Source organism: Alligator mississippiensis, chromosome 1, assembly GCF_030867095.1.
Source record: "Alligator mississippiensis isolate rAllMis1 chromosome 1, rAllMis1, whole genome shotgun sequence".
Taxonomy (NCBI): Eukaryota; Metazoa; Chordata; order Crocodylia; family Alligatoridae; genus Alligator; species Alligator mississippiensis.
Window position 1 is genome coordinate 75,215,214 of NC_081824.1, and position 576,716 is coordinate 75,791,929.

Consider the following 576,716-nt stretch of genomic DNA (forward strand, 5'->3'; position numbering starts at 1 on the left):
GGCAATCAAAGCAGTGGGAAAGGATGGATTGCAACTACTCCACTGCACCCTCTGCTGGATCCATCGGGACAGGGGTGCTGTTTGGGCATGAGGCCGGAGGGAACGGGCTCTCAGGCTCTATGCAAGACTGACCAAGGGGCCTGGCGGTTCCCACAGGTCTCCGCCCAGGATAGCTTGGGCCACTGTGAGGTGGTGCCAGCAGGGGGCTGTCAATCCCAGGAGCGCCCTCCAGGTCACGTGAGGCAGAGCAGGGCAAAAAGCCTCTCCCCCAGCCCCCACGCTTCGCCTGCCCCGTTTGCCGCCAAAACAGCCATGGGGAGGGGAGGGGGGAGGGTCACGTGGTGGCGCGGCGTGCGTGCGTGGTGCGTCACCAGCCGTCGCGTCCTTTTCCCCGCCCCTCGTCTCCGGCACTGCGCCAGAGAGGGCAGAGCGCTTCCCTCCCCACCCGCCCGCGGCACGTGACCCCTCCCCGGAACGTGGCATTGTGTAATCACGTGACCGCCTCGGAGGGGAGGGGGAGCGGCGGGTGGGGAGGGGAGGGAGGGAGAAGGGGGAGGGGGGGGCTGCGTACGCGACGGAGCGGGGTGCGAAGATGGCGGACGAAGAGGCCGAGCAGGAGAGCGGGAGCCTCGGCGGCGACCGCCTGGAGCTGCGGCGCCTGCGGGAGCGGCTGCTGGAGCTGGAGACGGGGCTGCGGGAGAGCGCCGAGCCAGCCGCGCAGGCGGCCGCCGAGTACTGCCAGCAGCTGTGCCAGGTCGGGCCGCCTCCCCTCCCCCCCCCCAGTGTGTGCGTGTGTCCGTGTCCGTGTGCGCGGGCAGTGCCGCGCCGCCGCGCGGGGGAGCGGCCGCTTGGGCCGGGCCGCTTGGGCCGAACCGGCGGCGGTTGGGGCGGTAGCGGCGGCAGCAATTACCCTCCCCCCGCGCGGGGAGCGGCCGCGGCCCGCGGTCTGCAGCGCCTTTGTTGTGCGCTGCGGCGCGGCTTATCTCGGCGCTGAGCGGGCCTTTGTTCCCGTGGCGGAGCCGGTGCGGGAGCGGGGCTCCCGCCTCCCCGCTTTACCCTCGGCGGCCCCGGCCTTTGTTGTGGGCCGGGACTAGCGGGGCCGGGAGCTCTGCCCGAGCAGCGGAGGGGGGGCTTGTAGCTACTGACGAGCTGGTGGAGGGAGGTGGATGCGGCGCAAGGTGTCGTGGGACGGAGCTCGCCCCTTCGCCACGGACGGCCGGGGCAAGCGCGGGGTCTGTAGTCCTGGGGGGCAGATGGGGCCAGGCTGGGTTCCCCCCGTCATCCTGTCCTGGGGCCTGCAGGCTTGTGCTCTGGGCACGGTTTGTGTACGTGTGTGTACACACATACATGTGCGCATGTGGGGAGTCTGCCACATTCTTCAAAAAGTTCTCAGCTTCCCAATTGTACCAATTAGTCCTATGTAACACACAGGCATACATGCATCTCAAACACTGATGTACACATTATACATGCATGTATGTATTAATACATGTATATGTAACACACAAGTGTTGCGCATAACGTAGACACCGATACATACATATACATGCAGATATAACACGTACATATGCAAGTTGTGTATACGTCACTAGTTTGTTTTGTGGATATATATAGATATATACATATGTATAAATAAAGGTATATATGTTATGTATGCATATTGGGGGGTGTACACACACACACTGAAATGTATATACATAGGCAGAGTAGGGGGTGGGGAAGAGATGTGTGTGTGTATCCATGTGTATATGCGTGTGTATACATATGTATACATGCCATACTAGTGCGTATACAACATGTTTTACATATAGGCATGCATACATGCCTATGTAATGTACTAGTGTGTGTATCCAACATGCTTAGGTATATGTAGGTATGTATGCATGTTATATGTATTAGTATCTGGTAGTGTTGGAAGGCAAAGAACTTTTTTTTAAGAAGGTGGGATAAGTTAAATCACTCTTAACTGACAGCTTCATCTGTGCTGCTTCCTTACTTTCTTTAAGAAAAGTTGATTATTCTAAGTTAGTGGCTGTTAAAACACTGATTTCCTGCTAAATATAGCCTTGTACACTAGCAATGTGTAGCATCAAATTTAATCAGGAGGGCACACCACACTTACTTTATCAGTTAACTGAGAATCTGGATGAATGTGTTGTAACACACTAGATGCTTTGAGACTTTTTTTGTCAATCTGCATTTGGACACTGAACAGAAATGCAAAAAAAAAATGACTTGTATTGGATAAATAAAATGCAATATGCTGGCAAAATAAGGAGAAAAACGATGAGCTTTGATAAACTTACTTTTAAAGCACATAACATGAAGGAGTACTTAGTCAATGACTAGAAACAATTAGTTCATTTGCTGAGTCCCTCAAATGTTTAAAACTAGTGGATCTCAGTCACTCATTTTTTTTTTTTTTTTAAATTGGGGAAGGAAAGGACTTGCTTTACTACTTTTTCTGCCTTTAGTTTTCAGTTTTAAATTGTTCACTGAACTGAACTAGTTGAGTAAAATGGAATAAAGAAAATATTTTCAGCATATGCAAAAGAGGTTATTGCAGTAAACACAGTTTTACTTATTACATTCTAATTCCATGCAGTTAGCTAGTGCCATGCACCAGTTCATTAGTTTGACTGACTTGAACACTTCTGCAGCAAACATACTCTCGATGTTTTCAATTTAACTAATGTTTTTAATAGACTATATTAAATTTAGGACCCAATGTAGGCTGTTATATCTTCAGTTTCTAATTTAAAAATAAACCTATTTTGCAATACAATTTTCTTTAAAAATAATGCATTTTTTTGTTAATTTATTGTATTTTAAAGTGGGTTGCTGGTACCTCATCTATGCATGGCTTAAAGAAAACTTGCTTCAGTTGTGAAGACCATCAGCTTATTAGTGCCAATAAGGTAGAAAGCACCAGGAATTGGTGTTACTTTAAGAGGATAGTAAAAAAAAAAAAAAGAAAAGAAATTTGAAGGTAGTCTTTAAAATTGCATAGAATAATACTAGCTCCAAAAAATCTGTATTGCAGTTTTTTCACAAACTGAGCAACAATCTCATTTCTCTATTTGTACTGGTGATTAAGTATCTAATGCCAACTAATTTGTATCCTGGAGATAGAGAACTATGACCTAACAGTCAGGATTCAGATGCTGGGTTTGACTATTTATACTGCCTGGTGATGTTTGTAGAAAAACCTGGTAACTGAAGGCCACCTCATGGAATCCATATTTTTAGAACGGTGTCTGCTGTGATTTCTGAAGACTGCTGTCTCAGTCATTTGAATATGCAAAAATTGGCTCTTCACTAAGAAGTAAACTTGTGTGTCAGGTCTGAGAACAGTGCTGAGGAAGTATTTTGGCTGTGTCGCAGTACATTTAACCTCCATTTTCATGTTTAGTTTTGAAGGATCTTACTATCTAGAACATTAAAACTTTTAGTCTTCTTTGCCAGATTGTAACTGCAGAGTCCCAAACTGTACTGATAGTAGTCACAAATTAATTCGTTAGTTTAATATTAACTAGATATCATACTGCTTAAGAAATAAATGTGCTCCTACTCTTTTTGAGAAGTGGCAATATAATATGCATTAATGTATCAGAAGATTCTAAGGTTCAGAGGTTCATAAGGGGTTTTTCATTGGCTTCAGTTAGAACTATGTAGCCAGATTCTTAGCTGCTCTTAAAAATTTCAGCCTGAACTGTTTCAAAAGAAGGTCCAGTGATGTGGTATCTATTACAAACTTCAAAAGTGCTGCTGTCTATACCTTGAAAAACTAAGATGGCTTTAATTCAGCATTGCATTTACTCATAAGAGTAAAACAGGGTAAATTTGGTTTTGCAGCCACTTACAGTGTTTTCACTATAAATCTGAAGTATCTTGCTATATTCAATTTTTATTGTTGCTTAAATATGAAATATTCTTTTTTTTTCCTAAAAATGATGTTAAGAGGAATATTAGTTTCTACCTTTCTCTGCCCAATGCTAAAGTTATGTTCTAAAATATCAGTCTGTGGCTGGCAATAGGGAGTTTATTTTTTTCATATCTTCATATAAAAATGTTAAATCACATGCAAATTACCCTTTTCCTTAATTGCAGCTCTTATTCTGCAAACTGTCTTAGCTGTTAGAGGATTTATGACCAGCACCAGAGATCCCAGAGCAATCTATATGTAGATTCAGGAAGATGGGACTCTTCGCTGATATTCTGAAAGTCTTTTAAGTTGAAAATAAGCCCTTCAGTTGAAAATAAAAAACCGAAAAGTTACACTAAGCATAGATTCTGCAGAAATTGATGTTTAGATTCACAACTTTTCAGGAATTGCTCTACATGTCATACAAGTACACGGTGTGTGCGCGTGTGTGTTTAATACTTGATGCCAGTGGTGATTTTGTTGAACAAATGTGTTGAAAATAAATAGCTTGTTCTCCCATAGCAGTTTAAAGTCAGCATAATATGTACTAGAATGACAGAGCTCTTATCTGTGTACTTATCATACTGCATCCTGACTGCTGTAATCTCTTGTCAGGCATTGACTGCTCTAATCTTGTTTTTCTTACTTTAATTCAAAATTCTGCTGTCACCCCCCCCCCTCTCTCCCCTTCCCTCCCCCACCTCTTCATTTCTTCTTCATACATATTTGAATATTTAGCTCCACCCTACTAATCATGCTTGCTTGCTGACTTCCCCTGTATTGACAGCTTTTATCTTGCTTGCAAATCTGTTTCTTCCTTGTCTTTTTTTTTTTCTTCTTCATTGCCCAAACTCCTCTCAAAAAAAGAACGGTAAACTCCTTTGGATCTTGCAGTACCTGCTTCTGCTTTATGACGGGGTGAAGAGGTAGATGAATAGTGAGCTACACGGTGTTACACCAGGGCTGTCAAACATACAGTTTGCTGACTTTATCTGGGCTGCAACACTGTTCCAGCTGGCCCAGGAAGCTACCAGAAGTTGGGGGTTGGGGCCTACCACAGAATTCAGGGGCTCTGGGCCCTGCTGGACATAGCTGTCTGTGACAGGAGGGTGTGCAAGGGCAGCAATGACACAGCTCTGCTTTGCCTTGGTGCCCTCGGACCACTGCTACTGGACCCATTGCCATTGCAGCTATGGGTCCTGTGATCCAGATCTGGCCCAGGGTCTGGTGACACTTTTGGTATACACAACTAGTATCTCTGAAAACATGCTTGGATTATTGTTGTTTTATCCTTCCTCTTCTCTTATACCTACAGATTTCATTTTCTAGCTGTTGTACTTTGTGACTGCTTTTACCTATTGTAGGGTAAAAGAGGTGTTAAAAACCATGTTAAATGTGTTTAGCGAATATAGTGCTAAATACAATTGTGTTCGTTGTGGCCAAGAACAAATCTTTTTAGAATGTTACAGTTAACTTTGAGGTCTCCCTGAGGTTGAGGACATAGTGACAGGGTATTAAGTAGAAAGTAAATGACTCTTTTCTGAATATTCTTATCATACCTGCTCTTTTCAATAATTACAAGTTTTTCATTTTTTACGGTATTGCATAGCAGTACATAGAGATCCCAATGGAGAACTTGAGACCTATTGAGTCAAGTACGTAATGATTGGTATTACTATGTAGGTTATATCTTGACTGTACTAGGAAAATGCATCAGGTTAGAAAACCAGTTTATCTGTTATGGTTAAAAATAACCAACTAATATAAATTTAAAACCTGAGTATCGTTGTTCACACTAAAGACAGAACTTTGTTTAGCATGGTAGTTCTCAACTAAAGTGCTGTGGCACCCTGGGGTATCTTGAGATTCTTCCAGGGTGCTATAGGGTACCATGCAATGTTAGCACTATTAGATGAGCAAACATGAATTACAAGATTAAACCCAGAGATTTCAAATGGGAATCAGTAGTATTAAAATAATTCTCACCAGTTTTGAACTTTCTGAATTCTTTGCATCAGCAGAATTTGTCTTTCTGCAGTCAAAAATGAATGAAAAGTAAGAGCTGGAATTTTCTGAGGAGTGCCTCTAGTTTAAAAAGTTTGATAGCACCCTGTTGTTAAACCAGTAATTTTGAAAATGGCCCTTGCCTGGTCCATTTAAATATTGAGTAATAAAAACTTTTAAGTAGATGTGACTTGGAATATATGCAAGTGGAGCAAGATACTTTAAGAATACTCCACCTCTTAATGCACCCTTTTCTGACAATCAGACCCTTGCACATTTGCTCTTCTAGTCATATTTTAGTTTTTTTGATGCTCCGCTGCCTGTTTCTGTTTTTCGTGGCTCTTCTACATTGAATACATATACACATTAGCAAATGATGTAACTAATAGTTTTTCCAGTTATTTATTATGAATTATATGCATCTCTCAATGCAGTATGCCTTGCTAAAACAATACTTGTCCCTATTCACCATCTTATCTTCCTTGTGCATACTTTTTCTGTGGCTTAAGTTGTTATTTTGATTATTTGTAAACTCATTCAGATAGGCTCAGTACAGTCAGCATGATAAAACCGTCATAGCTTTAAATGATTTTTCTTAAAAATCAGTGTGAAACAATGGAAGTCTTACCTTTTTTGAATAAAATACTCTTTAGGTAATGAGGTAGAAGAAGAGAATGTCAGCTATGTTTGTCTGGAAAAAAAAAGCGTCATCTATAGTCAAAATTAGCAAAACATTAATTTTCACATGTTGTCAAATTCAGAATAATTGGCTTCATTCTTTATTCTGCATAGGCAGTTTCACTCTTACTGAAGAGATGCAAACATGAATGCAATAACTTTTTTTAAAAAAACAATATCAGTGAAAATGTAAAAAATAAAAATATTTTTCTTTCTAGATGACTTTGGTAAAGCTTATATTATTTTAAATCTCTGTGAACATTACAGAACTTTTTAGTATATATCTGTATTGTGAATATCCACATGAAAGAGATCATAATGGCTTAAAGGCCTTGCCATGAGTCCAATTGCTCCTTCCCTTCCCCTTTCTGTTTCCAGAGATTTTCAAAGTACTTACTCTTCGACTATTTCTTTCCAAGAAAAAGAAAGAAGGGAGAAGACTAATAAACTGATAGCTTTCCTCTTATTCAGAGGGAGGTAATGTTTCTTCTAATTTAAACCTGTTTCTTCAGTTTGTCATCTTGATTCTCATCTGAACTCTTTCCTTCCAAAAATTTCAAAAGTTCTGGTGGTTAAGTAATTCTGTGGATAATGAAGTGCCTTCCTACAGTAGAAGAGTGTACGTGGGAAAAATCTTTTCATTCCTGAATCCCTAGAAGATGCTGTGAATTCAGGATTTTGGTGCTCTGTTTATTTGTTTTAGAATAAAGGTGGTCATCTGGTAACAGTGTTTAAGAAGTGTTATGTACCTCCTATTCCTAGGAAGTATGGATTCTCTTAGTATACTGGATTGTACATTTTTTGTCTAACTGATAGAATATCAGATTCAGTTAAAGGAAGCAATAGACTGAAAAATCTGAGTATACTCTAAGAAAACTTTGGCATAGTTTGTGGTATACCAGCATCTCTGGTTATTTCCAGAGCTTCTGTATCCCGGAAGTAAAATAACACCACCACAGAAGCTAGGCTGGAAAAAAAGTTGCTTTGGGGGTGGGAAATCATAACCTTCCCCAAGGCCTTGCCCTTCATGTTTGATATTGCAAGATTCTCATCTTATTCTGTTCTTCCTAGCTGTTGAAGAAGAGAGAATATCTGGTTTCAGAGCAGATTATATTTCTGCAATTCATCTGAAGCAGGCTGGTTTTAATGGGCAGGAGTTATGAAGTTATTTGAAGCTTTAGATAGTTATTAAGGAAGACTCTGATTTTAGCCCATTTCTTCCATTAGAAAAAAAAAATGCTTTTCTTTGAGACAGTAGCTTAAAAATATGGACAGCAGAAACAAATTCAGTAGTTTTGTGCGCCTTGGTTGCTACACTCAAAGATCAAATAGTAAATGCCATTCCCTCAGCCGATGAGAAACTGAATGTTGTCCACCTAGATCTCGGGTTGCCTGTTGAGAACAGGCTGAAATAGCACCTACACATTTGAACCAGACAATCTCAGGTAACCTTGTGTGGATAGTATTAATTTTTTTCCCTTCTTTAATACTTAACATTTTCATCCCTCCCTGTAAACCCAGTTAGTCCTGCTGAGTTTGCTTACTCTTTTGAGATGGTAGTACCCCGTTTTGAAAGGAGATCTACTCAATATCATGCCTGGTTCAGAAACAATAGAAGATACTTGTAGTATTAGTTCTAGCTTGCTTGCCTTTGGCAGTCAACTCTGAATCTGAACAGTGTCCCTTATCTAGGGGAACATTTTATATTCATTGAGTTTTCTGGAGGCATGCCTCTGTATAAAACAGGATGGATGGTTTGATTGTTTGGAGTAGGGATGTCAAACATGCAATCTGTAGAGCTATGTCATCTGGCCTGTGGGACTTGGAGGCTCTGGTAGTTAAGGGCCAGGGCCAGCTGCCAAAATCCAAGGTATGGAGTGCTGCTGGGGGGATGTATGTCAGCATCAGAGGTCAGGCTGTATTCAAACCTGTGGCTCTCTAGCTCCTCTCACCCCATGTTCTAGATCTGAATGGCAGGGGTGGGGGGATAGACCAGTTTGATAGCCATGATTTAGAGAAAACACCACTTAAAATGGTAGGGCAGGGTGACAGCTGAGAAACCAACCAGTTCAGAGAGGCATGAGCTTTTGTAAGCAACAACGTACATCATCAAGAGCTAGGAATGGACTGGCGGAAAGAAAGTCCTATATAGAAGGGAAAGAGATGAAGAAGGGACAAAGCTGGAGAGAGAACAAGTGAGTTACTTGGATCACTTGGGGCAAACAAGTTGGAGATTCAAGTCAACAGTGTCTATGTAATGAAATAAGAACCATAGTCCCTGTTGAGACCATAGTTAACACAATCCAGTCTGTGAATGGCTTCTTTTTTTAATGCAATTTCATGTTCAGTTTGATTTTTAAAATATTTTTTAAGAACAGCTATTCCAAGGTTGATGATGAAATGTCGAAGTAGGTTGGGCACTGAGGAAGAACACTTGATGCCCAAAAGCTTGTCCAATAGCTCTCCCAACTATCCACTTGATCCAGTAAAAAAAAAAAAAATCACAAAAATTATTTGCCCCAAGGAGGTTAAAGTGTTCTTTAAAGAGATTAAAGCCCACAAGGATATTTGTGTGTTACAGAAATGTGTTGAATTGATGTAGTCACAACTAGTGCAGTCATCTGAAACAGTGCTATGCTGTTTGAGGGTTAACTGCACATAGCATTCCACTTTCCAAAATAACTTCCCTGTACTTTGTAACTGTTCTGTTCTCTGAGTTGCAGACAGGTGTTAGTTTTGCAATTTTCATTTTTATAAGGAAAGCTAACTTGCACTGGATAAAATGGGACAGAGGAAAAATAGCACCCAGATATACAAATCAAAAGAGTCCTATTTGATTCTAACACATCAAAGTGATGTAATTGAAAATCTGATACAGCCAAGTAAGATTTATCTTTTTATTGTTGGGGACAGTATAATACATTCCAAAATGGTATGGTGACTTGGAAATATACTTATGGTGTTTTGTGATTAGATCAAAATAGGAAGTGGGGGCTCCTCAGTTTCTGTGGTAAGAACCTAGATGTGGTGCCATGAGAACACTTCGGAAGATTATCATGGGATAGCAGGATGTAGAATGTAGAAAGGACAAAATAAAATATTTGTAAAGTTCATATTACCATGCTAACACACAGGCCAGCCAAACAACAGGGGTTGCTTGCAGACACTTAAAACAAAAAAGAAAAACAACACCCCCCCACCCCGACACTTTATCGGAAGAAGTGTGTCCCAGCGGGGTCCTCGCGGAGGTCCGTGATCTCCTTGAGGCCCTCTCACCGCGCTACTCCGGCCCGAGGGCACCCTCCATTCTCGCCCGCCACGTCTTGATGGAATATATGTAATAGGGAGGCTGCCTTGTGTTTCCTCGGGCCTGTCAGCTCCTGGACCCCTCGTGGGTCTCCCCGTATAATGGGCGCTACCCAAGAGCCCTAGCCTTATGGGCTATGCGTGGCTCCTACCTCCCCTGATACCACGCCCCAAGCCTCACAGATGTAACGGACGTTGTTTGGTCTATACGCCTGCTTCCCGGGCCTCCTCTCTCATGTGGCCCACTCTGGGCTCTCTCTCTCGTGCCCAGCCTCTTGCTGGGACTCCCGTCTAGCCCACTCTGGGCCTCCCCTGCCGGTGTGGTTCCACTCCGGGACTCTCCAGCGGGCCTCCGGTCCTATGGGCCAACCGCACGGACACCCTCCCTGACTCTGGCTCCCTGCGCTGCTACTCCCTGTCTTCTCAGGGGCAACCGCAGTGCCCTGCCTTGGTCTGAGGGGGATTGCCGCACTAGCCTGCGGCCGGGCTCGCTATGCCCGTGCGCCCACACTAGGCTACTCAATAGTACACAAGGGCATTCCCCCTCTCTGGGGCTCGCCGCGCCCACACTGGGCTACTCAATAAAACACAATGGCGTTCCCCCTCTCTGGGGGACTCACCGTGCCCACACTGGGCTACTCAATAATGTACAAGGGCGTTCCCCCTCTCTGGGGCTCGCCGCGCCCACACTGGGCTACTCAATAACGTCCAAGGGCATTCCCCCTCTCTGGGGGCTCGCCGCGCCCACACTGGGCTACTCAGTAATACCACCCCTTTCCTGGGGCCGGGGGGCTATGTTCCCCCCACACGCAATCCGGGGTCTCAGTCCCTGTCCGCAACCTACAGGTTGCGCCCGCGACCCACTGGCCGCGCTCCTCGCCGCCAGCTGCTCGCACAGTGGCGTGCGAGCTGCGCCTTCGGGGTCTGTGTTCCCCCACACGCAATCCGGGGTCTAGGTCCCCGTCCGCAACCTACGGGTTGCGCCCGCAACCCACTGGCCACGCTCCTCGCCGCCAGCTGCTCACGCACTGGCATGCGAGTAATTGAGGCCTCCTCCAACCCCTACAGCCTCGCCCAAGCCTCCGGGTGTAATAATACAAACACAAAGCAAAACCACAAGCCCCTAGGCTGTAACACAAATGCAAGCCGCCTGGCCATAACTCCTCATCATAGCTCAAGCCTCCAGGGCTACCATGAGCTGTACTTGCGACTTAAGCTCCTTCCCATATCTCGGCCGAGGGAGCTCCTGCCTCTCCGGCTGCTGGCAGAGAACTGCCAGCCTGGCCTCAGCCCTGAGCTTTATAAGGGCCAGGCCCTGCCCCCTACAGGCAGCTGGCTCCGCTTGGTTGCTCCGGCAACCCGCAGCTGTGCTCACTTGGTTCTGCCAGGGCTCTCTCCCTGGCAGTTTCTCCTCTCTTAGGAGCAGGCACTAAGGTGCCCTGCGACAAAGTGGTACATTACTTCAACCTGGCTCTGCAGCATCTGTAAAGAATGGGCACTTCAGCGGGGCTCTTTGGCACTTTTAAGGTAAAGTTGATTCAATAAGCTATTAGATAAAAGCGTTAAAAAGCCCTACTTAAGCACCGGATCTTTATAGATATCAGGTGAGCTGGGTTGAAGTAACGCATTGCCCCTTCGGGGCATGTGCAGGGCTCGGCACTGGAACATGTTGAGTTTAAAGTAAAATGCCGTTTTGTTTTTGGTCTGCAAGCACCCGGGGTGTATATGTGATGTTGACCTAATTGGAAGTGAGCCTGTTAATAGATGTGTACCGATTTATATTTGTACTGATCCAGTATTGGACAGATTTTAAAGAAAATTAATGTGGCCAATAATTTGGCCAATAAATGCCTGTGCACGCAGCTGCAGTACATAGCACGTAGGTAGTGAGGAGCACAGCCTGGCAGCTTGGAGAGCTGCGTGCAGCTGATAAGTCTGGTGTAGTGGAAGGGGAAAGAAGGGGCATGGGGGGGGCACAGATCAAGCCCAGGCTGCCCCGCCTTGCGCAGATCCAGGGGCATGCACCTCCATACCCTCCCGGACAAACAGCAGGAGCTGCTGAACCAGCGGTTCCCAGGTGAGTAGTGAGCAGCGGCGGGAGCCACCCCCCTGCCACGCCCCCCCCCCCCCCCCCCCCGATCAGCTGTGACTCTGTCTTGCACCTGCCCCACCCCAGCTGGGCAGCACTTGCCCCAGCCCCACTCCTCCGTCACTGCAGGGGCCTTAATCTGCCCCTTTCCCCTCCCGTTTCACCACACCAGACTTACCAACTGCACGCAGTTCTCCATGCTGCTGGGCTGAAATTGGATCGGTATCGGCTGATATGCCTCCTTAAAAATCAGCCATCAGCCCCCCAAATCTCTATCGGTTTGGGGCACCCTTCCCTGTTAATCTTAGTGGTAAAAAATCAGGCTTCTTCCAGGGAAAATTTTGAAATGTCCTACATAAGCTATATGTGTTGGGAATCTTAGAGTATGGTGCTATCCTGGAAAGTGACCTTTTCTTTATGAATTAAAAAAAAAAAAAGTTGACTAATTGATTTAATAGTAAAACTTCCTCTTGTTGTTAACCCTGTCTTCAAGCTATGTATTTTTCTATCTTGCATATTCCCCAACTGTAATAAAAAAATTGCAGGCCCAGTTATGTCCCTAGCTGCATCTATTCAACTTCTCTATCCTCAGGTTTAACTTTTCTGTGGTGTTTTCCTTCTAGCTCTCCTACTTTAATTGTTGGAGTGCAGCATACAAAATTCTTTAATAATGCTAATGTTATATGTATTTCTGTTTTAAAAGGGGTGCTGACAAAAAGGTGATTTGCCTAAGCTGATAGGCAGTCAGTGATAGAGGAAGTAATAAAACTAGAATCCTGCTACCTTATGACTAAATAAAAGGACCCAGCTAAAAACTGATAATTAACCTAGTTAGTAGGGAAAGAGGCTATCACCCAGATTCAGAACCCCGACAAGGTTTGGGGCGGTTGCTTAAGCTAGATGTTGGGAACAAGTGACAGATGTTGTTTACAGTTGAACAAAGGCAACTACTAGCATTATGTAATGCAAGGAAGTATCTTTGGTAAACGAAAAAGCAAAAATTGCAGGTGATCTAGAGGAAGTGGTTCAGCTCAAGGTAAATTCCCAAAAGTAATATGGTTTCAGACTAAGGAGTTTGGTAGGGACACAGCCAAAAAATAACTACCTATATATCAATTCAAGATGCAAGCGCAAAAATTAGTGAATTAGATCATTTAGCAATGGATGAGAAACCTAACATCATGGCTATTCCTGAAATGGAATAAGGTGGCAACCAAAATCAATAGCTGGCTATAAATTTAAATGAAAGATAGACTAATAAAGGTTAGCGTGTTGTTACTACACCAACACTCTGAAATGAAACTTATTGACAAGAGTCCTGGGGTGGAACTAGGATAGGTACAAATTCTTTAAATAATAAGGATACTAAAAGCTAACAGTTTTTACATTGCTGACAAGATTAGGAAAAGGATATTGATTGTGGTATCTTAAAGGAATTTGGAGGCAGCTATGTCTAATAAAGCACATCTTCAGCTACTTGCTTACTAAACTGCATGGGTGTCAAAAAAAGTTTAAGAAAGCAATCTCTTAACACTTTAAATAATTGCTCAGAACAGTTTTTGCCTCTAAGTAACTGAAGGTTTAATTTAAGAACTAAGTAGGGAGTGACCACCATAATTAAATTAAAGAATTTTGAGTTGAATAGCATGCAAAAAAATACTGTGATGCTAAAACTCAAAAGTGGAGATTTAAAAATATTTTTCACTTTTATTCTTGCTCTACCTCAATGTAGAGACTATAAATCCTCTTAGTCCTACTGTCTCAATGTCCAGTGTTTGCAAATTGCCTTTCATATCTTGCTTAAAGATCAGCTGCCAGTTCCTTTACCCTTAACCAGGAAGGTTCAACCTCTTGTCTTGCCCTTTTATTGTAGACCAGAGATTCATTTTTCTCCCTGCATTTCTTTTACCATTATTCTCACCAATCTACAGACCTGCTGTGGGAATTTATAGCGATCCTAATAGCGGTTTTTAAGAATGCCTTAATTGCTGCTGCTTTTTTTTTCTTTTCTTTCTAATAACCTGATTTGATGGTTAAAATCTTACATGAGCTAGGTGATATTTGGCATCCATACATGGTCATCTGTATTCCCTCAGCCATGACATTGAACATCCACATGCCTTTGTAGGCCCAAGCCTCTTTACCAGAAATGGCCAATTGTGTGGTCTGTTTTGTGACTGAATAGTTGCCAGGCACAAAATCAAAATTGCTAAACCCTTATAGGATTTGAATTAATTGGGTTTTGTTCTGGGGGCTTTCGATGTTTGAGACCAGGCCATTAGCCTGTTATTGTGCTTTCTGCTGCTATTGAAAGTATAGCTCCTGTGTGCGCACAGTAACTAGGGCAGGTGGAGGGATTTATAAGGATTTCCATCAAACAGACCTAGATGAATGCTATTTTCAGCAAAGAACAAGGCAAGGAATTAATGATTATTGTATTGACTTTTCTTTTCTCTGCCTCTAACTTCTTTCTAAACTCTTATGTTTTGTGATCTTCATGAAAGACATTATGAAAAATAACATCATATTGAGTACCTGCATAAATAATCTAAATATTGATGAATAGGTCTTGCAGTGTGATTGAGCTTCACAGGCTTAAAGAAAAAGGGATCATATTGTTTCTGGTGTTATCAAGGCAACTCTTGCTTTTTAAATATTTCTCCTCAAGAATTGGCAAGCGATAGTCTTGTCATTTTTGTTTGGTATTGAAAAATCTAAAAGCTTTATTGTTGAAATTGCAGCATCAGACTTTCTTATATTACAATGGCATGAGTTAAAGATGGAGCATCAGCTTTTTTTGCTATTTCTTATGTTTTTTATCAATTCATATTTATTTGAACAAAGAGTTTCTCTGGTATTGTTTACTACCATCCCTTTTAAAACCTCTCTTATGATAGTCAACCCTGCAAGTAAGAAAAGTTGTATATAGGAAGTAGTTTTCTTAAGAATAGCCAGTACTAATTAAGTGACCAGATGTTCTTTCTTCCCAGTATGACCTTGTTCTGCTTCTTTTAATGTGGCTTTCCTATGAACAGTAAGGGAACAAGCTCAGAACCCAGATATTTCTCCCATTAGCTTTTGCAGTTTTGCCCCTAGAATTTGTTGCAATTGTAATGTTCCTCAGCTTTTGCTGTTAATTGATGAAAAAATTTTAAAGCAACTTTATGAAACTGAGCTGATAAGTCTCTGTAATAATCTCCTGACTCATGTTTTTATAATGAGCAAAAGGATGGGTGAGTGAAAAAAATATGGCTTATAAAAATTATTTGCCCTGACTTGTAGATGAGCAGAATCTTCCAAGGTTATTTTACTGACCCTTTAAACTATAGCTTAAACTTTTTTTTTTTTTTTTCAAAGACAAAGCTCTTGTTTCTCACATTGAATAATTAATTAGCTATTGATGTTAACTGAAAAATGCTAATTGTAGTGTCATGTATTCTTACGTGTAACCCATCTTTTTCCCCCTAAAGCCAGCAGCTAGAAATTGGAGTATGCATTATATTTGAATTAATACATTAAGAGCAGGGGTTTTTTTCTCTTAGCACCTGAAAGTAAAAGTAAACCCTGCATACAATCCACAGGGAGCACCGCAACGAGCAGGCTTGGCTCCCAACCTGCTGGTACTCAGTTCCTTACTACAAGAAAGGATCTTTTTTTATTTTGTTCTGCCTATTTAAAAATAAGGTGTATATCTTACTCCAAGGTGCTTAGTATGCCTGAAAATATGGTAATGTACAGTGGATGCCTCTATTTAGATACTGTAGTTATTTCCATAAGAATCAGTATATCCCAGATTTATATATCTGGTAAAAATGATGCCACAATAAATAGTGTTTTCCATAACCAGGAATTTATTTTGATAGTGACCACTATATATGGATGTATATAAATATTAGAAAAGCTGGCTCCCAGGCTATTTTATTATTGGAAAAAACAGTAGTTGACAGAGTAGCAAGTCTAGCGAGACATATTACAATTTAAATGTTTTATACATAAAATATACATTCACGTGTAGCAGTAAGTGTCCTAAGAACCAGCATTTAACTAGAAGCTAAGTGGTGTACAGTTCATAACGTTATAAAGTCCATGGACCTCAGCCAGTTGTCCCAGTTGCTGCTTCATCACCAGCAAAGCAGACTGCCTGTGTAATATTTGCTGGTCCTATGAAGAATTCTGACTAGTTGGGAAACAAAGCAACTTTCAAATGCTTCATGACACTGAAGGGGGTGTTGTTAAACTATGACAGCAGTTGACAGAGAGGAGTTGCTTCTACTAGAGTTCCTGCCTGTGGGGGAAATGATGCAAGTACCACAGATGTAACAGGAATGGCCTCCTTCTGCTTGCTGCCAGGAATATCTAAAGTGGGGAGGGGGGAAGAGTGTGTGGAATAGCTAGTACCTGTGAGACTAGGAGCAGTTGGTTAAGTGTAACTTCAAGGAAATTCATCTTCAGATGTACCCTATCTATTCAAATCCAAGATGAGTCTCCCTCTCCCGTCCAAATTTGGGGGGGAGCTTGTTTTAGAGTTGAATACAAGGTGGGGGGTCAGGCAGCTGCTGTTTCCTCCCCCCACCTCCCTCCCTTGCAGCTCAGGTTTGGGATTGAAGGTGGAGTCAGAGCTGCAGATACCCCCCCCCCCCCCCCCCCCCCCAGCCCTGCTGCCATCTCTGCTTATGTTTTGTTACAGCTCCTGGCAAATGCTGGCTCCAGCTGCTCTAGCCTCAGCTCCAGCTGACATAGGGCCAGGGATGGGGCCAAGGGTAGCATGTGCTCCATGCACCAGGCTGGAGCTGGAGCTGCAAGAGAGAGTAAGCAGACACTGGGGGACAAGGGGCAGGGGATTAGGCCGCTTGACTGCCTTACAGCAGTGACAACCCTCCAATAAAATTAGATTTTATACAGTAAAAAATGTAACAAATATATACATTTCCATGCATAGCATTTAATTATTTGGCGTTGTCTTAAATTTGGAGTACTTTTGGGTTCAAGTAAATATGGTACCTTTGTACAGTCTTTTCTGTTTGTAATCATTGGTATCTCTATTAGTATTGGAGAGAGATCAGCTGACCATTCTGCCAAAGATCTGTCATCTTTCTGGAGCAACGTTTGACTTTAACAAGCTGCTGCTTCAATATTGTGATTGTGAAACAGGAATACAGGATGAACATTCACAATAAATGCTGGAGCATAAGCCACTGATTTGTAAACCCATTCAACACTTAATGAAAATTGGAATTGGACAAACAGTTCAGTCTTTCCTTGACTTTCTGAGTTTGTCACAAACTTGAGTTACACTTCTGTCTTCACCAACAGTTACATTCAGTAGTTCCACGTTCTCCTTTAAGTAGTTGTACAGATGCACATTCTAACATGCAGGTATGCTTAGTACCTGAGACTTTTGACCAGAGACTTTACACCTTACTAGTGCTAGTGCAGGCTGCTCTAGTCCCCCTCCTTGCCTTTCCTCCTGCACTGAGAGAATAAAGGACAGAGTATGCACCCAGGTTCCTTAGCTCATCTCAGCTGCCCGCCTAAGTTTTAAGTTTCTCACTATTGAGCTATCAGAGCCTGCAGCCAGACCCGTACTTACAACTACTTTTTTTTTTTTTCTGGTGTTGGCCTTTGGAATCTCTTCCTTCCATTATCTTTTTCCCTTCTCTTTCTTTTTCTCACCCCCTCCCCCCAGCCAACATTTGAATTTTTAAGAATTATCCTATTTGTTTCAAGAAGTTTGTAGCTGGATGTACCCCATTTACGTCCTCTCAGTCTCTTTCCTTTTCGGCTGCTTTTGTTACCCTCTCTATTTCTATAGTATGGCAAAAGACCTCTTGTTCTTTGGTCCTCTTTCAGTGCCTTTTCCCAAATGGCTGGGTCTTTTTAGCTTCCACTCTTCATAGATTCATAGATGCTAGGGTCGGAAGGGACCTCAACAGATCATTGAGTTCGACCCCCTGCCTAGGCAGAAAAGAGTGCTGGGGTCAGATGACCCCAGCCAGATGCCTGTCTGTATGGAACAAATTCTGTCTCTGACTCCCATAGGTTGTGTTCATGCTACTGGGAATTGCATGCGTCTAACAAGTTCAGTGAAGACAAGGAAGGTGCAAGACAGGTCTATGTGCTCCTGTTGGACAGGTTCTTCAGATCATCCTTAAATTCTGGTACCAAATCATGGGATTGGCACCCATCATTTTCTTCATTACTATATCAGTCAGCATTAACACACGGTATGCCTACATCTTGAATACTGTATACAGTTCTGGTGTCTATCTCAAAAACAATATTGTAAAATTAGAAAAAATTCAGAGAGAGGCAACCAAGATCAGAGGTCACCAACATATTTTGATGGCGGGCAAATGACCCAACTCTAGTCTAAGATGGGTGGCCACTAGGACCTGGCTGCCTTTGCTACTTTTTCCTGACAGCCAGGTGCAGTATGACACAGGGAGAGCTCCCATTTTTGCTGAAGCCCCAGTCACCTGACTTCAGGCTTCGATAGTAAAAGACAGAAGACATCCTTTTTCTGAATCGATGCCTTGGTTGTCTTTGCCATTGTATTGCTGTCAGTAATAGAGAGGGATGCACATATAACAGCTGTCTGGATCCCGCTTGAGTCTCCACTGTCTAGGACTGGGTGTCCAAGCCCTGGCAGTGCTTCCTTTACTATCTCTGATTGGCACTGGCCTCTACTTTGTCACCAGGTCTTTTTTGCACTGCCCTTTGATACAGCATCCTATACATCTGTCCTGGGGCCAGTTACGAAGTGTCTCATTATTGGCATCAAATGGGGGGGGACCAAACGTCACTGTAGTGCCTGTATCCACCCAGTGCTTATCAGAGTTGGCCTTCATATTCCTTGAGGGACACAAGATTAACCAGTGTTTCAGTTGCTCAAGGTCATGTTCCTCTTGCTCATTCTTGAACATGTCAGTCCCTCCTGCTTCCTATTTTGTGGGACAACCTGCGTACCTTCAGCTATGTGTGTGTTCCTCTCCAAAAGAAGACGTGAGAATTACCTGCCATCTTGGCTGTTGTGCCTCTGTTCATACCTTCAGTGAAGGAACCTAGAGGTTTTCTAGACTTCCTTGGGTACGTGGTATAGGCCTTCAGCCCCTCCCCCTGAAAAAAGTTTAAAACACCTGTGCTTTCACTGATAGACATCTGACACCAGCCAGACCTCTTGAAAGCAGTACTTCCAATTTAATGAGGCTGCTATGCAGCCAGCCTGCCCACATAATTTGGAAATGGCCTCCCAACCAATCCACTCGGGTCATCCTTCTCAACAGACAATCAACACAAGCTATAGAGTTCAGTGAACAGGTGTGGCATTCTTGACCTATACCTAGTTCCTTCATCATTGGTGGTGGCAGTATCCAGAAAAAAGATGGGTATACCAAGCTGGTGTTGAGAAGCATCCCAGATACCTGAACTTCTTTGGCAAGTGAACCCAGTCCTTGGCAAGCTTACAGTTTGGCATTGTGAACTATCAAGCTTTATTGGCCAGATATAACTTCAGATTATACGATTACTTAGTCACTTCACCCATTTTCCTTTCTGTTGCATCACAAGGGAGAATTGTGTCTATATCTACAGGCTGCCTTCGGTGGTGTGAATATGGCATCATATTCCTGGCCACCGTGGCAACATTAAAATGGTGCCATGGCTACTGGGTTCTGAGCTTCAGACAGAGGTCCAAAACTCAATGGAAGAACTCTTTTTTGAGGGCACTTAACTGTTTAGATCTAAAACGGATGGGATTCTGCATTAAGACGCAAGCTGTGGTTGCATCAGCTGCTCTTATGGAGCTGTCATGCTTCTCAGGACCTCTTCTTTCTGCCTCTTCATGCAAGTATGGGGAGGCAGAGGCCTCCATGGGCACTGCCATTTTGGGCCTTCCTACCCAGCCTCCCATACAGCACCTCAAAGAAAGAAGGAGCTTTGCTGATGCACATAGTAGATGCTTCCTAACGCATCTCTCCTTTCATAACCTCCTGGCTATCTGCCATTTCATATGAGCCAGTGTTGCTGTAGATGAACAGGTCACAGACACAATTGGATGTTGCTGTGTTGAGTTTACTGCCCTTCTGCTTCTAACTCCATCTTTCCCGTTCCTTTTCACAGACCATTCCCATGACAGCCTTCTCTAGCAGCAGCAAGACCACCTGCTGTCTCTGAGGGTAGTGGTACATGTCTCTCCTGGGAAGGAGAGTTCTGCAGCCCAGACTTCAGATTTCCAAGGGAAACTTTGCATGGAATGCAAGCTCAAGTTTCAGGATGGCCATCATCTTGTTTCTGTGACAGGGGGTTAGGGTGCTGACAGAAGTAACAACTGAAACTTTTTCAAGTAAAATGCACAAGCTCTTCACTGTTCCTGGCTGGAATATTTCAGAATGCCTCCTCTACTGCTTGCCACGGTGCTAAAGCAGGCTGTAGTGACCTGTGGTTCTGTTCTTTATTCCTCTTCCCCTCACAGGGAAGTAGGGTTAAAGGGAAGGGAAGAGCAGAGAGGTAAGTTAAGGTTTGAGAAGAGGATCCCCAACCCTTCTGCTGGAAATCTGACATGCCATCTCCAGTCTCTTCCTCTCAACCCAGCTCTGGCAGCTCCAGGGGCCCTGGGACTCAGCAGGAGGCTTCATTTAGAGGGTCCCCAGTGAGGACCTGGCAGCATCCTTGGTCTCGGAGTGGGACCTAGGGGCTGGACACCAGGTAGACTGTCTCCCTGCTTTCCCTTTTTTTTTCCCCATCCAGATGTAACAAAGTGAAATGCTCCAAAATTAGTACCTCTTGAACCAAAGTACTTTTTAGAGTTCCTGCCAATTATATTTGAAAAAGTATGGTAACTTCAGTTTGTTGTTTAGATAGAAGCATCTTCCATCATCACTACCTGGTTCAGTGTGTATAACAAATACCCACCATGAAGCATCCTTTGCTGTTCTTCCTTGTTAGTGTGACCCAAAGACTTTTCATCAAGCCTACTTCCCATTTCATATCATACCTCAAAACAAATGCAAGTCTCTTGTATAGAGAGCAACACCAGCACCTCTTTTCCTTGTGCTTGTCTTCCACAAACTACTTACATCAGGGGTGGGCAAAATGCAGTCCATGTCACAGGCCGGCTAGGCGCTATGAGTGTATCACCTGTTAGGCTGCTGGGTTTGGGATTGAGGAGGTGAGTCGGGAGTGAAGTAAAGGCAAATTTACTTATAGCTTAGCATACAACAGTTAACAGAAAGGTTAACGCGACAAACAAATAGTACAGAAATAAAGAGCTAATAGTAAATAATAACAACAGATAGACAAAATGACAAAGAGTTCCCACATGGGGTTGGCAGCTTGGCGTGCACCTGGCATGGAGGGCTGCCGATAAGTTGTTCCAGCGAAGTTAGGTGTCTCCGATCAATGCTGTCCAAGGGGTCACTGGGAAGGTCCCTTGATCAGGATCCGATCCTCACTCACACTGAGAGTCTGGGGTCCAGGCTTGGTACAGCGATGGTCCTTCTGTCCCATCCTTCAAACTGGTTACTTGACATGCGTGTTCCTTTATGCCTTATCTTATGCTAATCTGTTGGCTTTAGAGCCATTCACAATCTTGCCCTATAGCTGTTACCCTATGGGATTAAAAGGTGTTAGAAATTATCATGAAAGGTTACCGCCTGAACTCAAGTTCACCCAATAAGCAAATTACACCACATTACTTTGAGGTTTGAAATTAGCATTACTTTGCCCAAGCTCGACCCCTTGGTTTCTTATTCCTTGGAATGTGCTAATTATATTAGGTGGTCAGATCTTGTTATGGCTGACCTTTTACAAAAAACCTGTTGGATCAGCTAAACTTTAGTTTTGCTTATTTTGGGGGCCCAGTCAGTCCCATGATCAGTGCAAACAGTTAGATTCAACACATAGGTTAAATTGTGACAGACATATTCTACTTGTGGGTTGCAAACTTGCAAGCTTTGCATTGGCTAATCTTAACTCCTAGACAGTTGCCTGGATGTCTCCAAGAGCATATATTTATTGCTCATGATAGTAACCCCTCTGGTTCTGGCCACCACAAGCCTGTGAGCTAGATGTGTCCCACTAAGCTATTCTATCTGGCCCGCAGGCCCCTAAAAAATTTAGAAAATTAATATTTATCTGCCCCTGGCTGCCTGTCATGCAACCCTCAATGGCTTGGCAGAACTCAGTAAGCAGCCCTCCGCCTGAAATAATTGCCCACCCCTGAGTTATATCCATCCGTAACAGTATTCCTTTCCTGCAGACTACCTCACCAACTCTTACCCCAATTGCATCCTACTTTTATGGCTGTAGTAGGACTTCCAATTTTCCCTGCTTATTCCCCATGCTTCTATCACTAGTATCCGGGCATCGTAAATGAGTGCCGATTGTCCTGTAATTTCCCTGTGAGAACACTGTTAAGACTCGCATATTTCCTCCTCCTTTTGGTTTTATCCCAGTCCCTTTCTTTTTACATACTTGTAGGCTTTTGTCTCCATCCCTGTTTGTACATAATGTAAAACCCTCCTTATAGGTTTGCAAGCTATTTTTTACACAAAAGTACAAACACAAAACAGAGATTTATTACAGAAAACAGAGAAAAACACCAAATGCAATGTAAAACATTACTTGGCTGCAAAACAATCCATAGGTTCTGCTGCACCAGAGGAAGCTGCTAGAGAGCGTGAGTCCTTCTGCGGTGCAAGGGGCCCCTCGTTGATCTTGGAGGAATGGTGGTGTGCCACTCCTTGTTCCCACGGAGAGGCTGTATATGTCTGTGGGTCCAGGCAGCATGCATGCACCCCAAAACTTCTGGGCTGGATTATATGGCCTGCTGAAATGAAACTGCAGGAAAAACTTCCCCAGTTCCTTCAGGTGGATCCAATCTTTGCCCAGTGGTGGTTCTTGTAATGTACTGTCTGATGGCTTGGAATGTGCTACCTGTGGTTAAGGAAGCCAAGGCCCTGTTGCTAGCACCACCTGTGCAGCTACTTGGTGATCTTCAGGATGCATCTGCTCCTATCCTGGGTCTATACTCTTGACCACAAGGTTTGATGAGAACACAGTCTGAGACCCTATCTCTTTCACTTGCACCCAGAGCCTTGCAGTTGCTTTTGCTCTATCCATGGCTATCCCTGCAGTATCATTAGTAACCAAATGGATGAATAATGTGGGGGAGTAGTCAGAAGGCTGGAAACCTTTCTGTAACATCCTGGGTTTAGGCTCCTGGCGAACAGCAGTTTCATAGATTCATAGATGTTGGGGTCGGAAGGGACCTCAATAGATCATCGAGTCTGACCCCCTGCATAAGCAGGAAAGAGTGCTGGGTCTAGATGACCCCAGCTAGATACTCATCTAACCTCCTCTTGAAGACCCCCAGGGTAGGGGAGAGCACCACCTCCCTTGGGAGCCCGTTCCAGACCTTGGCCACTCGAACTGTGAAGAAGTTCTTCCTAATGTCCAATCTAAATCTGCTCTCTGCTAGCTTGTGGCCATTGTTTCTTGTAACCCCCGGGGGCGCCTTGGTGAATAAATCCTCACCAATTCCCTTCTGTGCCCCCGTGATGAACTTAAAGGCAGCCACAAGGTCACCTCTCAGCCTTCTCTTGCGGAGGCTGAAAAGGTCCAGTTTCTCTAGTCTCTCCTCGTAGGGCTTGGTCTGCAGGCCCTTGACCATACGAGTTGCCCTTCTCTGGACCCTCTCCAGGTTATCCGCATCCTTCTTGAAGTGTGGCACCCAGAATTGCACACAGTACTCCAACTGTGGTCTGACCAGCGCCCTATAGAGGGGAAGTATTACCTCCCTGGACCTATTCATCATGCATCTGCTGATGCACGATAAAGTGCCATTGGCTTTTCTGATGGCTTCGTCACACTGCCAGCTCATGTTCATCTTGGAGTCCACTAGGACTCCAAGATCCCTTTCCACCTCTGTGCCACCTAGCAGGTCATTCCCTAGGCTGTAGGTGTGCTGGACATTTTTCCTCCCTAAGTGCAGCACTTTGCATTTCTCCTTGTTGAACTGCATTCTGTTGTTTTCTGCCCACTTGTCCAACCTATCCAGGTCTGCCTGCAGCTGTTCCCTGCCCTCCAGCGTGTCCACTTCTCCCCATAAGTTGAATGTCAGGGCTCTTCAATGATAACCACCTTTCACTTTCTTTTGGTAGCAGTGGTCTGACTCCTCCTAGCCTTTGGACTTTTGCACTTGGTCTCTTCTGTCCATGGAGAAAGTTCCTTCTGCAATGCCAGGGCTTCATACCTGTTTACAGCTCGAGATTCAGAATTGGAGCATTGTTTGTTGCCAGAGGTGACCAACTGTCAGCTTCCACTGTCATGAGGGTCCAGGTTGTCTTTGCACTCCAGTACCTTCTCTGGCTGACCCTCTTCTACAGTCCTGGAATTGTTCTTATGCATTGGTCATTGAGGTCTTCGTGTTCTCAGGTGCCTTTCAGTCTAGCCACCTCTTGCAGCTCCCTTACCTGGTTCCTGAGAGAATTAACCAGGAGCTATCTCTGAGCACCTATATATATGTCAGAAGTCTGCTTCAATGCGTGCTAATTAGCATGCATTGGAACAGACTCTGTTAGCATGTTCCGCCAGACTCAATTAGCAGGGATCCTGGTTTTCTCTGATTTAAAAAGATGACAAATTCTCTGACAAATTGCAAATTCTCTGATAAAACCCCCCAAAATCTGTGATTAAAATGAAATGCCACTATACATATATGTATCAATTGAACACATTTTATTGATATATTTACAATTTTAAAGCAATTTGAAAGCCTACCAGTGCCTCAATCGCTATAATAAAATAAATTATAAATACCGATAAACTTTGGTATTTGATCTTGAGTGTATCATGGGAAGTCGGAGCTTCCCCTGCCCCCTTCACTCCCCAGGGTGCAGGTCAAGGCCTCTTATTTCCCACCCCTACCCCCCGGCCCGGCTGGTATTCCTTGCTTCCACCCAAGCCCTTCTGGAGGGGGCCCCTAACTGCCAAGGCTACAGGACCAGGGGCCCAGGTCCCTAGCTTCCTGCCCTGCCTAAGCAGCATCTGAGCCCTGGCTGCTTCCCATGGGACGCAGCAGGTGCTGTGGCAGTGCACGGACCCCAGCTCCCCCTCTCCCACAGGCAGCATGGCCAGAGCAGAGCTGGGGGGGGGGGGAAGCTGTCTGCTGCAGGCTTAAGCCAGGGAGGAGTGGGGCTGGCTGCCTGCCTGCCTGCCACCACACATGCTGTAAGGGGGCATGGAGGACATAGATTCATAAATGTAGGGTCAGAAGGGACCTAAGTAGATCTTCAAGACTCCCTGCCCTGGACAGGAGAGAATACTGGGCTCATATGACCCCAGCTAGGTAATAATCAAGCCTCCTTTTAAGGACCCCCAGGGTAGGAGCGAGCCCTTGGAAGTTGGTTCCAGATCCTAGCTGCCCTGACTGTGAAGTAGTGCCTTCTAATGTCCAGCCTAAACCTACTTTCAGACAACTTACAGCTGTTATTCCTTGTTACTCTGGGAGGTGCTCGTGGGAACCGGGTCCCTCCCATTCCCCCACTGGTCCCCCCTGGTAAGTTTATAGACGGCCACCAGGTCCCCTCTCGGCCTTCTCTTGTGAAGGCTGAACAGGTTCAGGTCCCGTAGCCTCTCCTCTTAGGGTCTGCCCTGCTGTCCCTGGATCGTGCGAGTAGCAGAGGAGAGAAGCACAACCCCATGCCACCACCCCTTGCTGCTGTTGGGCCGGCAGAGGATGTGTCGCCATTACAGTGCAGGCCTCCCAGTAACGACAAGGAGTTTTCCCACCCCCTCTTTGCTCTGCCATGCTAGGCCTTGCCCACTGGGCCATGGAGGCCCTGGGGAGTGGGCAGCAGGGTAGAGAGACTGAGCCTGAAGTGGGCAGCCCACCCCATGCACAGATCTGCAGGGCACCTGTCCCCCCCCTTGCCCCATTCACAGATCTGGGGGACACCCTAGGGGTGCATGCAGTGGCAGGAGTTGTTTTTTTCTCCTCCCTTCCCACACCCCCCCAGACAAGCCTCTTGCAGCTGTCTCACACCCTGCTCCCCCAGCCCCCTTTCTCCCTCTCGATCTGCCCCCAACAGACTTACCAGCTGGATGCTGCTCTCCAAGCTGCCGGGCTGCATATCAGCAATCTGATTAGTATCTGCCAATATGGCTTGTTAATAAATGACCATCGGTATCCACCCAAAAAATCTTTATCGGTGCACCCCTATGCAAAATGATAGCCAAACGGAAACAGATCACAAAGTCTTCAGGTGAGCACACTACTCACCAGTACTCTTAAACCCTCTCTCAAGGCTTCTTGTTCATTTGGGAGTCCCCATTCAAACTTGCCTGTGGCTTGGCTCCTGGTGCTGCTCACTCTGTATGTAGAGTCTGCCAGGCACTCTTATTCCATTAAATAGAAGAAATGTTGCTGATGGACACCTCAACATTTGTGATCTTCTGAGAATTCAGATTTCAGGTGTTTAGGTCAGAGCTGTCCAACTTTTGGCCTGTGAAGGGTTAACTTGTGACTTGTGGGATCTCATTTCCTGGCTGCCATTCTCCCCATCATTGCTGCTTCTGCTGTAGAGATCTGTAGCTTCTGTGTTTACTTTCAGCTTCCTGCCTCTGCTTCTGAGGGCATGGCTCACAGGAGCTTGGGGTGGCTGGGAGTTGGCTGAGCCACTCAGAAGTTGCATAGCCCTGTTATAAGTTATCTCCTGGAACTTAGGAACTCAGGACTAGAATTCTGCAAATAACTAATACGTTCAGTAACAGTTCTGAAAAAATCCATATTTTGAATCAAACAACCTGAATTTTATTGTAGTGGAATTTCAGATGTTGACTGACTTAAAGTGCAGGGAAGTAATTTGGAAACAAAAGATTAGATACAAATGAAGACTAAATACTGTTCATAAAGCTAAGGCAGAAAAGACAGCCGTGAATCTCGGAAGCTAGCTGTCTTTGCAGCCAGGTTATCATCATCCATAAAGGTAGTTTGATTCCCTGATAATTAGAGGGTCAAATAGTGGCTAATATGAGCTTGCAAGCTCATTAAGGAACAGTTTGAGCTTTGAATAAGTTTCGAGCAATTCAGGATAAATAATACTACAAATAATACCTTCCAGGCCACTTCAGCCTCAAGTCCCATATTCACTTATCAATATAGACCAAGTAAATATAAAATCACATTTGGATACCCTCGATACCCCCTTCACTTTCACACAGTGCCCATCTCCAGCTTCCTTTTATAGATTCATAGATGTTAGGGTCGGAAGGGACCTCAATAGATCATCGAGTCCGACCCCCTGCATAAGCAGGAAAGAGTGCTGGGTCTAGATGACCCCAGCTAGATGCCTATCTAACCTCCTCTTGAAGACCCCCAGGGTAGGGGAGAGCACCACCTCCCTTGGGAGCCCGTTCCAGACCTTGGCCACTCGAACTGTGAAGAAGTTCTTCCTAATGTCCAATCTAAATCTGCTCTCTGCTAGCTTGTGGCCATTATTTCTTGTAACCCCCGGGGGTGCCTTGGTGAATAAATACTCACCAATTCCCTTCTGTGCCCCTGTGATGAACTTATAGGCAGCCACTATGACTCCGTAGCTTCCACTAGGACTCCAAGATCCCTTTCCACCTCTGTGCCACCCAGCAGGTCATTCCCTAGGCTGTAGGTATGCTGGACATTTTTCCTCCCTAGGTGCAGCACTTTGCATTTCTCCTTGTTGAACTGCATTCTGTTGTTTTCTGCCCACTTGTCTAACCTGTCCAGGTCTGCCTGCATCTGTTCCCTGCCCTCCAGCGTGTCCACATCTCCCCACAGCTTTGTGTCGTCTGCAAACTTGGACAGAGTACATTGCACTCCCTCGTCCAAGTCACTGATGAAGACGTTAAAGAGTATCGGTCCAAGGACCGAGCCCTGCGAGACCCCACTGCCCACACCCTTCCAGGTCGAAACCGACCCATCTACCACGACTCTCTGTGTGCGACCCTCCAGCCAATTCGCCACCCACCGGACTGTGTAGTCATCCAAGTCACAGCCTCTTAACTTGTTCACCAGTATGGGGAGGGATACCATATCGAAGGCCTTCCTGAAGTCTAAGTATACGACATCCACCCCTCCTCCTGTGTCCAGGCGTTTCGTAACCTGGTCATAAAAAGAAACGAGATTGGTCAGGCATGATCTGCCTGCCACGAACCCGTGCTGGTTTCCCTTCAGCATAATCTGTCCTGCTGGGCTCTCACAAATGTGAGCCTTGATAATTTTTTCAAAGACTTTGCCAAGGATGGAGGTGAGACTGACTGGCCTATAGTTGCCCAGGTCCTCCTTCCTCCCCTTCTTGAAAATGGGGACCACATTGGCCCTTTTCCAGTCCTCCGGGACTTGGCCCGTGCGCCACGAGCGTTCAAATATTCCCACCAGTGGCTGCACAATGATGTCGGCCAGTGCCTTCAGCACCCTCGGATGGAGCTCATCCGGGCCTGCCGACTTAAAGGCATCCAGTTCTTCCAAGTGACTCGGCACCATCTCAGGGTCTACGTATGGAAGTCTGGCGCCTTGCTGCTGCCTCTCTACAACCCCAGTGAGAGACTTGTCGTGCCCCTCACTTAGGAACACTGAGGCAAAGAACTCATTGAGGAGTTCAGCCTTGTCCCCCCTATTTGTCACCAATTGTTTCTGCCCATTTAGCAGGGGTCCTATTCCTCCCTGGGCCTTCCTTTTACTCCCTATATATGTAAAAAACAATTCCTTGTTGTCTTTTACTTGGGTTGCCATCCTCAGCTCCATGGTAGCTTTGGCCCGTCTAACTGCCTCCCTACAAGCGCGAGCAGAGGAGGTACATTCGTCTTTGGTGATCTCTCCCTGTTTCCACTTTTTATGTGCTCCCCTTTTGTCCCTTAGGCTGCCCTGGATTTCTCTGGTCAGCCAGGGAAGCCTCCTGGACCCTTTCCCTCTTTTACGTCGCACGGGGATCGTCTTGCTTTGTGCCCGAAGGATCGTTTCCTTAAGGCACAGCCACCCTTCTCAGGCTCCCATCACTTCAAATCTCCTACTCTGCAGTGTGTCCTTGACTAATCGCCTGAGTTCATTGAGATCAGCTTTCCTAAAGTCTAGCACTTTCACCCTACTAGTTACCTTACCCACTCAACGTCTTATGGTGAATTCTATTATTAGGTGATCACTGTCCCCCAGATGGCTACCAATATGGAGGTCCCCTACCATGTCATCCCCTTTTGTCTCTCTGCATAGATCCTTTTTCCGAGGTCCTTCTGTAACAATAGGTCCTCTAGCTTTTTATGCTGGGAATGATGCATGAGGTTTTGCAAATTTACTAGGGAAGAAGGTACTACAGTAATCGCTTCCTAATCTTAAAAAGAGGGTGGTTATCAAATTTGAATCTCAGGAAGCATATATATGTATTCATGATATAGGATACAGTGGCTCATGATGGACTACTATCACTGCAACATTGCTGAGAGTATGTATGCAGGTTTTTGCGGGTGTTCCTTTTCAAGTATGCTCCTATAGTATCTTGGTGTGTCCTTACTCAGATGACTTGCCAGACACTTTGTAGTGTTGGTTTTAACCCATCTGCAGAAATGAGGTTTTGCTCACTAGCTCTGTCTATATAGCAAACAGCTATGAGACCAATAAGAGGTCCCACTGGTTACTGCAACATGTATTTCAAAGCTCCAGCTGATTGGAGAGAGAGTGCAGCAATGGATGGCTGAGTGGCACAACTTTTAGTTCACCAAAATGCTGCTAACTAAGTGGGTTGTAAACCACCCACATACAATAGAACCCAGACAAATTTTATTGTTTAAAAAAATGGATGTAAATTGGTTACTCAGTCTTACTAAAAGAAGATTTTTGACTGAGAGTGTGAGGTTCAGGGGGATTATTTTATTATCAGTAGTGGGGTAAATGAATTTTAAGTTGGGTCTTGATCAGTTTGTAAATGAGACTATATGACAAGGTTGTCTATGATTCATAGATTCATAGATGTTAGGGTCGGAAGGGACCTCAATAGATCATCGAGTCCGACCCCCTGCATAAGCAGGAAAGAGTGCTGGGTCTAGATGACCCCAGCTGGATGCTCATCTAACCTCCTCTTGAAGACCCCCAGGGTAGGGGAGAGCACCACCTCCCTTGGGAGCCCGTTCCAGACCTTGGCCACTCAAACTGTGAAGAAGTTCTTCCTAATGTCCAATCTAAATCTGCTCTCTGCCAGCTTGTGGCCATTGTTTCTTGTAACCCCCGGGGGCGCCTTGGTGAATAAATACTCACCAATTCCCTTCTGTGCCCCCGTGATGAACTTATAGGCAGCCACAAGGTTGCCTCTCAACCTTCTCTTGCGGAGGCTGAAAAGGTCCAGTTTCTCAAGTCTCTCCTCGTAGGGCTTGGTCTGCAGGCCCTTGACCATACGAGTTGCCCTTCTCTGGACCCTCTCCAGGTTATCTGCATCCTTCTTGAAGTGTGGCACCCAGAATTGCACGCAGTATTCCAACTGCGGTCTGACCAGCGCCCTATAGAGGGGAAGTATCACCTCCCTGGACCTATTCGTCATGCATCTGCTGATGCACGATAAAGTGCCATTGGCTTTTCTGATGGCTTCATCACACTGCCGGCTCATGTTCATCTTGGAGTCCACTAGGACTCCAAGATCCCTTTCCACCTCTGTGCCACCCAGCAGGTCATTCCCTAGGCTGTAGGTGTGCTGGACATATTTTTCCTCCCTAGGTGCAGCACTTTGCATTTCTCCTTGTTGAATTGCATTCTGTTGTTTTCTGCCCACTTGTCCAACCTATCCAGGTCTGCCTGCAGCTGTTCCCTGCCCTCCAGCGTGTCCACTTCTCCCCATAGCTTTGTGTCATCTGCAAACTTGGACAGAGTACATTTGACTCCCTCGTCCAAGTCGCTGATGAAGACATTAAAGAGTATCGGTCCAAGGACCGAGCCCTGCGGGACCCCACTGCCCACACCCTTCCAGGTCGAGACCAACCCATCCACCACGACTCTTTGGGTGCGACCCTCTAGCCAATTCGCCACCCACCGGACTGTGCAGTCATCCACATCACAGCCTCTTAGCTTGTTCACCAGTATGGGGTGGGATACCGTATCGAAGGCCTTCCTGAAGTCTAAGTGTACGACATCCACCCCTCCTCCTGTGTCCAGGCGTTTCGTAACCTGGTCATAGAAAGAGACTAGATTGGTCAGGCACGATCTGCCCGCCACAAACCCGTGCTGGTTTCCCCTCGGCATAATTTGCCCTGCCAGGCTCTCACAAATGTGAGCCTTGATAATTTTTTCAAAGACTTTGCCAAGGATGGAGGTGAGACTGACTGGCCTATAGTTGCCCGGGTCCTCCTTCCTCCCCTTTTTGAAAATGGGGACCACGTTAGCCCTTTTCCAGTCCTCCGGGACTTGGCCCGTGCGCCACGAGCGTTCGAATATTCCCGCCAGTGGCTCTGCAATGATGTCGGCCAGTGCCTTCAGCACCCTCGGACGGAGCCCATCCGGGCCTGCCGACTTAAAGGCATCCAGTTCTTCCAAATGACTCTGCACCACCTCAGGATCTACGTATGGAAGTCTGGCGCCTTGCTGCTGCCTCTCTACAACCCCAGTCAGAGACTTGTTGTGCCCCTCACTTAGGAACACTGAGGCAAAGAACTCGTTGAGGAGTTCAGCCTTGTCCCCCCCTATCTGTCACCAATTGTTTCTGCAGGTCTATCTAGGTATGATCTAGAGCAGGGGTTCTTAACCCTCGGGCTGTGAAGGGTTGGCTGCTGGTCCGCAGGAGGGATGGCTGCTGGATCACAAGTGACCGCAGACCGGCAAACCGCGAGCTGGAAGTGACTGCATGCTACGGACTGGCAGCCAACCCTTTTTTATACCGAGGATAGAAAAGAGTTGGCTACCTGCCCACAGTATGTCGGTCACTTTCGGTCCTCAGCATAAAAAGGGTGGGAACCCCTGATCTAAAGTATAAAGAATTTCATAGCAGTCCCTGTCATGGCACAAAGCAAAATGTGGGTTCATAGCGTTAATGTGCCCAGAACTCTGAAGGAACAGAATAAAATTTATAGTCCTTGTTTTCAAGAGACAGAGCTTGATCCTTCAAGCCACTGTATGAACTCAGCGAGCATTCTTCACCAAAAAGTTTCTGAGGAAACAGGTTGTAAAACAAGTGGAAGGGCTGAAGCTGTTGGAGTTTTAAAGCCACCTTGTATTGGTTGTTGGTACTACTCAGCAGCTGAAAATGCTGTAAAAGAAGTTTGTTGTATAACTTTCTTGAGGTTTAAAGCCTTGTTTCTGGATCAGAATGGTAGATGGACCTGAAAATGTTAACGTCTCACTTTGAGGGAGGGGATTGTACATTAGGGAACTCATAGATCAGATGATTCCAGATTTTTACTGGAAGTAATAACCTACCCTTTTGGATATACTAGCTCACAAGATAATCTCCCTAAATTTGGAGGGAGTTAGAACAGTTTGACTATAAAATAAGCTCTGAGGAAAGTATCTTGAGAAACTTACAAGTAAATAAGCCCGGTTTGGATCACTAACCCTATCCTGGTTCTAGGAGGGACACAGTGATATTGCTGTAACCCTTCTGCCAAGCACCGGTTGGCAGCAGCAAGGGCCAAGTTAAATTTTGGGGTACTAAATATATTCTACCTTGGCTTGAGCCCCCACCCAGACCACCTGGGAAACTAAATGAATGACTAGGGTGTCCCTCATAAACAAACCCCTTCTCCCCCCCCCCCTTCCTTGCAAGCAGTATAAACACAAAATAGAGATTTATTACAGAAAACAGAGAAGAACACCAAATGCAATGTAAAACATTACTTGACTGCAAGACAGTCCATAGGTTCTGCTGCACCAGAGGAAGCTGCTAGAGAGCATGGGTCCTTCTGCGGTGCAAGGGGCCCCTCGTTGCTCTTGGAGGAATGGTGGTGTGCCACTCCTTGTTCCCACGGAGAGGCTGTATATGTCTGTGGGTCCAGGCAGCATGCATGCACCCCAAAACTTCTGGGCTGGGTTATATGGCCTGCTGAAACGAAACTGCACAAAAAACTCCAAAAGGAGCCAGCCCATCCACACACTGGCTAGAGCAATGGACCATCAAAAAAAATGAGGGGAAAGACCAGGCCTGCTCTCTAGGCTAGGGCTGCAGGTAGTTTGGGTGACAGATCCACTGGGAGCAGAAAGTTACAAACTTCAACCCCAGCCCAAAACTGGCAGGATTAGAAACTCCCAGGTTTCACCCCTATTTAACCTGCCAGGCCTAACTGCTGGCCAGCTAACCCAAGGAACCAATACTCTTTTCCCCAGTCTTAATCCCTTAAAACCCGGAAAGAAGAGGAGGACAGGAGTTCCCAAACTTTGGGACAATTCTCCCCCTTTCTCCCCCCTACCTGAGCATCGCTTTTTGTTATCTGCAAACGCCTTCTCCCTTGGAGGAGACTTCACTGTTCAGCATCCCCTAGCAGCTTCCCCACCCCTGCCTAACCAGCCGAGCTCACCTTACATCCCTTTGCATGACATCACCCTGGCCTTGTCCAGTCGGGGAATGCCACACTCTAGTTCATCTCCCAGCCAATCTGCCTGAAGAATCCTCTGCTTCCCCGGGCCAAAGAGGCCAGAGGGTTTTACATGGGGCTAGATACAGGCCCCAGCTTGCCATGTGCTGAGCACATGGTCAAAATATGGGCCATCTTGCCCACAGGAAAAACGCGCGTGCACACAAAGCACAAATGTGTGTGGGTATTGCATTATAATGGGGTAGAAGGGGAGAATTTTCTTTAGGCAACAATGAGGAAGGTCTAAAACAATGTTGAAGTTAGATTATCACTTTAAAATATATTTGTAGCTTATACCCTAGAATTTTCTACATGCATTTGTTAGTGATTATAATCTCTTGATGTTGTTTTAACAGCTGTTTTAAAAACTATCTGATCAATCTTATTTCTAGTGTCTGTTAACATTTACATACAGGAGTTTGACTCAAAATATTCATACTTTAAACAGCACTTTAGAATTAAATGAAGAGCTTTTTGGGTTGAAATTTAGCAAAAGATTGTGGGTATGCCCTGTTCAGTTTTTACTGCCTAGGTTGTGCACTTCTTAAAAGTACCTTGTGGAAGTGTGCCATTTCTTGCTTTCCTAGCAGAAGTAGAGTAAAACTCCCAAGTGATCGATTTTCTTTTTTTAAAATTCACTTTGCATGCACAGTAGCAAAGTATAGGAATAGTCTTGAGAGCACAAGATAATGGGGGAGCAGAATTACAGGAAAGGGAACATATGTGCAAATATGAAGGGAGGTTGTTAGTGTGGTATTGTAATAGTAATACTTCATAGTTCAAAGCCAGGTTAGTTGTGTGCGCCAGCAATGCCCAAAGAACTGTTTTAAGACAACATATGCAATTTATAGATGGTAAGCAGCAATTCGTCAACCAGGGTGGATAATCGTGTACCAAGGCATTGAAAAAGGGTGGGAATGAAGAAATTGGATGTCAGATGTCTCTTGGGAAAGGAAAGAAAGGGAGAGAATGGATATTTTAATATTAGGATGAGTAAAATTGTTTAAGTACATATCATTAACATGTATTTGTGAATCAAACTTAATTGGTAATGTGTGGCCAGTTGCTCATTATTTTTACTGTTTTGGAACAAACATTTACTGTGGATCTCCAGAGATGTATAGAATGCAGATGGCTTTGTAGATGCATATTGAAGATGTTTTTTGTATGGCCTGTATGTGCATCTCATTCATTGTAAATTCAAATTTATTCAAGCCTTTAGAAAGTATTTTGTCCTGTGAAAATCTTGAACTTTTAAAAATCAAGGCATGCCTTCAGCTGCAATAAATTAAAATCAGTTTATGATGCAGTTATAGAATCAGGAACCGGCTTGACTCTAGCACAGTAAATACTGCTTTTATTATAATAACTTGAATAACTAATGTTTCAGAGTTTTCTTCAGTCTTTCTATACATAAGCTTTATATGTTATATGCATAAAATGGAGGACATTTGAAAAGATACTACTTATTACAGAGTTAAGTCTGATGTGATGAATCTCCTTTCTTATTATAGGAGCTATACTTTCTATATTTGTGCAACCTTTATCTTTAAATGAGGTTTGCATATCAAAATGAAAAAATGCCTTGCTATGTTCAGAGTTGAGAACAAAATGTTATAGAACTGAAAGTCTTTTATTTATTTATTTATTTATTTTAAATTAAAGATAATAGCCACTAGGGGTCTGTGAAATGGGCCGTATTTGGTTTGGATTTGGCCCGAATCAGTGACAGCTACTTGATTCGTTGATTTGGATCACTATCCTGATTTAAATATGGCCGAATCTGAATCTGAAGATTTGATGCTGATTCAGAGAGTCAGTGATTTGGCCATAGACACAGCTTTAAGTGGTTTTTTTCTACATACCTCAAGGTACCAGGTGTAGCTTGTGAGCGCGGCAGTGGTGGGGTGGATGGAGCATCCCACAGGAGCGTGGGGGACGGTTTCCTCTCATGCTCGGTGGTGAACCCAGAAGTGGACTAGAAGTACTTCTGGTCTGCTTCCAGGTCTGCCACCAAGTGCATGGGGGAACCCCATGGGTTCAGCTATCGGACACGGGGGGGGGGGGGGGGACCCTGGGCACCCCCCCCACCCAACAAATACCAGTGGTGGGGGTGGGGGGTCCCCCCACACATTCGCCAGCATACCCAGAAGTGGACTGGAAGTGCTTCCGGTCCGCTTCCGGGACCGGTGTCGAGTGCACTGGGGACCCCCCTGCACTCCCATGGGATGTTCCATCTGCGCCAGCATCTCGGCGTTCGTGAGCCGTCTCTTACCTTGAAGTATGTAGAAAAAACATTTCGGCTGTAGACACAGCTTTAATCTTTCCAAATTGATTCAGAGGGTTCTGATTTGATTTGGAGAGATTAAAGGGTCTCCTGATTCAGCCGCCGAATTGGGCCGAATCTCCGCCGAATAGAATCAGTGACCAAAGCTTTGCACAGCCCTAATAGCCACCATGCTGAAGTCCAACTCTAAAGTTAATATATCCCTACGTTTTGAGGTGCAGGGGTTTAAAAAGCTTCAAGCTCTGAATAAGGCTTGGGTAGGTTCTGATAAGAGGCAGAAGCAGGTCTACAGTCCAAATGTTATTTGTTTGCACCTTAAAATACAAAAACAAACACTTATTCCAAAGTGTGTCTGGCTGTCCACAACAGCTCAACATAGATTCTCACCAATATCAGCTGGAGACTCAAGGGCTGGAAGGAAGGTAACACACAGATTGGCAGCAGGTCTACTTGGATTTGCTGAGTTCTCCAAGTTTCCCTCTAGTCTATCCCCAGTATTTATTTATAGATAGCTGGTTTTAATTTTCTAATGATCTCCAATTGTGTTTTTGGGGGTTCTTTAAATTTTTTTGTTTCACTGAATCTTCTGGAACTGGACTGAACCAGATCTTTTGTGGACTTGGAAGTTGTCAGTAAGTTGGGATTTATATCTTTGGGAAAGAGGGACGGTTTCTTATCTCCTTTCCCTGTTGTGGAATGCTGTTCCTGTTTCTTTACTTTATGGTCTTCTCTGGCAAGGCTGCTCTTGTTTTTTACAAATTATCTAAACATTTTAACAAAAATATGTCTATTATAGCAAAGTAACATCCAATACATTTGGTTAGTTCAATCACAACTACTACTGTTTTAAGAGAAAGCTATGATATGTATATGGATTATTTAATGTATGGTCTTACCTTGACTCCTTTCAGGCTTTGTGCTTTTGTTTAATTGTGTTTTGATGGCTTCCTTTACTTGCTGACCAGGTTAGCTGTCACACCAAGTTACAACTAGTGTGACAACTTAGTTGTCACATCTGTGAAGGTGCACACTCCAGTCGCTCAGAAACAGGCATTGGGCCTTCTGCTTAGCAGTACTTCTTCAGTTTAGCCTAGGCCTCTTGAAAATGGTCAAGACTGGCAACAAGTTTTTATTTAGTTTTATCCTTAACTGGGTTTGGGGAAGGAGGTTGGAATTCATCCTCCAAGATCATTACAACTTACAAGGGATGGAATAAATCAGGGAGGAAGTCTGTATCAGTATCTTCTTTCATCCTTGGAACTATACCAACAGAAGTACCTATCATCGATTCAAAATCAAGGGACAGACCTACTTCATTGTTAAAGAAGTGGAACTTTCTCACTTGAACCAAGGAGAACAAAAGTGGAAAAGTAATAGCTTTTTCATAATTTGAACTTACTGGTAAAATCTGTCTGTAATGAAGGTACATATGGGACAAGTAGAAGAAAAAGTAAGGCTAGTGATGAAGGAGTTTTGGGGGGCCTATAGAGTTATATCTATATCAATATAGATCTCGTTTGTGTGTGTATATAGGGGGGTGTGTATAGGTGGATCAACAGTAGACCCCCCCCCCGAATTACGTGATTCCGACTGATGCGTGTCTTGCGTTTTACGTGATTTTTTTATTTTTTTTATTGAGGTCCAGATTGGATAATGCCCCTCAATGCATGTCATTTGCATATATACATGAATACTCGTGAGATTCACATATGTATGCGACCGCCTCGCAAGATTTACAGGTGGAATTGAGCAGGGCTGTGCCGCCATTGTGGTAGTGGCATCTCAAGATGCATAGGTGAGATGCTAGACATGCCTCCTAAAGACAATTCTGCCAAGAAAAGAGGGAAAAACTATGACTAAAGTATGTCTGGGGTACACAACCCCTCACTATTCTATTATTTCCTATGGGGAAAGTCATCCTGACTTATGCAAATTCTACTTGCATGAAATTCCCATGAAACCAATACTTGTGTAAGCTGGGGGTCTACTGTATCTGTATATACCCTCAATCCAGAAAGGAACCATTTCCCTCCCTAGATTAGAAGGCTGACCTCTGTATTTGAAACAGAGAAACTTACTTGTACAAAATGACTGAAATGAAACTGTTAGATCGGCTGGGGGTGATCGGCTAGATGACTGGCTAGGTCTTTTCCAGCTCTATTTTTAATCTGATTCTATGAAAAACTAGAAGTATTCATATGAAAAGAGTTGTACTGCTACACTTGGAGGGAGGTTATTGAATACCGTATTTTTATGTTAAGTTCAGTCTGATGTGAACACTGGTTGCCTTCTGTTTATAAAATGCAAATGCATCCATGAGAGATTATAATTAGTAACCAGGTCTGGCCTGCACAGCCATTTCACCTGGCCTAAGGGCCTCCTGGAAAAATGGGTGTGGGGCCTGCTGCCAGAATTCAGGGTATAAAGTTCTGGGGGCACATTTCAGTGGCAGGGATGCAAGTAACTTAGCAAATGGCAGCAGCACAGGTTGCACTATTAAAGGTAGTTCTGAATCTGGTCTTGTAAGGAGCCTAGTGATCTGGATCTGGTCCAGTTGGCTGGTGCCCCTCACCTTCCCCAGCCCTGTCAAAGTGGGAGGCCCAGCTGCCAGAGCTACGGTGCCAGGGACCTCAGTCTGAGCCCTGGCTGCCACCCGCAGGAAGCAGCAACCGCTGCACTCCAAGCGGGGAACAGAGCACAGCTCCCTTTCCCCTGCAGGTGGCATGGCTGGAGCAAAGCCCATGGGAGGTGTGTGTGCCCACTGTGGGCTAGGGCTTCTCGCCTTGCTGCCATCTGCGGCAGAAGGCCACCTCTGTTTCTCCCCAAAAACTCTGCTCTGTGACAGATTGGTTAAGATGGGCCCTGCAGAGGGAACACATCTTACCCTATCTCTTTAGGTAACCTGAGCTGGATACATTCCTGAGGGAGGGTGGAAACCTGCTCCTTCTGCCTGCGTGACTGGCATCATATACCTGGGTGAGGGACTCGGGCTCCCTGAGGAGCTAGGAACTGCCAGTCTGCCCAGCAACTAGTGATGTATTTCAAATTGGTTGGTTGACAGCCAACAGGTGCTGGCCTCCATTGGACCAAGTAAATGAGGTCCATAAGGGCTATATAAGTTACGGACTGCCCAGGAGGAGGGGACAGCAGCCATGAGGAAGACTCAGAGAGAAGAGCTGGACCATCTGAAACCTGCTCTCTCTTTTGAAACTCATGATCAATGAACTGCCTGCCTCCAGAGGGAATCTCCACCTGCCTCTGGCTGAGACTTGTGAGTAAGCTACCTGAGATCCAATTAGATATATAGTTGCAGTAACTCAGATGCATGATCAAAGGCTACTCAGGTGCCAGTTTGCTGTATGGGATTTCTCTGATATTGCTCCTCCCTGTATCCTATTCCAAACCTACTCCTTGTAACCAGTAAAGTTCTCCTTTGTACCTAGTGTGGGAGACTTATTGGGAGTGGGTCTAGATTATGCCTTGGGGTCCCCTTGGTTTGGTTGACTAAGGGAGACCACTACTGTGCTTCCGACTTGGGATGCTTCCCTCAGTTCTTGAAGTAAATCGAGCCTCGAGGGATACTAGGCCTGTTTCCCAGGGTGCGCAGAGCCAGAATCAAGCCCATCCATGGGTGGTGTCAGTGTTACCCCCAGGCTAGCGGGTGTGCTTCAGGAAGGGGGTCGGCCAGACGTGAGGCGCCCCCAGGGAGGCACTCAGAGCCTGAAAGGTGGTCAGGCTCAGTGAGGTGGGTGGCTCAACACAGGAGCACCCTCTACTGGCCCGTCGCACCCTTTCCCTGGGGCTTCTGCAGCCCAGTAGGTGGGACCCAGCAGGGCAGATTGGAACTGGGCAGGGAGGCTCATGCCGCTGCTGGGAGCTCCACACTGGCCTGGCAAGGTACACCCTGCCTTCCTGGCAACAGTGGGGAGGACAGTGTGGAGTTGTGCCCTTCGCTGCTGCTGGCAGGCAGGGGCACCTCACTATGGCAGCACAGGGCTTGCAGCAGCAAGGAGCTTCCCCAGCTAGTCCCGTCCACTGGGCTGTGGAGGCTCTGGGAAAAGGGCAGGAGGGTTGGGTGCCTGAGCTTGCAGCAGGCAGCCCTTGCCTTGCCCTGCACACAGATCTGGGGGGCATGTGTCCCACTTGCCCCCTGGGAGTGCGCGCAGCAGCAGGGAGCCAGCCACACCCCGCAGAGGAGCAGCCTGCAGCTGCACATTCAAGCCCCGTGCACTATCTGACTGTGCAGCAGCCCAAGCCCTATCAAACTCCTTCCTTTCCTCTCTCCCTATGGGAGCCTCAGTCCCCCCCACCAGAGTTACCTGCACATGGCAACCCCTGCCTATCCTCCTCCCAGCCCCTTGCAGGCTGGAACTCTGCCAGCCTGCAGAGAGCTTTTTGCAAAAGCACAAAATCCATACATTTCTCTGTTAAAATGAGAAATCGGTGTTTTCTCAGTTAAAAGGGAAAATCTATGCTTTTCCCCTGTTTTTCTGTGGGAAATGGAAAACCCAGATCCCTGATACTTAGTAAATCAAGGGTAAGGGTCTGAGTCTTTGGTATAAACTGTTATATCTTCATTGACTTTGTTTTTATGCCAACTGAGGATCTGCTCTTTAATCAAAGTACTGGCATCTCCCCTTACCAGATAAAACTATTTAAAATGAAGAAAATTAAATTATGTTTGAATTCTGGTTTCTGTGTGGTTTGTTCAGGAAGCTCCAGTTTTGATCTGATTAAGCAATATTGTGTGCACCTGATATTTTAATGGGTCTTTTATGTGCTGCTTTATCCAAGATGGGTCATCACAGAGGGCCAAGACAGCATAATATTTTTGCAATAATTTTAGGACTGAAATCAGTCATCCAAAAAAAATCTCAAGCGCTGAAAGGATATTTTTGACACTCAGTACAGCTTCATACTTTCATTTTTGAAAATATAGCAGTTGTATTCAATAGTACCTACATGCCATGCTTAACCATTTTTAAAGCTGTTTTGAGTATCTGAAGATGCAAAAGATTAATTATTCTAAAGTATAATGAAGTGTTTTCTTTAGAAATATAATTCATATAGCTAAATTTATCTCCTTCACTTTGTAACCAATAACAACACTCGCATCTTTTTGGACTGAGGTGAAACAAAACAAAAAATCTCACTCTTAAAGGAAGGAAATATGTAATTGGAAAGTAGCTTTTCATTTGGAATAGTAGATTCATATGCTCAATACTTGCTGGTTTACACTGTACAAACTGAACTGGTGCATTTTTAATATTCTTTTCATGAGCTGCATGGCTGAAATAAAATGCAGGTTTAATCTTGAGATGAAAAAACCAGAGTATTGTATTTGTGCTCTGACTCAGTACTTTGATTTATAGGGGGGGAAAAAAAGGCTATCCTGCAGTGTGGTAAATGACATGTTCATGAGGCATAAGGATGGAGACAGGTCATCGTCCATGTAAGCAGTCATGTAAGCAGGTGATGGCAGCGATTGGGAGTGCTTCACCAAACATAATTTGAATGTGACCATATAATCTAGAAACACTTGTTTATTCATCCTTGTTTTGAGATGGATGTTTGGAAAGCACTGAATTATGTTAACTTTGACAGTATCAGATTTAATAATTCTGAACAATCTGAGCTTGTTGGTGAAATGAGTTTTAAGAGTTGGGGAAGAGCGTGTTTCACTGTGCAAATCCACAGCAAATGTAAAGCTCTGTATGTGGTGGCAATGATGTTTGGACTAGAGCAGTGTTGCTGTCTACATCCTGCAAAGGCAAGTCATCTGGCCAAAGGGCTTTCCTCCCCCCCCCCATGCGCGCCCACGCCTCCGCCCCCAATCTGGAACTTTTGCAGCAGTGGGATGGTGGTAGCATTAATTATCTGGCTCTGGGCTGGTGCAGGGCAGCATGCAGGGCTTCTCCATAGCCAGGTCTAGAGTTCTCTGTCAGGGCAGCCCATAGGGTTGGTCCTGCATGCCAGATCACACCTGCAGATTGACCCCACCTGACCCTGGATCAGGCCCACAGGCCAGCACCACACACTGAATCAGGCCTGTGGACCAACTTGCATCAAAATCTTTAACGGGTGTGCAGGACTTTTTTCTTTTTCACCTGCCTCCTCTGAATCAACTTTTTCTATTGCAGCCAGTTTTCTTGTTCTTTTCTTGTGGGGAGTGTGTCTGTAAAATAACTGGTAAGAAAAATCATAATTCACCAGTTTGTTCTGTTACGTGACCCTTTGACCAGCCTTGTCAAGCATCAGTCCCCAACCAGATGATCCATTACTTCATTCCATTTTTCTGTGATGTTCAGACTAGAAAAAAGGTTGTGGGTCCAGACTCATCTCACAGGGGTGTTCTAATTAAATTACCAGTCCTCAAAATTAAATGGTTATTGTTGGCTATGTTCCAGGTGCGAGAGTCCTTTTTTGTCTCCTGTAAGTCTTAGCTCAACATGGAGGAAGAAAAGCAGTGAGGACAAATGAGGTGCATGTTAAAAATGGGGCCTGTGGCTTTTCACAAATACACAGTTCCCCAGATCAAACGGAATACATAAAATCACAGAAAAGTGGAGCTGGCAATGCCCATGAAATCTGCAGGAAAAAAAAATGATGAAAATAAAATGCTGGCACCCCAGAGGGAGCCAGCAATCCTTGGGGGTGGTGCAGCAGCCCACCAGGGCAGGGAAGGGGAGAGGGAGGGTTGCCTGCTTGAAGGGCTGCTGGCAAGATGGTTGCTGCACCCACCCCTTGCCACTGATTTGCTGTGAGGGTTGCCTGTCATGTGGCCCTGCCTCTTTCCACCATTTGGCCCTTGCAGTCAATCAGCGGGCAAGGGCAGGGCCATCTGACAGGCAGTCCATGCAACCAGCTGGCGGCAAGGGGTGGGGCCACCAGGACCCCTTGGTCAGTGGGGTGGGGGACATTGCACTCTGCCGTTTAAATGGCTGCTGGGCCCCATGTTCTGCCTGCAAAATCAGGCAGCCACTTTGAATTAGGTAGGTCCCAATCATAACCCTGGATTTACAGTTGCCCAGGGTTAAAGATGAAGTGGTTTCTGTATTTGTATCTCTACAGGCTTTTGCACACAACTGTTACTGTGAAAGCGTGGCTGTCTGAAGCAGCAGCTCTCCTCCCCTTTTGAAAGACTCTAAGTATATATTTGTCCTTGCCTGAAGACTCTAGCAGATCCAGCTTTAGTCTACTCATCTCCAGAACAAATAATCCCAGTTTTTCCTTGTAAATCACATTTTCTAGCTCTCTTATTTTCGTTGCTGTTCCCAGGACTCTTAATTCCTCCATGTCCTTGAAGTGTTGTGGTCAAAATTGGAGACAGTGCTCCATGTGAGGCCTCACCAGTATCAAATAAAGTGGAAGAATCCCTTTCCTTGACTGTGTGCAGGACCTCCACCTAACCCAGGTGGTATCTAGTCCCACCAGGGGTAGCGCCTTGCTTGACCTGGTCTTAACAACAGGGGATGATCTTGTGGGGAACATGCGAGTTCATGGTAGCCTGGGAGATAGTGACCATCACTTGGTCGAGTTCACTATCCAGCAAAGAGTGGGTAAAGTACCTAGTGGGGCTAAGGTGTTGGACTTCAGAAGGGCCAACTTTAGCAAGCTTAGAAGGCTAGTTAGGGGATGCAACTCAAGAACATAGAGCATACGGGGGTCCAGGAGAGTTGGAGGCATCTCAAGGGAGTGATCCTTGGGGCTCAAAAGGAGTCTATCCCATTACATAGGAAGGGAAGTAAGGGGGCAAAAAAGCCCCCTTGGCTGAACAGGGAACTCCAGGAGAGTCTGGGGGCAAAGAAAGAGATGTATAGGCAATGGGAGCAGCCACCAAGGAGGAATATCTCTCCCTGGCGTGCTATTGCAGGGAATCAGTTAGACAGGCCAAGGCAGGGCTTGAACTCAGGCTGGCTTCAACAATCAAGGACAATAAAAAGTCCTTCTTCAGGTACATAGCAGGCAAAAGTAAAGCTCAGAGCAACATGGGGCCCCTACAGGACAAATCAGGACAGTTGGTGGTTGACGTGGGGGAAAAAGCAGAGCTCTTCAATGAGTTCTTCGCTTCAGTATTTCTATGTACCAACCAAGCCAATTCCCCCACCTCAATCATTGACGGATGTCCACGTGGCACCAGTCCGCCTACGGTTAGTTCTGAAATAGTTAAGGAGCTCCTGGAGGAGCTGGATGGGTACAAGTCAGCAGGCCCGGATGACCTCCATCCACAGCTGCTGGAAGAATTGGCCAGTGTCATAGTTGAGCCGCTGGCACAGCTGTTCGAGCACTCGTGGTGCTCCGGCCAGGTCCCTGAGGACTGGAGAAGAGCCAATGTGGTGCCCATTTTCAAGAAAGGGAGAAGGGATGGAGCCAAGTAACTTTAGACCAGTCAGTCTTACCTTTATTCCTGGGAAAATGCTAGAGAAAATAATCAAAGGACACATTTGTACAGGCCCAGCAGGGGAAACAATGCTGAGGGGAAACCAGCACTGGTTTGTCACAGGTAGATCCTGCCTGACAAACCTTGTAGCCTTCTATGACCAGGTCACACACTGCCTGGATGCGGGAGCTGAGGCTGGTGTCATCTTCCTGGACTTTAGGAAGGCCTTTGACACAGTCTTGCACCCTATCCTCATTGGGAAGCTAGCAGACTGTGGAGTGGATGCCTGCACGGTCAGGTGGGTGGCCAACTGGCTTAGGGACCGCACCCAGAGAGTGGTAATGGATGGTTCCTTCTCGACCTGGAGGGAGGTGGGCAGTGAGGTCCCACAGGCTTTGGTCTTCAGACCGATATTATTCAATATCTTCAGCGATTTGGACAAGAGCATGGAGAGCACCCTCTCCAAGTTCGCTGATGATACCAAGTTATTGGGCAAAGTTAGTACACCGGAGGGCAGGGAGCAGATTCAGGCTGACCTGGACAAGTTGTATCAGTGGGCAGAAAGAAATAGAATGCAATTTAATAAAGATAAATGTGAGGTACTCCACCTGGGAAGGAGGGATCCCCAGCACACCTATAGGTTGGGGAGTGTCCTTCTCAGCAGCTCGGAGGCAGAGAGGGATCTTGGAGTCACAATTGACTCCAAGATGAACATGAGCCAGCCGTGTAACAAGGCCAATCGCACCTTGTCATGCATTAGCAGGTGCATGACTAATAGAGGGGGAGCATCACCTCCTTTGTTCTATGCGGCACTGGTCAGGTCGCAGTTGGAGTACTGTGTCCAGTTTTGGGTGCAGCACTTCAAGAGGGACGGGGGGAATCTCGAGAGGGTCCAGAGGAGGGCCACTCGCATGATTAGTGGCCTTCGTGATAGACCCTTTGCGGGGAGGTTGAGAGAGTTGAATCTCTTCAGCCTTCACAAGAGATGGCTGAGGGGAGATCTTGTGGCTTGCCTATAAATTTATTAGGGGAGGTCAACAGGGAATAGGGGAAGCACTGTTTACTAAGGCGCCCCAGGGAGTGACTAGGAATAATGGGTGTAAACTAACTGAGAGTGGATTTAGGTTAGATATTAGGAAGAAATTTTTCACAGTAAGGGTGGCCAGGATCTGGAATGGGCTTCCAAGAGAGGTGGTGCTATCACCTAGCTTGGAGGTCTTCAAGAAGAGGCTAGATGGTCAGATGACCCCAGCCAGGTGACTCCAGTCCTCTTTCCTGCCAGGGGCAGGGGGTCAGACGCAATGATCCATTGTGGTCCCTTCCTACTCTACAATCTATGAAGCAGCAGTCCTATTAACACAGCCCAGTATGCTATTAGGGGTTGGTTTTTTTTGGTATAAGAATACACTCTAGGCTCATATTCAACTTAAGGTCCACTGGAATTCCCAGGTCGTCTTCTGTAGCATTGCAGCCTAACCTTTTGGCCGGTAATGTTGTGGAGAGAGATGTGGGTTTTCTGGAAAATTTTCCAGTGCCCTAAATAGAGCATGATCTGATTTAGCATGTTTATTTGACTTATTTAGTAAACAAAACTAAAAATATACCTCCATATTAATTTTATGTCCCAATAGCCACAAGTATTTAAACTGAAATATTTGATTAGAAAGAAGATTAAACCACATTAAGTGTGCTTTATTTAAATGTTATATTCAAAGCTTTATGTGGAAATTTAAATTATTTTTATTGGAGTACTTGTAAAAATGTAACGATGATGCACAATAGCATGTACTTCCCTTGGATTGTTTTCTTTTTGTTGTTGTTTTTTGTTGTTGGTTTTGGGGGTTTTTATGTTTTTTGAAAAAAAAAATGAAGGCACTGAAAATTGTTGACACACTAATTTTAGCACACCCAAAGAACCTATGGATATGTTGTGCTTGTCCACTCATCTACTTCAACAGAGTTTAGCTGTCTACTACTGAGGTCATTGTGGCACCTCCAGTTTCACTGTTACTATCTGCAGAATCACTTGCACTATTTATTAGTTCCATTTCAGAATCGGATTGAGGTAAATCTGATTCAGAACTACTTGAAGCACATTTTCTTTCACTAAAGGATGGTTTTACCAGTGAGTCTATGGGCAAGGGCAGCTTATCATCACACTGCATCTTCTTCACTACTTGTGCTTCTGACTGATTCTCCAGAAGCAAGAGATTTTGAGAAATAAAAACAAGCTTAGCAGTGTGTTCATTTGCTAGTCTGTTCCTCTCTTTCATCTCAACTGAGCTGAAAGCCTTCCAGTTCTGTTCACAAGAAGCTGCTGTTGGTGGAATGCTTAGGATCCTTAGAGCAATCCTGAACAACAGTTGAGTGTTATGATATCCCTTTCTCCATGTGAGAGGAGACATATATTCTCTGCTGCTTGCCAAATGACGTCTTTGCTCCAAAGTGGTACTTGGCAATGTCTGTCATGGCTATTTCATCAACGTTGGGAACTTCCTTAGCTACTTCTGTAATTGTATCAAAAGCAGTAGATATTTCCTTTTCTGATAAATGTTGTCCTCTGTGTTGAGGATTCAAAAGGTTTGCTGCCAGATTAACTGAATGAGAGCAAAACTCAGATCTCTTAGTAAACATTTGTTTTACTACTACTTTTTTTGGGTAGAGGTGAAGAAAGTAAAAGCTCAATTAGATTTTTCATTCAGTTGTCTGAATATCTCTGGAATATTTGAAAGACTTGATGCATCTTCAAGTTTCCTGATTAGCCACTGAAACTAGTAGTAGCAAATTGAATGCTCCTTGAACTCAAACCCAGAACACATCGTTGTTGAGAGTCTGCTTCTGAATGTTCACAGGAATAATCTGTGATACTGTCATCTTTTGAAGCGCACTATAAACAGTTCTTTGTGTGCAGCAAACTATGTAAACACTTTGTAACTAAGCCCCATCTAGTTTCTCTTGGCAATAAAAGTACACTTTCCTTCCCCTGCTTCTACGTTCTGTAATTTCTTCAAAGTCTGATTAGCAGCATGATGATTGTTGAATACCTTCACAATCGCTTTGCAGTTTGCCAATATTGTCTTCATTGTATTTACACTTAACTGCATCCTTTGCCAGAGGATTCAACCCAGGAGCAAGACAGCCAGATACTATTTAATGAAGATACTTTGCCTTTAGTATTTGCCATGCAGCTTTCATGTTAGTCACATTATGAGTTACAAGGGCGTGTACCGAGTAGGGACCTGCACTTTCAATCGCTTCACTCAGTAATTTGGCTATGTATTCACCTGTATGACAAGATTTGGTAGCAATTGCTTTCAGGAATATTGGTTCAGGTGTTGCTAACATAATGTTCAATAGCATCAGAGTCAGTGATTCTGCTTTACCAATCCCTTGAATAACCATTATTTGAACTCTCTCATACTCTGTATCTAAGAGAGGATGTGATAAGCGATAATGTGACAATAACTTGTATGATGGGCGAATTAGTTTGTAATGTTCCTTCCAGGATTGATTTTCAGTTATGAAAAGAGGTGTAACACTTGCAAATATAGCTCAAGCTAATGTCTCATCTGCTTTTTCTTGATCTTCTTTTGACATGTTGTCCACAAAGCTTGATTTAAGAAGCTTGACTGTCTTGAACAGCTACTTACGGTGGATCGCATATCTGATGACAGTGATCTTGAAAGCAAGAATCCTTCTGCTTCTTCCCTCAGACCTGGCAGCTCAACATTTTCATTTTCCTTTTTCTGCAAATCTGCTATTTCACTTGAGCTACCAAGTTTCTGCAACAAAAGGGGGGAAATATTTTTTATTTTAGCCTATTCTAGTCTGACCTCATCCATCAGGAGAAGGAGAAGCACCAGGGAGCTTGCTTCCCCCCTCCCTGCCAGAAAGAACACTCTGATGTTCAACTTGCTGCTCAGTTGCCCTGGTACTGCAGAGCCAAAGGGTGGCCTCTGCCATTGGCCAGAGGACTAAGCTCACTCTGCTGGGTTGAAATATTTAACTATTTATTATGTAATTTTTTTCAAAACATATTGTTAACCCTAAGCCACTTTGGGTGCTTAGTGCAAACAGAAAAGCAGGATATACATTTTTCAATAAATAATATTCCAGAGTTGCATTAACTTTTAAAATGATAACGTTTAAAACAATATAGATGCTAATCTATACTGTGTGTTGTTTAACATTAAGTTGTTTACTTGCATAGGATTCCTGAAGTAGACTTTTCTCAGATGTTGTTCCACCACTTTGGTTGTATTAGCTTTCTGTATATGGCTTGTACTCTTTCAGGACAGTTTCTATATTTTGTTAAATGTTTATTCATTCTTGTTGTGTTAGCATACTCTTGCCTGCAATATTTACATCTACCAACTTTTCCTTCCTTCAGTGGCTTGAACTTCACAATAATGATGCCACACTGGCTTTTTTTCTGATTAGGCATGATTATGACTACTTCAAAGCAAAAGCACTAAAAAACTAACAGACCTTATGCAAACATTTCTAACTTCTCCAGCTCAAGAAAAGAAATGAGACACTGCTGTGTGTTTGCTGAACTGAAAGTGAAACAAAAATTAGTCACAGTTTGGGTTTGGGTTTTGCTTTCACTTGCAGTCTGAGATGAAATAAGAATTTTAGCTTTGGTTTTCATTTGACCTGCACAGCCAATGAGGTGAATTCATAACTTAATTTTTTGGTTTGGGTTATTATGTGAGTGTATTTATCCTCCTGTTTACAAATCAATAAAACATATATGTACTCTCTCACGCTTCCTATGGGTAATCACCTGAAAAACAATAATTACAACTTTGAAACTGCCAAGCCTACCTAATATTGTATTGGCATCCATTCATTGTTACTGATAATTTTTATGGAAGAATGAATTTTTAGAAATGGAAAATTTCCCACAGAAAAATAAAGCGCTGGAAAAATTTTCCATCCCACATCTCTGGTTTTGGAGAAATGAGCTGGAGCCACCTTACCACTTAGTCCCAGTAAGGATGTAGACAAAGCCTCCTTGCTATGTGCACTAGATTCAGCCTGCAGCAATATGTTGCCAACCCCTAACCTAGTCAGTTATTCTACAGTGAATGCATCTGCATCATCACATGCATTTAACTGCACAGTGGACTAATTTGCTGCACTGTAAATCATCACAGTCTCTACATGTGCAATGGTATTAGACTGCAGCAAACTAATTTTCACCACCATAACATAGTACTGTCAGGGACAGTAGTTAGTATCTTACGACAGTGAAAATAATTGTGCCTAAATGCATGTGTAAACGCTTATCTGGGCAAATATTGTGCCCAGGCAGCAGGGAGCCACACACCTGCCTGCCATCTAGCCACAGGGCTCTGCACTCTGGGGCACTCTTGTGCTCTTCTTCCACCCATGAGCTCAGGGCTGCTCTTCCTTGGCTCAAACTGGTGTGGTCCCAGGCAGTGTCTGCCCATGCACCCTGGACTGCAGCAGGTTGAGCATCTACACATGCCATTAAGGCACCATGATAAGCTCTGGCATCAGAGCTTATCACATCACCTTAATGGCACATGTAGATGCCCCAGTCTGTTTCTGCATGTAGTTGTTCTTTTGTAAATGCAGAGCTCTTTACTTGTCCTTAATGAATTTCATTTGATTAATTTTAATATTATTTGTCAAGTTTATCAAGGTCATTCTTAGTCTTAATCCTCCCCTCCAGTATTTGCACTTTACCTCATCTTGGTGTCATTTTGAAATATCCTGAGTGTGCACTCAAGTCTTTATTCTCCAAATCATTAATGAAGGTATTGAGCAGCACAGGACCCAGGATAGGTCCCATCTTCCCCCCCCCCAATTTATGTTTGCTCTTGGAGTACAGTCATGCCATTAGTTATGCATCTGGTCCCAGTGTCAAAAACCTTGTAAAAGATGCAGTGCATATATTGCTGTTCCCCCATCACAGTGCCTGTCATTTTGTCATCTTTTAAAGTGTATTGAAATATGGCCTTTGATTAAACTGATGGAAGTACAGTGGTCACCATAGACTGCATTCATACACAAGAATGGATGTTGCTGTCATTGTAATATCTGTCTCCTCTTACTGAATTTGTGTTCACTCCATATCATCTTTTCCATTGATCCCTCTGTTCCATTCTGCTTTTTTCCTTTCTGATTTTCTCTTAATGTAGTGCTTTCCTAAGAACACAACTCACGAGAATAGCAACTGTAGAAAATATCTGTGCAAGAGTATTAAGGCCCATTCTTAACAGATTTTTCACTGGGATTAAGAAACCTGAATCTAAAAATTTAAACGAATACAGTTATTAATTCGTATGGTCAGTGGCATGAAGCAGGTGGAGTAGTTTAATGTAGCTCATCATATTCCACACAGATCTCCCAAACTGTTAAATTGCTTTAAGGTCATTTACTTTCCTGCCTACTGCATGTTAGCAAACTTTAAAATGGTTGTTTCCTTTTATAAGGTGAAAAAATTGTTTCAGTGTGTCAGTTAGAACCATAACAGTATCCTGTCGAGTAGATTAGTTGTAGCTTTAGTTAAAGTTTTGTCCACACTAAAATAGCAAATACCTTCTGAATGGATGAGTTGTTGGCTAAATGAAGTTTAACTAAGCTTTTTCAAATGGGTAAAATATCGGTACAACTAATTAATTTGCATGTAGCAGTGTCCTAACCCAGCTAGAGTGCACCCTAAAGCAGCTAACACACATGATGGTGGTTTTGGTGCATCTCTGTATGGTGCAGCTTTTTTGTCCTGTTGACAAAACCCCAATACTTGAGTGTGACTACTTTTGGGTGTGTTAAGATTTGCAAATTAAGTATCTGTGCGCTCTTGAAGAGCCTGATCTAGGCATGCTCCAAGCATACTGACAAAGTACATAATCCAAGTGTAGTGACAGCCTTGGATTTAGCACACACCACAGCGTTCACAGCCATTTTTAAAAATGATGACTGCAGGAGGGGGTGGGGTGGGGTGGGGGGGGTGGTCACCCTTTATGTAATAACTTCATGGTTGGAGTATTCTCAAGAATGTATGGGAACAAGGGTCAAACCTGTATCTCCCACCTCCCAGAAGAGTGTCCTCTCTCTTTATGGACTAGGTTGAGAGGGAGATACTCTCCACCTCTTCTGCTGAACCTGTGCTATCATGTAGCCAAGAATGTGAGTTTCATAAAACCAGAATGAGAGCATGTTAGAGAGAGGATGAATTTATAGGCCAGTGATGAGAGTATTCCCATGGTAGAGGAGAGCCCTTGCTTTGGTTCCCTGTTCACAACATCACTACTTTGAGTATTTTGTCCTGCGTCTCTTGAATGAAAATGCTTACATCAAGGATGTCCAACTTGTAAGCAGGCCAGGGCCACAAGCTGTGTGGGCCAAGTATCCCTGGAGCAGGCACACCACCCTCCTGCATTGTCACGCACAGATGCCATTTCCCCTCTTTTCTCTGTCATGCCATGCACAGACACCCATCTCCTCCATGCTGGGTTGTACCCATGTTGTACATGGGTACTCCCTCTGCTCTGTGGTATGCGTACAGGCAGACCCATAGCCCACTCCCTAGCTCTCCAGGCTGTGGGTCTGGGACTGTGGTGCTATGCCATTGCTACCCCAGGGGCGAGGGCCAAAAGCAAAGGGGGGGGGCCTGCTGATGCTAAAGCAGCGGGGGAACAACTACCCCAGGTGCTGCAAATTGACCCCTCATGCACCACACATGGCCTAGAGGCCACAAATTGGACAGACTCAGCTTAAGCAATCTGGGGGAGATGCCTGGGATCTCTTCCCTGGGCCCCAGGGGTGTTTTAGTCCACATAATTCTTTAAAATGGTGCTTACAAAATATGTTACACTCCTCAGTTCTGGTCAACTTCAAATAGGGAGACTATTAGCTAATAGTTATAGTGTGAACTACATAAAGGGCTTTAGAATTCCGGAACTGTTTTACTGTTGAACAACACAAATTAGTATCTTTCATTATACCTGTCAGTGTAACTTATTACAAGAAAAAATCTCATCAACGTGAAAGCCAGAACGTCCAGTTAATTTTTTAAATGAAGATCTAGCATTTCAAAATATTCTGCCACTTCCCTTGACATGCTATTCCACAACATAAAAAAAAATCCAACTGTAAAAAAAGATTCCTTGATATTTAGCTTAGGTTACATATTATGAGTACACTTTTTGTGCAGAATGGTTTAATGATAGAAATTTAAGACATTAAATGTCTTTATTTTAAAATTAAGTGCATAACTATGTTGCAATATTCTGGTTTAGCAGGGAAATGGACTAAACCAGTCTGCTTTCTAAGGCTGAAATTTTGGTGGTTTAATTAAAACTGGTTGAATAGACAAACCTTGGTATATTCAAATTGTAATTTTATTTTAATTTCTCTGGAGAGAAAGCCATTAAACACATCTAAATATGCTTTTAAAAATTGTGTGATTGATAAATAAAGTCCTGCATGTTTTTGTGCCAATCCCTTAATTATAGGCCATACTTGTACCAACCACTGTGTTAAGGGATAATTCTTTGCCTTACAAGAATTTAAGGCGAAGCATTATCCCTAAACACAGTGGTTGGTACAAGTTTGGCCTGTAATTAAGGGATTGGTATGAAGAATTATCCTTAAACACAGCAGTTCTCATGTGAAAGGTCACAACAATTCTTATTTGTGACCTTTTACATAAGAACTGCTGTGTTTAGGGATAATTCTTTGCCTTACAAGAATTTTTGTGACCTTTTACATGAGAATCTATAATAATTCACTTTCCTATAGCAGGTCCCTTTTCTTTGTCATGTGGAATTCGATCCAGATGTGGCTGTGTTATAATGTATGAAGAAGTCACCATTTCTCAAAGTTCCTGGGAGTCTGCCAAAATCACTGAATCCTCCTAGAGCAGGCTAACATTGCAGACCCCAAGTAAAAATACATTGCACTGAACTCCTACGAGTGTGAGGAGTCGAGCATCTTCCCATACTTCTTTCAAGTACCTATGGGTAGGACAGAGAACGAAGCTTGGCTCCTACAATATAGGCTTAGTTCCTTTACTTCTTTTAAGAGTGTCGCCACATGCCACAGGAACTCCCCTAAATCCTCATGGGGGAAGAAAGACATGAGATCCATCCATAAATCCCCAGATCCACCACCCTTGGGTGGCAGGGACTACAGGCAGCAGGAGCCCCCATGTCTGAGTGTTGGGAAAAACTGACCTTGAGCTTCCCATCAGTCACCCCCTGCAGCCAGCATGTGCAATAAAACATTTTTTAAATGTTTTTTCTTGAAGTAAGGCATTGTGCACACGCACACACACCCGTTAAAAGAGCATTCTTTTAGGTTGAAGGGTCAAGCACATGGCAGTTAAGATATCAGCGTTATGGTTTCCCATGCAGTCTTGTGTATATGGATTAAATAATATGTTTACATGACCACATGCTATTTTTTCATATATTGTACCATTTTAATAAATGTTATTTGAAGCCCAACCCTGGCAAAACAGTTTGTTTTTTGTAATCTCACTAATGTCCAGGTTAAACACCTGACTATGAATCCGCTTTTGTAGAAAACCAGTCAACTGTGAACCCAACCACAAATATTTAAGAGTCCCCTTTGACCACAGTCTTGCCTATAGGCATCATTTACAAATAACTAAGAACATACTTGCCTCACATCACAATATAATCTCAAAACTGGCTAGTATGAGTTGAGGAAATGATGCAGAAGCTCTTAGAACATCGCCACTGGCACTCATTTATTCAGTGGCTGAGTATTGTGCCCCAGTTTGGGGCGGGAGCACTCAAACCAGCCTGATTGGCTCTCAGTGAAACAATGGGACTTATAACATGGTTTCATAGTTGGTAGGGTCGGAAGGGACCTGAGCACATCAAGTCCGGCCCCCTGCAATGGCAGGAAGGAGTACTGGGGTCAAACGACCCCGGGGAGGTGTTCATCCAGCCTCCTTTTAAAGACCCCCAGGGTAGGAGCCAGCACCACTTCTCTTAGAAGTTGGTTCCAGCTCCTAGCCACCCTGACGGTGAAGTAGCGCCTCCTGATATCTAGCCTAAATCTACCCTCTGCCAGCTTGTAACCGTTATTTCTTGTCACTCCTGGTAGTCCTCGGGGGAAGAGGGATTCCCCCAATGCCTGCTGGTCCCCCTGACTAGTTTGTAAACGGCCACTAGATCCCCCCCCTCCACCTTCTCTTGTGGAGGCTGAACAGGTTCAGGTCCCTTAACCTCTCCTTGTAGAGCCTGCCCTGCTGCCCCCTGATCATGCAGGTGGCCCTCTTTTGGACCTTCTCCATGTTGTCCACATCCCTTCTGAAGTGCGGCACCCAGAACTGGATGTAGTACTCTAACTTCGGCCTGACCAGTGTCGCATAGAGGGGGAGGATCACTTCCTTGGACCTGCTTGAGATGCATCTGTGGCTGCATGACAGGGTACAGTTGGCCTTCCTGACCACGTCCCCATACTGTTGGCCCATGTTCATTTTGGCATCAGTAATGACTCCAAGATCCTTTTCTGCCTCTGCATTGATGAGAAGGGAGTTCCCCAGTCTGTAGGTATGCTGCTGGTTCTTCCCCCCCAGGTGCAGCACCTTGCACTTGTCAGTGTTGAAACCCATCCTGTTCTCATCCGCCCACCCCTGTAACCTGTCTATGTCCGATTGCAGCCTATTCCTCCCTTCTGGCGTGCCTGCTTCTCCCCACATCTTAGTGTTGTCTGCGAATTTGAACAGGGTACTTTTTACCCCCTCATCCAAGTTGCTGATGAAGATGTTGAACAGTGCAGGCCCCAGGACTGAGCCCTGCAGAACCCCACTGCCCACATCCCTCCAGGTCGAAAATGACCTGTCCACCACCACTCTCTGGGTGCGGCCCTCCAGCCAACTAGTGACCCATTTGACTGTGCAGGTGTTGATGCCCCAGTACCCTAGTTTTTTAATGAGAATGGGGTGAGAGACAGTGTCGAAGGCCTTCCTAAAGTCCAGAAAGACTACGTCCACTGCTACCCCTGCATCTAAGGATTTTGTGACCTGGTCATAGAAGACCACCATGTTGGTCTGACAAGACCTGCCTCTAATGAACCCATGTTGGTTGCCCCTAAGCATAATCGCCCCTGGTGGCCCCTCGCAGACATACGCCAGGATAACTCTCTCTAAAAGCTTACCTAGGACCAAGGTAAGACTGACTGGCCTATAGTTTCCTGGGTCCTCCTTCCTCCCTTTTTTGAAAATGGGAACCACATTGGCCCTTTTCCAGTCCTCTGGCACCACACCAGAGCACCACGAGTGCTCATAAAGCCGTGCCAGGGGTCCCGCAATGACCTCTGCTAATTCCCTCAGCACTCTGGGGTGGAGATCGTCAGGACCTGCTGATTTAAATATGTTCAGTCCCTCCAGAAGTTCCCTAACTAGGTCCTCACTGACCCTAGGCCTGGGTGTGCCTCCCCTGGGGCCTACGGGGGTCCTGGTGGGGGGGAAGTGGGGGGTGACCCAGTCCCTGCTCAGAAAAATGGAGGCAAAGAAATCATTAAATAGGTTAGCTTTGCTGTCTGGTGCGACGACTAGATTTCCCAGCGTGTCCTGCAGAGGCCCCACGTTACCCAGTACCTTCTTTTTACCCACTATGTATTTAAAAAAGGACTTTTTGTTGTCCTTGATCCGGGTAGCTAGTCCCAGTTCCATCTCCGCCTAGGCCTTCTTGACTGCCCCCCTGCAGCCCCGAGCAACCGAAGTATAGTCCTCCCTGGTGATGGCCCCATAACAGGTGCTTGCAGGTACATTCCTGTTCCCTGGTTGTCTGTTCTATCTCATTTTCTTCCTCCTGATCTTCCACGTTAACAGGCTACTTTACGTCTGCAAAAAAACACATTTAATTCCCTACCAATTTTTGAGGCACTTAATGTACCCTCCCCCCCACCCCTCGCACCCCCCCTCCTGGGCCAAGACTTAAGTCTAGAAGGCCGTTTTGTAGTGTAGAAAAACATGAAAATTTTGACATCAAGGAGAAATGAACCCAGCAATGGAATACAACTGACCTATTTAAAAAATTGCTTATCACTGATCACAGACCCCACATCTAAACCCCCTAGCTTTGCTTTACCAAAGCAAAGCTAGACAATGGTGATCAGGGTTCATACTGAACAAGGTAGATATAATTACCTACTGTATATATGTAATTTTATTAAAGACCCCAAGTGCAAGTGTGGCAAAATCCAAACTCTAGCACACGTCAGAGAGGAGCATTCTATTTATCATTTTAATGGTTGCACTGAAGACCTGCACTAGGCTATTGACAATGCTTCACAATGGATATCAAATCTGAAGTGGTCATTGTAGCCTCATCCTTAAGTGCCGTTGTTTATAGGTTGCCTGTAAGTTGCTTATAGTCTGCTCTGTCATTCGGTTACTGTATTCCATGCTAATAAATATCGTGAATATGCATAGTGGATGCAAATGATAACAGTATAGTTCAATACATTTCCCCTTTTTGTAGAAAACCAGAGCACCAAAAACAGTAATAGGCAATTCTTATAAGAGTGTATGCAACAAAAGTTTGGTCACCTAGCTGCAGAAAAATGACAAATTGCATTCTAAAAATACTGAGCCTAGTCCTGTACCATGGGATTGTCCAACTGACAGCTCCCAAGGGGCCAGCACGTGCCGTAAGCATCCTAGTGGCTGCCTCTTCCATTGCCACATGATGGGAAGGGGCCATGGGTTTGCACATCCACCACAGCCAGGGGGTAGGGCATGATTTGTGCACTGCTGCTGCCACACAGTATGGGGAGGGTCTCATACCACTGCTGCAGCTCAGATAGCAGAGATCCTGAAGTCTCAGCATATCTCCACCTACATGGGGAGGGGGTAGGCCATGAGCCACGGCCACAGTCCAGAGCCATTTCGGGCTGCTTATGCTGTGACCACTGTTCATCCAGGGAAGGTAATCCCAGAGGGGCTAGTCGCACAGCAAATGGCCTGTGCCATGTGCAGTTCCCCCAGACACACCAGAGTTCATTAGTCCTAGCATAGAAACTGGTCAATTACATAGCCAAACAATCTCAGGGTGGACAAGGCAAGGGTCGATGTATAGGATAGTTTATATTTCTTCTGTTAGTCTCTGCAGTCTTGGATATATGCATAGCTGCAATGGACTTTTAAGTGTAAAATATTTGAGTTCTTAGCTATTGTTATCTAGTCTATGCATGATCTTATTTTATAATACATGTTATATCCATTTTACTTTCAGTATGGATCATTTAAACGAAAGCACTGATAGCATAGACTGGCAGAAAAGAAAACATACTCATAAAAATAAGACACAAAAGCCCAGCTGACTTAGCCATGCATTTCTACTTTTAGGCTTAGTCTAAGTTAACTTTCAGACCCAGAACTCTGCAGCTTTGAAAACAAAACTTTAGTATACATTCAGAAATAAGCTGTTTAACTTTAGGCATCTAAATGTCAACTTCAGTATTTTTTTTCTGAGCGATATCTGATATATTGGGTGAGTGGTGGGATGCAGTGGTGTCAGTTTTAGTTTTTTCTAAAAAGAATGATTTTGAGTTCCAGAAGCATTTTTTAGGAAGCAGATTTTGCTGAAAGCTTTAAAAAGTATTTTTTTAAATTGGGAACAAGGTGTTTTTGTGATATCCTTTTTGGACCAACTGTATAGTTGGAAAAGTCTCTTAAAAGTGTTACAAAGCACTTTTCTACAGATTTAGAAAGAAACAGACACAGACTAGGCTAAATGGGGAGAAATGGTTTGTGTTTCATGTTAATAAGAGCAATTTTTTTAAACTGCCAAGTTTGGGGAACCATGCTTCATAGGATGAACAAGCAGATGAGTAAACTGAAGAGGATACCATACTTGGTAGAAAGTGTATAATTGTCTATCTAAACTTATTTTGAACTTATTTGGTGATAATTTTTTTTGTTCTTCCTGTTATACAGACACTCTTAGAATATGCAGAAAAGTGGAAGACATCTGAAGATCCTCTGCCATTGTTGGAGGTATACAGAGTGGCTATCCAAAGTTATGTTAAAGCACGACCTTATCTTACCTCTGAGTGTGAAAAAGTAGCCTTTGTGCTTGAACGCTTATCACTGTGAGTATGTTTTTCAGTGAATTGCACGTTATATGTAGATAATATACATTTTAAGCAATTTTCACTTGATACCTGTTAGTTTTTAGATTGAATTTAAGAGTTGATATTTATCCATAATGTTCTAAATCAGGGATGGGCAAACTATGGCTCATAGACAGAATCTGGCCCACCAGGCCATTCTATCCAGCCCATGGGGCCCCTTTAAAATTTAGAAAATTATTACCTGCGGGTGGTTGCCTGTCTAAAAGCTGATGAGGCACTGCCAGCAGTATTGGCAGCAGCAAGGACTGTCCAGCCCCGCCCCACCCCACCGCGCCCCACCCCCAGTCCCCAACCAGAAGCTTCTGCCTAGCAGAAGCTTTTGGCCTGGTGACAGTGGGGTTGTTCCCCTGTCCTCCCTCTGTCTGAGAGTGGAAACTCAGGTGAGAATGAACGGTGCAGGGTGGAGAGGGGAACTGCTGGAGGAGCAGGAGCCAGCCCAGCCTGGCCGGCACCACTTGGTTCCTGGCTGGCTCCTGCTGTGCTGTGTAGTTCCAGCCACACAGCCAGGAACCGCGTGGTGCTGACCGGGATGGGATGGTTCCAGCACCATGCGGTTCCTGACTTCATGGCTGGAACAGCAGGAGCCAGCCCACCCCGGCTCCCGCGGTTCCTGGCTGCATAGCCAAGACTGCACACAGGAACTGTGGGGGCCAGGCTGCACTGGCTCCTGTTGCATTCTACGGTCCCAGCCATGCAGCCGGAAACCACGTGCCGTTGGAGTGCTGGGTGGAAGGGGCATCGAGCAGGTGGGCAGAAGAGCAGTGGTAGCTGGGCAGGAGCGTGGGGCCTGCATTGGTAGCGCAGGGCCTGCATCAGTGCCCCGGTGCCAGGGCTGGCGAGGGTCCAGGGCAGAGCCCAGGCTGGCAGGGGGACTCTGTGGAACTGGTCCAGCTCCGCCCCTACCCCTGGGGATAGAATTTTCTCTCTGAAGGTTATTTTGCTGTGGAACAAGCTACCATCCCTTTCCTGAGAGAGCCTGAGGCTGTGGATCTCCATGTACTGATGCAGGGTTGGACTCCTACAGAGGCGGGAAATCTGCTTTTTATGTATGTGGAGGTTAGAGGAGGTTAATGTTTGCAGGCAGTTTGTGATTTGTGGCAAGGAAACTCAGAGGCTTGGATAGCTTCCCCTTTTCATTTTTTGTATGCACTTAAAGGTACAGTTGAACTATGTATTTGCACATATCTCTTATTCCATTTAAAATCTAATGACTTATTTTTAAAAAAATATTATAATGACAAAGTTGGTTTGAGATTTTAAAATTTATACTCATCAAAGTTATGTGAAGTAATATCCCATTTACTTTCCAGAAGCTGTGTGGAACTTTTACTGTGTCTGCCTCTTGACTTACCAGAAAATAAATGGGAAAATTTTCAGGCGTTTGTACGGGTGAGAATTTTTGGGTTTTTTTATATGAATAAGATGAATATGAAGGGAAATGTTGAATCAGCAGCCTTTAAGAGATGCTTTGGAAGCTTCGGGATATTTTGTTGCAAGAGTTAGATTAAACTTTCTGCTTCCTTCAGTTAAATTATATATTAATTCAGATACTAGCTTGGCTGAATAATATTTGGCTAAGATGAAAACAAAACTAAAGTCTGATCCCAAGTATCTTGAAAGATGCTTTTAATGGATACTAAAGTTATAAAAAAAATAATTTATTTACCAGTTATTTGTAACAAAATACTAAAAATGAAATTATGTAACATCGAATTCATATTTCACTATTTCTTTTGAGCCAAATTCTTTTCCACCTGTTATGAATCAAAGTACCTAAGTATGATCATTTTCCACTCTGTCATTGAGAATAGAATCAAGTCCTCACTGTCCTGTAAATACTGCTCTGTATTTAGCTAGGACAGTGAAAACACCAGTGAATGTTACAGGTTTGTCAGGCTTTATGAAAGACTTTAATAGGAAAGTATGAGCCATCTGCTCTGAAGAGAGGTGCTGAAATTAGCCCCAACCCAGACTTATTAGATATAATGGTTGTTTGGACTGAGAGAAATAGGGCCTTCAGCCTGAGAGAAAGAAGAAGTAGGAAAATTGACTTCACATTTAACATGCCCTGACATGAGTATCTTGAATCTGAGGGTCTTCATTGTATTCTCAAGTTCTGAAGCATAAAGTAGTTAAGTTTGGGGAGAAAGATTGGAGTAGACTTTGTTACCAAAAGAAATGAGCAATAAAAAACTAATAGTGAACCCCAGGAAAGTTTTGGGTCATGTAGGAAAGTCTTCTTGATAATACTTCCTCTTTTGCTTTCAGAGTTATATGCACTGCCACATCATAAGCCAAAGCACACTTTGAGTATTAGTGAAACATTAGTTTGCCTACAAGCATTATGCAGGTCTACCACTCTAGAGAACTCAGAACATAAAAAATATTAGTCATTATCACAGAAACCATCAGTTTTCTCACTGTTATTAATGTTAGGTTTTGGTCAAAATTTTCTTGAAAGTTATCTTATTACAGATTATTTTAGTATCCAAATACAGTTACTAACTTTTTTAATAGTCTGTGAGGGCAATGTGGTAAAAATTAAAGGAAAAATTAAATTTATCTTTTTATCTAACTCAAAATTAATTTATCTCCACCATGTCCAGTGCTTCAAGATAGATCACAGAAGAGACTGAATAAATAAGATTTGGCGCCAAAGTCTTACCTGGACAACAGACTTTATTTCCATTTTTTCACTTGATTTTTAATGGACTTATTGCAGTTATACAATAAAAGTATTTTTAGTGCCACAATCCCAGTTTTTCTGGTATAAGACTGTATTTTTTGAAGCCTACCTGATGTTATACTGGCATATAGCATGTACACTACAACATTTAAATTTCCATATTAAAAAGTCTACTCATAGGGCTTAAGATTAATTGCTTTTATTTTTGGTCTTTTAGAGCAAAGGTTTATAAGAAAGGACAAGTTCTACTTTTGAGGTTTTCCTTTTATATTAAAACCATATGTCCTTAAGGGGTTTTATGTTTGCCCTTGCCATACTTGTGACTCATTTAAAATTTTTCTTCAGGTGTCCCATGAAAAGTTGATGGAGAATGGCAGCTGTGAACTGCATTTTTTAGCTACTCTTACTCAAGAGAAGGGAGCATGGAAGAACCCAGTGCTCTGTGATATTCTTTCCCAGGAACCACTGAATCAGGATAAAGGTAAATTTGTAATACCATACGTGGTCACAACACATACCCATTCTACAACTATTTTAATAAATTAGCATTTTGGTGTGACTAATTTTATGTCATTAGTGATTTATGTATAGTGCAGCTGTAGTTCAACATCTCTTTGGCCATTTCCTTTATAAACTCAGAAGGGATTTATAAACAGGCTGTTCTGTGTTGAGATGAATGTCAACGCAGAGGTAGCCAACAAAGATGTATTTATGTAAACTGCTCTTTATAAGTAAAATAAAAATACAGCTATCCCATTTTTACTGCTATATATTTAATAGAAAACTGAAACCATTACCAACATCTGTATTTAGGAAACCACATTTAAAAAACCACTACTGACGCGTTTCAGATTTAAGAGATTGCAGTGATTTTGGTCTTTCCTGTGCTCTTACAATATTTGAAATACCAATATATATATATATTTTTTTAAAAGCATTAGTGTATGTTATACTTGAGAGGCCTGAAGATAAAAAGAAATATTATGGCAACTCCTTTTCGTACTGATTTTGGGAATGGAGTAAAAGTTAGTGCAGTATTGTATATTCACTACTGATTCCTTCAGCACTGTTACATGTGGAGTCTATTTATGTCACAGTGACTAGGTTATCTGCTCTGATACAGAAACCATCTTTGGCACCAGGGTCTTTTGCATCCCAATCGGAGTCAATAGCTTCCAGGTTGCCAACCTTGGTGTCAGGGGGCCTGGATTCTACTTCTTTTCTGGTGACGAGGTGCACGTTACTAAAGGAGTTAACTGTTTTGATGTTCCTAAAATTTCCCTTGTTAACCTAACTGAGGTTTTAACTAGAGATTGCCTTACTGGTCCCCAAGGCTGTTTTAACAGAGGAAACTTTAAGACACCAGTGAGATTTGTTCCTCTTCTAGAAGAGGATCTCTCATTTTTCTAGTTTCTGGTGAAAGTAATCAAAGGTCTTCCTCTTAGTTGCCTGTCGTTCCTTCCTATGACCCTTCTGTTTTATAGAGGGAAGAGAAGTACTCTCCTTCACAAAAGAGGGATAGGCCAGGACATCCTGGGTGATATCTCCCAGTGCTTCGTTTTGTGTAACTGTATGATCAGTATTGGTTGTTTAAATGACATCTCCAACTCAAAGATGGTCAATGATCACCTTCCACAGCTCAGATTCATGCTATGGTCACTTAATTTATTTCTCATTGCATTCCGGGCCACTCCACTCCGCTGTGTATTCATATACTTCAGAAAGCTCAGGATGACTTCAGTCCATGTTACCTTGTAGTTTCAGTGGCAGCAGGGAGTCGGTTCAAGATTATTGTATGAACTAAGCACAAAACCCATTTTTCACTCATTACCATATTATCAAACTGTTCCTAGTTCCTAAAGTAGCACCATCCTCTCTCTCTCTCTCTCTCTCTCTCTCTCTCTCTCTCTCTTTCTTTAAAGCTCCATCCAGCTAATCTTCAGCATGGTCATGTAACTCTAGAATTTGTTTTGCTATCCTTTGAAAATCCAGCAGTTTCTCCCATAAAAGCCTGCTGATTTGGGAGAATTCTCCTGGGTTTGTTTTCTTGGTAGAAAAACTTACCCAGAGATCCCAGAACAGATAGATGTTCAAATGCTGAGCCTCTGTGCAGCCAGGGGGTCCATATGCACACATATCTGTGTCCCCAGCAGATGACAGCAGTGCACAGGGCAGCCCTGAGAGGCTGACGCAGACTGCCTTACAGGCTGTCTCCCTGCAGCATAATGTGGGGATTGTAAACGGCCAGCCTGCTTGGCTGGGGCAATAGAAACCAGCCCAAGTGACACAGTCTCCCTGAATCTGTGGGGGGCTGGAAGTAAAGCCTACTGGAGGGCTGTGCTGAGGCTTCTCTCAAAAGGTATGTGTACAGGTGTTCAGTCTTGCAAAAGAAACTTTCCCAGGAGCCATTTAACTCTTCCTGGGATATTTTTCTCCTGAAGCAGCTACTTCTGCTGTAGGAGAAAAATCCTGTACACTTGTGGTTTCTACTGGGAAAGCAGCAAGTCTTGCAGTAGAAACTGAATGTTTATATGTGATCTTATTCTTCTAGTTCCATCTTGCAGCAGTTTAGCACTGTCTTAAGATTATCAAATACAGACTTTGATGCAGTATGCGGAACCACCTGGCATGCCCTACATGCCCTGTGGGTCAACTCCAAGACCCCCCAGCAACACTGGGATCCAAATATTAGGGCTCTGTAAGCTGGGTCCAGCCCCTGGACTTTATTTTTGACACTGTGGACCTACAGCAGGGGGGACTGCCACAGCTGGACCCGCATCCTGGCGAGCAAAGGGGGCAGAGGGAGCTCTCATTTTCCATGACAAAAAAACAAAATCAAACACCAAAATATATAGATATTTTGAATTTATTTATTATAATGATTCAAATACTGGCAGGATTCCAAATTGCTTTAAAATTGTAAATATATCAACAAAACATTGTGTGCAATTGATACTTATATCTAGATTCATAGATTGTAAAGCCAGAAGGGACGTCCGAAGATCATCGGGTCCAGCCCCCTGCACCAAGCAGGAAACATAATTGGGGTCAGGTGACCCCAGCAAAGTAATTGTCTAGTCTTCTCTTGAAGATTTCCAGGGTAGGTGATTGCACCACCTCTGGAGGGCTCTTATTCCACAGTCTGGACACCATGACTGTGAAGAAGTTTTTCCTAATGTTGCGCCTGAATCAATCTTCCAGGAGTTTGTGGCCATTACTCCTGGTTTTCCCCTTGGGTGCCCTGGTGAACAGTTGCTCACCAAGCCCTTGATGTATTCCCCTAGTGTAGCAGTAAGCTGCTACCAGGTCCCCTCTCAGCCTTCTTTTCTTCAGGCTGAAGAGTCCCAGATCCCTCAGCCTTTCCTCCTATGGCTTGCCTTTTAAGACTCTGATCATATGGGTCGCTTTTCTTTGGACTCTCTCAAGCTTGTTGATGTCTTTGTTAAAGTGTGGTGCCCAGAACTGGATGCAGTTCTCCAGCTGCGGTCTCACCAGTGCTGAGTAGAGTTAAAGAATCACCTTCTTGGCTTTGCTGGAGATGCATCGATTGATGCATGCCAGAATATTATTTGCCCTACTGGCTACAGCATCGCGCTGCTGGCTTATATTCATACTTTGGTCTATTACTACCCCCAGGTCCCTTTCATTTGTGGTGCTAGTCAGTTTGGTGCCGCCAAGCCTGTAGTGTGTTGGGGGTTGCTCATCCCGAGGTGGAGCACTTTACATTTCTCAACGTTGAACTTCATCAGGTTCCGATCCGCCCAACTTGCTATTCTGTCTAGGTCTGCCTGTATCTGTAGCCTATCTTCAAACATGACCATGCGTCCCCATAATTTGATGTCATCCGCGAACTTAGCCAGCGAGCTCTTTACCCCCACATCCAAATCATGATTAAAGATGTTGAAAAGTACTGGACTGAGTACTGACCCCTGCAGGACACCACTGCCCACTTATCGCCAGGATGACACAGATCCGTTCACTATGACTCCCCTGGGTTCTATCCTGCAGCCAGTTTCTCACCCACCTGACTGTCTCGGAGTTAAGCCCCAAATCCTCCAATTTTCTCGCGAGGGCATCGTGGGATACTAGATCAAAGGCCTTTTGGAAGGCTAGGTATACAATGTCAGCCTGCTCTCTCATGTCCTGGTGGTGCATTACCTGGTCATAGAAGGAGATGAGGTTGGCAAGGCAAAACCTGCCTTCAACAAAGCCATGCTGGCTGTCATTCAAAATCTTACCTTCTGCAAGCTTATTGCAGATAGATTTCTTGAACTTTTCTAATATTTTCCCCAGGATGGAAGTTTGGCTGACTGGGCTATAATTACCTGGGTCCTCCCTCCTCCCCTTCTTGTGGATGGGCACAACATTGGCCCTCTTCCAGTCCTCGGGGTCTTCTCCAGAGCTCCAGTAGTTGCGGAAGAGTTTTGCTAGGGGTTCCTCAGTGACTTTGGCCAGTTCCTTCAGCACTCCCAGATGAAGATCATCTGGTTCTGCTGACATGTACATGTCTAATTTTATTAATTGGTCATACATCAGTTCTACGGCAATAATAGGAAGGTGATTATTCCAACCGTGCTCATCCTCTACTCTACCTGGCGTGGTTTTCCCCTTTGTCCGGTGAAAGACCGAGGCAAAGTAGTCATTCAGGAGTTCAGCTTTCTCCTGGGTGCTGGTAACCAGCTCTCCTGAGTTGTTGAGCAATGGCCCCACACTCCCATTAGTTTTCCTCCTGTTCCCTATGTACCTAAAGAGGACTTCTTGTTGTCCTTGATTCCCACTGCTATTCTAAGTTCAGTTGCCACTTTAGCCTGTCTCATCTGTTCCATGCAAATACAGGCCATTGTGGAATAGTCCTCCTTGGGGCCCACCCCAAACTTCCATTGTTTATTAGCTTCTTTCTTCTTTCTTAAGAGGACAGTGATTTCTCTGTTTAGCCAAGAGGGCTTCCCAGCCCTTCTGTTACCTTTTCTCTGCATGGGAATGGACTTCCTTTGTGCTTCAAGGATCATGTCCTTAAGGAACAACCACTCTTCATGCACACCTTTCGCTTTTGGTCCCTGGTCCCGCAGAACTTGCCCTACTAGTGACCTAAGCTTGTTGATATTTACATTTTTTAAGACTTCAGTCCTGCTATCCAACTTACCTGCCTTGCATTAACTGCCTTGGACAGTGAACATGATGGTTTCATGGTTGCTGTAGCCCAGAATTCTCTCTATATTTAAGTCGGTCACCAAGTCATTTCCTTTGGCCAGGACCAAGTCTAGCAGAGCGTTACATCTGGTTGGCCCACGCATCTCCTGAGTCAGGAAGAGCTCCTCGACACAGGTCATGACGGATCACAACCAATCCAAAGTGGCTAGGTGTTCCTCCCAGGAGATGTCTGGATAATTAAAATCACCCATGACGACCATGTCACGTGCATGTGCAGCCTCGGGCAGTTCTCAGGTGAACTCCAAATCAAGTTCCTCCCCCTGGTTTGGTGGCCTGTAGTATACATCTACAGTTGGGTATCTTTTGCCGGTTCCCCCCCACAGCTTGACCCAGAGGGTGTCAAGCTGTCCATTTTTGGAGCCAATGGCGGCCTCCAAGGATGTGTACTGCTCTTTCACATAGAGAGCAACGCCTCCACCTTTCTTCCCCACCCAGTCCCTTCTGTGCAGGGTGTAGCTCTCTATAGCTACACTCCAGCCATGTGGGGAGTCCCACCATGTCTCTGTAATCCATACTAGATCATAATGCACACTGGAGAGTAGGAGGGCTAGCTCCTGCTTGTTCCCCGTGCTCCTGGCATTAGTACATAGGCAACTGAGTCCTCCTACTGAGGCCCTCGTCTTCCTGACCTGCTGATGAAGAACTATTCCCTAGTTCCCGAAAGTGTGGCTCTCCCAGCGTCCCTTTCTACTGGACTTACTTGCATGTTGGTCCCTGGACATGTTTGAATTTGTGTATCCCCAGCCCCCAGCAATCTTAGTTTAAAGCCCTGTCCAGTGGTGGTGGTGTTTCATTTTAATATATAACGGTGTTTCATTTTAATCATGGAAAAACATGGATTTGGGGGGTTTTAATCAGAGGATTTTGGATTTTTAAATAGAGAAAACCAGGATCCCTGGTGATAGCTAAATTGGACCAGCTTTGGTGAAAGAAGTCATTCTGGACTACTTTCTGCCCCAGTTTAGCTGTCACTTACCACCAAGCATTGCTGATATGCAGTAACTGTATGCTTGCTGTTCTGTAGTTAGTCCCCGGCTCCCTGTTAAGTAACTTTAATTTGATTGTATGTCTATAACTTTAGTCATCTTTCAGGCTTTTCTTGATATTCCCTAATTAGATGTTTAACAGACCTGGTGGAAGAGCACATCCTGGTCAGACACCATTATTTATTCTGCATTTCTCTGAGTTTCACCCACTATAGAGGAGTGCTTGTGGGTCTTGGTAGAGATTCTGTATCAGTTGTAAATCTTGCTCATCTGTGCCACAGTCTTAAGATTTGCATCAGCTTTTCACAGTGGACTTTGTCAAAAGCTGTTTTCATACTCCACAAAGCACAGATGGACGTCTCCGTGCCTTTTCAGGGCTCTTTCATGTAGGGAAGTATACCTTTTCGGGACTTGAACTTAATATAAATCCAAGCTGACTACCAGTAATACGGGAATCTCTTTGCTCGGGCATTGTTGCTCCTGTGATTGTCAATAGCACACTGAGCATATGGCTCCATAGTTCCACATTGCCTCGCATTTGGGATTTTAGGCAGAGGAATTAAAATAGGCTGCTTGCAATATTTTGGTAGTTTATCTTGCATCTATATTTGATTTAGGAACTGTTGCACTAATGTCTATGATTCATCATCTAGATTCTGTATGGTTTTCACAACTATTCCATTATTTCTGACTGCTCTGCTATTTTTCATTGTCTTCAAGGCATGATCGAATTCTTTCATTAAGATCAGTGGCATTTCTTCTCTTAAAAGACCAGTCTTCTCTCCCTTAATTGGATTGTCAAACAGCTTACTGGTGTATTCTATCTACCTTGTTCTCATTTCCTCATTTTAAAAGCATATCCTGCCATCTCTTGATTTAATACTGAATTTTTTCACTTCTATCATTGTTCTAGCAGCAAGGTATGGCTCTTTCTTGAGCATGATGTGTCCTATAAGGAACCTCTGTTTCCATACATTTCTGTTCATACCACTCTTCTTTTGATTGTTTTCAGGCCTGTGTAATGTTCTTGTTTGGGTTTTTATATTCTGCACTATTCCATTCCTTCTCTTCGTTTATATCAGTTGGAAGATTTCTTCTGTCATTTGTGTCACTTTGTTTTATGATTTCTTCATGCCTAAATCTGACCTTACTGATGTTCCCATTTCTGTTTTAAATGCTCTCCATTTCCTGTATGTTGCCAGGTTGATTAAGATCCTCATGGACTCTGGATTGCTTCTTGTCTTATATAATCTGCATTTCTTCCCTTCTTTTATCCCGTATATATTTCTATTTGCATTTTTTTAAATTTCAGCCAACATGTTGTGAACAAGTTATGTTTAATATTAAATTCTGCAGATGAAAACATCCTTACATTAAGTACAAAGTTGCTATATCTTTTTTATATCAAGGTGTCATCTGTTTCCTTGTAATGCATCCTGCCCTGGCTTCAGGACTTTTCTATGCATGTGTCCTCCTTGGATGATGTTTATACCATGTGTTTATTATATGCTGTAAAGCCATGTTTCTCAGCAACTTTTTCTGTTAGTGTGTTATGTTTTTACCTTATGCCAAGTCTTTGAGTTCTAACAGCACCACCATGTTAATACTTTTGGTGTTACTTCCCCATTTCATTTTTTTTGGAGGCATTTTTGGTGTCATGAGTTTTTTCCATCTCTACTCAGTCACCTATTTGTACATAGAGGATAAAGGTGAGATACTGATTTTAATTATCAAGACTGTTCTGACAGTGGTCAGATAAAACCAGTTTTGGTAACAGGCTGTCTTAGTACTATGCCAGCCACCTTTTTTGTGTAGCATATCATTCCATATCTACTGGGTGAATGTAGGACATTCCAGGAACTCATGTTGAGAATATCAGATATATTGGAAATTCTAATCCAGACAATGGAGGATAAAAATGGAATGGTCTTACATGTTTTACATAGCCCACTTCCAGAGACATGCTATACCCATAAATGAGGGCATATTACCAGTAATCTGGTAGACGCCTGCCTCTTTTATCTCTGAAAGCAAAGAAGGGTGAGAGAAAGTACCAAGTTCCCTCTGGTGCAGGGATCAGCAGTGTTTTTAGCCAGAGCACCAAAATCACCCCAACCTCCACCTACGCGTCGACTTGGCGTGCCAGAGATGGGGGAGCTGCAAGGGGCCGGAGTCCGAGTTGGCTGTGACATGCCAAGGAAAATGGCCTTGCATACCATGCTCTGCCATACGTGCCAATCCCTGCTCTAGTGTTCAAGTATTTTTATTCCCATATTGTTCCAGGTATGCCTATTGTCATGACAGCTCAAAAAAAACTACATATTCTCAAGCAGAAATAGTCAAATGAGCTAGACTTTTTCGGGAAAACATTTTTCAGAAAGCTTGAAGTTATGCATAGTTAGCTATAATGTTTTTCTCTCTCAAGATGACCTATGAATTGGACCAGGCTACTGGATTGCTAAATAAGAGTTCTCTAGATCAGGGGTTCTACCACACACAGCCCACAAGCCAGATCTGACTCACAGAGCACAGGACCTAGCCTTCAGAGCTGGATTGCCTGTGTCTCTGCTGGGATTGCACAGCAAAGAGCTGTGCAAAGGCTGGGCACTGCTGCTGCTTCTTCCACTTCCCTGATGCAGCCTGGTGCAACTTTCAGCTAGCGAGGACCTACATCCAAGTCAGGCATCTGCAAACTGTGTCCATGCTGCTGCTTCTCCCCACCCCCATAGCTTCAGATTCCAGCCAGTGTGGAGCTTCACTGGTACGGAAAGCTTCCAGCTGTGCCCGCACCACAACAACAGGGTTGACAGAGAAGGGAAGGGAGCAGCACCAGTGCAGAAGCAATTTTCAGATATGTGGTCCCAGCACAGTTCCCCTCTGGCTAGAAGCTGTGCCTGTGCTACAGCTGGGAACAGTAGGGGAGGGCAAGCAGTAGTATGGGCACAGCTCCAATATGCCCAGCCCCAGTATGGGCATGGGGAAGCCTCCCTCTCACTGACATGCAGCCAAAGCCACCCAGCCTGCATTGGACCAGAGTGAGTTTTTCCACCCTGTGGCTTGCAAAGGGTTGCCAGCCCCTGCTCTACATCCCAGGCTTGGTTTTCACACATTAATTACAGGTCTGTTAACAGCTGAGATGTCTCTGCAAACTACTATGGACAAGTAGATACTGCAATGCGGTTTGGCAAGAGCAGTCACCATGGACTGCACTGTGTTCTGGTTGCAGTCTGGGCAGCCAGAAGAGGTCCAGATACCCTTAGAAGACTGTCCTTTGGAGGGTAATAATTTATTCTAGAACAACCTTAGATTTCCTGGATATTTATACCCCATACGTATAATTCATGTTTTGGATGAATATTTTCTACTTTAATATTTTTTTCCCTAGATCCTCTAGATTAGTTCACAGCTCTCAGTCTGAAAAACTTCTGTTTCCACATTTTCATCAGTCCAGTGCACTGGAAATATTTATGTTTTGTAATGAATAATGCACATTACAAATCGAGTGCTGTCACTAGGGTTTCCTAGAGCTCCAAGAACTTTCATGAAAGTTCTGACTGTCATAGCTGCTTATCTCCAGAAAGAGAAATTCACTGCTGCAGCTTTATCTTGACAGTTAACTGGTACAAGGATCCTTTCCCCAGAAGGTTATGGACAATTTTTGTTACATTCTATACCTGTTTTCCACAGTAGCTCTAAAGATAGAGCCAAATCTGATCTCAGAGAATGGGAGGGTGTGGGAGGCATCCTAAATTCCTCCCAAAAGTGATATTGAATTTTCACGTAAATCAATTGTTCATTTGCTGATTTTCTACCCAAAGCTGCAGACATTCTCTGTGCTTTGATTTCTAGATTTCTACTTGCATAGAATGCATAAAAATATCTTTTATTATAGATTATGAAAGATGGATATGAAATTATATTATTATATTATGGATTATGAAAGATTATGGGGATGGTTAGTCAAAGCCTACAAAAATTCAAAATAGATACCAGTTTCTATCACATTAAAATAGGAGATAGCTATAGCAAAACTTCTGGGAATATCAGATCAGATTCTACCAGATCACATGTAGTGGCCTTCTTTAGGTGAGTCTTAGGTGTTGTTCTGTCCCTCAAATGCCTTTCGTGCTGGGGGGTGGAGGTGTTCAATGTGAGTAGGAAGCAAGCATAATTGATGGGAACACTTTTTAGCCTGCAGTTCCTATCTCCAGTGCTTAGGGCACCTTGATATGGGAAGTGGAGTGTGCATAAACAACATACTTTGAAGGACTCAATTTATAACAGATAAATAACTCCCTTTTCTGTCAGCTTTTCCTACATGGTTTATTGTGCTTTATATGCATTGATACAGCAATGGGTTATAGCCACATATAGATAACACCATGAGAGCAGATTTATTGGAAAGTGAATTTTCATGCTAATTGTTTAAATGTTGGAGGTGCATGTAACATGGGAAACATCCATTGAACAATTTGCTCAGCCTCTTTCAAATGAAGAAACGTGGCAGGGATTCATAATTTGTTCTCATGAGACAGCTGTTACAATGATACATTGTTAACAGTTTTCCCCATTCCATTATAAAATAAAAACCTGTCTACTTTGTTCAGTTTTCTGAACAAAATCCTCAAAGGATTTTGTTTTTCTGTACATTTCAGATTTGTATGTATAGTTTATAGCCCGCATAATCTACAATCAAGTTTGGGATAATTGGCAAAAGCTGTTCTCCAATACTTAAGACTGAGAGTGAAGTTCTTTTAGTATTTTTGCCAGTAATCTCAAAAATGTTTTTATTAATTTCAAATAACGTTTCTTTCATCTCATATGCTAGCTCTTTCCATCTTAATTTGGAGGAATCATATTTATTTGTCAAGTTACTGGTGACTTTATTATGTCAGAATGGCAAATTTGGCTCCAGACAGTTTTAAAAAGGCATCAAATGGTGTTTGAGTTCTAAACTTACTTTAAAGAAAGCCTTGAGTCATGTTTCTTCAAATGTAAACTTCCCTGAAGCTAGGTTTATATCACATTGAGTTATTTTCCTCCATCCCAAAATTCCAAAACAGAAAAATTCAAGAGGCAAGGATTAATTCTCACCCACTGTGCTCTTGCCTCGTATTAGGAGTAGATTTAACGAGTTTAGTTAAACCTAAAAGTTTTATTCTCATGCAAAAAAGACTAAGGGCATGTGCACAAAAAACAGTTGGTTTGGAATAAGATAGGATGTGTACTTACCATGTGGCAGCTACTCTTTCATTGAGGGTCAAGCGAGTTTGCATTTATTCTTGGGGATAAGAGTGTGCACATGAACAGTTACCAGGAAGTAGATAAAATGCTGTGAATGCATACCTTAGTTTCACTTGTATTTGTACCCATCCCCTAATACTAGTGAATCAGATTTTTTAAAATTGTTAGCTGTATTTTTACACTTTTGCCAATGTTGGCACAGTCAAGTCATACATAAGTAGTTGCAGAAAGTAAGTGACAAAGACTGTTTAAGTTAACTTTATTCGTATCTGGTTATCCAATTAGGAAACTGAAATAGAAGTATACAACTTCTCTGACTAATAAATCTAATCAACACAGTGTGACTATCAGCTTCATTAATGGAGGGGAACATTTTAGGCAGGCATGCCACAATTAGCCTGTGCCTTCCCTGTTGCCACTGTTACCCCTTTCCTCTGCCTAATCTGCTGCTCTACTTTCTACTTTCTGTGATGTGCTCTGTGCCTAATCTCTTTTGCTTCCTGCCCTATTAGTTGCTGTGCTACCTGTCTTCTCTCTGATCTGATAGTTGCCCCACACAGAAGCTGCCTGTGCCACTTGTGGCACTTGCTGCTCAGGTTGGCCACTCCTGATCTACACAAGAAAAATGTTTGCTATTAGCCCAGTTAATTACTTATTCTTCACTTACTTGGTTACTCCTTCAGCCACCGGCACTGGGTTCTTCCACACTTCCCTTCCTGCATGCTGTCGCATTCCTTTCCCTGGCACTTAGTCATTTCTCTGTTTTCCTCCATGCTTCTCACACAAATTGAATAACTTAGGAAGTATATATGGTTTTTGAGAAGACACTGGAAAATTAGACCATTTTTAACCTCAGCCCTCAACCCATTTTGTGGTAAACCCCAGCTGTCCCTAGTCTGGAGTTTCAAGCCATATTCTTGTGTTGGGAGTGATCTTGTTTTAAATGAGGTCATCTCAGAGATAAAGACTAATGGGTATTACTTGTTTCCCTCCAATTGGAGACTTTGGTGTAATCTTTCTCCTGCTGAGGTGATACTGGTGACTGTTGCTACATTGATGTTCGGGTTCTTATTGAATAAAATTAACAATTATTAAATCTGTTACTTCTGTGAGCAGTGTTGTAAAATTACTGTATCACAAAATACTGTCCTGGCACTTAGTGCTCTTCTATATATTCTATAATGAACAGTGAGAAAGTGACAGTCTCCAACTGTGCATTTTCAGAACCTGACACGTTAGTGTTACAGTAGGTGAACTGATTGGATCAGGAATTAAGTTGTGGAACTAATAGGAATAATGAGTTGGAAGGCTGGAGCTATGCAAAACTCCAAAATTCTTCAGCATTCCATAAATTTCCTTGGTGTCTCAGTGCCAGTAGGTGCATCTACACGTGAGCTTTACTATAGAAGTGACTAATTACCTCCACAGTAAAGTGTCACCACGTGCATCAGTATTAGGATGCAGTAAACTAATTAAATTCACTGTAAGATAGTACTGCCATTAAGTACAATCAAATGCATGCATAGATGGTGATCACTGGGCACAACTTGCACCTGTTCGGCCCAGCCAGCTGGGAGCCAGACCCCTGGCTTCTGCCAGCCCCAACGCCACCACCCAAAACCCAGGGCTGACCCCTGGTGCTCCCTCCCAGTCCAGGGCTGCTCCATCCCAGTTCAAATTGCTGCAGTCCCAGGGGCATGTGTAGATGCTACACCCAGGAGCATTTGACTCTGGCTCGAACTACTCCAGAGTCTATTGCTGTGCATTAATAGCACATGTAGATGTACCCAGTGGCCATGTCCACACATGCGTAAACGCTTGGTTCCCCAGGGACAATTAGCAGCAGTGCACCTTGTGCTGCCGCTACTTGTCCCCAGGGAACACATGTGGCATGCACCCTCTCATGTACAGCAAGTTACCCCAGGGTGGGTAGGGGAGACTGGGGCCAGCACTAGGGCTGTATGGAGTTTTGCCCAGCATTTCGTTTCGAAGCTATTTCGAGCTCAAAACGGTGAAATCGAAACCAAACAAAAGCCTTCGAAACAGCTTTGAAACGAAACAAGGGAACTCACAATGCTTTGAGTTTCAAAGCCAGACTTACTGGCTTCAGCACCAGTCCCAGCTGGCAGCACCCGCCTCCTGTCATCCGGTAGATGGATCGGGGGCTTGCCTGCACCCCCGGGAGGGCTCCAGCACAGCCCCCATGGCCCTCCTGGGGGTGCCAGCAGGCCCCTGATCTGCCTGGCGGCTGACAGGAGCCAGGTGCTGTCACCTGGGGCCAGCGGGGCTGGGGCAGATCAGCTCATATAGAGGCCCACTACCCTGATCCTGGGGTCAGGGAGGGTCCCCGCATGAGCTGATCTGCCCCGGCCCCATACTGGAGCCAGGTCAAGGAGGATGCGGGGCCTGGGGCAGATCAGTTCGTGCAGGGACCCCCTCCCACATCCCTGGATCGGGGCTGAGGGTCCCCACATGAGCTGATCTGCCCCAGCCCCAGGTGGCAGCACCCGGCTCCTGTCAGCTGGCATACAGATTGGGGTCTGCCGGCACCCCCAGGAGGGCTGTGGGGACTGTGCTGGAGTCCTTCCGGGGGTGCATGCCCCCGATCTGCCGATTAGGTAACAGGAACTGGGTGCTGCCGCCTGGGACCAGCAGCAGCACCAGTCTTCCCGGCGCTGGGTGTGGTCTGTGCCCAGCACGGGTCTGTCATCTGGTGGGCAGATCAGGGGCTCGCACCCCCGGGAGGACTCCTGCTCAGCCCCCGCAGCCCTCCTGGGGGTGTGGGTGAGCCCCCGATCTGCTTGCCTGCTGCATTTTGTTTCCCCATAATAACCTATGGGAGAAACATCAAAACAGCATCGAAACAGCAAAACAGTTTCAACGAAATGAAACGGAACAGTGATTTTGAAACGAAACACTGTTCCGTCGAAACAGAAGTCGAATCGGAACGGTGTTTTTGCACAGCCCTAGCCAGCACTGGGCTGGCCCCAGCAGCCTTACCTAGGGGCCTTCCAGATCTACAGTAGCAGCAGTCCTGCCGCACAGAGCCTGCCTGGCAGCTGGAGCACAACTCCAGCTGGCCAACCTCTAGTATTGAGCAGCACACGCTGCCCCGCATGCGCCACTCTGCTTTTATTTTTCCATGGGATTTTTGACCTCTGGATATCCGGGGTCCAAAAAAAAACTCCTTATGCTGCTCCCTTGCAGCGCTGAGAAAAACTAAACATGCGGTATGTGGTGCCACTACAGACATGTCTGCAGCGCCACATACTACAGGGCCACACTCATTTGGACGCAGCCAGTAAGTCCATGTCAGGGCCATAGTTTCTGCTTACCTTTTTTCATGGAAGTGCTATAATTTCAACTCGATATAATTGGTAGTTTGTGAATCTTAATGAATCATGGAGAATAATTACATTCAGTATGCTTTTTCAGGATAATTGACAAACCATGCTTCATTCTGATAATGCATGTTTTTCTGGTCCTAGAGATGAACCTGTTTGTAGAGAAAAATATGAATTCACTATACTCTGATTTCTGTAAGACATAGCTGCTGGAGTAGAATTAAAATTGTTACAGTAACTTAGCAGAATTCTCTTTACAATCCTGTTGTCACAGGAGACCCTGACCCTGGTACTTGGAAGGGAAGGGGAGGAGAGGGAACTGTGGCAGGGAGCCAGGATGCAGCAGACTCAGCCAGCTGTGTGGGGCCACAACTACAGGAGGGCAGACTGGCCTTTGATTAAAAGGCAAAACCCTATGTGGCTCTGGGGAAGGCAGGTGACAAAAAGGGGGCATGGCTTCCCGGCCTATAAACCCAGGGCCTGAGCCAAAGTAGAAAATCTGGCCATACATGTTGGAGAGAGGAGTTCCTGAGGGAGATTTCTGCAGCAGACAGACTAGTAGGCACCTGAACTGCTCCTTGGAGCTACCCAGAGGGAACTAAGGGGAGCTGATGACTTGAGTGAGGCAACAACACAGAGCTGGATAGGCTTTTTTTTGGGAAACAGTGTCTTGCATTAATGTTGTAATTTAAGCTTCATATTGGAGGACTAGATGTGCCTGTAAGGGGAGGACAGGAGGCCACAGGGGTGCTGCAAGGGGCACCCAGTGCAAAGCCTCACCATGGACAAGGGATAATGCCATGGGGGCTGAGAAGAGCTAAGAGGAGCCTCTCCCTGAGCCAGTGACCCCCAGGGGCTTGGGCAGAACCGAGAGCAGCCTTGACTTGGGTCAGGGACTTTGCGGGGCTGTGAAAACGCAGAAGATGGGGCCAAGGGTCCCAGAGAGACAGAGAACAGACAGGGCTGAGGCCAAGAGAGCTGGGCCCAAATCTATCAGCCAGGGCTGGAGGCCTGCATATGAAGAAAAGGGAGGTGAAAGCCATTAATCCTGAGGTTTCTACAAGGAACAGAATGATATGCAAAGTAACATCTGTGAGGCATAGGCCTGGCTGTAGGGGTGGAAGGAGGCCACAGATTTAGCCCTTAAGGTCCATAGAACCCAAGGAAACATACTGAGAGAGAGAGAGAGCACCAAGGTTCACCTGCCTCTGATGGCAGTCTCCCCTCATCATTACCACTTAACATCAGGGTTTAGCAGGCGAGGAAGCAGGGTGAGACCATGGGAGCTAGACAGAATTGAAGTGGCCACAAGGGGGCACACAGCAGCCCTCAGGCACTGCACCTGTTACACCTATATTTCTTATTTTAATCTCTGAATTTCTTAGGTTTTTTATTTCTTTTTTTAGTAATTTCATTGGTATTTTAAGACTTCTTCTGGCCCATAAATTACTGAATTAAATTCTTAACTGTAATTCTGTTTTTACTGATTTTTTTTTTTCTTGGGTCATAGGAATTAATATATATCTTGATCACAGGACAAGGAAAAATTAAATAACGTTTTATTTGGGAGAATGAAATAAAACCTTAGCTTTAACATATTAACTGTGCTGGTTATAATCAATACAGCAAAATGTTATAAATTAGGAGTGTGGCCTTAAGTTTGAGGGGTTCATATCTTAATGAAAAGATAACATAAAATGTTCCAATGTTTGTGCAAGGTGGATTACATAGTGCAGTAAGCACTGTGGGTAAAAAGGATTATTGGGGACAAGTATGTAGGCGAGCAAGGCTAAAACTTTTTCATTAGAATATTAAATGTAATCATTCTAATATTGTTTGCATGAGGGTGAAAGCTCAGGAGTTCAAGGAATAATTTTAAATCTAAGGTCTTTCAGTATCTTATTTCAAAGATAACAATATGTTCCAATGTTAGTGTGAGGCAGACTAACTGAAACAGTAAACACTGTGGGTGAAAGGATTATTGGGGACCAGTATTTGGAAGAGCAAGGCTAAAAATGAACAGCTGCAATTAGTCACTGGGTCATTTGTGGGTTGGGAAGACCATGAATGTTTTTGATATTTCTTCTGCTTAAAAAGATAATACAAATTATAAGGTTATATGAAATCTGTGAATATATAGTACTTACTTCCTGCTAATATGGTTTCTCTCTATAGAAGTCAGTTCAATATAGTTGTGTTCCATTCTTCACTTAGAAAAAAACCCAGTTAAGGCCTTGATTACAAGAAAAAGTTGCACTCTATTTAACTAAATCTATTTATATACCAGATTTATAAATCTCTAATAGAAGGAGAATCCTTCCAGTCCTAGTGTTCCTATGTAATGCCTAGAAGCCTTAATCTTGGATCAGTAGCTGTCAGATTGTCCCTTTCCTATCATAATCTTCAGGCATCTTTTTCCATTTTTAATTATCATTTCAACCAGTCACTAAAGGCAAATGGTGTTTGAATCTCTAGGAATTCCTTAAACATGTTTAAAAAATAATGGATAAAAGGGAACTTCCATATTTTGGATTTCAGAAATGGCTTTGCCAATAAGCTACCTAAATAAGCCAAATAGCAATGGGATGAGAAGCAAAGTATTGCTATAAATCAAAAACTGGTTGAAGTCAGAGAGCAAAGAATAAGATTAAATATCAATTTTCATCCTGGCAAAAAATTAACAATGAAGTGCCCGCAGGTCACGTGCTTAGACTCTGTGCTGTTTAACATATTAAATGACCTAGAAATTAAGGTGAGTAATGAAGTAGTAGAGTTTGTTATTTAGATCAATCAAGACTTGATAGGACAGGGAAGAAGTTCATAGTGATGTAAACATGGTAGGTGAATTCATTTGCTGTCATGTTGTCAACATCAGTAAATGCCAAATAGAGTCATAGATTGTAAGGGGCTGGAAGGGATCTCGCAAGATCATTGGGTCCAGCCCCCCTGCACTAGGCAGGAAAGACAACTGGGGTCAGGTGACCCCAGTGAGGTGACCATCCAGTCTTCTGAAAATTTCCAGGGTAGGTGATTGTACCACCTCTGGAGGGAGTTTATTCCACCATCTGGACACCCTAACTGTGAAGTTTTCCTAGTGTTAAGCCTGCAATGGTCTTCCAGGAACTTGTGGTCATTACTCCTGGTTTTCCCCAAGGGTGCCCTGGTGAACAGTTGTTCGCCAAGCCCTTGATGTATTCCCCTGATAAAGCAGTAAGCTGCTACCAAGTCCCCTCTCAGCCTTCTCTTTTTTAGGCTGAACAGACCCAAGTCCCTCAGCCTTTCTTCATATGGCTTTCCTTGCAAGTCTCTGATTCAGGTGGCTCTTCTCTGGACTCTCTCAAGCTTTTCCATGTCTTTGTTGAAGTGCGGCACCCAGAACTGAACGCAGTACTCCAGCTGCAGTCTCACTAATGCCGAGTAAAGCGGAAGAATCACTTCTTTGGTTTTGCTTGAGATGCATCGGTTGATGCATGACAGAGCATTGTTTGCCTTACTGGCTACAGCATTGTACTGACAGCTCATGGTCATACTATGGTCTATTATTGCCCCTAGGTCACTTTCAGTCATGGTGCTAGTCAGTTTGGTGCCACTGAGCCTGTGGGTATGTTGGGGATTGTTGGTCCCCAGATGAAGCACTTTACATTTTTCAGTGTTGAATTTCATCTGATTCTGATCTGCCCAACTTGCTAGCCTGTCTAAGTTCACTTGTGTCTGCAGCCTATTTTCAAGCGTGACCACGGTCCCCCATAACTTGGTGTCATCTGCAAACTTGGCCAGTGCATTCTTCACCCCTACATCCAAATCATTGATAAAGACGTTGAAAAACATTGGTCCAAGCACGAACCCCTGAGGGACACAACTGGCCACTTCTTGCCAGGACGACACAGATCCATTCATTAGAATTCTTTGGCTCCTACCCTGCAGCCAGCTTTCTACCCACCTAACTGTCGAGCAGTTAAGCCCACAATCCTTCAATTTTCCCCTGAGAATGTCATGGGATACCAGATCAGAGGCCTTTTGGAAGTCTAGGGTATACAGTGTCGACCTCCTCTCTCTTATCCAGGTGGCGAGTTACCTGGTTGTAGAAGGAGGTGAGATCGATGAAACAAGACCTGCCCATGACAAAGCCATGCTGGCTGTTGTTCAGAATCCTACCTTCTGCAAGCATATTGCACGTAGACTCTTTGATGAATTTTTCCAGGATTTTCCCTGGGATAGTAGTTAGGCTACTTGGCCTATATTGGCCCAGGTCCTCTCCCCTCCCCTTCTTGAAAATGGGCACAACACTGGCCCTCTTCCAGTCTTCAGGGACCTCTCCCAAGTGCCACGAGTTTTGGAAGAGTTTTGCCAGAGGTCCCACAATGACTTAGCTCCTTCAGTACTCTTGGATGAAGTCATCCTGTCCTGCTGACTTATAAATATCTAACTTTAATAACTGATCATGTACCAGCTCAATGTCAGCAGTGGGAAGACAGTCATTCCCACCATGCCCATTCTGAACTTTATCTAGTATGATTTTTCCCTTAATCCACTGAAATACCAAAGCAAAGTAGTCATTCAGGAGCCCAGTTTTCTCCTGAGTCTCAGTAACCAGCTGTCCTGAGTTGTTAAGCAGTGGCCCCATGTTTCCATTTGTTTTCCTCCTGTTCCCTACATACCTAAAGAAGGACTTCTTATTGTCCTTGATTTCTGTTACTAGTTTAAATTCAGTTGCCACCTTAGCATTTCTAATCTGCTCCCTACAAGTGCGGGCCGTTGTTGTATAGTCCTCCTTGGCTGTCCTAAGCTTCCATTGTTTGTGTGCCTCTCTCTTCTTTTTCAGGACCATGATATCTCTATTAAGCCAAGAGGGCTTACCAGCCCTTCTGTTACCTTTCCTCTGCATAGGAATGGAGTTCTTTTGTGCATCAAGGATCATGTCCATGAGGTACAACCACTCTTCATGCATTCCTTGCACCTTCAGTCCCTGGTCCCTCAGTGCTTCCCCTATTATTGCCCTGAGCCTGTTGAAATTCACATTTTTGAAGTCCAAACCTTCAACCTTGCTAGCTGATTTGCGTGTCTTATGACGGACATTGATCGTGATGGTTTCATGGTTGCTGTCGTCCATGCTACCCTCTATATTCAAGTCACTCACCAGATTGTCTCCTTTGGCTAAGACCAAGTCTAGGAGAGCATTACCTCTGGTTGGCCCATGCACTTCCTGAGTCAGGTAGAGCTCGTCAGGCCAGGTCAGGAAGCAGCGTGACTGATCTGACCTAGCTGAGTGTTCCTGCCAAGAGATGTCTGGGTAATTGAAGTCATCCATGATGACCATGTTTCATGCACGCACGGCCTCTTCCAGTTGTTGAGAGAACTCCAGATCGAGCTCCTCCCCCTGGTTTGGTGGTCTGTAGTATACACCTACAGTTAGGTATCTCTCAACACGCCCCCTCCTTTGCCCCCCAGTAGTTTGACCGACAGGGTTTTGAGTCGCTCTTCTTTGGAGCTAATGTTGGCCTCAAAGGAGGTGTACTGCCCCCTCCCACAGAGAGCTACACCTCCGAATAATGCATATTGGAGGCAGAAATTCTGTGAGGCTTGTCATATTTTACATACAAGCATTGATTGGGCTTTTCTGGAATAGGAAAATACAGCATATAATAGTAGTCAACTCTGGCTGCTTGCAGACATTTAAAAAAAAATCACTTTAAATTCAGCACGCTCCTGCACTGAGCCCAGCCCAGGCCCAGAGGATGCAGAACATTAGTTGCACCTGGCTTTCTCATTGTCTACATCAGGGGTCAGCAGCCCCCAACACGCACGTTGAGCATGGCACAGGAAGCCATTTTGCTCAGAGCGCCACGGCCAGCCACGGCTCTGGGTAGCTGCTGGAGCCCAGGCTGGTCCCAGCAGGGCTTGCAGAGTCTCAACTGCCTGCTGGAAACAACCCGGCTCTGTGGCTGGCAACAGCTACCCAGAGCTGGGGTCGGCTGCAGCTGGGAGGCTGCAAACAGCTGCGCCAGGCTCCAGAGCCAAGGCATCAGCTCTGTACCAGTGCATGCACACGTGCCTTGGAGTGGGTGGGGGGGGAGGGGCCTAAGGCAGCACAACCCCAGTCTCTCCCCCACTTCTGGCACAGAGCTGGTGACTGGGCTCCGGAGCCCGGCACAGCTTTTTGGAGCCAGCCCGGGCTCTGGGCAGCTGCAGCAGGCAACGGGGCAGGCTGCAAACAGCTGCATCAGGCTCCACAGCTCCGGCATCAGCTCCAAGTTGACAGCAACTGCACGCAGCTCAGGGCAGACAGTGGGGCAGACAGCAGGGTAGCGCAGCCGTCCCTGAGGTGCCTGTGCAGTCGCTGCCAGCATGGAACTGATGCCAGAGCTGTGGAGCCTGGCGCAGCTATTTGCAGCCTGCCCACTGCTTGCTGTAGCCAGCCTGGGCTCTGGGCAGCTGCAAACAGCTGCGCTGGGCTCTGGAGCCCAGTCACCAGCTCTGTGCTGGAAGTGGGGGAGAGACCGGGGTTGCGCTGCCTCATCCCCCTCCCCCACCACCCGCTCTGAAGCGCAGGTGCACGTGCCGGTACAGAGCTGATGCTGGGGCTCCAGCGCCCGGCACGGCTGTTTGCAATCTCCTGGCTGCAGCCGGCCCCAGCTCTGGGTAGCTGCTGCCAGTCACAGAGCCCGGGCTGGGAGACATAGCAGGGCTGGGGGGCAGGGGCTTTGGCTGGGAGGCAAGAGGCACACACAGGGCATCCTGCCATGTACTGTGTGCCCTCATTTTGTTTTTCTGGCATGCTGGCACTCTGGCATCTTCCAAGGTAGGCATTGTGGGGGTTTTCGGCAATCTGACCAAAAAATGTTGCCTACCCCTGGCCTACATAGATCAGGTGCTTTAGCAGAGCCTCTTTGGTGCTTTTATCTAATAGCTAATTGAATTGCCTTCAGATAAAACTGCCAAAAAGCCCTGCTGTAGCGCCCGATCTATACAAACACTGTAGAGCCAGGTTGAAGTAAGATGCTGCATCTTCCAGTAACATGTGTTTTTGTTTGTTTGTTTTTAACATCTGCAAGCAACTCCTTTATTAGGATATTAGAGAAACTAGGGGCTTTGGGAAAGGGTGACAAGAATGATCAAATGCTTTAAAACACTTTTGTATGAAGAAAGATTAAAAAGAATGGATGCGGTAACATAGTTTATCAAATAGCATGGAGAAGGTATCTAGAGAGGACAGAAGTTTCTGTTTTCTTAATACAAGAACAAGGGACTAATCAATGAAATCAAAAGGTGGGAAATTCAGAGTTGTTAGGTTTTCACTTAGGTTAGTCAAACTACAATTAATTGCCACATGAAGTGAGTACTTACGTTTATCAAGAATATTCAGAATTGTAATTGGTTTTACTGATTTGGGAAGGAATAATAAACCTCATGCTTCAGTACATAAGACAATCTTTAAGTGTTATAGCTAATTCTGTACAACATTATAGATAAATATATAAATATATCCTAAATAGATATATAAAATAAATACATAGGTACATATATAATATGGATTTTTATAATATATATCAGTATTTGTCTATCTGTCTGCTAGATGGACAGGTTAAATGAACACTGTAACAGATTTGTCTACCTTTCCGATAGATGGGTTAAATGAACAGTGTGAAATGAAGGTATTCATTTTCTTTTTAGTGCTGTGTAACTTTTATGCCCCTTTATTCTGTTTAAATGTTAAATGTTAAATATGAATATGATTAAATCCTCTCTGTTAACTGCATAACTTTACATTAAATATTCTGTATGGATGGATAGTAGGACTGATGTGGGGATGGGGGTATATTACCCCATTATGTTTTCTTTGAGGTTTTTAAACCTTTTTCTGTAGCATTTACTATTAGCAGCTGGGCAGGAAAGAACAGATTACTGGGCTAAAGGGACTTCAGGTCTTACTCAATATGGCAAACCCTACATCCTGTGGTGGTGCATTTTAGTTTCGTGTTCTTTAGGGTTAGAGTGCCTTTTATCAGTTTAAGTTAAAGAATTAGCCTTAATTTAATCAAATAAATGCAAAAAAATGACCCCTTATATTGCAAGATCTCTTGCTTTTGATTAAAGAACTTTAAGGACTTCAGAAGTTTATACACCCCAGTCATGGAAACATGAAATGTTGAATGCCAGTATATTAATATAATACCAGTTTATATGTGTTTATACATTAGCTCTGTATTTACTGATATTTTGTCACTCACTTATGTTGACCCTTATATAGTACAGGTTTCCCTTGATTTATGTGGGTGCTTTATATGTGAATTCACTCTTATGCGATGAACATATTTAGAACCATAATTCATTTTATGCAAGGTAAATTCACTCTTATTCAATCAGCATAGACGCCACCGCCCAAGCAGGTAAGTTTTTGGTGGAATGGGAAACCCTAACCCCACTCACCCCAGCCCCAGCTGCAGTGGGCCCCGAGAGCATCCGGTGCCAGCTGCCTGCAGCCGCTGGGCTGCACCGTGCTCCACGTGTGCCCCTGTGCCTGGGCTCCACTTGTCCACTCACCTGTGCTCCTGGGGCCACTGTAGCCGGGGCTGGGGTGAGTGCCGCTCTGTTCCCTCTGCTTTGCTGCCTTGTGCAGCCCCGGGATTGGCACCCCTCTCCCTGCCCCCTCCCTAGTCCTAGCCTCCCTCCCTCCCTCCCTCACCACCATGGAAACCTATCCCTATTTGTTACATTGTAAAGTGGGTTCGCTTTATGAGAATTTGATTTATACGTCGTTCTCTGGGAACGCATGTACTGCATAAATCGATGGAAACCTGTATAGTAATAGTTAGGGGTGTGTGAAACAGGCTGTATTTGATTCGGATTCGGCCCGAATCAGGGACAGTGATTTGATTCGGATCACTGTCGCAATTCGATTCGACCAAATCAGAATCTGAAGATTTGATGCTGATTCGGAGAATCACAGATTCGGCCATAGACACAGCTTTAAATGTTTTTTCCACATGCCTCGAGGTACCAGGTGCGGCTCATGAATGCTGCAGTGGCAGGTTGGATGGAGCGTCCCACAGGACCGTGGGGGGGCCCCTGCAGGCTTGACAGCAAACTTGGAAGTGGACCAGAAGTACTTCCAAGTGCGTGGGGGACCCTCCCTCACACCACCACCCCTGGCTCGGCGATCGGCTGCAAGGGGACCCCGGGTGCCCCCCCAGACCCAGGAGGCACCAGTCGCTGGGGGTGGGGGGATCCCTTGGCAGACCCAGAAGTGCTTCTGGTCCACTTCCAGGTCCACTGCCAAGTGTGCTGGGGACCACCCCCCATGCTCCCGTGGGACGCTCCATCCACCCCAGCATCTCAACATTCATGAGCTGCCTGGTACCTTGAGGTATGTAGAAAAAACATTTAAAGCTGTGTCTGTGTCCAAATCATTAAATCTTTCTGAATCGATTCAGAGGGTTCCAGTTGGATTCAGAGAGATTAAAGGGTCTCCTGATCCAATTCAGATTCAGAGATTTGACTGCCAAATCGGGCTGAATTTCTGCCAAATTGAATCAGCGACCAAAGCTTCACAAAGCTCTAGTAATAGTTGCCTTTTTAAGCCCAAAAACACAGACACACAGAGTTAATAAAGAACGGTTGCTCTGCCATGCTCTTGATCAAGTTAAAAATGTGTTAGATACCTTTATCTGTGAGCTGAACAACATGGCAGCTCTGCAGTTAAACACTGCATCTTCAAAGTAGCACTTGCAGCTAAAGATAAGATTAATGTATCTGGATTTTCTCTCCCATCAATATTTGTGCCCCTTCATTCCTCCCCCTTACTTTCCCCTTCCCTAGGTGTTCTTACTTCTAGGTACCCTATGTATGTTCCACACTTACTATATTCTATTTTCTCCTCTCTAATTATCTTCTAATTTACTTTGTACCTCCTCTGTCCTCCTCTGTTTCCCTCCTTCTGTGACCCTACAGGATTTATATAATATTCCAGCATTTTAAAATAATGGACAGAAGATAAACACTTTGCATTAAATTGGCTTATCTAATCCAAATCATTTTCTGTTCTCTGTGGCACAAAGCAATAAGGGTAGATACACTATAACCTCATCAATCCGGCATGCTCGGGACCAAGCACCTGCTGGAAATTTGAAAATGCTGAATTTTAGAAACCAGCACGGCAGCCTGTCATAGAGCAGGGGAGAGAGGCGGGTAGCAGCAGCCAGTCCCAGAGCAGTGGCCACACACAGAGTGGCAGCATGGGGTGGTGAATGGTGATGGCAGCCACTGTGTGCAAGCTTCCTCCTCCACGTCCAGGAGGGCGGGGGGGGAGTGGCGGTTGGTCTTGGAGCAGTGGAGGGAAGTGCAAGATTTTTGATAATTGTGGATTTTTTGATATCCAAATTTATGAGGTCATACTGTATTCTTAAGTATTTGGCTGAAACGTGACCAAAAGAATGCCTTAAGAGCTGAATCTGCATCTGAAATGTGGTCTTCTAAAAATTTACTGTCAAGAAAACATGGGGTAAAAAGATAATGATAACAATACATTTTTGTGTGTCCATGGCATATAAATATGTTACACTTAAAATTTTCACTTTTGTGCATGATTGCTGTTTCATTTTGCAAATGAAAGTAACTGATTAAAAATTAAAGGTGAGTGAAAAATAGGAAGTATAGACACAGCCGTAACTATGAAAACTTGAGTAATTCTTCCATTCTGCTGAACAAGTCATTAGAGAGTATTTAGAAGATGACTGCTGTTTAAAATATGTTCAGCTTTTAGCTAACTAAAATTACAAACATGAGGAGAAAGCTTTTTTGAAAAATTCTTTAACATCTTTGAGAGAGGTTTCTTGACTGAATTGTTGTGAGTGAATTACAATGACAGGTTAATTAAACAGTGTGAAATCAAGGTATGAATTTTTTCTGTGCTGTGTAACTTTTATGCCCTTTTATTCTGTTTAAATGTTACCTGTTAAGTATGAATATGGTTAAATCTTCTCTGTTAACTGCATAAGTCTTCATTAAATATTCTAATGTTATATGTTGGCTTGTTTTTATTTAAGTGAATGAATTCTTAGAGTCCGAAGGGCCCGTCCTGCTGGATATGCGTATTAAGCACCTAATGAAAACAAAACAGCTAACTCAAGCTACTGCCTTGGCAAAATTGTGCTCTGACCACCCAGAAATCAGCACCAAAGGCAGTTTTAAGCAAACCTATCTGGTCTGTCTTTGTTCAGGATCACCAAATGAAAAGCTAATGGAAGAGGTGAGTAAAAAGTTTTAGATTTTCATAACAACAGCACTATTCGTGTTTGGTCATTTTTTATTCTATAGAATTCTATAGCTTAAAAGGAGTTTATAAACAGTTCCTCTCTTCTAAATTTTGTAGTAGGATTTCCCTGTAAAGGTAACTGGTATTGGTTCTTGTGTTTACAAAAAGAGGAAACATGGTCTTAGGGTTAATATACACATCCAGTGTCTAGCTCTGTCTCAGACTTTCCATATGACTTTGCACAAGATATTTCCATTCTCTCAGTTCCCATATGTGGAATGGAGTCAATACTTTCTCTGATCCTTTTCTTCTCTGTCTTGATTATAAGCTTTTTTCATGCTACTTAGTACAATACGGCTCTGGTCTTCAGTGAGACCCTTTGCTACTACAGTAATGTAATTAATTGATTATCATGAACTTTTCACTTTTGACCTCAGTGGCTAGCCAAAATTCAGAGTCTTGCCAATTGTTTCTGTTAAGAGGTGCATTTTGTTACCCAAGTTGCATATCTTTGGTACAGTTCTCTTTATGTACTTGAATATGCAGCATCATGCTTTCTTGAACACAAGAGGAATCAAACTATAGGAGACAGTGCCTTGATAGTAGTTCCAAAACTTTGAAGTAGCACCAGCCTACAAGTTCTTTCTTCTGGTTTTGGTTTTGGTTTTGGTTTTTGCTGGGTTACACTACCCCTGCATCTTTCTGTGGCTGTTTCAAGTTTTCTTGTCTTCTGTCGTCTTAGCTTGAACTGCCTTACACATACACACACAAACAACCTACCCAAAACAGTAGCTAACCAAAGCTTATCTGAGTAGCTTATCTTAGTCTTGAGTAGGGACTTAAATATCCCATATTTTTGGATGGAGATATATGCCTGAGTTTTGGGTTTAAAGACCAACATTAATTTTAGGCCCTGGCGCACATTACATTTATGGTGAGATTTAACCTTAATCATACTATAAATCACAATATAAATGTTCAACGTCTTTGTGGTTTGTTTGTATGGCACCATAAATTGAACTCCCCACACTAGGAACCTGGCAGTGTCTTTGAGGGTTGCAGGGCAAGGCACTTCACAATACTGGGTCCCAAGGAGTTGGACTGCCTGCGTGCATACCGAGGCACTGGGGCCCTGGGATCAGGGAGTTTCTCAAATTCTGGTGCTGTTCTTCTGGGCAGAGTCCAACAATCTTCTCAACAAACTTCCTGAACTGGACCCAGAGCTACCCCAGCCTGATCCCCAGTTTTTGGAATGAGGTATAAAATTCCTCAGATCCCAGTCACAGCCTGATTTTAATGTCTGCCCAGGGTCTTTGGGCACCTGTTTCCATGAAGGGTCTCAGTTATTTCTCACAATCATCTTAAATTAAGGCATCCACATCCAAACACTTCTAATAAGGTTCAACCTAGTGAATAACAATAGAAAGGTCCGATTCATTACATATCGAATGACCAAGAAAATGTACTTGAATTATGAATTTAAATAACTTCAAGATTCTTACTTCTAAACTTTTCTGTATTGTAGCCAGTTGTTTTGGCAGTGGTTCTGCAGCAACAGGTGCATATATTTTAGTCATCGTTCACTCACCGTTAATTCATTTTGTGTAAATGACCGTTCATAAAGAAAGTAACTTGGGTAGCATTTTTCATTGGTGTATCCAAAAGCTGTCATAAAATAATAAGAAATATATGTGCTGTTTTAGCATATTAGTAGTTTCACTGATATTTGACTTTATTAATTTTAGTTTTCTCATTCAGTTCTACTTGTTTTGTAACACTGATAACCGTTATACAGAACTCCCTTCAATTATTATTCGGTTTTAAATGCATCTTCTACCAAAACCAAAATCTGGATGCTTATCTTGCTGGGATCCTGTGACTGGATGCTTATCTTGCTGGGATCCTGTGACCCCAGCTGACGTCCTGCCCTTTGGGCGGGGGGCTGGACTCGATGATCTTCCGAGGTCCCTTCCAGCCCTAATGCCTATGAAACCTATGAAAACATGTCCTTGCAGTTGTATTGCTTATAAAATAGTATTCCAGATTTAACACTGAGTTAGTTACAAATTAGCGATCAAAAGGCCTTTTAGTGACCTGTTATTCTGCAACCCTTATTATAGAGCACCAGTAGCACTGCTTATTATTAAGGTTGCCCAGTACTTCCCATTATCAGACTTTGTTGTTAGTTTTTATAACAACCTATGAGCAAAGTAAGAGCAGTGATTAATTGATATTAGTCTAGGGTAGTTCTTTTCCCCAGGTGCATTTAACAAGGGTTCAGATCCCCAAGGACAGTGAGGTCTGAGATTCCCAGGGTTGTTTTGTGTGGAGTTATGTTCATAGCCATCCCCTGAGTTCTCTCAGTTACATGAGTTTTCCAGCTCAGTAAGTTTATTTCAGCAGAGCCAGGGCAACTTGTATCAAGGGAGAGCTTTACTGACAGGTTTGTCACCAATATTTAAAACAGTGAGAGCAACTTAATCTTAATTTGCAATAACTGGGTCTCTCTAGTAACAGCTAGTGAAATCTTTTTTCTGTGCTCCCCACCTCCTGTTACTTGCACTGATTCTGGATTAACGCTGGTATCTCTGGATCTAAGTTTGATTCAGAAACATCTCACTACTACCTCTTTCAGTATTGTCCACCTCAGACATTGAGTCTTCAGGAAGGAGACCTCAGAAATCATGACTTTGTCCCTATATATGATACTTTTAAAAGTAATACTCATCTTTTCATGCGTCCCACATACCCTCACGTGAGACTTGTGCCTTGTTTGTTGGAAGGCAAAATGTAGAAAAAAAAGTGTGTGATATAAATAAAGCAAGTCCTCTTGGAACCAGAAATTGTGGTGTTCAGCACAAGCTACAGTACTCAGACAATATGGCTGTGAGAGGGTTAATGTGGAACCTCACCCCTACTGCTTCTTGTGGCCAGAAACAAGCAGCAGCCACCGTGGCAACATTAGGCCAATTTCTGCATACTTCTTTTTTGCAGCAAAGAAAAATCAGCTTCCACACTTGAGAGAGACACCCACATTGGAGAGGGGAGAAATTTATGTGTTATGCAATTAAATACAATAATAATACCTTCTTGTTTATGAGCTTCAGGGGATGTACTTGAATATTTACAGTATCAGCTTTTTGTACTGACTGTTGAGAGGGGATGCCCCTTACCCGCACCTAGCCACCCTCGGTTGAGGGAAGTTGTCATTGTTTCACTCCCCATTTCTCTCTGTTATCATTGTTGTATCTCTCCCCTTTCTCCACCCAGTCTTCTTTCACACACACCTCCTTTCAGGCTCCCCTCAATTCCCTCTCCACATATTTCCTCCTTTCCCTTCTGTCATGGAGCACCCCACTTTCAGTGGGAAGCTCTGCCATGGGAGTCCCCAAGAAGAAGCCTTATTTGGTCTCCCTCTTCCATAGGACCCCCTGAAGCCAGCCCTGGCACTACTTCTCAAGGGGAAAGCCTCTGTCATGGGACTGTGGCTTCTCTTTGTCCTTGGTTTCCCCAGTGATACGTAGCACCCCTGCCTCAGGGATCTCTTGTACGGTCAACTCCTGGGTGTGGGGGGGTGAGTATTTTCTTCTTCAAAGAGAGTGGAGCAGAGTGCAAGTGTCCCAAATAGCACAGCAAACAGTTCAGTTCAAAACGAACAGTCTTTATTGTGCCGCTGCAGTTCCTCTGTTCTTCCTAAGCAGGGCTGCCAACTCTCAGGAAAAAACCAAGCTAAAAATGGCTGTCATTAAAGTAATTTAAAAAAACCCTGTATCTGTCAGTAGAAACAATAAGCAGCCACAGCTTGATTGAAGTTCTGACAGACGGATCACAGCAGCACCATCTGGTGTCCATGCAGACACACAGCACTCTACAGGGAGCATTCTCTCAGCCATATGCTGCTACTGCTGCTGCATCCCAGGCTGCTTGTAATACTGATGAGTTGCAGGTGGGCTTCTTTGGGGGTCTGTGCCAGGGCAGGGAAGTGGGGCCAGCAGGGTAAGGCTGAGGGGAGGCAGCATGGTGCAAGGTGCATTGGGGGCATCAGGTGTGGGGGTGGGCAGGAGCCCCTTAGTGGAAGGGTGGTGCAGGGCAGCACAGTGCAAAATGATGGCTGCAGTTGAGCAGGGTTTCCAACCAAAGAAAATGTTTTTTACTGCGAATTTTTTACTGACAGGCAAACTTATTTTCTTTTTTACTATGGTTAATGTTAAACTCACAAATTTGAACCCAGCTTTCCTAACTGAAGCCTGGTAGCAGGGCAGCTCCCAGCATAAGATATACGTTTACATTCTATAAAACATATCAGTAAAAAACTTGGAGTTTCTTGGCTTGGCACCGTTGTTCTTCAGACTCTACTCTAATCTCCCTAGGACTACTCCTTTCTCTCCAGCTCTGTCCTCTCTTGCACTATCCTTTCCCCCCCCCAGTTTTCTTAAAGCCTCACTCTCCTCAAGCAGTCAGCCCCACTTGCAACAAAGCAGTTACAGGACTATAGTAGTCAACATGGGACTAACACACACTTGAGAAAATTAAACATAATGTCATGAGGATCCAATCATAGAGTGGTATTTGCTTTGCACTGTCAGGCCTAGGCTGCCATCTTCCCCTGGAGTGAAAAGGGTATCTAGATGTTCTACTTTCAAAGCTATTTAAAACAGTAGTCAGCAACATTTAAGAACCTGCAAGCCGGAAGAATCCAGCTCCAGTCTGACATAGGCTGGGGGGCTTTCCCTACACCCATGCCAAGGCCAGAGAGGTGGGCACTGTGCCCACACTGTAGCTGTTTCTGCTCTCCCCTCCCCACCCTGCCACAGTCCCTGCGTGTGGGGTCACCTTCCAGCCATTTGGGGCTGCACCAGGGCTAGGGAGCTGCAAACTGCGTCCATGCTGCCATTGCCTCTTCTTCTCCACCTCCCAGCTACAGCATGAGCACAGCTGAAGTCTGTCTAGCCCTAGCACAGCTACCCATGGGCTGGAAACTGCATCTGTACTGCAGCCAAGGAGAGAGGGGAGCAGGGAGAAGCGGCAACAGCACAGGTGCAGCTGGAAGCTGCAGGGCCCTGACATAGCTCCTTGCCATTTGACCCTGATGCAAATGCAGACAAAGAAACTTCCACTTCTCCCTGTCCCCCCCTTGTCGTGGTTGCAGCCCATTGGGAGCTGTGTTGGGACTGCTCAGCTTCCATCTGTGTCCGTACTGCTGCTGGGAGGTGGGGAAGGGGAGCTGAGAGAAACAGTAGCAGTACAAATACATTTTACAACTCCCTAGCCCTGGTGCAGCTCCCTTCCTCCTTCCAGGCTGGAAGCTGAGACTACATGCAGCCAGGGAGCAGGGTGGGGGCTGGGAGAAGCAAAGGCAGTGCAGGTTCAGGCAAAGCCCTCCAGCTGCTCAGGCTGCACTCAGTGTCTCCATGGGCCAGAAGTTGCTGACCCATGATCTACAGCAGCTGTATAAGATAGTACATACTCGTATGACCACCTCCTTCCAAATGTTCCCCACCAGAGCTTCAGTCTACTACTCAGCCACTTGGCTTGTTTTGTCACATCTTCTCATATCCTGTCAATCTTATTCCATACACTCTCCATACACTCATCTCCATACAGTCATCTCCATACACTCTCAGATTTTCCCCACATCATGATTTCCTTATTTTCCCAACTGTCCCACATCTTTGTATCCCTTTGTTCCCTTCTGCTCTCCACATCCCCGATGACTCTCTTGTCCCAGGAACCTGGCTACAGCTTAGTTGAAAACTGTGGGTATTTGGTGTTTATCTTTCGGTAAAGAATGTAGAAACTTGCATCCATGTTGGCAGGGAGTAACATAACATAACATAATGTGTGTGTGCATTGTAACATGTGATATCATGACAACTGGCACCTTGCAGTGGGTCACCCAGACTTCAAACAGTTCTTGCTGCACTCATATCCAGGGTAGATTCAAGGCAGATGTTTTCCTCAAAAGCCTGAAGGGTTTTTTTCCAACCTGAAGTCCGCGGACCACAGGTTGAAAACCGCTGAGCTGAAATACCCTTTCTTTTCCTGTAGTTTCCTGCTTCATTCATTATACATCTTTCAAGTTCTGCAACAAATGAAGTTAGATTCCTACAGACAAATCTTTACTATAGAGCCCTGATTCATCTCCAGGGCAAGCCCATTGCATTGAATGAGTCTCCAGACTCCCATAGAAAAAAAAACTTTGTTGTCACAGTAACTACATCATAATGCATATGCAGTTGGAGGGGAAAAAACAAGGTTACACAGGCAACTTAATTCTGACATTTCTGAACTTTGGAGTTGTATCTTATGCATAACATTTATTTATAATTGTTCTTGAAAATCCTAGAACACTTAAGCTGCAAGCAAGCCTGCATTCAGCATTTCAGTGGTGGACTTCTGAAGCTAAAAGAACAACCAAAAAGGACAATATGATAACAGCAGTAGGAGAATAGGAAATGCTGGCAAATGACATGAGTGCAAATCCCTGCTCATTTATACATGCTGTGGGATTCTTAATGTCAGTGCAGTGTAGGCAGGAATGTAGTACGTAAATTTTCATCTGCCTGTAAGACTTGAATGCAGAAAGGTGAAAAATTCAAACTTTGTGAACGGGTAGATCCAGGTATGTCTAACTTGATGCTTCAACCCCTATAATTCTTTTATCTGGCCTCTCAGCAGGAACTGGGGGAATTGTAATTCTGAAAGAATGGATTCCAAGAAATAATGAAGATAACTGCATAAGCTGCTTACAGACATGGGGGGATTTTTAAAAAAAAGGTGCTTTACTTCGAACTTGGTGCGCTCCTGCGCCGAGCCCAGCACAAACCCAGAAGAGGCACCCAGCTTTCCCAACGTCTGTAGAGATCGGGTGCTTTAGTGGGGCTTTTTTGGCACTTTTCTCAATAGCTGAATGACTCAGCTTCAGATAAATACACCAAAAAAGCCTTGCCAAAGCACCCAGTCTATACAGACACTGTGGAGCCAGGTCCTACTAATGTGCTGCTGTTTCCTGGAAAGCATGGCTTTTTGTTGGTTGTTTGGGTTTTTTTGTAACGTCTGCAAGCAGCCAAAGATTTTTTAAGTGGTCACAAACTGAAAGTGAATAATAATTTATAATGGGTCTTAAAATATTTGGGTGATTACAAATGGTATTCCTTTTTATTTATGAAATATTAACTTTCTGGTATACACATTATATCTGAAAGTGAACAGGTTGATTAAAGTTATTTAGAGCAAAACAACAGCTTTGAAAATGTTCACTAAATTCCTAATTTCTGCCTTTTCACAGAGAATTAAATTACTATATGCCTAAAAATGAAGCCATCTGGTTAGTTTTCAGTGGTCTCACTTTGTGTTTTTTGTTTTTCCCCCATCCAGATTGCAGAAGTAGATTGCAAAGATGCCCTAGAAATGATCTGCAATCTAGAATCTGATGGAGATGAAAAGAGTGCTCTAATATTATGTGCAGCGTTTTTATCTCGCCAGTTGCAGCAAGGAGAGATGTATTGTGCCTGGTGAGTTGGAAACTCTGTTTTGAACTTTAGTTTTGAATGAAACAACAGCTAGTGTTACCAGGATATAGCAGATGCAAAGTCATTTAACACCCTTTATCCTTCTAAATATATTGGAAGAAGTACTACATGTTCTTGACCATTTTTTAAAAGCCTAACGTAAACTTGATCTATACCTTAATGTAAAATGAATGCTTGTGGACTAACCCACAGTATTTAAAGGCAAAGGCATCAGTAGATGACAGGAGTTCTTCTGTAATTTTATTTGAAAATAATATTACTGTATTACTTTGTGGAAATAAAGAAGTTAACAACTAAGTGCTCAAGTTCTTTGAGATAATTGTATTGTTTGGAAGAATGCTTTCCACATATTTAATCTGCTTCCCTTTGCCTATGTTAAAAAAATTGCAGTAGTGATTTCTTATGAAAAACTTTAAACATAGGTGTTTCTCCCCTGTGGAAAACAAAACCATAGTCCAGCTAGCTAGTTTTGCTCTTTAGGCCTAGCTTTCACTAGATATCAAGGAGCAGTTTGCTGGTCTTGGTAGAAAACATCTGGCTTCCTAAAATATGAACTTCAGGCTGATAACATTGACTGCTAGCTGGCTGTGATTCCAGTCCTGCGGGATTTGCTAGTGTCAACTTCTGCACCATGGAGAGTGAACATCAGATGTGTAGCGCTCACCATGAATAGATCTTGCTGTAGGCCTGGGACCAGTTTTTCTATGTCATTCCACTTTTCTCATAATAGCCTCTGACATGCAAGGGATTTAAGATGAGTTGTTCTGGAGGGAAACTTCTTATCCATTCTCCTTGGAGTGGAATGGTGAGCTAGCTTAGATAGTCTGTTGATATTTGCTTACCAAGACTGTTTTCTTGCTAAAATACCAACAGGTTCAGCTCCTAAAACAAACTTGTTCAAAAGGTAACTAATGCAGAACAGAAAATCTATGTAGCCTTTAGCAAGCTTAAAAAAAAATTGGGTTCTCCAAAGGATAGAAGCCTGTAGAGTGATCAGTACAGTACTTTACACAAACTAATAGATAAAGAGCATTTGTGGTGTTTATCAATTATGCAGCATAGTTTTAGTGGTGTTGGGTTTTTTAAATGTATGCTATTCAGAAGGGGGAGGAGTTTAGCTTTTCTGCTTTTACTTAAATAAAAGCATAAACATGAAACTCCAGCTTTAGAATGCTAGAATTCAAAGTAAGAATAATAAATAGTATGCATGAATTGCTCTCCAGGCTATCATTTTTATAAAGGAAAGTATGGATCAGTTTAGCTTTTTTTCACAGGCAAAAGAATCTGCTTTAAGTCTTGACTTTTTTAAGAACAACAGATATGATCGAATGTAATGCTTGTATTATTGGTAGACAAGGTTATTTGGGTAGATGTGATATCTTTTATTAGACCAACTAAATAGTTGGAAAAAAATGTTCTTTGCAAGCTTTAAGGCACGAACACCCTTGTTCAGGCATAGTTAGAATCTGTTAGTGTTTGTATTATTGGTGGCATTTATATTTTATTCTAATTTTTAAATTTCTGTTTCCAGGGAACTGACTCTCTTCTGGAGTAAACTGCAGCAAAGGGTAGAGCCCTCTGTACAAGTGTATCTAGAAAGGTGTCGTCAACTTTCTGTGTTAACTAAAACAGTCTATCACATATTCTTCCTGATTAAAGTAATTAATTCAGAGGTAAGAATGCTCTGGAGAATATATTTTTATTGTCCTCTGAATGGAAATCAGAAAAGGATTTGACAGTTTTTTAGATGTCAGCTGTCAAATGCATACAATCCAGTAGCCTTGGCTATGTGAATAAGTTGTTTCAGTGTAATATTAATCTTTTCAGAAACTGGTAGTTAAGTTATTGCTCACCTTTTGTGTGGACAGTTAAAATTGTTTAAGAACATTTTATATCTATTCAGATTAAGTTGGTAAAAAATAAAACTTGAATTAATACTAGGGGTGCACCAATAAAGATTTTCTTGGCCACTCCCAACAGCAGATGAATAGCCAACCATATTGACCAATGCTGATCCAATAACTGATATTTGGTAATAGTGCAAGGTATTTTAAACTACTAACATAAATAAAACTTTTGTTTGTTTTGTATTTATAACACACACAACTCCTCCCTGCTCTGGCCCTCGATGAGGAAGGCGGTGATCACCTTATTCCCATGTAAATCACCCCCTCACCCACAGCTGCTACCCAAAGCCCTGCTCCCTGCATAGCCCGTTTTGCCGTCCTGGGTAGGTGGGGCAGGCCCTCGCATGGACTGGCACTGGGTATGTTTGGCACCCCAGAGCTCTCTGCTGCCTCAGCACTGATGGGCCCTGCACGGCTGAGCTCCCCCAGCCACCGGGGAGAAGCTGGTTTTGTAAAGGAGCCTGGTAGATCAGGATGTCCCTTGTGTAGCACCTTACCCTGCCCACAAGCAGCCCAACGTCTCTGTGGCAGCCCCAGCACTCAGGCCTCTGCTGTGCACCTGACATGGCCATGGCAGTGGCAGCAGGAGCCGGTAACAGTCCCTTTGTTGCTGAGCATAGTAACTGCTCCCTAGCGCCTCCTCCCCCTCCCACTGCTCACCACATAGTCTGCCACAGGCTTGGGCTGGTGGTGGGGCACAGGGACTGGACTGTGCTCACTAGGGTGCTTCAGGCACGCAGCTAATTAGCGGCTACAATGACCAAAAAACCCCAAAAGCCTATAACATCATTTCTCCTTCTATCAGTGCCGATCTGATTAGCCAACTGATATATCAGTGCACTCCTAATACGCTTTTAATAATATCCACTTGATGGGTTGCAAGGTTGCAACTTGAACCAATTCAGTGAAGTCACTGCAACGTGTGTGTAAATAAGCAATAAAGGAAAGCAGATGCTGCCGTTGAGCCATTGGAAGGGCATGCTGAAGCTGTGGTACAGCTAACTGCCATGTCATTTTCTTCATGTTCTCCAAATAGCTTGAAAAGTTACTTCAATCAAGAGAGGAATGTGAGCATCTGATATCCTTGATACTTAAAATGCTTAAGGAGAAATGCGAACTTTCTCTGAACATATAAACCACCAATTTGTAGGTTTTGCTTTGAGGGATTAAGTTATCTTAAGTCTGAAATGCTCTTCTTTTATGATTTAGAACTAATGCTGTATCATAAATTCAATCTGTATATCTCAGCTGATCTTGTACATTGGGTTACCCAATGTTGTAGCTTCAGATTTGGCCATTTCTCGAGTTTCTGCAGGGTTGGAGATCTATAAATTCAGTTCAATTTAAGAGGTTTGCCACAGATGGCTGGTCACTTGGTTCCTAATGCTATATTTATTGGGGACTGGTTTACTGAGAAATAGACTGAGCAAGTTGAATGAAGGTTTGTGGTACTGTCAACTAAGTGAAATGAGTCTGGTATCAAGTTAGTCCATTGCAGATAACTCTAGCACAGTTGGCCGCCTTTATTTAGAAAAGGCCCAATACTTCACTAATATGAAGACTGTGCTACTGTAATACACAATCCTGAAACAGATGGGCCTGACAAGACGGTATGAGAACACTTAATACTGTATTTCACAGTTCTGTGTAAATTTACAAAGGCGGTTTCTTTAGATTCCTTTAGCAGTTAATTCAGAGAATAATGTTCATTGTTTAATTCATAGTGGCTCACAGTTCTAACAAAGAGAGCTAATAATTAGCTATTTTTAAAGCTGAAAATATGAATAATAAGCATATTATGGTTTGCATTTACACTTTCTTGAAATTCATGGTTGAGCAATGATATTTATCTTGTATTTACAAATGGAGGCATAGTTGTAGTAAGACAAATCTTTAAACTTTGTTTCCCTCTTCATAGATTGAAGCGGCTGGACTTGCAACCTGCATTGAACTGTGTGTGAAGGCACTACGTTTGGAATCCAGTGAAAATGCAGATGTCAAGATATCTATTTGCAAGACTATCTCCTGTTTGTTGCCAGATGATTTGGAGGTTAAACGTGCTTGTCAATTGAGTGAATTTCTTCTTGAGCCTACTGTGGATGCATATTATGCTGTTGAAATGCTGTATAATCAGCCTGATCAGAAATATGATGAAGAGAATCTTCCAATACCAAATTCGTTACGCTGTGAGCTTTTACTTGTACTGAAAACTCAGTGGCCTTTTGATCCAGAATTCTGGGACTGGAAAACCTTAAAACGTCAGTGTCTCGCATTGATGGGAGAGGAGGCATCCATTGTGTCCTCAATAGATGAGTTGAATGATAGTGAAGTATATGAGAAAGTTGAGGACTGCCAAGAGGAAAATAAAGAAACTTCTGTGAATGGATTTCCTGGTTGTTTTGATGAAGCTACTAGCCTCCTTAAAGGTATCAGGGATGAAAAGCAGAAAAAGAGAGAAATAAAAAAACTCAGAGAGAGAGGATTCATATCCGCGAGGTTCAGGAACTGGCAAGCTTACATGCAGTATTGTGTGTTATGCGACAAAGAATTCCTTGGTCACAGAATAGTTAGGCATGCACAAAAACACTATAAAGATGGAATTTACAGTTGCCCTATATGTGCACAGAATTTTAATTCTAAAGAAACCTTTGTTCCTCATGTAACTCTACATGTTAAGAAGTCCAGCAAAGAGAGACTGGCTGCTATGAAACCATTGAGAAGACTGGGAAGACCTCCTAAAATAGCAACCACCAACGAGAATCAGAAGTCTGATGCTATATCCAAGCAGGAACAGCGACCCATTAAAAAGAACAGTCTTTATTCAGCAGACTTCATTGTTTTTAATGATAATGATGGTTCAGACGACGAAAACGATGACAAAGACAAACCGTATGTACCCGAGATAGTACCAGTTCAAAAGCCGTTGCCTGTTAATGAGTTCACTTGCCCTGTAACATTATGTAAAAAAGGTTTTAAATATTTCAAAAATTTGATTGCCCATGCCAAGGGCCACAAAGATAATGAGGAGGCTAAACGTTTTCTTGAAATGCAGAGCAAAAAAGTGATTTGCCAGTACTGTAGACGACATTTTGTAAGTGTTACTCACCTTAATGATCACTTGCAAATGCACTGTGGCAGCAAACCGTATATCTGCATACAGATGAAATGTAAGGCTGGTTTTAACAGTTATGCTGAGTTGTTGACTCATAGAAAAGAGCATCAAGTTTTCAGGGCAAAGTGTATGTTTCCTAAATGTGGCAGAGTGTTTTCAGAAGCATATTTGCTCTATGATCATGAAGCACAACATTATAATACCTATACCTGCAAATTCACAGGCTGTGGGAAAGTTTATCGTTCTCAGAATGAGCTAGAAAGACACGTTGAGGATCATAATAAGCAGCCCGAAAAGGTTTTACAAACTGAATGCCAGACTAATCCAACGGATCATACTCAACCTTCAAAAGCTAATAAAAACACTGAAGGGGTCACTGTAAAAGAAGAATCTGTGCCTCCTCTAGACAGTAATACAAGTAACTTTACTGAAGGAGAAAGTAAAGTCTGGGATCAAATCAAAGCAGATGCAGTTGAGACTGAGAATGCAGCCAGCTTGTTTACACAAGGTAATGCCCTGCCTGTTGATGATTTGGAACAACCTGTCACTGGCCCGGCAAAGACAGAAACAACATTTCTTGGCAGTAACATTAAGATACCTGCTCTTAGCCAGAAGATCCGAGATAACTTTGTCAGAAGGGGCAAGTTAGCTGCTGCAGGCAGTAAAATAGATAACAGTAAATCTTTTGTCCAGCAGTTGTGTTCAGCAGCTGAAGATTCTTGTCTTCCAGTTTTCCAGAAAAGAAAGGAGAACGAATGTTTCAATCAGTCACAGAATATTCAGAATATTTCTGTAAATTTAAACACACTAAAACCAGAAGCTCTTGAATCAAAAAATGTAGAAAGACAAGCAAGTGATATTATTAATCCTTTCAGCATGCAGAATCAGGCAGGGTATCACAATAATGTACCTATATCCAAACTTGAACTTGATGACAGTATTAAGGCTGCAGCTAATCTATATAATCTGCCTCTGAAGCCATTAGAGAGTATTACATTTGTTCCATCACAGTCCAGCCTAAGCAGTTCTTCAATTTCAACTGTACCACCGGCAGCACCAGTTCAAAAATTTAATTGTCAAGTTGAGGGGTGTACTCGAACCTACAACTCTTCACAAAGTATTGGCAAACATATGAAGGCAGCACATCCTGATCAATATGCTGCTTTTAAAATGCAACGTAAGAATAAGAAACCACGAAAACCTAGCAATTTACAGAATATGCCAAATGATGGAAAGATTGTATATTTTTTGCCATCACAAGTAGGCAATCCTAACAATGCAGCTTTTACCCCACAAAGCAAAACCAGTGTAAATCCCACTTGCTCCAGTCAATTGCAGCATGTTTCAAATACACTTTTCCCGGCCCACTTAGAAAAGTTGACTAATCCTATGTTACCTACTGTGGAAAGTGTCATAAATCCAAGTCTGTCTTCTCGTATTAAAAGTGAACCTGAGAATGTTTTATGTTCCCAAATGGAAAATATGTCTAATACAACGTTACCTTCACAATTGGAAGATCTGGCAAAAACAGTTATGCCTTTGAATATTGACAGTGGCTCAGATCCTTTCCTTCCTTTGCCTGCAGAAACTGGTTCTCTCTTTCCTTCACCAGCAGATAACGCAACAAATTCAGTCTTCTCACAGCTGGAAAACAATACAAATCATTTTTCGTCACAACTTGAAGGAAATGCTAGTTCTGCTTTTCCAAAGGAGGAAACTATTGATGATCAAATCTTTCCTTCTCAAGTGAACAGTGGAAATAACTTCAGTGAAACCACCTCTGAGCAACCAGCTTTAGAAAAAATGAAAAAGGATCGTGGACGGGGTCCTAATGGGAAAGAAAGGAAACCAAAACATAACAAGCGGGCCAAATGGCCAGCCATTATTAGAGACGGCAAATTTATTTGTAGTAGGTGTTTCAGAGTTTTTACTAATCCCAGATCACTTGGTGGTCACTTATCTAAACGGTCCTACTGTAAACCTTTTGAGGAATCAGAAATTTCTGCAGAAGCCCTGCAGACTAATGGACAATCTCTGCTTGCCAGCATGATTCTTTCCTCAAATACGCTAAACTTGCAGCAGTCCCAGGAGTCTGCCTTTAACCCAGAAGCTTGTTTTAAGGACCCATCGTTCCTGCAGTTGCTTGCAGCTGAAAATCGCTCAAATGCTTTTTTTCAGATGTTTTCACGGACTAATGTGACTAACTTTAATACCAGTGGCAATGCAGAAGGTAATGAAATTATTAAACAAGCCTTGGAAACTGCAGGCATTCCAAGTACATTTGATAATACAGAAATGCTTCCCCATGTAGTTACAACTAGCTGTGTCACTGGTACAACTCAGATGAATACTTCGATTCTCTCCAATTCAACTGTATCGCCTCTTTTGCAGACAGTCTGCAACCCAAGTACCCTGCTAACGGACCAAAACAGGACCCTCAACACCAAAATTTCTTCGATAGATGAATGCAGCAGTTTGCCTGTTTTTGCAACAGATGATTTAATGTTAAAGACTATTGAAAATGGTTTGTGCTCTAGCTCATTTTCTAATTCGATTGCAACAACACAGAATTTTGCAGGTAATAGTTCACGAGTTTCGGTTATAAGTAGTCCTAAGAATTCAGTACCAAGTAGCTTGAATAAGAAAGGGAGTAGTGCTTCGAAGAGAAAGAAAAAAACAGCTGCTCCATTGCTTACACCTAACACTTCACAAAAATTAGCAGTAAATGATTTAACAGCAATGGGACTTCTAGCCAAAAGTACTGAAGGAAGTGTGCAAATACCAACAGAGACTTTTCAGTCAAACATGCTTGCAAACTGTGAGCCCCAGGTATTGGTGGAAAATCTTACACAGAAACTAAATAGTGTTGACAATCAGTTGTTCATGGCCAGTATCAAAGAGAATTTCAAAAGTAATCTTGAGTCTCATGCAGCATTAGCTCCTTTAACAATAAAAACGGAAAATGGTGACTCCCAAATGAATTCTTGTGCTCAAGGAAATTCTGATCTACAGATTTCAGAAGACAGTGTTAATCAAAACTTTGAGAAAACCATGGAAATAATTAAGACTGCCAGGAATTCCCAGATACTTGAGGTAAAAAGTGAAATCCAGGATGCCATCATTCAGTCACCACAGGACTCACACATTAATACTGCAGAGCTTTCTCCAGCAAACACTTCACAAAATACTAAATTGACCAACCATACCCAGTTTGCAGTGCACACTGCAGATATCACTGGTGCAGCGAGCAACTCTTCTCAGTCAGAATCTTCTCAAAAGGATGATGTTCTGATGTTGGGTATTTTAGAAGGCTTGCAGAAACTGAGATTAGAAAATGATTTGACCACTCAGGAGTCTGACAGTGTATCTGAGGAGCCTCCAGCCGATATACTTGTACCAGTGACTCCTGCCCCTGTTGTATCAACTGAGAAGGCTTCTGTTGCCCCACCATCTTCAGAGACAAGTCACGTTCAATTCAGTGACAAAGTCCATAAGCCTTTTGTATGCCAGGACCAAGGCTGTAATTATAGTGCTATGACAAAGGATGCATTATTTAAACACTATGGCAAAGTGCATCAGTACACTCCAGAAATGATACTGGAAATCAAGAAGCATCAGCTGAAGTATGCCCCATTTAAATGTGTTGTTACTACATGTCCAAAAACATTTACCAGGAACTCTAATCTCCGAGCACACTGCCAGATTGTTCATCATTTTACAACAGAGGAAATGGTAAAATTAAAAATAAAAAGACCATATGGTAGAAGATCTCAAAATGAAAATATAAATGCAACTCCACGACCTGTTGAAATAAAAAGTCTGCAAAATCTAATAATAGAAAATAAAAATGAACCTCAGTTAGCTAAAGGAACTGAAGTAAAGGAGGCTGTCACAGAGCCTATGAAAATCCTCGAAAAACTAATTCCTACAAAAAATATTCCTGAAAAACTGGAAAAACCTCCACAGGTGGTTGCTATTCCTACAGAGCAACTTAATGCAGCGTCTGTTAGTAACATGCAGATACAACCAAAAGTACGCAAAATTAGACGGCATAGGAAAGAAAAAGAGGAAAGAAAACGCAGGAAACCCGTTACTAAATCTCTTGAGTTTCCTACCCGATATAGCCCCTACAGACCATACCGATGTGTCCATCAAGGCTGCTTTGCAGCTTTTACAATACAGCAAAATCTAATTCTTCATTATCAGGCTGTACACAAGTCAGATTTACCTGTTTTCTCTGTGGAGGTTGAAGAAGAAAGTGAGCCAAATAAAGAAGAACGTGATGAAACTGAAACCAAACAGACTGTGAAAGAATTCAGGTGTGAGGTGAGTGACTGCTCTCGAATATTTCAGGAGGTTACAAGTCTGATACAGCATTACATGAAGCTTCATGAGATGTCTCCTGAGGAAATTGGAAGCATGAAATCAGCCCTGGATGTTGGAAAATTTCCTTGTGATCAGTCTCACTGTAAATCTTCTTTTACAGCATATTTTAATTATATTGTACATCTTGAAACAGATCATGGAATTAAGATAAGGCAAAACAAAGTGGAAGAGGATGGTGTATTCAAATGCGATTGTGAGGGCTGTGACCGTATTTATGCAACTAGATCCAATCTGCTAAGGCACATTTTTAACAAACATAATGACAAGCATAAAGATCATCTAATAAGACCCAGGCGTTTAACACCAGGTCAGGAAAATATTTCAAGCAAGGCAAACCAGGAGAAACCATTAAAGGCTAAACACAGAGGATTGAAACACAATAGGTCGGGAAAAGAAGGAAACAGATTGCCAATAAAGACCAAACGAAAGAAAACCAACAACTTGGAAAACAAGAATACAAAAGGCGGGCAAATTCAAGAAAACAAGGCTTATTCACTGAAGCGTGGAAAGAATGTATATTCAATAAAGGCAAGAAATGATGCCTTATCTGAGTGTACAAGCCGATTTGTAACACAATATCCTTGTATGATAAAGGGATGTTCATCAGTTGTTACAAGTGAGAGTAATATAATTAGACATTATAAGTGTCATAAATTATCTAAGGCATTTACTTCACAACATAGAAATCTTCTCATTGTCTCCAAGAAACATTCTGCCACACCAGTAAAGGAGGCATCTGGTGAACAGGAGGAGCCTAATAAAGAAAGCAATGTGAAAGAGTCTGATCCTTGTTTGTCAGAGGTTAGTAATGACTCAAGTACGTCTACATTACCACAAGGTGAAATTGGCAAAGGTGAAAAAGATGAAGTGGATGAACTGACAGAATTGTTCATTACTAAATTGATTAATGAGGATTGCATGAGTGTTGAGAATCAAGCAAAGACCTCTTCCGGTGTAAATAGTGACTTGCAAGAAACCAGCTCAGAAAAGCAAAAATCAAATAATTTAAAGAGAGCAAATAAAGAAAAAAATCTCTCTCAGAATAAAAGAAGAAAAATTGAGAAACCTGAAGTACTGCCAGTTGAAGTAAGTAGCATGCATAGGGAGGAAGAGACTGCTGTTGCTATTCAAACTGCTGAAGAACAACCTACAACATTTGACTGGAGTTCTTTCAAGCCTATGGGATTTGAAGTTTCATTCCTCAAGTTCCTTGAAGAGTCTGCTGTGAAGCAAAAGAAAAATGCTGACAGAGACTACCATACCAGTGGAACCAAAAAAGGGTCCCATTCATACTCAAGAAAATCTACTGAAAAGACCTTATTGGCAGGTAGTAATGTCACATGGGCATGTTCTGAAAGCGAAACCTTTGTACAGTTTGCCAATCCATCGCAGCTCCAGTGTAGTGGTAATGTAAAAATAGTTTTAGACAAAACTCTTAAAGACTACACTGCACTTGTGTTGAAGCAGCTTCAGGAAATGAAACCTACCGTCAGTTTGAAAAAACTTGAAGGACATTGGGAGAATGATTCAGAGATTACCGCTGCAAAAGAAATGAATGTGGGTAAAGAGGCAGGGGATTCACAGTACTGAAACTTAATAACGTTCTCTAAACATGACCTGTAATACATTTTTATTTTGAATAGGAAGCCATCAAGCATGCTAGTAATTGTGAAGCTTTTTTATTTTGTTGAAGTGATTTAACCTAGCAAAAAACATGACATTAGTCATGTAAATTTCTTATTTGTTTTTATCCCTATGGGACTTGAACAGAATCATTTGCTTCAGTTTTGTAAATAGTTGGTCAAAACCTCAACTTTCTATCAAATCGTCCTTTCCATGGAATAAATCTTTGTGAATTGTTTGTGATTGGTATCTTTCACCAGGTCACTGCTCATGTATAACAGTACTCTTTATTTGTAGATACATTTTTTGTATATATTTATTATTGTAAATCATTTGCTGCCACCAGCAGTCTGTAAGTCTAAACTATTAAATGACACATTTATATTCGGAATTTTAATTTGTAACTAAGTGATCGAGTTTTTAAAACTGTCCTTTAATCATTTTAAATTAAGAATTTTTTGAACTAAAACAAAATAAGTCTGCCATAGCCAGTTTATTTTGCATAAAGCATTTATTTACAGGAGAGGAGCTGGATAAGATCACATTTCATAGGTTAAACACCTGCTGACACAGTTCTCATTTTTGTAAATTTTAACATCCAGCATCTTTGGATGATATTCATATATAGTTAAACCACAAATTTAATAGTTTTTCCTATAGCTGCATTTTTCATTGCTTTTAATTGGATACAAAGCATTTATGATTCCATAATAAAATGGAAATGTGAATAAAAATAGTTTGCTACATTGGAGATTTAAAACAACATTTGGTATTAAAGAACCTGTTGTGAATGTGATAGAAAATTAGTAGTGTGGAGCAGTGTATATATTTGAGGTGGTGATTTGTGAAGTAGCCCAGTATTGCCTTAAATAAAATCACATTTCATTTCTTATTTTATACATGTGATCTTATAAAGGTTATTTTTGTTTCTGTAACTTAGATTGGTGTATAGTTTAACTTTTTGTTAAAAAAATGCTACTTCAAAAGCAGTTTTTTTGTAAATAGTGGGTTTATAAGCAGATGGTTTATTTTGATAATACCATTTTGGTATCTATCTATAAAAACATGAGTCCTCATGCCGTAGCATTTGAAACTGAATAAACAAAGCACTTTCTGAAAAGGAAGTGAAATTCTAATCTTACAGACAAAATTAAGTGGCTCTATTCAGCAGATGGCATAGGTTCTCTCAGCACTTCCTTTCCTTTTGCTGACTGTATTTGGAAACAGTTTATCTACTCTGTATTTCCCCATTGGAATGAGCCTTGGGAGCAGTGCCACTTGGCATAAGTAGGCTCTGAGTGATCACTCTGTATGCTGCTAATTAAAAAGACAGGTATCAGATCTGTGTAGAAACCAAAACAGTGAATACATTAGTGGAAGCTGTCATTTTCCAGAAAAATGGAAAGTGGTTTTGAAAATTTAAGATCACTCTTTATCTCAAACTGAACAAACCAGCTGTATTGTGTGGTACCAAAAATATTTTTCCTTGGATTCCCTCAGTCATTGGACATAAACTACCTTCAGTGGTATAAAATGGACTTTATCTTGACAGCCGTTGTCTTGATTTTTCTACAGAATTGCCTCACTTCCATGTAAATCTCTTTGCATTAAATACTACACTTGATTGCTTTAAACTTTTCACCTGTACTCTTTGACAGTTTACTTGAATATTAGTTTAAAGGATACTTAAATTCAGAACCACATGAGTTATCTGCTTTAAGAGTGAAGATGTATGAAGTAGGAGAGATTATAGGACTTAAACTTTGTGAAGAATCTGTTGTCATCTGAGTACCATCTTTCTCACAATCATGAGCTCTAGAATTAAGTGAGTCTGTTAGCTGTCAGTAAGAACTTTCGTCTTCTTTTGAGCCACTGAACTATTGCTGCCTCCAAAATGGCAATGCAAACATGCACTCTAAAAATAAATGTTTAAAACAAAACGCCATGAAATATTTCAAAGCCAGAAAGGACTGTTGTGATTACTTAGTCTAACCGCCATCATATGGGCCATAGCACTTCCTGGAATGACTTCAGCTTCAAGTACAGTAGTTGTGGTTGTCTAGAACATATCTTTTGATCATCCAATCTTGTAGAAAAAATCTGTAATCTTCCTTGGAGTCTCTGGCACTTCTGAGTGAATGGTAATGTGTCAATCAGTGGTACACTGTCAGTAATCTCAAGTTTTAAAAGAATTTCTGACCTGTGTTAGCGCCTTTTTAATTGTTATGTAAGATGTAACAATTTCTTAAGAGTTTGCATTCACAAGGTATATACTCTATGATTTGCACTTCATTCAGGCTAAATGAATATATACTGCTCACAATCACTTTTGTTTCTAATTGGTATCATTTTTCCATGCATTACAACCTAGATTCTCATGCCTTCCTGTATAATGGAAATAGCATATGAGTATTTGAGGGCAACATTTTTCCTTATGTACATTTTGGATTCATAGTTCTACACTGGCATGTTCTAAAATCCCCCAACTTTTTCTATTGATATAAATATTCAGGAAATTGTTTCTGTTTTGGACCCTAACACTGGCTGACAGGATCTCCAAGAAGATATATTATTCCCCATCTTCCATCTGCCCTCACATTAAGTCAGGCATATGGGATGTTGTGGGTGCTGTAGGAAAAAAGTCATTAGCTCTTACTTCCTGTTAAATGGATATTGGTTAGCCTGATTATGATGTAATCTACTCCCACAGTGTGGTATTTATTTTTCCTTTTAAGTAAAACATTTTAATTTTTTTTAAATAGTTGTGATTTAAAATATGGTGGAGTTCAGAGAATATTGAGGTTTGGTAAAATTGTGTTTTCTACCCAGAATAGTGACTGAAAAAGGGGCACCTTCTGTATATTCACTCAGGCCTGCTCTTTTTAGAATTTCAAACCAAAAGTAAAAGATGTTTAAAGTGTGACTGATTTTGGTAGTAATTTTTTTTTAGTTCGAAATTGGAATCCTTAAGTGGTAGAAATAGACCTCCTAAGGCTTGGTTACTTCAGTCTTAGCATCAACAAAAAAGTGAGTTGTAGATGATATTGTTAAATGTGTCATTTATCTTCTGGGTGCTCTTTTTCCTTCTGTTCTACTCTCAGGTAAGTGATGTGAAATTAAGCTGGAATATGTAGCCCAGAGAAGTAAAAAAAAACAAAAAACCACCATGGGTTAATGTAAACTGCAACTTGGGTATGAGCTACAATGGAGCCAAAAAGCTGGTCTGTTGTGGGTCAGCACATGTACAAAACAAGGGCATATATCCTCTCCCTACTCTACCAGCGAGCCATTTAGGTGACTAGTGAAAGAAATGAGAAAGTTGCTGTTTCACATATGGCAAAGAACCATCCATGTGACTAGCTTAGGCTGCTGCTACCAAGGATCTTACACTGTACCAGGAAGGAAGGAGTCTTTTTAATTTGATGGTTGTATAAGGTGAAGGGGATTTGAAAGGGTTAAAAGCTTATGTATGAATACATAGGAAAACAGTTTTACCACAGAGGTATAGTTTTCATCAGCATTGAAACTATTTTTGTCAAGAGGCAAGAAGAGATGTTTGATTTTTAAAAAATGAAAACTTAAAATTTATGTTTTTAAATGTTTGAGATGGGTTTGTTTCAAACTATATGAATGTGCATGAAACACACGCATCACTCTTCCATTAGAAAAACCTTGCATCGCTTTTTTATGTGTGCGCTTAAAGAAAGAGTTTTACTTTTTAAATATATTTTGAAGAGATTGTTTTTAAAGAGAAAGGGTTGTTTCCATTCCTCGGCTCTGGATTAATTTTGAGGAAAAAAGCTTCAAGCTTTCTCTTGGGAGCCCAAATTACAAATTGTTATGAAACAAGGTACAACATCAACAGAATTTCAGATGTGGATAGGAGAAATCCTGAAGAAAGCATAAACGTACAAAAGGTTTAAGGGAGACTAGAACCTACAAAATAGCTGATCATGAGTCATGGTTTAGAATGGAAGGAACCAGTCATCACTGTTCATCCCTCGGCGCAAGCCCCTTTCTGGTGGTGGCCCATGAAGAGTTGGCTTGTGTGTTACCTGTTTCTTATTTTCAGTTACTATATCAAATGCTTTCCTAGTACCACCATGCAGGAAAGTGGTGCAGCTGGATATTAGGTTACAAATTGATGGGGATGGGGATAGTTAGGCAAGGTTAGAGCTGTGATTGGAAATTTTTTCTTCAAATATTGTTTTCAATGAAAAATGCTGGTTTTGGCATACTTCAGGCATTTCAGAGAGCGTCTAATTTTGATGAAAGTTCCTGCTTCACTTCAAAACAAACCATTTTAATTTTGGCATTTTTTATTTTGCAGTGTTTTGAAATATTTTATAATTTTTATTATGTTTTGTTTTTTAATTATAATGGAAACATTTAGGAATGTTGACATTGCCTGTGAACTAAGATTTTATCTGTTGCCCAACTGCACACAAGGAAGTCTCTTATATTAAGAGAGAGTTTAAAAAAACCAACCTGGGCTCTGTTCGTAGAATGTTTTCGTTACTGAAAAGCAACTAAAGCATTTAAGTAAAAGCCTGTGCTAGCATGATTCTGTATTCTTAGTCTTTCTCAGGTAAGCATTCTCAGGTCTTTTTAATTACTTTACATCTTAGAACTTAACAGTGTCTGCAAATTAAAGCCGATTTAAAAATAAAATTACTTTCCTTTCATTGATGTTAGCCCCTTCTTTTTCTTCTTTTGGAGAAGAAGCTATGTAGTGCATAAAATGGAAGGTTATAAAGGTATAACTTGTAGTAACAGCTGTATAGGCTTAGTATGGTGGCCAAAAATTTGCTTCAATCAGTGCCTGGTCCTTTCTTATGTGATAGCTGTATCAAAGCTTGCTTTTGAAAATAGTTTGGATGGTATATTCCATATGGATAAATGCATAGAAAATTTTGCAGGAATTCTGCAAAAGCATATTTGGCAAGAACGGATAAAATCAATTGCAGCATCCCTGCTTTATCTGTTGTTACCCACTCTGGTACGGTATTTTATTCAAGATGCAAATCTTTAACTGGCCATGAGCTGGCAGTCTGGCATCTGAGAAAAAGTTCAAATCTGCTGCAACTGTAAACAGCAGCAATAGAAATGTACTGTTTCACAATCAGTAAAAAAAAATACCTCTAAACACAATGCAAGCGCACACATAGGCTTGAAAAACAACAGTTCATTGCTCGAGCTCATTTTAGGAATGCTAAGACTGTAATAAGATGACATAGTTTTATGCCAATAAGTCTATGCCTCTTACCCCCCCAAAAAAGCTTTATTTATTTGAGAAATTTGTTATTTTCTTTGTGTTTAGCCTATCTGCTAACATTTGCTAATGTGCATCATTTTCTTTCTCCAGAAGTTATTTCCAAGAGGGACATAAACCATTGTATGCATTATTGGAGATCATTCAGGCAAATTCAGCTTTTTATTTACTGGACTGTCACAGGCTAACTAACCTTCCATTTTCAGAGGTGGGTGTATGTATAAAAGCAGGTAGTTAAACCATTTATGCTTCCTAACAACAGTCCTTCTGCCTTAGAAGAGGTTGTGAGGGGAGAATTCCAAAAATAAACACAGGAAAACCAAAATGACACTAGAATGAAACAGAAATTGAAGCTGGAAAGGTCTACATTTTTGCCTGGTTCAGTACTTTTCCCCATGGAGTTCATCACAAAATGAATTTGTTTGTTTGTTTATTAGATGTATATGCTGCCCTCCCCAGAAAAGGCTCAAGGAAACTTGAAATAAAAAATAAATTATAAAAACATAAAATATTAGGATAGCATGTAATAACCAACAGATCTTCCAAACAGTGCTCTGAAATTTAACCCTTTGCCAGAGAAGCAGAGAAAAATGCTACCACACCCCACCCAATCCTGAACCCCTACCCCTCACCCAGGAGTGTGTTCCTCCCACACAGCCCAACCTCACTTCCCAACCCTCTCAACCAATGTTTACTTCCTCCATTAAAAATAAATGCTTTTCCATACTCCTTCCCATTGCCATTGTCATTACCATCTTCTATCCTAAACGGTCCGCCTTCCAACTACCTAGCAAAAAAAGTCAGCCTCTGTGGAATAAGTGTTTAATTTTTATCTGTCTCCTAGTCCTGTAGGAGCCAACCTTTCTGGCAGGCATCCCACAAATTAGCCCCATACCCTCTCTGAGTGCTACTCCAGTCCCCATATCTCTTGCTTTGCTTTCTCCTTCATGCAATTACCCCCTTCCCTGATCTGCTCTGCTTTGTCCTTCCTGGTGGTGTGCTGCCTGTCCTTTCCCTTATCCGCTACATGCCAACACGCAGAGGCTGACCGTGCTACTAGTGGCACTCCTGCCACAGGTTGGCCAACCTTGCCCTAAGATAGCATTAACTAACTAATACTCTTTGTAATAGTACATTTACACATTTTGAATAGGACCTTGACAATTTAATTGGTGACCATCCTCTAACTTTATTTTTTCTAGAAATTCTAAAATACTTTTTGAAAAGTTTTGAGCTTCTATGTATGCTCAACATTTATATTGTTAAGTTTTTAAATATCATAGTTCATAAGAGAAGGCTAAAACCATCAAACTTGCTTCAGATGGGACACCTATGAATCTAGTGTTTTTCAGACATCCACCCCAGTGTGGCTTTTAACTGGTAGGATAATATAACTGGATATGCTCAATTTTCCATTTCCACAGTGTGCTAGCAAGCTCTAAAGTCTCAGCTTTAGACACAAAAAGCCTCTTTAGGCTTGTATCAAACAGTCACATAAAATATTCAGAACACAACTATTTGAGCAATTTTCTGTTCCATGTGATTTTATCACATGCATCAATATTTATATTACAGCTCAGTGAAAATGTCATCCTTTTATGTCTTGATTCATTCTGGACAAACCTGTATAATTCCATGTGTAAAATCTCTAATGCAAGTGAATGTAGCAGTTCAACCAAAGGAAATACAAAACGAAAAATACAACTGACTTCTTAACAATGCTCTTTTTTTCTACTTGAAAATGAAGAAACTTCAAAGTTTTTTTTTTATCTACTTATAAAAGAAATTAAAACAGTTCATTTTAACATCACACAACATTTTTTATCTTGACAAATCGGTGGACAGCTTTCAGATTTATCAAAGAGACTGAAAAGCATGGGTGAAGCATTGGTATGGGTCAGAACTCTAGCTGATGTTCCATTGTAAGCAGTGCATTTCAGCTCATGACACTCACGTTTCAAGATATGACCTCTCTTGACATACCTCTTTAGACACTTCAAAGAGTGTTTGAAAGTCAGATAGCCCAATTCACTTATGTTTAATGCAATGCATAAGCATGAAGTTACACCACAAAAAAAGAGGAAGATTTTCTTCTCTGTAGGCTTGGAGATGTAGCAATCTACAGTATTGGGGCATGGTCTAACATCACACTTCATAAGGCGCGGTACATTAAACCCATCATACAACTTGTAAAACAAAACTAGAAAACCAATTTCAAATCCTGTTTTGAAAATTAGACTGATGAGGTAAGTGCACAGCAGTCCACCATCCATGCTTCCTGGGTTCTTGTAAAGTTTCTGGTTGTGCTTTTTCTCTCTGCTCTCACGATAGGCAACATGGAAAGCAACCAGAAGTGACGGGGTGGAAACCATGATCAGTTGCAAAGCCCAAAGCCTGATGTGAGAGACAGGAAAGAAGTGGTCAAAGCAGACATTTTCACATCCAGGTTGCTGGACGTTGCACTCAAACTCCTTCTGTTCATCTTTCCAGACGTGTTCTGCTGCCACCATATAAACAAGCAGGCGAAATATGAACACAATAGCCAACCAGATCCGGCCCATTACTGTTGAATATTTATTCACTCCACTTAAGAGATCTCGTAGAAATCCCCAGCTCATTGTTTTCTCCTCTCAAGGAAGATCAAAATGCTGTAAAATAAAATTAAATAAAATAAGAAATTTCCCTCCCTCAGCTGGTGGGGGGAGGATATTCAATCTGAGTCATGCAATATCCCTGATGTTTGAACCAGTCTAAAGTAAAGTTAAAGCACTGATTTCCAATTCACAGGGCAGATCTCAATCCTAATGATCTGTGCTTTCTCTGGCTGGTTCTCTAGAAAGCTTATCAGCTGTGAAGGACAGGTGTTGGAAACAGTTGTACCCAAACTGGTGCTGAGAACAGAGTATAGCAGAAAATGGAGCTCCCTGGGTGCATCTACACCAGATGCTTTACTGCAGAGCTGACAAAAATAGGAAGATGCTCATAGTATATTCAATAAAATGGGTGGAAAGTCTTGCTTTGCAAAGTGTTTTTCATTTCCCTCATTCACCCTACTATAATTTGAATTAAACACTTGCTTTTTGTTATCCATAAGATTTTTATATTTAAGCACTTTGATGTTGCCTCAGAAAACTATGCCAGAGAAAAGGTGGGGAATAGGTTGCCACCGGTCTTGTGTATGTTGCCTTTGAAGTTCTTGTGCAGAGTCCGTACTTGAAAGAATGCAGCACAAAGAAGGGCAGTGGCAATGACCATTAGGTTTTGGTAGTTAGAGGTCATTTAAATACAATAGCCCAGAAAATATTCACTCTTGTAGACGTCTAAGTCTACCTAGCCACTCTCCCAAAAAAGTGTGCATCTTGCCTCAGGAGAGAAGCTCTGTTACACTCAGGGAGAAATGGTTCTTCCATGTACAGGCAGCCAGTAGTAGGCACAGAAGTATGTATTGTCACCCCTGATACACGTCCTCCAGTGTGTAACAGAAAAGTGGCCCCAACTATTTTTTTGCCTGTAGTTTATTAGTTAGTGTACTCCCCTTGGAAGTGAAGGCCTTGGGTTCAAGGCCCTGCTCACTCAGAAGGGTGGGTCCATATCTATCATTTAAAAGTTCCCTAATGGAACAATGGATTAGACAGCCTTCTAGGTATCCTCGATCCCTCTTGATACTGGGGCACTGGGCAGAAAGGAATACATGAGATACAGAGCCAGGAGAGCAACAAAAAGAAGTTGGACTATAGCCCACATTGGAAGGAAGGGACCTGGGTTTTGCTCCCTGCTCCCAATTCCTTTCATGCATTATGCATGAAATAGTCGTTGGAATACAATGCAGCATTTCATATAAATCCATGTGGATGTGCACAATGTTCCATTTGCAGACAAGAATGGAATAAGAATTAATTCAGCATCTGTCATTCTTAACAAGGTATATTCACATTGTAAAGAAAGTGCCTGCAGTCTCCTGGAAATGTTACTACTATGCACTACTGGTGTATAAAACTAGAATTCTTCACCATATGAAGTGTCACCTGGCATTTGTTAGTTGTACCCAATAGCAACTTTATCATATCACTCAACAGTGTGTGTGGGTCTTTCAAAAAAACCCATAATAAGTTGCATCTTTAATACTTTTGGCAAAACATGCAGTCCAATAGGCAATTAATTAGGCATATAAAACCCCAAAATAAAAGATGTTCCAATGCCCAAATTTCCTTGAAACATCCTTTGAAAATGGTAAGTTTTATTCCAACATTCATTTACCTTGGGCTTGTGATTAATTATACCCCAGGGAATTATGCGCAGAAAAAAATCAAAATTATGCACAGGAAAACTCAAGATTATGCAAAATTAATTACTTTTATTTTTTTACAAATTACATGTAACACTATTTGAACCTTCTTTAGAAATATATGCAGGTACTTTATATGGTGAGGGTTGGGGTGCAGTGGATTTATGAAGATGTGGGGTTGAGTGCAGGGTTTGTGGGCAGGTGTGGAGTTAGTGGGGGGAGTTGTGAAGGGGTGGGGGGGTGAGGTTAGTAGGTAGGTGTGGGCCGCAGGGCTCTCATGGCCACAGCAGGAAGAGCCTCCAGCAGTATGCACCTCTGGCTGAGTCCCAGCACCTGCATGTGCTGGCATGGAGTTGGCGCATGCCTTTGCACCAAACCAGGCTGGCTCTGTGCCAGCACCTGCAGATTGCGGTACTGCAGGCAGAAGCCATGCACCATTGGGCCAGTCAGGCTCCGTGCCTCCATGTGCAGCTTCCTGCTGGAGTGCTGGAAGCCCCATATGGAAGCACAGAGCCGGCCAGCCTGGCATGATGGTGTGTGAACCAGTAGCTGCATGCCATCAGGCTGGCTGGGCTTTGTGCTTCCACATGGGGCTTCCAGCACTCCAGCAGGAAGCCATGTGTGGAGGCAAGCAGGAGCCCACCTGGCCCAATGGCATCTGACCCCTTGCTTCCATGTGTGGCTGCCTGCCTGGCTGGATGGTGCGTAGCTCCTAGCCCTTGCACCATCGGGCTGGGCCACCCTCCATTAGTAGCTTCCAGTACTCCAGCAGAAGCCGCAGATGGAGGCATGGAGTCACACACCATCAGGCTGGGCCAGCTCTTGCTTGTCTTGACATGCAGCTTCCCAATGGAGTGCTGGAAGCCCCATGTAGAGGCGCTGAACTGGCCCATACTCACCCACAAACCCCAAGCCCATCCCCCATCCCCTGAAGGCAGGAGCTCCCCTCCCGACTTTCCCAGCTGTCCAGTCATGCAGCTCTGTGCCTCCATATCATGGTGGAGGCACCAAGCCCACCACAGTTAAATTATGGAAAAGTATGCAATTACGCAGTCATGCCTCTTATGTGCAACATTGTGCAGGCGCATAGTTGCATAATTCCCAAGGGTGTGATTAATTTTGTTCTCTTACTTTCAACCCCTATCCACTTTTCAGCCTTTACGAGAGACTAACTGTCCAGTTCCCTATGAGAGGCTGAGGTATAGAATGCAGGCTAGAGTAGATGACTCAGTGGCACACGGCTGCCTTCTATAAATTATTTGCTTAACACTAAAAGAGATTTATAATTGGGCCAGAAGAAGCCATTGTGATCATCTGGTTTGACCTTCTATAATACAGACTTTAGGACTTCCTTGTATTAATTCCTGTTTGAACAAGAGCATGCCTTTTAAATTGTAAATGTTCCCAGTGATGGAGAAACTACCACAGAGCTTGGTAGTTTGTTCCAATAGTTCATTATCCTAGATGTAAGAATGTGTCCCTTCTTTCTAGTCTGAATTTACTTTACTTTTACTCCATCCATGGGATGTGGTTTTAGCCTTGTCTGATGGGCTATGTAGAAGAGCCCTCTGTTACCCTACTTCTGTACCCACATAGATACTTAAAGATTGTGACCAAATGCACAGATAGAAGCAACAATTTTCACCTGATCTGGCCCCTAAAAGTGCTCTACAGCCATGACCAAACACAAGTGCATGGCTGCAAACCACTTTAAAAGGACCCAATCCTGTGAGCATCTTCACATGCAGATGGCTCCAAAATGGAGCACCTCCAGTAATTTGTGTCTGCACAGCCCTGCTCCCAGTACTGTTTTCAGAACATAGGGGGGAAAGGGAGCAGAAGGAGTTCAGTCTGGGTTTTTTCAGCCAACGCTAGAGGGTGGGTTGGGTGGATTGGAGACCCCTCACCTTGGTATCCTCAGTATCCATCTTGGTGGGGGGCTGCAATTCACCCACCCCATCCTCCAATGCCAGCTGGGCAACCCCAGAACGAGATCCCTCTGTTCCTTTTCCCTGATTTAATTGCTGATTTCTACTAGTAGGCAACCATTGATCCTTCTGGATCATGGAGTATTCATGAGAGGTCACCAGGACCCTCAACGCATATGCCTAGGCAGGAATATGGAGTAGGGGGGGCTGCCCAGACCTTGCGTCCCTCCTTTAGACCATTGAGACAGTATCCAAAGGCCAGACTGGGTCTGGCTTAGTTATATGCACATTGGGGAACTGAACCCAGTCTCCCAGTGGCAAACAAGGATTCTACCCAATGAACCACAAAATGCAGATTAACCAGTCTGGCTCTCAGTCCTGGTTTTTGCAGATAGGCAATGCTAACCATCCCCACCTTCACTACCTTCTGTAGCATAAATATCCTTGCACCCATCAAAATAAATCTTTCCCTATCTTTGATCACGTAAGGCAGCATACCTATTTTAGATCTAGTTACCTTTAAAGTCAAATTTTGAAATTCATAAAACACTTGGCTAATGTAAGAAAAGTATTACAATGGAATGTTGTTTTTTAGTAACTTTACAGTTTTAGTGGATGCCATTAAAGATGTTACCATATGTTTAACTGAAAAAGCCATCAGGTTTTGAGATTTCAGGTGTATGGAATAAGGTTGTTCCCCAGATTCAAGTGTTGAGGGCAAGTTGCTACACACTGTAGGAAACTATCCAGTTTCCCCTTTCTGGTATTCTAGAATACCTTTATTCTACTGGTCAGCCATTAGGCAGTGTTTCAAGTAGCAAGAGAGAGTGTGGCAGAACTGCTGATTCAAAGTCCTCAAGAAAGGACTGAATGAACAGCATGATAACATGCACCACTTGCTTCTAAACTGGTTAAATATCACCTACTGAATAATATATTCAAAATTATGTTATTATTGGTTAAATTATTAATCAAATAACTATCATTCAATCAGGCATATAGGGATGGATTAATATGCACTGAATAATAAACCCACAGAATAACATATTATTCAAAGCAAATTTTATCCAGCTTTCAATCAGTTTTTTTAATGTAATTATCTTCATAACAGAAGAAGTACCTTTGTGCAGAAGAAAATGAAAAAAAGCTGTTATAAAAAGTAAGGCTTCAGCAGAAGTGGGGAACAACAAGAGGAGGATGGGGATTTCATCATCAAGTAAGGCAGGCAGGAAACACTGGCTAACTTGTGGAAGGCATGAGAAGCATTCGTTCTGAAATAGAAGTGGGACTGCAGCGGTAGGAACAAAAAAGTCAAGAGGCCATCTGGGAGGGAAGGGCTTGGCTCACAAGTTGTGTGTAAGAATTGGAACTGGCCCAACAGGCTGTGCCATATAGAGGAATTTTTTTCCTTGTTGATTATAATATCAGTGTTGTTCACTAGAAGACAAGAAATCTGCCTTTGTCTGTGACAGATGAAGGAGACTGAGATAAACTGCTAAAAAAGATACAATGGGAGTTGTGAGGAAAAACTGAAAGTCAATGTGACGTTTGTATAAACTGAGTGAGACATCAGCTTTACTCTGGAGACTGATCCAGGGGTGAGTGAATGATTTGGAGTTTGATCTGCTTGAGTTTTAAGTTTCTCTGCTTGAGTCCCTTAAAGACCAACTGAGAAATGTCAAGCACCACCAAGTCCCATTAAAGTAAATGAGAGCTGTGGGTACTCTTTGTGCTTACAACTCAAGCTGCCAACTTCAGTTTCTTTATCTAGTATAGACTGTTTGTATCCACTTCGGATAATGCCCACTTTGTAAAGATCAGATCTCTGGATGACAGGCATCATGAAAAGCAAAGCATAACATAGTGCTGGTAAATGAATTTTGTCTAGATTCTGTCATTGTTTGGATAGACCCTTCTTCATCATAAAATGCGTTAAGTTGCCAAATAGCCATATTCATTGCTTTTGAAGCCTGTAGGAGACTAGGTAGCTAAAAATGTATTTATTAAAGTTCATTAGCAAACACACAACTCCACTATACTTAGGGTAATCACACGTCCCAGTTTGGCTGGGACAGCGCCAGATTTCGTAAACCGTCCTGGCATCCCAGCCAGTTGGTGAAAATGGAAACAGAAGTCCCAGATTAGCATCAGTCTGCCTGTGCTGCCTGGCCTGGCTTCTCCTGAGCAGCAACAGCAGTGCTCCTGCCTGGGGAGGAGATCGGTGAGGAGGGGAAGGGGAGGTAGTGTCCCAGATTTCCTTTAAAATAATATGGTCACCCTAACTATACTACCCCTAGCCCTAGCAGATTATTATAATTATTTATAATATGGCAGTAATGAAGGGTCCCAGCTGAGATAAGGGCCCATTAGTTTAAATACCTCACAAAGATGTGGTAAGAAACATAGGACCAGATTCTATTCCACCTTAGGTGTGTAAGTGGGTTTAGGTCCCTAAAGCACAATCCTATTCTCTCCTGCTCAAAATCTCACCCCTATTTAACACAAAAGGTGGGTGGGTCCTCCTCCTCCCTGCTTTTTTGTGACTCACTTAAGAGTCTGATGACAGAGTGTTACAAAGGTAGATGCATTCATATGTTTTCAGCAACTAGAGAAGGGTGGACTAGAATCATACTTAGGCACAAAAATGCACTTCGGATCCCAATAGGTGGAAGAGAACCTGATCCAAAATCCGTGCCGCAAAAAATTAACAATCTAAACAGAAAAGACAATGGGTAAGGTGGAAACGGGGATGCAGAGGTGGAGATGACTTATCCAAAGTCAATCATCAGGTCAGTGGCAGAGAGAGAAATAAAAGTGAGGTCTCCTAGAACCCAATCCAGTGTCTTGGTCATGCAAACATACTGAATTATTGGCACCTTACTAATGTTAGTCTCTTATTACAGCATGTCTATTGTTAACTTGTAAGAACTTCATAGCAAGAACTATTCAGGGGAAGGCACGTAGCACCATGCATTATGGAAGTACCAGAATGCATAATATACAACATTATACTAAAAATAGTTTCAAGAATTAAATATTTTAAGCAGAATTGTCATATTTCCAAGAGCTGTAAAATTAATAGCTGTTAAAAGTCTGTATGTGACATGTAAAAGCATTAACTTAAGAGTATACTTCCCAGATCTGTACAGCAAGGGGAATCGACAAACCAGGGGATGCTGACTGATCCTGTGGTTTGGTGTTGGACCAGGACTTGATTGATTTGGGGCTTTTTTCCAGCTCCATTATAGGCTTCCTGTGTGACCTTGCTGTGTTCCAGTTTCTCATCTGCAAAATGTGAGTAATAGTCCTTCCCTGCCTTGCTGACATATTGGGAGGATTGCCCCAGTGTTCCAAAATGGGACAAATTAATTACTGTTGTCACAGGGCACCTCAGTGCCTGCTCCTAGAGAGGAGAAACTGCCAGGGAGAGAGCCCTGGCAGAGCCAATTGAGCACAGCTGCAGGTTGCTGGAGCAACTAAGGGGAGCCAGCTGGCCAGAAGGGGGCAGGGCCTGGCCTTTATAAAGTCCAGGGCCGAAGCCAGGCTGGTAGTTCCCTGCTGGTAGCTGGAGAGGTAGGAGCTCTGGGAGTGAGGATGTGGAAAGGAGCCTAGCAGCAAGTACCATGGTCATAGGGAGCAAGGTGTTATGGCCATAGGGCTTCGGGTTTGAGTTACAGCCAGACGGCTTGAGCTTGCATTTGTGTTACAGCCTAGGGGCTTGTGGTTTTGCTTTGTGTTTGTATTATTACACCCGGAGGCTTGGGTGAGGCTGTAGGGGTTGGAGGAGGCCTCAATCACAGGGACCCCAGAGAGTGTGGGGTGCCCTAGCGCCAAGAGGGCGCATTATTTTATAGTGCCAGGGAAGGCGCAGCTCGCACGCCAGTGCTTGAGCAACTGGCGGTGAGGAGCGCGGCCAGTGGGTCGCGGGCGCAACCCATTGGTTGCGGACAGGGACCTAGACCCCAGATTGCGTGTGGGGGGACATAGACCCCGGCCCCAGGAAAGGGGCGGTATTACTGAGTAGCCCAGAGTGGGCACGGCAAGCCCCAAAGAGGGGGAGTGCCATACTGAGGAGCCCTAGAGAGAGGGGCAATTACTGAGAAGCCCGAGACGGGCATAGTGAGCCCGGCCGCAGGCTAGTGCGGTAACACCCCTCAGACTGAGGCAGGGTGCTGCGGTTGCCCTGAGAAGACGGGGAGTAGCAGCGCGGTGAGCCAGGGTCAGAGAGGGTGCCCGTGCGGTTGGCCCATAGGACCGGAGGCCCGCTAGAGAGTCCCTGAGCGGAACCACACCGGCAGGGGAGGCCCAGGGTGGGCAAGACGAGAGTTCCAGCAAGAGGCTGGGCATGAGAGAGGGAGCCCAGAGTGGGCCACATTAGAGAGGAGGCCCGGGAAGCGGGCGTATAAACCGGACAACGTCTATTACATCTGCGAGGCTTGGGGCGTGGTATTAGGGGTTGGTAGGAGCCACGCATAGCCCATAAGGCTAGGGTGTCCAGGGAATACCCACCATATCGGGAGACCCCCAGGGGGTCCGGAAGAACCGCGGGAACAGAGGTCCCGAGTAGCCGTGCCCAGGGAGTCATAGGCAGCCTCCCTAATATATTTCCAACAAGACGTGGCGGGCGAGAATTAGAGGGTGCCTTGGGTCGGCCTGTACACGGAGCGAGGGACCTCAAGGAGATCACGGCCCTCCATGAGGACCCCGCCGTGACACTGTAATACTAATTTTTTTAAATTAAATTCTCCCTTCAGGGAAATTAAAACACTCCTGCCCCCCAGCCCCAACCCAGCCATGTGTTGCGAATCCCCTACACTCCCTACATATGTGATGTGCTCAGATATATCAGTGATAGGCAGCATTCCAAAAACCTAGAACAATGCTTTATTCAAGAGCCTGATTCAGATCTAGATTAGACACATTTTAAACAGCAATTTAAATCTCTCTCTCAAAATGAACCCAGACATCCTGCCTCCCCTATCGGCCCCTTTAAAGGGAGTTAGAAGATCAGAATCATTTGCACGGAAGAGATCTCTCAAGCGTGTGTCATAACCTTAATCATTCTTGGCATTCTTTTTTATAGCTAGTAGCTGCAAAGTTCCAGCCCACTAACAGTTTACGCTTGCCTTAGACAGACTGCAAGCACCATTTAATAGCCCACCAGCTGTCAGTGAAAAAAGTTTGCCAGTGCTTTGACTGCGTGGTGTTTTTCCACATCAGAGAACTAGTTCTGGGGAAGAAACCACCACCCCTCCCCCCCCCCAGCACTTTTCTTCATCTCTAAGTTAATTATGTAATTACATAAAGATGATACTTGAAATGTCTAGAATCGTATAAAATATATTAAAAATAGTTATGTTGTCTGTCTTACATCTGCTCAGTATGTATTGGAGTTCTCATTAACATGGGATCAAATACATAACCATGCTACCTCTTGTTCTCCCATAGCAAAGAAAAGATACTGTTATAGTATATTCAGCAATGGTCCCAAATATTAACAAGTGTAATTATACACTTTGGGCCACTACTGTAGTAGTTTTACAAAAGCTGTCAAAGGACAAAACTAAAGCTTACAATAATTGGTTCAAGAGATTTGGACTTAGGAACATGCAGAAAAAAAATTAAATTGAAGTATATTGACCATGTTTTATATACAGCTAAATTGCAGTTGTAACAGCTTATTATTTATAAAGTATATCAGCAGTGCACTGGAAAACTGACAAGCTTATACTTAATTAGAATTATATCCACATTTTATACTTATGCTCTCACAAAACTATTTTCATTCTTGTTTTGACACAAAAACTGTTTCTTATTCAATAAAAACATAATTTATCACAACAACACAATCTTTCTTACCTGGACAACAGCAGGAGATTAAAATTAAACTAGCCTTTCACTAGTACCATTAACAGATTAATGTTTAATTTCCCAGAAAAGGAATTAGTGCTTTAAGCCTTGAAAATGGAGCCCAGTCGTTTCCTTGGCAGTATAATCTAAACAGGTGTAACCTGATCATTCATACCATCATTATATTATACAAATAAGAACAGTAATGTGTCTAGCATTGTCAGGAAGCTGTATTACGAGTAAGTTGAGACTAGAAGCAAATATTTAAAGTTACACACACAATTTGTATCACTCAACCAGTCACCAGTGTTTGGAAGGGCAATAGGTCTTTGTATCTTTTTTAAAAATATATTCACAGGTAAAAAATTGTAAATGAAACATAAATCAGGCAACATATGGAAGTGAGTAATTACGTTTTAGATGAACATGGATCTTTGGTGATCCATTGGTCATACTTAGTCTATCTGTTTACAAACAAAAAGGTATTTCAGTGGACTCTCCTGTTGCAGTTTCCAGGGATGTTTCTCCCAGTCCCTTTGCTACAGGTTGGCCAGTCAGTAGAAGCCTTTATTCACTCCAGTTGATAAAGAGGATAAATGCTACTGTATACATAGCCAAAGCTCTCCTGAAAACATACATCTCTATACAGGGCATATACACAAGTGCAGGCATACTATCAGGGAGGTGCTTTAACTATGGTGCTTTACACAAAGTGTCATGAGTTAGAGCATGATTGAACCCAACAGGCATTCACCTGGTGGGTGGGTGGGGGCTCCGAGCCTGCCTGCTGTGGCCATCAGCAGGCAGTAGCGCTCCAGCAGCCCCTCAGGAGACTGCCAGGCTGCCCCTCTCCCCAGCAGCAGCAGCTGGGGGGGGGAGCGGGAGAGGGGCAGAACCCCCTCACTGCACATCACCCTCCACCCCCCAGCTACCCATGCTGAGGTATTGTGGGGAGCCAGGCTGGCCCCATGAGACAGAAGGGGTGCCCTCCTCACCCCTCCCCTCCTCCCGTACTCCTGTGTGCAAGCATCTTGACAGGAACAGAGGCTGCTGGGGTGGGGGTGGGGGGAATGGAGCCCCCTGCCTCACAGACCTGGCCCAGTTCCCCCCAAGACCCCAGTAGGAGTAGCTGAGCCAGGCCTGTGAAGTGGGGCTCTATTTCCCTTCCCCCGCCCACCCCAGCTCCGGGTGTGGTAGCCTCTGCTGGTGTCAAGAGGCTTGTGTGAGGGGGAGGGAAGGGAGCCCCCCCACTGTGGGGCCCAGCCCAGTTCTCCCCAAGACACCGACTGGTAGCTGGGGAGGGCAAGTGTGGCAGGGGGGCTACCTTTCCCCACACCCTACCTCCCAATGCAAACTACTTGATGGCAGCAGAGGCTGCCGCACCCAGAGCTGGGCTGGGGGAGGGGGAGAACAGGCCCATTCACCGTGCAGGCTTAGCCTGGCTACCCATGCTGGGGTTTTGGGGGGAGCCAGGCAGGTCCATGAGGCAGAGGGGCTCATTTCCCCCCACCCAGCTCTGGGTGTGGCAGCCTCTGCCACTGTCAAGATGCTTGCGTGGGGGGGGATTGGAGAAGAGAGCCCCGCACCTCACAGGTCCAGCCTGGCTCCCCCAAAGACCCCAGGAGGAGCAGCTGGTGGGGGGTATGCATGGCAGGGGGGACTCCCTTCCCCCACCAGCACCCTCCATCCCCTGCTGCGCAGGGAGGAGACAAAGGTCTTCTTTCTCTTCTCTTGACAGCCCTGGGCATGGGGCTGGGCTGGTGCTCACCCACGCAAGCACCAGTCCAGCCTGCAAAGCCTCATGGGATGTGGGCAGAATCACCAAAAATTAATGCTCTCAGGGAACCTGTGTGCAGGTTCCCTCAGGCACTCTGCCTTAGCGAGCCCCTGTCTAATACTTCCTCAGACCAGGTTTAAATTTTCATGCGATTAGTCACTTTAAAATCACTCTGCAGTCATGAACGTTTGTTACATTATGGCTGCAAAGCACTTTTGGAGGCCTCATCACATGAAAAATGTAACTTCTGTAAGCAGCCACATGCATTATTCCTTGAGACATCCAATCGCATGTTAAGATGTACATGCAGCTAAACATCATTAATTTCTCTGGCATATTAGTGCATTATCATTTTAATCTGTTTTCTTAGTTTCTTGACTATTTTGTCAACTTCCAAGTCACCCAGGAAACTACACCTTGGTTGATGGGATACTGAAGAGATAGATAGTGTTTAGAATCAACTCTTAACCACTGAGACTTTGATACCTCCTGGTCTCCTAATTTAGTCACTATGAGTTCTTATAGATGTGCAGGGAGCCAGCTCCAACGCTCTGGAAATACAGCACGTTGGAGCAGACTCAATTAATCAAGCCTGTTGGAGCACAGAAATAAATGTGCTCCAGCAGACTCATACGTATCAGCCTCCCTGCACTGAAAAATGGCAGTGGAGCGCTTTGAACTAAAGCTCATTTGAGCTTTAGTTCAAAGCGCTCCACTGCCATTTTTCAGCATGGGGGGCACTGATACACGTGACACTCAGGTGCTTTTAATTACTGTGGCTCACTAATTAAAGTACTCCCCCCACACCTCCCAGAGAATATGTAAAAATGCCCTACATTCTTGTTACATTCCAAGGTGGGTCTGATCATCAAACCATCCTCAGTTCCTACCATCCTATGTCAGCCTCTGGTTTAGCCAACATCTCTCCTGCACCAAAAGTAAAATTGCACCTAATTTACAAATATTGTAATGTTACATATACAATTTCAGATTGAAATAACTATGGATTGTAGTTAGGTTCCCAGTGGTCCATAACATTTAATTACTTTTTGTCATCTCACCTGAGTTATTCTGCTCTGCAACATTGGTTTTTGTATCTTGAATTTTGCAGAAATATATGGAAAGGGCAAAGTAACAAGAAGTAGCTTTCTTTAAAATATACTCTTAGTCTTATCTCTTTGTTTTGCAATTTATTTTCCACAAATTTTCTCTGGTTTCCTGCTTAAACATTTTAAACTGTTTAAAAAACTGTCTCTTTTGGTGGATGGTACACACCATCCACCAGAAGAGAGCTCGGCACTAACAGCTCTAAAGAGATGAATCAAAGATGGATTCACCTAAGAAGGATCAAGTAAGTCCATCAGAGCAAGTATGTCCATATGTGTGAGGTACAGGTCTATGTGAGTGCAAAAGAAGAGATCAGATAACAGGGCCACTGCCCCATTATTGAGAAGGGAGAGGGAGCCCAGGGCCCACTGATTAGCCCACCCCCTTTGAACAGGATTAATAAAAAGGGACCTAAATAAAATGGTGTAGTCAGTGATTTGTGGCGTGGGACAGAAATAGAGGGTCAGGTGACCCAAGGAAAGGCTCAGAAACCTAGGGTTTAGCCCAAAAAAGGCAGTCTAGCTGTAGGAGCTGCTGAAGATAGAGCTCCATGGGGGAGCCAGTCTAGACTGCCTGGAGGAAAGGACTGTGTGCCACAGAAGGGCAGAAAAGACCCTATGCTACAAGCAACATGAGATAAGTACTTTGAACCTTCTGCATTTGTGCAGCCCCAGGGTGAAAATGAATCCCCACAAAGGAGCCTGTGTTTGGTAAAGCTTATGTTTGGGAGTAGATGCTCATACTTCTGATTTACATTTGAACCGGAGTGGCTCTAAGGGGTGGATTAGAGGCTGCAGGGGTGCAGCACAAGCAGTTCAGAGTACTCCTAGGAGCTGGAGCCTTGGGGTGTCGTGTGTGGGCAGTAGCTCAAATACATTTCAAAAGGGAGGACTGTGGTGTGTCAGAGAACTGGGTATTTGGCAGCAAGGACTGGGGATGAGTGTAAACCCCTTGCCTGCAAAGGGGGTGTACTTAGGGGCCAAGTGGCCCAGAGCCCACAGAGGGCTGAGCTGAAGCTGGATCCTGAGAACCTAGGGTCCTGATGCGGTGGACCCAGTGTCGTGGGACCCAGCTACATGAAAAATGAGCTGAGGCCCAGAAAGGCCTAAGTTCAGACAAGAACCTACCCCAAAACCTGCATCTGTTCTGGGCAGCCTCCCTAAAAACCTAGAATATCAAGCCATGGCAGACAAAACCATGAGGAAGCAGGTCTTGGGAAGCCCAGAAGCAAAGGGGAGGAGGTTGGAGCCCAGTGGCAAGCCAGGCCACAAACCTTGTCACCTCAGGAACGAAACTTTGACCTTGCAGATGATTGCTGGAGGGAAAAAGGGGAGGCTACATGGAAAACTTTAAACATATCAAATGATATGCCTAGAACAGTGGTTGCCAACTGGGGGTATGCATACCCCTAGGGGTACTTAAAAAGGTTGTAGGGGGTATGCAGAATTGATGGGGCCAAGTAATATGGCTGATAAATGCCCCGTGCATGTGCATAGCCGGAGCGCAGCACACAGGCAGCCAGGAGCTCAGCCAGGCAGCATGGAGAGCAGCCGGGTCTGGCTGGTAAGTCTGTTGTGAGGGGGGGGGGCACAGTGGGGTGCAGATTGAGGCCCTAGTGGTGGGGGAGGGAGTGGGACTGGGGCAGGGGCTGTCCAGCTGGGGTGGGGCACAGGACTGAGCCGTACCCGTGGGGGGGGGCTCTCCCCATTATATTCATCCCTGGGAGGGCATCAGAGGCATGTGCCCCTGGATCTGTGCACGGGGTGAGGGCAGGCTGCTGCTGCGGGCTGGAGCCAGGGCAGCGCCAGGCTGTTTCTGGCAGGAGCGTTAGGCCAGGTTGTGCTCAGGGTAGGTGGAAGCAGTGCTGGGAGAAAGGGTTGGGGGCCTATGGTGAACTCTGGAGTGGCTGCAGCCCCTCCTGTAGCCCCCCCCCCCCCCCCCCCCCAGTGCCGCCACCACCCGGCACAGCCTCAGCCCACAGTGGCAGCCCGCCCTTGCCCATGCACAGATCCAGGGGCACATGACCCCTATGCCATCACAGGGTGTGTGCAATGGTAGGAGCCAACCCCCACTTCCTGCAGCTCCGTCCCATACTCTGCCCTGGCTGTTTAGCCCCTGCCCCAGTCCCAGCCCCTCCCCCTCCCTCAATGTGGGGGCCTTGATCTGCCCCCCGCCACGCCCCTTAAAAACTAGAAAAAAATATAAAGGGGTACATGAGCTGAAACTTTGAAACAGAAGGAGTACACTTATTTTAAAAGGTTGAAACCCCCTGGCCCAGAACAGTAAGGAATGTAGGTAAAAATTTCAAAATATCTAAGCGCCTTAGGACCCAAAGTCCCACGGACTTTCAATGATTTGAATTCACAAGAAGCTTTTAAAATTGTACCCTGAATGCTTTTAATGTTGCCAAAAGACTTGACCTTTGCCAGCCCATTTTTATGGCTCCCCTTGTCCTTTCTAGTCACTCCACCTAATGTGTCATGTAGCTTCTTTACATCCCTTTCATCTACTGCACCTCTACCTCCTGCATGCCCACCTCTCTTTAATAAGCTGCAGAGCGCATTACTTGCAGTAGACCTCCACCTTCATTCATGGAACTTCTTGATACTCAGTAATATCAGCTACAATATATATTGATCTACATCAGGCTTGTCCAACATACAGCCCGCGGGCTGCCATGCAGCCCACCAAGGCATTTTCTGAGGCCTGCAGTGCTGCAATGGGAAACGAAAGTAAACACTGTTTACTTTTGTTCCCACCCCTTGTCCCTCCCCCAGCAGCTTCCTAATGGCTGCTGAAGGGCTGGGAAAGGGACAAGGTTCCCACATGCACCGCGTCAGCTTGACGTTGCCAACGCGGTGCGTGAGGGAAGAGGAGTAGACATGTGCTGCTCGGGACAGGATGAACCCAGCTGGAGCAGCAGGGGCTCACCTGCACTTTCCCCCTACCTGCACTGGTCAGTCCCGAGCAGCACACAGCTCTGCCACCGCCTCTGCTGGCTGGTGCCGAACCGGGCGGGTCTGTCCCATCCGGAGCAGCATGCAGCTGAAGCCGGATTCCCATGTGCTGCTGGCGACGGGAGGAGCCCGGCCAGGTCAGCGCTGGCCAGCAGAAGTGGGGGCGGAGCCGTGTGCCGCTCGGGACTCACCGGTGCAGGCAGAGGGAAAATGCAGCTGAGCCCCTGCCGCTCTGGCCGGGCTCATCCCATCCTCAGTGGCACACAGCTCCGCCACTGCTTCTGCTGGCCAGTGCAGACCCGGCCGGGCTCCTCCCATCTCCAGCAGCACATGGGAAGCCGACTTCAGTTGCATGCTGCTCCGGATGGGACAGACCCAGCTGGGTCAGCACTGGCCAGGAAAAGCGGCCCCCTGCCTGCACCGGTCAGTCAATGGAGCCAGCTCCGAGTCCACTAGGCAAACCTCTGGCCTGCTGCTTCCCCCCCAGAGTCTCCGGGAGGGGGCTGCCCAGCCCGGCAGGACTGCCCAAGGTGCCTCGGGGCAGCAGGGCCCAGCAGGCACCTGCCCCCAGGTTCCAATGGGTAACTGCTAGCATGGCGCATGGAGTGAATGGAGCTGGCTCTGAGTCCAGCAGGCAAACCTCCGGCCTGCTGCTCCCCCCCAGAGCCTCCGGGTGAGGTCTGCCTGGCCCGGCAGGACTGCCCAAGGCACCTGGGGGCGGCAGGGCCTGGCAGGCACCTGCCCCCAGGCTCCAAAAGGTAACTTTGAGCGCAGCGCGTGGAGTGGATGGAGCCGCCTCCAAGTACACCCACAAGCCTCTGTCCTGCTGCTCCCCCCTGGAGCCTGCAGCAGGCCACCGGGGAGGGTCTGCCTGGCCCCGGGGGCCTGCCTGAGGCACCTGGGGGTGGCACGGCCCAGTAGGTGCCTGCCCCCGGGCACCCAACAAGCCTAATGCGTGGAGCCTCTCCCGCAGCCAGGCTCGGGTCCACCGGCACTTCCCCTGGGAGCAGGGCCCTCCAGGTACCAGGATAGCCGGAGAGAGGCAGGGGGGCAGCAGGCCGGACCTGGAGCCAATGTTGAGCAGAGGGAACCGGGGAAGTGTGGGGGGGCCAGTGAAACATGGAGGCATGATGCCCCAGATAAAAGCATTTCCCCCTGCCTGCACCAGTTAGTCCCAAGCCGCACACGGCTCTGCCACCGCTTCTGCTGGCTGGTGCCGACCTGTCCAGCCTCCTTCCATCTCCAGCAGCATGTGGGAAGCCAGCACGGGGGGGCCTCGGCAGGCAGGGTCCTGGCATGACCTCTGCGGGGCAAGGCGGTGGGAGCCGATGTCTGCCAGACTCTGCGCTCCGGGCTCGCAGTGTTGAGACCACCTCAGCTGAATGCGCAGGCAGCCAGGCACCATGGTGAGCGGGGCCATGTGGGCGGGTGGGTGAGGGGCTGCGGTGAAGCAGCCGCCTTGCTCCAGCCCCCCTCAGGCAGCGCCAGCTCATGGGGCTGCACTACTTGGGAGATGGAGATGTGGAGCTATTTACTTCTTCCCTTCAGTCTCTGGGGCAGTAGCTGGCTGGATGCAGAATGGGTCCCTCCTGCCCCTGCCCACCAGCAGCTACCATGAACCTTGCAGTAACAGGCAGGTGCAGTAGGGCTACATAGGCAGGGTCTCTCTGGCCCAGGACAGAGGGTGTTTGAATACGGCTTGCCGGCCCACTGGCTGATAAAAAGTTCATGATCCGGCCCTGCATTCAAAAAGATTGGACATCCCTGGTCTACATCTTTATTTTAATTTTTATTATTTTCGTTGTCTGAGCTGTTATTCCTTTTGATCCAAGGTCTTAGCCAATATTCTGTCTTTTGGGGGTTGTTTCTATTAGGGGAAGAAACTAATAATGGAATCAAATATTTGATGCAATCTGGCTTATTTACAAAGAATGTGTGCATGATGTTCAGTTTCCCTTATCCCTCTTGTGTTCAATCAATGACAGCCTATTTCTTTCCTTATCATTCTCAGCTTCTTTCCAGCCAGCTCTTAGCCCAAAATCTCCCTCTGCTTTTTCTAAGCTTGTACTACATGCTGGCTATTTCTGGAGAGTCCTTGTTGCCTTATCTCTCTGTTTATACCCGTGGGCTTCAACAAGGTTTCACACAAAACACAGAATAGCTGTTGGTTTTTTTCATTAGTAGACAATCATTTCATTTCCAGGCATATGCTGCTTCCCCTTCTACGTTAAGTTTAACCCCCAAGGAAAGACTGAAACTGCTTCCCCAGCTCCCAGAACTAATTCAGTTTCTAATATCTAAGATACTTGCTCTCTGACATTCCATACCAAGTTTTTATTTTGGGTTGTCTCACTTAATAAGGCAATATTAATATACTATTGGGAACACACTGTTCCTGCTACTATTGTAATGCATACACATTTAGCTCTATCTTCCCGTTGTAAAAATCTGGATGGTTTTCCTAAATGACTGAAATCAAGATAGTAGTATTAAAATGTATTTTGATTACTCCACAGGCTATAAAGTTCTTTTATAACATTGATACTGGTAGCTAAAAGAAGGGCTGCAACACAGCCTATAAGCACTCCATTAAAAATCAAGTTTATGTTCATGTGAATTAAATAGATAATTTATAATAAATGAGCAAAGGAATAAGTATATATTTTCTATATTATTTTGTAAAAAACTAATCTTGAGCTTCCTGTTGTGGTTTTAATTTTTAGGCAGACTCTTATGTGATGTTGATAATTACATTAGATAATAAGCAAAAAGCCTGATTTAATTCTCTTGTAAACGAATTCTTAACAGAATAACATACTTTGTTTCTAACTGCTATATTCATAATTTCCCAGATAAAAGCTACATTAAACTGAAAAGATGATGGAATATGTATCAATAATTTAAGGGTAAGAATAGCATAGGGACACTGTAATTATCTGAGAAATAAGCTTATGAACCCAGGAATTTAACCTTTAAGAAAAAATCTAACCATGTTAAACTATAAAATGCCTCCAAACAACCACATAACTCTGCTGTCATGACATCAGGAGGAAAGGAAAAATTAGGCAAAAAACCCTCTAATTTATCTTTAAAAATCAGTTCACTCTAATTTAGGACTGCAAAGATCATATTGGACTAAGCATAAGTGGCTGGCAATCCCCTGGTGTTGCCATGGGACAGAGCTAAAGTAGTCTGGGTATTTTAAACAAACATAACATCCACTCATCTGATGCATAAGCACTAAATTGCCTCATTGGAAACACTGTCCCCAACCCAATCTAATTTAATAAATGAATGCATGATGATGAACCCTCCTTTAAATGGGATGTTTATCTAGTTAGAGACAAGCACAAGGGGTTCAACAACCTGCAGAGATTATAAAGTGTTCAGAGCCAAAAAGTAACTTTGCCTCTTCGACCCATTTCTTGTCCTGTGGCGTTCCTGCCCTCCACGTGCTCTTGAGAACTGGTGTCCTCCCTCTCTCACATCAGTGGTAGCAGGGCTAGAGGACTATAAGAAGGGAGCATTCCTACAATACCTGGCACAGAAATTATTTAACTCTCCATGTAGTGAACAACAAGGAGAAGTCAGGCCTGTGGATCTCTCTCACCTCAATAGAAACCTGATTTTCCACTCAAGCAAGATGTTTTGGTATTGTTCTGACTTAGTCTCACATCTCAAACAAAACATATGACGACCATAAATGAAAGCGGGACTGAAAAAGCACTTTTTGTTTTCAGTGTTAAATCCAGTTCAATTGATTTCTGTTTGAAGAGCAATTGCTTGAAGAGCTATTTTAATCTTCGTTAGTAAGCAAAGCTGGGCACTTTACTCCACTGGTTTCCCATCAACAAAGGTGGTTGACTACCAACATCACAGTCATAAATATATACATAGAAAAACAGAAGTTAAAATCTCTCATTATTAATACAATTACTTGCTTAAAACTTAATTTGGATTATCCCTGGCTGGACCCAAACAAGAATAGCCTGGAGTCTGGATGAGTACAAAATTGTCATTGATTTCAGTGGGAGTTACACAGATGCCTGGTAATGGCTGAGAAGCACGCTAGGGGCTGTAGAGACTGACAGGATGAGTAAACTGAGCAACAAATCATCTCCCAATGGCACCTCAGTCTACCTAGCAGCTTTTGTGTTTATCTTCTATTTCTTTAAGGCAATATTTTTACATGCAACTGTCAGACATTTTTAGGTTTTTCCCAATTAACTGAAGGAAGTAGAAATAATTCACAATAATTTTATTTACAAAAGGCCTTCCCTGATCCTCAGTCTCACCCCACAGACTTGATCGGGGCTCATCACAAGCAAAACACACTCCAATAGTCACAAACACACAACGTTAATTAAAAGGGTCAAATGCACAGTATAAAAATCATAGAAACTGAACAAAATAATAACTTTCATTGGTGACGCACATTTATATGAGAAAAAGATTGACATTTGTGTGTGACTAATGTTATGCTGCAACCCACATAACTACCAGAGAGCTGATGCTTGCGTGGAAAGTATTTGTGCTCTGGCACCCCTAATAGATCTGTAACTGGGTATCTATCCATTTTAATATAATGGTCAGTTGTACTTTAAGATGGAGTTTTTAGTTCAAAGCCCATCTTTAACTTTCATCTTGTTTCCTATTGGAAGCAATCAGGAGTTGTTGGGTGGTGAGGCACAGTGATGCTGGATAATTATGTCCTATTGACGTCTGGAGGATGGAGTGTCAGGCTTGATTAAGCCATGTCTTGCTGCTAAGAATGATGCCCTTGTAGCTTAAGGAGCTCAAGGGCACGAGCTTTTATAATGGGAAAATCTGCTTTGGGTTCTGAGCTGCCACAGTGTGCTGCATAGCAGCAGCAGAGCAGTCCTAGGTGACTTCGTTTAGATAAAAACAAACCTGTCATAACTTTGTTCTTGTCAGAAGGTGTAAGAGGGAGAGATTCTTATCATTACTTCTCATGCAGTGATAGATTCTGACCACAGATTTTATAATTCTATTACTTACAGAGCATCTCCACAAATGGACAACGATAAACTAAATTAAGTTTCCCATCAGTATACTAATTGCACCCATATTATAGATAGGAAAACCAAGTCACTTTTCCAAAAATCACAAAGGAAATGCATGACAAAACAAGGAATAAAATTTAGGAGTCAACCTGACTGATGGTTGCTGAGTTACTTGGGTGTTAACCCACCTCACCAGCTACATCAGCTAGTCTGAGTTTTTAGAGCAAGGTTCAGCAACGTTTTTGGCTGAAGTGACAAAAGCACCCCTACACCTCAACTTAAGTGTTCCAGAGGCAGACAGTGGGGGAGCCAGATCTTCATTGCTGGAAGCTGGATCTTCATTGCTGGTGGTGGGTGCATGCATGCCTCCGGGCAGATAGCACGGGAGGAACCAGGGTTGTGCTGCCCCAGCCCGTTCCCCGCCATGTGCTCTGAGGCATGCATGCACCTGTGACCACCATGGATCTGGTGCCAGGGCCAGACCCTAGTGCAGCTGTCTGCAGCCTGCCTGCTGCAGCCAGGGTTCAAATGACCCCTTGTTTTAGAGCATTTCAAAATATAGGGCAAAAGTTCTTCTGTATGGAAACAGGGGAGCACTAAAATACTGGTTAGAGCTGATCAACTGAGTAGTGAAGTCATATCCTCATCTCACTGTGGTACTCCCATAGCTCTACATGTACAGTGTCAGCATAGAGGCAGAAGTGTGAAGCATGAGCACTGGATGACCACAGAATCTTCTTTCTCCCCCTCACCTCAAGAAAACAGAGCAACCTTACTAACACAGAGATGTATCCAAACACTTTATATTAATTTTCCTCAAGTATAGAAATACCTAAAAAAGGAAGAGAAATGAAAATAGTAATCTTTACTTAATACTGAATTTCTTTGCTGCTTGATGAATTCAACACAGAACTTGCTGTACAACATGTTGATAAAACAATAGTTATGAGCTTAGCAGGTGGTGTGTTGAGTTAAATATTGTCAGAAAGCACAGCTGTACCACTGACTCCTCCCCAGTACAAAAATATTTCCCACCCACTCTGTTATTTTTACAAATAATAAAGATAACTTTTTCTGTGGTCAGAATTTAGATTCTGGCTTTGCAGTGGACAATTGGCCAGTAGTATTTGCACACAATGGCATTTAAAAGAAAGCAAGCAGTTTGATCATTGCCTTCTTTATAAGTAAAGGAAAAAATGTAAAAAGAAAATATTTAAGAAAACAACCAAGCAACAGTGGTGTTACTTTGTTTTATTATTACAATCACAGGAAAGTAGGGCTGGAAGGGACATCATGAGGTCATTTAGTCCCCTGCTCAAGGTAGGATCATCCCTGACTAAAAGCTCTCAGAAAGCAGGGCAGAGGAGCACTAAGCCATCCTAGTCAAATGTCTGTCTACTTTAACCAGATTCTGAAAATTCCCAGGGATGGGGATCTTACAGCTTCTCTAGATAGCCTGTCCTACTGCTTACCCACCCCCATAGGGCCTTGTCACAAGTTTCCTGGCAACAGTTGCAAATCATGGAAATATAGTAACCTATTAAAGTTACTATGTGTTAGGAGATGAGTCTAGGGATCCTGATTTTCTCCAATTTAAATAAATAAAAATCACATTTTCAGATTTTTTAAAACCCCAAATCTTTTGTGTGCGTGTGTGTGTGTAGATATTAGTCAAACACATTTTTTATTGCTATATTTACAGTTTTAAAGCAATTGGGAAACCTACCAGTGCCTTGATCACTATAATAAAATAAATTCTAAGTACCTATATATTTTTTCCATCATGGAAAACCAGAGCTCCTGCTGAGACCACTCTGTACACTCTGGGGAGTCATGCACATAAAAAAATCAAAATTATGAGCAGAAAATTGCAATTATGCACAGAAAAACTGAAGATTATGCCAAGTTAATTACTTTTTTCTTTTAACAGATTAAACAAAATATAACACTGTTTGAACCTTCTTAGAAATGCATGCATGTACTGTGTATGGATGGGGTGTGTAGGCATGGAGTTTGTGGGTGGGTGTGTAGTTTGTGGTGCAGTCTCCACCACCAGCGGCTCAGCAACAGCAGGCAACGGGCCCTCGGGGTGCTCATGGCCACTGCAGGCAGAGCCCCCAGTGGTGTATGCCTCTGGCCGAGTCCCAGGGCCTGCACATGCTGGCATGGAGCCAGCCTTGCCCACTGGTGCACACCTCTGGACCAGACTGGGCTGGCTCTGTGCCAGCACATGCAGATTGTGGCACTACAGGTAGGAGCCATGCACCATAGGGCCAAGTAGGCTCCGTGCCTCCACGGGCACCTTCCCGATAGTGAGTGGACAAGAATCCGTGTGCCATTGGGTTGGGCAGGCTGTGCATAACCACGTGGGGATTCCAGCACTCCAGTAGGAAGCAGCTCATGGAGGCAAGCAGGAGCCTGCCCAGCCCAATGATATGCAACTTCACGCCTCCATGTGCAGCTTCCCACCCAGCCCTTCATGTGGGGCTTTCTGAAACCACCTCCCGACTCCTGCAGCCCCACCCCCCAGCGCCTCCAGCAGTGCTGGAGGGAGCCCTTACCTGACCCCAGCCCCCTGCAAGCCCCACTTACTTCAAAGGCTCCAGGGGGAAAGTGAGCTGGGGAAATCTGTGCGAGGGGGATTCTGTTTTACCATGACAAAGGGAAAACCTGGATCCCTGGAGATGACCTTTGCCTGAAAGGGAACAACTGCCACACCACAAGGGCATTTAACATGTGCCAAACTGCTTGAAAGTAAGTCTGCTTGCATTTTAACTGTGGGAAACAAGTGCTACCATGAATGGGTAACAGCACCCATGATCAGAAAGTTCCTCCGAATCTTCAACCCAAATTTCCTCTGCTGCAGCTCAAGTCCTGTCCCCTACAGCCACAGAGAAAAAACTATCTCCATCCTCTTTATCATCCCCCTTCAGGTAGGTGAAGACTCTTGCCACATTTCAGTCTGTCCCAGCCAAGCAGTTGGTCCAATAAAATGTATCACCTGCAAGAACTCTTGCCTATCAAAACCCAACTTGGTCTTCTCTCCGCCAGACTAAACAATCATCCGACCTTGTTGTAAGCGAGGCAGAGAAGTCTGACAAGTGTGGTCATGATTGAAGTGCCCCCCTGGGTTTTAGAGGGGAGCTGAAGATCAAGAATTCAGGTCCAGATACCTGAAATAGGACATTGGCCCCAAACCTGTTCAAGGTGAATGTGTTGGGGCTACTTGCCCTGGCTGATGTTTGCATTTGTACAGCCTCTGCGAGAGGGCTGGGAGATGTGCCTGGGCTGCAAACCTGGGGACCACCGGGTGCTTGCCTAACATTGCTTGGACGGCTAAGAGGCACAACCTGTAACAGAAACAACCCGCATGGCCCCAGCTCTGCCGCCACCCGCACAGGCCTAGCCCTGGCATTTCCCTGGCAGTTGGGCACCTGCCTTGGGCAAAGTCCTGGTAACCTCTTGTCACGTTCCTGTTTGCGCCTGTGCAGGGTCCCCCATTTCAAGACCTGATTATGGCTCCAGGGGAAGCCGTGCTCGGGAGGGGTCATGGAGAGTAAGGGGTCCCCCCGGGGGCCATGAAGGGCCAGGGATGCCTGTCACCCAGGGAGCCCCCCGGTGCAGGCGGGTGCCCGCGGGCCTCTCCAGCCGCTCTCTCTGGAAGGAGGACATCTTTACCAGCGCTCTGGCTGCAACGAGAGCAACAAGATCATTAATTCGTCTTCTGATTAAGAAACGAGCCTCTTCCCCCGCTACTACCACAGCCGGGACCGGCCCCTGCCACCCTTCGCGTCACAGCTAGACGCTGAGAACGCCGCGCGGCGTCACAACGTTCCGCTTTACGTCACCACACCACCGCTATCCACCCACCCCGCCTCTGAGCACGTTCCTCCCGCGTGAGGCGGCTACTGATTGGGCGCGGGGAGGAGGGGGCCGCTGGGCTGCTATTGGCTGGGACCCGAGAGGGAGGAGGCGGGGCCAGGGCGGGCCGAGACCCCTGAAGTGTCGGGCCGCTCCCGTCACCCCGCGCGGCAGTAGAAGGGTGGGGTTTGGCTGGCGGCCTACCCCCAGTAGGGGGCGCGAGGGGCTGGTGCGGCACGGAACGGGGCGTGCCGTGTGCAACCCCCGCGCGGACCCTATTGATGGGGGAGGGGTCTGCCCCTGCCCTGCAGGTCTCGCTGTGCACAGAGGTGGTGCATGGGGCAGGGGCTTGGCAATTCCCCGACACGCGCGCTTGGTATTATGGGTCAGCCCCACGTTGCCCCATCAGCCCTGGCTGGGACCAGTGTCTCCAGCAGGAAAGAGACGAGGGTTTTGGGGCAACCAGGGGCCGTTTTGGGGCAGGGCAGGGCAGGGCAGCCTTCAGAGGAGCTGTGGGCAGTGCCCCCCACTCCACCTCAGGGGCAGGCCAGAGCTGCTTCCTCAAAACGTGGAGAATGGCAGTAGCAGTCACCTGAGGAAAGCACCTGCTTCAGCAGCAAAAGATTGGTGGGGGATGGATGGCCTGCACAGAGGAGGACGTGGCGCTGGGGGGACATGGATGGACCTGGGACACTTGTGTTTTGAAGATTTATTTTGAGTTTTGTTCCTAGGTCGCAGTTCAGCGTGGGTCGAGATGCCCTCAGCTTCTGAGCCACCGAGCGCCCCAAACGAAGCTCCCAAGGAAAGGGGCTATCGGAGCCCGGGACTCCGGGGTGTGCGAACCACCACGCTGTTCCGCGCCGTGAACCCCGAGCTCTTCATCAAACCTGTAAGACGCTTACTCAGAGACCGTTTCAAGAGGCACTTCTGACTTGAGCTTTAATAACTGATCTTTTTACAAGAATAACCTATGCGTACCATTACTAAAAATACTTTTACTCTGAGTGCTTGACATAGCTTTGTGTAAACATGGCTTTAATTTCCCCCTGTATATTGTTGGACTATTTTGCATCTGATCCCAGTAAGGTCAAAGAAACTCCAGAGGGATGTTGGCATCCTGAGAGTCAATATTTTTAGTAACAGGAAGCCTCTCTTCTCTGTTTTAACAGGGTAAAGAAAAGGGGTTCTCAGGTTTTTAAAGTTTTAAGGAAATGTTTATTTTTAAAATATGAAGGGGGTGTGGGTTCCTTTAATTTAGGCCGTTTTATTTTTTAAAGGTCTCCATGCTAGCACACATTTCCACTTCTCTTTACAGAACTTTTAGAACCAGTTAGCACACGTTTTCAGGCCTTACTTTTCTCTTAGGTGACATAGCCTGATTATCACCAAACAAAATACAGCTGGCAGACAGCAATGGGTAGGCATGCAGCAGGTTTTGCTGATCTGATCCACCCAATTACATGGTGTTGGCAGCAGCCTCTGCAATGCTAGCAAGCTTTGGATGGCTGTGCAGAAAGGAGAGGCTGTTATCTTCTGGCACCGATTATAGATGCCCCCCTCTAACAGGCAGTGAATATGTTAAAAGCAGTAGCTTTGAAACAAAAAAAAATGGCTGGAAAAATATCCAAGAGATGTTTGCCTATTTATTTCTAATACAGCTTTATAAAACAATCTCATTAAGAAGGTATTGTGGAAAATTACTTTAAACATGCATTTGTATGGGTTACTGACATAACTGGAATATGTCAGTGAATGTTCTTTGCTGTAATATTTGCTTTAGCAGTTAAGTAGATGATATTCTGCTTATGTTTATCTGCATAGTCCAGCAACATTAATGAAGTTGCACATTCTCTGGTGCATTCAGTAAAGCATAGGATGTAGCAATAATTTGTAAGCGTTTTTGCAGGGGAAAAAAGTAAAAACTTGTTTGAGAGGATCAGACTTATTGTCCCAATGGTAACCAGATTTAGCGTGTTATCAACTGGTCTTGTCACTTAGGAATTCTGCTTTCGGTTGATCCATGACAGTATATATGATCCACACTGGGGCCTCAGGAAGGGGATGGGAAGGAATGTTTTAGTTTTTTTTAACTAGGTAGCATTTTATAGAAAAATACTTTAATCCCTGGAAAAAGTCAAGTCTGTTGTCTTTTTGAAGGGAATTGCTTAAGTATCAAAAGGGTACTAGTACTAATATCCTTAAAGTTTACTGGTCACTTTGCATGTAAGGTGTTAAGAATTTGATGTACATGATAAATAAAACAGCCCCAGTATTGACTGAAGTTTGTGTTAACTGCTTTTTTTTTTTTTTTTTTTTTTTTTAACAGAACAAACCTATAATGGCATTTGGACTCATAACAATCACACTATGTGTGGCCTACATTGGTTACTTACATGCAACACAAGAGAATAAAAAAGACCTCTGTGAAGCTATTGACAGTGAAGGAACCAGGTCTGTGAGAAGGAAAACTTCCAAGTGGGATTAAAGAACTGATAACTAACATCAAGATACATTTCTTAACAGGGCAAACATTCATAAACTGACTGGCAGTAAACTTTATGAATGTATTGATCTGAATCAGTTTTACAAGCTGGTATCCTGAGTGCTTTTTCCCTGTTCAGTTCTTAAAATAATTAATAAATTATTCTTTTGAAATTTAATCCAATTAAGTTGCATTATGATTATGAAATACCATGTGTATACCTATAAATTGTATATAAGATATGCACAGTAATAAAAGTATTGTTAAGAACCATTGTCTCTGGTGCTTAGAATTTGTGTTGGGAAGAAGCATAATTAACATGTGAAAACTGGTCTTTAAATGCCTTTAAATTTCTGTAATAGCAAGATGAGTTGAACCATAATTTCCTTTGAAAATAATGACCGGCTTTTAATTCAAGGTATACCGTTTGTGGGGAAAAAGTAATAGATATGATCTGCAAAAATTGGCACTTTTAGTATTGCAACTACCTAGTTTTAAACAGGCAAAACATTTGACAAATGCATTTTAAAATATTTGGTAAAATACTGACAAAAATATTTCTGCTGACTTATTTCTAGTGAAAAAAGCTGTGAGAACAAATACTATAGAAAAATAAGAATCCATTCAAAGCTAGCTTGAAAAACATTTACGTTTACAATTTAATGTGAGTCATTGGAATCGAGGTGATCTAAAGGACATTCTAAAATCACAGGATACTTTATTAATATGTAGATAGATTACATGTTATATACAGAAACTTAAATACATTTTAAAAATAACTTCACCAGCAAAATGATGTCAATATTAAGGATGCACAATCAAGAGTTCAAAATTAGATGTTAGAATTGAGTTTGTGCAATCATAATCTGGACCCAACTGGTCATATAGCTGGCTGGGTCTGTGAGTATGCCTTGCTCCTTCCTCTTGAATATAGCAGTGAATCCATTAGAGTGCTAGGAGTCTGATAAAGAGCATGCTGATGCACTCTTTCTTTTGCCTTCTCCGAGACCTATATTATGGCCAAAATAATTTCTTGTCTCCTTCCAGATCTCCCTGAGTTGCCTGTCTTTATACCTCCTCCAGACCTGCAAACTTGTCATGGCAACCACATGTGTTGTTGGCAGAGGCGACCACCTTGCACAGTTTCCATCAGCTCTAAACAGCAGAAAGGACGAAGTGAACTCCCTGGTGCTTGCCTAGCCCACAGAGTGGCACAGCCTCATCATATTGTCCAAGGCAGTGATGGCTACCTTGCCTCCTGCTTCACTTCTGTCTCATGTAAGGTCTGTGGGAGGGTGTTCCTTGCCAGAGTTCATTTGCTGTTCCCCTGTCCTACAAGCCCCCAGCTGCCTTCAATATACCATCTATGGTGGCTGCATACTATTAAGCTGGTGGCCAAGTGCTATTTATTTTTTCACCCTTGTGTTCTTGTTCTGTTATCTTGTTACCTCATGTCTACCCGCAGAGTTCTTGAGGGTGTTATCCCTTAGCTCAGGGGTGGGCAAAATGCAGCCCAGGGGCTGGATGTGACCTGCCAGGCCATTCTATCTGGCCTGCGGGGCCCCTAAAAAATTTAGAAAATGAATATTTATCTGCCCCGGCTGCCTGCCATGTGGCCCTCAATGGCTTGCCAAAACTCAGTAAGTGGCCCTCCGCCCAAAATAATTGCCTGCCCCTGCTATAGAGCATGGAGAAGAAAGCTGCTTCATTTGAGTACAGACAGAAAAAAAGCCAGACCAGTAAAGACTGAGGGACAAAATTACAGAACAAGGATCCTGGGATTGAGGAAGTGAAGGAGATGCGGGGGGGGAAATGGGAGGGGGTGCTGGGATTCGGGACTATAACTATGTAATATTGTCCCTCAGTCAGCCCAGGGCAGATTAATATTAATTTTCTAATTTTTTTAGGGGCCCTGCGGGCCAGATAGACTGGCTTGGTGGGCCGATTCCGGCCCATGGGCCACATTTTGCTCACCCCTGCTCTATAGGCCCAGCAGGAGGGTCCATGAGACACTCCCAGCTCTGTCTGACCTGGAGCTAATCAGATCCACCCCACATCAACCAAGTGCAACAATTACAAGGGAAGTCCTGTTCCATTCCACCCTGGAGTATACCCAACATGAACAGAATCTTCGGGAATCTTTGCTAAAACTATTAAATATCTACTGAGCATGTGCAAACTTATTTTCCAGAACACGGCAGCTTGGCCGAATGTGGGTAGACTTTTAACCAGGATGGCAAAAGGCACATCTCTGATGGAGTCTGCGTGCCTCAGCGAAAATCAAAGTGTCTGCTGCAAAGCATGGAGGCACTAAGGCATTCAATAAAGGTCACCAGGATTTGTAAAATAGGGAAGAACCATTTTTTTCCTAGCCTTATCTTCAGGAGTAGATGAACCATTTGGCTGAATATTTTTCAACTTGAAGTAGGCAGCCAGTTTGAATTTAAACCCAGATAATTAAAGTATTATAAAATGTACTGCTGAGAGGGAAAAAATCCTATAAAAGGTGTCATATATCTAAGAGTAGATGCTTTTACCACCTTATACAATTGTACTTATTTCAACTAAATAAATATGTTGGAATACACTTAGAGACATTTTAAATAAAATTATAAAATGTTTGTGGGGAAAACTTGTTCATGTCATTTTAGTGGATCCACTGATTTTAATGGATGCATTTAAGAGAGAGTTTTTAAAAATGTAATTATTCTAATATAGTCTCCCAAATTATAAATAAATGTTGTAATCTCTGAAAGCATAATTTTCAGTAGGCTCCTGGATACCTCATGATATTGTAGTCTTGAGTCAAATCCAAGAATCCAAGAGCTTGCAAATAAAGAAAAAAATGCCTTTTGAATGATAAAAGGAATACTTTTCAAAACCAACTGCCTAAGAGAGTTCCAGATAGCGTGTTCATGTATTCAGAGTCATCAAATGCTTACCCTGGAGGGTAACACTTGGTTTCTTCAGTTACAAGACAAGAAGAACCCTTGTTTTTTAAATGTACGATGTGGGTTTTGATGTCTGGTTCTTCAATTAATTAAAATATGTTAGGCTTATATTATTTGAAACTACTGTAAAATGACTTCAAAACCAGTGTTCCCCTGCAAATAGGGTTTTAAATAAATAGTATGTATTTAACAAAGTTTTGTAGAAGTATAACTTTTATACAGAGCCTTGCAGATGCTCTAGTCCTCGGGAGCAAAAACATCTCTAACAGGCTTGCATTTGGGCGACAAACTTTCTAACCCTTCTGACCACAAACCAAATTCTTGCCACAGCCCACAGCTGCTTTTTAATACACAATCCTCTGAGCCAGTGATTTGTGCAGAGCATCATTTAGCATCAAGAGCTAAATAAATAAATAAATAATAGAAAATAATAAATGAAAATGAAGAGAGAGAGGATGTTTTTATTTAACTAACTGCAAGTCCCAGTATAACTTTGTTAGGGGGGGGAGCTTGTCTGAGAAGGTTACTTGGTGGTGGTGTCCATTGGCTGGAATTAGAACTAATTAGCTAAGCAAAACCAAACACTGTTGATTGAAGGAATGTTCAGCCTTGCTTTTATTTTTTCAGATAAGGTTCATCCTTATTTACTCTTAGCAATTAATTTAAGAAGAACTCCCTTAATAATACACAGATAATATACAGAAAATGGAGGAAACAGGACAAATACAAAACACATAAGCTGTGTCCAGACGTGTGTAGATGTTTGGTTCCCTGGGGACAAGTAGCAGCAGCACACTTTGTGCCATAGCTATTTGACCCTGGGGAATGCCCCTGCCACGCACGCTTTGGCATGCGGCAAATTATCCTGGGGACAGTAGGGGAGGCTGGGGCCAGCATTGTGCTGGCCCCAGCAGCCTTATTTGGGGCATCCCAGGGCTGCAGCTGTGGTGATCCTACTGCATGGAACCTGGCTGACAGCCAGAGTGCAGCTCCAGGCAGCCCGGCTCCACTTTTCAGCTGCATGCGCTGCCCATGCATGTGCTGCTTTGTGGGGGGTTTTCTGTGGGTTTTTTTTAACCCCTGAATATCCAGGTATCAAAAAAATCCTTGGAAAAAAAATGGAGCAGCACATGCATGGGCAGCGCCCCATTGCAGCACAGAGAACAGCTGACAGCATGGTATGTGGCACTGCAGACGTGTTTGCAGTACCACATACTGCTTGGCTGCGCTCATCTGGATGCAACCACAGGGTGCATACACACATTCAGGCATGTGTGCTTGCAGCAGCTTAAATAGCAACAGCACAAATTTGTGCTGGAGATTTGTGCCTCAGCACACGTGCCTGAATGTACACTTTGGGGCAAATTGTGCCACTTGGGACAAACTGACCCTGCTGAGCTCCTCCCAAATCTTCAGCCAGGGGCACCAGAGGCTGGGGAATTTGTGCTGGCTCCAGCAGTAAAGAAAGCTGCCCTGGGGAGCAGCTCCGGTGAGCTTCTGAGACTGGGCCAATTGGTATCTGGGGATGTTAGCCCCTTGTGCCAGCTGGACTGCTGCAGCCCTGACCTAGAGTGGCCCCTGCACCCTCTACCCACTGCAGCAGTCTCACAGTGGGGCCTGATGCCTGGCTGTGACCTGCTGCCACCTAAGACAGAATTCGCCCCCTTGGATCTGTAGCCCCAAGGCTGCATGCCTGCCGGACCCAGACCCAGACCCAGACCACACAGCTGCCTGGGCTGTGGTATGAGCACTGTAGCATACAGTGACAGCAAAAGCCGGCCTGGTCCTGCTTGAAGGCGTGCGCCAGTAGGCCAGGCCGGGCCACCTCCATGTGGCACAGGTAGCACTGGGTCTCTACCAGGAGTGGGCCATGAGCACCCTGATGGCCCGCGGCTGCTACTGTGGTGGGGGCTGTGTGCCATGCCAGCAGGCAGGCAGGTAGGGGACCCACACCTCCTGAGCAGCCCCCCACACCCAGAGTCCCCCCCACCCACCCACACAGTCCCTGCCACTCTCACAGACCCCCACCCCCACATCCCTGCTTATCTGGGACAGAGCCTAGGTCTATCCACTGCTGCACGTGCCCTGCGCCGCTTTTTCCCAGTGTGGGGTTTAGGATTTTTTTGGCACTAGGATTTCCTGGTATCAAAATGAGTCCGTGAGGAACATGTTTTCATTCCTAGTGTGCCTATTGTGGCATCTCAAACTGCTTTGAAGCACGTCAACAGACACATGCTCACTTGTCTGGACGTGGCCATATAGTGGATTGATGGGCAGTACAAGAACAGTGTTGCCATTCATCAAATGTTAAATATCCAATTCCTGTAAAACCAGCACGCACACTGAGATTAATACAGGCTAATTCTAGAGTGGCAAAATAGGTACGTTCACCACTCCCTGGCACAGCTGCTCGTACGCGTACTGGGGGCAAGAAAATAGCATCAGTGTGTTTTAGTTTCCTCATTTTTCTGTAGATTTCATTCTCAGTGATAGTAAAAGAAGTTAACAGAAAAATTAGTTAGCCTGGCAAGAACTATAAATCAAAATGATTTTCTACATGGAGACTTTTTTCAGACGGCAGACCTCCCATTCTTATTAACAGTGGTGACATTTCTCTTCACCAAAACCTCTGCAAGCCAAACCTATAAACAAAAGCCACTACTACATACTTTAAAAACCCTTTTAAACTGCTTGGTGTCAATTGAAAGTATTGACATTCTTTAAATAATGAATGAAAAGTCTGCTGAGATGCTGTCTAACACCAGACACAAACCGAAGTGCTTTTGTGAGCAAAGCTTGTCCTGCCTAGTAACAGTTGCTAGGTAGGAGATTGTTTTAAGACAGCAAAAGGTCATATAATAAAGCTTTTCTCATCATCTGTCTGCATCATGTGATTGAGCTCCTCAGCATTGGTGTTCCTAACCTGCAGGCAAATCTTTTAGATACCCTAAGAAATAATGGTGGATGAATGTATGTTTTTACTGACCTGCACATTTTCTGGGGAGGAAATAACCCTTCTTTTACTGGCAAGAACGAGGCCTGATTTTATTCCAACTAGCGTATATTTCTGACATTTAAGTAACTTCCTTAATTAGAGAAAACTACTTGAATACAGCCATGATCAGGAATCCAGATTTAAACTCTTTTGTTTGCTGTGCTGTTTGTTCAAAAATTATACCACCACCTCCTTCTCCTGCTACCTTTGAACGGATTCGGGAATATAGGCCTTACAAAACACGGTTTTATACACACCGGGATATATTGGGTAAGTTTGTTTCCAAATTTTTCATTTGTAGCTCTCTACACATACTCTCAACATTCACAAATACATTTACAGCTTAAGTCTGATGGCCCCTGGTCGCTCAGAGAAAAATATACTTACTTCTTAATACAGGCAGTATTATCGGACTTACAACACAATTGGTTCCTGAAAACCGCATCTTAAGTCAAAAGGTTGTAACTCAGAACCAATTTTCTCATAAGAAACAATGTTATAAATGGGGGATTGGTTCCTGAGCCAAGGCCCAATACCCTATTTTCACCAAAAATACCCGAGAATTTTGTACTCAATTAATTATAGATGAGTAATATAGCTACATTAACATATTTATATTGTAAATAGCAATCATATTGATTTGGAAGGACTTATTTGAGGTGACTTTGCTAGGCTTTTTGAAAGGCTCTTGGTTGGACTTTTTGAAGGGCTCTTGGCTGGAGTCTTCTCAGTAGTCTTGACTGCAGGTTTTTCTGGAGTCTCATCTTCTTCCTTAAAGAAAGTGTCCAAGGAAGTTCGGACAGATGTTCTCCAGGGAGGTGGGTGACACAGTGAACTTGTTCGCTGGTGTGGCTTGGCATCAGATCAAGTATTGTAAAGTCGAAACTGATGTCAGAAAGTTGAAACAGGTTGTCAATTTATAAACGTTGTAAGCACAAAATGTTGTAACTTGAAGCGTTGTAAGTCAAGGACTGCCTGTAAATACGCTATAACAAATAACTATTTTTCTCAAGTAAACAGCAGTAATTGAAGTTGTTAAAGATCTGCCTACTGTAAAGAACAAGAGACACCTACCTATGCACATGTTTGAAAATGATTGGTAAGGCTCAAGTGGATGGAGAAAAATCATATTTGGATCATACTGTCCTTTCACCTTGCAGTGGGATCCACCCAGGATCCTTTATACCTACACAAATCCTAGTGGAGCCTGCTTTTAAGTCTTTATTCTGTATCTGGATCTTAGCTTGATACCCAGTAGTAGCCTGATGTAAATCCCACTGATGGAAGAGTTTCCATTGACCTCAACCTTAAATGCTGAGAGAAAAATAATAATTATGTTAGAGACTACCTCATGATGACTATGGACACTGTGGTCACAACGTGTTGAGTATAACTGTTTTCAATTAATATTTAAACAAAGTTACAAGCTTTGCTATGGAAAGTTCATAAGCAAGATTCTGCCAGAATAACTCAAGATAGTACTGTACTCTCACATAAGACTCTCTCTAAGTTTCTAATTAAATTATCTATACTTCAATAATCATTTAAAAATTGGAAGAAAATATATGTTAATTTGTTAGTATTAATAGCAAGAGTTAGAAATATACCAATAAATTAAGCTGTTATATGCCTTATTGTTGTAAATATTCTGAATAGTGATTTTACATATTATAGGAGTTATGCTTCCTATATTCAATCATGACTTACAAAAAGTAATTTCATAAAGCTTGGTGTACTTATGTTTTAAACTAACATGAAGACTTATTTAAAGTATCAAGTATGTGTTCAGTGCTCTACAGGAGCTGTGGGTGATGCAGACATTGAGTCATTTTAAGGAGTGTCTTAAAATACTCTGTTTTGAAGTATTTTCCTCTCCTTTTCTTTTTAAATTAATCTATTACTAAATTTAAATTAATCTATTACTTAATTTATTCACTCTTTTAATTTTCTTTATTTTCCTAATGTAAATTAATTCTCTCTCAGAAAAAAATTTAGGAATAGATCCATAAAAGGTTTGAGACCACATTTATTCGACTGAGGTGGGGAGAATTTCTAAATTTGTAACCTCCTGATACTGTTCACAGTATGTGCCTAAAGTATCTCACCATGGCTCCAGAGGTGTGAGCTCAAGCTCTGCTCTGGATTTGTCTGGTTGCCCCAGTCAATGCAATGGTAAATGAATACCTGCTTGTTTGGGCTGGGAAATGAAAGTAGCTTCATGTGATAATTCCTTTTCATCTATTTTTATTAAGATCTAATGACCTTGCAGTTGTTGAAGCACTTGCCTAGGAAGTGAGAGACCTGGATTCAGGGCAACTTTCAGTTTGAAAGGTTTCACATGCTGCCACCCCCAGGGGAGTCTCCTAACCACTGCACTTTTTACCTGCCCAGAACACGAGTGGTGATGTTTTGGAGCTGTAAATATATTTATCCTGTTCAATGTAAAATGCATAAGCAGTCATGGGAACAAGAACCAGATCACAGATTCTTTCTCAGATTCCTCCCCTCTGGATGAGTGCCATAGCCAGTGGGCTATAGACTCATGCTCTCTCTCTCTAGCCCAATTAATCTGGGATTATTTTCTGAACAGCTGCACAGCTTCAGTTCTGCTTAAGTGTTGCTGTAGGCATTAAAGTCCTTTACTGGATCAAGACCTAAGCCCTTGAGTATAAAGCACTGCATACACCATGGCACTTATAGCACTATGTATAATTACATGTATGTGATAATAAGTGAAGTGAGGATTCACATTTGTGTATCATTTTTATTTGAATAGCGAATAAAGCAGAGGGTCAGAAACAGTTTACAATTTTCTTTATACATGTAGCATGTTGTTCATGATCCATTTCTGTTGTGCACATAGAAATTGGAGCAGAGCTTCAGCAACAACAACATGGAGAAAAGGAGTTAGAAATACAAGAATGGCTTGAAAAACTGAAGAAGGAACTCCGGCTTGCGGTAAATAAAATTATACCACTATTAGTCCAGGTTGATGAGTCCTTTCAGGTCTTTTGAATGTTTATCATAATGTGGTTATTATGGATGAAGTCCTTTGAGCTCAAAACACATAATCTTGATTGAATCATTTCATTTTTGGAGTTTAAATGTGTTTTAACCAACTACAAATGCCTATTTATATAATTGGCAATAATAGATGTTTATACACATGATCTGGGAGTGGGGGAGGGAGGTGCATTTTAATTAGAGCAGCTCTGAGAGCCACTCTAAATCAAGTGCCTGAAGCGTCTCATGCATCAGCAACCCTGCACTTAAAGATGGTGGTACGGTCGCTTTAACTAAAGCTTGTTCAATGAGTCTTTTGGATGCTGGAGTCGTTTGGAGAGCGGTAATTAGCACGCTCCAGGAGACTCAATTAATCAAGCCTGCTCCAAAGCAGTGTAATTACAGCTTGTTGGAGCAGCCTTGCTGCTCGTGTATAGGCACCCAATAAGTCCAGAACAGGGGTGTCAAACTCATCTGGCTCCACAGGCCAGAGGAAGGTGCCTGGCCCAGTCTGCGGGCCAGATGGGAACCGGAACCAACCCCACCATGTTGCATGCCACATCTATGGCACCAGGTCCAGCCGGAATGATAAATACAGTATGTGCCAGCCTCACTCCAGGGCTTGCCCTACATGTGGTGTGTGGGCTGGACCCGGTGCTGCACACAGCATAGGGGCTGAGCCAGAGCATGGGCTGCAATGTAGTGCCGCACCAGACTGGACCTCTGCTGGCTCTAGTGCCAGTCCAGATGGGGCCCCAGGTCACCCATGCACACTGGAGCCTGTGTGCAGAGCTGTGGTCTGTTGCTGTATGCAACCAATGCCCCAGATGGACCCCTTGTACTGCATGCAGCACTGGGTCAGCCCATGTGCCACATGCAGAGCGTGGGCTGGGACTGCCTCATATAGCTTGGAGGGTCCGTCCAGAAACCTGCAGGCCAGATTGTATGGCTCCACTGAGCGGATCTGACCCATGGGCCATACATTTGACATCCCTAGTCTAAAATTGTTGCTGCACAAATAGCAAGTCCTGCCCCAAACAAAGTCTAGACCAAAACTCCCACTAATTTCACTGCAGCTAAGAGTAAGCTGTACATTCATAAACTGCTTGTGAATGTTTACCCCATGCTCAACAAGGCACATTTCTAAAAATATTCCGACACCTGTATATTAACATTATAAAGAGTAAGTTTATATCTGCTTAAATATTTGTATCTGAAACGCACTGTGGCCACAGTATCAGCATTTGCCAGCTTTTGTCCACGCTGTACTATGTGAGATACTGGGAGTGCCCTATAACTTAAAATACATCATGGATGTATTATCTTAACTCCACTATATGGGTAGCAGTGTTAACAAATAACATTTTGTCAGTGATCACTGTATGTCAGTTTTTGAAAGAACAATGACTAATTTTGTCCAATGAGAGAAACTCACGAGGCATTTCATCATCTTTATTTAGAATTATTGCACTCTCTTTTTTAAATGGAAAACAATAGAGTTATTGATGATATAACATCTGGTCCTTGTCCAAATGCCCTGTAATCAGAATTTTAGCTAACTGTTTGAATTATGACCTTTCTTAAAGGCTGAGATACAGAAAGAAGATGCATTGGAAAAAGCCCTTGAGGGAGCAGCAGATGAACACAATGAATTTGTAGAATACCTTAAAAAAAGGCACGAACAGGAATTAGAGGTTGGGAGTGATTACTTTTGTTTTTAATATACCAAATATTTTACTGTAGAAATGTACAAGTGTGTAACTGATTTATTTTATTAACTATATACAGGATGTCTAGTATATGGGCAAATGGTCAAATTAAAGTGAGTTACTAGCCAGGACACAGAGGAGAAGGATTTACTATGGTTTAACTTTCATTTACCATAGGGTAAACTTGACCAGGCAGTTAGTGCACATCAGTTTTTACAGAATAAGTTCCCAGCATCCTGTTGACATACTTTAATTTGACAATCTGCCCATGTCCTTACTGCATGTTAAAAAAAGTATTTATGTTTCTGTATGCCCTTCTTCTCAGTTCAGCTGGGGTCTGACATTTGCTGTTGGGTGAAAGAATTTGCCTTGGACTATTGGGTTTAGACTTGTACTAAATTGTATGGTCTGCCTGGACACATACTCAGGCTTTTTTGGTGGGGAGGAGGAACAACGGGGATTTTTGGGTAGTGTTTTGTACTTTTCTTTTTATTGTATGAAACCTGGTTGCTTTGTAACAGATGTGCGGTAGGGCACCAGTTTAGAAAACCACTTTAAAGCATATGATTAAATCATTTTTACAGTCAGCACAACAGTTAAACATGGGCTCAGTTTTAAGTAGTCTTACATTCTATTGTCATGGAAGCTCAGGTGTTTAACTTGTTTGTTGAGCTTGGGCCTAAGTAAGTTAAAAGAGGAAACATCTGAAAGTATGTTACTATACAAACATTTATAAATTGAATGGGAAAACTGCAATATTTTATTGTATAGAAACTCGATTTCATTTTTGTGGGTCGCTATCGACCTAAGTTCCAAAGACAAATATTAATATAAAGAGAAACAACTACAAACAGTGATTAAGTTTCTACAACATTCTGTTGTATATTCTATAAGTATATTCTGTGTAGTCTATGTTTTATATATTGATGCTATTAGTCCTTAAAATATTGTCAGCACTGTAGTACCTGCACACCTCCAGCTAACATATTAAGCAGCATTACTCTCACACACACACACACACACACACACACACACACACACACACACACACACCCTATATACAGAAGGTCAAAGAAATCATCCTGGTATTTGGAATAGAAAGTGGTGAGATTTACAATAGCCCTCAGTTCCTCTGGGAATTTATTCTGTAGTCCTGGGCTGTGCTCCAAGATGTCTCTTGCTTTTGCAAAATCTCAGAATTCCTAATATTTGACAATTCATTCATTTGCCATCAGTTTATTAAGCATTTTTGATAGACCTTAGTGTACAAGGACAAGAAGATGAGCTGTTTTATACAATGAGTTATGGCTGTTTTCTTTCAGTGATGTATTGAAATGCTGTTTTCCCTCTAAGCTTTATGGGTGTGGGGGCTTAATGGGAGATTGAAGAGTACTTTATTGCCCACTATTTAAAACTACTTTTAAGGAAACAGAGTTGCAAACAAGGAAAGTTATGAAGCAGTATCTGGAAGATGAACTGAAGAGGGAATCTGAAGCTGCAGAACAGCGCATGGCTCACAAACTTCAGCGTGTCCAGATGGAATGTGCTCTGGAAAAGATGCAAGCTGTAGCTGAAGTCAGAAGACAGGAAAGGGAGGCTGCACTGAAAGAAATGGCCAAACAGCAAAAGTATTCTTGACATTTTCTATAGTTCAGTTTGTTAATTTTTATAAAGATAAACAAAAATGTATACCTCAACATTTACTAAAACACTCTGTGTAGGGTTTTCTATGGTGTCCATTGTCAAAATAACTAAACATTAATATTCTAACAGCATATTCTATCTCTAGAATGCATACAAAGCATGAAGATGGATATATAACTAAGGACAATGATCTGAAGACATACATGTTTCTCAGGCACAAAGGACAGAACGATATTTCACCTAGTGGACAATCAGGCCGCATCCAGATAAACATGGCCATTTGTTTCCCCAGGGACAAGTAGCAGCACCACACCTTGTACCACTGCTACTTGTCCCTGGGGAATGCCCATGCCATGCACACTCTGGAACATGTCAGGTTATCCCGGGTGGGGTAGTGGAGGCTAGGGCCTGACCAGCAGCCAGAGTGTGGCTCTGGCTGGACAGGCTCTGGTTTTGGGCAGCACACACTGCTGCCACATGTGCCACCCTACTTTTTTTTGGAGTGGGTTTTTTGACCCTGGGAGATCACTATTTTTTGGAGTGGGATCTCTGGGGTCAATCCCCTGCTCCTCTGCCCACGCTGCAAGGTATCAGTGCGAGGCATGCCTGCACGTGCAGTGTGTGGTGCCACAGACGGGTTTCCTGCGCTACATGCTGCACATCCATGCTTGTCTGAATGCATCCCCAAAGTTCAGCTTGCAATCAATTCTGAGTTACCTGACTAAAGCGTAGAAGCAATTTTGTTACCCACTCTGGCACTATAAATGGCCATGTAGAATTTTAGTCTTACTATTGTCTTGCTGATTTCATGTAAATTCACTTAATTTAGAAGTAAAACAGTATTTGGCTTCTAATTGCCAGTACCACAAACTTATTGTAGGGTCTGAAAGTTAAGGCTTTTTTTCATGGTACACAGATCACCACTAGAAATTAATTTTACAAGCCAGCTCAGCCCTCAGTTACATTTGTGCAAAACCCATTTTCTTCATTTGAATTAAATGGAATTTGACAGGTGAAAGTGAGGGCAAATTCTGCCTTTACTTAATTAAGCCAATATTGTTTGACTCATCATAATATTGTGCTCCTTCTCCAATGACATGAAAATAGTAAAATTTACTTTTGTCACTAAAACCAACAGAAATAACTCTGACAGTTCAGAGCACAGATCTGTTGTAACAGAATGTTCCCTTCTCAACAGGTTTTCAGAAAAGAGCCATATTTTGTTATGCTATATTATTTAATATTTTCATTCTCACTATGAAAACAAGGCTCCATCCTGTAGAACTTGCTTATGCAGATAGCACCCCCACACCAATGTAGCTACCCTCTTCAGATTCTCCTGCGCAGAATGCCTATGCAGCCTACTGAATATTAAAAGTTCTCCATAAAGTGGAACAGGTGATAAACACAAAAATGTTGTCTGCTGTACAAAGGAGAATATTTCCCCCTTAAAGCCTTTATGATTGTGCTTATTCCCGTCATTCTTCTACTTTGTGTTATAATTTTACTTGTATTTCTAGTTGAATAAGACACATTAGCATTGCCCAGTGCTAAAGTACTTATTTTTCTTTAACAATCTTTAATAATATATCTTTTTCATAGAAAGCACATGGAGCAGCTCCATGAAGCTAAGATATTGGCTAAAGAAGTGTATCAGAAGAAGTTTGATCAATTAACAAAAGAAAAACAGTATGAAATGAATATTGCTTTGGACATATCACTAAAGGAGAATCAGGAGAACATTGAAAAGCAGCTCAAAGAAGCAGAAGCAGAACATCAGCTTAAATTGGAAGAAGCAATGCTCGGACAGAAAGAAACAGAAGCTCAAATAGAGACTCTAAACCAACAACTGGAAAGCATGACAGTTTGGAAAAACAGCCTGGAAGCTGAAATAGCAGACACAAGACAAGCTTTTCAGAAATATATTGATGTTACATTTCCTCAGTTGTCTCCAGGACAAGCAGATTTTATCCTGCCATTCCGAAAGACAACTGATTTCACTGATCTAGAAAAGGGAGCTAAGCCTTGTGACAAAGAATCTAAGGCCTCTCATAAGATGGGTGTAAGATTTACTGTAATGACAGGCCAGTATCACAAGTAGGGAATGATGAAGAATAAAGACATTTCTGTTCACCGCATAACTGTGTGGCTGTAGGAAAAGCAAAAAAAGAAAAGCAAGCGTTACTATTATTGAATGATTAATTCATAGATGTTAGGGTCGGAAGGGACCTCAATAGATCATCAAGTCCGACCCCCTGCATAAGCAGGAAAGAGTGCTGGGTCTAGAAGACCCCAGCTAGATGCCTATCTAACCTCCTCTTGAAGACCCCCAGGGTAGGGGAGAGCACCACCTCCCTTGGGAGCCCGTTCCAGACCTTGGCCACTCGAACTGTGAAGAAGTTCTTCCTAATGTCCAATCTAAATCTGCTCTCTGCTAGCTTGTGGCCATTATTTCTTGTAACCCCCAGGGGCGCCTTGGTGAATAAACCCTCACCAATTCCCTTCTGTGCCCCCGTGATGAACTTATAGGCAGCCACAAGGTTGCCTCTCAACCTTCTCTTGCGGACGCTGAAAAGGTCCAGTTTCTCTAGTCTTTCCTCGTAGGGCTTGGTCTGCAAGCCCTTAACCATACGAGTGGCCCTTCTCTGGACCCTCTCCAGGTTATCCGCATCCCTCTTGAAGTGCGGCGCCCAGAATTGCACGCAGTACTCCAACTGCGGTCTGACCAGCGCCCGATAGAGGGGAAGTATCACCTCCTTGGATCTATTCGTCATGCATCTGCTGATGCACGATAAAGTGCCATTGGCTTTTCTGATGGCTTTGTCACACTGCCGACTCATGTTCACCTTGGAGTCCACTAGGACTCCAAGATCCCTTTCCATTTCCGTGCCAACCAGCAGGTCATTCCCTAGGCTGTAGGTGTGCTAGACATTTTTCCTCCCTAGGTGCAACACTTTGCATTTCTCCTTGTTGAACTGCATTCTGTTGTTTTCTGCCCACTTGTCTAACCTGTCCAGGTCTGCTTGCAGCTGTTCCCTGCCCTCCGGCGTGTCCACTTCTCCCCATAGCTTTGTGTCATCTGCAAACTTGGACAGAGTACATTGCACTCCCTCGTCCAAGTCACTGATGAAGACATTAAAGAGTATCGGTCCAAGGACCGAGCCCTGCGGGACCCCACTGCCCACACCCTTCCAGGTCGAAACCGACCCATTCACCACGACTCTCTGGGTGCGACCCTCTAGCCAATTCGCCACCCACCGGACTGTGTAGTCATCCAAGTCACAGCCTCTCAATTTGTTCACCAGTATGGGGTGGGATACCGTATCGAAGGCCTTCCTGAAGTCTAAGTATACGACATCCACCCCTCCTCCTGTGTCCAGGCGTTTTGTAACCTGGTCATAAAAAGAGACTAGATTAGTCAGGCATGATCTACCTGCTACGAACCCGTGCTGGCTTCCCCTCAGCATAATTTGTCCTGCTGGGCTCTCGCAAACGTGAGCCTTGATAATTTTTTCAAAGATTTTGCCAAGGATGGAGGTGAGACTGACTGGCCTATAGTTGCCTGGGTCCTCCTTCCTCCCCTTCTTGAAAATGGGGACCACATTGGCCCTTTTCCAGTCCTCTGGGACTTTGCCCGTGCGCCACGAGCGTTCAAATATTCCCGCCAGTGGCTGCGCAGTGACGTTGGCCAGTGCCTTCAGCACCCTTGGATGGAGCTCATCCGGGCCTGCCGACTTAAAGGCATCCAGTTCTTCCAAGTGACTCTGCACCATCTCAGGGTCTATGCATGGTAGTCTGGCGCCTTGCTGCTGCCTCTCTACAACCCCAGTGAGAGACTTGTCGTGTCCCTCGCTTAGGAACACTGAGGCAAAGAACTCATTGAGGAGTTCAGCCTTGTCCCCCATCTGTCACCAATTGTTTCTGCCCATTTAGCAGGGGTCCTATTCCTCCCTGGGTCTTCCTTTTACTCCCTATATATCTAAAGAACAATTTCTTGTTGTCCTTTACTTGGGATGCCATCCTCAGCTCCATGGTAGCTTTGGCCCGTCTAACTGCCTCCCTACAAGCGCGAGCAGAGGAGGTATATTCGTCTTTGGTGATCTCCCCCTGTTTCCACTTTTTATGTGCTCCCCTTTTGGCCCTTAGGCTGCCCTGGATTTCTCTGGTCAGCCAAGGAAGCCTCCTGGCCCCTTTCCCTCTTTTTCCTCGCATCGGGATCGTCTCGCTTTGTGCCCGAAGGATCATTTCCTTAAGGCACAGCCACCCTTCTTGGGCTCCCATCACTTCAAAACTCCTACTCTGCAGTGCATCCTTGACTAATCGCCTGAGTTCATTGAAATCAGCTTTCCTAAAGTCTAGTACTTTCACCCTACTAGTTACCTTACTCACTCGAAGTTTTATGAAGAATTCTATTATTAGGTGATCACTGTCCCCCAGGTGACCACCGATCGGTAGGTCCCCTACCATGTCATCCCCCGTTGCCAATACCAGATCCAGTATGGCATTCCCCCTAGTGGGACCGTGTACCTCCTGTGTCAGGTAGAGGTCCTGTACACAGGTTAGAAACCTGCGTGAACAGTGGGACTTTGCCGTCTGCGTCTCCCAGCAGATGTCTGGGTAGTTTAGGTCCCCCATGACTACCGCCTCTTTAGCTTTTATGGTCTCCGAGAGCTGCCTCAGGAGCCCCGAATCTATTTCTTCCCCTTGGTGTGGAGGTCTGTAGCAGACCCCTACAACCAAATCCCTTTCTCCTTGCCCCCCATGTAGCCTAACCCACAATCCTTCTACTTCCTCATCCTTGGATTCCGTCTTGATGAGGGTTGACGTATATTGCTCATTGACATAGAGTGCAATCCCTCCCCCTTTTTTCCCCACCCTGTCCTTTCTGTACAATCTATAACCCTCAATATGTACCGCCCAGTTGTGGGACGAATCCCACCAGGTTTCCGTTAGCCCTACTAAGTCATAGGTGTTTTGTGCAAGCAGGAGCGCTAGTTCATCCTGCTTGTTCCCCATGCTCCTAGCATTAGTATATAGGCACTTGAGCCCTGTGACTGGTGCCTTTGCTGCCCCCCGCTCCGAATCCCAAGGGGCCCCTTATGTCTTACCTTCTCGTTGCTTACCTGTGCTGTAGTGCTGGCCGCCCCATGGCTTGCAGGTTCCCAATGTTCTCCTTCTTCAGGCTGGGCTGTCCTTGTGGGTGCCACATGGTTTGGTGGTCCACAGCTTCCCCCGCCCTCATCTTCCCCTCCCCCCGAAGAGCCTAGTTTAAAGCCCACCGGAGGAGATCCGCCAACCTAGAAGAAAACACACGCTTACCTTTGGGGGACAGGTGAAGCCCATCCCAACTGAGCATGTCCCTCATCGTGATGTGCGGGTCGTTGTCCAGGAAGCCGAAGCCTGCCTCGAGACACCACTGCCGAAGCCGCCAGTTGGTCTCTCGGATGCAGTTCTCATGCCGTCTTCCGCGTCCGTTCACTGGTAGGATGGAAGAGAAAACCACCTGTGCACCAAACTCCTTCAGCACACCGCCCAGAGCACTGTAGTCCACCATCAAGTGATCGGGGGTTCTCCTGGCCGCATCATTAGTACCCACATGGACTAGGACCATGGGGTAGTAATCGGTGGGCTTGATCCTGGCCTGGATTACTTCCGTCACATCCCGAATCTTTGCTCCGGGCAGGCAGTATACCTCTCGTGTTGAGGCGTCCTGACAACAGATGGGCCCTTCCGTACCTCTCAGGATGGAGTCGCCTATGACGAGCACTCGTCGCCTCCTCCTCTGGGTCCGCTTGGATCGTGGAGAATGTACTGTTGCTTCCTGCCCAAGGGTTTCCTCCTCCCCTTCCATCTCCTGCAGGGTCGCCAGGGCCTCGTACCTGTTCTCCAGTTGGACTGGAGGAACTGGTACCTGTTCGCTGCGAGCAGCTCCGGTCCTGGATGCGACCGTCTGCCACTCTGCTGTGGAAGGCATTCCCCGGACTGCTTCTTCCTTAGGTGCCTGGGCCTGCAGGGAAAGGAAATAACTGTCAATTTCATCCTCCGCCTCCCTGATATCCCTCAGCCTGCTAACCTCCTCCCGGAGCTCCCTCACCTGCGCCTCCAGATCCCTAAGACGGGCACCTGCCGGACAGGTGTGGGGGCCCCCAATCTCTGCCCCCCCCGGCCCTGCTGGGGATCCCCCACAGGCCAGAAGGTAGGGGGACATCAGCTCCCCCATGGGCTCGGTCTGGGTGGAGGCCTCAGACCAGCCCCGGGTGGGCTTGGCCCCCTGGGCAGAGAGGCCCTAGCAGCACTCCTTGTCGACACCATTCTATAAGCTGCTGTTTGTAGATCTGAGTGGTGTCTACACCCTACCCTTACAGGAGTCTCTCTCCTGGACCTTCCTGTCCGCCCACCGGTGCGAACGCCTGCGCAAACGCTGGCGCGCTCTTACAGAGCCCACCCTGTTTGCGCGCTCTGTTACCAAATTTGTCCATTACTTTGGGGTGTGCTCATTTATTAGGGATAGTTTCTAGGGTCTTGGTGATTCTGTCAATGTGCTGCTTGTGTTACTATACGGAGCTGTATCTCTCCCTTCTGCAAGCCCTCACCCTCAGTGGAGCTATCTTGTAGGACTCAATCTCAATGGGACTGGGTTCCTCCAGTCACCAAATCAGTCATACACACAAACACACACAAATTAACGTGACACGCCTGACCTGGCTGGGCTGATCAGCATGGACAGGCTGACACCCTCATATGCCAAGAATCAGTTCATAAGAGCAACAATAAACTGCAGTCAGATACAAGCGCACAGGTGAACAGAATCCCTCTGAATCCGGCTGGGTGTCCAGCTGACACCCTCATGGGCCAGCATTCAGTTCATAAGGGCACGTCTGAGTCAAACTGGGTCAATCAGCCTGTACAAGCTGATCCCCTTATGTGTTTCAAACTCAGCACGTCCCAGTCTTTGGCCTCTTGATGAGCAGACCCCACAATAATTTTGGGCTTCACAGGGATCTTTAGCTTAGGTAAAAGAAGCATTGCTGCAGAGCACAGAAGGAAAGAGAAGCAGAGAAGGAAAAAATGTACCCAATTACTACCAGTTTGACTATAAAAGTTATTTATTGCTAAGCATATGAAATATATAATAGTACTAGTAGTAATAGAAATGCAAAAGAAAAATAAACACAAACAATGACAATACTACCCTGGTTTCACTAAGTATTTGGGGAAACTTAGCTCAAGCTTAACTAATACAGTTCAGGTTCAGAAGTTTATGCCTAGAGAGAAGAGAGAGAGAGAGAGAGCGAGAGAGAGCTGGGATCTCACCTAGTCCAAGATACTCAGGCTGCAAAGCTGACAAGCACAGTCCATAGCGCAATCCTTGAAGAGAGAGACGATCAGTTCTTCCAGCGTCCCAAGAACGACAAGGGATGGTGTCAGCACAAGAGTTTTCTTCTTCTCTTCCTTCTTCTTCTTCTTTCCTCCTTCTTCTTTCCTCCTTCTTCTTTAAGCACACACACTTTTTACAGATTTTTATAGACCCTCAGTTCAGCTGCTTTGAAGCACCCTCAGTAGTGTAAATCATTGTCTTTTCCATTGACAAGGGGTTATCTGGTTTGGAACATCTCAAGAAACTGATTGATAATCAGGAAACACTTAAGATTAGGGAGTAACCAAATACTTGGGAGCCAGCTTGAGATTCCTATGGATGGCAGATATACTGATGGGATATCTCATGGTTTCTTCAGAAACAACAGATAGCTTGCAGCATCAGGATTTTGGATTTTTACTTGTTGTGCACAAGCCTCAGCTTAGCATGACTTTTCCAGATCTTACTATAGTCTTTTAACAGACTTAAAGCAATTATTGGGGTGCTCATAACCTTTTGTGGAGAGGACTCCCACCAATTGTCTCGGGAAAGGTATGACAACACCTGTGATTAGGATTCCAACGGGCTGGACGTTGTGATGAACCCTTAACCATTGTTCAAATGTTGCCCATACCCCTTCTGACTCGGTCTCTTGCCTCAGCATTCCCTAACCCAGCAACCAAGTTTTAGTCAATCAAGTTTAAATAGGCCTCCCATAGTGGGACCGGGGAATGTACGGCCCGAGATGCCTATTAAACTTAGAGGTGTGTGTGAACATGGGTTGATTAACATTTGGAGCACAGATTCCCTATCATGCAGTGCTCCTCTGCTTCTCTGGTCCCAGAATTCACTGCAGTCTCTGCTTCAGGCTTTCTGTTCTCCATCTCTCATGTAAATGAATGGTCATCTGGTTCCATCTCGGATGTAAATGAGACCTAGGGCAGTTGGTTCACTCTTGTCACCCTTATCTTGAGGGTCTTAGGTGTGTCTCTCACTGCATCTTAATCAGTTTCGTTTAGGTAGAGGAGGGGGGGGGGGTGAGTCCTTTGAGAGTCAGACAGACTGCATCCTGTGCCAGGGTTGCCCAAGAACACACAGCTGAGACATAACTGCTCTGTTCGCGCTGCGCAGCTCGGGAGCACAGCTTCCTACCGGCTCAGCTATATGGGACCTGGGGGGCTTCCCCTGCGGATGCGGCTCAGCTGTGCCGGGTCCCTCCGCCCCACTTACCTTCGGGGGATCAGCTGTTGCTAATGGATGAGCCAAACTCAGGAATTATTCATGAATAGTCATTCCCACAAATAATATAGCTAAAATTGCACCTTAACTTATAATCACTTATTTTCACTCATGTATGCATTCACAAAATTTGTCCTTTTTAAGACGAAATGTCATACTATTCATTTCATATTTTTAAGTGGTAAGAAAATCTATTCAGCTACTTTTTGTGATCAAGAAAAGTTTAATTTTACTCAGATGAGTGCAGACACACTTTAAGACATGCAAGAGAATAAAAAGAAGTGAATCTTGGGCGTGGATTGCTGAAGGGACAAGTGCTTGCATTTCTCAATCATGTGCTCTTCTGCCTGAAAATGTGCAGAATTCTCCTGAAGTGGAGCTCCACTGAGCTGTTGTTGGCTGGCATTTCTGGGTTTGGGTCCAGAGCTGTTGCATTTTGTTGTATTCTCCCTAAAGAGTCTGAGGGTGTCCAGCTGAAAGCTGGTACTTCTCAAAGCAGCTTTATCATCCTCAGATGCTTCCACTGCAAAGCCAGGTGGCAGTCAGTCAAAGACAGACTGCTTCAGGCCACCAAAAGGTATGGACTGGAGAAGTGGTGGTAAGGTCAGTTAGGTGCTTCATAGATCACCTACACACATTTGTAGATCTTGGGCAATCTCTAGATTTGATAGCCCACACACAACTGGTGGCCCACAGACCACATGTGACCTACAAGGAGTTAAGTTGCAACCCCTGGGCTCCTGCTCGACCACTGCTCCCCCCACGGTTCTGGCTCCAACAGCAGCTGAAGTGTTTGGGCTCCCACTCCCTCCTCTGACTGCCATTTCCTGCTTCCGCCCCAGGGGGTGGGGCAGTTTGGTATGCTGTACAGTGAGTTGAGGGTGAGTTCACGGTTGCATAAAGAGGTTGAAAATCAGGGCCACCCTGGGGGCCAAGATCATGCCCCCACAATGCAGCAGTTGTGGGGACACCAAGTGCAGTGGTGGGAAGGTGCCCAATGCAGAGGGTGTGCAGAGAGTATCTATAGAATAACAGAATCATAGAAAGGAGGACCAGAAGGGACCTATAAGATCATCAAGTCCTGTCCCATGGTCCATGTGGCACACAGCTTCATGGACCATGGCTTGCTCAGTACAGCTTGTTGCATATGGCCCCTGGGGTGTGTAGCCCTCGAGGGCTTGGAAGTTGTACAGCCCTGACCTAACACTCTGTTCCTTTCTGTTCCTGATGAAAGGAGGCAATTCTCCCAATCAACACTCAAGTTTCCTGTCTGTAATATCAAAACACTCCCATATGGCCCTAATTGCATTTGTGCATACATGTAACTCCAAAATGTCTCTCAACTTTAAAACGCTGGATTGCACACATCTTATTCTCAATTCAGAATAATCACTTAGCTAAGTCTGATTTTTTCTGTCTATAGATAGCACTAGCCTCTTATGTTGCTTCCACTACTAAAGTATCCATTCACCTGTATCTTGTAACCCTTCACAGATTTGCTTCTGTATGTGCACAATATAGAAATTCCATTAGGGCTTTCTATCTGCAGTATTCTGGAAAAAATACACAATTTTTCATCTCAGCTGAAATGTTGATCTTTTCATAGTCATATGCCATGTGGACCTAGGCCTCTTTAGCCTAAAAAAGAGAAGGTTGAGAGAGAACTTGATAGTGGCTTGCCACTATATCAGAGGAGTGCATCAGGAGCTTGGTGAGCAACTGTTCACTAGGGCACCCCTGGGGGAGACCAGGACCAATGGATACAAGCTCCTGGAAGGCCACTTCCAGCTTAATACCAGGAAAAACTCCTTCCCAGTTAGGGTGTCCAGACTGTGGAATAAACTCCCTCCAGAGGTGGTGCAGTCACCTTTTTCAAGAGGAGATTGGACAGCCACCTTGCTAGGGTCAGCCAACCCCAGTTGTCCTCCTGCCTAGAGCGGGGGGGGGGGGGGGGGGTGCCTGGACCAATGATCTGCGAGGTCCCTTCCAGCCCCTAACAACCTATGAATCCATGTAGACAAAACAAGATAGGTACTAATTTGCTCTGAACTAAATTACCAAATAGATTATGAAATGTTTTTGTTTGAAAAACTAGTACAGTATCTTAAATGAGAGTTGGCGATAGGGTAAAGGTTGGATACTTTCAATATAAGTATGTAACCCGGGTGGCGGCCCAATAGTTGCCACCCCTACCCAGTATCAGGGATGGTGTGGTAAGCATGGGGCAGGGCTTCCAACCACCACCAATTTACTTTCCAGCTGGCCCCTGCTCCCCACAGAGCAGCCCGTGGTCCCAAGAAGGTCTAACACTTAACTGATTTAGAACAGGCTTCCCAATAAGCGACAGACCGCAACAAGTTAAGCTCTTCTGGTCTGCAGCAATCACATTGTATCAAACCTCCACAAAGAGGCTGAACGGTGACACTCTGTGGCAACCACAAAGGCAAGCAACAAGCAACAAAGGAGGCTCCTGCAGCAGTCAGCACGACCCAAGCACAAAGCTCAGGGACTCCATCCGATGACAATCAGCTGCAGAATAAGGGACAGGACTGAGTCCCCTCTGGGGCAGTCAGTGGCAGAGGGTCAGCAGCACAGGCAGCTCCCAGGGGTCATTGCTCTAAACGCCTGCTCCAGATGACTGGCTGAGTGCCCCACATGCCTCACAGCTCGCCAATCCTGCTCCGAGTGCCGGCCTGCACCCTGAGCTCCCAGGGACCCTTGTCCTGGTGCTCTGCTGCTCCTCAAGATCCCAGTGCCTTGCCTGCTGCTGTCCCACTTCCCCAGGGAAGGTAAGGGGTTTCCTCAACTCACTGGCCCAGCTCCCTGCTCTGGATAAGGATGTCGCCTGTGCTCCTGGCTGCTGCTGCTTCTCCGCAGTGGAGTGGGGGGCCGACTGCCACCCCTAGCCTCCAGGACACCCGGCATGTCCAGCACACTGTGATGGGGCCTTGGGGCACCAGCTCTCTGCCCCAAGCCCTGGCCGCTACTCCCTTTCTGCTGCAGGGCTGGAGGCATGGCTGACTGCTGCTGCTTTCTTCTCCCAGGGCCTTTGAAGCTCTTCAGAGGGGTCTCTCTGCTCCCTCTGCTGGGTCAGCTCACCCCAGCTCTTCTTAGGCTTCCTGCATCCTTCCCTGAAGTCACTGTCAGCAGCCCCCACACACCAGTTCGGCTGCTGCTTTTATCCCCTCCGGCAGTCCCTCCCTGGCTTGCAAACCGGCCAACCAGGGCTCAAGGTGGCTGTCCCCCAGCCCCGGCCATTCCCCTTCCACACGAATGAGTGCATTGAAAACCCCTTCTTTCGACTGGCTTCTCCTTTTCCACAGGGCAGGGCTCCCCTGCTCCACCCTTTCGGTCACTCAGAGTTTACCGGCACTGTTTCTAGCCCAGGGTAAGTATCTCAAGCCGATCTGGTGAGCCCACATTGGCAGTCTGTTACAAGTAGTTCAGAAAGGGGCTTGTAAAAGCAAGCTATTGACATGGTGTTAATGCCATTGGACTTTAAAAGGTAATTATGAAAATTTCTCTAAAGGTTTAACCAGGTGTTGTGGACCAGCAAGTTTGCTTACTCGTTATATTTCCTGAATGTGTAACGCAAACTACAGGATCTGATGGGTGATGAGATCAGCAGTGTAACTAAATATTTGTTTTTCTCTTGGAACAAGCATAGTTCATGACAGAGAGATTAAGCGTAGCCAAAATTAAATGTTGCCACTTCAAAATTAAATGTTAATTTGGAAGACAGACTTTGGCAAAAAAAAAAACTTTTTACCATTTATGTTCTCTGTTTTATTTATTATTATTAAGATGAAAAACAAACTTCTGTCTAATGGTGCTCTAATCTCACATCTAAGCCAAAACCAGAACTGGGAGCTATAACACACTTGACAGTTCAAGAGACAGCTGCATGGCTAGTACGTTCATAAGGGACACCTGGTTTTCCACTCTGCTTAGTTGGCAGGGTCCGTGTATATGATAAATGAGTTTAAATTAAATCAGGGTCTATGCTAACAACTTGAATGACCTGCGTATGGTAGAACCTTCATCCTTATACTGAAAGCTTGGGCTGTGACCCTGTCTCCCACACAGAACAGTTTGTTGCTTCTAGACACCCTCAAATGAAGGCTTGAGATAGAAAAGGACTATGAGAACCAGTTTCTGGTTTTGCCCTGGAAAACTCAACTAAAGTCAGTCAAGTTTCTTGGTATAAATTGGCTGCAACCCAAGTACGGCCACTGGATTCGTTTCTGACTACAAGACCAAAACTGGTTTCACTGTTGGCTGGTGGCACTCAAGATGGATTCTTCATATTGTTGTTAAGTTATACTAAATAGCCCCGATGATACAAAAGGTGCTTCGCTGTAGTAACTGTAACCCTGCATTAAATTTCAATTCAGTGCCTTTGCAGCAGGTACCACGGCAAAATTGTTGAAGATGCTGAATGACACATGATTCCTAGCCAACTGTGCAAAGCACCCAAATTAAACCATAGGCATCTTTTTCTGTTTGCCTTCTGTAACAGGGCATATGTATACAAAATCCAACTTGTACTAGCTCTGAGTGGCTGGGTCCCAGTTTGTCACACCGGAGCGTCTCATGCCATTCCCCACATACAAGCGGTCTGTAAAGTCTTACACTAAAAACTACTCCAACTAATATACTCCAAACTAGCTTCTATCTTTTTACTACATGAGCAAAGGCAAGAATTACTGTGTTTGAAGTTGGTGGGAGAACACAAGCTGATAGGCTCAAATATTGTTATAAGCCAGGGCAATTCCTTTTTCTCCAGATGAGCTGAGGGGGCTGTTTGTTAATCTGCCTAATCTTTTGCAGTCTGTGGAATGCTGCTGGGGAATCTTCTCTATCATTAATGAGATGAAATACCAGAGGCACTAATGGACAGGCCTGGTTCACAGAACCAAAGGAATCAAATATATCCAGGGAATCCTTTCCAGAAAAAGTTCCTCATTAAGAAAATTGTCCTCATGTGTTTTGTTCTTTCAGGATGATACAGAGCACCCATGCGCTATGGGGAGGCACATTAAATATTACTCTAAAATCATGCTTATTCTATTTTGGGTCAGTATTGGTGCTCTTAGATAATGATGGCAGTCCCTTGAAGTCAAATATAAGTTTGTCCCAGCTGTTATCTACATGTCCTCTGGTGACTTTAGTGCAATTCTTGAGAAACAAGCTGGCCACAGACTGAATAAGTGAAAGGAGGGAATGACATTGCCATCTGTGCTTGTAACTGAGCCGCTCAAGCCTTTTTCATTTTTCGGCCATGGTGTTTCACTTTCTAATCATGCTTTTTCAGAACTGGCCACAGCAGATTTTATTGCAGCCTGCCAGATTTTTCTGTTTGAAGAAATAGATTGCCCATTGTCCTCAGGAATCGAAAGATGGCATACAAAATGTGCTATCCTCTTGTGGTTACAATTTGCTGACAAATACTACTAAATGACTTGGAACAACAATTTGTTGGCAAGAGGACTTTCTTTGCATTATGGATTCAACCTACTGATGTTAAATTGGCTAGTGAACTGAAAGCTATGGCAAAACTTGTATTTCCTTTGAAAGGCTGTATCAAAATTTGTCTAAATCTTCACATATAAAACATGATGAATCTGTATGTAAAAATTTACAATAAAATAGCATTTAGCAGTCTAAAAAGTTTGGAAATATGCAGCTGTGGTGGTCCAGGAATTATGCAGAAGAGAAAGAATGCCTTGTATTCGAAACTTTGTCTAACTTTATTCCAGTCATGCAGTTAGTCCAATAAAAACTTTGGAGTAATCTACTGTGTGGCAGTCTGGGGCTCCAAAAAAACATTTTGCAAAACAAGCACTGATAAGCTCTTTTCTGTAACTTCTTTAGATTGATATAGTAGTCTAGATCCTAGACTCTAGAGTATAAACTTATAACATGGTTTTGCAAATCACATAAAAAGACTAAGAAACTACTTGAAAGAATGACCATTTGGAGGAAGGGAAATGAGCAAATGTGTGTGCATGCATGCTCCCAATTGCTATTGCTAAATTCCGCTGAAGTGAAATATTCTACTAGGTTATCCAAGAATCCTAGGTTGAACTTGCCACTGGAGAACTGCAAAAATATACATGATTTTGCAGTAATAATTGGATCATCATAAGTGTCAGTAGATTGCCTTTTGTGCATCATGTCAATACGGGGGGAGGGAGAGCATGATTTTCTTTTAGACAAACTGACTTATCTTTAGTGTGGCGCGAGCACATTACTTTTTGGGTATCTCAGTCTCACCTCAAACTTTCCTCAAAGCCTTATTAGGATAATGCATTTCATCTGTCTACAGTTCTCTGGGCAAAATGTACACTGATTATCTCAAACACTGACACGGGATATATTCACATTTCTTTTCTGCCCCACTTCCTGCAATTTGTTCCTTGTGCACCAAATCTTTCAGCTGCGCTAATGTATAGCTATTGGAAATAGTTAAGCAACACATGGCCCCTGCCAAGGTGAAACTGTTGTTGATAATGCACCATTTATTGTAATAGTCACCATTCCCTGGGGATCACATTTTTATTAATATTTCTCCTATACTGTAATGGTCTCAGAGAAATTGAATGTTCAGCATTGCTTTGTGCTGTAATAAACTGGGGCTTAAACTTGTGTGCAAATAGACCAGAGCTATAATAAGTACTCACTAGTGCATCTTTTGTGAGAATATAAATAGTAATACTAGAGCATCTTTCAATGAACTATATGAAACAAAGCAGACCATAAGCTCTATGGAAAGTCTGGAAGGCAAGATGTTAGCCTTAAAGATTCATAGAATCATAGAGAGGTAGGGCTGGAAAGGACCTTCAGAGGTTATCTAGTCCAACACCTGCCTGAGGCAGGATCCTCCCTATCCAAACCGTCCCACACAAACCATAATTTAAACTCAACATAAATCTACAGTCACCTGACACAACACAGACCTAACACCATAACCTGCTACAGGTAAAGCAAGGGAACCACAGCAGCCAACATCCTTCTATCAAATGTTGTCAATATATGCTCGAGATCCCAGCTATAGGACAGAGCGGGGTGGGCAATTATTTGGGCTGAAGGGTTACTTAAGGAGTTTTGGTGAGCTGTTCAGGGGCAGGAACAATTAAGCCTATCTGGCTCTGGGCCCATCTGACCTGCACCCACCAGATGGAGCAGGTGGATGGGTGAGCAGGTGGGTGGTGTCTTCATGGAGGCTAGTCCAAGACCCCCATTAACAGGATGTGCTTGGCCAGGTGGATGGGACGGGGCTGGTGGGCAGGAGCGATGTCTGGGAGTAGAACAGGCAGGTCGGGCCAGGATCATGGGGTCTTGACAGCATGGGGCCTGGGGCAGACTATGATCCACTCTCCTCATGCCCCTGCCCACAGGACTGGTGCCTGTTGCAGGGATGTGCGGGGAGCAGGTCATAGCTCTGCCCCAGACCCTGGTCCTGCACCGCCCTGCACTGTACCTCCATGACTGCTGGTGGCCTGGCAGCACAGGGCAGCCCAATGGATCATAGTTTCATAGTAGCTAGGGTCAGGAGGGACCTGAACAGATCATCTAGCCTGACCCCCTGCCACAGGCAGGAATGAATGCTGGGTTCACAAGACCCCAGACAGGTGATCATCCAACCTTCTCTTGAATTTGCCCAGGGTAGGGGTGAGGACCACTTCCCTGGGAACTTGGTTCCAGATATTGGCCACCCTAACTGTAAAATATTGCCTCCTGATCATGACCAGCACTTCCAGGGAGGAGGCTTCCTGGGAGATGATGTTTTTCATCTCTCTCCCAGAGGTAAGTATCTGTTCGCCCACAGGTTGGCTGATCTCCTCCGAAGAGCTTTAAACTAGGCTTGATGGGGGTCAGGGAACCAGTGGTCAGAGAGAGCCCAGGGTTGGTAAACCACAAACAAGATGCCAGATTGCACCAGATAAGTATTAAGGGGTTGGTAAGCCATAAACAAGGCACCAGACCACACCAGGTAAGTAATAAAGGGAACACATGCCATCAAGGCACAGGGGCACCAAGAGCCCCCTTTGGGGGACTAAAATGTCTTTATACAAACACCAGGAGTATGGGGAACAAGCAGGAGGAGCTCACACTCTTGCTTGCTAGCACCCAGTATGACCTAGTCGGACTAACGGAGACATGGTGGGATTCTACACGAGTGGGTGGTAGGCATTGAGGGGTATAGGTTGTATAGGCGTGACAGAGTGGGGAAAAAAAGTGGGGGGGGTAGCACTATGTTCAGGAGCACTATACGTCTTCCAGCATTAAGGCGGGGGTGGAGGAGGGGAACACCGAGGCATTGTGGGTCAGGATCCAGGGGGGGCCAGGGGAAAAGGACTTGGTTGTGGGGGTCTACTACAGGCCTCCTCATCAGGATCAAGAGCGAGACGATGTATTCTCCGGGCAGCTAGCAGACGCCACACAGGCAAGGGAGGCAGTGGTCATGGGAGATCTGAACTACCCAGATATCTGCTGGGAGGAGCAGACAGCCAAAACAAGGCACTCATGGGGGTTCTTACATTGTGTGCAGGACTTCCACCTAACCCAGGTGGTGTCTAGTCCCACCAGGGGTAGTGCCTTGCTTGACCTGGTCTTAGCAACAGGGGATGATCTTGTGGGGAACATGCGAGTTCATGGTAGCCTGGGAGATAGTGACCATCACTTGGTCGAGTTCACTATCCAGGGAAGGGTGGGTAAAGTAACTAGTGGGGTTAAGGTGTTGGACTTCAGAAGGGACAATTTTAGCAAGCTTAGAAGGCTAGTTAGTGAGGGGATGCAACTCAAGAACATAGAGCATACGGGGGGTCCAGGAGGGTTGGAGATATCTCAAGGGAGTGATCCTTGGGGCTCAAAAGGAGTCTATCCCATTACATAAGAAGGGAGGTAAGGGGGGCAAAAAAGCCCCCTTGGCTGAACAGGGAACTCCAGGAGAGTCTGGGGGCAAAGAGATGTATAGGCAATGGAAGCAGGGGGCAGCCACCAAGGAGGAATATCTCTTCCTGGCATGCTATTGCAGGGAATCAGTTAGACAGGCCAAGGCGGGGCTTGAGCTCAGGCTGGCTTCAACAATCAAGGACAATAAAAAGTCCTTCTTCAGGTATATTGTGGGCAAAAGAAAAGCTCAGAGCAACATAGGGCCCCTGCAGGACAAATCAGGACGGTTGGTGGTTGACGTGGGGGAAAAAGCAGAGCTCTTCAATGAGTTCTTCGCTTCAGTATTTCTATGTACCGACCAAGCCAATTCCCCCACCTCAATCATTGACGGATGTCCACGCGGCACCAGCCTGCCTATGGTTAGTTCTGAAATAGTTAAGGAGCTCCTGGAGGAGCTGGATGGGTACAAGTCAGGAAGCCCGGATGACCTCCATCCACAGCTGCTGAAAAAATTGGCCAGTGTCATAGCTGAACTGCTGGCACAGCTGTTCAAGCACTCGTGGTGCTCTGGCCAGGTCCCTGAGGACTGGAGAAGGGCCAATGTGGTGCCCATTTTCAAGAAAGGGAGAAGGGATGAGCCGGGTAACTTCAGACTAGTCAGTCTTACCTCTGTTCCTGGGAAAATGCTAGAGAAAATAGTCAAAGAACACATTTGTGCAGGCCCAGCAGGGGAAACAATGCTGAGGGGAAACCAGCACTGGTTTGTCACAGGTAGATCCTGCCTGACAAACCTTGTAGCCTTCTATGACCAGGTCACACACTGCCTGGATGCGGGAGCCAAGGCTGGTGTCATCTTCCTGGACTTTAGGAAGGCCTTTGACACAGTCTTGCACCCTATCCTCATTGGGAAGCTAGCAGACTGCGGAGTGGATGCCTGCACGGTCAGGTGGGTGGCCAACTGGCTTAGGGACCGTACCCAGAGAGTGGTGGTGGATGGTTCCTTCTCGACCTGGAGGGAGGTGGGCAGTGAGGTCCCACAGGCTTCGGTCTTCAGACCGATATTATTCAATATCTTCAGCGATTTGGACAAGAGCATGGAGAGCACCCTCTCCAAGTTCGCTGATGATACCAAGTTATTGGGCAAAGTTAGTACACCGGAGGGCAGGGAGCAGATTCAGGCTGACCTGGACAGGTTGTATCAATGGGCAGAAAGAAATAGAATGCAATTTAATAAAGATAAATGTGAGGTACTCCACCTGGGAAGGAGGGATCCCCAGCACACCTATAGGTTGGGGAGTGTCCTTCTCAGCAGCTCGGAGGCAGAGAGGGATCTTGGAGTCATGATTGACTCCAAGATGAACATGAGCTGGCAGTGTAATGAGGCCATCAACAAGGCCAATTGCACCTTGTTGTGCATTAACAGGTGCATGACTAATAGAACAAAGGAGGTGATGCTCCCCCTCTCTGTGGCACTGGTCAGGCCGCAGTTGGAGTACTGTGTCCAGTTTTGGGCGCCGCACTTCAAGAGGGACGCGGGGAATCTCGAGAGGGTCCAGAGGAGGGTCACTTGCATGATTAGTGGCCTTCATGATAGACCCTATGGGGGGAGGTTGAAAGAGCTGAATCTCTTCAGCCTTCATAAGAGATGGCTGAGGGGAGATCTTGTGGCCGCCTATAAATTTATTAGGGGAGGTCAACATGGAATAGGGGATGCACTGTTTACTAAGGTGCCCCAGGGAGTTACTAGGAGTAATGGGTGTAAACTAGTTGAGAGTGGATTTAGGTTAGATATTAGGAAGAAATTTTTCACAGTAAGGGTGGCCAGGATCTGGAATGGGCTTCCAAGAGAGGTGGTGCTATCACCTAGCTTGGAGGTCTTCAAGAGGAGGCTAGATAGTCACCTGGCTGGGGTCATCTGACCTCGGTCCTCTTTCCTGCCAGGGGCAGGGGGTCGGACACGATGATCCATTGTGGTCCCTTCCGACTCTACAATCTATGAATCTATGAATATCAGTTCTGTGGGTAACAAAATGTGGGGAGTGGAATGTGGCTCTTCTCTGGGTCTGGGCCCTGTGCTGTCACCACCCTGTGATCCCAAACCCATTCCCTCCCACCCATCCTGCTCCTGGACACTGCTTCCTGTCCACCTGCCCATGGCCCCAACCCATCTGCCTGGCCAAGTGCACCCAGCCTGCAGGGGTTCCAGGTTGGTCTTCATGGAGATCTCTCCTTCTCTGTCCAGAGCCCCTGATGGTGAGTGCAGGGCAGATGGGCCAGGGTGTCTGCTGCAGGGCTGGGTCCTGTGGCAGCAGGGGCTGCTCAGATGCTGAGTCTGGCTGCCCCACTGCCCTCACCCCACTTCCTAGACCTGCATGCCTGAGAGCTGCATGCAGGGACAGGGTGGGCTGCACCAGGAATCACCTCCATGCCTGGAGTTAGAGAGACTGGCTGCAAGCACCATGGCCTGGGCTGCCCCGTATTTTGTTCATCCCTGGGGTTTGGTGTTTTGTTAAAGCTTTTTTGGTGTTATGGTGGCTTTATGCTAAAGTTGGGACAGTTCTTTGCTCTTTCTTCCCCTCTCCTGAAGACCTAATCTGGTGCAGAAACTTTTCAAATCTGATATCACAGAGGAGTGGGCAATAGGGAACCCACTGAAGTATTTGGAAAACATGAAGTCAGCAGCTTTTACAAATCACCTTTTTAATGTGCCTTTGCTTGACCAGTTCCTGCTTTGCTAACAGTAGCTGCTATTCTTGCTATCCTTTGTGCACACATGTGCCATTCATCAGATCTAATATCTCACCCTCTATCCTGCTGTCACTTACTGTTGATCTGACCTTTGTCCACTTGCCAGACTGGTAGTACGATCTGAAATAAGTGGATTTTGAAAGAAGTGTGAAGAAATTTGGCTGCTGGGCACTTTTCCCTTCAGTCCTTCAAGAAGAAATAAAATGGCTTTAAAATGGCTTGTATCACTGAGTATCTGAGGCTTTCTTTTTTCTTACCCTGTTCTTACAAGCTGGGCTCTTTTAATTTTTTCTCAGTTATAGCCATGTCTTTTTCTCAGTTCTGTCTCTAGGTGATGATTTGAATTTTCTAGCTCATTTTTACTTTTCTTGAGGCTACTATGTCATGCACCTAGAGAAGAAGATTTGTCGGCTGAGGAAGGAATTGGTGTGCTTTTAGTGTTGCATCTAGCGTGGTAATAATTTAAAGCATACTGTCTATATTTTTAAATTACATGGCACTTAAAGGGTAACTATAATTGTTCCATAATTTCTGTACTTCTAGACAAATGGTTCCCAATCGTGGGGCTGTGACCCCATTTGCAATCACAATAATAAAAAATGGGGTTGTGCACTCCCAGGGAGAAAGGCAAGGTAGGGGCACATGCCCCCCCCAGATTTGTGCGTGGGCTGGGGGTGGATGTGGGCTTTGCAGCAGAGCAGGGCAGGGAGGCTTGGTGCTGTTGCTGGGAGCCCCATGCTGGCTACGCTGCCATGGTGAGGCACCTCCTGCCCACCTAGCAGCAGTGCGGGGCACAGCTCCATGCCACTGTCACTAATGCTGCTGGGTGGGCAGGGTGCACCGACAGTGGCACTGAGCCTCCCCTCCCTCCTGTGCCAGGTTCAACCCGCTGTGCCACCTGTGGGGGAAGGCGGGGGATGGAACCAAGCAGGCTCAAGTGCTGCTGGGGGTTGGGGGTGCCAGGGGCCTGTGGACCCTGGCCTTGGTTCCATAGCCCTGACAGCTGGGGGCCCTCTCCAGCAGGGCTGGGGGGGATGCAGGTTACAAGTGCAGGGCACCAGTAGGGCTGGTGGGTGGGGGGTAAGGGGCACTGGCAGGGCCAGGGGGCTGTGGGTCGGGATGGGGAGTTAGGGGTACCTGGCAGGGGGATGGGGGCACTGTGGGTTGGAAGTGAGGGGCCGTGCTATGGAATTTGGGTCATGTTGAGGAAACAGAGCCATAAATGGGGTGATGCTGAGGAAAAGTTTAGGAAGCACTGTTCTATATTAAAAAAGCCTGTTCCTCTCTGTATATATGTTTATTAATCTGAACCTTCAGTTATATTTCATCCAGTATAATCAGTTCATTTTAGGAATCCCTACTCAAAAAGGATTTTTTCAGCATCTTTTAAGGAACTAAATGCCTGTCCATACCCTAAGTATTCATAATTCAGATGAAAATAATATACTTCTTTCCAAATATTATGTTATCTTACTTCACTAAAATAAGTATCCTTTAGATATACATGTTTTAAGTATTCAAATAAATTCAAAAACCTTTGTAATTATAAATAACAGTATGGTAAATAAGTTCTTGCCTTCATTCATGTATATATAGTTTTATATATAATATTTATAAGTAAATGACTAAACCACTAGGAGGAACTTCTTGTCTATAATCTTTAAAAAATGCACCACTAAGCATGGTCCTCTTCATGCCAATTTCTAAATTATTTTGATTAAGTCATAAACTCTAAACATTAAAGGGCAACTACCCTCTTCTCCAAATCCTAAAATTTCTGCTCATGAGCTATAAAGAAAACGGTTTATTTCTGATGTTTTATACTTAGTGTTTTCAGGAGTCTCTTTTAAAAAACACCAACTTGAAATCTAAGCAATTTAAAAATGAATTTAAACTGTTTTTAGGTAGTCCTTGAGTCTACCTAATAATTTATGGTTGTATGCATCTTCTCCAGTGCTATGTGAGGAATGGAGTGACCTGATGATATTGTGTTAATGCACAAAATTAAGCTGGAAACTGTGAAGGATTAACATGTCTCACATATTAAAATGATAGCACTTTTAAGGTGTTAGTTAACAGCAGTTCATAAATATTATAATTCTGCCTGAAGGTGTTTTAACAAGATAATGATTAAGAAATACATCAGATTTATAGCAATGTGATCCTCTTAATGATGCATTAAGTCCTGTGAATTAAAATTGCCATGTGCTTAGTGCTGAATTTAATCTGCCTGTAAACCCAATAAAAGGCAATTTCAACTGCTGAAATAAAGAAATGCAGAATACCTGTATTTGTCTCTAGAAAAAATGACAAACTTGTTTTTTTAGACAGAATTTTTTTTTAAAGTGGATAATTGCCAATTCAAACTAAATCTTGGCCATGATGTTTCTATTCAGTCACACTGGGCACATCTATATGTTGCCCTACACTACAGCAACATAGCGATGTGCTACATTGCCATACAGCATGCTATGGCAACATAGCGATCATGCAGGTCTACACATGATCACTAGCTATGTCACTATAGCAGCGTGTTCCCTGCTTATAGCTCACTGCTATGGCAACACAACAGGGAAATGTAAGCATGAGCAACTCGTATGGTGCAGTATGGGTGGTTACTGCACCATGTTGGTATTTCCAAAAGTACTTTTAGTACTTTTTTTACTTTTTAGTACTTTTGGAAGTACTAAACCATGGTGCAGTAACAATATGGCTGTATGGCAATGTATAGACATGCTCACTATTTATCATACATCCTTTATTTGTATGTTGTTTAGACTTGGCATCGTAGGGTAATATCCTTTCACTGCTCTACTACCTGCTTGACAAGTAAGGCAGGTAATAGTCAAGGGAGTCCATGATGAATATGGAGAATCAGTGAATTATTGGTTTGGAAAAATGAATGTGATTAGTGATAAGGATCATAACCATTCGATAAAAAATGCTGTTTTCTTAACGGAAACATTGTAGCTTGGCTATTACTATTGCATCAAACACTTATTACCTTAAGATGGCTAAAACCTTGCTTCGTGGAGATGCTGACTGCACAGTTGTTACTGACTGTCCAGTTGCATAACCAAGTACTAAATGACTGTGCAGTAACTGGCATTACTGTGCAATAGCATCCCAGTATGGTTTCATAGATTTCATAGACATTAGGGCTGGAAGGGACATCGGAAGATCATCAAGTCCAGCCCCCTGCCTGAGGGGCAGGAAATTGGTTGCCTAGTGATGCATACTGTGCAGTACCTCTTTACTACTGTGCAGTAGCTCATTACTAGGGCTGTGCGAAGCTTCAGTTGCTGGTTCGATTCAGAGGAGATTCAGCCTGATTCAGCAGCTGAATCTCCGAATCCAAACTGAATTGGGAGACCAATAAAAAGGTCCGAATCGATTCAGAAAAGATTCAGAGAATGATTCGGAGATTCAGACAGTCCCTGCTCACTGCCACAGGCAGCTGTACCCAGACTCCATGCCAGTAATTAGCGTGTGGGGGGGGCTGGAGGAGGGGGGAGGGGCCCATGGGGGGGGTCCCCACCAGGCCCCATCTCCTGCCTGTTCCACCAGGGCCCCTGAGCATCCACTGGTCCCTGCCTGCTCTCCCAGCCCTGTCAATGGCTGCCCCACCCGGCCCCAGTATCTTGGCACTTAAAAAAAAAAAGCCCCGCACTCACCGGCTGCTGCAACAGCCATCGGGCCCTTTGGGGGCTCATGGCAAAGCCCCCCCATGCAGCGCGCTGCAGTGGGGGGCAACGTGGATCGTCTGCTTGCCTGGCAGGAGCTGTTGAATGTGGGTCTTTATTTTACTTTTTTTAAGTGCCAGGACACTAGGGCCGGGCGGGGCAGCCATTGACAGGGCTGGGAGAGCGGACAGGGGATGGGGCCTGTTCGATTCAGAGATTCAGCCAATTCGGTGGCAGCTGAATCTCCGAATCAGATTCGGCCAATTTGATTCAGGACAGTGATTTGAATCACCAAATCAAATCACTGTCCCCTGAATCGGCTGGATTTGAAGCGAATACTAGTCGCTTCGCACAGGCCTACTCATTACTATTGTGCAGTAGCATCACATCACAATTAGTGAGCTACTGTGCAGTATGCATTTCGTGTAACTATGGCCTGTGGGTGCATCTACACATGCAATTAATGTAAAGCAATACACTCTGGAGCAGTTTGAGCTGGAGTAAACTATTCCTGGGTGCAGCATCTACACGTATGCCTGGGACAGCAGCAATTTGAGCTGGGGTGGAGCAAGCCTGGGTTGTGTAGGAGGAATGGGGGAGTCAGCCCCGGGATCCAGGTGGTGGGGCATAAGGGTGCCACAAGTATTTAGTTGTGCGGCTACGTGGCAGGCAGGAGTCTGGTCCCCTGCTGCCTAGGCTGAACAGACGTAAATTGTGCCCATGGTCAGCATCTACATGTGGGTTTAATGAGAGTTATTTACTCCCTGACAGTACTATCTTATGGCAGCGTTAATTAGGTTACTGCGGCATAATACCATGTGTGTAGACAGTGATGCTTTACCTCACAGCAAATTAGTCTACTCCACAGTAAAGCACACATGTAGATGCACCCTGTTGGTACAGCCCTGGACCTCTAGCATTAGACCCTCCATACCCAACTACTTTCTCTTATTGCTCTGAAAGCTTTCAATTAAATAAGGTATTTTTCTGGGGTGTTATTTCTTGGGTGAAGTTTAGACTATATACTTTCATCTCTATTTTCTGTATGGCAACAAAATATGGAGCCACACTGCTGTTGCCTGAAAAGGACAGAGACAGAGAAACTGAACAGCCAAAGTGCAGTGCTTCTACCCTTGCAAAGTTTCTTCCTGTTATGAAAAACTGCATATAACAAATTAATTCAGGCACAGCTATAGGAGAGACACAACTAGAAGAGATGTATGCTAAATCATTTTATTTTTAACCAGTAAGCTTAAGCTTCCAAAAGTCCAAAATTGTTTCCTTTAACTGTTTTTGATTACTTAATAGCCTTTAAATGTTGTTTGTTGTTTTTTTGTTATCAAATAGAGATTTGCCCATCATAGCCAGGTGACATTATTCTATTCTATAAAGTTTAACTAACATAAAGTAAAATTGAGTTGAATAAGATGGGAGTAGAGGGCAGGTGGTTCTAGTGCCTGTGTGGTTTGTATGACAATTATTACCAGCAAGATAGAGCAGCCAAAATTTGTGCATACATGTATTTGATGGTGCTAATCTGGACCACCATTTTTAATAAACTTTAAACCTTTAACCATTTATAGAAAGGAACTTGTTCCATGATGCTTAAACCTGTTGCCCTAAGAGCCAGGAGGCATTTGGTTCTCCTCCCAAATGGAGAGAGAGCAACCAGCAGGATAGATATTGCCTTAAAGTGTGCTTCAGTTTTCACCAAACAAGGACTTATTTATTCCCTCCAGCTGAGGACCTATTCATTTTCCCCAACTGAGGATCCAGTTAACTCTTTAATAAATCAGTTTTATTGAGCATTATAAAGTATTTACTTCAAGCATACATATATATATATAATCTTAGCAGTTACAGTAATCTTAGCAAGATACAATCTTAGCAAGCAAATAATTGTATATTACCAGTCCTAATAATATATGACTCGGGAGCTGGCAAGGCTTCCAGAGCAGGCTGCTCTAGGCCTTGCAGGCCTAAGGGACCATTTCAGTTCTGGTGAGTATCAAGAGGCTGAACTGTCTTCACAAACCCCCCTGACCAACACTTTTGTTGTCTGGACTGAAGGAACTGCTTTGGCTAGTCTTTCAGTAGTATAATGAACTTGATTCTGGTCTTGTCTACAAGAGATGCATTTTGACTATGGATCTAGTGTTTGAATGAATGTGGTAGGCAATTGTAAATTATTAAATTATTTTATTTTTCAAATCATGCATTAGAATGTCTAAAATATTATGTAATGCATCTAAGGGAATATACTGAATCAGAGCTGTTATAAATGGGCATTAAGCACCAGCCTCAGGAGAAAATAGTCCTTTAACTTTAGCATATAAAAATATGATAGCTCCTGGCAAATCTGTCATAGTAAATATTCTACATAATATTTTTTGGTTTGGTTTTGTTTTTTGTCTTTGTAAATTGGATAACATCTCCAAAGTAAAATTATTTCTTCTGAAAGGAATGTTTCAGCCATTTAGCCAGGTATCTGTCTAATGATAGAAAGCCTACAAACTGCTTACACTGTGAAGATATGAACTATAATTGTCTACTTTAAATTGTCATTTAGGATTTAAATAGAACTGAATGTTTCTTCTTATAGCTGAACCTAGGGATGGAGATACTGCTAGTTTAGCTCCAGTCTAAAAAAAGGGTTTTGGACTGGGTGTTGGGCTGAAACTCGAGCCCTACTTCTATGTGGGCAAGGAGGACTATGCAATTAACCACCGGTACTTGTCCGATAATCAGTCAGAAGCTTTATTGACTACAAAAGTATCCATCAAATACAAAGCAATTAATCAACTGGGGTTGCCAGTATACAAGTAGTCAACTTTACTTGGATTATAAGCAAGGCAGTTACCAAAAACTGAGTGCGTTAACGTGACTCCTCACCGCTTCACTGTCTGTCTAGAGCTGTTGCTCAGGAGGTACCCTCCACAACCAGCCATACTGGGTGGCTTCCTGGATTGAGCTGTTGTTCCAAGTCCAAAGACTTGGTACTCCTCTAGAAATCCATGCAGATGATTCAGAGGTAGCATACAGTGAACACTGACTTCACTTGACTTAGGCTATTTAACCCTTTAGTGATGTCACCATCATCAATGCTAATATTTTGGTTTATAGATCCTAAGAGTACAATAGCACATCCTTACACATTGGGAATATTTTCCTATTGTTTTCCTGTTCCCGCATTAATTAGTCCCAATGGTTGGCACATTATAGTCCTATTGTTCTGTTTTAAATGTGCAGTCAGCATTTTACCGGGGTTAGCTTTAGGCCACAATCATTGCCAATTCTGAATCATCTAAAAAAAGCTTCTAGGAGTTTGGTCAATTTGGCATAACCAGATTCGATTTTCCTTGCAACACCTCCCCTCCTTTATAGCTAGGGAAACCTTTTCTGTTGCTACCACTTACTCTTTTGTCCTGGCTATTGTACTCAAGGCAACTGGGGTCACCAACTCCGAGTATTAGATCTTCTGCCAGGCCCATTAGAGTGTCTTTAATGTGGATGGGGAAGTAAAAGTTGCTTATGAATCTCCTCCTCCTTAATTCATTTTCAGAAGATTCATGCCAATCGATGCATTTGAACTATTATTCCAATTTGAGCAACCACTATAATGATGACAACGCCCAGAAAAACAATAAATGGGTGCATCATTGCATTCAAAATTCCTGTTGCTTTTGGAGACCATCCCCAAATTGATTCCCAAAAACTATGATATGCTATTTTTTTAACATGGTCCAAAATTTGAGTAAATTGATTTATATCATGATGGACTGTAATAAGGGCTGCTTGGACCTTATCTTTTGCTTCTTGCAATCAAATTTGCAAATCTGTGTGTTGCAACATCTGCTTCACCAAAGTTATATTCATTCCTATGTCTAAGGGTTTAACATACTCATGCAAAACAAAATCAGCTTTAAGCGCTTGACTAATATATGCAGGGACATCATAATTAAAATCACAGCCTTCAGGCTTTAACACATTGCAGAAGCATTGATTTACACCATAGTCCATAGTGTAATTATAACAATCATTAGCAATTCTATTTTTACATTGGGTTCGAACGCACACACCCCCTTTTCCTGCATAAACAATAACTGACTTATTATATGGATTGGCATCCAATTCAAAATGACATTTCCCTTGGAATGGGTTAAGACACAAATCCATTAATTTTATCACATGGTCTTCACAAACAAATCCAAGACCATGTTCTACAACACAGGCTTCCAAATTAAGAGCTTTCCAAGTATTATTTTCTTGATAGGCCCAGCTTCTGTGATCCATTGGATATAAAACGCAGCCATTAGCATATGGATATACTTGTAAATGCTGAGCTTGTGTGACAGTTGTCACATATGCCACAGTGATATTCTGTGCAACGTCCAAGATAAAATTGACCAATTTTCACAAATTTTGCAAATTTCATTCTTCTTTGGTGGCATTATCCCAAACTATCATACAAATTTCATTTGGAAAAATGCCATTTTCACTTTCTCAAATCAAATTCATCATAAGGTCTGCATCCAGGTTTGCACTTGAATGCAGCTTAATGCTAGGGATATGTCACCTTCCAGTGCTCCCAAGACATTTGCTATTATTTGTGTGGCATTTTCTTCTAATTGTTCCCATTCAGGAAGTAGCGTGGTAGCAAAAAGGTAACTTCTTCCTAATGCTGTCAATGAGGACTTTAAATGGAACTGTCAGGGTTCCGAGTTTTGTTCCAATACTATGTATTTTGTTAGCCAAAGTCTTGTCATTTACAGTATTTATGATTCCCAAACCTGATCCAGTTCCTCCAAGGACTGTTCCTAAGATGTCACGCTTCTGTTTTCCACAGGGGTCCAAGTACCATTTAGCCATCCATGCTTTCCATCCTTCCTCTAATGGGGTTATAAAAGGAGCACACGCCTTGTTAATTCTAACCACATTTGCAGCATTTAAATTTGAAATAACCTTTTTCAAAGATCATTTTGATTCTACCAATACTTCTTGTTCCAAATGCTGTTTTACTACATACACTCTTACTGGTTGATTTTGAGGTTTCGGAGTGTATTAGAGAGGGACAACAACTTCACAAAGACCCTCATAATGGACTATCCAATCTCAATTAAGGTCGTTATTGTGATATTCCATTCTATGCCACACTTCCATTGGGACCACATTGGACAATGTTCTGGAATCACACAAGTTAAAGTTTCCTCTTTGCCTCAGATCTCAAAGCTGAGAAGGGTTTTTGCTCTCCTTGCACATGATATCAGTAATTTTGAGTATTTTAGAACCTTGCACTGCAGACTATTACAGAACATGGCTATGTATAGGATCATAGGAAAGTAGGGCTGGAAGGAACCTTATAAGGTCATCTAGTCCAGCTGCCTGCTCAAGGCAGGATCATCCCTGTCTAAATCATCCTAGCCAAGCATCTATCCAACCTGCTCTTGAATATTTCCAATGCTTGACCATACTTATAAAACGTTCCACCTAATCTCCAAATTAAATGCCCTGCTGAAGGCTGAGGCCATTGATCCTAGTCCTGTCCCCTATTGCCACAGAGAAAAGCCCATCTACAACCTCTCTATGATCAGGTATTTGGGGGACTATTATTAAATTACCCCTCAGTCTTTTCTCCAGACTAAGTTTAAACAATTTCTAAGTTTATTCTATTTCTTAGTTTTTTCTAATTATTTCTAAGTTATTTCTATTTATTTTGTAACATTACTTAGAAATAAATACATTTCTATGTATTTCTAATTAATGTTTTTCTAACATAGCTGTTTCTAAATTTTAAACTATTTCTAGCTATTTCTAAGTTTAAACTATTTTAAATCTACAGTTGAATTATTGGTTCTGTTCAGTAGATATTTTAAGATTTTTTAAACAATCTGAATATTTGAGCTTCCCACTTCTTCCCCTTGTGTGAAAATAATATTAGCATTGTTAAATGAATACTAGACATGTCTTCTCAATTTCTACACAGTCCATTTTTATAGATGAAGCATTTTCTTTCAGCCCCTGATATATTGCATTATACAATCTTAATTAACCTCTGGGGCACAGGCCTAACTCTACTTTCACTTCTGTGCATGTCCAGGCTTTTGTTTCACCATTCCACTAACTGAGACTATGCGAGAAAGAACATAATATTTGAAAAAGTACAGCCTGAATCTTAAAACAATAGTACATGCTAATTCTAGTTTTCTGTGACTTTCAGTGTCAAAATGTCAAATCAGAGATTAGATTTCAGCGATGCTGTTTTATACATGCTCAAGAAGTTTTAATGTGCTACTTGCCTTATATATACAATCAGTGTCCCTACCTTATGTTTTAAGCCAGGAGATGTTATAGTAGATAGTTGAGGGGACCAGCATCCACAGGCCCCCTCAACTCATTCAGAGAGCAGTGGGTGCTGGCTAGTATGCTCAATATCCCCTTCTGGATCTCATTTTGAACCTGTAACCCTCTGTCTAATTCCTGTTTTATTTTTTATTTCTCCCAAGCAATCAGTTGTTACATTCTCAGTGGCCTCCCTTTTTAAGAGGGACTTATGGTTGTTTGTGGTGGCCCATGTTTGCCAAACACAACAATAGGCCTGTTATATGGATTAGTAACCCCCCCTAATAACAGGGGGGCTAATAGTTTCTGTGTGGGCTCATGCCCACATTTCTTTGTGAATCAAAAAGGCCTGTGTCACAGTGGCAGAGAGGGTATGGTGAAAGTAAAAGGGAACAGGGAGTTTTTCTCATTTCTCTTCTACTCATAGCCTCCAACATTTAAGGCTGGCTACAGCGTTGACATGAGAATGACAGTCTCCTGGTAACTAGGAAAGTCATGGGGGACCAGGGGAGTCAACAGATGGCTAAGGATGCCAATCCAAGACCCACACATTCAACTGTAGATATGGCGAATGGTTCCAGAAGGAAGGGGCAGATCCTGGTGGCATCAGGTCCTGCTGTTTCCAAGCACAACAGCCAGCCCACTAATTTTCCCTCTTTCTTCCTATCTAAAGAAAGCCTTGAATGTGTGTGCTGTTGGTTTCATGTGGGTGAGATGCACTGTTCCACTGAGGGCTCATACAACAACACACGTGCTGATGCACGGACAATTCCTACTGCTGTGATGCATTGGGAAGCTCTTGGCTGACCACAGGGAGGGGGAAGGCAGGTATCATATGCCCAGACCCCAAATTCCTTAGTGACTAGAAAGCAGGATGCTACTGAGAGAGGACACAAACACCTGGACTGAGCCTTTCAGAGTCCATCTTCAGAACCATTTACAGGGTCAGACCATAAATCCATCTTGCCTAGTATTGTGTCACACAGTAGCAGCAAGTAGATGCTGAAAGGGAGATTCACCTGGGTATGAGCAGGGTTTTGACTACTCTTCCTCTCCTACTTGCAGCCCACAGCTTTTAAGGTCTAGGAAGTTCTGATTCAGAGGCAGTATCCTCAACCCCCATGCTCAATAACTACTGATGGCCTTTCCTCCAAGAATTTTTCCAGTCCCTTTTTGAACCAGCTAAACTGTCAGCTTCCACAGCACCTGGTGGCAATAAGTAGCGACCTACGGAAGTTGCAGCAGAAGTTCGCGGTGCAGCAGCCCCTTTAATCACTGGCATCAGGGGACACCAGGGGCATGCTCCCCCCAGATTTCTCCTCCAACACCGGGGCACAGGTACAGGGCTGCAGCCTAGCAGTGGGGCTGGTGGCACAGAGTTGTGCCCCCCACTCTCAAAGCTTACGTGTTGTTTATGCCTTTAATGTTGCTCTTTTTGCCACACGCAAGAGCAAGATTACAGGCACTGCTGTGCCAGGAACTACTGCTGCAGTTTAGGTAGGTCCCTAGCAAATGATTCCCTCACTTTCATTACATGCTGGTGAAAGACCTTCATTTTGTTAATTTTAAACCTACTACCTGCTAGTTTCCTTTCTTGACCCCTTCTCCTTGTATTAAGACACCAAATAATAAATCCCTACTTACTTTCTCAACCCCATTTTCTATTTCGTAAACCCTCATCACAGCCCCCCTCAAGCCTCTTTTCTAAACTGGCCACACCCAGCCTCTTTGGTCTCCCTCCTCATGTGGAAGCGCCCCCCCCCCCCCGGCCCTTCTCTGGCCCCTGGCTCTAGTTCCTCTCTCCTTCTGTGAGGCGAGGGGCCCAGAGCTGCAAGCACCTACGCTGGACACTTTCAAGAAACATTTGGGTATCTATTTTGTTGGGATCCTTTGACCCTGGCTGACTTTCTGCCCCTTGGGCAGGGGCCTGGACCTGATGATCTTATGAGGTCCCTTCCAGCCCAAACGTCTATGAAAACTAGGCACAGCAGCATTCACGGTGTGGACGCACCAGGGATTTATAAAGGAGCAGGATGACATTTGTGCACAAGTTCCCTCTGAACGATCCCCAACACCTTGTCTGCCTTTCTGAGGGCTATCATCAGCGCCCTGCCCACGATGCCTCCCCCCTCTCCTGTGAGGCAACAGCTAAGGTGTAGCCCACCACTGTGTCGCTTCAACTGCAGGAAATATGCAGAACTCCTGACAGAGGCGAGATCTGTAACGAGACCAAGTAAACGCTTGCAGCGGAACCTGCCTGCGCCCGCCCTCAGCCCTGCTCTCTACCAGGCAGCTGCAGAGCGCGGGCACCGCCCACTGCCACCACCTCTTGGCTCCGCCCCCTGCCGGTGCCCCATTGGCTCTTAGCCCCTGCTCAGCACAGAGCGCTGGGCCGCCCTCCCCCCGCCTAGCCACGCCCCCAAGGCGCCGCGGCGTTCTGTCTCCATGACAACACCAGATCGGCGCGTCCTGGCGGGGCCGGAGGCGGGTAAATGCGCGGATTCTCCGGGCTGCGGTTAGGATTGGGGAAGGGGGCACCTGCGCGCGACCCCCGGGCCGGTTTGGATTGCCCCGCCCCCCCCAGCAGCTGTCCGCGTGGCCAGTGTGAAGCAAAGCGCCCCCTGCATTGGAAGAGGCTGCTTTCGGGGTTCCGCGCACGCGCGGAGCTTTCCCTGCTGCGCGTGCGCAGAGATACCTTCCCAGCCCGGGGCATGCGCAGGGGGGGTGAAATTTTCATTGCGCATGCGCAGCGGCTGCTGGCGTAGTTGTGGGGGTGGCGGGGAGCGCAGGCTCGCCCTCATTTACATTTTAGTTCTATTAATTTTATAGCCAGGTCGATTACTGTAATTGTATTAATGCTCAGAGGGCAGGAGCTCCTCTGAGCCTGTGACAGAAGTGTTAGCGCCTCCTCTGCACACAGCAGGAGCTGGTGTTCATTACTTATGCCTCAAAGACTCTCATATCCCCTCGTTCGTGACAGCTGCGGCCAGTGGTTCCAGTGTTGCACCCAGTAGAAGGGGGATAATGGACAACTGTGTCAAGTTGCCCATTGACACCGTAAGGGCAATGGTCAGATAAGTGTTATTGGGTCAAACAGTTGAAATGGGATTTGTGTATCACAGCTGTATCCACCTTATGAATTCTTTACCAAATCCCGTCTTCTGTAATGCGCAAAAAAAGTGCTTCTAGGAAACACAATCAAAGGCCTCTACATCAGGTGCTAGGAGAGCCATAGGGACTTTGCAATTTTGTACTTCTGCTAGTATAGCATTAGCCTGATGTATGTTGCCTGAATCATGACTTTTTTGATCATGTCCACTCTGCGCTCCCTTCTCGCCCCTCGTGATAGACCCCCCCCCCCACTTGTCAGGGATGCTGTCAGAGGCTCCAGTGAGATTCCCCGTTTCTCCAGCTCTGCAGAAACCTCCGCTGCCTTCAGAAATGCCACCAAGTGATTTCCTTTTCTGGCCCATGTTGGTGTGAACCACAGGGCCTAGTCCTGGTCACACAGGATGAGAGAGATTTCTCCTGTCAGGTGACAGCAGGATGTCTGATCCAGTCTTGCCCTGTGCTCCCTGTCCCCTCCAGAGCCCTTCCCTTGTTGTTGGGGTCTGGGATGGCATGGAAGGGGATGTCGGTTGCACATGCTCTCGAGGTTTGTGGCCTATGGTGCAGGGCAGATTACTAGCAGTGGACCATGGCAGTAAAAGGTTGCCAGGCCTGTAATAGATCCATTTTCATCTTAAATAGATTTTGTGTGGGGTTCAGAGATATTTTTTCCCAAAATAAGAACATTTTCCTCCCAGTGAATTAATCAGAATACTCACTACATAATAATAAAGGGCAGTGTGTTGGTCCCTGGTCAGTGTCCGCTCCAAGCAACTGAAAATGGAAAGAAGGAGAATGGGAGAACAGAAAAAAAAAAGAATAATGAAGAGAGGCAGGCAAAATTGTTTTATATGCTACGTTTGTATATTTTCCCTTTTGCATTTTGTTTTTCATACAATTTCTTTCCGCTTGGAAATACTCTTGTTGCTTGCGTGCCACTGCACTGTAAATCACCTCCGCTGCCTTGTCAAGCTGTTAGTAAACACTTGGAAGGCTGAGAGGTCTTGCAGAAAACATGTAGTCTCAGTAAAGGTTGCGGTGGGACAAAGAGATGATGAAAGACGCATCTGTCGTGTATTATGATGAAACCTGTTACTGTGCTGTTTGTCTAGAATGGCTCACGCTGAGGCTGAAAGTGTCATTAAGAACATCATCCGTGAAATAGGACAAGAATGTGCCATCAAAGGACAAACTGTGCCTGAAACCTTGGTGGCTTTCATGGTAAGAGCAAAATGAGTATTTTAGCCATGCATTAACCTGTTAGCATTATTTGGATCATGTTAACATCCCTCTGAGATTAGTGACATTTTCAATGAGCAGGTACAAAGATTTAGCAATTGAGCATATCGCTCTTAAATTTTATACTTGGGTGTCTATAGTTAGTCATCTAGATCTGTTTTTTAGACGTTGATCCTGCAAAGATTTAAATTTTACTTGCTGTAACACCCCCTGTGTCTCTGAGACTACTTGCAATGAATGATGTTAAGCAAAGGACTTAAAATTCCTTGGCCTTAATGCTCAGAAGAAGAGAGCTTCAGTAGAGCTAGAAGTGACGTGTTGTAGTCAAGAGCTTCATTGATTTGATATACTTATAAAGGAGTTTTTGTGAAGTGCTTATTCTGGGCATAGGACTCTATAGTGCACAATGGCACCAATTACTGTAAACAGTTATAAATACGTGTGAAGTCACTCTTGTTTAGTCTCATTGATCTATGGCGGCAGAGTTTTGCAGCTGTGAGCTGGGGCAACCTGGCTCATGTCTGAGCGAAGTCATTGTCCCAACCTGGCTGCTGCCACCACCACCATTGCTTTTCCTTGTCCCTGCTTCTCCCTGCCCCCTACCCTCCCATGGCAACTAGGGATGTAAATATTGTTTACAAATTATCCATTTAACCTCCTCTAAGTATACTGGTTAAACCGTTAACTGATAACATACACCTAGTCCTGGCCAAGGGTTGTGGAGCCCCGGGCTGGAACATGCTATGCCACACCCTGTAGTGCGGCACAGACTACAGCCATCTTCCCAGAGCAGCACAGGGAGTCAGGGGCTGTGCACAGACCCACTGAAGACACAGCTGCTGCTGGGAACTGCTCCCCAGGGCCTTTGTTGGCAGGGAGGAGATGGCAACAAGCCCCACCAGGCAACATAGCCCATGTGAAGCTCCAGGTGGCAGCAGCATAAAAGGGGCTTTCCCAGCCCACTGCAGCTGCTGGCGCACTGGGAGGGAGGGAGCAGGTCTGTTATCTCCTTCAAGCTAGCTTCTCCCACGCCATGGGTGACTGGTGCCTCCCAAGTCTGGAGGGAACCAGATCGCTGACTGGGGTGGGGGGGGTGCTGAAGAGCCAAGCCAGCAGGGAAACCAGAAGGGCACTTCCAGTTTTGCGGCTGGTGCTTCCAGGGGATACACATGCACCCCCTACATGTTGCCAGTGCCCCACACCTATGAAACAGCAGCTAATTGCTTAATTGAGTCATTAGGCCACCTGCTGTTTTGCTCTTTAACCTCTTAAGCTAGCCCTCTTCCCGGTCCTCTCTCCCTCCTGCCTGCCCCGCTACCTTTGTGTTCCTGAGGTGCTGCACTGCTTCCCTTCTCCACCTGATTGTGCCCTGGACTAAACTTTAACCAGTAATGCATTACTGGTATAAATATACTTCTCATTTAAACATTTAACCTTTCACACCCCTAGGGGCAACATGGGCACAGTTCCCTACTGCCTGGTCTCGGTGTAGCTCCTCACTGCCTAGTTCTGGGACAGGAGTTGGGCAAAGTGCCCTGCTGTTGCCAAAGCCCCCTGGCTTTACAGCTCCATATGATGCTAACTCCTGAACTATGACCTTCTGGGATACAGTTAAGTTGCTGATTCCCAAAGGGTGTGCTAGGGTACTCTAGTGTGCCATTGAGAGCAGTAAAAGGTGCTGCCAAATCCCTGCTGCTGCCCGATTATGTTAGGTAAATGTTATCCTCTCCCATCTGGCATCCTGTGCCTGCCCCAGCTACTCCAGTGGTGTCTGCAGCTGCTTCTCTGGAGACTGCTGCCTTTCCCAACCCTCAGATAGCCCCTGTGTACCTCCCACCTGTGCTCCCAGGAGTACCTTTGCTGTTTGCAGGTAGGTGGGTGGATGAGCCTGGCTGATCCCCTCCACTCCTCCCATGACCCAGAGGCCAGCAGGAGGGGCCACGGAGATGGCTGTCAATGTAAGACTGCAGGAGTAGCCTCAGGAGCAGGGGCTGTCCTTGCCTCCTGAGGTAAAGATCTGGGGTTTGGAGAAGCCAGACAGTTGAAAGAGCAGGCACAGCAGGATGAAGTCCTGCCTTGCTGTCCTTAAGTGGCATCAACTAGGTTAGAGCTTCTCAACTTTTTTAGCCTCAAGGCCTACTCCATATCTTTTCTGAATTTAGATTTAGCTCAGTGATTTTTCAGCTGAGGTGCCATGAAATTCAGAAAAGTTAAGGGGAGGGGCACTAAGGCTAAAAAGAATGAGAATCACTGGTTTAGAGACTAATTTTTTGCTTAAAGAAAGATGTATTTGGTGTCATTTTTAACAGTATATCTCAGCACTAGTATGATTTCTAAAGTTTGGGAAACACTAAGTTAAGTTCTTTCTTGCGTACGGCAGGGATTAGAGTTGGGTAACTGTAGGACCTAGCCTATAAATTATAGGGAAGAGTGAAGTAATAATGACAATAATTTACAACAATTGTATCCTTTTTAATCAAAGGTAGAACGACAGAAGTTGGTGGTCTGGTATTTAAGAGTGAAAGTTAAAGTATTAGATAAAAAACTTTTGATGAATTATAAATTAGCTGCTTTATCCAATATCTTTTGCTAACTGGTAGGTGAAAGCTGTTGTTTTGGATCCAAAGAATGACTTCAATGTGGATCGAACCCTCACAAAGAATGATGTGCAAAAATTGATTAAGGTAATTGTGAAAATTCTTGAAAAACTCAGTGATATTGCACACAATGGAGGGCATCTGCCTGTCTGTAGTAACAAAATATACTTCCAGTACCTTCCATAAGCTCTTACATAAAATTATTCAAAGCAACCAGTATTGTTGGGAAGTCTAAACAATCTAACTGCTGGCTAAAATGTTATGTTTTCTAACTTCAGATTAATTCCAGAGATCTAAAATAGAATGACTAGAAATGTATTTATATGCAGTAAAAGCTGTGTGAACTGGCATTTTATTAACCGGAATACTCTGTTAACTAGAATTTCCAATATCCCCCACTACAAATCCTCACTTTAGGAACCGGAATCTTTGCCAAGTATATCCAGCATGCACATCAATTATTTTTGTTGTTTACATTAGTTAGTGGCACTGTGCAGGGCAGGGTGGGCTGCCACTGCAGGGTGGAGCCAGGGCAGCACCGTGCTGTTCCCGGCAGGGGTGGCCAGGCTGTGCTCCTATCTTCTTTGATAGGTATAACTCAAGTATCTGGAATTTTTAGGTAACTGGCACCCCTCTTACTCCACTCATGCTGGATAACAAAGCTTTTACTGTATATATTTATTAGGTTGATATGCTGCCATCATCAAAAGAGGCTTAGGCCTTAGAACTTACACTATTATAAAGTCAGATAAAAATATCTGCCTATAAAAATATCTGCCACTCTTGTGCCAGATAAAAATACTAAAATCAAATAATATGTAATAAAATAAACTCTTCAAACAATGTCTGAAAACCTAATCCCACCTGCAAATAAAAAGTTCTTACAGCACTTTTGGAAGATGACTAGTCTCAGGCTCTGGAGGACCACAATGGGGAACATAGTTCTAGAGCTGAGTGACTCCTGAGAATGACTTCCTACATTTTCACCAAACTAACTTGGTGCCTTGATGATATTTGCAGGAGGTTGTTCTCAGCTGACATTAGGGATCTGATGGAATGCAAAGGAAAAGGCAGTCCCTTAGGCATGTGGGGTGCAGAAGATTCATAGGCTTATAGGTCAAAATCAAGACTTGGAATTGGCAGCCCCAAAACCAATGCTTGTGAATTGGTAGCCCCTTGAATACATTAAAGTAATCTAGCCCTGAGTTTAAGAAATTATGCACAACGGTGGCCAAATCTAAATCCGAGAAAAGGGTTGCAGCTTTCACCAGATGGAGTTGGTGGTAGGTACTCCTAGCCACCATCACAGCCTGAAAATCCCAAAAACCTGACACTTGATCAATTTCCTAAAAGGCCTTTTTGTTCTGAGGTATAAATTATTTTCAAAATTTGTGCAATATTTTATTCTTGTGGATCTGTAGGCGAGAAATGGATTTTTCATTCCCTAGTGTGCTAATTCATGGCAGGAGACTTTGTGGAGGAGAATTAACTTGTTCCTGTTGAAATAGTAATGTTGCTAGTGATGTTTTATGAATTTGCTAAATGGCTGGAAAAGATTCACTTATGTCTCTCTTCTTAGCTCTGTATCGATAGACTGCTTGACACAACAAATCCATCCTTGGATACCATTAAGATGCAAGTCTTCTTTGATATGAATTATATAAACAGAGGTAATTTTAATTCGTACAAATATTAAATATGTGTGAGATGATAAAATGCTATCTAGCTGTATTATTTAACATGTATTTTATATTATTTTTATTGGAGTATTAAATGCAGTTATCGGAATCTAAAGGGGATGGATGCTGTAGAAGAAAATAAACAGAAATTTGGATAGGTCTGTTATGCTATGCAGGGTTACAGCATGCATGCAACAAGGAGGATGTATAATGGGGTCAGAATTCAGAGTACAAGGGGTGGGCGTGTGCACCTGGATTGGGGTGGGAGCGGTGACAAGGGCTATGGGGAATTTTAGGATGGCTGCAGCCCCACCCCCCATAGCCCCCAGTCCACTGCGCTCTGCAGGGCGGGCGGAGCCAGGGCTTCGCTCCGGGCAGCAAGCCCCCACAGCTGGGCTGCGCTCGGCAGGTCAGGCGGAGCCAGGGCAGCGCTCCAGGCTGGGGCTAGCCGCCTGGAGTGCAGCACTGGCTCTACGCTCTGTGCAGAGCGCAGCCCGGTGGCTGGGGCTAGCCTTCCAGAGCGCACCCTGGCCCAGCCCACCCTGCCCTGCGCAGATCTGGGGATACATGCCTGCTCCCATGTCCTCCCGGATTGGCGGTGAGAGCCGTCAGAAGAGCCACTGGAAGAGCAGTTCCCAGACCAGCGGCACACAGTGGCAGGAACCCCCCTCCCTGATTCCTGTGCTGCCCCAGCTGGGAGCTTGTCCCAGCCCCAGCTCCCTTGTTGTGGAGGTGTTGATCTGCCTCCCCCCATGCCCATTCCTTTCCCCCTTTGCCTACCACAACAGACTTCCCAGCTGGAGGCAGCTGTGTCCACCGTGGTCAAGAACTGCTGCCTGTATAGTCTATGGCTGAATCTCCGAATCTCTCCGAATTGATTCGGACCTTTTAATGAGTCTCCCGATTCAGTTCAGTTTCAGAGATTTGGCTGGCGAATTAGGCTGAATGTCCTTCGAATTAAAACCGCTACCAAAGCTTCACACAGCCCGAGTCAACAACCTGTGGCCTGTGGGCCAGATGCAGACCATAAAGAGGTTGGATCTGTGCCATAAAGGTTTAATCTCTCTGATCCAGTCTCACATTTTGCTACCCATACCTTCCACAACCCTTCTGTTGTCGTTAGGACCAGGGATTGGAAGTGAGGGTAAGTGCAGGCTGCATGTGCTCTCTGGGTAGTAGGGATTTGCAGCCTATAGTGCCGGTCAGATTGCTAGCAGTGGACTACAGCAGCAGAAGGTGGCTAGGCTCTGTAATAGATCTGGTTTAATTTTAAATAGACTGCGTGTGTGGTTCAGAGATTTTTTTTCACAAAATAAGAGTATTTTGCTCTTAGTGAATTAATGAGTTACAATACTTATTATAACAAAGGTAAGTACATTGGTCCCTGGTTAGTGTCCACTCCAAGCAACTGAACGTGGAAAGGAGAAAGATGAGGGGACAAAAAAGAGGAATAATGAACATCAGAGGGCAGCAAAATTAATTGGATAGGGAAGGCTCAGAGCCCTGGGGCTTTACCTTTAAGAGATGATAAGTTGTAAAAAAAAATAAAAAAAAATAATAATAATTTGAAAGATTTTCCTTGACTAGCACTGACTTTGCTAGTGGATTTTTAAACTCAGCCAAACTAAGGGTCTTTTTCCAAAGCCTGCTGGCATTGGATTGAGTCTGGAATGCACAAGTGGTAAAAATTCTGTTACTGTGTGTGGGGTACAGTGAAAATGAGAAAAATACTTTGCTCTACCTATCCTTTACAACTCTCTTTTCTTCCCAGTTGAATTACTTAATGAACAGCATCACATTGTAGAGTCCAGACTGGCTTCTGTAACCCGAGAAATCACAGACAGCCGTGCTCGTACACGAGAAGAACTGGAAAGTGTTTACCGAAAGATTGTTAGCTATGTGCTGCTGCGCTCAGGTCTTGGATCTCCAACAGACATCAAGGCTGTCAGGGAGGCAACAGGTCAGGAATCACTTAAATTGTGATAGTGAGTTTCCATTATTGGAAAATCAAATCTGGGCTTGATTCTGTTGCCCACGCTAGTTATTTTTCAGTCACTAGCTAGGAGTATGGTAAAATGAAGCATTTGTGAGTACCTAAGCTCTTTTCTTCAAATTTATAATACACTTGGCTTTTTTCACTACTGTATCTTAGGAAGAGGTGTTTTTATTATCTTTATATTTTCAGTTCTTCTTCTTATGCTTACTGCTATTTTAAAATAATTTCCAGCTGCCTTGCAGAGTGTGTTTCCTCAAACGGAGATGGGAGTCTTTCTCTCTCTCAGTAAGAAGGACAAAGAGCGACAGCTGAAAGAACTAACAATGACTGTTACAGGAATTCGGTTATTCAACAAAGACACTGGAAAAGGAGGAGAAAGCATTGATGATGGTAGGTATATTACTGAACTGACATCATAAAGCCCTGGCAAAATATTTACAATAGAGCATACATTTAATTTGATATATGTTTATAATAGAGATGTTAGAATACTCTGGGGCAGAGCAGACAGACACTCTGATAATATGGTGTAATTTTTTCAAATACTAAGTTCTCAAAGATCTATATTTTAAGTTTTGAACTGTGGCTTTAATAATCAAAACAATGTAAACTCATGGTCTGGTGCTTTTTTGAGATGGAATAAAACAGTTGCTTGGAGAGGTATATATGCTTACCTAATTTTCTTATTTTTGAACCCCTAAAAGCTGAGATTATTGAATATTTCACTGCAAAATGACACTTAGCTATTTATTAATATACTGTATTTATCCAAATCCAAGATAATTTTGAATTTCAGATGACCCCTCCCAATAATTAGATTCTATATATGCAAAATTATAGATTTGTTATAATTTCTAATGTATAGAATCTAATTAATAGACAGTCAACTTAAATTCATGCCCCCACTACTGTGGTGGGAAAAGCAGTATTGGGGGTGGTGAGGGGCCAGACCCCCACCTCTTGTTCTCTTGCCTTTTGCCCTCTCTTCCTTTCCCATCACCCCTTGTCCCCTGTGTCTGGCTCCCCACCCATGCCTTCTCCCCTGCAACTTGTCCCTCCTTGTTGCCTGTCCCCTGCTATATACCTCCTTGCTGCCTGCCCCTCCATGCCTGTGCCTACACCCTGCTGCTTGGCCACTGCCCCCGCCCCTTTACTTTCTGCTGCAGCTCTGCTTTGGCTCTGGGGCAGTCAGCCCCATCCTGGCCCCATCAGGAAGAAGCAATGGCAGGGCCAGGTTGTGACTGCAGAGACTGGAGCTGGAGTAAAAGGTAAGGCCTCTGCAGCTGTTGGGGAGGCAGGCACAAGCATGTGGGGCAACTATGGGGAGGGGCAGACACAGGCGTGGGGGGGCAGGCTGTAGGTTGCTCCCCCTGAATCTCACAGTCGGTCCCCTCTACTGCCACATGAGCCATTCTGGCCTGGGGCAGGGGGTGGCTCAGCTCCCACTTCATCCCAGGGCCAAAGCCAGATCTGAACTGCTGCCTGCCTTAGGCCCATCCTCAAATCCAAGACAAGACTTTTTCCTCATGTTGATGGGGGAAATTATCTTGGATTTGAGTAAATACAATATACGGCTTGTCAGTGGAAATACAATATAGTATGCAGTATATTGTAACCTACATTGTTTACTTGTATTTTCATAGGCTAACAAACTGCCTGAAAAATTATTCAATAGGGCAATATCTGTATACATATAATGCAAAAATACATGATATTATGAGCTGAAAACATGCAAACAATTAAGTACATATTAAAAAGGATTATATTCAGCGTGTTAGCATCATTCGTTCAAGGATTTCACTGCAATTCACAAACATAGAGCTAGAATTACTGTCCCACTTTTACCATTAGGGAATGTAGGAATTAGAGTATGTTTTGGCAAAGGCTTGAGGGATATTTACATTGCAGACTGCTCAGATCATGGAAGCAGTCTAGTGATGGCAGCAGAAACTTTGCATGTGATAATTTGCCTTGCACTTCAACAAAGTAAATGGACCTGTGCAGAGCTCTGTGTTGCTGCAGCTAGATTGCTACTGATACCACTGCTAACTTGGTGCTCTCTCTCTAGCAGCATAGACATCACTGCAGTACATTGCCTCTGCTGCTTACCACTACTTTTAATATTAGAATTTACATCTATGGAGGGGTGTACAACACAACCTTGTTTTTTGCATCTAGAGCAGATAACTGTCCACTTACGTCTTATGCCTGCACAGATGTCTACTTGCATATCCAAAAACAAACATAGTAGATATAGACCTGCTTACACCCTCAGCTGACCACCTCTTCATTAGAGTTTGACATTTATAGAATTATCAGCTAAAAGATTGTTGATTCCCTCTGTGCAGTTTGTGGGATTTTGTGGGTTTTCTAGAATACTTTCTCCAGTGAAGCAGTAGTTTACTTTAGATCTTTAAATGTATCTGAGTTTAATCATTGCTAATGCTCATATTGGGTGTTTATAGACGTACTCCAGAAAGGGCAGGGGGAGGGCGCTTTACTTAGAGCAGCTCTTAGGGCTGCTCTAATTAAAGTGCCCAGAGCATCACACATATCAGCGTCCCCATGCTGAAAAATGACGGCGGGGGTGCTTTAACTAAAGCTCATTGAGTGAGCTTTAGTTAAAGCATCCCCGCTGCTATTTTTCAGGGTGGGGATGCTGATACACGTGACACTGGAGTCTTCTGGAGAATGGTAGTTACCAGACACAATTAATTGACCAATCTCATTTCCTTCTACGACCAGGTGACCTATCACCTGGACAAGGGAGAAGAGATTGATGTTATATATCTTGACTTCAAAAAAGCCTTTGATCTGGTATCCCATGATCACCTTTTGGCGAAACTGGCCAGTTGTGGCCTTGGTTCCACCTGGACAGGCTCAGCAAATGGGCAAACGAGAACCTGATGGTGTTTAACACTGAAAAATGCAAGGTTCTCCACCTTGGGAGGAAAAACCTGCAGCATCCTTATAGGCTTGGCAGTGCTACGCTGGCTAGCACTATGGAAGAAAGAGACTTGGGGGGTCATCATTGACCACAAGATGAACATGAGCCTTCAATGCGATGCTGCGGCTAGTAAAGTGACCAAAACGCTGGCTTGCATCCATAGATGCTTCTCAAGCAAATCCCAGGACGTCATTCTCCCCTTGTACTTGGCCTTGGTGAGGCTGCAGCTGGAGTACTGCATCCAGTTTTGGGGTCCACAATTCAAAAAGGATGTGGAGAAGCTTGAGAGAGTCCAGAGAAGAGCCACACGCATGATCAGAGGTCAGGAAAACAGACCTTACGACGACAGGCTGAGAGCTATGGGGCTCTTTAGCCTGGAAAAACGCAGGCTCAGGGGTGATCTGATGGCCACCTCTAAGTTTATCAGGGGTGACCACCAGTATCTGGGGGAACGTTTGTTCATCAGAGCGCCCCATTGGATGACGAGGTCAAACGGTTATAAACTACTGCAAGATGGTTTCAGGCTGGACATAAGGAAGAATTTCTTTACTGTCCGAGCCCCCAAGGTCTGGAATAGCCTGCCATCGGAGGTGGTTCAAGCACCTACATTGAACACATTCAAGAAAAAATTGAATGCTTATCTTGCTGGGATCCTATGACCCCAGCTGACTTCCTGCCTTTGGGTGGGGGGCTGGACTCCGAGGTCCCTTCTAGCCCTAATGTCTGTGAAATCTGTGAAACTGTGTGTAGGCACCCATAGTTCTTACAAACACTACATCTTGAAGCACTCTACAAAGGAGGCAAATATCTTTACTCTGAATTTTACAGATGGGGAAACTGAAATACAGAAGTTAAGTGACTTGTTCAAAGTCATGCAAGAAATCTGTCTCAGTCCAGAATTGAGCTCCAAGATTCTGAAAAAAATCAACTTCCCCCCTATCCTAGAAAATACTTTAGCATTTTTCTCATAGGAGTATCATATTTTGGGGGAATTCAGTGGGGTATGTAATAGCTGGTTCCAGGGAAAAGCCTTTGGACATGTGTGATGTAAAAGATTTAGAATTTAACTCACCAGAAGGTTGGAGGATCATTTTGATTATAGTACCAAAACTAAAATAGTATTTGTCCAATGGTAATTACTGTGATCCTTCTCTGTATCTGATACCTTCCTGTGTATCTCATTAAATGTCTGACCAGTGCCAGCTATTCTGAATGAAGCTATCCCAGCAGCCACACAGTCTATTGATGCAGAGCTTCATGCTTCCCAGCAGATGGCTCACCGCTACACAGCTCTTCTGGAATCAGTGCATGAGAATCTACAGGGAAATATACAACTAGGATCAACTATGTTGAAGGAAGCACTATTCAACGTGAGACAACATGAAGCCTTCCTATGCATCATTCTGGTGAGATAATATTGTGTCACATCTTGTGGAGTGTTTAGTTAACTGCATATGCTTCACTTCTTATGTAACACAGACTTTGCCATCCCCAAAACTGGAAATAACAGAATTTAGGAATCTGATTCAAAGTCTGTTGAAGTCAATGAAGTTAAGAGTTCCAGTGACTGCATGATACTAAAGGTCTCTGAAAGCAGCTGTTATAGACAACTAGCAGACACATGACATGCTGGTCTAATGCAGTAATTTTCAACTCTTTGGCTGGACAGGCTGCATTGGGCCTGGCACCACCCCTCTCTGCCCCCCACGTACCAAGTTTGGGTTCCAGGGGCCTGGCACGAGCCCCTCACACAGGGATTGGAATTTGGGGCTTGGTGCTGCTCCTCGTCTAATGTGCAGGGCTTGGGGCTCCCCATTGATCAGGACATTTGGCAGCAGGGGAGTGGTGCCAGTGCTCCCCTACTATCAAATTTCTGGATCCATGGGGAGCCCTGTGGGCCAGATGACACAACCGTGTGGGTGGAATTTGGCCTGCAGGCTGGGGGTTGAGCATCTCTGGTCTCATGCAGTGGTGGCCAACCTTTTTGACAGGTGTGCCACAAGTTAAGTGCTGTCTTGTCCCCAAGTGCCGCTCTGATTTTCCTTCCCCCTCACCTTAACCTTTCTCTGCCCTGCAACCTGCAGCTATATATGGCAAGTGAAGATCCAAAGTCCTTAATGCAGAAGTGGTTGCAGGGCCAGGGAAAGGTTAACTGGGCTCTTGATGGCAACATCTGACAGCTGTTCTCAGCATTGTCCTTTTTCTGCTCTTACCTCACCTCCTCCACTTGATGGGGCTAGAGGTTGCAGTCCGGCTGTCTCCATTCCAAAGATTCCTTTTGCTGAGCACCTGGGGCTTGCATGGCGCACACAGCATTTGCCTATACCACTTGTAGCACATATGTCGTATGTTGGCCACCCCTAGTCTAATGGGTTGTACCATTTTGGCAGTTTCAGTATCCCTGTGTTACTCTGTGTGGGGGATGGGGAGGAGGAGGTTGTCTCCTTTTGTATGAAGAGGCATCAAAAGATACAGGTTTTCTCTTCTTCTTTATCTATAAGAGACTCAGGTTGTCTTTCTGGCTGGGACTCTGTGGATGAATGGAAACCAGAAGTATAATGATGCCACGTACTTAGAAAGTGAAACCTAGTTACTTGAAATGAGCAGTGATTTATATTTGGACTTCTTAAAATGCTGGTTCTGTTAACACCTATGGAACTAAAATACTTGAGAGAAAAGGTCTATTTGTTAAGGATTTAGCACACTTGTCCTTACAATTTTTACCTTAAAAAAGGTCTTTCTGCATATTTCTGAGTCATCCAAAACACAACTTGATGTTCCTGTTATTCCTAAAAAAGATCTCTCCTTAAATTAAAAAGAATGCAACTTTGCAAGTCTTCTCTGTGTTATGTTAAAGGTGCAAAAGAAGAAAAAGCCATGTTTATCTTGTGTTGGTTAGATTCTGATAGATCTTAATTAAATGATTTTTGATGCTGTTCTTTCTTATTGTAAAAGATGGTAAGTTGTGGATTTCTAGTTATAAAGCTTTATTTTACAAAACAGGATGTTCATGTATTAGAGTGAAGAAATGTGCATGAGCTTTGCAGAAGGAAGAGTATATTTCATTAAAAGTTAAGCTGCATATCATCCTTTAAAACAGAACGGTCTCAAAAGAGGCTTGAGCACATAAGTACAAATGCATTCTGTTAGAGATTGAATTGTTTTGCTTATCACACTTCTTATCTGAAGTATGTTTTCTTGCTAGTCGGATGTGATCACATGCGCTCAAGAAGTTGAAATGATGCAGAAGCAATTTGCAGCACAAATGGAGCACTTAAAAAGCATTGTTCAAGCAAAGACAGCTGTACCTACATCACAAGTTTTTGTAAGCATTTGAAGGGAAAACCCCTTCTGTTCTTAATCATAAATGATTAGAAAAATAACTTTTATTGATTAAAGCACTAACAAAAAATTGCACTGCAGTATTGTATAAGTTTTCTCTTTGTCTAGTATATCAGCAACCCCAGGTGATCTATAAAGGGATATTCAACCTTGTAATCTGGTAATTTATTAAAAAAGAAGAGTTAAAAAGAAAAAAAAAGTGTTTGTTACAATTGTCATGAGTCCCATGACTCATAATAATACTTTTACAACTGCACTTTCTTATAGCCATTTCTTTTCCCAGTTGCTGTGTAAAAGATTCACTTAAATAGGGAAAAGCAATTACAGCTAATCAGCTATAAATGAAAATGACTGCATGTAAACTATCGCTGCAGGTGGGGACACATTTCCCTGTTATCCTGCTGTCCACTGCAGTTCTTTGTCTTTGTTTTTGTTTCCCTGCCATGCAGTTCATTTTTTATTGTTTTGAGTACCAGAAATATGCTTGACACTTTACAAACAAGATGGAAGAAATATTTCCGTCCCCAGGAGCTACCATTTATGTTCCTTTTCAAATGTCCTGTCTGCTCTGGTTTGTCTGCTTGTATATATTTCTTCAACACTGACAGCAACAGAACACAGCAAAATATCTGATTCCATCTGTGCTGTTGCAGGCAGAGCACTCCCCATTGTGGAACTACTTCAACAAAGCCCAGTTATCTTCGTATTACTGCTGAGAAGTTGCCCTATTACTACTAATGCTCTATTCCTGCTCTGTTACTATTTAGAATTTGTAGCATAGGGCCTAGGTTTTTAACACAGCAGGGAGGCATGTTAAGGGATTTAATAAACTGATTACTTTGCTTGAAATTTAGTGAAAGAGGAATTATAGTGCTATTTCCCTTAATTAAAAATTAAGGGTCTGGCCTTACTGCCATTTAGCATTAGTTTCTCTCGTTCTTTTGTCCACAGCATTTCACTATGATAATGATACTGCTGAATCCCAGAGTGTACTCAGCTGCCAATTCTTATAATGGTTTCAGTAACATATATCTGCTTATGTGTTACATCACTTTAGCATGATTTTTTTAAAGTTCGCTGAATATATTCCTTATAGGAGAATGATCCTTTCCTATTAAGACCTGGACACTTGCAAGTGCCAGTGTTAACATTCAACATTGATTAAGCAGATCCAGGAATGTAATTTTTTCTCTGGGCATTTCCTTGGTGAATTGAAATATGTTATAATGCGAGAACATTTTCTGACACTGTTATTGTCTGTCACAAATCTGTATTTGTACTACACCACTTAGGAGCTGGCAGAAACAGAGGAGCAAAGTGATTGCAGCATTTGGTTATATTGATATTTCTTTTGACAGTTAGCTGGCAAGGTGACCTGAATCTTGATTGCCTTTACTAAATGGCTTCTAGCACAATAATACCCCTTTACCTTATTTTCCTATCTGCCTTTTCTATATTTGTGAAGCCATGTTGGGAGAGAGGCTCTCATCCAATATACTGTATTTATTCCCATGCACACCTTTTCTCTGAAAACTAGTGATCAAAAATTGGGGGTGATGTCTTAATGAGGAAACATCAAACAATTTGTTTCCTAGCTGGAGGCTCCAGCTTTGGTTGGGAAAGGAATCCCTTTCTCAACCTCACCCCTCCCATTGCTGCAGGCAGAGGTGTCTGCCTGGCCAACAGGTACTGGGTTAACCCTCTTACAGCTACCACTGGGCTATTCCATTTACAATTTGTAGGTGTCTATGAGAGAGTTATCTGTAGATGATGGGGAGTGAAGCTGATGAGGAGATGCTCCCACCACCATCCCCTCCCCTCTGCGTGTCTGGAATTCCCAGACCCCTGCCAAGTATGCTTCTGGGTGAGACTGTGCCATGGCAGGTAAGTCTACCTGCCCCCCCACCCATTCTCTCTCTTTTTGGTCTGCCTTCCCAAAACAAAGTGTGTTTCTTATTCAGGGGTGTATGCTATGTGAATAAATACAGTAATTCAGAAACATCCCCCAAAATTCTGCTCCTCCAACACATTATTTTGTTACTTTAAATGTTAAAAGTGTCCTTCAACTTCAGGCCCAATCATAAACTCTGCTGTATACAAAAATTCCATGAACCTTCCAACAATTTCTGAGGCAGAAGGGCTGCAAAATTGGGCCCTGTGTGTTACACGTTTCTGTGTCTGCAACTGTTCTGCATAGAATTCATTTTATACTACAGCTGTAAAGCAATTGTAAATTTCAGATCTTTCTTTTTTTATTTTCTAGCCTGTCTTTATAGCACTTGCTAACCTATGGACCAGTTTTCAGGATGAAATAATACTACTCAGTTTCCTCACTAATATAGCTGTCAATCTGCATCAGTTTTTGGGAACTCACTTGCAGCTCTTTCCTGATGAAATGATGGAGTCTCATCTTGAAGGAGTGACTGTGAAAAGTGATCAGCAAAGGATAGAGGAAACAATGGGTATTAAAAGCTGTTAAACTTCCCTTTTCTACTTTGAGTCTTTGCTTGATTTGTTGTGCTTAAAATCTTGTTTCTAAAAAGCATCACATTGATACATAAGGTTAGCACATGTTGCGCAAAGCCTGACTGCAAATTTTTATTGACAAAGGACCAGATCCTATTCCACCTATTAGACATCTAAATGGACTTAGGCACCTAGGCACTTGTACACGTGACAAAAATGTAATTTGTGTGGCTTAATGGCATCGTGCATTACATGTTTGCCAGTTTGGGTAGTTTTAAATGACTTTGCATTGTTGCAAACTAAACTATATCTGGATGTAGTTTAGTTTGCACTGTTGCAAACTGCAACAGTGCATCTGTCAGCTCACCCCTCTGACTGCAGGAGAGGTGGGCAGGCTTCACAGAAAAAAAGTCTGGCCCCTTGCTGCCTGCAGCAGGCATCTGCCGGAGACATAATGCATGCCCTATTCTTTTTTTTGCAAAACCTGCCTGCCTCTCCCACAACAGGTCCTGCTAGCCTGCTGGTGGGCCAAGTGGACCCTGAGCTGTGAGGGGCCCTGGTCCTTCCCTCTGTGGCAGCAGCGCCCCCTGGGGCCATGCAAGCAAGCTGCTAGTGGGCTGGGGCTGCCCCAGCTTGGAGGCAGCACCTGGCAGATCCAACTCTTCCTTGAGCCTGCGGGGAATTCCAGTGCTCTGTGCACTGTCCCTGCCACCTTCCCACTGCCTGAGACCATCTGGGAGTAGGAAGGCTTGCTCGTGGGGCAGTGTGGGGAGGCGGCAGGAGGGCGGCTGGGTGTGATGGCAGCCGGAGAAGGCGAGAATGACTCACGGGGTGCTGGAAGCATGGGCAGGCTTGGGGAAACTTGGGCTCTGCAGAAGAAAAGGATTGGGCCCCTTGTTGCTTCCGAAGGCAGAAGCGGTGAGGGGCCCAATCATTTTTTTTTTATAATGTAAGCCTGCTGAGCCTGAGCTTCTCTGAGCCTGCTTGTGCTTCCAGTGCCCCGTGCACTGTCCCTGCTCTCTTCTTCAGCCACCAGCACACCAGCTGCCCTTCTGCTGCCTCCCCATACTACCCCAGGGGCAAGCTAGCCCAGTCCCAGGCGGTGGGAAGGCAGCGGGATCAGTGCATGGGATGCTGCCCAGGCAGGCTTGCGGAATAGTTGGGTCCACTGGGTGCTGCCTCCAAACTGGGGCAGCTCCTGGCTTGTTAGCAGCCTGCCCAGGTAGCTCTGGGAGGGGCTGCTATCACAGAGGGAAGGACCAGGTCCTCTCACAGCTCAGGGCCCGCTTGTTCCGGTGGCAGCTAGCCCCCCAGCCGAGGGAGAGGCAGGCAGGCTCCACCAAAAAAAAAAGGATCGGGTCCCTTGCCACTTTTTCCTTTAGCCAGGTGCCTGCTGAAGTCAGCGAAGGGCCCAATCCTTTTGTTTTTTTGCCCCAGCAGAGCCTGCCTGTGACCAGGGGCTGAGCTGCAGGTGGGCTGATCACTGAGGCAGCAGTTGGCCTGATGCAAATGTTTCCTGAGCCCGCCCAGGGAGCAGCTTCCAGCAGGCAGGCTTGGGAAACAGTTGGATCGGGCTGGATGCTGCCTCCGAGCTGGGGCAGCACCCAGACCACTAGCAGCTTGCCTGGGTGGCCCCATGGGGCGCTTCTGCGGTGGAGGGAAGGACCGGGGTCCCCCACAGCTCAGGGGCTGCCTGGCCCGCTGGCAGCTTGCCCCCTGGTTACGGGTAGGCTCCAGGTCTGACAAAAGAACAGACTGAAAAAAGGATTGGGCCTCTTGCTGTAACATGATGGAAAATTGAAATGGTGGGTTGCAATTAAAAACCCACCATTTCAATTTAGGGGACATAAAATAAACCCTTGGGGTTTAAACCCTATCATGTGTACAAGTGCCCCCAAGTGTGATCACATTCCATTCTGTTTGAATCCCTCTAAAAATGTTAACAATCCTTACTTTCTGTTATGACATACAACAATTTTAGCCTTAAGATAGTCAAAAAGCAGTGAGCAGGAGGAGGGTCCATCCACCTTTTGTGTTAACTTTTTCCCAGACTTGAGAGGGTGAAATAGGATTGTACTTAGAGACCTGATAAGTAGATGAGGATCTGGTCTATGGTGTTCCTTAATTATGCCAATAATCTCACTGAGGACACTACGCTTTGAAGTCACTTCAGTTCAAGTGGATCACGCTAGGTCAGGGAGTAACCAGAGTGGAAGCCAAGGTCAGATTAGTTACCAGTCCAAGTCCAGGATACAACAAGGTCATGATCAGGGCAAGCCATTGGTCAAGCCCGAAGGTTCAAGATAGGAATAGACAGGACATGAATAAGAGCAATCCTGAAGCAGGGACAAGCAGGAAGAGGCAGGGGGCAGAAATAAATGGAGGGAGTCTAGGACAGGAGTTCAGAGTTGGAGGTCACAAGCTAAGATTACAGAGCTGAGGTCAGAGTCAGGATCAAGCATCAAAATTGGTTTAGAGGGGTTCCAAGCAGGCCAGGAATACAGCAAGACAATCTGTTGCTTAGACAGCTCACTGCTTTCTGCCCTCGGCTTATAACGCTTAAACGGGGAGGGGAGGGAACTTCTTGTAGCCCTAGGGATGACTCAAACTGACTGGTTACTTCCAGGTAGGGCCTGGAACTTACAGAGCTCAGCTCTTGCTTGCTTGACAAAATGTGTGTTTTACATGGAATTGGTACATACTCTGAAAACTGGGAGGAAAGCTCTGTTTGGATGCTAACATCTGCTTCCAGGTATAATGCTACTGTTTTATCTCTGGCATTATTCATCTTGTGCTATAATATTTGAGCCTAATCGTACGCACTGCGAAGTCCTTGAAAGCTGTGCCATTGATTTCATTAGGAGTGAGATCAGGCTTTTTCCTGTCTCAATTAAGGCCCTGATATTGGTGATAAGCTTGCTAGAAACATTTTTATGAAACACATTTGAGATGATTTTCAGAGTGCGTCCTATGATAGAATTGCCTCAAAGTTAATTTGCAGGGACTGAGGCCTTTGTCCCATCATCATTTACTTTTGCACAAAACTTAACCCAAAGGAGACCTGATTCCTGTGAGAACACCTGGGTGCCACCATAATATAAACATACAGTGAGTATATGAATCTCTTTCCTATAGCCTAGCTTTAGTGTTATCTACTCTTAAAATCTGTAATCAAAGACATCCAAAAGGCCAAAGAGATTAAAGTGCAAAATATTTCTAAAACTATTTAAGCTTCCATGTGACTTGCTTTGTCTTTTGTGCAGATGCGCCCAGAATGTACAAAGATGCTATGTTGCAATAGTGATGAGCTATGGCAACATAATACTAGTGGGCACTAACTGTGATGCCGCTGCTACTGTGCAATAGTTCATCACTACAGTGATGTAGGATTGGAAATGACCCGTGCACCACTGGGACTGCACAGTACTGGTGGGTACTGCACAGTCAGGGGCACATGTAGATGCAGACGCCCTCTGAAACCTCTACAATGGGAAACAAGAAACAGCTTAATGTGTTTCTAGTGTTAGGTTACCAGAAATATTTCTTGGTTTAGGGAGATGGCCCTACCAGTTAACTAAATTCTACTGCAGTGGATTTGAAATTAATTGTTGGATTTATAACAGGATGAAATCTGCTTGTGGCCATGTGTTTTCTAGGAAAACATACATATATTAGAATGTTTGGCAGTAGAGTAGCTTCAGACAAAATAATCAAATTAGAAATTAAGTGCCTGAGCTGCAGAGGCACTGAATATTTCAACTTCTATGGCAGCCAGCAGAGTAGATGGGGTTTAGCATTCATGGTCACATATTAATGGCTGATTGGGCTCCTTTTAGGATGTCCATCAAACCATTTAGGCATCCATTTTCATTGATATCTTTTCTTTTCCAAATTCTCTTTCAGGAATCAAAGTAGATGTTTCAGATTTCAAGGAACAAGAATGGCTTTTTCCAGAAACCACCGCTAATTTCGATCAACTACAGATCCAGTATCATGGGTTTTGTGCACACACATTTGCTGTGAAAGATGGCCTCCTCCTTCCAGGTGCATTCTGTATCTTACTGTATAGATGTAAATACTAGCAAAAAATAAATTTAAGGATGTGCACTCTGCTTTTTGTTGTGTCAGGGTACAAACTAGAATAATTTTGTATGTGTGTGTATGTGTGTGTGTGTGTATGTATGTATGTATGTATATATATAGTACATATAGTTGCAGGAATACCATTTGATAAGACTGCAATATTACAATTAGTGGTCAAATAACCATGTGTCTGGGCATGGGTATGTTGTTCATTTATGTTGAAATAAGTCTTATCCCAGTTACCTATTCAATTCTTTAGGAAGAGGAGGAGGGATGTCACTGCAAGAATAAAAACAAAGCAGCTTTAATGGTAGTCGAGTGTCCTTTGGCATAAAAGGGTATTTGAGTCAGAAATTCATAGGGAACATTCAGGACAGATATTGTGCAGATATAGGCAACATCTGGATGTGGAGTGTTTTATATTACCTTGATAGATATAGGTGATAAAGTCTGGGAAATGTTTCTGGTTGTTATTAATTATGATCTAGACTATGTGATACTGAATGTAAGCTGGGAACAAGCAACTATTTTTGGTCTGGATAAATGGATTTTATTTGTACCTAACACTTCCAGGTAGTGTATGTTTTATTTTGGAAAAGGTTTGGTTCTAGAATTGTTACTGTTTCATATGTGCACTTTTGCTTGAGGGAGACACATATTTATGATTGCAAGTGCCCTGTGTATTTAATGCTTCACTGTTTTTTTACTCTTGTTTTTGCTTTGCTTCCTAGGAAGTCCTACTATTGGTATTTTGAAACATAAGGAGAAATTTTATGCCTTCAATTCCAAGGAATCTGCCTATATTTTTGCCCAAAATCCAGATAAGTTCATTCAGCTGATTATAGAAAAAGCAAAAGAAAATGCAGAATTAATTCAGTTGCTCGAGCTTCACCATCAGTTTGAATCCCTTGCCCCATATACACAGGTAGTCACTGCTTGTACGCTTTGTTTGAAGAGGTGATGTGTTACTGATTTAGCTGTCCTTTTAAAGAACATAGAGTGAATAATTGTTACAAAGGCTGCAAATAAAACCTTGTACCACTATAAAATGCACAAAACCTGGACAAACAGATGTCCATGCCCTTGTTGCATCACAAAAGCCCAACATTTTGAGCATTACAGTTTTTGCTGCCTTTTCACAGAAAATGTCTGTTTGCTTGCAGTGTGAGAGCACAGGCAGCCCAGGCTTGCACCCAGGCTTGCACCAGTCACAGGTGCTCCCAGGGCCTGATCCTACAGGACAGTACCAGTTTTCAATTAGCAATACTCGTGCCTCAGATTAACCTCATTGGTATAGTATTGCCACTGCAGACAGCTTTTTCCAGTCAGTCTCCCATCCAAATACTAACTAGGCTTGACCTTGCTTAGCTTCTGAGATCAGACAAGATAAGACGTGTTCAGGGTGGTATAGCCGTAGACAACAGCACCAGCTGCTTGACTCTGACCCAGGGTATGCATCTGCAGGTGTAGAGCATGAAACTCATGAACTTCCCTGCTATGTACGTGTAGAAAAATTCCTGGGGTGAACATCTGCAGGTTTTGTTCTCTTGTCACTCTTCTGTTTTAAAGATATTCTGTTATTGTAAGGCACCCTGGGCCTTGGTTGAAAGGGTGGCGTATACATCAAATAAATAAATAAGCTGGTCCCTCTTCATAAAATGTGGCTAGAGGAGGTGGTAATGGATGTGGTCCCCAATAGGCTAGTGGGTAGAATACTCATCCAAGAAGGAAGAGACCTGCATTTAATACTTTTTTCTGCCTGAGTGTAGTTGGACTGTGTTTCCCACCTCCCAGGTGGAAAACCAAGCTACAGAGTAATTTTGGGGTGGGTAGGGTCTCAGTTCCTTCTGTCAAAGCTTTTCACTTTGTATGGAGTAACTGAATATTCATTGACCAGAAAGAGAGAGAACTCTGTAGCCTAGTGGTTAGGGCATAGTGGTTAGGGAACCTGTTTTCTAGCTCATGTTCCAACAAATCTTTCTTCCCAGCATGTGCCCTAACACAAGGCTATTCTGGCTCCTGATGGACATTAATGTAATCAAAGGATGGGATCTGAGGCATTTTATCCTGAATCCCTAAAATTACTTGTGCTCCCATGCCAGACGTTTGAGGTCTAGCACAGCAGGATGCGGGACTTTGAGGATTTGAATCCTGGAAGAGAACACACCAAATGCAGAAACTTCCTCAGCCTGATGAAGGGTTTTTAAACCTGAAAGCTTGTTTAAATTTTTTTTCCAACTATTTAAGTTTGTCTAATAAAAGACATCAGATTCACCCAAGGAACCTTGTCAGATTTCATCATGTGTTTATTGGCACTCAGGGAACCCAGGACCAGGGAGTGGCTCCCTGGTTATGGGCTCCCCGTATGCCCTTTAAACTTGCTGGTGCTTAGGGAGCCCAGGACTGGAGACTGATGCCTTATCCTAGGCACCCCATGCTCCCAGACCTTTAAAGGATGTACATGCAGCGCAGGACCAAGGCGCAGCTCTGATCCCAGGCTGCACGTGCACCTTTGAAATTTGCTGGTGTATGGAGAGCCCTACATCAGTGATCAGCTCCTTAGTGCTAGATTTTCTGCATACCCATTTAAAATTCCTGGTGTGTGGGGAGCCAGGTACTAGCGTTTTCAATGCATGGTTTGCAATGCACTGGCAAGTTTAATGGATATGAAGGCAGCCCAGCACTGGGGAGCAGCTCCTCAGTCCATGCTTCCTGCATGCTCTTTCAACTAACTAATGTGCCACAAGTTCAAATTAAAACACAATCAAATGCACTACAAATATGTTCCATAATATCTTTGAAGCTGGTTCACCATTTTTGTGGCTAGTTTGTCACTTTTACCATAAAAATTGCTTGAATGTGTGGCATGTTGCCACTTACTGTGTGATTAACATCTGCCAGGGCCCACAGTCACACTAATTTGTTCTCTTGTGTGCATTCTCTCTCTTTTCTTGATTTATCTTCCCTGCAGACTAGATCAGCTTTATTAAGAGAAATTGAGAGAGACCCATCAAAGCACCCTATAGCCTGGTGGTTAGGGATATACCTATGAGGTGTGAGATGTAAGTCCAAATGCCCTGAGACAGAGGCAGGAATTGAATCCAGGTGTCCAAAATGCTGAATGGATGCCACAGTCACAGGGTTATTCAAAATAAAGATGGCATCACCTCCTTTTTACTTGTAAAAGTCTGGATCTGTAAAGTGTGCTCTGAGTACCCCTGCTGGGTTGAGCCCCTCAGATGAGATGGGTGAGGGAATCTGTAGCTCATGGATACTGAAGGAACAGAGTTGTGAAGTATATATCTAACAGCTCAGTATTGTACATGACTGGATATGTCCAGAACCAGATATTTAGGTACTGAGGAAATTTTATTGGTGGAAATGTAAGTGAGATGTAGTAAGTTACATTAATCTGAAGTTAAGTAAAAAGTAGGGTGGATTTTCACCTCATCCACTAACCAAAGCAGATACACATACCACAAGCTTTCGTGAGCTGAAGTTCAGAAGTAAGCTTCAGCTCATGAAAAGCTGTGCTCTGTCTGTCTGTCTGTCTACTTTAATTAGTCTATAAGGTCCAAATCAACCCTGCGTTTTACTGGAAATGTAGGTGGTCTGTGAGATAGGTATTTTAAGCATTATCCTAGAGGGAGCTACATTTCAGTGATGGATGAAGCAATCTCTGTGTAAAGTTTGATTTCTGGTTTAAGTCAGTAAAGCACCTCTGGAATGACAGATATGATATGAATGTATGATCCTTATCACTGGCCTAGTAATATAATTGTTTTGTAGTTGGTTTTTTCAAAATGCTGTTTCAGTATTCCCACGTTACTGTTTGCCTGAATAAAATTGATGTAGCTACATGTCATTTTTTTACTGTAAAGTACTCCTAATTAAATTTTTTTTTTCATCCAGGTCAGAAGTGGAGACAAACATTTGTTGAAGCCAATAACGAAATGTGACAGCAGTACTCAAACTGACACTCATATCTTGCCTCCAACTATTGTGAAGTCCTATGAATGGAATGAATGGGAACTGAGGAGAAAAGTCATAAAGCTGGTTTGTATCAGTGTCATCTGGAAGATTAAGCCTTCCAAAATTGAGCATATGTTATGCTAAAGGTTGGACTAAATTATTCCCTCTGGCCTTAATGTATAACACACAGAAAAACAGACAAATTCCTGTCACTGTTCTCTGTTAGATCTTTTTTGAAATAGGAGTATAAATGTGAAAAAAGTTTTCCACCTTATCTTTTTTGCTTTGAGCAGTATTATCGGGTCCAGGCCCCTGATTCTAAAATCTCAAACACATTCTTTTTACGTTCTAAGATCTTTTTTATTAATAGTGAATTTTAAGAATGCTACTTTGCACTCAGTTTAACCTTTTCAAGATAATGTGCCATGCGCTCCCTTTGCAGTAAAATGATACAGAAAGGCTGATGTTAATTTTATGGTAGACTGCGTTCTGTATTAATATATTGTCGTACCATTAGGTCACACAAGAAAGAATAGCAATAACTGTCAGTAAGTATAGCTAGAGAACACCATTGAAGAAGGTAGTTAAAAAACTAGTAACTGGTTTGAGGAAAATATGCTGGATGAACACACAGGTGATAGAATCTGTAATAAGGCCCATTGCATATGTAAAATTCATAATGAGTCTTGTCTAGCCTTTGGCAACCTGATTTCAGGTATCCAAGGAAATACATATATTTTGCAACATCCAATTTTGCCAAGAGCAAAATAACTTACAGCTAAATTTGCTCAGAGTAACATTAACTAACAGTTAAGGCCAGTTCTACATGGGACCAGTTAGAAGATACAAGCTAGCAAACAAATAAACAGAACAAGATACGTTTTGTATTGGATATGGAATTTAGAGGCAGGTTTTTATTGTATCATCACACAATATTTAGGACTACAAGACAGAAGTTGCAGGTATCTAGTGTTTTAGTCATCAATAAAAAACAGTAAATACCTTTTAGAATAAAATGTATGTTTTGTTTTAGGGCTTGTTTACATGTGGAGGTATTTGAGAATAGCTGCTGTGCTTTTAAGTTGTGCATTATCTTAATCAGAATCCACTATCAAGTGTAGACAACCATTCAGAGTGACAGCTGAATATTTTAATTTCTGTAGGTAGATTCATGCAATATTTGGGTATCAGAGCTGCACGGTGGATCCCATCTGCTATTCTTCTTGTCTGACTTGCCTTGAACTCTCAATAAGTTTACACAGGGAGAGCAGAATTTTAGAGAAAAGATACAATTTTTAGATCTAAAAATGGAATTTTATGTGTTTTGTTATCCATCGGCTTATACAGTTCTTTATTTACCTCTTTCCTAATATGACAGCTATAGAGACGTTTTCCCAAAGGTCTTGGCATGGCATTTAATAATATAAAAATAGATTATCTCAAATGTATTTGAGTAATAGACATGCACTCTCTCCCTTGTTGCTCATACTTCCGTTTTTTTTCATAATGTCCAAAAGTAATCTTCCATCATATACTTTTTATCCTTTTACATAATTACTGAAATTAAAGGTTCACTGGAAGGTGGAACAGACCAGGTGATTTTCAAGCATTAGCTCAACAGTGTAAAGAATTCATTGAAGCCTTTTTGTAGTCTTTATTACAGGAGGTAGAGAAACAAACTGTTGTTAAAATGACATGTTCCACAGTTAATGATTTGTGAACCCAAATAGCCACAGATGTAGAAGCCAGAAAGCATCATTATGGTTTAGGACTTTTAAACATACATTGTTTCTGATATGTCTTAACAGATTCTTTTTATTCAGATTTTTTTTTTCATTTAGGCTAATTTACGTCGGACATTAACTCATTCAGTGCAGACTAATCTGAGTCACATGAGAAGAGAGAATTTCAGCCAGGTGTACCTTTTGAAGGATTTTAGCACGCAGACTAAATGTGACAGCTCTAGCAATGTGCCCAAGCCACAGATTTTCCTAGCAGGTCTCAGAGGTGGATCATCTCCAACTACTCATATGATCAAAATGGATTTAACAAGAGCAGTTGATGAAACCTAAACATAGTTCACAAAGAAAAGCCTGATGAAGTATAGTAAATGTTTGTTTAAAAATTCAAATATAGTTCTGAAGTAAGTTCAAACATGTCTGTTGGTTCCTAGAGCAGTTGTTACTCTGCTTTCCCTGTTTCCATATAGAAGTATATGTTATGAAGTGATAGATAATAAGAAGCCTGAAACATCCAGTTCTAAAAACATAATAAAGAATCTAGACATAGCTGAAAAATCTGACTTAAACTTACTTTCCTGTAGGAAGCATGTGTTTTTGTACATCTGTGATATTGTAATATCCTGAGTGCTCACCAAAGCACAGCTTTTCCTTTGAACTTCCCACAGAGATTATATTAAAAAAATTGGTATGAGAGATAGAGACCAGTTATTCTGTTCTTATGCAGAAAAAAGTTCTTGCTGATATGGTATGAAGCTAATCATAGGAAAGTCATCCAAACATTTCACTTCTCATCTCCCCCTTTTGGAGCACAGTTACTGAGATGATAATTATCAATTAGCTTCATTGGCAAGAGATCAACCAAGGACCTCAGCCCTTCCCATTTGTGCTTCCTATAAGTTTAATAATTCTATAAGAGTCCAATAAATTTAATTCCCATAAATTTAATAATCTGTGGAACCATTCTAGGCTATACCAAGAACAGAATAGAAAGGATGGCCTGTACTGTGAGAGCTATGACACCAGTTTTCTGGTGCTCTCTAAAACTTCTCTGTACACGCTGCCTAAATGCTGCAAAGGTGAGTACGGTAGAAATGGACATACAGACTTCAGGGAAGATTCTAGTTTCCTGATACATTTTTTAACAACCAACCAAAATATCATTCTTTTTTTTTGTTACAGTAAAGACAGGCCAGTATAACATATCCCTGCTCTAATAAATCAAATGCTGCTGATAATTTTTCGCTAAATGGCAAAATAATTTTTAATGTATTTGAAAGTCAGGCTGCAACAGTTTCTTGAAAAAATGTGAGGTGGTGAAACAGAAAAATACTTCTCATAAATGATGGGTCTGATAGTTTACTTTCTTAGTTTACAAACATCATGGGGTATGGGATTAAACAATACTATGTAAGTTTTTTGTGCTGTATTTCTACTCAGGTGAAGCATTTGACTCTCCCTGCAATCCTAGGCCATGAAGACAATAATCATTTTAGTAATGGTGTTGGAAGGGTTAGGTTACTGAACCTAGGGAGTTCCCTCATATCCTTAATATATGGCACAGGCGGGCAATTATTTAGGGTGAAGGGCCGCGTACCGAGTTTTGGCAAACTGTTGTCGGTTTCCTTTCCGGTGCAGGAAAGCAGGAACAGCCCCATGGTCCCAGGCCAGAAGCCTCTGTTAGGCAGGGGTTTGATCTCGTATCTTGCTTTTTCCAATTTACTGTATTTGAACTGAAAGATCATTTTAAAGTGGCAAAGATGCACACAGCAACTGCTGCAGCTTCCTTAGCCTGATGAAGGGTTTTTGAACCTGAAAGCTTGCTTAATAACTATTCTCCAACCATTTGGGTTGGTCTAATAAAAGATATCAAATTCACCCAAGGAACCTTGTCTGCCTATATCCTTAGACCAACACGGCCACAACCTAAACCCTTGGTTTAAAAGGGCATTTATGAATAACATTTTTTACTCTGTTTTCTATAACTTAGTTTTCTTGCCCGTGTGGGATGCTACAACATAACCATAAAATATTGGGTAATACACTTGTAATCATTTCAGAATGAACCAGATGCTATGTGTGAATGGGCAAGAATTTGGAGCCAAATACTGCTTTTGGCTATGAGGAATATATTGCTATAGAATTTCCTGGGAAATTAAGTAAGATTACTGCATTTAGGAATGCCTTTATTCATTTTTTAAAAATTGCTTTTAGGAATTGCATAGGAATGGGGAGAGATGGAGTTAGAGCTTTGATCCCCTTGTGAACCTGCCTTTGTCTTCTATTTTTTTTTCCTTCAGTTTTCTGCTTCTTTTCAGTAGCTTTCTTCTGGGCAAAATCAAATATTCATAACAGAAAGGCAGCATAAGTGTTGGTCTTTCCTTTATTTTAGAGCCAGTAATTAGGTGGTGAAGTAAGTGCCTGGGATTGTTAGGATTTAATAATGTTCATGGAACATATGTCATAAATGCTGCTTACCACAGTAAGGCTGAAAATGTTTATTTTGTTTTTGCTAAAATTTTTACTTTCTCCATTAAGTTTTGTTGTTTGATGAGGGGAAAACTAATATGGGCAGGGAGTTCCCTGTAAATTGTAGCTTGATTAGATCTCACTTAAATTCAATGAGCATTATTGAATAGCTTGCACAAACAAAAATTCTCCAACATTTGTTTGGGTAGAATCTTCTATATCCCTGCAGCAGCCTGAACAAATTATTCCATTTTCCCCAGCCTTAAGCTTCCTAACAGCCCCAAAAGACTGTATCACAGACAGCCCCCATCCATGTGACCCAGAATCCTTTAGTCGCAAGGCCACTGGTTTGTAACAATGTGAATTTCTCTTGTCCACCATAGGGAGTGGTGCCTGCTAGCTTTGGAATGCAGCCTGGGAAGTGAGACTAGAATGGGGACATTAAACTAGATTGCCATCTAAGATGGTCTGTGTTGCTCTAAAACCAGTTTAAGTTGTCTTTACTGTGCCTATTTAACACAGTGGAGCTGATGCATAACTTTTATTGGGTGCCTTTGGTTCAAGGATACCTACCTAAAAGTAAAGGCAAACTTCTGTGCCAGTTTTCCATGCCATGAAATTCCACTGACTGGGCAGTACAGAGCTTGGCTTGCAGCTCTTACTTCAATCTGTAGGTCTTTCCAAGTTATTTACCATGTTTTTTTTCATGCTGAAGGAACAAAGTGGCTGGATAGCTTCCATTAGGGCAGTATGCAGGTGAGGGCATACACAATCCATACTGCCTGCATCCTCACTTCCTTCTTCATGTCCTCATGTGACAAGATATTTAGCAGAATTCACGGATTTGTTGGAATCTAACAGGGCTGCATTGTGAGTGCTTCTGCTATGGCTTCAAACTTGTGACCTCTGAGCTGTCAACTGTGCACCTTAGCACCCACACCACCCTAGCCCCCACTGCCTGCTAAAAATTGTTGGCATTCATGTGATAATTTTTCCCTCTCTGTAAAACTCCTATAATTTCGCACCTAGTTTTTGTTCTTTGATGTAAATCTTAATAGTAATAGCTGTCCTTGCAGTCTTTTATCACTGGATTTTGTTTATCTCATTTTGAAGTTAGGAGTAAATGAGTGCTGGCAGGGTGCAGGTCCATTAAAGTGAGAGTTTCAAACTTACTTGCCCCCCCCCCACCAAGCTAAATTCATACTGCAGTCTCGTGGACCAAATCTAGATCCACCTCTTATAGCAGGGCGCACAGCAGCAGGACAAGGCTAATGCAGGGGTATTTGCTCTCGCCTCCACTAACACAGGTCCCCAGCGGGGGTCTGTACCCCAGATTTCAGTGGTGGGTCCCAGTGCTGCTCATCCTGGCCCCTCCAGGAGCAGTGTGGGCCAGTTGAAGCCAGCTCTGTAGGCCAGATTTGTTCCAAAGGGTAGATCTTTGACAGTTGACACCCCTGTATTAAATAATTTAATCTGGTTACATCCAGGGCTGAATTGAAACTGTTTGCAGCTAGGATGCTCCAATCTGCTATTTCTCTGAGAAGTATTAGTTTTTCTTTCTTGTGACATGATGTGCATGTGCTTTAGGTCCCTTTTATATTTGATATCTGTTTTTGCTTTGCTAGCTATATTCTTAAATTGGCCAAAACATGTAGGATAAGGAATGTGGAGTCACTAAATTTTTGTGCGATGACCTGGCTTCTGATTTTTAGAGTTGCTGAGCACATACCTGACTCGTGCTGGTGCTCAGGACCTCCAGAAATCAGAATCATAGAAAATTAGGGTTAGAAAGGACCTCAGGAGATCATCTAATCCAACCCCCTGCTCAAAGCAGGACCATCCCCAACTATATCATTCCAGCCAGGGCTTCGTCAAGCCAGCCCTTAAAAACCTCCAAGAATGGAGATTCCACCACCTCTAGGTAACCTGTTCCAGTGCTTCACCACCCTCCTAGCGAGTAAGTTTTTCCTCTGGCTAACCCCAGACATGCTGAGGAGGCTGGGTAGGCCCAGCCGCAGCCCCTGGGCAGGCACAGAGGGAGCTTGCCCTTGCCTGGTGAGGGGGGCCTCAAATTTTCTACTTGCCCAAAGCCCCAATAAATCTTAATTTGCCACTCATTTTTCATGCTGCCAATTTGCATTTGAAATCTCTACTTTTATCTTGTGGATCTCACACAGGCGCTTGCATACCTACTGGCACTACTACTGTGTAGCACCCTGCAGTGGCAAAGTGTAGGGGTGCATGGTGGTGCACGTGGACCCCTTGAGAGCACCAGTGCACCCCCTGACTGTTTGCGCTCGCCGCTTAAGGGATGGGCAGGGGGAGTAGGTAGGAGTGCCGGTGCCCTCCCTGCAAGCGCCGGCAGATTGTTGCAGCTGCTCCCAAAAGCAGCTGCAGCCACTTCCGGAAGCAGCTGCAGCTATCAGCCATTGTGGGATCGGCTGTGGGGGTCTCCCCAGGCAGTAAGATTGGCCGCGGGGGGACCCGCCCCCGGTTGGTGGGACTGGTTGCAGCTGGGGCATGACTAGGGTGGCACCAGTTGCCCATGGCACCCTGGAAGCATCTCAGTACCCCCAGCTGTGGCTGCACCCTGCTGAGAATGGCTGGTTGTTTGGCCTCTGAGTGGGGTCGCTCTATCCTGCCTGACTTCGTCCTCACACAGCATCTGTAGTCACAAGGTGAGCCCAGGCTCTGTGCCTGCAGAGGCTGCATCTTGGAGATGAATGACGAAGAATTCATTAAAATGAAAATAGAACCGGGGGACTGAGTCATGAAATCATCCCCTGGAGCCTACATGGAAAATAGAGGCCCAAAAAGAGGTGGTTGGGTTTAACTCGGGCTCGTTGTCCTGGATTTGGATGCCCATCAGAACAGCTGCCTATGTGCACAGCTCCAATTCCTTGGGACTGGCCCAGGGAAAGGGTTAGCCTTGCCAGGTCTTAAATATTAAATTATCATATTGGAAACTCAAAATTATGTTATTTGCTGAGAAAGAATGGTACACCGAAAAATATGCAAATAACTATGCAAGTAAGTCTTATTTACTTTATATTGCTTACTGTAAGCCAGGGAGTGAGTGAGAACTGGGTCATCAAAGTTAAAGCATTTCTTTATTTCGAGGCAAGCAGCGTCGACACCAAACCCAAAAGTCAGTTAAGACTCCCTGAGAGTGCTGCATCAACTACCTGCCTCGAGTCGAAAGGCATGGTACATTTGGATAGTTTTACTGTTATTGATCGCACATCGTACAAGGGTTGACGTGCTCGTATAATTACGGTAACACCCGTACACCCGACCCGGCGCGAAGCTGCTTACAAGGGCAATGTTCCAGGCAGCGCGCATGCGCAGGAGCCCTTTCCCCCCCCCCGGCCACGTGATGCGGTTCCGGAGGCGCCTTGGACTCTATGGTGACGGAGCCGGGCGGGCTGTTCTGGGTGGGCCGTTCTAGGCGGCCTCCCCTGCCCTCTTTGGTGAATGGGAGGAGCGGCGGGGCACGGCTCCAGTCCCGCGGTCTCGGCAGCTTCCCTGGGCACCATGGCGCCGCCGAAAGGTGAGGGGCAGGCGCCGCACGGGGGTAGGGGCGGCGGCTGCCCCTGAGCTTGGCCGGGGGGGAAGTGAGACCACCCGCCTCCTCCCCTCTCCCCGCCAGAGGAGAGAATGGAACGGCCCGTGGCGCGGGGCGGGCACCAGCCGGGAGCGCTCATCTCCGCCGGGGGTGGCGGCCCTCGCCCTGGGGCCGTGAATGGGCTTGACCTGCGCTGCGCTGGGCCGCCGGCCCGGGGAGAGGCCCGTGTCTACCCCGGCTAGAGTGGTGCACAACGAGGGCGGGCAGGGACGTTGCGCACCTGGCCCAGCCCCTGCTCCAGCCCCAACTGCAGCGTCCCAGCGGGGCTCTGTCCAGCCGCAAAACCTCCCAGGATGGAGAGTCCCCTGTCTGTCTGGGTCACCGTTCCCGTGCCTCGCCACCCTGCGCGGGAGAGACCTTCCTGGTGCCAACCTGAAACCTCCCTTGCTGCCCGTGGAGACCGTTGCTCCCTGGTCTGGCAGCAGTGAGAACAGCTGCCCCGTCCTCCTTGTAACTCCCGCCCATTCAGGTAGTTGGAGGCTGCTTTTAAGTCCCCTCTCAGTCTCCTCTTCTCCAGACTAAATACGCCCCGTTTCTTCCTCCCAAGTCAAGTGCCCCAGCCCCCGATCCATTGAGAAAGTAACACCTAATTTCTCGGGACAAAAGAAAGGCAAAGCAGAGACAGGAGCGATGGACTGAGTGCGCTTGGGGGATGCCGAGCAGCACAGGCTGGGCAGCGCCCACTGTACCACATGGGCCTGTCTGACTCATGCAGCTCTTGGGCGTTTATACATGTGCTCTGGTAGTGGGGGGCACTTTAATTAGAGAAGCTCTAAGAGCCACTCTGATTAAAGTGCCTGGAGGTCTTGTGTGTCAGCGTCCCTGCACTGAAAAATGGTGGCGGGGGCGCTTTAACTAAAGTCTGTCAAATGAGCAGGGACGCTGATACATGAGACACTGGAGTATGGTAATTACCATGGTCCTGTAGACTGATCAAGTCTGCTCTGACTACGGCATGCTGAAGCAGCCTCTCTGCATGTGTGTAGGATCCCCTTATGCCCCCACAGCAATGGTTAGGTCCCTCCCCTTGTTAATAGAGGGAGTATTGGGTATGTGTCAGCTGAATCTGTGGGACAAACAGAAGACCGGACAGGGACAGGAGTGATGGTCAAAGGTTCAAAATGAGTGTGCTGAGGGGGGACGCCGAGCAGAGCACAGAGGACAGTGCCCACTGTGTGACACAGGAGACTGGCAAGACAGACCTAGTGATTGGTAGTTCTGTGGTCTGACCTAGTAGTTCTTGCATTCTCTAATTCAAGTTAGTTGTCATTCAAGCTATGTAAAAGGCTATCTCCCCTGCCTGTTTTGATGCGAGTCAAAACTTGGACAGTCAGCCCCAGATTAAACCAGTCTTATGTTCTTAGTCTTAGAAACTGGACAAATATCCCGTGTTGCTCAGACCATGACCTGTAGCAAAGTACTTTTAAATAGTAAGCAGGATGCTAAGTCCCAGGGCTCCTTTGTAGAAAACAAACCCTTAGAATAGTATAAACAATTAATTTTAAACTTCAGATTTTAAGTTGCTTCTTTTTGTTCTCAATTTAATTCAGTTTAGCTGATTAGGCTGGTCAGTTTTACTTTTTGGCTCTAGTGCTTTTTGCATGTGTGCAAAAAGCAAAAATTGTAATAAATTCCATTTGTGGCTTGTGAATCTGGTTTGGGCAAAGTCTAAATGCTCTTCCAAGAACTACTTGACTCTCCCCTTTTGAAAATGGTTATTGATGTAGATGGGATATAATCTAGAAAGCTATAGCTAATTCACATGCTTGTAGCAGCAGGTGCTCAAGCATACTTTGCAGAGATGTTCTGCAGAGATGGGTATCACAGCAGTCCATTTGTAGGGAATGTATTATTAGCTTACCCTGTGGCTATAGACAAGACTGTAGCCAGCCTGGGATCTGTGCTGCACTCAGCATTTGCAGGCACTGTGTGCAGCCTGGGTCCCAGACCAGCTGAGCAGGTGCAGCATGCAGTGCAGTCCCAGGTCTGCTGGGGTGGCCAGGGTGTGCAGCATTGCTACCGCTCTGCCTGGACTGTGGTGCATACAGCACCTGTTTTAGCTGCTCTGAGATCTGCACTTCACACAGTGCGGGTCCCAAACTGGCTGCAGCACCTGCCACTGGATCAGGTATGCTGAGGGAAGGGGATGGGCTCTGTGGACCTGATCTGGCCTGTGGACTGGCCCCCACCACAACCACGCTCTGTACCCTGTGTGGATCTGATCAGGGGCCGGATAGTGGGGCCCTGTGGGCCATGTTTGACACCTGTAGTGTAAGGAAATGTGTTTAATTCACAACCTGAAACAAAGTACTGAGTACAAGAGACTGAGCTGTTCTTCTAGTGCAGTGGTTCTCAGCCTTGTTAGAATTGAGGCACTCCTCAGAAAATGCCAGCTCTTCACTCATTTTTTGACCATGGAAAAATAATAGAGCAACTCTCCTGTTGCAAGGAACACAGAAAGACCACGGCAAATCAGAATGTTTTTGACAGGATGGAGTAATATTTGAAAAATGTACCTTGTGCTGATTCACAAGGCTTACCTTGTGAATCACATATTGGTGTTTCACCCTGTGGCACCCTTAAATGGATTTCATAGCACCACGGGGTGCCACTGCACGCTGGTTAAGAATCACTGCATTGGTGGGACACATACCTGATGAAACTTAATTCATCAGTGAAATTGATCTTAAAAGTTTTGGAAGGCTGAAACGTGGAGTATGTTATAAGGTGACCCTCACCAACAAAATTTCACTGCATGCATAAAATAAAAGGAATTTATGTATCTAAAAAAAGACGTATACATTTTTTCATAGAACACTCTTTTTTCCTAATAGTAGTTCAGACAACTTTAGAAGTTCTAACTTGCATTGTTATACTGTGGCGCACTGTCTCCCCCCCAGTAAATAAATATCCTAGTTAAAGGAGGCCCAAGGGCATTTACCTTCAGAATCTGTTCTTTTGAAATGGAAGGAATTCCCTTCCCATGTTAAAATAGAATTTACATGTTAAAAACTATCACACCTCTTACTACTTTCCTGAAATGATTATTCTCTCCCCTGCCCCCACAACCTCTTGCCTCCTAGTTTCTACTGCATATCAAACCTATCATTTCTGCCCCCAAAGCCTTTTGTTAATCTGAGAGTTCAGTAAATTTTGTCCATTTGAGATTTTAACATACTGCATGCAGAGGATTAGTTATGCTTTTTGGGCTCAGTACTTGCTGTGTGCTTTAGGGGCAAAAAGGCACAATCGAGTGTACTGTATGTATCCAGTGTATGACTTGGAACTCATCATGCACTGGAGATATATATGACTTGGAACTTATTTTTGGTAAAGAAACCCACCTCAAGTCAGATGTATCTGGTACTTTCCTATAGTCTTTTCTGTATTCTCAAAGTATTTTGAGGGTTCCATTTAGAATTATTAAATACAACAATGTGACTATTGTAAAATTACTGTACACTGCTACAGTGGGACTACATCGTATATGTGAGTTATTTAGCTTTTCAAACTCTCGGTTTCAGTTCTTAGTTTAGAATGGAGCACACCAAGTTGCGACTGCTGTAGCAAGCAGCTGTTGTCTGTCTCCCATACGTTACTGAGCTATTTTTTGGTCTTTCAGAGAATGTCACTATACTGTTCAAGTTGTACTGCCTGACGGTGATGACTCTAGTTGCTGCAACATACACTGTAGCCTTACGATACACAAGAACAGTGGAAAAAGAACTCTACTTTTCAACCACAGCTGTGTGCATCACAGAAGTTATCAAGTTATTCCTAAGTGTGGGCATTTTGGCTAAGTAAGTATGAGTACTAATCAGTGTCCTGGAGATGAATTCTCACTTCCTCTGACTCAGTCTCCTTCACACTCGTGCATCTATGTAAGTGCATGTGGAACACAGCCAGTTAGGTCTGTCTGGGCCTTATTTATTAAGCCGGACAGCGGTGGCACTGAGGAATGATGCTATGAAAAGATTCAAGCATGTCGCTACTTGTGAATGGTTCCTTCCTGAATCTCTTCAGTAAACTGCACAATATGCAGGTGTGTCCCTTTGCATATTTTACTTGTGTGCTTTGGACTAGGTTCAAGTGGCAGTTTATATTGGCTATAAAATACCAGGCTTTCTGAGTTATTAGGCTAAATGAAGGCATACTTTTTCCTTAACTTTATGTGCGTGTAAAACTCTTATATGTCCAGTAATCAGTTTCTCAAAATAATCCACAAACACCTTTACATTTCCCCTGACGTGTTCTAGAAACTGCAAGATGCTAGGTAGTAATAAGCTGAGTCCACGTATGAATGCCTGAATATGGGGAAACAGTCTGCCATTACAGTTTCTTCCTTTCCTTTCTTTTGCCATCAAAAAAAACATTTTTAGCACACAGAAGAAATTTGACTGAAATGCATGCTCGGTACTATCGAAATAATTAGTTACTTGAGCATAAAACTCTGGGTTATTTGTTTATGTTTTAGTTCTTCATGTATGTCAGGGTGGATCCCACACTATAGATGTATATATACTTTGTGCGTGTGACAGAAACTGCTAGTCAGAAGATTCAGTCAGGATGTCAACTGCCCTCAGTAGTGTTTTTTCTTTTCTTTTTCTTACTGCTTGCGGCAGTGAGATAAGACGTACTGATACCTGACTGTCAATGCGTTTGATATTGTAGTAGCACTTCATGTCCCTGCCTTTGCTTCTCTCTCCCCCAAAGCTTTGGGGCACGGTGCCCTCCAAAGACTGGGATGGAAACTGTCTGAGGACAAAACTTTCAAGCCTCACATTGCCTTGAATTAGCAGAAATCAGTAGACTGCTGTGCTGAAGGTTCCAGTGGGGCAGGTACCTAGAGTGCTTCCACTGATATCAGGCAGACAAGGTTCTTTGCATAGATGTGATATCTTTTATTAGACCAACTAAATAGTTGGAAAATTGTTCTTTTGGGCACAAACAACCTTCTTCAGGCATAAAGAGAGTCCACTAAGATCAATGTCAGCATCAGTGGAATGGGTATAAACCATACTGGTACTATCTTTTGCATTGAGATGTCCTCTGGTACTGGTTCCCTCCATGGTACCAACAGCTTGTGCGGTCTGATTTCCCTATGGTGGTACTGTTGCCAGGACCTGCCTGGACCTTGCACTGACTAGGGAACTATTGTGAGTGGTGGACTGTGGACTTCTGCAGATCCCAACCTTTGACTCCCTGGGACTGGGCCTACCAGCTGCCCATGTACATATGGGATTTTACCTTTGCCCTTTTTTGAGCTACTGTTTTTTCTTCTTAGGCTTTGTTGTCCACAATCAAGGATGAAGAAAAATAATCTCTCTCTTCAGTGCCTTGCCTGGTTAAACCCCAGTCATCTGAATGCCAAAACAAGCAGTTGCTAGACACATAGCCACACCAGTTTGGCTGCTCTACCTTTTATGCCCTCAGAGGGGAGCATGAAGAAGTGGTGGGCGTATATGTGGTTATGATGAATGTTGTAATCAAAAGAATCTGGTCTTTGTGTGTGTGTGTGTGTATGTGTAAGGGGGGGTGGATACAGGCTCATGTATGTCTACACCAGGTGTAGGCAACCCCCAGCATGGTGCCAGCGTGGCGCGCACAGGCATTTTGCTTGATGCACATGCCTCGGAATGGATGGTAGGGAAGCGGCTGCACTGCCACAACAAGAATTGGGCCCCTCTTGGCTGCCTTGCTATCCGCCCCGGTATGCCAACATCTTCCAAGTTGAGGTTGTGAGTGTTTTTGGCACTCTGTCCAAAAATGTTGCCAACCCCTGATCTACACTGACTATAGAGAGATTAGTTGTACTAGTCTGAAGTTGGAAAGAAGGCAGGATACAGATAAGCTGCATCTCTGCCTTGCCTTCTACATAGACTGCAGTTTCTCCAGGGACTGTGTTTATTGTAAGATAAATGACCAAACTGATTTGGGAATTGGTGAGAGTCGATGAGTTTCTACCTTTAATTAAAGAGCACCTGCACTTGCTGTCACTTGTATTTGACTTTGAAACATCAAAGCTGATAGCTATTTTAAGATGTCAACAAATCATAGGCTGGACTCAGAAAGGGTCTGCTCTTTTGGTATAATGTGGAAGAGGCATGGGTAGCACAATACAGAAACTGGAATTTTAAGAATGTTTGCTTGAATTCTTAACCCGGTTTTACTTGTGGGGCCTTAAACATGCATGGTTAAAACTACGTCATGCTTCGAATGAAAGTGAAATGACTCTCCCTTTTGAAATGAAGAGCAGTTGTAATTTCAAGCCAGTGGTTAAAACTTTTCGAAGTCCAGGCACCCCTCCCACTTTTTTTTAATGTGGTGGCATCCCGTGTTGAGAACCACTGTTGGTGCTGCCTCAGTAGTATTCAACTGGGCAGGTGAAACTGCCCCATATGTCTACTGCACAGCCAGCCTGGGAAGAGCTACAGCATGCATGCACTCCTGCTACATCAGGGCTCTCTGATAACCCTAAAGCATGACAAGTTTGTTGGTTTGGGCTGTAGCCCTTCTCAGTCCTTCCCCATTCCCACTGTTGCTTCTCCTAGAAACTGGAAGTGCACAGGTCCTACCTACATGACTTGTCTGTGGGAGGAGTGTGGGGGGAGGGAGAGGAAGGGAGGGGAAACCAGACTAGGAAGGGCTACAGCCTGAGCCAGCTCTCCTGTCTAATAACCCTAAAGCAGGACAAGAGCTGTCCTGCTGCAGTAGGAGCATGTGTGATACAGCCATGCACACAGGACAGTTTTACCTGACAGCCTGATGCTGCACCTGTCTGGCACCCCTGAGCAAATCTCATTGCCCCCTATTTGAGAGCCAACAGTTTAAGCTGTGTATTTATTTAGTTTACTGGAAGAAAATAAGCCTAGAATACTCCTGACCACCTGGACCCTAAACTAGTAATTACTTTGTCCAGAATCCCAAAAGATTTACAGCTTCGTGAGTTGAACCAAGAAAAGCCAAATTGATTTACAGGCTATTGTTTTATTTTGGATTAATGTGAACAAATGATTATTTCTTTCACATATCTTGTCCCATGAAAAAATGGAATGGTTCCAAGTTAAACTTAGCACCAAGAATCAAATGTGAGCCAACACACCCTCACATTGAGAGTCAGTGATCCAGCCCAGAGCTGCCCATGCTGTCCAGCCACCCTGGGCAGGTACTTCAGGGTCCTGAGAGGCCTGATTCTGTGCACCGAGAATTCCTGTGCAGGATTGGATCTTTCAAGTCCTGGGAGCATCTGCTCAGCTTTCCCTGTTTACAGAGACACACCCCTAGGATAATGCAGGACCAGGCCCCTCAAGCCCCAGGAGAACATATTACCTATTGTCCTGCAGCATCAGTGGGTAGGGCAACAGGTGACTTGGTTTTCCACAGTGAAGCAAATCAGCTGTGCTGGGATACATTGTGGTACAGCTGGTCTGCTTCATTTGGCACTGTCTTTGAGGTGCAGCCCAGAGTCTTACCTGTAGTTTGAATTTGGTCTGGAAACTGCAGATGAATTCTCTGACTTAAAAGTTCAGTGTTAGTAGCAAGGACATGCAGTCTTTTGTCTTACTCAGTGCAATTTATTACTCAGCACCGAAACAAGCAACTAACATTATACAGACTGTGCAGCTCTATGCTGCTGCTGAACATGTGTTAATACAGCTAATCTTTATCATCTCAGTTTGTTCCTGCTTTTCATGGTTTGTACCTTCTTGAAACTTCAATGGCTATTTATTTTTCAGCATAATTTCTGTTTCAGTGAAGAGGGGATACCAGCCAGTTATGAAAAGCAAGTCTTTAAAGTCTTCCCAAGGGCCTTGCCAATGCTGTTTAACATTATTTTCAAATATCAGTGTAAATAAGTCAAACGGTTGTTTTAAACTTTCTTTACAGAGAAACAGGAAGCTTGGGAAGGCTGATATCATCCTTAAATGAAAACATACTGGGCAGTCCTATGGAACTGGCAAAACTAAGTGTTCCATCAGTGGTGTATGCTCTGCAAAACAACATGGCTTTCTTGGCCCTTAGCAATTTGGATGCAGCAGTCTACCAGGTAACTGGCATCATGGTTTGGGACTCTGGTCTTCGGTTCCTTTGTTTGTTTTTTTCCCAGACGCAAAATTTGTATAGTTGTCCCTGAAAATAGTTTCCCCTCCTCCAGCCCCCACTGAAGAAGATATAAAGCTTTTAAGGAGATTTCTATGAGTATGAGGATCTTTGTGGCCTGTACAAAAATGCAGATGGGGAGCTTCATACTTTGATATGAAATGTGATATATATTTGTGCAAGAAATGATAGTTTAGCCACAAAATAAATTTGAAAAAAGTTCCCACTCTTTGTAAAGGAAAATATTCATTGGATTCCTATTACATTGTATATAGCCACACCTAAGCTGATTTGCCATGCCCTTGCAGTATGCAGTTAAAAGCAGCTGTGGTGATCAACAGAAATAATGCTGGTTGTAATTCATAGCATGTTCCAGACGGTATAAATTTTCCAGACGATATAAATTTTAAGCTCCTTGAGGGGGACAGTATAAATTTTAAGCTCCTTTTTATTTTCTCTATTTTTGGTGTTTGGCCAAAACTAAGTTTTTTTGAAAACTTCTTATCAGTTTGAGCAATGAGACTGACCTGATAATTAGTGTGGTAGCAGAACCCCATAGAAGAGAAAAAAAATTGCTTGCAGTTGGTGCTGTGACCTACAATCTTTACTGTGATGTGTGTTACTAGAAAAGCCTGAAGAGGCCATCTATTTAGAGTCCTTGGAGGAAAAAAATGAAATTCAACTATATTTGTAAGCAAACAATATACCACAAACAAATATATTAAAATAACTCCAGTTATTAATAAAACTTTCATGAAAACTGTAACAAAAACAAAAAAACCCTGAAAATCATAATACTGATGTATCAAAATGTGCCTTACACTTTATTAACTATCATAACTCTGATCCATTAGACAAACATGCATGTCACTAATATTCCATACACAGAAGTACAGAAAGAAAATGAGCTGCAAAGGAAAGCAGTCAAGTCAAAAGATTCCAAGTTTAAGTGCATTTTGGGCATGCTGCTTACCTGAAACCACTGCTGGCTTGTTCAGTGGCCAAATCGGGTAGTGTGCAGTGAGCAAAAAAATGATGCAATATTGATTTTTTTTAAATAACTTAAGACGGAAGCAAAGGTGGAGATTGCACACGGTACAGCTACAGTTTGCCAAGCGAAGATAAAAAAATGATTTACTCAGATAACACAATGCTTTAAAAGGTTCTTTGTCAATACCATTATATTCACAAGTCTGTGGCTGCACATAGTCTGATCAAGAAAAGCCAAATTCTGCTTTGGTATAGATTAATTTCAAATTGACATTGCTGTAATTGCAAATGAAATTCCTTCCAGGAGGAGGAGGCTGCAGAGATCAGCAAGGGATTCCTATAGGTTTCATTCTCCAATATCAGACTGCAGTCTAGAATAGAGTTCAGCATTTTACTCATTATAACCACATTCTGTGTCTGCTATGTTCCCTTCTTTTAGGTTACCTACCAGTTGAAGATCCCTTGCACAGCCTTATGTACTGTCTTAATGCTAAACCGCTCCCTTAGTAAATTGCAGTGGTTTTCTGTCTTAATGTTGTGCGGTGGAGTTACTCTTGTTCAGTGGAAGCCTGCTCAAGCTACAAAAGTACAAGTAAGGCTTGTCATTTAAATACATTCTATATTCTGTGTGTGCTTTATCTGAAACATCAGGCTGCCTCTAAGCTGCACTTTGCAGGGGTGTTATGAAACAGGTCTGTTTAACTGTTGAGTGGCCAGGGGCCCCAAGGGCAGGGGCAGGGGCAAAGGCAAAAAGTGGAAGTTGGAGGAAGGAGTGAGAGCCTGGAGATCCTGCCTGCAGCACCTAGGTGGAAGCCCGTGGGCCAGGAGTTAACTGTATGTGGAAGGCTGTATGTGGCCCATGGGCCACTAGTTGTACAGCTCTGCCGTGCCATGTTATCCCATAATGTTAGGGCTGTGCTTCGTAGGCATGTATCCTTTTTCTTTTACCACTCATATCTGATAACATAAAATGTTAGCTGATCATTCAGTTATTTCTAATCTGATGTATACCAGTTTGGACAGGCATGTTATGCTGTCACATCGTATACCATTTTTGGAAAGGGAGCACAAGTTGCTGCTGAAAAAAGAAAACAAACTTAATATACTGGCAAATGCAACAGCTTAAAAAGGTATCTCAGTAATGCACTCATCTTGGCAACTGCCAGTGAGTATACTTGAAGTTGGCAATGAGAGAGCTATTTCGTTCCTCATTCCACCTGTGTCTTCTGTTAATGTGAGCACTTAAAGCCATATTTTAGGCAGATGTGGCAGAAGTCTGTTTCACCTAATGGATGATTATAAAATGCAGCTTAAAACGAACTAAACTGTCAGAGTGATTCTGTTATGCCCTCGTAGGAATAGGACAGCCCTCCAGAGATGCAGTAAAATCTCCCTTTGCTTATAATGGTGGCATTTACACACCCACGGGGGTACAGAATTGCTGCTACACTTCAGCTGGGTAACTCAGAGTTAGCCTCAAGCTCCACTTTGGTTGTTCACTGGTGAAAAAGTATTCTGCTAAGGGTGTTTACTTTTTTCAGTGATTCTTAGTTGCCAGTGTTCAGCATCTCTGAAAAGGTTACTTGTTAGGATGCCCTTGTGTAGTCATAAAACTTGAAAGACTGGACATAACCATTGTGGTAAACTGAAATACTGTGCCTCTGGGGTTGCTAATGCCCACTTGCAAGGAAATTGAGGGTTTAAGATTTATGAAGTACCTAACTGTGCAGATGGATAGCATATGTGAAGTGTTGCATCAAGACAAGGGAAAATAAGGAAAGCATGTGTGAGAGATGAGATTGTAAAAGAATGTTAGTTGTTTGCCTGTATGGCATTTTTATATATTGTACCAGAATATTTCCCAGCTTGTTAAAATATACTTAGCAAATCGAACCCTGCATCTAACTGTATTCAGGGAAGTTGAACTATTTTAAGCTTCAGGGTAGGTTTGACTACCTCCAAGTAGTTTATGTTGTAATAAAATCCTAATATACCTGCTGTTATTAACCAGTTGGTTTCTGAAGTAATTATGCTAAGTAATTAGTATAGTAACATAACTAACCTACTATCTGTTTTTATGATTTGTGTTGCAGGTGGAACAGAATCCGTGGTTAGGGTTTGGAGCTGTAACTATTGCTGTATTGTGTTCAGGATTTGCAGGTAAAGCATTATTTTACAGGACAGCTCATTTCAAAAGAGGAGAACCTTTTATAATGGTAAAACTAAAACAAATCCTGCCTTGTGTGATTTAATCATATTTGTTGATCAACAAGACAAAATGAGGCAAAGACTTACCACTCATGGCTCATAATTACTTTCTATGTGCAATGGTTATAACATTAGACTTCTGGCACCGTAATTACTTAGATAGACAAGCATAATATTTAAAAACAATCTATGCTGATTTCAAAACTGTCTTGGAAAAGAAATAGTAACCCACCACCCTTCAAATGCCTTCAGTCAGTCTAAAGGAAACTTAGTGACTTGTACAGTTTTTTCATGCTATTGCCTTTTGGAGGTTACTGTGGTATGCATGTAAAAGGCTTCCAATCTTTCCAGTGGGCAGTTAAGCTCCTCCATAAATGTTTTGCTGGCTGAGCATCTGGAATGAGCCCTTTCTTGCTTCCATGAGAGGTGTTTATATGTAATTGAGATGGTAAGATAGGCTGCAGAATGATAAAAGACTTTCTTTAAAACATGGAATTTCCTCTTCAAGGAGAAGATCTTGCTTTTTTTCTGTCCTTTCACAATGCAGGAACCAAAGAACTGCGATAGGTGAGCTGCCAGAGGAAAAGTGCAGTTTTTTTGGATTGCATAATTTAAATTTGTTAACAGGGCTGTGGAGGAGCAAATATTTTTCTTGCTTTAAATGATAAGGCTTCTGGCTTTAAGTTATAAATACACTAGAGCAGGGGTCAGCAAGCCCCGGCATGCAGGCCAAACATGGCACGTGAGATCATTTTGTTCAGTGCGCCACCGCCAGCCTGGGCAGCTGCTACCAGCCACGGAGCCCAGGCTGCTCCCAGCAGGTGGCTTGAAGGCTGCAAGCTCTGCTGGGAGCAGCCCATGCTCTGTGGCTGGCAGCAGCTATCCAGAGCCTGGGCTGGCTGCAGCCAGGAGGCTGCAAACAGCTCCTCTGGGCCCCAGCTTCAGCTCTGTATTGCCAGCAGGTGTACACATGCTTCAGAGTGGACGGTGGAGATAGGGCCTGAGGCAGCGCAACCCTCCCCCACTGTCCACTCTAGGTACTCGTGCAGTCACCACCAGCATGTAGCTGATGCCAGGGCTCTGGAGTCTGGTGCAGCTGTTTGCAGCCTTCCTGCTGCCTGCTGCAGCTGTTCAGAGCCCAGGCTTGCTACAAACAGCTGAGCTGGGCTCTGGAGGCCCGTCATCAGCTCTGTGTTGGCAGCTACTGCATGTGCACCTCAGAGCAGACAGTCAGGGAGAGGCCAGGTTTGCGCTGCCTCAGGCCCCTTCCACCATTCACTCTGAGGCACACATGCACCTGCTAGTATGGAGCTGATGCCACGGCTCCAGAGCAAGGAGGGTGCTAGCTGCCTCCCAGTGGTGGGGCTGGGCCAGGAGGTTCCACTCCTCCCAGTGCTGCCACTGCTGTCTGCCCACCCTGCACAGCTGAGCCCGCCCAACTCCCACCTGCTGTGAGCCCAGCCCCTCAACTGGGATGAGGCTGGTGCTGCCTCTGCCAGCAGTGCCGCACCTTTGTGGGCTTAGCTCTGCGGATTGTGGTGGTGCTGAGAGGGGTGGCTATAGGACTAAGGAGAATTTTGGAGTGGCTATTGCCTCCTCAAAGCCCCTAGTGCCACCCCTGCAGCTGGCTGATGGGCAGGCTCTGGGCCGGAGCTTTGGCGGGTTGCGCTGCAGCCGGGGGCTGGCTCCCCAGAGAAGCACAGGGGCTGTGGCAGGCGCAGGGGATTGTCGGGTTGGACATTATCCAGTAGCCCAGCGGACCAGCTCTGTGCGCACATGCATTTGGTTCTGTGCATTTGTCTGCCTCTGTCTGATTCTGTGTGTCTGTGTGTGCATGTGTCTGTTCTGTGTGTGTGTCTGGTTATCTGTGTTTCTGCACCTGTGGTTCTGTGTGCGCACACGTCTGGTTCTCTGCATGCCTGTGTATGTGTCTGGTTCTCTCTCTTCTCGCCTTTTTCTCTCTCTTTGTCCTCTTTTCTTGTTCTCTTTTTTCTTTTGCTTTCCTCTTTTTTTCTCCTCTTTCTTTTTTTTTCTCATCGCAATATGCTTAACAAAAAAGGAATACACAACAACAAAGGTAGTATATGAAGTTTTATTTATTGTCACCAGGTTTAGAATTTTTAGAAAACCTGGTATTTACAGTAAAAAATAAAAATGGCAACTTTTATGATTATTACCTATATTAATATGCAGAACATTCTGCCATGTACCCCCTGCCCTGGTTTTGTTTTTCTGACATGCCAGCACTCTGGCACCTCATAAGGTAGACATTGTGGCTTTTTTGGCACTCTGGCCAAAAACGTTGCCTACTCCTGCGCTAGAGTAATTGAATGCAAATTCTTCACTGTGTCTCTTAAGTGCGTTGTTACCAACCACTTCTAGTTTGGTACGTAAATATGGAGCATCCTGTGAGACTTGTGCATTAGTAGGTATGCTCATTGCTAGTCACAGACAACAGTCTCTAGCATTGTTTCGTAAATAAGGCTTTCTTTAGCTCTAGCCTTTCCTAGGCTAAAAAAATAATTAGTACAAATAATTCTAGTAGCTGCTTCTGAGCCCCAGTCACTTGACTCCCAATTGTCAAGTGAAATAACATACCTCGGCCCTTGCTATTCCTCCTCCAACAACCTGAGGAAATAGATGGGCCTGAAGGCCAACAAATTTCCTGCTCCTCAGGACCAGGCACTTCTATGTGATGCTTCAGAAGTTTCTTTTCCTAGAATAAAAGAGCTCCAGCTGAAGTTCTTCTCCAGCTAAAACTATGGCAATAAAGCATAAGAAAAGAGAGGGAATATCATCAGTATGAAGATCTCCAGCCATTTGGGGTTTTAAAGGTTCAGATTTAGTTGTATACAGAATTACTGTGAAGTCAGCCTAGGTTTCAGTATACTCCTGTTACATACTGCTATTTAAAATCATCATAAAAGCAAGCTGCTGTATTTTCTATTAGCTTCAGTTTCTGGGACTGTCAGTCCAGAGTGTTGTATTTTTTTAGGAAAGCTCATATCTGAGAGAGGGTTGGAATCCCTTTTCACACAAAGTTGGAAAAAAGACTACTTAAAAGTCTGCTATTGTGACAGTTTAAAAAGAGTTGAGGAGCTGTCAGCTCTTAAAAATAATGAATTTGCCAAGTATAAATTGATAGAGTTCCTTAATATTAATATGCATGAAACATAATCTCCTGGACACTATCTCCATTTTGTTTTTTAAATGCATGTGACTGTTTTGTACATGTAGAAAATCTGGCATATTACTAGTTTGAAAAGAAACCTTTTACATTTGTGGTATTCTGTGTTTGTAGTATTTATCAGTTCTGTTGATTTTGAAGCAAATTATTGGATAGTTGATGTAAAGTAAATCAGCGTGTGAGACGATTCATTTTTCAACTAACTGCAAGAAGTCCACATCAGTAGATTTAAAAAAAAAAACTTTTAAAAACTTTTAAACAAAAAATTAAACAGACCTGAGACCATAATGCATTTAATAATCACTATATCAATAACACGATTATTTTGTTTAGACTTTAGAATATACCTGCACAATAATTTCCCTGTTTTAACATTTTGCATTTAAACACATGCAGGTATAAACCTGTTCTGTATGTATCCTACTATTTGTTGTGGTCCAAATATTCATTGTACCCTTCACAAGTTAAACTGATATTCGGGGTGGGGGTGGGTGGGGGGGTGCTGATCTTCAGAGAAGCTAAGCAATTGTAGCTCTGTTCAGGAAAGAACTGGTGCTGTGTGGCATGATCTCTGTTGTATGAGCACATGCGCCTTCCATTCTACCCTTTTTCAGTGGGAAAAGTAAAGTAACACTTAGGAAAGAAAAGCAGTATCTAAAGCGGTATCTAAAAACATGGAAAACTGGAACTAGCAAGCAATATAAATTACAAGTTACCAAGTATAGAAAACTGATAAGGGAAGATAAAAACAGGGAAATCTATCAGTAGTTGATAAGAACTTGTTACTTTGCCCTTTTAGTACGCTAGGAACCAAGATATTGAATTGGCTTATTATGGAAACATAAGAATGTAAATGATGCAGAGAAGACAAGAATGTTAAATATTTGCTCTGTAGTTGGAAACAAACAAGAGGATGTATTCTTAGATGAAGATGGTGAATTTATTAGTAACTAAAGAGATGTTAACAACTATCCTTCTAGAGATAAACCATTTTTGAACTGGTGGAGCTGGCTAAACGCCCACAACACTTAGAATAGACTGAGATCACTGGCGCACTGATAACTTTTATTAAAGCTTGAAATTCAGAGGAAATTTGAGAACAACTAAGGAATACAAATGTTGTGACAATATTAAAAACAGCAAGTGGCATGATTGGATAGTTGGAGGCCAGTTAACCTGACATCAGTCCTGAACAAAATTATGAAAAGACTAATGTATGTTTCAATTAATAAAGAAATATAATCAGTACTTGTCAGCATGACATTTTGGAATGCTGGTCTTGTTGAACAAACCTGATGGCATTCTTTTGATGAGATTACAAATGTGGTTTATAAAGAAAATACAAATCTTTGCAGTTATCATGATGCCTCAGAGAACCTAGCCATAGACCCAGGACTTTCTTGGGCTGTGGGCCATACAAACACTGTGCCTGGTTTGATGGAAGTCCAAGCCTAGGACAATTAGACTTGGGATAAAACTGTTTTTTACTCAGGCTGGAAACACAATCCTGCTTAATCTAATACTTAGGGTAAAAACAGTGGACGGTGGTAAGATTTTTCCCTGGACAAAACCTTTTATTCCAGGATCCACCCTACACACAGTACAAGCCCATTGTTCCACATTAAGTCTTGTGAAGTACCGAGATAACCTTGACTTGTCTGGATAAGGAATTCATTTGAGTTAGTTGCCATTCAAGATGCTGTGTAAATCAGCAGTTCTCAATCAGGGCTCCATGGCCTCCTGGGGGACTGCAGGCAGGTTTCAGGGAGGTCTGCGAGGGGGCTGTGGATCTGGTACTGTTGTGATCTCTGAGGTCAGCTGGGCCTGGGCTGAGCCTGCCACCACTGCTGTCAGCAGGTTCATGGAAAACATTAGATTTTCCTTTAAAGGAGGAAAATGTGGGAAACCATGGGTTTCCCCTTGCAGGCTGGCAGTGTTTCAGGGTAATTACCACACTCCAGCAGATTCCAGCCTTGCGTGTGCTGAAAAACGGCGAGGGGACATTTTAACTAAAGCTTGTTTAATGGGCTTTAGTTAAAGCGCCCCCACTGCCATTTTTCAGCATGGGGACATAGATGCATGTGACACTTTGGGCACTTACAGCCACTCTAATTAAAGCACCCCTCCACCTCCTGGAGCATGTGTATGCCAAATAGTACTAGACTTTCTGATAGAAAAATTAGCATTATGCAAAGTACACATTTAAAGAAATAAAAACTGGCTCATGGACTTATCTTTGGGTAGTTGTTGTACTATGCATGAGGTTTTAATGCTCTCCATCTACTATCTAGAAGTAAAAATAAAATCACTCTTGATGACATGCAGATAACAGACTGTCAGAATCTTAAATAATGAGGAAAAAGTCTTGGGGAGCTATAGGGATCACTGTAAACAAGATCCATTCATACAAAATGGATTAATGTTGCCAAGTGTATAACCAAGGAATACAAGTTCAAACCATTAAACCAATGGTTTTCAGCCTTTTTTCATCTGTGGGCCCCTAACAAATGTAAAATAGCGGTGCAGTCATCTTTAATAGTCATTTTTCACAGAGTCCTTAGACATAGTCTGCAGACCCCTAGGGGTCCACGGATCACAGGTTGAAAAATCAGTGGATTAAACTATCAAGGGAAGCAGTAGGTAGTTCAGCTCTTGATTCAAATTAAGAACAGTCATTTTCTAGAAGATCAATTTCAGTAAAACAGATAATTGGGCTCAATACAGAGCTAACTCAATGAAATGTAATGAGTTGTGTTATATTGGAGGTCAAATTAGATGATCTTAACGTCTTTTCAAATTAACCTATATGAATCCCTGAGTCTTAGAATTACATCTGCATTCTTTATGAAATCTGTCTGTCTCTCTCCCTTCAGGAGTCTATTTTGAGAAGGTACTAAAGAGTTCGGATACTTCCTTGTGGGTGAGGAATATCCAGATGTACTTGTCTGGGATTGTGGTGACTTTAGGTGGTGTCTACATATCAGAAGGAACTCAAGTTCTTGAGAGAGGATTTTTCTATGGCTATACATATTACGTCTGGTTTGTCATTTGTAAGTATTTGCCATCCTGTTTGCTGTACAGCCTTATTGGATATAGCTAGTTTTACTTTTAATATATAGCCTGTCTGCATAAAACTCACAGGCTCAGAGCATTCCCTTGCTTTTCTAAGGAAATTAGTCCTTCTGCAACTGCTTTTTCCATACAACCTGAACTACTGAGCAACCAACATTTTGGTTGCATCTAATCTGCTAGATGCCATTGAGACCGTTGGTTTCATGGTATGGTTTTAAATAGTGCATTATCAAGATTCAGATAACAGTGTAAATAAAACATGCACCTTTTCCTGTTCAGACTAATAATGACATCCTGCTTGCTTCTCAGTTCTTGCCAGTGTTGGAGGCCTCTACACTTCTGTTGTTGTTAAATACACAGACAACATCATGAAAGGCTTTTCTGCAGCAGCTGCCATTGTCCTTTCTACTGTTGCATCAGTGATGCTCTTTGGCTTACAGATAAGTAAGTTGCGTTTTTGGTTCTTCGAAGCAAACTCCTAATACAAATTCAGTCTTCTTGGGTAGGCTGGTTACAATACACACAATTCATGTGCTTTTGAGGATTTTTTTCCCCATCCCTACCTGGGGAATGAAACAGTAAACAGTACTCTGACCATAATCTCTCTTAGATGCTTCAGTCTTATGAGTTTCTGAAGTGCTGGATCACTTTGTTCTAAGAGAGGGTGGAGTTTTGTGAGGAAATAGGAGGAATTTACATCTAATGGCTGTTTATCAAAAAAGTGTACTGGAGCCTGCAATTTTAAGGGGAAAGGTTTTAATCTCTCTTCAACGCCAATTTCTGAACCAACTTCTGAGGCTGCTACAGTACTTTTAACTGAACTAGTCCTAACTGCTTAATTGTTTTCAGTTATTTCTGAAAGGAAGGTGCCCTGTACATGGTAATCATTGCAGTGTGTGTAATAATACCAGTTACCCTCTTTTTTTATTGTGCTGTTGCTACCACATGGTTGAATGGCTCAGCAGATATTGGGCTCCTGACTATACAACAAGCATCCTGAGGGAAGGATCTGATGGTCTTAAAGAAGGATTTTTTTGGACATTTTCCACTGTATTTGCTATTTTATATACTCATGGTTCAGCAGGAGCTTGACACTATTTCATAGACCAGCTTTCCTTGCTTGATCTTCCAACATAGATGTAATCCTGTGTCTTGTATTACCCCTTCAGTGGTAGAAAGAGTCAGAAAGCAAAAATGGGAAGAGGAGAATGGCGGAGAAATTTGCTTAAATGATGTGAGACAGGGTATTAATGAGATGAAATGTGGAAGTAAACTTTACAGTAAAAAGTCTTTCTAAGTGGCTTGGGGAGGGTGCTGTGGATGAATGCAACTTTTTTTAAAACCAGAATGACTGACTGAGACACTAGACAGTGGAGGGAACAGACATGGACTGGCTGGTCTACAGGTCTTTAGGGCTATTAACTGGTATCAGAACCTCATTCTTAGTAAGTACTTACACTGTAGGTTTGGAAAAGCAAACAGCATTTGTAGAGGCAAATCATGAGTTTGCTAAAACATGTGCGCCTCAGACCACTCAGATAAGGCAGAATAAATATAGAACTGTGGGACATCTTTCTGCTTTTCTGATCATATTCTCATTCATGAATTGACTGTTTGGCCTCACAAGGCTTCCGGTAAGTGAGCAACGGTTTCCCTGTCAAAGCATGATACTGAATTCTACAGATTAACAGGATAACAGTTCAAAGGCACAAGTATGCTATTCTCCTTGATAAGGATGATTATTTAAATAGTAGAATTTATCTCTATAAAAACTAAATCTCTTGTAAAAGTAGTCTAACTGTCTCTTCCTCTTCCTGAGGCACGTGTATTTAAACTGTTTTGTTTTTTTCCAGCTATAACCTTTTCACTTGGTGCTGTCCTTGTGTGCATTTCTATATACCTGTATGGCTTACCGCGACAAGATACCACAAAAATCCAGCCATCGGAGCCAAAAAGTTTGAAAGAGAGACTTATGAATGTGTGATGTTGTTTGTCCTAACAAAAAGCAACGGGCAATGCAAACAACAGACTTGAAATAACTGGATTTTTTAAACTTAGCCTTAAGTTAGTCATGAGAAGACTTGACCTAAAATAAAAACAGAAGAAGTAAATTGGAATTAAATGAAGGGTTTCCACAGGATGAGAGATTCCAAGCTGGTGAAGGAGTATTACATGTAAAATATTTTATTTCATATTGGATTATGAAGAGCCTATATATCTGGAAAGGAGAATGAAGGAACCAACCATTGTACAGAAACAGGAGAAAAAGACTGGTTTCTTATATATTTGATACTGTATGTATCATCTCACTTGTGGGCAGAAATGCCCAGAAGCTTCAGAAGAGAATCTTGTTGCCAAAGCTCCTTCTTATACTATTTTGGCAATCGATTTCTGAAAATGTTGGTCTGATTTTCCTAGGGGAAGAGAAATTTTCCTAAACTAACCTGCGTATCATCTTGAATACCAACTGGTTGCTCATTTCCATTGGTAACTTTAAAAAAGATACCAAGAGTGGACTGTAAAGACAAAAAATGTATCGTACTTCATCTACACTGCTTTGGGCATTACCTTTGTAATATGTAAAGTTTGCCAAAATGGGCTAGAGTCAAAATTCACATTAAGAGGACCATTTGTTTTCTACTATGACTTGAAAAGCATAGTTGCAATGTGAACATTTTATGCCCTGATAAAACTGTTGTAAAGTGTTCTACTTGTTAGGTATATTTTATGAAGTCAGATTTCATTTGGTGGGGGAAGCCAGTGACTACCTGGGTAAGTGTTCTCTGCATATCTCCAAATTAAGTCAGCACACATAGTTTGTATGCGTCAGATGAACAAATTTTTATCTTTCTTCCAAATAGCTCTACATGCCACTGCACAGAGGCAATTTGCTGCATTTAACATTTCAAAGAATGTTTCTAATGTTTGCTTTAGTGAGTGAAACTTTTTTGTAGTTTGAATAAATGCTTTATGTTAGAACCCTAGTTTTGTTAACCTGGGACTCTAGGATACCTAGACAAATTCAACCCCCCTCAATGGACACAATGCACTTTTGTACAATTTTATTTATAGAAAATTGGTTTTGGTGCATCTTTTTAGGTTGAATTTTGTAATGAATTAAATTCAAAAGAAGAATGTGAATGTTTGAGTTTGAACATTTGAATGTTTATTTTAAACAGGAGTTGCTGCCAAAATCAAGACTTGCTTTAAAACACATAGTGCTTGTACAGTTGTGTAAACTTTCCCACACTGACAGTAGTGGATGCCCTTGTATTTGTTGGAATAAGCCACTTGTGGATTTCTGGAGAGAGTTACAATAGGACTTACCCCTCCAAAGCACTTTTGCAGTTATTTTTCTCCTGTATTTTAAAAGATGAAGAAAGACTTACACAAACAAAATGGAAATATCAGTACTGAATGTAGCTGGGTGTATCCTTACCACTACTCCAGAGAGCTTAGGAGGCTTTTCTGTCCATAATGGCACTGGTAACAGACAGAACAGAGAACTGAGCCAGAGGATAGTGGTTGACTCTATTCAGGCTCTCTAAAGCCCTGAAATTATAGGGAGCAGGAATATGGGTTGGGGCATAACGACAGGTGACAGTGGTGGTTGTGGCAGACATACCCCATTCTCTGCTACTGCTGTCTGTGGGAATTTTCTCTGCTTGACAGAGGCATCCAAGAGTGGGAGATCTCTGCTGCTTGAGAGGGAGACGGGGTTAATAACTGAATATCAAAAGCTGCCCTGGGACTTATGATTGCTGAAAAGAAAGAAATAGGGGCTTGTGAGAAGATTCATTTCTTCCTTGCTTCAGACTCCTTCCTTCTTTTTTTTTTCTATTTTGCCTTGATTGTTTTTGCCAGAGGAAACAAGATGAAGGATTCAAGGGGAAGGGGACTATTCAGTTCTTCCATGAGGCAAGAATGGGCAAACCAACTGCTGTTTATGCATCTCTATCAGTTGACAGTCATTTACCTGAAGTGGGGCATATTAAGAGCACTAATAGCAAGAAGAAAGATCTGGACACTGCTTACATGGTGGAAAAGGTCATAATTTAAAACACCTTGCCAGTGCTACACTTCAGTGCATTGGATAGCAGGTGTACTACTTCCTTGTTTAAGACAACAGATGGAAGAAGAAAGTAAATATTAGTTTCTTTCCCCTTTCTCAATTCCTGGGTGCTTATCTGATTTACTTTTCACCATACTCATTTGATTCAGTGTGAAAAAAATCCATCAGGCTCTGATTCATAAAATGAGAATGTTGTTTCCTTTATTCCTCCCTTCATCATAAATTTAGATCACTTAGTTCATTTTAAACAAAGCATTAAGATTGAGTTTGGCAGGGGTGCTGGCTGCCTGCAGAACTAGCCTACAGCAGAACTAGCTGCAGAACTAGCTTATTTTCCTGGTCTGACAAACAAGGTTTTTTGTTACTTGTAGTCATTCACAATAGCAATGGACAATGATTTGGGTCCTCTCCTTCCATCTACTATCATCATGGCTCTTATGTGCCATAAGAATGACATTGCACATGGTGCTCAATAAGTACCATTAATAAATTGTGATGTGGTAACTGCTGCTTTTGTTTCATTATCCCCAAAACTAGTTTCAATACAAAAGATAAATGGGTGGTAAAAAGGTGAAGCACTTGGTCTCAGCCACATAGTTGAAAGTGGGAGACAAAAAGAACAATGTGAAATCCAGAAGAAACAAAATAACCAAACATTAGTTTGCTTAAATGGAATCACATCATTATGACACACACCGCTATTGTACTACTAAGTTTAGATGAGCTTAATCACTACAAAGTGCAAAAAGGCTTAGAACATGGAAAGATTTGAGTATGTTTAGACAAACTTGGATTACAAAAGTTAAACCTACTTTTGTAGACTATAAACATGAGTTAAGAGTAAGTGAAAGGGAAATGTTCAGTGAGACCCTTCACTTCTGAATATCCATGAGGATTTGAGTCAGTGCTAGTGTGAGACAACCTGATTGAAACTAATCAAAAGCCCCTCAGCTGTTGCCTGACAACATAGCTATTCCGTAGACAGTATGCAACTTGATAGATTATCAACTAGGAAATTACTAGTTACAACAGGCAGAAAGGTGATGGGGCTCTTGTGATGAAAAGGAGATGCATTTGCACCTGAAAACTCTTACATGGAGAAAATTTTAATCCTAAAACTAGATCAAGTGAGAAAAAGATTCTTCTTTAACACTACCAAAGACATGGTCTTACACTCTTACTTACAAAATACATACCTCAGTTGCTTTGTTTTCATTTATACGTGACCAGCAATTTATACTGAAGCAAATCAATCAGCCTTAGTTACTTCAAACACTATAAAATAATTAACGGGAGAAAGCAAGTGAGTGGTGCAGACAACAGGGTCCTATCCATAAGATGCTGCAAATACTATATTTTAGTCAGCATGATGCACAGGTGAAAGTGCAGATATTGGGTACAAATGATTGTTACAACAGTTTGGATTCTATAAAAAAAAAATTACTAGGAAATTTTCATTTACATTGCAGGGGCCCTTTTTATTACATCTTTAATACAGGTGTGATTCCAAGGAGTTTCATTCCATTAGCTAAAACAGTCCGTGCTGCCTGGAAGAGGCAGAGTCTCGCCTGCAAAACAAAGAGATGAATCAGTCAGTCACATTATCTCCTCTGACCAGCTGTGTATACTAATGCAGTCAACCATCATCTTTTCCAGGAAATGGTTAGAAGCAGCCTGTTTTAAAGTGAAGAGATCATTTCAGAAAGTCATCTTTTTTTTTTCTTTTTACAATGTCTGAGAAAGGGTTGGAAGTTTGGGATGCGTACAACACGGACAGTATAAAATGCTAGGTAACTAATAGCTCCAGAGCTACTTTCATCTTCAGTCAAGGGATCAAATAGTGATAATGGTGAAATGATATTGATTTCAAATTTTGTATAGACCATTTCACACTCTCAAGTCAGTCAGGGAATAGGGGATGGAGTTACACAGTTACATTCAACACAGACCACAGAGGAAGAATGTTTTTCAGCTGTTGAAACCTATCCAAGGGGTGACCAGAGTGTATGGCTGTGATTGTATGAGACAATACAGCCTGCAAGAACAGAGTAGCAAGCAAAACAGGTGAATTATTCATTTTTTACTAAATGTTTTCAAGGCTGTTGATATATCTCTACTCCCTTAATGTGGATTTTAAGACGTTAACATCTATAACATGCATTTGATGGACATACTAATGTTTTGTCCTATCCATAGTTGTAGCTCAAGGAAATCTCAATTGCCTCTCCAAACTGTATCAGGGTATAGATATATTTATCAGGATTCAGAATTAAAATTAGCAATAGATGTGTAGCAAAATCAGTGCATAAGAACACGTAGCAGTAACAGCTGATGTGTCCTCACAGCTAGCAAATTCTCCTCCCTTTTAAAACTGGTTAAAAGGTGCATCTGTCTGTAGCCCTAGATATCCACGGAAACCACAAGCTGAGTTGCTCACATTCCCAGTTACATTCCCTTTTCATGCCTTGTTCCTTACTGACTGGGAGTTCAATTTTCTTAAACCATTAATTGGACCTGAATTCTGTGTTGTCTACAGATGCTGTCCATGCCTCAGAGTAGGCCTGTGTTACATGCTGGACTGCACAGCAAGAGCTAGAACTGGACAGGGCTAAAGTTGATTAAAAAACACTTGAAACCTGCTTAGACACACCTTATAGATGTGGCTAAAAAAAGCACATCTCTAGAAGGAATGTTTAACTGCACATACCAGTTAATCTACTGTAGGGTGGCAAGATTTGAATAGTTTTCCATGTCTGTAAAGGGTTTGACCTGGTAGGCTGGGAAGAATGGTATCAAATCTCACTGGACTTGTAAAAGCTGCTGTATTATATAGTTCGTAGAGATGGTTGCAGGATGGTGTTAGATTTCCACTTGGAGTCTGCATTGTTTGACTTGTTCTCTTGTTTCCGAGAATAAGAGGAACAGCTTCCAAAGGCAGAAAGGTCATCTCTTTGTTACTATATTTGCTGGGCTGAAGCCCACTTGCTCTGGGAATGGTCACTTTAAAGAGCAAGAAGAGATTAAGGTTCAGGAAGTGTGTGTAAGCATCAAGGGGGAGGAAGAGATCCACTTTTATCACTTGTGAGGATTACAGGAAGCTGACTTTTTTATCCATCAAAAAGTCACTAAGAGCTTAAAGCTATGACTTTTATGCCCTAAGTCTATGGTGCACTTATAGTTTTGCTGCTGTTATTCCACAACTGAATAAAGCAGAGCCTGATACTAAAGCTACCAAAGGCAGTTAGATAATTACTTTTCAAATCAGTCAGAAAATAAGGAGGTGGTATATAATCAAAGTGCCGTTTACTGTGAACAGCTAGGAAGTCAGACATCTCCCTAAAAGATTTATAGCCTTTTAATTTGCATCTGCTAGGAATGGCACATAGCAGCAACTGTCAGCTTAGATGTTCTTGACAGAATGGCAATATAGACAACCTGGAATACGTAGCTGGGATGAGAGGAGAGATTCAGTTAGGGCTGTGCAAAACAGCACCATTTTGTTTCAACTTTTGTTTCACGGTTTCTGCAGGACAGTGTCTTGTTTTGAGTTTCAAAGTACTGGTCCCATTTCGTTTTGTCAAAACTGTTTCGACGCTGTTTTGTCATTTTGCCCATAGGTTATAATGGGGAATCATGAAACTGCCTATAACTTTGGTTCGAATGAAAACAGCAGGGAGGGCAGCCCCTGCTGAGGTCGCAAAGCCTGTCAAGTTTCAAGGAGATAGGTGCAGGGGTTTCTGGGAAATTGCACCTGAAACTGTTCAGAGCAAAACTTGTGACATGACTGCATGTGTGTGTTAAGGTGCAGTAGGGTGAAAACAGCAGGCATGGTAGCCCCTGCTGCGGCCATGAAGCCTGCCAGCTTTCAAGGAGATAAGTGCACGGGTTTCTGGGAAATTGCACCTCAAGTTGATGACAACCAAAACTCGTGATGTGTGACTGTGTGCGTGTGTTGAGGTGCAGATGTTTTTCCGTCCCTGCCCCAGAGCACCGGGATTGGAGGGGACCTCAGGGAAGAATCACAGTCACTGGCCAGCTACACAGTCAATATCAGAGCAGTCCTTTCCCCCTCCTCCCCTTCCCTCCCCTTACTTTCTGTTTCCCTGCATGCAAGCCCAGCTTCCAAACTAGAAACGTTTCAAGTGCCCTTATTTCATTTTGAAGCTGTTTCGAAGCCTTTTGTTTTGTTTTCGCTGTTTCAAGCTTGAAATAAATTGAAACAGCATCAAAATGAAACACCCAGCGAAATTTTGCACAGCCCTATTAGTTATCTCATCACTCTCTCCTCTTGTGTAAGAGTGAAGGAAACTGTCAGAGGATAGCACTCTCAGGAATAGTTGCTAAAAAGCTCTAGTGGTTCAGCAAGGAAGTGCAGTGAGAGGACAGCCTGCACTGTTCTGGTCTTGAACTTCCAGCTTCCGTATTAGTAGGACAGCCTAAACCCACAGTCCTCTGCCAGCTGTTCAGGGTGTTGTTGAAGAGATCCAGAAGGAGCCCTCCCAATTAAAGGTGAGGTTGCACCAATTACCATCAGCTTCTTTATCCAAAACGATGTTATGCTGATTAGAACCAAGCTTAACCTTGTCCCTGAGTGGGTGCTTCATGTAGAGAAAACCTCTTGGTTTTGAGCTATTCGAGCCCACAGATGTGTTTTCCTAACCAGTTATTTGTCTGAATTAGAACTCAAGAGTTTATTTCTCTAAGGGTGCATTGAATTATAGTTATGTGATCAGTGTTAGTACCTGTGCTACTTCAGGAGCACTGCCTTTCACATGGAGAGTTGTATGTGCTGCACCTGCAAGATGGCTGAAAAAGAAAAAGAGCAGTTGAAAAGACCAGTTATGTGGGCTACAGAAGCTACTGAAATCTGGAGATGGAAGTGCCAAGGTTGAAGAGTTACTGACTGCTGTGTGGAGTGGCTGTTACCTCATTGCACAACCTAACCTTTTTTTAGCTTCACTGAGGGAGAGTTCCTGGTCTCTGTGATGTGGCATTAGAAAGGGTAGGCCTTTACAGACTTCTTTCTAGACAAAATTAAAAAACCTACGGGTCAAATATCACATTTCTGTTCCACTAACAGTACGGACCATCCACCCCACCCTACAGACTTGGATCACTTTCTAAAAGGGCTTTAGGGGCTAGTCAGGGCTGGATGATGTGTTCAACAGCTCATAGCTGCTTCTAGAAGGAAGAAGTGACTTGTTCCACTTACTCCTGACTGTAGGACTATCCTAGAGACCAAGGGTTACTGGGTCTGGGTAACTGTAATATATGGGGGAGGGGGCCTTGCTGTCACTTTGTTAACAAACCCAATTGTAATTGTTTTACTGAATTACACCAGCCTTGCTATTTTTTCCCCCTCAAGCCCAGAAGACCTAAAACATTCAGATCCACTTGCTGCCCTTCCTGCTGGCAGAAGGGGTTCAGCACAGCTGGCAGAGGGTTAGTGCCAGACACAAAACACAGGGCTGGGGCAAAAAACTCAGAAGCTTGCAAATCCAGGCCGTGCCTGTGTTGATGAAAAGGCATTACTGGGGTTTGAGCCTAGTGCAATTAGGAATCAAAGCTTCTTGGCAATAGTATCTGTCCTCACCTGAGTGTTAGGAGGTAGCTGACAATGTGCTTGGGCTGAAGATCTTCAGAGGATTTGTATAGAACCTCATCATACCTGAAGAGAAGAGGTAGAGGACAGTTCAGGGAGCAGCCTGCAACTACAAGGAAATAGATGACAGTGTAGCAGAAAGCCCTCTTTCCACATTTCCCTTCTGGACATTGAAATAACAGAAGCCACTTCTTGCCTGCATCTCCCCCCCACCCCCATTTTGTGCATTTCTTTTTCCTTCTAAGTATTGGCAGAGACCTAGCACACTCATTGCATGGGTATGGCAAGGCTCAGAGCAAGCCAGAAAGCTGAAGTGGCTTTCTGTAGGAGAAACCTAGAAGCTACATCTACATATCAATTAAGCTCAGTGTCACTAAAGAAAACAAAAGAACTAAAATATCCACTTCAAAGACTGTAAAAATATCCTGTGCTAACCTAACTCACTTACTGTCCCCAGTAGCCTTTGAGCCTCACTACCTCACATTGCATTTTTATATATTTCTCACAGTGCATTTTTATATTTCATCTGTCTCATCTTTACCATGGCATTTTGTATTTTATACTTTTAAACCCTTAAGGAATGTATTCCCTGTAGAGTGAAGTTACACCCTGGACCATTATTAAAAACTGCATTGAAGTTGCAATTGTAAAGTGATAAAATCTGCTATATTGGGCTGGTCCCCCTTGAGTGAATGTGAGTGTCTGATGATCAGTATGATGAGTGTATTAAATGACCATAGCCTAGCCAGAGGTACTTACCATTACAAAATTCTACTCTACAAGCCATTTTAGGCTAACTAACCCAAGGAACTGATTTCTGGGACTGAGCACCCACCTGATTGACTAATCCTGCAACCCTTAACAATACCATTATTAATTAATCAAAAATCACAAACTAACTCCCAAAACTGCACTACTGGCAGGCAAGACCCCTGTGACTAATAGCTGTCAGGCACTACTCAAGACCTATGTGGGATAGCGACCTCTGGATTGGGCAGCCAAAAGATACTGGGGGATCACACAAGTCTGCCAGAAAGGGGTAAAAGTCAGTGAAGTGTGACCCTCAATGGTGCCTTCATCCAGCACCTACCTACTGAGACAGAAGAACAAGCAGGCGACTCGGTTCTGGAGAAGACGCTGTCCTAAAGGAAGCTGACCATCGACGGCAGGCTCCAGGGCCTTGGATAGGTAGATATACTGACACCAGTGCTCTCACAGTCACTACAACAGCTGGGATCAGCACCAATGCCAAACACAAGCACCATTTTAAAACTGGTCTGTGAAATATTATACCCAACTCATTTTTCTACCTTGTTCATTTATTCTGTTGGTGCTGCTTCACAAATCTCCTCAATATTGCAGATTTCAGGGCTCACCACAGCTGCTCCAAAGCAAAGATGACAGTACTTTAGAAGCAAGCTTTGCTTTTAGATTGTGTTATCTCCCAGTGCTCATTGTGGATTCTAATGGGCAGAAAACGACTGTCAAAAAGCAGTCCAATAAAGGCAATGGCCTTTAATAAAAGTGGCTCTGAAGTTCCAATAGCTAAAGGGAGTCTCATAAAATGCTGTTTACAAAATACTGAAATACAGTCTGGCAAATGCCACATCACAGCACAAATGTACAGATTTGTAGCGATAACCGTAATAGTTCTGTTGTGCAGTGGGTGGCAGGAATTATCTAGCACCTGCTGGACACTTTGTTTTGATCTTCAAGGCCTGATCCCTTCCAAAGCACAATCATGAAAGGGGATCCATTGCCATTCTATTCTTGGATGCATTTCCAAGCCTGCCCCAGCAAACCGTATTCTTTGAGCAGCGGAGACCCTTGGCAACCTTCTCTCTCACTATCCGGTTACAGCAAAACTTAGGGAGTGGAGTCAGGGTAAGGACAGGAGTTGATAATCTCACAGGAACTGTAGTTCTAGGGAAGGGAATGCTCCATGTGACCCTCCCCTGAAGGCACACCACAAAGCCAACCCTTATTATTTTGTTTTACTGTAGCATTTAAGGGCCCCAAGTCACAACTAGGATCCCACTGTGTTAGGCCCTATATAAATGATGGTCTCCGTCTCTCATCAGTTTACAATTGATTCATGCATGCGCCATATTAATGGCTCTGCCTAGGCTTTGGTGCAACATTGCAGCTGGCAACTGCTAGTCTACAGCGGGGCTGTGTGGCTGTAGAAAATAGTTTTCAGCAATTGTCAGTTTGTTAGTGAAATGGTTATCATCACGAGTTGGTTTCCATTCAAGGGTGTTTAAGAGCACTAGGAAACGATTGATGGTACAAGTTTCAGTAAATTCTCAAGCTGCGATCAAACAAAAGGATGTGACAAGCAGAATAATTAGGTCAGCTTTTATGGGGCAAAGTGCTACCATAAATCTACTAGCCCAAGGGATTCACTGATCTGCAAACATTTTTCCAGGTTAATGATGCCTAGAACTGACCAGTTCAAAGGCCAGCTGTTTTTGTTCTAGTGTCAAAGGCCACAACCAAAACCTCAGGGGTAGGTTTTGACAGCTAGTGGGGGTACAGGTAGGTGGGTACTATGGAAGAGCTTCAAGAAGCTTCTGCTCCTGGTTACAAGGTGGGAGGTGTGTGGGGCAGATACAGTGCCCTGAAACATTCAGCTGTGTGTTTATTAGAAAATGTCTTCCTGGTGCAGTTCAAAGACATCAAGATGCTGGAGGATACTTAATACGAATCCCCCATGCTAAAGAGATGCACTTTCCACAGTGCCAAGATGGTTACAGTAATCACCACAGACAGACCTGGGCTTGCTTTCCACCTCTGGGAAATCCCCTAACCTACATGACGGGGGTAATACTGCTTGCTCAGCTTTTTGAAAATGTTAAGAATTATCAGTGAAAAGTATTAAATCCCTCGTAGACATTGATTTGTGGGTATCCCTGGTGGCTGCTGGCAGCTGAGGAAGATGCTCCATTCCACATGTCCTGGGGGCATTTTCTCACATAGTCAGAACTTTTTTTTTTCTATTATACAGTATAACTTGTTCACCATGGAGGTCACAAACCCTAAGACATGGCTTCTCAGGAGATAATATCTGGAAGGAAATCATCAATACCTGAGAAGATGCTGAAGGATTGATAGGGCTTGTGGATCTTGTAAACATGCGGCATTAATGTCAGCAAGTTGCCCATTTCCGCACATCTGCTCTAAACTAGAAAACAGGAGAGCACAGTGTCAAAGAATAAAATATTGGATTAAACATACTCTTGGCAAAGCTGCATAGAGATTAAAGCCAAATTATGCTTGAACACCCTCCCCCTCCCCCCAACATTTTCATTTTATTTACTATATTTACTTTCCTTGCTCAAACTGAATAAAACGTGTACTGGACTGATTTCAATCCAAGACAAAAAGCTACCATAAACTTCAGCCAGATGCTGAGAGCATTTATCAGTGACTTTGAGAGCTGACTGGAAGAAAAAAATATAGTTTAAAAGAACTACATCAAGCTTGACTTTCTCAAATGCGAACAAACCAACTGAGGAGTCTGACTAGGTCTGTGCTTACTTATGTCAACAGTTTGCCATTAAAACAAGTGATTTATCTTGAAATATAATATTTATTTTAAGAATTTTTAGAAATCCTTAAAGTATATTTTGGGAATTCCCAGATGAACGTAATAAAGGCTAGTGTTTGTCATCATAGTCAGTGACAGTCCAGTCAGTTTATTAGATTAAATGCTGTAGTAAGGTGCGTTTAGCAGAGCTAAATTTCTTGGTAACTTCAGAGAATCGCTGTGCTGCCCTGATCTGGAGGCTGCCCTGTTGAAGGCCTGTTTCCCTAATTTACAGCAGGCACTAAAGGAGGTTGCTACAACTAGAAGTTACTATGGCAGAAGTACGCCGTGGTATGCCAGGCCAGGGAAAAGATTATGGTCCTCTCTACCAGCCACAGGGAGATGGGTTACAAGTTCCATCTTCATTAGTTTACTGGGGCCGCAGGGATGTTTACTGTGAGCATTCACCTCAACTAGAGAAGCAAGACTGTTAAATCTGAGTAGAGCTTTCCTTGCTTCCAACTGTTATTGAGGCACTGAAGTTAAATGGAAAATTGCCCCACTCTGCATTATCCGCTCACCTGTGGAGTCTGGCATGTGTGTACTGCAGGAACACACCTGTGTCTCCTCGACTCTGGAGAACCCGATCCCAGCTAAACTGATAATCAGATGAGAGACGGCCCTTGAAATCCTAAAACGAAAGGTTAGTAAGTGCCATGCAGCTATTGCTCTTAGTGACAATGTATATTCTTTCAAAGAAGCAAACATTGGAAAATGGTTCAAACAGACCTGAATGATGAGTGCTGCAAGCCCAATCGTTTCTGCAGTCTCAAGAGGGTTTTCCAGTTCTTTAGTTGCTGAACAGGTACAAGCAAAAATAGATGATGTCAATCTGTGACAGTGAAATGGCCTCCTGGAGTCAGAGCTATAGGTGCTGACACAATAACAGATTTGGTCAAAAGTAAAAAAAAAATAAATAAACAAACAGCCCCCCTCCTGCCCCCCTCCCAAAAAAAACCAAAAAGAAAACCACCTGCCAGAGCGCCAGGACGAACAGGACTAGGTTATAAAACCTCTTTGGAAGTTAACCCATGCCAGTACCACAGACTAGCACTTTTTTGCTCAGTATGATTTGTAGAGCTTTAAGGCCAGAAGGGACTGGTATGATAGCCCAGCCCACCCTCCTGCACAACAGAGGGCAAATAGTATGTGGTAGCAAGATTTCAGTTTCTTCTCCTGAAACAAAAGGTTTCTTTCTGTAACTAGAAAATCCACTGGGCCACGTGCTCACAGCACCCTCAAGAGCCTCAACGACAAACTCTTCAGCCCCACACCTTTATGAGTGCAGCTGGAGAGGACCCATGGCAAGTGGCAGAAGTGCTGCTGCACAGCACATGGGTTTAGTGCCAGGAAGCAAAACAGTGACACTAACACAGGCCTGTTCCACTGAGATGAGAATTTGACCACATCGGTTTTTAAATCCCCATGGTTTTGCCTCTCCTCAGTTCAGTGCCGAGTTCCCTCCACCCTCCAATGAGCTGGCAGCAAAATTAAACTTACTAAAATCCTGCAGTATTAGACAGTGATTAAAAGTAGTGGTGCTCAATTTTCTGGGCCCATGAGCCAGATGAGTAGTGTGGGACTGCCCCTGCCTTGAGATGGGGCCATGTGCCACCTAATCCAGTGTGCAGGCCCATGCTCTTCAGCCTGTGAGGCTACACGGGTCCTGAAGTTTAATAGCAGGGAATTTTTTTTGACCCACGGAAAGTCCTGCAGGGCAGAAGACCAGGTGCCAGGGGCTGGATCCGACTGGCCAGCCAGGGGTTGAGCACCCCTGATTCAAATTATTATTCATACAGTACTACAGGTTTATATGATGCTTTAACAAACAGCTTAAATGTATCCCTGGCCCAGAAGAGTTTGCAATCCACGTACGGCAGGTACACTTCAAGGAAGGATGATAAGGAAAGACATGGTCAGTGCTAAGGCAAAAGTAATCAATGAAAGGCCGTGCAGAAAAGAGGTTTACAATATGAAAAGAAAGCTGGTGAGGGAGGATGTTTATTACACAGGAGGGAAGCTAATCCAGGCACAGATCCAGCATGACTGAGGCAGAGGGGAACATAAGGAGGCATTAAGGACTGAATAGATAACGGGGCTTGAATAAACTGTGTAGAAGAAAGAGCAGCTATAAGCATGGAAAGGTAAGTGGTAGAAGAGCTATGCTCAGTTAACAGTAAGCCAAGACGCTTCTCCCCAAGTACTTAAGTATGCCACATCAGGATAGGCAGGATTTTCAATGGCAGTTGTATGCCTAGCTCCCACTGGTCTTCAAAGGGAGTTAGGCACCCACTTGCCCTGAACGCTTTTGAAGTTTCACCTGCAGCGTCTGAGCACTTCACAAAAGTCAATAAATTCACTCCTACAGCCCACCCCGGGAGCATGGAAGGATTATAGTCCCTTCAGAGGACATGAAGTAAAGCACAAGGAGGTTAAGGGTAGCATTTACAGAAGTTCCTGCATGCCTTCACTGATGCAATCATCAACTTCCAAGTTCTGCTCCCAAGCTTAGACATTAATCTGCTGCATCAGTACAGGATGAAAAACCTGACTTCCTGCCAAAAGGACAATAACTTCCCTTGATTGCAGGGGTGTTGTGAAGCAAAACACATAAAATCTTTTGCAAGATACTTGGGAATCAGTGATGAGGAAAAGTTATTTCACATTCTAGCAAGGCCCGAAGTATTATTACCACTTGTTTATATCACAGAGATGGAAAAGGACAGATGGGTTACTGGACCTAGGGAAGTGCCAGTATAGGAGGTAAGGGACAGGAGCACTGCAATTTTTCTGAGAGAGAAATGAGTAAGACCTGACTCAGCTAACATTTTGCAGAAGCCATGTTTTGTAACATCCTTGTGCGGGCTTCATCCAAAACATCTTCCAGGAAAACCACCTCTCCTCTTCGAGTCTTCATGCCTTGTACTAGCCCAAAAGGCACATGCTGACACCTGTGTTAAAAACAACAGGACCCAAAATTATAATTTAATCAACAAATCTGCCTGCATTGTTTGCTCAGGGCAGGGCCCTGGACCAGGATCTGGCAGTAACACAAATGTTGTTCCAGTGTGAACAATTTGGTGACTTGTCAGTACCTCTCACTGCAGCAACCACAGTCATGGACTTTGCTCAACTAGGCAGGAAGGATTACTTTTCTGACAACCTATTATTCACATGCTCTCAGGAGGTGGTTACATGCTAGCAGCTTGCTAATGTAAATTACTTGGTAAAATAAGTTAAGGGAAAGGAGGATGTAGGGTGTTGCTTGAGAAGTCAATGAGATCAGAGTATCATAACAATACAAATCTGATAACTCAGCATCAAAAAAAGCAGAATAACAGTAACACAACTACAGGTGGGCAAGTGAGGCAGGAGCCTAAGCACTGACTCAGAGGGTTTGCCAGAATGGTGGGTCCCAAAGAGTCCTTGCTGCAGCAGCAGTCCTGCATCAGGGCAGTAGCAGCTGCAAACAGAGACGCAGCAGCAGCAGCTGGGGTCTTTGAGTTCCTCTGTCCCTTTGAGACAACTATTGATCTCAGCTCCAACCCCAGCCTCTGCTCTCCAACTGGTTTTGCCCAGGATGGAAAACTTATTAGTTATACCTGTAGGTCATAATATCTTATCATGTCTACATTAAACTAAGAATATATTTTAATCAAAACTAGTGCTAAAATACATCAGCTATTTCTCTGTGCAAGATACCCAAACACTAGCCTTATTCAGAACATCCTTTTTCAGAAACATAAAACAATTTTAGTCTGACACTAATATGGGCAAAAGGAGCCAGAAACATTTTTGTAAATAGAAATCCTTCTGTTAAGCAGAACTTAGTCTCTGTCTCTTTTAACCTGTGTTCAGATTGCCAACAACAATTAGAACCAATAATGGTGTTTTTTGTGATGGATTTTTGCTTTTCAGAACTGAAATGAACCCTAATTTGCTAAAACTATGCCCCCCAAAAGCATAATTGCTTTTAACATATCTATGTATACCATGCACAGATACTGTACTATGAAGTCTTTGACAGGAGTTATTTCCTCCTTTCCTACTTTCACATTCACATCAAAATTTAAGAAGGTCCTTGATGGTCATCTCTTATTTTTCTATAAATATGCCTATCCCAATAAAAAAGATACACATGATGATACATGCATACGTACCTCTCGGCCCATTCACAGTCCATGAGCTTCAGTATCTGGAACAGTTTCTGAAAGTGGGAGCTTTGACTTTTATCTGTCTTAGGGGAAAAAAGTGCATTTTAGAAAATACTTCCACTTAGGCAGGGACAGAGCAGAGCTAAAACACAGGAAGGCAGACTGGACTTGAAAAGTATTAAGCTTAAGTACTAGGACATTAAGGTTTGGCACCTTAGTAGAATAAAATTATTTTATCTTTTTGAAAAGTGATTATTTTAAAAGATCCATTTTAGTCCAGGACACTGAATTAAACTGCAGCCATCACTGCTGCAGTCACAGATTCTGCCCATCTCCCATAAAGTGACACCTCCATATTCATGGCAATGCTTTTGCTATTGTCCCATGATTTATGTCATCATCAACTCTTGCAGTTCTTTTGAATTCAAATACTGGACAGAAAACTCATGAAAGCCTATCAACAATGTGCCTGCTTGTGCTGAAGAAGCTTTATTGAAAACTATGAGGCACTCTCTTCTTGGCTAACCCCTCTGACTCCATAGCACCATTAGACCCATAGCTTTTACACAACATATCAGCAATTATGGGGTGGGACCTATTTAATTTGCAGATTTGCAGATTTCATGGAAACTGCGACATCAACAACAACAACAATTAATAAAAATAAAATGCTGGCTCCCCAGTAGGAACCAGTCTTCGTTGCCAGGAGGGGAAGGTGCTGGCCAGCAGCATGGTATGAAGGGCAGCAGACAAGATGGCAGCTACTTCCTCGTCCCTCCTCCCCACACTGAGGCCTCTCCACCAATCAGTGCCAAGGGACAAGACCTGCCTGCCAATCAGCGCTGAAGGGCAGGGCAACCACAAAATATCTGCGAAATTGGCTCTGCGCGCTGTAAGCAAGCTGTGAAAACCCTTTGTCTCGCTGCAATTTAGGCAGGTCCCTAATTATGGGGCCTGGTATCCATGCTCAAGATACACATAGTAACCACACACGCTGTACAGTGCTCATCGCCTCAAATTAAATATGCATCATCTGCATAATCTCAAACTTTGATTAACCACTACTGTGACTTAAAAAAATTATCACAAGAATAAATCTTTTTTCCATAATAGAACAGATTTGGTCCTGATCATGTGTGATGCAGGTCCTGTCCCCAGCTGAGAAGGCAGAGCTCACCACTACTCCTCCATTCTTGTTCACTCCTGAACTTCAATCCCCCAAGCCCTATTTGACAGGCTGGAATAAAGTACAAAGATGATTACTGCCTGGAGTTTCTAGAGCTAGCAATGAGTGCAGGTTTTGTTCCTCAAAGCATCATATTGCAGTCATACAGCCTTCTCGTCTCTTCTGAACAAGCAAGATATGATATCTGATGTATCTATAATCACACCGGTCATGCCAATTTTTATAGGATCAAGAACCTAAACATAATTGCCTGCCTGTTATTATAATTATTAGGCAGGACCATGACCTTTAAATGGGATATAAATGCAAGAGGGTTGCTTTTACAATAGTCTCAAGTAGATTAATATTAGAATTTAATAACAAAAAAAATCCAGATTAAAAACTACTGCTAAAAGAGGTTAGGTTGATAGTATATGTCAGTAACTCAAGGTAAACTACATTACAGAAAGGTTGTAATGATCCTAAAAGCAAGTCTTGGATTAGGGTTTTGGATGCAGTGGTTCTGCAGCTCAAGTTAAAGTTTAAAAAAAATCCAAACTTATTAAAAGTCATGGGAATGCAGGATTAAGGCACTGAAACAACTTTATCCCTGCCTCAGAGTGATATTATAGGAGTCAGAGAAAAAAATGATGAAAAATGGTTTTTAAAGTCTGTTTAAAACTTGTCTGATTCCTCGAACAGAAGATGTAGGGCAGAAGGGACCTCAGGAGGTCATCCAGTCCAATCTCCTCAAGGTAGGGTCACCCCTGATTAAAACATCCAAGTCAAGTTTGTCTAGCCTAGTCTTAAAAACTTCCAAGGATAGAGACTCCACAATATCTGGGCCACATATTCCAGTGCTTAACCACTGCTATAGTGAGAATGTTCTTCCCAGTATCCAACCTAAATTTCCCTTGTTGCAAGTTAAAACTGTGGCTCCTTGTCCATTTGTGGAACACCTTGTGGCCACAGAGAATAATTTAGCTCCATCCTCTTTTTAACTATCCTTCAGGTATTTGATTCAATATATTTAGTCTCTAAGCTAAATAATCCCACTTCTTTCAGTCTTTCCTTCTAAGTCATGTTTCCTAGTCCTCTCTGCTAGACTCCAATTTGTCCGTATCTTTTTTGAAGTGTGAAGCCCAAAACTGGATACAATACTCCAGGTGAGGCCTCAGCAGAACTGAATATAGCAGGGAAACCACTTCCCTTGATTTGCAAGCGACACTCCTATTAATACAACCCAGGATGCTGTTGGTCTTTTTTTTTTTTTGCAAGAGCACACTGTTAGCTCATATTCATTGTATGGTCCACTGTAATCCCCACTGTAAAAGTAGTAGTCAGTCAATCCTCAGTCCATACTTGTGCATGCAACTATTCTATCCCAAGTGCATGACTTTGCACTTGGCCTTACTGAAATGTTTTTCAATTTATTTCTATAATATAATGAAGAAGTTTTGCCCCCAGCTTGAGTGGAACATTCAACTGAACCTTAACTATGGTACCATTACTGCCTCCAGCATCAACCTCACATATCTTTGTAAGATGCTGAACTTTGTGTTTTGCTGTCCTCCCTAGAGGCCTTCATGAAATAAGTGGTTGGATCTGTGAAATTTGTTATGAATGATGTTATGCAGAGTTACAAGCAATAAACTGGTTTAATGTTCTTTAAAAAGCTTTATAATCTCATAAAATAAGACTCAAAGATCTTTGGGTAAATGTCTTATATAATAAGATGTGAGATACAAGATTGGGACCCAACCCATTGTATTTAACTATTATATACCTACCAAATACAAAAGTCCTCTGTACTGATAAATTATTCATAGAAATCTGATCTCAGATAACCTATGGTCAAATCCAATTTGCATCAAATAAAACTCAGCCTGTGATAGACATTAGAAACTCCCACCATGTAACTGGATATAATTCAGCACAATTGGCTGGCCTATTTGTAAGATAACTTCAGGTCAGTCTTCTTGAAATCAGCCTGCAATATTAATCCCTCCCTTCTACGAGCAGCAAGTTTAGCCAATACAAAGAGATAACAGTGCCAGAAATACGGTTCAGTGTTCAAAACTGTGAATGTTTAGCAATCCATTCCTTGTGCTTATGAAAAAAATAGATTAGATATTGACTAGAAGACTTAGGAGTTAATTTCCCTTTCTAGCTTCTATCAGACACTAATTTCAATGGCCAAATAGTCCGCCTCGAAGATTTAAATTTTTGCTGCGGGTATCATAAGGATTAGGTCCAGGAAGCATGAGAAGACAGACACTAAGTCACGTGGGACCAAACAGTTATTAAGAGTTGAAGTAACTGGCCACTAATATCCTAAGGCTGCTTCACGGCACTGACTCTGCACTTGTCTATCCCATCATCATAGTTTACAACCTTCACCCTCTTTAGGCATAAAAATGCTGAATTAATTTTTCTTTGAGGTTGAATACAACCTCCCTTGGCTGTATTAGCTCATGACAGTAACCATAGCATATCGATAAAGACAAATGTAAGGTACTACACCTGGGAAAGAATAAATCACAAGCACAAGAGGGACCCTTAAGGTCCCTTCAAACCCCAGGACATGAGCAACTGTGGGCATCAGCCACCAGTATAGCAGTAAACATCTCTAACTGCTGTGCTACCAGGCAGCTTCCTGTAACAGGGAATGGGATGTGTTGCAGTTGGTATAAAGAATATGATTCCTGTGACCAAAGAGGGAACAACAAGCTCATGGGTACTCCCAGAAGGAAGGAAATAAAGTGGCAAGATTATTTACTCAAAGGTATAAAAGAAAGTTCTTGGGGATCCTGGTTTTACAATCACTAGTTTTGGTGATTTTTCAAAGACACTGCATTCAGTAGCTCATGGGCAACAAATGCATTCAGTAATTTTGTACTGAATAATGAATGCATAATACAAAGCAACCTGTATGGATGCCTCTAGACATATCATAAGAAACATGGCAAAAAATGTGAAGATACTTTCCAAAGGTCATTAGCTGACTTCATATATTAAAATGTGATTTTTAAAATATTCTATCTCCAGGGGGAGAAAAAGCATTTAAAAGGCAATCATATGCTGCCTCTTTACAACTGCTAAAGAATAGCTTTGTGCAACAAGCAAGGAATTAATTCCACTCTCCATTACTGGCATTGGTGCTATCATGCTAAGAAACAGAAGTTAAAATGCTACTTGTCTGCAGCTGCACTGTCTGGATTGATTAAATGGTGCTTGATATGCAGACTAATGTTAAGGAAACTGATGCATTATAAAAAGCTGTACAATTTAACATCGGTGATATTATATTGGGCCTTTAAATCAAAGTTTAGAACATGAATTTAATACCACTTCATATCTTTTTTTATACCAGCTCAATTGCAAGAACAAGCTTTTTTACTTGCTTAAATATTAATGATGTCATTTAACTGGGAAACACAATGATGAATAAGCAAGAGCTGTTTAGAGCAAATTACAAATAACTTTTAAGATGGTTAGTCCCTTGCAGCCATTTTCCATGTTATGAACCAAAAAGGATTGAAAATCATCATGCTACATTATTGAATAGTAGCTGTGCAATGAAAAAGTGTCTGCTGCGGTGCCAAAAGAACTCTGTACTGAAGTCATACTGGGAGCAAGAGGCCCCTTGGATTAATGCAAAAGAATCAAACTCATTGTGTGCTGTATCTTGGATTACTTACCACATAAATCATAGTATCAAAATTATACGTGTTCATTCTGTCTATAGCAGCAGCAAGATCTCTGGAAGAGATAATGAAAAACTATTTGGACTCTCATTCAAACTAAATAAACTTCATTATTTAGAATGGACTGCCAACTGGGAAAATTCTCTGCTGTTGTGGGAGGAAAGGAGGACTGCCAGGCTAAACGGAGCAATATGTATTTCATGCAAAAATATGAGCATCTGTATTTTGTTCACTGCATGCATTTGGGACTCTGTCAGTCTTGCTCTTCTTAAAAGCTTTGATTAGTCAGAACAGTGACTAGAGAAACTACATCTTGCAGAGCACAAGTCTAATCTCTTTGTCTCTACTGAGATAGGAAAATGGCCAACAAATTGAGGAATACTTGTGAGCACTTTACAAGAGCTGGACATAAATCATAGATTTCACTCCTGAAAGAGTACTAATCACAGCCCTCAGGAATGGATAGCCCCTGCTCAGTACAACCTTCCTCAGAGTTCTGCACATGCTCAGCAAGACTCACCTCAAACAAAAGACAAGCTTGATTAGTTTGTACTATAGGCTGCAAAATGTATCCTCATTTCTGTTTTAAAAGACTTGTAAAGAATTCAAACGCAATAACACCAAAAAAATGAGTGGTAATACAGAAGCAGCAGGCCAGCAGGACTGCAGAGCTAACAAAGATGTGGAAGAACAAATTATTCTACTCTATACCATATGTCAATGAGTGCGCTAGTAGACATCTCCCTTCTCTAAAATATTTGTTGGAAATTATTTATTAAGCAGAAAATACATTTTGGTTTTGGGCTGTTTCCATGGAACTGTAAAAATACTGTTCTAATGAGAAGCAAGGGGCGCTGACAGATGTAAAAAAACAAACAAACGAACAAAAATGGCACTTTACCAGAAGAGAAAGCACATTAGTTTGACCCAGCTCCTCAGCATCTGTATAGATGGGGAGCTTCAGTGGGGCTTTTTGGCACTTTTATCCAAAGCTGATTCAATCAGTTATTACATAAAAGTGCCAAAAAGCCCCACTGAAGTGCCCAACCTATACAGATGTTGTGCTGTGATTGGCACAGGTGTGTGCCAAGCTTAAAGTAAAGCACCGTTGAGGGTGGGGTTTGATATCTATAAGCAGCCAAGACAATTTGCTAATGGACCCTTTGAGAGGGTAAGTTTAGAAAAATAAGGCTTTTCATTTAATGCCCTTTCAAACCATGACAACATTGTCACTGTAAGCTTCAGCTATTAAGATTATTCAGCGCTCAATACTTTGTAGCACCCCAGGAGTAAAAGCTTCTAAGTCCCCAAGAAAAATTACAATGGCAGCTCCAAAATAATTTACTAGTGAACTGAACCTGAACTTTAGCTCACACACAAACTTACCTTGTTATATAAAGGGATGTCCCATCACTGCGTGCCACAGCAGAACATGATGAAAGGTCTCCCTTTTCAGAAAGATCTACTATTCCTGTTCCTTCCCTGAAAATTAAGAAAGAAAATATTGAAATTAATGGCAAAATGACTTTGAAATAGAAAAAGATTTAGACTACATACAAAAAAGGTCTCTTTTTATGCTGCTTCCTGTTACTTGGGTCAATTTTATTCATTTTATGAACCAAGGATCTTTCCTCTCCTCCTTCATATCTTTTAGAATTACTTCTTTCACTTTGTCTTCTGTTAGTGGGACCAGAGAACTGCCCACTCTCACTCACAAATATAGTTTTCACCCATGTTCAGCTGCCAACAACTCAGGAGAGGGATCACATCTAAACTTAGGTTGTAAAATGCTGGATATTAAACACTCCACTATATATGTGAAATAAGATATATGCCAACAGATAAAGAAATCATAATTGTTACTCTGTTAACAAATTATATTGTTCATACCCCGTTTTCTGAAGGAGTCCTTTTTTATCCAACATCTTCAGCACTTCCTGGGACTTCTCATGATAAAATGATTCTCCGGAATATTCATCAAAACGCACCCCTAGACGCTAAAAAGTTCCAGGAAAAAAATAGCAAGAAGCCTTTTTACTTTCTTTGTATCTTTGCTACATGTCAGATGATGGGACTGTGTCACAGGTCAGCTACACAGACAGTATAAAGATGCATTTATTCATGAGCCCCATATATGTCAAACAGATGGGGTGTTTGGGTTTTGACAACCTCCAATTCTCCAATAGAGAATTCAGCCTTCATCAGGCTCAGGCGTGTGAGCCCAAAAGCTTGCAGAAGAAATTGTTTTTTTTTTGGCGATTTCTTAGCTGGTCTAATCAAATATATCATCTCTGCACCAAGAGTTCTAGTTTTGCATTTCATAGGTTTTTTAGGTCAGAAGGGACCTCAGTAGATCATCAAGTCCGACCCCCTGCCGTGGGCAGGAAAGAGTGCCCAGTCACATTCAATCTCAGTGCGATTGAATGTGACATTTCAACAGGACAAATATTATGACTTCTTTCATTTCACTTTTTGACCCTTGCCCTTGAGGTAGAAGTAAGTGCAGATATCCCTACTAGGGATTCTGATATTTAAAAATGCCATCAATACCAAAGGTCAGATTTCTGAGCAACTAAGAAAAAACAAAGTGTATGAAGTGACTGAGTGTTTGACAGGTTCTTTCTGAGGTTTGGGATATCTAGGTGATTATTGAGTCATAAATATTATAATACATAAGTATTTGTAATGTCATTTTACAACATTCTGGTGATTTTTATCTGGAATACCATGTACAATTCTGGTCACCAGTGTTTAAGAAAGATTTCAATCTACCTGGCATAGATACAGAAAAGATCTATTAAGATGATCAGAGGAATAGAGAACCTATCTTACGATGAGAGAAGACTAAGGATACCAATAGACATAACACTAACTGAAGAATGGCACTGACTGGGAACCAGTTCACAGCTGTCCCTGGACAGAAGTATCCATGTGCACTGGTAAGAGTTCTAAGTAGACGCATCACCTTTTTGGGATTGTACTGCTGCTCAACACTACCAGGGGATGCATCGTGCCTTCCAGGGAGAAGCAAAGGGATTGCCACTGTGTTGCCTCCTGCTTCTGGTTCCTGGGGGGCGGGCTGCTTGCTCTGAGGGCTCTCCCAAGATCTCTGTGGCTTTTCAACCCCTGTCTGGAAAGCCATGCTGTTACTTTCACCTTCCTGCTAGAGACCTTGTCCTCCAGGGTGGGAAACTCATAATACTAATATGACTGCAACCCAAATCTTTTGTTCTATGCTAATCACACTCTGGGTTTAAGTTGGAAGCAGCTGCTGTACAACTGCATTTCATTCACAAAACAAAGGCACCTGGGACAGGCTTTCATAAAATAAATGCAAGCTTCTCTCACGCAGGGAAGGAACTAGTTTCACTTGCTAACTTAAATGCAAGATAAGATTTTACCTTAATTGAACACTATTTACAGATAACTTTTATCCTGTCTACTGCAACTTCCAGTTATTTTTCATGCTTAGGTAACTGTAAGTATTTGCAGTTTTATTATTGTAATAAAGGTAAAAAAAAAAAAGTAATGTACAAATAAAATGGAGAAATAACAAATACTACCTGTGAATCAGGGATGCATCTACTGTACTTATCTAAATCCAAGATGACTTCAGATTTAAGAAGACGCCCTCACAGTTAGATTATATACATGGGAAATAATAAATTTTGTATAATTTTCCATATATGGAATCTAATTATTGGAGGGTTGTCTTAAATATATCAACCGCACTGCTGTTGCAGGAAAAACAGAAGCAGGTGAAGGGCCAGATTCCTGGTCCTTGCTCCCCAAGTGCCTTCCACCCCAGTGCCTGCCCCTGCTTTCTGTCTCCTGCCACCCATCCCCCTGTACTCTCACTCCTGTGCCTTCCTCCTTGCCAGCTGCCCCCTGCCTCTCCACTGCCCATTCCCCCTACCTACCCTGGTACCTGCTCTCCCCTACTCCATGCCTTACCTCTGCCACCTGTGCCCCCCCCCACCTGCTCTCCCTGCTCTTTCCTTTCTCAAGTAACTCTGTTCTGCAGCAGGCAGTGGTGGTGGGGCCCCAGTGAGGCAGAAGCAGCTGTGGAAGCTGCAACTGGGTTGGGGCAAGAGGAATCAAAGCCAGAGCAGGAGGTAAGCAGTGATGAGGGTGGGAGGGGAGAGGAGCAGGCTGTGCTGTCTCCCTGATCCACATACCATGGGTCTCCCCTGTACTCTCTTCCCTGCTGCAAGCCCACCCTTGCTGTATAAGCCATCCTGGCCCAGGGTCAAAGCCAGAGCTGAGCCACTGCCTGCCCCAGGCTGGTACTCCAATCTAAGATAAGGCTTCCCCTGCCAAGATTGAGGCAAAAACCTCTTCTTGGATTCAGGTAAATATGGTATTTGCATGGATTTCACTAACACAGATCTGCCTAAAATCATAACTAATAGAAGCCACTCTGCTCTATGAGTGCCTAACAAATAATGACACAGGCCTATTTGGTAAGGTCTCCCTTTTTTTTGCTCTTGCGAAGTATTGTAAGAAGGTGAAATGGTTCCTTCTACTCTCAGGGTAACTAAATTTTGGCAGAGTTTGCATTTAGTTTGTGAAGTATGGTGAGAAAACTTGTGCTATCCAATGTCAGTTATTACTGTCAAAGCAGGAGAGGAGAAGATGCCATTTCAGGATTACCCGGAGAAGACACATACCTTGTAAATACGGACATACTCTTCAATACTGAAGTTTCTAAAATGCTGCCACAGTGACAGCTCTTGTGTCTCACATGCCTCCAGTTTTTTAAAGAAATCTTGTGCCATCTTCTTTCCATTTTCATCTTCTGCTGCTTTGTTAGCCTGTACATAGACCTAAAATGCAAGTGCATGAAAAGTGTCTAATAAATAAGATGTTAGTGGAAAACAGAGTAACATCTTCAAGAGCCACCCAGCAGGGTATGAAGGTAACATTAGAAACACAGCTCTTTTTTTTAAAGAACAGAATTCTGGGCTGACTGGACAGTTCAGACACAGATGGGAAAATTAGCTTTTCCCTAAACACAAATGGTAATCCCACAATTGCTACTGATAATGATTCTGCTACTTCACTCTTCTACCCTTGAATCATTCAAAGTAAAAAACGATACTGACTTCATTTGTATGTAAAGGAAATGACAGAAACTTAAGCTAGGGTTCATTTCAAATGATAGGATCATACCAGTGGCATACAAAGAAAATACTAGTGGATTGTCTAACTGATGGAGCCAGTGTCAATTTGCTAGAAATACTAGTAGGTGCTTAAAGCATTCACTTGTGCCAGAGTACATAAACATTGGCCCCTCTGGTGGATTAGCACATTCCTTTGGTTCCTAAAATCCAGGGGATTAAATTAAGTATGATTCTTCTCCCTCCTCCTAACCCAAATTTAGCATTTAGAAAACATGAAGAAAAGTTCTAAAAGCCAAAATGTTATAAAAGTTCTGTCTAAAACTAACCAGGTTCAGCATGTTTTGCATTTTGACCCTGACAATTCAATACTGATGCAACGCTACTCATCTTGACAGGCTTATAAATTAACTTTGGTCACTACACGAGTTAGAAACTACTGCTCTAATTTATCACAAAAAACACATCCCAAATTCAAAATAACACCCCCACCACGCACACAATTCTAACTGTACAACACAATAAGTTTAGCCAAAATATCCTGCTGGTTGATTTAGCCTGTGAAAAAGCTCTCAAATTAAACATTCTTGAACTTTTCCCCTACCCTACATTTCTTATGAATTTCTGGGTTATTAGTTAACCAGATGGTATCAGTGATGACCCTAAAGCTTGAGAGCAGATTAAGGTTGTAGCAACCCAGTCACAGATAAAGAAAAAGTTAATACTTCCTTTGAAAGAGCCTAACTGAACACAGTTTCTTCCTTCTTGCAAATGATTTTGTCGAGCCAGAATATTTGCAGTTAAAATCTTGTGTCAATATTTGATACAGATCAGATGCATAATGAAACAGTTATAGTAGGCAGAAATAGGGAATATTTGAAATCTATCTATTGGTCTCACTGCCTAAGTACAGACATTCAGGGACATTAAGGGGAAGTTAAATTGGATCAAAATGGCTGCCCAATATCAGATAAATTCGGATGTGGGGGCTAGCAGGCGGGGAAGGGGTTGGGGGTCCAGCAGGCTGGAGGGGATTGGGGGATCTGCCGGGGGTTGGGGGGCAGGCATGATCCATAAGGGAGGGCTGGTGCGAACTGGGGATGGGGTGCAGGGGCATAATCCACAGGTGGGGTGGGTGGGGCAGGCGCAACCTGCGATGGGTGGGGGAGCAGGTGCCACCCACGGTTGGAGTGGAAGGGGCCAGCACAACCCACCAGTGTGTTGGGGGGGCAGGCATGACTTGTGGATTGGTTAGGGCCCCCCCAGCAAACCTACACCCCCATACCTCCTGCCACTCCCCCCACTGGGACGTGCATGGTTGGCTCTGGCAGTGACAAATGCTAAAAGAAGCAGCTGCACCCAGAGCAGCTTATGGGACAGGGGTTGAGAGGGCTGGTGGGGGCAGAGGGGGGAGCAAGGGTTGGTGAGGATGGGAACAAAAATTAGCCCGGTGCTGGGTGTCACAACCCAGTGGTTTTGGTGCCTTGGCACGATGGAATTTTCCCGCCACATGAGCGCCTCTTGCACAGCAAATGGTTTTTGTTGCAACAGAAAAACCCTGGTGCACGAGAGTTCCCACCATTTGAATGCAAATTTGTGTCCCGCTATTGGACAGTTCTAAATTATTCCTATGTGGTGGCTAGTAATTGGCTTGCTAGCCATTTAAAATTTCGTGCGACTTCCGTCCAAGTCGGAGAACTTTGAGCACGCTGCAGAGTGCCTCTAAAGAGATCTGACTTGCAGCTGAGCTGATCGATAGACTGATCACCTATCGATTATTCTCCCCGTCACCAAGCGCAATCCTCGACGCACCCTTTCCCCGCCGGCTTGATTTGTGGACGGATTAGCTGGCCTGAGCCTTGCCAGCTGGAGCAACTCACATAGTTGTTCAAACGACCGGACCGTCTGCGTTGTGGCTACAAACGGCGTAAGTAAAGTTTTTGCAACCACTAAGCTTTGTCTGTCTCTCCATTCACCAGCCCGCCCAGTGATCAAGTAATTTCTAAAATCACCTCGAGTCGGCTCCGGCTGTCCAAGACATTGGGGGGTGGCCGTGAAAAGCGCAGCCCTGGGGTGGCACAGGAAAAGCGTACAGAAGTTCCAAGCACTGGTTTGACCTAAATTCAGTAAGTTTGATACTACACAGATCCAGGTTTCTCTTAAACTATGCTCTGCAATTTTTAGAGCAGTTTGCATGCATAAAACTTCTGTACAGTTACTTTGAAAACTACTTCATTAGAAACTACCACATGTACCCTGAATGTTTCCCTCTGTGAATTGTGAAGGTGAACTGGGGCTATCTAACCATAAACCTAGGTTTTTAATTTATTAACCAATTCAGCAAAAGGAATAATCTACTCAAGCAGTTACTTTGTCAAAGAAGATCAGGTTTGTTTGACATGATCTGTTTTCTATAAATGCATACTGGCTGCTTGTGATCAACCTCCCGCAGATACTCCTGCAGATACTTGTAAACATGCTCCAGTAACTTCCTAGGTATTAAGGTGAGGCTAACCAGTCCACAGTTCCTCAGGTCCTCCTTTTTGCCTTTTTTAAAGAGAGGCAGTACATTGGCCTTTTCCCAGTCCTCCAGACTTCATGAATTTCATTGCCAAGGGCTCAGAGATCTCCCCTGCCAGTTCCTTCAGTCCCCTGGGACAAAGTTAATCCAGCTCTGCTGATCTGAATTTATTCAGCTCCAGCAAAAGCTCACTGACACTCTCTCTTGTTATCTCCTCCCTCAGCTTGCCCCCTTCCTTATCCAGATAATCCTTATTAGGTGTATGGCTGCAGCTTAGTCATTTTGTGAAGACTGAGACAAAGAAGTTGTTGAGTACATCTGCCTCCTTTGCATCTTTTGTTAGGAGCTCCCCTTGGCTTGTTAACAGAGGACCCACAGCTTCCCCTGTCCTCCTTTTCTGACCAACATACTTATAGAACCTCTTTTTGCTGTCCTTAAGCTCCTTTGCTAGGTGCAGCTCAATTCTTTATTTTCGCCTTCATGAAGATTTTGTCCCTGCAGGTTCTTCCTATTGCCTAGTATGAGCCCTTGGTGACCTTACCATTCTTCCATTGCCTGTATGCATTCCTGTTACATTCAAGGCATTTGAGCAGCAATTTGTGCAGCCACATTGGTTTCTTGCCATCCTTCTTGTGCTTCCATTATGCCAGGACAGTTTCTTGTTGGGCTTCCAATACTGTGCCCTCTAGAAGCTCCCAGCCCCCTGGGCACCTTTATACTTCACTCTATCCTCCCATGACACCATGAGTATTAGCTCCTTGAGTCAGATGAAATCTGTCTTTTTGAAATCTAGCGTCCTAATTTTGCTGACCTCACGCTTTCCCTGTCTCAGGATCCAACTGTGATTGCTTCCTCCCAAGCTACCCATCATCTTCACATCCTCCACCAGTTCAAGATCCAAGACAGACAATCCCCTACTTGTGTCCTCCACTTTCTGGAACAGAAAGTTGTCCTCCATACAAGTTAGGAACCGACTTGACATTTTATGTTTGGCCTCATTCTTCCAGCAGATGTCTGGAAAACTGAAGTGTCCCATCAGTACCATCCCATAGTTTCTGCATAGATTTGTCACCTGCTTGAAGAATGCTACATCCATACCTCCTCTTCCTCATTTGGTGGCCTATAATAAATTCCCACTATATCGGTGGTGTATCTTTTATCTTTGTTCTTCATCCAAATGCATTCTGCTTTGCTGTCTTCTTCCTCCTGAATCAGGGAACAAAAGTATGTGTTTTTGACATGCGACGCAATATCATCACTTTTTCTTCCAACCCTGTCCTTCCAAAACAGAGCATAGCCTTCGATGTTGACATTCCAGTCATACCACATGTACCACCAGGTCTCTGTGATGCCAATCAGATCACAGTTCTTTTCACAGGCTGCAGCTTCCAGGTCATTTTGTTTATTCTCCATTCTTCTTCCATTTGTGTACATGCATCAGACATCTTTTGCATTTTGACTTACTTGCTTTCCTTTTGCTCCACTTGTTGCAGTCCTATATCTATCTGGCCCAGAGTTAACTTGTTTCTTCAAGTCCTTTCCTCTCTGGACTGTGTGCTCTGTTGCTGGAGGATTTTGATCACCACCCCCATGAAACAAAACTAAGCCCTCCTTACTAGGTAAGCCAGATGACACCCAAAGAGGACCTGAAGTCCTGTGCTTGTTGATAGCAGCCCTCCTCCTGAGAACATCTACCCCTTGTCAAAGAAGTTGAAGCCTTTACATTGCCACCACCGTCTCAGCTATGCGTTAGCTTCCACCATGGTCTCTGCTTGGACCCTTGCCTTCCATGGCAAGAATTGATGAGAACACCATTTGTGCTCCAAGCATCTTGATTCTCCTGCCAAGAGACTCCCAGTCACTTCTGATCTGCTCAATGTCATTCTAGGCAGTATCTCTGGTGCCTACATGGACAAGCAGGAAGGCTTAATGGCTTGAAGGATGGATGAGCTTTGGCAGTCTCTCTGTGATGTCCTGAATTCAGGCTCCAGACAGGCAGGATACTTCCTGGGCCCCCAAATCTGGATGACAAATTGGTGCCAATGCTCCCTGCAGAGGGTAGTCACCAACCACCACCACTCCTCTCTTTCTTCTTGGTGCAGTGGCCCTAGGGCACCTATTCTTGGGCCTGGCACTTCCTGTTCCCTAGCCTGCCGACTCCTCTGCCTCATGCCTACAGATTGTTCTCTCTTCTGTCTTTTCTTCAGCAGTTCCACCACAGAGTGCTTGAAAGTGGTTGCTGACTTCAAATCTGGTGCTCTTTAATTCTGGGTATCCTCCTTCTTCAAGTAGTCACATGCTGCCACTTCTCCTCATTGCCCTTTGGTGTTCCCAGTACCAGCTTCTCATAACTCTTACCCAAGTAATCTTCTGTGATTCCTGATGTAATACAGCATGGATACCTGTGCTTCCAGTCTTCTTGAATCTTCTCCTCCAGGCCAGACCCAGCTTTACACTTGGTACAGATGAAGTGCTCCTGACCATCTAGGAGGAACACAAACAATACATCCCACACAGGTCACAACAGTTGATCCAGACTCCATTTGTCCCTCCTTTGCTCCAGCATACACCTATGCTGTAAGGAGAAAAAAGACGAGGGGCAGGGGAGGGGCAAAAAGACACACCACAAGAACCTGCACACCAACACCCACACCAGGGTCCTTGCACATGCTCACAAGCACAACCTCCTGCACCCTGGGCTCCCTCTTTGGGAGAACTTCCTAGGCCAGTGATTTTCATTATTTGCAGACCCCTAAAAAATTTTGAGTGGAGGTACAGACTCCTTTGAATTGTCAGTTTGGGTAGTCACATACTTTTGATGGATTGTAGTCATCTTTTGAGGACCCCTTAGAAAAAGACTGCAGCCCCCCAGGGTGGCGAAAACCACAGCCCTAGCAAACTCTTTTCTGTTTGCTTTTCACTAAGTTTGCAGCAGGATGGGGGGGGATGGGGGGGTGAGAGGGGCATGGTGGTGCCTTTTCATAGGGCTGCCCTGGCTCCAACCTTCAGTTACCTAAATTAGCCTCACCTGGAGCAAGCATTGTCACTCAGTCACTCCAGAGGTGGGAAGAAGAGACAGAGATGGAGAGAAGCAAACACACAACACAGGGGAGAAGAAAACGTACCACACCAGACATTAGGCAAACACTTTAGCACAGGGGTGGGCAATAATTTGGGCAATAATTTGGGCCCTCAGGCCACACAGAGAGTTTTGGGGAGCTGTTATGAGCTGGGTCAGCATCCCCCCTGCCCATGCAATAGCTTACCAAACCTCCCTATGTGGGACGGGACCATGGGCAGGAGGGGAGCTGGCATGGGTGTGGGTAGGCTGGCATGGGCGCTGATGGCGGCAGTGGCGGGGAGAAGCCACAGAGCAGCTCCAGCATGGGCTCTAGGCCCTGCTTTTTCCCTGCCGCCACCACTCATTGTGGCTGAGGCAAGTGGGTCCAAAGTGGGTGCTGCAGGGACTCTGACCCCCCTCGCAGGGCAGGTTGAGGATTGGTCCCTGCCTGCATGGGCCCCAAAAAGGGGCTGGAGCTGGAGCCCATGAAGACCCGTTGAGACCCATGTGGGCAGGGCCTGAGCCCTGGGCTAAGTGCACAGCCCAGGCACTGGCTTGCCTAGCGCAGGGGTTTGGGGCCTCTGCAGCACCCTCCACCCCACTGCCACCGCCTCTAGTGCTGTCTCTGGGCTGCCCCAGCCCCCCATGCCTTGTAGGGCAGTGCAGAGCAGCCACAGGGCAGCTCTGGTGCAGGCTCTGGGTCCTCTTTTTCTGGTCACTGTCACCATGGCTGGGTAGGCGGGTCTGGAGAGGGCATTGCAGAGACCCTGACCCCCTGCATGGGGCAGGCTGGGGCTAGAGCCAGGGCTGTGCACTCAGTTGGGGATTTGGGCCCTGCCTGTGTGGGTTTTGGCTTGTCTCCATGGGGCCAGGGCCAGCAGCGGTGGCAGCCAGAAGGAGCCATTTCCAAGAAATGGAGTCCAGCCACACAGCTCCCCCCAGGCTCACTGTGTGTCTAGGGGCAGCGGGATGTGCCACGGGCTGGATAGTGCCCGGGCCAGGCAGGACTGAGAGATCTGCTGTAGGCCATATTTTGCTCAACCCTGCTCTAGTACTGATCAGCCACCATAAGTCACTACCACAGAGAAAAGCAGTCCTACACCTGAGCTGCTTATCTCAAGAGGAACTGCTCTCTGTGTAATGCCCTCTCTTCCCACTGGGCTGCCTTTTTATAAGGGTGCCTAGCCAAATCTGACCCCTCAATTACCTGAACTGACTCCACATAGAGCAAGCTCTGTCACTCAGTCACTCCCAAGGGGGGAAGAAAAGAGAGATAGAGAAGCGAAAGAGAGAAAAGCAAATGGGAAAAAAGGAAAAAAAAATCCAAAAAGCTTAACTGGCTATAGGCCAGTCAGTCTCACCTCCATCCTTGGCAAAGTCTTTGAAAAAATTATCAAGGCTCACATTTGTGAGAGCCCGGCAGGAAAAATTATGCTGAGGGCAAACCAGCATGGGTTTGTAGCAGGTAGATCATGCCTGACTAATCTAGTCTCTTTTTACGACCAGGTTACAAAACGCCTGGACGCAGGAGAGGGGGTTGACGTCATACTTAGACTTCAGGAAGGCCTTCGATATGGTATCCCACCCCATACTGGTGAACAAGTTAAGAGGCTGTGACTTGGATGACTACACGGTCCGGTGGGTGGCGAATTGGCTAGAGGGTTGCACCCAGAGAGTCGTAGTGGATGGGTCAGTATCGACCTGGAAGGGCATGGGCAGTGGGGTCCCGCAGGGCTCGGTCCTTGGACCGATACTCTCCGATGTCTTCATCAGCGACTTGGACGAGGGAGTGAAGTGTACTCTGTCCAAGTTTGCGGATGACACAAAAATGTGGGGAGAGGCAGACACGCCGGAGGGCGGGGAACAACTACAAACAGACCTGGACAGGTTGGACAAATGGGCAGAAAACAACAGAATGCAATTCAACAAGGAGAAATGCAAAGTGCTGCACCTACTGCCTAGGAAATGACCTGCTTTGTGGAACGGAAGCGGAAAGGGATCTTGGAGTCCTAGTGGACTCCAAGATGAATATGAGTCGTCAGTGTGACGAAGCCATCAGAAAAGCTAATGGCACTTTATCAGGCATCAGCAGATGCATGACGAATAGATCCAAAGAGGTGATACTTCCCCTCTATCGGGCGCTGGTCAGACCGCAGTTGGAATACTGCGTTCAATTTTGGGCGCCACACTCCAAGAGAGATGTGGATAACCTGGAGAGGGTCCAGAGAAGGGCCACTCATATGGTTAAGGGCTTGCAGGCCAAGCCCTATGAGGAGAGACTGGGGCACCTGGACCTCTTCAGCCTCCGCAAGAGAAGGTTGAGAAGCGACCTCGTGGCTGCCTATAAGTTCATCATGGGGGCACAGAAGGGAATTGGTGAAGTTTTATTCACCAAGGCACCCCCGGGGGTTACAAGAAATAATGGCCACAAGCTAGCAGAGAGCAGATTTAGACTACACATCAGGAAGAACTTCTTCACAGTTAGAGTGGCCAAGGTCTGGAACAGGCTCCCAAGGGAGGTGGTGCTCTCCCCTACCCTGGGGATCTTCAAGAGGAGGTTAGATAGGCATCTAGCTGGGGTCATCTAGACCCAGCACTCTTTCCTGCCTATGCCGGGGGTCGGACTCGATGATCTACTGAGGTCCCTTCCAACCCTAGAATCTATGAATCTATGAATTGTGTATAATCCTACAGAAAAGTACAATTTCTAGTTGTCCAAGTCCAGAATCTATCAATTATACTGAGAAAGCCCAAGAAAAAGGAAAAAATAAACCTGGATTGTTAAAGGACAGAGAAGGTGAATACCTTGGAAACTAGAAGCCATTATTTTCCTGTACAAGCAATGTGCATATAATACATAATGGGTAGAATGCAAAATACCTTAGCACACTTGTGACTGAGCCAGTAATTGGATTTATTTGAAGCTATCATCCTGTGATATAATGACCAGTTAACAGCCTACAGTACCAGTGTTACAAACACCCACCAAGCTCACCCTAACGCACAGAAAAGTGTTGTTCAAGCTTTGTATTACAGCTCACACTCTCTAGCAATTTTATCTTACCGTACAGGAATCATTGCTGAAAAGCCTCATAACATTTGCTATATTTACCTTTAAAAACAGGGACCTGGAACATTTTACAATTCAGAAATTTTCATCTGCACATCTCCAAAGCAAGAGCTGGAATCATTCTCTAAAGCACCATAAATCTACATTCTGCTATTTCTAGTAGCTGACAGAGACACGCTATCAGACTGTATTACAAGAGTTCACCAAGGGTCTTTGGTCTTTGCATATAAATGCGATCAATAGTAATGGCCTCTTTTATAAGTTCGGGGAGTAAAGATCAAAAGCTAGTTCATATATGAAACACGTTTGAGAAGAATGAATCAAAATCCTAAATATATTTCTTATCTAAACCAGCAAGAGATTTGGAAAAATGCTAAAGAATCTCACATATGTGAGCCCATTGTGAAATTAGCAGATCAAGTTAATTTTTTGGTGCAGGGAAAAACAATCTGCATCTCCCCATACTGGCTTGCCCATTCAGTCCAAGAAGTGCATTTTCACACAAGAAAAAGCTTCAGTCTTCTCCAGCAAGGGATGCATACTACCTATTAGAGGCTACCTATTAGAGTCTGAATCTAGTTCACTTTCAGAATCTTAATGAAAGCAAAATCCAACCAAAAGAGCATTCTGAACACATGCATTGTAATAAATCACCCTTTCAGCATGTTTATTAGGTTGGGCTGCATTCAGATTTCAAGATCTTTTAAAGATCCTTTCCCCCCACCTTCAGGTTGTAGCAGAAGGTGTAACTGACAGATCACAATAGAAAATGTATGACTATTATAATATTCTGTTTTGTATCTGTATACAAATGGAAACTACAGCATTCACACATTTTATTGAATATATATATATATATATATATATATATATATATATATATATATATATATATTAAACTGAGCACTGCAGTATAGACACACCCTGAAACATAATGTCTGAAAATTCTGTTGTTTAAATTACATTGTATTTTATATATCAATATCAATCTAGCCATCTACTTAGCTGAGATATATATAATGTAATATAACTTAAGGAACAGAAACTGAATTCACCGAATGCAATGTAAATTGAATGTAGATGTAGATATCCAAGACAATGTAATTTAAATAACAGAAATGTCCAAGCAGTCTATTTCAGGGTACATCTACACTACAGTACTAAATTACCCAAGCTGTTTTAAACCACCTAGCCAGATTAAGCTATCTAGGATCTCTCTACATGCTGCATAGCAATGCCTAACGACAAATATTTTTGTACAGTTGGATAACACTGGTGTACCTTCAAATGTAGTAAGCTGACTTACCTCAAAGAGGTGCTGTAAAGGAGTGGATTTTAGCTTTTCTTCACTGCCAAACTGTTGGAAACCAGCTCCCAGTAAGCCTAAAGTAAGTGATGAAATAAGATGTTAAGAAACCAGTCCAGTGTGTTTTATGTTGATTAAATACTCTGTATGAAACAATGCTAAGATACAGATTTAAAGTGTGAAAGTAAAACACAACAGCATGTTTAAAAGGCATAACTTTCTGCCACAAACTAAACCAACACTATTTCAGGGCTCAAAAAACTACTGGTCACCAGAAACTGGTGTGAAAGACTGTAGTAACCTTTCTGTCAAGGAGTCTCTTCCAATACCAAAAACCATCAAGACTCCACTGTTCACATCAGCCTTTGGTGAAAGGCATCTAATGAATGTGAAGCCCTCTTCTCTGCATTCCCACAGTAATGCCATAACTGCCCCAAACTACACCCTTTATCCGAATCAGAGGCACTGCAAGGGGCTTATTACCCACTGCTCTACTGAACTTTTTCTGTTTTGGGTCTCCTTCTCCAGCAGATCTCACCAAACTGTCAATGTCCTTAGGGTTCTGAAAAGCTGCAGGGTTAAACTGATTAGATTCTTGCCAGTTTTTATTAGAGGTGCACCAATACATCAGTCCCACATCAGATCAGCACCAATATAAGGAAAACTGACTGTATCGACAATTGGCTTTTTTTGGCTGATGTGGCCGATAATGCCACTGATAAATGTCCTGTGCATGCAGGCAGCTAAACACAGCATGCAGGTGGCCAGGAGAGCAGCCCAGCTGCACGGAGAGCAGCTGGGTTAGGCTGGTAGGTCTGTTGTAAGGGAAGGGATGGGGGTAGGGGGCAGGCAGATCGAGGCCCTTGTGGTAAGGGAGGGAGTGGGGCATGGGCATGTGCTGCTCAGCCAAGGCGGAGCCATGAATGGTGGATGCAGGAAAGAAGTGGTAACTCCTGCTGCTGTAAGCACCCTGGGAAGGCATGGGGGACATGTGCCCCTGGATCTGTGCGTGGGGTGGGGTCCGCTGCCGCGGCGGGCTGGGGCAGCGCCAGGCTCTTCCCTGTGGGGGGCTGGGCCGGGCCGCACTCGGGGTGGGCAGCGGCAGCGCTGGCAGGGAGCTATAGCAAATTTTGGGGTGGCTGCAGCCCCCCTCCTGTAACCCTGCTCCCAGCGCCACTGCCGCCTGCCCTGAGCACAGCCTGGCCCAGCTCCCCCACTGGGAAGACCCCAGTGCCACCCTGGCCCCAGCCTGCAGTGGCAGCCCACCCCACCCTGCACAGATGCGGGGGCACATGCCCCCCATTGCCCTTCCAGGGCACACGTAGTGGCAGGAGACCCCTCCTTCCCCCACGCCCCCCAGATGAGCCATTCGTGGCTCCGTCCCATGTTTTGTCTGGCTGTACAGCACCTGTCCCTGCCCCAGCCCCACTCCCACCCTCACAGCGGGGACCTCAATCTGTCCCCTTCCACACCCCTTCCCCCACAACAGACTTACCAGCTGTATGCCTCTCTCCAAGCTGTCATGCTGCATATCAGAATCAGACTGCTATTGGCCAGTATGACTCGTTAAAAACTGGTCATTGGTATCGGCCCAAAAATTCAGTGCACTAAGAGTTTTCATTATACTGCAACTCAGGAGAAAAACAAGCTGCAGCAGGCTCACTGAAGCTTCTGTGAAATCACAGACTCATAGAAAATTAGGGTTGGAAGGACCTCAGGAGGTCATCTAGTTCAACCCCCTGCTCAAAGCAGGACCATCCCCAACTAGATGATCCCAGCCAGGGCTTTGTCAAGCTGGGCCTTAAAAACCTCCAAGGATGGAGATTCCACCACCTTTCTCAAGGACGCCAGCCCATACTTGCTTCCAAGCAATATGCCACAGCTGCTTTGCACTGTTTGGATAACAGACAACTATTGCAAATTTCACTGAATCAGCCCAGTTTAGTCAGGTTTACTTCTGTTCTGTGGCATGAGAGCAGTACACAGCAGATCCAGCATACCACTGACCCGTGGCATTCTTTTTTTTTTAAATTAATTTTTCCATCCTACAGAATTTGACAGCACAAAGGTTCTGCCTAATGTCTGGAAAAGCAAGGACATGGGACCACTCAATGTGCCAGGTATTGGGAGATACGTAGTTTGGGGCAGCTACATCCAAGTGAGCATTCACCTTTGTGGAGCACCAGTCAGTACTTCCACTTCTACCACCTCAAGAGGGTTCTACTGGGGGAAGACATCTATAAACCGTAGCCAGGGCTCCATAGAAGCTGCCTGAGGAAGGCTATCCAGTGACAGGATAGCTCCATGGTTATGCTCCCTGCCTTGCCGGTGCTAACCGGATTAAGGGCATGAGAAGCTTTGACAGAGCAAGGTTTGGGAGATGTAATTCACTGGTAGAACCCTACTTCCAGGAGGACTTCCTGCTGCATGCTGATATTTGCAATTTCTTTTTATTTCAACCATATCTGGTTTGGCTTTAGAACTGCCCAAAGATCATCTGAAGGCTGAGGCAATTCAAGTATTTTTGTCCAGTCACCTGGCCTAATGTTCTGCAGCCACCCAGGTGGTCTAGGGTTGATTTTAAATCCTTGTCTTCTATCTGAGTTCCTTCCAGCCTTGCTAACAGAAGACTAGGACTGCTGTGAAGACAACATACAGCCCTCAGTAAGGATGGATCACTCCAGTTGCAAATTAAGCATCTTTAAAAGATGTCCTATCCAGCTCCTGTGGGAGGTAGAGGGAATGCGATGTGGGTCCTAGGAGGAGTTTAATAAGGGAAGCAACACAATATCCAAAGAGAAAATAAAGTAAGTGTAATCCTATTTAAATTCAGATTTTTATTAAAAGCAGTCTCTGAGCTGAAAGCCTGTCTGCCAAGTTTCAGCAGGATGCAATTTAACAGGCCAAGTTATAAAACTTTTGACCCCAGTAGTTATAATAGAACTGCCGACAGATCATTAACTATAGTGGTGCTTCTGAGAAGAACCATTACTACAACATTCTTGAACTATAATTTTGCAAACCACATTCACATCTTGTATAAAATTGTTAAATACCTAAATGGAACTGGCTGATATAAATAGAGCATTTGTTTTATAAGGGATAGTCATATGTTTGAGCTACTAGCTTTAACTGTCAGCTGTGCTTTGGATAGCAGATTCATATGTAGACAACATGCTTTCCCATAACCTTGCCTGAGAACAACAAGTATATGGCAGTATACAATGTCTCTATTACTGAAAGCTTTGAGCAGGATTCTGCGATGATACCATACTTCTCAAAGTATAGACCAGCGCAACAGGGAAAAACCTTCTCAACTGGGTTTCATTTTGCTATTTAAACATCACCACAATGTTCACTGTAAAAAAATGGACAGCAAAGTCATGTAAAAGAGACACAAATAAAACAAAACACACAACTATGGAGTCAATCTAATTTTAAGCCAACTCCTCAGGCAAGTTTCCCTCCTTAAACGCCTTAGGATAAAACCCTGAATTCACTGCAATCCGCAGCAAAATTCCTCATGACTTTAGTGGAATAGGCAGAGACAATCCTAGCAGGATGCAGGGCCCGGGGCAAATCAGCCTGTGCGGGGCCCAGACGCAAAGAAGACGGTGGTGGGGCTGAGAGGGTGGGGGGCTGGCGAGTGGCCAGATGCAAAGCTGGCAGTGGGGACCACACGGAGTTAACAGCACTAGGCAGCCCCTGCAGGAGAAGCTGCAGCTGGCTCACCTGGCTCTGCGGGGCCCCCAAAGCATGGGGCCCGGGGTGGTCGCCCCGATTCACCACCCCCAGGTTGGTCCTGGAAATAGGAACTGGCCCTAGGAAAAACTGGTTGAAATATTCTGAGAAAAGGAAAAAAGCAACAAAAGAATATTTTAAGTGGCACGAAAATTCAATTAAGGTGTCTTTCTAAACTGCCTTGAGAAAAGCAGCCCTGGTACAAGATCTTTTCCCCCATTCATGCTGTATTATAATCCTCACAATGTCTTACTCACATATCTGAGAAACAATTCCTTTCTCCAGACAAGACAAGAGCACAATTCTGTAGTCTGGATACAGCAGCCAATATGAGTGTACCAACTTCAAAGTTATTAGTACTAGTAAGTTTTTAAAAATTCCTAAAAATATTACAAATAGCTTTATTAAGATGTTGGAAGTTGGGGGCAAAACTAGATCAAATGAAAAGTGGAGAGCTTTTAAAATGACAGAATTAGAAACTGAAGTTATATATCACTGTGAAGCCTGGAATGAGTTCTGGCCCTCCTATGTTAGAAGATAAATATTTGTAGTCAGGGTGGTTTGTATGATAATATCAGAACTCCTAGAACAGTCGTTGGTCTGGGAATAAACAGTGACCCATCCTGATCAGCAAAATGTTCTGTCCTTTCTTATCTGATGTGTGTTGTCTTTGGTTTGTTTGTTTTTCATGGGAGCCAGATGAACATACACTCTAATATCCTATGGAAGGCCTCCACATAAGCCCCCTTCTTTCTCCATACACTTTTTGGATAGCAGCTGTTTGAACATTTCTCTGAGTTTTAACTTTTAGAAGTAGTTCTGGAAAACATGGGTTATTTATAAGCATCATGAACTTGCACAGAGCTGTACTTTAACAGATCAATGCCCAGATCAAAGGGTTTAGTATGTTAAAGGCCGACTATGGAATAGAAAAGCAAATTCTTCTATTTCACAGACAAATTATTTTACTTTATGGTTATATTGAAATTTATGGCATAAATAAATTAAATTACAAGTTCATTCTGCTGCAGTCCTCACACCTGCAAAACTCCTAACGACATGGAGATTTTTGCTTGAATAACGAATGCAGCATCAAATTACAGACACAACTGATTCTAAGTTCTATACCTTGCAATAGTGCATTAACCTGTCTGGTTAGTGATCTTTGTAATAGCTGACCTGAGAGAAAAGCTCTAAGAAATGAAGGTTGTATGCCTAGACTAGGCAATAAAAGAAAAGAAGAAACAAAACATACCAAACTGCATGCCCCAGTCACCAAGGTAATTTATTCTGGTTACTTGATGTCCAAGAGCTTCTTTGAGGTTTGCTATGAAATTCCCTGGTAATCAATTAAAGTTACTATTAATCAAAGCAGCAAGTGGTTTCTCATTTCTCATTCCTTTTTATTTTCATTCAATCTGTATTGCCTCTATTAGAAATCCAACCAAATGAACTGCTCTACAGAATTTCTTGAGGAGATTAATCACAGTTAGACGGCAAATCCATTCAGGTATTAACATGCTGAGGTATAACATTCTTGTGCATCTGGACTGTGTTGTATAGTCTCAGCAAAGGCAACAAAAAACAGTACTTTGTATTTATAGATTCCTATTCATCCAAACCTTACAACATGCTTTCCAAGCCCCACTGCATCCTTGCAACACAAACCCCTCTTTTACAGACAGACACACACACATGAAAAGGGTAAATGACCATTCAAATTCTCAAAGACTGGCAAAAATGGAAATAATTGAGGGTCCTGTGCTGTAACCACCATGCAATTTATGAATACAGGACATATCACAGACACAAGGTCTGATGCAAACATATCCTTTGCTGGGACTTCATGCTTTAACATTACTGTTGCATGAGGAAGGGAGGGAAGAAGGATTCCCAACTTCATCTGGCTCCTGATCTTGGCTATTCATTGGAATCATGAGAAAAAAAAATTTTCTATGCCTGTAACTCCCTAAACTTCTTTGGTGGGGGCTCAAGCCTTTTAGCTCCTATGCAGGAGTACAAAAGGATACAGCACAGCTCTTTGTCCAGGGATCTTCATTTTGACACCCTCTTAATGCACACAACATTACATTCTTTCACTCTAGTTTATTCCATCACTACTGGATAAATGGTGATCTATAGCAGAAGTGTCAAACTCATCCTGGGTCAGACCCAGACTGCCAGCCTCATTGAAGACTGGATACAGCCTAGGACATGGGACAGCAGTGGTAGGACTGGTGCCAATGGCAGTGGGGATGGTGGGACAAGCAGCATCTGCAGCGGGGACAACAGCGGGGATGGCAGGACCAGTGGTGGCTGCAGTGGTAACTTCCCCGGCCATGCCCCCAACGTCTGGTAGCCTGCCAATAGACTGCAGGCCAGATGAGGCAGCTCCGTGGGCTGGATTCATCTTGCAAGCTGTTTGACACCCCAATCTTCAGGATTATTTATCAGAATGATGCTTCTCAGAGGAGAGGTGTGTGAATAGAAAAGAATGAGCTAAGAGACCCTGTATCCCTCAGCTAACAATTACATCCTTACAGAATGGTTTGCTACAATGTTACTGCAAAAGAAACTTAGCTCTCCTTGTCATTAACTGTCACTTTGTACTTTAAGATAAAGAAAGGCTAGAAAAAAACTGAAGTTAATATTTCTCCTAATGGCTTTTTGTGCCATTGTAGCCTTGCTCAAGAACCTCTAATGCACAACTACTCCATTGTATATAGCAGTCACCATGGTAGTTATGCTGACATATAGCTAGGACCTGATTTAAATCATAATTTTGCATTTTTCATGAAAATCATGAAATTAAGTGATTTTCAAAAAAATGCAGCTTGCAATGAAATGCTATGATATTTCATAGACATTAGGGCTGGAAGGGACCTTGGAAGATCATCGAGTCCAGCCCCCTGCCTGAAGGGCAGGAAGTCAGCTGGGGTCATAGGATCCCAGAAAGATAAGCATCCAGTTTACTCTTGAAGGTGCTCAATGTAGGTGCTTGAACCACCTCCGATGGCAGGCTATTCCAGACCTTGGGGGCTCAGACAGTAAAGAAATTCTTCCTTATGTCCAGCCTGAAATGGTCTTGCAGGAGTTTATAACCATTCGACCTCGTCATCCCTTGGGGTGCTCTGATGAACAAACGTTCCCCCAGATACTAATGGTCACCCCGATAAACTTATAGGTGGCCATCAGATCACCCCTGAGCCTGCGCTTTTGCAGGCGAAAGAGCCTCATAGATCTCAGCCTGTCGTTGTATGGCCGCTTGCTGGGGAGTTTCCCAGCAAACAGCCATATGATAGCATTTCACTGCAACACAATGGCTGCTGCAGGCTGGGGAAAGCATTCCCCAGCCAGCAGCAAAAGCCTAAGAGCCCAGGAGAGGGGAAAAGAGGTCGCAAAAGGGACGGGGGAGTAAAGAGCTTGGGGATGGGTAGGGGACGAGCTGTTTGTTCCTCCAAGCATGAAAACTGGGGCATGGGGGTTGGGGGTGCCTTGGCAGATGGCCCTGGCATCTGGTAGGGGAGAATCTGTTTGCTCCTCCAGGCAGGAGAACTAGGGTGCCAGGGGTTGTTGGTGAGGGACAAGAACACATGGGGAGAGAACCTGGCCCTAAACCTGGCCCCTCAGCCAATTAGGATGCATGGGTGGGGGTGAGGGGTGGGCAGTGCCAAGATCTGGGTGTGAAAATGGCAGCCCCCACCATGACTGGGTTATAATATTAGCAAGCTGGGCCTGTGATTTAAACCAGGCCCTACATACAGCATTTAAATGTGTAAGAATAAATGTGCTGTGAGTTAGCTTCTAAGCTGGACAAACTGAAAATTAGCCCTAAAAGCACCCTCAGACCACTCACAAAGGCAAGCTTCAATGTCCTAATAAGGCATCATTTTAAATGTCTAATTTGGGATTACTTCTTTTAATGCTCACATGAGTAAGAGTAAATTTTGCATTGGTTAATAAATCTACTACAACGTAAATTTTTGTTTATGACCTTTCTTCATTGTTTAATCAATAAAAATTCTTATTGATTACAAGTTTGGCTTGATGTGGGCACTCTACCAAAAGAAGGAAAAACTAAAACCCTTTTTTCACTGAACTCTACAGAAGATAAATCAGCCCTGAAGTTAAGTAGGTACTTACCTATTATTGTGGACCGCAAGTGTCCTACGTGAAACTTCTTGGCAATATTGGGTGAACTGCAACGAACAACCACAGTCAACATTCATTCAATATTCAAACCATAGGCCTGACAGATCACTGCCTCCCCTACTAAACATGCAAAGACTGGCTGTGTTCTTTTCCTGTGCTGAAAAATTTTAACCTCTCCTCCCTCTCTCCCCCCACAACAAACACAGTGACACCCACTCCCATAAAATTCCTACGTTGAGTTAAAATATGGGCTAGCATCTTGTATCTCAACAGTACCCCTAAGAGGAAGACATTCAGACAAGCTTCCCCATACTAACACCTGCTGCCTTGTAATTTGAGACAATGTTAAAAATAAAACCTAAATAAATAGGTAACAAGGGATTTTGCAGTGGTGTCTTCTCCCATAGAGACCACTGATCTGGTATCATTTGTCCTCACCTAAACCTCAATGCAAACAACTCATGGGGCCTACACAGCTGACAAGCCCTTCACTATAAATTTTCATGCCACCAGCAAACTTAAGTGTCAATAATCAAGTATTAACTGCTATGTATAATGTCTTATTAGAAGTCTGAAAACAACATGCTAACACACAATCAAAATGGTCTTGCTTGCTCCTTAGTTTGTAAATCAATTAGTTTGGGTTAAGCTAAGCTTGTGATATGGAAACTCAGACTATCCTTTGATCTACTAGTTCTCCTCCCTCTGCTGGTAGGGGGATTTACCTAGCTGAGAAGGTGGTGGGAAACCTGGCCCTGGAGCACAGCCAGGGTCTGCCAGGTGGGGGTGAGCAGCCCCTCACAGGCTTTTGCCTCACTTGCAGCTGGAGCAGGGGAGGGGTGTGTTGCCAGACCCTGGGCCAGGCTGGCAGAAAAAGGCAGGGGGGAAAGGGAGCTTTAAGTCACACCTTGTCATGCATCTACAGATGCATCACAAGCAGGACCAAGGAGGTGATCCTCCCCCTCTATGCGACATTGGTCAGGCCGCAGTTGGAGTACTGTGTCCAGTTCTGGGTGCAGCACTTCAGGAGGGATGTGGGAAGCATTGAGAGGGTCCAGAGGAGGGCCACTCGCATGGTCAGGCGGCAGCAGGGTAGGCCCTACAAGGAGAGGCTACAGGTCCTGAACCTGTTCAGCCTCCACAAGAAAAGCCTCAGAGGGGATCTGGAGGCCGTCTATAAACTTACCAGGGGGGACCAGAGGGGAACGGGAGAGTCTCTGTTCCCCCAAGCACTATCAGGACTAACTAGGAATAACGGCCACAAGTTGATTGACGGTAGGTTCAGACTAGACATCAGGAAGCACTACTTCATAGTCAGAGCGGCCAGGATCTGGACCCAACTTCCAAGAGAAGTGGTGCTTGCTCCTACCCTGGGGGTCTTCAAAAGGAGGCTGGATAATCACCTAGCCAGGATCATTTGACCCCAGCATTCTTTTCTGCCTGTGGCAGGGGGTCAGACTTGATGATCTGCTCAGGTCCCTTCCGACCCTACCAAATATGAATTGCCATGGTCCAGCAGCCTCCTGCATCTCATGTATCAGTGTCCTCACGCTTAAAAATGGTGGCAGGGGTGCTTTATCTAAAGCTTGAACGAGCTTTAGTTCAAGCACCTATGCCGGCATTTTTAAGCGCAGGATACACAAGACATGGTGGTGTTTTAATTAGAGTGGCTCTTGGAGCGCTGCTCTAATTAATTAGAGCGCTGCTCTAATTAGAGTGCTCTAATTAAAGCACTGCCTCCCCACCCCCAGAGCAGGTGTAAAAGTGCCTATAGTTTTTCTAGGGGTGTAGGTTGTTATTCCAGGAGTGAGTTATGTACCTGGATCTTTAAGCCTGCAGTTCAGAAGCTAACAGAGATCCAAATGTCTGATCTGCAAAAGTGACCAGGCACGTAAGTATTAAAGTGACCTAAGCTGGAGACTCACAAGGCTCAAGCAACTATGGCTGCAGAACCACACTTAAAAACACTGTAGCCCAGTTAAAAGTGGAAGGGGGACAGCTTCCATTTCTTGATAAAAGAATTAATACCACAAAAGGCTGGTGGACTACATTATTCACCCAATGGGATAATATTCTCACTAAAAGCTGGCTTGAGGCCTGACCTGTTACTACAACTACCAAATACACTCACCAGTCCCAGGAAAAAGCCACAAATATGATTTATGTTCTACTTTTGCTTAGTCCAATTAAGCGACACTGCTACTTGACACTACTGCATACAACACACCTCTTTTACTTAATTACAAGGCATTTTTTGATTTCTGTAAAAGGACTAATACTCACCTAAATTCAACCACTATCTTTCTTTTGGGCAGTGCAGAGAAGAGTTCACTTCTTATTCCATATTCTGAGTCATCATTAAGCACATGCTGCAACACTGTCTAAAAACAAGGAGGGAAATGGAAGAGAAACTTGTTTCATCAATAGAAAGAGAGCAGTAAAGAACATGGTTTTACTAATCACTGAAATTGATCTTGCAGCCTTCAGGATTAATTAGCAACTCTACGGTAGCAGGCACCCACACTCTGCTCAGTGATATTTTTAAGTTTTTCTCTCTCTGCTGTAATATAAGGACTTTTGAAATGTACTCTCACATCTAATTGTTTCAAAAGCTGAAAGTCCTAGGCATCAGCTGGTGAACCTGTTGATTTTGGTGAAAGTGAAAGACAGAAAAACCCTAGTTCATATTAAAATAATAATTTGGTCACTTAGGACACAATGGCAAAGTACATGACTTCAAAAAGTGTTGTGGCAGGGAAGCTGAGTCACTCCAGGGACACGGTTAGGTAGGGCAGTGAGATCAGGTATGGGGAGAAGGTTCCTCAATCCCACTCCTGCCAGCCTCACCTCAATCAGGTTCTTCCAACCAGGCTGGACACCTATGATTTTACAAAAAAGGAGTTTTGCAAAAAAACTGGTAAAACCTTATTTTAGTAGAAGCCAGCTTTGTTAGACTGTCAGATATAGAGTTCTGACCAGAGTATACACAGGAAGCAAGATACCCATCGAGGTATACCACTCAGCCTTCTTTAGCAATGAAGTGCTGAATTCTGCAACAAAAGGCTACCCTTACCCTAGACCCAAGCAAAGGGTCAGAATAAGGGGTGCACCAATAGAGATTTTTGAGGCCATTACCAATGTCTGATTTTTAAGGAGGCATATTAGCCAATACCAATCCGATTTCCAATACAGCGTGGAGAGCTGCCTCCCTCTGGTAAATCTGCTGTGGTGGAAGGGGAGGGGAGGGAAAGGCTGGGGGGGGGGGGGAAGGGCAGATCAACCCCCCCTGTGGTGAGGGAGGGGGCAGGGGCAGGTGCTGCCCAGCTGGGATGAGGTGGGGCACTCGTTGGGGGAGAAAGATGGCTCTCACCGCTGCTTGCAGCCTGGGAGGGCACGGTGGGGGGGGGGGGCGGGGCGTGTGCCCCCCAGGTGTGTGCGGGGTGGGTGGGGGCTGCAGCTGTGGGCTGGAGCCAGGGCTGCACTGGGCTCTTCTCGCTGAGGCTGTGCTTGGGAGCTACAGAGGGGCCACCCCAAATTTCACTGTAGATCCTTCCCAGCGCTGCCACCACTACCTGCCTGCCCGGTGCAGCCCTGGCTCTTCCTGGCATGTGGGGGGAGGCGGGGATTGAGCCGAGGTGCACACATCAGCAGGAGCCATCCCCCTCCATCCACACTCCCCAGACGAGCCGCTCGCGGCTGTCCTGCACCCCCCCCCGGCTAAGCAGTGCCTGCCCCAGCTCCACTCCCTCCCTCACTGCGGGGGCCTTGATCTTCCCCCCCATGCCCTTTTTCATCCCCCACCTCTCGCCCACACCAGACTTACCAGCCAGATGCTACTCTCCAAGCTGCTGGGCTGTGCTCCTGGCCACATGCATGCTGCGGCTGTGCGCATGCATGGGGCATTTATCGGCCACATTAGGCAAAAAAGCCAATTTCCGATACTGTCAACTTTCCCTATGTTGGTGACTATCCGATATGGGACCGATGTATCAGTGCACCTCTAAAAATTGCAAAATTTTGTCTCACTTTACCTGTTGAGAGTATGTGGACTGACTGAAATGCACTGAAAAAAATTCAAATATTGAGTTTTTTATTGAATTCAATCTATGAGACCGAGAATATTGTATGGACCCTATTATAAATACATATTGTATTAATTTAATAAAAAATATTTGTATATGTTTCCATCTGTCAGAGATTTCAATGTACTTCAGAATGTATCATATTGGGGCTGCAGCCATAGGGAAGAATTGCTGAAGAGTATATGGGCCCTGACCATATCAAATAGATTTCTGCAAATGAAAAAGACTTTTCAGGCAGAAGGTAGGGATTTGGTAATATTAGGTAAAGATTGCAAGTGTAAGGACACAAGCAGAATTGCTATTCTACAGAAATCTTTTATTATATTTTTATACTGGCGTGGAATACTGTAATATCAGAGTACAAACCATAAGAAAAATCAATAAACAAAAATACAATAGGCCTGCAGTCTCATTTTTCTCCTTACTGGCTAGAGGAGAAATGGTACCCTGATTTTCTCTATTCTACTCTTCTCTCCATCAGGGATTTTAATGATGTGTGATCAGGCCCTAATTCTACCTTTATGCTAGCAAAGTTCACCCTCAGGTTAGGCAGTTAGTTTTGCTGGAATAAAAATGCTAAGTAGAGAGAGAACTTCTGATTTGATAATTTGGCCATTAATAAAATCAGAACCTAGGACACTAAATGTTTTAAATAAGTACACTATTCTCAATGAATTTACATACTGTTGCGATGAATTATACATATTCAATTTGAAATGAAAGTAATTTTTATGGGGCTTTTAACTATTTTGATATTTGCAGGGAAAGAAGTATAGTAACTAGTCAAACAGAAATGTACAGAGGAATTAAGCTACAGAGTGTATATTTAATTTATTTTATAAACAAAAGATGACTGTAAGTCTAAATTATTAATAAAAGTCCTTACAAGAAAGAGCACCTTCTCGGGCTTTGCCAATATAGAAAATAATCATGATTTTTCCCAGAGAAGGGCAGTCAGTTTTTCCAATATAGCAATTTCATGTGTCAAAAACATGGATCAATCTCCAGTTAAAACTTTCAGAAAAACAATGAGATGCACCTAGCTCCATAAATTAGATGAGCAACCGGCTTTGCAAAGCTTCCCCCCGCCCAACTTTAAGCATCACAAAAAATGTTTGGGTCTAAAAATATCAGCCACCCACAGATGATGCACTTGCCTTTCAAAGGAAGTTGTGAACAAGGTCCTCAAAATTGGGGTATATGCGATGGGGCAAAGGTTGGCAATGTTTTCCAGTGGGGCTCCGAGACAAGCAGACACTAGAAACCATCTGGCTTGCCCCTTTTCCTTGCTGCCCAAATGTGGCGCTATGCAGAGAGAGCTCTCCCCTCTGGTGAAGCCTGGTACTTGATTGCCACCAAAGCTATGGGTCCATGGAATGGATCCAAAGGCTCCTCAGGCTGGATCTAGCCCATGGACCCTAGGTTTCCAACCCCTGCCTTGGGGCAAGCAGCCACCCTATCAGTAAATTACTGGTTTAACATTTAAGCAGTCTGTTCCAATTAGCCAAGAGACTTTGATAAGAGACCTTCCTATTTTGATGCAAACTAAATTATGATACAACATAAAAGATGATAAAGTTACTATTTTATTTTTTACAACAGACTCTCCAAAGCAAGGCTCTTTGACAGCTTGATTCAAGATTAAGTTTTTGTCTGAAGCATTTTGGAACCTGAACCTAACGCACAGACGAAGTCAGAACCATGAAGAGGTAGGGGAAAGAAGAGTTGGTACAGTCAAATAGTGTAAGAAAAATTGTTTCCTTAAATTTTTCAGACAGACCCTTGTGAACCTGATTCTAAATTCTTATGTAACAACAGAATGACCAGAATCCTTAGAGGGGAACACATGAAAAAACAATGAAAACTTTTTGAATATGAAGTTTAATTCTAACACAAAGTAGTTAGTTTTTATTTCTGTATTGACTTGTGTTGCCATTGCATTCATATGTGCAAAAATTAAGAGTACTTACCCTTGCTAATAATTCTCTGTTTATTTTGAAGTTCACTGTGCCTGGACCAGTGCTGATTTCACTCACTATTGTATCACAGTTTAGCTAAAAAACAAGCAAACAAACAAAACCCATAGAAACAAATGAATTGGAACACTGTCTTCATTAAATTACATGAATGTTTATACTGGCGTGAAATATTTCAGCGGGCCATTTAATCCATCCTCCTTGTAAGAAGTGAGAGATTAGTTTATTATTTCCAACCCATCCTTAATAAGTATCTAGCTGAGCCTTACATATGATACCTGTTTCTTTCTGTGATCTAGTCATTTTTTATAAATTTAACTGAAAACAGTGTTTGATCTCGACAACGGTAGAGAGATATGCATAACACAAAATCAATATTAGTTACCAGTGTCTTGGAAAAAAATAGAAGCCCAAAAATTGGATCCAAAATCTTTACTTATGTTCTTAAATAATTGACCTGATTTTTATAAACATCAGCTCTCTGTTCAACCTGAAGCATCTGTTCGGGTCCCTGGTTGCTGGATGTTTCACATTCAATTCAATTTATTATTATCATTACGGATTCTAGTTGAAAGCTGTGCTCCCGAAAATAACATAACAGACATAAAAACATAATATAAATTTAAACAAAAAGAACAGAAATGCAAATGTAATAATAAAATAGGGCCAACCATTATAAAAGCATTGTTCCTACCCCTAGAATTAATATAGTCAAGTACAAATATGGTGATAAATCAGGTCATGAATCTATAAAACTGTTGTGCATAGGTCCACACTTAACATAGTAAAAAACAAATATAGTGATAAAGTTTATGAGTCATATCAACAGTAAAGGATGTTTAGCTCAGATCACTTCAGGGTGCTTCATATTTAAAACTTTAAAGCTTATTAGAGGCACCATGTTTTGAAAAATATTGGTTAAAAAAATAAAGCTGTAGAACATTTCCATTTTTGTAATGGCAATCAATCATTTCTCTTATAGTAGGGGTGTCAAACATGACCTGTGGGCTGGATCCAGCCCACTGACCTAAGTAAGTCCCCACTGTGGATTTTGCCCCAGCTTTGCCCATAGTGGTGGGACTACTTATGGCAGCAGTCAGGACTCGGCAGCGAGTAGCACTGAGTGATTCCACTGGCAGAAGCCCTGCCACTATGGCCAGAGCTAGGAGAAAAGACCCAGCTTAGGGGGCTCTGGAGCTGCCTCTCTCCCAGCAAAAACCAGGGTGCTGGCTGCTGCAGCAGAAAGGTCCACAGCCAGAGCTGACATTTTGGCTACCGTGGCAGGGCTTGCCTGTGGAGCTTCTGGGGATGCCAGCACCTGGATGTCACCAGTGTGCTGGCTGCCACCATGGGAAGCCCCATTACCATGGCCAGAGCCCTGGTTCTGGTCTTGGTGAAGGGGCTTCTGCCTCTGCTGCTGATGGAGCTGCCTGTGCCCCAGCAAGAGCAGTTTCTGCTGACTGTGCTGCACATGCTGAAACCCTTCTGCAGCTGCACCCTCCCCCTGCTCTCCATGCCTTCCAACACCAGGGTGATCCTGGTCTGGGGAAGGTGAAGGGAGCAGAGCCTGCTTCACTCCTCCAAATCCCAGAGGGAGAAGAGCAGCGGGGAAAGACTCCCTGCACTTGTCTAGACTGGACACAGCTTTGACCCAGTACCACAGGAAGAGGGGGGCAAATGAAAAATGGCAAAGGACAGCACTGCTCCTTGTACTCAGCTCCTAAGCCAGGGGTGGGCAAAATGCAGCCTGGGGGCCGGATACGGCCCACCAGGCCATTCTATCCGGCCCACGGGGCCACTAAAAAATCTAGAAAATTAATATCAATCTGCCCTGGGCTGCCTGTCATGCGGCCCTCAATAGCTTGCCGAAACTCAGTAAGTGGCCCTCTGCCCAAAATAATTGCCCGCCCCTGTCCTAGGCCCTGGCAGCTGAGCAGAGGGAGCAGTGCTGCAAAGCTTCTACACTGGGAACTCCACTGCAAGAAGCAGATGGGAGCACCTGGCAGCTGCTCCTCTCCTCCCCTACTGGTCCCACTCAAATTCCCATTTGCTGGCCTGCTCACTGGTCTGGTATCTCTGACTGATGGAAATTTCTGATCTACTTTCTCTAGGCATTCCTTAACTTTATCGTGCCCCACCTCATCCTTATCTTTTCAAAGATAAACAATATTTATCCTTTCACTCTCTTTCCATGTGAAAATTTTGTCAGGCCTCTAATCATTCTCATTACTCTTCTTCAAGCTACCTCTAGTTCTGTAATAGCTTTTTTTAGGGCAGTGGGACTGGTATTCCATGCAGTATCCCAGATAACGTTACTTAACAGCTTTACTTTCATAGTGCCTAGGAGCAGGGCCCCTCTATGCTAGCTGCCATTCAAAGAACAAAGTGTTTGCACCAAAGAGCTTACAAACTAAGGATAAGAAAAAGAGACAAATGTATACAGACAGACACGGGAGCACAAGAAAAAATGTGCAGTGGGGCTCAGAATCCTAACCGTTGTCTATCTTTTTGCTGGCACCAAACTGGTAAGAGTTTTAAGGAAGGAGGTGAAGAGAGAAATGATGCAGCAACTCTACAGAGATTTATGGGGAGTTCCTTCCAAGCATGTGAAAAAGAACAAAGGTGATTTTCTGAAAAAATTATCAAATGGGTGAAGTTTGGGAACATGGGATAAGAGGAGGGTCAACTTGACATCTCAACATTTAATTAGAAATGACAGACTGAGCAGAGATATGCTGTGATGGTGCCTGAAATTGAAAAATAGCTTATATTAGTTGCAACAAAGAGGGAACCAGTGACGGGATGTAAAGAGAGAAGTGACTTGGTCAAAGTGGTAAACTAGGAAAATAATCTTTGCAGCAACATTCTGAATGGATATAAGCAAGGCAAGATGTCATCTGTCACAGCCAGGGAAAAGGATTTTTCAGTAATTAAAACAGACTGATGGAGTTTTAAAAATAATAATAATTCTTCCTATCCACCATTACATTACTTGGGCAGCATTAGCATTTCTTGATAGCACTGACACACTGAGCAGAGGCATCTGTTGAATTGTCCAAAATGACACCCATATCCATTTATTGAGTTTATATAGTTAGGGCCATGCGAACAATTTAAATATCCTCCCATACAAGCATTAATATACATTTACTGACATTGTGCTATTTACTGATGCTGGGTTTCATTAGCCATCATAGCGCCCATTCAGATAGTTCTAAAGTTTAAATAACCTAGGAGAAGTTCTTCACAGTTATCTCAAGTCCTGGCTAAACTGAAATAACTTTGTCATTTGCCATTTTGCTCTCGCTACTCACCCCTCTTTCCCGAACATTAATAACTTAAACAATAAAGGTCCTAATATACAACTGTAAAACACCACATTTAATCTTACATTTGGTTTATCTCCTAGTCAGCTGCTGATCTGTGATAATACTGTACTTTGCCTCACACCCCAGGATTACTTAACCTGTTTCACCCCATAATTACTCAGCTTCTTTAGCAGCTTCAAGTGCATGACATAAATTATTTTTGGAAACCGCAGTAAATTTTGTCAGGTGCCTCTCCCTTACCCACCTCTTTGTTAGCACATTCAAAGAACCCAAGAGATAAATGAGACCATTCTTGCTCTTGATTTGGAGGCCACAACCACAGTCCTACTAATAGCGAAATTATTTCAGCTTGGAAGTTGTATCTGTATGCTTAACTCTGCAGTTCTCTCTATTATAAGCTTAGCTTGCAATCATTTTGAAATCATTTAGATTCAGTGCCACTTCATCTCTTTAGTCAATATGCCTTTTTTGCCTAGTTTGCATGCAGGTATAACAATACATTATTTTTTTACTACCATCACATTTCCATAACACTGTTGTATCAATATCCTCATTCATTGTTAACATGCTTCATTTTGTGTATTTTTGCTTTTAAATATTTTACATGTGTGCATACACACTAGAGACCACCCACCCTTTTTATCTAATCGCTTAATCTGACAGCTTGTTGGTTTTATAGAATTTACATCTGTGCTCAGTTGCAATTTGAATCCTATCTTTTATGGGGCATACAGACATTTTATTGACATCCTTAAACAGATAATCTGGTTTAGGTACTCTTTCAAGCTGCCTTAAAACCTGTTTATCTGACTAACGAAGAATTCTCTCTGCATATGGGGTATTCTTGGGTTGCATATAATGATAGTGGCTGTTATATCATGACTTGGGTGATTGCCAGTGTAGGGGGAAGAAAAGGGATCCTTTATTCACCATTAATCCCCAGTCTCCAGAATGGCCCCTTAGAGCTACTAGCAGGCAGCACAAGTCAAAAAAGTCATTAGGCCCCTATTTTGTCACCTCTGAGCTGTACAAAGAACCACCTGGCCACAGCTCAGGATCTGTTCCAGTTATCTTTCTGCAGTCATCTTGCCTCTCTCATACTTTCTCTTGAAGATCTCACTTGCTAATCTTTTTTTTTAACCTGTTTCCTTCTAAGCTCTCTCTGATCTATTGGAAATGTACTGTCAAAATAAAATATAGTACCAGTCCAAACCAGTGCTGAATCATTTCGTGTTTTAGATGTGATATTTCTCTTAGTATCGCTGCGCTGTATGCTTGTTTGTATTACGTAATCTATGGGTTTTTTTTAAACTGCACGACAATGTACTGAATCTGGAACTACAATCATATCCTTATCTATTTTATTTCCACATAGCTTTCTATTTGCCCATTTGATTATTTTCTTTTACACATACTAGTTTCTCTCTGCAGTGCATCTGGTTTTATTCATGGCAATCCAATTTCTATAGTATTGAGAACAGGAGAGCCTTATTAAAATCTCATTTTCCAAAGTATATTTGATACTTCTTGGCTTTGTATCATCCACAGATTGGTCATAACCTTTATAACAATATGAACATTACATAGTAATGGACCCAAAATAGACCTAACGTTTAGATGTTACTTCCAGTCTACTTTCCAGAACTGCTATCAGGTTATTTTGATTTAAAAAAAAATTGGTGAGGCCATTTCACAGATGTCTCATCAACCCTCCTTCTCTAGTTTCCTAAAAGTTGTGATATGCAACCAGGTCAGGTAGCTTAATATGTTTTTCTACTCTACTTGAATGGGTGCAGCTCCCAATGGAATCAGTAGAAGCTGCTTGTAGTTGAGGCCCATTTGCTCCAGGATGTCTATTATGTCTTCTTTTGTCTAATAAGCTTGCAACTGTATCAAATAAATACATTTATTGTATCATGGTACCTTCTCTGCTAACTTCTGTGCTTGAAGCTGAAGATCTGCCTTTGAGTGACTGCTAGATCTGTTCCCTGTCACAGAATCCACAGAGAGCTGGAAATCAGCAACCTGCCTGAAGAGAGAGAGGGAGAGAGAGAAAGAGATTGGGAAAATATGTTGAACTGCTATCGAAGCTTACTTTGTAATAGAGATTTCACTTAGGGTGGAATAATTACATTTTGGTGCTTACTCAAAGTCTTCAGGTCAAACCAACAAGTGTCAAAATTTGTTTTTCCTGTCATAGCCTGTTCCCACTATCCTTTGGGGGGGAAAAAACCATGACAACAGATCATAGTTAAGAGTGATGATGGAACTTGTAACAGGTTCTGTATTTCTTCAATAAACACTTATTAATTCAGCTGTCAACTCTGACCATTGTGTGTCCCTTACATGAGTGCAAAGTGAGCAACTTCTGTTCACTTTAAAAAGAAAAAAGGCAAAATCGAACAACATATGATGACTAAAAGGACACAAGCTAAAAATAAATTAAATGCTTTAGCCACACAACCCATGCAAATATAAAGCTTTCCTAAACCTTTTCAAAATGTCTACAATTTCCAGTGACCTTTAAAGGCTTTACCTAATCAGTCAGCAGTATTTCAGAAGTGTATAATTAATACATTGCATCTGAGACAGTCTACCTCACTTGAGGAAACACACTTTAGTTTGAAAATTGTAGTTGTATTAACAGAGTATTTTAATCACCTCACACAGAGAAGCTATTGGAAAGCAAAGACTGAGAACTGGTAGAATATAGTGAAATTGTCTTGAATATTGGTTAAAGAAATGGTGGTAGACTCCACATCCCCCACTGTGTTGTGCATCACACATGTTGGTCCTTTACCCTGCTCTACTCAGTAGTAGCCTCATTTTGGTGATGTTCTTTATATTTAGGGCCTAATTCTGTTTGATGGATTTGACCATCAAAACACTTAAGTGTGTGCTTAAAATGGATAGTCTCATTGACTTCACTGAGACCACCCATTTCTATCACTAACATCAGGCACTTCCAGGATTAAGAGAATATTTTAAGGAGAAGTTAAGAATCTTTGCAAGTTTATACTATTCAAAAGATGTCTTAGTGCAGAAGAATCTAATCTGCTTTGATATATTTTTTCCCTGATAGTTATAGTCATCTTTATATTTAATGCAATGGCATATCACTGTATATTAAAATTTATTCTACTAAAATTCAATTTGCCTAACAATGTTAATAGTATTCACTCTTTCCATCTTTCAAGCAGGACAAGGAAAAAAATTTGGAAAATTAATTAAATTTTTGTTTCCAAGCATTTTCCTTTCAGATTGTTATCATTTGCATTTCAGATGAGGGAGCAGAATATTTATTTTCAGTGGATTGATATTAATATCAGAAGAAATCTGTTTTGAGAGTAAAAAAACAATTATTTTAAATAAATAAACAGTGATTTAATTAGATTTAAGTTTTGCTCAAAAATGGACTGGTATAGACAGCAATGATATCTTGCACATCAGCTATACCATTTTTTTTCTGTATTTATGTTCCTCTAAAACCTCATGGAGAACCTGCATTGCTAAGCCTCACAAGCACAATAAAATCAATTTAGCTCATTAGAACATGAAATGTCAACACTACCGGTTTTTGGAGACAGGAACTGCAGATATTGACTTAATCAAATGTTCTGGCGGCAGGTCCAAAACTCTTGAAAGCTAGATTTGAAATAAAGAGCAAAACAGAATAAGAAAGAGGGTGGTAAAGATCTCTGTTTGGACATAGCGTATATTTTTATAAACTTATTCTCATCCAGAATGCATGTTAATCACAGTTAATTGTAATCCATATTTTAAAACTAGATCTTAAAAACACAGCCAATAACACAACACAAAGAGAACCTTGGAGAGAGCTGTTCTAATCAATACATGCAGCTCTAGACCCTAGCATGTGAGCTCTTTTATTTGTAGATAAAAGAAGGAAGATTGCAGAAGGCTATCATCTAATAAAATGTGAAGCTGAATTGTTCCACTGTACCATCTAACATTTTAAAATTTAATGAAGACACAACATAATACCAAACAATAATATGAAACATAATACTAAACTAATTGCAAACGTACCTGTCTCTGAACAACAATGCCTTCTATTCACAAGGCCTATTCAAATGCCAAGCACAAAGTGGGAACTGTGTTTGCTTTCCCTAACAATTTTCAGTGCCCATGATGAGGTAGACCCATGGTCTCAGGGCTGTCCAACTGGAGGCCCGCAGGCTGGATGAAGCTTTTTGGCTCTCACTTGGCTACCACTTCTACCATTCCTGCTGCTGCAGTCCAGGTCTCCAGCATCCCTTTTGCCCCTTCCAGCTTCCACTTCCTGCACACAACTCTGGGAGCAACTCCATGTGGCAGGACTCATGCTGAGTAATGTGCACTCTGGATACTGCTCATGGGCCCCATGCAGTAGGGGAAGTGGGGGATTCCACATAGCTAGGGGGTTGAATTTGGTTGGTAAGGGGCCCCAGACAGCAGGGGGATGGAATCGGAGGGTGAAGGGGGATGGACCTGTGAGGGATGTGGCTCATAGTCCACAGACAGCATACCATCTACATGTGTGCAGTATTAGGGCACAGGAAACTAATTAACTCCACCATAAGATAGTACAGGAAACCCTCACTATTTGCGGGTTTGGCATTCGCGGTTTCAAATATTCGTGGTGCGCCGAATATTCCCTGTGCACTGCAAATATTCACCTTGTTACAGAGTGAATGCCGAACCTGTATCTTAAATACACCTACAGGAAACCCTCGGGAGCTCTGCGTTTACTATCGCCAGCACAGCCATGACCCCCTGCCACTGGGGGCATGCACCATTCATGAACGCAGTGCCGTATTATAGTTTCATAGTAGCTAGGGTCAGGAGGGACCTGAACAAATCAACTAGCTTGACCCCCTGTCATAGGCAGGAATGAATGCTGGGTTCAAAAGACTCCAGACAGGTGATCATCTAACCTCTTTTTGAATTTGCCCAAGGTAGGGGCAAGGACCACTTCCCTGGGAAGTTGGTTCCAGATTCTGGCCACCCTAACTGTAAAATATTGCCTTCTGATCTCTAACCTAAACCTATTCTCCACCAGCTTATTACCATTGTTCCTCATCACCCCAGGTGGTACTGGGGAGAACAGGGCTCTTCCTATTTGCTGATGATCTCCCCTGATGAGTTTGTAGGCAGCCACCAGGTCCCCCCTTCAGCCTCCTCTTGCCAAGGCTGAATAGGTTCAGGTCCCTTAGTCTCTCCTCGTACGGCCTGTCCTGCTGCCCTCTCACCAAGCAGGTGGCCCTCCTCTGAACACTTTTCAGGCTGGCCATAACCTTTTTAAAGTGCAGGGCCCAGTACTGGATGCAGTACTTCAACTGCGGCCTGACCAATGTTGCATAGAGGGGGAATATCACCTCTCTGGACCAGCTTGAGATGCATCTTTGGATGCACAAGGTATGGCTGGCCTTGCTGGCTGCAGTCTGGCATTGGTGGCTCATGTTCATCTTGGAGTCAATAATGACTCCAAGATCCCTTTCTGCCTCTGTGCTTTCAAGAAGGGAACTCCCCAGCCTGTATGTATGCTGTGGATTCCTTCTCCCAAGGTGCAGCACCCTGCATTTGTCTATGTTGAACCCCATCCTATTCTCATCTGCCCACTTTTGTAGTCTGTCTAAATGTAGTTGCAGCCTCTCTCTCTCCCTTCAAGTGTGTCCACCTCGCCCCACATCTTGGTGTCATCAGCAAACTTGAACAACGTGCTTTCAACCCCCTCGTTCAAGTTGCTGATGAAGATGTTCAACGGTGTGGGCCCAAGGACTGAGACCTGGGGGACCCCACTGCTCACATCTTGCCAGGTTGAGTACGACCCGTCCACCACTACTCTCTGGGTGCGCCTCATCAGCCAATTTTTTACCCATCCAACCTGTAGGCATCAGTGCCACAGTCGCCTAATTTATTGATGAGAATGGGGTGAGAGACAGTGTCAAAGGCCTTCTTAAGGTCTACAAGGTACCTTGGGTGAATTTGATATTTTTTATTAGACCAACCCAAATGGTTGGAGAATAGTTATTAAGCAAGCTTTCGGGTTCAAAAACCCTTCGTCAGGCTAAGGAAGTTTCAGCAGTTGGTGTGTGCTCTTCCTGGATGGAATGAAAAGTAAACAAGCCAGGGACTGGGCTGGGGAGTCAGTTGCCAGGCAGATTATAATGTATCAAAAATCCAATGTCTATGTTTAGTCCATGATCTCTAGTATCCAGCAGGTTGATGAAATGGAGCTCATAGGCTCGTCTCTGGGAAGTGTTGTGTAAATTTCCCTTGAGGATCAGGACTGAGAGACTGGAGAGAGAGTGGCCCTCCTGTGAGAAATGTGCCCCCACAGGTAATTGGGTATTTCTGTCTTTGATGGATTTCCGGTCTGCATTCATTCTGGTGCGCAGTTGTTGTTTGGTCTCTCCTACATATTTTCCATCGGGGAATTTGGTGCATTGGATGAGGTATGTTACATTTCTGTAGGTGCAGTTGTAAGATCCTGGGATGCTGATGGCTCTGTTGTGGGGTGTAGTAATTGTGGGGGTGGTAGAGATTTCATAGATTTCATAGACATTAGGGCTGGAAGGGACCTCGGAAGATCATCGAGTCCAGCCCCCCGCCCAAAGGGCAGGAAGTCAGCTGGGGTCATAGGATCCCAGCAAGATAAGCATCCAGTTTACTCTTGAAGGTGTTCAATGAAGGCGCTTGAACAACCTCCGGTGGCAGGCTGTTCCAGACCTTGGGGGCTCGGACAGTAAAGAAATTCTTCCTTATGTCCAGCCTGAAACGATCTTGTAGTAGTTTGTGACCATTCGACCTCATCATCCCTTGGGGCGCTCTGGTGAACAAACGTTCCCCCAGATACTGGTGGTCACCCCTGATAAACTTATAGGTGGCCACCAGATCACCCCTGAGCCTGCGCTTTTCCAGGCTAAAGAGCCCCAGGGCTCTCAGCCTGTCATCGTAGGGTCTGCTTCCCTGACCTCTGATCATGCGCGTGGCTCTTCTCTGGACTCTCTCAAGCTTCTCCACATCCTTTTTGAATTGTGGAGCCCAAAACTGGACGCAGTACTCCAGCTGTGGCCTCACTAAGGCCGAGTACAGGGGGAGAATGACGTCCCGGGATTTGCTTGAGAAGCATCTATGGATGCAAGCCAGCGTTTTGGTCGCTTTACTAGCCGCAGCATCGCATTGCAGGCTCATGTTCATCTTGTGGTCAATGATGACCCCCAAGTCTCTTTCTTCCATAGTGCTAGGCAACAAAGCACTGCCGAGCCTATAAGGATGCTGCAGGTTTTTTTTCCCAAGGTGGAGAACCTTGCATTTATCGGCGTTGAACACCATCAGATTCTCGTCCGCCCACTTGCTGAGCCTGTCCAGGTCAGCCTGGATCATCCGCCTGTCTTCTGGCGTGGATGCTTTGCCCCAAAGTTTGGTGTCATCGGCGAACTTGGCCAGTCCGCTTCTGTCTCCAGTGTCCATATCATTAATGAAGATGTTGAACAGTATGGGTCCAAGGACAGAGCCCTGGGGGACCCCACTAGTCACAGGACACCACGATGAGTGACTTCCATCAATTACTACCCTCTGGGTCCGACCCCGGAGCCAATTTTCCAGCCAGTGGATCGTGGAGGACCCAAGGCGACAATTGGCCAGTTTCTCCAAGAGACGATCATGGGACACCAGATCGAAGGCTTTTTTGAAGTCAAGATATATGACATCAATCTCATCTCCCTTGTCCAGGTGATAGGTCACCTGGTCGTAGAAGGAAATGAGATTGGTCAAGCAAGACCTACCCGCAACAAACCCGTGCTGGCTATCCCTTAAGATGTTGGCGTCGGCCAGTCCATTAAGGATGGCCTCCTTAATAAACTTTTCTAAGATCTTTCCCGGGATAGAAGTCAGGCTGATGGGCCTATAGTTAGCCGGATCCACTTTCCTCCCTTTCTTGAAGATAGGCACCACATAGGCACAACATTGGAGATGTGTTGGCAGGTTTTGCATTTCTTGTCATGGATCCTTTTGGTGTGTTCTGGGCTCGAGGAAGTTTGCTTCTGGTGATGAGATTGGCGAGGTTCAGTGCTTGTTTAAAGGCTAGGATGGGTGGCTCTTGGAAGATCTTTTTAAGAATAGGGTCTCTGTCTAGTATGGGTTGCAATTTTTTGAGGATTTTCTGTACAGGTTCAAGGGAGGAGTGATACGTCTGTCGCAGAGCACTGAGGTGCCCTGATCCTAGAGGGCGGAAACTGCTAGAGAAAGAGCCCTAGCAGGGAATAAGGAGCACAGCTGTGGGTTGCCAGGGCAACGGGAGTCAGCAAATGACTGTACCTGCCGGCGGTCAGCTGGCTGTAAGGGGCAAGGCCTGGCTCTTATAAAGCCCAGGGGCTGAGGCCAGAGGCAGTTCCCTGCCAGCAGCCAGAGAGAGAGGAGCTCCTGGAGCAATGATGTGGGGAGAAGCCTGATGGGAGGTACCGCTAGCAGAGTAAAGGGGAGCAGCTCCAAGATGCCCGAGCAATGTTGTTACAGCCAGGTGGCTTATGTTTCAGTTATAGCCAGGAGACTTGAGTTTGTGTTGTTGTTACACCGGTGGTTTGGGTGAGGCTATAGGGGTTGGAGGAGGCCTCGTAGGGGACCCACAGTAGCCTGGAGATCCCAGTGCCAGTAGGGGCGCAGCTTACAGGGTGCTTAGACCCCAGCCCCAGAGAGGGGTGCTTGAGAAGTCCCAGGGAGGGTGTGGCAAGCCCCAGAAAGGGGGGCACTATTGGGAAGCCCTAGTACGGGCGTGGTAAGTCCCAGAGAAAGGGACAGCTTACCAGCAAGCCCCAGAGAAGGGGACAGCTTACCAGGGAGCCCCAGAGAAGGGCTGTTAGACTGAGAAGCCCAGTGCGGGAGTGACGAGCACCAGGAGGGGGCACTACTGAGAAGCCCCAGGGCAGGTGCGGCGAGCCCCAGAAAGGGGGCGTTATTGAGAAGCCCTAGTGTGGGCATGGCAAGCCCCGAGAGAGGGCGACGGTACAGAGAAGGCCCCGAGAGAGGGCACGGAGAGCCCCAGGAGGGGGCGGTAGTGTATGTAGAGAGAGAGAGACTGAACAACATCTATCCCAACTGTGAGGCGTGGTATAAGGGGGCGGTTGGAGCCGCGCATAGCCCCTAAGGCTAGGGTGCCCCTAAAGCACCCATCATACAGGGGGACCCACGAGGGGCCCGGGAGTCCATGGGGACAGAAGCCACAGCGAACCGTGACCAAGAGGGTGTAAGGCAGCCTCCCAACTTTATCTAAACATCAAAGACGTGGTAGGCGAGAATCCGAGGGTGCCCTTGGGCCGACTTGGCACGGAGGAAGGGGGCCTTAAGGAGATCACGGCCCTCCTGGAGGACCCCGCCGTGACGTCATAACCAGCGGTGTGCGATTTGTGGGGGTTTTTCTTCTGTACTGCAGCAGTTCTTCACATGGTATCCAGGTGGCTCTTTCAAACGTGCAATCTACCTCTCTGGACGAGTGTCCTTGCTGGGTGAAAGCCTTTTTAAGATTGGTGAGGTGGCAATCCCGGGTGTTCTCTTCAGTATAGATGCGGTGGTATCTGAGGGCTTGGCTGTATATCACAGCTTTTTTGGTGTGTTTAGGGTGATTGCTGGTTCTGCGCAGATATGTATGTTGGTCTGTGGGTTTCTTGTATGCTGTGGTCTGTATTTTACCCTTCTGGATACTGATCATTGTATCTAAAAAGGAGATGTTGGTGCTGGAGTATTCTAAAGAAAGTCAGATGGAGGGATGGTGACTGTTGAATTTCTGATGGAACTCAATCGGAGATTGCAGGTTCTCAGTCGAAATGATGAAGATGTCATCAATATATCTGAAGTATAGCAAGGGTCTGATGGTGCAGTTCTTGAGGAAGTCTTCTTCCAGGTGGCTCATAAAAAGGTTGGCATACTGTGGGGCCATTTTAGTGCCCATAGCTGTTCCCATCATCTGGAGGAAGTGTTGATTATTAAAAGTGAAATTGTTGTGTGTGTGAAGATGAAGTGTATAAGGTCAGTAATATCTTTGGGCCTGTATTCTGAGTTGTAATCTTGTTCCTGTAGATATGTAAGGCAGACTTGGATGCCATCCTGGTGTGGGATGTTGGTATATAGGCTGGTAATGTCCATGGTGGCTAGGAGTGTGTTGCTGGGAAGGTGGTCTATGTTTTTAAGTTTCTGTAGAAAGTCTGTAGTGTCTTGTACAAAACTTGCTCTGTGGGTGACAAGCGGTTTTAGGATGGATTCAACAAAACCTGATATTTCCTCAGTTAGGGTCCCATGGTTGGATATGATAGGTCTGCCAGGGTTCCCTTGTTTGTGGATTTTAGGGAGCATGTAATAAGTCCCCTGGTTAGGTAGCGGGGGGGATCAAGGTCTGTAGTTTTTCTGGTAGTCTTGATGGAAATGATTTGATGGTATTGTTGAGTTTTTTGGTGAAAAGGGGAGTAGGATCTTTGTGTAGTTCTTTGTAGTAGGTGGTGTCAAAGAGCTGTCTGTTGGCTTCCTTTATGTAATCCTCAAGGTTTAGGATGACTATGGCTCCTCCTTTATCTGCTGGTTTTATTACTATTTGGTGGTTAGATCTTGGAAATTCTATGGCCTTTTTCTCTGGTAGAGAGAGGTTGTTGTGGTAGTGTGTGTTGCTGATTATTTTGTTGTTCATTCTTTCCCTGAAGCAGTCAATGTAGCAGTCAAGGTTAGGGTTTTGTTCACTGCAAGGTGTCCAATCTGTTTTTTTGGGCTTTTTGGCATTGATCCTTTCCTGAATGTTGTCAGAGGATGAGTTGTTGTTGGGAGTGGGTTCAGTTTGGTCGTGGAAATATTCTTTGAGGCACAGGCGTGGGAAGAATTCTTCTAGTTCTCCACATTGAAGTATTTTGTTAGGGTATTTTTCTGGACAGAAATTTAGGCCTTTAGAAAGGACAGATTTTTCAGTTTTGGTAAGTGTGTGTGTGGAAAGATTGATAATATTTGTGAGTTGGTTGCTGCTTTCAGTTTCATCAAGTCTGAGGTTGGAATCTTGTAAGGTGGTGTTGTTCCTCTGATGGTTGTTTTGTGGTTGGGGAGCTTGTTCTTGGAGTAATTTGTTCCATTTCTTCTTTTTATGTAGGATGAATGCTGTAGAAAGTTTTTCGTAGTCTCTTTGTATCCACTGTATATTGTCAGGGAACATGCATGGATTTCTGTCTTAAGTTGTTGTAGTATTAACTAAGTAGTTAATTTCTTAAGTAGTTTAGTATTAACTACTTAATTTCTTAAGGTGTAGAAAGACTATGTCCATGGAGACACCATCATCCAAGGATTTAGTTACTTGGTCATAAAAGGCAATCAGGTTGGTCTGGCAGGACCTGCCTTTGATGACCCCATGCTGATTGCCCCTGAGCATGATCTCCCCTGCAGGCCCCCCCACAGATGTGCTCCTTGATGATTCTCTCTAAGATCTTCCCAAGCACTGAGGTGAGGCTTACGGGCCTATAGTTATTTGGGTCCTCCTTCCTCCCTTTCTTAAAAATGGGGACCACATTAGCTAGTTTCCAATCCTTCGGCATGTGGCCAGATGACCACGAATGCTCGTACAGCCGGGCCAAGGGCTCCGCGATGAACCCTGCCAGCTCCCTCAACACCCTTGGGCTGGACATTTAAAATGTCCAGCCCTTCCAGAAGATCCCTAACTACCTCTGCTCTGACCCAAGGCCTGTCAGAGCTATCCCTGAGATTGTCCCTACTCTGGTAGGAGGGATGTCCCGGTCCTTGTTCAAGAAAACAGGCAAAGAAACTGTTAAAAAATATCAGCTTTTTCATCTGGTGTAGCCACAAGATTACCATTTGAGTCTTGCAGGGGCCCTACATTGCCTGGTGCCCTCTTCTTGCTCCCAATGTACTTGAAAAAGGACTTGTTGTTGTCCTTAATCCTGGACACTAGCCCGAGTTCCATCTCTGACTTAGCCTGTATTCACAGGTTTCAACATTCACAGGGATCTCCAGAACATATCCCCCGTGAATGGCAAGGGTCTCCTGTACTGTTGGGGATAGCACTGTCTTATGGTAGAGTAATTTATTTTGCTGAAATGCACATACAAATGCTGACCATGGGAGTAAATTGCAGCCAGTCAGCTCAGCCAGCCAGAGGCCTGTTCTGCCCCAGCTCAAATTGCTGCTGTCCCAGGTATGTTTGTAGACACTATGCATGGAAGCAGTTTACCCTGGCTTGAACTGCTCTGGAGTTTGTGTCACATGAATAACATGTAGAAATGCACCCACAACTTGCAACCCTGGATGCTCAGAAGTTGGACAGCCCTGGTCTAGAAACTAGGCAAGCACAACTTGGATAACTGTGCTTAAGGAGTCAGGGAGCGATCACTACCAAACAGGATTTGACAAAACTAAATCATGTCAAACTATCTTGATTTCCTTCTTTGACAGGCTAATCTGTTTGATAAGGGAAAGTGGACATAGTGTCCTGGACTTCAATACAGTTTTCAGAGTCACAACTGGAGAAATTTGGTTTAGCTACAATTACCATTAGGTGGATACATATTTGGTTGAATAGCCACAAAGAGTAACTCCATATAGATCAATGCTGGATTGCAGGGTGATTTCAGAGGAGTCTGTTCTGGATCCTGTATTGTTTAATATTTTTATCGGTGACTTGGATACAGAGTCAAAGTGCATACTGATCAAATTTGCAGATGACGCAGAACTGGGAGGGGCGGGTTGTAAACACTTTGAATCACGTCAAAACTTGAAGGCATCCTGATTAATTTGCTATAGACAGCAAGATGAAAGTCAACAAAAACAAATATGAGGTGCTACCCATAGGAAAAGCACCTGAGAGCGCAAATACAAAATAGAAGAGAACTGGTATGCCCATGATCATCAACCAGGTGCCATTAGATTCTTCTAAAAGTGCTACACAGTCCCTCCTGCCAGGAGGAACTGCCTCCCAACATCTCCAATCCTATCCCAAGTCCTTGCACACACGAATCCTTGTTTCTTTGCTCAGCTTCCAGGCTGCTGAGACTTCAGCTCCCAGCTGCCCTTCCCCTCTTTACAGAACTGAGCACTGGTTCTTGCACCTGCGGCTGCTCCTGCACTCTTTGCTCCCTCATTGGGCACTTTATATCCCACCCTGGAATCTCCTTTTGCCCAAGGACAACTCAGCAGCAGCTGCTACAAAGCTCCCTCTGTTTCCTTGGTATCTATGGGCTCAGCTGTACCCGGTCCAACCCAATTGCTGCCAGTGCAGTGCTGAGGTTATGCCTTTGTGCTGGGTGGCTCCATCCCCGAGCCATGCAGTGATTGACATTAAAAGAACTGCTCCTCCCAAATGCACCTGCCTTAGTGGGAGGAGCAGGATGTGATGGTTCAATGGAGCAGCCACAGGCTCTCCCCCATGGCTAGTCCCTGCACTGACAGGCTCTTGGGATCAGCAGAGCAGCAGCAGCTGGAGAAGGAGAGGTCTGTCCTTGCAGGGGAAGCCAAAGCATGTTGATAGTCTGGGGAGGCTGCTTTCTAGTGGTAGGAGTGTAGGGGCTGCATTGAAGGATCACTTTAAGCCCTGAATGGTGCTGCCCTGGCTAGTGCCAAGCACAGGGAGGAGAGGAACAGCCCTTGGTAGGATGGCAGAGGAAGGTCCCAGCAGCAGGACTCTGCTAAAAGGTGCCCTCCCCTTGCTTTAAAGCCCATGAAGAGACTGAGGGCTCCTAAGGGGCTGCAGTATATATGGCAGAAGGCAGCTTCAGGAGTCCTCCTGTGCCATCCATTCCCCTGCTGCTATTCAGCCTGCAGGGCTGGATAGGTTGAGCAGCCCAAATTTGGAATTAAACCAGTGAAACTTTCCCCTGGGGGGCAGTACAAAGCAGCAGGGTTTTTATGGCCAGAACCAGATGTTGGGTTTATCCTGGGTTTGACTGTCCCTGCATCAAAACAGGTGTAGGGACAGTCATTTACACACAAGACTTAAGTGGCAATTGACTCATGTTAGCCACAAGCGTTCAGAGGCAAAGTACCTTCACTGGTACTTAATGTGGGACAATGGGTGCCTGTCCATCTGTAAAGTCTGTTTTCTGAGAGACAAGATGAATCAAATCAGTCATCTGTTTCTAGCCAAAGACATAAGGATTATCCTGGGTCTAACTGTCCTAGCCTTGGACTCCCATCAAAACTGGCATGGGACAGTTATTTACACATGCAGCTGCAATGGCCATTAACCAGAGTGACCATAAGACAATCTGGGACATTGCCCCCTCCCCCAAAGTCAGCAACACTGCTGCAGGCACTGGCAGACATTGATGCGAAGTGGCACAGGTGCAGTCTGGTGGGGCTGCCTGGTGCACCATGCTGCTTGGCCTTCCTGCCAGACTGAGCCCCACATGCCTCCGATTCTGAGATGTTTCCTTTAATTTTAACCAACTGGCTGGGACTGGCCTTCAAAATCCGGGACTGTCCCTTCCTTTGGGACATATGGCCACTCTACCATTAACTCATAGTGCTCTGGGGAAAGTATGTCATCATGGTACTTCCCAGGGACCTCAAGCAGGACAATGGGCTTGTGCCTCTGTAGGATCCTAGGATGCAAGGCTTTGTCCCAGAAGTCCTGGGTCACCCATTTTCATCTTAACTTGGATTAAAGCTGCTGTGAACAGGAGGCCACTGGGGCTCCGACTCCAGGTCAGCAGCTCAAGCCAACAGGCCTACTGCTGTGCTGAAGATATAGTGGGCCTAGGTCCTCTACCAAAAACTACACCCCCCTTAATACGGGAGGCCACTGGTAATGCAACAACTAATAGCTTAAAAACAAGAGCAAAACAGGGAAGAGGATGAGAGTCACAAGAGGTACAGAAAGGGACCTGGAACAGAGCACACTGACCTGCACCCAGTGAACGAGCGGAGGGAGCCTGTGGAGCCAACCAGTGCAACCCTGCCCAGACACTGAGATGAAGGCAGCTGGGTTCCCCCCAGCCAATGCAACCCTCCTGGTCTGGGAGATGGGAGAGCTTGGCCACAGCTGGGAGGAGGTTGACCAGGAGATCCTGGGGCTTGGTGAGCCACATACAGGGCTTAAGCCAAGGGCACACTTGGGACTGCATCCCAAAGGGGTCAAGTCCAGACAGGGCCAGACACTGGCATGGGCAAAAGGGGAAGAAAAGGGGCCCAGAATTGGTATTTTTTTTCTATTGTTCGATTATCATCATCACCATCTCTGCTAGAAGTCTGCCCAGGGCTGCTAGGAGTCTAGATATGGTGCTGAGTGCAGGAAAACCAGGCCTTTTGATATGCCAATGGGATGGTGGGCCAAGGCCCATCACACAAAGCCATGAGGCCTCCCTTAATCATCGTAAGTGAGGGTTGGAGGGACCCGAGGAGGTGCAAGCCCCTGCTCCAAGCAGCCTGTCCCCAGCTGAATCATCCCAGCCAAGGCTTTGTCTAGCCAGGTCTTAAAAACCTCCAAGGACGGAGACTCCACCACCTCTTTAGGTACTCCGTTCCAGCGCTTCACTTCCCTCCTAGTGCCAAAGTTATTCCTGACCCACCCTGCCTGCAGCGGTACACCATAGCTCCTGGTGCTGCCCCCTGCAGGCAGGAGGCCCGCGAGGCGGAGAGGGCCCCGCTGCGTTTCGAACGGGCGGACTGAACCACCTGAGCGGCCGCAGGGGGGAGACGGGACGAGGAGGCGGGTGGTTAGACCTCTCGCAGCAGAGGCGCCTGAGCGCCGGGAACGCGGTACCTGAGAGGCGATGCTCCTCCGAAAGGAACAAGCCGCCATGGCTCCGCAGCAACACCCGCCGCTGCCGGGTGTGGAACCACCCCCTTCCCCCCACGAGGGCGGAGTCGATCCTCCCGCTCAACTGGGGAAAGGAGGGACTGGACTGTACCAGGTGTAGGTTGGGGGGATTCCGTTTCTTCGCTTCCCCTCCTTCCGGTGTTCGAACCCGCCCGCTAGGCGGGCGGGGCAGGGAATGGACGGTCCCATTGCGCGAGGGGGGAGGAGCCCTTGGGGATGAGAAAAAGCTGCCCCCTTCTACAAATGCGCATGCGCTAGCACCTCCCCAACCCCCCTCCCCTTTACTCCTTACTCCTACAGTTCGCGGGCTCCGGCTGGGGGTTGCTGTTACTGCGCGCACGTGCGGGGGCAGGGGTGGGTTAACATGAGCACGTGCTCCGTCTCCAAGGTGGGTGCCCGGGGGGAGGGGCGCTAGAGCGGAGCGGTTTGGGGCGCGCGCTGCGAGCTCGGAGCCCGGCCGGCCGCGGGCGGGGCGGAAGGCGCATGCGCGGGGGCTCGGGGTGCGAAGCCTGCCTGCGGGGTTGTGGCTGCCTCCTGTGAGGGCACCCCCGTGCCCTTGTTGCCTTGCCAACCCCCCCTTCTCCGTGCTGCATCCCCGTGTTCGCTGCCCATGTTCATTTGCATCCAGAAAGTTGAAAGAGGCTCGTGGTTAGGCCCATGCGTGGGTCCTCTGCAGCCAGGAGGGCACTGTGCCCTGGAGCCCTGTGCCATCCATGTCTGACCCTGGCTGGAGGGTATGCAGGAAACCCCTGCTCCTGGTTGGGGTCAGACTGATCCCCACATTTGGGGTCAGGAAGGAATCTTGCATCAGTCAGGTTGGGAGGGGGGCGGTGCCTTCCCTTCCGGCAGGCCTCCCTCCCAGCTGTCTCCTGGGCTCTCTCCCTCACACCAGCCTTTCATTTCTCTGCTTGTCTTTGCCCAGAGCTTCACTGGGCAATGCCCAGTATCTCTTCAGACACATTGACGGGGCAGTGGGCACCGGCTGGAGTTCTCTGCTTGGTGCCCTTCCTTGGCACCCATAGGTATTAACCAATAATATGTAGTCTTGTTCCTGGTATATCATTTTTGTCCCACATAATTAGTTGTGGAATTAGTGGCCTCCCTCTAGCTATTAAAGGATGGGAGGGGGCTTGTAGTTCCTGGTGGGCCTAGGCCTACCATCATGGCACAACACAATAGGCCTGTCTCTTGATAGTGGTAAGTAGTAGATGCTTTAGAGCAGGGGTGGCCAACCTGCTGCATGCATGCCACAAGTGGCATGGATAATCTCTGTATGTAGCACTCAACAGATGGGGTAGGGCAGGCAACACAGGAGCAGATAGGGCAGGAAGTAGAAAGCAGAGTGGGAGATTGAGCAGGGAGCACCAAGTACGGAACAAAAACAGAGCAGCAAGAGACTGAGAAGGGGAGAAGCACAGTGGCACTTGAAGAGGGTGTGGGACTAATTTGTGGCTTGCTGACCAAAAAAGGTTGGCCCCTACTGCATAAGGAGAAAGAATATGTGAATGGGACACATCTAGAGGGATCCAGTCCCTGTCTTTCTCCGAGGTCAGCCAGCTTCAAGGGGGCATTTTTACACATGCAAGCGCCTGGCGCTGCAACACTTGCAGTTGTATAAGTGGGGAAAAGTGTGTCAGTGCTGAGAAAATGGTGCTGGTGCACTTCTGAACTAAAACATACAGAAGGTGCTTTAGTTCAAAAGCATGCTGCTTACATTTTCTGTGTGCTGATGTACATTTTGCTGCTTATACAACTGCATGAGATTCAGTGCAGTGCACACCAGCTTGCATGCGCAGCAGACTTCATTTAATTGAGTCTGCTCTGAAGCAGTGGATCTCCGGTGTGTTGGAGGACAAAAAAGTATGTGTATAAATGCCCAGGGATATCAAAGGCTACATCTCTGATTGTTCTGTTCAACAGCTCCCAGTCGCCTGGTCCTCTGTGATTTTTTTCCTATGGCAACAAGTTCCACAAGTTAACTGCATGATGTGTCTTGTTTGTTTTAAACCTGCCTCTTGATAATTTGAGCAGGTACCCCCTAGTTCCTGTCTTCTGGGATTTGGTGAATAACAGTTTTCTATTCCTCTTATCCATACTCTTCATGATTTTATAGACCTTTGTCATTCCACCTCAGTCTTCTTTCTAAACTGAAGTCTTAGTGTTTTCAGTCTGTCCTTGTATACCCCCCCAATTATCTTTTATTGTCCTAAGTTAGGGGACATACAGATATATTATGTTTCACTGCTGTGAAGGATGGAAAATACAGCATAGAAATGAATAATTCTTATCCCAGTATAGGGACTGGGATAATGGAGTTACGGCAATATACTGTATATACGTTATGTGAAGTACATAAAGTTTAATATATTTATCCACTCTGTATGTAACAGTGGGGAAATAGACATGATGCTGGATATTTATATAACAAAAAATACTGTTGCACCACTGGCCCATGCTTGCACTAGTTATTAAAAGTTTAATTTTCTAAATTGCAGTCAATGCTGAATTCAAGAATATCTTAAGGTAATCAGCAGTTAGGAGAAAACATAATAATAATAAATAAATATAATAGACACCTTCCCTTTGTCTACAAATAGTATTCAGTCCAAAGTTTGGACCACCCTGCTGTGCTTCATTGCTTCATCTGTCCAAAACCTTGTCCCTTGTGTTTCATAATTTAATGCAAGTGCTTCTCTTGATCCACATGCTCTTAGTTTAAGAATCTGAGCTTTGAATTTGATCTTGGCATAGGCTTGATATAAAGTCCATTGAAGTGAATAGAAAGTCTCCTACCACAATACGTTTTTGCATCAGGTTATGAAGAGTGCAGACATGCAGCATGTTTACTGTGTAATAAATTGACTTTACTATGTAGTAAAAGTAAAGCAAATACATGATGCACAGCTCCACTGTAATATAAATCTCTTGAATACTGGGTAGTGTTACTCTGTAAAAATATGTAGTATTTTCCCTTTGCAATAAACTTATTATATGAAAAAGTCTATTTCATCCAGGGTAGCTGTCTGCCCAGTACTGGCTGTCTTTCCTACACCCTGATAGCCTGGTGTTTCAAGCTATCCACCCTTGGCAGGCATTAGGAGAGCCTGATTGTGTTGGCTCCTTACTACAGAGTAAAATATGTGGTAAAGTTCCCTTCAGAAATTATTCCATCTATACCCTCTAATGGGACAGGGGGTATAGACTTGAAGGGGACTTTGGAGGATGGTGTGGGCAGCATGGTGGGAATGGAGGGTGGGAGCTGAGGAAAAAGGGTTCTTGTATCTGGATGTGAGTATCGGTTGGGATTGATAGGAGGGTTTGCTTATATGGTGGTTTGGACAGGGAAATTGTGGTTAGAAGGAAGGGGAGAGTTAGAGTTCAAGTGTGTTGGGGTGTTTAGGGATTCCTTTCTGTATATGATTTATCATAAGCCTCTCTGAGACTTGGATAGGGAGGGATATACAATAAATAATTTCAAGGCTTTAATTGAGATAAGACTTGAAGATCAAAAAGGCCTTCTATCCTCCTCAGCCCACCAAAAATATCTGTCCCCCATAAAAACAGTTTAACAGGAGAAGATTAACATTAGATACTGTGTTTACCCAGTAAATTAGTAATAATTTTCCATTTATAGAATCTAATTATTGGAGGGGAGGGGCCAGACTTCTTGCCTCTTTCCCTCCCTGCCTGCTCCCCCACCATCCCTGTGCCTGACCCCTGCTGCCTGCTCCTCTTGCGTTGCTCTGCTCTAGCCTAGCCAGGTCTGAAGCAGCAGCAGCAGCCGCCTCTGGCCCAGAGCCAAAGCAGGAGCAGAAGGTAATCGGCATGGGAGAGGAGAGGAGGAGGCTGCATTCCCCACCTCTGTGTTCCCCACCTCTCCCCCACCATGTGGTTTCTGCTTGTGCTTCCCCACCACATGAGCCACCCTGGCCTGGGGCGGGCAGTGCTAAGTTCTGTCTTCGGCTCCAGGCCCAGGCCAGTACTCAAATCTAAGATGAGGCTTCCCTCCATGTTGATTGCGGGGGGAAAAAACTTGTCTTGGATGCAAGTAAATACAGTACTTGGTAGAGGTGCACCGATACATGGGTCCGATATTGGCTCAGTACAAATATAAAGTAAACTGTCTGTATCAGATATCGGCCTGATGGGGCCGATAAACTGCCCAGGCTGTGAGCAGCCGTGGCACAGCACTCAGGCAGCGAGGAGCAGAGTCAGCAGTGTGGAGAGCTGTGTCCAGCTGTAAGTTCGGTGTGGTGGAAGAGGAGGGGGGAAAGAACGGGTGTTGTGGGGGGGGAGGAGGGCAGATCAGTCCTCCACGCGGTGAGGGACTGGGTAGAGCCAGGAGCAGGCACTGCCCAGGTGGGGCAGAGAGGGGCCTGGAGCCATGATTTGTGTGTAGGGGGGAGGCAGCTCCCACCACTGTTTGCAACCCGGGAGTGCATGGGGTGGTGCCCCCAGATCTGCATGGGGCGGGGCAGGCTGGAACTGGGGCTGCACGGAGCTCTTCTCAGTGGGGGCTGGGCTTGGAGTGGGCACCAGTGGCTCTGGGAGGATTCTGCATCCACCCCAAATTTTGCCGCCACTCCCCTAAAAGCACTGTTGCTGCCAGCCACCCGGCGCAGCCCTGGCTCTTCCCAGCACGGGTGGAGGCGGGGCATTGAGCCAAGGCTGTGCCAGGTGGCTGGTGGCACTGGGAGTGGAGTAGTGGTGAAATTTCAGGTGGATGCAGCATCTTCCCAGCACCGCCAGCGCCTGCTCCAAGCCCAGCCCCTGTGGAGAAGAGTCCTGCACTGCCCCGGCTACAGCCTGCCCTGCCCCATGCTCTCCCAGGGTGCAAGCAGCAGCTCTGGCCTGCCCCCATGCCTGGGCAGTACCTACCCCTGCCCCCTCCCTCACCATGGGTGGCATTGATCTGCCCCACCATGCCGCTTCCCTCCCCACTCCCCTTCCACCACTCCGGACTTACCAGCTGGAGGTAGCTGTTTTGGAAATCAGATGGGTATCGGCTGATATGCCTCCTTAAATATCGGCCATCAGTACCGGCCCCAAAAATCTGTGAACTCCTAGTAATTGCATGCTGGGGGCAAATCTTTCTCTTGAGTTCAAGCCTGGCCAAATTGAGATCTAAATCCTGATGTTTTTTGTTCTCCTCCCAATTAGACAACATAAGCAGCAGTATTGAGTGGGTTTCCCTGGGGATCTGTCTAGGGTCTGGTACTGCTTAATATCTTCATTGATAATTTGAAGAATTAAATTGTGTACACCCTTAACAAATGTACAGATGACTCCAAGCTGGAGTTGCAGACACTCTGGAGGGGATGATTAGGATGCAGAATAACCTTGTTAATTTGGAAAAATGGCCTGCAATTAATCAAATGCAATTAAATAAGAACAAGCCCTTACATGCACAAATTGGGGGATGACTGGCTAAGCTGCAGCAATGCAGAAAAGGACCTGAGGGTTATAGTCGACCATAAACTGAATATAAACCAACAGTACATTCTTGTTACAAAATGAGCCAATAGCATACTGCCTTGTGTTAACAGGAGTGTTGCTTTCAAGTTTTCTTGCTAGTAGAAGTGGTTCTACTCTGGTGGTTTGGAGTATTGTGTCCAGTTTGGGACTTTTCTCATCAAGAAAGATGCAGGCAAATTAGAAAGAGTCCAGCATAGAGAAACAAAAATTATTAGAAATCTGGGAAATGTGGTTTATGAGGAAAGATAGAAAGAATTGGAATGATTTAGACTGGATAAGAGAAGACTTGAGGCAGTGATAGATTTGGTAATCCTTTCTGCATGTGAACACTGTTAAGAGGATGATTATGGGACAAGAAATAAAGGCTGTATATTGCAACGCAGGAACTTTAGATTGGATATTAGAAATAACTTTTTCACTGGCTCCTAGTCTGGAGCCAGGGCAGAGCCGTGATCCCCTGCTTGCGTGCCCTGGCCCACAGCGTGCAGGCTACAGATCGTGGCTCTGTCCTGGCTCCGGAGCAAGCTGCCCCCATCCCAAGTTCCCAGCGGCTCCAGAGCAGCCCCCTGAGTTGCTCTGCCGTGCGTGCTGCCGAAGGTGCTGAGGCTGGTCTCCATTGCAATCCCAGCCTGAGCTTTCCCACACAGGTGTGGCTGGGATCTCCATGGAGACTGGCACAAGTCATGCAGACAGGGGTGGCTGAGAAATGGAGTCCCCAGCTGACTGGATCCGGCCTGTGGGCCAGACTTTGCCCGTCCCTGGCATAACAGCTCAAAATAAAGTCTTACTCTTGTATATAAACTAGGTGAAAGAAAAACAAACTTGGTCAATGGGAAGAATGAAGGCCTTGATGTGCATTAACCAACTTGGGCTCTGAGCATTTGGGGCGGTGTTCCTGTGAGGGCCCTCGGCAATGCCATAGGCTCCCAAGCTGCAGGCAGGCAGGGTACCTCTTACCCAGCCTGAGCAGGGTGCCAGGGCCTGAGCACCGATTGCCCAGGGCCTGTTGTGTGGAGCCAGGTGGTTGGGCAGGGCTGCATCCACCTAGTGTTCCCCATGGCGCCAGCCGAGGCTGGAGCTGAAGCTGCCGGGCCCAAGCACAGCTCACCCAGAACCTGTCATGCAGGTGGGCAGGGCTGCTTTCACTTGGCGACCCCCATGGCACCAGCAAATGCCAGAGCCACAGCCCACACCATCTGCCCGCAGGCTGGGTAGAATCAGTTGGCAGGCCAGGTACATCCACGGGCCCTATTTTGCCTACCCCTGCTATATAATGTAGTATAGGTAGACATTAAATATACCCACACGCTGGGAATGCCAGCACGTAAAAGTGATATCGCCTGGTCTGTAAATTATGCACCCAGCAGTTACAATGCTCCCACCTCTGTTGTAACCCAGTGTTTAAGTATCTCCTAAACTGTTTATTGTATCCACTGATAAAATACATTTTATGTGTACCCCATGCTGCTGTCTGTTTTATGTGGCTTACATTAATATGGGTTGTGAGCCGTGCCACTGTTTTTGTGATCGACAGAATACAATTTAGGCTGCTCTGCCTTTTTTTTACCCCCTTATTTACATCCATACCTCCCAAAAACAAAACAAAATTTCTATTTAGAGCAAATTAATGAAATGGGGAGGTGGGTAGAAATAAAACTGACATGCATCTGACTTAAGCACCAGCTTTATTGTTGCAGATAAAGCTCTTATTTATTATCCAAATCAAGCTTGGCACTTCCTTTTACTCCCATGGAGTGCTGCTTCAGTGTCTTTCATTGGACTAATATCAGTGATAAAAAATTAAATAAAATAATGTTTGCTGTCACTACACACGTCATTTTAAATCTCTCCTGTGTTTCTGTTTCTTCTGTGACTGAAAGTTTAGATCTGGGGTAAGATTAGGGTTACAACACTGGCAATATATAGCTGTAGGAATTGTAGCCACAATTTTCAAAAGCAAAACAATATTGAAGAATATTTTAAAAGTTTTAATAAAATACAGCAAACTCTGTTTTTACTTCCTGTTCTAAACTTTTGTACAGGATTTCTGTGGCAATATTAATTGCTTCATACCAGAGATGGCTACATTTCCATGTTGGAACACATGACCCCTGTGTAATAGTTTCTCTTAATTTGTGAAGTGCTTTTGGATCCTTCAGTATAAATTATTATTGCCATCATTAAAGGAAAAGAAAACACTTTCATCTGTTTTAAAATTTAATTCATAATGTTGGAGGTACCCTCCAGAAATGGATGTAGGCTTGTAGGTTGCAGTAGGATTGTAGTGAAAAGTTTGAGGGAGTCGCTAGTTTGTGGCATCTGTCTCCTGTGGTAATTCTCCTTTCCAGTTAAGCTCTGTGGTTTTTACTAGACTGGCAGATGTAGGAGAATCCCCATTGAACTGCTCAGTGTCGTATCAACGTGCTTTGATCGGGGTTAGAGAACACAATGGTAACAATGTCAATGGACAGTTCATACTAATGCTTTCATGGTTGGTAGCACTGGTAGGGTTAGATGAGGGGCATTGCCTGGCTGGGAGAGTTTTCCTAAAATGTACAGGGGAATTGTTGCTTTGCCTGTGTTGCACATCACTTTTAAAGATGCTTGTATCTAGTTTTGCTTCTTTCATTGCTATGATGGGATGTTACGGTGTTTCACTTTGGGCCTCCTTCAATTTAATGGATTGTACTTACCCACTTTTATTCCATTCCAGAATTGTTAGTATGAATTTAATTTCCTTATTTTTCAGCGTTCTTCTGTTTATTTTTAAATGCACTGTGTCTGATTATGTATTTTGATACCCTGCTTCTTTCTTTTTAGAAACTGTAATCATGTTTTACCACAGTTAGGTACTTATATATTTTTAAGCTCTCTTTATATAAACTGTGAAACCATGTGTGTTATTTTGAGATTCTTCTTCCATCCTTTGAAAAAACAGTTGGTATCCCACGTTATAGTTAGAAGTACATGCTTTCTCAAAGTAAAATACTTCCTTTCTCATTCCACATGTTTTGAAGCAACACAAATTAGGTCCTTATAAATTTAAATTTATCTTTTCATCCTGTTGCATACACATGCTGCTTCACTCTGATCCCTTCAGATTGTGTAAGGTAAAAAAACAACAACTGAAGTTTGTCTTAGAGGGGAAAAAATCCAGGTGCTGCAGAAAATGGTTGCTGGTAAATTCATTTGGAGGTATTTTTGCTTCTAAGTCATTACCTCGTGTAGGATTCCTGCATGTTTTAAAAGACATTGAGCTTCAAAAAATGCTATATTTTTTTTCAGATGTGGTATAAAGTAATAGGTCCTGACTACTTTAGGTTAGAGTAGGAGTGCCACCCCTGTTACCCTGGTCCTTTTCCAGTTTAACTAAATAAAGTCTTTCATTTCCTCTGTCATTTTAGGTATAGGTGAGGAGGTATAGCATTTCTCAATTTCTTACTTTCTCTCCTGAGTTAGTGTGTAATTGTGCTGTGTCATATTAGAGCTGCTGTACAGTTCACTCAGGATACGGTCATGAGTCCATGACAGATAAATGTAAAGGGTTTCTACAGTTTGGCAGTTTTTAGATTGGTGAGATGGGTGTTGTAGATATTCTCAGAGCAGATGTTATTGCATCCGAGGACTTGGCTACAGACTACAGCTTTCCTGGTCTGTATTGTGTTTTTGTATATGGTTGTTTGTAGGGTGTCAATTTTATGTTGAGAGTGGTAGATACAAAGTTGATGTTGGTTTAAGAATATTCCAGAAACTACTTGATGGAAGGAACTTATGGTCGAAGCTGTAATGGCAGGCAATGAGGGAATCCAGATGTTTAGTCTGATGATGAAATAGCTAATAACTTTATGATGAACAACTAGGGATTTATAAGTAGTAATGGAAAACTGTTGTATCCATTGGCAGTGACCAAAGCATGGCCCCAAAAGAGAGTGCACACTACTTTCTATTTGCTTTCCATGCTGTGCGCTCTTTCCAGCTGTCTGATTCATTTGCAGTATTGTTTTATTAAGTGTTATTATATTAGTGTTGCTTATATTTTTATTTACTGTTAAAGTTACATACTTCAGCAAACAAAATACATCTTCTAAAATTGAAATTTCTCTTGAAGAGATTTCAGATGTAGATTGCAGGACATAAAACTAGAAGAAATCGCTTGGATCATGAACTCTCGATTCCCCTGCTATTACAAGCAACCACTGTCTTACAATTAGTTTTATTAGTTTATCATACTCCATATTAAAACTAATTAGATTATTCGCCCCTCCATGTGATAATGATTTTAATAACTAAAAAAAAAATACATATTTATTCTGATATTTAATTTCCTCAGCTATCCACTGAGGTGAAAAAAACCCTATTTATTTCTATCTTTTGTGTCCGCAAACCAATTACATAGGGTTGTCCATTTCTGTCTTAGTTTAAGTCTTAGTTTTATTTTGCATCATATTCCTTTGATTTGTATTAAATATAATTATTAACTTACTATTTGGTCTCAGTATACTTAGGCTCGTTTCTGAAATATTATTTAGATTGAGGGTTTTTTTGGTTTTATTTCTGGTGACAACACACTGGTGGGTAGATAGGTTGAAAATCCAGTGGAAAGATTAAAAAATCCATCCCAGGCCTGGGAGCTGGTACTTTAGAATGAGGAAAGAACAATTTGGACATTGTTTCCCTAGGTTTCTAGTTTGAAAAAAGAGATGGAAAGGGCAACATGGAGAAGTCAGTTGATCTGAAAACAAAGAAACTGAATAACCTTAAGAAATTGCCAATTGAGCCCCAGGAATCTTGGTCAGAGGGTCACTCACTTTGAACATTTTTCTTGTTACTCCCTAGGGCTGCTTTGTTTTTAAGCCAAAGTCCAAGAAGAGGAGGATAGCTTCAACAGGTGAGTACGTTTTGGTATTTGTTGCTATGCTTCAGAAAGGCTCTGCTGACCCTAAACTTTCAATTTAGATTGAAATTTGTAATGTCCATGTAAAGATTAATTTACTTGCCAGTGCTGACATCGTATTATTGAACTGTTGTTTCCTCAGCAGCACTCTGACAACTATGAAATTCTCTCATCTTGGGAAATGAAATCAGAGTAGCCACTCTTCTTTATAGACATTTTTTTCTCAGGAAAGCTTTTCTCTATAGTATGAAAAAAGCGAAAATTGTTTACTGATTTGGTTTTTTTATTAAGTCAGTAGACAAGACCCAGTATACCAAGACCCAGCCTTGGACCTAGGGACTTGGCCCAGGCAAACAGAGCCACTCATCCTGGCCCTCCTACTTTTTGATCACCCAGATTCATCCAGGATAGCCTGAAGTCTGCAAAAGGGCATAATACTCTGCCCACTTCATATCACCAGAGTGGCCCGCTGGGGTCAGCTGACCCTCCACTTCGTCTGTATATATCCCTGGGCAACAGAGCTGAACCTGATCCAAGACCACTTTGCTGTTCCCTGTGGCTTGCTGCTTGACTCGGCTGTCTGCTTGGTCTCCTGGCTTCTTGACCCAATTCACTTCTAGACCCTGCTCTCAGATTGACCTCCTGGCTTCCTGACCCAGTTTGTCCTTGGATTCTGCTCATCCATTATGACCCTAGTCAGCACCTTCATCCATGAGTGGCCCTAGATTCAGCTGCCCATGTCCTGGCGTGTCAGTTTGCCTGGACGGCCCATATTCTGGCATCACAGTTTGTCTGGATTTGCATCGTCAGTGAAGAGGGTTCAGCATAGAACCCAGCCTCTTGGTTGTACCCTCAGACCTGCCTGCTTTGGATGCCACAGGTCAAGGAGACATCCAGATTGGACAGCACTGGATGAATCAGCTTGCCTCCACCCAACAGGTCCTGGAAGCGTGGGTATAGCAGCTGCTGTCCAAGAACCAGTCCCTCCAGACCCAGGTGGCGTATCGCCATCTGAATAGCTAGGGCTGGTGTGAGGAGGTGCCGTGGCTACAGGAGGAGATTGCTGAGCCTGTCCCACAGAGTTCTATTTCTCTTCTACATGAAAAGTACAGTGGACACAGGTGCTCCAAGGATTTTTTAATCCAGTGCTGCCTTTTGTTCCTAGCCCTGGAATCTACTTCAGGGGTCAGACAAAGGTAAGCCTGGTCATAAGCCTTCTGACAGGATGTACTGAATTGGGCCTTACTGCTGATGGAGCATGACAACCTAGCCCTCCAGGACTGGAAGCCATTCCTTCAAGAATTATTTGTTAAGTTTGATGACCCCCACCAGGCCCAGACAGCAGAATCTGAACCTTTGCAAGGGAGAGGGTATTGACACCACCTGTATATCCCTTTTCTACTGCTACAAGGCAGATGTACTGGAACAAGGCAGCCCAGCTTTACTGATTCCAGTGCAGTCTGTGGCAAGAAATAAAAGATGAGCTTCCACAAGTGGAACTGCCCACAGGTTTTGATGCCTTTGTGGACCTGGCAATCTAAATTGAATCTCCAGGCTTGGAGGGAAGAAAAAAGGTACTCACTACCCCCTCCAGTTCCCCATCTCACTACTGCTACTCCCAAACCCACGCACATTGATGGGGACACCATTGCTTTACCCCAAATGAACGGAAGCAATGCCGCACAATCTTTGTTTCTCTATTGTAGGGCCCTAGGACACCAATTTGCCAGCTGCCCCAAGAGAGGGGGCATGGGAAAAGTAACTAGTCCAGGCTTAGTGAGGGTGGCTGATTAGTTTCACTACAGACTTCTTTCACTCGCTCAATAACAGAAACCTGCAGCAAGTCTGATCTAACCCTCAAAACCCTCAGTTACAGCTGTACATCCACCTCTAGGTCCTGGGACAAATCAGTTTCATCAATGAAACCATGACCTAGGCCCTATGAATGCCACTACAGTGGCAGTCCAAGCTAGAGACCTTCAAAACTACAAATTGCTCCCCTCTTGCCTCCAGCCCTACAGAGTGGGAGACCATCACCATGGAAGTGAGTGTTGATCAGCACTGCAAGAGGCTATGTTTTGGGGCAGTCCATTCCCTGCCTTACCCCTTGATTGTAGGGTTCCCCTGGTTTGCCCACCATGACCCCTGATTGGATGGAAAGCCTGAGAAGAAGTTCACTCCAGTTCCATTTACTGCCAGCAACACTGCTGGAAACCTGGGAGAGTTGCCCAACCCTACAATTCAGTCAGGGGTCCCAATGACTTCTGCCCTCCCCTGAGGTTGTACCCCATCTGCCCTGAAAATACTAGGACTACACTGATGTATTTGAAAAAAAAAGATCATGGAGATCCTCCCCCCACACAAGTATTATGATTGCCTCATCAGCCTACAGCCTGGGGCAAAGATCCCAATGGGGCACTTCTGCACCTTGTCAGAGCCAGAACTTGCTGCGCTCTGAGAATACTGGCAGGTAAACCAGAGGTTCATAAGAAAGTCTTGTCTCCCCCACTGGGACTCTCATCCTGTTCATCAAGAAGGATGGGGATGCTTCATCTCTGTGTAAATTATTGTGTTCTAAACTGGATCACCATCCATAATCAGTACCACTTACCTCTCATCCCAGAACTTCTCCGTTGCCTAGAAACCATCCACATATTCACCAGACTTGGGCCTCTAGAGAGTATATAACTTAGCACAAATTGGGGCTGGCAATGAATGGAAAACCATCTTCTGGACATGGTACAGGCACTTTGAGTATTTAGTTACGGCCTTTGGACTCGCCAACACCCCAGCCACATTCCAGCCCTTCATTAACAATGTGCTGCAGGACTACTTGGACCAATTTGTTTTCCCTTACCTGGTCAGCATACTAATCTTCTCAGATGACCCTGACCCACACCTATCACATGTCTGGGCAGTGCTGAAGAGACTGTGCCAACATAGTCTTTTGGCAAAATTGTTTGCCAAAACTCCACTGAGTTTCTTGGTTTTATTTTGTACCCAGAAGGATTAAAAATGGATCCCTGGGAAGTTCAGGCCACCTGAGAGTGAAAGGCTCCCTGGAACGTCAAGGAATTCTGAAGATTCCTGGGGTTTTCTAACTTCTACTGGCAATTCATCACCAGCTTTGCCCAAGTGGATGCCTCCAGCACTACAATAGGCACCGTGTCCTTACAGTTGGCAGGGTCCAGAACAGGCCCTGCACTCCTGTACTTTCCTTTCCTGCAAGCTGACTCTGACAGAACAAAATTATAAGATGCTGGACTGGGGACTCTTGGCTATCCGCAGCTCTGAGGGAGTGGCAACATTATCTTGAAGTGGTGCACTGCAAGGTGCAAATTCTTACTGACCGCAAGAACCTTCAGTACTTCCGAAAGGCAAAAAGCAGTTAGAGGCAACTTTGGGCGCTCTTCTTGTCTTGATTTAACATCCATATAATTTACCAGCTTGGGTCTAGAAATGGGAAGGCAGATAGCATCTCTGGAAGGTCAGGTATGATGGATTTGTCATGAGAGCCCCTAATCAGAAGCCTTGTAACTTCATTGGCTCCATGTTGCTAAAATATCTGCTCTTCATGCCACCACCCGAAAGGAAATATAGCAGATCATCTTCACTCAAGAGCCATGCCAGGTTTAGAATGGGGTCATATTTACCTGAGTTAGGATCTGTCTGCCCCTGGGTCTAGCTAGTCTTAACTGTCCTTCACCTAAGCCATGACCTGTTAGCAGGTCATCCTGGATAAGGATACCACCTTATCTCCCAGTACTTTTGGTGGCCATGGTGGTGCAGGCCTTCATCCATTCTTGTTTTTGGTCATACCAAGGGGCCCCCCTCAGAACCTTTTTGAACTTCTCCAACCCTCCCCACCCCACCCACCCACCTCGTCCATGGTCTGCAATTTCCCTGGACTTCATCAAAAGGTGTCAGTCTTGAATGGTTGTTCTGTGATTCTAACCATAATGGATCAACTCACAAAAATGACCTACTTGATTCCACCCACGGGCCTTTCCTCAGCAAAAGATGCAGTCTGTGGTATACCTCCGTAGCCTTCCAGATTGCATTGTATCAGAGCACGTGGTTAAAGTTTATTTCTTGGTTCTGGTCTGAAGTCCTCCACGGGAGTCAGCACCCACGTCTCACTGGGCTACCATCCGAGACACATGGCGAGGCTGAAAGGACCAGTCAAGTCTTAGAACAATACCTTTGCTGTTACTTGTTTTCAGCAGGATGATTGGGTCTTACTTCTGATGCTCGGAGAATTTGCATACAACGACTCCGAATATGCCTTAGCAGAACTAAGCCTGTTCTTTGCAAACTGTGGGTTCCAGCTCTAGTTTCATCCCATCTTATCTACGGACTCCGACAACCCTGCAGCTATGAAATGACTCTGTCACATTTATAAAGTCCAGGAGGAGTTGAAGCAACACCTGCAAAGGACAAAAGAGGCCTGTTAGTGGCAGGCAGACCAGCACCACCAGCCAGGGCCTGCCTACTGTGTAGGGGAGAAAGTGTGCCTGTCGACTAAACACCTCTGCATGGACCAGCCATCATGGAAACTGGATCACCACTTTCTCAGGGCCTTCCGCCAAATGCACCTGCTAGCCTTTGAACCTACAACTCCTCTAGACACTAAAGATTCACCAAGTACTATATTCCACGTGTTGCTATTCAAGCCACACATAGAGAATTCTTCTCTCCACTACCCAAACTCCATCATCCCCTGGTACAATTGAGGGACAGGAGGAATACATAGTCCATCAGATTTTAGAGGCTAAGAGGAGACAGAGGAGTTGCACTCCTTGATAGACTGGGAGGGATGTGGACCTAAAGATCGTGTGTGGGAACCAGCAGAAAATGTCCACACCCTTGACTTACTAAAAAATTCCATAGGGACTACCCAGAGAAGACAGGGCCATTGGCCCTCCAGAGCCTCTGTTGCTGGGGCTTGGGGAGGTGATGTCAGGCTGCAGCCTTGAACCTGGAGCTACTCATCCTGGCCTGCCACCCTGTGGTTGATTGAGGATAGTCTGAAGCCTCCAGTAGAGCCTAACCTACTGCCCGCTACTTGTCACTGGAGTTGGCCAGCTGACTCTGCACTTCCCCTTATAAACTCCTGAGCAGGAATAAGAAGTGTCCAGGAAACAGGGATCAAGCTGACCCAAGACCACCCTGTTGTTCCCTCCACCTTTCTCCTGGGCTCTGCTCTCTGCTTGATCTCCTGGCTTCTTGACTTGACTTGCTCTTAGTCCCCATTCACTGCCTGGCTTCCCAACCCAATTTGTCCTCAGATTCTGCTCACCCATAATGACTGTGGTTGTCGCCTCAATCCCTGAGTGGCCTTATACCCAGATTTTAGAGGGAAGCCTTTATTTTGTTCCTCAAGTTCCTTTCTACTGTTTCTCACATTTCTACTATTTGGACAACATTTCACTCTCTTTGTATCATCTGTAAAGAACTAGACAGGATAACTCCCTTTGGATATGTGAATGGTGCTGCTCAGTTAGTTGTGTTGAGAGTTGCTCAAGGGACATCTTGTCCCTGCTCCCAGGTTAAGCGTGCTGCTTTGGCAGCACTCCTAGTCCCTGCTAGTCTCAGAGCTGTCAAAAGCTGTGACAGTTTGAATGAAGGAGAAGAGTGCAAAAACAAAATTGAGTCAGATTTTAAACCTCTTTGGAAATCATTGCAGACTTTTTCATCACCAGAGGGAGTTACTTTAACACCTGCTTTAAAATCAATCCAAAATGATTTTTCCCCCAGAGCTGATGTGTCTCTAGTTCAGGGAGTTGAAGACAGGGAAGTTTAACCCAGTTTTCTATCGTTACAACACAATTTTAAATAACTAAGCCAATGAGGGGGTCTTATCATGTAACAATTAAACCACTGTAGAATTTTGCCTCTTACTGAAAACTGCTTCATCTGGATAGTATTAATCTTGCTAAAACAGATGTTGCTCCAGTTGTGATAACATTTTCTTTGGAGATAGTTCAGTCAATTAATGTCTTTAGCATCCTCTCACAAGCAAGTGCCACGAGTAACGAGGCAGTTATCATCTGGCATCAATTTTTCTGGACCAACCTGTCATCTGGATATCTGACTCCAGACTCCCAAAGCAAGTCTTATTCTCCCAGCTTAGTCAAGAGGAGTGCTCAAGAGGAGGGCAGAGAAAGTGCTTCAAGGACATCGTCAAGGACAACTTGAAAAAATGCAACATAACATCAGCTCAAGGGAGATTATTGCCCAGGACCACACCAAATGGAGGAAGAGTCCACTGTGAAGATCTCAGTACTTTGAAACCTTACAATGACAACAGGAGATGAATATGCAGGAGCAGCAGAAACACTGTGTTGCAGAACAAATCAAGAATCTAAAGCCACCCACTCCATGTGGAAATGTGTCCGAGCTGCAACAGTCTGTTGATCCTGAATCTGCCTCATCAGCCATCTTCAGACCACAGATAAGGCAGCCATGGAAGATAATCATCCTTGATTGCTAAAGGAGGAGTCCAGTCAATATTTAATACTCATAAATAAAAACTAATTTTGTTATTTTAAACAATTACTGGTTTACAGTAATCTCTTTAGAACTTTTTTTTCAGGAGAGAGAAGAGGGGTCCAATATAGCATCATGCTACTTAACATTCAGATTATGTTACATACCTAGTTATTTACTGCTTTTCCCCAAGGAGGTGGCACTCAGATTAACCAGATGCTGTTTAACTCTTTAATTTTGTACCCTGAAGAACTAAATCTGGGAGCCATGAAATAAGCACATCAACTCTCCATCTTTTAATTGCCATTGCTAAAAATATTGGCCAGCCACTGTCTTTCAATACTCCTGTCCTCTTGTTCTCAGGGCCAGGTTTTTAAAAGTATATCTGCATGTGAAGATGCAAATATGTATTTAATGAACCTATGTATCTAACTCCCATTAGGAATTAAAACGCTTGTAGGTACTGAACTGCATCTTTAGGCAGTTAAATACCTTTTAGAAAAATGGCCTGGTGTCCAAAATACTGCTTGTGTTTGCCTTTTAGCCAGCCATGGAGGAATTGGACTCTAGCTATGCATTTCCTGCTTGTACACAAACCAGAATGCATGAATGCGGGCAGAAGAAACAGGCAGTTTTCATGCACATATTTCTAGCTTTTGCAAGGTGGAGGTTCCTCTGAAATCCCATTAATTTTAGTTAGACTTGATGGTACTCTGACCTCCTAGCACAGGCCTTTGCGCACATCCATGTAAACTTGAAAAGTATACTTCAAAGCATAAACATAGACTCAAAAGTAAAAACAAAAAACAAAAAACCCCCAAAAAACAAAAAAACCCCAGAAATGGCATTTTGTTATGATGACAGGCACATAATGGCTTTACTTGCTTTTAGTTAATATTGTTAATGAAAGTAGACCTGCAAAATCAATGGATGTTAAAGTCTGTACTGCATTTAAGTAGTTTCTTAATGTAGATAAAGAATCAGGCCTCTAGGGTAGTCTTTCATTATTGCTTATAGCGCTGTGAAAGACATGTGGCTTGTAAGGTAAGGTAATATCTTGGAGAAAAGTGCTTGAAGTCTGAAACCTGGCCTCTCTATTCCTCCCAGCTACGTAAGTTAGTTCAATAAAAGATTGCCTCTCCTCAATAATCTTGTTTCTCTCATATCCTTGGACCATCACAGGTACATCAACACTACTGTTTACAGCACTATCATGTTTGCAGAAAGATTTCAGGTGTTCACTGAATTCCTTTCTAGAGATTAGACCACAGCTGATAGCACAGAAACTGATTGTTAGAGAGACCTACACTTTTTTTCATAGTCTTCATAGGCAGAAAATTTAATTATAGCATACAGTCCAGCATTATAATGACAGGTAACTGAATTGTTTATTTAATCTTCAGCCGTTGTACACATCTAGGTAGTATTGGCAGTCCTCAAAAAGCTACATTCATGTTAAATGCATTTGCAAGAGTTAAAGGGTAATAACCAATCCTGCATGCACCTGTTAAAAAATGGAAGCTGAGATTGAGTAAGATTCTGGTTGTTGTGGATTTTTTTAATTTAAAAAAAATCTTTGTTTTCCACTGAGTTACCTATTTCTCCTAGCTTTGATTGTCTTTTTTTGTTGTAGACTGTGTATAGAGGTTTTTTATTGACTAGATTTCTGGAGTAGCATGGCATCTAGAAAGCTGAGCAAAATTTTTAGCAGAGAATAGGGTTTTTAGCAGGTAAAAGGGTTTGATATTTAAGTACTTGTGTAGCTTTTGGGGTCCTTCTAGCAACAGCTGCTACCTACTCCCTTTACTTTTTCTACCAGAGATGCAAGCAGATAAAATGATTTGTCATCTTATCTGAATGAATGAGGATGAATATTCCCTTTTCTGTCGGCTGCAGCAGCCTTTGTGTAATTTTCTTTTGTGGGCAGGGGGAGAAGGAGAGGCAGGTTTTTTAATAAACCTTTTATAATTTCCTTTATTCTGCCTTTGCAGCTGACTATTTTAATGACAGTAAAAATGATTCAGAAGACAGTGGGCTACGATTTGCTACGTGCGAATCATTATGGAAGCAGATCAAATCTGAAACAGAGGTAGGTCTTACTACATATTACTAAAGAACAGCATTACCTTTTCAGTCAGTTGTCTCTCCCCTAAGGTGATTTTCTTTACCTGCTGAAAACAGTGATATTGTGAGGAAGGAGGAGGGCCAGAAATGAAAAGTGCGAGTGAAACCCCCATGTGCTACAAAATAGAGGTGCACTGATACGTCGGTCCGGTATCGAATCAGCACAGATATAAAGAAAATTGTCCGTATTGGAAATCAGCCTCATATTGCTGATAATTTGGCCAATAAATGGCCCGTGCGTGTGTGCAGCTGCAGTGCAGCACATAGGCGGTGAGGAGCACTGCCGGGAAGCTTGGATTGCTGCATGCAGCTGGTAAGTCTGGTGTGGTGAAAGAGGAGCAGGAAGGGGGAAGGGGAGTTGTGTGGGGGGTGCAGATCAAGGTCCCCACACTGAGGGAGGAGTGGGGCAGGGACAAGCACTGCCCAGCCAGGGTGGGGCGGGTGTAAGATGAAGCCGCGGCTCCTCGGAGGGGGCAGGTGGCTCTTGCCATTGTGTGCTGCTCGTCTAGCACTCTCCTGCTTGTCCGGTGGCTCCCACCGCTGCTCTCCCCCCCCCCCGGTGCTTTCTGAATGAACTGTGGCTCTGTCCCGCGCCCACCCCACCCTGGCTGGGCAGCGCTTGCCCCAGCCCCACTCCTCCCTCATGATGGGGACCTTGATTTTTTTCCCTCCCACATCCCCCACCCCATGCCCCTTCCACCACACCAGACTTACCAGCTGCATGCAGCTCTCAAAGCTGCTGGGCTGGTATCAGAAATTAGATCAGTATCTGCTAATATGCCTCCTTAAATCTCTACTGGTGCACCCGTACTACATAAATAAAAAATCTGTTGGTTCGCTGTTCCCAGCTACACGCAGGCGTGTTGGTACTTCAGGTTTTGGTGCTTCAGTCTTGGTAGTCAAGAACTCAGGTTTAAAAACAGATTTGCATTTGAGCAAACCCCAGACTGACAAGCCTTTTGTCCCACATTATGTACCTGTGAACTGTCCAAATTAACACTTTGCCTAGGAACAATCCCAGTGAGTTAATTGCCATTTAAGCCTAGTTTGCAAATGACTATGCCCTATTATATCCCGGTCTAATCAGAGTCACATAAAGGGTACTACAGACATTTGGGGAGGTTATACCAATTTAAAAATGGCCACCCAATCTGAAGTAAGTCAGTATATAGGGTCCGTGGATAGGGGATCGGGGGGCAAGCAGGGTCTGCGGGAGGCATTGGGGGGCAAGTGGGGGCTGCAGGGGGGCTTGCAATCAGGGAGACAAGTGAGGTCTGCAGGTGGGGGAGGTTGATGGGGACCAGGGGGGTTTATTGGAATCAGGAGGGTTTGGCAGTATGGGGTGGGGGGGTGGTAAGCGGGGTCTGCAGGGGAACCGGGGGTAAGTAAGTTTGCAGGAGGCATTGGGGGGGGGGGGGCTAGTGGGGTCTACAGAGGGGTTTGTAGGGACCAGGAGGGTTGGCATGGGGGGGCGGGCATGCAGGGTCTCTGGGGGGATTGGAGAGACTGGGGGGGGGGGAGGTGCAGGGGGATTTGGTGAGATTGTGGGGGGCAGCAGGGTCCACAGGTGAGCTTGGGGGTGAAAGGGGACTATTTTTAGCCCCCTGATGCCCCTTACCTCCCAGACCAACCCCCTGTCCCAGGTCCTGCCAGCCCGTTCCCCCCCCCCCCTTTACTTCAACTCCTGGCATTGGGAGCAGCTTGCTGGATGAGGGATTTGGGTGGGGGTGAGGAGCTGAGGGGCTAAAAATAGTTTGGTGCCTGGTGGGGAAAGATAGGAAAAGCATAGCCCTGGGGCTGGGCCAGCGGCTGAGCTTCCCCACACCAGGGCTGCACTAAGAACTGTATAAAAGCTCAGTTAGATTGATCTCCCCGTACCTGATCAAAGTTAGACTAGCTCAGAGATACAGTTAAGTTAAATCAGGTCAGCCATTTTGAGATTGATCTAACCTTCTTGAATTTCTGTACAATTCACACTTACATGGACCTAACTAGAGATCTAATGTAGGGTCTGCACTGGGGCAAACTAAGTTAGATCAGGTGGCCATTTTTAATGCGATCTAACCTTCCTGAGCATCTGCATGTACCCTACACTGGTTGTCTCCTTTTAGCCTTCAGCATCCCCTCCACCTGTAAATTTCTGCCTTATTCATGTTCCTGTTTGTTGTATGCTGGTGCAGTGCCACTGTCTGGCTCTAAACCTGCTGTGTGCTTTCTAGCCCACAGTACATTTTAGGATGCTCTAAATTTAATTTTTTGTAGAGTTTAGAGGAGCCCAAGATCCACTGTAGACAGCTGGCCCTAGGGGTGGGCGGCATGGTCAAGCCGGGTGCCCCACACACACACATGCCCTGCCCTGGCTCACTGCTCGTGCCAGGTGGGAGCTATTGAGGGACTTTGGTGGCAGCTAATCCCAGGGATTGAACAGCAGAGCCTGCCTTCCTTCCTCTCCCCCACCCGCTACACCCAGAGCTGATTGGAGCTGGCTGGCCAGGGCAGCAGGATAAAAAAACCCTTGGGCAGCAGCTTGACTGCCAAGGAGCAGGTCATTGAGGGGCGAGTCAGAGGCAAGGTGGCAGTACTCGGTGAGAAGGTGGCACGGCTGGGTGGCCCTGGCTTGCATGTCAAGGGCTTCACCATCACCAATCTACTGGGGCTGGAGGATGCGCTGCAGACCCCTCCTCCATCCCCCCCGGCCACTGGCACTAGCACCGAGGGCAAGGGTACAGGTGCCTCAGCGCTGGGTAGGAGCACCCTGCTGTAGGGGCTTGGCTTGTGCAAGCAGCCCTGCCTGCCCCTCCTGCTGCCCCATGCTGAGCCCCTGCTGCTCTTGGGCCCTGCTGCTTGGCATCAGGCTAGCACCTTGGATGAGTGGACGTGCTGCCTTGCAATAGCCCGCAGGGCCCCCTGCCACCCACAGCCACTGGGGCACATGTGCTTCTCATGCACATCCTCCCCACACAAACAAACACCCTCTTCCCACACACACCCCATGCCTTTCCTCACACACAGCAGCAGTGACTAGGGGAGAGGCATTTGGGGAGGTGGGGAGGCAAGAGGTACTGATATAGAAGTTTTTCCAGGGTGCAGTTTTCCCTAAGGCTGTCTGATTGTAGATTGGAGGAGACGCAATTGAAGGGAAGATGCTAGATAATACAGTTAAAAGCTTAACCTGATGAACAGTTATAAACAGTATGAATGGACTTGTCTACATGTGGGGATTTGGTTTGCACTGAGCTGTGGTGCAGTACTTGTGTATTAGATGAGTGTTTTCTCAACCCGTGGTCGCAACCCAAAAGTGAGTCACAAGAATATATGAAAGGGTCACGAACAAACTTTAAAAATGGATCAGCAAACTTTAAAAATGGATTCTCCTTTAAAGGAGAAAAACGTGGGAAACTGTGGTTTTTTCCCTTGCAGACTGGCAGAGTTCCAGACTCACCGGGGCTGCTTGGGGTCCCCCATGCCTCACACCCTCCCTCTGCCTCACACACTGGGGGTGGGGGGCAGTGGGTCGGGAGCGAGGGGCACTGGGTCAGGACTGGCCATCGATGTTTACAAATGGGTCCTAGTACAAAAAAGGTTGAGAACCACTACATTAGATGGCATGCTCTAATCATGTCCATACAGCCAGCTGGTTCATATCACTTGGGATTGAAAGAGTGCACTGCTGAATGCACACAGTGGTTTGTGGAGATGCATTTGACATTTCACTCTTGGACAGCTTCAGCTTTGAAAGTTAGTTACCAGCCTTAGCAGTGGTTGTGGCAGCAAAGCCAACAGCTGGGCTAGGAGGACAATGGGGAGGAGCTGCTTCCTTGGGGAACTTTTTGGGTTGACTTCATGTCATAGTGTTGTGCCTCAGTTTGTGAACAGTTATTGACTGCAAGAAGTGGGCTGTACTGAAGGTGTGAGACGACAGCCTTGGCTGTAGAATTTGCACTATGATAAAGGGTACTTTTCTGGGCATCTATGTAGAGCTCACCCCGGACCTGGTAGCAGCACACTAAAATGAGAGCCTTCCCCCTGTTCAGAAGCATATGGGAAATGTCATCTGGCAGCTTGTTACCCTGCCTGAACTGTTTTAAATTAGTTGGCTACGTGTACCTGTAGTGATAGGGGTGTGCTCTGCTGTTTAAACACTTTTAGGTGTATTATAGAACTTGCTGTTCCTTTGAGGCTTGCACGCTTAGAGGTTCTGAGTTGAGCTGGGGCAATGGATGGTATCTGTTTTCCTGTTTCCCACCCTTCCCCCTTGATTTCCTGAGTTCAGAAATAGAAAAGGGTACTTCTTTGTCCCACTATGATACTTGGTTAATCGCCAGCATTAATCAGGGTGGTCTGGAAAAGTTTTATGATGCTGGGTTCTTTTAAAGAACCTCTTTTATTTAATGAAAAAGGTAGACTTCCTTTCACAGCTGCTGGTACAGATACTAACGTTATTGACTTTCCTCCTCTGATTCTGAGAAACCCAGTTTATTTTCTCCTGCCCTAGCTGACTTTTCATGGACAATTGGGCTGCTTGCAGACATATAAAAAAAAAATGGTGCTTTATTTTAAACTTGGTGTACTCCGTGCCAAGCCCAGTGTATGCCCAGAAGAGGCATCGCATTAGTTGGACCCAGCTTTCCCAATATCTGTATAGATCGGGCGCTTCAGCAGGGCTTTTTGGCGCTTTTATCTAATAGCTGATTGAATCAGCTATTAGATAAAAGCACCAAAAAGCCCTGCTGAAGCGCCCAATCTATACATACGCTGTGGAGTTGGATCGAAGTAATGTGCTGCTGCTTCTGGTAAAGCTCCACCCCCCATCCATGCCCTTAGATCCTAGTAAAGATCCAGATCCTATTTTAACTATTGCCTAAGCGGCTTCAGGATGACAGTGTAGTGTATTTTTGGGAGACTGAAGGGCAGACATGCTGCCTCATGACAAGGATAGAGGCTGCTGAGTAGTATCTGCATTGTATTATGACTGTATTTTATGTTGAACAATTTTCATGAGAACCAAAGGGAAAGAACAGAAGTTTGGATACACTAAGATCCTTGAGCAACCAGTGGGACAGGTGCCGTCTTTAAAATGACAGTCGGCAGGTGCATGTGATCAGGGCACCTTGTATGTCTGTTTTGAGGATGGGAGTATTTTGAATTTTAAACTCAAATATTAGTGTGCATGAAGTGGTTTTCCTCTGGGTAATTTTTCACATGTTTTCATGAAAGTTTTATGGGTTATTTCATAAAGTACTCATTAAATATTTTATGAATATTTCAAGGATATTTCATACAGAATTTTAAGTGTGGGCCCAAACTTTCACTATGTGGAGTCTGGCTTATTCTAGGACTCTATTCCAGGTATGGTTGAGAAGCTCATTATTTTTTTTCTTAAAATTTGAACTATGAACCATTAATGTTGTTGAGTATGGGGAGATACTTTCAGGTTTGGAACTGTGCTTTTCTAGAACTTTTTTTCCCAGAACTTTAGAAAAATATATATTCAGAGTTAAATGATACTTTTTATAGACGTGCAAGTACAAACAGATCTCATTATTTCTACAAGGAATTCCTATGAAAAATTATGCAAAAATAAAAAAGTTAGAACTAAAAATAATATAAGAAGTGTTGCACATAGTGCATGCAGCAACTTGAAATTATTTGTTAACTGTCTTCTAAAAAAAAGTGTATACAGCTTTCATCCTTGAAGCTTTGCAGCTGTATGTTGCTGTAGGTTTCCCATCTAGTCACCCTCCAGGAATCTTGACTGCTGGAGTGTAAAGGCAGAAACCCATGGGTGTATTAGATACCTCAGGGATTGGCTTCTGGAACTTGTTATTTTTGATGAAACGTGATTGTGTTTGGGGAGAAGTTGTGGTTTTGGATCCACCTATCAAAATTGTGATCTCAGAAATACGAATTCAATAGTGACCGTATAACACCTGGAGCCAGTGGAGGCTGTTCCGCTGTCAGAGGTGACTGCTTGAGGGAATGTTTTTCAGGACAGCTGTTTATCTGTTTCCAGGCCCTTCAAGCTGCTTCTGCATCTTTTCCTTTTCTAGTTTCCTGGGTAATTACAAGGCTGTGCTTGCCCACCTTCCTGACAGAGGCCCTTCTCTGCCTACTTTTGGTTACCTCTCTGTTTTTACTGTTCTTAGCACTCAAAAAACCCACTGCTGTCATTTACCACCTCATTTTCTTTAAGGCTTCTAGTATACCAAACATTTAATCTTTTCTTGTTCTCCTTCAGATTTGCTAGACGTCAAGAGTTTGATCTGGGGACTTAATAATTAAGGGTGTGGTTTGCCCAGGGTGCAGTTAATTGTGGAAGGGAAGAAAAGTAACAAGCAATTTTTTGTCCAGTTTCAGTGATATGTAAGACAGTTTGGGGTTTTCGTGATGCCATGCTTGGAGTAGCTCCCCAGTACTGGGAGACTGTAGAGATGGTAAATTGTTGTCCAGCTTACTTCCCATGTGCCTTGGAATACTATCAGGGGTGTAGGTTGTAGTTGTGTTGGTCTGGACACAGGTAGACAAGGTTCTTTGGGTAAATCTGATTATCTTTTATTAGACCAACTCAAATAGTTGGAAAAATTCTTCTTAGCAAGCTGTATGTACTCTTAGAATATCTGAGGAACCAGGATCTGGACATTTGGGATAGTTACGCCAGAGATTTTTGGCAGTGTGCAATTGGCTTGGGTGTCACAGTGCTGGCCGGACATGTGGTTAGTCTAAAGTCAGGAAGAAGGCAGGTCAGGGTGGCACATTAGAGATTAACTGGTTTGGAGAGGCATGAGTTCTCAAAGATAACAACCTGTTTTATCCAATGCTGTGGTGAGTTGGCAGGCAAGGCTTTCAGGCACATGAGAGAGAGTGGATTGCGGACACATAGTTATGGAGGAGTAAATTAGTAATTGCATTTGCATCTCTACAGATAGTGCTTATGTTGGAAGATGTATTGCTCTGTAACCAGAAATCGATGCAAGTGCTTATTTAGGAACAGCAAGGTTTTGTCGTGATACCTTTATCAGACCGGCTGTATAGTTGAGAAAAGAAGCTTGACAAGCTTTCAGGCACCCCATCTTTCTTCAGGTAATTTAGGGAGGTTTGCGTTGTATTATTAATTAGAACAATTCTGCCTGATATAGAGAACTTTATGTACTTAAAATATCATTTTATGTTCCCTATGGTTAAGCATAAAGTTTGTGGTGAACTAGATTGTTCAGAACTATAAGGATTAATGATATTTGAGCTTTTTGCCTTATTGGTGTCTTGCTCTTTCTATGCATATTTGTGTGTATTTTTAAAAAGAGTTTATCTATGGCTAAAAGGCTATGTTTTGTATTTGAGAAAAAGTTCTTTGTAATAGTTTTATGATACAGTTGTACGTAGGGGTGTACTGATAGAGATTTTTTTGGGCCGATACCGATGTTCGATTTTTAACGAGCCATATCAGCCAGTACCAGTCTGATTCTGATATGCAGCCCCGCAATGTGGAGAGCAGCGTCCAGCTGGTAAATCTGTTGTGGGGGGAAGGAAGGGGCATGGAGGGTGCAGATCGAGGCCCCCGCGGTGAGGGAGGGAGTGGGGCAGGGGCAGGCACTGCCTGGCCGGAGCACGGGACGGAGCTGTGGCTTGTCCAGGGGGCATGGGAAGCGGCTCCCACCTCTGCGCGAACCCTGGGAGAGCATGGGGATCACGTGCCCCTGGATTTGCATGCGGGGTGAGGCGAGCTGCAGCCAGGGCTGCGCTGAGCTCTTCCCAGCAGGGGCTGGGCCGGGGCTGTACTCAGGGCACATGGCAGTAGTGCTGGGAGCAGAGGCTACAGTGAATTTTGGGGTGGCTGCAGCCCCCTCATCCTCCCCTCTCAATGTTGCTGCTGCCTGCACTGAGCACAGTGTGGCCCAGCCCCCCCGCTGGGAAGAGCCTGATGCAGCCCTGGCCCCGACCCATGCGCAGATCTGGGGGCATGTGCCCCCCCCCCCCATGCCCTCCTGGGGTGTGCATAGTGGCGGGAGCCACTTTTTAAGTTCAGCACAAGGCCCCAGTTCTTTTTTATATTAACAGGTGGAGGGGGAACCAGATGGGAAAGCTAGGAGACTACATCTTTCAGATACTCCCCAACTAAAAATACTTACCTGCTCCATCCTGCAACATTAAGCTTATTAAACATCTGGGGTTTCTACGTAAAACATACTTATATAAGACTTCAAGTTACCAAAAATATTGAGGAAAGCTTTTATATTCTATTGAATATTATTTTAGTGGTTTTCCAGCTGCCATTCTAGTTCTATGATATATTGTCCCTCATAGCATGTAGGCCTGCGCAAAGCTGCTAGTATTTGCTTTGGATTTGGATTCAGCCATTTGGGGGACAGTGATTCAATTTGGCTGAATCTGATTTGGAGATTTGGCTCCTGCCGAATTTCCGAATTGCCCAGGCCCATCCCCTGCCCACTCTCCCAGTCCGGCAATGGTTGCCCCACTTGCCCCTGTTCCCAGCACTTAGAAAAAAACCCAACCCCCCTGACTTAGCGGGTGCTGCCAGGTGGTGGGCAATCCCTGCTGCCCCCCACTGCTGCATGCTGCGTGAGGGGCTCTCCACAAGCCCCCCTGACCCACCCCTGCTCCCCCAACCCCCCCATGGCTGTCCCGCCTGCAGCAGTTCCAGCCCTTTAAGGAAAAAATAAACTGAGAAAACCCCCTGGACTCACTGTTCCTGCCTGGCGGGGGGCGATCCCTGCTGCCTCGTGCCATGTAGGGGGCTCTGCACGAGCCACCCTGAAGCCCCGAGGCTGGTGCAGGAGCAGTGAGTCCCAGGGCTTTTCTTGGTGTATGTGTGTGTTGGTTTGTTTTGGGGGGTTTTTTGGGGGGGGGGTTCTTAAAGGGCCAGAGCTAGCCTGGGTGGGGCACCCGTGGCGAGACTGGGGGAGCAAAGGTGGGGGGGGTCAGAGGGCTCTTGCAGAGCTCCCCATGCAGCATGGGGGAGTGGGGGGGAGTGGGGATCATCCCCCCCACCCAGCAGCACCTGGTGAGTGGGGGCTTTTTTTTTTTAATTGCCAGGATCTGGGGGGGGCGGGGCAGCCATGGGGGTGCTGGGGCAGGGGGGCTGGCAGGGGGCCCCCCACAGTCTCCTCCCCCAGCCTCTCATCCCCCACCCCTAGTATTTACCAGCTCTGAGTCCAGCTGCAGCTCCCTGCTGCAGCCACTGGGGACTGCCCGAATCTTCAAAGCTCTCCAAACCTTTTCCGAAGGTTTGGAGAGCTTTGAATCGATTCGGACCTTTTAACTGGTCCCCTGATTCTATTTGGATTTGGAGATTCGGCCACTGAATCAGGCCGAATCTCCTCTGAATCAAATAGCCACCCGAAGCTTTGCACAGCTCTAATAGCATGCTATAAAATCTGTAGCCTTAGAAAGGCTTTGAACACATTTTCTTTTTTTGAATCTGACGTATTAAAAACTGGGGGAGGAGATGGAGTTGCTGTTTTGAGCACTTGGGAGGAAGAGAGAGATTACAGTAGCAACAGGTATGTTGGGAGGAGGAGGCAGGAAAGGAGAAAGATGTCTGTGTGATGGAACGTCCTATTTCATTCTTACTGCAGCAGTATTTGTCTTCTGAGCTCCTTCCTCAGTGGAATTGCCGTTTTGAGCACGGGAGGAGAGGAGATGTGGTTGTGGCAAGAGGTCAAGTGGGGGGAGCTGGCAGAGAGAAATGGGGGTTCTGCGAGTGTGTGGCAGCTTGGAGCAGAAAGCTTTTGAATATGCACGGCCAGATTCTGATTCTGAACATATTTTTCCCCCCCATCTCCTCCCTCTCTCTTCCCTGTGTGGTCTCTGTTTGAAGCACACATAAGAGAAGAGGAACTTAAAAAGGTTACTAGCTCACATCCATCCAACAGGTCCTGGTCTACCGTGCACATGAAAACACAATCAGAAAGTGCATAGTATGATGTGGAATATCATTTACTTAAAATAGAATAAATCTAGTGAGTTTAAAGGAATGTACTTACTGAATGAAGTTCCCTTCCCTGGACTGACAGGCTGGGTAGCCACTTTTTTTTTCCCTATTTTTCTTTGCTTTTTGCTCAGACCTTTGCATAGTGAAGGAGGTTCTGACTTTCAGCCAGCTCTGTTATTGGCCTGTCAGTCTCAGCCTGCTTCCCCCATGATTGCCTTGGCGCTATCCACATGATACAGTTGAGGTTGCCTGGTGATGAAGTCCTGTTCAGCTTTTCATAATGAGGACAGGTAGTCTTAATGATATTAATCATATATAGTGTTAAGTATAAAGTAAGAAAATAATGAGCTTCTCAGTCATACCTGAAGTAGAGTTCCAGAACAGGCCAGACTCCATGCAGAGAAAATTCAGATCCTTAGCTTTTTTGCAATCTGATTTCAGATCCTGGCTTTAGATTTGATAGGAGGGTGCATCTCTTTAGTAATGGCCTTGCAAATACTGTTCAGTGCTTCCTGTCAGAGGCTCCTGAATCTTCTCGTATGGCACAGTATTATCATAGGACAGTTATGCTAGCTATAATTTGCTGATGCTAACTCCAGGAGCAAGCAACAGCAGACAGGATGAACTGGACTTCATGCCAACATTTGAACAAGGAGGGAACATCCAGTCAGGATGACCCCAGAATAGCAGAGGACACATGGGTAAACTTACCAGTCCTGTTAAGATGCAAAACAGGATGGTAGCTGGAAAACTACTAAAATAATATTCTACAGAATATAAAATCTTTCCTCAACATTTTTGGTAACTTGAAGTCTTATTTATATAAGTATGTTTTAAGTAGAAACCCTAGATGTTTTAATAAGCTTAATGTTGCAAGATGGAACAGGTGAGAAGTATTTTTAGCTGGGGAATATCAGAGAAATGTAGTCTCCTAGCTTTCCCATCTGGTTCCCCCTCCACCTGTTAATAATGTAAAAAAGAATTTGGGCCCTGTGCTGAACTTAAAAATATAACAGACTTTTTTTTTTTTTTTAAAGCACCAAAAGAATGCTTTTATACTTGTCTTACCATTCTTACTGAAGGCGTGTATATTTAGCATCTGGAAAAAAGTGCATCTGTGTGTGATTTTTTTTTTTTTTTTTTTTTTTTAAATCCATCTTTTTCTCTCAAGCTCCTATTATTATTCTTATCAGTTTAGCAGCAGAGCAATTCTAGGTATCTAACATTGCAGTTACTTTCCAGAACATATTAGATAAGGAAGAATCTGCAGATGTAACTTATTGGACTTCCAAAACATTTATGAAAAAGTCCTTCGCAAGCAGCTGTTAGGGAAGCACAGTAGTCCTGTGGTGAGAAATACTAAACTGCTATATATTAGAAACTCATTAAGAGTTGAAAAACAGAGTAGGAACCAAATTGTCGGGTTTCATCAAGTCAACAAAGTAATGCTCAAAATCTGCATGGTTTTCACTTAGCATTTCAAATGATTTGGTAAAGAGGGTGACAAGATAGCAAAATTTGGAAATGATGCACAAAGAATAAGGACTTAAAAAACTAGATGAAGGACTAATGTACTTTGGAAGAAATAATTTGCATTGTAACCATACAGAGCAAGGACCTAGGGTAGTGCTTCCCAGCCTTTTCCTTAGCATGATCTCATTTAAACATTGGAAATTTTTTGTGACCCCCAAAATAATGCAGATGAGTACAACGCCCCCTCCCACTGTGAGCAATATGCTTGGAGCGGAACCCGGGGGGGGGGGATGGGGAATGTGGGCTGCTCACTGCAGGCTTGGGGCTCCCAGCCCTGCTGCCCTCCCTTCCAGGGCCTCCATAGCCCAGTGGATGGGCTACCCAGCATGGGAGGGCAGAGTGGGGCAGGGAGGCTCAGTGATGCTGCCGGGAGCTCCACACAGGCTGTGCCACCATAGCAAGGTGCCCCCTGCCTGCCTGGTAGCAGTGGCGACTCAGAGTTGTGACACCTGCTGCTGCTGGTTGGGTAGACGGTGCCTCACCACAGCCGTGCGGCTGACATGGAGCTCCTGGCAGCAGCACTGAGCTTCCCTGCTCTGCTCTGCCCTTCCATGATGGGTCCCATCCACTGGGCTGTGGAGGCCCTGGAGGGGAAGGCAGCAGGGCAGGGAGCCCCAAGCCCAGAGCAGGCATCTGATTCACCCCCACAGACAAATCTGGGGGGCATGTGCCCTCCTATGCCACCCTCCCCAGGAGTGTGCACAGAAGTTGGGAGCCAGCCCCCCTGCCGCCCTCTGAACAATCTGCCTATAACTCCATCCTGCTCCCCCACCCAGACCCCATATTCCTGCCCCAGCCTCGGGGCCCATGCACCAGCCCGACTGGGCAGCGCTCCAGCCCTGCTTTTTTTTCTCCTCCCTCCCTCACCATGGGGACCTCAATGTGCCTTCCCATCCCTGCATAGATTTAGCTGGAGGGAGCTGCCTGGCTGCCACATGCATAAGTGTGTGCACACATGCAGGTGCTACCCCCTGCCTCTGATCGCTCTCCTCCCGCTCCCCCCACTCCAAACCACTGGAACTCTGCCAGCCTGCAGAGGGAACCTGCCATTTCCTGCTTTTTTTTTCTGTGATTTTCACTGTAATTGGTTGACCATGTCAAGTGTCTTTGCGACCCCATTTTTTTTTATTGTTGCAAACCCAAAGTTGGGAACCGCTGACCTAGGGTGTTGTGGACCAGCTCAATGCAATTTTGTGTTAAATGTGCACTGATGGTCACAAAAAGAAACAATGCAAGAAATCTGATTGCTTCTCTGCGGCATGAATAGAGCCAGACTCTTGTGCTGGGCTCTTTAACATGATTAGGTGAAACTACAAGCTGACTCTTGCCAGGTTGCCTCATGCCTAGTGACGACAGGCCCCAAAACCAACCCTGTGAGTAAATTTTGTTGTTAGGAGCATGAGATTGTCCTTTCTTCCTCTTTCTAACATCCACATTCTAAAGCAACAGACTCATACTAGTCACTAGATTTTAACTTTCAGGAGAAGTAGCAAACTGGGCTGAAGTTAGAACACCACAAATACAAGTAACAATAAAGGGAAGTAGAACAATGCCTGTAATGTGTTATAATGTATATCTGTCATTCAGAGATTTTTTTTAAAATTTGTTTTGGTCCCAGTATGAAAATAATTCTCTAAGGACAAAGGGGAGCAAAAGATGGTGACACATCATCAGTGATGTGGCTGAAGTTTTATTTTTCTCCTCCATAATTTAGACCTATTGCTTTCTTGTAGCCTTTTTCTGATTAGATTTATAGGAATAATTATAGAACTTGCATAAACTCTGCTTGCAGGTGTTTCATAAATCAGTAGGGAATAATAAGCATAGATGTAGGCATTCTGCTAGAAAGTAATTGTATTTTTGTTCGTCCAAAGGTTACTTACAATTTTCCATAGCTAAATTATTTTTTTTCCTGGACAAACTGTCATGCAACCAGACAGTTAAGCGAAGATACAGTATCCTGGAATTGTTATTGAGGCACATGATCAGAACATCTAGGGGAAGCATTTTTCCTGCCACCTAATAAATAACACACAATGTTCAAATTTGACAGGACAACAATATTTTCTCAGAACTGGACTGTGGATAATTTGCTTTGGGGCTATTAAAAACAGTAAATTGAAAGGAGGGGAGGGAGATGAGAGGGGTTATTGTCTCTGTATTTCTGTATAATAAAAACTATTTAATGTCTGTTTGTAGCAAATACAAGAGGAATTGAATAAACAGTTATACGATAACATAATACGTTTTCTGAGACAATCTCACTCTGAATTCCAAGAGAAGAAGACAGAATGGGCTTGTCGGATGAAGTCCAGCGAAATTCCTACTGCAGCTCTTGTCTTGGGTAACCTTTTTTTGGCATTTTAAGATACTTTGTGTTACATGTGTCACATATCTCTTGCGTCAGCTCTCTAAATTAATATAAAGGTCACATGAAATTGAGTCAGTGCGTTCCAGCTATTGGAGCAAGGAGCTCAAGCTTTGGATACATTCAACTCCCTCCTTGACTCTTGTTTGTTAACATGTTTTGGTTCTTCTTGTTTTTTCTATGTGTATCATACAATATGAGAATATCTCCATCACAGAAGTTATCTTGGGGAAGAAGTATCAAACATATGACCTGTGGAGCCATTTTCTTTGGCCCATGGGGCTCCCAGAAGGGTTGGGGAAGGGGCTGGGGCCTGCTGCAAAATCCAGAGCTGTGGGACCATATTGGGAATGGTCTTTGGTGACAAGGGAGCAAGTGATGGCTGTGCTGACACGGTTCTGCTTGCCCTTCTGCTTGTGGGTCCAGATCCAGGCCACAAGGAGCCCCATGGTCCAGATCCAGCCTGGGGTGTGGGCTGAGTTTTAGCACCCCCATCGTAGGCAGTCAGAGGCAGTGTTGAATAATAGGTTGGAAATCAGGATGTTTGAATTCTATTCCCAGTTCTTCCACCAACTTGCTTTGCATTTTGTTTGAACTATCTAAATTATTACATTGTTTCTCTTTACCTAGTATACAAACGTCTTGTGTTTGTTCTGATGGCCCACTTTGACCTATCAAAGTATTACCTTCTGGTTTTTTTGACAAATAAGGAACTTAAGAAAAAAGAAAGATGCCATGATTTAATCCATAAATATTACTGGGAGTTTCACCTTTTAACCTCAGTGGGGCCAACATTTCAACTTTAGTGGCTATAGTAATGTTTGACTGGCTGGCTCTCCTATAGTAGTGGGATTTTCTAACTAGCTTTGAAACTTGCTTGTCTAAAACAGTTACAAAATTGCTTAGATCTGTAATCATTAATCCTTTTAAGATACCTGATCCACTTCTTACTGAAGTATTTTCATGAGACTTGGTCTTGAAACTTTAATATTAGAGTCAAGCTGTCTTTTGTTACCTAAAATCAGGTCTGCATTATGGCTCTACCTGTTTTGTTTTTTTTATTTGATTTAAGTGAAACAAATTTAAAATTATTTTTAAGATGTCTCCAGTGTAGTTGACCTCAAGCCTTCCAAATCCAGGGTCTTCCTTTTCAGTCACTTCCTTTAGCCACACTACCAAACTGTCTTGGGTTCCCTTCTTTAAAAAGTCAAATATGTGCCTTCCTGGAATTGGTCAATTCTTTGAATAATTGTGGCAGGGAACAGAGAGAGAATAAACACTACTTGTATCATAGGATTATTGAGGGTCTTAATATCTGTGAAGAGTTTGGAGAGTCTTCTTGTGTTATTACCAGTTTCATTGTCTTCGTCCCTTCAAAATTCTACGTAACAAAAATAAAGTAGACTTTTACTCTTCTTTGCAATTGATTAGCCTCCTTGATACCTGGTTCACTGAAATTCAGAGTTGAAGTACTCCTATTTTGATGGCATGCAACTGAAGGTTTACCTACTTGGGGGATTTGCTGCAAAGTAAACAAAGTAAATTTACTGCATACTAAGTGTGTGCATAAGACCATTGGACTGGAAAAGGACTTTCAAGCCATCAGGTGTAGTCCTCTGCATTTACAGATCACCATTTTCTCCCAGGACAGACTGACTACGACCATGAATGCATTTTCCCCCCCTCCATTTGGGGAGTTACTATTGAGTTGTTAGTGTGCTGAAAATTTACAAGCTTGATTTATTTCACGACAACTGCCCATGTAGACAGCCCCTAAGATACATTCAAGTCTCAGGTGCCTGAGCTTTTCTTCCCTGTGGAGGGATTTTAATTGATTAAACATTTTCTGTTGCTTTTACTCAGTTAGCACTAATGGGAGCTTCTGAACACCCTTTATATCTTACCTTAAAAGCAATCTGTGTGTTTTTTCACTTGCTTGTCTATTTTTTAGCATTATCTTGTTGCATAGTTTGCTGTTCAGGGATTGTGGTCACAAACAGGAATAATACAGTATTAATTTGTCTTCCTTCTAGGTGTAAATGTTACAGATCATGACTTGACATTTAAACGTCTTTCAGAGGTTCTTCAGGATAATGTTACTCCTTATGTAGTTTCATTGCAAGCCAAGGAATGTCCAGGTAGATACTGTCATTGTTTTGACAACATTCAAATGATGAATGCCCTTAACTACAAATTCTATATTTTTCTCAGTGTAAAAGTAATAGAAAGTAAGAATGCAAAAGACTTCAGACATCTAGTCCAATTCGTGACCCAGTGTAGTAGTACTGTCCATTCCAGGCATCTAGTCTAATCTGTGACCAATGTACTAGTCTCCTTTACATATTTTGAGCTGTGTCCAGCTTTGTTCAAAATAAGGATTCTACCACTCCTTATGCCGGCATTTGAGCTTTGTCAGCCTGTTCAATTTGGAATAAAGCTATTGCATACATAAAGATTTTGCAGTTGTATATTTAAACTAACCATATCCTTTTTTAACACTGAAAGAAGCAGAGAAGTTTGAGATTTGTATGCTAAGATCTCCTTCAGTAGAGAACACTCATAAATACCAATCCCTATCCTTTAGCCATCAACTCTGAGTCAGAATAATTTTACAGTGAGGGGAATTGCATCTGTTTAAAAGAATTGCTTTACCTATTTGCAGAAAAACTCTAGCCATTTTTTCTCTAAATGGCAAGGACAGGCCTGGTGCATACATATTGATACTGTATGAAAAACTTACCAGCTGGCTCGTTTATATGCCATTACGAGTGAAGCAGATCAGTTAATCTTTTTAAATGCTTTTAAATTATTTTATTGCAGGCAGGAGACATCTATAATACTTTCTGCCAAATACTTACATTTTTTTTCTGAAACTCAAGGACTGAAATCACTCCTGGAAATGCTACCAAATCTCTTAATTAGGCTTCTGGCCTCTCTTCAAGTTGATCTAATATTGCAGTAACAGTTCATGGTTCAAGCCCAGGGGAGGGAAAGGATCAGCATATGGATTTTCATTCTTGATTCCTAGGCAAGATAGTAAGCTAACAACACAGTGTATATTGAACACTTATTTGATGAGGTTAGGAATTTGTCTTGGTAGTCTGAGAATACTGCTCTTCAAGGAGGTAGGGCATATTGGAGGAAGTTATAAACAAGAGAGAAAAACAGGATAAACTTCAATAAAATGTTGATTTTGTTGTGTGGTGAGGGGTTTACAATTTTTGGTAACTAAAATGTTTCCTCAATGTGCATCTACGTGTATTGGAAAGGAATAAGATATCTGCTGAAGAAGCTGATGGGACAGCTAATGGACTGTTACGTAGAAGACCAGTCCGAAGAGGAGGAATATGTTACAGTTTCCAAAAAAAGGATCCGCTGTTCACTGGATGCTCTTACTGACTGGTATGAATGTGTAACAAAGGTAGGTTTTCATATCGCCAGTTCACAAAATGCCAGATTTATGGAGTCTTGTAGGAATTTAACTTCATACCCTAGGGTGTGGACATGTGATTTGTTTGTCAAGAACAGTGTTGCCTGGCAGTGGCAGTGCACCACCTCCCGGCCCACTCCATCATTACACTCAATCTGTTTGCAGAACCCCTGATGACCTATAGCAGAACCCCAGGATTCTGGGAAATGCATTTTGAAAACCACTAAACCAGAGTAGTGATTTTTTTCAGCCAGGGTGTTCTGGGGTTCCATGCAATAGCACTGTTAGGTATGCAAAAACCTACCCATGATTCTTATGGTAAACCCTGAGATTTCAAATAGGAATCCATGTTGTCAAAAAACTTTCTGACCTGTTATGGTCTTTCTGAGCTCTACAACAGAAGAACTTTCTTATTTTACTGTAGTTGAAAAATGGGTGAAAATAAAGTCCTGGCACTTTCTGAGGGGTGCCTTAAGTCTCAAAAGGTTGAGAACCACTGACCGAGAGTAATTTAACCTGGATTTTATCCTGCAGTAAATTTACTGTGTAGTAAGGAGCAGTTAGTTGTACAAACAACTCTTTCAAGTTTCTAGGCCAGTGGAGCACCTAGCCACTAGGTGGCAGTGGGGCCAGTTTGCATTGAGCAGAAAGCTACCCCAGGCTAAAAACAAATCTTGGGATTATCCGGAGTCTAATTATTTTTCTCAAAACAATAATGGAGGCAGTCATTTACACACATTTTGAATGGCAATTGACTCAAATTAGCCCAGATGATTGTCTGAGAGAAGTATTGTGTTGGTATTTTACAGGTACTTAAAATGGGAAGATGGGCTTGTACGTCTGTAGGATCCCAGAATTAAAAGGCTTTGTCCTAGAAGAAATCCATTCTCTGTTTTGTCTAGCTTTGTCTACTACCATGTTAGCAGACACACGGCATGTATACCGGAGCAACTGTCCTGGGAGTAAATTTACTTCTGACTTCTACAGAAGTAACTTTGTATCAGAGAACAGTTTTTTCTGCAGAGTAAATGTGCATCATATATATGTCCATTTCACTTAATAAATGTGTAGTTTCTGCACCCATAGTTTTATATCTGACAGTCAAAATGCTTTCAAAACTAGCTTTTTGTCACATGCTAGATAATACCTTTTCCTGAGCTTTTCAGAATCTGAAAGTGGTTTGTTTTTTTTTAATGACTTCAGACTAGTGAATTATGATTGTGCGCCTTTTTTGGAAAGGCACTTAAATTTTTTGTTTGTGTTTTAAGGATTATGAAAACTAACAAGCCTTCTGTTTATTTCTAAACATTTTGGAGGCTTAAAACTCAGTTATGACTTCCTAAAAATATTCTCCTCAAAAGCGAGCCCTGAAACACTTGTATTGAATATTATATACGAACAGCCAAATACCTGGGGATGTGGTTTAGTAATTTAATTGTGCCCATTAAACCATCTAAAGTGTGAACTGTGCACTACAGCCTTCAACTTCCTAAATGTTTCATGTTTTCTTACAATCTAGGAACATAGATATTTTACAGAAGTGACTCACACTCCAAAGGTTTCCTCTTGTTCTCATGTGATAAGTTTTAAAAACAAAAGCTAGAAACATTCACTGTATTACATGACCTCAGTGAAACTTGTGTGCTTTGCAAATGGAGGTGGACTTTAGCATATGCCTTTGCTGCTACAGGGCACTGCATAAGTGGGCAGATGTTGTCCATATTGTCTCACCTGTTGCCCAATGGAATCACAGTAGTTCTTTTGCTAGGAGGCCCTCTACACTTAAAGAGGTTAAGGGCAAGATATGCCCTTACTGGTATATTGTTTTTACTTGTTCTCTGTTATCATGGCTGTTTTACTTCAGATACAGGAAGACTGCTGCAACTGTGTACAGTAACAGAAGATGTATTGTGTTCCTGAAATAGTTACTTTTATCTATTTTGGGTATAACATAGGAGACCAGAAGCTTACCTTCATACCTTGCTACCTTCTGTTTTGTAATATATGCACAATGGCTTTAAAGAAAACAGGTTCTGAAACTCCAAGCAAAAAAAGAACTTCTCCCAGTCACTGGCAGTCTCCTCCAGTTGTGGTTATCTTCAAAGACATGGAAAGTTTCACAACCAAAGTACTCCAAGACTTCATCGTTATTAGCAGGTAATTTGAACTGAGATTTTTGGACTGATGCCTTCCTGCTCCACCTATTTTCTGGTTGTTGCCATGAGGGAAATGCATAGCATAAGGGAGTTTAGCGGACTACATTATTTTTGGGTGGGTTTTTCCAGTCCGCACTGAGCTTTGTGGTGGTGCTTTGGATCTGGGCTGTGTAACCTAGCTGGGGAAATAAACACCACTTGTACTCTTGCCTACAACCCCCCTCTACATGCCAGGAAGGATGGACACATTCTCCCACAATTCACTTGGAAAGAATCCTAGTGTTCAGTTTTCCAAATAGTCATGAATTTGTAGTAAATAATTTGCCTTACCTTGATATATAAAGCATATCTTTTTTCAGATTGTATCTTCAGATAAGTCTAGAGTCAGTACAATCACTGTACAAGTAAGAGAAAAGTTGTCTGCTTTTAAAATTAATTACTGTACTGATGGACTGAAAGTTAGGCAATACTATCTGAATCTCTTAAGGTGCTAGGGATGTTCCAGAAATTAGACCAATTCACTTATACTCAAATATAAGCTGCGCCCTTGTTGAAATAATAAAGATGGAAAGAGTGCATTATGGATGCATATAAGACCAGAGACTTAAAAAAACAAGTTTTTTTTAATAGAAAAATCCTACCTTTCTAGTTCATTAGACTTTTTTGAAGATAGTGAAAAAACAGAAGATAAATGTCAAATATTTATTTGGTTTTATATAATAGTCTATAAAACTCCTTAGAAAAACATAGTTAAGGAAAAGAAGTAGCCACAGGATGAGAGCTGATGCTTTGTCATGGATCATCAGAAACTCGCTAAGGTTAAAAACAAAAAAGGAGTAAATACTTATCATAGAGGGAGGTTGGTTTTGGGTGCCCCAGGGCTCTGTAAAGATATGTGGGTACGTTTTAATGTATTAATTATCTATAAGAAAATGTATACTGAGAAGTAACAAACATTTTGGATTCCATGAAGCTGGGAAAGACGGAAGGAATAATACTGTACTAAAAATGTCTTGGCTCTCTATAAAGGACAGGCACACCTTCCTTTGAATGCAGTATTCAGTTCTGATGTTCACAGATCAGAAGAGATTTATAGAGGGCAAAAATGGAAAAAACTTCCATACAAAGAGAAACAAAGTAGTTTAGGATTTTTTTAAAAGAACAAATTATTGGTGATACAGTATTTTCATGCAACATACAGTAATTAATGCTATATTGAAAAAGCCACTCATGCACCAGTTTTCCCTGCCTCATAATGCATGAACAAATTGATACACAAATAAAAGCAGCAAAATATAGTTATTTAAATATGGCTTTTCAGCTAGATAAAATTAACAGAGAAAATCCTTCATGTACTCTGACTCTAAAGGCAGATATTTAAAAAGTTTCTTTCTGAAGTTATGTATCCTAAAAAATAGTTTGATTTTTTTTTCCCCCCCTTTGGCGGGGTGAGAATGTGGGGTGGGTGGTGTATATAACACCTGCTTCCTTCCCCCCCTCCCCCCCGCCCCGTCAAAATTCATTTTGTTCTAGTTATAGTGGTTTGTTTACATTGCTCCTGTCTCCTGTTCAATCCATTTAGCCTGCTGCTGTAACAGGGATGTGCTGTGTTGCATTTGTTTATTTTATCAGAAAATAGTGGAGGAAAGAAGTATAACTATTACATCTTCTTTTTTTTGTCTCTCCTTTCCCCATGGTCTAGTCAGCACATACATGAATTACCTCTTGTTCTCATTTTTGGGATAGCCACATCTCCAATGATCATCCACAGGTTACTACCTCATTCTGTTTCTTCTCTGCTGTGTATAGAGCTCTTCCAGTGTCTTTCATGTAAGGAGCACCTGGGAACAGTAATTGATAAGGTAATTGGCTTTCTAGATAAATTAGTGGGAGTAAATATGCACAAGTACTGTGGACATGTGTAATAGCATCTTATACTTTGTTGGACTAGATGACCTCCTGAGGTCCTTTCCATCTCTAATTTTCTATGATTCTATGAATTTAGGCTAGCTTAAAACTTTTAAAGGAGAATCTGTTCCTGAAAGCCATACATTCTGTATATCAAGCCATTGCTTTAAAGCAGCTTATCAAGTCACTTACTAAGAATTTCCCCTTTACACAGTTCTGGAGATAGTTCAGAAATTATTCCATACATGCCTTAATCTCTTACTTGTTTTGGTGTGTGCATGCATGCACACGCATACACAGAGCTATGTAGTTGTTATTCTCTCTCCTTTATTAAAGCACTGCTTTGAAGTTTTTCACTTAGTTCCAAATAAGGATGGCATTTTAGCCTACATGTACAATGAAAATTATGCTGAATGGAAATTCTTCAGACTGATGAAAATGAGATTTGTGCAGTTATAATGTCCAACCATTCAAATATGTTGCTTGTGTGGTTTCAGTGCTAGTCCATATGCAGAATGTCTGTGGATCATCTTTTATGCTTTCAGAAAGTAATAATGCCTCTGATGCTTATTGTAATATTTGCTATATCATAATTTGAAAAAAAAAAAAGGGAGGGAATATAAAATTCGCACGTAATTTAAATTGGATAACATTTAAAATGTCTTATAACAGTAAACTTTAAAATGTCCCTTTCAGTAAATAAAACTGTGCATGTCTGAGGTTCCCTCTACATGTTACAGGTATTACACAGTTAATTGTGCAGTTACCTTGAGACTAGCCAGGTGCAAGGTACCTATCAAGCCATAAAATGTTCCAACTAGCTATAAAGTTAGATCTTAAAAATGTGTATTAACTGATAGCTGGTTGCTATCAAGCTTTAATTTGCACTGCCAGCTGGGACTGGGAGTCCTGTAACAGAGGATTCTCAACTCCAGCAGCAGCAGACTCTGGGTCCTGGCATCATCTCTGCAACTGCCAGCATCCAGAATCCCATAGCTGCGGACGCTGTGAAGCCGCCGGGGCTGAGAGATCGTGGTTGTTGCAATCTCCTAGCCTTGGAGGTGCATGAAGCTGAGGGAGCTCCCAGTCGTGGGAGCCTGTTCCTTGCCAGTGCAGAGGGAGCCTGGGATCAGGCTCCCAGTTGGCTCTAATGCATGATCCCACAGTTGCGCCTCCTGTCATGCACATGTGGCACGGCAGGAGGCCTTTCCAGCACAGCACGTGTAGAGGGAGCTTGAAATGAATGCTGCTTAGCAGAAGTTGGTTACATACATTAACCAGTTATCGTAGTGTAATTTTAACGCATGCCAAGAGTTAAGCCAAAGGCAGATATAACTGCGTTACTACTTATGTATTCAAGAAAGAACACTACTGGTATTGCTACTTGAAATTACACATAACCTTAAATGTAATCTATTCTGGCAAAGTTCAGCAAGAAAATTAATTGTTTCTCTTTGATTCCTCCAGCTACTTCTGACAACCAAGTTTCCTTTTAAATTAAGTGAGAAAGTACTTCAGGTCCTAATCAACATATTTTTGTACCATGATTTCTCTGTTCAGAATTTTATCAAAGGCTTTCAGGTAAGCAGGTGCAAGAAGTATTCAGTTGAGAGATGGTGAAAATGGAATAGGATTTCTCCACATTGGATGACTTGCAGCCACATTATTAAAGCCTAACTTTGCTTCTCTTGAAGTTGATAGCAAAATTCCCTTTGAATATAGTGGAGTTAGATCAAGTCTCTGGGCAGTTTCCTACAAACCTTCCCATATTTTCAAATTCAAACAAGTCATGAAGAAGGGAACATTTTTAGAATACTTGTCATTCTATAGCAAAAGCCATAGAAAGAAAAAAGTTGGAAACAAACAAACAAAAAAAAGCGAGAACATGCTTCAAAGGGCAGAATCAGTATTTTGGGGGGGTTTTGTGGGGAGGGGAAATAAATATGCAGGCTGGCCTGAGCCTGGTAGCACTTCCCATCCTGCTGTTTGGGTTCCACAACTCTGCTCTTAAGATGCTGTCATTTTCCTTGGTTTCTTAAAGCATCTTGCACATAGCCTCTCCCCATCATGGAAATGATGCCTTTCAGTCCAGCTATCTTAAGCTTCCAGGATCAATAATGATGCCCCAGATTCCCTATGAACACTCGTTAGCAGAACTCCACAATCGTGTGTGTGCAAGGTGTACAATTCTCCTCTTCAGGGACACATAATAATTGAAGCGAATAACCATACAGACTTTGTAAAGGTTTCAAAAGGCAATAATTCTGTAGCAGAAAAGATTTACACAACTAGACAAAATAATTATGTTTCCTTGCCTTCCAAAAAACGTGCAGTAAATAAGGCAGGCAAGGTTCTTTGGGTAGATGTGATATCTTTTATTAAAGCAACTGTGTAGTTGGAACAAAGTTCTTAGCAAGCTTTGGGGCACAGCACCCTTGTTTGGGCATAGGGAGTCTCTGCTGTTCTGAGACTCCAAGGAATGAGAGAAGCTAAAATTGTGGAGGGATGTCAGTGAGAATGTAAATAGGTGGAAATTAGGAAAAAAAGGGAGGCGGGGAAAGGGGGGAAGGGAAGAAAGCCAAAGGTGAGTAAGGGAGACTACAGTAGTAGTAATTCAAGGTAGAAAAGAGGCTGTCTGTGAAAAAGGAAATATTAGGAAAACCAAGGACAGAAAAGTAGCAGGGGGGCAGGAATGTAAGAGGTCAGGTCTGGCAGGTACCTGATGAATCGGATGTCAGGTAGGTTGTAATGTGTAAAGGTACCTGCTAGACCTGACCTCTTACACTTTTCTCCCCACCACCTCTTTCTCCTCTCCCCTCCCCTACTTTTCTGCTCTTTGTCTTCCTAATTTCCAGCTATTTCCTTTTTCACAGACAGCCTCTTTTCTACCTTGAATTACTACTACTGTAGTCTCCCTTACTCACCTCTGGCTTTCTTCCCTCCCCCCATGCTTCCCCCCCACCCCCCCACTTCCCTGCTCTACCTTTTTGTTTTCCTAATTTCCACCTATTTACATTCTTCCTGACATCCTGTCACACTTTTTTAGCTTCTCTCATTCCTTGGAGTCTCAGAACAGCAGAGACTCCAGGTGCCTGAAGAAGGGTGACTGCTCCCAAAGACTTGCTAAGAATTTTGTTCCAACTATTCAGTTGGTCTAAGAAAAGATATCATATCTAACCAAAGAACCTTGCCTCCCTATGTCCTTAGATCAACATGGCTGCAACCAAAAACCCATGCAGTAAATAATGCATTTGTTGAAGCTTATTCTTATTCACTGAGTAAACTAATCAAGTCGTATTTGACCAGCTGTTTAGTCTGGTTGTATAAAGCAAAAAAAAAAAAAAGCTGAATAATATGCACAGCAGAAAATGGCAAAGTTATTGACAGAACAATCATCCACTTCTAGCAGCTAGAAAGCATTAATTCAACCTGACATATAAATTTATTAAACTAATTATAATGTTTTAAAATCAGTGTAGTTATTTTAGAAACTTAATAAATTGTGTAGCTTCTTTAAAAAGAAGCTTTCAATCCATAGGACATAGCAAAAAGAATTAACTATATATGTAAAAATATTATATATTTTTAATGTATTGTCTCTTTCAGTTGTCTGTTGTGGAGCATTTCTACTCCCAGCCCCTCAGTGTGCTGTGTTGCCATCTTCCAGAAGCTAAAAAAAGAGTAAATTCTTTTTCACATGAACAGTGTGAGCATATTCGAAGCCTACCATCTTTTAGAAGGTAAAGGAGAAATAATTAATGTAAACAGTCCTGTATCCAATTAGTGCTTTAAAAAAAAGAGATTTTTCAATCCTGTGAAATAGTTTGCATTTGTAAGAAATGCACAGTTGTGTATGCCTGTGTCCTTATTCAAAATGGGTAAAACCAGCATAAGACAATTTTGAATTCCTTGTGGATCTCTTTTGATCTCTTGTGCTTAAGTAAGAAGTTCTTATGGTACATGAGAACCTGCTGTAAAATCATGCCCATTGCTGTAAGAGATCTGTGTTTTCTTTTATCCTTCTTACAGAAACATGCTATTCTGATCATTTTTTTAGATGGCCAGTTGAAAGGTATTGCAGGCATAAACCTACAGTAACCTTGGTACCCACTAGATCCTGACTGCTAATTTAAATTCACTCCTAACCAGATCTCATTTGTTAATTCTGTCACTTTTTAAATACACCTTCCTTATTATGATTATATTATGATTATGATGATGATTATTACCTCAGGTATGTGGAAAGTCAAGTATCAGAAAAACAGATTGCACTGTTGACCGAAGACAACTTTGTAAAGGTAAAATTTAAAAAAAAAAGTTGAAATAGATATAACTTTCCAGAAACCTTTGTTTCACATGAAAAGTGAAAACCAAATTCTGTTTTAGTTTTCTATGTAATAGGTACTGTAGGTATCCTAAAAGTACTGTCCTGAAACGTGTCTGATTAACTCTAGACTGGATTTCAGACCTACATGGCAGTTGTTTGGTTCAGGGCTGTCTAACTGGTGGCCTGAGGGCCACATCCAGCCCGTTTAAAGGTTAATATGCTAGGGGCCCAGCTGGCTACCACTCCCTATGTTGCTCTTGTTCTTGCTGCTGATATGGCTGGAGTCTGAGGCAAGGCAGAACAGTAGAAGGCCCAATGAGCTTGCTGCCCATGTGGTAGCATCAGTGGGGAGTATGGTTATGCATAGGCTTGGCAGAATATGAGTTTTAGTTTTAATAATTTTGACGGATATTGATTTTATTGACTTTTTTAAGGCATTTATTTTGATTTTTATCAGTTTAAATTTTCAGGGTTGCACAAAATTAGGGTTGTACAGAGCAGACAATTTATCGATGACAGCATACGATTATTATAGTGCAGGTTAACTGCCCGCTGTGACAAATGCAACTACTGTAAGACTGCTGCCAACTGAGTGGCAGAGCTGCCATCAGTCCCAGCTCTGCTCACTAGTAGCTTCTTTGTCCATTTTGTCACTTCCCCTTCATTTGCAGTCCACTGAGGTTTCTGGGAGTTGCAATCCAAACTGCAGTCAGCATGGTTCTGCTCCCCCCTGTCATCACATGCTCTATCAGCCATATTTTTTCTTATGTTCCCTTTCTGTGAATTTTGATTGTTTAACAGTGGAAATATTTTTTGTGGGTCTGTAAGTGTGAGGTGAAATTGATGTTTATCAACATTTACCAATAAAAATCAAATCCTGCCAAGCCTACTTATGCAGCAGCAATCGGAGGAGGAGGGGATGGGGGTAGATGGGAAGGCTGAACATGACTGACATGGGAAGCTCATGCAGCCCATGTCATATGCGGCTCCATGCCCACAACCAGTGCAGCATGTGGCTGCCAGCACTCTGAAGTTAGACATCCCTGATTTGGTTGATTTGCTGTTTATGGCCTCAGGCAGATCATGTAACCTTTTTGTGCATTAATTTGTTCATCTGTAAAATGGGTGGAATAATTATCTGCCTCATAAGGCGAGGGAAGTCTTAAATTATTTACAGTTAAGTTTTTACTACTTAGTAAGGCTAAACTCCCCAGAACACTTGCTAAATAAATAATGCTGTAATCTGTTGCAGAAGCAGTTGCCCCCACTATTCTGTGCAGATCCCCGCTGAAGTTAGTAGGGCATCCAGTGATCCCAAGGTCTCTGCTCATTCTAGACATGTAGGATTGTGACCTTGGTTTATGATAGTGTTCTGTAATCCTTAGATAACACAAAAACAAAGTATTAGTCTTTAAATGTGTTACAAAATAAGCTAGATACCAGTCATAGAAAGATTGTTGAGGTAAATGTTATTGCTGTTATACTTGGGCATAGCTCCAGTATGGCCAAAAATGTAAAAGAATATTTTACAGAGAAAAATGGTAACTCAGGAGCCAAAATCATCCCATGCTCTTTTGGAAAAGGACTTTTTCTTCCCAAGAATGCAGAGGCAACTTCCTTTGAAAGTTTCTTGCAAATTATTGCCTACAGTATACAAAAATAACTTCATATCTTAAGTCTTTTTCTGCTAGTCTTTCCAGTAATACACAAAGCATAATACTAAAGTAAAGAAGTATTTGGAGCTTTAAAATTATGAACCAAAACCCAATGAGCCTGAAACTAGTTTAGATATCTACATGCATACATATATACATATACAATATGTATATGTGTGTGTACATGTATATCTACACAAGTTTCAGGTCATTGGGTTTTAGTTCATAATCTGAAAGCTCCAAATACACAACGCATAATACTAAAGTAATATCAATGGAATGGCTAGCAGAAGAGGACTTAAGAAATGAATATATTTTTGTATAATGCAGACAGTAATTTGTGGGGGGGAAGAGAGAGAGAGTGTGTGTGTACGCACACGCACATTATATAAATACATACATGCTGTGTGTGTGTGTATATGTATATACACACATACATACTTTTAATAATATTTGATTATGTGAAAGTCTAATGGGTTGATATTCATGTAAATCAAGGAACTTTCGATTTAAAATAACCCTAGGAATTATTAATAATATATCAAATTTTTTACTCCTATAAAGTATTCTTAATGATTAAGCCCCCACAAAAATGACCTGATGAATCTTAATATTAAACTGATCAATGCTAAATACATCATAAAATTTAAACTTCCCTGTCTAAGCAGTAAAAGCTTTTTGTTCAACTTATACCAATTTGTTGTATATAAAAGTTCAATAATGCTTCTCTTTCCTGCTTATTCATACAGTTTATTTATGACATACTTATGGTAACTACTAACTAGAAGGAAACCAAATAAATACAAAAGTATACGTTGTCAGTCATATGGTTTTTAGAGGGAACAGTGTGTAAAATTTGAAAAAGAACAGTTACGCAAGGTGACAGTTCTAATAACGTTCACTGATGTGGTTAGATGTAGAAGATTGGCATAAAATTCAAGGATCAGCATTTTATGAATTGCTTATGTCTGCACTCTTAACTCTCTAAAGTAATTCTAAACATTTTAAAACCACTCTAGGATTAAACTAGTTTTAATAGGCGTTACTTGGCCAGTGTAGATGGGATGGGGCCTTTCACACAGCTAAATCACTTTGTCCAGGCCACTACCACTTTTCATCTTAGTTATTGCAACATTTTTTTCTTTTGCCTTGAAAAACACAATATTGTACCACACCACATCAATTTAGAATGTTGCTAAAAAAATCTTATTTTTTTCTAGTTCATTGCTTTAATCATGTCATTCGTCCACTGGCTTCCTGTTCTTTTTTTAATTAAGTGTAAGAAGTGTAGAAAGGGAAGGGCCTCTGTCAGAGAGGCCAGTTAAAACTGAATTCAAGTTTCATAGATTCATAGATGTAGGGTTGGAAGGGACCTAAGTAGATCATCAAGTCCAACCCCCTGCATTGGGCAGGAGAGAATACTGGGCTCATATGACCCCAGCTAGGTAATTATCAAGCCTCCTCTTAAAGACTCCCAAGGTAGGAGCCAGCACCACTTCTCTTGGAAGTTGGTTCCAGATCCTAGTCGCCCTGACTGTGAAGTAGTGCCTTCTAATGTCCAGCCTGAACCTACAACTTAAGACCATTATTCCTTGTTGCTGTGGGAGGCGCTCGGGGGAACAGGGTCTCCCATTCCCTGCTGATAAGTTTATAGACGGCCACCAGGTCCCCTGTTCTCTTGTGAAGGCTGAACAGGTTTAGGTCCCATAGCCTCTCCTTGTAGGGTCTGCCCTGCTGTCCCCGGATCATGTGCGTGGCCCCCCTAGACTCTCTCAATGGTGGCCACATCCCGCCTAAAGTGCGGCGCCCAGAACTGGATGCAGTACTCCAACTGTGGCCTGACCAGCGTTGCATACATGGGGAGGATCACCTCCTTGGCTCTGCTCGTGATGCATCTGTGGATGCATGACAGGGTGCAATTAGCCTCACTGACTGCATCCTCACATTGGCAGCCCATGTTCATTTTGGAATCGATAATGACTCCAAGATCCCTTTCTGTCACTGTGTTGATGAGAAGGGAGTTCCCCAGCCTATAGGTATGCTGCTGGTTCTTAATGCCCAAGTGCAGTACCCTGCATTTGTCAGTATTAAATTCCATCCTATTCTCATTCGCTCACCCCTGTAATCTGTCCAGCTCCAGCTGTATTCTGTCCCTCCCTTCTAGTGTGCCCACCTCGCCCCAAATCTTGGTGTAATCAGCAAATTTGAACAGCGTGCTTTTCACCCCCTCATCTAAATCACTAATAAAGAAATTGAACAGTGCAGGCCCAAGGCCCGAGCCCTGGGGGACTCCGCTGCCCACATCTCTCCAGGTCGAATCTGACCTGTTCACCACCACTCTCTGGGTGTGGCCCCTCAGCCAATTTGCGATCCATCTGACTGTGTAGGCATCAGTGCCAGAGTCCCCTAGCTTTTTAATGAGAATGGGGTGGGAGACAGTGTCAAAGGCCTTCCTGAAGTCCAGAAAGACTACATCCACTGCAACACCCGCATCTAATGATTTTGTGACCTGATTGTAGAAGGCAGTCAGGTTGGTCTGACAGGAGGCAGAGGAGACAGGGGGGCAAGGAGAAAGGCTACAGACCCCCACACCAAGGGGAAGAAATAGATTCGAGGCTCCTGAGGCAGCTCTCGGAGACCATAAAAGCTAAAGAGACGGTAGTTATGGGGGACCTAAACTACCCAGACATCTGCTGGGAGACGCAGACGGCAAAGTCCCACCGTTCACGCAGGTTTCTAACCTGTGTACAGGACCTCCACCTGACACAGGAGGTACATGGTCCCACTAGGGGGAATGCCATACTGGATCTGGTATTGGCAACGGGGGATGACATGGTAGGGGACCTCCAGATCGGTAGCCATCTGGGGGACAGCGATCACTTAATAATAGAATTCACCATAAGACGTCGAGTGGGTAAGGTAACTAGTAGGGTGAAAGTGCTAGACTTTAGGAAAGCTGATTTCAATGAACTCAGGTGATTAGTCAAGGATGCACTGCAGAGTAGGAGATTTGAAGTGATGGGACCCCAAGAAGGGTGGCTGTGCCTTAAGGAAACGATCCTTCGGACACAAAGCGAGATGATCCCAATGCAAGGAAAAAGAGGGAAAGGGGCCAGGAGGCTTCCTTGGCTGACCAGAGAAATCCAGGGCAGCCTAAGGGCCAAAAGGGGAGCACATAAAAAGTGGAAACAGGGAGAGATTACCAAAGAGGAGTATACCTCCTCTGCTCGCGCTTGTAGGGAGGCAGTTAGATGAGCCAGAGCTACCATGGAGCTGAGGATGGCATCCCAAGTAAAGGACAACAAGAAATTGTTTTTTAGATACATAGGGAGTGAAAGGAAGGCCCAGGGAGGAATAGGACCCCTGCTAAATGGGCAGAAGCAATTGGTGACAGACAGGGGGGACAAGGCTGAACTCCTCAACGAGTTCTTTGCCTCAGTGTTCCTAAGCGAGGGGCACGACAAGTCTCTCACTGGGGTTGTAGAGAGGCAGCAGCAAGGCGCCAGACTACCATGCGTAGACCCTGAGATGGTGCAGAGTCACTTGGAAGAACTGGATACCTTTAAGTTGGCAGGCCTGGATGAGCTCCATCCGAGGGTGCTGAAGGCACTGGCCGACATCATTGCAGAGCCACTGGCGGGAATATTTGAACGCTCATGGCGCACGGGCCAAGTCCCGGAGGACTGGAAAAGGGCTAACGTGGTCCCCATTTTCAAAAAGGGGAGGAAGGAGGACCCGGGCAACTATAGGCCAGTCAGTCTCACCTCCATCCTTGGTAAAGTCTTTGAAAAAATTATCAAGGCTCACATTTGTGAGAGCCCGGCAGGGCAAATTATGCTGAGGGGAAACCAGCACGGGTTTGTGGCGGGCAGATCGTGCCTGACCAATCTAGTCTCTTTCTATGACCAGGTTACGAAACGCCTGGACACAGGAGGAGGGGTGGATGTCGTATACTTAGACTTCAGGAAGGCCTTCGATACGGTATCCCACCCCATACTGGTGAACAAGTTAAGAGGCTGTGATGTGGATGACTACACAGTCCGGTGGGTGGCGAATTGGCTAGAGGGTCGCACCCAGAGAGTCGTGGTGAATGGGTCGGTTTCGACCTGGAAGGGTGTGGGCAGTGGGGTCCCGCAGGGCTTGGTCCTTGGACCAATACTCTTTAATGTCTTCATCAGTGACTTGGACGCGGGAGTCAAATGTACTCTGTCCAAGTTTGCAGATGACACAAAGCTATGGGGAGAAGTGGACACGCCGGAGGGCAGGGAACAGCTGCAGGCAGACCTGGATAGGTTGGACAAGTGGGCAGAAAACAACAGGGTGCAGTTCAACAAGGAGAAATGCAAAGTGCTGCACCTAGGGAGGAAAAATGTCCAGCATACCTACAGCCTAGGGAATGACCTGCTGGGTGGCACAGAGGTGGAAAGGGATCTTGGAGTCCTAGTGGACTCCAAGATGAACATGAGCCGGCAGTGTGACGAAGCCATCAGAAAAGCCAATGACACTTTATCGTGCATCAGCAGATGCATGACGAATAGATCCAAGGAGGTGATACTTCCCCTCTATAGGGCGCTGGTCAGACCGCAGTTGGAGTACTGTGTGCAATTCTGGGCGCCGCACTTCAAGAAGGATGCGGATAACCTGGAGAGGATCCAGAGAAGGGCAACTCGTATGGTCAAGGGCCTGCAGACCAAGCCCTACGAGGAGAGACTAGAGAAACTGGACCTTTTCAGCCTCCGCAAGAGAAGGTTGAGAGGCGACCTTGTGGCTGCCTATAAGTTCATCACGGGGGCACAGAAGGGAATTGGTGAGTATTTATTCACCAAGGCGCCCCCGGGGATTACAAGAAACAATGGCCACAAGCTAGCAGAGAGCAGATTTAGATTGAACATTAGGAAGAACTTCTTCACAGTTCGAGTGGCCAAGGTCTGGAACGGGCTCCCAAGGGAGGTGGTGCTCTCCCCTACCCTGGGGGTCTTCAAGAGGAGGTTAGATGAGTATCTAGCTGGGGTCATCTAGACCCAGCACTCTTTCCTGCCTATGCAGGGGGTCAGACTCGATGATCTATTGAGGTCCCTTCCGACCCTAACATCTGTGAATCTATGACCTGCCCCTAATGAACCCATGCTGGTTGCCCTGAGCATCATCCCCCCTACTGGTCCTTCACAGATGTGCTCCTGGATAATTTTCTCAAAGAGCTTCCCCAGGATCGAAGTGGGACTAATGGGCCTATAGTTGCCTGGTTCCTCCCTCCTCCCTTTTTTGAAAATGGGGACCACATTGGCCTTCTTCCAGACTTCTGGCACCTGGCCAGAGTACCACAAGTGCTCGTAAAGCCATGCCAGGGACCCTGCAATAACCCCTGCCAATTCCCTCAGCATCCTGGGGTGGAGAACATCTGGACCTGCTGATTTGAACACGTCCAGCCCCTACAGAAGTTATCTAACTTGGTCCTCCCTGACCCCAGGCCTGGCACAGTCTCTCCTGAGTCCATCCTGAATCCCGGTGGGGGTGTCCTGGTCCGTGCACAAAAAAATAGAGGCAAAGAATTTGTTTCAAAGGTCCCTGTTTAGCCTCTGCCCTATAAGATTGTTTTAATTGAAAATCTACTTTTTAAATTTCTTTTCTGGATTTTACAGAAAAAATAAATGAAAGTTCTTCACCATTCCCTGTATCTTTTAAGTACTTAAAAGTTCTTCTCTCTACCAAAACAAAGTCCCCATCTCTGAATATAACTCAAATATGTGAGGCAGCTGTGAGCACTCTGGGAATCTTCCATCCAGTGCAAAGAAAGAGTGGTTTACTGTCACTTTGGTGTCCGAACCATCTCCAATATTTAATTGTAGAAAAATAGGGCTTGGTGGGATGTCAGGAAGTCATCTAGTCCAATCCCCTGCTCAAGGCAGGATCATGCCTATCTAAACTATTACAGAAGAGTGTTAAGGGGCAGAACGAGGAGTGATCATCTTAAATTTCAAGAAAGGAAAATTTAGGTTGGATATTAGGAAGAACTTCCTAACTAGAGAGTGGGTAAGCACTGGAACAGATTCCCTAAGGAGGTTGTGGAGTCTCCATCCTTGGAAGTTTTTAAGAACAGGTTAGATAAACATTTTTATCAATCCCCCTCAGTCTTCCTGTCTCCAGACTAAATAATCCCATTTCTTCCAACTTTCCTTGTAAATCATGTTTTCTAGACTGTCCTTTTTGTTGCTCTCCACTCTACTTTTTCGCATGTCTTTCTTGAATTGGTGTGCCCCCTAACTGGACACAGCACTCTAAGTGAGGCCTCATCCAGTATTGAGTTCTGACAGGATACAAAGGTTTTCCTAAGTATCATCTTAACTGTAGTGAATTTATCATGGCAGAACAGGCTGCTGTAGATCAATCAAAATGATTAAGAATCTTTATGGAATTGAGCTTCATATTTATAAGAACTTTTCTAAGTACTAGGTACAGTATTTATTACACTCATTAATAGATGCAAATGTAACACAACTATTTGTATTAATTAGGACTAGGCAGGGAAATTGAGGGGCTTAACAAAGCTTGGTGAATCGGCACTATTATGGCAGATGAAATGCAATGTGTGAGTTAGTACATATCAAAAAGCAATCATTGAAATATTCCTGCATATTAGTGGGTTTTACATCAATTGCAGACGGACAGAAGTAAGACCTGCACTTCACTGTATAGCTGTAATAAGAAGCTAGACAAAAATAAGAAATGTATAAAGAATGGGGTCAAGAATAATATAGCAGCTTTCTGTAAATTAGTGACGTTGCTGTCACTTAGAATATTCTGTTCAATTCTGGTGATCCTGTCTGAAAAAGATAGTAAAAATAAAAAGGGCCCCAAGAGAGGCAACAATAAAATTATTGATCAGGTTATGGGATAGAGGAGAGTTCCATCAGTGGAGAGATTGAAAAGACTGTAACTGTTTGCTTGATAGCGAGTATGAATTAGAGATGACGTGAGAGAGAGAGACACAAAATAAGAAATGCTATGAAGAAGATCAATCAAAAGCAGTCCCACATATCCTTTTTCATAATGCAGGAGTGGAAGAGTATTCAGTGGCATTGAAAACAAGACTTTTAAAATTGACGTAAGGAAATTCCTTTTTACAGATCATATACGTAATCTCTGGAAATTTTTGATACACAGAGAGTACAGTAGAATTCTGGACAGCCACATTAATTGGGAAGGACCCCTGTGCAGTTATGAAAATGTGGCTGATCAGTAAATACTCTGTAACTGTTAACTCTGTATGCTTCTATGCAAGCGTAGCAAAACTGGTCCCACTATTATCCCTTTCCATTCAGGGTTACATTTATAGAAATTCAGCTCACTTGTATTACTATGGGAGCATGCAGATGTTAACAGTTACTGTGTCATAGCTGATGTGAACTCTAGAGCAGCAACTCCCTCTCCCTTTTTGAAAAGGTTAAAAGGAAAGAAACTTAATTGCAGAAACAACACACAGTTGATTGGAGTGTAGTTGTGTGGCACCCTGCTGTAATTGAAAGAAGGTGAGACGCTGGTATGGATGATAAAGACATCTGCAGTATATTAGACAAGATTAATAAAGGAGAAACTCCTACTTTGGAACATAAACCAACTTCAGACTGACATAGTTAAGAGATTTCTTCTGCAGTCATGTTATCCCCTGAGGGTCCTATCTTCATCTGAAGCAGCTAGTACAAGTTATTGTTAGAGACAGGACACTGGACTACATGAACCATTGATCCATTATGGTAATTTGTTTGTATTTTCTGAAGGCTACTCTGGACCACTTCATTACTGGTTACTTTTACTGAACACCTGAGGTTTGACAGATAATACAAATCTTACAACGAGAAAACTTGCTGGCTTTTTATAACTAGAATATACTTACTTTTTTTACATTCTGAATCCAGTCAAAGGATATAGAAGTAGAATTTGCTGGCCCATTGTCTCCTTTCAAGAAGTTGTTACTGAGAACAGAGGTATCCTGTTCCTTCCAAAAAAATTCAGATTTTGTTGTAAACTGTTCTAATAGTATTTTTGCAGTATAAAAATGTATTTAGTTTTCTGAGCAACTAACCGTGGAAATATAGGACCATATGCCCATTGCTAGGAAACTTGTGAAGCCTAGCAACTTTTGTGTAACCAGGTCCAAGCAAGTGATATTCATTTAACAATCCATGTTGTAGCAGCCAGAAAGTGCTAGGGAGAAGTCTATAGTCTGGTTTATGAGTTAGAATTTAACAAAAAAATCTCTATATAAAGAGGTTCATCTCTCTCTCTTATGGGTTTGTTTGTCACATTTACTCTCAAACTAGAAAGATGCTGACAACTGTTATCATTCAGAAGCCATAAAAATATTGTTCACTCACATCCCTGTCTTCTGTGCTACAGATTTCGAGTTTCTTAAACTAAGACAGTTTAAGAAACAAATATCTTCTGTAATTCCACACTAACAGAGAAGATACCGAATTGCTACAATATTTTTTTGTCAGTAGCTTTTCCCCAGGAAAATAACCATCTATTACTTCAATAACCTCTTCTGCAGATGGGTTACTGCTGAGAGGAGGAACATAAACATATAAATTATCTGGCAGGGTATTTACCAACTCAGCAGTCAACCAAAAAGAGATCCATAAACTCTGTGTGTAGCCAAGCAAAAGATTTTTCTTTCTACAGTTCATGGAGGAGACAAAAACCAAAAAACCCCGTGGCCTCTTTGTAGGGCTACCTGACAGAACATTTGCATTTTGTTCCCAAAGTAAGTTTTATTATATTTTATTTATGTCTATGTGCCAAAGCATACAAACAGTTTTCCTGATGAAATAGGAGTTACTGAGCTTCCCAACAACAGCTCCAAGCTATGTAAAGCCTAGAGGAGAACTTGAAGAAGAAGCCCAGTTTGGTTGATGCAGCAGCATAGAAAAGAGGACAAACCTTTAATCCCATACTCCTGTAGAGAGATGTGATTTGAGGACTGAGCCTGCCCAGATAATACAGATTGCCTGAAAGTTCTTAGAGGAAGGTGTTCTGGACTCTGAACAAAACCCACAAAGATGTTTTTTGGTGGCTCCTCAGGGGTCATTGATTCTCATGGATGACAAGACAGTGGGCGTGTCTATATGTGCTTTTTAATGCACATTAGCCTATTTTAATGTGCATTAAAGCACTGCAAAAAAGTGCACACTTGCTAATGCGCATTAAAATAGACTAATGCACCTTTTTTTTAAGTACTTTGCAATGGAGGTACTAAATTGAATGCACATTAGCAATAGCTCATTAATGAACTTGTAGACATGCCCAGTGAGTAAGCACAGGGCCCTGCTACACCCAGCAGAGTGCTATAGAGCAGCGTTTCTCAATCCGTGGGTTGTGACCTAAAAGTGGGTCACAAGAATATGTCAAAAGGGTCACAAACAAATTTTAAAAATGGATTCTCCTTTAAAGGAGAAAAACAAACACAGGAAACCGTGGCGTTTCCCTTGCAGGCTGGCAGAGTTTCAGCCTGTGAGGGACTGCTTGGGGCCCTCCCATGCCCCCCCACACTGTGGGGGCTGGGGCCTGTGAGTGGCAGGTAGCAGGTCAGGAGTGAGGGGCACTGGGTTGGGGCTGGCCACTAATATTTACAAATAGGTCCTGGTACAAAAAAGGTTGAGAACCACTGCTATAGAGGAACTAAACCGCTGACAGTCATGTTTAGGTCTTAGAATGAGAGCCCTCCTTTAAGTAAATGGTGACCTGAGTTTATTATTGTCCAGGATATAAATGGTTCTTAGTAACTATTACATCTGCTACAACAGTGATATAGTACCTAAGTTACCTTAAGATCCCTGCAAGGGTACTCCACCATGTTAGCACTGCTGGGTGTGTAAACATGATTCACAAGATAAACCTAGTGATTTCAAGTGGGAATCTAGAGTGTTATAAACCATTCTGTCATTCTGTGGTCTTTTGTTCTTTGCAACAGAAGAATACATCTATTCTTTTTCTGTAGTCAAAACATGAGTGAAAACTGAGAGCTGGTATTTTCCAAGGGGGCCCCTAAGTTTAAAAAAAAAAGTTGAGAACTTCTGTGCTAGAAGGTTTGGTAGTTGCATGTAAGAACACTGAATCATCAATCATTTCCTCAGTTCATTTCTCCATCTTACACAATGTATAGGTTGCATAAAACTAGACACAGCTTTTTTTCCATTGGACCAGCTTTTAATTATTATTTTATCACCAGGAGTCCTTATCATGGACCAGGCCTATTAGGGAACAGCATAGAAAAAAGCACAAAGGTGCTTGTAGGAAAATTTAACTTGTGGGTGATGGAAAGTTGCATCATGGACTGATGGAAATTATGAGTTGTTTTATTCATCCTGAATACGGAGATATAATGGGTGGAATGAAACCAATCATGCTTGAAAGAGAAGGCATGCATCTTATGTTTGATGCAATAGAAAAGAATGAACCACCTGAGGACTGCAGAGTAAAAGCCAATATCATCAAAAAAAATAGGTTAGGAGAATTACCTTTTGCAGCAGCATGCTGAGTGGACATGAGCTGGACAAGCACTATATTAAATAGTTTAAAAGAGAAACTAACTGAAAAGCAGTCCAGCAGCATCAGATAGGATCAGTCAGTGTTCTTAAATTGTCTCTCGTAAACATTCACATATACAAACTGAGATTCTCCCCCATAAAGTAAAGGGGGAGAATAAGACCTTCATTGTAAAATATGTATGCTAGATTGTCATAGCAGATAATTACTGGAACTGGACTACTTTGAGATGCTAAGGAAATGCCAGTCTCCTTGTCTGTGATTTAGGGAAATATCCATCCATCCATCCATCCATCCATCCATGCATCCATCCATCACAATAATACCAACATTCAGTCTCTGCCATTTGCTCTTGGAATAAATAGCAGGAAGGATGTTAAAGACTTTTTGTCCTGCTGAATAAAAAAAAAAAAAATATTCTTGTACCTCAAACTACAGAACATTATCCATTAGAAAGAAGCGATTTGGCTTTTTGTCCATCAGGCACAAGGCATTTCTTGTTATAATTATAGCTGTACAGGGGAGATAGTCTATGGTAATAGAAAAAACACTCTGGGATGTACTTCAGCCTACACTGTTGACTTCTCTTGATAGGATTGTATAGTTGAGTATTAAGAATGAGCCCTAAGGCCAAACTATTTTTTTTTAAGTTTTAATAAAAACAAAGCAATATTTCTTAGCACTGAGCATTTCTGGATTATTCTGTGTCTGTTCAGCATTTTTTTTCTGGCTCTAAGCCTGTCACAAAGTGTGGAATTGGATCATAATTTCTCTAGAACTCTGCAGTGTTTAGATCTAAGAATTTGATTCAGATTCCATCTCTGCTTTTTGCATTGGTGCAATGCAACCAGTTCTGACTCTGTTACTAGTGTTAAGTTGCTTAATGTTTTGAAAATAATGCTTTAATAGTTTAAAAATTGGTATAACAGAATAGCCAAAAAATTAGTAGTAGTGCCTTCAGTGAGGAGCAGAACCCTGCCATTGCTACTTAAAGCCAGATCAGATTCTGGTTCTGTTGCACCAAGTTGTGGAACCTCATGCCTATATCCGTACTGCGTCCTTGGTATTCTTGGAGAGGTATTCCCTTGAGCATGTCCTGCTCTCCTGCATGTATATAGCAAACCTACTACCACGATTGAAATTTCCATTTCTGGTGCATTTGAGTGTTGTGGGAGGGTACCCTAGAGTAGCTTCACCACCACAGTCCAGGTTTGGCACATGTGAATGTGAGCTGGTGGGCAGGGGTATTTAAAATTGGCCCATAGTGCATGAGGTACTTCTCTCTGTGAGTAAAGATGGCAAAACCTAATAACTGATGATAAACTTACTTCATGTTATATGCAAGTATCCCATAGTCAGGGACCTACTGAAATCTGGCATTGCCTGCAAAATTGGGCAATGCCTATGAAATCTGCAAAACCCCTTTCTGAAAATAAAATGCTGGCTCCTGGGGTGGGGGGACTGCCAGCACAAAGGGGAGCCCAAGACGGCTGCCATTCCCACCCAGTGTGGCCGATCGGCTGAAATGGCTGGTTGTCACATGGCCCTACCTCTCTCCAATTGGTAATGAGGAGCAGGGCTGCATGATGGACAGCCTTCGCAACCAATTAGTGCTGAGGGGCACGGCCACATGATGGACAGTTCTTGTAACCAGTCAGAAGTGGGGGGAATCAAATTAATTTAGAATTGAATTACCCACATGGCTCTCTGTAGAAATGTTTAAGTTTGTGTCACCTTTGAAGTGAAGAAAGAACTTTGAAAACACGGTGTACTCAGTTTAAGTGCTTAGCTTCAGCACTGAAAAAGGCCATGCTCCAATCTAGAGTATACACTGTTCCAAACCTAATTTAAACAATGTTCACTACTGCACTATGCTGTCAGTGCTGCGATATTAGCAGCCCTGAAACTTGACTAGGTCTCGTCATTTTCAAGGCTTCTAATCCTGGTTTCAAGGCTGCTATTAGAAGCTTTGAAAATGAGGAGAGAGAGCAGCCCTGGAACTGACTGGCTTCTTTAATTTTCCAGGCTTCTAATTGTTGCCCTTTGACAGTTGCTTCCCCTTCAGGTTTCTACACAGGGGACAACAGGGTTACAGAGTAGACAATGGGGCTGAAAGATGCTGTCCACTTCAGCAAGTTATGTATTTAATTGATATGCAGTGTTTGTTATAATAGAAGCAATAGGCAACAAATTGGGACTGGCATTATGTTATGCAGTTAAATTAATTATGTGTTGACCCAGTATGTGTATAAGTACAGTATACTATCATCTTAAAATCTTAAATTTCCCTTGGTGCCATCCATCCACACTGGTTTCACTGAATTTGCATATACTTCAGCATACTCAGACAGAAAGAGTGCTCTTTTATTTGAACATCCAACACAAACCAGTGGCATACATGCATGGGGTAAATCTGCTTCTAATAGGCCTTTTCAGGGTGGGGATGGTGGAATGGATTTTTGCAATCTTAGACATAATTGATTCCTGAGCATCTCGAGAACAAAGCATGACTAAGCTTCACTTAGGGATTCTAATAAGATAGGGCTGGCTGAAAGACATTTACTGAGGGTGAGATCTTCAATCATGTTTGGTCCTTTTTATGCCTAGAAAATGGGCCAAAGCAATTTAAAGAGGTCCTAAGAGACTTGTTCCTAGCCAGCATACTTCAGTGTACCTGGACATGCTGAAATAGCCAACCATCTGAGGACCCCACCAGTCTTAACGGAGGTGATGCATGAGGTAGGATGAGTATGTTGGGGTCAATAATGCAATATGAAGCATTGCAAAGTCTCCATGTAGCAGGGCAACTTGGGGGTTGCCATAACTAAGGCAGACTCCAGTGGTGATGTGTAGAGGGCACACATGCACCCCCTGAGAGCGCTGGTGCATGCCCTGACAGCCAGCATTCCCCGCTTGGGCAGTGGGGCAGACGATAGAGCTGGTGCCCACACAAGAGCGCCAGCCAGGAAGTGGTGGCACCAGGAGAACTGATCCCGGCCAACTGATCCCTGACGGAAACAGCCAATCAGAGTGCTCCAAGCGTGGGGAGTGCTGCCACGATTCTGAAGCTGTGCCAAGGACCAGGCAGAGGGTGGGGGAGTCAAGGCCAGCAACACTGGCCTCCATTCCCCCACCCTGCTCCCTGCAAGAGACAGAACAGCAGCAGCATGGAGCGTTAGGTGGTGGCACTCCATCCCACCCTTCTGTCCCCCCATCATTTTTGATGGGCAATTGGCTAGTAACTTATAAATGCACAGACTAAGTACCTCTGGGCATCTGAGTTCTGACACAGAATTCCACCTTGACTCTGCATTGTAGCATAATGAAACAGAACTATGACACTTACTCCATTATAGTTGATGTGTTTGCAATTGCAGCTATATCTAGTGTGTTTTGAAACTTGGATTTGTTAAGATATGTGGCAAAACTAGTAAATAAAGACTCTTGGCTTTCATTTCTTACATTTCAGTAGAATTAACAGCAAATTGGTGCCCAAAATAATGCTTTCTAGTGAATTATAGTACTGGAGGGCTTACACTGAAACTTTCAGCTTATTGGATTTATTTTGCTTTTTTTTAAGTTTCTGGGAATCTGTCTGACTGAAAATTGGGAAATATATATGTAAAATAAAATGTCTCAGAAAAGAATTATTTTCCATGCTTGACTTAGAAAATTGTTATTATGTAGTGAGAGAGATCCCAACTGTAGAATTAATTATTCATGTATATTACAAAGAATGGAAGGTTAAAAGGGAGTGGATTTACAGTATAGACAATTAGAAAAATCATTACAGAACTTGCTGCATTTCTGATTTTATTGGATCTCATAATTTTGTTTGATTATAAATGACACTTTAAAAAAAAACCCTGAATTTAAATATTTAAGGAGGAGTTGAAAATATTTTGTAGGTAAATATTTAATAGTAATCAGGTATGTCCTTTCCGTTCCATAAATTGGAACTATATGATACAATACAACATAAAAGATTGCTCACCTTGACAAAAAAAAAAAGTATAAGTATCTCTGGAAGGGCTAGACATTTTTAAATCCGCAGATCCAGATGCCCACCAAGGGTGTTGAAGGAGCTGGCAGGGGTCATCGCAGAGCCCTGGGCCCAGCTGTATGAGCATTCGTGGTCATCTGGCCAGGTGCCGGGGGATTGGAAACTGGCTAATGTGGTCCCAATTTTCAAGAAAGGGAGGAAGGAGGACCCAAGTAACTATAGGCCTGGAAGCCTCACTTCGGTCCTTGGGAAGATCTTGGAGAGAATCATCAAGGAGCACATCTGTGGGGGGGCCTGCAGGAGAGATCATGTTCAGAGGCAATCAGCACGGGTTCATCAAAGGCAGGTCCTGCCTGACCAACCTGATTGCCTTTTATGACCAAGTAACTAAATCCTTGGATGATGGTGTCGCCGTGGACATAGTCTTTCTAGACTTTAAGAAGGCCTTTGACACTGTCTCTCACCCTATCCTCATCAATAAATTAAGTGACTGCAGCATTGATGCCTGCACAGTTGGATGGGTAAAAAACTGGCTGATGGGGCACACCCAGAGAGTCGTGGATGGGTTGTTCTCAACCTGGCGAGATGTGAGCAGTGGGGTCCCCCAGGGCTCGGTCCTCAGGCCCGCACTGTTTAACATCTTCATCAGCGACTTGGATGAGGGGGTGGAAAGCACGCTGTCCAAGTTTGCTGATGACACTAAGATGTGGGGCGAGGTGGACACACTTGAAGGGAGAGAGGGGCTGCAACTAGATTTAGTCAGACTACAAAAGTGGGCAGATGAAAATAGGATGGGGTTCAACATAGATAAATGCAGGGTGCTACACCTTGGGAGAAGGAATCCACGGCATACATACAGGCTGGGGAGTTCCCTTCTTGAAAGCACAGAGGCGGAAAGGAATCTTGGAGTCATTATTGACTCCAAGATGAACATGAGCCACCAATGCCAGACCACAGCCAGCAAGGCCAGCCATACCTTGTTCTGTATCCAAAGGTGCATCTCATGCTGGTCCAGAGAGGTGATACTCCCCCTCTCTGTGACTTTGGTCAGGCTGCAATTGGAGTACTGTATCCAGTATTGGGCGCCGCACTTCAAAAGGGATGTGGGCAGCCTGGAGAGGGTTCAGAGGAGGGCCACCCACTTGGTGAGAGGGCAGCAGGACAGGCCCTTCGAGGAGAGACTGAAGGACCTGAACCTGTTCAGCCTCAGCAAGAGGAGGCTGAGGGGGGGACCTGGTGGCTGCCTACAAACTCATCAGGGGAGATCAACAGCAAATAGGTAGAGCCCTTTTCTCCCCAGCACTAGCTGGGGTGACAAGGAACAATGGTAATAATCTGATGGAGAATAGGTTTAGGTTAGAGATCAGGAGGCAATATTTTACATTTAGGGTGGCCAAAATCTGGAACCAACTTCCCAGGGAAGTGGTCCTCGCCCCTACCTTCGGCAAATTCAAGAGGAGGTTGGATGATCACCTATCCAGGGTCTTGTGAACCCAGCATTCATTCCTGCCTGTGGCAGGGGGTCAGGCTAGATGATCTGTTCAGGTCCCTCCTGACCCTAGCTAGTATGAAACTATAGCCCAGGGACCACATGGGGTCATGCCAGGTTGTGCATACTCTGCTTTCAACTTGCTGGTGCAAGGTGAGCCCAAGTGCCCCCTGCACTGGTATGCAGGGAGGGCACAGTTGAGATCTAATGCCTGATTCCAAAATTGCACCTCCTGCCATGTATATGGGGACCTATAAAACTGTATTTTTGCCGATAATGTGCTCTACAATGGTGTGGTTCAATGAATCAAGTTTGCTTGGAAACCTGAGTTCAAAACTATTTTGCTACTGTCAATTTGTTATAGTATGAATACAGATTAATTTAAAATAATTAAATGACCTACTTTGAGTATTAAATGTAAATATATTTTCTTTTAAAAATTACCATGTTTGTCCTAACAGTTTAATGAATTAAAGGTTGCTGCTTTTGCAATTGCATACAAGAGCTGAGAAATGTATTTAATATTTTAAGTAAACTCAAAACTATATAAACTTGTCATAAAGTCATGTTCTGCATTAAGCACTTACATAATTTTCAGCCTTGCAAAGGAGCAAATGCTGGTGTTTATAGTTTTTTTCACATCAGTACTTCCAGTTTATGTTATGCAGAAAAGCTTTTGTCTTAATTGCTTTCAGTTTACCGAGTGGGTGTAGAGAGAATATTTTCTTTATTTGGATTAGTTCATTAAAAATTGAGGAACTGGCTGGGAACTGAAAAGATAGGAAAGCCTGTTTTCCTCTTCCCATCTCTGAATAAGAACAGATGGGAGAGTAGGATATCTACTGATTCTAAATACTTGAGGGATATGTGGCCAGATTTTTGCAAAGGAATTTAGGCATTAAAAAAGATATGTGCCTAATGTGTATTTTAAAAGTGCTTAAGCAGGTTAGGTGCCTACTTCCCATTGAAATCAGGGAGGTTATATATATACTAGGTAATTGGTTATATCTTTAAATGTTGCATTTGTTTGGTAAATTGGAGTTGTTGATGAATCAAGTTAAAAAAACAAAAACAATGGAGGGATTCCTTTGAATCTGGCCTATGGTAAACAGTAATAACTTTGTAAATTATCTTATTACAGATAAATGTTTCATTATTTCTTTCTTTAATAAATCACTTTTAAATGGAAAATATATTTTGATGAACTTACCATTTCTTCTGAGGTATCCAGAAACAATTAAGGTAGCTTGACAACTAATTGAAAAGCAAAACAAAAACATTCTCAGCTGCTGTTTTATGCTTATGTCCATTGAAATGTGGCTAGATATAGATCACAAGGAAAAATAATCACTTGGTGTATAAAAAATGCCATTCTCCATTTTCTCAGAGAATAACATGCAGTTGATAAGAATCTGAATAGGCACGTTGAACTGGTTAAGAGCTTAAATAGATGTCTACAGCTATGTTGTATTCTTTTGCACAACTAAAAGTACTAAATTTAGTGTGAAGGCCATCTATAGCTTAAAATCAACATGAAACCAAACCTTTCTTTAAGAAAATAACTAAAATACAAATGCAAAAAAATTGTTTAAATTAAGAAACCTTGTTCTAAGTTACTGTTTTGGTTTTTTAAAAATATCAGTAAAATCAGTGACTTCAGTCTATATGGTTTGTCACAACTTAAGAGTTTTAAAATATTAAGTTTTTTTTTTAAGTACTCTTATTATTTCATACTGTTCTGGTAGAGATTGTATGAGTTTGAAATAATTATTCTACTATTTTAGGAAGTAACATGGATATTACTGGAGGACTTGCATATTTACCATGAAAATTATTTCCCAGTTCTGAAATGTCTTCACATTTTCACATCTTCTCTTCCAAAGTACCCTTTGGGCAAACAGGTGAAGTACTATCTGTTTATTTCAATGAAATGTTGACTTCTGTTTCATGGTTTGACATATTTATACTTTTAAATATGCTCTTGTCTTCTTTGCTTCCCTTGGTTCCTTGAATTGACAGTCAGATGTTTTCTCAATTTTACTATGAACAGGTGAACAGAACATGGTTTGTTTAACAGCACATATCATGTTCAGTTGTGACTAAACATCGGAGAGCCTGTAGGATAAACAGATGCACAGAACAGCCAGCCCATCTGTAGTATGTTTGGCTTCCACGCATCTGGAATGTGTATGGAGAATTACTATCTTGTATGCCTCTTATCTGCAATCAGCCAGTTGCCTAAATCTAGAACTCACATGAGAATTGGCATTCCTGGGTCAGAAACAAAATAGCAGTAATGAAACAGTCATTGGTGCTCTTACTAGTACCTCGCCTGTTGACCCGTATTTGGATCACTGATAAAAAACAAATTTGACTTCTTATATTAAGCAGTTAATTCTGCTCCCCCCCCCTCCCAATTCCCTGTATTACCAATATCTTGGTATACCCCTTGTATGGGGACTTTTCCATTAATCTCTGGTGTATCAGATACGTCATCACTAGAGGTGGGCCTTAGCTGCAGACACAATGTGAATTTTCCTGATGTTTGCCAATGAGAATGTTTGTTTGATTTGTGGGATTTGGCACAGTTTTGCATCTAATTTTTGGCAGTGCTTTTTCTTGAATGGACTGTGTTAAAACATGGTGTTAGATATAAGCTCATTCTTGCAACTCTGAGGGCCCCTGGTCTTATGGGATGCTGAATGACCTCATGTCCAACTACTGTCAGTATGATTTGAGGACCGTCAGCAGCTCACAGAATTAAGCTTCAAATTAGCCATCGTGTTGTAAAGTGAATGTAAAACTTGCCATTACTTGTTTGTCAGACATTTTATTTATTTTTCATGTGCTGATTTATAGATCAGAGAGCTGCACTGTGCATGTTTAGAAAAGAGAGTGTGGGAAACAGAAGAATATGAGTCAGCTCTTCAGCTAGTGAGGTAATCTTCTTTTCATTTTCTATAAGTTCTATTTTAGACATGTAGCACATCTCCCATCTGCTTCTCCAGAGCCGTAAGTTTAGAACTCTCCCTGCCTTGGAGTTTTGTAGCTGAATATATTATTGATTGTAAAAATAATTGGCTATTGTTTTTCATTTGCAGTTTTGTTTGTTTTGGTAAGCTGTCAGGACCCACGCAAAGCCATATTTTTAGTATCTTCCTCCGTACACTTCCTCTCTTACTCTTTGAGTAGCCCAGTTGAAGTCACTGTCTGTCATTGAGGGTCTGTCTACACTGCCCACTAAGTGACTGTCAAAGCTTTGAAACAACATTTGAGGACACCCACCGACCAGCTGATCTGCTGTGAAGTTGGATATGTTTTCCTATGCAGAGCTCTGTGTAGATCTTTTTTGGCACCAGGAGTAGCTCATTAAAAACTATCGATGGTATCTTTACAGGGCATTGAAGTGTGCAGTAGAGATTTACCTTAAGAGTGCTCAGTATGAATTAGGATTTTGGCAACTCACTTGAAATACTTGTTTGAATGAGGTTCTTAGAATTTTTTATGTGATTATTTATTGGGTGTTCATAAATTTAACAAACTGTCAGTAATCCAATTTTTTCCAGCATTCTTTTATTAATGGTAATTATCCATATTAACTGGCCAAATTTTGACCTGAAAATTAAAGTAAACTGCTCCCAATTACTTGTTAACAACTTTACTATTTCTCTTTATAGAATGTTTTGTAAAATTGCATTTTATCTTTGGCCAGGAGCCACGCTGGTATTTTTTGTAGCTTTGCAATTTTAATATAGGTCCCAACAAAACAAGGACTGCTGTTGGTTGTGAATATTTAGAATAGGAAAAACTTCAAAGCCAGTTTAGGGAAAATATACTGTAGTTGCAGCTGTTCCTCCTGTTGAGTATGAGTATCATGAAATGTTGAGACAATATGGTGGTCCTGGCACAGGCACAGTGTTGTGGTCATAGGGAATTCTTCTTTGGAGTCTTCCTTAAGGGATTCAGTACCTCTGGCCTGGAGTTACAGAACTGAAGAGAAAAGCTCTTTCAGGATGTCTTTTGAGGATGAAGGAGCGCTGTTGCACTAGGACATGCACACCCTGATCATCTGTGTTCCTGTGCCTTCAGTACAGAGACTTAAGCTCCCGTTGTCCGTGAGCGTAGGCAGTTATATTACTATTTGTTAGTTAATTAGATTTATAGTTAATGTAGATGGGGCTTCTTGCCTTGGGTTATCCTTAAGGTTCTGAAGATCCTGAATCTGGTAGGGGATTCAGAAGGGGTACATCCTGCTCAGCCATATTCAAGAAACGCTTGGATGCTTATCTTGCTAGGGTCCTTTGACCCCAGCTGACTTCCTGCCCCTGGGGCAGGGGGCTGGACTTGATGATCTTCGAGGTCCCTTCCAGTCCTAGCATCTATGAATCTTTCCAGAACTTAGTGGGCCAGAAAGAAGTTTATTTAGGCCACATGTAGACCGCAGATTTTCCATGCCTGGCACTGGTATCCCCAAACATGCTGCGTTGCTCCATGTGATCTGCGTCTTGAACCAGGAGCAGGGTAGCTGCTTCCCACAGGGCTGCAAGCATCCTGTTTACTGATACTGAGTGACAGTAACCAGGGACCCTCTGCTACATTAATTAGTTTGCCTGAAGATCCATGTAGATACACAGATAATCTGCTTCCAGTTGAGGAAGTAGGGGGATGTGTTTAAGGGGTGCTTACTGGGTGCTGCTTCCAGGCATAGTAAGCTTGTGCTCTAGACTTGGCCTGGATGCCCCAGTACAGAGTTTGCTGTGCCTTTACATAGCTAAGATTAAGGCTGCAAATACATTTGGCTTCTTTAAACTCAAACTGAACCAGCTAAGCTCTTCTTCCCAAGTTTTGAGCTGCGTCTGTCTGCTAAAATCCTGTGTTTGGATTGGAGACTGGGACTGGAGATACAGCTGGGTATCCCAAGGCTAGTATTACCGTCTGAGTTGGGCCTGAGATAAGTCACCATGAGGCAGCATCTACTTAGGGCTAAGCTTCCCACCTGGCACTACAGGAAAATTATTTTGGCACCACACTCTACATCAGAACCACTGTTAGCCCCCAAAAATTAGCTTGGTGACCTTAGAGCAGGAGCCAGTCATTCCTGCAGTGAACAAGTAGGGCTACCAGATCACCTTTCTGTTCCAAGGAAGAGGGAGGAGAGAAGAGGAAGCATTCAAATTCACAAAATGATCCTGTGGAGAAATATAGAGGAGACATTGTTCTCTTCTACCAGTGCATGTCACCATGTGGAAGACCCCTTGCCTGTCCCAGTCTGCCTTTCATACATGCCTCTTCTCAACTTGAGGCTTTACTGCCAAGTGATTTTTTTTTTTTTTGTCTCTTCGAAAATGATTGTATTTCTTGGCATCAGCAGTTTTTCTTTGGGACTAGTGAACCTCTGTTAAAGGTTCTGGCAACACCACTGCTGCTGGCCTCTGGGGAGCAACATGTGTCATTGATATCAATCCAGAACATCTTCTGAGTAGAATGAGGTGCACTTGGAACCAACCACATTTGCTCCAAAGACCCTTGTTTGCTTCCTTCTCTGAATGTTCCATCTGGCTTGAACAACCTTATTCATGCACCCATGCACTGGTATAGGCTGGGGGCTGACTGGCTAAGCAGCAGCTCTGCAGAAAAGGACCTGGGGGTTACAGTGGGCAATAAGCTGAATATGAGCTTAACAGTGTGCTCCTGTTGCCAAGAAGGCTAATGGCATTCTGGGCTACATGAATAGAGGCATTGTCAGTAAATCAAGGGAAGTAATTATTCCCCTCTGTTAGGCACTGGTGAGGTCACATCTGGAGTAGGTCACATCAATTGTGGGCCCCCCTCTACAGAATGGATGTGGACAAATTGGAGAGAATCCAGTGGAGATCAGCAAAAATGGTTAGGGGGCTGGGGTACATGACTTCTGAGGAGAGGCTGAGGAAACTAGGTTTATTTAGTCTGAAGAAGAGAAGACTGAGGGGGGATTTAATAGCACTCTTCAAGTACCTAAAGGGTGGTTACAAAAGGGATGGAGCTGGACCAGGGGTGGGCAAACTATGGCCTGAGGACCAGATCCAGCATGCCAACCGATTGTATCTGGCCTGTGGGTCAGCAGCCACAAAGTCATAGGATATGGCCCATGGGGAGCCAGCAGTTCCAGCTGCTGCTTCATTCCAGGAAGGTGGGCACTTCTTGGCTTCATCCACAGCTTATACCAGCTTCTGCCCCATGTGTTGGAAGCAGTGCTGGGTGCCTGCTGACATCAGCTGTGGACGCTGCCTATAAGTTCCCACCAGGGATCGGGGCAACTGCCTAGGACCGCAGCTGATGCCCTGATGTAGCAGCATCATCTGTGGACCTGGGAAGATGCCCCGATCTCCAGCAGGAACAAGCCACCTGCATCCGCAGCTGATGCTGTTGCCCACCTGATGCTACTTCTGGCACACAGGCCAGGAGTTGGTGTAAGCTGTGGAGCTGTGCTGTAGGTGTGGGGTGGTTGTGGGGGAGGGGGAGGAGGAGGAAGAAGGGAGAGACAGAAAGGTAGCTCTGCCCATGATTAGCAGCAGTGGCCGGTGCTGGGCACCAGGCAGAAGCAAGACCCTGCAGCAGGTGTGTTTGCCACTTCCAGGGCCTTTCTGGCTGTGGCTGCCCAGAGCCCATACTGGGGCTGCCCTGCAGCTCCTCCTTGCTGCCATTCTGAGGGCCCGAGGTGGCCTGGAGGTGGTGCAGGGTGGCAGCAGCATGGAGTAGCCGCAGGGCAACCCTGGTGCATGCTCTAGGCAGCTGCAGCCAGAAGGGCCATGGAAGCTGCGAGTGTGCCCCCTGCTGGGTCCTGCTTTTGCTGAGCACCCAGCACCAGCTGCTGCCACTCATGGGCAGGGCTGCTGTCTTGCCTTGTCCCCCTCTCCCTTTTCCCCCAACCATCCCACACCTTCAGCACGGCTTTGCAGCTTATACCAGCTCCTGGCCCATGCACCAGAAGCAGTGCTGGGATGGCATAGGCATCAGCTGTGGACGCAGGCAGCAGCTTCCCCCAGGGAATCAGGGTGTCTGCTCAAGCCTGTCTTTGGGGTAGAAGGGCGGGCTGGAGGGTGAAGCTGTTGTCTGTGCCCACACCAACTCCCTCCTGCCTGCAGCCCCGTCCCACATAGGGAGGTTTGGTGAGCCCATTGCAGGGGAGGTGCTGACCTAGCCCACGACAGCTCCCCAAAACTCCCTACATGGCCTTTGGGTCCAAATAATTGCCCACACCTGAGCTAGACTGATCTCAGTGGTGGCAGATAATAGAACAAGGAGCAATAGTCTTAAGGTGCAGGAAGGGAAGTTTAGGTTGGATATTAGAACAAATTTTCTCATTAGAAGGGCAGTGAAGTACTAGACCAAGCTACCCACAGAGGCTGTGGAATCTCTATCCTTGGAGATTTTGAAAGCCTGGCTAGACAGATCTTTGGCTGGGGTGATCTGGTTGGGGATGGTCCTGCTTTGAGCAGGGGGTTGGACTAGATGACTTCCTAAGGTCTCTTCCAACCCTAATTTTCTACGATTCAGGGACCTTATTCAGTTAATGTGGATCTACATTCAGGAGTTCAAGGAATATTATTGAACACAGCTTGAACAAATGTTTCTCTATTTTGCCATAGCCAGCAGAATACTGACTTCAGAAATAGCCATGGCAAAATCCATACCCTTTCTGGCTCTAGCCTCTTTTCCAGCACCTGTCTTTTGTCGGAGATCAGAGAGGCGCCGGCAGCTGCTTTCTGACCCCCCCCCCCACCGGAGCAGTAAAACTTTCGCCTTGACAGGCGGGTAATTAATGGATGGGGTGGAATTAACCAGGCACAGACACGTGTTGGTTACAGGAGATTGTTTACTTACGTCGCCCAGATAGTGACGTGCGACGCAGGCTGAGCCTTTGTTCCGTTACAGTTGCATCGATTACAGCCAAACATACAGGTTCGGGTTACAGCCAATCAATCAATGACGAATGTGGCGCCAGAACGAGCTATCGTGCCTGCAGGGCTTTACTACGTCAAGATTTACGATGACAGGGAGTGATTGACGAGTGATCAGACCACCAAGCCGCTCTGGTGATGGACTCAGGTTTCTCCTCAGAGATTCCCCCCAAAGTTCTCCAGCTTGGGCGGAAGTTGCTAAACTATTTACAGACAGAGGTAATTAATGGGGTATCCAATGATGAACTGCTAAGTGGAATCTTTAATTTTCTGGCAAGCATCAGTTCTTTGTTTTATCAGGTTACAAGGTAGCGGGTCAGGTTTCCTGCCTGTTACGTATGAGGTTACGATGAGGGGCTTACGCTTGTTTCTTGACCAGTTATATACAGTTTTCCCTCCAGGTTTTATTGCAGGGATTTATGGCAGGGCTATCCCCTTTCACCCTGACCAGTCTTAAGTTTCATTTCTTGTTTGTGACGTGGGCATAAATTATATACAGCTCTCTGCCAGGATTTTGTTTCAGGAGTTTCTGGCAAGGATTTCTTTTAACCCTTAGTTGACTACTGTGTGCAAAATGAGGATGGTCTGAATGGTATCTCTTGCAAGTGGCATGGGCACTGATTAACTGGGTTGTCATCTTTGAGAGCATTCATTTTTCAGATGCTATAAATTGCCCTTCTTTCCTCCTCCTCCTTCCTTCATTCTGCTTTTTAAACACCCCTACATCCAGCTCTCTGCTTTTCTCCCTCTTTATGTTAACCAATTGCTCCCATCAGCCTTCTTCTCTGACTTCAGCTTCAGTGTTTCTCTCTCTGCCTCACATATTAATTGTTGATTTCAGCTTCAATACCAACAACACATCCACTACCCTTGCTGTGTGTTTCCTCATGCTCAACTTTACTTGACTTGGCCTTCTCCAAGCACTGATCCCTGTTAGAGTTTTCCCCCTCTCTGTCATCTGGCTTCTTTCAGTATTGCAGATTAGCTTGCAACCCCTAAACCCTGTCACTCAGCCTTTCCATAAGTTCTAGTCCACCCCTTTTGATGATTTCTGCCAGGGACCTTTCCTCCTTGCTGTCTTTTCCTCGGATGTTGATTCTCTCCGTGCTTCATTCTCCTCTATCCGAAACTCTCTTGTCCCTCTATCCTACTGGAGGATCCACCTTCCAGAAATGAGCCCTGGTTTACTTTTACTGGGCTTATCTATATGAGATGCCAACTGCGCAGTAGCCGAATAATACTGCTCAGTAGCACGGAACAGCACAAACAGCGCTAATTGCTACTGGGCAGTATTATTAGGCTACTGCACAGTAATGTCACTAAAAAGGTGTTGGCTACTGCACAGTAACGTCACTAAAAAGGTGTTCGTTGGTGCTACTGAGCAATAACTCTGGTTATTGCACATTTATTTAGTACTTGATTATACAAGTGCTACATAAATGCACAGTAGTGTCTTGTGTATATGCGCGCCCCCATCTACTTTCTCTGCTCCAACTCTTGGGCTGCAGAGAATCTGATTGAAATTCCATGACCATGCTGATTCTTTCACGATGAATTTTTTTTCTCCTCCTCAGTCCACTCTCATCCTAGCTCTATAGCTCTACTTCTTCAGTTTATTGAAGTAGCAATAATAAAGGGGACAAAATTCCTTCCTGGACAAGCAAAAGCAAAGAAGCACAGAATAACCAGAAACCTTCTACATCTCAACTCAAGCTTCAACATGGCTAGAGCAAAACTCTCTTAATTTTTCCTCCTAAGCTTTTTCTCTCTCTTTCCCAGGCCCTTTTCTTAGTTACTGTAGACAACCTGACCATCCTGCCTATCACTCAAATGCATAACTTGCATTTCACTGTTGACCCACACTGTTCTCTAGGTCTTCACATCCAGGAAATGTCCAGTTCTTTTTGCATTGCTAAGATACTGCCTTTCTTCTCTGCCCACACAGCTAGAATTTTCATGGAAGCTTTCATCATCTGTATCTTGATTACCCTTTTCTCTAGTCTTTACAAAATCAGTCCTGCCCACTGAGAATGCTGTTGTAAAGACCACTGTCCTGGCCTGCTCTTTTGACCACATCACCATTTTCTTTTCTGTGTCCCCAAACCTGAGTTCCATTTTCACTTTTCATTTTTATTTTTGTTCCTCTTTCTTTCATTTTTGTTTCTGTCCCTCACTGTCATCTCTTGTTGCCTACTGTTACCTCTGATTATTCTGTGATGCCAACCTCCACTAGCCAGTTGCTAAATTTTTCAATAAGCACCTCCCTGTATTCTTCCAGACTGCAACTCACGTTTTGGAGGAGCTCCCTGTAAACATCTTCTTATTTTCCTTCATATCCTCCCTTAAAACACCTACAAAACCATGGTGATATTTATGTGGCCAATGTGCTTTTAAACACGGGGCAGCCTGTGCTGTTGACCATTATTGTCCTTTTCTCTCCTTGTACCCCCTGTCTGCCTATATCTTGATTATCTAATCCTTGAGTTGTAAGCTCTTTGAAGGCAAGGATCATTTTTTGTTTCAGTTTATATAAACTTAGCACTTAGTGTGGGTCCTTGTCCCTGGCCAGGTTTCCTAGGCACTGCCATATGACAAATGCATCATACTCAGAACCAATATGGTCTCTGTTTTGAATCCGTCTTGGACTGTATTTCAAAAGAAGACTTGTATGTTCAGTTAGTGAGTTAAATTAGTTACTCATTATGTTTATTGCTAATAGTTTTACAGTTCATTTATATTGGATATTTGTGAAGATTTTCTGCCTTTCAAATGAAAATGGTGAGACAGAAATATTTAGTCATCTCTATAAAACACTGAGATCTAGAGCTTACGAGTACCATTTACATGCACATGGTAACAGTTTTATATTAATAATACATGCAAAGCAATAATACGGACTTTGATTTAAATTCATTTGTGGATTCACATTGTTATGGATTTTGTGGACTTAAAGTGGTAGCTAGTGGTAACTATTAGGCCTGTGCGAATAGGCAACTATTTGATTTTGATTCAGATTTGGATTTGGCCAATTCGGATTTGGCCGATTCGATTAAGAGATTCGAATCGCTTTTCCGATTCGATTTGGCTGAATCGATTCGGAGATTCAGCCATAGGGTATAATGGGGAAGCAGTGAAATATCTATAATTTTGTTGTTTTTCGGCTGATTTGGATGAAACTTGCAGGGGTGGTAGTTTCTGCTAAGGGCATGAAGTCTGCCAAGGTTCAACGTGATAGGTGCAGGGGTTTCTGGGAAACTGCACCTCTGCACTTTTACCTGTGCTGCTACATCCCCCTTTCCCCAGCTTGTCCCTCACCCCATGACACCCCTATTTCCATTTTCACTGACTGGCTTTCTTGCCTGCATTGCATGCCAGGCCAGCCTCTGGCTTCTTAACTATTTCTTCCATCCAGGACCAGGAGACACACTAACTGCGCGTACTTCCTCAGCCTGACAAAGGGTTTTCAACCCAAAAGCTTCCCAAGATATATTTTTCTAACTATTTTGGTTTTTGTCATAATAAAATATAAACATAAAAAAACAAGATAAGCCATCACACACCACGAGTAACATATATCCAACACAACATCGTTACTTCTTGCTGTCAAATCCTTTGAAAGGCTCTGTGATGGTTCCATCTTGGTACCTTTGCTGCTGCTGGCGCTATTGGTGTTGAGCCAGCTAAATTATTTTGACGTGCCGTCATTTACAGTGGTGGACCGGTCAAGGCTATAGGAGAGGAGGAGGCCTCATGGGGGCACACTGCCATGTTGTGCAGAGGCCCCAGCACCAGGAAGGGCAAACCTGAACACACACAGTCCCACAAGCACCCATGTCACGAGTTTTGCCTGCCTGCGGCCAGAGGTGCAGAGCCCCGGAACCCAGACTCCCCCTGCACCTATCTCCTTGACAGCTGGCAGGCTTTGTGGCCACAGCAGGCCCTAGCAGGCCTGCAGTTTTCACCCCCCTGTGCCTTTTCTCTCTCTCTCTCTCTCTCTCTCTCACACACACACACACTGTCACCTATATCATGAGTTTTGCTTGTCAGCAGTTTGAGGTGCAGTTTCCCAGAAACCCCTGCACCTATCTCCTTGAAACTTGGCAGGCTTTGTGGCCTCGGCAAGAGCTACCATCCCTGCAGTCTTCACCCTACTTTTGGCTTAACACACACGTGACATGAATTTTGCTTTCAGGACTTTGAAGTGCAGTTTCACAGAAACCCCTGCACCTATCGCCTTGAAACTTGGCAGGCTTCATGCTCTCAGAAGCAGCTACCAACTCTGGAAGTTTCATTTGAATCAGCCTCACAACAATAAAGTTATGGATATTTCATTGATTCCCCATTATACTCTATGGCCGAATCACCGAATCTTTTCCAAATCGATTTGGAAAGCCTAACACTTCTAGCGATTCAATTCAGATTTGTAGATTCGACATCCAAATCATCTCCGAATCCGAATTGCAGTCTGAAGCTTTGCACAGCCCTAGTAGCTATTCTAGATTCTGTAATTCACGCTTTGTTTGCCATGAATTGCAAACCCTATCAAATGTGCTAAGTCCAAGTTCACCCTTCTAAACTAGAATTGCAGAGAAAGGTGTTTAGAAGATGCATCCCCATCTTGTTGACTTTGGAGACCAGATACTAACAAACTTTATCTTTATCAACTCTTCAGAGAAACTGCAGGATACCTCTCCCAATAGATGGTTGGGCTATTTTTAAATACAGGGCAGCAAATAAAGATGTGTAACAGCAAGGAAGGACATCAGCTGTAGAGGAAAGCTGTCTATTTTGAAGTGAGAAAACACTGGGATAATTTTCTCCCTTTTTTGAATAAGTAGCAAAAACTGTTAAATACTTCAGAGAACTTTCCTGTTTGCTGATTATATTACACACTTATTGATTCTGTTTTTCAGGATGTTGTGTAAGGCTGACTTGGTGGCCATGCTTCAAAAATGTGTGAAGATTTTTATGTCTTTTCCCGGAAAAGAGTTTGGCAACACAGTAGAGAAACTGGAGGAGTTCTTGTCCCGATTTCAAAATCTGGAAGGTGAGTGTGTAACATCAAGCCAAATTGTTTGGCAGCAGCAATCCATTATACAATGACTACAAAGAATATGCATTTTGACTGAGGAAATTCATTGGTCTGGCTACTGTTGTCTCATAGCATTGTTATAACAAACTTCAAAATTTCCCTACTTGAAGAATGTATGACTAGTGTTTTATATGACAGTACCTTTCTGTGGAAAAAAATTACATACAAAATAGGAATTGTTTATTTCTGTTACAGACAGATGGCTCATGCTTTTTAAGATGGTAGAGTTATGGGAAATAAGGAACTGGACAGATCAAAAGAGATTTGATAATTAATGTGTCTTGAGTATTTTATCAAGTGTATGCCATATATCAAAAGATGTTTAATGAATAAGTAAAAATCTTAAAATATTAATAGTAACAAACTCATTCTAAGTACTTTTGGGTTTATTACCATGCCAGTTAATAAATTCAAAACAAGCTCCAGTCAAAGTGAATGGAGAGTTAGGAGATTCGGATTATGGGAGACCTGAGCGCAGCCCTGTGGCAACCTGGAAACTGTTATAATACAGCACAATGTCACCGTCCTTCCATAAGGAAGCTTAACCCATAGAAATCATGCTTCTTCTTAATCAAAGCACCTTTTAGCTGGATTAAGAGGCAGCACTCCAGGCTATACCCACCTCTCTTTTACTGATGGAAGGCCCCTGGTTCAGACAGCTGGGCCAGTAGATGGTGAGCACAGAAACAACAGCTACATGGGTACCATGCTGATCAGAAGAAATGTTTGAGGATTATTGTGGGAAAATAATTAAATATCAGTTCATTGCACAGTTATAGTAATAAAACGCAAACAAGGCACTGAATCTCAGCATGAGGACTGGGTTAGAAAATGAACAAAGTGGACTGTTGTTCATATCAGACAGTTGCTACCACATGTCCAGTATTAGCCACTGTAACACAGGAAGGTGGCAGTCACTTTGAGGAAGGCAGTCCACAGGGTTTATTGACGGGACCTTCCTGCCTGCCCTGGATCACTGCCAAAGAAGGGAGCTTTGCCCACTCGCTCCTGTTCCCCTCACACATCTCCCAACACTAGCTTGGAGATTTAGAACCACTCTCAGTGGACTCTCAGCATGTGCCTGCCTTTCTTAGGCTCTTTCAGGATAGCTGTTTACCTGCCTTGCTCTCTAGTTCATATGCATAGAGTGGGCAGGACTGTTTCCTAAGCAGCAGTCTGGGGCTGACAGGGCAGCATTATAGACAAGCCCTTAAGATCTAGTTCAGGAAAATCTAAGCTCCCTTGGAAGACTAAAGTTTCATCAAGTTTGGAGAAAAGAAAGCTTTGAATTAGCAGGTTTTAGAACATAACATTTACGAAAGATTTCAGTAGAATTAATATATTTGAATATTAAAAGATACAAAAACATTTGATGTATGGGGAATAAACGATACAGAGAGAATTTGAGTAGCAGAGCTACATTGCACATGAGGTAATAAACAGGGTTTGAGGGAAGATGATTGAAACAAAGAGTATAAAGGAGTTTTTTCAAGAAAGGCCAAGATTTATTTTCAGAGAAGTAATGGTTTGATGTGTGGTGGGAAAGCATCAAGGGAAAGTTAAGATGAATGGTAAATGGACAGGCTTGTTGGCCCAGATGACTTTCTGCTGCTTCTAAAACTGTGCACGTTCTTGTGACTGTGTTGGCCTGCAGCAGAAACTTTTGAAGGTATGCCAAAACGGATTACATACACAAATCTCACTCAGAGCCCCCTGAAGTAAAGAAACAGAAATCTGCTTTGTAAACCAACAAAAAAAATCCTTCCATCCAGGTTTGTCTAGTGAACTGAAAAAATCAAAATGTGGAGCTAGAGGCAGCAAAGTATCATTCTTTTAAGTCTGTTTTGAGCTGATGGGAACATTGATAAAACCAGCCCAAAGTTAATATATCACAGTAATAGAGAGGCCTTTCCTGATTGAAATCTTGCATCTTATGTACATACAGACTTTAGAAATATGGTTTTCATTTTTCATTTGTCCGGATGTCATCTAAATCTTTCAGCCTGTCATTAATGCATGCATATGGGGAATCTTTCACATTTGTTTCAGTTCACCTTTGGAACTACCCCAAGCTACTTTCAGCCTTTTTGTTTTCTTTTAAAAAATGAAAATAGCTGATGAATGGCTGTGTAATTACCAGCTTCTTTGGAAACCAGAACTAGCATAATATAAACCCCAAGCACTTGACAGTCATAAGTCAGGCCTCAGAGTTCACTAAGTTGTCTTCAAATGATGAGAGTTGCAAATATATATATATCTGAGCTTGTTTAACTTTGTTTTCTGATTTCTGACCTTTAGACTGAGCCCCTGTGCTGAGGCACCCGGCACCCAAGCCAGCTGCTCCTCATGTGGCTGGGACGCAGTGTTGCCAGAGCTGCCTGGCACCCTCATTCTTGAGGCACCCTGTGCCCCAGCCAACCAGCATGTGCAGAAATGGGAGAGCAGGGCTCCCTGCTTTGGGCTGCCTTCTCCCCCATCTCTGCATTTGTCCCGGTGCTCACCAGTTTGGTGTGGGTTGTGCCATTTTTTTCCGGGATTTTTTTTTGGCTATCTGGAAATCCTGGTAGCAAATTTTGCCTCAGCGCTGTAAAGTAGCAGCACTGCACAATGATTACTGTGCAACTTGTGCAGTTTGTGGCGATGCAACAAGATTTGCGGAGCCACAAAACACATGTGCCTGCACATCTGGATCCAGCCTTAGGGTGTGCTCGCTTTACATTTCAGTCTTTTCTATGTAACAGGGATAGCTAGATTCTTTTTACTTCACTGAAAGCTAAGAATATCCAGTAACCAGTTTTCTGTAGGAGATGGGGCCTTAAAGTATGTAAAACTGCCAAGCTAGGGATAAAAATCAAGAGTTAGAAGTATTGCAAATAGCAGTGCTCTCTATTTGAGGGCTGACTTGTAGGATTGCAGGGAGGAGTTTAGTCATTTTTTCCATTGAATCTTTTACCCTCTTCTGGGTAGCACACTATGGTGATTTTTGAGATGCTGACAGCTCTCTACTAGGCATTAGATTGAAAATACTACCTCACTTAATGTAGGCTTCCAAGCTGCTATTAGACATCACGAATAACCTGTGCTGGACTGACACTTGTCTAATTTATTACCAACACCATAGGAATGCAAATGACCTAAATCACTTGGGTTTTTTAGAATGAACTGTTACTGGGGAAAAACGCTTTTTTTGTTTTTGTTTTTTTATTCCAAACCAGAGTCTTAACATGGAACATATGGAGATGTTTTTTAGGGAGGATGTTTTTGGGGCAGGGTTCTCATAGAAACCACAGAAAAGTAGGGTTGACAGGGACCTCCAGACGTCATCTAATCCAGTCCCTTGCCTGTGGCAAGCTCATCCCTATCCAAACTATCCCATTCAAATCCATTGTCTAATATATTAGCAAAACTAAAGCCAACCCAGATACAACCATAAGACATAACACCCTAATTTATCACGTTTGTGTTGAAAAGAAGCTTGCTAATAATGGACACGATTATCAACGTAAGCAAAACTCAGATATAAGCTAAAACCAGACTAAAAGTGATCAATAATATGCCTCAATATATCCCAGTTTCACTTTTTTCAGGCTTTGAATCTTTACTACCAGTCCATCTTCAATTTCAGTGAAAAAACAAATGATACGATGTATAGATTTCTGAAAGCTCACTAGGTGACATCTCCAGAGAGGTCAGTGGAGCTTTGCCAGTTAATGCTAGTTGAAGTTATGGACCTTAGGGCTTAAGTACTGCAGAGGTCTTGTGCTGACAGTCTGGTTTCAAATAACTGTAGAATACATTATACAGTAAACCTATTGTTTGTACTCCCTTTACCAGTAGAAAAATCTAATACGTAAGTGGACTTTGGTTCCTATCTCACATGAAAGTAATATTGACTTGATCTCTGGGTAGCCTGGGTTAACAGGTTTATTGAGGTAATTCAGAAAGTTTAACCCATGTGTTGACCACTGACTGATTTTTGTTCTAGTAGCAGAAGCCAGCAAAGTGCAAGATGAGTCTATATCATCACAAAAGGAACTCCAGAAGAAGACAGACCTCTATCATCTTCAAAAGGTCAAGCTAATTTTACTTTCTCCAAATGAATTTACAGGATTTATCCCTTTTAAGCTGTTGCTTTTCTTGGTTAGGTATGTCTTGTTTTTGAACAAACCATGTTCTGAGAGTAATTTGAAAATTTTACATCCTGCCCAACACAAGATGTCCCACTGCTACTTGTCCACGAGGAACTAAACATCCATGCCCTTGTTTCCATTTTTTCACAGCCAGACACTTATATACTTTATATAACTTTTGTAAAACAGTATAATAATTGAGAATACAGTACTGAGGATATAATTTTACTACTTTTCCTACAATCGTATTATTTAGGAAAGCCATGGCAACTATCTTGCATGTCTTGACTTCTAAAGTGCAGCAAGTATTACTCTAGATAAATAGGTTTGCCATCCAAGTGACAGGATGTTGCTTTTTTTTATAGACTTTGCTGCAGCTGAAAGAATCAAGAAGGTCTAAGAAATTAACCAAGTTTGAAATGCTCCGGTTTGAAGTTGTTGACTTTATAGACAGTCTTGTAAGGTGAGTCTCCTGTCTTCAGATTCCTGCTTTAGTTTGTTGCAGTATCCTGGTATACCACATGAAAACACTTATATCCAAAACAACAAGTTTCTAAAGAGCTGAGACTCGGAGGAGAAATTCGTGTCTATCAAAATCACAACTAGTCCTGAAGTATGACTCTTATTTCTGCAATGGTTGAGATCTCCAAGAATACTTCTTTTCCATAAATTGAAGGTAAAATGATTAAAATAGATACTTAATCTGGTTGGATCATTGTACTCAGTGATTCATCACTGGTTCCATGTTTGCTTGGGAGGAGGTATTGAGTGAGGTTCCCCAAGTATCTGTCGTGGGTCTCTGCATTTTTTCATGTCTTCATTCATGATTTGGAGGATAGGATCAAGTGCATGCTTAACTAATGTAAAAATGACATCACATTGGTTGGGCTTGCAAACACTTTGGAGGATAAGACTAAGATTCAGAATGAATTTGAAAAACTGGAAATCTAATCTGAAACTAATCAAATGAAATTCAGCATGAACAAGTGAAAAGTCCTTCATTTAAGATGGAACAATCAAATGCACCAACACAAAACTAGGGAATGATTGGCTAAGCTGCAATACCACAGAAAAGAATTTGGGGGTTACACTGGACCAGAAGCTGAATATAAGTCACCATGTGCTCTTGTTGCAAAAAAGACCAATAGCATACTAGCCTTTATTAATAGAGGCATCACTCATAAATCAAAGGAAGTTAATTTTCCTGCTCTGGTTGGCACAGGTAAGGCCTCACCTGGAGAACTGTATCCAGTTTTGGGCCCCACACTTAGAAAGATATGGACAAATTAGAGAATTCAGCAGAGAGTGACAAATATGAGCAGAGCACTGGGAAACATGACTTATGAGAAAACAAATTACTAGGATTATGTAGTTTGGAGAAGAGAAGACTGAGGGGGAGGGCGGAATTTGATAAGAGACTTAAGATACCTGAAGGGTAGTTATAAAGAAGATGGAGATGGATGATCCTCTGTAACTGCAGGGGACAGGACTAGCAGTATTTGCCTCAAAATTCAGCAAGGAAAATTTAGGTTGGAGTTGAGAGAGAACTTTCTCAATATGAGCATAGTTCAACTTTGGAACAGGTAGCCTATAGAAATTGTAGAATCTCCATCTTTTGAAGTTTTTAAGAACAAGTTAAACAAACACTTGATTGAGATGGATGATCCTGCCTTGAGATAACCTTCTGAGATCTCTTCCAATTCCAATACTCTACGATTCTGTGAAGCAGTTTGTGTAACTTATTCCTGGGCCTACAGAAGGATGTAGCATGAGCTCGCACCATAATCAGTACTGATCAGTGCATTGTTTCTTTGGGAATTATGCGGGCTAGGTGTGTGAGATGTTCTTTTCTACTTTAGTTATTGTGCTAACAAAGAAATAAAGTGTGGCAGATAGGTCACGAAGGCAGTTCCAAGCATAAGCATTCACAAGGAAAAAGAGGGAGACTAGAAGAGGAAAGGCTATGAAGGCAGTGGTTACTTCACTGCTTCAGTACAGGGAAAGAATGAAATATGGAGCAAAAAAGGAATTGGGACAGAGAAGCTGGAGGGAACTAACTCGTGTAAGACTATGTGGGCCAGGAGAGGAAGCTTGAATTTGATGACAAAGGTAAAAAGAAGCCAATGAAGAGATTTAAAGGGGTAGGAGATACAGTAGAAGTAATGGACAAGATAAGCAACTGGTCTTGGCATTCAAGCTGTTGCCTCTATTATGTGGTCACCTCATTCAGGTAGGAGTCTAAATAGAAAGCCATAAAAGTGAGGGTTACAGCTGTAATCCCTAGAATTACAGCTGATGTTTAAGTCAGCAATGTTTTAAGTATTGGAGTGTCTCCATTTTCAGAAGGGTTTCTTTTGATGCCTGTTGAGACATGCACTTTCTTGCAGTCTCTATAAAAACTTATGGCTGCAGTAGGGTTTCGTAGCATTCTTCTAGGTAGTGGCCTACTTTTTTCTCTTAAAATCCACATTGCTCTTTCAGAAATTACCTTGCTCCTGCAGAGATGCAGACACTGCATGAGGTGGTGTATTTCGGCGCAGCAAGCACCCTTTGTGAGCACTTGAATGCTGCCCCACGCACTGCTCTTCATACTGCTCTAAACAACCCCTATTTCTATCTGAAGGTGAGAACTGAACAAATCTAACTTGCTTGTGGTACTGAGTATATTTGTGAAGGTTCTGCGTAGGTTGCCTGCATCTCAATTTTGCTGTTTCATAAAGTTTGGCTCTCACAAGAGTTTGTCACAGGGAATTAGCAAGTGGCTGTTTACAGAGCCACTGGGGGAGTTGGCTGGGAGCCAGGTAATCTGCCTGTCTCTGGGAAAGAAGATGATGCAGCTTTAGTAAGAGGTTTGGATGGGAAGACTGTTCCTAGAACCATGTCTTGGAACAAGAGATTGAGTTCCCCTTCTCCATAGGGATAAGCAAAAATACCTTATTGCTCTCTACTCTGAACATGGTGACCATAGGTCTGTGAAAAGGAGAGTTTGCAAGTTACCTAGGCTTGTTCCGGGAACACTGATTTTACAGAAATGGTATTTTATCTTGGTTTTGATAAACTCCTGCAGACTGCCTGCATGATGGAGCAGAACTGGTGAAATTGGTAATAGGCTGTTTGAATGCAAATGTCTCTAAAGGATGACTCCTTCCCTTCAAGGTCTGTCTTACGCTAACACCCTGACCTTTCTTGGTCCAGTGAACCCCACTTCCATAGATTCATAGATTCATAGATGTTAGGGTCGGAAGGGACCTCAATAGATCATCAAGTCCGACCCCCTGCATAAGCAGGAAAGAGTGCTGGGTCTAAATGACCCCAGCTAGATACTCGTCTAACCTCCTCTTGAAGACCCCCAGGGTAGGGGAGAGCACCACCTCCCTTGGGAGCCCGTTCCAGACCTTGGCCACTCGAACTGTGAAGAAGTTCTTCCTAATGTCCAGTCTAAATCTGCTCTCTGCTAGCTTGTGGCCATTGTTTCTTGTAACCCCCGGGGGCGCCTTGGTGAATAAATCCTCACCAATTCCCTTCTGTGCCCCCGTGATGAACTTATAGGCAGTGATGAACTTATAGGCAGTTCCCCTTCACTTGAGCTCATGAACCAGCCCCCCTTGCACACAGAGTGAAATCGGTTGGATGGGAGAGAAGGAGGAGGGATGGGTGGGAATTCAGGGTTCCTTGGCTACAGCGTTCCTTTGCCCACTTTGCTCTGATTCCTCCCAGAACCATCCCATTTTTTCCCTCAATGAAGTCACCCTTTCTAAAAATGCTTGATTATGGCCATTCCCGGCTATATATATGCTACCCGAGTCAAACCCACACTTGAGAAACAGGAATCAACCTGAATACAGATCAGTCTTGGAATTCATGTGACCCACTGGATTGGTTCGTCTTTGTCTGTTTATTCGACCCTTTACAGTTTCATCCATCTATAAAAGCACTAGGATTTTGATGAGGAGAGCTAATTAAACTCAGCTGTTCATGTGCTTAATGAATATTTGCCTCCTTGAATTCACAGAACTTAAAAGACTTAGTCTCCCCTTTCATGCACTTTGTCCTTTACCTTTTTAAATGCATTTCTTATGCTCCTGGAAAATGTTTGAGTTTTTAATTGTGTGTTTAGGAACAGCAGCAGTATTGGTTATTGCAGTGTACTGGTAACATGTTAATCTGTTTGAACAGAAGAAATAATTTTCCAGACAGTATGGGTATGTTTTGCGCAGTTTGTGCTTGCATGGGATATATCCAGAGCAAAAGTTCTCAGGGCTCTTCTGACCAAAGAGGTGCCAGCAGAGAAGTATTTGCCACAGTGAAGTACCAGTAAACGATTAATGGGATGATGCCACTTCTCCTGGGAATCTGCTCCAGTTACTAAGTCAGCCCAACGTGACCTGGGCTGGTATTTAGCTTTGCAGAAAGAATTGTAATTCTGTCCTGATAGATTTTTCAAAAACCCAGCTCCCTGGCAGTTCAGAAGATCTCACTTAGGCACTGTCTGGCTTGGTGCCAGTGCAAAAATGAGGAAGCTGAGCCCAAAATGTATGGAATTCAGGCAGCTGCGGATGCTTGGTCTCCGGTTGATGGCAAGGAGAGCTTTTCATAGATCTTAAACAACACCCAATAAAGATAATTTAAGTAGTAAATATTTCCCTAAGCTGCATGTTGGCTATCCTGCTTTTGGAGGAGGGTCACCGATAAGCCCCCTGAGGCAGGGAATAAGTGTCCCAGAAAACATTTTTCTTGGAGGGACACTCCCCTTAGAATGTTCTGAATTTGTTTTCAGTTGTTTATGCTCCTTATTTTAAAGTAGCAGTAGTTGCCAGTTAAGTGCTGTATTGGTATTTAAAGTCTTCCTTTTCATTAATGATTGTTTGCATTCTAGAGCTGCTTCCTGCTTATCAGCCTTAGTCACTGGTTATTTCCTGTCAGGGACTGGTTATGCATTGCTGCTCCAGGAAGTTGAGGTTAACCTGAGCAGCTCCCTCAGGGCAAGCTATAAAGACCTGGCCTAGTTATCCAAAGTGAGCTATCATTCTTCAGCTCTGGCATAGACCATGCATTGAGCACAAGTAATATTTCCCCTTGATTAGCTCTTGTTGCCTGTGTAGCGTCCAAATGAACATATACTTCTAAAGACTAAGAAGGTTGTGTCCACTGTAGAAGTTGTATCTTGTTTTAGCTTGGACAGCTAGTTGGCCAAATTTGGCTGTGATGCCAAGGGAGTCTTACTAGTTTGTAAAATGGCAGCATAGGGAATGATTTTACAATGTTTTCCTAAATCACAGAATTGGTTTGTAATGTCGTCTTGATGGGCCAACTTAGATGTCAGCTATGCTAGTTGATAGTGAAACTGTGACACCGAAACCATCTGGACTGTACTGTGAGAGTGATGCACTGACATCAAGTTAATGCCTGCAACTTGTGTCTTCCTTGCACAATGTAATTGAATTTGAAAAATTGTTATACTGGTTTTTAAAACTCTGTAAGGGAATTACTTGTGAGTGCTGGGATTGAGTTACTTGTGAGTGCTAAACTCAGCCTTGGAGCTAAACTTGTCATAACTTGGAGAAATCTGTTGTGAATGGCAAGTTAGAGATTCCATGAACAGGAAATGAATTCCTTGTCTCATCATCTTCTCTTTATGAGTGTAGTCTCAGTTTTAGAGAAAGTGACACTCCTTTCCTAGCCACCTGATAGTATGCCCCTAGATGTTGAAGTTCAGGTTTTAGGGCAGTTATTATCAGCTGAGTGCCCGAGAAACCAAGGCAGTGTACTTGGTAGGAGATCCCAGTCAGCTAATGTGGATGGAACCAAGTACTGGATATATGAATAAAATGTATAAAAACTGATATGGATAAAAATATAAGCTGATGTCAAAGTGCTATAAATTGCAATAGCAGAGATTTTTGCTTCTAGCTTTGACCTTTCCAGTCAATTTGCTTCATTGCTGACAGTTTGGATTTCTTGGCACAAAAATGTTTTCTGGATAATGACTTTGCCATTAAAACCTAGTTTTCAAATTAAAGGAAAATGTGGTGATTTTTACATATTAAAGATAAAATGTACAGGAAATTTGCTATTGTCCACTGGGGCTAGAGGATCTTTACTTTTTTTGTTAAGGGTTTTTTTTAATTGAGCATTGTGTTTGTTGGGGGAGGGAGGAGTTAAGAGGGTAACAGCTGCAGCCTGTCCATAGGAGTGGGGGGTAGTGGGCTTGGAGAGGATGTTAGGGGATCTCCTCTGGGGGGAGATAGGGCAGAGAGTGTGGGGGGTGGAAAGAAGTGTCCTTTAGCTGGATGTCTGCAGTGGTTAGGAGGCATGAGTGGGATGGGTGGGAGGGTTTACTTCTCTAGGGGTTTGGGCGGGGAGGTAGTGGTTGAGGGGAAGGGGGGAAGTTAAGAATTCTTCAGTTTTGGTGTGTTGTTTGGGATCTCCTTTCCATGGGCTGTTTGCTTTTATTGTAGCTCTGAGCCTTTTGGATAGAGCAGGATATAAAGCAAATAAATAAAAACAAACAAGCTTGTTAAGGTATGCAAGAGGTACATACCTGTATTCCTTTTCTTTCATCTGGGGAAAAAAAGAACTCTGATTTTTATTTATTAGATAATGGGTCCAGAAACAAAATCATAATAAATGTATTTTCCATGGAATTGAACGCTCCGTACTCTAGTGTGCAGAAGAGAAGTAGCAGGAGAAAAAGGGAATAAACAAATAGTAATTGTTGTCAGTATATGTAAAATAATGCACAAAACAGAAGAGCTGTAGTGAAGCCAGCAGTGAAAGAGCTGTGCTTTCTGCAAACCAGGTGACACACATTTTCTTATTTCCCTGATGTTTATTGCTCCTACCACCATGTTGCTAAACATACAAACAATAAATGTGCAGATACCTGCCATAGTAACTTCCTGCATCGTCACCATGTTTGCTGTTAACCGTAGAGATCTTGAAGGATAAGATTCTCAAAACTACTTACTTACTTCATTTTTCTTCGTTTCTCTTTTATCAGAATCAAGCTCTGAAAAGTGATGCGGGATGCATTTCTAATAAAGCTCCTGACATCTGCATAGCATATAAACTTCATTTGGAGTGCGGCAGATTAATCAATCTTGTTGACTGGTTAGAGGTACGTGAAGATGAAAGCAGTGCTTGCACATGTATCATTGCTCTGTCTTGCTAATTGATTTTCTTCGTTTCTCCATTTAAAAAAATCTTCAATGCCACTTTTGAAAGCTGAAATCTTCTCATACCACACTGCATCCTGTCACTGCAAGTATGCGCAGGACCCACAAATCACCAGCCCAACTCACCCCCCCTTCCACTGCTGGGAATCATTTATTACCAGCACGGCTTCACCAACAGTGAAAATCCTTGTTGCTGCTTGTACCTTGTTTATGTTGAGTGTAGATCAGATTTTATGCTTCACAGAGCTGCCTTTTTCCCCTCAGCCTCTTAACTTTTGCTGACACAAATGTTCACAGAAAAGCTTGTGCAGTGAAGTACTGTCTCTAAGGTGCAGGGATTTTATATATTTGCCTGTTTATGAAATGTAATCGTTCTGTGCTGATTTTTCTCTTTAGGCATTTTCAACAGTGGTAACAGCAGTCAAAGGAACAGACTCGGACTCAGTTGCCTCAGACGAGGTGGATGAGATTATCCAGTATCCTTTCTTATTGCTCTATTTTTTTTAATGTTGAAATACTTTCAAGCCAGTAGCATCCATTATAGATGAACCAGGGTTTTACAGGCATGATTTCCCTGAGCATTGAGAATTAACCTCAAGAGAGCTAGAAATGCTTTTCCAACAGGCTTATTGTGATGAAAATACAAACACAAGGCAGCACAGAACCCACAAGCCACAGTTTTTTGCCAGAACATGAAATGTTTCTTAAAGGTGGGGGAGGAGCCTAAAGCGCAGTATAATGTTGGTTAGATATTGTGCCCAATTTTCATTGCTCTGTAGCATTAATGTAGTTTCCTTTTAAACATGCCTACTTGACGTTAATATGGCCAAGTTAAACCCTCTATCATTTTAAATCAAGAATGTAGGGGCTGCAATAGGAGGGCAGCAAAAGAGGGAAGATAAATTAAACATGAGCATCTCCAAGGCATCACACCCCTTAGCCAGGTAACAATAATTAATGTCAAAACGGAAATAAAATGTTGTGGCATTGTTTTATTATGCCAGAGAGAGAAATAGATTTCATTTAAGTGTTTCCCCCTCTTCCTTCCAGTTCTGCTGTCTAGAAATATACAAACAAAATGACCCTTAACCCTTTCTAGGAGAGATGGCAAAAACAGTGTTTTTATAGGATTTTCTCTGCATTTCTTAGGCATCCCCAGACCCAATAGAAGCTGACAGTAGTAGTACTAATTAGATAGAGGGACCTTCCACCCTGTAGGCCAGAGGTCATGTTGCCTTGATTTGCATACATTGTATATGCTTCATTGAACCAGTTTGCGTGTAACAGTAAAGTAGTGTCTAATTGTAATAACAGTGTTCACTTGTTCATTTCCTTTACCAAAGCTGCAGTGCTCGTTTTATTAGAGCTGTTTCTGAACTACAACTCTTAGGATTCATAAAGCCCAGCAAGCAGAAAACAGATCATGTAGCCAAGCTGACATGGGGAGGCTGTTAAATGACCAAGGAAGCTAAGGAAGACACAGCCATGTATCTACTCAGCCTGGGAAGTTTGATTATTTAAACTCTTCGGTAAAACGTATGGAAGAAATACAGCCATTGGGCCAAACTAACTTTGGATGCAACTCCACTCATGTAAATAGGGTTAAAGGGTAAATCTCACCCCTTACATACTATGTTCCAACTGCCTGGATTTTTTTTTTTTTTATACCAAAGTGCTACCTCTTTTTTTCTACCCTTTTTTTTTTTTTTTTTTTAACAAATAAGGATTCAGCTTTAGTACATGGTTTAATACCCAGCTTGTGCCAAATCCAAGCACTGTAACTTTGCCAGATTTAATCTTCTGTTCTGTTCGATACATGGGGCCATATTGATCTGACTTAAAGTAGGCCAGCATGAGAACGTGTTGACTCATCTCTTGAAGTGTAAAGCACAGAAGGGATGAAGGAATGCTGTTAACTTGCTCATAATCTGATTGGCTTTCAATTGGCCTCTCTTATGAAATGTCCTCCTAGTCTGTTTGCTGTAGGGGTTTTTAAAAAAAAATCTGTGTTCCAAAAAATGAAGTAGGCCTCTGTAATCACAAACTCCTGAACACTTTGTCCAGCACTGGTGTATGGAGCAGCCCTGGGGAAGCTTATTTGCAAACAGAAAAACAACAACAGGTTTCTGCATTAGAAATACAAGCAAAAATGTTCCTTAAGGGAGTCAAGGGAATTTGTTATTGTCAGAGTTATACTATTGAAGATGGATTAATAGGACCACTGAAATTGTGGTCTTTTCTAGGGAAGTTCTGTGGCACTAGCTAACCTGTAGTATCAGTGAGATTTTGTTATTGTTCTCAGAGTCCTGTGCCAATGTGTACTATTGAAGAAGATAACAAAATACCCATGAGAAACACAAGTTCATAATTTTTTTTCCCCTGAAGATTTGTTTGTTGTGCAGCGGGACAAGCAAAGGAAAGCAGCTGTGTGGGATAACACAGTCGTTGACAGGGCTTTATAAAGCTTGTATGACAGATGTTCAGGCAGTGACATTCCAACTGTCTGGGCCCTGTGCACAAATGAATAAAGCAGTTTTCATGATGGGGCTGCCCTATTATAGCTTGGTGCAGACATTAACCCACTGGTTCGGAATTGTTTGTAAAATGCCATTAACGTGATGGTGGGTGGAGTGCCTGTGGGAGGTGGAAATAAAGCTGTTGGCTCCTCCTCTGTTTGTCTGTTTCTCGGAATTAAAAATCTGCCATGCAGGTATGGTCTCACACTGGCAGGCTGCTTTGGCTTTTTCTCCAGGAAGATACAAATAGAATCAAAGATACAAATAGATAAAATAAATAAAATAAATAACTGTGCATGTTGCTGTCGTAGTTCTTTAAGAGTTAGGTTGAGCTCCTCAGGCTGTCTACTCGAGATGCTTCAGGTGTAGTAGCCTAATAACACTGCAGTAACATGCTGGGTAATAACTGTGCTAATATGCTACTGCACAGTAGTATTAGGCTACTGCGCAGTAAGCGTCACAGAAAAAAGTGCACTGGTCCTAATGCACAAACTGTAGTTACTGTGTATTTACTTAGTACTTTATTAAGCAAGTACTAAACTAAATGTGCAGTAATTACTGCGCATTAATGAATGCATAAACACCTTCAGAGTGCTAAAGTTGGATCAAAGCAAAGAGCAAGGTTGTATTTTTCTTTCCAAAGGGATATAAACATCTGGGGTTAGCTGATAAACAACCCCAGACAGCAGCAAATTGTGTTTTTTCCAGGGGGAGGGAAATAATTACTGCTTATTGTCATATTAGTTGGTGAGCTGCTGCAGTCAACATTTATTCACAAAGCCCAATAAGACCTTTCTTTCCCATCCAACCAGTGGAAAATAAACTTCCAAGCAAATTCACTTCTTCCCCTAGAATCTTTCAGAGAGACTCCCTAGGTTGACTTGTTTGCTGAATTAATTATACACCTGAGAAATAATAGTGCTGGATTCACAACAGGGCCATAAGTGGCAATTCATGTAGGTGCCTAAGTCAAGACACTATCAGCATATCCATCATAAATCCCCTGCTAATGCTGTTAACAACTCTGCTGGAATTCCAGTAGAAGTCTCCTAAGGACTGAGGTGAGCTGTTTGGTGTCTGTTACACACTGGCATCTGTTTGGACTTCATAAATAGGAGTTTCCCCTGCCTGTCTTGCTTTGGGGCCTGATTCACTGGTTATGCTCAAACCCATGCAAAACATGGAGAGAAGAGGTAGAGCTGTCTTTCCAGTTGTCCAAAAGTCCAGTATTGAGGGCATGTAGTCTGGAGGGGGAAGTCATGAATTTCAGTTGCTGCTTCAATTGATATGTAGTGTAAGTACTTAAATGTTCTTTGGAGCAAGGATTGCAACCCAGCTCTGTTTCCCAGGTGAGTGGCCTACTTGGTTATTAGGCAATAGGTCCCTAGGGACCTATACTGGCAAAAACTTAGGCAGCAGCTGAGCATGGGTGTTGAGATAAAAATTATGGACTCAGGCTTTTATTGAAGAGTTACACCTTGGTAAAATATGGAAGCACTGGTGTTCCTGCTTTAGGTGGTAACATTTGAAGCACCTCTGCTGTACCCAGTGTAGTATGAACTTGCTTTTGACATGAGTTCAGGTGAGAGAGCCCTTTCCAAGGAAAAATAATCAAAATTTTGGAACACCAGTATAGACTTCAAAAATCTAGAAGAGTTTTTGGACTTAATTGTACCAATGAGGCAAAAACCATCCTGTTTGGTGAAAGCACTATGAAAAACAAAGTGTGTAGGTTGGTTTAAAATATAAAACTTCTTACTGACATGCTGGGATCACATGTAGCCAAGTAAGCACCTGGCATTGAAGGCCAAATCTTTTTACCATAGAGTCTGATTTGCTAATTAATTTTAAATGTTTGACAGCTAAAGTATCAGAAGCAGGAAGAGAGACAGAAAAGCAAGACAGGACAGCAGTAGGGCTTTTAAGTACTATGAAAATAGGTGTTTCTTAATAGGTTAGTTAATCAGATAAGGGACAAAGTAACCAAAGATTAAGCGAAACATGTAATGTTGCTCTTTCTACAAGAAACTAATTTGAGCATTAAAGCATAAAGTCACTTCTGTTTGTTAAACTGCATGCTGTTTCCCAGCAAGGTGTCTGTTCCTCAAGATCAAATCCAGAGCTCACTGCTGCCAAAATGCAGTAATACAATCCCTTTATAGTAGGTATATCAAGTCTGATTGGGTCCGTCTGAGCTGCTTTTGGGAAGAAGATTGGGCAGGTCTGAGAGTTACTTTTTTTTAAATATAGATTTTCCAGCTTGTTTCTTCCTGCAGAGACTAGATTCTGCATTTGTCCTTACTCAGGTCCCAGCCAACTTGGAGGAGTTTAGTGTTGCAGAATTATATACACATTATCAACAGGAATGGAATGTTATGGCACAAGGCTGTACACAGGGCTTGGAAAAAACTGCCCTGTGCTCCACATAATGGTGGTGTCCTTTCCCAAAATCTGTGCTGCTGCAGCTACCTCAAGTCTGTAACAAACCACTCCTTGCTGTTTGCAGGTTACAGTGGGAGCAATTATGATTTATGCATTCATTCAAATATTTTACATACATTACTGACTTGTAAATATTCTGAATGTATCCTTTGTTGGCTAGATGCATCACTCAGACCCTTGTTCTGACTACAGTACACAAGTGCTTCCCCATGTACAAGCCTGGTTTCTACAGCATGCTTGTGACTATTAAGTTTGGTTTCTGCATGTATAAAACTCCCAGGGACACTCAATGGCTGTTTTGTTTCTGGCAAGTCAACAGGAGGACAGAAGTGACCAAAAATGACTCCTTTTAAAAAGCTTGAAGACAGGGTGGGGGAGAATGAGTACTTCTACAATCTAGGCCCAAGTCTATTACAACCAAAAAGCTGAGTAAAAGGCTGCATCTGTAGAATAACTTACTGCTGCTGCCTATTTCAAATACACCTCTACTCATTTAACATAAAGGAGTCTTCAGAAGTAGTAGCTTAGAAGTTATGTGCATGAACTGCTATTGCCAAAGCTCAGTTTTCTGTACAAACAGCGAGCAGCTGCTTTTTTTTTTTTTTTTTTTTTGGGGGGGGGGGGGGAGGAGAATGGGGAGGAAGGAAGGAGACTGGTCCAGGAGCTGGAGCCACAGTCATCATCCCCATCACTGCTTCTCCCTGCCACTTGCTTGTTGCCAGAAGCAAAGCACCCCCCCCCCCCCCCCCCCGGTCCATTGGCTCAATCTGGTCTATGGGCTGTCGCTAACCCATTCTAGACTTAAAACATTTTACTACTAATTGACAAGTCCTTGCAGCAAGTCTGAAAAACTTAAGTAAAATAGAGGCTGCAGCCTAGCTTCACTGGCTTGTGGGACAGCCATGAGAAATGGATTCCAAACCAGTTAAGACTACTGGTGAATACAGTGAAGGACAAGGTCAGGAAAGCCGGCTAGCTTAGGGGTGGGCAAGATGCGACCCACTAGGCCATTCTATCTGGCCTGCAGGGTCCTTAAATATTAATTTTCTAAATTTCTTTATCTGCCCCTGGCTGCCTGTCATGTGGCCCTCAATAGCTTGCCAAAACTCAGTAAGTGGTCCTCCACCCAAAATAATTGCCTGCCCCTGGGCTAACTGATTCAGGAGGATATATTCCAAATCAAGAACTGTCCTAGTCTCTTTAATACAGCAGCCTACTTGTTAAAGTAGCATGTAGTAAAACTGCTTCCCATACAAACAGTGGAGAGGAAAGCCTCACTTAAGTAACAGCATTCTGCTTTCACTGAAATTATGTACCACTAATTGCCTCCCCTCCTGCTGAAACCCCAAAGAATTATTGGCCCTTCAAAAGTCCATATTAGTCAGCAGCATCCATTGCTTATCTTCTTCAGAGACAGAGGGGAGGTATTTACATATACATCAGAATAAGCAGGCTGCTTGCCCCTTGTCTCCATCCATAATGCACCACATGCCAGCCCTGCAAGATACTAACAAACACAAGCATCTCATCCTATCCCTCTCCTTCGTATCAAGCTACACGCAGGTTTGGGAGTATACATCTGTCACCTCATTCTTTTCCTTGGCAGAATGCATTGTTTCTTCCTAAGCAAAACCATCTGCTAAGAGACAACTACTCAGAAACATGGACAAATGGATTGTGTGAAAGTAAGTTAACCCAGCTCTAAAATGGCTTTGCCTGAAACAGCTGGGAGCTGCTTCCAACTGAACTTTGCTTTTGGACTGCAAAGTACAGTTTTATACAAGATGGCAAAAAATATATATATATCCAGAAGTATAGTGGTAGCATAGTCACTCTAAGTAAGGACTGAAAATTCAACAGTCCAACTGCAGGAAACTTCAACACAGCACCTAACTGGAACATTTATTAAGCATGGCTGTTCAAGGCTGTTGCCCCCAACACATCCAAAAGTGGAAAACAGAAAACACTTTGCACTAAAAGGGATTTAAAGTGGGACTCAAGCAGCATTATCAACTCTGGGGAGCCAAAAAAATCCACACACAACCACTGCATCGTTCCCTACTTTTATTGGCCTTGCCCTTATACCATTTTTCTTTTAAATAAAGAGAACTGTATGTTTGATCTGTTCCTTGAGGGTAATACTGAGACTAGACAGAAGTTCACAACACCTAGCCCCCAGCCTCCAACAGCACATGCCACAAAGGCAACCCTCTCCTAAAGGAAGGTTAAATGAGATTGAGGGGAAAAAAGAAAAATCACTAGAATGAGCATTTCTGAGCTTAACTCTGAACTTGGATCACAAGATAAACAAGGAGGCTGTGCTAGTTAATGCACCTGATATCGTTTGCTCCATGAGTATATACCACAGAGCTATCTGGTTAAGGGCAGGGTTCTGGAAACCAAAGAACCAAATGTATGACGATGCTGGTGTCTAGCTACACTTCCACTTTAAGTAAGCAGCACACTTGAGTAAGGGAACTAACTCACTCTCACCAGGCATGACATGCCTATTTCCCCACTTTGAATTTTGAGAAAAATGAATCTTTGTTCTTTCCCTGTTGCCTATAAAAGGGAGAAGTGTTTCCTTCCCTAAATTCCTTAAGAAGTCAAGTGCATGGGTAGGTGTATTAACTTGTGTGGCCAGTGCATAAAATCAGAACAGGCAAAGCCTTTTCTTCCTTGACTGTAGTATTTGTGCAAGGTCACCATGGGCACTATATACATGTGCTCCAATGCATTCTAATTACAACACAGAGGAGCAGACTCAATGAGAATGCTCCAGCATCTTATGTATTCAGTATCCTTGTGTTTCAAAATGGTGGCAGAGACACTTTAACTAAAGCATTTAGTTGCCATTTTGAAACATAGGGACATTGACATACACAAAACACTGCATGTCTTTTAATTAGAGCAGCTTCTGAGAGCTGCTCTAACTAAATTGTCCATGTCTCCCCACACTGGCATGTGTAAAAAAAAAAACCCCACTGCGCTAAAAGACTTACAAAGGCCTGAAAAAACAATGCTTTCCAAAAATGGGAGTTAAGACGCATCAGTAAGGCAGTTTGTCAAGCTGCAGCAGCGCTTACTGGTTTGCATCCTGCTATTTTGAACTTTGAGAATCTGCATTTATAGCTCAACCTTTACATGCAAAGTGGATAAGATCAAAGCCTCGTCTTAACAGTGGGGATCGTGTCAATACTTGTGTTAGTGGTTGTTACCAAACTAAAAGTAGTGTAAGAATTCTATGTAAGACCACAGCTTAAAACACAAAACAAGTATTGAAATAGCTTGAACTCCCAGAAGCAAATGCTACTTACTGAGTAACTTAGTCTACTGCTACCCATACTACACAGCTACTCTGGCCACGGAGTAACTTTTCAGTTAATTATGTTGTGCACACAGGAACAACAGCCGATCAATCAAAATTACACTGAACATCTGTTTTGTTTGTGGTCACAATATGCATTACATTTTAAAATTTCTGTGCAGATGTAGCTGCACAGGGCCTGCTTAGAATATACCCAGGAGCAGTTTGTTCAGGTACCAAGGACTTATCCCATTAGTTCTGAGAGCCCCGACATGATTCTAGGTTGAGAAATAGCTTGGCCTGTTTTTATGCTCCTGAAACGCGAGAGAGTAAAAACAGTTTCCTTAGCGGAGGACTAAGCAACCTTTTCCACCTGTGGGCCACAAGGACCTACACAGGTCAGAGGTAGGTGGATGCTAGGACCCTGTTGCTGCAACCCAGACCAGACCCGAAGTTCTGTGGACCACAGGTGCCAACCTCTGGCTTGGTGAGCCGGCCACAATGTGTTGAACCAGTAGGTAGCAATCAGTTAAGGGTGGTCCACACTTGAGAAAGAGAGAATTTTTTAACCTCTACAAAATCATCTCTCTCCCTTAAACTAACAACTTCCAGCCTCTCCGAGCCCCCAAACTACTAGTAAATAAAAGTTTTCATTTAAACACTCAGATTAAGTTTATTCTTAAACAGCAAAAGTGCCATCTGCATATTAAAAACAAAGAGATTAGAAGTAAATGTTTTATTCTTCCAACTAAATTCCAGTACTACAAGGGCAGTAAAACAATGATACACTGAAAAATTGCAGCAATAAACATTTGTTAAAGACGGATAGAATAAATAAAAACTACAAAAATGAGAAATCATATAAACCCATTCTTAACCCCCAAAAAAGTCATGGAATACAGAAATGCCCTCCTTCACTATTTCACAGGCAGTACTGTGGGCTATTTGCTTAAAATTGTCCTGGGATTACATTCTAATTTAACTGTGATTACAGCTTGGTTGTAGTGCACAGTTATGAAAACCACACTAACTTCAGTCAGAAGTGTCATTCTACATTTTTATTTACACAACCAGTGAAGGGCAAGTTCTAGAACACCAGCTTTAATCCTTTACTTTTTCAAACTTATTAACATAAGAAGCCAAATTTTAATGATACAGCAAATGAGGCCACTGGTATTATTACAGGTAGCAAAGGTCCACATCCAGGTGGTACTGACATCAGGGAGCACTCCAAAACCAGTTGCTGCATAAAAGAGTGGTTGCCACTGACAAAAGCTTGAAATAACCTGTGTTCACAGGGGGTGGGGTGGGGGAAATATGGCATTGCTGCAAGTTCTTACTGGGACAGCTTGCAGCAATTAAATGGGGTGGATAGGGCAGCCCACGTATGCAGAAAACATGATTCATGAAACATCTGAAAAAAGCAGAAAAAGAAGCCATTAGTGAGTAGTTCTCCAATTCCTAATATTAGATCCGATTTAGTTAAGATACTAATAGCTAAAAAAACCACTTTAAAAACCTGAGATTTAAAAACCATGTGATACTAGAGGCACAATATTTTGGCAAGGTTTTGCACACACACTAACATGTACTGTATTTTATCCCACTTGCCTCCATTTTAACCTGCATGCTCCACCACATCATAAACTTAAGCATTTTTGCACCTCAAGGACATTTTTGGTGAAACAGGTGAGAAGTCAAGCTACTACTGAATGCTTGAGGGACCTAATGCTATTGTAAAACATAAGCAGGAATACTCACAACTAGCAGGCTGTTCTCCATATCGTCGCATGATTTGATCATGCGTGAACTTCACAAATGCGTCGTATTGTTCTGAAAGCACAAAATGAGACACAGTCAAAGCCGCATACCCATTTTACAGACGCAAGGGAGGCGTAATGTGGTTAACTAAGCACATGCGCATTGTCTCAGCTCCAGTCACCACTATTCTCATGAGAAACCAAAGTATTCAAAAGGCATGTGGAATGGCAGCATTGAGGAACAGAAGGTGATTTCACTAGACACTACAAAATGCTCACTAATTGCTAGAATGTTAGAACGAAGGCAGATAATTATAGGATGAACATTTGAGTGAAAAAAAAAAATCTTATTCACCTTATTCCAGTGGCAAAAGTAAATCATAAAAGGAAAGAACAAGGTGACTGTGGGCCTAATAAAAAACAGCTCTTCGATCCAATCAATACTGACTGTAACATCCCGACAAATATTAAAAGTTAGCTCTGAACTAAGTACTACTCCTAGAAGGGATTTTCTCCATATAAGCACATACATAAAGTCCTTCTCCTTCTACTGATTTTATTTACTCACAATATTGCACCCATCAATATACATCTCCTTTTGGAATTGGGAAATTAAACAAGGTAGTTAATATCTAGTAGATGAACCCTCTATTTTGCCCTTTTCCTTGTGGAAAAACAAATATGCAGCATGCAGGGCATTTGCGGACGTGGGCAAAACCAGTAATCTTTACCTCTAACTACATATTTTGTCAAAATGGTCCTTTAGCTTCCAGAGAAGAATCCCATTCTGATGTCTGCCTCCATTAAAAACTCCTTCTCCAGGGAATGAGCTTTACCTTCAGGGTGAACAATGAATCAGCAATCCCAAGCATAGGGGCTCTCCCCCAAAGCAGGGGATATCATGATTTGCATTGATCTGTGACATGTCAGTGCCACGGCAGCCACGATTTTTAAAGTGCTTTTCCACTTGCCCTCAAACCACCTCTGCCGTACTGGAATCCAGATTCCTGACTTTTCCTAAGTCTCACAAGGATCTTGGTTTTGGCCCACATAATGACAGCAAAGGGAAGGATCCATTACCCCAAAGCTGTACCCAAAGTAACAGCTACACTTCGAAAACAAATGCATCAGGGCCAGTGAGACACTAAACAAGTTTTCTCCTTGAACTTTCAAAAACTGACCAACATCTGTAGAGTCACACCATCTGAGATGATAAAAGTAGGGTGTCTACATATGGAATAGAAGAACCCCCACATCAATTCCTGACCAAAAGGCACTTGTGCTCTGTAGAAAGGTTTCCCTCAAACTACAAGTCCTCAATTCTTACTTATAGGAGACAGACACTGAGTTTTAAAAACAAACTCAAAGTAATAAAAAGTGGATTTTAGGGACGATGCCACTTGATTTAAACAAACAAAAAAAAAATTTATTACAGAATTTCCTTCTAGACCAGGCATCTAACCCTGGAAGGGTTATCACCACTTGACCACACTTGAGTTGGAAGGTAATGACCAGTGCAGTAACAGAGAACAAAACAGGACCACTTTAGGTTTGGAAGACTTGGTTTAGCGTTTGTTTTTGACATTTCCCTCTTTGTAGATTTTCATACATCACAGATCATCTCTGGCACTCAGTATATGGCACACTGTAATATGATCCAAACAGCCGTTGGTAACCTCTGCCCTAAGAACAGCAGCCAAACTACCACCCAGACTCATCACTCACCAGAGACGGCCTCCCTTGAAATTCAGGTAGGGCGTGCCTACCAGGGATTTGCCGCTGAAGAGACTGTCACCCAGAAAGTCTCTCGTGGGTCAAAACCTATAGTTATCCAGGACATGAATGTGTAAACATACTTAATCATCAAATGGGACACTAGGACGATAACCTACTGGAGAACCCTAGGAAGGCATAACAAAGTCTTAGCACAGATTAGTCAGGTAATGAGGGAAAGACTAGGGTTGTACAATGACTTCACAGACGTTTAGGGCTGGAAGGGACCTCATGAGATCATTGGGTCCAGCTCTGCTGCTCTGCACAGTCTTCCCAGGATCTGATCTACTTGGAGCACGAGTATGAACTGAGAGGCTGATTAAAGATTAGTATGCAAGAAATTGGATATTAGAAACTTTGTGAATTAGCTACGCATTTTACACTGCTTTCAGTCAAAAGACATGCAGGTATAATAGGGACCTGTAACTATGATCACTTTTAACCAGTAATGGCCCACAAGCATAACCACAAAAATTCCTTCCTTCCACTAACTGCAAGGGTAAGCCTGGCATTAACAATGACATTATCATGTATAAGCATCCCAAAAAGTGGTACAGGAGCAGAAGATGCAGTCACTTGTGCCATGGCCCTTCCACCAGCCTTACATTAAAGCTGTTCCTGGGACTCACTGAGAAAGTCTCTCTCCCCTAAGCTTGTGTGCAAGCTTCTGACTTGATGCAATTTCTGATGAAAACAGACTGGCAGCATCGGTTCAGAAACTGCTCTGCTGCCATAGTGTCAACCCAGCCAAACTGCCAACCAAACAGAATGCTGCCTTGGAAGAATATTAACATAACCTTTGAGGAGGCAGGTTGGCGTCAGGTACAAGTCACCTTGCTGAACCACCTGGAACATATCCCACTGTCTAATAAAGAGAGAAGGCAGTCAAACCAATGGAAAAGGGAATTACATACAACATGCAGTTGCTTTATATTGTTGCCAGTCTGGGATAGGAAACAGCTGGCAAATGTCAAAGAAACCTCCAGTGCAATAATTCTCAATTGGGTGATGTAAAATCCTTCCAAGGGTGTCACTGTGCCAGGAAGTAAGCGACGAAGACCCCAATCCCCCAGAACCAAGCACTTCAAGGTCCCACAGCCCAGGGCTGTTCCTCAGGCTCCAGGCACCATGCTGTGCTGAGCCCGTGATTGGACAGGCAGCTGTAGGGCTGTGGTTTTGAGCCCAGCTCCCTCCACACCCCTCCCAGGGCCAGCAGAAGAGGCAACAGCTTGCAGCTCCAGGTACCAGCATTCAAGTACCTGGAGATGCACCATTTCCCTCAACAGCTACAGACCAAGAAGTTGAGAAGGGGCAGATAGTAGAAAAAGCAGGGCACAGTGGGGTGAGGGCCTGCTCTTCCCCCATCTCACCTGGCACAAACTAGATTCTAGCTCAGTGATCTCAGCTGGGATGACTAAATTCTGTAGAAGTGCTAAGACCCAGTTGTCCTGAGGCTAACAAAAGTTGAGAACTGCTGTTCTAGTGCTAAGAGAGCCTCTGCCTTCTATACCAAACTTCCAGAAAGAATAAATGAGAAAGTTGTTCACCCCAATGAAGAAACCCTTTACAAGTGGAAAAGAATTTTCTAGCTAAAAGAAGGGGAGAAGAGTAGTCTGTTCAAATAGGCAAGCACAGGAAAGCGACCTGAAATAAAATCTCTGCTTCCACTGGCCAACGTTACAGACATACCCATGTGTTATAATTTTTGCCCAGAGCAGTGACAGGGAAAACTACAGATACTCTGCTGTCCAGGGCCATGTTCAACACAGCAATTCTTAGCCAGAATAAGCTCAGCTACATACAGCATAAAGCACTGAAGTTAGAGAAAATGTCTTGTTTCCCCATCATTTCTCTTTTCTCCCTATCCCCAAGCAATATTTAAATGTTAACATACCTGCAAGTTTTGTGGTCAAGATTTCTTCATACTCTTCACGGATTTTCTCTTCACGCTCTTTCAGCAAACGTTCACAGATCATTCCAACTTGTCTGAGAGTAAACAGGGGCTGTTCTTTTTTCAATGGTGATGATGCTGCAGATGAAGTACCTGTAAGTAATTCAGAGTTAATCTAACTAACCTCTTGCAGTTTGCTGTGAGGCATTTACTCTTACTTTTCAAACAAAACATTAGGAAAAACATTGCTGCACCTTTTGGATGCTTCCAGATGTTGTTATTAATTTTATACAGAGGGTTAAAAGTAAGCAACCTACACCGATTCAGTTTACCATGCACACTGAGTCTTATTTAATGATGGCTTGGAAATACCACCAAAAAGGTGTGGAACTGAAGTCCACTCCAAGATAGGGTAGACTGGGCTTTTTAACCCTGGTTGGCAACCAGACTAGGAGCAGAGCCCCAACAGATGGAAAAATGAATGATCTCCTTTGTGCACCTCCTGTGGCCAAACTGGTTCCAAAAGTACTGACACTGCCTTTAATTTGTATTAAACCAGCAAGGCTGAGAGGGAGCACAGGTGTGTGGGCAGCTCAGCATCTCCATATATACTTCCCAGGCTTTTGCACCCTGGAGAGGTCACTCCAGCTTCACTTTATCTTTCAAGCAGGATTACATTCAACAAGGTGATGTTTCACTTGACGTATTGTCTCCCAAGACAAACACCACAGAGCAGTAAGGTTACAGTAAACATCAGAAGACTAGGCAGGGCTTACTACAGGCAAAAAGGAAGGACCTGGAGTGAAAGGGCATTATGCATCGGAGGTCCACAGACTTGTCTTTAATACCTGGCAAAGCTGGTCCAGTAAGAAGAAATGCATGTGGCTGTGCATCAGTAGAACAACATGGATCTGTCTGCTGGAAGCTATTTTCTAAGTGTCTCCTCTTCTGCATGCGTTTGTACTCCTGTTTTATGTTGTACAGAATTTGTTCTAAAAACAAACAGTGAAAACAATTCACTCAGTGATGACAACATCTCAGTAACCCTACAAACTTGACTTTGACTTCAGATACCAAAGACCCTGGGAGGATTAACAAACCAAAAGGAATTCCTAAAAACTTAAGCTGTGTTTAGCATACAAACCTTTACTAAAAGACTGCAAATGTTATATTCTTTACAAAGTTTAACTCTGTGCTATTTATGTTAAAAAGACTGATGACGGACCAAAAAAATAAAGCAAGAGGGACTTCAACATTTGCATAAACTACTAAACACAAGTGTTACCAGTCCTTTCTGAAAAACATTAGACTCAATATCACACAGTACATATGCTCTTCTGAATATTATCGATGTGAAAAAAGTACATATTGCAACTTTACAATGATGCCACAGATTTTTCTACCTACATATTTAATAAAACTGACTTACATTAAACTACTCCAATTCCAAAGATACTGCTATACAATAACAAAATAGTAATTATTATATATTTACTACATTTGATTTTTATTTCAGGACCTAGTAGCCAAGAAGTTACACTAACAAGCACATAGTGCAACCAAAACCATTCTGGCCTCACAGACATTCCCACCTTGGGGGAAAAAAAAACAAAACACGGAAAGCACTCTGTTCTATAAAAAAGAACTCCAATTGCCTAGAAAAATCCTTCCTTTTCCCTATTCAGTGTATGAAAGTGCCAAAGTGCAACATAGTAAAAACTGCTTAGCCAGTTTTTACTGCTATACTGAATAGGGAGTTTTTGACAGCAAAGTCCAACCATGGCTTGAAAAAGCCACTACCAATGGCAAAACAAGATTGCCTGGACAACTGGCTTCTGTAGAATAAGCTTTCATGTTACAAAATTAAGCGTTTAGTCCTTAAGGTAATGATAGCTTTCCAATCACCAACTAAAAATCAAGCAATGCTGTCTGCCTGAGTCCACAGACAACTTTATTCAGTAAAAGTTGCCTGTGACTGCTGAATGCTTTGCCAAAGTGCAACATAGTGAAAACTGCTTAGCCAGTTTTTACTGCTCGACTGAATACTAAGGGCAATGCTACATCTATGCATTCCCTAATGGATTAACACTCACTTGAGAGTAGATAAACCAAAGCAGGAAAGCTTAAGTTACTTGGTCAAGGTCACACAAGTCTGTCTGCAACAGAAAACAGATCTTCCAATTCCTGGTACTGTTTTAGCAGGAGAAGCATCATTTTTCTCTATTTTTTCTTTCCCCACCTTCCAACAGCCAGAGGGACTGGATGGATGTAAAAAAATATGATGGAGTTTCTAAACAGAGTCCAGACAGAAAAATCTGTAAACAAAATCGCAGCATCTTCAGCAACAGGGCTCCTCACTAGAATTTTATCCCCATGTAACAGCAGCCTCAAGGATACTGTTTAGGCACATGCTTATCAGCCTCTCTAGTAAACTGCAATCCTGTAAGGCCAGGTGGTACACAGTATTAGCACTATTAGGTGCGCAAACACCTTCACATGATTCACAAGATAAACCCAGAGATTTCAAATAGGAATCCATAGTGTCAACACTGACCTGTTGTGGTCTTTTTGAGTTTTCTGCAGAATAATTGCTTTATTATTTTTCCAATAGTCAAAAGAGTGAAAGCTAAAAGCTCGCTTTTTCTGAAGGGTGCCTTGAGTCTAAGGAGGTTGAGTACCACTGCTGTAAGGGATGGATGTGGTCAGTAACTGGGCTCAGAAAGAAAGCAACTGAGGAACAAGTCAGAAAAGAAAAGCAGGATACATTTATGTAGGAACGAAGACAAAGGAAGTAGAGCACAGAAAGCTGAGTTGATAAAGGGGTGGTTACACAGGGAAGACACACTGACAGCAGGAAAAATGCATCATGCTCCCATATGGTACAGAAATTAAAACTGGAAATGAACCAGAAGAGGTAGTTACAATTTTTAAAAATTACCTATGAGGATTAGGCAAGGGGTTGCCAAGAAGCGAGCAAATGATCCGAGACAGTGACCCAAAAGTATGTGCTGGTCAAATGATGCTAGGACATCGTTTCCAGTTGCTAAATGATATTAGGGCAGTTACACAGTCCTTTTCCAAACAACCCAGTGCCAAATTAGCTAGAGGGATATATCTGTATATCAAAGCCATTGCAAATAGTAAGCCAAGTGGCTTACAAGGTACCTTTTGTACTCAAGTAAGGTCCACGTACTGCCATATCAATTTAAATTGCAAGACTGTGGTACCACATGCATCTTTTATTCCTGCTAGTTGGTATCAAGTACATTTATCAAGCTTTGGGTCTGACTATAAACACATCAATTAAACTTCAAATGTAACAAAAGCCCTAACAAAAATCTTTTATTTACAGCTTTGCAAAGAAATATTACTATGCTTTCCTATCACAGTTAAGCATAACCAAGGCAATTCTGTTTATTTTCAAAATAAGTACAAATCTCTGAAGCCAACGCAATGTAACTTTCCTCCAAAACACTGAATTACTGAAACCAAAAAATGGACTAGCCTCCAAAGCAATGGATCAAAATTCCCAACAAACTCAAAACACTAGATAAAAAACTGGTAGACAAGGTTCTTTGGGTAGATGTGATATCTTTTATTAGACTAGTTAAATAGTTGGGAAAATTCTTCTTTGCCAGCTTTCAGCCTGGAATTACAGCACACTGGAGCAGCCTCCCTGTACATGTATAGCAGCCCTTAATTTCTACAGCAAGTTTCAAGATACAGATATTAAATGAAGCGCACGCAAAAACCACTTTTTCAAGTTGTATGCAAGTAAGGTTATCTAATATGTGGTAACACATCAAAACATTTTTTATTTTAAAACTAATTTAAACAAAGTATGAATTCTTTTAATTTAGTTAATATTTTTATCACACCGAAGAAATTTTCATAAATATTTTTAGAGCTAATGATCCCTGTTTTCCAAGGTGCCTAAGCAAACCAGGCCCAATTCCCAGGGATTTTGATGACATAACATGAAGAAGTCTACTAGTCACCTAGCTGCATTGCTTCATTAACTGGTGGAGTACTGCTGAAGCTTTTAGAATTAGTAGATTTGGTCTTCATATCTAGCTTTTTTTCCTTTTTCCAACTCCCAGTTTCTCAAATTCGAATAAACTTGGTCCACAAGAAAAAAAAAAAATCTCTCTGTACCGAAAGTAAACTATAACCAAAATTATAGCAAAAATCTGAAGAACTGCACTGATGCAATAAATTTCATGTCAAGTCTATCAAACTATCAAGGGTAAAAGAGGATTATTTTTAAAGGAAAAATATTCTAATCTATTAAACTTGTATACAAGTATGCTCTTCCCCAATCCTTTTTCATGAAATTTTAAAAAACAGGGCCCCTAAATTTTAGCTCCAAAGCCCATATTTAGACACTTTGCACAGGATGTTCAAAACCAACTAACTCAATTAAGAGCAAGCCCCATTAACTTCAAATTGCTAACCCTGATGGGCAAATTCAATTTAGTAAAAAAAATTCAGTGTTCTTGAATTTTGGATATTCAATATAGCAATATTTTCCTCTGGTGTCAAATAAGCATGAGCTATGGGCTTATGCATTTTGTTTTAAGAATAATGCAGATTCAAAAATAATATTAAAAATGTCCTTGACTTGTTAGTACTGATGAACATTAAGTGTAAAAGTTAACAGAAAAAAATCCTAAACAATGAAGGAACTGAAGAAACAAATACTAATGAGCCATTTTAGGACTATAAAATGTTGCAAATTCTTTGCTTTTTTTAACATGTATTAAAATTAATTTAAAAGCTATTTAAACAAAAGATCTAATAAAAACATGTCTGGGAAAAGCAGTTAAGTTGAAACAGGTGTGCATAATGGAATCCAAGTCCAATTTAAAAAATCATTTTCCTACTCAAGGTAAGACCACAGAAACTACAACTATACACCCAGGAAAGTAAGCCTAAAATAAGGGGAAAAAAACCATTCTTTAACCATCTGTAAAGCAATATAACAGCTATAAAAGTGTCACGTAATCTGAGGCTGCAGGGTTGAGATAATGGATATTTGGGAGTGCCAAATAATTAAATGAAGAGAGATGGGGATGTACACCACAGATACCTCATTTCTGAGGGCTGGTTAATTCATGCTCATCTTGCTCACTAACAAGATCACATAACTTAAATCTACATTTGATCAAGAATATACTATATTAAAAATGGAGGCAGAAAAAACCTATCTAGTTTCCAGGCAAAAACTAGTAACTTTTCTATTATATTGGGTGACTGGACAAAGTAAAACATACAATCTCCCAGGTTTCCCAACCTATAATATCAGGATCTGACAAAGTAAGCTTCAGCTCACAAAAGCTTATAGTATATATACACGGTTTGGTTAGTCAACAGTGTGAAAATCTACACTGCATTATACTTCACTTCAAACTAACATAGCTAACTAGAAGGCTGCCTATTATAGAAGTGTTAGTCCTTTATGCTCCGAACAACAGGTTACACATTCAGATAAACTTAGCCCTTGTTTCTTCCTCCAAAGTACCTTCAGACCACTCATAATTGTTAGAAATTGATTCATGGTTACCATATAAAACTTAAGTCAGAGATGCGTAAGCACTTGCAGTACAATTTTAAGACCACAGCAACTTCAAATCAATAGAGCCAGACTCAGACCTCACTTTGACCTGCTACATTACCAAAAGCAAGACAAGGGCAAGAGAAGCCCTTTGGTTGCCTCCTACAGTCCTCAACTTGAACACCTTGGACTCATCATTAATCACCTCCAATTCCTTTTGGAAAATGACAACCATCTCAACATGGCTAGGGTAGACAAACCTCTCCTAACTTCCAGACAGTCCCCCAACCCAAAACAGCATTTCTCCAGCATCACATGATCAAATTTCAACTCTCACATGGGCAGGCCTTGGAACAGACCCAAATGCCAATCTTGCCTCCTCATCAACATAGATCATATCACCACCAGATCAAACAACACAGATGACAAAATCTAAGGTTCATTCACCTGTACCTCAACCAACATCATACAGGCCACCACCTGCTTAAAGTGCCACATCATTATCTACACTGGACAGACGAGTGGTAAACCAATTTGACAGAATGAATTAACACTGATTTTATATCAATTCCAGGACAATGCACAAGCTTGGGGCAGAACACTTTAACCTCTCCAGACATTGCACTACTGACCTCAGAGCAGCTCTTTTTAGGCAACAAAACTTCAAAAACCAAATTGAACATGCAATTACAGTACAAGGAATCATCCACAGGCTGGACTGGGCTCAGTATGGTCTGAACAGGGACTAGTCTTCTCTCGCTGCCTCAATGATAACCTTATGTCCCTCCATGTTAACTACTTTGCTTTTCTCTCATCTACCCATCTTGCCTTTCCCAGCAGTGTTGCCTTTTTCCTCCCACTTCCCTATCTTTTGTATTCTAATCACCAATTTCTATTTAGAAGCTCTGCTTCCTGAAGTCCCTTCACAGTATCTGATGAAGTAAGCCACTTACAAAAGTTTATGCATCTCCGATTTAGTCCACCTATATGGTGCAGATCTACCCTGCCTTCTGCCTGACTTCATGGTAACACATTTAACTCTCTCTCTACCATAGAACTTGCCATACTAATAGATGACTAGGCTGAATAACAATTTCCAAAGAGTACTGGATATTCCATACTTCCCATAATGCATGATTAAGGGAGTAGGCCGTTTTTAAAAATTATTTTAAAAGTTCTCGTCATATAATCACCTCATCATGACTGGTAATTATCTAGAAATGATTTACAACTCAAACTGCAGTGCAGTTTGGAAACTTAACAAGGCAAACAATTGTTTTCAGAATTCTACTGATTGCTTTCATGTAGCATGAAGTTGATGTCAGGTTTGCTCTGACTGTCCTCCCCCACCCCTTCCTCCAGGCTTCCTTGCCTTTTATAATAGTAAGCTCAGAAACCTTAATTCCAGTTTCCCTCGTTTAGCTGGGACACTTTGGCACAATGAGTTTTATGGTGGTTCAGTAGGCAGAAGTCAGAGTGGCAGCTTTCCCAGCCCTGAAACAGAACCCAGAGAGAGCTCACATTTCAGTTTATGCTCTCACCATGTAGCTTAATCCTTCAGAAACTAACCATTCCTGAGATTTCTTTTATGCAGACAAGCAAAAAGCTATTCTCTGCAGTCAACAACACACACCATAAAAGATACAGAAAAGATGCTCAGCTGCACTTGTTTAGTTTAGTAATTCCAGATTCACCACCTTTTAAGTAGACAGTGTCACACTCCCTCGTTCTCCTGGGATTTGGTGTCACCAAAAACCTGCTTCAGGAAGTATTAGCCAGGTGTTCTTACACGTACTGTCATACAACCTGTTCAATTATTTCAGAGGTTGTCTTGGCAAAGCAGGAGGCAGCCACTTCTGAAGCATCACTGCTCTTCACCTAGTAATATCTCAATTTGAGGCTGCCAAATCACAATCTACTGACATCTTGACAAGAATTAACGAAAATCTGCATTTTAAAGGAACCAGATGTTTTGCTTTTTCCTGTTTTGGTCATGGACAGTCACTTCAATGTATTTTTCAATCAGACAAGGTCTGTTGGGTTTTTGCAACAGACTACATTATTCTTGGAAATGATGTTCGTCTCCAAGGACTGTACTGCTTAAGATTTAAAAGAATAAAATGTGGATAATGGTGCATTCTGACACTTCATAGCCCGGGCCTATATTTACAGAATGAACAGCAGCCTCTCTCCAGAGGCCCAATAAGTGCAGAGCTGGCAATCTCATGAGAACCAATTAACTAGGACCTCAGACTGATGAAGGTATGAAAGTTCTAGTCCTTCTGCATCAGTTCTGGCATCTCCAGCATCTGCATTAGCATGCTTTACAAAAATGTGACATTACAGAAAATCCCAATTCTCTGAATCTAGAGCTCAAGGAATGAAAATTAAAGTTAACAGCATGAAATCAGCTGGACAAAAAGCAATTCTGTACTTTTCTATAGCCTAAACTAACCATTGTGGTATTTGTCAAACAAGGAGCAGAACACATTACATTCTACGGGAGTAGCCTATTAATCATTTCATAGTGAGAATGATGAACATCATCTTACGTGTCAATAGAAATCTCTCTCTCAGAACGAAGTAAATTGATTTAAGAAGTTCAGATACAAACTTTCAAAAATAATTTGAAGGGCACAATTTTGCAATAACTAGGGCATGTTGAAACACCTGGCATCTTGCCAGAATAATCCAAGGACAAACCTTCATGTTAATGAGCCCACAGAAGATATCATTTCAGTACAGAAATGTTTAGTGATAGTAACAAGCTATGTCTCCTTTTAAGGCCTTCAGACTTGTTCAATCTAGCACTCCAACTTATACATGGGAACACTGTATAGGTTTCAGACAAACAGTAGTTTCCTCACAAGGCAGCTCAAAGGAGTCAAGTAAGAACAGCCCAAAAGAAAACTGACAGGTATTTTTATTCAAGCTGGTTAATCTTTTGCTGTGTGGTTTTAATATTAATATTAAACTGAATATGGACATTCAAGGAATCTTGTGTTTGTGAACTAAATTCAATACCTTACTGAGAAGACTGTATTTGCAGCCAGATCTCTTCTGTATTTGCCCTCAATTATGAAGGACATTTACATAAAAATAGAAATGTGCATCTTTTTAGCAACCTCCTTTTTCATATTTTTCACCTGAAGTCAATCCTTCTTTAAGAGATAAGCTAGGAAAGACAGAACTGTTGCATTCTATTTTAGAATAACTGCGTACAAAAGATAGGACTGACAACCTGGAAGCTGAAGTATTCTTTTTACCCAAGCAAAAAGTACAGTTTGGCTAGCAGCTACACAATATTCTCACATTGGTCAACTAATGCTCCTTGGACAGGAGACAAAAAAAACAGTCCAATTTTTCATACCTATTCAATTGCTGGTAGACTAGGCAGCAAGGCCAATAAAGTCACAAATAGTGACTGTAGTTTACAATGTGGGTTTTAGTTCAATATGAAATGGTATGAAAACAACTTTTTCCATTTCATCAAGTCTCTAAAGTGCTTTAATTAGTTTAATTCACTATTCATATCTCCCTGGATCTGAAGCAATGCCATGAGTTGAAAGACTATGTATACCCAGTAGATATCCCTTTGATCTTTGGTTTGTGACCCCTATTAGCCACTGGGGAAATTGCTCATAATGATTACCTCAGACAGAGAACAAATCACTAGCACAGATGAACTCAAAGATCTAGCTCATGGGTTTTTGACAGAAGTTTTACAGATCCTTTCAAACAATTGTTTTCTCATGATTCTCCAAGGTGTAAAATGCAGTCTCATTTGAGACTGAATCACTGCCCTGTAAGAAAGCTACTGAAATCTGAGTTTATGTAACATGTAACCTTCAGCAAAGGTGCAGAAAGGCCTTCCAGACATACAACTGGTGTTAAGTAACTAAATTTAATGCAACTAGTAAAATATCTACCTACACCAGGGGTGGGCAAAATGCAGCCCGCCAGGCCATTCTATCCAGCCCACAAGGCCCCTAAAAAATTTAGAAAATCAATGTTCATCTGCCGCTGGCTGCCTGTCATGTGGCCCTCAATGGCTTGCCAAAACTTAGTAAGTGGACCTTCACCTGAAATAATTGCCCACCCCTGATCTACGCTGTTCCCCAGCCTACTTAAAAAGTCAGTGCCAGGAGACCTTGTAACCAGCACAGTCTTTTTTTTGCAATGATCTGCCTTTCACATCTGAAACACAGAACAGAAATTATTAGAATGATGCATTTATAGTTTACTACCCAGAATGCATTTTTCTTTTCAGTAAAGAAACTAAATGTAAAGCCATGCTGATGCGTTCCACTGAGGAAAACTTCCACTTTCCACAATCTGTATTTGCTGAACAGATCTATAACTTGGTTTTCAGATTTCAAGGGAACTGGTATAAGATACAGGAAACTGCCACAGGACACTTGGGCCTAAACCCTGTCCCACCAACATGTACTTATAGACCCACCCACTAACCTGTTTGAAGTATCACAATAAAATGTGAATTTTTAATTCATATTGTATAGAGGTACCCTGAAGATACTGGGATGTGATTATTTATGATTATTTTACCATGTAATTATTTTCCTATATAATCCCAGCCTTTCAAACTAAATTCATACAAAGCACTCACTTCTCACTAACTATATGTACACAAAATAGGGGTACCACATCAAATCTTAATTAGAAAATATGCAACAAAATTGCTAGCAAGTATAAAAATTCTCTCTCCAACTCAAAAAGGGGGAAATATTTTAATAAAATTAAGAAACAAATACATATACTGATTGGACAAAGGTAAATCTTTGTTTAAGCCTCTCTAACAATTTCTTTTAGATACAAAATATTTATGGTATGCAGCAATGACTCAGTCATACAAACCCACATAAAGAATCCGTAAGTAGTGTAGATGAGAAATCCACAAGGCAGAACAGCTGCCAAATCCACCAAGACACTAAAAGCAACCTAAGAGCTGTCCAAATAACCATAAAATATTCAAACACTCTTGTTAAACTGAAATTTCATTTTGATTTGAAGTCTTCCCTCTCCCAAACGGGCATATCATTTATTTGCCTAAGTTTTATATTTAAATTAAGACAGCTGGTATCTAATCTGCACTCCTGTAAACCCAGTGCCCATTCAAATCTATACATTCTGTTTTCAGATAGCATTTGTTTCTGAAGAGACTAGCTAGTATTAAAATATTGAGGGGGTCCACATTCTCCACTAAGAATAGAAGTCACACAGTAGGAAGACTGAGAACAGCAGATAAAAGAAAATGAAATAAACTGCTGCACTAAGGACTATCTAGGAGTATAGAAATAACAAATTATTGTATACGCAGAACTTATTAATGTTAATAGAAATATTTTCATGAAATAAAATAACAAATTCTCTTCAAGTGCTGAAGACTTGCACATAGGTATTTTATATAGGAAACTTAAGTGGAATCAACTAAATTCAAGCCTTGTGAATAAACTACTACTAATGCGGTGTAAAAATTAAAAACGAGCTTTTAAGATTGAATTAGTTTGTTTAAAGCCCAATGAATTATACAGGTATAGATACTATGATTGTTTCTAAAAGCGACTTTTTAAAAGGACAGGGTCTCACTGGAAACATAATCAAGTAAAATGAGGGTAACAATGTCTTTCGTGAAAGAACACATGACTAAATTTAATTTGAAGTATAAAACTTGCTAAATCCCAATATTCACAGTTAGCACTCAATAGATATGCAACAAAAAAGTTCTCATTATGACAGTGCTAGTACTAACAGCTTATGTCAGAGCACACTATTTGCATAAATCCAATTTAAACCAGGCAAGTTGTTTAAGGCTATTCAGCAACCTGAAGGAACATCTGATTCACTACACCTTATCTTTTGCCATTATGAAATAATAATTCACAAAGCCAGCATACAATTGCTCATCTCAGTTTCGTTTTCTGAACAGATCAAACTACACCTCAGCAGAATATCTTAATTTAGGATGCAGTAGTGTAAAAAGCAAATAGTTTAAAAGGCTACCACTGACACTCATTTCTTCAGAGAAATAAAGCCGATGTGCTGCTACAAAATCCAGGATTTAATAATTCATACCCTCACAGAGCTCTATACTATTTTAGACCGTGCCAAATCAAAAACATGAAATGGCTCATTTCTCATCTTGTAAATCAAAGATGATATTTTGAGTACTTTTCAACTAGTTTATGGATGCAAATATCCACAAATGATGCTGACCAGACAAGGAGGCACAGAAATAGGAAAAGGCTCACACATTTCCCCTCTGCTAACCAGAGGTTACCTTTGACACTCCCCCTTAACTACTTCATAAATTTGCCTGTGGGCTGATGTGTTTTTTTGTCATTATTGGATTTCCTCCCTTCCCTTAAAATTTAAGCTATCCTTCTTCCCCACAAGGTAACCCAAGGCCAACAGATGCTGAACATTGCTGCTAATAATACACTGTTGTCTGTAAAGACCTATGAAGGCTACTGCCAATGCACTGCCTCCCCATTGCTAATGTCTGACAGCTACATTCATCACCCCCTTTTGAGCAAAGCGTATTAGTCACAGCACTGTACAGTAACAGCGTTTCTCCTCCTCCTCCTCAACCACACCGGTGCCAAAACCCTCCATGTCCACTTCCCACTGTAAAACCTTCCTATTTTAAGCAAGAATGCCTCTTTTTAAAAGGGCAAGGTGAACTGAGCTCTTCCTAAAGAGAGAAAGAAAGAGAGAGATACACACATCCAGCTATGGTAATTGTCTTATTGTATCAGCCTGTGTCATCCTTCCCCAATAGAATCGCTGCCTGATGCTGACTCATGCAAAATCCTTTCCCAACCTTTTTTTTTTTTTTTAAAGTACAGGACAGCCACGGGGTCAAATGCAAGAAAATGCCTTTTTCCCTGCCCTCTCCCAGGCTGCCTTCAGCTCCACCGCTGCGGGCATTTCCTATACAGCTCTGCCCTCAAGCAGGGCCCAGGCTTTCAGGAGCCGCAGCGAGCTGGGACCCAGGAGGTGGCTAACAAAGGCGGTGACATCCGGCTGGAGCGAGGGGGCCGGGCCCCGGGACAAGGGCGCGGAGACGCCGGGAGCAGCCGGGCGAGACCCCCTCCCTGCCCGCGGGTTTCGCTGCCCCCTCGGCGAAGCCCCGGGGGGGCCCGGCTTTGTTGTCCCCGCCTTGCCTCTGCCCCCCCCCCCCCACATAATGGCCGCGACCCACGGGCGGGCCCGCCCTGCCCCCCTCCCCCGCCCACGGCGCTTCCGCACCCCCGGCCGCCCATTGTGTCCCCGCCGCGGGGGGCAAAGAAAATGGCCGCCCCCCTCCTCTCCCCTCCCCCCCTGGCCGGGCCGGGCCGCACCTGTGGTGAGGCGGGACGACACGTCTCCGAAGGGCGAGGGCTCCATGCGCAGGTATTTCTGCGGGGAGGCGGCGGCGAAGGAGGCGGCGGCTGAGGCCGACGCGGCGGCGGCGGCGGGGGCCGCCAGGGGGGCGCAGCGCCGCCGCTTCGGGGAGGCTGGGCTCAGCAGTGGGTCGAAATCCAGAGTTCGTTTCAAGGTGGCGCCGCACGCCATGGCCGGGCCGGGTCCGGGGCGCGGGGCGGCGGGGCCCTGCCCGGGAGCGCCTTCCCGGCCGGGGGGGCTGCGCGGGGCGGGGGGCGGCTCGGGCCGGGCGCTGCGTGCGGGGAGCCCGCGCCGCCCGCGCTCAATTCAGCCGGTAGGCGGTGGCGGGGGTGCGGCTGGGCCGGCGCGGCGTCGCGGGACTGCGCGGCGGGGCCTGGCGCGGCCGATGAAGAGCGATGGCGGCGGCGCTCCCGTCTATGACTCTCCCGCACCAGCAATATGGCGTCAATAACAACGCCGCCGATTCAAAAAGCACCCTACGCCACTGCGCCTGCGCAGCCGGGGCGGTGGCCGCCGCGCAGCCTTACGGGACTTGGGGTTTTCTGGACCCCGCCCGCGGGCGCCCCGGACGGCCGGACGGACTACAAGTCCCGGCGGCCCCCGCGCGCTGCCGCCCCGACTTCCGGGGTAGCGTTTAAATCCCCAGCGAGGCTGCGGGTGAAAGGACAGGAGAAGGGGGGAGGGGCTGCCTTCCTGGGACATGGCGCTGCGGGCGGGCGGGGCTCGGTCCCGGGGGAGGCACAGCCGGGGCCGGTGCTGGGGCCCGGCCTGGCCACAGCCCCTGGCACACACATACCATCAGGAGTGGATGAGCCAACAGGCCCCCGGTCTGCAACCCTGGTACTAGTAATAAAATTGTTGTTAATAATGATGATTATAATATATAAGTGTAATACACAGTGTATAATATGATGATTATACAAAGTTAATCATAATGTTGCAGACAGCAGCGGAGCATTGCAGCCCGTGTGGATTTAAATCTCCCTGGTGCCCCAATGCCCTTGTGGATTTAAATCCCACCCCCCCACCCCCCGTTTTATGCCTGCTCTGTCAGTGGGCAGGCTGCTTTCCGGACCCAGTCCCTCTGGGACGCAAAAGCTACGGCCAGTTTGGCCTCTGCACCAGCAGGCCTCTGGACAATCTGGGACTCAACACAAGTGAAGGGCTGGTCCGCTGCTGGAAAAGGCCTGGCTAGGAGTGTAGTACCCTCCAGATGATCCAGCGGTGCTCTCACCAGGGAGCTTTGTTCTCACCATGAAGACACCAGGCCTTCTGCTTCCTGAGCATCCAAACCAATGTCGTGAGCCAGTGCCCTGCAAAATGGGGAAAAAGAAAAAGACAGCGGCTACTTAACTGTCTAAGGTCAATTGTCTTATTTCACTAGGGCTGAGAGAGAGAATGGAGGCATGCTAGGCTATGTCCTTGGGAAATTAGCAAAGCTTTCAGAGATGGAAAAGCATTCCTAATAGCAACCACTTGTGTCTAGATTTGATCAGGTTTAAAAAAAAAAAAGTTTTGAGCAAATAGGTTTCAAATGATGAGTGGAATAAAGCTTGAGTCCTTCCAGAACCTCAGTTGGCAGTGACTTTTAGTTATGCAGGCCGAGGTTACCTGATACGTGCACTCACCAAACCGTGACAGGATCATAGCAATTGTAATATACATCTGACGACCATGCTGACCCTGAGTTTGCAGGGTTCCTACCACAATGGGACCAGCCTTGGTTGGATGTTTTTGCATACTGTAATAAAAAGAAATATTTAATAATCGGTGTTCTCTTTGACTGATTGCATGGACAAAGCTATGAATTACTAGAGTAGGCTTTCTCTAACCATGTACAGCCAGAGGAGAATTTCTTTTTTCTGAAGACATTCTTTTTTTCCTGAGGCTGGCTTTGACAAACCCCATTTTTAAACCATGACAAATTCTGATTTTGTAAAACTCTCCGCAAACTGGGGTATACATACCCCTGGGCATATATGGAAAGCTTTTACAAGGTCCAGCTCTTCCTGTGGACACTCTTATTTTACACATTAGAAACATTGAATAATAGCGTTCATAGCAAGTGCTATACTTGCGTGACCATAATAGTATACCAGTAATTATGCTCGTGCTGTGATACCAGATAATTTCCCCATTCAGACAAGCCTTCACACAGGACTTAATCAAATTTAAAAAACTCTATAACCCAAGAACACCAAAACATAGCTTTCTTATGGTGATGGCTCTAAATCAGAGAAATCTTGTCATCTGTCAATATATTTTATATGTCCATCCAGTTTAGGTTAGTCTACATCTATACAGAGTCAAGACAGCCAACTCAATCTTCCTCTATGTTCTGAGAGACTTGTCCACATTTGGACAGCTATTTGAAGTCTCACAATAATTTATATCCTTTAATTTACATTTGGAACTATTATACCTTGTCTTTCTGAGCCAAAAAGCATCTTGTCAACTGAACTAGCTCAGTCCATTTAGCTGAACACAAATCCCCACACCTTACCAGCCACATAAGACACAATTTAACTCCATTGACATAATCTGAGGAGGGTGAAGAAATTTAGTCAAGAAAAACTAATACAACTAAAGTGGAGCTTTTTTGGCTTATGCAGGCAGGGCTGTAGTTAGAAGGAACAGCGAGCTAACTTAACACTTTGGCTATACACAAATGTGCACTGGTTTTAGTTTAGCTAAAGCAATAACATCTTTTTAAACAACCTTTAGCATCAATTTAAATTTGAAGTTATATCTTAAGCTAAACAAGAGAGATGTTGAATGTAGATAAGCCCCAAGGCAGAAAATTATCCAGTAACAGTGAATTGGTTGGTTGTAGTTTAATTATGGTGGAAAATACCTTGGAGTTAGGGCTCTGAACCACTGCTTATATTATTGTTCTTTCATTGCTTTGTTTGTTACAAAAACAAATCTCATTGTACAATAATATATTACGTATTTTATGGTCTTATATATTTACATGTAGAACCCACTAATTTTCTTAACACTGAGCGTAGAGTTGAACAACCTGTTCAAAACTGAAGCCGCAAAATTGTGTCTTTATTAGGTCTGTACTTAAATAACAGTATCTATTGAAAAAGCTACAGTCAAGATGTAGCACAGTGTTTTAATATTGTGTAGTTTTGGAAAACCTGGGGAAATAGTGTATTATATTTAAACAATGGTAACTTGGTTATCAAGCACCCTGAGTGTAAATCTTCTTAGACATTATACTCTTTCCTGTTTTTCCCAAATTTTTCTTTTCTCATTCTGTCCTCCCTTTGTTCAGCTGCCTCAAACTCTATCTAATTTCCTTCCTCCTCTCTTTTTTTTTCTTTTTCCTGCCCTCTTCTCATGCTCTTTGCATCTTCTGTTGGTCTTCACCTATTTCATCTCTGTGTGACTTAGCTCATTCCACACAAGGTTCACATCATCATCCTTCTACTTTAACACACTTTCTGATGGCTGCCCACTTCAGAAGAGGTGTACTGTCTCCAGCATCTCCACCTCCCAACCAGGGAACCTTTGAAGGGTCGAGAGATCCACACCATACAGTGACAATACTAGGCAGTCTTTTCACTGTCTCTGCTGCACAGATTCATAACTTCCAGAATGAGTAGGCCATATGTTCTAAGCCACATTGGCTGCTTCTTTCCCTGGCTTAGGTAGACTCAAGTTAGGTACTGGGTGTGTTGTTCTATGCCAGATTGCCATTAGGTATACTTTGTGATTTTTCTAGACCTGCGGTTGGCAATGTTTTTCAGCAATGGACCAGAATGACCAAGCTCGGGTTGAAGGCAGGCTGGTGCTCGTACCCAGCCAGCACTGCTGCCACTTGTCCCCACTGCCCAACAATGGCGCAGCATAGCTGAAGTGTCAGGCTGCAGCACAATACAGCATTGCATGGGCAAAGCCCCTCACCACAGAATCCCATTGAAGCCTCCCACTGCTGAATATTGCCGAAGCCCCCACTCCATGATCTGGATCCAATGGCCCTGTAGGCCAGATCTGGTCCATGGACCAGAGGTTGCTGACCTTTTTATTAGACAGAGAAAATACAATATATCTAATCTGGATAGAAGTAAGTAATTGATAAGATGCCACAGGGGAAATTATCAGTTAAAATAAAAAGATGGGTTTTAGTGTGAGACTTGTCAAGTGGGTAAGGAACTGCCTGAAAGAGAGGTGAAAATGGGACCCCTGAGTATTAGAGTAATAGAAATGGGATAAAATTAAATTAAAGGAAGTTTGCCTTTATCTAGGAGCCCCTCTACATGTTTACATTTATGCTGCAATTAAAGTGTTAATTGTGATATAAATGATAAGGGTGCATATTAAAATGGCAAATGAGCCATAAAAATATTTCACATATATTTAGAACATTTTCATGGCTGGTTTGCATGGTGCCTTAAATTGAATGTGTGGCATGTCCAGGGCTGCCCCAGGGCCAGGGCAAGCAATCAGTTGATTGTACAATCCTGGCTTTGAGGTCTTGAACTGGCCCATGTGGTCCTGGGGCCAGGGCCAACAACCAGCTGATGGTCAACCCTGGCCCAGGACTACACTGGCTCACACCAGGCTGCAGGCATCTGGCTTTCAACTAGCTGGTGCAGGGCAAGACCAGGATCATGATCCCAGTCTCCCCCTGCACCAGCAAGCAGAGGAGGCACAGTTGGCATCTGACCCCTGATCCTTAAATTGCACCTCCTGCCATGTACAAGTGGCACTGCAGGAGGTGCAACTGTTGCAATCAAGTATCAGGTCCCATGGAGCCTTTAAATCAGGGGTGTCCAACCTTTTTGAATGTGGGGCCAGATCACGAACTTTTTATCACCCAGAGGGCCAGCGAGCCATATTCAAAGACATCACAGAAAGTGGTATCATATCAGGAAGTGATGTCATGTGACCTTTGACACCAGTGAAGTTGCAGGGGTTGACATGGTGCTAGTTGACATGGCATGCATGCCCGGGTTGACATGGTGCTGCAGGAGCCTCTGGGCTACAACCGGGTTGACCTGGTGCTATAGAAGCCATGGGGCCAGGCCGGGGTTAACCTGGGGCCCACCTGGCCTGCCGGTGCCATGCCCGGGTTGACATGGTGCTGCAGGACCCGCCTGGGCAGATCCGGGTCGGCACCAGCCAGGAAAAGCATCATGCAGCTGAAGCCGGCTTCCCATGTGCTGCTGGGGATGGGAGGAGGCCGGCCAGGTCTGCACCGGCCAGCAGAAGCGGCGGTGGAGCTGTGTGCCGCTTGGGACTGACTCGTCCCGTCCTGAGTGGCACACGGCTCTGCCGTTGCTTCTGCTGCCCAGTGCAGACCCAGCCAGGCTCCTCCCGTCCCCAGCAGCCCACGGGAAGCAGACCCCTCGGGGCCTCACGCACGGGCGGCTGGGCTGAGAGAGCTGCAGCACCCGGGGGGAGACTGGCCGGGGGAGCAGGCACCACCTTGCTGTGGGGCAGGGCAGCGGGGCTGGCTTGAAGTGGGCAGGTGAGGAGGCAGGCGTGGGCCGGCAGTAGCAGCGGCCGTTGCTTGGCCTCCCACGTGGGGCCGCTCCCCTGGGTCCCATGGGGGTAAGCAGCTCCCCTCCCCTTGCTGCCAGCTGGGACCCATGGGCTGGCCCTGCCTGCCTCGCCGTGGTCCCGCCGCCACAGCTCCACACTCCACGCCACCTCTGCGGCTCCGCATCGCTGGCTGCGCACTCCCTGGCGGCGGCTCCGCACTCCGCACCGCCACCACCGCAGGCCAGATAAAATGGCTTGGCGGGCCCCATGGCGGCCTGCGGGCTGTATGTTGGACAAGACTGCTTTAAATGAACATGTGCCAGGGTCCTAGGATACTACATTGATGGTATAAAAATAAAACAATCCCTCTGCACATGAGCATGTAACTATGAATTGTGCTAAAGAGACTGGATGCAAAATAATTAGGAAGATGTGAGTAAAGTGTTGCACTTCTGTAGCCAGGGTACACCCGGGGGGTATGCCCTGTCCTCCGATGAGGATAAATAATAACTATATATAACAAATAATACTATATATAATATTCCACAATTCACATATAATACCAAATATGAACCAAATAATTTACAGCCTATACAACACAATTAACACATAGGTATATTAACGTATATAACCCAAGTAACTTAACCATAGTATTTCTTTAAACCTTCACAAATAACAATACCAATATACACATTGAGATATTACAACACATAAACCATATAAACCCCCTTAAAGAATACCCCTAGCTATATAGACCTTAACACGACAACCTCAAAATAGGGAGTGCACTCAGCACTTCCCCAAGGGGTTTCCCTGCGGCCCCTCCCCTTTAGGGCCCTGGGATGTGGACACGCCCCTCCCACAATGGACAATGGAGATGGCAGACCCTCCTCACCTGTGTCAGCCTCCCCTGTGGGGCCCGCTTCCCCAGTAACTCACTCTTCTTCTCTGGAGAAGTCAGGGCTTGTCCCCTGGTGGCCAGTCCCGCAAAAGCCTCTCCCTAGTGGCACCTTTGGCTCTTCTCGATGGCCTGGTGCCCTGCACTGGACACCCAGGGCTGTCTGTCTCTCATGGGAGCCAAGCCCTTGCAGGCTCTGACTCCCCAGTCTTACACACGGGGTTTTCCCCTTTCCCGGGCTCTGCTGTGGGCACTGGGGCTCTTTTAGTTACAAGTGGAGCTGCACTGCGGGGCTCCAGTCACTCGGCTTAGGACCGGGGCTAACATGAGCAGCCATGAGCTGCTTCCAAGGCAGTTCTCCGTGCGCTGACCTGCGCACTGGGTGAGGCCCGAGCAGCCTCAAGCTGCTCCCAGGGCCAGCTCTCCGTGTGCTGATCTGCATACCGACTACTCAGCCGCTTGCTGGGTTCGCAGGCTCAAGCTGCCTCAAACAGCTCCTAGAGCCTGATCCCTGCGCACCGATTTGCACACCGCTGAAGCTCAAGCAGGATCCTGAGGATGGCCGTCTCTGGAGCACCTCTCTCCTCGCTGTCCCTCATCATTTCTCTCCCAGCCCTTTTATACTCTTCAGGGGTTCCACCCCCAAAGTTCTCCGGACCTGGCTGGTGCAGTTCCGATTCAGGTCCAGCTGCTTCTTGCCCCCGCCCTTCAGAAAAGGGCGGGGCATTGCTTCCCTTGTGCTGCCTCCAGATTGGTGGGTGGGCTGTACCAATCAAACAGCAGACCCTCAATCCTGGGACTCAACCCAAGCTCCAAAAAGGTAAGCCTGCTACACTTCTACAGAGTGCAGCTCTTTTAGTTTCTGAAACCTCAGAAAAGTATCAACACCAGCAAAAAAATAGAACAGTGCCCTAGAGCAGCGTTTTTCAATACCTAGAGGAGTCACAAAAAGTAACAGGATGGTCACAATTTGCTGAACATTTTATTACAGCTGACAGTACAGCATACATTGTCTCCCCATTCATTCCCTGTACACACTTAGACTCCAATGTCAAATATAACCTGTCAGTGTCTTGAACCATACATATAAATAAATTATATATCCTTATCGTTGTCGATATTGATGATTTTTACCCTTACTTCCAAAGGGTAAAATTTGGAAAAGGTAAATTTAAAAGGTCAGGGTTTTAAAAAAATCAAATAATTGCTTGCCAGCCTGAAATGAGAAACATTAATATTGCAGTAAATTAAACTTCACATTGCTACTGTTCTTGAAGCTGCCATAAATACTATACTTTAGCATAAAGGAGAATGAAACTGGTTTCCAAAAAAAGTGTTTATTTTTCATAGATGCCATTTGCTGTTTGTAAGTTATGTTCTCATAAGGGAGCTGTACAGCATGATTTAATAATCACAGGGTAGAACAGTCAACTGTAAATGAGTAGAACTAGAATGATGAAAAAATTACAAGGAAAGACCCCAATCCAGTAAAGCACTAATCATGTACATAACTTTAAGCAGGTGGATAGTCCCATTGTAATCAAAGGGTCTTACTTAAGTGCTTAAAGTTATGGACATATTAAAGTGCTTGCCTGGATCAAAGCCCAAATCCTGAGCCATGTTTTCAGCTGCATACAGTCCAGATGCGGTGGAAGCCAAAGATTTCAAATGAGCTAGCAGGGGATTTCCTTACTAAGGGCAGAGTAAGAGTTGAAACTGCTGGCCTACTATATAGGAGAACCAAGCTCTAGGAAGTTTGGTAGTGTCTCCCACGCCAGCCAATTTGCTAACTAATGATCAACCCAGGAACTTCATTGCTGTTCCTGGTACATGAAGCAGAAAGAGCACCTCTTCAGTATCCAGATCTTTGGCTGGCATACTGTTAGCAGTCAGAAATATAATCTGTTTCTTTGTAAACCAAGCTATGTTGATGTCGAGAACATTAAAGGCAAACATGAAATCCCAGAGGGTTTAGCGGCCATTTTTTAAAGTAATAAACACAATTTAAATCAATGACTGGCTGTTATACAGGCACCTCCTTTAAGTCCAGCCTTTCAACCTCCATTTTCTTTACTCACACCAAATCCGTGTGTGTGTGTGTGTGTGTGCGTGCGTGCGCGCGCGCACGTGCGCGCAAATAGGGGAAATGCACATGGATGTTTGTACAGTATTCTGATAGTTTACACACATATTGTTCAGGTAAACATAGTGCAAGGGAAATGAAAATTTACCCCTTTATTAAGCCATCTTTTATGCAATAAGCACAGAAAGAACCGTGGGCTTTTAAGACTGTGTTATTCTGATTCTTTTCTCATCCCTTACTTCTCTTTCAGGAAATCTTACACAAGTTTCTTTTTCTTGTTTTTTGTTGCTTTCTGATAACTCTTTATTTTCAGAATCCGCTTCTCTTTCCAAGCCTATGTCTGGGATCTATTTCATGACTACCAACACCATCTCCACATCATCTCTGTACAGTGACTCCCAAATCCACCTTTGTGCAGTTCCCTATTTCTGCCTCTGAACATAGGATCACTGAATCCAGCACCCTACAATTGCAGGCAATGGTGTAATAGACTTTTATTATAAAAGGTTTCAGAAAATGATCCTCTTACCTGCCTTCCACACACCACAAAGTCCCCTTTAGTCCTCATCCCAAACTTTCGATCTTTAATATAGACAAAACCTAGAGGCTAGCAAGTGCCACAGGAAGAGAATAAGAGAGACAAAGAGCACCAAGACCTTCAGTCCCCAAAATTGCATGGAATCTGTTAGGAAAAGTGTGCCCAGAAAATCCTAGGAAATGGATTATGTCTTTTTGCTACAGAGGAAGGAAGGAATATCTTAACAGCCCTTGCCAATTTGTTCTGGGGATAAATTCCTTCTTGGCCCCAAATCTGTTGATTGTTTTAACCCAGAGACACCCAATATACGGTATGTTTCACTTACCAGTTTGTCCTATTCTGTTATTAAAAACCCCAAACATTTCTTTACCCCCCTCTAATCCCTTACCCCTTCCTTCTTGATTACTGCTGATAATTTTATCATGCTTCCAATCACCCAGGTTTATAACCTGTGTCATGTTTGACTCCTTTTCTCCCACCACATATAAACTATTGCTTACTGGTATTGGTTCCTATTTTATAACACCTGATCTTTCCTCAAATGCCTACTACCAAAGCCCCAGTACTGTTAATGTTATAATTCTATAGGACATCCTCCTTCCCTTTCTCCTTTCTGATTCTTTCTTAGATTCAGCTGCTATTTTGCTTTCTTGCCCACCAGTCAGGTTGTATCAATTTCCTATTTTAATTCTTTAACTGGTCCCTTCTTTATCATGTTCAGTCTTCTGTCTTCACCTTCAGGGCTGTGTGCAATTCTGTTCCTGCCTTAATCAATGCTTATGTCTTTGCTCCCACACACTGTGGTCCACCCATACCTTCCCCTAATCACTTCCTTCCTTACCTCCTCACACACTTCTCTAAGTGCTTTCATTTATGCCGCCCTTTATTTATGTCTGGGACAACTTGTAAACGAAATCTGCCAATGCCTCATTCAAATCTCTCCAGAAAAATTTATTTCTCCCACAAAGTCTATCCAACTGAAATTCTTCCACTAAAATAGGCATCAGTCCTTTATAATAAAAATGTTCCTGTTTCATAACCCAAAAAACCCCACAAAAAACCCCTAAGATGAAACTAGCTGTGGAATTGGCTTTTGCCAGTTGCTTTCTGCCAAAATGATGTGCTGGCTCTCTCAGTATTAGAATGGACTGTCTTCCATATATTTGCCATGTTCTTTTCTGTCCTCAGATGCTGAGCCTCCTCAGAAGGGCTTTTGGGCCTGATTCTGATTTCTCATTGCTTGTAAAAGGCTACAACCTCACTGATGTCAACAGAGCTAAACAGGTATAAAGCTGGCTGGCTGAGAGAGAATGGCTACTGCCTGGCACTAGAGAAATAATAATTGTATTCATGAATGAGAATTAGCATATTAATAAACTCTTTCCCCTTTTTAAATAATTAGCTCCTTTGAAGAAACCTCTCTTCTAGCACCATCTCCATAATTCTGCGCCTTGCCATAAAGAACTTGTAAATTAAGTGCCCACACTGGTTACCAAACAATGGGATTCACTATTTTTTGGGACTTTGGAACCTGGAGAAAAGATCTTCACATCTGCCAAGAACAGTCAACTGTCAACCCATGACTGGCATCCTCAACGGGTATGAAACCGTCCAATTGTTGGCACTGCAGGCCTTCCTCTGTGTCCGTACAATAGGTTCCCTATCAGAACTGAATCCTCGGAGCACTGCTACGTATTTATTATTGGGTAGAATGAATGAACCACCATATAAGACACACTGGTTTCATTACATAAGAATAAAAAAGGGAAAATATTCCTCCTGGGTCATTTTTTGCTTTACTGGGAATTAAGTCAATGCCAGAATTCCCACTGACTTTGGTGGAAACAGGAGAAGGTTCTCCATACATAGCTTCAAGCCAGCAAAGGCCATGCATAAGTATGTGAGAAAGCACAATGGCTTTATCTGCTAGCGTTTCCCCAGTGTAGCTGGGGCAGCCACACCCTTTACAGCTGTCAGTTTGTTTTGTGATATGAATGGCAAAATATTGGTGACAAAATATTGGCATAGGGTCAGTTGCAAGTTGGATCCTCATAGATTACTTCCAAGTAAAATAATCGAACAGCTTCTCTTGGCTAAGCTAAAATAAGCAAATATCATACATTATTTTCTGTATTATCATCTTCAGAATATAGTTTCTAGTACTTATCTGAAATGTGTAACCAGCAGCAATGGTATGAACAAGAGCAAATTTATTTCTGCACTTGATTATAAGTTTGAAACATTTCAGAATAAGAATTACCATGACAAAAGGAAGCATTCTGTCCTTGAAGCGAATATGGAGAAGCACAAATTGTTCAGTCAGACTTTGAAAGAAAACAGAGCTATCAAGGCCAGAACTGATCCCTTTAAAAAGAGAAATGAGAAAGGATTCAAAATACCCTGGTGATGAGCACTAAAGAAATCACAATTAATATAAATGATTACATTAATTAAAGAGAAAGAAAAGTTTGAGGACTTCTTTTAAAGTCAGGGTCTGATACACGGGGAAGCGTAAGAATAAAATTCTCCAGGGCCTTGCTTGGAGTCCAGAATCAGCGTGACTCCTTCCCTTGAAGAAAGTGAAAACTAGAGGAGGCTGAGTATGTACAGCTTTATTATCCTTTTCATTGTGGATCAAAGAAATAGAATCCTCAGGGCTGCCAGCTCTTTGATTTTGTACAGAGGATCTGGAGTACAGATTTTTCCGGACTGCATGCTAACCATATTTGATTTATTAATGTTGGATATGCACTACTTTCCTAAACCTCTGCATATATAGAAAATTTCTGGTAGGATCTGTGTCTTTTTACTGGTTTGTTTGTGGCTTTTTTTAATAGATTCAATATGAGCAAACTTCTCTATAATCATTTATAAAAGCTGTACATATTCTAATTGAAAGGAGGTTTGTTTCCATTTGTAGTCTTTCTTCACACCTGAACCTATTTCTTTCATTCCTAACCTCATCACATTCATAGGCACCAGATGTATTGTGCATTAAAAACTACATAAAGTATATAGTTCACTTACATTTTAAGGCATAGGCTGCCATAATTTCTGTACTGTTTTATGAAACTTTTGTATAGAAAATCATTATGTCCAAATATAAATGCATCATGGTATTTTTCATAGATAACTGCACTGACTGCATGCATATGTAGATGAACTGTTATGTGTAGATTTTAATATAAAGGTCACTAACATCTTACTCCAAATGTCTGTTTAAAATAGCAAACGAGCTTTCAGGTGTTTTCACTGATACAGAAGTGTCTGATTGCTAAAGCTGGAATGACAGAAATGTGTAATTAAAGCTGTACAAAATGTGAAAAAGAGCAGTAGTTTATACTTTAAGGAGACTGCAAGAGCAAATATCAGAATGGTGAGAACTGCCATATAAGGCCATTTGTTGTTACTAAAAACCTTGCATAAATCTCACTGTCAGACAGATTAATGCTGCTGCTTGGAGGTCTTTATGAGAGAGCTGGTAAGCATGGAAATAGTTTCACAAGCCAAAATGCAAAGGTACACAAAAGAAGGTGGAGTTTTTACTAGCTGCTTTCCAGCTGGCATTTATATATTGATTTAGAAGCAAGAAACATTCCTATAAAATATACTTTAAGGACACAAAACCCAAGGAGAAAGGTATTGACTTAAATAAGGTATATTAGTAATCTGCCCCTGAAGGCATAATCCCAGGCGATTTTTCTGTGTAAGCCTCTAGTGGAAAATATCTTTGAGTGCCCCAAGAATGTATTAGAACTATGTTCTTTAAAGTATTCTGTTGTATATAAACTATTAATGCTATGGGTGGGGAAGGAATCTAAAATGTCAAGGGTTTTAGGTGGCCAGGCAAACTACTTTCAACTCTTGTTTGTCCATGAATGAATAAGAAACTTTGGTTGCCTTGTTTATTTCTTGGAGATAAATATATACATCTTGAGTTGACCTGGGGAATATTTCTCATGTAACTGATAAAATCAAATTCAGCACTGGTGGAAGTGAATGGAAGCTGCTCCTATTTATGCCTGTGAAAAGAACAATGATCTGATTGGCATCACCAAGACCTGAGGGGACAGCCCTTAGACTAGACTGTTAACATTGAGGGTTACACTCTGTTTACGAAGGACAGGGTTGGGAGAAAAGGTTGTGGTGTTGCCTTGTATGTCAAAAACGCATACACTTGTTCTCTGGTTCAGGAAGAAGGTGGCAAAGCAGAATGCATTTGGGTGAAGATGAAAGATGAAAGACATACCACCAATATAATACTGGAGATTTATTATAGGCCACCTAATCAAGAAGATGAGGTAGATGAGGCACTCTTCAAGCAGGTGACAAAGCTATCTAAAAGCTATGGGTTGGTACGGATGTCCATTTTCCAGACATCTGCTGGAAGAACAATGCAGCCAAACATAAAATGTCAACCCAGTTCCTAACTTGTGTGGAAGACAAATTTCTACTCCAGTAAATAAGGGATACAACTAGGAGATCATCTATCTTGGGTCTTGTCCTGACCAACAGGGAAGAGCTGGTAGAGGATGTGAACGTGATAGGTAACTTGAGAAGAAGTGATTACAATTGTATTGAATTCCAGATCCTGAGGCCTGGAAAGCATGAGGTCAGCAAAATTAGGATGCTAGATTTAAAAAGGTAGATTTCATTTGACTCAAGGAGCTAATATGCATGGTGTAATGGGAAGATAGAGTGAAGGACAAAAGTGCCCAGGAGAGCTGGGAGCTTCTAGAGGGTGCAGTATTGGGAGCCCAACAAGAAACTGTCCCGACACGATGGAAACACAAAAAAGACGGCAAGAGACCAATGCGGCTACATAAGGAGTTTCTAAAATGTCTTGAATGCAAAAGGAATGCATACAGGCAATGGAAGAATGGTCAAGTCACCAAGGATTCATACCAGAAAATAGCAAGAACCTGCAGGGACAAAATCAGGAAGGCAAAGATAAAGAACAAGCTGTACTGGCAAAAGTGGTTAAGGACAATAAAAAGAGATTCTATAACTATGATGCCCAGAAAAGAAGAACCAAAGCAGCTGTGGATCCTTTGTTAACAATCCATATGGGGGGGGGGGGGGGGGGGCACAAAGCAAGATGATCCCCAAGCGAGGCAAAAGAGGGAAAGGGGCCAGGAGGCTTCCATGGCTGACCAGAGAAATCCAGGGCAGCCTAAGGGCCAAAAGGGGAGCACATAAAATGTGGAAACAGGGAGAGATCACCAAAGATGAATATACCTCCTCTGCTCGTGCTTGCAGGGAGGCAGTTAGACAGGCCAAAGCTACCATGGAGCTGAGGATGGCAACCCAAGTAAAAGACAACAAGAAATTGTTTTTTAGATATATAGGGAGTGAAAGGAAGGCCCAGGGAGGAATAGGACCCCTGCTAAATGGGCAGAAACAATTGGTGACAGACAGGGGGGACAAGGCTGAACTCCTCAACGAGTTCTTTGCCTCAGTGTTCCTAAGTGAGGGGCACGACAAGTCTCTCACTGGGGTTGTAGAGAGGCAGCAGCAAGGCGCCAGACTTCCATGCATAGACCCTGAGACAGTGCAGAGTCACTTGGAAGAACTGGATGCCTTTAAGTCGGCAGGCCCGGATGAGCTCCATCCGAGGGTGCTGAAGGCACTGGCTGACATCATTGCAGAGCCACTGGCGGGAATATTTGAACGCTCGTGGCGCACGGGCCAAGTCCCGCAGGACTGGAAAAGGGCCAACGTGGTCCCCATTTTCATAAAGGGGAGGGAGGAGGACCCGGGCAACTATAGGCCAGTCAGTCTCACCTCCAACCTTGGCAAAGTCTTTGAAAAAATTATCAAGGCTCACATTTGTGAGAGCCCGGCAGGACAAATTATGCTGAGGGGAAATCAGCACGGGTTTGTGGCAGGCAGATCGTGCCTGACCAATCTAGTTTCTTTTTATGACCAGGTTATGAAACGCCTGGACACAGGAGGAGGGGTGGATGTCGTATACTTAGACTTCAGGAAGACCTTCGATACGGTATCCCACCCCATACTGGTGAACAAGTTAAGAGGCTGTGACTTGGATGACTACACAGTCCAGTGGGTGGCGAATTGGCTAGAGGGTCGCACCCAGAGAGTCGTGGTGGATGGGTCGGTCTCGACCTGGAAGGGTGTGGGCAGTGGGGTCCCGCAGGGTTCGGTCCTTGGACCGATACTCTTTAATGTCTTTATTAGTGACTTGGACGAGGGAGTCAAATGTACTCTGTCCAAGTTTGCAGATGACACAAAGCTATGGCGAGATGTAGGCACGCCGGAGGGCAGGGAACAGCTGTAAGCAGATCTGGACAGGTTGGACAAGTGGGCAGAAAACAACAGAATGCAATTCAATAAGGAGAAATGCAAAGTGCTGCACCTAGGGAGGAAAAATGTCTAGCACACCTACAGCCTAGGGAATGACCTGCTGGGTGGCACGGAAGTGGAAAGGGATCTTGGAGTCCTAGTGGACTCCAAGATGAACATGAGTCAGCAGTGTGACGAAGCCATCAAAAAAGCCAATGGCACTTTATTGTGCATCAGCAGATGCATGACAAATAGGTCCAAGGAGGTGATACTTCCCCTCTATCGGGTGCTGGTCAGACCGCAGTTGGAGTACTGCGTGCAATTCTGGGCACCGCAATTCAAGAGGGATGCGGATTACCTGGAGAGGGTCCAGAGAAGGGCCACTCGTATGTTTAAGGGCCTGCAGTCCAAGCCCTACGATGAGAGACTAGAGAACCTGGACCTTTTCAGCCTCCGCAAGAGAAGGTTGAGAGGCGACCTTGTGGCCGCCTATAAGTTCATCACAGGGGCACAGAAGGGAATTGGTGAGTATTTATTCACCAAGGCAACCCCGGGGGTTACAAGAAATAATGGCCACAAGCTAGCAGAGAGCAGATTTAGATTGGACATTAGGAAGAACTTCTTCACAGTTCGAGTGGCCAAGGTCTGGAACGGGCTCCCAAGGGAGGTGGTGCTCTCCCCTACCCTGGGGGTCTTCAAGAGGAGGTTAGATGAGCATCTAGCTGGGGTCATCTAGACCCAGCATTCTTTCCTGCTTATGCAGGGGGTCGGACTCGATGATCTATTGAGGTCCCTTCTGATCCTAACATCTATGAATCTATGAATCCGGGGGAACTCCTAACTAAAGATACAAAGACGGCAGAGCTACTCAACAACTACTTTGTCTCAGCCTTCAAAAAAATTTAAGCTGCCAGACACCTAACAGGGATTATCTGGATAAGGGGGACAAACTGAGGGAGGAGATAACAAAGAAGACTGTTAGAGAGATTTTGTTGGGTCTGAATGAATTTAAGTCTGCAGGGCCAGATAAGCTTCATCCCAGGGTCCTGAAGGAACTGGCAGGAGAGCTCTTGGAGCCCTTCGCAATGATCTTCATGAAATCATGGGAGACAGACTAGGTACCAGGGGACTGGAAAAAGTCTAACTTAATTCTCCTCTTTAAAAAATGCAAGAAAGAGGACCCAGGGAACTACAGACCAGTAAGCCTCACCTCAATAACCTGGAAGTTACTAAAGCATATCCTAAGGAAGGTCATTTGCAAGCATCTGGAGGAGGACAGTCTGCTTGCAAGCAGTTAGCATGGATTTATGAAAAAAAAATCATGTCAAACCTGATATCCTTCTATGACAAAATAACTACTTGGGTGATGAAAGGAATGATGTGGTTATAGTGTATCTGGACTTCAGCAAGGCTTTCAGATGGGGGGCTGGGGTGGGATGGGCTTCATCTCTCCCCTAAAGGCAAATGTATTTTGTCTTCTAGGTTGGCTGATCCCATACGGCGGGCTTTAAACTAGCTTCGCCGGGGGAAGGGGCCGCTCCAAGTAGAGAGGTTGCTTCGCCAGCATGCAGGGTGACAAGAGAAAGGGACGCGCAGGTAAGCAACAACATCCTGGGAGTAGGGAGCTACAACAGTCCTGGAAGTAGGGGGGGAGGCGCGTGCACACTCAGGAGGCCTCAAGTGCTTCTACACCAATGCTCATAGTATGGGGTGTAAGCAGGAGGAACTGTGCCTCCTGATTGTAAGTAAGAATCCAGACTTAGTAGGGGTCACAGAAACCTGGTGGGACCCTACCCACGACTGGGCAGTGGGCATTCGGGGATGCACCCTATATAGAAGGGACAGGACAGAGAGGAAAGGCGGGAGAGTTGCGCTCTATGTCAAACAACAACTTACATCATCAAGGATTAACCGGGTTAGAGGAGGGTCGGGCGGAGACATTGTGGGTCAAAGTACAAGGAGGGTGTGGCGAAAGGGACCTTACAGTGGGTGTCTATTACAGACCACCCAACCAGGGGAAAGAACTGGACTGGGACTTCTCCGGTCGGCTTATGGAGGCAGTTAGGTCAAGGGATGTCATTGTCCTGGGTGACCTAAACTACCCAGACATTTGCTGGGAGGAGCAGACAGCCAGGGCTGACTGCTCGCGTAGTTTCCTGGCTGTATTAAAGGACCTTTACCTTTTCCAGGAGGTGCACAGCCCCACTAGGTGTAACGCCTTGCTGGATCTGGTCCTGGCCACTGGGGATGACCTGGTGAGGGGACTGCAGGTCCTTGACCACCTGGACAATAGCGATCATCACCTGCTGGAATTCACTATCCAATGCAGGGTGTCAAGGGCTTATAGCAAGACTAAAGCCCTTGACTTCAAAAGGGCCAAATTCAATTAGCTTCGGAGATTAGTGGGGGAGGCACTGAGGGCCCAGAAGGTAGAGGAGATGGGAGTCCATGAGGGATGGTCATACCTTAAGGGGGCGATCCTCCAGGCCCAAAAGGTAACAGTCCCTGAGAGAAGCAAGGGGGGTAAGAGTGCTCAGAAACCCCCTTGGCTCAGCAAGGGCATTCAGGAATGCCTGAGGACTAAAAGGGTGGCATACCACCAGTGGAAGGGAGAGGCTATCACCAAGGAGGAATACTCCTCCTTGGCCCGGGAGTGTAGGAGGGCTATTAGGAATGCCGAGGCAGAGATGGAACTCAGGCTAGTGTCCGGGATTAAGGACAACAAAAAGTTTTTTTTCAAGGCAACAGGACAGGCCCTATGAGGAGAGGCTGAGGGACCTGAACCTGTTCAGCCTCAGCAAGCGGAGGCTGAGGGGGGATTTGGTGGCTGCCTACAAACTCATTGGGGGAGATCAGCAGCAAATAGGAAGGGTCCTATTCCCCCCAGCAGCACCTGAGGCGACAAGGAACTATGGCCAGAAGCTGCTGGAGAATAGGTTCAGGTTAGAGATTAGGAGGCACTATTTCACTGTCAGGGTAGCTAGGATTGGAAGCAACTTCCTAGGGAAGTGGTCCTTGCTCCTACCTTGGGTAAATTCAAAAAGAGATTGAATGAACACCTGTCTGTCTGGGGTCATGTGATCCCAGTGTGTGCTCCGGCCAGTGGCAGGGCGTTAGACTAGATGATCTATTCAGGTCCCTTCTGACCCCTAACTACTATGAAACTATGAAACTATAAGTACATTGGGAGCAAGAAGAGGGCACCAGTCAATGTAGGGCCCCTGTAAGACTCAAATGGTAACCTTGGGGCTATGCAAGACGAGACAGCCGATATTATTAACAGTTTCTTTGCCTCTGTTTTCTTGAACAGGGACTGGGACATCCCTCCTGCCAGAGGCAGGAACAATCTCGGGGATAGCTCTGACAGGCCTTGGGTCAGTGCAGAGGTAGTTAGGGATCTTCTGGAAGGGCTGGACATTTTTAAATCTGCAGGTCCAGATGCCCTCCACCCAAGGGTGTTGAGGGAGCTGGCAGGGGTCATCATGGAGTCCTTGGCCTGGCTGTATGAGCATTTGTGGTCATCTGGCCAGGTGCCAGGGAATTGGAAACTAGCTAATGTGGTCCCCATTTTTAAGAAAGGGAGGAAGGAGGACCCAAGTAACTATAGGCCTGGAAGCCTCACCTTGGTCCTTGGGAAGATCTTGGAGAAAATCATCAAGGAGCACATCTGTGGGGGTCCAGCAGGGGAGGTTATGCTCAGGGGCAACCAGCATGTGTTCATTAAAGGCAGGTCCTGCCTGACTAACCTGATTGCCTTTTATGACCAGGTAACTAAATCCTTGGATGATGGTGTTGCCGTGGACGTAGTCTTTCTAGACTTTAAGAAGGCCTTTGACACTGTCTCTCACCCCATTCTCATTAATAAATTAAGTGACTGTGGCATTGATGCCTACACAGTTGGTTGGGTAAAAAACTGGCTGATGGGGCACACCCAGAGAGTAGTGGTGGACGGATTGTACTCAACCTGGCAAGATGTGAGCAGTGGGGTCCCCCAGGGCTTGGTCCTCAGGCCCGCACTGTTTAACATCTTCATCGGCGACTTAGACGAGGGAGTTGAAAGCACATTGTCCAAGTTTGCTGATGACACTAAGATGTGGGGTGAGGTGGGCATACTTGAAGGGAGAGAGGCTACAACTAGATTTAGACAGACTACAAAAGTGGGCAGATGAAAATAGGATGGGGTTCAACGTAGATAAATGCAGGGTGCCGCACCTTGGGAGAAGGAATCCACAGCATACACACAGGCTGGGGAGTTCCCCTCTTGAAAGCACAGAGGTAGAAAGGGATCTTGGAGTCATTATTGACTCCAAGATGAACATGAGCCGCCAATGCCAGACTGCAGCCAGCGAGGCCAGCCATACCTTGTCATGCATCTAAAGGTGCATCTCAAGCTGGTCCAGAGAGGTGATACTCTCCCTCTATGCGACTTTGGTCAGGCCGCAGTTGGAGTACTGCTTCCAGTACTGGGCACCGCACTTTAAAAAGGATGTGGCCAGCCTGGAGAGAGTTCAGAGGAGAGCCACCCATTTGGTGAGAGGGCAGCAGGACAGGCCCTATGAGGAGAGACTGAGGGACCTGAGCCTGTTCAGCCTTGGCAAGAGGAGGCTAAGGGGGGACCTGGTGGCTGCCTACAAACTCTTGTGAACCCAGCGTTCATTCCTGCCTGTTGCAGGGGGTCAGGCTAGATGATCTGTTCAGGTCCCTCCTGACCCTAGCTAGTATGAAACTATGGACTGCACCTCCACTTAGGTGGACTTGTTAATCAATGAACCTGTTTAATTTTTTTTGCAGACTCCCCCAAGAGTCAAATTGTAATTTGAACCCTGCTTAGTAGACCACAGACTCAATATGAATGTGATGCAGCTGCACAAAAGGTGAATGTGGCTTTGGGCTGCATCAGTAGAAGCATTAAATGCAAGACAGGGAAGGTGATAGTGCCTCTCTACTCAGCATTGGTTAGGCCTCATATGGGCTAAGTACAGACAGTCAAAAAGCCCAAGGCTGAATTGATTTGGTCTTTGCAGGTTAGTATAAGCTGCAAAGATTGAATCAATAAACAAATGAACATTCACTTTTGATTCAGGAAATGCAGCCACATGCCTGCAGTGTCTCAAGCCAGAAATCATGGGGCACTACAGCAAGGCTCTCTGGCAGGTAGCCAGCATGGGATGTATGTTTGCTTCCTCTTCCTTCTGCCCCCAAGGTCTCTGGGATTTGCAGTGCACAATTATAGGAACAGGACTCTACAGGGTTGCTCATCACTTCTTCCTACTTCCAGGTGCCTCTGGGATTTGTAGTCCACAGTTTCAGCCAGCACTAAGTATGCCAGCAGGGTAGGGAAGCTCTTTAGTCAGGGGAAGATGAGTTAACCCCCCTCCCTATCCCCAGACCCTAGCTGGGGTTTGCCCAGGAAGAGTGTTAGGGGGCGGGCAGTGAGCTGGCCAGTGAACAAGTCCTCACCACTCCAGGTAGGAAGCAGAGGGGCAGGGCCAGCCCTGTTCTCTGGAGCAGACAGCACAACCCACCCCAGGGATGCAAAGCATGCTGGGATGCTGGGGAACTCTGATTTAACTTGAATCAGGAAGGGGTCTGGGACAGAAGTTTCATAAACTGGTTTGACCTAAATCAGTTAAGTTTGATACTACACTCAACCAGGTTTATCTTAAATCAGTTTCAGCCATTTTGAAACTGGTTTATGTGCACTGAACTTCTGTTCTGTTACAGGTTTAAACCAGTTTCTGATCACTTAAACCAGTTTATGTGTAACTTCTGTCTCTAGCCCTTGAGTACTGTGTGCAGTTCTGGGCTCTACATTTTAAAAAATACATGGAGATATTACAGAGAGTCCAGAGGTGGGCAGCAAAGATGATCAAGGGCTTGGAAGGCAAGTCATACAAGGAGAGGGTGAAGGAGCTAGGTATGTTTAGCTTACAGAAAAGGCACGTAAGAGGATACATGATAGCAAATACTTGAAGAGCTGTCATCAAGAGGAAAAACACCTTTTCTCTCTTGCTGCAGACAGGAGGATGTGGACCAATGGCTTGAAGCTGCAGCAACATAAATTTAGGTGGATATCCAGAAAAAACTTCTTCACTGTTAGAAGAGTGAGGCAGTGGAATAGACTGCCTAAGGAAGTTGTAGACTCTCCATCACTAGAGGTGTTCAAGAAGAGGTTGGACAGCCACTGGTCAGGGATGATCTAGGCATAACTATGCTTATTTTCTTCCATGGGTATTTCCCATGCTTCTGGGCTTTGCTGGTTACTCCCACCCCCTGTCCCCCTCCCCTTTTTCTGTTATATGTCAGGGTGTTTTTAAACCTTCCCAGAGGCATTGCGTGTTGGATATAACTAAGGCTGGGGACTTCAACTGGGGTGTGCTGATTCTCTTGCTACAAGCAAAGCTAGAGGTTCCTGGCTAGATGGTCTTACCCCTCCATTCAGGATCAGATCAATCACTACATTTGGGGTCAGGAAGGAATTTTACCCCAGGATCAGATTGGTATGAATTGTGGGGTTTTTTGCCTTCCTCTGTAGTGGAGGGCATAGCCCTCTATCTGGGATCTCTTGGGAGTATACTGGCAATATTTTATAGAAGCAGGCATTGGCTGCTGTGGTTCCCCTGCTTTATCTGTGGCAAGTTAGGGTGTTAAGTCTGTGTTGTGTCAGGGTTGAGGGTAGTCTTATGTAGAGTTTAGATTATGGTTGTATGGGATGGTTTGGATAGGTATGGTCCTGCCTCAGTTAGGAGTTCAGACTAGATGACCTTTTGAGGTCTCTTCCAGCCCTACTTCTTTATGACTCTATGACTTTGTAACTCTATGCAAAGGCTATAACTTCTGAATAATATCATATTAAGTAGTTTTGGTTTAAAAAATGGTATTTTGTGACAAGGAAAAATTAAATTATCTCTACATTTGCCTTCCTCTAGAGCTCAGCCTAAGAACATTCTCTATGCAAGATCAGAAAGATCTAGCATCTTTCAGAACGGCCCATATATAATACAGCCGAAGAATGGCCTGGTTGAAGGAATCTGGCTGAGAATGTTGGAAACCCAAAACTGAAAGCCAAACATAGTGGCCCAGAGCTTCCTATGCAAAGTTCCTGGAGGATATTTTCCTAGCACCCAGTGGAAGGAAAAGATTAATTTCCCCATTGCTTTTTAGCAGCCTCCCCTATTTTTACAATGTGAGATTGAAGGAAAAGGTTGCAAATCTATTGGGCAGTTTTGACAGCAATAATTAGTTTGAGGGTAGGAAGCTGTAAGGACCATGCCAGTTCCAGAACAATATTTATGATTTTCATGCACTGAAATCATCAGTTTATAGGTCTCGTAGGGACGTAGGGTGCCCTGAGGTAATCAGTAGGGAAGGATACAAATAAGTCAATTACATTGGCAGGGAGCCTAAGGAACACCCTGCTTCAAAGATAAAATTGCATTTCTGTCCCATTGCTAGAAGTTTTGGTAAGAGAAACCACAATTACAAAGTTAGTCTTTGGAATTCAGTATTAAACAAACATAAACATTTTAGAAGAGTCTTAATCGTTGCCTTTGTATATGTCTCAGTCCAAGTACTGAATACTTTATTTCCTTTGTTTTGATGACACAGAAGGATGTCATACAGGTAGAAGAAGGCGTGGAAACCCTGTTGCTGCATATATGGTACTTAATTCATATTAGACCTCATGAATATGCAAAGGACTGGATTACCCTTTGTCTTTTCTACATACCCTTTACTCCGAGGAGGGAGGCACAATTTTCTGTAATGTGAAGTCTTCACCCTACTAAACAATAATTAGCACTTTATATTTACTGTATCAATAAATACTACTATTAATAATAATCACCTGGCTTATTCCTATTGCTTTGCTATGATCTGGCCTTTATAGATATTATATAATGGAAGGGAAAGAAGAGGAGAGGGAAGATTTTATTGGAAGGTGATGGGCTGAAGGAAAATAGGGGAACGCATGTATTTTCTTCTTTATGATTAGGCTTGGCAGGATTTGATTTTTATTGGTAAACATTAATAAATGTCAATTTCACCTCATGCTTTCAGACAGACAAAAAATATTTTCATTGTTAATAATCAAAATTTATAGAAAGGGGATGTAAGAAAAATGGTGGCTGATGGAGTATGTGACTACAGGGGGAGCAGTCTTACAGAACTGTGCTGACTCTACTTTGGACTGTAACTCCCAGAAACTCCAGGGGACTGGGAGCAAAGGAAGAAGTAGGGAGAAAGTGGATGAGGGAGCTGTAGGCCAGCAGATCTGGGATTGATGGCAGCCCTGCCACTCACTTGACAGGAATCCTACAGTATTTATGTTTGTCATAGTGGGTGGTTAAACTGCACTATAGTAATCGTATACTGTCATTAACAAATTGTCTACTCTGCCCCCACACCCTTAATTTTGTGCAATCCTGGAAATTTAAATACATCGAAATCAAAATAAATACTTAAAAATAAGCATTGATGTTATCTGTCAAAATTATTAAAATATAGAAATAAAATTCTGCCACGCCTATTTATGATGCAGAAAAGAAGTCTGTATTTGAAGGGGCTGTTCAATCCGGAGGGCTAGGTTATTTCATTTTTTTTTTAAATGAACATTTCTGCCAGCTCTGTATTAGAGGCTAAATAATTATTACCAGAAATAAACAAGCCCCCAAAGATCCATTTTTTAATTATTTTTACTAATTCTTTGCCACTGCAGTGGCAGGACACTGGAGATACCCTTGTCTCCCCTGCTTTTTATCTGTGATATGTTGTAGGGTGGTTTGTTTTCAGAAAGTGGTCCATGGCTCTGGCTGCGATGTGGGCGGGACTGGAATGGACAGTTTCTTAGGACAGAACAATCCCATGCACCAGTACTAGCTGGGGGCTGACTGGCTGGGCAGCAGCTCTGCAGAAAAGGATCTGCAGGTTACAGTATAAAGTGAGCTGAATATGAGCTGACAGTGTGCCCTTGTTGTGAAGAAGGCTAATGGCATACTGGGCTGCATTGGTAGGTGTGTTGGCAGTAGGTCAAGGGAAGTGATTATTCCCCTCTATTCAGCACTGTTGAGGCCACATCTGGGTTGCAGTGTTCAATTTTGGGCCCCCCACAACAGAAAGGATGTGGACAAATTGGAGAGAGTCCAGCGGAGGGCAGCAAAACTGGTGAGGGGGTTGGGGCACATGCCTTCTGAGGAGAGCCTGAGGGAATTGGGCTTATTTAGTCTAGAGAAGTAAAGATTGAGGGGAGATTAAATAGCAGCCATCAGCTATCTGAAGGGAGATTTGAAAAAGGATGAATCTGGACTGTTCTCAGTGATGGCAGATGACAGAACAAGGAGCAATGGTCTCAAGTTGCAGCAAGGGGAGTTTAGGTTAGATATTAGGAAGAATTTTTCTGACTATGAGGGTAGTAAAACACTGGAACAGGTTACCCAGGGAGGTGGTGGAATCTCTGTCCTTGGAGGTTTTTAAGGCCTGGCTAGACAAAGCCCTGTCTGGAATGATTTTATTAAGAAGGTCCTGCTCTGGGCAGGGGGTTGGAGTAGATGACCTCCTGAGATCCCTTCCAACCCTCATTTTCTCTGATTCTATGACTCTGGGAAAATAGCTGCCTGTGCACAAAAGTGGTTAGACTTGGTGGCCTTGAGAAGACCCTGGCAGTCCTATCTCCTTAAACAGTATAACTAATTGTGCTCTCCCATCTCAGATGTTCAGCTTTCAATCTCAGGAAAAGTTTTCAATTAGCAATAATCACACCTTGGATTAACCTCATTGCCAATGATACTGCCACTGTGCAATCCTGCCACTGTCCAAAGATGTCAAGAGACAAACCTAATTTATTTCTAAAGTAAAAGATAAATCAACCCCTGTTACCTGACTGCTACTTTATTTTATGTCAGGCTATCTTACACCATAAAAAACAGGAAAAAAGTACAGACTAATTTTTTTACCATCACAAGTCAGCTTTGAAGTCTTGGAATAGCATAGCTGTGATCTTGGTGGAACAGAAGCACTTTCTCTGGATTTCTTCCCTTCCCAGCAAAAACAACGTGAAAGGAAAAGAGACCTACAGCCACATATAACGCCTTTCCTCTTACCGTCTCTGAAAACCTTTGAGGCAACAGCAGCAGAAACAAGGATCCTGGTACAAAGCAGTGTTCTGCAAAATAGACACTACTAACTTCGCTTTACTTCTTATTTTGACCTATCACTGGAAATGGTGATTTTCCTTTTTACATTTGGAGTTTCCAACAAAATCCCACTGTTCTCCTGGTAACTCCAAATATGTGTTTGCGTGTGCTGGGGGGTGCTATATCTTGTATTTAGGAATTAAATCCTTTCTTAAGGATCATTTCTCTTCTGTACTGGAAAATGGCTGACTCAGCTTTTAGAGTTATCCTTGTCCCTTGTTCAATGCCAGTCACAATGATACACTGCACAGAATAGTGAAGTGAAAATACAAAGTCAATTTCATTTCCCTGTCAATTTACTGCCTATGTAGAGAAACAGGAACCAACCTCAAATTCAGGGGGTTAATGGAACAAAATATTATTTTGTAGAAGAAAGAAAAGCCCCCCTAAACTCCCCAACTAGTTCACTTTACAACAATATACAGAAAATGTTACCTTGTTTCAGAGAAAACAACAGACTCTGGAGATAGCTGGAAAACTAGGATCTGTGAAACCCAGAGAATGTCAGACACTGAAAGCACCTTTCTCTCAGTACCAGAGCTCTAGAAATAATATGATCTCAATCTTTTACTCAAGTATTTCACACATCTGTAAGGCACAGTTCATCAATTTATCAAGGGTATGCACAGTTCTTGATGGAGGTAAAGAAGTGTTCTGAATACAATGTACATTTCCATGTTTTAATTTAAGTTGAAAAAAGAACTAGAATGTTTTATTCTCATAAAATGGCTGAGCAACTCCTTATCATAACCCTGTGAGAGGTTTAAAGTGTCTTCAGTAAAAGGAAGATTATTAAAATGATATCTCAGGTTTTTATATAGCAATTCCCATTCAACAGCATCCGGGTATGTATGTCTTAGTTTTCACTCCAAAACAAGATGCCTCTACCCCCTGTTAGGGAATATAATCCTCATCCTCTGTCTTGGTGGCCTAACTGGCTACAGAACCTGGTAATGTTGCTGGCAGGAGTGAAAGCAAGTTCACGTGAGAGGCTATTTATTACAGGGCCAGATAACGCTGCTGCAATATAACTGACAGGACAACTGAGGGGACCACTTTGGCTGTGAATCACTGCTTTGGTAAGGTACAAGGTCAAGAATGGAGACAACTAATACCATGGTACTCAACCTCTGGCCTGCTGGCCAGATCTGGCCTGCAGAGCCATGTCATCCAGCCCATGGGTCTTCCCATGGGTCCAGAAATTTGGTGGCAAGGAAGTGGCGGCAGCATTAGTTGTCACTTCTCTGCTTGTCACTCCACAGCCAGATCTGGTGCGTAGGATTAGGCCATGTGTGGGGGTAGGATCAGGCCAGCACATGGCCAAATCTGGCACATGGAATTGGGCTGTTGTGTGGCCAGATCTGGCACCTGGGGTCGGGCAGGTGAGTGGCTGGATCCAGCATTCAAGTTCAGGTTAGCATAGGCAGCAGGATCTGGGATGTGTCTGGGCAGACACTTGAGCACTACTAACAGCTTTAGTAGCAGGAAAAGAAACAGACATAAAGGGAATAAGGTTAGAATTGAGGGATGCAGTGGCAGAGCAGAGATGGTACCTTCTTGCAGTTTCAGAGGTCTGAGTCTGAATGCTGTTCTGGATGCAAACCAAAGGCTGCCCCCAATTGATCCAGCTGTAAATGAATGAATCAATAAGTCAGTCCCCAGCTGGAAAGTCAAAGTCATTCTGGTCATTCAAGTTGGGGAGTCTAAGTGGCTGGATGTGATGAACATCCTTCATGTCCTTTTGGCTGCAGAACCTGGCACACCTTACTCACACTAATCTTATGGGCCATTAGGCTCAGGAGCACTCTTTGATATTTTTTAAGATAGAATTTCTAGAAGGAAAGGGGAGGGAAGTTGTGTCACTGTGTAACACTTGGATAGGGCCCTGTATTCCTTATCATAAGGTCAACAGTGCATTAGCACCTAGGAGTGTTTCAGATGAGACTTGGAATATAGGTAGGAGTTTGCCCCAGCACCAGGATACTTTACATCATGTGTGGAATATAGCCCTTGAGACACGCCCCTGAATATGTGTGCATGTCATATGAATAAACTCCTGCTCTCTGAACTGGATTAGAAAAGGAAGGCTGTAGCACTAACCAATATGAATTTCATTTTTAAAGTGAGGACTCATCCTAATTCTCTTGTGTCTGATTAAATCTGTCTAGTTTTGGAGATGCAGGGACACAGAGGAAAGAGGGGCAATTATCAAATCTCATTTTCTGATATTCTGAGAAGCACTTCAGTGCTGTGGTCTATAGGTTGTATCAGTAGCTTTACATAAGGGTCTTCTTACTGAGGAATTGGCACCAGTGAGGTGGAAGACATGTAGTCTGTGGATGTACTATTGGATAAGGCTGAAAAAGTTATAAAAGGTAGTGCAGCAGTTGTAACATTTAGCAGGCATGGTATAGACAATATGGGGTTCATCTACACATTCAGTTAATTCTCGCCATTTGCACCAGAGTCAGCTGCTTCTGGATGCAGTGTCTACATGTGCACCCAGAACCACACCACTTTGAGCCAGGGAAGAGCAGCAGACTTAGGGGGTCAGTGTTAGGCTCTGGGTGGCGGCATTGGCAGCACAGGAGCTGGCTGGTGTATGAGAGTACCGAAACTTTGAAGCTATGCGGCTGAGCCGCCAACTCTGCTGCCAGCCTGGGGCTTGTTCCACCCAAGCACAAAGTGCTAATTAGTCAACTCTGCAGTAAAGTGCACGTGTAGATGCACCCATTGGTCACATCCAGACGAGTGTGGTCGTGTAGTATGTAGCACCACAAAAGTTTGCAGTGCCACATATTGCGCAGTCTGGTGTTCTCCACACTTCAAGGGTGCGCTGCCTGAGCATGCATGGTACCAGTTTTATTTTCCACAGGTTTTAATGACCCCAGAGATCAGAAAAACCTGTGGAAACAAAAAAACAGTGCAGTGCACACTCAGGCAGTAAGCACTGATGACAAGTGGAGCCAGGCTTCCTGCTGCCAGCCAGGCTTTGCAAAGCAGACTCACTGTGACTGAAGCCCTGGGAGGCCCCCAGTACCCGAGGTAAGGCTGCTGGGACAGGCACAGTGCTGGCCCCAGCCTCCCCTACCGCCCCCAGGGTAACTTGCTGTGCATGGTCCTTCTCTATCCTCTCTGTCATCCTCTACAACAAATAGCCTTCCTTGCCAACATTTCCAGCAGCTTCCTTCCTAATTCATTCAGCCATTAGTATTTTAGAACCCATTAACACTTACAAGTTGCTCCTTGATTTCTGGTGCCCTCTAACGCTGCACACATATATCACAGGCAGCATTTGACTAAAGGGGCACACACTCCCTTGGTTACACAGACAAAGCTATACAGTAAACTGGCCCCACATCCTCCCCGCACTGCTCTCTCCTAGCTGTACCCCCCATCCCAGCTGTGGCTGGTTCTCCCCAGCTATGTGCTGGTACACATAAGGGAGAGAGAGGTACAGCCACTGTTCCTCATACCCTATCAATATAGCAGCCCTACCACATCCTGGCACATTCTCTCATTTGAGACTGACATGGTCCCCCCACTTCTGAGACCTCTGGGGTTTTTTGCCAATCACTCCTCTGTCTCAACCCATTAATCTTTTCCTCTAGCCTGCTGGCCTGTGCTCTCAGTCCTAATACCACTCACTTCCTCTACAGCATATCCTCATTTATTTCCCTTCCCTTCCAAAAAATTCCCCTTTCCTCTCTTTCCTTTTCCAAAACCTCTTTCCTTTTCCCTTTGTCACTTCTCTGTCTCCACTATCCCCTCCCTTCTTTGTAGTCTCCCAGCCTCTGACTCCCAGAACTGCTCCTAGACACACCTAGTATCCTCTCATTGCTCCTCCCCATCCATATTCCACAGATCTGTATCAACATAGTCATGGAGAATCTAAAAAGGTTACTAACACCTCACATTAGGGGGCTGTGTGGCAGCAGGAACATCCTAACCTTAAGCACATTCAAGCCCATTGTTCAGGAAACCTGATTAAATTATCCTTATTATGTTTCATCTCCATTCCAGTAATCAATGCTAATTGATTGATTGATGCTGGCACTCTCTTGTAAAATTCTCCCAGATTTAAAAATCAGTCATACGCTCAGCATAGAACATGTGGAATTTATTAGTTTTTAAATAATGATTACTAGGCAACTGTCGATCCTCTGGCTCATGGTGTACGTGTAAGAGGCCTAGTCAGGTGCCTGATGAATCCGCTTGTGGCTGACCAGCCCAATTCAACAGTGACACAGCTTGTTATAAGTTTCACAGATCCATGTGTTGTCTGAGTTGCAGTCTAAGTTTACAGCATGCTGCTTCGTTCTTTCTCACTTTTCTTCCATCCTCTGGATCAAAGTCACTTCATATTGAGCTGCACCCAGAGCCAGATGTTCCTGAAACTGTTTGCTATATTCTTTTTCAAATTAGTTGTAAAGCTTAGCAGGCACATTTTTCTGTCTCCCTTCTCACTCCAAAAAAGCCCAAACTACCACTCCTTGATAGAAGCAGACAGTAGCAACAGGCCTACAAATTATTCTCCTGTTGCTGCCATGGTAGATTTCAAACTGACTCTTCATGAGCATAGCTTCAGCTCAATATTCCTTTGAGCAACCAAGTTACTGTGGCAATAGACTGCCTGCAAATTCTTGCCTAGTTTTGCTGCACATGCATCTACTGTTCTAGAGATCTAAACTCTTTCTGTAAGAATATGTTCAAATTGCTTAACCAATCACTGGCTCCTCTTGTGGGCTCACTGTCTCAGTCTCAGTCTCTCTGCCAGACCTACCTCTCTCCCAACATCTGTCTCAGTCTCCTAATTACGTCCTAATTTCTTTCCCCTGCTTCAGTCTCCGTATCAGTAGACTCTGTCCCAGTCTACAGCTATCTGGCCCTCTGGTCTAGTTTTTTCCTTTTTTCATTCAAATCAGATTGTTTTCTACCCCATGGGACATGCCAGCAGGAGGGTTCTTGAGAGCAATAGAGAAACAGGTCCCTGCTTTCATTTTTGGATCCAGAGCAGCTGGGACTCAGGAGTGGTCATTATTAGGGAAGTCCAGCTCGGTCTCCATCTCTGTGGGCTGGAACATGATAATTTTCTTTGTGTGGAAGGCACATGTGTACTTTGGTTAGTGCTGGGAAGGCTGAGAGGCTGGAACTGTCTCTGACGACAGACTCCAACAATTTTAGTTAACATCAAAGAAATCTCTACTGAGAAAGTACACAGTGTGATTTTTCAAAGGCTTATAGCATGGCATCTTTGGTTGGCTTTTCACAATAATGGCGAAAGGGACATCTCTGACACAAAAGCCTCTTACCTCCTGTCAGTTTTCAGATCTCTGACCCAAGGAAGTGGGAGGAGGGAGACAAGCACTTGCAAAAGGAAAAGACACCTCATTTTTTGACATGGACAAAACATTGTATTTTTTCCCTAGTCCTGTTCTCAGAAAAAAGATGAACTCTTTCAGAGGAAGCTTATACAATCAGTAAATAAATAAAAATCAGTCAGAGGTAGATACTTACCATTCAAAATTTTCAGTATGAGCTGCTGAAACTTGGGAAAGTTTTAAACAACTAAAACCAATATCTTACAGTGGGAGTCACTGCCAAATAATAGCTGGCACTAGAAAATATCACATAGACAAAGCCTGTGCAAATTGAAAAATTGGAGATCACTCAGTGTACTGCTTACTATTGAGTTAAATGGAAGACCACTGAGATAAAGATAAAGAATTACAGGCTATGACCTGTAGGCTGTGCCCTTTTTTTGGAAGGTGAATGTTGTTGCAATATCTTCTGTTTTGAGCAGGCTGGATGCATTAGCTACACTCTGGCAGGTTATTGATGGGGCCCTTAACTGGGAAACGTTCAGGTGCTCCAGCATCCAAGACACTCTGAAGAGGAATACTCACTGAGTATCCTCCTTCTCATCTATCAAATTCTTTGGGTATAGTAATTCTGCACACCACAAGTGAATCATGTAGAAATCTGGCAGCTTTTGCCCAAATCACATTGGTACAAAGCAGACTCACAAAAGTAGGAATGGTATAAACTTGCTGCAGCTTGGTCACTGCAAAAATACAACCTGATTTTCCATTTTCTTATGATAAAGCAGTACCAGAAGTAGTAGTGGGGTAGTGGGGGGCTGAAAACTGGACACAGTACTCCAGATGTGGCCTCATCCCTGCTGAATAGAGGGGAATAATCACTTCCCTTGACCTGCTGGCAACACTCCTACCATTGCAGCCCAGTATGCTGTTAGCGTTCTTTGCAAAAAGGGGACACTGCTGACTTGTATTCAACTTATTGTCCACTGTAACCCCCAGGTCCTTTTCTGCAGAGCTTCTGCCCAGCCAGTCAGCCCCAGCCTGTACTGGTGCATGGGATTGTTCTGTCTTGAGTGTAGGACTTCGCACTTGTCCTTGTTGAACCTCATGAGATGCCTTTTGGCCCAATCCTTCAATTTGTCTAGGTCACTCTGAAATGTAATGTAAGTGCTGACCATGTAAGTAGTAATTGTACACACCCTGGGTGGGCTCTGCTAGTGTTTGCTGGAAGTTTTACACAAACAGACCTCTATAACTGAAAGTGCCTGTTGATTCCCATGCTGCTCTGTATTTCCTCCATTCCTTTGTAATGACACAAAATATAATGTTTCCTAGATGCAGGCTATAAAAAATGTCCACACAGATGCTCTAAGTATGAACAGAGCATAGAGACAGAACAAAATTACAAGTTAAAAAATGTATTGGCTTCTCCTGGAGTCGTGTGTCATCACCCTGAACCTCCTGTCTCAGTCCTTGAACACTCTCCTCCCTGCATGGCTCAGTGGTTGGGAACCACAGTCTCAAAGAGGGGACACCAATCAGACTTACCTTTATCTTCACTGTGAAAAATGTAGTGGGTCTTATTCATAGGCACATTGTTCAGCCTCCTTTTTCAGACAATAGCCAGAATCAAACACTTCAGAAAGACACAGAAAGCACTGTAGCGGACAAGTATGGAATGGTTCACAGAGGAAATTTCTCCCTATGGTAGTGGCTACTGTAGGCCAGGAAACACATGGCCTATATACTTTGGCACTCCAGCTTCCTTCCATTTCAGTAATTCCTCTTATGGGGAAGAATAAAAAATGGGAAAAGAAATGAGACTCTAATCCTGTTCCTTTTTAAAGACAATGGCAAGGCTCCTTTTATTTCCATAGGTGCACAATCCAGCTGCTAATTAAGTAGCAAAGAGAGCAATAAATATCACGACAAAGAATGTCAGCAAGTTAAAATCTATCTTTTCCAGGAAATCAACTTCCTCTGCAGACTCCAGCCAGGATTTAGAGCTTTAACTGAAATGTATGGTGGTCTGCTTTACCTCAAAGGCTGCCCTACATAATTTTTTTTCTGCCTGGAAGGCAGGCATGGGTGGATCTAGGATTTTGAAAAGGGGAGTGCAGATGGTATGCACCATCACATATAATACAACACACATTTTCTCCAGTTAGGAAAAATCTAGAAGCTTCACTAATAAACAGGGGTCTAGAGCTATATTATTCAATTTAAGATTGCACTAAAAAATCTGCATTGGAATGTAATTTAATTTGGTATAGCATATATTACATAAAAAAACAGAATAAAATAGGCAAAAATAATCCAAAGATATTGTTTCATTAACCCCAGAGTCATTATAGTTAAGTGTATATCTCTCTTTTAGATTCCTAAAACAAAATGAAGCCTTCCTGGGCATACAGACAGTGCTTCCAGTGCTTCATTGAAAGTGATTTCCGTATGTGAGCTAATGGTTTTAGCTAAAGTTAAAAAAGTCTGCAGGGCTGTGAAATGGGAGCTAGATGACTAGGAGCATCTAACAGATGGCAATGTTGCAGAAGGAAGGCTAGCTAGAGTAGTGGAACCATTAAAACCCACTTAAAAGGACAGAGGGTCATTAACACCTATGGAACAAAGAGTTTAGAAGGAATCAAGCAAATTAGACTGAGTCATTAGGTCAACTGACTCCCTCACTGCTGCTTGAGTAGAAGTGCTGCTGCCACTGCTATGTAGTTGGCCTTAAACTTTGGATGGACCAGGAATCAAAAGGGGGTGCAAGTGTACCAGTGCACACCCTTGGATCTGCCCCTGGAGGCAAGTATACCATAGGGAAAAAACATGGAAACCCCACCTTCCCCTGAATGGGAAAATCTCATGATGATGTACTACAGGAATATATAACATTTATTTTCATGTAGTTGTGTGGTATGTCTTATTACTCAGATTTCTATGATGTATTACTGAACAAATACAATAACAATGGATTCTTCCCATCCCTAACTCATATTATCAGAGAAAGACAATTCATCAGCACATGAACATTGTCTTATTATTAGAAATTGCTTGACCTGAACTTTGTCCTTTATGTCTGTTGATCCTTGAATTCTGTCACAATTGTAATCTAACATGGAAATGCTGTGAGATAACAAATGGGATTAATGGAAGCAGAACAAAAAATCTGCATCATAATGTGCTACATGCATCCAAAAGGGGACACTGCAAACTTGGTAGGGTTGCAGATTGACCATGTGTGTCACAGGTAAAGTGAGCAGATTTCTCAACTGAAAAACCAAGACACTTGTCACAATGGGTGGGGGAAGAGGGAAAATTGGAAGGCATATGGACTGGTTTGATGGGTCTTGGGGAGGTGCCCACAGGTGAGGGAGAAAATATATGGTGCCTCTTTTCTCTTTCCTCAGCCATGCCATCTTCTTCTCTTTCCCTGTGCATACCAACTTTATGTGTGTGGGGGGGACTGGTCTCAGTATCAGAGATTTAATAAGCAGGGTTTGTTCCCTGGGCAGACCTAGTGGGGAGAGTGATGTGGGGTGGGGGTTGTGGTTCCCAGAGCTGGGGGGAAGCCTATGGGGATCCAAGAGTAGGGGACCAGGGGAGGACACAGGAGTCCTACCTAGCCCAGGAAATCCCAAGCAGTCCCCAGCTCTGCTGCTGCCACCACTGCACATGTTCTGCCCACTGTGGCTCTTGCTCTTAAAACAGCAGCATAAGCAGCATGTCTATGCACCAGCTGCTGTTGCTCCAAGAGCAACACCGTAGGACTGCTCTTGCTGTGGGGTATGGACTCACAGGGGTGGAATATGATTCTGGCCTCCATTCTAAGTTGGCACCAGAGGCTGGTGTCCCTCTTGCCCACCCCTAGTTATGTTAATGCTCAGCACTCGTGGAAAGCAGTTTCTTCCTAGAAGGGCAGAAGTGGAAACAGGTACCATGGGGCAAAGGCCTTGAAGTTTACTTGTACTTAAGGCTGAGCCTTATGAATTTCACCAGCTCAGCTGGGGCCCTGTTGGGTGTCCCATCTGCAGAAGTTTGCAAAAGACAGGACAAAGCACTAGTTTTTATAAGAGTTATAGTGACACAAGTCCATGAAGTCATGGGATACTCATATCTCTAGAGTCAGCCGGAGTTTTTAAAAGCCCGTGTACCTCAAGTTAGGTCCCTAAGTCCACCAGGACAAGAAGTAGTGGGCTTTAATTGTAACAAGGGAGAAATAAGTTGGATTTTAGGAATAACTTTCCAGCTATGAACATAAGCACTGAAGCAGATTATCTAGAAAGTCTTTTAATAGCAGATCTGGGATGTTTTAGACAGGGGTGATCCCAGCGGCAAATGTAGCTGGGCTCCCAGGGCAGCTGTAACACACAGGGGCAGTAACAACATCTGGCTGATGTTGCGTTGCTGGTATGATTATGTAGCTGAGTTGGCAGCCGTTTTATTCTGCACCCCTGGCCCCACAAGTCAGCACCTAGGGCAGCTGTCTGGTTACCTACTCTGGTTACACCACTGCCTTGAGCAGGGGGTTGGACTAGATGACCTCACAAGGTCCCTACCAGCCCTATGCTTCTGTGATTCAGTGATCTTCCAGCTTTTAAATAATTTGGCTGAGTCTTCGAACTATTAAGCACCCAACAGCTTCTTTCAGGATGATTCAGTTTGCTTCCTTCCCCGCCACCCTCAACCCCGTCCCCCCGGTTGCAGAAATTGTGTCAGAGAGGAACTGAGCTCAGAATAAGGACTTCCCATAGCGTGGACATTGCAAAGCCTTTGTTGGGTTCATACACTGTAGCTGAATTGGCAGGAATGTAGAACAAGCCAGTAGGAAGTGTTTAATAATAGCAGGAAAGATCAGATACCCTGTCTCCTTGATGTGCTTTAAAACACACTTGAACCCCCGATATATAAGTAAGCCTAAAATAAGTATCCACTCATTCACAGTGAGTGTCTTAACTGTGTCCTACCTTACCTGCCCAATTTCATAATCTAAGTTCTGTCTCTATTTCTGTTACATTCATTATGTTGACCCTGTACCCCAACAAAGCCCCAGGAGGAAGGTTTGCATACACACAGGAATCAACCTGAGTTTTTCTCCAAAAGGATTGGGTCCTTAGATTTGAAATAATTTGGGAACAGAGGCTTTTCCAGCAAAGCTACTAGTAACAAGTGCGTTTTTCCAATCAAGATCTTTTCAGTGAGAGAAAGAGATCTTCTTGCTACCTTTGTTCATTGTGAAGTGATATGTATGTAGGGTAGGTAAAATCAGGAGAGTCTCTTCCTGATGAAGTCCTTTGCAGTGATCTTATCCCCAACTTTTGTACCTGGGAGTTTTAAAAAAGGAGAGGAGGCAATGAACACAGGAGTGTTGTCTCCTTATTTTTCTCAGGATGTGAAGCTAAAATGACCCTTCTCCCTTCCTACTTAACTTTCCACAATGAGGGGTTGTCTTTAATTACTTGGATCACAATTAAATGTGTGTTAACTGCTCTGAAATGTCTTAAGAGTTAATCAGAAAATTAATTTTATTTCACCAGTCTCATTTCCCCATAGTTTCCCTTCTAGTTCTCATTCCTGGCATGACAGAAAACTTCATGATTCTGATGTTTATTACAGCCATGTAGAAGCACAGTGCCGCCTAGTCTTCCCTAATAAAGCAGTATCTGGAAGCTAATGCTTTAGAAAATTGATAAAGTAATACAATTTCTAGCATAGATTCTGATAATACTACACAAGCAGGGCTGTTGGGAAACCACAGCCCCCTGATACTACTGAAACACAGTTCTATTTTGCAATATATTGTAGATGAGACTCAACCATGCCTTGAGCTGTCTGTACTACAAGGGCTGATGTTTCAGCTATACTGCTGAGGTGCCAGGGCCTCCTAGTGTGGACACAGCTTTGCTGGCATGAGTTTCCTGCTGCTAGAATTTCATCAGTTCCCAGGGATGACAGCAACTTAGCCGGTGGAGGCTGACTTTCGTCAGTTGTGACCACACTGGGGTTTTACTGGCAGAGCTATGTCAGCTACAAGAGTGTGATCCTTTCATACCCCTTGTCAACAGCTTTACTGCCAAAACTTTGTAGTGTAGACAAGGGTTCTATCAAGTCCCCAGTTTATGCTAAAGACTTGAAGGCTTTAATGTGATTAGAGCCCATGGATAAAATATGATTGAGGGCCCTTTGTGCAAAAGGAATCCTGGTCCAATTGATTTTGTAGCTGAGGCAAGACCCTCAGCTTCTCAATCAAAGTAAGCAAGTGAATAAAAATGGGACCAAACTATGGCAATTCTATCACAGATGCAGTGGGTCAAGGGAGGGAGAATTCAGGGAGTTCCTTCTCTCAGCACTTTCACGCAGGAAGCAATTTCTTTGGTAGCTTACAGGCTAAGAGCTTAACAGAAGACATAGGTCAGCACAGGTGGGAATGCCTAAAAGGGGGCATCTCCAGGTGATGTGAAGTGTGAGCAGCGTGAGATGGCAGTACCCTTTGGGCTCTGTGGATCCACACTGAGAAAGGTGCAGGCTACAGCTGTTTTAGAGGCATAATTGCCCATAGGTATATCTACACCATGCTCCTGAACAAGCCCTTTCTACCTACTCCCGTGTGCACATGCCAATTCCAGAAATATGGCAATGACATTTCTCTGGCATACTTGAGAACGGCTATGAGAGACACCCCTGACATGGCTAAACTGGGTTTGGCATGTGTGAGCAGGATCAGGTGGGTGAGGTATGCTTGTGGGGATCCTTCCCCAGACACACCAGGGAGATGTGTAGCCTGCATGTTCCCCAAAGTACTCCTAGGCATTCTTCAGCTGCTGCGGACCTTCCTTTTCCCATCAAGTTGCCTTGTCTGAATAAGCAACAGCGTCCAAGTTAGAGGAAATGATAGATTTTTAAACAGAGACAACTGAGGCAATCATTACTTTGATCTCTAGTGAAGCCTGAGGGCTTGGTTATTTTCCAGTGAAAGGAGCTGAGACAAATGAATTTCAGCATTCTGGCACCAGAGTGCAGACAGGGTCTCCGTGTTTATAGTGCATCAGAATGAAGGGTTTGGGGTTAATTGCTGTTTTTTGGGGCAGTTATGGCCATCCTTGAATGGGCCGTGGGGCCTTGCTATAGTTGTGCACTTTGGGTATCTGGATGCATTTTTTAGGAGTAGACGAGGACAGTTTTTTTGCTGCCACTGACTTGGAGCCTGATCAAACTGGTTTTATTAAAAACCACCATTTGACTTTGAATGTTTTTACACTGATTAAGAACACTGACTTGGCTAAATGAACAAGGGAACTGTTATTGCTTAGCTTCGTAATGCCGGAAAAGCTTTTGATCAGGCTGAGTGGGAGTTTATGTTTAAGGTACAGTATAAAATAAAATTTGGTGATAAGCTTATGAACTGAATTTGAACTGTACATGGGGTCCAGTGTACAACAATAAACAGCTCAGTTTATATTCTCTAAAGTCTCATGCCAAGATGTCCTTTAACCCTTCATTATTTTAGTTAGAGATCAAACTGCTTCCTAAACTATTCGTGGCCATTTCTTCACTTTGGCTCTTTAGACAGAATATTAATTTTTATGGGGGGAGGGGGCTCCTGCAGAGGCTAAAGCTGTCCATAACAAGGGGATTGGCTGTTTTAATTTTATAGGAAAAGTTGAATGAATTGCACTGCTGCCAAAGAACCCATGGTTTATTTATATAATACTCAGGCATAAAGGTGGTCTCCCTGATCCCTGCATATTATTGTAAAAGCTTGTGTCATGGAGGTCACATCTGACAGCTTGCTTCCCTTATTCATTAGCTTTCCAACAGCAGCCATTATGATTATGACAAACATAGAGCCAGATCCAGGGCATCTATATGTAAGATGCTAATTTTTAAGCAATGTTTGGCTCCCCAGAGTGGAATCATGAATCCAGTCAGGTGCTCAGGCTCCCTATTTAGTGCATGAGGAGAATAAGGTGCCTTAGATGCCCAAACCCTGTCCTCTGGGGTGGAGGGAGCTGCCTAGATCTAGCCAATATGAAACACCGAGTGCAGGGGAGAACTCCCTGCCATCTCTTAGGTGGCTGACATGCAGCTGCAGGGGAGTCACTTCCATCCACATGAGATCCCAAACCCAGAAGCTACTCTGGAGAGTAGGCACCCACAAATGTTCTTTGAAAAACCTGGGCAGGTCTCATTCTCTTAAAAATGGAGTTAGAGCAAGTGTTCTTGTCCCCCTCTTTTATACAATAGCTTAAGGGTAGAGCACACAACCAAGATATGGGAAACCTGGGCTCTAGGCCCCATCAGCCTAAAGGAATTCAAACCCACCTACCAAGACAAACCCTAACCACTAACCTAAAGACTAAACTGTATGTCTGTGGGGAGGGTGGCTCCAACTAAAATAGTTGGAAAAATTCTTCTTTCCAAGCTTTCGGGTACAAACACCCTTCGTCGGGCTGAGGAAGCACCTGCAGTTGGTGTGTGCTCTTCCTGGATAGAATAGAATAGAAGCCAGCGGCCAGTATGCATGCGAGAAAGCCAGTCAGTGAAAATGCAAATTGAGGCAGTCAATGGGTGAAAGATAGATGTGGGGGGGGGTGTAGATCTAGTGATAAGAATGTATCTGGTAAACAGTAGAGCGGTCACCTGGGGTATCAGATGTTAGGCAGGTTATAATGTGTCATAAATTCAATGTCTATATTTAGTCCACAATTTTTTAGTATGCTGATGAAGTGAAGTTCATAGGCTTGTCTGTGAAAGGTGTTTTGTAAATTCCCTTTGAGGATTAGAACTGAGAGATTGGAGAGAGAGTGGTTTTCTTGTGAGAAATATGCCCCACAGATAACTGGGTATTCTTGTCTTTGGTAGATTTCCGGTGTGCGTTCATTCTGGTGCACAGTTGTTGTTTGGTTTCTCCTACATATTTTCCATCAGGGCATTTGGTGCACTGGGTGAAATTAATTACATTTCTGGAAGTGCAGGTGTAAGATCCAGGAATGGTGATGGTTCTGTTGTGGGGTGTAGTTATTGTGGGAGTGGTGGTGATACATTGGCGGGTTTTACGTTTCTTGTCATGGCACGGTCTGGATCCATTCAGTGTGTTTTGGGCTGTAGGAAGTTTGCTTCTGGTGATGCGGTTGGCAAGGTTCAGATCTTGTTTAAAGGCTAGGATGGGCGGTTCTGGGAAGATCTCTTTAAAAACTGGGTCTTCTTCTAGTATGGGTTGCAATTGTTTCAGGATTTTCCATATAGGTTCCAGGGAGGGATGATATGTCATAACTAGTGGTGTACAATTCACGGGGGTTTTTTCTGTACTGCAGCAATTCATGTGGTATCTGGGTGACTCTTTAAAAAGTGTGATCTATCTCTCTGGAGGAGTGTCATTGTTGAGTGAAAGCCCTTCTGAGATTTGTGAGGTGACAATCATGGGTGTTCTCCTGAGTGCAAATTCAGTGATATCAGAGGGCTTGGCTGTATATTACCACTTCCTTCGTGTGTTTAGGGTGATTGCTGGTTCTGTGCAGATGTGTATGTTGGTCTGCAGGTTTCTTGTATATGGTGGTCTGTATTTTACCATTCTGGACAGTGATCATAGTGTCTAAAAAGGAAATGTTGGTGCTGGAGTATTCAAGAGATAGTATGATGGAGGCATGATGATTGATGAATTTCTGATGGAAATCAGAGATTGCAGATTTTCAGTCCAAATGAAGAAGATGTCATTGATATATCTCAAGTATAGCAAGTGTTTGATGGTGCATTACTTGAGGAATTCTTCTTCCAGGTGGCTAATAAAAAGGTTGGCATATTATTGGGTCATTTTGGTGCCCATAACTGGGCCCATGGTCTGAAGGAAGTGGTGGTATATGGAAGTAAAGTTGTTGTGTGTGTGAATAAGTTCAGTAATATCTTTCGGTCTGTACTCTGAGTTGTAATCTTGCTCTTGTAGATATGCAAGGCAAGCTTGGATGCCATCCTGGTGTGGGATGTTGATAAGTTGGTAACATCCATGGTGGCTAGAAGGGTGATGCTGGGAAGGTGGTCTATGTTTTTAAGTTTTTGTAGAAAGTCGGTTGTGTCTTGGGCAGAGTGGACACTTTTGTCCTGTAGAAGCTGGGCCAATGTTCAGGCAAGAATGCAAGAGTCATGGATTCATAGATTCATAGATGTTAGGGTAGGAAGGGACCTCAATAGATCGAGTCCGACCCCCTGCATAAGCAGGAAAGAGTGCTGGGTCTAGATGACCCCAGCTAGATACTCATCTAACCTCCTCTTGAAGACCCCCAGGGTAGGGGAGAGCACCACCTCCCTTGGGAGCCCGTTCCAGACCTTGGCCACTCGAACTGTGAAGAAGTTCTTCCTAATGTCCAATCTAAATCTGCTCTCTGCTAGCTTGTGGTCATTGTTTCTTGTAATCCCCGGGGGTGCCTTGGTGAATAAATACTCACCAATTCCCTTCTGTGCCCCCGTGATGAACTTAAAGGCAGCCACAAGGTCGCCTCTCAACCTTCTCTTGCGGAGGCTGAAAAGATCCAGTTTCTCTAGTCTCTCCTCGTAGGGCTTGGTCTGCAGGCCCTTGACCATACGAGTTGCCCTTCTCTGGACCCTCTCCAGGTTATCCGCATCCTTCTTGATGTGCGGCGCCCAGAATTGCACGCAGTACTCCAACTGCGGTCTGACCAGCGCCCTATAGAGGGGAAGTATCACCTCTTTGGACCTATTCGTCATGCATCTGCTGATGCACGATAAAGTGCCATTGGCTTTTCTGATGGCTTCGTCACACTGCCGGCTCATGTTCATCTTGGAGTCCACTAGGACTCCAAGATCCCTTTCCACCTCTGTGCCACCCAGCAGGTCATTCCCTAGGCTGTAGGTATGCTGGACATTTTTCCTCCCTAGGTGCAGCACTTTGCATTTCTCCTTGTTGAACTGCATCCTGTTGTTTTCTGCCCACTTGTCCAACCTATCCAGGTCTGCCTGCAGCTGTTCCCTGCCCTCCGGCGTGTCCACTTCTCCCCATAGCTTTGTGTCATCTGCAAACTTGGACAGAGTACATTTGACTCCCGCGTCCAAGTCACTGATGAAGACATTAAAGAGTATCGGTCCAAGGACCGAGCCCTGCAGGACCCCACTGCCCACACCCTTCCAGGTCGAGACCGACCCATCCACCACGACTCTCTGGGTGCGACCCTCTAGCCAATTCGCCACCCACCGGACTGTGTAGTCATCCACATCACAGCCTCTTAACTTGTTCACCAGTATGGGGTGGGATACCGTATCGAAGGCCTTCCTGAAGTCTAAGTATACGACATCCACCCCTCCTCCTGTGTCCAGGCGTTTCGTAACCTGGTCATAGAAAGAGACTAGATTGGTCAGGCACGATCTGCCCGCCACAAACCCGTGCTGGTTTCCCCTCAGCATAATTTGCCCTGCCGGGCTCTCACAAATGTGAGCCTTGATAATTTTTTCAAAGACTTTACCAAGGATGGAGGTGAGACTGACTGGCCTATAGTTGCCCGGGTCCTCCTTCCTCCCCTTTTTGAAAATGGGGACCACGTTAGCCCTTTTCCAGTCCTCCGGGACTTGGCCCGTGCGCCACGAGCGTTCAAATATTCCTGCCGGTGGCTCTGCAATGATGTCGGCCAGTGCCTTCAGCACCCTCGGATGGAGCTCATCCGGGCCTGCCGACTTAAAGGCATCCAGTTCTTCCAAGTGACTCTGCACTGTCTCAGGGTCTATGCATGGAAGTCTGGCGCCTTGCTGCTGCCTCTCTACAACCCCAGTGAGAGACTTGTTGTGCCCCTCACTTAGGAACACTGAGGCAAAGAACTTGTTGAGGAGTTCAGCCTTGTCCCCCCTGTCTGTCACCAATTGTTTCTGCCCATTTAGCAGGAGTCCTATTCCTCCCTGGGCCTTCCTTTTACTCCCAATATATCTAAAAACCAATTTCTTGTTGTCTTTTACTTGGGTTGCCATCCTTAGCTCCATGGTAGCTTTGGCCCGCCTAACTGCCTCCCTACAAGCACGAGCAGAGGAGGTATATTCATCTTTAGTGATCTCACCCTGTTTCCATTTTTTATGTGCTCCCCTTTTGGCCCTTAGGCTGCCCTGGATTTCTCTGGTCAGCCATGGAAGCCTCCTGGCCCCTTTCCCTTTTTTGCCTCGCTCGGGGATCGTCTTGCTTTGTGCCCGAAGGATCGTTTCCTTAAGGCACAGCCACCCTTCTTGGGTTCCCATCCCTTCAAAACTCCTACTCTGCAGTGCGTCCTTGACTAATCGCCTGAGTGCATTGAAATCAGCTTTCCTAAAGTCTAGCACTTTCACCCTACTAGTTACCTTACCCACTCGACGTCTTATGTTGAATTCTATTATTAGGTGATCACTGTCTCCCAAATGGCTACCGATCTGGAGGTCCCCTATCATGTCATCCCCTGTTGCCAATACCAGATCCAGTATGGCATTCCCCCTAGTGGGACTGTGTACCTCCTGTGTCAGGTGGAGGTCCTGTACACAGGTTAGAAACCTGCGTGAGCGATGGGACCTTGCTGTCTGCGTCTCCCAGCAGATGTCCGGGTAGTTTAGGTCCCCCATGTCTACCGCCTCTTTAGGTTTTATGGTCTCTGAGAGTTGCCTTAGGAGCCCCGCATCTATTTCTTCCCCTTGGTGTGGGGGTCTGTAGCAGACCCCTACCACCAAATCCCTTTCTCCTTGCCCCCCATGTAGCCTAACCCACAATCCTTCTACTTCCTCAACCTTGGATTCTGTCTTGATGAGGGTTGATGTGTATTGCTCACTGACATAAAGTGCAACCCCCCCCCCCCCCTTTCTTCCCCGACCTGTCCTTTCTGTACAATCTATAGCCCTCAATCCAGGAAAAAAAAACCTTGAGAGAGCATTACCTTGGAACCTAGTGTTTAGAGCTCTGAGCTGGGCAGGGTGACTCTTGGGGCTCATTTTCTGACTGCTTATACTTTTTATAGTCATTGGATTTAACTCCCCACCACAAGCAACCCCTCCCCCCCCAATGTTCATTGACAGGACTAGGGACCCAGGATCCCCTCTCTCCCTCAGTGTGCCAAATGGTGGGCTACAGGGTGCTGCTTTTTGTCTGGAAGCCAGTGCTAGTACTCCCAGTGACTACAATGGGAGCAAGACTGAGAGATCAGTAGGCAGAAAACAGAATACATAGATAAATAAATACATACATACATACACCTGTTTATACAAGTAGGAGCCAAACTGCATTGTTTGATGATGTATGTGATTTTCATGTCATATCAACTGCTGTGTGTAGCACAGATTCCTACATACTTGGTGTATTTACACGTGCTTTTACGCGCACCTAAACTTAGTGTACATTAGCCTAATGCACTAAGGCACATTAACATGGCATGTGGACTGACTTGGGACTAAAGTTAGTCCCAAGTCAATGAACATATATCACATTAGCGAACATGTAGATGCATTAATGTGCATTATTATGACTGAGCTAGATGCGCCTACATTTGATACCTGCTTTATGCAGGTATCATATTTAGGCATGAATAGCCTAAAATTTGTCATTTTAAAGGTGCATTTAGGGAGCGTATTTGTAGACATGGACCCTTAATGCTCCTTAAATTGGGCTAGTGCACATTAAATGTGCATGTGTAGATGCACCCACTGGGCACATCTACACATACATTTACTCTGGCCTAGATTTACACTGGTGTAAGCTAAATTGGAATAAAGGTTTTGGGGCAGGTGTCTACACAGGTGAGGATTCGGAAACAAATTTACACCCAGTTCCCTCCAACCCTGAAATGGGCCTCTGCCTCCACTGGGGGGAGCTCTGGGCTCCCCCCAGGTGCTAGCCCAGATGTTGGCAGGAAGCAGCTGCCGGGGCTCTGCCTGCTGCTGGAGCAGGGACAATGTCCCCCTGCTCTGGCAGCAGGGAGCTCCTGGCCCTGGTTCCTTGATCAGGGGCATGGGACTTGGAAAGCGCAGCAGGGGAGGGGCAGGTCCCAGTGCCCTGCCATGATCTGCCAGCAAATTGGTACAGGGGGCTGGGACCTACCCCACCCCTGCAGCTCTTTCCAAGCCCTGTGACTCAATCATCTGATTGGGGCATGGGTTTGGCACCCGACTCTGACCAGGACAGTTCCCAGTTCCTGCCCTGCATGCCAGGTGGAGGCTGGGCAGCTTGTTACCTGCCCAGCTCCATGGGCACAGAGCTGGGGTGGGGGAACAGGCTGGGGGGCTTGTTTCTTGCCCACCTCCATGAGTGTGGAGCTGAGTGGGGAACAAGCCCCCAGGCTGTTCCCCACCAGCTCTGAACTCGCAGAGCTGGGTGGGGAACAGGCTCCCCTGCCTTCACCAGCTGGGAGCTCTCAGTGCCAGCTCCGTGATGGCAGAGTCAGTGCTGGGAGATTATTATCTCCCAGCCTGAGCTCTGCAGTCATGAGGCGTGGACTGGGAAATCCTTATCTCCTAGCACTGGCTCCACAACCAGCACTGGGAGAGAAGAGAGTCTCCCAGCCCGAGCTTCATGACCACGGAGCTCAGGCTGGGAGATAAGGATCTCCCAGCATCAGCCCTTCCATTGTGGAGCTGGTGATAAGGGACTCCCAGCCCCCTGCTCCCCCATCACAATGGTGGAGCAGGGATTGGAAGATAAGGATCTCCCAGTCCCTGCTCCTTGATTGCAATCTTGAAGCAGGGGGCTTGGAGCTCCCTGCTGCTGGGGCAGTGGGACACAGTCCCCACCTGGGCTTCTGTGACGGAGCCCCCCCCAGGCAGCAGGCAGCTCCCAGGAGCAGGGAACTATCTCCTGCCCACTGGTGGATGGCTGACCAGGAAAAGATTTTGCTCCCATTCAGGCATCTACATGAGCACCGCCATTACTAATCTTGTGTAAACTTGCTACTTGCATTTGCAGGTAGCATATTTACTTGGGATTAGGGAGGTTTACTGTGAAGTAAGCATATGCATGTGTAGATGAATCCATAGAGATTGTGATTCTGCTTAAAGCCTTGTATCCAGAGTTGTGGTGCTCCATCTCTTAGCCAAGTAGGCCAATTCAAGTGCTGGATTGTACCCTGTACACAAGAATCAACCCCAGTGCTATATCTGGCTTTTATGCTGAAATTAGGCCTGAGCTGCCCCTGCCTACCTCTATGGACCTGACTTAGCATGCAGGGCCATATTATCTGGCCTGTGGGGCTCCACACAGGTCTGGAAAATTGGCAGCATGGGAGCAGCAATTAATGCTGCCACCACTCCCCTACAGCCATGTTTTTGGACCTGGGGGAGCCCCATGGGCCATATGACATGGCATTGCAGGCTGGATCTGGCTCATGGGCTCGGGGTTGAGCATCCCTGATTTAGAGCAATAAGTAGCTATGCCACCGCAACATCAGTACAGGGAGGCACCCGTGTCACTGAATGGGTCATCTTTGAAAGTGCTCTATGTAAGTATACATCTACATTTTAATTAGAGAAGTAATCCAGCTGAGTTTTAAGTCTCACAGTTGGCAGGAGGGAAGAAATGATTTTATATTTAAAGCACAAAACTAGAAGTGAGGAAATCTGGATTCTATTTTTGGCCCTGCAAAGACATCCTTCATTGGCCTGGGCAAGTCACTTTCATCTTGACGCAATTCCATTGAAGTCAGTGGAAGCCTTTCCATTGATTTTAAAGTGTAATTCTGTTCTGAAAATGACTATATAGAAAGTGTCATCACATGGTTCCATACTTGTGGACCTTGAATGACTCCAAATCAAATCTGTTCTGTTTACAAAATTATAAGAACATGTTTTTTTCCCCTGAACTCTGAGTTCTGTAAAGCCAAGCTAGAATCTGAAAGCCACCCTTGGGTTCTTTATTGCCTGTGCAACAAAAACAAAAAGTTTCTCCAATTAGTGTTTCTTATCAGGGTGCCCAAACTAGACTGAGATAAAGCTCATAGCTGTGATATGGGCAATACCTAGCTGAGTTGCCTCTGCATGTTGTCAGAAGTTAAATGTAAGCAGATATAACTCTGAGGATACATTTTTACTGCTTCTGTAGTGCCTAGGAGTGCACTTCTGTAAATATGGCCCCTTAGACCTGTTCCACACATACCCTTCCTAAAAAGAAGGCAGTGAAGGGGTCCTGAAGTGCCCCAACCACTACCAGTCGCAAACCTTTTCTTTCTGCTGTGTTTGAGTGCAGCAGCAGGGGGCAACCTCAAGGTGTCTTCACTAGCTCATTTCCAGGTTTGGCACATGTCCAGTGGGAGCAGTTGGGCTGGGCTGCCTCCTCAATAGTGCACTCAGAAGCACTCTGGAAGCTGCATAGATATACACAGAACAGATGTAGGAAACTGGCCTATGAGAAAGCAGGTGTTAGTTTTCTACATTTACTTTTCTCTCCATTCTCTTGTCTTATATGGAAAATAGTAGCAGACCTCTGTGACAAGTTATGAGGTCTTTTAAACTAAGGTTTCACATCCCAAACCATCTCCAAAGGCTACATCTGATCAGCAATACCTATGGGAAAATATATCAGAGATGATGAAATCCAGCACACATTCTGAGGGCAGTTTTAACTCCTCCAAATATTCCTATTTAAGAATCATAGACTGCATAGTAGGCGTCCGTTTAAATAACTTTTCTCTCAGCATACTCTCTTTATCATGTGTTATTTCATTTTAGTCTACTCTGAAATAGCAACATTTAATTGGAAATCTGTCTTGGATTTACCAATATGTACTTATATATGGGAGGAGACCTCAAATTCTATGCACTCATTCTCAATCAATGTCAACTAGGAATTAACTCAATGTTATTTCATTATTGATTTTATTCATTCCAGGAGCTACATCAATTTATCATGGAATTTTCACCTCTTTAAAAGCAGCACAGATCAAGAGCGTTCATTACATTTGCAACATAAACTGGAAGGTTTTTCAAGTCTGATACTTATATTCTTTCTAATTTGCTTAGATTTCCAATTAATCTAAATTCCTGTGTAGCCTCTTTGAACTTTCTACCAACTGTAAATAGTTTTGACAATTTTTTCTGAGGCTTGCCTTTTATCATTAGGATTTGCTGAGATGTATTGTAATATCATGGTAACACCCCCCCCCCCCCCCCCGGTATACTAGTATAATTGGTTTTGGGGAATAAATATAAGTGCTTTATGTTGACGCGACCACATATAAACCATAAAAAGCAACTCTGAGGCTTAGTCAGACATTCAGTTCCATTATATATAATTCGACCATTTATAGTGTCTGCTCCTAAGTCTTACCTGTGACCAGCAAGTAACAAAAAATTGCACTTCTGCCCTATGCAGTCGGTCTAAAAAATGCTCTCCTATTTTGTTTCATATTTTAAATTTCTGTTTGTATTTTACCGTAGGATGTTGGAGCTGAACAAATTCTGTGATGGCCGGAGAACTACTGACAGCAGGAAAATGAAGAGTAAAAGTAGAGGGAAAACGATTTTAAATCAAGGTTTAAGACTGTGAGTTATGTGAACATTTAAGCCAAATAACAAAAAAACATTTTGGAGATGGAAATCTTAAAGGCTCAACACCACCATTCCAGTTAAGGTGTGCGAACTTCCCAACTACAACTCCTAATATCCTCAGGAAGTTTTGCAGCAAAAAAATCAGGAAAGACAGGAATTGAAATGCCTGATATTTCTAAAGGAAAACAAGGAAGCTAAAACAAACCAAAACAAACTTCCAGGCCCTCTTTATCTCATAAAGATCTAAGCAATTAAGTCCTATTTGTAAAATTATGTTGTGTGTAAAAAAAGTCCTAGAAATATTTTACTACTAAAAGATATATTTAAGCTTGGAGGGATGTTTTTTTTTGGTCCAGCCATTCAGTTTGAAGCAAATATATATATGTCTTTGCCTCTTGATGTCACAGTTCCTTCACTCAACAGTTAGCCATTCATGGTGAAGCAGCAGAGACAACATGTCAGCGAAGGATGGAAAGATAAAGTGGGGAAAAAATGGGAAAATTTATAGGGGGGTGGAGGAAGGGGAGGGAAGAACGGTAGCTAATTCTTGAATCACATTTCTACCAACTTGTATATTTTTTCAGTTGCCCACCAGTTTACTTATATTTTTATTAAATCATTAGGTATGCAGAAGTCCCACAAAAAAGTTATACTAATACTTGTAAAGCACTTTGATATTCTCAGACAAAAGAAGTGCTATAGGCATCATCATAACTTGTTTATATGTGACTATACAGAGATCACTGTGGTGTTTGCAACACCCCAGAGAAGGTAAATTTGCATGAGACAACTGCTTCTGTGTGAGGCTAGGAATAGTGTTGTATAATCAAAATGTGATTAGCCAATGAGAGTTTGTTCTGATGAGGTAACCCTGATAATATATTAACATTGGTCGGTTATATTGTTTCCATGGAAACACTCAGAAGTGGAATTCTCTTTCCTACTCATGCAGTTTCAATTAAAAACTCTGTTGAGTTAGTGATTTATTTTCAATAAAGTTCACTCTTATTTTTCTAATAAGGTCTCTTAAATATACTTCTAACTAGGAGTGCACTGATAGAGATTTTGAGGGCCAATACCAATAGCCAATATTTAAGGAGGCATATTGGCTGATACTGAGCTGATATCTGATACAGCTGCATCCAGGTGGTAAGTCCAGTGTAGTGGAAGGAGAGGGGGGAGGGAAGGGGTTTGGGGGGGCAGATCAATGCACCCCGTGGTGAGGGAGGGAGTGGGGCTGAGGCAGGGGCAGGAGCTGCCCAGTCAGAGCAGGGTGGGGGGGTGGAGGACAGCGTGGAACAGAGGCACAGCTCATGGGGTGGGGGCAGCTCCCACCACTGCTTGCATCCCAGGAGGGCAGGGGGGTGTATGCCCCCAGATTTGCGGGGCATGGAGTGGGCGGCAGCTACAGGGTAGAGCCAGAGCTGGTGCTGCATGGGGCTTTTCTTGCCAGGGGCTGGGCTCGGAGCAGGCTCCAGTGGCACTGGGAGGAGGCTGCAGCCACCCCAAATTTCACTGCAGCTCCTCTTCCAGCCCCATGCCACCGCTTGCCACCTGGTGCAGCCCCAGCTGAACACCCCTCCTCCACCCAAGTGCCAGGAAAAGCCACAGCTGCACTGGGCAGTGACATGAGGCTGGGAGCACAGCTGTGGTGAAATTTGGGGTGGCTACAGCTTCCTCCCAGGGCCACCGGGGCCTGCTCTGAGCCCAGCCCTGGCAAGAACAGCCCCACGCAGTGCTGGCTCCACCCTGCAGCTGCCACCCACCCTGTGCCATGCAGATCTGGAGGCACCCCCCCCCCCACTTTCCTGGGGTTCAAGCAGCAGCGGGAGCTGCTCCCACCCAATGAGCTGCACCTCTATCCCGTGGGCCCCCCCCCATCCTGGCTGGGCCACACCTGCTCCTGTCCCCTCCCTCACTGTGGCAGGCCTTGATCTGCCCCCTCACCCCCCTTCTTTCCCCCTTCCCTTCCAACTTACCAGCTGGAGGCAGCTCTCCATGCTGCCAGCTCTGCACCGTGCTGCACTGGGGCTGCGCGCAGCACTGGTATGTATCAGCCAAACTACTGGCCCCATAGGGCCAATATCTGATATAGAAAATTTTCTTCATATTGGTACTGATTCGATATCAGACCAATGTATCCATGCACCTCTACTTCTAACGCAATATCTCCTTCAAGTTACACTGCTGTTGTCCCCAGAGTAACATGCACTGCACAGACAGGAATGTAATTACAAACCTCACCTTGGGAGAGAAGCCCATGGTACCAAAAATGCCAAGGGAAAAATTCAGGAGCAAATATAGTTTGATTTTCTCAGACTTGAAGGCATCAGCTGTGCACCTTAATCATGCTACTCGGGGACATTCTGGAAATACACTGCACCCATTGATTCCCATCATAACCCTTTTCTAATCTTTTTCAGATGATCTCCATTTCACATATGAGAGCAGCCTAGATTCCTGGGTCCTTCTAAGTTATTCTCAGAGCAGGATGCGGAAGGTGAAAAGGAGGCAAAGCAGGCCATGTGCCACTTTGTATTCCATTGAACCTTGGGACTGGCAGGTGCTTCTGTTTCTCCAGCTGTAAATTACTGACCTCACTGGGATTACTGTCCTCGCGAGTGGGAATGTGCATTCCCTGGGGACATATAGCAGCAGCAGAAATGTGTGTTGCTGCTGTTTGTTCCCAGGGAACACCCCTGCACACGTGCTGTGGTGCATAGTAAGTTGCCCCAAGTGGAGCAGGGTAGGCTCGGGCCAGCACCAGAGCTGACCCCAGCAGCCTTACCTGGAGTCCTCAGGGCCTCCTAGGACTCCAGCATTGGTGATCCAGGCACAGGGGGAACAGCATGACCACTAAGACAGTTTTCCTACTGGCAAGGAATAACTGCTTTTCAGGCAAGGGGTAGTACCCGGGCAGAAATAATGTATAGTTAGTCTCCTACATTCACTTCCAGTGGGAGGATCTTGATTTTACACACAAGACTCCTCCCTAGCTTGCTCCTGCAGCCGTACAGCTGAGGGCAAGCAAAACTTGGAGGCATCAGAACCCCAAGCTTCTTGGCTTGAGTCTGCATATAGGATGTCTGTCAAAGGATTTGGAAGCATCTGGGTGGAGGATGTTTGCTGGTAGTAGAGCCATAGATGGTTTTTGAATGACTTACAGATTTGGAATTGACTTGGCTAATTTGACTTGGAACACAAAACATTTTCCTTAAAAAAAAACCCCAAAATTTGATGATCCAGGAGCGCAGAGCCTAGCCAGCAGCCAGAGTGTAGCTGCCACCATGTGTGCCACCCCTTTTTCTGGTGTGGGGTTTTTTGACAATAGAATCTCCAGGTGTCAACCCCCCCATGCTGCAAATTAGCAGTGTGGTGAATGCTGGCATGTACAGTTCATGGTGCCACAGATGGGTCTGCAGTGCTGCAAGCAGCATGTGTGTACTCATGGGGACATGCCTGCTGTGTTTACAGAATATAGTATTTGGGCTAGATCAGGGGTGGGCAATTATTTCGGGTGGAGGGCCACTTACCCAGTTTTGGCAGGCTGTTGAGGTCCTCATGGGTAGCCCCGTCCCTTGACAGGTGCTTTGCCCCCTGGTCACCATCTTGGGACCAATGTCCCAGGACCAGCACCAGTGGGGCCCAAAACAGGGCACAGGCTGGCAGGGGTCTATGGAGTCGGGCTGGGATGCACCGGGGCGGGGAGCTGTCCCGGCTCTACAGAGCCCCTGCCAGCTGGGATCCTGTGCTCCTGCCACTCTGCTCTGGGCCCCACTGGCACTGGCCCCAGGACACTGGAGCGGGCCCCGTGCTCCCGCTGGCTCCCACACCTGCTCACTCCCAGTGCCCCCCAGCCCCGCGGTATAGGTGGGGGGCAGTGCATAGCCCTGACCCCCTGCTCACCGGCAGGGAAGAAGCTGAGCGTGGGGAAAAGCGGCCCTTTGCCCCGCCCCAAGGCCAGCGCTCCCTGCTGCAGGTGCTTGCAGCCCATGTGGGGCTGTCCAGAGCAGGCACAGGCAGCCCCACATGGGCTGCAAGTGGCTCCAGCGCGGGGTGCTGGTCACAGGGCGAGCAAGGGGCCGCTTTTCCCCACGCTCAGCACCAGCTTGTATCCCATTCCGCTGCCAGCCTGGGCTCCGCGCTGGCTCCAGGCTCGCTCACTGGGGCTGCACAAGGCGGCAGCAGCTGTGGCCCCCCCCCGTTTGCTGCACCAGGCAGTGTTGGCTGCTGCTGCCCACCCGGAACTCGTGCGCTGGGCAGCACAGAGGCGGCCATGGCAAACATTGCCTGGCGTGGCAAGCGGGGGTGCTGCAGTTGCTGTCACCACGTGCAGCCCTTATAGGCGAGGCCGGAGCTGATGCAGGGCCCAGGCTGCAGTGGGGCTGGGTTACAAGGTGGTGATGAGCATGGGGGCGGGGGAAGCAGCCCCTCCCTTTCCTTTGCCCAGCGCCCCATACTGCAGCTGCTTGCAGCCTGCCTGCAGCTGCCAGTACCTGCTCCGGACAGCCCTGCGTGGGCTGCAAGCAGCTGCAGCACGGGGCACAGGCCACGGGTGGGCGAGGGGGAAGGGGCCACTTTCCTCTGCCCTGGGAAGGAGCCAGGGAAAAGCTGAGTGGAGCGGGGAAAAAGCAGCCCCTCACCTGCCCCATGGCCTGCGCTCCCTGCTGCAGCCACTCGCAGCCTGCACAGGGCTGTCTGCAGCAGGCACAGGTGGCCCCACGTGGGCTGCGACCAGCTGCAGTGCAGGGTGCCGGCCATGGGGTGGGGGAGGGGCTGCTTCCCCCCCACACTTTTTCCCGGGGCTCCTCCCTTGCCCTTCACCCCCACTTCCCCCTTACCTGCAGCTGCAGTACAGGGCAGTTGCATGGTCCCAGGCCAGAATCCCCTGCTGGGGCTTCTGGCTAGGGTGGTGGGGCTGGGTGGGCCCTGCTGTTGTGGAAGCCTGCTGGGCTTCCCCTGGGTCCTACTGCCCTTTGTTCCTGTCATTTTTTACAGGAACCAAAGGCAGATTAATATTAATTTTCTAAATTTTTTTAGGAGCCCTGCAGGCTGGATAGAATGGCCTTGCGGGTTGGATCTGGACTGCGAAACGTATTTTGCCCACCCCTGGGCTAGATAGTGTTGTTGTCAACAGTCCCATGTATGGTGCAGTCCATAGCTCCATCATCACTAGGGACAGCATGAGGAAATCACAGGGCATCTCAGAGTTGCATGTAATTCTCTCCCTTCACCTACCTAGTCCCAAGTGACTAATAACTTGCTGAACTCTCCCACCCCCATACCCTGATACAGATGGCTAATGCAGAGTGGCAGAGTAAAAAATCTCACTCTTTCCCCTCCTCACCTGCTCACACACCCATCACTCCTGCACATGTCTGCATAGTCAGCCCAAATAGGTGGGGATGATCTATGATCCTCCTTTCAGCCCTGTGCAGATGGGTACGTGTGTCAGAATCTGGCCTTTAACTTTTACCATCCTCAGAACATACCTGAGACACTAGGCAATTTTGTTAGAAGAGTTTTCTGACTGAATGCATTTATTTTATGCAGATGAAATATTAAAACCTCTGCACACATTTCTTGGAACTCAGCTGTTCATGTTTCCCCCCTGTTTGTACAGATTATTTGTGTTTCAGAACAAGAAGTCCAGGTCAGCAAAGGTCCCCAAAGTCAAAATTTCTATGCATACGGAATACTACAGAACTGTGCTTCTTATCATACATTGTAACCATGGTGATTTGTTTTCTTTTAAATTCCTTCCCCTTAGGTTCAATGCTATCTTTAGATGTCATCCTGTTTGACAAATGTGTGTGTAGTTCCTGATACTATCAAGCAGCTATGGCATGACGAGGACTGGCTTAAGCAACAACTGCATAGTTGTGTCAGGAGCGAGTGATGCAGTTACTGCCCTTTCTGGGAAATTCTTTGCTTTTCTATGACTTTCATTTTACCCCTCAGTGTTTGGGAATGATATGGGCTTAAAACTGAAATAGGCTTAGCTGCAAAATTTTCATCAACTAGATCTTGAAACGCTGAAGATGGGTATTTAAGTACACAAGGCCAGATCATTCAGGCTAGGGACAGACATTACACATAAACCAGTATAAGTGATTGAAAACCATTCAAATCTGTAACACAACAGAAGTTCAGTGCACATAAACTGCTTTCAAAATGGCCAAAACTAGTTTAAAATAAACGTGGATGGATGTAATATCAGACTTAACTGATTTAGGTTAAATCAGTTTATTGAACTTCTGTCCCAGATGCCCACCAGATTTAAGATTACTCATAGTCCCCCAGCATTCCTAGAATGCTTTGCACCTCCCCTCAAATCCCCCATTACAGAGTCTTATTGGTACAGTCTATGCAGCTTAGATTAACCTGCAAAGATTGAATTGATTCAGCCTTGGGCTTTTTGACTGTCTGTACGTAGCCTAGATGAGTTAAGCTGGAATAGTCCCTTGAACTCTATACTATTATGTCAGTTTATACTAGATGAAGATAAGGACCCTAAGACAGTAGAGTACTAAGACACAAGTTTAATTTTTAGCAATTTTAGCCCATAGTGCTAGTATGGTTATGACATGCCTCTTTCTGTAGCTAACAGCTTTCAAGAGAGCAATGTTCTTACTACCATAATCGGCTGCCTTTGACTCCTCAGCCCAGAGGACCAGATGTCTACTTAAGACTAGGAGTGGCCTTCAGCAAAGTCCAGAGCAAGTCCTCCTTATGCAGTGAGATTCTGCCACTACAGTCCAAACAAACATATACTTCTACTGACATCAGTTCCCTTATCTTGAGTTATGCATGGCCTTCCATGCTTATTTAGATCTAGGCTTGCCTCACGGGCTTTACTCTGGGCAATTGTAAAGACAGGAACCTACAGGATCTACAGGGACAGAGGTTAGTCAAACCATTTAAAATGGAATTTGGATTCAGAATTCCTCTCCCAAGTCTGGGGCTTTTGGGCTGAGGTTCTGGCCTGGGTAGGCCTTGGGTTTTAATAATGATGTCTCCGTTTTGTGTCACAGCTCTGTTTGGTGCTGTAGAAGTTGTAGAGCAAGTTCTTTCCCTGGAGAGACTATAATTTATAACTGTAGAGATATTTTTAAATAGAACTTTTAACTTTGAAATGTTGTCCCATTGCTCTTCTCAAGTATTTTTTAGTAAAAATCTCCGTGATATGAGGGTACTTTAGCATGTGTGAGGAATAAGATTGATTTGGTCTTTCATAAAAGTTGTTCTGGATTGTGTTTTTTTTTCTTTTTGTTTCTTGCTGTTTGACTGATAAAGGCCTTAAAATGATCAGCCCCTCCCTTTTTAGCCCCAGACAAATTTGTTAGGGCTCTGGAGGAAATGTGTAGATTATGGTGACAGGGAAGCAAAAGCTATAACAACTGAAAAAAATCAAAAAGTAATGGCAGATCCCACAGTAATGCAGCCTATTAGATTTTTACTGCTTTCCATAGAGGTTGGCTCTCCCCTTTGAAAACTAATTAGATTTTCCTACTTTTTAGATGTAGATGCAATGTAAAATCATACACTGTTTTCTAGTTAATTAGCTGTGCAGGCAACTGGCCAGGTAACAGCAATAACCTTTCAACAGTACCACCCATCCCACCTCATTCCCTCAACTGAGGTGTTATCTTTAAAGCTTACTTGTGCCATTTAGATGCTAATATTAAGTAACTGAAGAAACAAACACTCAGGTAAATTCAAGACACTATGTAAAACATTGCTTTTTTGTTTCCCCAATTACTAAAGCAGAAGAATTTTCACTTAGAGTGAATGATGAAGATACACCCAGCCTGTGTGAAACAGGCTGTATTCAATTTGGATTTGGATTTGGCCCGAATTGGGGATAGTGATTCAATTTGTTGATTTGGATTGCTGTCCCTGATTTGATTTGGCTGAATCCGAATCTGAAGATTTGTTGCCGATTCGGGGAATCAGTGATTCGACCATAGACATAGCTTTAAATGTTTTTTTCTGTATACCTCGAAGTGCCAGGTGCAGCTTGTGAATGCTGCGATGTTGGGATGGATGGAGCATCCCACAGGAGTGTGCCGGGGCCCCTCTGCGTGCTTGGTGGTGAACCCCAAAGTGGATCAGAAGTACTTCCAGTCCAGTTCTGAGTCCTCTGCGGAGCACACTGGGGGCCCCCCTGCACCCTCCTTGGCTCGGTGATCGGCCGTGGAGGGATTCTGGGTGCCCCCCAGACCCAGGAAGCACCAGTCACCAAGCTGGGGGAGTGCGGGGGGCCCCCCTGTGTGCTCCCTGGCATACCTGGAAGTGGACCAGAAGTGCTTCTGGGCCTGCTGCTGAGCGTGCTGGGAGCCCCCTGTGCTCCTGTGGGATGCCCCACCCATCCCACCATCACACATTGATGAGCCACCTGGTACCTTGAGGTATGTAGAAGAAGCATTTAAAGCTGTGTCTACATCTGAATCACTGAATCTTTCCGAATCGATTCAGAGAGATTAAAGGGTCTCCTGATTCAATTCAGATTTGGCCGCAGAATTGGGCAGAATCTCTGCCAAATCAAATCAGGGACCGAAGCGTTGCACAGCCCTAACATCCATGCAACCAGACCTGTAGCATATCACAGGAGACTCAAAACTATCTCTGTACTGACCAGCTTCAGGCTCTGTTGGACAATTTAAAGGAGGGAGGTCTCCCTACGTACGCAAAGAATTGCTTGGTTTTGCAGTGTAGATGAGACCATTTTATCTAGCTCCTCAGGTCCTGCTATAGTCCATGGCTTGAGGGCACTGTTAAACCATAGTTTGGTACCACTTTCACTTTAGTTCTTCTGCATAGTGCTTCTGCTCTGCCAGGAGACAAGTGCATTATAGCTAAGTATCATAGCATCGAGTTTACAGTGTTAAAAAAAAACTCTTAAAATTCATTGGCACTAAGCAAAGACACTAACTGCAGTGAATGGTTGCTTGTCTTGGAAGTCTGATATTTAGTGTGTGCATACAGCACCACTATATGAAAAATGTTTGTATGTCCACAAACAGAATGTCTTAAAGTTGTGGTTTCACGGATTTCACGGACATTAGGGCTGGAAGGGACCTCGGAAGATCATCAAGTCCAGCCCGCTGCCCGAGGGGCACGAAGTCAGCTGGGGTCATAGGATCCCAGCAAGATAAGCATCCAAATTTCTCTTGAAGGCGTTCAATGTAGGTGCTTAAAATTCCAATTACACTATTAGCTGTACGGCTGGCTAAAAACTCATTAAAAAACCTGGAGGGAAGTTCGGTATTAAATTCCACCCTCCCCAAAATCTTCAGTAGGAACCAGACAGGTGCACTTAAGACAAAAAGCGAGCAGAGACCCCCCATTTCAATGTTTTGGTAAAATTTTAACTTTTTTTCCTCCTCTCCACCCATTTTCAGATCCTGAGTCAAAGCCTGAACTTCTGCCACTCAAGAAAGGAAATGCTGATCCAAACTTGGGCTCCCACAACAGCATTACAGAGCAAAGTCTGATTAGAAAGCAACATGTTCAACAGGCAAAAACCATAAAGGTCCAGTCTTACTTATCCAAAAGTAGTCAGTGATGTTTCCAAGTTTAGCATTTTTATGGTATTTCTGCCTCAGAAAAGACATGAATCCTTGTTTGTACCAATGCATTCGAGGCCATCTAAACCATCTGTAACATAGGCCTAGTCTATGCTAGGTAATTACATTTTAACAGGACATGTATTAAATAATACAACAATCCTTGCTTTCTCTAAAGTGTCAGTTGATCCCAATTAACATAGGGGCTTTTAACTGTCTAGAATGGGACTTTTTCCCTGAATAAATATTGCATTTGAAACTTAGATTATACCTTAACCCTCATACGTTCCCATGGGGTAATTTCCTATCCCAGACCTATATTTTGTGCAGTATCTTAAAGTTAATTAATTCTAAAACATTTTCTTTTTTGGACATTGTCACTGGCACTGCAGTGCACAATATCCCCAAAGAACAGCCAGCTTACATGAATGGTTTGCTCTCTGTGGATGAAAAATTGCCCAGGGTAACATGTTACCCCAGGTGTGAATGTGTTTTTCCATATGGGGTAACAACTTACCCCAAGCCCATGTTAACGCATTGGGGTAATTATCCCCGTGCAATTTCTGTAAAAATGACAGGCCTAGACCTGTTTGGCCACTTTAAGTGGACGCATCTGAAAGGTCAGCATTCATTCACACCTCATTCATGTCCACTTCATGTATCCATGGTAACTAATGGATGACCATCCTCCACTCTGCTTTTGCTGGGGAACGCACCCTAGTTTCCTATGTTCCAAAGAAGTCCAAAGTTGTGCTGTTGCTGTCAAGCATGCGCCATGACCTGTCAGTGGGTGGAAAGCAAAGAAAGCTGGACATCGTCCATGACTACAATAAAAACAAGGGTGAGGTAGATAACATTGACCACTTAGTCCATATGACCACCTGCAGACAGATAATCAATATTTTTCAATATGCTGGATGTGGCTGCCATTGTCAGCCTCATCATTTAGCTAGGCCACAACGCAAACTGGAAGCAAAGATCATATTTAAGAAGACGGCACTTTTTTTTGCAGGAGCTTGGAGAACAGTTGATCAACGGACAAATAAAATGGAGAATGATGGATACACGTAATCTGTCTAAATCTGTCAAGTCTGGTATGACTGCCCTAAATTACAAATTGCCACAACACACCCCAGTACAACTTTCTGCAAGCACGAGTGGACATTGTGCTTTTTGTCTAAGGACAGATGACCTCAAAACCTGGAAACAATGCAAAGATTGTAAGCAATTTGCTTGTGTACACCACAGTACATCACTGCTGCGTTGTGAGGAATGTAATATTTAGTTAAAACAGTTAGGAAATGTTTTTGGAAGTAATTGTTAGTTTGAAAACAGTGTGACCTGCAGACTTAGCAAATTGTTCATTCACGTTTTAAAATTCTAAAAAAAGGTAAAATTTTGTTCATAGTTCTAGTTAAATAATATTTTGGGTTCAAATCATCATAAATACTCTTTCAAATAATCTGTATATTTAATAAATAGTTTTTGGTACATTTATACTGTTGTCGCTGGTTCCATTTTGTTCATGTGGGTGGGGTAACAAGTTACCCCATGAGAACAACAACGGTTACGGTTTCATGAGAACGGATGAGGGTTAATTATATTTCAAGTATAGCTAAGTCCTTAATCAAGACCATCATCCTTGAGTACACTGCAAATATTTGGCATAGTAACAGCTCAGCTGACCACCCACCAATCTAAAACAATAGCACTGACAAGGCCACTGTTTCTCTTCATTTTGAGGGTTTGTTGGCTCTGAAGTCTAATGATGAAAATGTAAATGCTGGCACCATAGACTATTTCACTACAGGTCAAGGAATGCAAGGTGGAGGAGAAGAGGTATACTCATGTTATAAAGATTTATTGTGAATGGAACCTCATACTGACATTTTGTTTTGGCATCCAAAGTGAGTGGAATTTGCTTTGTAAGTGAATACTACTATTTTTTTTTTGTTTAATTCAAACATTAAAGCATAGTGCCAGAGCTTAATTTACATTAAAATCTGCCTGTTTGAAATTTTAGGTCAAATACCAGAGATTATAGATCAAATGGAGATGTTACTGGAAGTTCAAGGGAAATTAAATAGAGCATGCAGTATGACATGACCTTCAACTCCTAATAGTCTAAGAGAAGTTCACATCCATCTGCTCAAACATCCCAGATTGGCAAATTGTAAGATGACATTTGCTTAACATTATGGACTAAACACTCAAACTCTTAAAAAGGCCAGAAAAAAAATCTTATAATTTACTAACAGAGTTAATGCTCCTGGACAATCAGACTTCCAGAGCTGATTTTTATTATTGAACATTAATTTTATGTCTCCTTAATTATCAAAATTATATTATAAATGTGAGAAGTAAAAATGATGCCTCACATTTTCATCAACTGAGCAAGTGAGTGTTCAGAGAGAATAGATTAAGGAGACAGAAAAAAAATACTGAAAAGCTTTAACCTTTTTATGTTTAAGTAATATACACCCAAGACACTTACTACACTCTTCCTGTTTTTACTACAATTTCTTAGCATACTTGAACAGGATCAGTGGATTGTGCTTATATACAAACCAAATTTGGCTCCAAAAGGTGTGTTACTTTTTTCTTTTTTGGTCCTAAGCCCCTATCCAGAACTCAGAGGCTCATAGGTTATTTCAGGTAGGTGATGAAACTGGTGATGTGTCAGGTATCTTTGGAAGCCTGTTTAGTTTACAAGAATGTACAAAATCCTGCTTCCTTGAGCATCAGAGGAACCAGATCATCACAGACAGTTTCCCTGTTCACAGAATCAGCTCATTCAATCAGCACTGTGACCCCAAAGTCTCATTCTTGTGGATTTTCCTTGGTGCAACTGGTGCTGGTTCAGACTGTGTCAGGCTTTCTTCTCAGTCTGTGACCTTGTCTGCACGATAAAGTTCTGATCTTTCTGTCATCAGGGTTTTCGAACTTATGCCATGCCCCAGGCTGGATCTGAATTGTGGTGCTCCTTGTGGGCTGGGTCCAGCTCAAGGCACAGGTGGGGGTGTGGTGGGGCTGACAATAGCAGATCCAGCCTGGGACATGGGACGGCAGTAAGTCTGGAACAGGACATGGGGCAATGGTAGCAACTGTGTTAGGGCAAGTGGCTGTGGGACAAATGACTGCTTGCTGTGGCAGTGGTAATAGGCCTAGTGGTTGTACTGTGAGTGAGACTGTGTCTGAGAAGTCCTTACTTGCCTCTCTGTCACTGAGGGCTATGAACTCAAGCAGGCCATGCCTCCACCCGAGCCACAAGGCCCGACTTTCCTAACCTGCCAGTAGCTAGGACAGAGCAGCTCTGTGGGTTAATCTGGCCCATGGGCTGGATGTCTAACATCCCTGCCATAGCTAATGTAGCAGGTCAAACTCCTCTGTAGCCACTAGGAGGCTTCTGCTGATGCAGCTTCTGCTATTCAGCAGAGCTGGCATAATCTGGTGCCAGAAGCAGCCCTTAGTGGCCACCAGGGCTACGTAGAGAAATTACACATACACCAGGATAAGTGATCAGAAACAGGTCTAAACCTGTAACAGAACAGAAGTTCAGAGCACACAGAATGGCAGAACCCGGTTGAAGTTAGACCTGCATGGATGTGGTATCAGAGTTAATCAGTTTCGGTTAGACCTATCGAACTTTGGTTCCAGATCCCCTCCTGACTCAAATTATGTCACAGCCGGCATTCCAGGATGCTTCGTGCCCCCCATGAGGGTTGGGGAACAGAGCCCCCCACCAAGTCTTGGCCCCCCAAGCTGGGGTCTATCCAGCTGGGGGGAGCTGGGGCTAGAGCAGGAGGCTTCATTTCCCACCCCTGGCAGATCAGAGGCAGCGACTTTTGGTGGGCAGGGTTGGGCAACCTGAACACAGCATAGGGCTCCCCCCAGCTAGGCAGACCACAGCTTAGGAGGAGCCCAGGACTGGAGCAGGAGCTCTGTTCCCTTCTCTGGCCCCCTCCACCACCATGGGGCTGAGGAGAAATTGTGTGCTCTCCACCTCCCTGCAGCTGACAGCATGGGATTGAAGGCATGTGCCAGTCAGTTTATCAGGGATGCCTTCTTCTTGCCTGGTCTCAGCTCACCTTGACAATGGCTGGCAGGCTGGGAGGTATGTGGGAGCACCCCCAGCCTTCTGGCCTTGGCCAGTGCAGACATCTGCTTGCTTCCTCAACTGAAGAGCGAACATGAGTTCCGGTCACTACGGTTCCAATCTATGCATTTTAGAGAAATCTGTAAAGATTGGATCAATTCCACCTTGGGCTTTTGACTGTACTTAGCCAAAAGGAACTACCACTGTGTAGGTAAAGTAGAAGTAATCTAGGAGGGCAGACTAAGTCTTTTTTTGTATGTAGTCTGTTTCCTCATGTACAGCCAAGCCTCAAACAATACTCAGCCTAGTTCTTTGTTCAGATGGTTTGAGTTCTGAGTAGCCTTGCTTTTATCTTTGTTTAGGGCATAAATACGTGCTCAATTGTCTCTTAAAACTATCTCTAGAAAAGGGCGTTGATTAAACTCAACATTTCAATCCAGATGACAACAGTTGTCTACGTGAGGAAGCTTCAGTGGCTTAGTTCATATCGATTTTAAAGCTGATACTTAAAAACTCTTTGTAGTCACTTAGGGCACAGACAGAAGTGAAAATTTTTGTCTGATCTGGCCCTAGAAAGCACTCTACAGCCATCAGACAGAAGTGTATGACTGCAGAGTGCTTTACAAGAGCCCAATCCTGTGAAAATCTGAACACCCATTGCATGAGGATTTGGATGAACATGCTCCAAAACAGAGCATGTTCTGTAACTTGTATCTGCAAAGCTTCCAGCCTGTTGCTGCTTTTAGAAGGGTTGGGGGGAGGGGAGAAGAAGGGGGAGCAGAGGGAGTTCGGTTTGGGGTTTTTTCAGCTGGTGCTGGCAGGTGGGGTGGGTGGATTGGAGCCTCCCAGGGGTGGGGAGGGCTCCAATCCACCTGTTGGACTCAGAGCTTGTCCAGACCTTCATGCAAGATGTAAATGACTAAGTTATAACAACAGTGCCTTTTACACAGGAATGCAAGCTCGTGATTGGGACCACCCGAAATACAACTATATAGTTAATCCCATCTCCAGATTCCAGTATTGAACACCCCCCAGGTCTAACAACCTGAGATCACTTATGAATAGGTTCCCTTTGCAAAGTGACTGCCTCTCCCTTGTTACTACATTCCTCACCAACCTAGGAGCCTAGACAGGTTAACAAATATTTTGGGATCTGCCCTGCTGTAACAGTGACCTATGCAGTACCCCGCAACTCATGGTCTGAGGTGCTTGATTTGATTAATCAAGTCCTATTACTAAGCCTCCAGTTTAAACTCAAGTAATCAAGTCCTGTTATAGTTAAGTAAATAAACCTCTGGAGGATCAAGGGTTTGTGCATGTCATTTGCACCAATAACAACCAGGGATGGATCTGAAAGGGTAACATCTATAATGCAATCAACGAACAATGACCCTCCACTTGGCCAGCTTTGTCTGGGCTCTGATCGCTAGTCCATCAAGAAAATATACTTTGAAGAATGGGTATAATAGAAGAGTGCAGCTTCCAGTACAGCACACTCACCCCAAGAGAGAAGAACCCCATAACCTGCACCCAGCTGACCATCCTCAGCAATGGATCCACGCCCCGTGAAAGCTGCAAGATCAAAATCACTTCCTTGCCAGTGACTGGTGAGAAAACACTATTACAGCTAGACTGGACTTGATTATAGCTTGTTTTATTTGTTATTGCAATAGCCTACCTGTCATTTTCCTAGTAAGCTCATTATCTAATTAATAAGATCTTTCTGCTTAACATCCATGGAAGTGTCATGTCAGTCCTCTTAAAGCACTAACACACCCATGCCCCACCAGTTGGGGAACCCAAGAATGAGCTCCCTCTGCTCCCTTTCCCCCCTCCCATTCTGAAAACAACATCTGGGCTGGGAGAGGGGAGTGGCATTGCTGCGGGAACCAGGCTGCAGGATCTCTCAGCAGCTGGAATTCCCCAGCTCCCGGAACCAACAGCGAACTTCTTCTGGGTTTGGGGGAATTGTTGCAACTCATAGCGCTGAGTTGCAACGGGGAGCTACTCTTCTGTCTGCGCCCTTATTTTGAGTTGAGTAGTTTTATCCGGGCTTAGTTTAAGTATGTTTAGAGCTAATTTAAAGTAAATCCTTATAACTTATCCTTCAACCAAAATAGATATGGTTACAATGGATTTTACACTGTTTTTACTAAATGTATTTAAGACATAGTGGGCACGTATACACGTGTTATTACTGCACATGAATAAACTCCAAAGCTTATTGCTCCAGAGTTTATTGTTCAAATGGTGTGGCCAGCAGCATGTGCCAGGGACCAATTAACTCCGAAACAATAAGCTCTGCAGTTTATTCATGTGCAGCAGGTGGAGCTGGGTCAGAGCAGTCCCAGCAAGCAGGGGCCTGCGGGCTCAGCCTGCCAGGCTTGGGCTTGTCTCCATGGCTCAGCATGCTACAGAGGGGCTGACTAAGGCATGAGGGAACTTCAGAGCAGGGCTAGCTGGCAGGCAGCCCTTGCACTGAAGCAGCCTTGTGCCCCAGCCAGCCCCTTCAGCATCTAGATTTGTGCTGCTGTGGAGTTTCTTTTTTACTCTGCAGCAGGAGAGTGCTTGTATTTACAAGTTCTATCCTGCTGCAGAGTTTATTAGTTTATTCCAGCCTAATAGGGGCACACATGTACATGTCAAGACTAATTAGTCAACTGCACAGTAAACATCTCGTGTAGATACATGCCCACTGTTAGTAATACTGGTGTAAGTTTGCATGCAGCCCAGGCCCAAGGACAAATTGGTTAAACATGAAACATTTCTTAAAAAAGAAGAAAATACAGAACATTTGGGTTTTTTTAAGTGCCAAGTTCCTCTTGGCTCTTTCGTCATCAAATTTGTCATTTCCCGTGTGAGGATTTGTTTCTGCAGATACTTATTGAAAGAGGCAGTGCTTGCAACATGCCTATCAAATCATAGCATCGTTCATCCACTGTTGGTGTGAGCTGGGTTCTAACCAGGCACCTAAGGATACACAGGTCTGTATCTCATTCCCAGGTTCCTGAACCTTCCTGTCCTATTAATGATCATTTTCATTTTAAAGTATTGCATGCTATGTTTTGGAGGGTTGTCCTCCACTTCATTATTTCCTACAGACATGCTGAGACACAAAAACAAGTTGGGATGAATAAGGCAGGAAAATGATTTCCTTAGCAACATTAATTGTATGTAAGAATATGAAGACCAATGTTTCAGTTCCTTTTTAGTTATTGGTGGGGCACAGTAATAGTCAGGCACTCTTCTGATTATCCAGTTTGGCCAGTAAATAAGGCCATGTGTAGATGAAATGAATTGGCTAGAGGGTGGTACCCAGAGAGTTGTAGTGGATGGGTTGGTATACCCCTGGAAGGGTGTGGACAGTGGGGTCCCGCAGGCCTCGGTCCTTGGACCGATACTCTTCAATGTCTTCATCAGAGACTTGGACGAGGGAGTGAAGTATACTTTGTCCAAGTTTGCGGATGACACAAAACTGTGGGGAGAAGTGGACACACCAGAGGGCAGGAAACAACTACAAGCAGACCTGGACAGGTTGGACATATGGGCAGAAAACAACAGAATGCAATTCAATAAGGAGAAATGCAAAGTGCTGCACCTAGGGAGGAAAAATGTCCAGCATACCTACTGCCTAGGAAATGACCTGCTTGGAGGCACGGAAGCAGAAAGGGATCTTGGAGTCCTAGCGGACTCCAAGATGAACATGAGTCAGCAGTATGACGAAGCCATCAGAAAAGCTAATGGCACTTTATCGTGCATCAGCAGATGCATGACGAAGAGAACCAAGGAGGTGATACTTCTCCTCTATCAGGCACTGGGCAGACCGCAGTTGGAATACTGTGTGCAGTTTTGGGTGCCGCACTTCAAGAGGGATGTGGATAACCTGGAGAGGGTCCAGAGAAGGGCCACTCGTATGGTTAAGGGCTTGCAGGCCAAGCCCTAAGAGGAGAGACTAGGGCACCTGGACCTCTTCAGCCTCCGCAAGAGAAGGTTGGGAGGCGACCTTGTGGCTGCCTATAAGTTCATCATGGGGGCACAGAAGGGAATTGGTGAGGCTTTACTCACCAAGGCGCCCCTGGGGGCTACAAGAAATAATGGCCATAAGTTAGCAGAGAGCAGATTTAGACTGGACATTAGGAAGAACTTCTTCACAGTTAGAGTGGCCAAGGTCTCGAATGGGTCCCAAGGGAGGTGGTGCTCTCCCCTACCCTGGGGGTCTTCAAGAGGAGGTTAGATAGGCATGTAGCTGGGGTCATCTAAACCCAGCGCTCTTTCCTGCCTATGCAGGGGGTCGGACTCGATGATCTATTGAGGTCCCTTCCGACCCTAACATCTATGAATCTATGAATCAGCATTCAGGAGCTGTGCTGGTACCTCAAGGTATGTAGAAAAAAACATTTAAAGCTGTGTCTATGGCCGAATTGCTGATTCTCCGAATCAACATTGAATCTTCAGATTCAGATTCAGCCAAATTGAATCAGGGTCAGTGATCTGGATCAACAAATTGAATCACTGTCCCCAGTTCAGGCCAAATCCAAATCGAATAGGGCCTGCTTTGCACACCCCTAGTATAAACTCTAGTCAAATGATAAGCCCCCTGGCTATAACACAAATTAGCCCCATTCTGGGCTCAAACCTCAGCCTAATCCATCAACTATATTCCCCTGTAAGCCAACAGCACCTTGCCAGTTGTTCCCCAGGCAACCCTACTGTCACCAGGCTGTCCTATGCAGATTCCAGGTTTGGAGCTCTTTTCCCTGTAGCTCCCAGGGCCAGACTAATCTCCTCTGGTTCAGGCCCTGGCTTATATTTCATCCAGGCCCTGCCCTTTCTAGACAGGTGACTCCACAGGGTTGGCTACAAGTGCCCTCCGTTTAGGTTCACTGCCTGGTCTCCAGGGCAGCCTACCTGTAGCAGTGCCTGGTCTTCCCTGCAGGTCTCCTGCCTGCAGTCCTACTGTGGAGCAACTAGCACTGCAATAGGCTTCCTATTGCTCATTCAGGTATCATCCAACAGGAAAACTGGAACTGCAGTAAGCACAGTTCCAGTTTCCCTGGGCCAGCTCTCCTGCAACTTTCTCCCTTGCAGTCTCTCCTCACCTGGGGCTCTCTCTGGGCCCTTTCTTCCTTAAAATAGCAGAGTCCCAGGCTCTCTGTTAGACATTGCCAAAAGAACTGGTGACCTCCAGTGGTAGCCACTGCACAAGGCCCTGGCCAAGGGCAATACTTTGGCCTACCACTTAGACCTGGCAATATAGGTGACCTGATCTTTCTGCGAAGAGGAGGTGGAGGAGACTCTTTCATCCCCTTCTGGATTGTCCCTGGCTGTGGCCACTCTTGCTTGTCTTAGTACCTTCTTTGGTGCACTGGACTTGGACTTCCATGAGACTTCCATGAGTACACATTTTCTTTATCCTGTACTGAGCAGCTGAAGGGAGTGTGATCTGTCTGAGTCAGGCCAATATGGCATCCCTAAAAAGATGCAGAAACTGGCTCACAGGGGCAGACTCGGACAATGTCCTCCAATTCTTCTGTTTTTTGGTCTGGGTGCATGTCACATTTGAGTCTGGACACTTTAACTTGCAAGAAAATGTGGACCAGTTTATGTCACACTGAGCCAGCAAGGTGGCACTCTGCAATGTGGAAGATGGATGTAACAGGGGGCCTGCTCAGGGCCGATCTCACTCTGGCCCTCCTACCTGTTCCTGGGCTAACCGCCCACATTCTCGCCCACCACGCCTTGTTGTTATAATTAATAGATGTTAATTAAGCAGGAGGCTGCCCATTTACTGCCTTGATGCCAGGGGGCGCTATCTGCGGCTCCATTCCTCCCCTACACCCCAGCCCAAGCCTCGCAGATGGCGTCTAGATGTTCTCATAACTCACTGGCCCCACTCTGAGCCCCAGGATCCCACTAATTGAACCCCACCTGGATTCCTTTCCTCAGGCAGTCTCATCCGCCTTCATATTAGGCCGCATAGCTCCCTGAACTGCTTCCCCTTCCAGGTGTGGTCCCCACACTAGGACCTTCAGCTCACTAGCCCTGGGCCCATCTCCAGGCCAGTCGGAACCCCAGACCCTCAGCTCTTGGGCATTCCTTGTGGTGGGCCCCCAGCCCTTCGACCCTCCCGGTCCTAGCCCCAGCATGGACCAGTCAGGGGAAGTCCAGACAGGCCTGAGTCTATGGCCTTTTCTCACTCTCCAGGGGTCCACCTTCCAGGCCCTCCAAACAAAGGGGTAACCCACCTGGTTGTGGGGGTTAGGGGTTAAGGCACCCCAACCCACCTTTCACTGGGATAGTAACTGGCCTGGCATTTCCTGGGGGCTCCCATGCCACTGAGAGCCCCACCAGGCCACCCACTCCCAGCAGGGTGCAGTTTTAGGTCATGCCCAGGACCAGGAGCCTCCTTACCATCCCCTGCAGCTCCTCCCTTACCTCCAGATGATACCAGCAGCCAGGCAATGTTGTTGCCTCATCTCTGGCAGCAGAACTACCCTGTTTATATGGGCAGCCCTGAATTCCAAAATGGCTGCTCTAATCAGGCACCTGGCAGCTGCCAGCTGCAGGCCCTTAAAGTGGCCGGCACAACCCGTGCCCTGCCACAATGGACATTCCTAAATGTGTAACTTTGTGAAGGGTGTATGGGAGGAAATTTCAATCTCTGGCAGTACAAATATTTTTGTTGCTGACAAGCGTTTCACACTCAGTACCTGGGAGGACTATTCAGTTTTTCACGTTCACCTTTTTATTTTAATATTTTTATAATGAAGGTTTAAAGTCTCTCTCTCTCTCTCTCTCTCTCTCTCTCTCTCACACACACACACACACACACACACACACACACACACACACTGCAGCATTCTTCTTATCATAGCCAAGCTTCTTAAGCAATGTGAAATGTCTGAGTGACGTAGCATCACCTTCCATACCTTCATGTTTCATCTGAAACAGGGTGTTCAGGCCCTTTGAGACATCAGAGGGGAAACTTCTTGACCCTGTATGGCCATGAATGTACATATACACCTCTACAAACCTATCTCATGGCTGTTGCGGTTCATTTTATATATATATATATATATATATATATATATATATATATATATATGATTGCAGGAAAAAAATCTGTTTTCAGAGATAGACCTACCACTACTCAGACAAACTGGCTTGAACTGCCATGAGTCAGTTGGAGCCCTCACCACTGACAGGAGAAGACATTTCTTGCCTACTCTTCGGCTGGGTTAATAGCTGGTCTCCATTTGCTCCTTAATGTCTGACATGCAACAGTATCCCATGGGCATCTGTGTAAGCAAGTTTGGAACATGGCTGTACAGGGCCAAGAAGAAGCTGAGCACTAGGTGAAATCAGGTATCAATTTAAAATGAGCGTTATAGCGAAATAGCACTAAGTGAAACAGCGTTAAGTGGGGGTTGCCTTTACACCTCTACAAAGCTGTCTCGTGAGTGCTATGGTTCACTTGACAGTCCAATATATACCTTTACCATCACACCATCTTCATTCCTGTTACAATGACTGAACCACACACCTGCACTCCCATGTACCCCCGTACCTGCCACCTTTACTTTTAGCCATCACAATCATGCAAAGGATCACTTCCACTTCTCCTTCCCAGCCCTCCTGTCCCTATCTCCCTCCCAACTCCCCCTCCTGATTTCCCAGTCCTTTCACTTGTTGCTATAATTATTGTCATAGTCTTCATCGTCATCATTGTTGCTGTTGCCATCGTCATCATCTTCACCCTCTCCAGCCATCCCATCTCTGAACAGTTTATGCCAGTCTTTTCTTTTCTGTATGATCTCTGCCATCCCCTTCCCAATGTCTTCTACTGACTTCTGGTAGTATCCCTGCACCTTACTCAGTCCCATTTTGACTGAAAGGCTTGTGTGTCTATAAATGACTAGGTTCCTGGTCTTCCACAATGCGTTTCTGAAGCAGGAGATGAACTGGTCAAAATGGGCTGTTGGGGGTCCCCTGCTGCTTGGTCATGTGACCAAACAGTACCTATCAAACTGCCCCAAGCAAACCTACTAGTGGAAGGTGGGAACTATGGACCACCTACTCTGGTACTGTCCATAAGCCAAGGAAGTACGGAGGAGAGTAATTTTACTCCTAATGATGGTGACAGGGGTCAAGACCCTGAGCAGAGAGGTAGGACTATTTCTGAAAACAGAGAAGTTACAAATTAGAATTGCAAATGTGTTTTAGGATCTCAGTTTTGGGCTCTGCACTGTTTTATCAGCAACTGACAGAAAAAGTAAAATTAGCATTAATAAAGGACGCCCATAAATAAGGTAATTAGGAGGAGAAGGAGTAGCGAGATTATAGTGCCTCTGTATCTGGCAGGGCGTGACTGACTCTGGAATGCTGTATCTGACTCTGAGAATGATAGTGAACTGGCAGTCTTCAGAGAAGAGCCACAAGAATGCTAAAATGATTGCAAAACACGTCTTAAATAATGCGAGACTCCAAGCACTCAATCTACTGAATCTATCAAAGAGAAGGTTAAGAGGTGACTTAATCACAGTCAATAGGTACCTACATGGGGACTGAAATTTGATAATAGAGGGGTGGTAGACAGATTGGTCAAAAGCATAACAAAATTAAATGGCTAGGAGTTGAAACTAAACAAAGTCAGCCTAAAAGTAAGATACATTTTTAAGGCAGTTGAATAAACCATTGAAACAACTAAATGTAGTGGTGGGGACTTCTCCAACACAAGGACATTTTAAGTCACAATGGGATGCTTTTTTAAAAAGTTCTGCTCTCATTAAAGCAAGAATTAATTCAAGGAAATTCTATGGTCTGTCTTACGCAGGAAGTCAACCTAGATGAACACAGCGGTCCTTTCTGGCTTTGTAACTTAGGGCTCTAGGAACAAGGAGAATTGGGCATGGTTAACATGCCATACTAATGGGCCTAACCATGTGCAAAGCATGATGGTAACCAAGCTGCATGCATAACCCTTCCACAAGATGGAAAGAGATATGAAAGTAGTTGTGGTATACTGATGTGTTTTTCCTGGAGGAATGTGGGCAGGTAAAACAAATTTCTTTATCTTGGTTTGCATTGCTTTCCCTGTTAAAATGGGGGTTGGGGGTGGAGGAAGTGGGTATTCTGCAAATGATCTAAAACAGTTTGTGAAATATAGGCAGTTTCCTGTCCTTTGGAGTAGTTTGAAATATAGTGCTGAAACACAAACAACTTTCTATTTTTTTTTCAAATTCCAGTGATGTGTCATTTGGTTTGTTTGGTCAGAGACAACACCCAGATTCCATCAGCAGTAATGTTACCCTGCCTCCTGCCCTACAAGTCAGCCAGTGGCCTGTTCTGGAGCTGAGGTAATACTGTCCTACAACAGGCAATAACTGGGAGCATCTGCACGTTCATTAATGTGCTGTAATTACGGCACATTAAGTTTAGTACCTGTAATAACAGGTACTAAACTTAATGCACCAGAATTGGCACTACTGTGCATTAGTGCAAACGAATGTTTTTTGTGATGCTTAATGCTCATTGGATAAATCTACTGTGCATTAGTGCATTATCAACGTTTTTGTCAGCGACGCTAATGTGCAGTAGAATTAGTCCAATAAGCATTAAGTGTCTTGTGTAGATGCAACCACTGGTATCAGAGAGTGCTACAGAAATGATGTCACTTTCTCATTTCCAGCAGTTTGATTAAACCGTGTCCCAGAACTAGTTTTGAAAGCTGGTTCTCCATTTTTCAGTTAACAGTATTATTAACCTATAAGCCTTAAAAAATAGATATATCCCCCTCACCAAATTATGAAATTTAATAATTATAACACTTCACTTCTGAGGTTTGGAAATCCCTCTCCTCTGTCCAAGCTTGTGTGTGTGACCTGTTTCAAATTAAACCTTCAACATAGAGGCAGACATGTCTGTGTTCCCCACATGTGGTGAGAGGCTTCCATGTACCTCACCTTGAGGGATCTGCTATAAATGTACACTGAGGTAAGTGGGAGTAGATTATTATTTCATGCCCTCTGGCTCTATTCTAACCCAAACTTTAGATCAGTGGCAAAAATACTCATTGATTTTGGTGGGAGCTGTCTGGAGCCTTCCTTCTACATCAGTCTGCCTCACCTTAATGTACAGGGATTAAAAAAAAATCCCAAAACCCCAGTCATCCTCCAGCTAATACAACACTTTAATTATAAAGGCGTTAGTTGCTGATTGGCAATTATTGTGTTTGGAAATTGACCTTAGGAATAAGAAGCCTTCAGAGGCCTTGTTCTCATTCTCATCTGCCTTGTTCCTTTCTGCAGCTGCTGCTAAAGGATAACAAGAACTTGCAGGCTTTTCCATTAAAAAAAATGAAAAGAGGTGAAAAACATGATGTTGGGTTTGTCTGGTACTTTGTTATTTTCTTTCTTAGTAATCGTTAATGCTAAACGTCTGATTCTTTACTGCACCTCAGCTAACCCCGTCACACTAACAACTCTGTTTTCAGCTCAGCTCATCTAGCTATACATGCTATAACCAGAAGCAATAAAACAAGGGTGGTAGAAGGCTGGCCTGCAGTTGACCTTATCTTTAATGGAGAGGTGTTGCCCATAAAAAAAACAGTTCCCAGCAACTTGTTCTTGTTGTAAGGGACCCACAACAGCTTGGGGATTTCATGTGGTTCTCTTTAATTAGAAAAGGGAGGGCAGCAGTGGGTGGGTGGGAGGAAGAGAAGGGGGTGGGGAGGATATTAGATCTTCTGTCTTTCTCTCAACTTTGTGACTGATTTTTCTCTCATGCTGATATAATTTCACTGGGCCTGGTTTTCTGCTGCTTTGTACAGTGTGTAGTTGTACACATCTGCACAAAACAAGCACACAGTGCGATTGTCTCAGAATCTCTTGCACTTACTTTGATCAAGTATAAGTCACTACACTAGGCATATGGCAGACAGGAATCAGGCCCCACACTTCTGGACCAACAAGCTGCATAATTAGTGAGCTGAACATCCACTAATGAAGCCTCCGTCATATCTGGATCCTGACTGACTAAATTTGAGGGGTAGTATGTGGAGCAGGATTATTTCTGACTTTGTTACAGACCACCTGTATGACCTTGGGCAAATCATTTCACCTTTTCAAGCTTCTTTCCACCTCTTAACCTGTTTCTACTTTGCTTAAGCAGACTGTAATGTCCTCAGGGCAGCAGCTGTCTTACTAAGTGTTCATACAGTTTCTAGGGTGCTGATCTGAGCTGGAGCTGCCAGAAGCTACTATTGCACAAATAACAAATAATAGACAAAAATATGTCCTGAACTAGATTAGTGTCGGACACTGGTCCCCACTGAGATGTCTGTGACTACAAAGAAAAACAATGGGGGAAACTTGCATATTTAAAGAAAGACTTTAAAAATAAAGACATATTTAAAATCCTGCTTGGGGAGCTGGTTACAAGGATTCTGTGCACAACATGCCTTTCTACATGCACAAAGGCAATGTGAGAAAAATCGCCTAGTCCCCCTGTAATATTCTTCGGCAATAGGCAGTTACCTCATGTGACAATCTGGCCTAACACCACTTAATCCCACTCCCCACCATAAAACTCCTTGGCCATAATTAAGCTTTCAAAGCCCGTAGTAACTCTTCTGCATCCAAAAGATACAAGAAATTGGACTGTACCTACAAAAAAATATCCCCTTCCTGTCCTCAGAACTGATACTGACCATGGATAGTTTTCAGACATCAAAGAATGATGAACAACAAATACTTAGGTTTGGTTGCAAAAAGGATATGGAAAAAGTATATTTTTGACTAAAAACTGTTTCTCTCCAAAGTAGCCTGAATTTCCAGAGCTATTTAAATTTAGCCACTAGAGAGCAAACTTCTTCTTTTTATCAAACTGCAATTTGAGATGTTTTATATATATATATATATATATATATAAAACATTAGAAAGCACAATTGTACAATACTTCCAGCTGGAAAAACCTAAAAAAGAAAATAGCACTGTTAGCTGCCTAGGAAAAGGATTATTTTTTTTAATTGTATTAATTTATTTATTTTTTTTAAATGGAGAAAAATAGACAAGTATAGTTGATTATAGTGAAGACCTCTACTAATGAGGGCTAATATCATACCAGTGATAAAATGTGCTTATTAAATCCTTGAATCTATGTAAATTTGTAGCATTTTACATGCAATAAACAATGAAGGCTGTCTCTTTCTATTAAGTGGTACCAATGGGTGCCTGTAGATGTGTGGGATGCTTGCTCCAATGTGCTTTAATTACAACACGATGGAGCAGACTTGATTAATTGAGTCTGCTGGAGCATGCTAATCAGCACACTTCAGCAGCCTTGGCATCTCTTGTATTCTGCGTCCCTGCGCTTTCAAATGGTGGTGGGATGCTTTAACTAAAGCACCCACACCATTTTGAAGTGTGGGATGCTGAATATGGGAGATGCTGTAGATGTTTTAATTAGAGTGGATCCCAAGAGCCTCTCTAATTAAAGCATCTCCCCCACCCCTGGAGCACATGTAAAGATGTAGAGTTCCTGAGTTCACCAGAGCTACTGGAATTAATACCATTCATGTTTATTGAGTGGAGGCCAAAGGACAGCCCTTCAGCTTTGGAATCCCTTTTTACCTTCAGTCCACTGTAGCTCAGGTAGGTCAACCAGGTAAGCATTTCCAGGTGGAGGTATTCAGTGGGTGGGAATGGATGAAGAAGAGTGTGTGTGTGTGTGGGGGGGGGGGGGTGTCAGTCTTAATTGAATAAATTAGTCCTACTTCTGCTTTTTGGTGAACAAATTCTGTATGTGGCCCTAGAGTGATGAGTAGGCCATAACAATAAAAAGAGCTAATGAAACTTCCTTCTTGACTCAGGATCTTCTGTCTTGCCATGTGAGTGCTTGAGGACAGTAGAAACTTTGTGCCTGGGTTCCCTTGAATTGTCAGCACAGCTTTAAGGGAGATCATTGCTATGTTAATGTTACACATTGTAGCTGAGGGTGTTTTTAAGCAAGCTCGAGGAACAAATGTCACCTCAGGGTGCTCAAGTACCTGAGAAGTGCACAGAATAACACATTTTCTGGGATGACATTGATGGCAGGGAAAAGTCAAAACCTATAAAGTCTGGAACATCAGGAATTTGTTTGGAAATAAGCACAATCTGTGCTAGCACTAGAGGTTGAATTCCTTAGGTTTTTCATGGATCAAGAAGCTCAATCAGCATCAGCAAACTGGTCTACATGGAGACCAGCTGCTGGCTTGTCAGCCTCCTGGTTAACATACATAAATCTATTGCAAACATAGTTCTGGAAATCTATGTACTCCAGAACACAGTAATTTCTAGAGAAATGAAAGGATTTTTTGCAGAGATATTTGTGTGCTAAGGAGCACCAAACCATTAAGGGAAGCATTGTATACACATCCGGTTGTCTGCCTGGGCCTTCTTTGAGAGACAAAGTGACCCTAGTGAAAGTGGCTGAGAGAAGCCAGAGAGACCGTCTTTCTGGAGATTAATTTAGGCAAAGTTAATTTACATGGCTCTTCCATGACTAGGTCCCAGTTACTGTTGTTGAGACATGGGACAAAAAGATACCAGACATGAGTGTAGATAGTTAGGAAGGTCATATCTTACAAAAGCTATGCAGAAGGAATCTGCATGATATGGGCAGATATCATGGATTTGAGAACCCCAGGTCCCCTTCCTGAGAGAGCAAAATGACCCCAGGATTACGGTCTTGAATGTCAGTCCTGGTGGTGCTGTTTATAGCAATCAAGAAAGGAAGTAGTGGGGAGATGTTTTTTTTGCGGGGGTGGGGAGATGTAGAGCTCTTATTTTGTTACATTGGACTTGAACTGAGAGTTAGATGCCAATGAGAGCATCTACATGTGCAATTAGCATGCCTGAATAAACTCCAGCAAAGTTTAAGCCAAAGTTTTTTGCTCCCAGGCTCACCATTTGCACATGTGCCTGGGACCACAGTACGTTGAGCCCCTAAGGTCAGCCTGCCAGCCCGGAGTGGCTCTGACCCAGCACAATATGCTACAGAGAGGTTAGCTGGGGCAAAAGTGTGCTACTGTGCAGGGATAACTGGCAGGCAGCCCCCCCACACAGAAGCACCCTTATACCCCAGCCAGCCATGTCAGTGTCTACATGTGCATGGCGGTGGAGTAAATAACTCTGCTGTAGGATAGTACTTGTGTAGGGCAGCAAGTTCTATCCTATGGCAGAATTAATTCATTTACTCCAGCCTAATAGCACTGCACGTGTAGATGCTGATGTTTTATTGTGGAGCTAATTAGTCAGCTCTGCAGTAAATGTCTCGTGTGGACACACCCAGTGAGAAGGTATCAGAAAGAGAGCCTGAGATTTTAGTTTGGACAGAAGGAGACCAGTCTGGAATAGAAGTAGATTTATGAGGCACTAGCATTTAGCTGGTAGCTGAATTAATGTTTGTGGATGAGATTACTTGGAAGTAATATGTTGAGAATGAAGAGAAGGGGTCCTAGGACAGAACGTAGTGCAACCCTAAGAGAAAAATGGATGGAGGATGAGGATCCTTTGAAGGAGTGAATAGAGAAGTAGGAGGAAAAAGCATAGCAAGCAAGGACAGACAAGAAGAGAAACAGGTGATTGTGGCAGTGGCTGTTGGGCCAAGGATTCATAGACTTTAGGAAAACTTGTTTCAGTGGATTACAGAGGGCAAAAGCTGGATGTAGAGGAAAGCTCCAAATGGTGGTTGTAGACTAGTTATTTTCAATCTTTTTAGCCTCAAGGTACCACTTGTTAGACTCGAGGCAGTTGCTGGAAAACACAGTAATTAGTTTTCACTCATTTTTTGACTATGGAAAAATAATAGAGTAATTTTTCTCTTGCAGAGAACTTAGAAAGATCACAACAGGTTAGAATGTTTTTAACACTATGGATTCCTATTTGAAACCTCTGGGTTTACCTTTTGAATCATGTTTACATACCTAACAGTGTTAACATTGCGTAGCACCCTTGAATGATCTCAAGGCACCCCTGGATACTGCAGAACCTTGGTTGAGAATCATTGTTGTAGACCAGCAGTTCCCAAACCCTGACAAATTGCGAACCACCAATTTAAAACAATACAACCTTAAGTAACACCAGCAATTTTTTGTCATATAATTATAATAAATCTGTTAATGCGTACCACTGACAGGTTGTCTGTGTACCACAGATTGGGAACCACTGTTGTAGACATTCATATAGATTCATAGATTCCTAGATGTTAGGGTCGGAAGGGACCTCAATAGATCATCGAGTCCGACCCCCTGCATAGGCAGGAAAGAGTGCTGGGTTCAGATGACCCCAGCTCGATGCCTATCTAACCTCCTCTTGAAGACCCTCAGGGTAGGGGAGAGCACCACCTCCCTTGGGAGCCCATTCCAGACCTTGGCCACTCTAACTGTGAAGAAGTTCTTCCTAATGTCTAGTCTAAATCTGCTCTCTGCTAGCTTGTGGCCATTATTTCTTGTAACCCCTGGGGGTGCCTTGGTGAATAAAACCTCACCAATTCCCTTCTGTGCCCCCATGATGAACTTATAGGCAGCCATAAGGTCGCCTCTCAACCTTCTTTTGCGGAGGCTAAAGAGGTCCAGGTGCCCTAGTCTCTCCTCATAGGGCTTGGCCTGCAAGCCCTTAACCATACGAGTGGCCCTTCTCTGGACCCTCTCCAGGTTATCCACATCCCTCTTGAAGTGTGGCACCCAAAACTGCACGTAGTACTCCAACTGCGGTCTGACCAGTGCCCGATAGAGGGGAAGTATCACCTCCTTGGATCTGTTCGTCATGCATCTGCTGATGCATGATAAAGTGCCATTAGCTTTTCTGATGGCTTTGTCACACTGCCAACTCATGTTCATCTTGGAGTCCACTAGGACTCCAAGATCCCTTTCTGCTTCGTTCCACCAAGCAGGTCATTTCCTAGGCAGTAGGTATGCTGGACATTTTTCCTCCCTAGGTGCAGCACTTTGCATTTCTCCTTGTTGAATTGCATTCTGTTGTTTTCCGCCCATATGTCCAACCTGTCCAGGTCTGCTTGTAGTTGTTTCCTGCCCTCTGGTGTGTCCACTTCTCCCCACAGTTTTGTGTCATCCGCAAACTTGGACAGAGTACACTTCACTCCCTCGTCCAAGTCGCTGATGAAGATATTGAAGAGTATCGGTCCAAAGACCGAGGCCTGCGGGGCCCCACTGCCCACACCCTTCCAGGTCGATACCGACCCATCCACTATGACTCTCTGGGTGCAACCCTCTAGCCAATTCACCACCCACCGGATTGTGTAGTCATCCAAGTCACAGCCTCTTAACTTGTTCACCAGTATGGGGTGGGATACCGTATCGAAGGTCTTCCTGAAGTCTAAGTATACGACATCAACCTCTACTCCTACATCCAGGCGTTTTGTAACCTGGTCATAAAAAGAGACTAGGTTAGTCAGGCATGATCTACCTGCTACGAACCTGGGCTGGTTTCCCCTCAGCATTATTTGTCCTACCGGGCTCTCGTAAATGTGAGCCTTGATAATTTTTTCAAAGACTTTGCCAAGGATGGAGGTGAGACTGACTGGCCTATAGTTGCCTGGGTCCTCCTTCCTCCCCTTCTTGAAAATGGGAACCACATTGGCCCTTTTCCAGTCCTCCGGGACCTGGCCCGTGCGCCACGAGTGTTCAAATATTCCCGCCAGTGGCTGTGCAATGACATCAGCCAGTGCCTTCAGCACCCTTGGATGGAGCTCATCCGGGCCTGCCGACTTAAAGGCATCCAGTTCCTCCAAGTGACTCTGCACCATCTCAGGGTCTACGCATGGTAGTCTGGTGCCTTGCTGCTGCCTCTCTACAATCCCAGTGAGAGCCTTGTCCTGCCCCTCACTTAGGAACACAGAGGCAAATAACTCGTTGAGGAGTTCAGCCTTGTCCCCCCTGTCCGTCACCAATTGCTTCTGCCCATTTAGTAGGGGTCCTATTCCACCCTGGGCCTTCCTTTTACTCCTTATATATCTAAAAAACAATTTTTTGTTATCCTTTACTTGGGATGCCATCCTCAGCTCCATGGTAGCTTTGACCTGTCTAACTGCCTCCCTACAAGTGTGAGGGAGCACATTGGGCATGTCTACATGAGACATGTACTGCACAGTTGACTAATTAACTGCACAGTAAATGTCTCAGCACACTGAAGCACCCTCATGCCCCAGCCATCTTGGTCAGCATCTACAGGTGCATTGTTGCGCACGAAAAAAATCTGCAACAGGGTAGGACTTGTATTTACAACTCCTACCCTGCTGTACAGCGTATTTGTCTTGTGTGCCCTGATAGAGCATGTGTAGATGCTGATCAGGCTGGCTGGGGCATGAGCGTGCTTCAGTGTGGAGGCTGCCTGCTGGCTAACCCTATACCGAAGAACCCTCATGTCTCAGCCAGCTCCTCTGCAGCACATTGAGCTTGGTCGGAGCAGCCCCAGGCTGGCAGGCTGACCCCCTGGGCTCCCTGCCAGCCAGGGCTGGTGCAATCTGGCTCAGTGTGTTGCAGTCGTTGCAGTCGGGGCACACATGTAAACCATGCCCCCGGAAGCTTCAGTAACATGAGCTGGTAATGTTATGAAATAATTTAGTCTCATCTGCACAGGTAGGAATAAAACATGTTATAACACAGTCTGGGACAAAGTTGTTTTGTTGGTGTGGAAAGGCCCTGAGAATTTGGGCCAACTCACAGTGGCTGGAAAACAAAACCTGTTTGATTGCAATCAAGTTCAAACTTGGTTTAAGCATAATTTTTAAACCTGGCTGTGAGGTCACTGAAGATGGAGCTAAACCCCATGCAAATAAAAGCACCAGTTGATTAAATCATCCTTGCTGTATGTAAAGCTTTTGATTTATTCTGGTACTATCAGAAAGGAGTTGAGGCAATGAATTGGGTGGGAACATACGATCTGCCTCTCTTCCCTCCCCTTGGTACAAATGTCATCCTGAATAGTTGTGAATTTACAAATATACTGAAGGCCTGTTGATTGTGTAGAAACAACCTCATTGAGACAGTTCCATCATACTGCTCTTTAATCTTAAACATACTTTTCACTGTTAAAGCTCCATTGGCCGCATCTACACATGCACTTTACTGCAGAGTTGACTAATTAGCTGTGGAGTAGTGTCACCATCTACAAGTGCAATGGTATTAGGCTGCAGCAAACTGATTTATGCTGTTATAAGATAGTACTGTCCGTGACAGTACTATCTTATGCTGGGGTAATTTACTGTGATTAAATGCACCTGTAGATGCTCATCACGGGCATAAGTTGCACCTGGTCAGCACAGCCAGCCAGGAGCCAGACTTCTTCTGGCTGCCTAGCCACATAGCTCTGCACTTTCAGCATCCTTGTGCCCCAGTGAGCCCCTCTGCTGCCCAGTGCTGCCACTTGGAGTCTGGGGTTGAGTGGCTCTAGTGTAAACTGCTCCTCCCTGATACAAATTGCTACTGTCTGAGGTGCATGTGTAGATGCTACACCCGGGAGTTGTTTAACTCTGGCTCAAACTCATGGGCAACTGGTGCCTCCTGGCTCTGGGGGGGCATCTGTGGCCGATCACTGATTGGGGGGGGGGGGTCCAGTGGCTGATCGCCAACCCCAGAAGCACTGCCAGCAAACCAGAAGTGCTGCCGGCACTTCTCGGGGAGTCACCGGCTGGCACTCCCCACTCCCCAGCCAGCAAGGGCCAATTTTAGGTGGGGCATGTGCCCCCCTGTACCCGCCCTATGCTCAAACTGCTCCAGAGTTTATTGCTTCAGATTAATTGCATGTGTAGACACACTCATTGTATAATAAATGTATTGTCTTTCACTCATCTCATTACAAAATGTCAGCTACATGGATAGAATAAAAAAAAAAGTAAGGGATATAAACCCTTACAAACCTTTACAAGAGCATGAATGGAGCAGATCACTTCATAGGTATGAACCTTCCCTTCACCTTCTTCCTCTTGACCAGCATAAAAAAGGGATAAATGTTCAGCTGAGGTTACTAGTCTACTGGGTTAGTACGGTTAAGGCATACCACTGCCTGTAGCCAATGATATACAAGGGAGTGATGTAGCTAGCACAACACCTGGGTTACCTTTAACTCCACAGCTTGACTGGCCAGGTACCTATCTACAGCTTGGTCCATGGAATTAGCCTTTGGCACACATCCAGAGCAGGGTTTGAAGTCACACCACTGGAGCTGTAGCTAAAAACTTTACTCTGTCATCACAGCCTCTTTGCAACCACTGTGGAGGACTGGATGTTACACTAGGTGGGGTATTGGTTGAAACCCATATGACAATTCCTCCCTTCCTCCCATGGCATTTTTTTGAGTGTAAAGTAGCCTTTAATCACTTGTCCTATTGGAAAATGTGGAGGAAAGGTAGAAGAAGGGCTGGTAAGCCCTCCTGTCTTAATAGGGATATTATGGTAATCTTGAAAAAGAAGAAAGAGGAATACAAACAATGGAAGCTTGGGACAGTCCCCAAGGAGGACTATACAACAACGGCCCATGCTTGTAGGGAGCAGATTAGAAAGGCTAAGGCAGTAACTGAATTTAAACTAGCAAGAGAAATCAAGGACAATAAGAAGTCCTTCTTTAGGTATGTAGCAAACAGGAGGAAAGCAAATGGAAGCATGGCCATTGCTTAACAACTCAGGACAGCTGGTTACTGACACTGAGGAGAAAACTTAACTCCTGAATGACTACTTTGCTTTGGTAATTCACTAGTTTAAGGGGAAAAATCATACTAAATAAGGTTATGGGCATGGTGGGAATGACTGCCTTCCTACTGTTGACATTGAGCTGATGCATGATCAGTTAGAAAAGTTAGACATTTATAAGTCAGCAGGACCAGATTAATTTCATCCGAGAGTGCTGAAGGAGCTGGCCAAAGTCATTTCAGGACCTCTGGTGAAACTTCCAAAACTCGTGGCGCTTGGGGAAGTCCCTGAAGACTGGAAGAGGGCCAGTGTTGTGCCCATCTTCAAGAAGGGGAGGAGAGAGGACCTGGGCAACTATAGGCCAATTAGCCTAACTTCTATCCCAGAGAAAATCCTGGAAAAATTCATCAAGGAGTCTACGTGTGATACGCTTGCAGAAGGTTTCTGAACGACAGCCAATATGGCTTTGTCACAGGCAGATCTTGTCTTATCAATATCATCTTCTTCTACAATCAGGTAACTCGCTACCTGGATAAGAGGGAGGAGGTCGACATTGTATACCCAGACTTGTATACCTAGACCTATACCTAGACATTGTATACCTAGACCTATCCAAAAGGCCTTTGATCTGATGATGTTCTCACGGGAAAACTGGAGGACCGCGGGCTTAACCACTCAACAGTTAGGTGGGGAGGAAGCTGGCTGCGGGGTAGGACCCAAAGAGTTCTAATGAATGGATCTGTGTCGTCCTGGTGAGAAGTGGCCAGTGGTTTCCCTCAGGGGTCCTTGCTTCGTCCAGTGCTTTTTAACTTCTTTATCGATGTTTCGAATGTGGGGATGAAGAGCTCACTGGACAAGTTCACGGACACCAAATTATGGGGGAGTGTGTTCATGCTTGAAAATAGGCTGCAGATACAGGAGAACCTAGACAGGCTGGCAAGTTGGATGGATCAGAATCAGATGAAGTTCAACATTGAGAAGTATAAAATGCTCCATCTGGGGATGAACAATCCTCAACATATCTACAGGCTCAGTGGCGCCAAACTGACTAGCACCATGACTGAAAGGGACCTAGTGGTAATAATACACCATAGTATGAACATGAGCCATCAGTGCGATGCTGTAGCTAGCAGGGCAAACAATACTTTGGCATGCATCAAGTGATGCATCTCAAGCAAAACCCAAGTGGTGATTCTTCCGCTTTACTCAGCATTGGTGAGACTGCAGCTGGAGTACTGCGTCCAGTTCTGGGCACCACACTTCAACAAGGATGTGGAAAAGCTTGAGAGAGTCTAGAGAAGAGCCACATGTATGATCAGAGTCTTTAAAGGCAAGCCATATGAGGAAAGGCTGAGGGACTTGGGTCTCTTTAGCCTAAAAAAGAGAAAGCTGAGAGGGGACTTGGTAGCAGCTTACCACTATATCAGGGGAAAACATCAAGGGCTTGGCAAACAACTCTTCACCAGGGCACCCTTGGGGAAAACCAGGAGTAATGGCCACAAACTCCTGGAAGACAATTTCAAGCTTAACACTAGGAATAACTTCTTCACAGTTAGGGTGTCCAGATGGTGGAATAAACTCCCTCTAGAGGTGGTACAATCACCTACCCTGGAAATCTTCAGGAGGAGACTGGACGGTCACCTTGCTGGGGTCATCTGACCCCGGTTGTCTTTCTTGCCCAGTGCAGGCAAGATGATGATCCAGCCCCTTCTAATCTATGAATCTATGAATTTATAAAATAACTTTCTGCAGTTTGGCTTCAGTCATGTTCACTGATTTTACTTGAGAAGTTTGCAGAACCAGACAGAGAGGAAAAAGAAGCAGTCACTGGATAAAACAAACAGCACAAAATACTTGTCCACAGCAGCTGCATAGTTAATGTATCTGTTTCGTGATTGATTGCTGTCTAAACTGTCTGAGTATAAATTCAGCCCATGCAGCAGGTTCAAACTTCCATGTACTCTGTAACTGGCACATCTAGCTTTCAAGGCCTCATCAACATCAACAGCTGCGTACCTGCTCAGCACATGCCTTCTTTCTTTGATAAATACTGACCACAGACTGAAGGAAACACAGGAACTTGAGAGTATATATAGGAAGTATTTTTAACACCAAGAGAATCCTTTGCTGTCTATTTAGGGGAAGGTTAAAATGCTTTTTTGGTACTTGTAGACAGAGCTATGGACATGCTCCATTGTGGGAGTTTTTCCCCATATACTTTTAGCATAAATGATTATTATTTTATGCTTGAAGAATCTACTTCCTGCAAGCACTGATGCCTGTGAAGTCTGTTCCCATGATCACTCACAGGAAGTGATTGCAAAAGGCTGTGAGCTTTCTCAAGTGACTTCTCAAAATGTTTAGTGAATAGTTCCAGAAATTCTCTTTGGTTTTGAGTATTTGGTAGTGTTCCCTGTATACTCTCTTCTAAGACAAATTTCAGTCCTACTGACTGTCTTGCAGGTGATGAGGGACCTGACTATAGCAGGGCAGCACCAATTGGCAAGGCAATATCCCACTATCCATCTGCAGAGACATTTAGGCTAGGGACAGATATTTAAAAAGCCCAAGCCAGAATTGATTCAATCTTTGCAGGGTAGTCTAACCTGCAAAGATTAAACTGGTTTGTAAGTGGATAGACATTCCCTTTTCCTTTTGGAAATGGAGGCACATGCCTGCAGTGGCTCAGGCCAGAAGCCCAGAGGTGCTAGAGCAGCCCTCCCTTCCCTTTCACAGGAAAGCTGAGCTGAGCTGGCGGGAGGGGACGGGGGGAGGGGAGGGCATGGCCAGGCCTCAGCAAGCCTAAGACTGAGAAGGGGCTTAAACCCCCACCTTGGCCTGCGGGTTTTGGAGGGTGGGGGAAGAGGGAGTGTGGCCGGACCCCTGTGGCTGGATGGGTGGAACAAGGAGGAAATAGGAGGAGGAGGAGGAGGAGGGGAGAGCTCTGCCCACCCCAGGAGCTCCCTTACTGCCAGGAGCAATCTGGGCACAGAGCACTGACCAGCCCTAGAGGGGCCTTACTCTGTTCCTTACTCTTTCCCCTCCTCCCTCTCCCCCATGGCTGCGGGGTGGGGAGGGGGGCTCTGTAAAGTGATGGAGGGGGATGCTTCCGCCTCCTCTTCCTTCTCCTCCTCCCCCTCCAACTGGTGCAGGGTGAGGAGGGGGACTCTGTGCAGGCCTGTCTGGCCCCAGAGGGGGACTCTTCCCCTTCCCCTCCCCCACGAGGCAGGTGGAGGCTCTGTTTGGTGCTGGGGGGGGACTTTTCCCCCTCCTCCTCCCCCTCACCCCCTGCTGCTGCGGGGCTGGGAGGGGGTCTCTGTGGGGCCCAGAGTCCAGCAGCCACACACTGCAGGGGCTCGCTGTGGACCCATGAGCTCCTTTGGGGCCTCTGAGCTGGCCCAGGTAGCTGCCCAGCCAGCCGCTGCCTATATGTGCCAGGCCAGGCTGTGCTGCTGACAGGACTCAGCATCCATGTCACTGAGCTGCCACTGCCAGGGGTGGCCCTACCTCTGCGGCCTGGCTCAGCCCAGGCCAGTGTGCAGCTGTCTCGGCTGGGGCTCAGTGGGGCCGGGTTGGACCATGGGGATGAGGCCACCACCAAGGGCTGAGGCTCAGTGACAGCACTCCGCTGTCACTCAGGCTGGGCCAGGCTGAGCTGGGCAGTCCTGCACTGAGCCTCCCCTCCCCACCCCATGATGGCAGGGGCAGGGGAGGAGGAAGGGCATAGACAATGTGTATGGGGGGCATGGGGGGGTCCATGTCCCTCTATCAGTTCTGCTGGACTGATAGAATAAGTAACCTGGCCCCAAGAGGTGCACAACACTAGCATTTGAATGTAGTATAATCTCTATTTTTAGAGATTTAATTTTCCAGTGCAAAGACAATTTACATTATTCATTCATTAATTGAAAACTGGTGATATTCCTTTCTTTCATCCTTAATCTGGTTTGATTTGGGCTCTGTAGAAGCCACTGCCACTTAAACACATGATAATAGTAAGGTCCTACTTAAAGCAAACACATGCTTAATGTCTATGGAGTACCTAGGTTAGCATATACAAATGTGTTATATGGTTTGAAAACAAAGTTGTACTATTTTAGCTGAAGGTGTCATATGGAAACAATGTAGTTAAACCACTGCATTCTATCTAGTTTGGATACTCTATCTAGATTTAATTCTAGCACATCTTGATTTCAAGCCAAGTTAAACAATGCTTATCCCTGTAGGAGTGTCCATATGCAAGATTGCTCTAGTTTAACTAAGCAGAGCAATATTGGACTTTGAGTAAACTGGGACAATTTGTGCGGGTAGACAAGTTCTTGTTAAAAGAGTTACTTGTAAAAAGAGGAGCAAACACTAGGGAAACCCTTAAAGAGGAATATTCTAGCTACTAATCACCAACACCAGCTCTGACCATAGCTATGTTTATAGTGAAGGTCTATTCAAGCACTGGTGAATCCCAGCTGTTCTCCTGGTTTGTGAGATCTAAAAGTTCACAGCTCATGATGAAACTGCCACTATTTGCTATGATATCCCAACCCAGGCGCCAAAACTGAGAATTCAACTCTGTGCACTACAGACCACTGTGTCCTGTTTTGGGCCCCATACTTCAAGAAAGATGGGGATGGATTGGAAAGAGTCCAGTGGAGAGTGACAGAAGATAGAGTCCTGGGAAGCACGACTTATGAAGAAAGGCTAAAGGAACTAAGGTTATTTATTCTGGAAAAGAGAAGACTGTTTGATAACAGTCTTCAAATACCTGAAGGGCAGTTATAAAGAACATACAAATGTAAGATTTGCCATTTACTGTGTCAGACCATAGGTCCATCTTGCCCAGTATTCTGTGTCACGCAGTGGCAGAGCAGATGCTGAAAGGTAGGGAACTTGGTATGCTCAGGGTTTTTTTCCATGCTCACTTGCACCTCTCTCACTTGCAGCCTCCAGTTGCAAAAAGAGGATGGAGAAAACCTTTTTTCTGGGTGGCTGTAGGGAATAGGACTAAGAACAATGGATTCAAATTGCAGCAGAGGATATCTGGGTTGGAGATTAGGAAGAACTTTGTGACTATGAGAGTGGTCAAGCATTGGAACAGGCTACCAAAAGAAATTGTGGAATTTCCATCTCTGGAAATCTTCAAGAGCAGGTTAGACAAGATACTTGGCTAGGATGGTTTAGTCAGGGATGATCCTGCCTTGAGGAGGGGCTGGACTAGATGATTTCATGACGTACCTTCCAGCCCTATTTTCCTATGATCCTGTTGTTTCAGTATTCAACAGTTTCATAGATTTCATAGACATTAGGGCTGGAAGGGACCTCGGAAGATCATCGAGTCCAGCCCCCCGCCCAAAGGGCAGGAGGTCAGCTGGGGTCATAGGATCCCAGCAAGATAAGATAAGATAAGATAGTATATCTATCTTAAAGTTAAAAGTTAAAAGGGAGGTACCTTATTTTCACAGTGGTTTGTACCATCAGAGTATTGCTGTCATTCTCATGTTTGTGAACTATATCACACACCCAAATAATGAACTTTAGTTGACAAAAAATAACATGTTGACATATTTAAGACTTGTCCTCCATTATTCTGTGTTCTGCAATTTAGACATTGTATTTGACAGGACCATAGATGCTTAGCCAGGTTAAAAACTGCATTGTATCATCCCTGTTACTAGACCTTGAATGCACATTTATAAGGCTAGTAAATTAGCAGAGATAACAGTAGGTAGATAATAAAGTCTTACTTCATTTTTTCCCCCAGACCATGTTTATGCTTTAATTGCCTTATGGAAAATGCTCTTAAAATTCTCTCTTTCATGTAAATATACTCATCTGTTAGTAAATATTAATGCGACTCAGTAGCTCCAGCTGTGAGAATATTTTATTGTTGTGTTAGAGGTTTTGATTAACCTCCAAAAGATGTTTTGCGGTGCCTGCTCTGTTTATCTGAAACTTACAGAACTGCTGCCTGCAAGGGTTGCCACAAAGAACTTGATACACTTTCTGCAGTTATTTTAATTTACGCTTTGCAAGAGTAATTATTTCTGGTTCAGAATCACTCTCTACATGCTATTCCAAAAACAAGTGGGAAGCTGTCCCCTGCCTTTTATTTTCTCACAGTTCTTCAGAGGCAATGGTGAAGCAAAAGAATTGTGTGTCACACCTTCCTGTTACTCTCCCTCAGCCGTCATGATCAGTTCCCCATAATCCTGCATGAGAAGCCAGAAGAAGCTATATAGGGAAATTGCTCTCATTGCTCACCATGCAAGCAACTTTTAGACCTAAATTCATATGGGGCACCTTAGTGGCCAGATGGATACTATAGTATAGCAAAGTTATTAGGGATGGGTGAGCAAAGCACCAGTCCTGGGTGGCAATGTACAGGTGGTGCAAGTTTGCCAGCCCAGCTACTGCTGCTGCTGTTGCCCAGGGCACAAACCTGCTTGTTACACCTCTGTGGTTATATTCTTGCTCTGTGTCTGCACACACATGCCCTACCTCCCCATTAGCTATTTTGAATCTCTCGCTATTAAATCAGCAAATGAGGCTGGGATTCCATTGGAAAGAGTGCAGTGGAGGGCAATGAAAAGGATTAGGGGTCAAAGGCACCTGACTTTTGGGGGGAAGCTGAAGGAACTGGGTTTATGTCTTTAGCAGAAAAGAAGCTGGAGGTGGGATTTAATAGCAGCCTTCAACTGCCTGAAGGGTGGTTACAAAGAGGATGGAGCTAGACTGTTCTCAGTGGTGGCAGATGAAAGAACAAGGAGCAATGGGCTCAAGTTGCAGCAAGGGAAGTTTAGGTTAGATATTAGGAAAAACCTTCTCACTAGGAGGGTAATTTCATAGTTTCATAGTTGGTAGGGTCGGACGGGACCTGAGCAGATAATCAAGTCCAACCCCCTGCCATGGCAGGAAAGAGTACTGGGGTCAAACGACCCCGGCAAGGTGTTCATCTAGCCTTTTCTTAAAGACCCCCAGGGTAGGAGCCAGCACCACTTCTCTTGGAAGTTGGTTCCAGATCCTAGCTTCCCTGACAGTGAAGTAGCACCTCCTGATATCTAGTCTGAATCTACCCTCTGCCAGCTTGTGACCGTTATTTCTAGTCACTCCTGGTAGTGCTCGGGGGAACAGGGACTCCCCCAGTGCCTGCTGGTCCCCTCTGACTAGTTTGTAAACAGCCACTAGATCCCCCCATAGCCTTCTTTTGTTGAGGCTGAACAGGTTCAGGTCCCGTAGCCTCTCCTCGTAGGGCCTCCCTTGCTGCCCCCTGATCATGTGAGCGGCCCTCCTCTGGACCCTCTCCATGTTGTCCACATCCCTCCTGAAGTGCGGCTCCCAGAACTGGATGCAGTACTTAACTGCGGCCTGACCAGTGCCACATAGAGGGGGAAGATCACCTCCTTGGACCTGCTTGAGATGCATCTGTGGATGCATGACAGGGTGCAGTTGGCCTTCCTGACCGCATCCCCACACTGTCGGCCCATGTTCATTTTGGCATCAATAATGACCCCAAGATCCTTTTCTGCCTCTGCACTGACGAGAAGGGAGTTCCCCAGCCTGTAGGTATGCTGCTGGTTCTTCCCCCCGAGGTGCAGCACCTTGCGCTTGTCAGTGTTGAAACCCATCCTGCTCTCATCCACCCACCCCTGTAACCTGTCAAGGTCCAATTGCAGCCTATTCCTCCCTTCTAGCGTGCCCACTTCCCCCCACATCTTAGTGTCATCTGCGAATTTGAACAGGGTGCTTTTTACCCCCTTGTCCAAGCTGTTGATGAAGATGTTGAACAGTGCAGGCCCCAGGACTGAGCCCTGCAGAACCCCACTGCCCGCATCCCTCCAGGTCAAAAATGACCTGTCCACCACCACTCTCTGGGTGCGGCCCTCCAGCCAGTTAGGAACATTTGACTGTGCAGGTGTTGATGCCCCAGTCCCCTACTTTTTTAATGAGAATGGGGTGAGAGACAGTGTTGAAGGCCTTCCTAAAGTCCAGAAAGACTATGTCCACTGCTATCCCTGCATCTAAGGATTTTGTGACCTGGTCATAGAAGGCCACCAGGTTGGTCTGACAGGACCTGCCTCTAATGAACCCATGTTGGTTGCCCCTAAGCATAATCTCCCCTGCTGGCCCCTCGCGGACATGTGCCAGGATAATTCTCTCAAAAAGCTTACCCAGGATCAAGGTAAGACTAACTGGCCTATAGTTTCCTGGGTCCTCCTTCCTCCCTTTTTTGAAAATGGGAAGCACTGGAACAGGTTACCCAGAGAGGTGGTGGAATCTCTGTCCTTGGAGGTTTTGAAGACTCTGCTAAATAAATCCTTGTCTGGGATGATCTATTTGGGAATGGTCCTGCTTTGTGCAGGGGGTTGGACTAGATGACCTCCTAAGGTCCCTTCCAACCCTCATTTTCTTTGATTCTATGACTGTCTCTACTTCCCCTCATGCAATTACTTGTGGGAATAAATGCCACGTAGCTGCTCAAGCAGTGCTATGAACACCTGTGGCTATGTCTGTACTGCAGGGTTAGCTGGAACTATCTATACTTGAGTTCATTCTCTTGAGCTAGCCTAGCTTGAGTCAGAACAGTCATACTGGACAGTAAAATTGGGGATGCTGTATCATTACTGTTGCTGCACTCAACTGTGGGAAGTACTAAGACTTCCAGGGGTTCCTAGGGTTCAATGCCCTGCTGTAAGCTGAGCCTTTCTGAGCCTTTTCCCAGTTAGTTCTGGAAATGCTTGCTTTTCCTTTGTGGGACCAAAGGGTTTGTAATGGGTAGGCTTTGGAGTACTGTCTGGGTTCAAGGGGAACTAGCTGTCTCCACACTACAGAGGAGTTATGCTAGCAGCTGATGAGTTGTGCTGCTTGGAGTTTTAGCCTGTACCCCAACTTCATGAAAGGTTTCTTGAGGGGGGGGACAAAATTGAATTGAGTATCACTGGACTTGTAAGTGAATTCAACTTCATACTTAACACTCAATTTGTTATGAAAACATGGCTTAAATATTTCCAGTAGGTGTTCACTTCAGAAGTGAGACTCCAGTTCATCTTACTATCAAGCATTTGGTTCTGGAGGAAACCCACTCTCACATTGAGATGGTCAGTCTACATGCTCATTTAACCTTTGATCTCTGCTGAGATTGCTGATTAGTGGTAATTTGGATGGCACCGCAAAAAAATAAGACCATTAACTCCTTGCTGATAAGCTACCAAGTGGTAATGACTTTCATTCACTACTGACCAGAGCTGGGTTTGAACCAGCTCTCAGGAGTGGAAGGATTCTGTATTATGTTACCAATTCTCAGCACATTCTAGTTCAGTGATTCTTAACCAGGTGTTATGGCAGGTTTTGCAGGGTGCCCCATAGTGTCAACACTGCTATGTGTGCAAACATGATTCACATGATAAACCCAAAGACTTCAAATAGGAATGCATAGTGTTAAGAGCATTCTGAACAGTTGTAGTCTTTCTGAGTTCTTTCAGCTGCAGAATTGCTCTATTATTTTTCTGTAGTCAAAAATGGAGTAAAAATGAAGAGCAGGTATTTTCTAAAGGGTGCCTTGAGCCTAAGAAAGTTGAGAACCATTGTTCTAGTCCCTTTGATCCTTTTCCTTTACAAATATGTAAGTGCTGTTATGCTTGCAATTATAGATAGTTTTCATCATATACTTATTTTCTTGTGATTTTCAAAGATTATCAACATACTGTCTAAGCAGCACGCTTCCTCGCTAACATGCTCCTTAAGCAGAAGTCATTAGCACATATAAGCACTCAATACCACTTTACTGTGTGTGCTCATTGCATTGAGTTACTTGGCTAGGTAAATACCCATCAAAGTAAAATCACAATAGGCTTATGTGTTTAAAGGAGCAATCAGATATCTGAGACATTGTCATGTTTTTTCTAAAGCATTGTATTAAAATTACCATGTTTTCTGCTTATCTCTTAAATGGCTCCTCATTATACAATTTGGTTTAGGGGATTTTGAACAACATGTTAAGCTCTCATCCTTTCATTTTTTAGGAATGAAATGATTTGAGTATGTTGACATTTGAAACTTGACATTTGAACCTATATACTTTCAATGTGCACCTCATGGAATTGAAGGAGAAAGTCTCATGAAAGCCATACTTCACTCTGTTGTATCTTATCCACCACTGGATGTGATGCAGGTGCAGTGAAGCACGTAAGTCAGCTCATCTGTTCAAAATTGTGCATGGTCTGAAATGCTTTGTTGAATCGAGACATGGTGCTCAGTATCTAGTTGGATTGAGTTGTGTGTACAGCTTCCTTCTCCTGGATGGAATGGCAGATTTGCTCCTGGGTACGCTTGCTCCTATTGCCCTCTTGTGGTAGGCCAAAAGAGGCTGAAAGCTCTAACAATACCAGTGCATGGATTTTCAACGACAAAGCATGTTTGTTCCTACACCCTCAATGCTCTTGCTATAACTTAAAATAGAAGACAAATAATATCCTCTGTGCAGTAGTACAGTTGAATATGAACCACCACCAGTTAGCCAGGCAATTTAAAAAGCTTACGAAATGGTCTATATGGTGTGGTTGCCTGCAGTAGTTGGCCACTGAACATTAGGACCCAGGAAGTCTCTTTCATTTTTGTGGTCTTGTAATGCATATCTTCCTCTCACTGCAGCACATCCTCATTCTTAGGATATTTTCTTCCCTCTGCTCACTTTTCACATGCTTGGGGGAAATACTGATAGCCCACCTGAAGGTCATCAAATTCAAAGATATTTTTTGCAGATCCCTTTGAAACTCTGGTGTGAGGCACTTGTGGTTTTTAAGCCATAACTTTTTTTCCCACCATCAAACCTGAAGCCAGCCTGCTCATAGTTTTTGGGATAAATTACAGGTGCTAGTTGTGCATGGAGTTATGATGCATTCTTTAAGGCTATCATTCTGCACAACACTACACATGGCTGGAAGAAGGCATGTTTCTTGTCATCTCTGATTTATAATCTAAATTAAATATTGCTTACAACTTCCAAACAAAACAGGGTAACCAGGAGACTATCTAGTCTCAAAACTCTTGTGAGTGGATATCTCCACACTTTGTGGCTTATCTTTGACCAGCTTCCTGGAATGAATTGTGGGTCTTTCTAAAAAAGGGGATTTGAAAGAATAGAGAGGGAACTGCAACAGAAATGTCAAGAAGAAAACAAATATATATTCTATAGCATCCACAGTGCAGAAGTGCTTTTCCATATATTCATGAAGGGACAGAAAATCCCTTGTACATTATGGAGCTGACATACCTGATCATCATTTTCTTTCTGATATCTTCTTGCTTCATGTCTTTGTCTAAGATAATGGGCAGCAGCCAGTGCACATACTTATATCTATCTGATACCCAGTTTTTACATCCATAAGGAGCATGAAGCATTTTGAAAATCTACTCCTAAAAAAGGAACAGCAACAAAAATCAAAGCCAGTTTGTGTGCAAGGCAAATCTTCTGATAAAGTGAGGTAATTTTATTTGTTTTTCAATACCGAAAGGGTAATAAAAGCAAAGTGCCTAATGAGGCACTGCCTGGTATATATTGGTCTCAATAAAATATTTTTATTCAGCATAGTTTACATGTAATGGAAATTGTTAGCAAACAACCAATCTCAGAGTCATAATGCTTATAAAATAGCTAGACAAGGTTCCTTGGGTGAAATAGCTAGTATTTCCAGACTGACTTACCCAGGGAAACTCATGCAAGATTAAAGAGATGAAATATTAAAGATTTAATTGTGTCACATACTGGGTGCCCTGGCAATGACCATTGGAAGGTTAATTTTTTTTTATGTTAATCTTGAAATCACTCATCTTTGATAAAGGATGTTGTCCCTGGTACCTTTCTGAGACACAGATGCATGCACAAATATGCACGCAAAAGGATTACTTGAAATAGCATGACAAGCCCTATTTGCAATTCAAGTAGTTTTAGAGCCCAGATGAGATTTTTTTCCCCCCTGAAATGCTTGCCTGCTGCATCATATACTAATTAAATGATGAAAATTGCACACCTTGTAGTGGTTTTAAAGCATAAAATCCTGAAAGACCTGACTATAATCCCATTTAGAGCAATGCATCCCAATGTAAAGCAGTAACTCTTACTGAAGTCAGAAGAGTTGTGCATTGTTATAACGCCAATGAAATAAGAAGAATGAGGCTGGTGGCTAGGGACTGAAATATTTCAGTCTGTATATTAACGTAGTTTATAAAGTCTCATGCTTTAGGCAGGGAAGTCATGACCACAGTGGTCAGGAAAACCAGGGCTGTTTTTTTTGTCTCAAAAACAGCACTGGACAATTTGCTAGATGCATTGTGATTTTTTTTTGATCCTGCAAAGCATCCAAAGCTGGCAAGTATTAGACCCAGGGCACTGATCTACAAGTGATCTGTTTGAGCAGATAACAAATCCTGTGTTCCTAAACTTTCAGCATTAATGCTGAAAAATTGCTGCTTTCAGATAGCTTGCAACTCTCTTGCAGTACTGAGACTGCCCTTCAGACACTAAGAATGATTCACCTGCTATTTGATTTTGAGCACGCATCCTTTTCTCTTCTCTTGTCCCAGTGCATCGAATTGGTTTTGGATGCTGTCAGTCACCCTCTGCTTAAGAAGAAGCAGGCCTCTGAAACTTTCTTGTCCCAGAATATGAATCAACACCTCTCTTTTAAACTCTGCATTTCATCGCAAACCAGACTCACTCATTACATGTTCTATATTTAATATATTTTCCAGTGACTTACTTTCAATGTGTAAACTGACCAGTCACCCGCTTTCTGTATCCTCAGTATGTGTTTACTGCCATTCCTATGATTCTCCAGCCGTCCACCCATGCCTCAGCTAGCTCAGCCCCATCCTCCAACCCTTATTTCTTCATAGCTGCTTTTCCTGGGGCTGCCTCATCAGTTTAACTCTTTTTCTTTCCTTTGAATCAGCTGATCTCTTTAAATCACACCCTAAAACTTGCTTTTTCTTTCAAAAGTGAGCTGAATCACAAAGGTTTAGTGAGTTTTGACTCTCTTTGTTTCTCCAAATTTCCTGTTGGATTCAACGGACTCTTAGAATTGTCTTGGGGTGACAGTGACACCAGCTGCATAACACTGTGACATGTGCCTTCAGGTAGCTTGCAACTGTTTTGCAGTACTGAGAATACCCTTCAGATACTAAACATTATTCACCTGCTACTTGATTCTGGAAGGTATCAAAGAAAGATGGGGGTAGGGATAATGGTGTAAAAGGAACCACATAATCCTTCCCATTGGAGCCTGCAGGCAGCAGTTATCATCCAAAAAGCAGATGGCAATAGCCCTGGCTGGGGAGGGAACTGAGCAGACTGATGAACTAAATCATTGCACTACTTCAATAGCCTTTAATGGCATACTTACAGAACACTGGCAGTAAGTAAAGCTTACTGCCTCTGCCCCCAAGTATGGCCATAAGGGAGGTCAGGTGTCAATAATGCTTCTGCCAGCAATCCTCAACAAAACATAGCAGACGATGCAAAGCCAGGAGGGTGGAAAGAAAATCTGACCCTCTGGGAGTTTTGACTGAGTAAAGGCCAGGATTTGGCCACATAAGCTTGTGTCATGGTTTTTTGGCTGCTGTATATGGAAAATGAATTGCATTGTATTAACTAGCCTTTCTGGTTTCTTTAATAGGATGCTTGATTCTTCTGCAGTGTTGCATCTGAAAGCATAAACAGCCTGGCAAAGGATTGCTGGAAAAAATAAAACACAGATGAGGCAACTTTCCAGCCCTTAAAGAGAACCTTGTCCCAAGACAAACACTTTCCTTTCTTCCTAAAGAAACTCCAGAAGTACCAAGAAAAAAATTGAGCCCTTCACCTTGTTCTCAGAGAGAGGCACTTTTTCCTCTCTCTCCAAAGCAAGAATATCAACGTTTAAAAAAAAAAAAAATAGAAGAAAATACTGAGTTGGAATTATTTTAAGTTTTAATATATAAAAAGAAGAAAGTTGCTTTTCAGGAAAAGAAAATTTGATGTGGGATTATAAACAACTTGCAAGGTATGGACAGTAGCCTGTGCTAAGTGGCTAATATTCGCTTTGGATCTGGCTGATTTGGGGGACGGTGATATGATTCGGTGATTCGAATCACGGTCCCAAATCTATTTGGTTGAATCTGATTCAGAGATTTGGCTGCTGCTGAATCAGCCAAATCTCTGAATCACACAGGCCCCATCCCCTGCCCACACTCAATGGCTGCCCTGCCTGGCCCAGCTCCCAGCTCTTTGAAAAAAAAAAGCCTGAGCTCACTGGCTGCTGCCAGGTGGGGGGGGGGGGGGCGATCCCTGCTGCCCCCCACTGCCCCATGCTGTGTGGGGGGGCTCTGCCATGAGCCCCCATCCCCTGCCTGCTCTACCAGTCCCCCCCCCCCATGGCTGTCCTGTCCGCCCCAGCTCCTGGCCCTTTAAAAAAAAAACCCCAAACCCATAGACTCACTGGCTCCTGCCTGGCAGGGGGAGTGAGCCCCACTGCCCCCCACTGCCCTGCGCTGTGTGGGGGGCTCTTCCACAAGCAAGCAGAAGCCCTGAGCCCACCGCAGCAACTGGTGAGTCCAGCATTTTTGTTTTGTTTTTTTAAAGGGCAGGGAGCTGGGGTAGGTGGAGCAGCCATAGTGGGGCTGGGAGAGTGGACAAGGGTCGGGGGCTCATGGCAGAGTCCCCCATGCAGTGTGGGGCAGAGGGAATTGCCCTCTCCACTTGGCAGTACCTGCTGAGTAGGGGCTTTTTTTTAAACAACCAGGAGCTGGGACTGGGTGGGGCAGCCATGGGGGGGCTGGGAGAGTGGGCAGGGGTTGGGTGGTGCTCAGTGGGGCTGGGGGCGCAGGCAGGGGATGGGGTCTGGTGGGGAATCCCCCCATTGTCCCTGCTCCCCTGCTTCAGCCCCCTCCCCCCCACATCCTGCCCCCCCTACTTACTATCATAGAGTCCGGGTCCAGCTCCCCGCTGCAGCCAGCGGGGACTGCCTGAATTGCCAAAGCTCTCTGAATCTTTTCCAAATCGATTTGGAGAGCTTCAAATTGATTCAAACCTTTTAATTGGTCCCCTGATTCAGTTCAGATTCAGAGATTTGGCCACTGAATTGGGCTGAATCTCCTCGGAATCCAATTAGCACCCGAAGCTTTGTACAGCCCTAATGGACAGTACCCATGCCATGTCAGATAGGTCATCATCAGTACTTTACAATCCATGCCAAGTTCGTATAGGACCTAGGAAAATGGACCGCAGCTCCTGAACGGGTACTATTTTAATACTGTTACTAAGCATTTTTTCAGATTTAATTACCCTGGAGAGAAAAAAAGAAAGGATTTGCTTAAACAAATTTGTTACAGCTGTAAAAAGAGTTTCAGTTGTATCTCATTCAGGCCTGGCTGAAATCAATGGGAGATTTATCTTCTAAAGGAGCAAGGTGAGGCCATTGCTGAGGTGTTCGCAAATCCCTCCTGCAATCTACAGGAATTGGGCCATATCCCTTTGAACTACTGGGGAGTTCTATAGCCGATCTCCCTTTCTTCACTTGCAGAAGCCACCAGAATCTGAATCAAGCAGCAGTGCTTGTGTGCAGCTAGGCCTGTTACATTAAGAATTGTTGTTAACCTGGCTAGTTTGGAACCAAGCTATCCCTGGGGCTTCTTCATGTTCCTAATGTTGAAGAAAAAGCAAAGACAATGCCAGTATGTTTTTGTCCTGTTCTGTCCTGGCACATATGAAAAAACTAGCAAGATTTCTAATGAGGTGAGTGCAAACACATGGTCTCGGGTGCAGACATGCATGATTACTATGGAGTCACTTATCCTTGATTTCACTCCATAGTAAATTGACTCCATAATAAGGAGTGGAGGCACCACCAGCTCTCTCAAGCTGGTTGCCCAAGACATGAGCTAGTGAAGCATGTGGCTACTAGGTGGCAGGGGAGCTGCATTGAACAAACAGGTAGTCCATGATTAAATTGACTAGGGGAACAGACACACGATGCTCTTCATCTAATAATACCCAACATAGTAAAGTTGCTACACTTCTTTCAAGGGGACTTGTGTGATTTACTAGGTAGAAGAGCAGTGTGTCATCAGTCTGTTCCATTTTTGCTATGGAGTGAAGTCAATTTACAGTTAACAAACTTGCTGGAGAACATGGAAATCCACAACATCTGGAGCTGTTGCTGCTGATGTGCCTATTAACAGCTAGCTTATACTGGTGCAGACTGCTTGACCTCAGTGCAGTTCCAAAAGATTGTGCCTTAAGAATGCATAGTCCTTCCTAGCTATGTAATGGCAGGGTGAGGGCTGGAAGAGGCTTTTGTGACCTTACCATAGACCTGCTTTCTCTATGCTCCTTGCCCTTTCTGGTTGAAATATGCCCTGGTGAGTGTTAGGAGGGACTGAGATAATATCTGACACTTGATTTATCTCTGCATATTTCAAAGCTCCATTACCTTTAAAGCCCTTGGTGATTTTGCTTTTAGGGTGACTAGAGATTTAGGAGAGAAGGTCAGCCTTAAGTTTTTTGGGCTTGTATTAGAATACTAATACTGCAGTTTAATAAGAATTGGCTAATAAAGATACTCCTTTCAATTCATGCTGAAACAAATTTTACATTCATTCACTCTTGTGCTATTTTGTAGTGCAAATATCTCTCTACTGCAGTTATCTCTTTACATTTTTCACAATGGAAAGGGGAAACTATTTGACTGGGCACATGTACTATGCTTCTCCAACCATGAAGGCCACATTTGCTATGAGCCTTCTTGAGTCATTTGGGTTCTTAGTTCAGATAAGCTTTAAAATCAAAGAACGGCTCATTTTTTTGGCCTAAAAAGAGAATTTTGGTTAGCCTGGGCGTGAATAATACCATTTCACAGTTATATTTATTTCTTATGTTTAATTTCCCTGAGATGATTAACAGGTTTTAGACCTGCCTTCCTAAAGCAACCCCTCCCCCCCAACCAAACAAAAAACAACAGATTAAAGTAGTCCAAAGAAGAACAAAATATATTTTGCATTCTATAATTTTAAGTTTTCTCATCCGTCAGACTTCATGCTTGAAAGCAGATAAGGTTTTCTTTGCATAAGCAATTACTGAGCTGTCTTCTTTTGGATGCATTTGAGTTAACCATGTTCCTATGACAAGATCAGAGGCATAGGTAGTAAGGCTGGATGAAAGTTCAAAATGTAGAAATCTCAATAAAGGAGCAGTCTTTGGATTCAATCTTTCTTTATTAAGAAAAAAGTCTTGGGAATACAGTGGTCTTCAGGGACAATATGTTCAATCCATTTAGTTTGTCTATAGGGTATTTTCTCTCCTCCAGCATGGCTACAGCATAAAACAGGATTGTAAAAGATAGATAATATTATAAAGCATTGTGGAAGGATTATTCCAAAGACAGTGGCAGTAGTATCATAACACACATTCATTATTTATAATGCAAAGAATTGTTTCCCTGAAGAATTTCTGTTTCCTTTGGTGTGGTGTCAATCCAGCTTCCTAAATTTGTTTTATGACCTCTCCTGTGTTTTCCAGATATTGCTGCACAGGGAGAGATGCTATTGAAATGTTATCAATCTACAGCAGGCCTGAGGTAGTGAGATACTCTGTGGGTGCTAGGAAACTGAGTGAGTCATCAGTGCAAGAAAGGGGATCCAGGTCAGGTCTGGCTATACACTATAACATTCAGACAGCAGTAATGTACACAGAGACCTGCCTACCAGGCTTTGGGATTAGTGCAGAACAACTGCTGAAGGCTAGGAGCTTGCTGTTTTAGATATCTTTGTTCACTAACCCTTTGAATACCATACAGTGCTCAGATTCAGATTTTTAAGTAGGACCCACTGGCTGCATCTACACAAGATGTTTACTGTGGAGTAGACTAATTAGCTCCACAGTAAACATCACACATCTGTGCGGGCCGGGAGCGGTCCCAGGTTCTCGGGGGCGTGCAGCGGGCTGCGGCCAGCAGCCCTGGCATGCGGGTCAGGGAATGCAGGCTGGCGAGCTAGAATTAGGCACGGACGCTTAAAGGTTGTTTAAGATCGTTTACTTACACCGTAGATGGTTGCGGTGCAGGCTGGAAAGACTTCCAGGAAAAGCTTCGCTTAAGTTCCAGTTTCAACTCGTAAGGACTCGGACAGAGCTCTGGATACACTCACACGAAGCTTGCTAGACTTCGTGGAACTTGCGCGCAGGGAAAAGGGGTTCATCGAAGGATTGCGCTCGGCGACGGGGAGAGGCCAGACGTTGATCAGACCCCTATAGCCTTCTCAAGGTTCACGCTGGGTCCAATAGGCTCCGCAGCGCTTAGAGATCTTCACAAGACGTGAAGTTCTCCTCCTCCAGATGGTTGTGGAGTTCTCCAACTTGGGCAGAAACCGCTCAAGCCTCTTATACGGCTAGCAAGCCAATCACTAGCTGCCACGTGGGAATAATTTAGAACTGGCCAATAGTAGGATACAAATTTGCATGCGAATGGCAGGAACTCCTTTGCACTGTGCATTTCTCCTTTTTGCAACTAAGAAATGCACCCTGCAAAGAAAGCTCCGAGTGGCGGGAAATAATTTAGCAGTGCCAAAGCACACACAAACGAAAAATCACACCCTTGGGTTGTGACAACATCTACATGTGCAGCCCTATTAGGCTGGAGTAAATTAATTAACTCTAAGCAGGATAGTACTTGTAAATGTAAGTTCTATTCTGCTGTGGAGTTTTTTACAGCATCTCCTTCAGCCCTTGGTTATCAATCAGGGCCTGTGTGGCCCATCATGTGGAACTGCAATGGAACAGGAAGTTGTGCTGAGATTGGAGAACCCACCTGAGTGCTGCTCCTGTTATAGGTGGTGGCAATAAAACAGGACTGCTTTGAATAAGTTACAATGGCAGGGTTTGTTAGCCCCACTCTACATATTATATCTATTACACAGTTACCTTATTAATTGCACAATACATTGTAGACTGGCTACATATGCAAATTAACTATCCCCCAAAACAAAGGTCCAGCCAGCTATAAAGTTATTGCTTGAAAATGTGTAATAGCTTTTTAGCTTGTTTCTATTCAGCATTAATTTGCATATGTAGGCTGTCTGTGAGGAGACCACAGCTGCTGTGGCCTCCCAGATGCTGGGGAGCACAGTGCACCCCTGGGGCTGGGAGATTGCAGCCAGTGGGGCTTTTGGTCCTGGCTGGCTGCCTGTGGGGTGCAGCTGAGACTGAGAATCCCTGTACGTGATGGGGTTCTTGGTTCCAGTTGCACCACATGGGCAGCTGGGACCAGGAGCCCCATTAGGCATGGGACTCTTGGTCCCAACTGCGCATGGTCGCTGTGGCAGGGAGTGTCTTCAGCAAAGGAGGAGAGGAGAGACTAGAGAAACTGGACCTTTTCAGCCTCCGCAAGAGAAGGTTGAGAGGCGACCTTGTAGCTGCCTATAAGTTCATCACGGGGGCACAGAAGGGAATTGGTGAGGATTTATTCACCAAGGCAGCCCCGGGGGTTACAAGAAACAATGGCCACAAGCTAGTAGAGAGCAGATTTAGACTGGACATAAGGAAGAACTTCTTCACAGTTCGAGTGGCCAAGGTCTGGAACGGGCTCCCAAGGGAGGTGGTGCTCTCCCCTACCCTGGGGGTCTTCAAGAGGAGGTTAGACGAGTATCTAGCTGGGGTCGTCTAGACCCAGCACTCTTTCCTGCTTATGCAGGGGGTCGGACTTGATGATCTATTGAGGTCCCTTCCGACCCTAACATCTATGAATCTATGAAAGGGGCTCCCAGCCAAGGGATCCTGCTTCTTGCTAATGCAGGGGAAGCCCGGGATTGGGCTCCCCCTAAATGAGCAATAAGGCATGATTGGCTCTAATATATTGTAGCCCAGGTACACCCAGGCAGTATGCCCTGTCCTCCAATGACAGTGGTGGTGGTCAGGCAAGGTGCTGAGGAAGGGGTCAGCTACTAGAGCAGCTTCCTCCCCTCTCTATAGAGCTAGGCCAAAACCAAATACTTAACTATGTACAATTTATTATGAGAATAAATACAGTCACTTAATATAAAACATAGACTATTTACAAGGCTTAACATATAATACTATATATAATATTCCACAATTCACATATAATACCAAATATGAACCAAATAACTTACAACCTGTACAACACAATTAACACATAGGGATATTAACCTATATAACCCAAGTAACTTAACCATAATATGTCTTTAAACCTTCACAAATAACAATACCAATATACACACTGAGACATTACAACACATAAACCATATAAACCCCCTTAAAGAATACCCCTAGCTATATAGCCCTTAACACGACAACCTCAAAATAGGGAGCGCACTCAGCACTTCCCCAAGGGGTTTCCCTGTGGCCCCTCCCCTTTAGGGCCCTGGGATGTGGACACGCCCCTCCCACAATGGACGATGGAGATGGCAGACCCTCCTCACCTGTGTCAGGCTCCCCTGTGGGGCCCGCTTCCCCAGTAACTCACGCTTCCTCTCTGAGAAGTCAGGGCTTGTCCCCTGGTGGCCAGTCCCGCAAAAGCCTCTCCCTAGTGGCACCTTTGGCTCTTCTTGATGGCCTGGTGCCCTGCACTGGGCACCCAGGGCTGTCTGTCTCTCACGGGAGCCAAGCCCTTGCAGGCTCTGACTCCCCAGTCTCACACCAGGGGTTCTCCCCTTTCCCAGGCTCTGCTCTGGGCACTGGGGCTCTTTTAGTTAAAAGTAGAGCTGCACTGTGGGGCTTTGGTCACTTGGCCTAGGGCAGGGGCTAATGCGAGCAGCCTTGAGCTGCTTTCAAGGCAGTTCTCCGTGCGCCAACCTGCACACTGGGTGAGGCCTGAGCAGCCACGAGCTGCTCCCAGGGCCAGCTCTCCTTGTGCTGATCTGCACACCAACTGCCCAGCTCAAGCCACCTCGACCGGCTCCTAGAGGCTGATCCCCGTGTGCTGATTTGTGTATCGCTGAAGCTCAAGTAGGGTCTTGACGATGGCCGTCTCTGGAGCTCCTCTTTCCTCGCTGTTCCTTGTTGTCTCTCCCCAGCCTGCTGAGCACGCTCCCCTTTTATATACTTCAGGGGCTCCACCTCCGAAGTTCTCCGAACCTGGCTGGTACAGTTCTGATTCAGGTCCAGCTGGTCCTTGCCCCCTCCCTTTGGAAAAGGGCAGGGCATTGCTTCCCTTATGCTGCTTCTGGATTGGTGGGTGGGCTGTACCAATCAAACAGCAGACCCTCGATCCTGGGACTCAACCCAAGCTCCGAAAAGGTAAGCCTGCTACAATATGATCCATGGGACAGAATAGGATGTACCCGAGGGTACTAAGGGAGTTGAGTAATGAGATTGCAGAGCCACTGGCCATCATCTTCAAAAACTTATGGCAATTAGGAAAGGTCCCAGATAATTGGAAAAGGGCAAACCATAGTGCCCATATTTAAGAAAGGGAAAAAGGAGGAACTACAGAGCAGTCACCCTAACCTCAGTCTCTGGAAAAATCATGAAGAAGATCCTCAAGAAAATCATTTCTAAGCACTTACAGGAGAAGAAGGTGATTAGGAACAGTCAGCATGGATTCACCAAGGGCAAGTCATACCTGACCAACCTGATTTCCTTCTATGATGAGATGACTGGCTCTGTGGATGCTGGGAGACCAGCAGATGTGGTATACCTTGATTTTAGCAAGGCTTTTGATATGGTCTCCCACAACATTTTTTCAGGAAAGCTAAGGAAGTACGGGTTGGATGAATGGTGGATAGAAAACTGGTTGAAGCATCAGGCTCAGAGAATAATAATCAATGGCTGGATGTGTAGTTGGCAGCCAGTATCAAGTGGCATGCCCTAAGGGATAGTCCTGGGGCTAGGTTTGTTCAATGTTTTCATCAATGACCTGGAAGATGGCATAAAGTGCACACTTAACAAATTTGCTGATGACACCAAGCTGTGGGGGGTAGTAGATACGCTGGAGGGTAGGGCTAGGATTCAAAGTGACCTAGACGAATTGGAGGATTGGGCTAAAAGGAATCTCATGAGGTTCAACAAGGACAAGTGCAAAGGACTTAGGACAGAACAATCCCATGCACCGGTACAGGCTGGGGGCTGACTGGCTGGGCAGCAGCTCTGCAGAAAAGGACTTGGGGGTTACAGTGGACAATGAGCTGAATATGAGCCAATAGTGTGCCCTTGTTGCCAAGAAGGCTAACAGCATACTGGGCTGCATTGGTAGGTGTGTTGTCAGTAGGTCAAGGGATGTGACTATTTCCCTCTATTCAGCACTGGTGAGGCCACATCAGGAGTATTGTGTTCAGTTTTGGGCCCCTACTACAGATGGGATATAGACAAATTGGAGAGAGTCCAGCGGAGGGCATTAAAAATGGTGAGAGTGCTGGGGCACATGATTTATGAGGACAGGCTGAGGGAACTGGGCTTATTTAGTCTAGGGAAGAGGAGAATGAGAGGGGATCTAATAGCAGCCTTCAGCTACCTGAAGCAGGGTTCAAAAGAGGATGGAGCTAGACTGTTTTTAGTGGTGGCAGATGACAGAACAAAGAGCAATGATCTTAAGTTGCAGCAAGGCCAGTTTAGGTTAGATCTTAGGAAGAATTTCCTTGCTAGGAGGGTAGTAAAACACTGTAACAGGTTACCCAGAGAGGCAGTGGAATCTCCATCCTTAGAGGGTTGTAAGACCCAGCTAGATAAAGCTTTGGCTGGGATGATCTAGTTGGGGCTGGTCCAGCTTTGAGCAGGGGGTTGGACTATATGACCTCCTGAGGTCCCTTCAAACCCAAATTTTCTATGAATCTATGATCCCACAGTCACACCTCCTGCCATGCACATGTGGCACAGCAGGAAACATGATTGTGTAGATCACACATTAGATCCAATTGCACCTTTACCTGCACATGTAGAGGGGGCATTAGTGTGTTGGAAATACTACTTGATGTGTACACAAGATTTATGTATTTTGGGAGATGAAGTTCTGATAAGTTAATCATTAGGTATATAACTGAAGAACATATAGGCCATTGATTTCAGCAGCATGTAACTTTGTCCTTAATGGCCAAATTCTGGGCAGTCTTTTATACTGTGCAAGTCCAGCAAAATTCATGAGACTGCACAAGGTGAATGCCAATGCAGATTTTGTCTTGAAGGATCCTTGACAAAGGCAGGGAAATAAGAATTAGGCCTGTTGCCTTATTTCTGCTTTGGCTCCCACTATGTGCAATGACTACTTACTTGCTCACCTTTGCAAAGTGTTGAGCTTGAAAGTTGAAAATGGGCTGGTACTGGAAGTATCCACAAAATGCACATTGTGGGTTCTGAAATTTCATGCAAATATAAAGACCAGGTCTTTACTGTAGCTGCAGACCCAAGAGCTCTTGTTATTGCCCTCCTTGTGGGCCTGGCTTGGCTCCTCTTCTCCTTCAGTCTCTCAGATATCTGGTTCTGTATCTACACATTAGTGTGACAAGAATTCAGATGGATATAAACATGCTGCTTTCCCCCTGGTAGGAATGAACTCTGGGGTTTCAGCATGGAAGCATGCTGAAGCGTGAGGCCTGATTGCTGAGTAATTAGGAGTAGGACAAAAGTATGTGTACACTGGAATCAAAGGAGAGCATCTGGCTGCATGCCAACTTTTAATAGGGAAGGGATATCCAGTGACTTACATAGGTAAATAAACGGAGGACATCAGTAGCTGGGATAGCAGTGGGAGAACTTTGCAGATGCAACAGTCATTCCAGGACAGGAATCCATCTACACCTGCATTGTGTGCAAGCTCATCCCTCACCTTAATAAATCTGTTTCCAAACTGGTTATAACAGCATCCACGTTAAAATGCCACTTCATCACAAGTTGCAAATAGATCACTAATGTGAAATAGCTTGTATTAATCTGCAACAAATGTCAAGTGTAGACAAGCTTGTAAACTGACAGGGTACTTCTGTGGGCAGAAAAGTGTCCCAACTAACTGAACATCAGTGATAACAGAAGCTGAGATTTTTCACATAAAAAAACCTCAGGAAATTTGAAATGGCAACCTGAGCAAATACATAGAAAATTCTACAGATTTGTGAATGTTATTGTCTGTGAACTTTAATTACACTGACATTTTAAATGAACAGAAATGGCACTTTAATTGCTCTGTAACTGCACTTTTATTGCATGTATTTGAATACATTAGAAAGTATTTAAAGCTGCACTATACTGTATGAGGCCAATTCATATGCTTAGACATTTACAAAAGTGAATGTAAAGAATAATTTCAGAGCTTTATCTCAACCAGACTGAAAATTGCTCTTTAATTCTCAGTGTCACAAAACTGAAAAAAAAAATCTGTCAGCCTTTCCTGTTGTCTGGTGGTAATTCTCAAAGATGCCACAGGAAAGTGAACTTTAATACATATTAAATATGTTGCATGAAATTAGTTCCAGGTGCCTTATATTTTGAGCAGGTCTCATTATTATGTAGCCTGGACTGTATTTGCAAGCATAACTCTTGCAAAATGCCACCATGATGATCCACATCTACCTACTGCAGGGCTCTTCTGAGTCTCCTGAAGCTGCTGACCCTGGCTACTCATGGAAACAGGACAATTGTCTAGATCAGTGGTTCTCAACTTTTTTGGACATGAGGCACCCCTCATTGGGCTCAAGGCACCCCTCCATAACTTTTGTAATGTGAGTGGCACCGAATTTCAAAAACTATATATTACAGTGCTTACCTTCTTGCAGAGAGTTTGGGTAGTAGGGGTGGAGAATTATCCCTGGCTTATATGCTTAGCTTATTTGCTCATCTCACCACACCTCACTTATCTCCTTCCATCTCATGGCACCCTTCAAAGGCTCTGGTGGCACCCTGGTCAACAACCACTGGTCTAGATGGCTTATCAGATCCAGTGTGGCCATTCCTATATTTTTCATCAAATATTTTTGGTGACCAGGTAAATTTTGATCTTCCATTGAGCATTTGTTTGTATAGATACTTTTTTCTATTTTATTATAATATTATATCATTCCTCACTGAGATCATAAGATCATAGGATCATAGGAAAGTAGGACTGGAAAGGACCTCATGAGGTCATCTAGTCCAGCCCCCTGTTCAAGGCAGGATCGCCCCTGACCAAACAATGTCTGTCTAACCTGCTTTTGAAAGTTTTGAAGTATGAAGGCTCCACAGCTTCTCTTGGTAGTCTGTTCCAGTGCTTGACCATTCTCATATAAGTATCCTAGATTTCTAATGGAGTCTAGTAGAGATTTATTCTTGGTCCTGATTAGGTCTCTGAGCAAATTGAGGATTTCTAGTAAAAATTCATGGCACGTTCGCAGGTAAAGTATCATTTTTCACAGAATATTCATGGAACTACCATTGATTTTGGCAAATGGGTCCTGGTAGTTCCATGAATATTCTGTGAAAAATGATGCTTTACCTGTGCATGTGAAGCAGGCAGGCACACAGCCATAGGTGGTGGAAAGCCAGGGCTAACGAGTTTTAACCCCCCCAAACGCGGAGCAGTGCAGAGGGCTGTAGGGCAGCCTGGGCATGGTCTCCAGGTGGCTGCAGTGGGGAGGAGGAGCACTGGCAATGGCATGTGGATTCCAGCTTGCAGTGGCAGCCACCTCCACCCCGCACACAAATCCAGGTGGCATGTTTTCTCCGAGCCTCTCCCAAGGTGCATGCAGCAGTGGGAGCCCCCCTGTGCCCCTGGATGAGCTGCTCAAGCTCCAAACATGTCACCACCTACCCCCGGGCTCTGTTCACCCCAGCCCCTGCCCCTGCCTCTTCCCTACTCCCTCCCTCAATCTTCCCCCCCATACCCCTTCCTCTTCCCCTTGCCCAACTTACCTGCTTTGGTGGGCAGTGTTCTGCACGCTGTCTGGCTGCAATCCTGGCTGCCTACAGGCTCCATGTCTGTCTGCGCCCTTCCCTGCCGCTGCAGCGATCTGGAGCCTGCACCTGGGCTGCCCTGCAGCCCTCTGCACTGCCCCATGTTTTGTAGGGGGCTAAGCCCTGTTAGCCTCAGCCTTCCACTACTTATGCTTGCAATCCTAAAAAATCATGGTGTGGGGCAAATTTCATGGTTTCTGTGTAGTTTGCAAAATTGTGATTTTCTCAGGGCCTTAGTCCTGATTAACAAGAGTAAAATGTGAATGTACATGTGTAAAAATGAGTCCCCATGGGTACATAAAATGAGTACAAGTGGGTACTTTAGCATTCAGTTACCTGCTTTGATCACACAAATGCTTTCTTGCGTAGACAAATCTGGGGTCTGCACACACAGATTATGGCCACACAAATTTGTATGTAAAAGTTTTTCATTGACATCACATATTACAGACTGCTCAATAGCATGAGACAAGAATTTATGGGATCCTTTTAAATGATTAAATGTCAATGATAATGCAAATGTAAGAGATATTTTATCTGCCCCAAACTGGTCACTCCCAGTAATGATCATGTTAACACTGTATTCATAGGTAACATCCTTTCCTCACCTCCTCTTGATATTCCCCTCCTTATACAGCCAAGGAAGCATTAGCTCTTAGCCTCTTCTTGGCCCTGAGAACTCGCGCTCAGAGGGTTTAGTCTTTTTCAGATTCTCTTTTCCCAGAATGCAATTCTGCATCCTGTAAGTGTGACTTCTTTGTTCCCAGATGCACACATTCTGCCTTTTACTGTAGTAGAATTCACATTGTTCCAATTAATCTATTTTATTAGCCTGTCCAGATCACTCTTAGATTTGATTCCTCACGATTCCACTATGTTTTTGTCATCTGCGAACTTTTTGAACGTTGGTTTTGTACTTTTTGCAGACCACTGACAAAACTATTGAATAAACAGCTCTGAGAACAGATCCTTGGCATCCCCATTAGAAACCCTAATGGATAGTGGTTCATCATTTACCATTATTTTTTTAAATCTATGGGAAAGTAATTTATTTAAGATGAGCTATTGTGACATTTTTGGCATAGCGCTGCTTTTTTTAAACAAGATGAGTTTAAGATGAATGTACAAATAAAATGTCATCAAGAAGTTCTGTCCCTGAGTATCAGACCTGCACCTGAGAGAGAGATTAGGGTATTAGAACTAGCTGTTCTGGGAAAGGACATCAGATGGGCAAGGTGTTAAGCACTTCCCTATCACTGAACATGTGAATGCCCCATTGAAATCAATATGCCTACTCACCTGTGAAAGCTGAATAGGAGCTTTACTTTCTAACCTGATTTGTTCTAACCTATTTTCTCGACTTGCCTCATTGAAATGTTGTGATGGGACATAGACATAGGTCCAGAGTCCCTTTTCTTCAGGTCCTCTGGCCGACTCCTTTCAAAATAGCATTTTCATTGAACCTGCTAGTTGTACCTACCTTGTGAACTATACCCCACATCTCAACATAAGCTCTTCTAAGTGTCAGTGCCATGATTTGCTATCCCAGCCATTTTTTATAATTTCTCAGAGTTGAGTTGTTCCAGATTTCAGCACTGTGGTGCCATATGCAATGGAGGCTGTTGTTCGTAGAGTTCTGTGGGGATTAGGGTGAGTTCAGAGGGGCTAAGTATTTCAGGTGCCTCCTCAAATTGCCGTGTACTTGCTGGTTTGCTATCCCTGCCATTATTGTTAGTTTCTCAGTGCTGCGCTGTTCCAGATACACTTGTTAAAGTGGTGGTGAGTGACACTTATTACAGGCATCCTAGGATACACTGTCATTTAAGAATTGTCGGTGCCTAATAACAGTCCCTTTCACATGCATGCCTCTTTTCAACCCTTCTTTCATTAGCTGGAAAATAAGTGTTAGCTAATGCGATCAAAGCAAATATCTACCAGCCACTCCATCTTTAATGTCACTGAAGGAATACGACAGGCTGCCAATATTATTATGTTAGGCCTTCTGGTCATTCATGCACAACACTATGTCAGTGAAATTGTGACAGCTAAATTATAACAAGTTATCAGCTTCCTTTGCTATGCAGCTACAATCTTTATGGCACTACTAATGTGCAATACTGTTAGTGTTTCTGAAAGTTAAATGACTCATCCAACTCTCCTAGGCAGAAGTATCCTCCATTTTCAGATGGAATATTTTTATAGTTTTATTCTCCCTTTAACTTTCTCTCCCACTAAAGACTAAGGAACTAATCTCCAGCATGACAAAAACTCAGTGGTCAAGTCTAAATGAAATAGTTTACTGTGCAGCAGACTAATTTGCTGTGCAATAAAGCATTGACATCTATGTGTGCATGGCAATTAGGGCACAGTAGACTAATTTACTGTGCTGCCAGATAGTCCTGTCAGATATGTCAGGATTAGTTTACTCTGGTGCAAATTATACCAGAGTTTATTCAGTCACATTAATTGCATGTGTAGACACACCTTCTGTCTGATGGGACTATCCTACACTGGAGTAGATTAGTCTCCTGCACCCTAATTGTGGTGCATGTGGAGATGGTGACAGGAATGGCCACACTGGACCTCATTTACTGTGCAATAGATTAGTCTACTGTGCAGTAAAGTGCACATATAGATGTGTCTACAGGTACTATCAGACAGCAGAATAAATTATTGTGTTTAAACAAACATGTACATGGTGATGCCTGCATTAGTTTTCTCTGGCTCAAATTGTTCTGGAGTTAATTCAGCCATATTAATTGCATGTGAAGATGTGCCCAGTTAGGGTTTTAAAAAGCTAAAAGGTCCAGCCTTAGCCCAGGTGGCCCATAGCCCAGGGGCTCACAGATCTAGAATGGTTAAGACACTCAAGGGGGTGATGCAGCCAGGGGTTGTGCATAGTTACTTTTGATTTCTCAGTTCCTGTTCATAGTTAAGATGATTGTGGGGGAGTCATCAGTGCACACTACAGCAAGGCATCATAATTCTTCCACCAGAATCCAGCAGCAGGAGTCTCTCTAAAGTTCCAGGGCTTGTTTTAAAAAGGGACTTGACCCTGTATCCATAAAGTATTTAGATCCCTACTGCCCACTGATTTCCAAAGAAATGCTCAGCTCTTAGTCTCCCATCACTTTGGAAAATGGGACTTAGGCCTTGTCTATAGCTAAAAGGTTTTGCTGGTAGAACCATATAAGTAAGCCGTCTTAGGGTTGATGGAGTAATGCTGGCAAAAAAAAGTGCTTTTGCCAGTATCACTTGTACTGGTTCAGTAACCAAAACAAATTACACAAACAGATGGACTTCATGTGTAAGGCTTTTGTGAACAGAAGAATGTTGGAAAAAAAACCTTGCAGCTATACAACTATTGTTACACCAGCAAGACTTTTCACGGTTGACTAGGTCTTCAGGTTCTAAGTCATTTGTGTGTTTCTGGAAAAAAGATGTTGACATCCATCCTCAGTGAGGGCAAGAGCCTGGACAAGAGTGTGAAAGAAGGAGACAAAGAGAAATAGACGTATTGGTCTCTTTTGTGTTTGCTACAAGCACCTGGTTTTATTTTCCTTTCTGGAGATATAGTTGTTAAAGTCTTCCCAATGTATTTGCATTGATCTGGACAATGACTAGCCCTCAAAGTTGCTTTTCCTGAAACAAATTCTTTCTAAAAGAGACCCATGCTCCTGTGGTGAAGAATATAATACATCACTGCCTAACAGCACTTCCCCCTATATCTCGTTTAAAATGACAAACTTGCATTTAGGAAAAGGAAATTTACTGTGGCTTTTTCGTGCAGATGGTGATAAGCGTGAGTTAGCATTTGTAAGCTTATAAGCACATATGGTTTTGTACATATCAATTAAGGCAGTTGGCTAATCACTCTAATATCATTACTGATTCATCTGTATCCCTTCAAATAGGCATTTGCATTCGGGCTCCTGGTTTTTGTAGGTATGGACTAGGTTGTACAATTTTCTTCATCTCCATTTGTAGTCAATAACATTTCCTTGGCAGCGAAGGACTTACAAGAATACATTTCAGAACTGTGTGGGCAAGTCATTTGGCCCATGCCTTATGTATAAGGCACGCACATAAAATATTTGTGCGTGTGGTGAAAAGGGTGGTTTCTTTTTAAAGGCTGTGCTAGTCATGCAGTGGGATGAGTGACGCTAGCAGGGTGTCTGTGCACACAGGAAATACATGCACATTCATGCATGTACTCATCCATCTATTTATGAATCTACTGTATATTGTGATGCTCAAGAGTGTGAGCCCATATTTGGATTGAGTACTCTTTGTGAAGCTAGCCAAATACCACTTTAAATTGATGTTACCACTACAGTAGTTGTACAGAATCCTTAACTAGTGCCACTAGATCCTGGTGACATCCCTGTGATGTACATACAATTGCATTATTGCCAACCCCACTATGTCAAAAAATCATGAGACAAACTCTTGAAAAATCAAGAGATTTGGAATGTAAATCATGAGATACTATTTTTGAAATGTGTGTGTGTAGTGGGGTTATTTGTGAAGGTGTGGGGGCCTGTGGGTCTATGTGGGAGGCTTGGAGCCTGGGGAAGGGGGTCCTCACATACCCTGGCAGGATGCGGGGTACTGTGGGTCAGGAGTGAGGGGCAGCAGCAGGGATGGGGTGGCTGTGGCTTGGGAGTGAGGGGCAAATACACACACACACACACACACACAGACTGGCCAGGGCAGGTTGTGAAACAGAACCACGGGTAGCTTGTCCAGGAGTGTGGGGGGAGAGGGGTGTCACTCTCTGCTGCGGCACGCAACCCCTGGGGGAGGTATGGAGCTCCAGCCTGCAGCTTGCCTTTGCCCCATGCACAAATCTGGGGGGCACATGCCCCCCATGCCTCCCCCAGGGGTGTGTGTAGTGGAAAGGAGCTGTCTCCCTCCCTCTCCCTCTCCCTCTCCCTCTCCCTCCCCCCCATGTTCCTGGATAAGCCATTCGTGGCTCTGTCGCATAACTGGTCCTGGGGCCCCATTCACCCCAGCACCTGCCCACTCCCTCCCTCACTGTGGGAGCCTCGATCTGTCCCCCATGCCCTTTCCCTCTCCCCCCACCCCTTCCCCTCCACAGACTTACTGACACAGTACTGCTCTACATGTGCCAGAAGAAAAAATCCTGAGATTCGATTTCTCTATCCAGAGATCATGAGTCAGAGTTAATTTGACTTGGAAATTAAGTGTCTCGCGATTTTTCCATGACAGTTGGCATTACTGCAATTGTTCCTTTTTTTATATGGGGAAACTTGGGCTTAGAGTAGTCTGGGTCAAAACTTAGAAGGAGATTTCTGAAGGCACAAGTAGCAGTTAAGAGCTTAACTCCCATAGTAGGTAATTATAATTTGTGCCTTTGAAGATAACTCTCTTCTTAAAATTAGGCATCTGGGTTCTTATTCAGGTACTTGAGGAAGTGGCTGGGCTGTTGTGGACACTCTGAATCTTTGACAAGTTCAGGGAATTGTGGATGTTTAGGAGCTCTGGAAATTGGGTTGCTTAGTGCAGTGCTGTAATGGCCTGGATCAACACCTCCTGTGGTAAAATCTGTTGGAAGCTAGGAGTAGACTTCTCTGTGAGGCTCCCTGTGAAGGAGACACAAGCCTAGTAGTCACAGGCGGAGGGAGATAAAAATATTTGCTGCTGTAATGGACAGAGAGTGATGCAGCTGCTAGCGTCTTTTGTTCCCTGGGGCCAGTAAGACGGATCACCCTCCATCCTGGCACTTGGTAGCCCCACTTTCTTCCCCACTCTCCAGCAGAGTTTTGCCCAGGATGCAAAACTTGCTAATTAGGCCTCTTCATGAGCTCTCCCTTGTCATCCAGTAGGCAACTGGATGGTTTCCCCCTCCTTTCAGAAAAGACTGCAGGACTTACCTTTTAGGCACCTGAGTGTGACAATATTAACTTTAAAGACCACACAGTCAGAAAACAAAACTCAGGAGCTTTTCCCTAGTCTTAAACTCAGACTGTCTGATCATACATTTCTCTGCCCTGTGTAAGCACTTTTGATTTGTTGTTTTTTTTTTTTAATCAAATTCATTTACATTTAGTTTCCTTGAAAATTGTGTTACTGTAATACAAATAATAGGTGTGTTCAAGAGAATACTGATTTTTTCCATGTCTGAAAAACACTGTCAGCTTTTGTCTTTGAACTAGTATCGACTGTTCCCTTAGCTTAATAGAATAGAATTTTTGAATCAAATGCAGGCAATGAAGTGTTTTTTTCAAAAATGATTTCTAATTTTAAAGTGGAACATAATAGTCTACATGGGTAAAAATCTATAGTTCCCAGAAGAGAGAAAAACTAACAAGGTCATATAATTCTTCCAGCTGTAGATCCAAAGAAAGCAAATATATATTATTTCCCAGTGGAATATCATTTATAGACTGCTGCTGTCTGAAATATTAGGCCTTTTACAAGAAGGACAGAGGATGAGATTTTTAGTAGTACAGATAAAGCCTGGAAGGGTATGGCTTTCCATCATCCCTGAGAAGGTCTCTACCTTACAGATATATGAAATCCAGAAGGAAAATGATGCTCCTATAAAGTACCTGACAGGGAACATGATCTTCAGATCTTTGTAGGAGATCCTTCTTAATACAAACTCATCTTAGAAGCACAATGAATGACTAAAGGTCCTTTTTTAAATTATTCCCTTGAAAACTATCTATTTCTTAGTCAGCCCATTTATTAATCTAAGCCTTTGTTGGTACAGTACAACCTTCATCCTATAAGTATTTTATATTCCTGGCTTCTGTCATAGGTACTGAGCTCCTTGCTGACTAGATGCAGTGAAAGTTAGCTCAGTTTTCATTGACCATAGGAAATTGGTATTTTTCTATAAAAATTATCAATACAAATAATTTTTTTCTGTCAAAGGCTTTCTATAGAAAAATTCATTTTGTCAGCAATACACTGAAGTAGTTCAAATCAGAAATGCTCCTACAGTGCCTAATGGGTGCATAAAGTCAGGTGCTCCCCACTTTCATTGTCTTCTAACAGCCAGGTCCTCAGTCAGATTTCACCACTCATGATGATCTCTCCTCTTGAGTGCATCAGGAATTGCAGGGCTGTCCCTGTTTTTCTGGAAATGTAGTTTGGCTGGGGAGTTTGGCATCTGAAGAGGAATAAGGGCATAAAAAGCTGAACTCCACAAAGCCCTGTGGCTGCACTTCCAGATTCAAACATTCCAGTTTTTACCTTGAACAGAAACAAACAAACCAAACCATTTGTGTTCAAGCTTATTGCTTTTTAGTGAAAAAACCTGCATTCCTATGGAAAGCAGGTAGTGGATAAAAACTTCTCTCTCAATAGAAAATTTTACTGAGACTGCTTTTCATCAGAAAATTGATTATTTTAGACCAATCCTAGAGCAAATTTTGCTATACTGCTAAAATTGGGAAGTGATAACATTTGCTATTAGGCCTTCACTCTCTCTCTTCTCATGCCTCTAGAGAGGATAGTGTGTCTCTCTTGGAACTCAGAAATACCCAGGTTCCCTAGAGATTCAAGTTTCAGCAGAATCAATTTAGTCCTTTCTTTCCAAATTGGTTCGAAGTTCTCTGCTTTTTATTGCCTAGAGGTGTCTTGAATCTCACCTTTAAAAATCAAAATCTTGTCAGCTCTAAAAGGACACCAGAGGTCATCAAGCACTTTTCATCAAGCAGATGTTTGATCAAAAATTCTTAGCCTAAATTTAATTTCTTTTACTGGTGTTGAGTCTGGTAGGTCACACCTCTCTACCCAAGAGGTATCTGCATTTCACTGGTGCTGAATGCATTGTTTTTGTAACAGAAGGATGAAAGATGCAATAGAAATGTAAAGTCAAACTTCCACCTGAATGATTGAGTTTAGCATGGTGAAGGTATGCCAGTTTCTTTAGCCAACTACACAAAAGGGAGTGGATTAGCTAGCATCATAGCTGGGCACATTTGACTCAAATGGTCAGATGCCTTATTACAGCTGGGTTGACTGGGGATGGCTTTTACCGTGGTCTGGACTCATGCCTCTGGCATCAGGGTAAGAAGTCTTACTTGATCTGTCATTCAGACCAGCTTAGTCTAACAATACTAGTAGTAATTTTTTCCTCCATTAAACATTCACAGAGTGGTGATAGCAGTGTAACTGATGGGGGCAATTGAAGCAACAGCTTAGGAGCTGTTTTGGGGGAAGAAGAGAATAAAAACAGATGTTTCTGCAGCTGGGGGCTGGCTGCACTGCTGCTGTGGACAAGACAGCAGCTGGCATTGCCCTGTGTGGAGCCATTGCCCAGGGCACAGAGTTACCTTGTTACGTCTGCGGGTAGTGACATTGATGTTGGTGGACTCTGATGCAGGCACCTATGGTTTTGCTATTTCCAGTTGTTGGTGGTTTCAGTTTGAAACTGTAACATTCTCTTAATGTAGACATTTGTGTAGACATGACACCTTGTGTTGCTGGCCCAGGACTGCAATTCACCTGTCCTACACATTAGGCAAAAGTAAATTTTGGAGAGAAATTCTAGGTTTGGGGAAAGGAGAAGGAAATGCTTGTGCCAGTTTGCTTTTTTATTAAGGCGACTCATTTAAGCTACTCCATTACTTTTATATAATTATATAATAAATTCTGGGGAGAAGAAGTAGTGGTCACAGAACAGGTGAGATGCATGCTGCTAAGTACACAGGGCAGTACTTTATAAGTACACAAGCAGTGATTTATTTGTCCACATGGCTTTCATCTTGCTGTCAGCGGTACATTTAACTGTAGATGTGTGTATGTATATTTATATGCAACATACAATCTTATGTATTTACTGTGCAATAAAGCTTCATATCGGACTGTGAAAGAGTTCAGTGTCCATGGTGTCCCTTGTAGCCAGGTCTGGTATATCAATGTTTGCTAGTTATTTTTCAACATTAACCACAAAAAAACCCTTGTGTGCCCAGTGATGCGGTTTATCAATAAAAACTAAAAAATAACCTGGAAATCTGACACTTGCCTAGTAGAATATTCTATTGAAACTGTTTTAAAATAAACCCCCCTGCTTTTTTGACTCACTGTAACTAGACAACCAGCCCTGTTAAGAATCTGTAGCTGGGATATTCTGTGTTTGCTGCTGCTGCCCACCCAGAGCTCACATGCTGGGCAGCCCAGAGGCGGCGGTGGCAGCTGCACTGCCCGGGTTACAAGCTAGTGCTGAGTGCGGGGAAAAGCGGCCCCTCCCCTGCCCCATGGCCTGTGCCCTACACTGCAGCCACTTGCAGCCTGCCTGGGGCTGCCTGTGCCTGCTCAGGAGAGCCCCACGCTGGCTGCGAGTGGCTGCAGCAGGGATCGCTGGCCACGGGGCAGGTGAGGGGCTGCTTTTCCCCATGCTCAGCACCACCTCTTTCCCTGCCCTTCCCACCCTCCCCTCCTGAGATTCCGGCACGGTGCTGCCACGTGGTCCCTGCTGGGGCTTCTGGCTGGAGGAGTGGGGCCGGGTAGGCCCTGCTGTTGCGGGAGCCCAGTGGGCTTCCCATGGTTCCTACTTCCCCTGGTTCCTGTCATTTTTGACAGGAAGCAAGGACAGATACCTTTTAATTTTCAAAAAAATTTAGGGGCCCTGTAGGCTGGATAGAATGGCTTTGTGGGCTGGATTCGGCCCGCAGGCTGTATTTTGCCCACCCCTGTTTTAGGGTCTGCTTCTCCACTCCTGCAGGCAGGGGCAGGGTAGTGACCTTAGCCCCACCCTGTTCTTTGGGTTTCAGATGTTCTCTCACTGCTTCTTTGGGCTATTTTTTACCTTTCCTGCTTATCTTCACCTCTCACTAAATAGTTCTTCTGCATCTTCAAACCAGCCTCTAGCTATGGAGCTACCTTAGGACAGCTTGATGGCCAGTACTCTGTAATAAAGTTTTGAAAATATACCCATCAATTCTTAAACCCTTGTCTCCTTGTCCTAGTCTTCCAAATAATTTGAAGTCAGTTCTACACAATATGGAGTGCACACACAAGGAAGTACTAAGGAAGATGTATAAACAGATGTTAATTTACACCAGCTAAGAATCAGGATTGTTTCAAATCAGGCAAGTGAAGAGACTATATTTAATTATTCCAGGACAATGAATATCACCATGGTAATGGATCCCAGTCATTCTGTGTACACTTATTTTTGTTATTAAAATGGGTCATTGAAAGTGCCTTAAGCAACAGAAAATAAAAGTCAAAAGCTCTATATAAAGTATCCCATTGAGAAATGCAATTGTTGATTATGTTTCCTGATGGCAAGCAAGGAGAGGGCTGCACAGCTATACCACTGCTATGTGATGTTTCCCATGGGCTGAATGCGAAGTGCCAGGATAGACACTTTTCTGTACTGCTACCCCTTGTGCTAGGCAGGCTAGTGAGGTAGTATTGGATCAAGCACCTTGTCTCCTCATAGAAGAAATGCCAACTGGAACAGCTCATGTGAACTTTTCATGAATAAGCTTGAAAGAAAAGATTGGTTCATTAGGCACTGCATGGCTAATGCGTATTTCAGGCCTAGGATGTGCTCATACCTCAAGGTTGTATACCAAGCACTTGAGCTTCATCATTCTCCTTGTTACCATGGTGTTCCCAGAATCCCTTGATAAATTGCGTTGCTGTGGTGTCTACTAGTGCCATTATATTTAAAGGTTAGGACACTGGACTGTTGCAATATTTTTATTTTTAGTAGCTATCTTGCTTACTTCTCAGGAAAGAAATCCTTCCACACTAATGCAGGTTTCTCACTGAGAATGGATTTTACAAAATTCACGGCTGCCATTATTGTTTTAGAAAAACATACAAGAATACATAGTTTGACAGGTTCAGAATTTTTTTGGTCCTTGTGTAAACTAAAAAAACCCACCTTTTCTTCTAGAAATCTATTTTTGATGATTAGCTATATTTTGAGGCATCTATTTTACCTGTTAAAAAAGAACCCAACAAATTAATAACATAAAATTAGAAATAACTGAGGTTGATTTTTAAATTCTCCTTTCTTTGCATTTATTAGAGAAAGTAAACGTAGAGCTGAATTGAAATACTTTGTTTTAAAATAAATCATTACAGTGACATTAATTTTGATATACCAAATAATTGATCTAGGTACTTCTACTTTAGCATCCTGATAAGCTTAGGCCGCCTTTCATAAAATGGCTTACATGTGCCTAATTTTAGAGGCATTTAAATAGTGTTGCAAGTATTTTGCTGAATTAAAGCATCTGAGAAAAGGATTCAGTCTGTCAGAAAGCAGTTTGTTCATATAACTACATTTATTTTAAAAGCTTTTTTTTTTCACTGTATAGAGATGGCAACTTCTGATTTTTTTAAAAGTTTTTTATGAGGATAAAAGGTCAGCCATCCAATGATCTGATTTTACTTGTAGAGATTCCACTTAGAATAATGTCTAATGGAAGAAATTAAATTTAACCTTCTAAACGACTTTTTGGGATCTCAAAAAATGTCATGCTGTTGTTTCCTTGAGGCAGTGCCATGTTCAGAATTTCTGATATAATCTCTCAGCTGCATAATTTGTCCTTATAAATTGCCCATAAGAAATATATTCTCCTTCCTACCATCCCTTATAGGCATTTAAAAAACATTGCTGCTGTTTATGTTCATGTTTTGGCTAACTTGTCTTATAATTCATCCACCTTCTGTGCCTCATCTTCAGGTCATATATTTTCAGTACTTTATAATTCCAAGGACAGCAGGGGCTACAAATAAAAGAAATTGGCTTTCAGGAAAGCATTTCACTTCTTCTCGTGGTAATTATACTTGCAGTCCCTGGTGAGTTTTTCTGCTTAGACTTTTTAATAGGACCATGTTCACACTGTGGTCACTATAGATTAACACGTTTATAACAGGTTTTGTCAATAGAAACAACTGTGGTTTGAGAAGGAGCAACCTGCTTCCAGGCTTTGTTAGAAACAGATGCAGCTACTGCCACTCATGTGAGCAGTGTGTCTCCTTGCTTTTTTTTAAAGAAGGTCTTCACATATGTGTAATCCTTGCAGAAACTGCAGAAGCAACTGCCCAAAGACTTTGGGTTTGTATACTGTCAGTGCAGTAAAACAGTTAACTGGTGGAAAATTGCAATGATTACTTAGATAGCTAAAAAATATTGAGTAAATCATGTACTGAGAACCACAATACACAACAGCTGGTATCCCCAGATTCTATGCTCTGAAAAAATCCATGCTGTTTACCCACTAAACCCTGCTCAGTTGACCACTACTGATGCCCCAGTGCTTCAGCTCCTCAGCTGCCAAGACTCAGCTATTCTCTGTTCCCCAGTTCCTGGAAGTCTCTGCTAGTCAATATAGTAGGGGTGGGCAATTATTTGGGCCTCTGGGCCACATAGGGAGTTTTTGGGAGCAGTCATGAGCCAGGTCAGCACCTCCTTCCCCACCTCCTTGAGTAACAGCTCACCAAATCTCCCTATGTGGGATGGGACCACAGGCAGGCAGGGAGCTGGTATGGGCATAGATGGGCTGGCATGGGTGTTGGTGGCAGCAGTGACAGGGAAGAGACATAGGACAGCTCTGGTGTGGGCTCTGGGCCCAGCTTTTTCCCGCTGCCACTGCACATCATGGCTAGGGCGGGCAGGTCTGGAGCGGGTGCTGCAGGGACCTCAGCCCTTCTTAAGGGGTGGGCCAGGGCTGTGCACCCTGCCTGCATGGGCCCCAAGGATGGGATATTGCTGGAGCCCATGAAGATCTGCATGGGCAGTGCCTGAGCCTTGGGCTGGGCACACAGCCCTGGCCCTGGCCCATCCTGGTGGCAGCAGGAAAAAGTGGGACACAGGACCCAGAACCCATGCCAGGGCTGGCCTGCAGCTCCTTCCCTCTGCCACCACCACTGCCACCTCTGGGCTGCCCTAGGTCCCTGCACCTGGTGGGATGGTACAGAGGAGCCGCAGGGCAGCCCTGGCACAAACTCCAGGTCCTGCTTTTCCCTGTCACTATCATTGTGGCTGGGCAGGCAGGTCCACAGAGGGTGCTGCGCAATGTTCCCTCTAAGGAGTAGCGGTCTGTGAGTGCACCACCTCGGTCTGTGAGCACGCCACCTTGGTCCAGCGTAGGACACTTACCGAAGGGGGCTGAGGGCTGGGGGCCGGAGGCTGGGGCCTGGAGGCCAGGGGCTGGAGCCAAGAGGTTGGGGGCCGGAGGTTGGGGGCTAGAGCTGAGAGGCTGGGGGCCAGAGGTTGGGGCCAGGGGATGGAGGCTGGAGCTGGGGGCTGAAGGCTGGAGGCTAGGGCTGGAGACTGGAGTGGAGAGGCTGGGGGCTGGAGGATGGGGGCCATAGGATGGGGGCTGGAGGCTGGGGCTGGGGGCCGGAGGCTGGAGACAAGAGGCTGGGGGCCAGAGGCTGGAGCCAGGGGCTGGAGGCTGGAGCTGGGGGCTTAAGGCTGGGGCCTTAAGGCTGGGGCCGGAGGCTGGAGCTGGGGCCTGGAGACTGGGGCCAGGGGCTAGGGGTTGGAGCTGGGGCCCAGAGGCCAGGAGCCGGGGGCTGGGGGAGGAGGGGGCTGGCGCGGGCTCCGTCGGCTGCGAGGAAGTGCTCCGCTCCCCTGCATCAGGGCTGGCGAGTGGAGCACTTCCTGGGAGCTGGCAGAGCCCGTGCCAGTCCCCTGTGACAGCCTCCATCCCTGCCTTGCTTCACCTCGGGGAGGAGCCGCTGCCTGCCCCAGTGAGGCTCCCTCGGCTCCAGGACACTGCTCTGCTCCTCGGCCCTGACGCCACGTGCCTCCTCGCTCCCTGAGGCCATGTGGGGAAGCAGAGCAGTGTCCTGGAGTCGGCAGAGCCTCACTTGGGGCAGGCAGCACACTGGGCCTGCCTGTGTTCCCCCAGAGAACACTTCTGATTATTGCTCTTGGAACATTAATGTGGGAGAGATTATAAAGGTCACAATATAGGCTGAAAACTCTGTCATCTTAATATGCTCCCTTATTACAGACCTAGAAGTATTGCTATAGCTAGCTGACACAGAATTTTTCTGTCTGCAACTTTATTTTCTGCTGCTTCTAAGTTTAAAAATGCTAAATGGTTTCTCTTGCTCATTCTTAGACCAAAAGTGATTGTTTGAGAAAAGGTAGAAGACAATCTCTTTAGCTGTCTTTGGCTTAGCCAACTATAATGACCAGACACTTTTAAAGATCTAGAACAGTGGTGCTCAACATTTTGGCCCCCTGGGCCAAGTGACTGGTAGAAGGTGGGTATGCAGCCAGATCAGACCCCACACCCCAGGATCAGGCCCGCACACCTGGATCCAAACTGTGCTGATCCTGCCTAGCCCTGACTACTAGGATTGGGGCCCTGGGACCCCATGCCACTTCTGCCCAGTCCTGCTTGCTGGGATTGGCGCCCTGGGACACTGTACTGCCTCTGCCCAGTCCCATGTACTGGGATTGGGGCCCCAGATCTTGTGCCATCTCTTCCAGGCTCCATGCACCAGAATTGGGGCCCCAGGGCCCAAGCTGCCTCTTCCTGGCCCTGCAGGTGGGGATCAGGATCCAGGGCCCTGCACCACCTTTGCCTGGCTCTCTGTGTGTGGGACTGGGTTCTGGGGCCCTGCATGCCAGGATCAGGCTGTGCACTGCCCTGAGCCCCAGATCTACTGCGCAGGGCCATAGCCTGTGGGGCTCCCTGTGGACCCATGGGGAGCCCTGTGGGCAGGATGATGAGGCACTGGGAGGTGGATCTGGCTAGTGGGCTCAGGGTTGAGCACTCCTGATTTAGCAGCCACTTGGACAATGTGTCCTGCAGAAGCAAATTCCACTGTCTGATCATAGGCTTGGAAGAACAACCAGGGTGTTTTTATAGGGGTGGGCAAGATCTTGATTACCACATTGGGTTTTCTCTGAGAGAGGTATGCCCTGTCACAAAGGTGTTCAGTGGCCCCAAGCAAATGGCATCTTAAGGGCAACTGTCCTTCCTGTCCTCTGACTGTATTATCTGTATTCCCAAGGACAGCATGCTCTGCTGTCATTGGAAATTGCAGGTCATCAGTGCCATTGGACGACTGATTCTTTATGGGAAAGTTTGGAATGTAAGCACAGGCCCAGATTTCCTACAAAAATCTGTGAGCACCAGTATGGGAGTATAATGTCTGTATGTTCCCAGCAAGCTGACTTAGCACCTGACATCTCAGACAGCATTCCCATGTTCCTCTTCAGTGCGTCATTCTCCTACGTGCCAGCTGCCTGTGCACACACACATGGGGAAAGGGAATGATACTTGCAATTCCCGGACTGTGTGGGGAAAGGGAAAGAGGAATGGCTGCATCTCCCTGTATTGCATATGCTTACTGTATGCCTGCTTCCTCTGGTTGGGTGGGAACCAGCAGCTACTTGGAGCCTGGTGAGGGTCTCTCCCACTTTCCCCAAATCCTGAATTAGCCACGTCCCTGCAGCTCTCTCCTGCCCATTTCTCCCCGCCCCGCTTCCTAATATATCACTGCTCAGGGACCCTCAGCAGAGCCCAATGCTCCTGCTCCATAGCTCCATGTTCCTGTTATGACCTGTCCGTGTCCCTACTGTTCTTGTCCCCAGGCCTTGAGCCCCCTGTACGTACAGTCACTTGACCCCCACTGACACTGCAGTGCTCCAGCCTCTCAGCTGGCAAGACTCAGCTATTCCCTGTCCCTTAGCTCCTGGCACTCTCTACCCATGTGGACTACTGTTGTCCAACTTCCTTGCTTACAGCCCTGATACTGCATTGTGTTTCTCCTGAGGAGAGGTGGACTGGACTGACACCAGCAGCTTGACAATCAGGGGTGGGAGGGTGAATAAAGCTCTCACAGGCACATTGGCAGCCTTTTCCCTTAGCCACACTGGACACCAATCTGCAAATTTCCCCCAAGGCATAATTTAAAGTATTACTTACATTACCACTCAGTTTGGCCCAGAGACTTCCAAGAAATTTCTTCCTCCAAGCTGCATAGTGAATGTAATGCTTATGAATCTTCTTAATTACCAGGACATAAAATGGGGATTATACTCTTACACTGTTTTGTAAAACCCTTTGAGATCTCCAAATAGTAGGCATCTATTTGAAGGGCAAAGCATTTATTATTACTGCTGTTATTGATGTATTATTGCACTTCTTAATGGGCCTTTCAGGCTTGCTGGGGCACCAGCTCAAGTTAGGATTCCAAGTTTTCTTAGCATATTTATTTTCTATTTTATCTGAGATCTGATTCCTGAATGATGCCCATATAAAGAGGAGTTGGGCACTACAAAAGGAAACTGGCACTTATTATGTCATATATTAGTTCATTCAGTTTTGTTGTTTTCTTCATTGAATTTCTAGTTGCCTGATGAGTATCATTAGTTTCCTGAAATGAAACATTTTAATGAAGCTGATCTGGACTGTGCCTTCTAACTACTCTGACAGCATTGCCAAATTAGGACGATACAATCACTTCTGTCTTTATATTTAATAAATATTTTAACTGATGCTTGATAAGACTGACAATATTGCATCAAAGAATCTTGGATCTGTGTCCCACTGACTCACAGCTCTGTCTCTCCTCTTCAGAAGGTGGTGTGTGAGATTGAATCACACTGTTTAAGCTGAGGTTGAACAGTAAGACCAACTGCCTGACAGTCCTGTCACTTATTATCCTGATAAAGTGAAAAGCGTGTGATAATTAATCATCTTCATATGTTGTATCTGGGGATAACCAATTCTATTCTTCCAGTTAATGGGAAGCTGCATATTTTTGCTCAGCCCACCAGTTTGAGCGTTCGAAAGGTGAAGAAAGCCCTTTTCACAGCAAATCAACTGTGAAATGTGACAAATAAAAATAAAAGGCTTCATTCCCCATTGCTTGGCATCTTGGGTAGCCATTTACAGTTGAGTCCATTTGGTGTGAAACAACCAATCTTTCTCCCATGGTGCACTCACTTTGAGCAGGTAGAGGTGACTAATTAATGTTCAAAGCAGTGGAGGAAAAGGTCTTTCTTTTCTACATCAGTCAGCATTTTTGGCTTCAATTCCAGGGATGGCAATTATGCTAAAAATGTGACATAACTAAGACACTAGGCAGGCAGGATAGGGTTGTGTGCAAGCCTGAAGATGGTCCAAATAACTAGACCTTTCTTTCTAAGCTCTGAGGCTAAAATTACTCAAGTCTCCTAGCTGGTGAATCTAGGCAATCCACTGAACTTCTGTCTACTTCAGGACAGACTGTCCTTTTCTTTCATATGTACCCCAGAGGCCATTCACACCTGAAATTAAGCCTCAGAAACATACAGACTGTCAGTGAAGTGGCCACTTGTGCTTCCCAGATAGTAGATCAGCAGAGTTCTCTGAAAGGGCTTAATTTAGATTCCACTGATGTTCCACTGAAAAGATTCCCATTGCTTCGCACTTAAGTGCATCTGCACGTGCAATTAGTGCTATATGGGTTTACTCCACAGTAATTTACTGCGGAGTAAACCCACCTTGGGCAGGTGTCTACATGTGTGGCCATTTGGGAACAGATTTGCTGCTCATGGAAGTAGCTTGCAGCTGGCCTCCTCTGGCTCTGCACTGCCCCCTGCAGCAGCCAGGGGGAGCTGGAGGCTCCAGCCACAGTTGCCTACAGCTGGGGGTGATCTTTAAAAGCCAGGCACAGGAGGCTGGCCAGCCCCTGCTCCTTGGCCACCTGCATTCCTGCCCAGAGCAGGCTGCAGCGCCAGAGCCTATGCCCACCACATGATGGCTGCTCCACCCCCAGGCCCTGGGAGCGATGACCCATGCCCTGGGCTCCTGCTTGCCAACCTGCTCGCTGTGCCTCACCACTGTGGTGACTTCCACTTGGCCCAGGCTAGTCTTGGCCCCACTTACCCCCCCTGCCAGGCTCACCGCAGTGTCTGAGGCCCCCTGCCATCACACTGCTGCTGCCTGGACCCCATGCTGCCACCCAGACCCTGGCAGGGACAGTGATGACATGCATGTGGATGCCATCACCAGTGCCATAATTTCATAGTGTGACAGACTAGCTGGCAGTAACTTAGCCCAGGAGTTTTGAAGGGGTAAAAGATGATTGGAGGACTTGGGATTCCCTTTCCTTACCAATCAGGCCCCAGAGACTCACCCTCCATGTCCCCTGATTGGCCCCTTGGGTCACCTGGAGGGGGATAAAAGGGGCAGCATGGCTGATTCAGGAGAGACCAGCAAGAGACCACAAGGAAGGAGTTTCAAAGAGCTGGCAAGAGCTGGGCCAGCGGGGTGGGAGCAGTTGCCCCAGAAGAACCTGAAGGAGTGAGACCTGCAGGCAGCAGTTGGACCCTCAGCAGTGCAGTGTGCGGCCGGCAAGAGAGGATCCCTGCTGGGCTCCAGGATCCCCTACGAGAGGCTGTGGCCAGCAGCAGAGGTTCCCCCGCTCCAGCAAGGATCTGAGCAGCGACCCGAGAGGTTCCCGACTCTGCTTTCAGCTCCTCCAATGAGAGGCCGGGCAGCAAAACATGAGGCCGGGGCTCCTGGAAGGTCAAGACCCCTAACAGCTTGAAGCATACACCAGCACTGGTGGCTATGTGGTAGGGTTCTGCCTACCACATGGGTGATCTGAGTTCAAGTCTCAACTGGGATGACTTGGGGTGAGTAAAGTAACAGGGAGATGTTCTTGTTTCAGTGGAAAGGGGTTATTGTGTTTTTCTCCTTTCTCCCCTCTCCAGGTACCTAGGCCCTATATTCCTTGTTATTTGATGTTTTGTATTTTGTGCCTTTTATATTTCACCACCCAGTATTGGTTGTTCTGCTGTTTGTGTTTTATATTTTGTTAACCCTGTCTTTTGTCAACTGGATGAATATGTCTATGATTGTAAGTGTCTAACCTTTATTGAATCCTGCCTCCTTGGGGCGTTGTAGTGTCCCCTATACCCCCTGATTTATACTGGTTATGTTCCCAATACTGTTCTCTCATTAAAAGGTATATGGTTAAGTCCCCATTGGTGGTCTGGCTCTGCTTTACAGGGGGAGGAGAGTCCCTATACCTCCCACAGCACTTGTGCACCTGCTTTGATCCCTTCAATTGGAGAGCAGGTACCTCTTGGAGTACCGCCCAGGTTACAATAGCTTCATAGTTGGAGGGTTGGAAGGGACCTGAGCAGATCATCAAGTCCGACCCCCTGAGCTCCATCCGTGAGCTCCTGGGACTCCAGCCCCACCACCTGTGGGCCCGCCCAGCCAGCCAGAACTGGTGGTTGCACATTGTCCAGCACACCTGGAACAACAAGCAGTGGCTGGAGTCATTCCAGATGACCTAGTCCACCTTCCAGGAGCTCCTTGAGTAGCTCTGTCTGCACCTGGAGTGGCAGCCCGCCACCATATGGTGGCACCTCCCCACAGACCCCCGGCTTTCCATTGCTTTGCTCAAGCTGGCCACTCCTGCTAGCCTACACTATGTTGGCCACCTCTTTAGCATGGACCAGGTGACCCCTGGGGAAGCCATCCTGTAAGTGTGTAGTACCCTTCAGGATATGCTGGGACACACTGTGCTCTGGGTGCACAACCCCCTGGAGGTGATGGTGGGGTTCTGCACCCTGGATTTCCCCAGTAAATCAGGACCCACATCCCTATCTCTTCCCCACCCTGTGGTGACTGCCTCTATGATAGCTGGCAGGGCTTTCACTCTTCATGCTGCAGGCCGTTGTCGACCACCATGGTGTCTTCACCAGTGTGACCACTGGCTGTGTGGGCAGTGCCCAAGATGCCCACATCTTCTGCAACTCTGCCCTGCCAGCCCTGGTGGAGAGCAGGTGCTTCATGCCAGGGGTGCTGGACCTTCAGCTGGTCAAGGTGACAGTTCTGCCCCTCCTACCTGCCCATCCCCTGGCTCATGTGGCCCTACACCAGCCAGTTGGACCCCTGCCAGGAACATTTCAACCTGGGCTGGACCCATGCACTGGTGGAGTGTATATTCAGCCACCTGAAGGTATGTTGGCACACCCTCACCTCTCACCTCAAGGTCTGGTGAGGGTGCCAAACATCCTTCAGGTCCCCCACACAGCCTATGTGCTGCATAACATCTGTGAGGCCTGAGGGAGATCTTTTATGAGGCCTGGGTGGAGGAGGTGCAGTGGGCAGAGGTGGTCTGGCACCAGAAGCACCAGCTGTGGTGGCAGCAACAGCGATGCCCTCCCCCCCTCCCCCCCAAGGCCCCAGGGAAGTCACACACCTGGCAGCAGGGGACAAGGGCACCAGGTGTGAGAGGTGCTGGTGGACCACCTCCTCCTACAAGCCCTACTGTAGGCCACCTGGACAGCTGGCCACAGACTTCAGCCCCACCATGCACACCCAGCACCATGCTTACTATGGACAGTTTTCAGAAAAGCACTTTATTCCCCTCCACAACAACAGAGGCAGGACAGGCTCCTGGCACCCCAAGAGGCCCTTCCCTGATGACACCTTGTTGCAGCTGCTAGGCCATAGTGGAGGCTTGGGCTGGCCACCCATACTGGAGTACATGTCATGGCTCTGGCCAAGGTCCTGGGGTGTGAGAATGTGATCCAGCTGCTGCATAAAGGGCATGGTCTTGCAGGCAGTCCCCAACCAGTGGTTGTGGTCAGTGATACTGACCCACTGTGCCCACATGGCCTTGACCTTTATGTGGCACTGGCATGCTGACTGGGCATGCTAGCACTCCGGCATGTGGCCTGACAGTTCATCATAGATGTGGGTTTTGGAGTGCCCGCTCTGAGTGAACTGGCTCAAGACCTTGGCCTCTTCCCACAGTACCATGCAGTCCAAGTGTTAATGGTTGGACTGCATATGGGCTGGATGTGGCCTGGTTTGTTGTGCTCCACCCTTCAGATGGCACTGGAAAGGCTCCTGCCCAGAGAACTCTGGCTTTTTCTACAAGCTGGGGAAGGAGATATAAGCAGAGGAGCTAGAGAGTGCAGGTGCCTGTGAATGCCTGTGTAGGTGCCTGCCAGCCTGCTGGAGTCCACAGAAGTCTGCTGGTTTGAAGCCCCAGATAGCGGAGATGGAGAGCATCTGCCATGTGGGGACAGCAACTGGAAAGGCTGGGGTGGTCAGGCAGAGGCAACCTGTTGAGGGCCAGCAGAGAAGCTGAGACCTCTGGGGAAAAGGATGTGTTTCCTGCAGAGACAGTGATGCTTCCTGCCTGCTGCTGAAACCAGCCAGAGACTGAGAAGAAAGCACTGTACAGGCGTGAGAATGAAAAGCATCAGGGGTTAGTTTAGTTTAAGCCTGTATTTTTACGTTCTGTCTTTCCTAATCCTATTGTTGTGCTTTCTCCTAATTATTAACATTGGGATTTATTATCCCTAAATTTAGCTGTCCTGTACTTGAGTATCTCACCTCATGGGGAGTTTGTATCCTCACAGCCTTAGCCAACTTGGGGTCCCAGAACACTAACTAATGCAAGCAACCTCATGGTCTGATCTCTGATCCCTTTCATTAATTTATCAAACTCCATTGTAAAACTAATTGTCCTGTCCTCACCCCTGCTATAGGAAGGCTATTCCAGAACTCCACTCCAGTTTAATAATTAGTTAGTAATCACTTAGAAGGAAGACTGTAATGTTTAAAAAGTCAACAATAGATGTATATCCAACATCTGAGATCTGGGCATGGCTGCTTTTTCTGGGCACAATTTTTTTCACCATCACTTAGTCTTTTTTTCTATTTTTGTCCATAAGTTATTTAACTGCTGACATTTGTACCCAGAACTTACTAGTGGTGCGGAAAAGCAGACATAGTTTCTTATGTGAACTCTTAAGTATTGAAATTCGATTTGTATCACGATTGTCATAGCTGTTTTTTCAGTGAATCTTTAATGTGACTTGCTATTTTAAAAGAAAAATGCAGTTTTTCTGTGCAGTATCAGATACATGCTATGAAATATTTACTTTGAAACTATAGCACTTACACAAGTCTTTCAAATCAAAGCAGAAGTTGCAAAGATTATTCAACCCAGTCTATTTTTTTGCCACTGTGGGATTGTCTACTTGCTAGTATCTTGTGCATTCTAAACTTAAATATCTAAAATAACAGTGTTTTTACTATATACCCTAGAAAAAAATATACACTAAGGGCCAAATGGATTTTCTTGATATCCAGCACAAATGCTTATTTTAATCTCATTAACTTCATTGAATCATAGAATCATAGAATCAAAGAAAATAAGGTTTGGACGGGACCTCAGGAAGTCATCTAGTCCACCCCTTGCTCAAAGCAGGACCATCCCCAACTAGATCATCCCAGCCAAGGCTTTGTCTAGCTGGGCCTTCAAAACCTCCAAAGATGGATATTCCACACCTCTCTGGGTAGCCTGTTCCAGTGCTTCATTGCCCTCCTAGTGAGAAAGTTTGTTCTAATATCTAACCTAAACTTCCCTTGCTGAAACTTGAGACCATTGCTCTTTTTTCTGCAATCTGCCATCACTGAGAACAGTCTAGCCTGAGCCTTTTTGGAACCTTTCTTCAGGTAGTTGAAGACTACTATTAAATGTTCCCTCTCCCTCCACCCCCAATCTTCTCTTCTCCAGACTAAATAAGCCCAGTTCCCTCAGAGTTAAGAAGTCATGTGCCCCCCTCACCATTATCATTGCCTTCCCTGGACTCTCTCCAATTTGTCCGCATCCTTTCTATGGTGGGGGCCCCAACTTTGGACACACTACTCCAGATGTGTCCTCACCAATGTCAAACAGAGGGGAATAATCACTTCCCTTGCCCTGCTGGCAACACTCCTACTAATGCAACCCAGTATGCTGTTAACCTTCTTTGCAACAAGGGCACACTGTTGACTCATATTCAGCTTATTGTCTCCTGTAAACTTCAGGTCCTTTTCTGCAGAGCTGCTGCTTAGCTAGTTGGTCCCCAGCCTGTAACGGTGCATGGGATTGTTCTATCCTAAGTGCAGGACTTTGCACTTCTTCTTATTGAACCCTCATGAGATTTCTTTTGGTCCAACCCTTCAATTTGTCAAGGTCTCTCTGAATCCTAGCTCTACCCTCCAGCATATCTACTACTCCTTGCAGCTTGGTGTCATCCACAAACTTGCTGAGGGTGCACTTCATCGCATTTTCCAGGTTGTTGATAAAGATACTGAACAAAACTTAGCCCAGGACTGATCCCAGGGGCACTCCACTTGATATTGGTTGCCAATTAGACATTGAGCTATTGACTACTACCCTCTGAACCTTTTGATCCAACCAGGTTTCTAGCCACCTCTCAAACCATTCATCCAACCCAGACATGCTTAGCTTGCTGGCAAGAATGTTGTGAAAGAGAGAGACTGTATCAAAAGCTTTGCAAAAGTAATTTCTTATTATGCTAAATAGTCTCCCTCCTAGATCGAAGGTCTATCCCAGCCTATCAAACTAGCATGTTTAAGGCACACCAGTTTCTATAGCCAGCAGCACATGAGGGAACAAATTGTTTCAGCAGCCTTTGACTCCACAGCCTGAAAGATCAAGTACCATTTAGGTTGTGTCAACTGGAAGCAGTGTTCGGCACAAACCTCACACTCACACTTCTAAATGTGTAGGGATGTGTATTCACTACTTTGCCACCACACTTTGTTCTTCCTGCCACACGGTACTTTTCAAATATGTGTAGATTCTATGTCCCTTCTGTAGGCATTGTCAGCTGAACTAAACCTATTTAACTTTACTCATATTTCTCTGGAAGAAAATATGGAGCAGTTTCTCAGGTGTTACATGCTGGTATAGCTCTGCTTAAATCAATGAAGTACCATCTGTGGATCTAGCACAGTTTCTAGTGTCCTCATAATTTTTGTGACTCTTATTTGCATTTGTTTATACCTTTTGTGGATAATTAACTGGCTAGAAACAATAAACAGAATTAAAGAGTGATTACCTCAGCTCCACCCCTCTGTCTGTGCTTTTATAACAGGTATATCTCTGTTGTATTCTGTGCACAGTGGACTGGCAAGATTGGGCTCATAAGAGAGAGAGTAGGGCAAAATGTCCAGTTGCCTGACAAAAATATCTCTACCTAGGTAGCTCCAAAATGCATTAGTCGTATTTTACTATCAACTCTCATTCAAGTTAATATCCCATTCCCACAGTCACTGCTTTGTCTCCTGTAGTGTTTTTGCTTCTCAGTTTTTCCTCCTCATGGGATATTTTTATTATGTGTGATTGCAAGCTCAAGCTCCTTCTGTCATTTTTCTGCCAGGTTTCTATTTTCCCTAGATTCCTTTGCATTATTTCTCATTAGTGATTGTGTTATATGGTCCCCTATAAGAAGGAAGAAATTTAGAGCTGCACCACATCCAGGTGAACACTTGTGCCCCTGAATAATAGAGTCCAAAAGATTAACAAGAGTCAAAATAGGACTAGGTATGTGTATGCATAATGTGAAAGCCCAGCTGTCTCTCCAGTAGACTGATGGGCTGGAATAGGAATGAATTAAGGTTTGAAACAAGGATATGTGTATGTTCATGATGTTTGCTAAATGCTTAACATACCCCTTTCCCTCTCCTCCCACCCCTGTGTTGATCCATTTTTGTGGTTTGGGGTGTGTGGAACTGAAAGACATCTTAAAATCCAAATATCTTAAATCCGATAGAAAACTCATGGTTTCCTCACTGAGGTTTCCTCATTGAAAGCTTTTGCATATGCTCCTGCTGAGTACTGTGCACCAGTATGCCAGAGCACACACACTAAGTTAGTGGATTCCAGCCTTAACAGTATCATGAGGACCATTACCAGGTATCTTATACCAACCCCAGTTGACTGCTTACCAGTCCTCTCGGATATTTGTGATCGCAAGCTCGGTGCACTGAAGACAACCCGGAGTGCATTGCTCTGTGACATCACAAATCCCATACAGCTCATCATAGTCTGCAAACAAGACTTCTAGTATGTGGGATTATCTTTACTAACCAGGAAGTACCAACAATCACATAGTCATAGATAAGTAGAATCATAGAAGAGACCTCAAGAGTTCACCTTGTTCAACCCCCTGCTCAAGGCAGGATCTTTCCTATCCAAATTGTTCCATACAGGTGCTTGCCCTAAAACTACACAAACAACCCTGTTGCACAGCTACAAGGCACATTGCCCCCTAACACTGAGAACACCCAAATCAGCCACAGGTAGAACAGAGGGAGAAGGGCACTGTCAATACCCTGCCACTGCAAGGCTATTAATACACACCTGAAAGATCCAGCCTGACAAACTAGGCTGTTGCCTCTCTGAACCAGTCAGTCTATAAGGTGTCACCCTGCCCTAACTTATGCGTATTTCTTTAGGGGAAACCAATGGAAGAAGTTCAGTACATTTACAAAGAGTCCACATTTTCTGAGTAGAGTCAAAACCAAACACTCATAGGCAGAGTACTGGCCCTTTTCAGCCAGTACTCTGCCACCCAAACTCTCTTTTATTTTTCTCTTAGAGTCATGCTACTGGATTCATGGATTCTAGGGTCGGAAGGGACCTCAATAGATCATCGAGTCCGACCCCCTGCATAGGCAGGAAAGAGTGCTGGGTCTAGATGACCCCAGCTAGATGCCTATCTAACCTCCTCTTGAAGACCCCCAGGGTAGGGGAGAGCACCACCTCCCTTGGGAGCCCATTCCAGACTTTGGCCACTCTAACTGTGAAGAAGTTCTTCCTAATGTCCAGTCTAAATCTGCTGTCTGCTAGCTTATGGCCATTATTTCTTGTAACCCTTGGGGGCACCTTGGTGAATAAAACCTCACCAATTCCCTTCTGTGCCCCCGTGATGAACTTATAGGCAGCCACAAGGTCGCCTCTCAACCTTCTTTTGCGGAGGCTAAAGAGGTCCAGGTGCCCTAGTCTCTCCTCATAGGGCTTGGCCAGCAAGCCCTTAACCATACGGGTGGCCCTTCTCTGGACCCTCTCCAGGTTATCCACATCTCTCTTGAAGTGTGGTGCCCAAAATTGAATGCAGTATTCCAACTGCGGTCTGACTAGCGCCCGATAGAGGGGAAGTATCACCTCCTTGGATCTGTTCGTCATGCATCTGCTGATGCATGATAAAGTGCCATTGGCTTTTCTGATGGCTTCGTCACACTGACGACTCATGTTCATCTTGGAGTCCACTAGGACTCCAAGATCCCTTTCCGCTTCCATGTCACCAAGCAGGTAATTTCCTAGGCAGTAGGTGTGCTGGACATTTTTCCTCCCTAGGTGCAGCACTTTGCATTTCTCCTTATTGAATTGCATTCTGTTGTTTTGTGCCCATTTGCCCAACCTGTCCAGGTCTGCTTGTAGTTGTTCCCTGCCCTCCGGCATGTCCACTTCTCCCCACAGTTTTGTGTTATCTGCAAATTTGGACAGAGTACACTTCACTCCCTCGTCCAAGTCGCTGATGAAGACATTGAAGAGTATCAGTCCTAGGACCGAGCCCTGCGGGACCCCACTGCCCACACCCTTCCAGGTCGATACCGACCCATCCACTACGACTCTCTGGGTGCAACCCTGTAGCCAATTTGCCACCCACCGGACTGTGTAGTCATCCAAGTCACAGCCTCTTAACTTGTTCACCAGTATGGGGTGGGATACCGTATCGAAGGCCTTCCTGAAGTCTAAGTAAATGACATCAACCCCTACTCCTGCGTCCAGGCATTTTGTAACCTGGTCATAAAAAGAGACTAGAATAGTCAGGCATGATCTACCTCCTACGAACCTGGGCTGGTTTCCCCTCAGCATAATTTTTCTGCCGGGCTCTTGTAAATGTGAGCCTTGATAATTTTTTCAAAGACTTTGCCAAGGATGGAGGTGAGACTGACTGGCCTATAGTTGCCTGGGTCCTTCTTCCTCCCCTTCTTGAAAATGGGAACCACATTGGCCCTTTTCCAGTCCTCCGGGACCTGGCCCATGCGCCACGAGTGTTCAAATATTCCCACCAGTGGCTGTGCAATGACGTCAGCCAGTGCCTTCAGCAGCCTCGGATGGAGCTCATCCGGGCCTGCCGACTTAAACGCATCCAGTTCCTCCAAGTGACTCTGCACCATCTCAGGGTCTATGCATGGTAGTTTGGCGCCCTGCTGCTGCCTCTCTACAATCCCAGTGAGAGACTTGTCTTGCCCCTTACTTAGGAACAGTGAGGCAAAGAACTCATTGAGGAGTTCAGCCTTGTCCCCTCTGTCCGTCACCAATTGCTTCTGCCCATTTAGCAGGGGTCCTATTCCACTCCCTATATAGCTGAAAAACAATTTCTTGTTATCCTTAACTTGGGATGCCATCCTCAGCTCCATGGTAGCTTTGACCTGTCTAACTGCCTCCCTACAAGCGCGAGCAGAGGAGGTATACTCCTTTTTGGTAATCTCTCCCTGTTTCCACTTTCTATGTGCTCCCCTTTTAGCCCGTAGGCTGCTCTGGATTTCTCTGGTCAGTCAGGGAAGCTTTCTGGCCCCTTTCCCTCTTTTTCCTCATATCGGGATCGTCTCCCTCTGTGCCCGAAGGATCATTTCCTTAAGGCACAGCCACCCTTCCTGGGCTCCCATCTCTTCAAAACTCCTACTCTGCAGTGCGTCCTTGACTAATCGCCTGAGTTCATTGAAATCAGCTTTCCTAAAGTCTAGCACTTTCACCCTACTAGTTACCTTACCCACTCGACGTCTTATGATGAATTCTATTATTTGGTGATCACTGTCCCCCAGGTGACCACCGATCTGTAGGTCCCCTACCATGTCCCCTAATCCTTCTCTGGCTTCTGTCACCTTCCTGATCTGCTTCAGTAGTGTTTCCTCAGTTGCATATTATGTATAGAGGGCATAGAAGACTAGGACCTTTGAGAGACAGGGGAATAGAATACCTTGTGTTTTGACAAGAATTTCCAGATTCATGCTACAAGTCCTCTAGATGTGCTTAATTTTCTCTCGTCTTCTCTGGCCGCTTCTGTTGTGTCTTTGCCTGACTTTACCCTTCTACATGCAAACAGTTCTAACAAAATGACAGACAGCCTTCTGTGTTCACATGTAGCCCCTAATGAAAGCACTTCAGCTACATAGGATTGTGGGAAGGCAGGGTTGGAAGGGACTTCACAAGGTTATTTAATCTAGCCCCCTGTTCAAGGCAATATTGTTCCTGACTAAACCATTCCAGCCAAGTGTCTGTCCAATCTGCCTGTGATGATGATGAGGTGAGTATCACCATACTCAAGTTGGAAGCATGAGGGCCAGAAAGCCAGCAATAGATAGAATGGTCAATGTCAATAAGACCTTGGGCACCCAAAGGAGGGCCATAAGGGCATTCATAGACGATGTGGTCAGCCATCTGAGCTTGAGCACAACAATTGCAGCCAGTGTTGTTGGAGAGGCCCCAAAAGTGCATGCTTGCCTTAAAATGTCCAACACCTGTTCTGAGGTGGCTAAGAGAAGTCCAGGCCCTGAGTGGACGCTGCCATCCTGAGGAGTGGAAGCTGGTGTTGGGGATGAAGTTCTAAGCCACAATTCTTGTGCTCATATTTCCTGCCCATTGATGGGAGGTCCATGCTGTAGGTGACATGCCATCTGCAGATTCAATGAGCGTATTGGCTTCAGTGGAGAATGGGTTCTGAGACTTCAGGTGGTAGTTGGTTTTCTGGCTTGTGGCTACTAGGCTGGAGTGCAAAAACTGGTCTGGATCTTGAGGTTTGAGGCCTAAGGCCAGGGTAGTAGCTTGTCTCTGGATGTTGCAGGGGGGAAGGGGTGGGGGCAGGAAATATCCAAGAGGACTGGTAAGCAGTCAACTGGGGTTGGTATAAGATATCTGGTAATGGTCCTCATGATGCTGTTAAGGCTGGAATCCACTAACTTAGTGTGTGTGTTCTGGCCCCATACTGGTGCACAGTACTCAGCAGGAGCATATGCAAATGCCAAAGTGGAGGTGCCAAGTGTTTGGAAACTTGCACCCCATGCGGTGCCAACAAGTCAATGAATAAGAGCTCCTTTGCTGTTAACCTTACCCTGGAACCCTTCTAGATGCTGTTGGTAGGTAAGGGTCTGATCCAGTTTGCCTCCTAAATAAGTAATGGTGTATCAGTGTTCAAGTGTCCAGTCACCAATCTTGTCTTTTATTTCTTTCTTTGCTTGGTTGTTATTTAGGTGGAAAGCTGTTGCTACTGTTTCAGTGAGGCTGAGCTGGAGATGCCATTTATGGAAATAGTTGGCAAGGGTGTTCATATCTGATGTCAAACTAGATTCAATGGCTTCCCATCGCTTGCTTGATTTGGTGAAAGACAGGTCATCAGCATGCCCATACATCTTGGACTGGGTGTCAGGCAGGTCAACAATGTATACATTGAAGAGCAATGAAGAAAGTACCAAGCCTTGAGGGATGCCATTCTTAAGACTTCTAGGGTGGTTTTCCTGTCCATCGATGGTCTTGATAGTGAAACTGCGGTTCTGAAGCATGAGCATAATAAAACTGACAATCGTTTTGTCAGGTATCATTCAGAGGATCTTGTAGTAGTGGCCATGGAGCCAGATAATGTTGTATGCAGCAGTGAGGTCCACCTTTTCCCCAGCCTCAAAACTCTGTTCAATGTCTCGAGTTACCTGGTCTACTGTTGATCTTCTGTGTCTAAAACCAGCCTGCTCCTTAGGGAGCTGCGGATCAATTATGGGATAGACTTGGGCATAAATGAAGTGTTCCAGTAGCTTGAATGGAATTCACAGGAGGGAGACGGGTCTACAGCTCTTTGCATCATCCTTGGTCTTGTTAAACTGCAACAACTGTGGCCTTTCTCCAAATGTGAGGGATCTTGTTGCATTTGACACAGATGGAGATGAACTCACGAAGCCGAATGATCATCATCTCCCTATAGTTACAAAGAAATTCATCATGTATGGCATCAAGCCCTGGTGATTTTTTGGTCTTTAAAAGCTTAAGGGCTACCTTAATTTCCTCGGTGCTGAATTCTCCAGACAGATGAACATTGGGATCATATGTCTTCCAGAGCTGTTTAACTTCTTTCTATATCTGCCTAGTGAATTCCTTGTCAGATTTGATGTAGCAGCCATTACACACAAGTTGAGCTGCAATGGTATCAGCTTTGATTTTGCACTTGTTCACACTTTGTTTCTTTCCTGTGAGCTGGTTTATCTTCTGCCAAGCCTTCTGGCTGGAGTGTGAGAAATTAATTGACTCCATTGTTTCTTCTCATTGGGCTTTTATGATTTTGTCTAGATGGTTGATGAGCTCTATGACATCATTGTTAGCTTGCTCTGGCTCTACTGAGATGAAACTTTCATATACCTATACCCTCTGGGGATACTATTCTTGGTACATCTAAGAATACCGTCACAAAATGCAGTGTAAGAGGCATTCACATCTGTATTCCATGGGTTCAGCAGTGATTCAGCAACAGAGTTTGTATCAGTTTTGAATCTTTCCCACCTGGCTTTGTGAAAGTTCCACCTAAGTGATGGGCTGCTGTTTGTTGTTGCTACAAAGCTTAGGTGTGTGATTAGCTATGGCCAATGTTGTGACCATGGGAACATCTCCAGCACTCATCTGGTAGGCTGACATTTACACTTGAGAAAGCCAGGTCAGGGCTGGTAGTTGTTTGTCATCTTCTTGACTCAGAGCTGTCAGGTTCTTTGGAGTCAAATAGAAGGTACAAGTTGTTTGTTGATGCCCAGTTAGCCAAGAACTCTTCATCAAGATTTGTGTTCTTATAGCCCCAATCTGTGTGCTGTGAATTGAGATAACCAGTACAATGCATGGGTGTTGGATTGGTGGCAGCTGGGCAGAAGACAGGAATTCCTGGAGGCATTGATGATGGAAGCGTCACTGATCTTGAAAGTGATCCACTCGTTGTTGTCATCTGGTGAGGAAGCAACTTGGTACCACTCAGTGTCTCTTTTGACAAAAGTTCAAGGCCATAGGTCTTGCTGAGGGTGAAGGCAGCCAAACTAAAGCCTTGCAGTTCTGGTCTGTTAGGAGATTCACAGTGGGTTTCCTGCAGGAGGATGACAGCTGTATATGTATTCAGCAGCAATCTGAGTACAGGGAGCTTAGCTGTGCTGCTTCCTTCGATGTTGAGTGTAGGATGGTAGATGGATTCATTGCCTACTAGTGGTGTGGGCCCAGAAGCTGTAACCACTCACCCTAAAAAGTGCAGCATGCTTGGTGTGAGAACCCAGCCAGCAGTCCCACAAGCTACTCAGCTGGTAGCTGGTATAGTAATTTGAACACAAGGGCAATGATGAAAATTACAATCTCCCCATGAAAATGTCTAAAGATGGAGATTTCACGATTTCCCTAGTTCTTTAGTTCAAATGCTCAAGTACCCTCATAGTCAGAAATTTCCTCCTAATCTACAAACTGCAGCTTGGGTCCATTGCTTCTGGCCTCGTTGCTTACAGCCACAGAGAAGAGACCATCTCCAGCCTCTGTATAATTGTCCTTCAAGTATTTGAAAACTGTTAGCAAACCTGCCTTCTGTCTTTTTTCTTCAGACTTAAAAATCCTAGTTTTTTCAGCCTTTTTTCATGAATATTGCTTCCCAGGTCCCCAATCATTTTGTTGTTCTTCACTGAACTTGTTTCAATCTATCCGCATCCTTCCTGAAGTGTGGGGCCCAAAACTGGACACACTACTCCAGGTGAGGCCTCACCAGTGCTGAACAGAGTGGAAGAATCACTTCCCTTGATTTGCAAGTGACATTCCTATGAATACAACCCAAGATATTGTTGTCTTTTTTTTTTTTGCAGCAAGAGCACACTGTTTGCTCATATTCAGCTTATAGTCCATCATAACCCTTAGATCCTTCTCTACAGTACTGCAACCTAGTCAATCAATTCCCAGTATCTACTTGTGCATGCAATTATTCCATTCCAAGTGCTGGAATTGTCTTTGTTGAGTCTCGTAAAATTGATTGAGGACCATTTTCCCAGTCTATTCAGGTCATTTTGGATCCCAGCCCTACCCTCCAGAGTGTCTGCTACTCCACTCAACTTGATGTCATCTGCAAATTTGCTAAACATGCAATCAATTCTATTACCCAAATTACTAATGAAGATGTTGAACAATACTGGACCCAGGACAGACCCCTGGGAAACCCAACTTGATACCTCCTCCCAACTCGATATTGAGCCATTGATGACTACTTATTGAGCACAATGATCTAACCAGTTATGTATCCACCTTACAGTACTTTTACCCAATCTGTACCTCCTTAGTTTGTTAATAAGAATGCTGTGTGAGACAGTGACAGGAGCCTTGCTAAAGAGAAAGTATATCACGCCCATTGTTCTCCCCACATCCACAGAACCTATTACCTTACCATAGAAGGAAATCAGGTTAGTCAGGCATCACTTGCTCTTGGTGAATCCATGATGGCCTTTTCTGATAATTAGTGTTCCACATTCTCAGTTTTTACTGATTGTCACTGATAAATTTCCTGATTTTTTAAGTTATTCAGTTTTTACTGATCTACACTCATTTTTCAGTTCAAATCTCTGTTAACTGGCATGAGTGGGGAGTAGGACATTGAAAATGGGTGGTGCTGGTAAGCTAAAAGTGCTGCTGTGCCAGTTACCTGAAATACAGGTTTCCGGCTGGACGTAGGGGTGGTGGTGGCCTCATACACAGCAGGAGCGGGGGGCGGTGGCTGCGCGGGGGCTGGGGGGGGGATGGCTGGAGCTGCTGCCTGGGGGTGTAGGGCTCCTGGCTCTGACCCCAGGTGGGATGGGTTGTGGGAATCTCTCCTGGGACAGGCAGGTCTGAGCTGCACCCTGGTGGCTCCGGCTTTGCCCTTCCCAGGGGAATGGGGAGCTGTGAACCCCACCTGGGGGGCAGGCAGGAGAGCCTGGCCCCACTCCCTGCAGTGGGTGCTGCACCCAGCTGTTCTGCGTAGGCCTGTGGGGCTGGAGCCACTGCCTGGGGGTGCAGGACTCCTGGCTCTGACCCTAGGCAGGGCGGGAGGTGCCAGTGCCAGGGTTGGGTCCCTCCTGCATATCCGGCTGTGTGCCACTCTCTCCTCTCCACAAACACGAGGGCAGCTTGGCAGCAGACTGCTGCAGAAGTGCGGAGGGGTGAGAATGCAGCCAGGGAAGAAAGGCAGGGCATGGTGCCATGTGCTTCCTGCCACTGACCCGGGGGCATGTGCACCCCGGGAAGAGCCTGGCACAGGCTCCCCAGCCCGCAGGACTCCCGGGTGGCGGGTGCATAGCAGAAAGAGCTGTGCCCCCTTACCCCATACCCACTGACAGCTCCCCCCGCTTTGCTCCCTGCTGCAGCCCTGGGAGTGGCCGAAGGGGTGCACTTTGTCTCTCCCTCCACCCCTTTCCTAGTCCCAGACTTACTCCTTCCTTCCCTCACTGCCAATTTTTCCCTGATTTAAACTGATTTTTTTCCTTTTCTTTCTTTTATCCTGATTTCATCCTGGTTTTTATGTTTTGAGGAATTTCCGGATTTTTTTTTTAAATAAAAACTGAGAATGCAGAACACTACTGATAATCCATGTTGGCTGTTCCTGATATACATAGATTAATTCCTGTTCGGCATTGTGTATGGCCTGTGCTTTGGGCAGTGGCTCCTATTGTTTCAGCTATCTTACTCCACAAAGGAGCTTAACATCTTATATTTATCCTGGATTAAGAATGGCTGTCAGGCTCAGCAGCTGAAGCTAGCTTTCACCCAACTCCAAGCAAAACAGTATTTGGCTTTGTAGTTAATTTCTGCTACCTTTCCAATAATAAATGTAAACATTAATTGTTCATGTTTTATTGAAGTCCATGTGAAACTACAGAGAGACCCTATCCATACTTAAGTGTTCTTACAATGAGTTGTTTATCTCTTTCAGTTTCTTTATCAAGCACTGCAGAGATAACTAGCAATTTAATGCTTTATACATTAGCAACCCACATTGCCAGTGAAAACAACATTTTTTTTGAAGCATCACTTTGTTAAGAGATTTTCCAGCTTATTAAAAATCAGAATGTGACTTGTGTCATGGCCACCTCCTGCAGATCCAAAAGCTGATGAAAACAAGGGAATTTGGTGTTTGGGAAAATCACAAATGAACTGCAGTGCCACTAAATAATCTGTTTTTTATTAGTTCTCAAGCTAAGGGTTGTCTCTCTGATCCCACTCAGAGCAGGGTCACCATGCTGCCCTACTTTCCTTATTCCTTAAATTGCTGCATCATATAGTAATAAAACCAGGCATAAGGTTAGGGAAAACTACAAAATAAGTTTATTTTTTAAGCCCAACAAAAAGAAATTCAGGGTAATTTTAAACAAAACCAATGGGCTTTTTTGAGCAAAAAATGGTCTACAGTGGAATAAATCTGTATTATTTAAGATCTGGTAACTTCAAGGAAAAATAGACCTTGAAAATCCAGAATAAAAGAACAAAAATTTCAGAGTGAGTAATTCTAACCATTAAGGGTGTATCAATAAAGATTTTCTTGGACAATATTGATAGCCGATTATTAATGAGCCATATCACCCAATACCAATCCAATAACTGATTTACAGGAATGCAGCCAGGCAGCATGGAGAGCAGCTCCCTGTAGGTAAGTCTATGGAGGGGAAAGTGTGTGGGGGAGGGAAGGGGCATGGAGGGCAGATTGAGGCCCCCACAGTGAGGGAGGGAGTGGGGCAGGGCCAGAAGCTGGGGATGCTGTAAAACCAGGGCAATGAATAGGACCTGGGGCTGGGGCAGGGGGTGGGACAGAGTCGTGGTCAGCTTGTCCAGGAGATCAGCATCCTGGCACTTAAAAATGGCAGCAGGGGCACTTGAACTAAAGCTCATCAAATTAACTTTAGTTCAAGCACCGCTGACATCATTTTAAAGCATGGGGATGCTTTTAGCCAGAGCTGAGCAGAGTGGGGAAAGTGTGGATGTGGACTGCCCACTGCCGGCTTGGGGTTCTTTGCCCTGCTGCCTTTGTCCTGGGAGCCCCACTCTGGCTGCGCACCCCCTGCCCGCCGGGCAGCACGATGCTCAACTTGCCTCTCCCACTGCTGCCCGGTGGGCAGGGGGTGCATGGCCAGTGCAGGGCTCCCAAGGTAAAAGCAGCAGAGTGCTGAGCCCACAGCCCTGAGCCCCCAGCCAGCAGCCTTCAATTGCCCTGTGCGCAAATGTGGGGGGGCATGTGCCCCCCTCCATGCCTTCCCCAGGGGTGGGGTGCACAGTGGTGGGGAGCTGTCCCCCCCCCCATCTCCTGGATAAGCTGCCTGTGGCTCCATCCCCATCTCATCCCTGGACCCAGGTCCCATTCACTGCTCTGGCTGAGTAACACCCCCAGACCTAGCCCTTGCCCCTGCCCTAGCCCCACTCTCTTCCTCACTGTGGGGGCCTTGATCTGCTGCCCATGCCCCTTCCCTTCCCCATGCCCCTTCCCCTCCACAGACTTACCTGCAGGGCACTGCTCTCCATGCTGCCCAGCTGCATTCCTGCCCATGTGCATGCGTGCAGCAGCATGCATGCATGTGGCATCGGGGCCCCCAGCCAGAAGGCATATTATAATGATCAATGAACATTATTGGCTATACCAGCCAAAAAATCCAATAGCCCATAATGCTAATTTTCCTTTTATTGGTGGCAATCTAATATATCAGTGCACCTGTAGTAACCATATTTTAATATACCTACTCCATGAGGATTACAAAATATATATTGAAAATAGGATATTTATTATTTTTAATGCTAATGTTCATAATCATGTTTGGTGTATGTTTCATTTTGTTGATTATATTGTTGTAAATCATCCATATGCTGAAATACAAAGGCTTAAAAATATGAAGACATGGTATGATTGTTATTTCCATAATGAATTTTTGCATGCAAATAAAAAAAAAACAGAGCTTCTGCTACTACAAACCTCTGAGGCATACATTTTATTACTTCGCAAAATTAATTTTTATTGCCCTTATGTTCTGTGAACATACAATATGCGGAACAATATAAAAAAATCAACTGAAGTGGCCTTTCCATTAGTTTCACTGACAGAATTTTTTGTTAATCTCAGAGGGGATTTGGTCTTCAGCTTGATGGTCAAAAATGAGAGGATAATAATACACTATATGAGCCAAGTCTCCTGAAACAACCTTATCTAATTTTCTGTTGACTGAAGTGAAGTCAGCCATTGTATGATGGCATAAAATGTTTTGCTGACTTGCTAAGAATCACCTTAGATTTTTTTTTCCTAAAACTCTAATTGATGGCTTATCTATTAGCTTCTGTTTCTCAATACAGATAGAGAACTGAGCAGTGAAGATATGGCATTCCTTTCTGGGCCAGCAGATTTGGAATCCTGCTGTAACATCTGTTGCAGTTTTGTTGTTTGACAGCTGCAGCATAAATGCTAGATTATCGGATTTAAAAGATCTGATGCTATTCTGCTTGGGGTTTGTCCTATTCATTTTCAGGAGGGTGCAAAGAGATAACCAGCCTGAGGAAAGAATTCAGATGTACCTGATGAATGTCACTGTGTTTTTAGATGCAACAGCCTGTGGGGAGATAACATTGTTCATTATCATATGCAGGAGGCTTAAACCTGGACTCAGCACAAATACACTGTTCACATAAACAGTTGCAATCCACCCTTGGAGGCTGATCTCTGGCTGTTATTGTAGACTCAGGGCTATAATTAGCCATATATCTGTTGCACTCCACCCCGAGGCAGGTGTGGGCATGTTTTGCTGGTGATGTTGAGTATTTAATTAATTATTTGTCTGAATGAAGAATTCAGTTTTAGGCCTCCATTAGATTGATTTAAGTAATGTTATACTTGCAGCATCAGAACAATTAGGTATTTCCATATGCAAATGGGGATTCTCTGAATTATGCACTGTAGACAAAATGACTTGTGTGTGCTCATGCATGTCCTGTCAGCATTTGTTTAATGCTCCAGTTGTACTAGATTTTTTTTTTCTAATGTGCAGGCATTTGCTGAAGTATAACCACTTAGTGAGCATCTGGTCTTGCAGGGGGTTTTAAACTGAATGCATATTTTAACAATTTCTCATTTCTCAGTCTGGACTGAGAAAATTAATAGACCAAATATTCCTTCACATTTGAAGCTGGCACATCCTTGTTTCATAAAGTACTTAGTGTGCATTTCATCCAGCTACTGAGGTCACAGTGGGTGATCCTAGATTGTGTCTTGCTTTAAAGAATATGTATTGTATTTTGTAAACAATAAAAGAGCCCATCAGCTAAATAATGGAATTTGCATCTTATAAGCTTATAAGGTCTACTGGTTAAAAGTTAGAGGTCTTAACCTCATCTAAAATATGTCTTAGTTTTGGGTTTTTTGCTCAGAGAAGCTTCAAGGAGGCATTCTAAAATTGGATTTATTTAAGGATTTACTGGAAGTTGAAGAAAGATCTAATCAGCACTGTAATGTGTTATTGGACAAGTCTCTTTGGCCCAAGTGATTTCCTTCCTTGGCACTCTTTGGACAGTTATGTGGTAATAAACTGGTTTTAATGAACAGGAAGATCTGGTCCGAAAGCTTTCAGTGGAGACTTGTTTCTTTACGGAACCTAAAAGATACACAAGTAACCTGGAGAATTAGTCAGAGACTCTTCTTTATTCTTTGCTCATTTTTTCTGATGCAAAGTACATTGGTCATTTCATGATATATGCCAAAAATCATTACTTGGCCCTTAACTCCTGTTTTTTTTTCCTTAGAGACACCCCCAGAGCATTACATAATTTACATTGTTACAGTCTGTACTCAACACCCCTAAGCTAGAAATGACCCAGAGATCTACCTAAGGATCTGAGGTACAGAGCAGAAGGTTTTCCTCTCTGTATGGCTCTGGTAGAACAATTTGATCCTAACTAATAAAAATAAGCGAAGAATTCACAACAAATAAGTTGATGGCTGTAGCCTCTTTTTTTTCCATCCTGCACAGTTTTTATGAGGAAATTCATTCAATCATCTTGCATTTAAAGGTTATCCAAAAATATTTTTTTATGGGATTTATTCTTTCTTTTAGCTCTCTGGCTTGATCTTGAGGAATATTTGCTACTCATTTTTCAGCTGCATCAGCTAACCATATTTGACCACATTGTATGGCCTTGCTTTTCTTTGCTACATGGGTAAGTGTGCAAGGACTTCCAGCATGAATACATGCAAAGAGCAAACTTCAGACTCTGTTTCCAAGAATGCTCATGCATGCAGCTTGGAAGGGCTCATTTTGCAAACATTTGTATCAACAAGACACAATTATATTCAAGAATGCAAACATGGGAGGAGGGTGGCCAAAGCAAACATTTGAAATGTGAGGGACTGTTGATAGGAAAATGTTGGCAGCATTTGCTTAGCTTTATAGCTTGCTAAGCTTTCCAGCACTGCCATGAGATTGGTAAATGGTGTTTACCACCATTTAAAAGGCAGAGAAACTCTGGCAGTGCAATGGAGCCTTAAAGTGAGCATAAATTATTATATTGTTATCATTATTATATCTATATCCTCTCTAATGTGATTTACACTGCCAGGGTGGTATAAAAAAAAGCCTTAGTTTAATAGTTTCCAAACTAGGGGGCCTGACCCCTCTAGGATCATCCCATTTATGAGCAGGGTCATGAGTCCCACAGGATTTAGTATGTTCAAACTGGAACTGGAGTCATGGCCCACTAAAGAATGATAACAGTTACCTTGGTATAAATAAGAATCCCGGTTAAGTATGTATATGATCAATATGTGTGGGTTACACAATGTACAGGACTGGTAGCTTTTATAGATGGGGTAGTGAAGTGGCCCACAAGAGCCTGAGGAAGAAGTTTTGTGGAGAATGACTGAGCTTAGGGACAGTGAGTCCCTCATGGAGTCAGGCCTGACTCTTCTGACCCAATGATACAACCTCTTTTTTGAAACACATCTCCTAAAGTTAAAAGCTTTTAGTGTGTGAGACAGCTTTCCAGTCCAAGCTACATGAACATCTTTTTAGCATCAATAAGTGGGATGAAAGAGGCATTCTGATTTATACACTAGATGAAGGCTAACAAGTCACCTGGTATTAAACAAAGGGAACATCATCCATATAGAAATAAGGGAGTACAGCAAATAGGACTTCCGATAGCTGTTCGGAGTGTGCAGTCTCATAGTTTCTCTGGGGTTTTTGTCATCCCTGTTTATCATGTATGTGGGGCAAGAAGGGTTCAGAGCCTGGGCACCAGATTCTTAGCAGGTGTAAATTGACATAGATCAGTTGATTCCTATGGCTCTATGCTTGCTTTCACTGGGTCAGAATATGTTTAATAGATTATGAATAACGATTGATCCCTGGCCATCATACATGATACCATTATTTTCACAGCCCCAGGCAAAGCGTGAAATAAAAGCCAGGAGAACAGTGGTGGAGGTACCTCTCTATCTGGGTAGGCCCTGAAAACACATGGCCTCTGTAGCCCTGAGGGGAACCAGAAACATACCAATACAGCTCACAGCAATTTGACTTCTGTGAGTCTCCACCTGTTGTTTTCACAAGAGAGGGATGAACTGCCACCCTATCCCCCTAATAAAACAGGTGTAGCATATGTGGCATTGTAACAAGAATAGAGCCTTACAAATATCAACAGAGAAGCACAGGAAGCATAGAAGTTTTCCAGGGTTCATTTCTTTAGCAGTTGGTGAGACTATGTAAATCTGTAGGAGGCTTAATATGCAGAGGACTTAAGGCTTTTCCATTCTCAAATGTTATTGGGTAACTGGAAAGGTGTTTTTTCCACAATATGCACACATGCACCCTGCACACTCTCAGGTTCGTGTGACAAAATATCTGACATTTTAGACTTAATGAACTCACTTTGGAACTGGGTTTAGATAGGGCAGCATGAGTTTAGCTATAGCAAAATCGTTGTGGCCAACTATTTTGTGCCCTGAAAGAAGATATTCTACATCTGGTATGTAGTCCTTCTTCTGGCATTGCATGATGCTTTGCAGGCTACCTGGACAGACTGGTCTCTTTACCACTGTGCCCTCCATTACTCCAGAGGTCTTCTTGAACACGTGTCACCTCCCTGTATAAAAACTGCCTTGCAGTCATCGTTTGCAATGCCAACTCAAAGGCAGCTCATACACTTTGACTTAAAACCAGCTATAAAACAGCTTTGTCTAATACTTCAGTCTGCCTGGTCCTGTGCTAGTTTCCTGGATTTCATTACCCTGTGGCGTAGAGTGTGTTCAGTGCCAGCTGAAGAGCAGTCACTGTAGTACACGGGTCTACAAACGGCTGTCAGAATGAATGGAGTGAGGGCATTCTTGGTACCTGACTCAGCACCACAGTTCTTATATGGGCAATGCAAACACAGCAATCTACTATTTTATGAAATAGATACCACTTGCCATTCCTTAGTTTCAACATTGGGCACTCCATCTTCCTTTCAGTTTTCCAAATGCACATTCCACTGCCATTTTACACCTTCAGGATAGAGTAAAACAGGTTTCTTTCCTTCTAGCTTAGCATCCAGTAAAAGGCTTCATAAGCCAGGGAAGCAGAGGATAAATCAGGTTTCTTAGAATGACTGGAAGAATGGCAATACCATCAAAAGTTAGAGCACATATTCTATTCTCTAGTTCATATGCATATTGATGAACCATGTGGGCTGATTAACAAGGCCTTTCAGCACCATGGAGAAATGCCTGTTTGTTGATGAACTCCAAGACAGGCTATGGGGAGTTTGCATGGAAACGTTTTGCTGCTGCAGCTCTGGGGCCTGATTTGTACAAATCTTTAGGCAAGTGGTTGCTGACATCCTGAACTCCTGCCACCTCTGTTGTCATCCAAGGACTACAAAGCTATCTTGTTACACCAAACAGGACTATTTGGCCAAGTACAAAACCAGCTTTCCGCTGAGTACAACAAATGCACTAACATTTCAACAGGAATTGCTGCTCAGTATCAGCCTCCTTTGCCAGTGCTTATATTGCCCTGGCCCTGATACCTTACATACAGTGTGCCCCAAAAAGTAAGATACACACCTTATTTTTGAAAGGCTGGATCAAGAGAACAGATCTTTTCTTGTACTAAGTAGCAGCAGCTAGGGAGCTGAGGCTGCTCATGGTTTTGCTCCCTGTGGATTGCATGCAGACTTTACTTTTGCTTTTGCCTACTAAGCAGCAGAGACTGATCCTGCTGTATTTCCTGCATATAACACTGGGTTTTTTTGGAAAAAGGTATGTGCTGTATGTGGGAAAATATGGAAAGCCCTGCTCACCCTCTCTGCTCATTCCAGACCTTGCAATTTGGTGGTGAGGCCGCCCCCTCCAGATGCTGTTATGTGTGCCAGAGACAGGGATCTCAAGAGCTGTGGGGGAGGAACCCCCCAAGTACACTCACAGATATATTTCCAGGGGCGGAGGATGTTGAGCTTATTAATTGGCAGCAGCCTCAGTGTATAGCGGAGTCAAGGCAGACATGCTCTGCATCACTTGAAATACACACATGGACACACACATCTGCCAGTTTGTATTAATGACAGCCCAGATTGTAATGCTCAGCAGTGTTTCTTCCATTTTACCTGGCAGCTCTTTCAAAATGGTTCTTGCTTGTAACTGCAAGAGGAATGATGGGATGAAACAAGTGGAATCATGGGGATGTTGTCTGTTTTACTCCAAGTACACAAACTCTGACGTCTTCTGGTATGGCACATGTGTAGCAAAAAACCACCAAAATGCATAGAGTTGCATCATGGGATGTCTTCTGAGAACACTGAGCCCACTTTGAAGCAGTGCAGTGCTGTACGGATCCAGTACTTTCAAAGGAAAGTAGATTAACTGTGAATAACAATGTGGCATGGATGCCCTGCTGGTACAATAGTTGTTCTGAGACATAGAATCACATAGAATCAAAGAGAAGTAGGGCTGGAAGGGACCTCCATAGGTGATGGAGACCAACTCCCTGCCTGAGGCAGGGTCACTTCATTCTGATCAACAAAGCCCACAAATAGTAGCATAACCAGGCTAGGGCAACTGGGGCAGCTGCCCTGGGCACCAACTAAGTGGGGTGGGGGAGGGACATGAAAATATTAGCTGCCACCACAGTTGCAGCCACATAATCATACCAGCGGCAGCTTGAAATCACCGCTGCCCCCATTTGCCCTGTTATGTCAGGTACACCTCTGCCCCAGTTTGTTATACTTCTGCCCACAACATTTTGGAAAACCTGCCCTGGCTCAATCAGCAGTGAGAACACCATGGATTTATTTTTAATTTGTAAAAGGTTTTGAGAAATGAACTGCTGTATATTGGAAGCAAGCTCCATGAGAGGAATGGGGAGATGTGAACATGAAGGAGTCAACAAAACCAGGGCACGTTTGGGATAATGATCTCTTTTATTCCCATTATTTTCCATATTATTGCTTAGTTGTCAAGAAATAATCAATGTGGGGGAATGACTGGCAGAGGTAGGAAAAAATAGACACTATCATTTCCCATAGATGTAAAGAGCACAAGGCTAGATATTTTATAACTTGCTGGTATTTTAAGTCATTTTTTCAGACATCTGTGCATTAGAGTGACTGAGAACTGCAAATGCTGTATAGTTAAGCTATCCCACTATAATTATGCCGGAATAATGCTGGATTATTCTAGCATAATTATAGGGGACTATTTTAACTATTAGCTCATTAAAAAGCTATGATGCAAATCAAGGTCTGAAAGGGTCTGAAAAAATGATGTTGTACATGAACCAAATGTTAGTGTTCCTCCACTAAGATCAGGTGGAGAATCAGAGAATCATTAAAAATTGGGCTGGAAGGGACCTGAGGGATCACTGCTGTCTTCTCATTCAAGGTAGCTGGATATAGAGAGAAGAGCAGTGTACCTTGATTTACCTTTCTTATACTTTATTGCAGCCAGGGATGGATGGAGCTCCAAAAAGGCCTCTGATTCATGTCATAAGCATTCCAGATTGGCCCTGCTTTGCCCATTACTTGAGATGGAAGATGGATGGTCTAGTGGGCAAGTCACAGTATTTGAATCTGGGCCTCAGAGGTCTGGTTTCAGCTTCTGGCTCCGCCACAGACTTCTAGTGTGACCTTGAACAGACACTTAATCTGCCTCAGTTCAGTAAAATGGGAGAAGGCTTCTTGGTGTTACAAAGGTAAAATCTATCAATAACTGCAAAGTGCTTAGTCCCTTCAGTGCTAAGCATAAGAATCCCTAGACAGAAGACAAAAACTATGAGATTTCCTTTGAAGCAAAGGGCATGGATCTGAATTTAATCTGCTCAGGGTCACAGCTGGTCAAGTGTTATAGAGTGATGTTGTCACCCTGTTTTGGATAATAAAGGCTAAATTGAATGCTTGGCTGGCCCAGTCTCTCTGGCAGTTCTAACAAATGGGTTCCCAGGCAGAAAACTATCTACATTCTCTCCATCTTTGAAGAGTTCAAAAAATAATTTGTAATCTAATTGTTCCTGTAGCACTCCAAAGCCAGCCCAGTGAGGCTGGGATTTTCAAAGCAGCCAGTGGGATGCAGGCACCTGATTCCCATTGGATTTCCATAGGTGTTAGCTACCTAACTCATTCAAGCTCCTTAAACTATCCCACCTCAAATGTATTAGCCAGAAAATACCAGGGCTCCCAGTTTCTGGCCCCATAATACTTGTTAAGATATCTTTTACCTGATTAAAAAATAGGCAAGATTTGACCCTATGTGTACAAATAGTCTAGCAATGAGTAACTGTTTGCATATGCACTTTCCCAGCTTGTTCATCTAACTGCAGGTTCTGCATATAGACCTACCTATGAACATGCATGACTTTGCCTGCTTATAAACAGGACTCAGATATTAAAATCCTTGGCAATGAACAACTCTTTGAGTTCTAAAGATTGCTAGCAGGGGTATAGGTTGTAGCCTTGTTGGTTTAAGGACATAGGCAGACAAGGTTCTTAGGGTAAATCTGATATCTTTTATTAGACCAACTAAATAGTTGGAAAAACAATTTTTAGCAAGCTTTTGGGTTTAAAAACTCTTCATCAGGATCTGCTGTTGGTGTGTGCTCTTTCTGGATGGAATGAATAGTCACTAAGATTGCTAAAGAACTTCTTAGTTCAAGAGATGGCACTTTTTGAGCATTCCCTGATCTACTATAGCTAGACTGGCATTTTGCTTTTCTTCCTAGGAAAGTGTTCAGTGAGAAGATGGGGAAAAATGGGATTTTCTGAGGCTTTATTTACACTTGCTTTGCTCTACCACAAGACCTTCTACACCCTTCTAGCCTCCACTGCCAAACTGCCAGAGTGCTTACACATCTGTGTGCTTCTGGTGGCTCTGTCTGGCTTCACTGCGGCAGCTGGGCCAACAGAATGCAAAGTATGTCTTGGGGAGGCACCAGCCACTGAAAGTCTCAGCAGCTGGCTGCAGATGTGGGAGTATCTACACGCACCTTTGGCCAATTGGTGGGTGGCTGCAGAAACTTTAATTAGCAGAGATTTGACCCTGTCAGCAGAAAGGAGGGGTCTGCCATCACAGATGAGCTTTGTTGTGGGTGTACTACTAGTTTTGCTGACAACACTGGAGTTTGCCGACAAAACTTTGGAGGGTAGACGAGGCCTGACTCTCTGAGTTGCTGAAGATACAAATAAATCCAAAGTTTCATGAGGCCACTAGGTGGCGCATGAATACTTAAATACATGAAAGACCAAGATCTATGGAAAAAACCAAGACAGAAATATATTTAGATAATTATGTGGCCGCTTTTGTATTGGGGCAACAGCAGGTGGAACTGACAAGACAAACATTATCAGAGTGGCTATATGTCATGCCTCCTTTAACAAATAAAAGTCCAAGTGATCAAGTATTTAGGAGTAAAGTTCAGAGGCTGTAAAAACAATCAGCTAATAAAAATCACAATACTGGTTAGTCTCAGCTAAACAGGACATAAGCAATGGAACATGGGGAATATGCAGGCTGCGTAGCTTCAGGGTAAGCAGCTGAACAAAATTGTTCCTTTTGCTTAAATGTTGGCTTGCTAAAATGTTGAGTTTTTCTCCCTCTCTCTGTTTTATTGAATTGAGCATTGGTCATCTCATGGCTGGAGATATTAAAATTTGCCAGGCTCCTAGCACAGTTCAGAGCATGATGGCACTGCAGATGCAGAGCAAGTCTTGTCTTCAGAGCGCTCGTGTCCTCGGAACAGGACAGAAAGTACTGTAGATGAGACGGGGAGTGTTTGACAGCTCCTTTCCACTTGCCCTCCAGCTCTTCCTGTTGCGGCCTCAGGTTCTTTTCCGATCTAACCCTAACAGGCCCTTCATTGTTAGTGACCTATCTGGGGTGGTTTTCTTTAGGGATGCATATCTTTTTGCTGAGCCTTTACCAGGGGCCATATTCAAATGACTCACTCCTCACCAAGGCAATCTATAACAGGCTGCGTCCTTTGAATATGAACCGTGACAATTTGCTGGAAATGGCCTGCCCATGAGATTTCATGAGGCCTCAGGATGGGTTTCACAAAAAATGGAAAACTGAATATGGAGAGGAAATGAAATGCCTTATCTCAACATAGTTGGCATTTTTTCCCTCAAATGATTTTACTTGGGGAACTGAGACCGTGAGAGCCTAAATGACTTGCCCAAAAGCACACAGGAACTCTATGGTGTGGAGAAGAGACTTGGACCTGTGCCTTAGATTCATGCCCTATCCCAGGACCACTTTTCCTTTTTGATTTCTGTGAGCTCTTGGGAAGGTGACTATGAAGCCCACAAAGAAGCAGCAGCAAAATAAAGCAGGGTAAAAGTAATGCCTCTAAGGCACCAAAACGACAAATACACACACATAAGGGATGGGACAAGTCACACACATAAAAAATTAAGCATGTGGATATGCAAACATAAGAAGGACTGTAAGGCCCAGGTGAGAGGAAAATGTGTGTCTTCTCTGTAAGGCCTGGTATCTGAACTGAACACAAAATGGCAGCTGTTTCCAGCAGACTCCTGCATATGGTAAAGAGCAGCATAATGAAAACACAGTCATAATATTCATGTAGCTACATACGGTACAGTGTCAAGTATGATGATGGATTGCAAAGTTCTCACTAGGGATCCTATGGGAAGTGGATTTTGAAGGGATACCTCAATCTGTGGAGTTGTTTTTTCTGGCTGAATATCAGCTCTGATTGGTTTCTTTCTCCAAACTAGCCTTTGGCTGCAAGGATGATCTTGCAGCATCATTTTTAGACACTGAGAGAAGAGTAGATCATTACTCCTTGCTTTTTCCTTTATTCCTTCCAGAGTGATAGTCTATTTTCCCCTTTTTTATTGCCCATATGAGTTCCTGTAGTGCAGGACATTCTGTCCTCAAATATGCAATGAAAAAATTAGCAGAAATAATGACACAAATCAGAGAATATTATACTTAATGAGTAGAGCTGCTTGCTTTTCCTCTCTCTGTACTACCCAAGAAGGTGCCAATAAATGCAGATATATATGCACATTGGTACTGGTGTCTGAATGCATTAATCAATTTTAATCGTTTTATTTATGCAATAATTATGGCTTCTGCTGTGCCCTTTTCTTACTGAGAAGACATTTATAATGCTTGGAAGCACCTGTTTGAGCAAAGTGCTGAAAGGAGCAACTGAATCTCGTATATACGCACACACACACGCGCGTGTGCGCACACACACACACATATATATATTTTAAAAAAATGAGGTGTTGGCCTCTAATCCTCTCGGAGACTTAGTGCTGTTAAGTCACTAGGAGCTGAGGCCATTTGGTGCTCCATGGGACTGGCCTCCAAGCATCCTGCTGGGTCAATAGATGGTTTTGATGGCTTTTCAGTTTTATTGGACTTGTTTCTGTGCTTAGGGATACCATTGGATGAACACCAGGTCCTTAACTTGTAAGATTCTCCAGGGCAGAGTCTGTGTTTTGGTATGTGTGCCATACACAGAGATGGACATGTTGCCACAGCCATCAAAATGACAATGATAAAAATAGGCCAGGTCATTCCTTTCTGTAGTAAAACCCACACAATAGAATGGATGAGAAGTGGATCAGGGGGCAGGAGGGGAGGAAGGCTCCCTGAGGCCATGTGTAGATTCCCTTAGTTTGGGAAGGGAGCGTTGGATTTTGCCACTGTATGTGTTTAATAGTTTTCCTCTTCACACATCAGAAGTATCAGAAATAGACAAGGCTTATGAACCTTGGCCTTATGAAGGCCTAACCTTGCAGGCTCTCCCATGGCTCTTTTGTAGGATCATGGTGGAGTCTTATGGTTCCTGACTGTTCTGACCTGGAAAGTGCTACTTCTTGGCCATAAGATGGTACCGTTTGGTGCCATGAGATTTGCAGTGCTGGGGAATCCTCTGGGCTCCAGTTACCCCAGTGATGCTCTAGAAGGGAAAGCTCTTTGGAAAAGAAAATACAGTCCTGAGCTCTATGTCCCATCCAGCTCAGAAGGTCTCCATACTCTCTCCTGTGTGGAACCTGTGGAGAGGCCTTTTCTGGAGGGATATGGGAGGCAGTAGCATGAGGTGAGTGAGCCCTCCTCCTCCTTCTGCACCTTGAATAACTATCCCTTTATGTGTGGACCTTAAGGAGATGATCCAAACCAATGGATGAATTTATCTACGTCTGTATGCCTATTTGTATCATTAGCCTTATACCTTCGAAGATGGAGGTCTACTTCTTAGCTCCAGTCATTAGAAAATGAGGTTTGTTGTTCCATCTGAGTCCCCACTTGTGCATGTCACAGTACCATGTGGTTCAGTCTCCTGTGTAAAAAGACACATTTTGCCAGGAGATGAACACATCATTAACTCTCCCTGTGCTCACCAGTAGCTAAGTGCACTTTGTACTTCACAGGGGGTGCTCAACAGCAGGCAGAATGGAGCCACAGAAGAAAACCAAGACTGGATTAGCAGAGGCATGTCTAATCAATACAGAAGGGCATTACAAGTGCTTGGTGATGGAAGCTGGGACAGCACCTGTCTCATGTGGTCTGACTGAAATCAATGCTATTACTCCCTCACTTTCATGAGCACTAAATTCGCTCTCACAATTTAAAGCATACACCTCACTGATCAAAGTCAGATCTATCTCTCTTGCCTCCATCGAGCTGTAATTCATGCTTCACAGCTGGATAAAAATATGAAACATGATACTTTCTTTTCGCTGTTTTGGACAGTAAATATTTATAATATTTACCTGCCTGGATAACTAAGACATGTGGATGAATGATAAATTTGTTTAGCAGGGTGTTTTTCACTAGGAAAGCTGAGCATCTGAATCTAAAGATGATTAATGAGTTTACTGAAACTATTAGATTTATCAAAATAGACCGATATATTACAGGTGCTGTTTGCAGCCGGGTGTTCTCTGAGTAGGTAAAGCCATCAAAGATACCATGCCTATCTTAACATTTCTATATTTTAAAATCATAAATTGTTCCTCACATGTAAACATATGAAACAAAGGAGGCTGCCAATGGGCCTGACAACGTTTCCTTGGCAACATTTCTTAGTTTTTACCCCAGTGATTGATATCCAAGGACAGCTTCTTGCGTTCTGCGGAGAAGTTAAACAACATGGCCTGATGATTCGCCTGCTAATTCCTGAATGTGGGTGTAGGGAAGGACAGTTTGGGAGGTGATCCATTATAGCCGAGGTGGTTTTGTTCATTATGTATTTTAAAGGTAGATAAAAGGCATTTGGGACCCAAGCCAAAGCCCACTATTGTCAATAAAAGGACTCCCAGTCTTCAATGGGCTTTGGATCAAACCTTTGGCATGTACATAAAACAGAAGAGAACTGGACTGCCTTCCTCTCCTTGTGGTCCACATGGTTTTTATCCTTCTAAATGAAAACTATTTGTGGCAGAAACTGTTTCTTTGTGTGTGTTTGTCCAGAACCTAAGAGAGCCATAACCTCTGGTTGTTGCTATGAAATAAAAATTAATGGGTGCCTAGGCACAACCCTGATGGGTTAATAGGACTGATTTGCTGATAAATATTACATAGGAAAACTTCACCAATGGCAAATGAGTTAATTGTTTCAGAGCCAACGAAATGGTTGGTTTGGATGTGCAAAAAGTGCAGCACTGGGTGATTATTCATATTTAATATGTGAAAACCAATGCATCTCTCTCTAACACCTTTCACTGCCCTTTTCTTGTTCTACAACAGCCCCGTAAATTTACTTAGACCGTACTTTCTTAGAAAGTAGAGTGCCATCAGTCTTTTAACAGAGACCCACCACAGACATTAAAAATAACAGGACTGAGGACAAAGTTAAGATTGTTAACAAACCTGTCAGTTGCCAGTGCTCCAACATGAATACAACCTTTAATAAATAACCCTGTCAAACACCTTGTATTCTTATAAAATCAGTTCCTCTGAAAATGCAAGAGAAGTCTTTCCATCATGACCAGAAGGTTTAGTACGGGCTCTGGCAAAGAACAGTGTGCACACACTGTGTCCAGTCTATGAGCCTGATTCAGTGTGCTCCTGAGCTTTGTCTGCAATGAAACCTGTTAGTGGTTTGTATGGGAAGGGGGAAGAGGGGCTTTGTGTTACCAGTATACTTTTCCTGTTAAAGGGATGGCTAAGGGTTATTTCAAACTCAGTTATTAGAGGAGCCTTAGGGCTACCCCTTGGGATTCCCAAAGGTCTCGTGAAGTAGGCAGGAAGAGATGAAGAGAATATTTGTGCCATATTCCCTTCCCTTGAGTAGAGGGGTTTAAGCAAATTACACAGCACTATCATACTAGTTCTGTGTTACCAGGGGAATACCTCAAGTGTGTCAACTGATAAATACTCGCTATCTTTTCTTTTTCAAAGCCCTTAGGTAAAGACAATCCCTGTGGTTCTAAAAGTGAGATATGTTCCAGTGCCCTGCAGTGCAGTACATGCAGTCTATAACACAAGGGGTATCTGCAGTCCT

General features: G+C 44.0%; 10 protein-coding genes and 1 pseudogene across 26 annotated transcripts; 7 read left to right on the top strand and 4 right to left on the bottom strand.

Moving 5' to 3' along the window:
- The first annotated feature begins 566 nt into the window (after positions 1-566).
- ZNF292 (zinc finger protein 292) lies at positions 567-107,998 on the top strand. Its single transcript, XM_006263179.4, has 8 exons — positions 567-754; positions 58,194-58,348; positions 59,701-59,779; positions 61,422-61,557; positions 86,904-87,106; positions 94,490-94,626; positions 96,176-96,317; positions 98,470-107,998. The coding sequence occupies exons 1-8, from the start codon at positions 593-595 to the stop codon at positions 105,637-105,639; spliced, it is 8,184 nt and encodes a 2,727-aa protein (XP_006263241.1). The 5' UTR covers positions 567-592; the 3' UTR covers positions 105,640-107,998.
- Positions 107,999-111,357: 3,359 nt separating this feature from the next.
- On the bottom strand, positions 111,358-123,161 carry GJB7 (gap junction protein beta 7). Its single transcript, XM_019496839.2, has 2 exons — positions 123,017-123,161; positions 111,358-113,592 (listed from the first exon to the last, which is right to left on the bottom strand). Exon 2 carries the CDS (start codon positions 113,560-113,562, stop codon positions 112,741-112,743), a length of 822 nt encoding a protein of 273 aa, XP_019352384.1. The 5' UTR covers positions 113,563-113,592; positions 123,017-123,161; the 3' UTR covers positions 111,358-112,740.
- A 14,668-nt stretch (positions 123,162-137,829) lies between these two features.
- On the top strand, positions 137,830-143,360 carry SMIM8 (small integral membrane protein 8). 6 transcript variants are annotated; one of them, XM_019496903.2, is made up of 4 exons: positions 137,969-138,109; positions 138,465-138,622; positions 140,060-140,184; positions 141,263-143,360. In XM_019496903.2, exons 1-4 carry the CDS (start codon positions 138,070-138,072, stop codon positions 141,270-141,272), a joined length of 333 nt encoding a protein of 110 aa, XP_019352448.1. In that variant the 5' UTR covers positions 137,969-138,069; the 3' UTR covers positions 141,273-143,360. The 6 variants fall into 6 exon arrangements, with proteins under 6 accessions (XP_014456048.1, XP_059587829.1, XP_014456049.1 ...); XM_014600562.3 differs by lacking the exons at positions 137,969-138,109; positions 141,263-143,360 and adding an exon at positions 137,830-137,914 and having other exon boundaries at positions 140,060-140,485; XM_059731846.1 differs by lacking the exons at positions 137,969-138,109; positions 141,263-143,360 and adding an exon at positions 137,944-137,962 and having other exon boundaries at positions 140,060-140,485.
- A 1,927-nt stretch (positions 143,361-145,287) lies between these two features.
- C1H6orf163 (chromosome 1 C6orf163 homolog) lies at positions 145,288-154,778 on the top strand. Its single transcript, XM_006263181.4, has 5 exons — positions 145,288-146,431; positions 149,025-149,119; positions 150,751-150,858; positions 152,299-152,501; positions 154,120-154,778. The coding sequence occupies exons 1-5, from the start codon at positions 146,284-146,286 to the stop codon at positions 154,616-154,618; spliced, it is 1,053 nt and encodes a 350-aa protein (XP_006263243.2). The 5' UTR covers positions 145,288-146,283; the 3' UTR covers positions 154,619-154,778.
- Positions 154,779-185,160: 30,382 nt separating this feature from the next.
- CFAP206 (cilia and flagella associated protein 206) lies at positions 185,161-212,498 on the top strand. Of its 3 annotated transcripts, none has more exons than XM_006264452.4 (13): positions 185,161-185,269; positions 187,002-187,110; positions 189,729-189,812; positions 191,305-191,395; positions 193,176-193,364; positions 193,632-193,790; positions 197,545-197,753; positions 199,553-199,672; positions 201,953-202,151; positions 206,059-206,199; positions 206,970-207,163; positions 210,151-210,294; positions 212,052-212,498. In XM_006264452.4, the coding sequence occupies exons 2-13, from the start codon at positions 187,003-187,005 to the stop codon at positions 212,280-212,282; spliced, it is 1,869 nt and encodes a 622-aa protein (XP_006264514.1). In that variant the 5' UTR covers positions 185,161-185,269; position 187,002; the 3' UTR covers positions 212,283-212,498. The 3 variants fall into 3 exon arrangements, with proteins under 3 accessions (XP_006264514.1, XP_059587841.1, XP_019352441.1); XM_059731858.1 differs by having other exon boundaries at positions 185,180-185,296; XM_019496896.2 differs by lacking the exon at positions 185,161-185,269 and adding an exon at positions 185,536-185,838.
- A 5,312-nt stretch (positions 212,499-217,810) lies between these two features.
- Positions 217,811-238,305, top strand: SLC35A1 (solute carrier family 35 member A1). The gene is made up of 8 exons (XM_006264072.4): positions 217,811-217,968; positions 221,666-221,843; positions 225,931-226,090; positions 227,573-227,725; positions 229,227-229,293; positions 235,402-235,578; positions 235,910-236,044; positions 237,454-238,305. The coding sequence occupies exons 1-8, from the start codon at positions 217,893-217,895 to the stop codon at positions 237,582-237,584; spliced, it is 1,077 nt and encodes a 358-aa protein (XP_006264134.3). The 5' UTR covers positions 217,811-217,892; the 3' UTR covers positions 237,585-238,305.
- A 2,818-nt stretch (positions 238,306-241,123) lies between these two features.
- RARS2 (arginyl-tRNA synthetase 2, mitochondrial) lies at positions 241,124-306,112 on the bottom strand. Of its 2 annotated transcripts, XM_006264073.4 has the most exons (20): positions 305,990-306,110; positions 293,819-293,892; positions 292,171-292,276; positions 286,913-286,996; positions 283,144-283,241; positions 280,852-280,907; positions 277,964-278,047; positions 272,968-273,044; positions 262,560-262,715; positions 259,780-259,886; positions 259,276-259,371; positions 257,884-257,944; positions 253,024-253,100; positions 251,690-251,814; positions 249,593-249,660; positions 249,385-249,494; positions 248,363-248,458; positions 245,266-245,340; positions 244,415-244,478; positions 241,124-241,240 (listed from the first exon to the last, which is right to left on the bottom strand). In XM_006264073.4, the coding sequence occupies exons 1-20, from the start codon at positions 306,026-306,028 to the stop codon at positions 241,154-241,156; spliced, it is 1,740 nt and encodes a 579-aa protein (XP_006264135.1). In that variant the 5' UTR covers positions 306,029-306,110; the 3' UTR covers positions 241,124-241,153. The 2 variants fall into 2 exon arrangements, with proteins under 2 accessions (XP_006264135.1, XP_059587857.1); XM_059731874.1 differs by lacking the exons at positions 241,124-241,240; positions 244,415-244,478; positions 245,266-245,340 and adding an exon at positions 245,347-246,737 and having other exon boundaries at positions 305,990-306,112.
- A 194-nt stretch (positions 306,113-306,306) lies between these two features.
- On the top strand, positions 306,307-395,536 carry ORC3 (origin recognition complex subunit 3). Of its 2 annotated transcripts, none has more exons than XM_014600579.3 (20): positions 306,307-306,434; positions 316,358-316,409; positions 324,896-324,993; positions 338,710-338,854; positions 340,912-341,016; positions 342,148-342,299; positions 344,332-344,465; positions 346,167-346,326; positions 347,840-347,953; positions 349,979-350,112; positions 350,607-350,670; positions 370,173-370,289; positions 371,248-371,327; positions 381,242-381,375; positions 385,406-385,491; positions 385,916-386,013; positions 388,032-388,173; positions 392,551-392,667; positions 393,122-393,201; positions 394,075-395,536. In XM_014600579.3, the coding sequence occupies exons 1-20, from the start codon at positions 306,411-306,413 to the stop codon at positions 394,178-394,180; spliced, it is 2,142 nt and encodes a 713-aa protein (XP_014456065.1). In that variant the 5' UTR covers positions 306,307-306,410; the 3' UTR covers positions 394,181-395,536. The 2 variants fall into 2 exon arrangements, with proteins under 2 accessions (XP_014456065.1, XP_006264133.1); XM_006264071.4 differs by having other exon boundaries at positions 385,409-385,491.
- Positions 395,537-401,711: 6,175 nt separating this feature from the next.
- Positions 401,712-419,732, bottom strand: AKIRIN2 (akirin 2). Its single transcript, XM_006273287.3, has 5 exons — positions 419,330-419,732; positions 407,263-407,406; positions 406,418-406,567; positions 402,752-402,823; positions 401,712-402,404 (listed from the first exon to the last, which is right to left on the bottom strand). The coding sequence occupies exons 1-5, from the start codon at positions 419,541-419,543 to the stop codon at positions 402,394-402,396; spliced, it is 591 nt and encodes a 196-aa protein (XP_006273349.1). The 5' UTR covers positions 419,544-419,732; the 3' UTR covers positions 401,712-402,393.
- A 78-nt stretch (positions 419,733-419,810) lies between these two features.
- Positions 419,811-478,751, top strand: LOC106738238 (uncharacterized). Of its 8 annotated transcripts, XR_009463740.1 has the most exons (7): positions 419,889-420,212; positions 429,576-429,671; positions 429,790-430,987; positions 436,173-436,286; positions 467,575-467,679; positions 477,090-477,220; positions 478,267-478,751. XR_009463740.1 is itself a non-coding variant. In XM_059731876.1 (3 exons), the coding sequence occupies exons 1-3, from the start codon at positions 419,811-419,813 to the stop codon at positions 429,796-429,798; spliced, it is 507 nt and encodes a 168-aa protein (XP_059587859.1). In that variant the 3' UTR covers positions 429,799-430,162. The 8 variants fall into 8 exon arrangements, 1 of the variants encoding a protein (XP_059587859.1); XR_009463741.1 differs by having other exon boundaries at positions 467,575-467,767; positions 477,090-478,751; XR_009463729.1 differs by having other exon boundaries at positions 477,090-478,751.
- Positions 444,410-444,491, bottom strand: LOC132247986 (U4 spliceosomal RNA; annotated as a pseudogene).
- Positions 478,752-576,716: the final 97,965 nt, after the last annotated feature.

Coding starts and splice junctions, on each gene's coding strand:
- LOC106738238 (XM_059731876.1), top strand. CDS start 419,811: ATGGCGTCAATAACAACGCCGCCGATTCAAAAAGCACCCTACGCCACT. Junction 420,213..429,575: donor GCCCCCGGTCTGCAACCCTG/GTACTAGTAATA, acceptor TTCTGTCCTCAG/ATGCTGAGCCTCCTCAGAAG.
- ORC3 (XM_014600579.3), top strand. CDS start 306,411: ATGAGCACGTGCTCCGTCTCCAAG. Junction 306,435..316,357: donor GCACGTGCTCCGTCTCCAAG/GTGGGTGCCCGG, acceptor GTTACTCCCTAG/GGCTGCTTTGTTTTTAAGCC. Junction 371,328..381,241: donor TCAGCTCTTCAGCTAGTGAG/GTAATCTTCTTT, acceptor TCTGTTTTTCAG/GATGTTGTGTAAGGCTGACT.
- GJB7 (XM_019496839.2), bottom strand. CDS start 113,562: ATGAGCTGGGGATTTCTACGAGATCTCTTAAGTGGAGTGAATAAATAT.
- C1H6orf163 (XM_006263181.4), top strand. CDS start 146,284: ATGATCAGGAATCCAGATTTAAACTCTTTTGTTTGCTGTGCTGTTTGT. Junction 146,432..149,024: donor TACACACCGGGATATATTGG/GTAAGTTTGTTT, acceptor TTGTGCACATAG/AAATTGGAGCAGAGCTTCAG. Junction 150,859..152,298: donor GGCACGAACAGGAATTAGAG/GTTGGGAGTGAT, acceptor ACTACTTTTAAG/GAAACAGAGTTGCAAACAAG.
- SMIM8 (XM_014600561.3), top strand. CDS start 138,070: ATGGGGCAGGGGCTTGGCAATTCCCCGACACGCGCGCTTG. Junction 138,110..138,464: donor TTCCCCGACACGCGCGCTTG/GTATTATGGGTC, acceptor TTTTGTTCCTAG/GTCGCAGTTCAGCGTGGGTC. Junction 138,623..140,059: donor CCGAGCTCTTCATCAAACCT/GTAAGACGCTTA, acceptor TTTTTTTAACAG/AACAAACCTATAATGGCATT.
- RARS2 (XM_006264073.4), bottom strand. CDS start 306,028: ATGGCGGCTTGTTCCTTTCGGAGGAGCATCGCCTCTCAG. Junction 259,372..259,779: donor GGACTCCTTCAGAAAACGGG/GTATGAACAATA, acceptor CTTAATTTTCAG/GGAAGGAACAGGAATAGTAG. Junction 257,945..259,275: donor ACATCCCTTTATATAACAAG/GTAAGTTTGTGT, acceptor TATCTCTTCCAG/AGATCTTGCTGCTGCTATAG.
- ZNF292 (XM_006263179.4), top strand. CDS start 593: ATGGCGGACGAAGAGGCCGAGCAGGAGAGCGGGAGCCTCGGCGGCGAC. Junction 755..58,193: donor ACTGCCAGCAGCTGTGCCAG/GTCGGGCCGCCT, acceptor CCTGTTATACAG/ACACTCTTAGAATATGCAGA. Junction 58,349..59,700: donor GTGCTTGAACGCTTATCACT/GTGAGTATGTTT, acceptor TTTACTTTCCAG/AAGCTGTGTGGAACTTTTAC.
- CFAP206 (XM_059731858.1), top strand. CDS start 185,274: ATGCGCGGATTCTCCGGGCTGCG. Junction 197,754..199,552: donor CCTTCCTATGCATCATTCTG/GTGAGATAATAT, acceptor TTTTCTTGCTAG/TCGGATGTGATCACATGCGC. Junction 207,164..210,150: donor CCCTTGCCCCATATACACAG/GTAGTCACTGCT, acceptor TTTTTCATCCAG/GTCAGAAGTGGAGACAAACA.
- SLC35A1 (XM_006264072.4), top strand. CDS start 217,893: ATGGGAGGAGCGGCGGGGCACGGCTCCAGTCCCGCGGTCTCGGCAGCT. Junction 217,969..221,665: donor CACCATGGCGCCGCCGAAAG/GTGAGGGGCAGG, acceptor TTGGTCTTTCAG/AGAATGTCACTATACTGTTC. Junction 229,294..235,401: donor ATTGTGTTCAGGATTTGCAG/GTAAAGCATTAT, acceptor CTCTCCCTTCAG/GAGTCTATTTTGAGAAGGTA.
- AKIRIN2 (XM_006273287.3), bottom strand. CDS start 419,543: ATGGCGTGCGGCGCCACCTTGAAACGAACTCTGGATTTCGACCCACTG. Junction 407,407..419,329: donor GTCGTCCCGCCTCACCACAG/GTGCGGCCCGGC, acceptor GTTTGTTTTTAG/AACAAATTCTGTACAACATA. Junction 402,824..406,417: donor CTTGACCACAAAACTTGCAG/GTATGTTAACAT, acceptor TTGTGCTTTCAG/AACAATACGACGCATTTGTG.